Below are 546,978 nucleotides of genomic sequence, written 5' to 3'. Positions count from 1 at the left end.
AAGGCTAGTTCAGCTAGAGGTTTGCAAAAGGATGAGGTGATGGCAGGTTTACATCACAGCAACTTGGAAGACATCAGTTTGACCCTGAGACATCCTTAAGAGTCCTCATCCCGCCTCTCAGCTCCTCACAGTCCTTCGTTGCCCTCCCTCCTCCACGGTACCCTCCACCCACCACTAGTTCCAGAACGGAGCTCCAGGTGCTCCCGTAACCCAAGGGGGTTTTCATTTACCAGGATTGAACCTCAGTGGAGGAACCTTGTGGTTTAACACATAATATTTATTCTTTATTAGACAGTTCATAGCACTCTGCAACACATTTTTTGTTTCATGCTGTAAGTTTCTTTATTCATGTGTAACATATGTGACTACACCCATATTAGTATCCCAGAGAGGCCTCATTTTTAAGTAAAAGATCTTTTATAAAACCAGGCCTGAGAGTGGTGTTCTAATTAATTTGAGTTTGTCTAAAATGCAGAGCAGGGCTTCCCTGGTGGCTCAGATGGTAAAGAATCCACCTGCCAATGTAGGAGACATGGGTTTGATCCCTGGGTTGTGAAGATCCCCTGGAGAAGGAAATGACAGCCCACTCTAGTATTCTTGCCTGGAGAATCCCACAGACAGAGGAGCCTGGTGGGCTACAGTGCATGGGGTCACAAAGAGTCAGATACGACTTAAGAGACTAAACAATAATAGAAACAAAATGCATAGCATAGGACAGAAAAAAAAAAATGAGATGTAATTTCAACTTTTTTTTTTTTTTTTACTTCTTTGGTCCTTTAATTTTTCCAAGGAAAGTCTGAACTCTTCCCTCACAACATCCCTGCTCTGCCCCCTCTCTGATATGTGCACACATTTAAGTCAGAATTTCTTCGGAGAGTCCAGCAGCAGAGCGAGAGAGGAAGCCATTTTCATAGGCCTTCCATCATCACCTGATACCCAGCACACACTCATTTAACAGGAATGACACTTGGTAAACTTTTTGTACTCAGTGGGCTGCCCCATCGCCTCTCCTCCATCGTTCACACAAACAAGGACGTCCTGCTGCTGATGGTGCTGAGTTGTGTCTCTAGATCAAGCAAAGGGAGTCTTGGAGCCACAATTCACTGCTATATTCTCAGAGCTGTCATTGTAACTTCATGTAAATAGATGATAATGCACTGTGTCATTGTGTGTGTGTATTTAAGTTAAAATAATGAGTCTAATCTTAAGGGTTTTGATCTCTGTGTTCAGCCACAATTATCACACGATTATCCCTGGACTACTCTGATGATGTCAGTGGTTCAGTGACCCGGAACCCTTTCCAGGCAGTGTTATGACAGCCTTCTCATTCCAGTCCTGACAGGGCAGCGATGGTCCCAAAACTTCAACTATGAACCATTTGTCCTCACTTTTCTTCCTGCCAGGCTGTCTGATGGCCCCCTGCTGTGATGGCTGGCAGCTTGTTGTCCTGCCAGAGCCAGTGAAGGACGCTGCAGATAGAGCACAAAGCCGCAAGAGGTTTATCGTGGGGTTGGATTAAGCTTGAGAGGAGTTCAGTTTGAAGTAGAAATCTCTTCACAGCAGGAACCCTGTCTGGAATAACTTTAGTATTGTACATACCTATCTTTGTAAAAAATTAACACTCGAATATTTGTGAAATGAGTAAATAAAAAATTTAAAGAATCACAGAAATGAGACTGGTGTATCAATAAACTCATTGTTTATTGAGTTGTAAACAGAAAAGAGGCAATAAAACCTCAGAGGGTTTTGCTTTGTGTTGTTGTTTTGGAGGGACGACTTCATTGACCCACCAGGGCCTGGATACTTTCTAGAGAAAGTAACAGTTAATTTAAATCTGATTGATATGGCAGAGTAACTCAGATGTAGAGATAAGGCTGGGTTTATAGAGTATTTTTTAAAACAATGTTCTGTCCTGACATTGTAATTCATTTTAGAAAATTTGGAATATCCAAGAGTAAAAATAAAATTAAAACCATCGAGAATCTAACTACCAAGTTCTATAACTAAACAAAAGAGTAGTTATTTCTTTCAGTTTAGTTGCTCAGTTGTGTCCAACTCCTTGCGACCCCATGGACTTCAGCACGCCAGGCTTCCCTGTCCATCACAACTCCCAGAGCTTGCTCAAACTCATGTCCATCAAGTCTTTTTTCTAAACATATACTTATTTCTAGGCAGAATTGAAATATAAAGCTTTCCATTCTGCTCTTTTAGTTAACATTGAGGATGTGAGTCTAATGACTATACATTATTCCATACTGAGAGTGTTTTAACTATATCCCCTCTGTGCGATGGCTCATCTATTTCCTACTGGTAATCATTTTTGTTTTAAGGTTTTATCTTGTCACTAAATGTTATACAGCATCTCATTATTTTATAATAGATTCATCAAAATGGATTGAGGCATTAAGAGCATTTTTAAGGCTCTTGATAAATTTATTTTCATATAAGCTATATCAATTGATATTCCTACCAGCAACAATAAAGTGAATGTCTTGGCTATCAATAGGGTATTAAAGATCTGTCTACTATGTTGTTCAGTCACTAAGTCATGTCCAACTTTTTGTGATCCTATGGACTACAGCCTGCCAGGCTCCTCTGTCCATGGGATTCTCCAAGCAAGAATACTGGAGTGGGTTGCCATGCTCTCCTCCAGGGGATCTTCCTGACCCAGGGACTGAACCCATGTCTCCTGCATCTTCTGCATTGCAGGCAGATTCTTTACCACTGAGCCATGGGCTTCATATATATACATATAGATACATGTGTGTATATATATATATATATATATAAGAGGCTTAGATGGTTATCAGATGGGGTGGTGGGTGAGACCCCTTTAAAGAGGTGGTCAGGAAAGTCCTTTCTGAGGTGAAGAAGCACAGAGAGGAGAAGTCCAGGAGGAAGGGGTGGTGCCATGTAGCAAGAACAGGAAGACTGGTTCATCAGGCAGCTGTTGAAATGGGCAACAATATGATCTTATAGGGTCTCAGGCCATGGGAAGCAGACTCGGTTTCATTACAAACACAACACCAGGCTGTTGAAGATTATTAGCAAAGGCGGAGACTTGCTCCAGTTCACTTGTTCAGATCAGTGTGGCTTCTCTGAGGAGGTTAGGAGGATACCCAGACAAGAATGGACACAAGGTGAGTTAAGAGGTGAGGGAAGCAATGATAGACCGGGCAGAGTGGTGATAGGGGTGAGGCCCAAGTGTGAAGCTGTGTGTGTGTGTGTGTGTGTGTGTGTATACCTTTAGCTTCCAAGAAGGAATGTCATAAGGAAGGTTACCTGTTGATGATATGGATCAGGAGTGCTCAAATCAGGGCCCTAGAAAGACCACCAACTTCCCTAACTGACAACATTGTAATGAAGATGAAGAAGGAGACACTTTCCCAGGTGACTTTTAAAATACAGCAAGTGCTTATATGCTGGTTGTTCCTGACTCTGTGTTTACAAAGACTGTCAGATCTCCTCATTCATTCTGCAGTCATCACTCCCCCAGTGGACTTATGTCTCCTAACAGGACAGTATCAGCAGCTGGTAGTTACCAATTCCTATTATGTCCTGGTTGATGTGATGACCTTCTAGAAACACTGTCTCATTAATACTATGACCACCCATCAGTTTGTAGTGTTAACCTGGTAGGATCGTCTAGCACATAGAGGCTCTGCGCTTAGTCACTCAGTCATCTCCTACTCTTTGCGACCCCATGGACTGTAGCCCACCAGGCTCCTCTGTCCATGGGATTCTCCAGGCAAGAATACTGGAGTGGGTTGCCATGCCCTCCTCCAAAGGACTTTCCCAACCCAGGGATTGAACCTACGTCTCCCACATTGCAGGTGGATTCCTTACCATCTGAGCCACCAGGGAAGCTCCTAGTGCTGTCAGTTTCCCTCCACTAAGCAGGTCAACTTTAGAATCTGTGAGGTCAAGTCAGGGGAGTCTGTGCTTGGATAGAAATCTGCACACGGGGCTGAGCACACCCTTCAGGTGGGTTTTACGGATCTAAGGCTACGGAGAACCGAGAACCGAGTGCAACTCAGAATAGTCCAAGTCTGTGATATGTAAACATGAAGAACAACACTCCCTCCTCTGGAAAAGCCAGTTTTGCTGCATTTGCACAATACTCTGGCATCCTTGACTCCAGATAAACCTGTGCATCTCTGCTCCCTTGAACCGGTTCTAACTGCTTAGTTCCCACACCCAAATATGAGCAGAATAAACTTAACATTTGTTCATTTTATACCTAGAGGAGAGCCATGATTTTACCTTTTCTTTGAAAAGTATCCTTTCACACTGAAAAGAAGGAAAAAACACATTTACTCCTTTCAGGGGCACCAGGCCTTGGCACAGTTAGGTAACTGTCTGCTCTAGCTGCCATGTGGGATCTGGGCTCCACCATCCAGTGCTCATGTGAACTCCAGGACCAGCTTTATTCTGTACTTTTGTCAGTGCCACTGTTTCCACTTCAGACCAGATCTCAGGGCAGGCTGTCTCTCCTCTGTCGCCATTCCTGGGTTCCAGCCCTCCACCTGACATACCAGAACCCAACTCAGGGGATGTTATCTCCTTGGTCCAGAGGTTCTAAGATAAAGTTTAATGGAAATTTGAGGCAAAAGCCTGATTCATTTTAAAGGGATAGAAACTCCCTTCTATAGACTTGAGGTAGATAAATTGAGGTATTGTGGAGTAAAGCATTTTGTCACAGAGGTTCGTGGCATTGTACAGGAGACAGGAATCAAGACCATCCCCAAGAAAAAGAATCGCAAAAAAGCAAAATGGCTGTCTGAGGAGGCCTTACAAATAGCTGTGAAAAGAAGGGAAGTGAAAAGCAAAGCGGAAAAGGAAAGATATAACCATTTGAATGCAGAGTTCTAAAGAATAGTAAGGAGAGATGAGAAAGCCTTCCTCAGTGATCAGTGCAAAGAAATAGAGGAAAACAATAGAATGGGAAAGACTAGAGATCTCTTCAAGAAAATTAGAGATACCAAGGGAACATTTTATGCAAAGATGGGGTCAATAAAGGACAGAAACAATAGGGATCTAACAGGAGCAGAAGATATTAAGAAGAGGTGGCAAGAATACACAGAAGAACTGTACAAAAAAGACCTTCACAATCCAGACAATCACGATGGTGTGATCACTCACCTAGAGCCAGACATCCTGGAATGTGAAGTCAAGTGGGCCTTAGAATGCTTCACTACAAACAAAGCTAGTGGAGGTGATGGAATTCCAGTTGAGCTATTTCAAATCCTGAAAGATGATGCTGTGCAAGTGCTGCACTCAATATGCCAGCAAATTTGGAAAACTCAGTAGTGGCCACAGGACTGGAAAAGGTCAGTTTTCACTCCAATCCCAAAGAAAGGCAATGCCAAAGAATGCTCAAACTACTGCACAATGGCACTCATCTCACATGCTAGTAAAGTAATGCTTAAAATTCTCCAAGCCAGGCTTCAGCAATATGTGAACTGTGAACTTCCAGATGTTCAAGCTGGTTTTAGAAAAGGCAGTGGAACCAGAGATCAAATTGCCAACCTCTGCTGGATCATTGAAAAAGCAAGCGCGTTCCAGAAAAACATCTATTTCTGCTTTATTGACTATGCCAAAGCCTTTGACTGTGTGGATCACAATAAACTGGAAAATTCTGAAAGAGATGGGAATACCAGACCACCTGACCTGCCTCCTGAGAAATCTGTATGCAGGTCAGGAGACAACAGTTAGAACTGGACATGGAACAACAGACTGGTTCCAAATAGGAAAAGGAGTACGTCAAGGCTGTATATTGTCACCCTGCTTATTTAACTTATATGCAGAGTACATCATGAGAAACGCTGGGCTGGAGGAAGCACAAGCTGGAATCAAGATTGCCAGGAGAAATATCAATAACCTCAGATATGCAGATGACACCACCCTTATGGCAGAAAGTGAAGAAGAACTAAAGAGCCTCTTGATGAAAGTGAAAGAGGAGAGTGAAAAAGTTGGCTTACAGCTCAACATTCAGAAAACTAAGATCATGGCATCCAGTCCCATCACTTCATGGCAAATAGATGGGGAAACAGTGGAAACAGTGGCTGACTTCATTTTTCTGGGCTCCAAAATCACTGCAGATGGTGATTGCAGCCATGAAATTAAAAGATGCTTACTCCTTGCAAGGAAAGTTATGACCAACCTAGATAGCATATTAAGAAGCAGAGATATTATTTTGCCAACAAAGGTCTGTCTAGTCAAGGTTATGGTTTTTCCAGTGGTCATGTATGGATGTGAGAGTTGGACTGTCAAGAAAGCTGAGTGCTGAAGAATTGATGCTTTTGAACTGTGGTGTTGGAGAAGACTCTTGAGAGTCCCTTGGACTGCAAGGAGATCCAACCAGTCCATCCTAAAGATCAGTCTTGGGTGTTCATTGGAAGGACTGATGTTGAAGCTGAAACTCCAATACTTTGGCCACCTGATGCAAAGAGCTTACTCATTTGAAAAGACCCTGCTGCTAGGAAAGATTGAGGGCAGGAGGAGAAGGAGATGACAGAGGATGAGCTGGATGCATGGCATCACCGACACAATGGACATGGGTTTGGGTGGACTCCGGGAGTTGGTGATGAACAGGGAGGCCTGGCGTGCTGTGGTTCATGGGGTCACAAGTAGTCGGACACGACTGAGCGACTGAACTGAACTGAAGCCTGAAAATACTATAATTTATTAGTTGGTGTTTTGCCCTACATTTTATATTTGCAACATGGGATTTCTCCCTCTTGCTTTCATTGCTCGACAAATGAAGCACCTGCTTGGACAGGGCAGAAGGCTACAGTGTTTAAGGAACACTGAGGGTGAGCAATGTGGCGTCCCCTCAGAGATAGTATTGGTGGGGCAGGAAGACAGACTGTAAATAAACTGCCATCCAGGGAGGCCACAGCAGAAGCACTAAGGGTTGGGATTATTAAGGACCAACAGAAATCAGTATGATGTTATCTCCAACGTCTGAGAAAAAATAACTCAATTTAGAACATTATGTTATTAAATGCTCATTCAAGGATGAAGATGAAAATATTTTCATCCAAATAAAAGCTTGGAGCATTCACCATTAAGATACTCTCACTAAAGACATTTCTTCAGGGTATCCTTTTTGAATTCAGTTGTTGGTTTTTTGATACGAGGTGTATGAGCTGTTTGTATATTTTGGATGTTAACCAGGGATGAGCTTTGGACAGAATACTTCTATTTCCAAAACAAAACACATAGAGGGAAAAAGAAAATGAAGAATATATGCTGGTTTTACTCTTAGTAGCTAAAGGAACCCTGCCATCTCCACGTGCTTCCTCCACAATACACTGATACTTGCCAAATTGCTACCAGATCACCTGGTTTCTTGCTCACACAATTTCCCCAGCACTGGACTGTTTAAAGGGTATGTCCTTACCCAACATTCAAGACTCTTTAAAATTCAATTCCAATTTAATTCTCCAAAAAGCTCACTTAAAGCAGTATTAACTAATCTAGGCAAATGGTCTGTAAGTTAAATACCGAATAGGCAACAGCATCTACTCACCTACAATCCCTTGTTTTTGCAGTTCTTTCTCCCTGGAAAGCCTCATTTCCTCCGTTTATCTCTGTAAGTTTCACTCAGGTTTTAAAGTCTAGTATAAACCTTATATTCTTTACAAAGGCTTTTCACACAACGCATACAATTCTTATTTTCTCTAAGTCTCCTCTGGCATTTAATACAAACTGCTTTAGTGGAAGTTACCCGTTTAGGTAGAGGATGACATATCACTCAAGCAGGAACCTGTTAGTTTATAAATTCTTTGTATCCCTAAACGTTCTCAACACAAGGCCTTGTAAATACCAGTAGGGTCAACAATTGTTAGTAATAACGACCACACCTTAGTTTGAAACTGTTAAACAAATCTCCTCACCGGTGGGTAGCTAGACTGGCTTCTCCACTAAAGCCACTATGATCCACTAGGGAAGGGGGACGACGTCGCCACCTGCAAAGTCAAAAGCAAAGTAAGGAGTAATGCGTGAAATCCGATTTATATGCAGTGAGAGTGATAAGGCACTGAGCTTTGGACAAAAATCAGACCACAAAACGGTCCCCGAAGACCACGTGCAATCTGCTTTCAGCATCCGGAGTAAAACAGCAAACAGCCTCCTGCTGGGAGGGTCTGGGGCGGGGGGATGGGTGGGCTGGAGCTTCCTCGCTGCCGATTGGCTCCCTGGAGCCACCGCCTCCGGCGATTGGTCTCTGCCGCAAGGGATACCGGGTCTGCACGCGACGCGGGCCTGGGATTCGAGGCACGAAGATGGCGGCTGAGGCGTTGAGGGGTAGGCGCCCCGTGTCCTCCTGCGGGCAGGTGGAGACGCACGGCCGGGCCCGGGGAGCCACCGAGGCCCTGTGTAGCCGGTGTGGAAGAAGGGCGCCCAGAGCTCTGGGTGAGACGCGGGGGGTCAGTCCGCCTGCCGTCACGGGAGCTGAGGAACAGGCAGAGTAGGGAGTGGCTGCGACGGCGAGGGAGCACGGGGCAGCCCAGGCCTCGAGCGCGCAGCCCGCCTTTGAGGTCCTGACGCCAAGGCCTCGAGAGCGGCTTTCCGCCCCTGCTGCGCACTGACTGCCCCACTGATGGGGTCGCAGGTTCGAGAAAGGGGTAATGTGAGAATTTAACCGTCATTCTGTGGTGAAGAAGCAACGAAACTTCATTTTCTTGCATAGTTTTGTTGTGGTAACCAAAGGTTCCTGATATTTAAAAACGGATATTAGGGGTGGGGGCGGGGGACTTGTTGCTCTCTTGGCCTAAAGCCTTGTTCAGAAGACAGCCCGTTAGGTTTTGTGCATCTTGTGTTCAGTCTTGGGCCATCCAGGGAGAACGCGCGCCCATACTCCGCTCACTGAGACTCTCCTCAAGTGAAAACAGGTTCAGTTTATTTGATCCTAACCTCACAGGCCTTAGAGTGCTATGTCTCTGCAGGGGTGTGTTGTTGAAACTTAACTCTTGGAGCTGCCAGAGTCTTATTATCACCCTGTGTAACTGTTACATTTTATACTTTCAAAGTGAAAGTCCATTTTCTCAGTCGCTCCAGGATGGACTCTGCTTGGGAGACCTGAGCGTAGAGAAAATTGGTTGTGTTTTCTTGGGGAGAGGCAAGTTCTCTTACCCGAATTTCGATTGCTGCTGTTTCATAGAAAATCTCCATTATTTGATGATATAGTATTACAAAATAAAGTTTTAGAACATGACATTTTAAAATCACCTGTTCTTTCATACATTTGTATTATAATGCTGAGAAGTACTCAATTGGAAAGATGGTGCCTTTGCATGTGGAATTATCAAAGTGCTTTGTAAACTGTAATGCAGCCCACGTTATTTCGACTTGTACAGTATCAGAAATCTTTAAAAGGTAAAACAGTTTTGATATCCTTAGTAACAGTATCTCTGGAATTTAAATTAGAGCTTTGAAATTTACCCTGGTTTTAAACAAGTTTTAGATGTTTCATTAGCTTAAAAACTAAATTTCTTTTTATCAAAAGAATGCAATTGTTTTAATATAAATCAGCAGGAACACTTAATTTTATAGTAAATGAAGCCTCATTTTATCTAGTTTCTTTTCCCATTTTTCTTGCAAAATCTTTTTAAATGACTTAAAATGACATAGCTATAACATATATTTATTACTATAAACTTCAGATTCTACTTAGAGTATTAAAATGTTGGTATTAGATGGTATTTCCCTTCATAAATGCTAAATCTGTGAAAAATAACCTTTATATGGGTCATGTTTGTGTGTGATAGTAGTAGCATCTGACTTCTGTCCTGTCTTCTGTCTTTGCCAATGTCTTAGATCGTTAAGAGAGGATTTTTTTAAAATTTGAATGTAACTGATTTACAGTGTTTCAGGTGTACAGTAAAGTGAATTAGTTATATCAACACATCTACATATATCCACTCTCTATTTTTTTGTTTTGTTTTGTTTTGGTTCTTTTCTGATTGTAGACCATTACAGAAGTATCGAGTAGAGTTCCCTGTGCTATTATATAGCAGGTTCTTGTTAGTTATCTATTTTATATATCAGATCAGATCAGATCAGTCGCTCAGTCGTCTCCGACTCTGCGACCCCATGAATCGCAGCACGCCAGGCCTCCCTGTCCATCACCAACTCCCGGAGTTCACTCATACTCACGTCCATCGAGTCAGTGATGCCATCCAGCCATCTCATCCTCTGTCGTCCCCTTCTCCTCCTGCCCCCAATCCCTCCCAGCATCAGAGTCTTTTCCAATGAGTCAACTCTTCGCATGAGGTGGCCAAACTACTGGAGTTTCAGCTTTAGCATCATTCCTTCCAAAGAAATCCCAGGGCTGATCTCCTTCAGAATGGACTGGTTGGATCTCCTTGCAGTTCAAGGGACTCTCAAGAGTCTTCTCCAACACCACAGTTCAAAAGCAATTCTTCGGCACTCAGCCTTCTTCACAGTCCAACTCTCACATCCATACATGACCACAGGAAAAACCATAGCCTTGACTAGATGAACCTTTGTTGGCAAAGTAATGTCTCTGCTTTTCAATATGCTACCTAGGTTGGTCATAACTTTCCTTCCAAGGAGTAAGCGTCTTTTAATTCCATGGCTGCAGTCACCATCTGTAGTGATTTTGGAGCCCAGAAAAATAAAGTCTGACACTGTTTCCCTATCTATTTCCCATGAAGTGATGGGACCGGTTGCCATGATCTTCGTTTTCTGAATATTGAGCTTTAAGCCAACTTTAGTGTGTGTATGTCAGTCCCCTTCTCCCAGTTTACCCTTTCCCATCCCGTGGTAACCATAAATTTGCTTTCTACACCCATGACTCTACTTCTGTTTTGTAAGTAAGTTCATTTGTACCCCCCTTTTTTTTAGATTGCACATGTAATTGATATCATATGATATTTGTCTTTCTGTGTCTGACTTCACTCAGTATGACAATCTCTAGGTCCATCCATGTTGCTGCAAATGGCATTATTTTGTTCAAAGAGGAGGTCTTGCCAGTTTCTCAAATTGACCCTCACTGTCCCCTTTACAGGATGGGAAGTATAAATTCGCAGACGGAAGTATGATCAAGTAGAAAGAACATTAGACTTGGAAACAGAACTAGATCTGGATTATACCATTTATCCCAGATCACCAAAATGTTTATCCATCTCTAGGTTGTCAAATATGATATCTACAGCCTATTTAGCTGTGATAATTATAATGATCAAATGGAGTATGTCAGATTTTTTATATGATTTTTTCTTTATATGATTGTAAGAGCTGGCAGATTCAAAGTATTATAGGTACCAAATAACTATCTAAATGAATCCAAGCAATATTAATTATCTCTGCCTGGTTTCTCTTTTCTTCTGATTTTTCTCCCTTCTGATTTGTATTGTTTCTCTTGAATTTTAATGTCATCCATTTCTAACTAAATAGATATATTTTTCTATAGAAGAGAATCCCTTTTAATTTTTCCCTTTGGTTATACTGAATATGCATCATTAACAAACTGAAAAGTTTAATTCACAGAAGAATTTCGTCAGTAGGTCACCACCATGAACTTCAATGTGGACATGCTTTTTGTGACCTGTGCTTATTAATGACTGAAGAATACAGCACAATCACATGCCCTGATTGTGAGGTAAGTTTTATTGTTCATATCGATCACATTACAACATAATGTTACAGGTAAAAATGGTAGAGAAATAAAACATACTTCTAATTAGGAACTAAAAACTTGGATATTTGCTGCTGAGTCTTTTAAATAAAGAAACCTAGCAAAAGATAAGGCTTTTCACGTACGTTTTTGTAACTATTCAAAGTGATCAAAAAGAATGCAAGCTTAGGGTCATACACTTATCAGTCTACATCTGTATTTTTTTAAAAGATTTTTTGATGTGGACCATTTTTAGAGTCTTTATTGAATGGGCCAGAACATTGCCTCTATTTTATGGGGGGTTTTTTTTTTTTTTGGCCCCGGGGCATGCGGGATCTTAGCTCCATCCTCTGCATTGGAAAGTGGAGTCTTAACCATTGGACTGCCAGGGAAGTACTAAAATCTCTATCCCCTTTTTCTAAACTGATATCATGTAAGCAAATTTAGAATTTTCCTCTGCCTCTCAACCTTTGTGTGTCATTAAATTTACACTTGTAGAGATGTGTTAAAAAATAAACAACATCCTAAAGTTAACTTTAGAAGTGCTAAAAATAATGCAGTTGCACTAAAACCCATGCACTCAAGATAATGAGAACAAATTAAGGATTTAAAATAAAATTTACTGAACTTTCTTTGCATTTACTACAAATATAAGTATTGCTCGGTTTATATATGTATGTTCCTAGAAAGTTTTCTTAATCTCTATTTAATTCTTAATGTTCCACTTGAGAGATCAGATTTTGAAGATTTGTATCGATTATTTTCTGTGGCAGCATGGCAGATAGTTAATATAGAGGCAGACCACCTGGGATGCAGTCCTAGTTCTTGTGCCCTAATCCTGAGTTTCCTCATTTGTGAGATGGAAATAATACCAGATTTTCTTATAGAATTGTAAAAGTCAAATCTGAATTATGTGTAAGTTCTCTCCAAGTTTTAAAATAAGTGTTATGGTTGACCCTTGATTATTTAGATGTGGATTAACTGGTTTGCAGGTTAACCATGATAAAAATACATATGTGAGTAATGAGTTGCTTCAGTCATGTCCGACTGTTTGCTCCTGTATAGACTGAGGCACGTCAGCTTCCTCTGTCCATGGGAGTCTCCAGGCAAGAATACTGGAGTGGGTTACCATTCCCTTCTGCAGGGGATCTTCCCAACCCAGGGATTGAACCTGCATCTCTTATGTCTCCTGCATTGGCAGGCCAATTCTTTGCTACTAGTGCTACCAAGAATATATATAATAATGCATATTGTTTTTGTTGTTCAGTTGCTCAGCTGTGTCCGACTCTACAACCCCATGGACTGTAGCACACAAGGCTTCCCTGTCCTTCACCATCTCCAGGAGCTTGCTCAAACTTCTGTCCATTGAGTTGGTGATGCCATCCAACCATCTCGTCCTTTGTTGTCCCTTTTTCCTCCTGCATTTGGTCTTTCCCAGAAACAGGGCACGGTCTTTTCTAATGAGTCAGCTCTTCACATCAGTTGGCCAAAGTATTGGAGCTTCAGCATCAGTCCTTCCAATGAGTATTCAGGATTGATTTCCTTTAGGATTGACTGGTTGATCTTACAGTCCAAGGGACTCTCAAGAGTCTTCTTCAGCACCACAGTTCAAAAGCATCGGTCATTTGGCACTCAGGGCTTCCCTGGTGGGTCAGCTGGTAAAGAATCTGCTTGCAATGTGGGAGCCTGCCTGCAATGGTTCGATCCCTGGGTTTGGAAGATCCTCTGAAGAAGGGAAGGGCTACCCACTCCAGTATTCTGGCATGGAGAATTCCATGGACTGTATAGTCCATGGGGTCGCAAAGAGGCAGGACTGAGTGACTTTCACTTTCAGCACTCAGCCTTCTTTATGGTCCAACTTTCACATACATATATAATAATATGTATATAAACATACAAATATGTGATTTGTGCAGGTTTAAATTACAGCAGACACATTACACACTAGAAGATATTTGTTTTGGAATTATGTACTTTATGAATCATGGCTTTTATTGTGGGAAATTCCTAGTCCCTCTCCCTTTTTTTGACAGTAGCTAGCGGCACCCCACTCCAGTACTCTTGCCTGGAGAATCCCATGGACGGAGGAACCTGGTAGGCTGTAGTCCATGGGGTCGCTAAGAGTCGGGCACGACTGAGCGACTTCACTTTCACTTTTCACTTTCATGCATTGGAGAAGGAAATGGCAACCCACTCCAGTATTCTTGCCTGGAGAATCCCAGGGACAGAGGAGCCTAGTGGGCTGCCGTCTATGGGGTCGCACAGAGTCGGACACAACTGAAGTGACTTAGCAACAGCAGCAGCAGCTCCATAGTTAAGACAAAGGGGAGCCTAGCTCCTGGTTGAAATACAGTATCCCTGACAGATTGAGTCTTATGGTGGGTAAAGAGTGAATTAAGGGAAAAGAAAGAGACATTCCACTGTAACTGTCTCTGCTCATGTCTATCCTGTTCTGATATTAAAAAAACAGCAAGTTTATTAGAACAGTAACCTCTTGCCTTTTGTGGCAAATGACTTTGTGTTTAATGGTCTCTTAAAATACTAACATATTATTTTTAGTGTTTTCGTAACATCTAATCAAGTGTTTATATTGTATTTACAAATACTAGTTTTTTATTTTGAAATTTACATTTATGTGTGCTTTTTTATTGAAGTATACTTGGCTTTACAGTGCTGTTACAAATACTGGTTTTTGATTTTAGGATTGTAGCAAATCTATTTTGTATCATTTGACTAGTTCTGCCTCTCACTTTGGGAGACATGTGGTCTGTCCCATCCTACCCGCCTTTTCCCCTTTCTCCCTGTGCTATTATAAGCCACATAATTGACAGAGGACTGTATTCAGTCTTCAAATGCACTAAAGCTGGCCACTGTTTAAAGGAATCCTTCAAGAAACCTTCCTGAAATTGTTACCACTCTTTTATTAGTTTTTTTTTTTTTATATAATTTATTTTTGGCTGCACTGGGTCTTCCTTGCAGCTCGACAGCTCTCTAGTTAAGGCTCTGGCTTGCGGCCCCATGGACTCTCTAGTTGCAGCCCCATGGACTGTAGCCTGCCAGGCTCCTCTGTCCATGGGATTCTCCAGGTAAGAATACTGGAGTGGGTTGCCATTTACTTTTCCAGGATATCTTCCCTTTCCATGAATCGAACCTGGGTCTCCTGCCTTGCAGGCAAATTCTTTACCAACTGAGCTACAAGGGAAGCCTTAAGGCAAGTGCCTTTAGTTGTTCTGCAGCCTGTGGTGTCTTAGTTCCGCAACCAGAGATGGAACTCAAGTCCCCTGCATTAGGAGGCAGATTCTTAACCAGTTGACCACCAGGAAAGTCCCTGTTAGTTTTTAAAGTTTACATTTTTGCTGGTATCTTGTATTTGGGAAAAGATAAGGGAAGAATCAAGTCTAAATTAGTGAAAAGTCTGAATTTATAGACTATTTCCGGATTGAAGTTTATTATTTTTAAATAATGTATATGCTCTAAAAAGTAATACCTATAGTCACATTAGACTTTTGTTGAAGGCCCAGGTGATGCTATTTCAAGCTTAAGCCTATAATGATTCCATTCAGAGTTAATGAGTATGCTTATGTTCTTATTTCTGAGTTTGAGTACATATGAATCAGTCTTTATCTTTCATAGTGGCATGGGTTTTTTAAATAACATCTCTGTTTTTGACTGATACTCTATACCATTCAGTTGCTCAGTCGTGTCCAACTCTTTGAGACCCCATGGACTGCAGCACGCCAGGTCTCCCTGTCCATCACCAACTCCTAGGGTTTACCTAAACTCAGGTCCATCGAGTTGGTGATGCCATCCAACCATCTCATCCTCTGTTGTCCCCTTCTCTTCTTGCCTTCACTCTTTCCCAGCATCAAGGTCTTTTCCAGTGAGTCAGCTCTTCACATCAGGTGGCCATTGTATCGGAGTTTCAGCTTCAACATCAGTCCTTCCAATGAACACTCAGGACTGATCTCCTTTAGGATGGACTGGTTGGATCTCCTCGCAGTCCAAGGGACTCAAAAGTTTGCTCCAACACCACTGTTCAAAAGCATCAATTGTTCGGCGCTCAGCTTTCATTATATTCCAACTCGCACATACATACATGACTACTGGAAATACCGTAGCCCTGACTAGACGGACCTTTGTTGGCAAAGTAATGTCTCTGCTTTTTAATATGCTGTCTAGGTTGGTCATAACTTTTCTATCAAGGAGTAAGCGTCTTTTAATTTCATGGCTGCAATGATTTTGGAGCCCCAAAAAATGAAGTGATAGGACTGGACGCCATGATTTTAGTTTTCTGAATGCTGAGCTTTAAGCCAACTTTTTGACTCTCCTCTTTCACTTCATCAAGAGACTCTTTAGTTCTTCACTTTCTGCCATAAGGGTGGTGTCATCTGCATATCTGAGGTTATTGATATTTCTCCCTGCAATCTTGATTCCAGCTTGTGCTTCCTCCAGCCCAGCATTTCTCATGATGTACTCTGCATATAAGTTAAATAAGCAGGGTGACAATATACAGCCTTGACGTACTCCTTTTCCTATTTGGAACCAGTCTGTTGTTCCATTTCCAGTTCTAACTGTTGCTTCCTGACCTGCATACAGATTTCTCAGGAGGCAGGTCAGGTGGTCTGGTATTCCCATCTCTTGAACTGTTTTCCACAGTTTGTGGTGATCCACACAGTCAAAGGCTTTGGCATAGTCAATAAAGCAGAAATAGATTTTTTTCTGGAACTCTCTTGCTTTTTTGATGATCCAGTGGATGTTGGCAATTTGATCTCTGGTTCCTCTGCCCTTTCTAAAACCAGCTTGAACATCTGGAAGTTCATGGTTCACATATTGCTGAAGCCTGGCTTGGAGAATTTTGAGCTTTACTTTGCTAGAATGTGAGATGAGTGCAATTGTGCAGTAGTTTGAGCATTCTTTGACATTGCCTTTCTTTGGGATTGGAATGAAAACTGACCTTTTCCAGTCCTGTGGCCACTACTGAGTTTTCCAAATTTGCTGGCATATTGAGTGCAGCGCTTTCACAGCATCATCTTTCAGGATTTGAAATAGCTCAGCTGGAATTCTATCACCTCCACTAGCTTTGTTCGAAGTGAAGCATTCTAAGGCCCACTTGACTTCACATTCCAGGATGTCTGGCTCTAGGTCAGTGATCACACACCATTGTGATTATCTGGATTGTGAAGATCTTTTTTGTACAGTTCTTCTGTGTATTCTTGCCACCTCTTCTTAACATCTTCTGCTCCTGTTAGGTCCCTACTGTTTCTGTTCTTTATTGAGCCCATTTTTGCATGAAATGTTCCCTTGGTATCTCTCATTTTCTTGAAGAGATCTCTAGTCTTTCCCATTCTATTGTTTTCCTCTATTTCTTTGCACTGATCACTGAGGAAGGCTTTCTTATCTCTCCTTGCTATTCTTTGGAACTCTGCATTCAAATAGGTGTATCATTCCTTTTCTCCTTTGCTTTTGGCTTCTCTTTTCACAGCTATTTGTAAGGCCTCCTCAGACAGCCATTTTGTATTTGTGCATTTCGTTTTCTTGGAGATGGTCTTGATCCCGTCTCCTGTACAATGTCACGAACCTCGTCCATAGTTCATCAGGTACTCTGTCTATCAGATCTAGTTCCTTAAATCTGTTTATCACTTCCACTGTATAATCATAAAGGGATTTGATTTAGGTCATACCTGAATGGTTTAGTGGTTTTCCCTACTTTCTTCAATTTAAGTCTGACTTTGGCAATAAGGATTTCATGATATGAGCCACAGTCAGCTCCCGGTCTTGGTTTTGCTGACTGTATAGAGCTTCTCCATCTTTTGCTGCAAAGAATATAATGAATCTGATTTCAGTGTTGACCATATGGTGATGTACATGTGCAGAGTCTTGTCTTGTGTTGTTGGAAGAGGGTGTTTTCTATGACCAGTGTGTTCTCTTGGGAAAACTATTAGCCTTTGCCCTGCTTCATTCTGTACTCCAAGGCCAAATTTGCCTGTTACTCCAGGTGTTTCTTGACTTCCTACTTTTGCATTCCAGTCCTATTAATGGTTAATAATAACCATTCTATAGTTATATACAGCAATATGACAGGTTTTGTTTAATAATATGACCATACTTAGATTCCATTACAGAAATACTGGCATTTTATTGATCATTTGGACTAAAGATCATAAGTCTAAAAATATATTGGGCCATGAGAAAATGACAAATTAACCCATCATAGGTGATTAATATATATTAAAATCACATGTGGATTGGAATAACCTACAAATTGAAAATGTAAACTAGAAGAGACTATAGGTAATTGTTTAATCTTGGGTGGAGAAGCCTTGTTATTCATCACTGAAGTCAGAACCCACAGAAGAAAGTGAAAGTCACTCAGTCAGGTTGGACTCTTTGCAACCCCATGGACTGTACAGTCCATGGTATTCTCCAGGCCAGAATACTGAAGTGGGTAGCTGTTTCCTTCTTCAGAGTATTTTCCCAACCCAGGGATGGAACCCAAGTCTCCCACAATGCAGGCAGATTCTTTACCAGCTGAGCCACCAGGGAAGTCAGAAGCCACAGAGAAAATGCTGTCTAAATTTGCCCACTATTTTTCTGTTACACGTAGCAGAAAACAAACAAGCAAAAATACCACCATAAATAAAACTTAAGCAACAAGCTATTCTGGAGTAGGGGGAATAAAATATTTATTGTATATATCAGAAGTTAAGACTCTCACAATTTTAACTGAAATCTTTTAAATCAGTTTTATTTAATATTTTCTTAAATTTTCTGGGTGAAATGTCCTGTATCAAATCTGTTGGTAGTAACAATAACCTCTTACTATGAAATGCCAGGCCAACGGGGCGTAAATGAGGAGGTGGATAGAAATTAAGATTTTAGCCCTGATTTTTAGGGAGTGCTCTTAAAAATATTTGATGCAATCTGTTTTTGTTTTTTTTTTTTAAGTAACACTTTTCCTTTATTATCTAATAATAGATAACTGTCTTTGGTACATTATACTTAAAAGCTTGCCAGAACATCCTCTTCCCCACCAAACATTAACCCCACTTTAACATTTAGTAGTCTGCTACATTCCTTCCAGCATTAACCTATTGTCATGAATGTCTCCTACATAATTTTTAATGGGTGTACAATAAACCATGGTACATCAATGCTATAATATAATCTCTTTATGATAAACACTAGGTGGCTTCAGATTTTTTCACTAGGGTTTTGCACAATTCCTCAAACTCACTCCCCAAAAAAAAAAGTTCCACCAGCAGGTTCTGTTAATTATTATGTCTAAAAAAATCTATGTTTGTATTTGTCATATTTTTTTAATGTTTGGCAGTTTAATGGACAAAAAATGGGTATCTGTTTTAAATTGAAATTCCCTGAATACTAGTGAAATTGATCAATCTTTCATGTTAACTTCTCAGCTCTTTATGGAAAATCTTTAAGAGATCCTTCCAGGTCCTTTCCATATTTTCCTTTTGAATTGTCTTTTTCCTAAATTGTAAGACTACTTCATGTGATAGAGATATTAACACTTTGTTCTTTGTGTTTTAACTCTTTTCTCCCAGTTTTTCACATTTAATTTTTTTATATTTAACCATTCAGAAATGTTTCCTTTTTCATTTGTTTTATCCCCCTCCTTCATGGCTTCTAAGTTTTCTTTGATTAGTCAAAACTTTCATCTCAGAGGTATACATTATTTTATTTTTTTAATACATTTATCTTTTATTTTTTAGGAAGGTCCCTATTAGGTCCCTTTCTAATATATTTTATATGATGTAAGGTGGTTATGTAACTTTCTTCTTCAGAATGATTAGCTGATCCATACCATTTATTGGATTATCTTTTTTTTTTTTTTTTTTAAGGTCTTAGTTTATTCTCTCTCATGAAAAATCTGCAGTCACCACAGATACAGTCACTACAGAATCTTTACTGCTTCTTGCCAGGACCAGCATTGGCCTTTGCATTCCCCCTGACTTTTTTCATTCTATTCTTGCATTCCTTTTGCTGTTTTCTTGAGGTCTTTTTCTTCTCATCTAGGCCGTGTCTTAGAAGCCTGTGTTTGGGCTCATTCTTTGTGTAATCCAAGGATTCATAAACCATGCCAAAGCCAGTTGTCTTGCCACCACCAAAATAGATTCTGAATCCAAATACAAAAATGACATCTGGTCTTGTACATTTTGGCTAGTTTTTCCTGAATTTCTGTTTTAGTTACTGTTGCCTTCCCAAAGTAAAGAACCTAGATTACCATTTATTTCCACTGAAGTAGTCGGTTGGTCATGAATTTCCTGGTCTGAATAGTTACTGTGTCACTCATGATGGCAGCTATCTTCAGGCAGCCAGAGAGTTAAAGAGCTTTTTTGTCTATTTAATTGAAATCCAAAATCACTGCAGATGATGACTGCAGCCATGAAATTAAAAGACGCTTACTGGAAGAAAAGTTACGACCAACCTAGACAGCATATTAAAAAGCAGAGACATTACTTTGCCAACAAAGGTCTGTCTAGTCAGGGCTGCAGTTTTCCAGTAGTCAGGTATGGATGTGAGAGTTGGACTCTAAAGAAAGCTGAGTGCCGAAGAATTGATGCTTTTGAACTGTGGTGGTGGAGTAAACTCTTGAGAGTCCCTTGGACTGTGAGGAGATCCAGCCAGTCCATCCTAAAGGAGATCAGTCCTGAGTGTTCATTGGAAGGACTGATGTTGAAGCTGAAACTCCAGTACTATGGCCACCTGATGTGAAGAGCTGACTCATTGGAAAAGACCCTGATGCTGGGAAAGATTGAAGGCAGAAGGAGGAGGGGAACTCAGAGGATAAGATTGTTGGATGGCATTGCCGACTCAATGGACATGAGTTTGGGTAAACCTCAGGAATTGGTGATGGACAGGGAGGTGTGGCGTGCTGCAGTCCATGGGGTCTCAAAGAGTTGGACATGACTGAGCGACTGAACTGAAAATATTTTAGTTCTGTTTATTTTATTTATTTATTTTTAGTTCTATTTAGTTGATAGTTGCCAAATTACTGATTTCCTCAAAAATTAAAATAGGATATAAATGTCACTTAAGTATGTTTTTCTTTGACTTAAAGATGATGTAAGGATCTTTTCATTTTTCTATGAATAGCACACTAGTTTTTTTGAATTCTGTATAAACAATTTACTGAATGATTTTTTGGTTTTTTTAATCTTTTGTCCTAAGGTTGCTACAACTATAAGTACAAAACAAGAATACTGCCCAATAGATGGATGTATTAAAGAAGATTCTTTTATGGAAAAATTGCCGCCTAAAAAGTATGGTCCATGTGCACTTATTTTAGTATTTAAAATTCATTGTATTTCTGAAAGTTATTTTAGAGTTATTGATAAAAGGTCATTCTTATATCAGTATCTCTAACCCATTGTTTACAGAATGCTCTTTAAGTTTATAATTTGTCTGAGCTGTTAATGAAGTGGAGAATCCAACTCCTAAAGAAGCAGCATTAGTATGTACTCATTTAAAGTGAGGGGAAACAATTCACAATTACCATTTCTTCACCCTACTTAATTCTTTAAGTCTCTTTTGCATATCTCAGCTCTTCCAGATTATTTGCTGCTCTTTGGTTCTTCATGGCCTAGCCAATAAAATCCAAAATCCTTTAGGCTAGCATTCCTGACTTTTCACATGCCTGCTGCAGGTCCTCTGTCCAGGTTTAAATGGGTGCTTAGAAACCAACAGAACAGTTATTTATTTAGAAAATAAAACGACTTAGCTAAAGTCTACTTACTGCTTATTGATAGAGCCAGAGGTAGAACTCAGGCTTACTGAATGCCAGTACTGCTCCCACCTCCTCTATTTGTATTCCATCAATCACTTCCTCCGTAACCTCTGAGTGGAATGATTAGAATAAATCTTTAGGAATCTTTGTGGCTGCATGAGAGTCAGTGGCCATAACAATTGGGACATCTTCAGGAATCTAGCAGTTGACTTACCAGGTGAGGGAGGCTGACTTTTTTTTAAAGAGTGCTAAGGATTATGCACCCACTTCAGAGGAGGGAGCCCTTGCTCAGCTCTAGCCAGTTTCTGCTATGTGTTAAGATATCCCAGTGGTGCCAGGTTATCCTTCTCAAGACAAAACAGAAATCTGGAATTTCTTTGTGAAGGTTTCTTGTTTTTTAAACATGAAAGCCAAATCTGATTGTAGTTTTGTCTAGATGGCATGTAGTGTCAAATATGGTTGCAAAGTGAAATTTTACTTTCATAAGTAGATGAATCTGTTTTAGGTATCCCAGTTTTTTCCAAATTGCCAGTTTTCAAATTAGTTCTCCATGTCAAGTATACTTAGGTTAAAAACTCTTATTTCCTAATTTCAGTAGAGTTTGGTTTAAATAGTGATATGCTTTAAAATAGAAGTGTTCCTTCATACATGATGCATTGCCTTCCTGGTTTTTCTTTAGTATTTTGAAACAGGAATTGAATGATGGACTCTTTATGGCTAATGCATTCACATGTTTTCAAGAACATGGATATCCACTTTTTAAGTAATCAAATGTTTAAAAATTACTTTGTGTATCATTTCTTCCTACGAGACTAATCATCATAGTTTCTTCTATAAGCTGTTTTAGGCTATGATTAACTTATTCTTGCCAGCCAACGTAGGGATATAAAGATAAAAAATAGGCAAAAACTCTGTCATCTATGGACAAGAAATGCAGCTTGCTTTTCATTTGAAATTACCTAGTAAATTTAGTACCTCATTAGCCAGGCCTGTAAGTACATTTTTTAATAGCTGGCATTTGTTTGTATACTTACTTGCTTTAATTGAGCTTAAGACAGTTGAGTGATTATCAACATCTCTACCAAAAAAAATCAGGGAAGGAGAAAGGATTAAGAAATTAAAGCACAATTTATACTATAAGCTATTATTTTCAGGCATTGGTTAAGAAGTTGAATTCTTGGTTAAAGTTAGCTTTTATATGAAAACATGTCTAGTCATGATTTTCCTCTCTTTGCTTTTCACAGATAATTGAGAACTCATTGTAAATGTCCTTATAAGTCATCATAAGAATTATTTTTAATAGAGGGTAAAAATCAAAATAGAAGATTAAAACCATTATGTTAATGTTGATACTTAAAATAATGTACTTGACATTTTCCAGGATGAGGAATTGTTCTCAGGACTTTGAAAAGACTGCTCATCAACAAACTATTAGTTTAGAACATTCAGCCTCCACACCCAGGACTGTTTTGAACCCATCAGCTGTAATACAGGTATGAAAAATGTAATTCATGAAGTGAGATAAGGCCAAACATTTTTACTTTTCTCTAGTAGCTTGACTTTCCTGTGCTCTCAAGGGTCCTATAATTCAGATTCTTTTGGGAAGTTTAAAGGTAAACTTTCACTCCTTGCTTCAGTCTCTTTATTTTATTCTAAACTATGCCTCAACAATTGTTTTCTTTCCAAGTCAACATATTCTGCCTTTGATCAGCTGTTAGTGCTCTTGATATTGAGATTTTATTTATTTAGATATTTAGATTGAATTCAGATTTTATGAAACTTGTATAAGATACAAGTTTCCAAATTCTAAGTATAATTTTCCAGTTATTTTTAATGGCAGCTAAAAGACCTAGTGGCACTTACTGATGATGATGTAATTCTTGTTGGAAGACTGAATTTTATCAGTTATGGCTTTTGATAACTTTAAATAATATATTCTTTTAATTGAAGGTTAGAAACAGAACAAATTCCAAAGTGCTATTGAGTAGAATATTGTCGTTTTGTTAAGGAGATTATTGGTGGGCTGGGGGAGGAAAGAGCACTGTCTTCCGTGTTTAAATCTTTTTTTTTCCCATAAGAATTTTCTTTTGGGAGGAGGGTTCAGGATGGGGAACACAGGTATACCTGTGGCGGATTCATTTCGATATTTGGCAAAACTAATACAATATTGTAAAGTTTAAAAATAAAATAAAAAAAAAAAAGAATTTTCTTTTGTTTTTATCAAGGAATTTCTGTACGTTAATTTTAGTGTTTTTTTTTTTTTTTTTCTTTTCTGGCCATGCCACCCGGCATACGGAATCTTAGTTCTCAACCAGGGACCAAACCCTCACCCCCTGCATTGGTAGCATGGACTCCCAACCACTGGACCAGCACGGAAGTCCCCAGTGTTTAAATATTAACATAGCCTGATTATAATCTTCATTTTCTTAAAAACTGTTACTGTTTACATGTATTATTTATGATCATGATCATTATTTTCAGGTAGTTTTGAGTTGCAAAATGGTTATAGGATATAATCCCATTTTTTCAGAAAGATACCTAAAAAAAAAAAAGTCTGGAATACTATCAGCAGAACTCTAAAATGTTCATTGTTGCATGTTTTCAGATTGCTGTAATGGATCTAGGTTGCTTTTGTAAACAAAATGGTAGCTTGATGTTTTTGCAACTGTTACAGTCTATCTAAGCATCTGTTTTTATATTTTGTATTTGTATGTGATTCCTCTCTCCCTTCTTAGGAAAGTAAAACTGTGGAAGAGATTGATGAAGCATTGAAGATAGCAGGCCAAAATTTTGAACAACTAAGTATTGCTGTAAAAGTAAGCTTTCTGTATGATCCTAAATGTATGCTGTATCCTAAATTAAGACATGTTCCCTTTTGATGTATATCACTGAAGGTAGTAGAGCTTAGCATGATAGATAGAGCTTACATATGATAATCCAGTGAGAGAGAAACATAAAAAAGAATGGAAAACTCATGCCCTCCTAGGAGTAGCTTCATACCATTTGTGTTGTCAGCCTGCTGAAATTGAAGCTCTGTTTGCTGTGAGCTGAATTTTTTGTCTTGGAAGCATTGCAGATCACTATTCTGATACTGCTCATTATTTGGCTGTATACTGTTATACAGAGTTTTAGGTTCTTTTCTTTCTTGGCCCATCAACCCAAGAGAGAGACTTCCCTCATTTATTGACAAAGAACAAGCTCCTTGCACCTACCAACAGCAAATTCACCAAGGCATTCAAAAGATTGTAGCTAACATAGAATTTAAGAGTTCAACATATGTATTTGCAGAATACATTTACTACATCTCATATCCCCCTAATTTTTAGCCAATTTTGGCATCAAATCTAAGTCCAAAATCTCATCTAAGTATCTCCTAAATCAGGTATGGGTGAGATTCAGGGTATGACTCGTGCTGGGGCAAAATTCCTCTCCAGCTGTGAATGTGTGAAACTAGTAAATTATCTACTTCTAAAATATTAATGCATTTGTTGAGCAGGCATAGGATAGACATTACCGTTTCAAAAAGGAAAGATTTAAAGAAAAGGTCACAGATCTCAAGCGATGAGTCTTTGTTTAAAATACAAGGAAATTTGTGGAATAGCTAACATTTTAATTAAAATATGTGTGTGCGCATATATATATATATATATAGGTTTTTTTTGTCCTTAGTGTGTGGCATGCAGGATCTTAGTCCCCTGACCAGGGATCGAACCCATGCCCCCATACATTGGGAGTGCAGAATCTTAACCACTGGACCACCAGTGAAGCCCCTAATGTTATATTTTAAGTTTTTATAAATTTAAGGAATCCTGCCAGAGAGAAACTTAGCTATCCAAAATGATCCATTTCCTGTACTGAGTAAAAGTGATGAGAAGTTCAGAAAACTTAGTGGGTTTTCTAGTCCTTTTTGCTAATTTTATCAGTACAAAGTACTAACAAAGATGTGATCTTGCTGACAAGAACAAAGATTTAAAGTTTAACCATGTGATTTTTCCCATTTTTATCATCTGATGTCTTCTGTTGTTATTTTGAAGAGTCCAAAAAGTACCTTTTACTTTTCAAAATTATGTTGAATAGCACAATTCCCACAAAATAAAAATACCAAATTAGGTCTTTGTATTATCTTTTTCCCAGATGCTTGAACACATGCACAGTCAAACAAAAGAGGAGACGGTCTGTCTTAAAGAGGTTCTAGAGAAGCAGTTTGATCAGCTTTTCACTTCTCTTGATTCCAGGTAATAAATTAAAAATACAGACTCAGTGCAACTGAAGCTTTTAATATCAACTTGTCATTTTATTTCTCTGCATAGATTGAAAAAAATTAGTAGATTTTAAACAAGTTTAGAAGGTAATGGGTGGTTCCCTTACAGGCTGATGTTTACAGCTTCGAAATGAAGAAAATTTATTTATTTAGGCTATTTGCCTTCTGTTCCCAAAGCTGTTAAATAATTTCTTTCTTAAAGCAGTTAGCACAGAGAAATGCTGTCTATTTCTGAATCCTATTGTAGAATTCAGCATACTTGGGAAAATGCAAACATACATTTTCATGTACATAATGCCATCATTTTTTTATGTGTTTATTTGCATCAAGAGCAAATAATAATGATTTTTTGAAACACATACCATACTGTTACATATCCATCCTTTTTAAAAATGTTGATATATATGATCTCAAGTAATCTTTAATCACATTTTGCATTTTAAGAGACAGACTCATAGAAGTTGTGATAAATTGGTATTTAGAAATGGTGCTTGTCTATTTGACTCTTGTTTCTTTTTTTAATTTCTAATTGGAATGCCCAGAACACAGGTTCATCACTCTGAATGAATCAGTTGATATTCTTTATTCCTTGATATTTATGGTATCTCACATTTGGTTTTTATAGTATCTAGGTGATAGGTCAGTTCAGTTCAGTTGCTAAGTCATATCCAACTCTTTGTGACCCCGGGGACTGCAGCACACCAGCCTTCCCTTGTCCATCACCAACTCTTGGAGTTTGCTGAAGCTCATGTCCATCGAGTCAGTGATACCATCCAGCCATTTCATCCTCTGTTGTCCTGTTCTCCTCCTGCCTTCAATCTTTCCCAGCATCAGGGTCTTTTCCAATGAGTCAGTTCTTCGCATCAGGTGGCCAAAGTGGAGTTTAAAGGTGATAAGTCATGTGCATGCATTTTAAATGTTTTTAATAGTGGTAAATGTACATCATAAAGTTTACCTTTGTAACTGTTTAAGAGTGTACAGTTTAGTGGTGGGGGGAGGGATGAATCAGAAGTTTGAGATGAACATACACTATTATATATAAGATAAATAAGAAACTACTGTATAGTACAGAGAAATGTATTCAGTATTCTGTGATAATCTATATGAGAAAAGAATCTAAAAAAAGATTATATGTATAACTGAATCACTTTGCTGTATACCTGAAACTAATATTAATATTAGTTTAGTATTATTAACTAATATTAATATAACATTGAAAATCAAATGTAGTCCAATAAAATTGAAATTTAAAAATGTATAGTTTAGTGGCATACAATAATTTTATGTTTAACTTTTTAAGGACTACCAAATTGTGTTCTGTGATGGCCGCACATGTTACTTTTCCACCAGCAGTGCTCAAAGGTTCCAGTTTCTCCACATCCTCACCAACATTTTATTTTTTTTTTGAAAAGAATAACCATTTTGAGGATGTGAAGTGGTATCTCATTTTGGATTTGATTTACATTTCCATGATAGCTAGTATTATGGAGCACATCTTTTCATGTGCTTATTAGTTGACCATTTATGTATTTTCTCTGGAGAAATAGTATTCCAGTCCTTTGCCCATTTTTGTAGTGTTTATTTTGTTATTGATGGGGTAGGAGTTCTTTATACATTATGGATATCAGTCCTTTATGAGATGTATTGTTTTCATATATTTTCTCTTCCTGTGGCTTGCCTTTTGTTTGTGGTTTAAAATTTTTTTATTGAAATACAGTATTAGTTTGAATTTGAATTACATTTGAAGTACAGTATTAGTTTCAGGTGTACAGCAGAGTGATTCAGTTATACATATTCTTTTTCATTATAGGTTATTACAAGATATTGCATATAATTCCCTGTGCTGTACAGTCTGTCCTTGTTTTTTATCTACTTTGTATATACTAGTGTGTATATGTTAATCCAAAATGCTTAATTTGTCTCTTCTACCCTTAAATGTCTGTGGGTCTGTTTCTGACTTGTAAGTAAGTTCATTTATATTCCACATAAAAGTGATGTATGACACTTGTCTTTCTTTGTCTGACTTTATTAAGTATAATATTCTCTAGGTCCATCCATGTTGCTGCAAATGGCATTGATTCATACTTTTTTATGGCTGAGTCATATTCCATCATGTGCATATATCACATCTTTTTTATCCATTTAAGTTATTTCCTTGTCTTGGCTAATGTAAATATTGCTACTTTGAGTACTTTGAACATTGAAGTGCATGTATTGAGTTTTAGAGTTTTCATCTTTTCTGGATATGTGCCCGGAAATTGGATTGCTGGATTGTATGGTTACTGTTTTTAGTTTTTTATAGAACCTTCATACTGTTCTCCATAGTGAATGCACCAAGTTTCCGTTCCCACTGACAGTATAGGAGGGCTCCCTTTTCTCCACACACTGTCTAGCATTTATTTGTAGACTTTTTGATGATGACCATTCTTATTTGTGGGAAGTGGGATACGTCATTGTAGTTTTGATTTCCATTTTTCTAATAATTTGTGATGTTGGATATCTTTTCATGTGCCTGTTGACCATCTGAGTAATGGTCTTCTTTGGAGAAATGTCAGTTTAGGTCTTTTGCCCATTTTTTAATTTTTTGAGCTGTATAAGCTGTTTGTATGCTTTAGAAATTAAGCCTTTGTTGGTCACATAGTTTGCAAATATTTTCTTCAAGTCCATAGGTTGTTGTTATTGTTGAACTAAATTATTTAGCTGTGCCAGGTCTTAGTTGTGGCATGTGGGATCTAGTTCCCCAACCAGAGATTGAACTCAGGTCTCCTGCATTTGGAGTCTTAGCCTTGGACCACCAGGCAAATCCCTCCTTTTCACTCTCTTGATAGCATTCTTTGATCCAAACATGTTTTTAATTTGTGAAGTCCAATTTATCTATTTTCTCTTTTGTTTCTATTTTTCTAGAATTTTCTAAAATTCTATCTCTTTTTCTCTGTGTTTTGGTGTCATATCCAAGAAATTGTTGCCAAATCTTCAATCATGAAACTTTCTCCAACTGTGTTTTCTTCTAAGAGTTTTACAGTTTTAGCTTTTACATATAGATCTTTGAGGCATTTTAAGCCAATGTTTTTATATAGTGTAAAGGAAGGGTCCAGCTTCATTCTTTACCATATGGACATCCAGTTTTCCCAGCACCATTTGTTGGAAAGATGGGTCTTTTCTCCATTGAATGGTCTTGAGACTCCTGTCAAAACTCAGTGACCATGTTTGTGAAGATTTATTTCTGGGCTCTCTATTCTCTTCCATTGGTCCATCTGTCTGTTCTTGTGGCAGTAGGACAGTGTTTTAATTACTGTGGCTTTGTAGCAAATTTTGAAATCAGGATGTGTAAGCTCTACAACTTTGTTCTTTCTCAAGTTTGTTTTGGAAGTTTGGGGTCCCTTGAGATCTCCTGTGACTTTTAGGATGGGTTTTTCTATTCTGCATGAAGCATCATTGGAATTTTGATATGGATGGCTTTAAATTGTAAATTGCTTTGGGTATTGACATCTTAACAAATATTAAGTCTTCCAGTTCATGATTATAAGAGATCTTTCCATTTATTTTGGCTTCATTAATTTCAGCAATGTTATGTAGTATACAGCAAATGTACAAGTCTGTTGCAGCCTCAGTTACATTTATCCCTGAGTCCAGTCTTATTTTTATTCTTTCGTAAAATGAATTGTTCTGTCAATTTTCTTTTCGGACTGTTCACTGTCAGTATGTAGAAATGTATCTGATTTTTTGTGTGTTCATTTTGTATCCTGTATCTTTGCTGAATTTATTTATTAGCCCTACTACTATTCTTGTGACATCTTTACCTATAAGACTTCCCTGGTGGCTTAGACAGTAAAGTGTCTGCCTACAATGCGGAAGACCCGGGTTCAGTCTCTGGGTCGGGAAGATCTTCTGGAGAAGGAAATGGCAACCCACTCTAGTATTCTTGCCTGGAAAATCTAATGGACAGAGGAGCCTGGTAGGCTGTAGTCCATGGGGTCGCAAAGAGTTGGACACAACTGAGTGACTTCACTTTCTTCTCTTTCTTTCTTACCTATAAGATGATGTCATCTGCAAAAAGACATCACTTTCTTACTTTTTGTCAATTTGGGTGGCTTTTATGTCTTTTTTTGACTAATTATTCTGGCTAGAACTTAAAATAGTATATTAAATAGCAGTGGTAAACTCTCACACCCTTTTCTTACTACCTTAGAAGAAAAGCTGTCAGTCTTTCATCATCTAGTGTAATGTTAGTTGTGGGTTTTTCTTATGTAAGTTTTATAAGTTGGTGTAGTTTTCCTCAATTCCTTGTTGGAGTATTTTTATCCTGAAAGGGGGTTGAAACTGTCATATCCTTTTTCTCTATTATTTGAGAGGATCTTGTGGGGGGTTTTCTTCTTTCTGTTAATATGCTATATAACATTAATTGGTACTCATACTTCATTTCAGGAATAAATCCCACTTGGCATGATGTATTATTCTTTCACTGTTCTGCTGATTGAATTTGCTAGTATTTTGTTGAGGATTTTGACTTAATGCTCATAAGAGACACTGATCAATAGTTTTCTGGTAGTGTTTTCTTATGGCTTTGGTATGAAGGTGATGCTGGTCTCAGAATAAGTTGGAAAGTGTTTCCTGTGGCTCTTCAATATTTTGGAGGGGAATTGATTTTATTTATTTATTTTTTCTTTGAATTTTTGGTATAATTTACCAGTGAAGTTCTCTGGTCTGGGCTTTTCTGTGGGGGAAGCTTTTGATTACTAATTCAGTCTTGTTACTTTTTATTGATCTGCTCAGATTTTCTATTTCTTCATGATTCAGTGTTGGTAGGTGGTGTGTTTGTAGGAATTTGTCCACTTCATCTAGGGTATCCAATTTCTTGGCATAGTTATTCATAGCATTGCCTTCAAATTTTTTTAGTTTCTGTAAAATTGATTATCCTATGCCTATGAACAAAACTAGTGGAGGTGATGGAATTCCACTTGAGCTATTTCAAATCCTAAAAGATGATGCTGTGAAAGTGCTGCACTCAGTATGTCAGCAAATTTGGAAAACTCAGCAGTGTCCACAGGACTGGAAAAGGTCAATTTTCATTCCAGTCCCAAAGAAAGACAACGCCAAACAATGCTGAAACTACTGCACAATTGCACTCATCTCACATTCTAGCAAAGTAAAGCTCAAAATTCTCCAAGCCAGGCTTCAGCAATACGTGAACCATGAACTTCCAGATGTTCAAGCTGGTTTTAGAAAGGGCAGAGGAACCAGAGATCAAATTGCCAACATCCGCTGGATCATCAAAAGAGCAAGAGAGTTCCAGAAAAACATCTATTTCTGTTTCATTGACTATGCCAAAGCCTTTGACTGTGTGGATCACCACAAACTGTGGAAAATAGTTCAAGAGATGGGAATACCAGACCACCTGACCGGCCTCCTGAGAAATCTGTATGCAGGTAAGGAAGCAACAGTTAGAACTGGACATGGAACAACAGACTGGTTCCAAATAGGAAAAGGAGTACGTCAAGGCTGTATATTGTCACCCTGCTTATTTAACTTATATGCAGAGTACATCATGAGAAACGCTGGGCTGGAGGAAGCACAAGCTGGAATCCAGATTGCTGGGAGAAATATTAATAACCTCAGATATGCAGATGACACCATCCTTATGGCAGAAAGCAAAGAAGAACTAAAAAGCCTCTTGATGAAAGTGAAAGAGGAGAGTGAAAAAGTTGGCTTACAGCTCAGCATTCAGAAAACTAAGATCATGACATCCGGTCCCATCACATCAGGGCAAATAGATGGGGAAACAGTGGAAACAGTGGCTGACTTTATTTTTCTGGGCTCCAAAATCACTGTAGATGGTGATTGCAGCCATGAAATTAAAAGATGCTTACTCCTTGCAAGGAAAGTTATGACCAACCTAGACAGCATATTCAGAAGCAGAGACATTACTTTGCCAACAAAGGTCCGTCTAGTCAAGGTTAAGGTTTTTCAAGTAGTCATGTATGGATGTGAGAGTTGGACTATAAAGAAAGCTGAGTGCAGAAGAATTGATGCTTTTGAACTGTGGTGTTGGAGTAAACTCTTGAGAGTCCCTTGGACTGCAAGGAGATCCAACCAGTCCATCCTAAAGGAGATCAGTCCTGGGTGTTCATTGGAAGGACTGATGTTGAAGCTGAAACTCCAGTATTTTGGCCACCTGATGAAAAGAGCAGACTCATTTTAAAAGACCCTGATGCTGGGAAAGATTGAGGGCAGGAGAGGGGGACGACAGAGGATGAGCTGGTTGGATGGCATCACCGACACAACGGACATGGTTTTGGGTGGACTTCGGGAATTGGTGATGGACAGGGAGACCTGGCGTGCTGTGGTTCATGGGGTCACAAAGTGTCGGACATGACTGAGCAACTGAACTGAGCTGAATGCCTACTTTATTTTTTATTTTAGTAAATTTATTCTTTTCTTGTTTTTCTAGGCAGTGTATCTAAAATTGGTGAATTTTAATCTCAAAGAACCATCTTTTGGTTTCATTGATTTTTCTCTATTTTTGCCTAGCTATTTACTTATTTCTGCTCTAATCCTATTATTTCTTCCTTCTGGCAGCTTTGGGTTTAGTTTGTTATTTTCTAGTTCCTAAGGTGTAAACATAAAGATTGAAGGCAGAATAAGAAGAGGGTGGCAAAGGATGAGATGTTAGATAGCATCACTGACCCAGTAAAATGAATTTGAGCAAACTCTGGGAGATAGTGAAGGACAGGGAAGCCTGGTGTGTTGCAGTGCATGGGATCGTAAAGAGTCAGACATGACTTAGCGACTGAACAACAGCAAAGGTGTAAAATTAGGTCGTTGGTTTGTGATGCCTTTTTTTTTTTTTTTGCAATGCCTTTTTTCATGTACTTACAGCTATATATTTATTTTTCTCTCAGATCCAATTTAATTGCATCCCATAAGTTTTGATATTTTGATTTTTCATTTTCATTTGTCTCAAAATACTCTCCTTGTGTTACTTTGCTTTGATCCATTTGTGTTTAGGAGTATGTTCTTTAATTTCCACATATTTGTGGAATTTCCAGTTTCCTTCTGTTACTGAGTTCTAGTTTTCATTCCTTTGTATTCAGAAAGGATACTTTTACATTGTCTTTTAAAAGTATTAAAACTTGTTGTTTTTGACCTAACATGTGGCCTAACCTGGAGTATGCTACCTGTATGCTTGAGGAATCTTTCTGCAACCTTCTTGGGTGGTCTTGGTTCCTCTTGCTGCCTGAGTGTCAAATTAAGTGAAAGGGTTCTTCAGGCAGCCCCCCTTCCCTTCCGCCCCTCCATCTCCTCACTCCCCGTGCATCCCCGCCACAAAGTAGGACATTGCAAATAAGGCAATGGCACCACACTCCAGTACTCTTGCCTGGAAACTCCTATGGCCGGAGGAGTCTGGTAGGCTGCAGTCCATGGGGTCCGAAGAGTCGGACATGACTGAGCGACTTCACTTTCACTTTTCACTTTCATGCACTGGGGAAGGAAATGGCAACCCACTCCAGTGTTCTTGCCTGGAGAATCCCAGGGACGGGAGAGCCTGGCGGGCTGCCATCTATGGGGTCTCACAGAGTCGGACACGACTGCAGCGACTTAGCAGCAGCAGCAGCAGCATACTCCCTTTGGAGGGAAGGAATCAGGAAGTATGCTGCTGCCTCCAGACCAGGACTGCACCACACGGAGGAAGGGTCTGGGAAAGGACAAGAAATGAAATGTCCTGCTGATAAAGAATGTGGATTTTTTTCCACTGCACATTTGTGTTGTTGCTGTATACCTTTGTCCGTTCTCCAGTTCTAGAAGGTTATTGTAACCAATTCTTAGCTGTCATTTGACATCACCATTGAAGAACAAGGACTTCAAGTCTCCTAGTCTGCCATTTTGCTAACATCACTTCGTGGGCATGAATTTTGGGGAGAGTCATCTGAAACTTATCAAAATGACCATTTATCTCCTAAATAAATGATTTTCATAAATTTATATGTAATTACTAAAAATTTTTTGGAATACTTCTTCACCTGCAGAGCATGTGTGTATGTTAGTCATTCACTTGTGTCCGACTCTTTCTGACCCCATGGACTGTAGCCCGCCAGGCTTCTCTGCCCTTGGAATTCTCCAGGCAAGAATACTGGAGTGGGTTGCCATTCCCTTCTCCAGGGGATCTTCCCAACCCAGGCATTGAACCCGGGTCTCCTGCATTGCAGGCAGATTCTTTACCGTCTGAGCTATCAGGGAAGTCCTTGCAGAGCCTGTGGCACATTCTTATTACTCTTCAGTGTGGCAAACTCCACTTTTTTGAGGCCAGATTTGATTTGAGGAAATCATTTTATTCATTTACAAGATGAATAAAATGAGCAATAATTTTTGGTACAAAATATCTTAATTTCCATGATAAAGTAATTCCACTATAGGTGGAATTTTTGAGTAATGAAGGAATAACTCTTCAGTTTCATAACTGATAGCTTTGAAGATTATAGTTAATTGATATCTGAGTTTTGGTTTGGTGAAGTCTATTTTAAAGTCTTATTTCAAATTCATGTAATATGTATCTGCCTATGAAATTTTAAAATGTGCAGATAGATCCTCGTGAGAAATGAATACGGATATGTCTTTGTAATGGCACAAGTGACTGCAAGATAGCCAGGATTCACTTACTTTTAAAAGTGGTAGATTGGTCTAGGGTTTGTCTTACCGCTGTAGTTCTGTGACACCTGTATCTGGAACATAACTATATTCTTCTACAAAAGTTACTTTTTCTCTGGTTACATATACATAGCTTTCAACTATAATAGATTTTAGTTCAGTTGAATGTCTCATTAACCATATTAAAATTTAAGCTCATGAAACTGAAATTACCTTTTCAGTACTTTTGAGTTATGATAAATTTGCTTTCATAAAATTGTATATGAAATATTGAAAAATAACCTAATTTAAATGAAGGAAGAAGAGCCTGTGTGAAGAATTAGTAAGAAATACAGACAATTATTTATCAAAAATAATAGTGACTAAAAGCTACATTGAAGCAAAAAAAAGTGATTTGGATGCAGCTATGAAGATAGCAAGAGAATTAAAATCTGCACCTTCTCTAAGGATATATTGTGACCTAAATCAGGTAATTTTAATAGTTCATAATGTGAATTATTCCTGTGGTAGCTTACTTTACCTGCTTTGGAATATGATATCTAAGACTTAACTGCAAGAATTTGCTTTTCAGATTATCCTAACTTTATTGGCATGAATTTAGAATTCTTAGGCATTTAAATTCTAAGATAAACATTAATAACTTTGTTTGACCTTTTATTATTATTTACCACTTAGGGAAATGGTACAGTAAAGTCTTTATGACACACATCTGAGAACAAGTAGGATGATATTAAGTTGAAAGTTGTTTCTAGGACACTTGAATAAAAAACAACAAATAAGAGTAGCAAAATAAATAGGACTCTATTTTTATAGACAGGTATGACTATCAACTCTTAAAAATTTATCAAAATGCTGTTTAGGTTTTTCTCCCAACCCCCGACTCTGTGAGTCAGGATACAAGGTGCTTCAACCCTGTCCTGTCATCTAATCATGTGCCTGGAGTTGGGCAGAAATAGAAACATGTTTCTTGTGCCTCAAGTTGGGCAGGAATAGAAACATGTTTCTTGCTAGATTGTTTGCTGGGAAAGGGTTACCATCAGTCCTCTTTGCTAATTTCTGTCTTGTTCCCTTGAGGTATAGATCCTACTCTATTGTCTTGGAATCTTCAGGACCTCATTCCCCATAGATAATCAGATGTTTGGACTGAACTGAGGTGTAAAATAGAAGCTCTTGGTTTACCTGCTTCCAAAGTCTTGAACTTTTAAAGTTTTTGCACTGTCTTACTTGACCAGGCCTCCATCTAGCTGTAGTGACAAGAACAGTAGTAGTCTATTCCTGTGTATTACACATGAAACATTAGGAGGTGAAAAAAAGTAAAATTTGGTCTTCACCCTAGTTAGCCACGTTAGGAAGATGGGGGCAGAAAAAGAGAAAAACGTTCAAGGACAGCAGCGCAGGCGCACAACGAGTGTCATCAGAATTTCCCCTGATCGTGTAGCTGTATCCCATGTATTAATTAGTTGTTATCTTTTGTTGTTATATCTTAATACACATCTCCAAAAGATTTTTAATTTCTTTGGGGAAATTTGCATCCCTCCCTTTGCTTGCCTAAGATCAGACCCTGAGCACATTAATGAAATACCTAAAGAGTATAGTTTTCCCTCTGAAATCTTACTCTGTTTCAACAGTATTTGTAACAAAACAAAACACACATATGAGCAATACTTCTCTTTTGATTCTAGATCATCCGGACTTTGAAGTTAACATTTGAGAGTGACTTGTCACAAGTCAGCTCTCTAAAACTAAGGAACTCTCCCAAGTAAGTAATTGTAATTCATATAAAAGAAATCTATAATTCAAAAGAGTCTGATAATTAAGTATAAATATGTATTGCTGCTGCTGCTAAGTCGCTTCAGTCGTGACCCCACAGAGGGCAGCCCACTAGGCTCCCCTGTCCCTGGGATTCTCCAGGCAAGAACACTGGAGTGGGTTGCCATTTACCTCTCCATAAATATGTATTAGAACCTATATTTATTAAAATAACAAGCAATTATAAATTGAAAATTTGGGTCAAAAATATTTCCCAGATTAGCAACCAAATTAAGTGTGATTTATGAATTAAAAAGTTGTTTAAATGCTCTTTTAGAGTTTTTCAGTTCAGTTCAGTCACTCAGTTGTGTCCGACTCTTTGCAACCCCATGAATCACAGCACACAAGGCCTCCCTGTCCATCACCAACTCTTGGAGTTCACTCAAACTCATGTCCATCAAGTCGGTGATGCCATCCAGCCATCTCATCCTCTGTCGTCCCCTTCTCCTCCTGCCCCCAATCCCTCCCAGCATCGAGGTCTTTTCCAATGAGTCAACTCTTTTCATGAGGTGGCCAAAGTATTGGAGTTTCAGCTTCAGCATCAGTCCTTCCAATGAACACCCAGGACTGATCTCCTTTAGGATGGACTGGTTGGATCTCCTTGCAGTCCAAAGGACTCTCAAGAGTTTACTCCAACACCACAGTTCAAAAGCATCAAATCTTCGGTGCTCAGCTTTCTTCACAGTCCAACTTTCATATCCATACATGACCACTGGAAAAACCATAGCCTTGACTAGATGGACCTTTGTTGGCAAAGTAATGTCTCTGCTTTTGAATATGCTATCTAGGTTGGCCATAACTTTCCTTGCAAAAAGTAAGCGTCTTTTAATTACATGGCTGCAGTCACCATCTGCAGTGCTTTTGGAGCCCAAAAAAATAAAGTCAGCCACTGTTTCCACTGTTTCCCCATCTACTTCAGAGTTTTTAATGTTAGCTAATTTTTATTAGAGAAAGTAATAAACTTCCATTAGAACACTTTTTATGCTAAGTATTTAATTTTAGGTTGAATATGGATTGCAGTGAGATCATCTGTATGTTCAACAGAATGGGAAAGATTGAATTTGAGGATTCAACAAGGTAAGTATAAGAATGGCAACATGCCATTAGTGTCTGATATGGCCTAAGGGACAGAAATATTAGATCAAACAAAAAAATTGATCTTTAGTATAATGTTGATTCAAAAGCTGAAAAGTAATGTAAGGGCAAAATGGTTTCTGTAAATTAATGCTACATAAAATATTTAAGAATTAAAAGACCTAGAAAGGATTAGTATCCAATGATGTATGTGTCATCTTTGAGATTTATTTACTCAGCCAGCGTTGAACACTGATGTGCTAGCCTCTAAGTGTTGAAAAGTGAAAGTGTTTACTCAGTCATGTCTGACTCTCTACAACCCTATGGACTGTAGCCCTGTCAGGCTCCTCTGTCCATGGAATTTCCCAGGCAAGAATACTGGAGTAGGTAGCCATTCCTTTCTCCAGGGGATCTTCTGGACCCAGGAACTGAACCTGCATCTCCTGCATCTTCTCCATTGGCAGGCAGATTCTTTACCACTGAGACATAACACCCTAAGTATTAAGATTTATGCAGAGAAGTTACAGTAAATAAAGAATGACATATGTAAACAGTAAAGCGCATAATTGCTTTGATAGTAAAATGTGCAGTCTAATGGAGATGCAAAAGAAGGGAATGATCAGTTCTTTGCAGGGTACCAGGGGACTTGGAAAGAGCAGATTTTTATTTTCCCCCATTCATGAAAAATGAGTACCAGTTGAAAGGGAGAACAGTAGGGAGGCAGCATCTTAGCAGAAAAAAATTTATGGGCAGTGAGATAGTATACTGTGTTCAGGAACCTGCCTGTAGAATTTTGTTTGACAGAGGATACAAAGAGGCTGAATCCTAAAAACTTTGTATGCTCTGGTGGTGTTTGAACTTTATTTCCTAGACCTGTGCTACCCAGTATGGTAGCTGCTAACCATGTGTGGTTATTTAAATTTAAACATAAATTAAAACTAAATAAAATGAAGATTTTAGTTCTTTGGTTGCACTAGACACATTTCAGGTGCTCAGTAGCTATATTTGGTTAGTGACTATCATATCAAATATCATGCGGCATATTTTCATTATCGCAGAAGATTATGTTGGATAGCACAGGTGTAAGTAATAGCCATTAAAATATTTTCAGAATGAATGTAAAAGTACTTAGGTTACATTTGTAAAAGATAACTCTAGTGACCATAGAGAATTTTTTGGAAGAATATGAGGCTAGAGGCTGAAGGATGGCTTAGGTTATTATATGACCTAGCATATAATATTATATATTATATATATATATATATATATATATATATATATATGGCCTAGCAAATGATGAGAAATCAAATGTAGGTAGTAGCACTGGAAAGGAATAGGTAATGACAAATGCTAAATAAGGAAAAGTGGTGAAACTTAGTAATCGTTTCAGTGTGAGGAATGAGGAAAAGGGAAGCATTCCAATGATTTATAGGTGTATCTTTGGTGACTGAGGTGATGAATTGTGGTGTTACTTACCAAGATTGGAAATATACAAAGAAAAGTTGGGAGGGGAAGATAGTGGGATATGCTGAGTTCCTGTTTTTTACTAGGTATCTGGGGAGAAACCTGTGGAGGGAAGTTACAGGATTTGATTCTTGGTTTAGGAGTAGTCAGAATATAAATGGTTTAGAAACCCCCAAAAGAAAATAAGTTTATTCATTTGAAGGTGGTATGGCTCCTCAGGAAATCATCCCTCAAGAAGCATCACATTCATTACTTTGGGGAACTAATGAGGGCCTGGCCCACAGCATTACAAGCTCAGAAACAGACATGAGCAGATCTACTCTAAACCAGGTAAACTCATGTAAACCAAGTTCACAAAACTGACACATGATCTGAATGCCAGTTTATTAACTTAAGGGGCAGATAGTATTATCACAGGAACTATTAATAGAATACTTATGTTGGCATTCTTTTCTAATATCCAAACAGACACAGAAAGCCAAATCATCAGAAGCTTCGTGGTGTTTTTGGAATAAAGGGAATAAGATATATCAAATAGCTGTGAAGAGTGTTGGTACTAGTCAGCCTGCTGTGTTCCTTGACCCCACAGGGAAGACCTTGCCAGAGGCCTCAAGTACCAGGCCTTTGGCTCGAGTCATCTTGCCCACACATGGAGCCCTGGCCCCTGTATACCTCTGTGACTTGACTTTCTGCATTTTCATGGATGATCATCCTTTCCAGTCAGTACATTCTTCTAGATGTTTTCATAACTTGAATATGGTTACTGTCAAATATTTTTGATACCAAAAGGTATTTTCTTTAAGCGTCTATACTGATCTTGCCATGGTTTTAAGTTTTACTCAGAAGTCTTTTAAATTTCTCCCTAGATTTTAGGGAATATCACTGTAGCCTGCCTCTACTGATGACAGGTGGTAATTAAAGAATGGGTTTGCATAGTGAAAACAGATATTGAAGTGGGTCAAGGACTGCGCCCTAGAAAAATATTAAATTTCAAGACAGGGAAAGAGTAACTTGCAAACCATAGGAAACGAAGAGGGAGCAGGAGAGACTGATACTCTAAAAGTCAAAGGAGGAGAGGTTTGTGAGGCAGGAGTTGATTGACAATGTTAAATGTAAGGTCAGATAAGATACAAAGAAATGTTTTAGATTACAAAGTTGTGTACGTATATGTATACTTAGGAGGTGTTTGGACCTTTAGTCAACATGTATTAAGAGACAGATAAAATAGGTCTGCTGAATTCAGTTGGCTTTGTAGGTTCTTATTTCTGATTTCATTTGGCTTCTTATATGGTGATCTGTGAAGAAACTAAAACTTTCATGGGTTAACTAGAATAAAGGCTTCTGAGACTCAATCTCATTTCTTTGATAGAATTTCTATACTTATAGATTTGATAGCTTTTATCTGTGTGGATTTCTGAAGATAGAAAAATATGGAGTGAAGTGAATAATCAGCTGCAGGTTAGTGGCTGTTGAATAATCATACCCAAAGGATTCAGACTAATCATTGTTTTAACCCTCTATGTAGGTTTCTAGAAATTGTCTCAGGATTGTACCTCTCAGTGCTTCCTACACTTTATTTTTAAGCTAGTGAATTGAGAGAAATAATCTTAGCATAATTTAAAATCAAACACCAAAGCCAAATCAAAGTTTGAACAATTAAAATTGAAAACCATATCCACTGTTCTTTTAGGATCAGATAGTTGTGACTTGACTGTGGCAAGTTCTTTCTTCAACTTCTCATTGATTTTCTGTTGTTGACCTTTTAAAGCTTGTGGACTTCTTGGGAATGGGCAGGAGTTTCTTTTGGGATAATGGGAATGTTGTAAAATGAAGTTATAATGATGGTTACACAACTCTAAATTTAGTAGAAATTATCGGATTTTATAGTATGTAAATTATTTCAGTGTTGCTGTTTTTAAAAATACTCATGGGACACCTGTACAACTTGAACTCTTTATATGTATGTGTTGCAGTACTGTCATGTGGTTTTAAAGTAGATCTAAAAAATTATGATTTAATGTAGCCTCTCTATTTTTAAACAGATGTGATCCTCAAGAAAGTGAAATGGAAAAGAATGGTCAAAAGAAATACAGTTGTAAAAAGGAATTTTCTTATGGTGGTACATACCTATCACTAGAAAAGAAAAAGGCTGACATTTCTGTCCTAACTAATGAAGCCCCACTGACTTCTTCACAATGGGAAAACAATGACATGCATTTGGCAGCTGACTTCCAGCCACAGAAAGAGGTTGTTGCAGCAACACTCCCTAAAACCATTGCTGCTCTACCTCAGGTGGGATCTAGCCCTGATGTGATCATTGAAGAAATTATTGAAGAAGAAGAAAACCTGGAAAGTGAGTAAAAATACAAAAACAGGGAAACAATAAATCATGTCTGGAATTGGAAACAAAATTAATACCTGTTTGTCCCTGACCTTAACAAACATATGTCTATTATCTTACATCTCATTATGAGTAAAGCTGTTGATCCCATGCCACTCCTTTCACATTTTCCAAAGTTAGGATAATTTTTAATTTTAGTGCAATAATACAGCTAAACTCTAATATTTGGTTTAGTGAGTGTATTTGACTTTTTAGCATTCCACATCATGAAGTCGTGAAGCTGCTTAGTTGTGTCCGACTCTTTGTGACCCCATGGACTGTAGCCCACCAGGCTCCTCCATCCATGGAATTTTCTAGGCAAGAGTACTGGAGTGGGTTGCCATTTCCTTCTCCAGGGGATCTTCCCAACTCAGGGATCAAACCCAGGTCTCCCGCATTGTGGGCAGACGCTTTACCGTCTGAGCCACCAGGGAATCAGCGTTCCACATACAAACCTCTATAAAAGATGAAAATACTATAAGTAAATGGTGTTAGTAGAAGCAGTCTGATGACATTGTCCTTAAATTTAAGAACAGAATATCCTAAATTTTTGTCCTGAGATGTAATCCTTTATGAAAATGAACTATCATGAATATTGGGCTTTGCTGGTGGCTCCAATGGTGAAGCGGGAGACCCAGGTAACATATAGAAGCATCTATTTGGTAACGTTTAAATGTATCATGATTGTTTGATTAGATTTCTAGTGTTGGTATTCTCACCATCAACGCCAGTGAGATACTGCTGGGTGTAGTTACACTGTCAGTTGTCTTTAGGGCCACTTTCAAGAATCAGCTTTGGTTTTCTCCTCCCTCCCCCCTGCCCCCACTCCCACTCTGTTCCATTGGTTGACTTCCCAAAATGATACCAAAAAAGAGACAAGCTGTTTTTTTCCGCTATATTATTATTATCATTGGTTATCTCAGTAAGTTAAGAAAACTAACAGGACTTTGCTTGCTGATACATAAGGGTCTCAACCAATCCAGTATTTTGCCAAATTCAAGTACAGCTTCTCAAGCAGTGTGTTAAGTATGCCGTTATCAACATAATAAAACTAACACAGTTGCCTTTATTTCCTATTTTGATGAAGCATGCTTCACAGATTATTTTGCTAAAACACCTAGATACCCAACAAAGCCTCTTCAGAAAAAGTCATCTGTTTCTTTTGGATCAAAAACAGGTACTTTAACAACTCTGAACTTGATGTAGCAGAGTTTGATGTATATAAAAAGTATTCTGTTATATATAAATTTATATAAAGTATAAAGTTATATAAGTAACTTACAGAGAGTGAAACAGTAAAATGAATTTTATTAATAACTAAAACTTTTCTTTTTTTTTTTTTTTTGCTGTGCTGGCTTGTGATATCTTAGCTTCTCCACCAGGAGTTGAACCCAGGCCTATGGCAGTGGGAACTCTTAATTCCTAACCACTGGACTGCCAAAGAAATTCCCAAAACTTCTTTTTTAATGTTAAAAATCCTGGCTGTTATTGGCAAAAACATTTCTGAAATTTATAACACTTCCCTCAGCTGTCTCCCCAGTAACACATACTTATTGCTTTACCTCATCCTCAGTATGGGTGTTATTCTTCATGATCTGTATTGGATAGGTAAAATGACCTATTTGTTCAGTTTTTTATCTTGTATCTATACTTCAGTTCCTCCTAGTCACTTTTACTAGATTTATTAGAACATCTGCATTGTTTAAAAATTAAATATATTAAATACCCTGTGACCCTTTTCCCCTAATCTCCTCCCATTCCATTTAGTCTATTCCTCCTTTCTAGAGCTTCTTTATGCATATTTGAACAAATACACATATATTATGTTTCTGACTCTTAGCTTTTGTTTTTGTACATAAAACATAGCTTGCCATACACACTGCTGTGTTCTTTCCCTTCCTTTCTCTTTTTTCTTTCTATTTTTCTTTTTCTGTTTTTGGCCATGCCATGCAACACGTGGGATCTTAGTTCCCTGACAAGGGATAAAACCTGTGCCCCTGGCAATGGAAGCATGGAGTCTTAACCACTGGACTGTCAGGAAAGTCCCCTAATTCCTTCCTCAACATTATACTCTGGAGATCTTTTCATATCGGTAAAAACACTTGGCTTAATTACTACTGTATGAAAAAAGTTTCTGTCTTTTTTATTCTACCCCACCCTTACTTCCACCAAAACATACACATCTCCCTCTAAATGCTGCTCACTATGTTGGTTTTCCAAGACATTTTTTCATACTTCTCTGGCCTGATAAGATCTAGGAGTCAAAGCAGCCATGAGCTAATTATTGGTTCCTTCAGTTTAGTGTAGTTTATACAGGATTTTTGTAGCAATACTAGAAACATCATTGTCATTGGGGTTCTGAAGCTCTAATTATGTTTATGAATAAATTCTGAAGTTTTGATGTAATGCCGTAGGTTATAGCATGTACTCTATCTGGTACCTAACTAACTTAGGTACCTACGTGAACTTCAATTCCACTTATTTAACATATTTTGCAAATGTTTACAGTTCAGGTTGCTAAAGAAATCATTGTGAAAGTGGAATTTATTTGTCCGTTGGGTTACTATTTGGGATTTGGGTTACTCTTTTATGAGGCTTAAGTATTCTAGAGTTTGCAGTGCTACGGGACACATTCTTTTAGAAGATACTGCATTCAATTTTTGTGAATTCTTTCCTAACTTTTGGTTTATTAATGTGGTTTGAAAATTCTCATCCAGGTTCTCCAGAGCTGGTTTTTGTAAGCCATGTAATACATCCTTGCCACTTCTACATTCGGAAGTATTCACAAATAAAAGATGCAACAGTGTTGGAAAGGAAGGTGAATCAGTTTTGCAATAAGAATTTACACCTTGATCCTTCAGATGTTTTGGAGCTAGGTAATGAAATATTATTTCAAGTTAAAATATAAAGCTTAGTTAAATACTTGGCAACTCATGTAGACTTTTTATAATACAGATTTGAGCAAGCATAAAGCTTTTGGAATTATTTAACATAAGGTAAATTTTATTTAGGTAAATGAGCTAAATATTAATTTTTTTGCTCAGAGATATCATAGTAGTAATACTATTATGGTATACAGTATACATAATTCAAATGTTTTTAATACATATCATTTGCCAAGTTTAATTGGAGTCATAGTAATTTGGAACTTGCTGTCTTTTTTTCATATTCTTTTCCATTATGGTTTATCACCACATATTGAATATAATTGCCTGTGTTCCCGCTAGGACCTTTTTGTTTATCCATTCTGTACGTGATAGTTTGTATCTGCTAACCTCAAATTCCTACTTCATCCCTCTCCCAGCCCCCCTCTTCCTTGGTAGTCACAAATCTGTTTTCTAGGTCTGTGAATCTGTTTCTGTTTCACTAGAGTTCATTTATATCATATTTTAGATTCCACATATAAGTTATATATATCATGAGGTATTTATCTTTGTCTGACTTCACTTTAGCATGATAATCTAATCTGACCATGTTGCTGCAAATAGCATCATTTTGATCTTTTTATGGCTGAGTAGTGTTCCATTGTATATATGTACCACATCTTTATCCATTCATCTGTTGATGGACATAAAATTGACTGTTGAGTGAAATATACACAAAAACTCCATTATGGAGTATGGTGAGATTTTTTAAATTATAAAGTCCATAATGGGTTAAATAATTTGTCCCCTTGTCTCTAGAGAAAAGTATTTCTCTAAGTGTTTCTTGTAGTATGCATATCATCCCTTGCTATCTTCATGTGGATGTTGAAGATGTCATTGAACATCTGAATGAGATAGATGCAGGGCAGTGCATCTTATTTCCTAGTGCCATACAGAAGGTAGCTGGTAAATTTAATCAATGCATCTTAATTCTGTGTATAATTTGCCATAAATTAGGCTTTCATTGGTAGCTCAGCTGGTAAAGAATCTGCCTGCAATGCACGAGACCCTGGTTTGATTCCTGGGTCGGGAAGATCTCTTGGAGAAGGGATAGGCTAACCACTCCAGTATTCATGGGCTTCCCTGGTGGCTCAGATGGTAAAGAATCCGCCTGCAATGCGGGAGACCTGGGTTTGATCCCTGGGTTGGGAAGATCCCCTGGAGGAGGGCATGGCAGCCTAATCCAGTATTCTTGCCTAGAGAATCCCCATGGGCAGAGGAGCCTGGCGGGCTGCAGTCCATGGAGTCACAAAGAGTCAGACATGACTGAGTGACTAAGTACATACAGTACAGGCTTTCATTACAAATATCTTCTTTAATGTTGACTAAATATGATTATATTCTAATGAAGCTGTGATTTGATTTATTAGTAGAGCATTTTCTCATTCTATTAATATCATTCAATGCCTGTATATAACTGATATCAAAAAGTACTATATTATCTATTCAGCTTTATATTTGTTGCTGTTGTTGTTTAGTCGCTAAGTCGTGTCTGACTCTTTGAGGCCTGATGGACTATAGCCTCAAGGCTCCTCTGTCCAGGCAAGAATACTGCAGTTAGTTGCCATTTTCTTCTCTTAGGGGATCTTCCTGACCGAGGGATCGAACCTGCATCTCTTGGATTGGCAGGTGGATTCTTTACCATTGAGCCATCAGAGAAGCCCCAACTTTATATTGGTAGTTCTTTAAACGTGTTGCTAACTCTCAGCTGATCTTTGTAGCTTATCAGAATATCAGAAGATTAGAATCATCATATACTTCTGATAAAATGAATAATAATTTTTAAAGTTAACAGTTTTTAAATTTGAATGTCTAAGGAGGGAAGTATAGTGGTAAACTTATATATAGTTAAATTTTTAATGACTGCAAATAATTCTCTAAATTTAATATATATATAAAAGAGCTCAGTTTAGTTTCAGAAAATATTCTAAGAAAGTCAAAATATCATTCTTTAAGTTGTCACGGATAATTATTTCAAGGTAGATATACATAGTTTATATACTCATTATCTTTTGAGAAATTAGTGTTAAGGGAAGAAATGTAATACAGTGCTTTAGCTGAGTATCCTCTTGTTCCCTTTTTCTGTCTGAGCTTTTCATTATAAAGAACAGCAAAAGGCTTCAATAGGCTTTTATCTCATCCATTTCAACAAAGAATAGTTTAATAGAATATAGTTTAAGAATATTGGTTATATAATGTATCAACATAAGAGGAAGGTTGGTGAAAGTCTCAAGGCCAAGTACAAGTTTTGGTAGAACTTGAAAGGTTACCCTGTGTGCCCTTGAGCTATCCTGTTCTTATTAGCAAATGGAGAGGGGATTTTGCAGCCTCTCTCTATAGGGTAAATGAACAAATCTTACCAAATTCATCTCTGATGTTAGCTCAGTTGTTAAGAGAATGGGCTCCAAGATTGCATGGGTTCTCTTTCTCCCTCTTGTAAGTAGCCATGCGGCTTGGGCTGGATTTGCAGCCTCTCTTTGCCTGGTTTCCTTACCTATGGGCTGGAAGCAGCATATCTGTGGGGTTGTTGTGGGGAGAAGGTAAATTCAGACACAAACTACTGAGAACATTGCTGAGCTGATAGTAAAAGTAAAAATGCAGGCTTCATTCTAACTTGATTTTTTTTCTAGTTATTAATTTGTAATTCATCTGATCCTTCCATAAGGTCTTCTTCTGCTGTTCAATCCTTGGTTCACTTTCCCCTTTTCTGAACTCCATTGTGTATTAATTTCTTAATTTTTGCCTTTCACGCTCTGCCTTTCTTGGTTTCCTAACTTTTACTCCCCTTTAACCAAGAGAAGGTCATTGCATCTTCCTTTATGCTACCTAAGTATTTTATAGATTTCAGTACGTCTGTATCTGTACATGTGTGTGTGTACATGTACAAGGATGATCTTTACTGTTATAAGTACAGTGATTGATAGTCATTTACTTGCATGTCTCCTCTCCTTTCTTTTTTTTTTTTTTTAAGAAAAAATTAGATTTCTTGTTATTCTTTTTTTTTTCTTCTGTTTTTTACAAACCCTTGTGTCAAGGGCTGACTTTGTATAGATTACAGCAAGGGAACTGCTCTGCTTCGTTGGAAACCCCGTCCCAGAAGCAGGTCATCTACGAATGGTTTAGTACCAGGTTCCCCACGAATGTGCCATGCAAGACAGTCGAGGGAGTGGCCGCCTTTCCAGCCAGACCCCATGTCCCAGGATGAAGGGTTCTCCACACTGAAACCCAGTCCCGACAGTCCTGACATGCGGTGGGGTGCGCCACACCATGCCCTAAGGGATTTGGGCTCCTCTCCTTTCTTGAGCAGGACAGTCTTACTCATCTTTATTATAGTTCATAAAACACAGGTCCTCAGTAAAGGACTGCTGGCTTGATACTCTGTATTTTCACCTTCCTGTCTAGTTCACAAGATTCTGTATAACAGAAATTGCCAAAATATACTACCTTTGATCCCTCTCATAGCACTGACTCAGTAGTATATCACCAGTTAATAAGTGAATTAAGACTTTTTTGTGATAGAATCTAATGTACTTGTTTGTAAATTAGAGGTAATTAGATATTTTCTTTGTAGACATTGATAATCATTTGTCTCCATTATGTAGGTGCAAGAATATTTATCAACAGTATTGAAAATGGAATGTGGTGTCGAGGAACTATTACTGAATTAATTCCAATGAGAAGTGAAAGTATTAGAAAACTTTGTAGTCCAACCAAATTCTCAGTCCGTGAAGTTGCACTAATACAAATATTCATGGTAGATTTTGGAAATTCTGAAGTGCTCATTGTTGCAGGGTATGTTATAAGTATTATATATTCCTTGCCTGCTTAGAAACACTTGTGATGGGGTAATACTAAAGAATAAAGAAAATTAGGAAGAGGTAGAAATAAGTTATCCTTCTTCACTTCCAAGTCATATACTTTTTATTTTGCTTTGAAATTTGTCTTACTCATTACTAAATTAGCAAAGTATTATACTTTATCAGTGCTACTAGATGGGGAGCTTAGAAAAAGAACTTTTTGATGTTTCAAACTTAAATAATCTTCTACATTGCTTCAAAGCAGAGAATGAAGCACAAAAATTTTCTTTCTTTTAAATGTTCGTTAGTTGCCAGATGATTGAGTAAAAATTTCAATCATATTTATTTAATCTCATTATTCATATTAAAGTGGCATAGTGTCTAGCTCATTCTAGGTGTTCAGAAATGTTTCCATTAGTCTTACAGCAAAATAAAGCAAATTGAAGAGGTTCTTGTAGTAAGGACCGGTATTAACTCTTGCATGGTCATTTTATTAAATGGTCATAACTTTATAAACAAATATATTGCTGTTTGGGTGTGTCATTATGCCTTTATATATATGAAAGATAATCCAGATAAAGGCTGTTGAGATTTATTCTGTAGGTAAAAATAGTGTCTGTGGTTTTAAAAGATAGGTTGAATCTATATTATGAGATAGTATGAATCAGAATATAACTTTCTAGAAGATTTAACTTAAAAAGAGAATGTGTAGAATTCTAAGGTATTCTAAATGCATACCTTTTGTGGGCTAAGGCAAGCTTGGGCTTGAAGCATTATTTTCATTAACTATTGCTTGAATTCTTCCCAGAGTTGGTGACTCTCATGTGAGATCAGAGCACATTGCTAAGCAGCATATCATACTAAATGACTTATGTCTGGTTCTGAGAAAGTCTGAGCCATATATTGAAGAACTGCTGAAAGATGTCCAGCCACTAGCACATCCATGTTCATTGAAAGACATTGTTCCACAGAACTCAGTAAGTGAGACTTAAATTATTTCTTTTTTTTTTTTAATTATTTCTTGTTTGGGGGCCAAATAGTCCAATTTTAACTATGCTTTAGGGTTCAGATTACTGAATGTAGGTTCATGGCACCAGTTCACTTGTTAAATACCTTTTGCATAATAAACTATTGGTGCAAGTGAAAAAGGAATTGAACTTCCATTTCTACAATCAGAATTGATCTTAATGGGAGATTATACTTAATATGTGTATATGAACTTAATGATGGGTGAATATCTGAGTAAACCACTAAATTTTAGAGTCAAATAAATATGGAGAGAAAAAAATTTGACATGGTATGGCATATGTTTCTATACATTTCTTCTCTATTTTCATGACTCTTTGCTCACTACTTATTAACTATATTGCATTCTGCTTTTGTATTATTTATGAATATTTGTTCCCCAGAAAGATTTGAAACTCCTAGAAGACAGAAATTGTGTGTAAGAATACATGTTAAGCAGTTGTATTATTAGAAAGTCTGAAAACAGGAGTCTGTGCCTTTGTTCATCTTTGTATTCCAGCACTTAGCAAATCACCTAGCACACAGTAGGCATTCAACAAATATTTGAAAGAATGAATAAAGAAATAAAAGGAAACATATAAAAATATTAGCACTGATGTTTTCCTCAAAATTATTTTGGTTTCGATTTTATCCTATGAAGGATAAAACTTTTTTTTTTGCACTTATCTATTCTGAGTAGGTTTTACTTTTTTATGTTCATAAAATCTTTAGAAAATTTTTTATTTTTAAGGAATATGTGGTTTTGACCCGTGAAATGTATGCGTACTTAAAGATCCAAAGATCAGTGAGCACAGTTTTTTTTAAATTTTTTTCAATGGGTGAGTATTTTTCCTTATTATTTAAGTAGCATGTGCCTCGTATATTGCTAGTAATGGAAACTAAGCATCTGATGATTATAAATATCTAATGTATTACATGGCTTCCATTATACTTTTAGAATTACCTTTTGGATCTCATCGTTTAAGGGGAAATTTTGTATGTCAATACTTCTTTTATCTTTAAATTTTTATTTGTTATTTTCATATTAATATTCACAAGTAAAACTAAGTCCTGAAGTACAACAGCTTATGGTCACCTTGAGACCACGTTAATAAAATCCAAGTATGATCTGTACATTGTATATACATAAAGACTGTCCTCCTTGGGTTTGTGAGCCCAGTTGCTTCTATCTTCTTCTATCTATGGTTGGTTCAGTGCCTTTGCTCAAATTTACTGTTAGAAAGATAAATCTACAATATTGTACCATTTAGAGTTAATTATAATTACTGAACACATTGAAATTTTACTTTTTCCATAGAGTGAAGGCTGGGGAGAAGAAGCTAAAATAGAATTTTTGAAAATGGTAAATAAGAAGGCTGTTTTAATGAAAGTTTTTAAAGAAGAAGATGGTGTGCTTATTGTAGATCTGCAAAAACCACCAACAAATAAAATAAGCAGTGATATGCCTGTGTCTCTTAGAGATGCATTAGTTTTTATGGAACTAGCAAGGTAGGTAACTTATTAAAACATAAATATCTTCAAGGTTATAGCTGTAGATCAGAATAGCAGATTTTACCTTTAAAAAAACATGGGCTCTAAAGTGAACTATAACATACTCTTAAGAGGGAGCACCCAATCCTAAGCACTAGACTATCAGGGAGCACACCGTAACATATTCTGAGAATTTAAAGGTATCTCTGTCAGAGTTTTCCAAGTACAGTTGTGTGAAAATTGGATTCAGATCATTTGATTTAAGGAAATAGGGATATTAAGGTAGCTCAAAATAGAAGTTACTGGTAAGATAGTGAACTTTTTTTTTAGACTCTAGCTAACCTTACAAGTAGCTAGTGTTTAACAGTTCCTTATTTAAATTTTCTAAGCTTTGGAGTAAGATCATGATCACTACTGTATATTAATATATGAATCTCGAGTAGATACTTATATTTCTTTTCTTTCTTGTCTGTGATGAACAAAGAGATAAAAGTAACCACAGAGATAATGGAAGATACTTTCTGTCCTGGGCAATAACAGTCTGGAAGTGACCCAAGTAGATTGCATTCTGTAAAACTTAAGTAGGCTATTGTAGCTGGAAGGGGCCACAGAAAACCCTCAGCTGGCCTTCCTTGAGTGCTGCCATAGACCATGAGTATCACGTCAACCAAAAGAGTAGAAACTTTGAGTACTAAATGTAGGCCCAACTCAAAAATGCTCCAACACAAACTTAAAGATTAATTATTGAGTTTTGAGACTTGACCTCTTATTTATGCTTATTTGATAATTAAAGATAATGCCACAAAATATTATAAATTAGAAGAGAAAGGTTGGGAAAATATTCTTGGTAGATAAATCAGTATATGTGCAGGTCTTTTCTTCAGATCAATTCACTGAGAGAAGAGAGATCTTAGGAGAATGGCTCTTGCTTATGCTTTTAATTGTGCTTTTAATTAGGTTTAGATCTCAAACACCAAGAAGTCATTCTGGAAAAAATACGACCTTACACTATCCTCCACCTATTTTGCCTAAAGAAATGACAGATGTTTCAGTTATGGTTTGTCATATAAATAGTCCTTCTGATTTCTATCTTCAGTTGGTAAGTATATAATGGTCCTTTGAGACAACGTATTTTTTCAAATACTAAGTAAAATGTATAATGGAAATGAGTGCCCAGTATGCATTCTAGAGCAAACAGACTGCTGTCAGCCTTCTATAAATTTTAAGTTTCTTGGTAGCTGCAACTTTAAACAAGAAACTCACATGATTCATAGTAAATTGAAGGAAATCGTCATTCTGCAAGTTAGTGAAAATAGGAAGGGGAAGGAAAATGAAGGATCCCTAATGTATAAATATTTCTTGCTACCTTCTGAAATCTAGAAAGCAGGAGAGCATATAGAACTGGCAGATCAAAATAAAATAACACCCATTTCTGATAATGTATGAGGATTTATTTATTGCTAGGTAATATTCTGAATTTGAACATTAAAATAGATTCCAGTTAAAGGCATTCCATTGTCTGTTTGGATATATGATTGATGGGTTTGTTTTAGATAGCTACCAGCATTAAGGTTCGTCATTATTGATCTCTTTGTGTCCATGTTCTATATGAATTAATGCATTGTAAGGGCCATAATGTTTTGTGTGAATTAACTCATTAATCTTTACATCAGTCTTATGAGGAGGATACTATTACATTCATTTTAAGAAGTGGAAATTCTAACCAAAGGCCTGAAGCAACTTGCAGAGGTCATATGGCTACAAAAGAGTAGAGCCAGGACTGAGCCGGACTCACTCAAAGCCTGTCACCTGATCATAGGCATGTGTATATATTTCTGGGCTCTCTGTTCTGTTCCATTGATCCATATGTCTGATTTTTTACCAATACCATACAACTTTGATTACTGTTGAGTTAAATTCAGTCGCTCAGTCATATCCGACTCTTTGTGACCCCATGGACTGCAGCATGCCAGGCCTCCCTGTCCATCACCAACTCCCAGAATTTACCGAAACTCATGTCTATTGAGTCAGTGATACCGTCCAACCATCTCATCCTTTGTCGTCCCCTTCTCCTCCTGCCTTCAATCTTTCCCAGCATCAGGGTCTTTTCAGATAAGTCAGCTCTTCGTATCAGGTGGCCAAAGTATTGGAGTTTCAGCTTCAGCATCAGTCCTTCCATTAATTACTGGAGCTTTGTAGTATTATTTGAAATCTGGATGAGTTATGCCTCTTTCTTTTTTTTTCCTCAGGATTACTTTGGCAGTTCTGGGTATTTTAAGGTTCTATGTAAATTTTTGGATTATTGTTGTAGTTGTATGAAAACTGTCATGAGTAATTTGATTGTGATTGCATTCAATCTATAGATTGTTTTGGGTAGTGTTGCCTTTTAAACAATATTTTTCCAATCCAAGAGCATGGTATTATCTTTCCATTTCTTTGAGTCCTCTTTAATTTCCTTTATTAATATTTTATAGTTCTCAGCATATTAAGTCTTTCTCTTCCTTGGTCAAGTTTCTTGATAGCTGTATTTTTTTTGGTGCAACTTTAAAAGGTATTGTGTTTTTACATTCCCTTTCTGATATTTTCATGGTTAGTGTAAAGAAATGAAACTGATTTCTGGATGTTAATCTTGTGTCCTACTGCTTTGCTGAGTTCATTTATTTTTGAACAGTTTTTTTTGTGTGTGTGGTGTCCTTAGGGTCTTCTATAGGATCATGTTATTTGCATATAGTGACAATTTTAACTCTTCCCTTCCAAGTTGGGTACCTTTTGTTTCTCATCTGATTGCTGAGTGGCACAGTTTTATTTACTGTGGCTTTGTAGCAGGTTTTGAAATGATAATGTGTGAGCTGTCCAACTTTGTTCTTTTTCAAGGTTGTTTTTGAACTTTGGGGTCCCTTGAGATCTCATGTGACTTTTAGGATGAGTTTTTCTCTTTTTAAAAATTTTACTTATTTTTTTAATGGCTGTAGTGGACCTTCACTTCTGTGTGTGAGCTTTTCTCTAGTTGAGGCAAGTGGGGGCTACTCTCTAGTTTTGGTGTGAGGGCTTCTTGTTGTGGTGGCTTCTCTTGTTGTAGATCATAGGCTCTAGGGTGTGTGAACTTCAATAGTCACAGCACACGGGCTCAGTAGTTGTGGGACATGGGCTTAGTTGCCCCACAGCATGTAAAATCTTCCCAAATCAGGGATCAAATCCATGTCCCCTGCATTAGCAAACAGATTCATAACCACTGGACCATCAGGGAAGTCTCTAGTATGAGTTTTTCTATTCTACATGAAACATCATTGGGATTCTGATAGGGATAGCTTTGAATTGTAAATTGCTTTGGGTACTGACATCCTTTTTTAAAAGATTTTATTTATGACTTTATTTCAGTCTTCATTGTTGCAAGGCTTTCTCTAGTTGCAGCAAGTGGGAGCTACTCTTTGTTGCTGTGTGCAGGCTTCTCACTGTAGAGATTTTTCTTGTTGCAGAGCATGGACTCTAGATGCATGGGCCTCCGTAGTTGCAGCTTACAGGCTCTAGAGTGCTGGCTCTAGAGTTGTGGCACACGGACTTGGTTGTTTCATGGCATGTGGGATCCTCCAAGGCCAGGATCGAATCCGTGTCCCCTGCATTGGAAGGCAGATTCTTAACCACTGGACAGCCAGGGAAGCCCTGGGTATTGACATCTTAACTGTTAAATCTTCCAGTTCATGAACATGGAATGTTTTTCCATTTATTTTGTAGCAGTGCTGTGTACTGTACAACAAGTGTACAAGTCCGTATGATCAGTTATATTTATTCCTGAGTATATTCTTTTTATTCTACTGTAAAATGAGTTGTTTTCTTAATTTCCATTTGGACTGTTCATTATTAGTGTGTAGAAATGCATGTGATTTTTTGTAATCATTTTGTAGTCTACATCTTTGTGTGCTTAATTGTGTCCAACTCTTTGTGGCCCCATGGGCTGTAGCCCGCCAGACTCCTCTGTCCATGGAATTCTCCAGGCAAGGATACTGGAGTGGGTTGCCTTGCCTTCCTCCAAGGAATCTTCCCAACCCAGGGATCGAACCTGTGTCTCTTGTCTCCTCATTAGCAGGCGGATTCTTTACCACTAGCTCCACCTGGGAAGCCCATTTATTAGACCTGCTAGTATTTTTGTGGCCTCTTTAGGGTTTTTTACCTAGAAAAGAGATCATTTTCCTGTTTCTTATCAATTTGGTTGGCTTATATATATTTGCCTAATTACTGTAAATGCCATATACATATATATATATTTGCCTAATTACTCTGGCTAGAACTTATAAAACTATATTAAATAGCAATGGCAAAAGCATGCATGCATTCTTATTATCATTCTTAGAAGAAAAGCTGTCAGTCCTTCATATACAAAGTTTGCTTTCTTAACCACTTCAAAATATACAGTTCTGTAGTATTCACTAACTCACATTATTGTACAGCATGCTGATCTGTAGAATTTGTTCATCTTGAAAAACTGAAACTTGGTACTCCCTGAACAGTAATTGCCTGTTTCATTCTACCCCCAACTGCTAACAACCACAGTTCTACTTTCTTCTATGAATTTGACTATTTAGATACTCATATAAGTGGAATCAAACAGTACCCTGCTTTTCAGAAGTTCAGTTTACACAAATTTCATTTTTCTGAAAAACCTACATTGGTCTTATCAAAGAAAAGTCAGCCTCTTTGCTTTACTACATTTTGGCTTACAAAAGATTTCATAAGAACACTACTTTCAGATACCAGGGATACCTGTATTTGTCCTTTTGTCACTGGCTTGTTTCACTTACCATAATGCCCTCCAGGTTCATCCATGTTGTAGCATGCAATAGAATTTACTTTAAGGCTAATTAAATATTCCATTGTATGTGTATACTACATTTTTTTATGTGTATACTACATTTTATTAATTCAGTCATCCATTGATGAACATTTGGCTTGGTTCTGCCTCTTGACTATTGTGAATGATGCTGCAGTGAACATGGGTGTGACAAACTGTAGTGTCATTCGGTTCCTTTTGTATATCTGTGTTTATTGTTACCATGAGGATTACATGTAACATCCTAAAGTTATGTGTAATTATATGTAAAAATTATGTGTAATTAAAGTTATGTGAAACATCCTACAGAAATCTAATCTGAATTAATATCAACTTTAACTGCACAAAACCCTACTTCTGTATAGCTCCATTTCCCTTTTAAATAATACCAATCTCAAAAATTAATCTTGGGAAAAAAATTAATCTTTGTACATCAAATACTCAATAATGTAGACTTATAATTATTTGTGTGCATTTGTCTTTTAAATCTTATAGAAAATGAAAGTAGAGTTAGAAACCAAAGTTAATAATACTGGCTTTCATATTTGTGTGTTTACGTTAATCACAGATATGTATATCTTAATGTGAATTTACGTTATGCTGTAGCATCCTTTCATTTCCTTCTGAAGGACTCCCTTTAGCCCTTTTTATAAGGCAGGTCTAGTGGTAGTGAACTTCCTTACCTTTTGTTGATCTGTGAATGGCTTATTACTCCCTCATTTTTGAAGGATAGTCTTGCTGGATCTATAATTCTCAGTTGACAGTTCTTTCTTTAGCTCTTTTAAGTGTATCTTCTGATTACATTCTGACCTCCAAGGTTTCTGATGAAAAATCCGCTGATCATCTTATTGATGATCCCTTATATCTGAGAAGTCACTTTTCTCTTACTGCTTTCACGGTTCTCTTTGTATGGCTATTGACGGTTTGTTCATCATGCATCTAGTGTGTCTCTCTTTGAATTTATCCTAACTTGGGTTTTTTGAGTATATTAACATTCTAAGTCTGCTATAACAAAGTGCAACAGGGAATTCTCTGGTGGTTCATTGATTGATTAGGACTGTTCTTTTACTAGCAGGGGCTGGATTCAATCCCTAGTTGGAGAACTAAGATCCCACAAGCTGCATGGTGCCCCGCCAAAAAATGCCACAAAGTAGGTAGTTTTAAAAGCAGAAACGTATTGACTCCCAGTTCTGGAGTTTACAGGTTTAAGGTCAGGGAGTCATCAGAGTTGGTTCCTTCCTTCTGAGGTTGGCGGGGAAGGTGGGGGGTGGGGGCGGGACAGAGATTTGTCCCATGTCTCTGGACTAGATTGGTGATTTGCTGGCAATCTTTAGCACTCCTTGGCTTCTGCTGCATCATCGCAGTCTCTGCTTCCTTCATGTGGCAATCTCTCTGTGTAACTTGTCTGTCTCAGCTTTTTAATACAGACACCAATCATATTGAATTAACTCCAGCCTAAAACTTTTATTTTAACTTGATCCTATCTGTAAAACTCTATCTCCAAATAAGGACACATTGAGGTCCTGGGGGAGGTGGTTAGAACTTTAGTATATTTTGAGGGGAGGACACAAACCAACTCATAAGCAGTCTACTCTCTGCTCTATCAAAAATTTCCTCCTCACATGCAGTCACCCCATCCCAATGTTCCAAAAAATCAATTATCTTACATCAAGTCCAAGTCTAGAATCTCACATAAAATCACTAAATTCTGATTAGCTCAATCAGGTATAAGTAAGAATTCTTTAACTGAAGCTAGGCCAGAACTCCTCTCTATCTCTAAATTTGTGAGAATAGACAGTAAGTCTATTCTCACAAATCCTAGCAGGAAGAATTCCATTAGAATCTTACGACTTTAGAATAATCCTTGGCTGCTGGATGTTCTGTCCTCCAGTCCCCCTTGGGTGTGGCCCTTCCCCCTCAACCCTGAAGCAGCCTCATCCAATGGAATTGAGGAGTTGTCCTAACTCTGAAACATAGAAGGAGGCCCCATCCCTGGAACAGAGGAGAAGACAGCCCTGCCTTTCAGGTCTGTGTGCTCTGGGCCTGCAGTAGCAGTGGCACATGCTCGAGCCTCTGAATCACCTTCAAAATCACTCCTCTGTTTTCTTGAAACATATGTTCATGACCAGATCACTCTGTCAGCTCTCTTCCTGCCTATAGAATCTCACAAGCCCACCACCCTTCTCTGCTTCATTTCCTCTCACCTCTGTCCCCTTCAGTTCAGGCTGGCAGTGTTTCTGCTGAGATGATTGATTAGCTTCATAAATCATAACATCCATATTCCCTTCAGCAGACACTGTCCAGCCATACCCTTGATGTTCTCTCCAGAGCTTGCTTTCTCATTTTTTGAAATACAAATAGGCTAAGAAATTCCTAAATCTTCAGATTCTGGTTCCTTCATGTTTAACAATTTATTCTTCAATTTATCTTTGTCTTCTCACATTTTATTATAAGCAGCAAGGAGAAACCAGGCTGACACTTTGACACTTTACTTAGCAATCTCCTCAGCTAAATATCCAGTTCAACTTTCTACCCAGTACAGTATAAATCAGCTAAGTTCTCTACCCCTGTGTAACAAGGATTTCCTTTCCTCCAGTTTCCAGTATCATATTCCTCATTTCTCTATGAAATCTCACCAGAAGCACCTTTAGCATCCATATTTCTACCAGTAATCTTTCCAGGGTAATCTGGATTTTTTTCATTCAGGTACCTCATAATTCTTCCTCTTCTTTCTGCTCATAACCCAATTTCAAAGCTTCTCCCATAATGTTAGGTATTTATTACAACAGCACCCTGCTTTCCCATTTCAATATCTATATTAATTCCTTAGAGTATCATAAGAAAGTTCCACTAATTAAGTTGCTTAAACAGTGTAAGTTTATTGTCTCATGGTTCTGAAGTCTAGAGGTATTGAGGTCAAGTTGTTAGTAGTGTTGGTTCCTTCTGAAGGTCATAAGTGAGAATGAATCTATTTCCCTAATTGCTGGTGGTTAGCTGGAAAATACTGGTGTTCAGTGGCTTCTACTTCACTCCATTTTCTACCTTCACCTTTATGAGCATTCTACTGTGTGTGTGTGTGTGTGTGTGTCTCTCTTTGCCCAATTTTACTCCTTTTTTCCAGCCATGAAATTGAAAGATGCTTGCTCATAGGAAGAAAAGCTATGACCAACCTAGACAGCATATTAAAAAGCAGAGACATTACTTTGCTGATAAAGGTCTGTCTAGTCAAAACTATGGTTTTTCCAGTAGTCATGTATGAATGTGAGAGGTGGACCATAAACAGAAAGTTGAGCACCAAAGAATTGATGCTTTTGAACTGTGTTGGAGAAGACTCTTGAGAGCACCTTGGACAGCAAGGAGATCAAACCAGCCAATCCTAAAGGAAATCAGTCCTGAATAGTTATTGGGAAAGACTGATGCTAAAGCTGAAACTCCAATACTTAGGCCACCTGATGCGAAGAACTGACTCATTGGAAAAAGACCCTGATGCTGGGAAAGATTGAAGGCAAGAGGAGAAGGGGACGACAGAGGATGAGATAGTTAGATGGCATTACCGACTTAATGGACATAAGTCTAAGCAAGCTCTGGGAGTTGTTGGTGGACAGGGAAGCCTGGCATGCTGCAGTCCATGGGGTCACAAGGAATCAGACACAACTGACTGACTGAACTGAATAAGGAAACTAGTCATACTGGATTAAGACCTACTTTCAGTTCAGTTGCTCAGTCGTGTCCGACTCTTTGTGACCCCATGGACTGAAGCATACCAGGCCTCCCTGTCCATCACCAACTCCCAGAGTTTACTCAAATTCATGTCCATTGAATCGGTGATGCCATCCAACCACCTTGTTGGAACAGAAAGATTATCTGAAGAAATAACGACCAACAACTTCCCAAATTTGATGACATACACAAATCTACAAATCCAACCAGTTAAGTATTACAGGATGATTTATGCCTCCCCCTAAAAGATATGCCTCCTCCAATCCTAAAAGATTGGAGCTGTAACCCCCAGAAACTCAAAACATGACCTTATTTAGAGACAGAGTATTTATAGAGATAATCAAGTTAAAATGAGGTCATTAAAGTAAGGTCAAAGAAAGGCAATGCCAAAGAATGCTCAAACTACTGCACAATTGCACGCATTTCACATGTTAGTAAAGTAATGCTCAAAATTTTCCAAGCCAGGCTTCAACAATATGTGAACTGTGAACTTCCAGATGTTCAAGCTGGCTTTAGAAAAGGCTGAGGAACCAGAAATCAAATTGCCAACATGCGTTGGATCATAGACAAAGCAAGAGAATTCCAGAAAAACATCTATTTCTGCTTTATTGACTATACCAAAGCCTTTGACTGTGTGGATCACAACAAACTGGAAAATTCTTCAAGAGATGGGAATACTAGGTCTGGTATTCCTTCTTGAGAAATCTGTATGCAGGTCAGGAAGCAACAGTTAGAACTGGACATGGAACAACAGACTGGTTCCAAATAGGAAAAGGAGTACATCAAGGCTGTATGTTGTCACCCTGCTTATTTAACTTATATGCAGAGTACATCATGAGAAACGCTGGGCTGGAGGAAGCACAAGCTGGAATCAAGATTGCTAGGAGAAATATCAGTAACCTCAGATATGCAGATGACACTACCCTTATGACAGAAAGCAAAGAAGAACTAAAGAGCCTCTTGATGAAAGTGAAAGAGGAGAGTGAAAAGGTTGGCTTAAAGGTCAACATTCAGAAAACTAAGATCATGGCATCTGGTCCCATCACTTCATGGGAAATAGATGGGGAAACAGTGTCAGACTTTATTTTTTTGGGCTCCAAAATCACTGCAGATGGTGGCTGCAACCATGAAATTAAAAGATGCTTATCCCTTGGAAGAAAAGTTATGACCAACCTAGACAGCATATTAAAAAGCAGAGACATTACTTTGCCAACAAAGGTCCGTCTAGTCAAGGCTATGTTTTTTCCAGTGGTCATGTATGGATGTGAGAGTTGGACTATAAAGAGGACTGAGCACAGAAGAATTGATGCTTTTGAACTGTGGTGTTGGAGAAGACTCTTAAGAGTCCCTTGGACTGAAAGAAGATCCAACCAGTCAATCCTAAAGGAAATCAATCCTGAATATTCATTGGAAGGACTGATGCTGAAGCTGAAAGTCCAGTATTTTGGCCACCTGATGTGAAGAGCTGACTCATTTGAAAAGACCCTGATGTTGGGAAAGATTGAAGGAAGGAGGAGAAGGGGACGGCAGAGGGATGAGATGGTTAGATGGCATCACCGACTCAATGGATGTGAGTTTGGATAAACTCCGGGAGTTGGTGATGGACAGGGAGACCTGGTGTGCTGCAGTTCACCAGAGAGTCGGACACGACTGAGTGAACTGAACTGAACTTTGTTACTTGGAATGAGCCATATTTTCCTATTTCTTTGTATGTCTTCTGATTTCTTGTTGAAAATTAGGCATCAACTATTATAATACAGTAAACCTCTGAAAATCAGATAGCCCCCACACACATGTACTCATGCATAACTGGATTTGTTTTAAACTGTTGAAAACTGTGGTAGTTTTTTTCTTTTGAGACTTTTTCAAACTGTTCTTGCAAATACTATTGCTTGTGTGTGGTCACTGAAGTGTCTGTGTTCTTTTAGTTTGTGTTTGGCAAATGTTTATGTTGACTTCCTTGAATGTTGAAAGCTTAATTGGGTGTTTGCTTCAATGCTGTAAGCCTTAACTGTTTTCCAGAGCCCTAACAAAGTTGGTTCAGATGGTTTCTCGTTTTATCAGTGTTTCTATGAGGAAATGAGAGCTTGGAGCTTCAGAGTCTGGAATTTTGCTACTGTCAGTTGTCTGTTGAATATTTCAGTGTTCCCTTTGAATAGCCAGTTAGTGGAAGAATATGAATACTACCTACTTAGAAATAAAGGTTTAGAAGGCTTTAAATAGTTTTAAAATTTTTTAGTGAAATAACAAAAATTTCAGAAAATTTCCACTTCCATTATTATACTCACAAAAGAGAAAAACCTCATTTTTTGACCATTTGAGATGGTTTTTAAAATATTCTTTAACTTTAAGAATTGGTATTTGGAGAAATAAACAGTTGTCCTTGGTTTTGTTTTACTATGTTTTAAGTAGTATAGGAACTTCAGGAATTGTGTTTTAAAATAACCAGATAATCCTGTTTATTAGTAAACCTCTACTGCATTATGCATTCTTTTCACAAACTCTACTGAAATTACTGATTAAAGATTTATCAGTTCAGTTTAAAACCATTAGATGGATGGCTGATGGGAAACTGGACATTTATACAATGGCAAAGTAACATGCATGAATTACTTGGTGATCACAAGGGAAACATGTAACTGTGCAGAGAAGGGATGAGAGTTGCCACCCCATTCCATGGATGAATCTTGGCTTATTAACAGTGAGTAATGCTGTCTTCTGATGTGTTTCAACTATGATGTATTCTAGCCAAAAGATTTGGGTTGAATCCATCAAACTTGTAGATATAACTTTCTGTTTTGAGGAAATTCAGGGCATATACCCTAACTCAGTGGAGGAAGAAGGTAAATAATAGGATAAAGACATAACCACATAAATCCAGAAGATGAGGCATTCTACAGAAAAATAGCAGACTATCTTTTTTAATAAGACAGGATCATTTTTAAAAGAACACTACACTAATTTAAGAAAGGCAAAAAAAAAAAAAAAAGAATAAGATCTTTGTTCATGCCTTCTCCACGATCTAATAAACTAATCTGTGCCCCAATAAATAAATAAATAAATAAAATAAATAAATTGCTAGTAAAAAAAAAAGAAAAAAAAAAAGACTTATTTAGATGACCAAACATAGTCTTAGATTGGCTACTGGGTTTGGTCAGTTCAGTTCAGTTGCTCAGTCGTGTCTGACTCTTTGCGACTCCATGGACTGCAGCATGCCAGGCTTCTCTGTCTGTCAACAACTCCTGCAGCTTGCTCAGACTCATGTCCATCGAGTTGGTGATACCAGCCATCCAACCATCTCCTTGTCTGTCGTCCCCTTCTCCTCCTGCCTTCAATCTTTTCCAGCATCAGGGTCTTTTCTAATGAGTCAGCCCTTTGCATCAGGTGTCCAAAGTATTGGAGCTTCAGCTTCAGCATCAATCCTTCCAATGAATATTCAAATGATTTCCTTTAAGATTGACTGGTTTGATCTCCTTGCAGTCCAAGGGACTCTCAAGTGTCTTTTCCAACACCACAGTTGGTCAGTTAGGGAAATATAGTATGGTTTAAAAGTACTAGTAGGAGCACTTGCTGAAACAGAAAATGTGAAAATTGATAGAAAAATGCAGATTATCAAATTGTATGGTATGGTCTGATTTTTGGTAAAAAAAAAAAACAACATGGAAAATGTGTTTAGAAAAAGATCTAGAAGCAAGAGTTCTCTGGTGGTCTAGTAGTTAGGACTCCGTGCTTTTACTGCTGCGGGCTCAGATTCAGTCCCTGGTCAGGGAAGTAAGTTCTGACATGCTGCATGGCACAGCCAAAAAAAAGGAAAAAATCTGGAAGGATATCTTAAGATATCTGGAAGACTGTGGATTTTTATAAATTTTTGTTATGTCTATATATGTTAATTTTTATGTACTTTTTTTTTTTATGTAGTTTTCTTTTTTTTTTTTTGCCAAATATCAAAATGAATCCACCACAGGTATACATGTGTTCCCCATCCTGAACCCTCCTCCCTCCTCCCTCCCCATACCATCCCTCTGGGTCGTCCCAGTGCACCAGCCCCAAGCATCCAGTATCGTGCATTGAACCTGGAGTGGCATCTCGTTTCATACATGATATTTTACAAGTTTCAATGCCATTCTCCCAATCTTCCCACCCTCTCCCTCTCCCACAGAGTCCATAAGACTGCTCCACACATCAGTGTCTCTTTTGCTGTCTCGTATACAGGGCTATCATTACCATCTTTCTAAACTCCACATATATGCGTTAGTATACTGTATTGGTGTTTTTCCTTCTGGCTTACTTCACTCTGTATAATAGGCTCCAGTTTCATCCACCTCATTAGAACTGATTCAAATGTATTCTTTCTAATGGCTGAGTAATACTCCATTGTGTATATGTACCATAGCTTTCTTATCCATTCATCTGCTGATGGACATCTAGGTTGCTTCCATGTCCTGGCTATTATAAACAGTGCTGCGATGAACATTGGGGTACCCGTGTCTCTTTCCCTTCTGGTTTCCTCAGTGTGTATGCCCAGCAGTGGGATTGCTGGATCATAAGGCAGTTCTATTTCCAGTTTTTTAAGGAATCTCCACACTGTTCTCCATAGTGGCTGTACTAGTTTGCATTCCCACCAACAGTGTAAGAGGGTTCCCTTTTCTCCACACCCTCTCCAGCATTTATTATTTGTAGACTTTTGGATCGCAGCCATTCTGACTGGTGTGAAATGGTACCTCATAGTGGTTTTGATTTGCATTTCTCTGATAATGAGTGATGTTGAGCATCTTTTCATGTGTTTGTTAGCCATCTGTATGTCTTCTTTAGAGAAATGTCTATTTAGATCTTTGGCCCATTTTTTGATTGGGTCATTTATTTTTCTGGAGTTGAGCTGTAGGAGTTGCTTGTATATCTTTGAGATTAGTTGTTTGTCGGTTGCTTCATTTGCTATTATTTTCTCCCATTCTGAAGGCTGTCTTTTCACCTTGCTTATAGTTTCCTTTGATGTGCAGAAGCTTTTAAGTTTAATTAGGTCCCATTTGTTTATTTTTACTTTTATTTCCAATATTCTGGGAGGTGGGTCATAGAGGATCCTGCTGTGATGTATGTCGGAGAGTGTTTTGCCTATGTTCTCCTCTAGGAGTTTTATAGTTTCTGGTCTTACGTTGAGATCTTTAATCCATTTTGAGTTTATTTTTGTATATGGTGTTAGAAAGTGTTCTAGTTTCATTCTTTTACAAGTGGTTGACCAGATTTCTCAGCACTACTTGTTAAAGAGATTGTCTTTAATCCAGTGTATATTCTTGCCTCCTTTGTCAAAGATAAGGTGTCCATATGTGCGTGGATTTATCTCTGGGCTTTCTATTTTGTTCCATTGATCTATATTTCTGTCTTTGTGCCAGTACCATACTGTCTTGATGACTGTGGCTTTGTAGTAGAGCCTGAAGTCAGGTAGGTTGATTCCTCCAGTTCCATTTTTCTTTCTCAAGATCGCTTTGGCTATTCGAGGTTTTTTGTATTTCCATACAAATTGTGAAATTATTTGTTCTAGCTCTGTGAAGAATACTGTTGGTAGCTTGATAGGAATTGCATTGAATCTATAAATTGCTTTGGGTAGTATACTCATTTTCACTATATTGATTCTTCCAATCCATGAACATGGTATATTTCTCCATCTATTAGTGTCCTCTTTGATTTCTTTCACCAGTGTTTTATAGTTTTCTATATATAGGTCTTTAGTTTCTTTAGGTAGATATATTCCTAAGTATTTTATTCTTTTCGTTGCAATGGTGAATGGAATTGTTTCCTTAATTTCTCTTTCTGTTTTCTCATTATTAGTGTATAGGAATGCAAGGGATTTCTGTGTGTTGATTTTATATCCTGAAACTTTACTATAATCATTGATTAGTTCTAGTAATTTTCTGGTGGAGTCTTTAGGGTTTTCTATGTAGAGGATCATGTCATCTGCAAATAGTGAGAGTTTTACTTCTTCTTTTCCAATTTGGATTCCTTTTATTTCTTTTTCTGCTCTGATTGCTGTGGCCAAAACTTCCAAAACTATGTTGAATAGTAATGGTGAAAGTGGGCACCCTTGTCTTGTTCCTGACTTTAGAGGAAATGCTTTCAATTTTTCACCATTGAGGATAATGTTTGCTGTGGGTTTGTCATATATAGCTTTTATTATGTTGAGGTATGTTCCTTCTATTCCTGCTTTCTGGAGAGTTTTTATCATAAATGGGTGTTGAATTTTGTCAAAGGCTTTCTCTGCATCTATTGAGATAATCATATGGTTTTTGTTTTTCAATTTGTTAATGTGGTGTATTACATTGATTGATTTGCGGATATTGAAGAATCCTTGCATCCCTGGGATAAAGCCCACTTGGTCATGGTGTATGATCTTTTTAATGTGTTGTTGGATTCTGATTGCTAGAATTTTGTTTAGGATTTTTGCATCTATGTTCATCAGTGATATTGGCCTATAGTTTTCTTTTTTTGTGGGATCTTTGTCAGGTTTTGGTATTAGGGTGATGGTGGCCTCATAGAATGAGTTTGGAAGTTTACCTTCCTCTGCAATTTTCTGGAAGAGTTTGAGCAGGATAGGTGTTAGCTCTTCTCTAAATTTTTGGTAGAATTCAGCTGTGAAGCCATCTGGACCTGGGCTTTTGTTTGCTAGAAGATTTTTGATTACAGTTTCAATTTCCGTGCTTGTGATGGGTCTGTTAAGATTTTCTATTTCTTCCTGGTCGAGTTTTGGAAAGTTGTACTTTTCTAAGAATTTGTCCATTTCTTCCGCGTTGTCCATTTTATTGGCATATAATTGTTGATAATAGTCTCTTATGATCCTTTGTATTTCTGTGTTGTCTGTTGTGATCTCTCCATTTTCGTTTCTAATTTTATTGATTTGATTTTTCTCCCTTTGTTTCTTGATGAGTCTGGCTAATGGTTTGTCAATTTTATTTATCCTTTCAAAGAACCAGCTTTTGGCTTTGTTGATTTTTGCTATGGTCTCTTTTGTTTCTTTTGCATTTATTTCTGCTCTAATTTTTAAGATTTCTTTCCTTCTACTAACCCTGGGGTTCTTCATTTCTTCCTTTTCTAGTTGCTTTAGGTGTAGAGTTAGGTTATTTATTTGACTTTTTTCTTGTTTCTTGAGGTGTGCCTGTATTGCTATGAACTTTCCCCTTAGGACTGCTTTTACCGTGTCCCACAGGTTTTGGGTTGTTGTGTTTTCATTTTCATTCGTTTCTATGCAAATTTTGATTTCTTTTTTGATTTCTTCTGTGATTTGTTGGTTATTCAGCAGCGTGTTGTTCAGCCTCCATATGTTGGAATTTTTAATAGTTTTTCTCCTGTAATTGAGATCTAATCTTACTGCATTGTGGTCAGAAAAGATGCTTGGAATGATTTCTATTTTTTTGAATTTACCAAGGCTAGCTTTATGGCCCAGGATGTGATCTATCCTGGAGAAGGTTCCATGTGCGCTTGAGAAAAAGGTGAAATTCATTGTTTTGGGATGAAATGTCCTATAGATATCAATTAGGTCTAACTGGTCTATTGTATTGTTTAAAGTTTGTGTTTCCTTGTTAATTTTCTGTTTAGTTGATCTATCCATAGGTGTGAGTGGGGTATTAAAGTCTCCCACTATTATTGTGTTATTGTTAATTTCTCCTTTCATATTTGTTAGCATTTGTCTTACATACTGCGGTGCTCCTGTGTTGGGTGCATATATATTTATAATTGTTATATCTTCTTCTTGGATTGATCCTTTGATCATTATGTAGTGACCTTCTTTGTCTCTTTTCACAGCCTTTGTTTTAAAGTCTATTTTATCTGATATGAGTATGGCTACTCCTGCTTTCTTTTGGTCCCTATTTCCATGGAAAATCTTTTTCCAGCCCTTCACTTTCAGTCTGTATGTGTCCCCTGTTTTGAGGTGGGTCTCCTGTAGACAACATATGTAGGGGTCTTGTTTTTGTATCCATTCAGCCAGTCTTTGTCTTTTGGTTGGGGCATTCAACCCATTTACGTTTAAGGTAATTACTGATAAGTATGATCCCGTTGCCATTTACTTTATTGTTTGGGGTTCGAATTTATACACCATTTTTGTGTTTCCTGTCTAGAGAATATCCTTTAGTATTTGTTGGAGAGCTGGTTTGGTAGTGCAGAATTCTCTCAGCTTTTGCTTGTCTGAGAAGCTTTTGATTTCTCCTTCATACTTGAATGAAATCCTTGCTGGGTACAATAATCTGGGCTGTAGGTTATTTTCTTTCATCATTTTAAGTATGTCTTGCCATTCCCTCCTGGCTTGAAGAGTTTCTATTGAAAGATCAGCTGTTATCCTTATGGGAATTCCCTTGTGTGTTATTTGTTGTTTTTCCCTTGCTGCTTTTAATATTTGTTCTTTGTGTTTGATCTTTGTTAATTTGATTAATATGTGTCTTGGGGTGTTTCGCCTTGGGTTTATCCTGTTTGGGATTCTCTGGATTTCTTGGACTTGGGTGATTATTTCCTTCCCCAGTTTAGGGAAGTTTTCAACTATTATCTCCTCAAGTATTTTCTCATGGTCTTTCTTTTTGTCTTCTCCTTCTGGAACCCCTATGATTCGAATGTTGTAGCGTTTAATTCCTGGAGGTCTCTGAGATTGTCCTCATTTCTTTTAATTCGTTTTTCTTTTATTCTCTCTGATTCATTTATTTCTACCATTCTATCTTCTAATTCACTAATCCTATCTTCTGCCTCTGTTATTCTACTATTTGTTGCCTCCAGAGTGTTTTTAATTTCATTTATTGCATTATTCATCATATATTGACTCTTTTTTATTTCTTCTACGTCCTTGTTAAACCTTTCTTGCATCTTCTCAATCCTTGTCTCCAAGCTATTTATTTGTGATTCCATTTTAATTTCAAGATTTTGGATCAATTTCACTATCATTATTCGGAGTTCTTTATCAGGTAGATTCCCTATCTCTTCCTCTTTTGTTTGGTTTGGTGGGCATTTATCCTGTTCCTTTATCTGCTGGCTATTCCTCTGTTTCTTCATCTTGTTTAAATTGCTGAATTTGGGGTGTCCTTTCTGTATTCTGGCAGTTTGTGGAGTTCTCTTTATTGTGGTTTTTCCTCGCTGTGTGTGGGTTTGTACAGGTGGCTTGTCAAGGTTTCCTGGTTAGGGAAGCTTGTGTCGGTGTTCTGATGGGTGGAGCTGTATTTCTTCTCTTTGTTCAGTCGCGCTGTGGGGAGGGAGGGAGGGATGCTGCAAACAAATAACACTGGCGTGCGCTCGCAGTGCCTCAGCCACACTGGGTCTGCCCCCGCTCACGGCGCGTGTAGCCTCCCTGCCCACACTGCTCGGGCTCTAGGTTGTTCCGCCGGGAACAATCCGAGGCTGGCCCTGGGTTGCATGTACCTCCCAGGTCCAAGCCGCTCAGGTTCAGGCACTCGGGTAGTCCTCAGAGGCGCAGACTCAGTTGGGCCTGAGTTTTGTGCTCTTCCCAGGTCCGAGCAGCTCAAGTGATGAGGTGTTTGGCGAGCGCCAATGCTGCGACTTATCGCCTCCCCACCAGTCGGTTATCTGGGTGTAAAACCGGCGCACCTTCTCAGGCAGATGTTAACCGTCCAGACCCCCAAGAAGTTTTAGTTAGCAAAGAAGCCTGCTTACAGTTTTATAGATAATGTCTCTCTGGGGCTGCGATTGCCCCCTTCCGGCTCTGGCTGGCTCTGGCTGCCTGTCACCGGAGGGGGAAGATCTGCAGCCGTCTATCTCTGTTCAATTCTTAGTTCCGTGCGCGGGCCTGGCGGAGTCTTAGGTTGGGGCTGGCTTTTCGCGTGGTAGATATCCCACAGTCTGGTTTGCTAGCCCAAATTATTTCGCTCAGATAGTGCTCAGGGTATTCAGGCCAGATTCTTACTCTCAGCGATGCAGCCCGCGCTGCGCCTCCCTGCCCAGCCCCCGCTTGCTAATGGCGCGTGCAGGCGTCTGCGCTGCTTCTCCGCTGGGGGAGTTACCCGTAGGACTCGCAGTCTTCGAGTTTTAATTGTTTATTTATTTCTCCCTGTTATGTTTGCCCTCTGTGCTTCCAAAGCTCGGCACAGATTCGGCAGTGAGAAGGTTTCCTGGTGTTTGGAAACTTCTCTCTTTTTAAGACTCCCTTCCTGGGACGGAACTCTGTCCCTCCCTCTTTTGTCTCTTTTTTTGTCTTTTATATTATTTCCTACCTCCTTTCGAAGAGTTGGATTGCTTTTCTGGGTGCCTGATGTCCTCTGCCGGCATTCAGAAGTTGTTTTGTGGAATTTACTCGACGTTTAAATGCTCTTTTGATGAATTTGTGGGGGAGAAAGTGTTCTCCCCTTCCTACTCCTCCGCCATCTTGGCTCCTCCCCTATGTACTACTTCTGTAGCAGAATATTTCAAACATAAATTACATGGCTGCTTATGTCTTATTCAATTCTAATATTTGATCATTTTATGAGCAGTGCCTATAATATATGGAACATTTAAATTTTAAGTTTCTGTGAAACTATAATGCTGTAATCCCTGCTTTAATCTCTCTTTCTTAGATAGAGAGCCTGGATTTTTTATTTCTATTAAAGGGAATTGAGGAATTCTATAAAAGTGAAGATGCAGAAAATCTGGAAATCCTCTGTCCAGTTCAAGGTCAAGCCTGTGTCGCTAAATTTGAAGATGGAGTTTGGTACCGAGCAAAAGTTATTGGTAGGAAATTGCATACTATTTCCTCAGGAAGATGTTTCATTTAAAAATTGATGTCATTTGAGTCAGTACAAATTAAATCATTAAAGTGATATTGTCTGGTCTTACAGTTTTGCTCTGTCATCTAGCTTTAGAAAGCTAGTGATAATGTTGATAGATGAAACTCTGGCTCCTTAGATTTCATTTGATTTGACTAGGACTTTAACCATTATTTTGTTTTCTAACATTTGCCTTATTTAAAAAATAGTTCTAAATGACCTACACATACTCTACTCTCCACTGAAAAGACAAATACTTTTAATTCTTTTGGCTTTCTTTGTCATTTATCTGTTATTTCTTCTAAATAATGTATAATACTTTGTAGATAGACTTCAGTCTTAGGTAGTAAATGTATTAGATGAGTTTTAGATCTCTTATAGCTGTTTTGTCCCCATTCTCTCCTCCATAGTTATACCACAGTTTTTAGTTTAATTCATATTCTGTGCAAGTGTTTTCAGTGCTATTCCATAAAGTATAACTTTAATTCTGAGTTGATAATTCCATCAGTTTTTCATTTTTTAAAAAATTTATGGCTACATTTTCCTAATAGTTTAAAATAATTTTCTACATGATAAGACTTTTCATATAATGTTGGTTTGATTTTTTCATTTGTAACAGTGAAAACATCATTCCATCACCTGCTCCATGTAGACTGCTTGTCATTTAGGCTTACTGCACTGTTGTTATTCTGGGGAGTTATGTCACTTGTTTTCCTAGATTCAGCTGCTAGTTTTCTGAATCCCGTTTACTTTTTAGGTTTACTCTCATGGAGCATTTTCCTCACCTCTTTACCTTACACTTAAGGTACATACGTCTTTTCAGGTTCTGCTTGAGTGCCATCTTAGGTAGTGTTGGTGTTGTTCCATTTGCTTTCACTTCTCCCTAGGAGCAGAGAATACCTGAACTTTTTCCATTTTGAAATTGTATTCTGTAGAAGTTTATAAATTTGAAAGTAATGGCAAAAAGTTTTGTAGCACTGTAAACACATGTGCTTAGAGGGGCTGCTGCTGCTGCTGCTAAGTCACTTCAGTCGTGTCCGACTCTCTGTGACCCCATAGACGGCAGCCCACCAGGCTCCCCCGTCCCTGGGATTCTCCAGGCAAGAACACTGCAGTGGGTTGCCATTTCCTTCTCCAATGCATGAAAGTGAAAAGTGAAAGTGAAGTCGCTCAGTCATGTCCAACTTTTAGCGACCCCATGGACTGCAGCCCACCAGGCTCCTCCGTCCATAGGATTTTCCAGGCAAGAGTACTGGAGTGGGGTGCCATTGCCTTCTCCGTTAGAGGGGCTGAACACTCAAAATGACTGTTTATAAAAAGATAGAGCTTTATTCATGCTTCAGTCTATTTGAATGTTCCAGAGATTTCTCTGGTATCTCTAAAATATGAAAACTAGTTTGACATAAAGGTCTGTTTCTGCTCATTTTTCACAATATCTACAGATGATTTTTTAAAATTTCATTGTTAGATATTATTATATGAATCAATCTGTGCCTTGATCATTAAGTTGCTTGTCTTGTTTAATTACCTATGTTGACTAACAAACATTAAGTGCTTAGTTGGTGTTTGGTGCTTTGCCAAGTGTATTTTAAGTAGGTGAATCATCAAAAACAGTCTTAAGATCTGACTCTGTTGGTGCACCCACTCTACAGATGAAATAATGAGGCTGAGAGAAAAAAAGTAATTTGCTCAGGGTAGTATCTTAGAGATATTAATTAGATTTCCTCACAGTCACATGTCATTTAAGTGTCTTAACTCCAGATCTAATTCTTAACTTTTAGGCTGTAACACATAGCATTGGATGACTTTGTTATCCTGATTTTGGTTATCTTTTGATATCTTTAAATTGTTAGTTTCTCATTCACCAAGTCTGAACCAACTATACAGTATGGTTGGTTTTGTGTGAAAATATTAGAAATATTTTTTACATTAAAAAAATATTGTTTGTATGTTAAACATAAAGATATTCTAATCTAGTTGATTGTAGATCAGTCTAAACTTTGCTAGATCATGTTTTTTCCAAGTTTGTGATTTCCAGTTTCATAATTTTTAAAGGATTGCCTGGACATCGTGAAGTTGAAGTTAAATATGTGGACTTTGGCAATACAGCAAAAATAACACTTAAAGACATGCGTAAGATAAAGGATGAGTTTCTGAATCCTGCAGAGAAGGTAATCTACTTACTGTGAATCACAGGTTTAGAATGTCAGTACAAACATGAAAGTATTTTTGAAGTTATTTTTACTATAGAAATGTTCTTTTAACTACAGTTTTTTTGTAAATAATTTCTGACTCATGGGCTATCAAAGTTTCTGTAATTACTATTAAATAATATGTATCTTAGCAAACAAGCATTAATTATAATTATGTGTATAATATGTGTGTTTTTATAAGTACTGGTCTGCAGCTTTTAATGTATTATTTTGAAATAACTGTACAATGTAGTAAGAATATGATGTATTATGTGAAAAAAGTCATTGCAGAAGTGGTTTTACTGTGATCCCGTTTATGTTGAAGTATATGTAACATGTGCAAGAGAAAGATGTCTGGAAGAATAAGTAAAAAACTTACCCTTCTCTTGGAATCCTACTCCCCAGAGATAAGTATGGTTAAGGAGGCTTATTTCCTAATTTATATATTCCTAGTATTTGAATTATTGTTAAGCAGTATTTTTCATTTAAAATGGATAAAATAATACAGGAAAAACTTGAAAATATAGATGATAAAATGGAGGAATCACTCAGAATTATTCAGTATTTTTGATATATATACTTCTAAGATGCATCTTCTGTGTTTTTAACAATTATGAGATTAGACTATATATAGTCCTATAACCTGCATTTTCATTTAACAATGTATCATAGTATTAATATCTGCAGTTCTTACAGTGGATGCTTATTATTCCAGTATCTGAGTATAAAATGATTCATTCAACAAAGTACTCTGGGGCTTTTTGTTTCATCTTTGGTTTTGGTATTTTTTAATAAGCTATTGGGAATTTTATTTTTTTAATTGACTTATAGTTGGTGTACAGTATTATACAAGTTACAAGTGTACAAAATAGTCACAATTTTTTAAAGTTATACTCCATTTATAGTTATCATAAAATATTGGCTATATTTCCTTTGTGGTACAATATATCCTTGTAGCTGATTTTCTACATATTAGTTTGTACCTTGTAATCCCATACTCTGTTGATTCCAGCTGTTTGCATTTATAAGTATTATTAGAGATATTTGGACATTTGTTTTCTAAATATGTATTAAATTCAAATGCAAAGTTTGGTTTTGTACACATTTAACACTTGAATTCTAAAATAACCATAAGTTAACATTACTTTCTTAATGATGCAATTTTGTTTGACATAGGCAATTAAATGTAAGCTGGCCTATATTGAACCATATAAAGGGACAGTGCAGTGGTCAAAAAATGCTAAAGAAAAATTTGAAGAAAAGACTCAAGATAAGTTTATGACATGTTCCATCATTAGTAAGCTTTCTTCATTTTTATTGGGTGCCGTGTGATCATAATCTTAAATAAGACTAACAGTATGATATATAACATTTTTTAGATCTTATAAATTCAGTGTGTTGTCAATATGAGCTGTGAGAGGTAACATTGATTGAGAACTAGGGACAATGGAATATCTTCTGCAGGCCCAAGAGTATAAAATCAGCACATGAGGCAAATTTCCACTGAAGATCAAGTCATCCTCAACATGTCTTCTTGAAAACCCTAAAGCCAGGAGTTAACTTCTCTTATTTCTCTTTTCCTTTGTGCTGGTCTCTGTCCCTCATCTTGGAGGGATGGATGCTAAGGTTTAATTTTCAGGAAAGTGAAGGGAAATGGGAGATAACTAGAAAATAATTTTTGTTTTATTTGACTCAGGTGAATTTAACTGTAGATTCTCAGCTTATTTTGGAAAAAATTGTTTATCTTTTGAACAGTTTGGGTCTGATAACACAGGCTAAGCTCTAGCCCTCAGTTTTGTAACTCAACAAATTTAATGGCAAAACCTGAGTTTACATGAAAATCTAATATTGATCTACCTTATAGTGAGTATGGATCATATATTATACTTCAAGATAGTCATGATTGCTGCCTCAGAATTTCTGGGGGTATTAGGAAATGAGAAGTATATATTCTGTATAGTTTTTCTCAGTTTGAAGAATTGTGAAACATGTATGACCCCAAGGGATTTGGATGGAGGATTTGAAAGCTGCTGTTATCAGAGATTTTGATGTTTTCCAGAGCTGTGACTGACACTGGCTGTGTTGATCTGAACAGTACTAGTGCAGGATATATACAACTATGTTTACTTAGGTTTGACTTATATGGCACTTTCAAAGGCCCTTTTTATGATACCCACTTTTTCATTTAGCAAACCCAAAATATCATGAGATTATTAGACTGTTTTATAATGAAGAAATTGAAGCTTAGAGATCAGTTGCTCAAGGCCACATAACCTAGAAATGATTTAATTATTTAGTTATAACCTAGAATGTGTTAATTCACTTTGTATAAGATGTTATTCTGATGCAGTAGTCCTGTAGAAGAAGAATATGATTATAGAAGTTGTACCCTTAGTCTATAGAGTTTTTTGTCTGGTTTTTCTAATATAGGTAGTAAATTAAGGGCCTTTTCAGTTCAGTTCAGTTCAGTTCAGTTGCTCAGTTGTGTCCGACACTTGGTGACCCCATGAATCACAGCACACCAGGCCTCCGTATCCATCACCAACTCCTGGAGTTCACTCAAACTCATGTCCATCGAGTCGGTGATGCCGTCCAGCCATCTCATGCTCCGTCATCCCCTTCTTCTCCTGCCCCCAATCCCTCCCAGAATCAGGGTCTTTTCCAATGAGTCAACTCTTTTCATGAGGTGGCCAAAGTATTGGCTTCAGCTTCAGCATCAGTCCTTCCAATGAATACCCAGGACTGATCTCCTTTAGGATAGACTGGTTGGATCTCCTTGCAGTCCAAGGGACTCTCAAGAGTCTTCTCCAACACCACAGTTCAAAAGCATCAATTCTTTGGTGCTCAGCTTTCTTCACAGTCCTCTCACATCCATACATGACCGCTGGAAAAACCATAGCCTTGACTAGACGGACCTTTGTTGGCAAAGTAATCTCTGCTTTTCAATATGCTATCTAGGTTGGTCATAACTTTCCTTCCAAGGAGTAAGCGTCTTTTAATTTCATGGCTGCAGTCACCATCTGCAGTGATTTTGGAGCCCAGAAAAATAAAGTCTGACACTATTTCCCCATCTATCTCCCGTGAAGTGATGGGACCAGATGCCATGATCTTAGTTTTCTGAATGTTGAGCTTTAAGCCACCTTTTTCACGCTCCTCTTTCACTTTCATCAAGAGGCTTTTTAGTTCCTCTTCACTTTCTGCCATAAGGGTGGTGTCATCTGCATATCTGAGGTTACTGATATTTCTCCCAGCAATCTTGATTCCAGCTTGTGTTTCTTCCAGCCCAGTGTTTCTCATGATGTACTTTGCATATAAGTTAAATAAGCAGGGTGACAGTATACAGCCTTGACGTACTCCTTTTCCTATTTGGAACCAGTCTGTTGTTCCATGTCCAGTTCTAACTGTTGCTTCTTGACCTGCATATAGGTTTCTCAAGAGGCAGGTCAGGTGGTCTGGTATTCCCATCTCTTTCAGAATTTTCCACAGTTTGTGATGATCTACACAGTCAAAGGCTTTGGCATAGTCAAATAAAGCAAAAATAGATGTTTTACTGGAACTCGCTTGCTTTTTTGATGATCCAGCAGATGTTGGCAATTTGATCTCTGGTTTGTCTGCCTTTTCTAAAACCAGCTTGAACATCTGGAAGTTCACGATTCACGTACTGCTGAAGCCTGGATTGGAGAATTTTGAGCATTACTTTACTAGCATGTGAGATGAGTGCCATTGTGCAGTAGTTTGAGCATTCTTTGGCATTGCCTTTCTTTGGGATTGGAATGAAAACTGACCTTTTCCAGTCCTGTGGCCACTGGTGAGTTTTCCAAATTTGCTGGCATATTGAGTGCAGCACTTTCACAGCATCACCTTCCAGGATTTGAAATAGCTCAACTGGAATTCCATCACCTCCACTAACTTTGTTTGTAGTGATGCTTTCTAAGGCCCCCTTGGCTTCACATTCCAGGATGTCTGGCTCTAGGTGAGTGATCACACCATCATGATTATCTGGGTTGTGAAGCTCTTTTCCATACAGTTCTTCTGTGTATTCTTGCCACCTCTTCTTAATATCTTCTGCTTCTGTTAGGTCCATACCATTTCTGTCCTTTATCGAGCCCATCTTTATATGAAATATTCCCTTGGTGTCTCTAATTTTCTTGAAGAGATCCCTAGTCTTTCCCATTCTGTTGTTTTCCTCTAGGGCCTTTTAGTTCTGAGTAACTTGAGCTGACTTTGTCGTTGTTTAGTCACTCAGTTGTGTCCAACTCTTTGCAATCCCATGGACTACAACACGCTAGTCCTCCCTGTCCTTCACCATCTCCCTGATCTTGCTCAAACTCATGTCCATTGAGTCAGTGATGCCATCCAACCATCTTGTCCTCTGTCATCCCCTTCTCCTCCTGTGCTCAGTTTTTCCCAGCATCAGGGTCTTTTCTAATGAACTGGCTCTAACTTTAAAGTCCTTTAATTGTCCTTTTAGCTTTCCTCTTGGTATTTTATTTTGTTGGTTTTTAGCTTCTTTGTTTAATGTCTCCTCCCAAGGCTAATCCATGAAGACTTGACTCGGGTTTCTTTCTTGACTCTCCCTTTTTCGTTCTCAGTTAATTGTTAGGCCAGTAATCTGAGCACAAGTGTAGTGTATTTGATTTAAGGAGTGACAGAAGGCCCCACTCGACCTAAAACATCTTTCCCTATCAACCTGCACAGTGATGAGATTAGTATATGTTGTTACCTTATAAAACAAAGGACATTTAATTAGGAGCAGAGTAGGTAAGATGGTGAAGGTATGGAACACAGGAAAAGTTGGCCCTCTGGAATAAAGAACTTGTGCAAGGGAAGTATGAAATCAAAGTGCTAAGGGGAACATAGAAGGTGAAAAGTGAGGAGCTTAACTGAAGGTTCTGAGTTGCTTATCATTTTGTTTCTAGATAATATATCTGGTCCATTAAAAAGTAGTCAGGAATGATTTTTAAACTTTTGGAGGAAATAAGCCTGCCAACAAGTATTCTTATAGCTAGGCAATGTAGGATGTTACTGCTGATAATAGTTTATCTTTTTGTTTGGAATCATCATTTTCTTTGCACCTGCCAGCTACTACTATTGTATAGAAGTGTAGACATTAGCCGATCTCAGTGCATAGAAGTGTGTGTTTCTTAAAGAAATTTCTCTCACTCCTTCAGGTGCATACTGAGCAGGTTCTGTGTGCTCAAAATAAGTAAATAGGCACATGAGATGTAACTTGACCCTAAGCTGACTCCCTGTTTCGTTTAGGAAATAGGCCTAATAAACAGGTAAAAAATTAGATGGTTTGTCCTAAAAGCAGAAGGAGGGGGAAGAATTCCAGTTAATACTCTAGGTTGAGTTTTTGTTGTTTGAAACTTTGTGCGATTCTGTGTGTGTGTTTACATGCACACATGTGTGTGTCATTCTTAGAAAAGCTGTAAAGCTTCACAAATAAGCAGTGGCCTGGATTTTTATTTATATCTTTTGCCCTCTGGAACTTGGCAGAATCCAGTAAAACAGTTTAAAACCACAACAGAATGCTATTGCAATTAATGTATGTCACTGTGTTTTTCTCTGAATCTAAAAGCTTCAAGCTGCTTTTGGTTTATTATAGAACAGTACATAATAACCTAAAATGAAAATTCTATTAACATTGGCAGTTCTTTCATGTATGACAAGTGATGTATCTACCCCTAGAGAGAAATGGACATTGTTGAGCAGGAGGCCTCATGTATGCAAAATGAAGGAAATTAAGTTCTCAGGTTTTTAAAATTGCTTCATTTAGTATATTTTGTGATGTATTTATTTCTTTCCCCAAACTAGTCTTAATATTTTTACAGAAATTCTGGAAGATAATGTGCTGTTAGTTGAACTTTTTGATTTTCTTGGTGCTCCTGGAATGATTCCCACCAGTATTAATGACCAGCTAGTCAAAGAGGGCCTAGCATCTTATGAAGTAGGGTAAGTGGACCTGTAAACTTTTATTTTTAGTTGATACGTAAAACTGTTCACAAGAAGGAAAACTGGCATATCATTCCCCATTGGAGAACTGCTTAGACTATAGACAGGAGTTTTTCCCTATTAATGGGTTAGTAAAATGAGAAAAAAAAATAATTGGAGTCTTTAGTCTAGGTGGGAGTAGAGTGGCTTTTTTCTTAATCCCTATGGGGCTCTACAAGAATGGTTTCTGGAGATAGAGGGTGCATCTGAGAAAAGGAGACTGACATTTTATTTTAGGTGGGATGTCTGTTTAGGTGGCCTCTTGAACCGTTTGTGAAGAGAATCACAAAGAGAAATGGCAGGGTAGAGAGTGACCAAAATAGTAGAGTAGCCTGCATTCTCATCTGGAGAAATAGGAATTTTTCCTGGGCACAAGTGGATACTTTAAAGGGGAACCAGGCTTGACCATTGTGCTTTTACCCAGGACAGGTCTGGTTAAAAGGCCTGTCCTGTTTAAAAGCCTTGTGGTTGAGGTGACCCAGAAGCAGAAGGGCAGAGTGGTGGTAAGAAAGGTGGGAGGGTTTGAAGTCAGGACACAGCAGTTCTTCTACGGTAGGGACTTGTGCAGGGCAGTGGCCCCTGAGGGGTCTCCTGAAGAAACTCCATCACACAGCCCTTAAGAAAGCCAGTATTTGAGTACACCCACAGTGATGCCTGTCAGGGTATGCCAGAGAAGCAGCGACACCCAGCAGAGGTCTGCCGTGACATGGCCAGTGTGTGGTCTGGCTCTGCCCACCTCGCCCCCGCCCCTACCCCCACCCAACACTGGTGGAACCAGAAGTAGAAAGAGAGGGCTGGCCTTTTCCACTATAGGTCCTAAGCATGGGAGGGAGAGAAAGGAGAAGAAATATTTAAATGTATTGGACTGAGTTTTCTTTTTTTTTACATAGGGTTATGAAATATATAACATACACAATAAAAAAGTTCACCCTTTTTAGGTAGAGTTATGAATTTTGATAAATACATATAATCATGCAGCTGTCATTACAGTCAAGTTGCAGACTATTTCCATCACTCCTCAAAGTTCACTTTGTTTCTTTATGTATTGAGTCTCCTTCCTCCATACCTAGTCCTTGGCGGCTACTGATCAAATTTCTGTCTCCATAGTTTTGTCTTTTCCACACATTCATATAAGCGGAGTCATACAATACTTGGCCTTTTTGTGTCTTGCTTTTCCATTTGGTCACAAAGAGTCGGACACAACTGAGTGACTAAACAACAACAACCTTTCCATTTAGCATAATGCTTTTGAGATTAGGTCATGTTGCCTACAGCAGTAGTTCTCATTGCTTTGCTCACTTGTATTTCATTGTATGGATGCACCGTAATATTATATGTTTACCAATTGATGGACATTTGGGCTATTTTCAGTTTGGGGAAATTTCATGAATAAAGCTGCTGTAAATATTTGCATACAGGTGTTTGTGGAGCTATATGTGTGTATGCAGAATTGCTCTTTATAAGGTAAATTTATTTCTGCCTTTATGAGAACCTGCCAAATGTTTATGAGAGTTTTATTGTTCTCCATTCTTGCTAGCACTTGACTTGTCATTTTATGTTTATATTAGCCCTTCTTATAGGAGTATAGGGGTTTTCATTTTTAATTCCCATGAGTTTGAGTGAACTCCGGGAGTTGGTGATGGACAGGGAGGCCTAGTGTACTGCTATTTACAGGGTCGCAAAGAGTCAGACATGACTGAATGACTGAACTGAACTGAATGACATTAAAGATCTTAACGTGCGCTTATTTGCCATCTGTATCTCTTCTTTGGTGAAGTATCTTTTCAGATGTTTTGCCCTTTTTAAAAACTGTTGCTTATTATTATTGAAATATGAGAGCTGTTTATATATTCTAGACATGTCTTTCTTTAGGCATGTACTTTGCAAATACTTTCTTCCAATCTGGCTTCTTAAGGTGTCTTTTAAAGAGCCGAATGTTCTGGTTTTGAAGTTCGGTTTGGCAATTTTTTCTTTTATAATTCAGGCACTTTGTATTTAGCTGAGAAATCTTTGCCTAAGCCAAGATTGTAAAGATTTTCTCCTGTGTATTCTCCTTATGTTTTATAGTTACATGTTTCATATTTAGGGTTGTCATCCTTTTTATTTTGTTGAATAAACTATTTTTTGTAGCCATTTTAGGTCCAGAACATAAAGTGGAAAATACAGAGTTCCTTTATGCTTCTGCCCCCACATAGACACAGCCTCCCCACCGTTATCAACCAGCAAAGTGGTGTATTTACAAGGAACAGTGAAACTGTTGACATGTCAGAATCATCAAAGTCCAAAGTTTGGGTTACTGTATGTATATTATGTGGGTTTGGGACAGTATGTAGTGACTTGAATATACCATTGTAGTGTCATTCAGAGTATTTCCACTGTCCTGAAAATCTGTGAGAGCCTAACATTCTTCCCTCCCCTCTAGCTTATGGCAAACACTGATCATTTTATCGCCTCCATAGTTGTGTCTTTTCCACGGTGGAATCATACAGTATCTAGCCTTCTCAGATTGGCTTCTTTCGTTTAGTAATATGCTTTTAAGGTTCCTCTGTGTCTTTTTCTGGTTAGATAGCTCATTGCTTTTTAGCACTGAATAATATTCCATTGTCTGGTTGTATCACAGTTTGTTTATCCAATCACTTACTGAAGGACATCTTGGGTGCTTCTGCTGAGAACAGGACACAGGTTTGTGGGGAGAGTGGAGGCAACACACAGAGTGGAGGGACACCCTCTTTGGGCGTGTTGTGTGAGGTCCTGTGGCTGTTAAAGCAGAGGGAGGATCCCCAGGAAGCAAAGCATTGTGCAGTGATCAGTGAGCTGTAGGTCATGCCCTTGGCCGGAGGACTGCAGGGCTCACATGATGGAGCCTCAGGATCAGGCATGGCAGTAACTAAGGAAGAGGGGTGAAGAGAGAGGCAGGCATGATTCCTCACTCCCAAATGTTCAACCTTGTAGTCCTCAACGGCCAAATCCAAGGTTCATGGGTCAGCCTGAAATTTGTACATTTGGGAGGCCCCCATTCAGGAAAAGTATGCAAAATTACATCATTTATGTAGACTGTTAAAAGAAATCAACAAATTACAGATTTTCAAAATTGACAAATACAATGAATATTAGAAAATTCAAAATCACCTGTAAAATACTTCTACAGATTTTTTAACTGTGTACTGATTACCACATGAAATGGCAGATTTGGTGATATTTCCTTTGGCAAGAACAGAAAAGTTAATGTCTTTTCTGTAGTGTGGTTGATTGAAATTTGTTTATTGGTAATTTTTTAAAGTTTTTTTAGAACCATAGCTCAGTTATTGGTAGTGTCATGTAAATTTCTAAAAATCATAGTTAATTTTAGCTGAATATTATTTCTTTTTATGTATTATATATACATTGTGTGCTGTGCTTAGTTGCTCACTCGTGTCTGACTCTTTGCAACCCCATGGACTGTAGCCTGCCAGGCTCCTCTGTCTGTGGGGATTCTCTAGGCAAGAATACTGGAGTGGGTTGCCATGCCCTCCTCCAGGGGATCTTTGCGACCCAAGGATCAAACCCAGGTCTCCCCCATTGCAGGCGGATTCTTTACCATCTGAGCCACCAGGGAAGCCCAAGAAAACTAGAGTGGGTATCCTGTCTCTTCTGTAGGGGATCTTTCTGACCCAGGAATTGAACCAGGGTCTCCTGCTTTGCAGGAGCCACCTGCACTTTACCACTGGTAAAGCCACCTCTTTACCAGCTGAGCCACCAATGACTGGAGAGCCTCAGCTGACCTCAGGCATTTTCTTCAAAGTGGAATTAGGTGCCAAATTTATAAACAGAAAGCTCCCCACATTAGCAGATGCAAACTAGTGTATATTGAATGGATAAACAAGGTCTTACTGTATAGCACAGGGACCTATATTCAATATCCTGGGATAAACCATGATGAAAAGAATATGAAAAAATTATGTATATGTATAACTGAATCACTTTACTGGCCAGCAGAAATTAACATAACATTGTAAATCACCTATACTTCAATAAAATAAACTAAAAAAAAGAAAGCTCCCCATGGGTTTCCCCTTCCCTATATACAATGTGCCGCCTCACAACTGCACTCATTCTAGTCACTTTTCTGGTTCCTATGGGCACCTGTGCTTGTGTTAAAGATGCCTGCTTGCACCCCCTTTTTGCATTGTATCAAGTGTCAGGGCTCCCTGGAACAGGTCTGTGGGTCAGAATATGGTGGTTTGTGATTCTGTAAAGATTTAAGGACTGCTGGAGGAAACACACCTCTTACAGCTGCTCTCCTCAAAGCCCTGTTCTTTGCAGGTTTAAGGGTTATCTCTTGAGATTGTAATCTGTTACATCATTATACCTGCACAATATTTACTTATATACATTATATACACATATATATATTATATATACATTATGTATGTAATATTCAAGACACTTCAAGTTTTATTTTAATGAATTTTTAATATAGTTTAAACTGATACTTATTAATGTATTGATTTGATTTAATTCACTTATTAATAGGGTAACCCTAATTCTTGTCCAACTGGGACATGTTTAAGTATAAAAAAGAAGCACTGTTACACCAGATTAACAAGCATGTAGTGGCTCACTGTACTCGTTAAATAGTTTGTCTCCAGCATCCTCCTCATAGTGGTATATTTGCTTTATATTGAACCTTATATTTTCATGTTGTGACATTAAAGGTCTTAGGAGTATTTCTGGAATCCATTCCCATACTAAGATGGTTAGCAGTAGCATAACTCCACAGGGAAGTGGTGGTCAACCACAAAACTGTATCCCACTAAATCCAAATTAAATGTGTTTCGAAGTCAACTCCCCTTAGCCAACCCCTTAGAATACTCAGACCAAAAAATGAGAGTAGGAGTCAGTGATCTTAACTAATTTAAGTTAAAATACTTTTGAAAATGTTGACATAAATCATGGCAAGAACCTCTATGACCCACCTCCTGCAGTAATGGAAATAAAAACAAAAATAAACAAATGGGACCTAATTAAACTTGAAAGATTTTGCACAACAAAGGAAACCATAAACGAGATGGAAAGAGAACCTTCAGAATAGGAGAAAATAATTGCAAATGAAGCAACTGACAAAATAGACAAATAGTTCATGCAGTTCAACATCAGAAAAACAACCTAATCAGAAAATGGGCACAAGACCTAAGCAGACACTTATTTCCTCAAATAAGACATCCAGATGGCTAATAAACACATCAAAAAAAGCTCAACATTGCTCATTACTAGAGAAATGCAAATCAAAATTACAGTGAGGTCACCATACACCCATCAGAATGGTCATCGTAAGAAAATCTGCTAACAGTAAATGCTGGAGAGAATGTGGAGAAAAGGGAAACCTTGTATGCTGGTGGGAATGTAAATTGATAACAGCCACTATGGAGAACAGTATGGCAATTTCTTAAAAAACTAGGAATGAAACTGCCATATGACCCAACAGTCGCACTATTGGGCATATACCCTGAGAAAACCATAATTGAAAAAGATAACATGTACCCCAGTCTTCACTGCAGCACTGTATACAATAGCCTGGACATCGAAGTAACCTAGATGTCTGTCGACAGGTAAATGGATAAAGAAGTTGTGGTACATATATACAGTGGAATATTACTCAGCCATAAAAAGGAATGAATTTGAGTCAGTTCTAGTGAGGTGGATGAACCTAGAACCTGTTACACAGACTGAAGTAAGTCAGAAAAGAAAAAAACAAATACCATATATTATCACATATATATGGAATCTAGAAAAATGGTACCCATGAACCTATTTGCAGGGCAAGAATAGAGACTCAGACACAATTAACAGATTTACGGACATAGTGGAGCAAGGAGAGGGTGGGATAAATTGAGAGAGTAGCATTGAAATATGTACATTACCATTTGTTAAATAGATTGGTGATGGGAAGTTGCTATATAGTGCAGGGAGCTTAGCCTGGAGCTGTGTGACAAACTAGAGGGATCGGACAGGGAGGGAAGTTCAAGACAGAGGGAACATGTGAATACCTACAGCTGATTCATGTTGATGTATGGCAGAAATCAATGCAACATTGTAAAGCAGTTGTCCTCTGATTAAAAATAATTGAGGCAGGGGAAGCACATTGCTTTGCAAACCTTCCCAGGGAACCAGTTATTGTAAACCCACCCTGCTGCTCTGGCAGCCCCAGTCAGTTTCCTTGCCCTTCAATACCCAGATTGCTGATTCCTGCAGACTGCTACCAGTCTTACTGTTTCCATTGTATCTGTTGTGTGTGTCTGTAAGTCATTCAGTTGTGTTCTACTCTCTGTGACCCCCATGGACTGTAGCCCACCAGGCTTCTCTGCCCATGAGATTCTCAGGCAAAAATACTGGAGTGGGTTGCCATGCCCTCCTCCAGCGGATTATATCTGTTGCCTGTCCTCAAATTAGAACATGAGTTTCCCTTGATCAATGTTTTCCCTGAGCACCTAAGGAGTAAGAAGAAAGGAAATTGAAGTCCCACAGACTAGTTTGTTGGGGTCACCTGTATCATACATGCATACTATCCTTTATAAAATAAAACATAATGTTTCCCAAATAATCTGGCCCCTGTGTGCTTCAAGGTTCATGCCATGACCTATTACTTTACTATGCCAAAGCTACATATTTTTCCTTTGGTTTCTGGAATGCCTCCCTAACTTCTGCTTGTCCTTTTAAAATCTCAATTGAAATGTCACTTAATCAGAGAAACCTTCTCCAGCTCCAAGAATAGGTTAGATTTCATTGGCCTATGCCCTTGTTCTTTGAAATTTATTTTTTGTGTAATTATGTAATCACTCACTATCATAATACCATAAGATCCTGGAGGACTGGACCCTGCTTATTTTGTCCACTGCTGTATCTCTGGAACCTAGGACTCTTGGCTCACAGTATGTACCCATTAAGTATTAGTTGAATGAAAGAAATAAGTATCAAGATCTGGAGCATAGAAGAGAGAGAGACCTGATTGGGTGATTCAGATGGGGAGTAAACATATACATGATAAATGAGTCCATCATTTTCATCAATCATCTCAATCTCCATAGATGAACATTCAACTCTGGGCATTATCACTTACAGGAGAGAGAAGCCCAGAAAAATGGTAGATCAGGAACCTGAGATTAGAGAAAAACCAGGAACCAAAGAAAGAACATTTCAAGAAGGCAAGAGTAGCTAGTTAGGCTCAGAGTTCATGTCAAATAAGGAATGAAAACTATCCAATAGATTCAGAAGGAAAAACTTAGCCCCTTTGGTTAGCACAATCTCCAGCTTATGAAAGAATTTAAGATTTTTCCTTTGAAGAAATTTTGCCATTAATTATCTGTGATTAGATTCTGAACTGTTCAGATTAATTAAACATTCTAAACACTTAATTCAGTAATTTTGCTTGTTAACAGATTTTAAAATAACAATTGTTTTCCACTTGTATTCTCATTGACAAACAGTTTGATAACTTTTAGGCAAAGAGAAATATTCAAGTTACCAAAAAAAATCCTGAATAATTCTGTTCTTTTGTGAGTACAAAATATCAGTAAGGAATGATGAAATTATTAGCACACTTGGTATTTTAAACTGTTTTTAAAGTGGAAACCCTGGATTTTACATGTTTTTTTTTCCTTTTTGTCCTTTGTTAGTCATTAAGAACTCTTTTTTAAAAAGATTAAAATTGCTGTTAATATCAAAACTGCAAAGCAGTGAATCATAACTAAAACTTGTTCATCTCTAGATCTAACCAAATACAAATATAAATATTTTGCAAACTATTCATATTGCTAATGGGTTGTTTTTTTTTTTCAGATATACCCTCAAAGATAATTCTAAAAAGCATATTGAAGTGTGGGATCCTTCTCCAGAAGAAATTATTTCAAATGAAGTAAACAACTTAATAAATCCTCTGTTTGCAAAATCTCTACCTAGTGAGGATCTGCAGTCACTTTATAATAAGGAACTGCCTGTGCACATCTGCAATATAGTGTCTCCTGAGAAGATCTATGTTCAGTGGTTATTAACAGAAAACTTGCTTCATAGGTATAACATCCAAGGAAAATATATTGTGCATATAGTTTATTCTCTTTTCCGTATTTTATTTCAAAGATCTAGAACTCATAAATGCAGAATTTTAAAAGTACAAAATTATGTCAGCTAAGTAGTCACTTAAAAACTAGTTAACAGTATACAAATAGTATATTAACTGATTATTTTTATTGTATTAAGATTTATATATTCCACAAAGGCTTATTGAGCACCTGTTATTTGACAGCCAGTATTATAGCTGTTGGGGAAACAGTGATAAAAACATGGACAAGTTTGTGCAGTCATGGAGCTTACATTCTAGTAGAGGGAATGACAGTGAACAAAGAAAGTTACCTACAGCAGGAGATAATGATGAAGATGAGAAAAATAAAGCACCTGGGCAGGAAGACCTCACAGAGTCAGTGACACTTGAGATAAATCCTCAAGGCAATGAGGAAGCGAGCCTTAAAGATGCCTGGGGGGCACTCATGTCAGGCAGAGGGAAGAGCTAGTTCAAGACCCTGCAGTAGAAATGTGCTCAGGTGCTCAAGGAGGAAGGAGGCATCCAGTTTGTTTGGAATAGAACAAGGGAGGGAGGTCAGAGAATTGTATGTTATAAGAAAGTTTCAGAGATAAAAAATTTTTTTCTTTACATAGTTTAGGAGAAAAGATGGTTGCTACTTATGAAAACTCAAAATGGGAACCTGTTAAATGGGAAAATGATATGCACTGTGCTGTGAATATCCCAGATAAAAATCAGTGGCGAAGGGGCCAGATCATCAGAATGGTTACAGACACATTGGTAGAGGTAAATGCAGAGTTAAAAATATAATCAAGAAAGTAAATGCATTTTGTATTTTCATGCTTTTCAGTTTGCAAAAAAAAATTAAGCATTATTTTTCCATAGACTTAAAAGTTATTGTTTTCATAGGTCTTGCTGTATGACGTGGGTGTTGAACTAGTAGTGAACATTAACTGTTTAAGAGAACTTCAAGAAAACCTAAAGACAATGGGAAGATTATCTTTGGAATGCTCTCTTGTTGATATAAGGTAGTTTTTAGCTGAGTAAAATTTCTCATTACTGAATATGATTTTAAATATTTTTCTTTTTGGATTCTGATCTGTTTTTATTTTTCTGACATATTCTGAAATTTTCATAAAGATCTAGTTAATTTTAAGGTTTTGAGAAGCAGGAAGGAAAAAATACAAAGCACATAAACTTTGGTGGTATTAAGGAGATAGCGATAGGTGAGTATGACAGGTATCTAGATTAATTTCAAATTGTTAAAAAAGAAACTTGAGATACAAATGAAGATGGGAATAAAAAAGTTTCTGCTGAAAAGTCTACTCACTGCCTTATGGGGATTCCCATATACATAACAAGATGTTTTTCTCTTGCTGCTTTTAGGATTTTTTCTTTATCCTTAGCTTTTACCACTCTAATTATAATGTGTCTTGATGTGATCCTTTGGGTTCATCTTATTAGAACTCTCTTGGGTTTCCTAGACCTGGGTATCTGTTTGCTTCCCCAGATTAGGGAAATTTTAGCCACTTTTCAAATAATTTTTCTGGTTCTGTATCTCCTCCTTTGTCTTGGATTCCTATAATGCAAATGTTATTCCACCTCTTGTTGCCTCCAAAGTTCCTTAAGTTATTTTCTTTTTTTTTTTTCATTGTGTTGCTGTCTGGGTGAGTTCCACTACTTTGTCCTCTGCTTGCTGATTCACTCTTCATCCTCATCCAGTCTGCTATTGAACCCCTTTAGTGCATTTATCATTCAGTTACAACTTCTGTTTTGTGCTTTCTTATACTTTCTGCCTCTTTATTGTTGTTGTTACGGTGTTCTTCCATTCTTCTTCTGAGTTTGCATGCGTACTAAGTCACTTCAGTAATGTCCAACTCTTTGTGACTCCATGGACTGCGGCCCATCAAGCTCTTCTGTCCATGGGATTCTCCAGGCAAAAATACTAGAGTGGGTTGCCAAGCTATCCTCCAGGGGATCTTCCCAACCCAGGGATCAAACCCTCGTCTCTTGTATCTCCTGTATTGGCAGGCAGATTCTTTTACCACTGGCACCCCCTGGGAAGCCTCACCTGAGTTTGGTAAGCATCTTTATGATTACTTTTCAGTCTCTATCAGGGAGATTGCTTATCTCTGTTTTGTTTAGTTCTTTTTCTGATGTTTTAATCTTATTCTTTTGGTTAGAGCATATTCCTCTGTCTCATTTTGCCTAGTTCTCTGTCTGTTTCTACATAGTAGGTAAATCAGTTGTCTCTTCCAGTCTTGGTAGAGTGGCCTTATGTAGGAGATGCCCAGTGGGACTCAGGGGTACAAGCCTGCCTGGCCACCACAGCCCGGCACTCTAGAGGTGACCCCTCTGTAGGTATCTCCTTCTGTGGCGGCAGGGCTGCAGCAGCAGCTGGGCACTGGTGGACAGACCTGTTGTTTGGCTGTCTCTGAGGTCCAGCTGAGGCTCAGGAGTGTAGTGGGCAGGGCTTTCAGCATGGGAGACCTGTTGGTGCTGACAGGTTAGAGGGAGAATTCCAGTACTGGCGAGAGCAAGGTAGCCAGAGATAACAAAAAAAGTTCTTGCCAGTGTCTCCATCCCTGGGAGACATCCCAGGTGGTTCCTGTCTCTCCAGCAGATGCTTTAAGATTTAGTAAGAGGGTCCTCTTCATATGTTGTCCATGCAGTTTTCAGTATGGTGTTTTTGCACTTGTTTTTAGGTTGAGTCTGGGCACAGGCCCTTTAAGAGCAATTTTTCTGTTCTCTGCTCTTCTCTAGTTTTCCTGGTCATATTCCCTATTGGATTTCAAATCCAGGTGTTTTGGGAATCTCTCCTGTGTAGAATCTAGGGGTTTGGGTGTCTCATGTAGAGCTCGAATCCCTGGCTCCTCAGAGAAGAGACTCATATCTCTGTGATTCCTCCTGGTTATGGATCGCAGCAGCTGGGGTGTGGGTCTTTACCTGGCAAGAATGTGTCTCTGCCTCTCCTACCTTTCTTGATGCTGTCCTTTTACCCTTTGTTGTGGAGGCTCTACCCTCTGTTCATTGATAGAACAGAATTCTATCAATCCCTTTACCGTACCCAACATGGTAGAGAATGCATTCCTGCAGACAGCTTGAATCAGATGACTTAAGGACTACAGTGGAATACCACCATTTCAAGAGTAGAATAATAGCTTTAAGCATGTCTGGACCATGTATTAATGGCCTTAACAGGCATTATTTTGCTTAATCATCACAGCAGACCTTTAAGCTATGATTAAGGTATTATTTGGAGAAGGCAATGGCAACCCACTCCAGTACTCTTGCCTGGAAAATCCCATGAACAGAGGAGCCTGGTATGCTGCAGTCCATGGGGTCCCTAAGAGTCGGACACGACTGAGCGACTTCACTTTCACTTTTCACTTTCATGCATTGGAGGAGGAAATGGCAACCCACTCCAGTGTTCTTGCCTGGTGAATCCCAGGGATGGCGGGGCCTGGTGGGCTGCCATCTATGGGGTCGCACAGAGTCGGACATGACTGAAGCGACTTAGCAGCAACAGTAGCAGCAGCAAGGTATTATTTAGAGACAAGAAAATTGAGTCTTCAAGAGGTTAAATATTTTATAATCCAGAGTAATACATCTAACTGTTGAACTGGGATTATAAGAGTTCCAATTCTAGAACCAACATACTAACTGCTATGTTTTACTACCCTTCTGAGAAATCTTTTTGTATAGATTTCTTTTTATTGTGGTAAAGTATGCACTAACATAAAATTTACATTTTTAAGTTTACAATTCCATCAGTTCAGTCACTCAGTTGTGTCTGACTCTTTGCAACCCCATAGACTACAGCACGCCAGGCTTCCCTGTCCATCACCAAATCCCGGAGCTTGCTCAGACTCATGTCCATCAAGTCGGTGATGCCATCCAACCATCTCCTCTTCTGTCTTCCCCTTCTCCTCCTGCCTTCCAATCTTACCCACCATCAGGGTCTTTTCCAGTGAGTCTCTTCTTCCCATCAGGCGTCCAAAGTATTGGAGCTTCAGTTTCCACATCAGTCCTTTCAGGAATATTCAGGACTGATTTCCTTTAGGATTGACTGGTTGGATCTCCTTGCAGTCCAAGGGACTCTCAAGAGTCTTCTCTAACACCACAGTTCAAAGACATCAATTCTGTGGCACTCAGCTTTCTTTTTTATGGTCCACCTCTCCCATTTATACATGACTACTGAAAAAACCACAGCTTTGTTTAAGACAGACCTTTGTCGGCAAAATGATGTCTCTTCTTTTTAATATGCTGTCTAGGTTTGTCTGTCATAGCTTTTCTTCCAAGGAGCAAGCATCTTTTAATTTCATGGCTGTAGTCACCATCTGCAGTGAATTTTGAGCCCAAGAAAATAAAATCTGTCACTGTTTCCATTATTTCCCCATCTATTTGCCATGAAGTGATGGGACCAGATGCCATGATCTTCGTTTTCTGAATGTTGAGCTTTAAGCCAACTTTTTCACTCTCCTCTTTCACTTTCATCAAGAGATTCTTTAGTTCCTCTTCATTTTCTGCCATAAGGGTGGTGTCATCTGCATATCTGAGGTTATTGATATTTCTCCCAGAAATCTCGATTCCAGCTTGTGCTTCATCTAGCCCAGCATTTCGCATGATGGAACAACGGACTGGTTCTGAATTAGGAAAGGAGTACATCAAGGCTGTATATTGTCACACTGCTCAATTTAACTTATATGCAGAGTACATCATGCGACATGCAAGGTGTCCAAAAGTTAATATTTTAAAATGTATGTTCATAATAGGTCATAGAAAACCTTAATGTTGTGTGTATACTGATATTATCTGTATACCATCATAAATAAAAAACCATAACTAATTCAAGAAGTCACTGATAATATAAGTTTCTTAGCTGATAAGAGCACTGTTTGGGCTTCATAATAGTTTTGCTAAATCCTATTTGGTCAAACTACATACACAGCTGATGTCATTAGTTCACTGTTGTAAACCATCTAATGTGAAAAGATTTACCAGATTGGTTCTTTACTCAGAGGATGGGGCAACTCTGATTAAACTCCATCTATATCTCTTTAGTGGTGCATGTGGGGTAAGTAACTTTAGTCGTGGCTGACCCTGTGACCCCATGGACTGTAGACCACCAGGCTCCTCTGTCCATGGGATTCCCCAGGCAAGAATACTGGAGTGGGTTGCCATGCCATCCTCCAAGGGTACTTGTTTATTCTGTGAACATGGATTTCATGGTTAGAAACATCTAAAGTCACTCAGTTTCCACTCTGCAAACTAAAATAGATGGTGAAATTGATATTCTGCTCTTCATTGATCTGTCAAGTATTTATTGGACATTTTTTAACCATGAATATTAAAAATAATTTTTTATAAATGAAGCTAATATTCATAGTAGCAATTCATATTAGCTTTAAATTCCAGAAAAAATCTTCCAAAAATATTTGGGCAGAGAAATCATCATTACAAAGGGGCTGTTCTATTTGTATTTCCATTACGAATTTTTGGTGTGCCTTCTGTGTGAACTATCATAGGCATTGGAGATATGATGGACTAAGACACAATACATATAAAACATACAACACATGGTGTACAGATGGCCCTTTGAACAACACAGGTGTGAACTTCACAGGTCCTCTTATACATAGTTTGGCACTAGTGGCACATCTGTGGTTGGTTGTATCTGAGTGCAGAACTGCCTTATGGAAGGCCAGCTGTAAAGTTATACACGGGTTTTTGACTGCATGGAGGGTCAGCACCCCTAACCCCACATTGTTCAAGGGTCAAATATGTGTACATATAACGTATATCCCTGCTCTCTGAGTTTAAGGTGTAATTAGACCTGGATCGGGAAGATCCCCTGGAGAAGGGAATCCACTCCAGTATTCTTGACTGAAGAATACCATAGACAGAGGACCCTGGCAGGCTACAGTTCATGAGGTTGCAAAGAGTCAGACATGACTGAGTGACTAACACTTCTAACTTTCACTTTTTTTCAGCACACATGAAATGTATATAATAGCTTTAGAAAACTTAGAGCATACTTAAATTTTAAGAGTTCTCCGTGCAGCCTCAGAACAGATGTATATAAATAACTTAGCATGTAATTTGGGCTGTAAGGAGACTAGAGGGATGAACAAAAGGCTATGAAAATGGGGAAGAAATTTAAGAAAATAATACAAAGCCATGTTTAAATTGATTTCTCACTACGTATGTTGTTGATTCAAATATATATGTATATGATGATTCTTTTATGTTTGTTTATCCTATGCTATTTGTTGTAAGACAAGGTGTCATTTTTTTATTTTAGACCAACAGGTGGGAGTGACAAGTGGACAGCGACAGCCTGTGACTGCCTCTCATTGTACCTCACTGGAGCTGTAGCAACCATTATCATACAGGTGTGTGACAAGGTGAACAGGTAGCGTAGGTATATATTGGTTATTTCATTGGTGTTTTGTACAGGTCTGTTTATTTTGTTGAGAAAATAATAGATATTTGGATTTTTTTTTTTTTTTTTTTTGGCTGAATGGCACATGGGATCTTAGTTCCCCAACTAGAGATCAGGCCTGGGCCCCTTGGCGCTGAAAGTGCAGAGTCCTAACTGCTGGACCATCAGAGAATTTCCTGTTTGGACGTTTTTTTGCAACCTTTTTTGGTCTTCAAGTTATAATGCCTGTTTGGGAATTTTTTATATTCTTTACAAGTTGGAAAGTTAGGCTTCTGGTGAAATCATATTAACTGTATGTCTGAAAGGTGTTTGTATGAATATGGATTTGAGAAAGGATACATATATAGGATAAATCTTTTCAGAACTAAGAAGTATTTCTTGCCTCCTTAACCTTTTTTTAATTTGATACATTATAGCAGTAATGCCATTTGATCCATTTTATTGCATTAACAATTAGAATTTTCCTATAAGTAATTTTATGTTAATTTTCTCTGTGTGTACTTCCCTGTTTTGTAATTCCACAGAAAGCAGAATATGTGTTTTGTAGTTCTTTCTTTGGCTTTTCATAGGAAAAAAAAGGCACACCTGGGAAAATATAGTTTAGTTTTTTGTTTTTTTTTTTTTAGGACCCCACTCAAGGGTGCCGCGGACCCCCCTGTAGGATAGACAGGGCGAGAGGAGTGGGAAGTATTGAAAGTGTTAAAGAGTTAGACTTAGAGAGAGAAAACGGTTTCTGAAGTTAAAAGGCCAAAGAAGAGCCTGATCTTTTAAAAGCTAAAAGCTTTATCTTCTATTATACTTAATTTTCTGACATGGGTAACACGAAACTAAGAATGGCAACTCTTTATACAAGTAATCTTGAAACTGTTAAAGAGGCTACTGTTAATTTAGATACTTGGGTGAAGGTAAAAAACAACTAAAAGCTTATCCTATAAATATGATTAAAAATGTTCTGGACCCTCGTCATGAGGCTGTGGGATAGTCTATGGGAGAGGCTATAGCGGTACATGGTAGTGGGTCTCCACCTTCTGCGAAGATCATATTTTCTGCCATTGACAAAGAAAAGGAGGGAGACTGTGCTCTACCTTCCGGAGGAAGGAGAGGGCTTACAGGACGCTGCGGCCGGGCGCCCTGGCGAGCCCCTTCCCCCTCTACACAAACCTTTAAAAATTTATCCAACAATTTCTGATTTAAGGCGACTACTCCACCTCCGCTTGCACCTCCCAGGGCCTAAAAATTCCCCAGTTTACATCCAAAGTCTCCCAGAGCATTGCTTAAAGCTGAAAAAGATAAAAAAGACTTCTTTTAAACAAAGGAGCTTTTAAAAAATACACAATATACAGAGCCTGCTCCTTGAAGAAAACCCCCTCAGGGGGGCCTCACCCAAGCAAAAATAAATAAATATATAAATAAAAAGAGAAAAAAAATAAAAAATAAAAAAAAAGTGAAAAAGAAAAAAAGAAAATAGAGAAAGATCTAAAGATAGAGAAAAAGCTAAAGAGTGAAAAGGAGAGAGGAACAGAGAAGGAATCAGGGATCTCAGCAAGATTGAGAAAGGAAGAAAGGAAGTTAGAAAAAGAGATACAGAGAGAAAGAGAGGGAGGAGGAAAAAAAAAGAGAGAAAGAGGGTAAAGGGAAAGAAACGAAGGAAAGAGAAGGGTAGCGAAAAAGGAAGGGGGAGAGAAAAGTGAGAAAAGCAGGAAGAGAGGAAGAGAGAGAGAGAGAGACTGTAAGAGACACTGTGACCAGGTGCCCTGGCGAGCTCCCTCCCCCTCTACGAAAACCTTAAAAAAAAAAAAAAAAACGTATCCACCACTTTTTGATTTAAGGCGATCACCGCCGTCTCCGTTTGCGCCTTCCAGGGCCCAAGAGTTCCCCACTTTGCCCCCAAAGCCTCTCAAAGTGTTGTCTAAGCCTGAGGAAGATAAAAAGTTTTTTGAACAGTGGAGATTTTAAAACAGACTGCGTGCACAATATGCAGAGCGCGCTCTTTGGAGAAAACCCCCTCAGGGGGGTCTCACCCAGGCTGTATATAGTTTAGTTTTATAACTTAAAAAGTATTTAGGAGAATAGAGAGCTTGTAACTGAGGGTGTATTCCTCTCTTCAACCTGGAATGGGAAAAAAAAAAGTTTTCAGTCATCCTTTTTTCTCCTCCTTTTGGTAAACTTCACCTTGACTATGAAGTGTTCATGATAGAATTCATAAAACAACTGTCTTTCTCTGTTGACTCTTTTCCATGCTATTTTCTCTCTGATGTGTTCAGAGATCAAAATTACTTGGTTGGAAATTTTTCTTTCTGGCATGGAGAAATGTGGAGGGAATACCTGTTAAAAGTATAATGTTTATAAGAAGTTGCATTTTTGAGTCTCATATTTATTCTGCTCTTAAATCACTGCAGGAAAACAATACAACATGGCCCTTACCTGTGAAAATTTTCTGCAGAGATGAAAAAGGAGAGCGTGTTGATGTTTCTAAATATTTGATTAAAAAGGGTTTGGCTTTGAGAGAAACAAGGTATAGACTGTTTTTAAAAAATAGTTGGTGATGGACGCTGCTTCTTTGCCTGTGTAAATCTTTATATCTGTGTGTGCTCAACCTAAATTGCCTCTTGTTTGTTCTTGAAAATGATTTATATATAACCTAACCCTGAGGAGTCAGCTTACAAATAAATTCACTCAAGATTGCTGAATGTTTAAATCCCTACTGACATTTTTGCTTTTATACTTTCCCCTTTGCTCTGGCGTTTACACTTTAAACCAAAGGAAAAGAGAATTACACAGTGGGTACCAAATCTGTGCTCTTTGGCCTCATTTGCTTAGACAGAAATGTTTAAACTTTATGTTAGAAATTTTGGTAAGTTTATATCAAATATATTTGTGTGAAATAGGTAGAAAATGAGTAGAATTGGGTAGCAAAACAAAAGTAATTGAACAATATTTACACGTAAAGATCCTTTCAGGTACTAAGTTTTGGATTTAAATACCTTGGTCCCAGGGGAGAAGGATCAGGCTATTAACTGTAGTAGCCCTAATTTCCTCTTTTTATCTCTTTCCTTTTAGAGGTAGAAGTAGATCAGAGTTGTAAATACATGTTCTAGGTAGCAACCATCTGCCATTCGTGGCCAGATCTCTTTTTTCATCTTAGATTATTATCTCTTACCCTACTTGGATCAGGACCCCAATCTTAATGAAATGAAAAGAGAATGAGAGATCAGAAATAGTACAGAACCCAAGGTATTTGGCCAATGTAGTAGATGCTGACTGGCAAGCAGCCAGGCTCTGCAGCTAGTCTTGTGTTCACTGACTACAGGCTAACACAGTTCCTTGCTGCAGGAAATGATAAAGTGAAAAGTGCTGGGCAAGTTAATATTACCAACAGTATCTGCCACTAATTTAACGTTCTTTTCTACTTTTCAGCAGTAAAACTACTATCTCAAGGCTGGGGATGTTTGTTGAGAAATTATGTAACTGTTTTATCAGTGCTCATTTCCTTTTAGAAGAAAGTACAGGAAAATGGAAAAAACAAAAATCTATAATTTTTCTAACATAAACAATGTCTGTTTCCTTCTAGGATATTTTTATAGGCTTTTTTAATTGGAAGAGAATAACAGGAAGTAAAACAATTATCAGTGAATATAGCATGTTACCACTAATACTTAATATCTGAATAATATGAGAAAACTGTTTTTAAGGGACTTATTATCTTAATATTGTTTTACGAATGTTGTTAACTTGCCACATGTATTGATCTGTCTTTGGGCTAAATTAAAACCAACTTGAAGCTGTTGTATTTCCCAGTAACAACTAATTAATTGTGGTATTTGAGATATACTTAATAGAAGATTTTAAGAGAGAATAGCATGTAAATGTCAGATGGTAATTTAATGCATTTAAGTGAAATTCAATTGCTTTATTCTCAACAAGCTCATTCATAATTTAAAGTAATTCTCATTACAACTTAAACTATGCTCATTTTTATGTAGCAAATTATACTAGGATATCCTAAACTAGAGCAAAATGTTTTCTTTACATTTCAAGTATATTTGAATGATTCTTTTTATATTGTTTTCCCAGAATATTTTTATTTGCTCATGGTTGGATATATTATTATTTTTTGCATGTTACAGAATTAATAAATTAGATAACAGCCATTCATTATCCCAGAAGTCTCTGGAAATCCCCCAGGAACAAGGAGAATCAGTGGTTACTAAATGTATTAAGATTAACTCTGACCCTGACAAGAAAGCTGCTGTTGGTATCAGTGAACCCAAGGTGACTGAATTTAGGGAGAAAATTCTAGAGCCAAGAACCACTGGATGCTATAAACCACCAGCTATTCCTAACCAGAAAGTATTTGAGGCAGTAGTCAGCTGCATTGGTGATGATGGAACTATATTTGTGGTACCTAAATTATCAGGTAAGAACTTGCACTTTATATAGGATTCTTCTGTAAAAGTAGTTGCTTTTACCACTAGGGAATTCTCTAGTAAGATCCACATGGATTGAAATACCTTGGGCAGATATTTAACCTTTCTGAACCTTATTTTCATTCACTGAGTTATTGTGAGGATTAAATGCAGTAATGCACAAAAAGTGCTTTACACAATGCCTAGCACATAAAAATCATTTAATGAGACATTGGGTATGGATAAACGTTGGGCCTAAGATGAGCATGGAGGTGGTTCCCTTAAACAAGATTGTAGGCTAAGAAAAAAGAATAAAAAAGTTCAAATTCATTTAGAATGAGAAAAGAAATCACAGTCAATGACTGGAGATTCAGGGCCATTTGAGATTCAGGTGGTCCCTGAAACCTCTTTAGACTTATGTGCTCACACTTCTTTCTACAACCTGATTGTGTCCAGAACACTCAGTAACTCACAGCAACTTTAGCTTTCACAGGACTTAAACTCTGTTAGCTTCATAGTAAGTCCACCTATGGAGAGAGGTATGGGGGCTATGAATTTGTTGAAATTTTTTGTCTCATTTGTTAAAGTCCTGAATATTGTTTTTTAATTTGAGAACCAGACTAAATCTGTGTAATTGGCAATTCTAAAAGTGAGTAGTGTTTCAGACCTCTAGCAATAGTACTTAACCCAGAAACTGTCTTGATGTGTACAAATAATCATAGGTAGAACTGGTTGCCAGATGCCTTCCATCCAATCCCCTGATACTGATAGTGTGGGTTAGCACTATTACACCTAGTTTATAGAAGAACAGACTGAGAGTTGGTTTTTTTTTTTTTTTAGCCACCCTGGATTGTATGGGGGATCTTAATTCCCCAGCCAAGGATTGAACCCATGCCCCCTACATTGGAAGGGCAAAGTCTTAACTGCTGGACCACCAGGGAAGCCCCTCCCCCAGACTGAGGCTTATGTTTAAGAACTCACAGCTAAAGTGGTTGAACTGTTACAGGAACTGACACCAGAGCTTACCCTTTCTGGTATAAGTTATGGGGATATATATTTATTGTGGAAATAATGAGCCAGTTAATTGGAAGTAGCAGTAATAGAATTTTAATTTTATATCTGCAGTATTACGCTGTATCTAGGCATCAAATAACATATAACTTGTGTTCTGTTTCACTTAGGTGTGCTGTCAAAATGATGTTAACTTAAAGCACTAGTTGTTTTATATTAGAGCTATCTGGTATATGTTTAAGAGTTTTATGGATTTTTGCACTTCCAAAATAATGCTTGCACTTATAACCAGAGATCAGAATAATAATTTACATGTTGTTAGTCAGTAGTATGGAGAAGGCAATGGCACCCCACTCCAGTACTCTTGCCTGGAAAACTTCGTGGATGGAGGAGCCTGGTATGCTGCAGTCCATGGGGTCGCTAGGAGTCGGACACAACCGAGCGACTTCACTTTCACTTTTCACTTTCATGCATTGGAGAAGGAAATGGCAACCCACTCCAATGTTCTTGCCTGGAGAATCCTGGGGATGGGGGAGCCTGGTGGGCTGCCATCTTTGGGGTTCTCACAGAGTTGGACACGACTGAAGTGACTTAGCAGCAGCAGTAGCAGTCAGTAGTATGTTTTGAAACATAGAGAAGTTACTGACTGAGTTAGATTTGTATTAAAGTTCTATTATGTAGGGACTGATTTTAATTCCTTTTATCTAAGTGGTAAAGTGGGACTTCCCTGGTGGCTCAGATGGTAAAGAATCTGCCTGCAATGTGGAAGACCCAGGTTTGATCCCTGGGTCCGAGAGATCCCCTGGAGAAGGAACTTGGCAACCCACTCCAGTATTCTGGCCAGGAGAATCCCATGGATGGAGGAGCCTGGCAGGCTATAGTCCATGGGATCATAATGAGTCGGACACAACTGAGGGACTAATATACACATATGTGGTAAAGTAACTGAATTTTGATGATGACTTCATTTGAGAATGGTAGGGAATTTTTCCTAAATGCTTTCTATTTTTAATAATTTCTTCAGAATTTGAACTAATAAAAATGATGGATGAAATTCAGAGTAATTTAAAGTGCCTTGGTCTTTTGGAACCTTATTTCTGGAAGAAGGGAGAAGCTTGTGCAGTAAGGGGATCAGATACGATGTGGTATCGAGGCAAGGTAATGGAAGTCATCGGCAGCACTATCAGGGTGAGTCTGAAATTCTTTTGTGACTATTTGAAGGCTAAATGCTATAATATTAAATGGTCTTTTAAGTGGAAAGACATGAAATTGTGATTAAAACATCTTTTATTGAGTTCATTCGTGTAGGCGAATCAGTTAAATACATTATATATTTACTTGTAATGAGGATTTCTTTTTTTTATTTTCAAGTATATTTATTAACCTGAATAATAAAAAAAATTTCCTGATAAGAATTTTGCCACTAATATTTTAATGGTCATTAAAATTTAATTATTTATAATTGTCAGCCTTATTTGTGTACATGGTATTAAGTCAAACAACTTGTTTTCCAGTATTTTGTATATCTCCTTAGCAAATTTGTTTATGGGACTCCTAATTTACCCTTTAATATTAAGGGTTAATTTACCTTTCCAAACTACTAAGAATAGTACTTGAGTTTCATCCAAAATCTTCAGAAAGAGCTGCATACAGGTGACCCTTAAACACACTGAGGATGGGGGCTCCAACATTTTGTGTAGTCAATTTGAGTATAATTTATTCCATTCTCCCATATCCACAATTCTGTGTCACAGATTTAACCAGCTGTTGATCGTGTATTGATAGCACTGTAGTAGGTTTTTATTGGAAAAAATCCATGTGTAAATGGACCTTCATAGTTGTCTTGTTCCAAACCTGTGTTGTCCAAGAGTCAGTTGTACTTTGAAAAAAAGTGTATGTAAAAATCTAGATGAAAATGCCTCTACTTACGTTGTACTTACCAAGTATAGCAATGAAATCAAGAGACATTTGGCCTGTAAAGATTTTGGTTTTAGGAGGGGTGGAAAAATTAAGAAGAAAAGTCTTTTGTTAATACTTGTACAGGAGATTATTATCTATTTGATGATGATACCTGATAGTACATAGCACTTTAGGTTTCTAAGCTTTTTTTCACATGTCTGTGTTGGTTTATATTTTATTGTTTACTTCTAACTATCATAGATGTAGATTATTATTCCCATTTTACCAGTAACATAATTTATTTTTATGTTCAGTGATGTTCCCGAAGTCAACCTGTCAGTGAGTGGTGGTGCTGGAATTCATATCTAAGCCTCTGATTCCTAAATTTCTGATCTAAGTCTTGTGCTTTATATGCTGGAATACAAACTTTACATGTTTTTAATAGAATTTAAATGGTTTCAAATTTTGGGTTAGTATTTAGGTGTTGATGCATGGATACTTACAGATGCATGTGTTTATAAGCAGATAAGTCCATTTTTCACATACATTTGAATTGTTCAGATAACCCTTTTTCTTTAATATAAAAGTAACTTGAAATTCAGTTTTAATTGTTATCATTGTTACATTGATAACAAAAATTCATTGTTATCATGAATTTTACATATATGGAATCCAAATAAACAAGATAGTGGTGAACTGTATTTTTCTCATACTTTCTAATATCTTTTTAAAATTTATTTTAAAATATTTTGATACTGTAATCTTTTAAGGTTATTCTCTGATCCACATTAAAAAATAAACATTACAACATACCCATGCACTTACTCTAATTACCTATAATGTACTCAGATATTTTTTTACTCAATTCTGTTTCAGTTTTTATATTTTTTTTATTTAGAGAATACTTTATTACCTTCTGTAATCAAACTCATGTAGATAAGACCTTATATATTTAATATAGTGCATTACCCATGTACAAATGGAAAAAATTATATTTAATGTTTCTAGACCAATATGGCTATTAATTTCTGTACAATGCCAACCCAACACAGTACAACTGGGATACTTTTTCCAAAGTTGACAGCACAGCCAAAGTTTCCAAAAATTCAAATTATATTTATTTATTTATATAAAAAGACCAATAGCAGTATGTTATGCATCAATAACAGCAACAGCTTTTCAAAGTTATGCAATCATCTGAACAAAATTATAGAGACATCTAGCACACTCCATTAAAAAAAAAAGGTAAAAAAACAAAACCTCAGAAAACAACAAAGTTCTGTTACTGTTGTGGTACCTGGCACCATTTTTTAAAATTATGTTTCTCAGTCATCATCTGGAAAGAAAACATTCGAGAATAACATCATTAAAAACAGATCTGATAAAGCATAGTCACTACTACATATCATAAAGCAGCTACAAGATATTTTACATTCCCAGAGGTTTGATACAGTACTGTCCTACATCTGTGATACTAGAGGATATAATTTAAAAGGCATTATTTGAGACTTGATTCTGCTTTTCTAGCAGAGGGCCCAAATGATGGTTATGACACAGCTCTCGTACAGAAATACACCTTCTTAGATAGGATTTCCTTTCTTTAGTGGCATAGTTCTAGGTACTCACTGCTCTTCATGAACATCAGCTAAAAATTGATTAAAAAGATAAAACACAACCATTGGATTCATACAAAGATGACTGAGGAGAGGCAAGCAGGACTCAACTCAAGTAGTAACCAGCTCCATCATATCTGAATGGTTAAGAGTGTCATGGAAGAAAGAAGATGGCAAGTACCACTTAAAAGCTTTGGGCCACAACCAAAACACAGCATCATTTCAAACAGAAGCAGTAGACAGACACTGCCCATTTGGATATGTTCAAGGATGTTGCTGTCACTGTTTCATCATCTGCTCACTCATCCAGGAAGAAGGGGAGATCAGTTACTATTTCAGTTTTTTTTTAATGCTAATTACCTTGGGCTTTCTTGAGCCCAATTAAACAGTGATACATTAATTTCAGTATGTTGGGGTAACAGAAATAACTTACTGACATCCCTTATTCTTGAAACAATTTAGAAATTGAAGTGTGAAAATGAAAGCATTTAAAAAATGGGTTGTTGAGGACTTCTCATTTCTGGTTCCACATTTAAGGAGTTTTGAAGTTGCCACACCATCCTATCAACAACTAAAAAGCTGAACAAACTGAAAAACCTCTTCGAGCGATCAGAGATGGAGTACACTTTGAAATATGCCAGAGCATTCTGTTCTCCTTAATAAGGCCTGCACTCAGGAGAAAGTAGTTCATCAGGGGCTATTATCAGAGGCAAGTGGACATGGGGGAAAGGAAATAACCCAATTCTAGTTAACTCTAGACTTCCACACAGGAAGACCCAACTCCAGCCCACTATGTCCATCATCTCCTACTTAAGGAGCGGAGAACAGAAGACTGAGAAACACTTGTAAAGTTCATAGTTTGACATCATATGCTCAGTGAAAGACTTAAGACCTAATCGTAAGACTATAGAACAGTTCCCCTTCTCCCGCACCTTCCTGCCATGTTACTGAAGGCCTTTTACACAGAACATGTCCAGCCATCAGGAAAAAATACTGAACAGCATGTTATTGGCATAAAAACAGATGTATAGATCAGTGGAATAGAATAGACAGCCTAAAAATTAAACCACATATGGACAATTAATTTATGATAAAGCCAAGAATACACATTGGGGATAGGACAGTCTCTTCAATAAATGGTATTGGAAAAACTGAACGGCGACATGCAAAAGAATTAAACTTGACCATTATCTTAAACAATACACAAAAATTAACTCAAAATAGATTATAAAGACTTGAACATAAGACCTGAAGCCAATAAAACTCCTAAAAGAAAACATAGGCAATAAGTTCCTTAAGGTCTTGGTGATAATTTTTTGAAGACATCAAAAGTAAAGGCAACAAAAAAATTAGCAAGGTGGGCATCAGACTAAAAACTTTCTGAACAGCAAAGGAAACCATCAACAAAATGAAAAGGCAACCTACTGTATAGAATAAAATATTTTTTATGTTTTTTTGTAATATATTTATTTTATTGTATTTTTTAACTTTACAATATTGTATTGGTTAACCCTCCTCCCTCCTCCCTCCCCGCACCATCCCTCTGGGTCGTCCCAGTGCACCAGCCCCAAGCATCCAGTATCGTGCATCGAACTTGGACTGGCAACTTGTTTCATATATGATATTATACATGTTTCAGTGCCATTCTCCCAAATCATCCCACCCTCTCCCTAAAGGGTTGATATCCAAAATATATAAAGAACTCATAAAACTCAAGTCCAGAAATAAAACCACTTAATGGTCAATCCATGACAAAGGAGGCAAAAATATACAATGGAGAAAAGACAGTCTCTTCAATAAATGGTGCTGGGAGAACCAAACTGTAAAAGAATGAAATTAGAACATTCCCTAACATCATATACAAAAATAAACTCAACGTGGTTTATAGACCTAAGAGTAAGACTGGATACTATAGAACTCCTAGGGGAGAACCTAGGCCAAACACTATGGTGTAAATTGTAGCAATATTTTTTTGGATCTGTCACTTAAAGGTACTAAAAGCAAAAATAAACAAATGGAACCTAATGAAACTTAAAAACTTTTGCACAGTGAAGGAACCATTGACAAAAGAAAAAGACAATGTACTGAATGGAAGAAAATACTTGCAAATGATCTGACTGATAAGGAATTAATAGCTAATGTATATAAACAACTCATAGGACTTAACATTAAAAAAAAATGGAAAATATTACAACATTGTAAATCTATACCCCAATAAAAATGAAAACAGCCTGGTTTTAGTGAATTGATAGCAACCACTGTGGAAAACAGTATGGAAGACTCTCTAAAAATTAAGAAAAGATCTACTATGTTGTTGTTTAGTCACTGAGTTGTGTCCAACTCTTTTGTGACCCCATGATCAGTAGCAGTAGCCCACCAGGTTCCTCTGTCCATGGGATTTTTCCAGGTAAGAATATTGAAGTGAGTTGCCATTTCCTTTACTAGTGGATCTTCCCAACCTAGGGATTGAACCTGGGTTTCCTGTACTGCAGGTGAATTCTTGACCACTGAGCCTCCTGAGACACCTCTGGAACTACTATATGATCCAACTCTATCCAAAGAAGACAGGAATATTAATGTGAAAATATAGTATGCTCTCCTGTGTTTATTACAGCATTACTTACGATAGCCAGGATATGGAAGCAACCAAAGTGTCCATTGATGGATGAATGGATGAAGAGATCGATGTGTATATATAGAATGGAATGTTAGTCATAAAAAAGAAGAAAATTTTGTGATTTGTGGCAAAATGGATGGACCTTAAAGGCATTATGCTAAGTGAAATAAGACAGGGAAAGACAAATACTTAAGAATCTCACTTTTATGTGGAATCTAAAAGATGACAAAAATTGAGCTCATGGATATGGAGAATAGATTGGTGGTTGTCAGTGACAGGATGGGCAAAATGAGTGAAGGGGGTTAAAAAGTACAAACTTCTAACTATAAAGTAATTCATGGAGGTGTATAGCATGGTGACTATAACTAATAATCATGTACATGTGAGAATTGCTAAAAGAGTAGATCTTAAAAGTTCTTAACACAAGAATAAAAATGTTTTGTAACTGTGTGTGGTGATGGATGTTAACTAGACTTACTGCTATTATCATTTTCAACATATGCAAATGTCAAATCATTACATTGTATACCTGAAACTAATGTTATAGGTCATGTCTAAATTTTAAAATATTAGGCGTACTAAAAGGCAGAATAACACAATTTGGAGAGACAAGGAAAGTATCAGAACCAGGGATGTTAGTTATCAGAACAGGAACTTAAAAAAAAAAAAAACAGGCATGTTTAAGATGCTAAGGAGTAAGTAGACAACATACAAGAACAGATAGGTAGTGTAAATAGAGAGCTAGAAATACTACCTCTAAAAAGTAGAACAAAAACTGAAGAAAAAAAAAAAGAACCAAATACCTAAGAACTGTGGGACAATTGCAAGCATGTAACATGCAGATTAATGGAAATACCAGAAAGTGAAGAGAGAAAATAATACTTGAAAACTTATGACTGAAAATTTCCCCAAATGTATGTCTAGACACCAAACCACAGATCCTGGAGTTCAGATAACGCCAAGCGGAATAAATGCACAACAAAAGGTCTGTCACTTCAAATGACAGAAAGTCAAAATTAGAGAAAAACCCTGAAGGAAATCAGAGGAAAAAATAACTTCACCTATAGAAAAACAAAAGTAAAAATTATGTCCAGCTTCTCCTCAGAAACTATGACACGACAGTGGATTGAAACATTAAAAAATTTTAAACATTTAAAATCTTGAGAGGGAGGGAAAAAAATCAGCTTAGAATTATGTACCCTGCAATATTTTGATACTCAATTGTGAATGTGTCTGGTGGTGAAAGTCTGATGCTGTAGAGAACAATATTGCACAGGAACCTGGAATGTTAAGTCCATGTTCAGTTCAGTTCAGTTCAGTGAGTCAAGGTTAATTGGATGTGGTCAAGCAGGAAATGGCAAGAGTGAAGACCAACATCTTAGGAATCTGTGAACTAAAATGGATGAGAATGAGCAAATTTAATTCAGATGACCATTATATCCACAACTGTGGGCAAGAATCCCTTAGAAGAAATGGAATAGCCCTCATAGTCAACAAAAGAATCTGAAATGCAGTACTTGGGTGCAGTCTCGAAAGTGACAGAATGATCTCGATTTTATTTCTAAGGCAAACCATTTGAAATCACAATAATCCAAGTCTACACCCCAACCACTGATGCCAAAGAAGCTAAAGTTGAACTTGTATGAAGAGCTACAAGACCTTCTAGAACTAACACCAAAAAAAAGATGTCCTTTCCATTATAGGGGATTGGAATGCAAAAGTAGGAAGTAAAGAGATACCTGAAGTAATACGCAAGTTTGGCTTTGGAGAACAATAAAGCAGGGCAAAGGCCAAGAGTTTTGTCAAAACTCTTAGCGTGTTTTGTCAGTACAGGCTGGTCATAGCAAACACCCTTTTCCAACGATACAGGAGCACATGCACATCACCAGATGGTCAATACTGAAATCAGATTGATTTTATTCTTTGCAGCCAAAGATGGAGAAGCTCTATACAGTCAGCAAAAACAGGACCTGGAGTTGACTGTGGCTCAGATCATGAACTCCTTATTGCAAAATTCAGGTTTAAATTCAAGAAAGGAGGGATAACCACTAGGCCATTCAGGTATGACCTAAATCAAATCCCTTATGATTACACAGTGAAGGTGAATAGATTTAAGGGATTAGATATGGTAGACAGAGTGCCTGAAGAACTATGAATGGAGGTTTCTAACATTGTATAGGAGACAGTGAACAAAACCATCCCAAAGAGAAAAAAAATGCAAGAGGTCTTACAAATAGCTAAGAGAAGTGAAAGGCAAAGGATAAAGGGAAAGATATACCCAACTGAAGGCAGAGTTCCAAAGATCAGCCAGGAGAGAGAGAAAGACTTCTTAAGTGAACAGTGCAAAGAAATAGAGGAAAACAATAAAATGAGAAAGACTAGAAATCGCTTCAAGAAAATTAAAGATACCATGCAAGGATGGACACGGTAAAGAAGACCTAACAGAAGCATAAGAGATTAAGAAGAGGTGGCAGGAATACACAGAAGAACTGTATAAAAATGGTATTAATGACCTGGATAACTGTGACGGTGTGGTTGCTCACCTAGAGCCAGACATCCTGAAGTGTGAAGCCAAGTGGGCCTTAGGAAGCATTACTACAAGCAAAACTAACAGAAGTGATGGAATTCCAGCTGAGCTATTTCAAATCCTAAAAGATGCTGCTGTTAAAGTGTTGCACTCAATATGTCAGCAAATTTGGAAAACTCATCAGTGGCCACAGGACTGGAAAAGGTCAGTTTTCATTCCATTCCCAAAGAAGGGCAGTGCCAAAGAATGGTCAGACTACTGTACTGCTACGCTTATTTCACATGCTAGCAAGGTTATGCTGAAAATCCTTCAAACTAGGCTTCAGTAGTATGTGAACCAAGAACTTTCAGATGTGCAAGCTGGGTTTAGAAAAGGCAGAGAAACCAGAGATCAAATTGCCAACATTCATTGGATCATGGATAAAGTAAGGGAATTCCAGAAAAACATCTGCTTCATTGACTATACTAAAGCCTTTGACTGTATGAAAGTCACTCAGTCGTGTCCAGCTCTTTGTGACTCCATGGACTATAGAGTCCATGGAATTCTCCAGGCCAGAATACTGGAGTGGGTAGCCATTCTCTTCTCCAGGGGATCTTCCCAACCCAGGGATGGAACTCAGGTCTCCTGCAATGCAGGCAGGTTCTTTACAAGCTGGGCCACAGGGAAGCCAATTTGACTGTGTGGATCGCGACAAACTGGAAAACTCATAAAGAGGTGGGAATACCAGACCACCTTACCTGTCTCCTGAGAAACTCTATGCAGGTCAAGAAGCAACTGTTAGAACCAGACATGGAACAACAGACTGGTTCAAAATTGGGAAAGGAGTACAACAAGGCTGTATTTTGTCACCTTTCTAACTTTACTTACATGTAGAATACATCATGCAAAATGCCAGACTGGATGAATCACAAGCTGGAATCAAGATTGCCAGAAGAAATATCTATAGCCTCAGGTATACAGATGATACCATTGCTAAAGAACCTCTTGATTGAGGGTAAAAGAGGAGGGTGAAAAAGCTGGCCTAAAACTCAGCATTCAAAAAACTAAGATCACGGCATCTGGTGCCATCACTTCATAGCACATAGATGAGGAAAAAGTGGAAACAGTAACAGATTTCATTTTCTTGGGCTCCAAAATCACTGGGAATGGGGAGTGCAGCCATGAAATTGAAAGACGCTTGCTTCTTGGAAGAAAAGCTATAACAAACCTAGACAGCCTATTAAAAAGAGACATCACTTAGTTAGTAATATAGTCAAAGCTGTGGTTTTTACAGTACTCATGTACAGATGTGAGAGTTGGACCATAAAGAATGCTGAGTACCGAAGAATTGATGCTTTCAAACTATGGTGCTGGCGAAGACTCTTGAGAATCCCTTGGACAGCAAGGAGATCAAACCAGTCAGTCTTAAAGGAAATCAGTCCTGAATATTCATTGGAAAAGACTGATGCTGAAGCTGAAGCTCCAATACTTTGGCCACTGATGCAACGAGCTGACTCATTGGAAAAGACTCTGATGCTGGGAACGACTGAGGGCAAGAGAGAAGGTGGCAACAAAGGATGAGATGGTTGGAGGGTATCACTGACTCAATGGACATGAGTTTGAGCAAACTCAGGGAGATAGTGAAGGACAGGGAATCCTGGCGTGCCGAAGTTCATGGGATCGCAAACAGTTGGACTCGGCTTAGCAGCTGAACAACAAGGACTGAATAGGTGGAGCATAGAGGATTTTTAGAGCAATGAAACACCCTGTGTTTTCACAGTGTCAGTCCCATAAGGTGTATACCACTAAATGAACCCTGATGTAACCTCGGTGGACCTTGATTATGATGTATCCATATAGGTTCATGATTATAACAAACTACCATTGTTGTACAGGGTGTTAGAGTGTGAGAGGTGGGATGGGAAGTGAGGGGCTATGTGGGAAATCTCTGTACCTTTTCTCTAAATTTTGCTGTAAACCCAAAATTCTTTTAAAAATGAAGTCTTAGCGCACCAGCCCCAAGCATCCAGCATCGTGCACTGAACCTGGACTGGCATCTCGTTTTGGGGCTGGTGCGCTGGGACGGCCCAGGGGGATGGTATGGGGAGGGGGGAGGGAGGAGGGTTCAGGATGGGGAGCACGTGTATACCTGAAATTAAAAAAAAATAAATAAAATAAAAAAAAATAAAATAAAAATGAAGTCTTTAGAAAGTTACTTTACAAAAGTTTGAGGATCAAAGTTTGAGGATCACTGGATGATTTAAAAACAAGTTTCTTTCTCATAGAACTTCTCAGAACCTTTGTTATGCATGTGATTCTCCAAGAAGGGAACAATACATGCAGTTTCTCAAACTGAAGCTGTCTGAGGAAAACTGAGAATTTGAGAAATACTCTTTCATTAAGTGGAAATCAGAACTTCTAAAATACTTGGAAAAACAAAAGATTTAAACATCCTCCAAAAAATTGGTTATTCTCAAGAAAAAATGTTCATGTGTAAGAAAACCTTTTGACAGGTTTGATAACACTCTGGGATGAGGAAATGATGATGTTACTTTTTTGTCTGGAGATTTTAAAAAATCTAGATTTATCTCTCTTTCTGGAATGTTTTCTTTTTAATAAAAGAAGGAGTTCCTTCTGTCCCCTGATTTTTAGTAGTAAATTTTAATTACAAGTTTTATTTTTTTCTATGTTAGGTACAATATTTAGATCATGGATTCACTGAGAAGATTCCACAGTGTCATCTTTATCCTATTTTACTGTATCCTGATACACCGCAATTTTGTATTCCTTGTCAGCTCTATAACACCATACCTGTGAGTAAACAGTGATTTGTAGGGTGGTTAATTTTAAGTACTGCCTTTTTATTAATAATAATTTTTAGAAATTGGAATGTTAAATGAAATCCCTTTCAGTAAATAATAAAATATTTAGAAATAAGCTTACTAAGACAACTAAAGGGTGTTTATGAAGAAAACTACAGGATTATACTAAAGGGTATAAAAACATTGAATAAATTTAAGAGATACAATTTCTTCATAGATGAGAATTTTATTTGAGATTATTGATTTTTAGTTATTGTTTCAAGAAATTGGAAGCTAGAGCAGAGAAAGGAATAGCATATTATCTCTTGCTCCATAACAAATTAAGCTTAAAATTTAGTGATCTGAATCAACAATAAGCTTTTTAAAAAATTCATACAGTTTCTGTGGTTCAGGCATTGGGAGCAGCTTAGCTGAGTGGTTTTAGCTTAGCATCACTGGTGACACAGCAGCAAAGATGTGCACCAAAAATGCAGATCCAGAGAACTGACAGATAAGGATCTGCTTCCAGATGTTCACTCACAGGGCACTGGAACTAAGCTGGGACTTCTCATGGGCTTTTGGCAGAAAGCCCCTGTTCTGCCTATGTGAACCTCAACATAAAAGGTAACAGTCACTTCCCTGCTGGCTCAGAAGTAAAGAATCTGCCTGCAATGTGAGAGACCTGGATTCCATCCCTGGAGGGGAATGGTTACCCGCTCCAGTATTCTTGCCTGAAGAATTCCATGGACTGAGGAGCCTGGTGGGCTGCAGTCTGTGGGATCGCAAAGAGTTGGACACAACTGAGCAACTAACACTTTCACTCTCATTGTAGTCATTATACAAACATTGCATTGACATGTTGGTCTTTTTTTTTAAGTTTTATGATTTTTTTTTTTAGGGCTTCCCTGTAGTTCAAACAGTAAAGCATCTTCCTGCAACGCAGGAGACCCAGGTTCAATCCCTGTGTTGGGCAGATCCCCTGGAGAAGGAAATGGCAATCCACTCCAGTATTCTTGCCTGGAGAATCCCATGGACAGAGGAGCCTGGTGGACTACAGTCCGTGGGATCACAAAGAGCTGGACATGACTGAGCAACCAGCACCATCACTAAACATGCTGTTTTGGGGGATGTAGGTTTATATTTTTAAATCATAAAATGCTTTAAGAGAATAATATTTGAGGAGCCTGATACCAATTGTTAGTTTCTTTTTTAATTATTTTAATTGGAGGCTAATTACTTTACAATATTGTAGTGGTTTTTGCCAAACATCGACATGAATCAGCCATGGGTGCCCGTGTTCCCCATCCAGAAACCCCCTCCCACCTCCCTCCCCATCCCATCCCCCAGGGTCATCCCAGTGTACCAGCCCTGAGCACCCTGTCTCATGCATCGAACCTGGACCAGTAATCCACTTCACATATGATAGTATACACATTTCAACACTACCTTTCAAATCATGCCACCCTTGCCTTCTTCCCACAGAGTCCAAAAGACTGTGCTTTATCTGTGTCTCTTCTGCTGTCTTGCATATAGGGTCATCGTTACCATCTTTGTAAATTCCATATATATGCGTCAGTATACTGTATTGGTGTTTTTCTTTCTGACTTACTTCACTCTGTGTAATAGGCTCCAGTTTCATCCACCTCATTAGAACTGATTCAAATGCATTCTTTTTAATGGCTGAGTAATATTCCATTGTATGTATGTACCACACCTTTCTTATCCATTTGTCTGCCAGTGGACATCTAGGTTGCTTCCAAATTATTAGTTTCTTAAGATTTTTTTTTTTATTATACACCCATGATTCTCTCTACAAACTGCCTGTATATTTTGTCCTCCTCTAGTGTTATCTGTTTATGGCTACTTTTATGTAGCTTCATCTACTTTCTGCTCTTATCTTGTGAAAGAACCTGAGTTTATTAATCTCAAATAGGTTGGGAATGTCTGGCAACCAGATGCAGTAGAACTCCTTCAGGAGCTGCTTTCAAAGAGAGAGGTGGAAATTCACATTATGGTAATTTGTATTTAAAGTATATATCATTGATTTAGTTTATCTGTCATAAAGCATTACAGGTAACATAATTTGTGAGATTTTTTTAATGAATAACTATGTTCCTGTGGGATTGTAAACTACTCATTAATATAAAAGAAGTTACCACTTTGGTTCTTAGGCTCGTTTTAAATAAAACTAATTTTGAGAAAGTTCCTGAGAACTTCCCAGAAGCAAGAAAGTCAGTAATTTGGAAGATCCCTTATTAACAACTTACTTTGACATGGGAGGAAATGGAGCTGTTTATAAAAACACACATGATAGTTTTCAGGATGGTGCTGTGTGTGTAGCACTATGTTAGGTGCAGGTAATTCTCATCGTCAAAGGCCTTGTCTACTTAGTGAAACAGTGAGACACAGGACAAAAACCTGAAGACTACACCACAAAGAACTTGCTGGGAACTGGTGACTGGTAAAAACAGTGAAGTGTAATAGGAATGTAGGAATGGGAAAGTCAGTGAAGTTCTCCTGACCAGGGAAATGCAGTGTTCAGGTAGGCAAAGGGACAGAAATGGACATGTCTTGAGGAGATGTGTTTGCTACAACAGTGGAAGTTTTGTGAGGAACAGTGGTGGGAATAGCGTGTACGAGAAGCAGACATCAGTCAGGAGGCCCGTTGGAGGTTCCTGAGCAGTGAGGTAAAGAGAAGATTAACGGGGATCTTGTTTGAGGATTCCAGTAGGAAGATATAAAACCGTAAGGAAGTATTTCTCTACGAAAGGTGATGATAGGCTGACAAAGATCTTAAAAGAGCAACGGACGCAAATAAGATGGTGGAGAAGCCTGTACGGTTGTTCACAGCCTCTGTGGGCTGTCATGGAGGTCCCTCAGAGATGGCACTGTTGAGTTTATGCAGGTGGCTTACTTTGCTTCTTGGCTTAGCCTTGGAGAACAGCATGGAGTGTACCAAAGGCCCTCAATTTCTCAGAAACCATGCTGGTGCTGCCTGCATCCCTGCCACTGTAGCTGACCTCCCCCAGAAGTGCCACTCTGCCTGACAACTGATGGCACTGACCGGGTGCTTCTTACCTGCTGGACACTGTCTTTGGGCTTGCAGGTGCAGCAAGAGTCAGAGTCCAGTCTTCGTTGAGCTTCCATTTTAGTGATGGGAAACAAAATATATACACACACACAAACACACACATATAGGGAGGGGTGGGCAGGGGAGGGATGACATTTTAATACAGTGGTCAGGAAAGACATCCCTAAAAAGATAAAACTTGATTAAAACTTTTAAATGGTGAGAAGAGACGCCGTGCGGATAGCAGAACGGTGCAGAGAGCTCTAGGCCAAAGATGCGTGGAGCCTTCAGGGAGCGGGAGCAGACTGGAAAGGAGCTGGAGTAGAGAGCTCAGAGAGCTGCAGTGGATGTGATCTGACCTCATGTTGTGCTGTTTTCATTGTGAATGGTGGAAACTGGACAGGAGAGAGAGGTATAAGCAGGCGATCTGCTGGGAGGCAGTACACTAACTCAGCAGAGACCTGAGTTTGGACCAAGCTGGTATCAAGTGAGGGATGGTCAGCTCATCACTCAGATGCATGTTAGGTACCTGATATCTGTAAATGGACCCATGAGTTTTAAAACCATTATAGGACTCCTGGACTTGTTAATTTCTTCTGATTCCTGCTGTTTGGGGATTTTTAACTAAATTTCATTGCTTTACCCCTGAGCATACTTTTTCATTCTTCTTCTACTTACTATAAATTATTAGTATCATCTAGAGACGAAGTATAGGAAAAGGCGATGGCACCCCACTCCGGTACTCTTGCCTGGAAAATCCCATGGACGGAGGAGCCTGGTGGGCTGCAGTCCATGGGGTCGTGAAGAGTCAGACATGACTGAGCGACTTCACTTTCACTTTTCACTTCCATGCATTGGAGAAGGAAATGGCAACCCACTCCAGTGTTCTTGCCTGGAGAATCCCAGGGACGGGGGAGCCTGGTGGGCTGCCGTCTATGGGGTCACACAGAGTCGGAAATGACTGAAGTGACTTAGCAGCAGCAGCAGAGATGATGTATAAAATTTTCTGATAACTACGTATAGGCATGTAAATGTATTTTATAACAACCAAAGTAGTAGAATTATTGCTTCATTATCTGCCAAAATACCAGGAAGGAAATTTTACAGAATGAGTCACTAGTCAAACAAGAAATACTGTGATTGTCGGAAGTCCAATTCCATTTTTCCTGAATATAAAGTTTTAATCTTCAGACTGTTTTTATAGTAATGATCTCGTTTATTGAACTTAAATAGGAACTACCAGAAAATCCATGGGAGAAATTATCTATTCATCTCTATTTTGATGGAATGTCACTTTCTTTCTTTTTGGCACACCATAAATATTGTACCTTTGAACAATCTGAGGAAATATTTAAGGAAGTAAGTAAAGTATGTTTCTGTAAAAATGTATACTATAAAGGAAAATATGGTGAAAATTTGTCATATTTTGTCTCATGCCTCAAGTCTTCCATATAGTCCTACATGTCTGATTTGTTAAGAGAGCCTAGAGGATTTGTAATTCTTTATTGAGAAAGCTTTATAAATGTCCTAAAAAAAACTTTTCAATTGCACTAAAATTCACTTAATATTTCTGTATCTTCAAACCTAATAAGCAGCTCATGTTCTCTGGCATTGTTTGAATGCAGATGTGAATGATAAAATCATAATGAAATTCGCTGCCAGAAATTGACTCCCAAGATAAAATGTTTTTTCCTCATATTTGATATTATAACATTTCCCTCATTTTGCCTACTTGTAGGAACTCAGAGCCAGATTTTAAGCTTAGCTTCAGTAAACAGCCCATTCCAGTTGGCTGGTGCCTCTGTGTTTAATATCTTTAAAAAAAATTAGCCTGTTATAGATATGGTTTCATATTGCAGGCTGCCACAAATATTTTATCGAAATAGGGTACACACCATAAATAATAGCATGAACATTTTATATAGCAAGATATTGTTAGACTTACAATTCACTTATTAGGTTTTCAAATATTCATTTTACCTGTAGTACACAACCAGACAGTGGGTGGTCAGTGCAGTGAAGGAAATTACTTTTTTCTCTCAAATGGAAAACTATTACATAACTTTGTACACATAATCCACACAGCCAGCTATTTCTGTTGAGCAGAGAAGTGTATGGTTTGTGTGCATGTGTGCCCCTGTGTGTTTGTGTAAGTGTTTCATCTGTTCATCATTTAGTCTTTGCCAGATGTATGTACTCTTCACTGTGGCCATTTAAAATGAAAGGTAAGAGCTCCCACTCTTACAAACTAATTACAGTTGTTAACATGCTTCTGGCATAATTTGAGGATTCTTCTTATTGCAATATTAAATTACTCAAAACACTAAATTTTCCCATAGTTAAGTGAAAATGAATGCCAACAAGAACATGCACATGGTTTTTGTGGGATGAAATATGAAAGTGTCTTAAAACAATATTATATAGGTAAAGTTTTCATTGATAATACTATATTATTTCAGAATCCAACAGATTACAATAAAAAGTATGAGGAAGAGAGATGGGAAATAAGGTTTGAGGTAAGTTTCAGTCTAAATATTTTGAAAATTTGGATACTTCAATACGAAGAATCTCATTCCAGATCAGGAAGTAAGCATTTTCTTCTGTAACAGCTTTATTGAGATAATTTATATACCATAAAATTTAACTTTTTAAAGTGTACAAGTCAGTGGTTTTTTAACCTATTCACAGAGTTTTGTAATCATTATAGCTATCTAATTCCACAACATTTCATCTCAAAGAGAAGCCCCACACCAGCAGCAATCACTTCCTACCCCCCTCCACCCCCCAGTTTCCTGGAAACTGTCTCTGTGGGTTTGCCTGTCCTGGACGTTTCATAGAAAGTGAATTATTATAGTACATAGTCCTTTTTTACTGGCTTCTTTCATTGACCATAATGTTTGCAAGGTTGAATCATGTTGTATGTGTCCTTTTTATTGTTGAATAATATCCCTTTATATGGATATACCACATTTTGTTTATCCATTCATCAGTTGATGGACATTTGGATTGTTTTTACCTTTACAGATAGTAAATAAAGCTACTATGAACATTTGTGTACAAATTTTTAAGTGAATGTTGGTTTTTACTCCTCTTGAGTATAGACCTAGAAGTGGAATTACTAAGTCATGAGAATTACAGAGTCATATGACTATGTTTACCATTTTAAGAAACTGTGAAACTTATCCAAATGACTACAATAATTTACTTTAGTACTAGTATTGTACAAGGGTTCCATTTTCTCCATATCCTCACCAACACTTGTTATCTTGACTTGTTTCCTAGCCATCTTAGGATAGGTATGAAGATACAAGTCCCTTATCAGACATGATTTGCAGATATTTCTCTCATTCTGTGGGTTGTCTTTTCACTTTCTTGATGATATCTGTTGAAGCGCCAAAGTTTTAAATATTGGTGAATCCAGTTTATCCTGAAGTCCAGCTTAAATAAAAACAGATAAACGGATAAACAAAATAAAAAAATTTTTATTTTGTCACTTGTGCTTTTTGCTGTGCAGAAAGTGTTTTGATAAGTAAAATTTTATGATTTATAAGTAGAATTTAATTCCTATAAGGACTTCGCTGGTGGTCCAGTGGCTAAGACTCTGCACTCCCAAGTGCAAGGGGCGCTGGGTCAATCCCTGGTCAGGAAACCTAGACCCCCACATGCTGCATCTAGACCCAGCCAGCCAAATAAAAAAACTTACAAAAATAATTTCTATAATTATAAAAATAACATATGCTTGTTGTAAAGTGTTTTGTAACAAATCAGTAAAATTTTAACAGTGGATAGTCACTTTTTGCTGAAATCAGCTGAGTGATTCAAGTATGTTTTGTTTTGCCACCAGTTTGGAATTGTTACATAATAAGTGAGTCTACAAATTTGAATGTGATTATTTTACTATTTATACTGAGTACCATATTCAGGATTTTTATAAGTTAATAAAAGTCACCTATTTCTTTATATATATTTGCTTTTAACAACTGCTGACTGCCGTGATCCTCTTTGGAATCATATAACTTTTAATTATTCTTTATCCTTTTATAGAGCTTAAGGGAGAGCACACTTTTCTGATGATTTTTAACTTAAATCTTCTTTTGGCATTTCATATATTATTTTAGTTTTTATTATAAAATACATACTCTAAAAATGAATGCAGTACTACAGAAATGTGAAAAGGAAAGAAGTTGCCCCCATTCTACACCTCACACACCCCAGTCCCACTGAGCAGTGTCAGTTTGTTTCTTCTAAAATGTTATGTGTATGTGTAAATATTATAATAATATGTAAAGAAACATTCCTGTGGTGGGGGGGCGGGGGCGGTAGTTAACATCTTTTTTTTTTAGGCAGGAGACAAAAGCATTCTAAAGATCTTTTGATTGCCTACCACATTTTGGTCCTGCTACAACAAAATTGTTTTGTGATAGTCTCAGCTAACTTTTTGTTAAGAAAGTAAACTGGCATTGTAATGAACTTTAATAATGTAGTGGCTTTCTGTAATAGTCATTCTGAAATTTGAATTTATTTGTGCTGTTTTAGGATTTGCTTTTGCCTGAAACAGAGACTCCTATTTTACCACCATATTTGTCTTCATCTCTACCTCCCCCTGAGGAACTCTATGCTGTTCAAGTAAAGCACGTTGTCTCACCCAGTGAAGTATGTAATTTCAGTAACACTGTTGGTTATGGTCTTAACTTTAGGATGGATTCTTCACATTTCTATCTTCCTGACTTTATTAACAATTGCTGACCTCTAGTTTACCTACCCTATAGTTTCTTCTTCAAACATCTGTTTATACTTAGTAAGGCAACTGTTTCTTAATCACTTTTGGGTTTTCCCAGTAATGTATAGCTCTTTAAATCAAATATTTAGATTTTTAAGTTTGAATTTACTGCCACCGAAGAAATCTCAGACATCTCATTCCCCTGTCCTCTTCCTACATTGAACTTAATTAAGTACGCTTTACCCTGCTCTGTTTTTTCATACTATTTATCACCTTCTAACACACCACCACTTTCTTACTATGTCTGTTTACATCTCCCTACTAGAATGTAATTCCATGAAGATAGGGATTTTTGTCTTTTGGGCACTGGTATGTCCCTGGAATACCTAGAATACTGCCTGATGCATAGTAGGCACTCAATAAATATTGACTGAGTGAATAAGTACACTAAAGAAAATTCATTTATATATACTTGACTAGCAAGAGAAAAAGAAATGACAGATTAAGTGGCAGAGCAGTCCTTCAGCTGTTTTTACACAGTAAACTATTCCTTCACAAGCAAGGAGAATTTGCTCCATAATTTCATCAGGGAACATAGTAGTGTAACCTATTGTTGGTTTTTATAATGATTTTTAACTAGTTATTATTGTTGCAGAACAAATTACCCCAAATTTAGCAGCTTAAAACAACACACGTGAAAGTCAGGAATCCAGGGTCTCAAGGTTGCAGTCAAGGTGTGGGAAGAGGGGTATGCTACTGCAGGATCCAATTCCAGAGCTTGGTGCTGGGCTCCTGCTCTGTGGGCCTCTCCTGGGCCTGCTAACATGCATGTGCGTGCCCCCTGGCGGGCCAGGCACCACCAAGGCAGAGGCCACATCTTTTACAGTCTAAGCTCAGTAGTCACATACCATCATGCTATGGCATTTTTCAGCCACAGAGAACAAGTCTGGTTTGATATGAGGACTTAACTCCATAAGGACCATGAGGCCATTATTGGAGGCTTTCCTGCAGTACTTTTGCCCATATCTTGAATACGGAAAGTTACAGAATTTGAATGTTTTTCCCTTCCCTTCCCCCAACTCAGGTATATATTTGCCTTGATTCTGTCGAAAGTTGTAGTTTGTTTAACCAGCACAGTGACACAGAAGACAGTGGAGTCGGCTGGGAATCTGAGCCAGAGAGCCTCGAGGAGGCACTGCGGAGGTTCAATAAGAGTATGGAGACATTCCCTCCTTTGACAGACTTCAGAACAGGTACCAGTCTTTCAGGAAAGTGGGATTCCTAATGAAATCATTGTTTTGTTTCAATGTTGATGAGATTGAGTTGTTTCTAAGGTTAACTGGTATTTTTATTGCCCTCACTTTATACACTTGGCCTCATGCTTTAGGGCACTTTGATTTTCCAAAGCTCAGGCCGCCTGTGAACACTTGATTGCATGAAGATGGCTTTTCTGAGCTTGAGGTTTTGCCAGTAGCTCAAAATTGTGAGTTGTTATTTAGACCTAAATGGCACTTAATTTCATTACAAGCCACCTAAATAGAGAATCTTGGTGTGAGGGCAGGGGAATTCATATTCTGTCCTGTCCTGTCAGTATAGATGAAATTGTGCTTTTTCCCTTTCTAATATATATTACCATCCTTTATTAAATACATGGAATTCTCCTACGAGGAAAATGCATTTCGTTACCTGTGTTGACAGTTCCTGAAATACTGAGTGGTGTCTGTACATTTTATCCATGTCATGTATAGAGGTACGTTCATCCTTGTAGTTTGTACTTATCAGAGGATACTTTAGCAAAGGAAAGCTAGAGCCTAATGTCTTTATCTGCTACTTAATAAGATTTTAATCACTTATGACCCATGTTTGGCTGATAAACAACACTTGCCCTTTTCCCTGCCTGGAAAGTTCTGGAATGTATAGCAGGACCTCTGCTCTACTTTCCCCTACCGCAGGTCTTCTTCCCTGGTGCTCTTCCTTCCCCACCCGTCAACCTCCCTCCCCTACCCTGCCCTCTCCACCACCTCCTCTCCCTTGCCTCCTCTCCTAGGAAGGGGCACTGTGAGCAGGAATACTTTGTACTGCAGTGTCCCCAGCTTTTGAGGAAGGCAACTTGCATGAGTAGGTGCTTATAAATATTTGTTGAATGAGTGAAAAAATAAGCTCATTATCATATTTTCTTTTTGTAAACTAATTTATAGTCTAGAAGAAACAATTCCTTCTTCGTGTTCTTCTCTCAAGGGAAGTTACACAATCTGTGCATGATACGGTAATTCATGGAGCTATCTATACATATATTTGTGCATTTTTCTATAGTTATTCTGGAATTAAAGTTAAGTATGCATACGTGAAAGTTGATTCATAAGCAAGTGCCTGTTAAATTCATATGGAATCTATATTAAAGGAGTTAAATAAGGAATTTGTGTGGGTAAGATGTTGAGGATATGTGGTCAGAGTGGGTTGGGAGTATACGGTTCAGAACCTTGTAAACTGCAGTCTAAGAACTTGGTACTGCAAACAGTTAAGATGCCATTGAAAAATGTTAAACTAGAGAGTAATGGAATTGCATTGGAGGAGGGGAAAATTAAAAGTAGGAATAATAGAACCCATTTTACTATCCTTCGCAGAAGACAGCTGCCCAAAAGAAAAAAATTGGAGGCATATAAGAAGTGGGAGGAGAGGGAGGATGGTCTAAGCCATGGGAGGTAGAACTAGGAACTCTGAGAAAGGGATAAATGTCTTTCTTCAAACATTTTCCTAATTTAGGAATTAGGAAAACAGGGTATATAAACAGAAAAAAAGAGCACAAGCCAACATATGGCTGTTTAGTGTTTAATTCTGAATAACAGGTATATGGGGATTATGTCTTCTTTGTACTTTACTGTATTTCAAAGCATGTATATTTTTAAGAAAATAAAAGGCAATGTAATTTCCCTCTTTTTCTGTCTTTTCAGAAATGCCTTGCCTTGCAGAATATGATGATGGCTTATGGTATAGAGCAAAGATTGTTTCCATTAAAGAATTTAATCCTCTAGCTGTCCTGGTACAATTTGTTGATTATGGATCAACTGAAAAGCTGACAGTAAACAGGTTAAAAAACAAAAAAGTAAACTTAGTCTATTTTTTTTTAATAATTAAAAATATTTTACTTCAAAAAGCTATTTTAGAGCTACTATTGGGAGTTTGTTTTTACTCTAAAAGTTATTCTTTATTGTGGTAAGATGTACATAACAAAATTTACTGTATCAAAGTTTTTAATGTAAAAAAAATTATTGTCATCCATTTTTAAGTATACAATTAATTGACATTAAATACATTCACAGTGTTGTACAACCACTGCTATTGTCCATTTTCACAACTTTTTCATAATCCCAAACAAAAACTCTGGACCCCTTAGTAACATTCTGTTCCCTTTCTCTCAGCTCCCAGTGAGTCCTCTTCTGCTCTGTATGAATCTACTTAAATTCTTCATACAAACATAATGATATAATATTTGCCTTTTTATGTCTGGCTTATTTTACTTAGAATAACGTTTTCAGAGTTCATCCAGTTGTAGCTTGTCAGAATTTCATTATTTTTACAATTAAGTAATATTCCATTGTACATATACACCACATTTTGTTTATTCATCTCTTGGTGGACACTTGGTATGTGAATAATACTTTGTGAACACTGACATAAAAAGAAGATCCATTTAAATTCCAGCTTTCAACTGTTTTAAGATATGTACCTCGAAATGGAATTGCAGGATCACATGGTAATTTCATGTTTAACTTTTTGAGGAAATGCCAAAGTTTTCCATATCAGCTATACTATTTAACATTTTTACCAGCAACACACAGGAGTTCCATTTTCTCCACATCCTTGCCAACACTGTTATTTTTCCAAGTTTTGTTGTTATTTGTAACTATTTTTTTAATAATGATATAATATGCATATAAAATCTATCATCTTAACCATTTTTAAATGTATAGTTAAGTAGTGTTAACTCAGTTTACATGGTTAGTGCAACCAATCTCCAGAACTCTCTTCATTTTCAAAACTGAATCTAACTTTGTACCCATTAAATGATTCCACATTGTCCCTTCATCCAGCCCATCGGCCACCATTCTGCTTTCCATCTCTATGAACTTGATTATTGTAGGAATATCTCACATCTTTTTCTAACTGTCTTATTTCACTTAGCATAATGTCAAGGATCAACCATGTTATAGCATGTGTTAGAAATTTCTTCCTTTTTACAGCTGAATAATATTCCATCATATGTATTTAACACATTTTATTTATCCACACACCCATCAGTGGATATTTGACTACTGTGAATGATGTTATGAAAATGTACATACAAATATCTCTTTACAACCCTGCTTTCAGTATACTGAGAAGTGGAGTCACTGGATAATATGCTAATTATTATTAGTATTTGGAGGAACCACCAAACTTCCCCAGCAGCATTTTACATTCCCACCAAATGTCCAAGGATTCCAGTTTCTCTCTATATCCTCACTATCACTTGTTATCTTCTGGGCGGTATTTTGTTTTTTTTTTTTAATAGTAGCCATGCTAATGGGTATGAGGTGATATCATATATGGCTTTCATTGGCATTTCCCTGATGATTAGTGATGTTGAACATCTTTTCATGTGCTTGTTGGCCATTTACAGCTCTTTGGAGAAATATCATTTTTAACGTGAACATATTTTCTCTCATTCTGCAAGGTGCCTTTTCACTCTATTGATTGTGCCTTTTGCATAGTTTTAAGTTTTGATATAATTGAATTTTCTTCTTCTGTTGCCTGTGCTCTTGGTGTCATATCAAAGAAATCACCGCCAAATCCAACATCATAAAGTTTTCCCCTAATTGTGACATTAACATTTTTTTAAATAGGGTTTTTTTAATTCTTAAAAAAAAAAAAAATTTTTTTTAATTTTAGAATTTCTTTGTGACAGACTGCGTCAAATCCCTCTTCATCTTATGCAGTATCCAGCCCGAGCCATAAAGGTTCTCTTGGCAGGGTTTAAACCACCCTTGAGAGATGTAGGAAAGGCAAGAATACCATATTGTCCGAAGTGGAGCATGGAAGCATTGTGGGCCATGATAGACTGTCTACAAGGAAAACAGCTTTATGCTTCTTCCATGGTAAGTATCTGTCTTAACTGACCAAGATTCTTTTGAAGGTATTTCAAGGATCCTTAGTAATTTTCTAAAGTGCTTTACATGTAAAATGCTTTAAAGTTTATAATGCTGTAAATACTATAGGATTAATTTTAAGGCTGCTTCAAACAATGTCTTAGTTTTATATAATTTATACTTAAGCTTTTGATTAGCCCTCCAATGATATAAAATATCAGGGATGTAATGACTAAGATATAAAATGATCCAGATGAATATTCTATAACTAAAGAACAGATAAGTCAGTGAGGTTCTCAAGGCAAGAATACTGCAGTGGTTTGCCATTCTCTTCTCCAGGAGACCACATTCTGTCAGACCTCTCCGCCATGACCTGTCCGTCTTGGGTGGCCCCAAACGGCATGGCTTAGTTTCATTGATTTAGACAAGGCTGTGGTCCGTGTGATCAGATTGGCTAGTTGTCTGTGATTGTGGTTTCAGTGTCTGCCCTCTGATCCCCTCTCTCAATGCCTACCTTCTTACTTGGGTTTCTCTTACCTTGGATGTGGGGTATCTCTTCACGGCTGCTCCAGCAAAGCACAGCCGCTGATCCTTACAGCGGCTGAAGTCAAGCGGGCCTTAGGAAGCATCACTACGAACAAAGCTAGTGGAGGTGATGGAATTCCAGTTGAGCTATTTCAAACCCTAAAAGATGATGGTGTGAAAGTGCCGCACTCGATACGCCAGCAAGTTTGGAAAACTCAGCAGTGGCCACAGGACTGGAAAAGGTCAGTTTTCATTTCAATCCCAAAGAAAGGCAATGCCAAAGAATGCTCAAACTACTGCACAATTTCACTCATCTCACACACTAGTAAAGTGATGCTTAAAATTCTCCAAGCCAGGCTTCACCAATATGTGAACCATGAACTTCCAGAAGTTCAAGCTGGTTTTAGAAGAGGCAGATGAACCAGAGATCAAATTGTCAACATTCGCTGGATCATCGAAAAAGCAAGAGAGTTCCAGAAAAACATCTATTTCTGCTTTATTGACTATGCCAAAGCCTTTGACTGTGTGGATCACAAAAACCGTGGAAAATTCTGAAAGAGATGGGAATACCAGACCACCTGACCTGCCTCTTGAGAAACCTATATGCAGGTCAGGAAGCACCAGTTAGAACTGGACATGGAACAACAGACTGGTTCCAAATAGGAAAAGGAGTACATCAAGGCTGTATATTGTCACCCTGCGTATTTAACTTCTATGCAGAGTACATCATGAGAAACGCTGGGCTGGAAGAAGCACAAGCTGGAATCAAGACTGCCAGGAGAAATGTCAGTAACCTCAGATATGCAGATGACACCACCCTTATGGCAGAAAGTTAAGAACTAAAGAGTCTCTTGATGAAAGTGAAAGAGGAGAGTGAAAAAGTTGGCTTACAGCTCAACATTCAGAAAACTTAAGATCATGGCACCTGGTCCCATCACTTAATGGCAAATAGATGGGGAAACAGTGGCTGACTTCATTTTTCCAGGCTCCACAATCACTGCAGATGGTGACTGCAGCCATGAAATTAAAAAACACTTACTCCTTGGAAGAAACATTAGGACCAACCTAGATAGCATATTAAAAAGTGGAGACATTACTTTTGTCAACAGAGGTCCGTCTAGTCAAGGCTGTGGTTTTTCCAGTGGTCATGTATGGATGTGAGATTTGGACTATAAAGAAACCTGAGCGCCAAAGAATTGATGCTTTTGAACTGTGGTGTTGAGAAGACTCTTGAGAGTCCCTTGGACTGTGAGGAGATCCAACCAGTCCATCCTAAAGGAGATCAGTCCTGGATGTTATTGGAAGGACTGAGGTTGAAGCTGAAACTCCAATACTTTGGTTACCTGATGTGAAGAGTTGACTCATTTGAAAAGACCCTGATGCTGGGAAAGACTGAGGACAGAAGGAGAAGGGGATAACAGAGGATGAGATGGTTGGATGGCATCACCAACTCAATGGACATGGGTTTGGGTGGACTCCAGCAGTTGGTGATGGACAGGGAGGCCTGGTGTGCTGCGGTTCATGGGGTCGCAAAGAGTCAGACACAACTGAGCAACTGAACTGAAGTCAATGACACTGTTTCCACTGTTTCCCCATCTATTTCCCATGAAGTGATGGGACCAGATGCCATGATCTTAGTTTTCTGAATGTTGAGCTGTAAGCCAACTTTTTCACTCTCCTCTTTCACTTTCATCAAGAGGCTTTTTAGTTCCTTTTCACTTTCTGCCATAAGGGTGGTGTCATCTGCATATCTGAGTTGATATTTCTCTGGGCAATCTTGCAGATGGTGATTGCAGCCATGAAATTAAAAGATGCTTACTCCTTGGAAGGAAAGTTATGACCAACCTAGATAGCATATTGAAAAGCAGAGACATTACTTTGCCAACAAAGGTCGGTCTAGTCAAGGCTGTGGTTTTTCCAGAAGTCACGTATGGATGTGAGAGTTGGACTGTCAAGAAAGCTGAGCGCCAAAGAATTGATGTTTTTGAACTGTGGTGTTGGAGAAGACTCTTGAGAGTCCCTTGGACTGCAAGGAGATCCAACCAGTCGATTCTAAAGGAGATCAGTCCTGGGTGTTCTTTGGAAGGACTGATGCTAAAGCTGAAACTCCGGTACTTTGGTTACCTCATGCAAAGAGTTGACTCTATTGGAAAAGACTCTGATGTTGGGAGGGATTGGGGGCAGGAGAAGGGGACGACAGAGGATGAGATGGCTGGATGGCATCACCGACTCGATGGACATGAGTTTGAGTGAACTCTGGGATTTGGTGATGGACAGGGAGGCCTGGTGTGCTGCAGTTCATGGGGTCGCAAAGTGTCTGACACGACTGAGCGACTGAACTGAACTGAGTTCAATGAGGGGAACGTGTAAACCATTAATACAAGTAGAATGAATGAAGTGTTATCAAACAAGTACAGGTATTTTGGGGTGAGACGTAGGGAGAAGCAGGATGATTTCTATCTGAAGAGATTGAAATATGGTATTTGAGCCCCTGCCCAGTAGAGTACCACAGGGGAAAAGTAACATTTAAACTGCGTCCTAAAAGTTGGAAAAATTACAACGGAATTGTGGTCAAAATCAGAGAAAGTGGTTTTCAGAGTACTCATACTAAGTTTGAATTGTTTAATGTAGTAGAACTGTATGAAAAGGTTCAAATAAGAAAACCCAGGTCATGCTCAGTATTAATATGCTTTCTACTTTAGAGGCTTAGACACAAAAGGGAGACCCACAGACTCTGACCTGTACCCATGTTTAATAACACAGCTGTTTTAAAACTGGAAAATTATACACCAAAACTCTGCTGTTTTTAAGTTTCATAAAATCTAGTATTTATATATTTTATGTATTATAAAATCTAATATTTTATATATTTAAATATTACAAAATCTTCTGGAATGACAACACAAGTGGTGCAGCAGCTGTCCCTTTAGATGCAAACATGTTCTTCAGTTCAGCTTCATCCTCACCACTGTTGTTTCAGCCCAACTTGCTCTGATTTGAGGACCTGAGATTTGGGGATTTCTGATATATTGGCTGTGGCAAAAATGAGCTCTTAATGTAGTAGTGCGGTTACTAGAAAGTGCTTTTTGAAAATCTCTGTACATATCACACTCCTGTGTGTGCAGTAGTGTAAAGAGCTTATGCAAGGTTTCTCTCAAGAAGCCAGTGAAAATACTAGCAGACCAAGTAAGTGTTCTTACAAATACATGTGTATTCACCTCATGAACAACAATCAAAATGTGGTGTGTGCATAAAGGTATGCTTTATGTGTACAGTGCAAATGAATTTTAACAAGGAAGGTACTATGAGAGCCCACTGGCTCAATCCAGGAAAACTTTGGGGATGAGTTCCATTTCAAATAAAGTAGAAGACAGAAAGAATGGAATTTAGCAAGAAACCATCACAAATACCTTTGAAAGGACATAGTACAAATTTATAAACTTAGAGAATGCCTTGTCTCTCTTGCCAGCTGTAGGAGGAACAGGCAGCAAAGACATGACGGTATTTTCTTGACAAAGATCTTTTCATTTTAGGCTCAGGTACCAGAACAAATGGTGACTTTATATGAAGATAAACAGTATCCAATTCATATGTCATTAGTAGAAATGGGGCTTGCAGACCGAGATGAATGATGTAAGTACCATGATTTCTTGTTCATCCTTACGGTCAGCTTCAGGCACAGCACTGACACAGCAGAGGTTCACACTGTTTCTCAAAGGAATGACAACCAAGCTCAACAAGAATCTCTCTTCTAGATTTCTCCTTAATAAGCCCTTCTAAACTATAAACTACTGAGTGTCAGTATCAGAAAGGTTCCATAGTTGTGAAAATGCTGGGATTGAACAGCTGTCCTGATTGATCATGGTACCAAATAGTTTTGGGGCGTAAGGAGGAGACCAGCACTGAAAATAATTCAAGCTCATAACTCTTACCTCTGCATACGGTACTACTGGATAACCAGTGTCCTAATAACAAACATTATTAGGGTTAATCGGTAAACAGCTCACACTCTATTCATTCACATAAGTGTAACACACGATTTAGTAACTAGATTTGAACATTAAGCACAGGTTTAAAATAACACATTCTGTTTTTCAGGTATACAGTACAGAGCATCTGTAGCAGCCCAGAAGAAAGTTTTCTGTTACATTGTAGACCATTTCAGGCTTACTTCCTTCACTTGTTCTGCAATATTGCTGGGCTTTTTTTTTTTCCTTCCTTACATGTTGAACTGTTAAGAACTGTTTGAAAAAAGTTAATAAATATTTGCTTTCCAAGTATTTACTTATTTTAATTTTTATATTTTAGCCACATTAGGAAAAATATTTCCTATATATTCAGTTTAAGAAATAAGACACTGTCAGCACAGTGTAGGCACCTGTTCTACCCTTCCCCAATCATTCTCTTACCTACAAACAAGGTGAATACTGTGAGTTTGGCATTTATTGTGCTTATATACCTTGGAGAAGGGCATGGCAACCCACTCCAGTATTCTTGCCTGGAGAATCCCATGGACAGAGGAGCCTGGTGGGCTACAGTCCATGCGGTTGCAAAGAGTAGAACACGACTGAAGCAACTTAGCACATGCTTATATATGTCTTTATAATTTTACTGTATATGTAAGCATCCATAAACAATATACAGTTCCGTATATTTTTTTAAGTATCACACAGTTGCCTTTCCCCCTACTTAAGAGTCTTTTATCCACAATGATATGCATAGCTGTTATATTCACTTGCATTGTTACATCCCTCTATGCACATAATTTATTCTGTTAGATCTTGAGGTTGTTACCAGTTTTTTCTCAATTAGAGTTATTCTACAGTAAGACCCTCTCTGTACCTATGAGTGGTTTTCCAGTGAATATACTAATGCAATTTACTAAGTCCTGAGGTAATTGTTTTTCAAACTAACTCTACCATTAGTAGTCTTGAGTTCCTTGCTGACATGCAGTGTGGCCAGACCATTATTAGCCAGTTTATGATACAAGAGATACATCATTTTTGTCATATGCATTCACTGGTTTAGTTGCTTATTGCTCATTCATATCTTTTGTAATTTTAACTAGTAAGGCTTCTTAATGTATTTGGGTTATTAATCGTTTGTCAGATATGTGTATCTTTTCCTAGTCTGTGACTTTTCTTTTTGGGGTATCTTTGGACAAACTTTTGACTCATTAACCTTTAAGATTTGTGCTGTATCTCATTTAAAAGTCTTTCTCAAGGGTGGACCTTGTGATCTAGGGGTTAGAATTTGGCACATTCACTGACGTGACCTGAGTTCATTCCCGGGTTGGGGAACCTGAGATCCCAGAAGCTGTACAGCATGGACCCCCCAACCAGAAACAAAAATGGCTTTCTATCCTGAGGTTCAGTTAAGTTGCTCAGTTGTGTCCGACTTTTGCAACCCCATGAATTGCAGCATGCCAGGCCTCCCTGTCCATCACCAACTCCAAGAGTTCACCCAAATTCATGTCCATCGAGTCGGTGATGCCATCCAGCCATCTCATCCTCTGTTGTCCCCTTCTCCTCCTGCCCCCAGTCCCTCCCAGCATCAGTCTTTTCCAGTGAGTCAACTCTTTGCATGAGGTGGCCAAATTATTGGAGTTTCAGCTTTAGCATCATTCCTTCCAAAGAACACCCAGGACTGATCTCCTTTAGAATGGACTGGTTGGATCTCCTTGCAGTCCAAGGGACTCTCAAGAGTTTTCTCTAACACCACAGTTCAAAAGCATCAATTCTTTGATGCTCAGCTTTCTTCACAGTCCAACTTTCACATCCATACATGACCACTGGAAAAACCACAGCCTTGACTAGACCGACCTTTGTTGGCAAAGTAATGTCTCTGCTTTTCAATATGCTATCTAGGTTGGTCATAACTTTCCTTCCAAGGAGTAAGCGTCTTTTAATTTCATGGCTGCAATCACCATTTGCAGTGATTTTGGAGCCCAAAAAAAGAAAGTCTGACACTGTTTCCCCATCTATTTCCCATGAAGTGATGGGACCAGATGCCATGATCTTAGTTTTCTGAAAGTTGAGCTTTAAGCCAACTTTTTCACTCTCCTCTTTCACTTTCATCAAGAGGCTTTTTAGTTCCTCTTCACTTTTCTGCCATAAGGGTGGTGTCATCTGCATATCTGAGGTTATTGATATTTCTCCTGGCAGTCTTGATTCCAGCTTGTGCTTCTTCCAGCCCAGCGTTTCTCATGATGTACTCTGCATAGAAGTTAAATACGCAGGGTGACAATATACAGCCTTGATGTTCTCCTTTTCCTATTTGGAACCAATCTGTTGTTCATGTCCAGTTCTAACTGGTGCTTCCTGACCTGCATATAGGTTTCTCAAGAGGCAGGTCAGGTGGTCTGGTATTCCCATCTCTTTCAGAATTTTCCACGGTTTTTGTGATCCACACAGTCAAAGGCTTTGGCATAGTCAATAAAGCAGAAATAGATGTTTTTCTGGAACTCTCTTCCTTTTTCCATGATCCAGTGGATGTTGGCAATTTGATCTCTGGTTCATCCGCCTTTTCTAAAACCAGCTTTTCTAAATCCTGAGGTTACGTAAATATAATTCCTTATTTTCTCTGAAAACTTATAACACTGCCTGGTTGTTTCTCAGGCCCCGCCTTTCTCACGTGTCCTGTTTTGACCAGGTATCACCCTCATTACAGCTGCTTTCTCCTCCCATGAGATCTGCACTAGCAGAATGAACTCTTCCTACCTGTTTGACTGATTGACTTACTTCTATATTCCGTTTTCACTTCGCATTCTTTGACCTTGGTGGTAGATATTATAATGCTTTAATTTCAGCACTGATTGAGTATAGTAATAGTGAGTGGAGAAATGATTCCTCCTTCAGTGATGTTTCTGAGCATAACCTTGATAGGGCTGACAGGCAGTAGGAAAATCTGTGTGATAAAAACTATGTGATACTGTATTTCTTGTACTTCCTGGTTTTCATAGCCATCACCAACCACAGAAAGCATCCCCTTATTAAAGTCTATGCTGCTTATGACCATAGGAGACAAGGGAGGTGAATTAAAAATGAAAGCTGCCCTGTTCATTTCAAACATAAAAAGCAAGAAGTTTTATACTCCAAAGTCTTTTCTATTTATTTATATACACACACAGATGCACACACACACACAGAATATATAAATTAAACCACAGAATCCACAAGAAATGTACATTTCTTTTTAACAAGAAAATCAAGTTAGTGTCATTTCATGATGAGTCACATTGAGTCAGACTGAGTTTCATGACAGTTTTGTGTCCATGAGAACATTACCATCCTTGTCTTTCATTCTTACTCGACCAGATGTGTACTTGGTCTCCTGATGCCCGTTTGTGTACACAGTTTTCACAGTGCCGTCTGGATACTCCCGTCTCTTGAACTGGGCCGTATGCAGTTCTCTTTGGCCATTATTAAACTCTATGATTTTGTTGCCATCTCTGTAAATTTTAAATAGAATTTAATTCCTTTATAAAAACATGAAGATTACAGCAGGAGAAATCTGGCAGTTACTCCTTCTCCAAGAATATCCTTGGTCCTTATTTTAAGGATAATGTCCCATTATAAAACAAAGCTAGGGTGCAAAGTTGAGAAGTTGTCAACTTCTCAACACAGAATGTTTTTCTCTATTTTGGTTATTTCTCAAATTTCATATGAACACATATGTGGCTCTCTGCCACATACAAAGGTTAGAGAGCCACTGCTCTAGTAAACGTGTGGCCCTATGGTGTCTGCATCACCCATGAGCTCACTAGAAATGCCAATTATTTGAGTGGGGCCCAGCAACAAGCCCTTGAACAGTCCCTCCAGATTCAGATGCACCCTGAAGTTTGAAAACCACTGCTATAAGTGAAAAACAAAAATAGCACAATTACCCTGAATGAATTGCACATTCAAAAACTGCTAAGAGAATAAAAGTTTTTATCACAAGAAAAACATGTAATTATGTGTGATGATGGATGTTAACTAGACTTTTGTGATCATTCTGCTATACAAATATCTAGTAAATTTTTGTGGTACACCTGAAACTAATGTCATATGTCAGTTACACCTCAATTTAAAAATGATAATCCTGAATGAACTAATAACATGGGATATGTCTGAGTATAGATGAGAAAAGACTGGCCATGAGATTAAATAGATGGCTCTAGGGAAGTTTTCATAAGAGTCAAAATTGAGAAGTTTTTGAAATCTATACTGTACACATAAGCTTTTCCTCAAATTTTCTTTAGTTGAGCACCAGATAAAGAACACCAGATTTCAGACCACATTAAGGGAAAAAGTCATGACCATAAGGAGTTCCTACATTATTGCCAAGTTTACATCACATAATTCAAGTTAATGGGTACTTAACTGCTACACTCCAGGAAAGGAGGGTGAAACTAAAAACAGGACTGGATCTCACAAACTCTTCACTGTGGATTAAAGAAGTCATCTCTGACTTCAAGAAATTTAACATTCAGAAGGATAAAGAAAGAAATTGTTAATTTGGAATTGGCTTAGAGAGGCCAGAAGAGTAAAGTGCTTAGGCTGGGACAGGGAGACCCAGAAAATCAAAATACAGAGTCCAGTTATTCTTAAAAATTGACAGGGAAGCTTCCCTTCTGTGTCTCACTCACCGTTTTCAAATTTCACCAAACTTATTTCTAAATAAGTATCTGCCATCCTCCTTTCGTGAAGTGTTCTTTAGACATCCTTCAAATCTCTAGGCTAAAGACTAAGCAAAATGTTAGAATCCATTGGTCTCAAACTTGTCTAAAATTCTAAAGTGCTGCAAACACATCTTACCTGCTCTCAGATTCTGAACTCAACTAAAATGTTGAATGACTTATTAAAGTTTAAGATTTTTAAACTTCATTACTGATTGAAAGTTGAAAACTAGAAACCAACTTGACAGGTAACATACCGTTGTACTCTGACAACTGTACCATCTGGGAAAATGCTCTCTTCTTGTCCATCAGCAAACAAGTTTTTGATAGTCCGGTCAGGAAATGTGATTTCTTTTCTTCCATCTGGGAAATGTTTTTCTGTAAGAAAGGGGGTTATTATAAATATTTTATTTTTAAAGGAAGGAAGAATTTAATAGAATGAGAGGGCAGAGCAGGTTCTCACCTATCTGGCCATTAGAGAAATGTAGAACTTCCAGCCCTTCTGGGAATGTGGTGTGGGCAGTCTGCGTGGCTGCATAGTAGTAGACCTGTAAAGACAAGGAGTCAGCGCTGCCGCTTCTTCAGGGGTGTTTATGCTACAGAGAAAACACCTGTGGAAACCTACCACTCTCCCGTCTGGCATGACCTGCTTGATGTCACCGTTGAAGAAAGTGACAGTGACGGTCTCCCCATCTGCACTCACTTCCTTTCGCGTTCCATTTGGAAACAACACAACGTGGCACCCATTCTTATAAACCTTCTCTATCTACAAAAAAGAAAACCAAACTAGCAAAAATTTCCTGAGACCACGTGACAAAAACGTCCCTAATTCTTATAAATTGCCTACTTTGATATTTTTCATGATAAAAATTAAAATATTTCTCGGAGAGAAAAGTTCCAATTCAAAACAATCAACTTCACCTATTAGCACATCATGTCCATTCTTAAGTCACCTATTCCCCCCAAACTTTTCAGTTGTTTTTTTAGGCAACCTTCAGATTATCACTTCAGCTCTAAACACTTCAACAAATCTCTCCTGGAACAGTCAGTAACCAAACTATTATCATCCCTAACAAGCTGTAATTCCCTCATTATATCATAACCTTCACACTGTTTTTCATAAATTCGCCCAAAAAAAAGGCTTTGTATGGTTTACTTGAATATGGATGAAAACAAGGTCCACACACACTTGGGTTGATGTGTCTCTCTGATCTCAATTTTTAATGGTCCCTTCGTTTCCCCATTTTAATGCCAATTGTTGAAAGAACGAAGTTACTGAACATATAGTACTGACCACATTCTGGGTCTGGCCAATTGCTTTTCTATTTTTCTGTCAGTTAACATGTTCTCATATCCTATTTTTCCTTAAAAAACCCAGTAGTTACTCTCAAGGCTTGATTACATTCCAGGTGAATTATTCTGACGAGTGCCTTTTAGGTACAGCAGTGGGCTCTGTATGACAGCGTGTCCAGAAATCAGTAAGTATGCGGCTGCCTCACAACCTCAGCACTAACTGGGCAGCGGCATAAGACCCGTCAACCTTTCATCTGAGGTTTCAGCAGCCACTGATGACTGCTGCCAAGACCCTTCCTTTCATTAGACCTTCTACACTGGTGATATCCTAATTTCTCATTCCTCTTCTAAAATAGAAAACCCTTCCTCATCAACAATTTGTTACCCGAAAGTAAAGTGTTGCTTTTGAACTGTGGTGCTGGAGAAGACTCTTGAGAGTCCTTGGACTGCAAGGAGATCCAACCAGTCCATCCTAAAGGAAATCAGTCCTGGGTGTTCACTGGAAGGACTGATGTTGAAGCTGTAACTCCAATACTTGGGCCACCTTGTGCGAAGAGCTGACTCATTTGAAAAGACCCTGATGCTGGGAAAGATTGACGGCAGGAGGAGAAGGGGACGACAGAGGATGAGATGGTTGGATGGCATCACCGACTCTATGGACATGGCTTTGGGTGGACTCCGGGAGTTGGTGATGGACAGGGAGGCCTGGCGTGCTGTGGTTCATGGGGTCACAAAGAGTCAGACACGACTGAGCAACTGAACTGAACTGAAAGAGTGTACAGGAAAACTACTTTAGGATAGAGGTAACAACTTCCTTCTGATTGCTGGTCTTTGTCCTTCACTCATTCCTCACAATTCAGTGAACTTCAACCTCATTTCTATTAAAGTGGATCAAAGAGCCTAAAAAAGTACATGTTCTAGAAACCTAAGGAAAAATCCCCTAACCACCACCTCAGTTACAAACCCTGTTTCTGTCCCTTCCCTTGTCCTTCATTCTTTAACTGGAGCACCCAGCCAGGCTGTTCCCACTCAGAACCTTTCCCAAGCACAGGAATAATACTGTTGGGCTGGGGCAGAGAAGCAGCTAATCCAGGAAACATTTAAGGAGGGGTAGGAGATCCAACCAGTCCATCCTAAAGGAGACCAGTCCTGGGTGTTCATTGGAAGGACTGATGAAGCTGAAACTCCAAAACTTTGACCACCTCATGTGAAGAGTTGACTCACTGGAAAAAACCCTGATGCTGGGAAGGATTGGGGGCAGGAGGAGAAAGGGACAACAGAGGATGAGATGGCTGGATGGCATCACCGACTCAATGCACGTGAGTTTGGGTGAACTCCAGGAGTTGGTGACGGACAGAGAGGCCTGGCATGCTGTGATTCATGGGGTTGCGAAGAGTCGACACAACTGAACGACTGAACTGAACTGAGGCTTTTACGAGTACTAGGGATTACCAAGGCTTTCAGCCGTATCTGGGGAAAGAACAAGAAGCTTAAACAATGAGACTGTACTCCTCCTCTTGTTGCATCTCTCAGAAATGGCAACTAAATGCATTTTCATTTATCAAGTGTTTTCAGAGGAGTCCCAAGGTTCAGCCTGAGGACATGAGCCAAAGCATTGAAGACCTTAAGCCCCATCAAGTCTCAACAGTCAATGATTTTAGAATCTGTTTCAACTATATTTTAACCCATGTCTATTTTTTATAAAAAAAAAAAAAAGTAACCTTTCCATCAGGATGGCTGATTTCTCCCTCAATTTCTTCTTTTTCATCCTCCTCTTTATAGTCAGGATCTGGAAAGTTCACTGGTTCAGGCAGCTCCCTGGGTGAGGCCGTCTATAAGGACAGGAGGCTCTTAGTCTGTGCTATATGACATGTAATAAAAATCTCAAGCAGCTAAAACTTAACACTTATGTCCAAAAGCCAGATTTCACTATTACAGGATTCTATGGCTAGTGTTGGTGTTGTATAGAAAACCTTTATGATGTTAAGTAAAAAGCTTCCTTTATAAATGGAAACTTAAACCAGTTCACTCATCAACTGTAAGCCTAAGAAATATGTCTGAATATATAAGAACAAAGATTTACCTGTCCCTTCTCCGAGCTGCCTAAATCACGAGGCTCAGACTTGGATCTTTGAGATGGATTACCTGTTAGAATATTACTGTCAGAGTTAGTTTGATTATTTAATTGAAAGATTTTAGTTTACTCAATACTGTGGTCAAACATTTCCTTAGTTCACTCTTCTTTACCTGTTATTTAAGATAAGTTTTAGTATTTTTCTTTACTAATTCCTAGTTCTTCATTATATAAATTCAGATGCTTATTCAAATACTTAAGTCCTGATGACCAAGAAAGACAAAGACAGTATCCGTTTTCTGAAAGTTTACAACCTCTTTCTGGACAAAGAGACAACTGCTCAACCAACCTAACAGATAAACCTGAAGGTGCTCTGCAGACAAGGGCTTTAGTTAAGAGGGCAGAAATGGAGAACAAAGAGTGGAAGCATCCAGAAAGACAGAGAATATGGCTTGAAAAAGAAACTGGATAGACCTAATGGCTGTGGTCTAAACTTTCTAGATCATGACCAATACACCCAATTATACTGTGTATTAGGAGTACACAATTTATAAAATAAGCACACATGCGTGTACGTGCTCACACATAGACACCACAGCAACAACAAACTGAAATTAGGTTAAAAAGGCACTAAAGTTCTAATACTGTCTTCCTATATACCAATGGATAGTAGTCCTAAATTTGAAGGGTTTCAAGCTCAAGTGCCAGGATCTGACTTAAATGTAAAAAACCAGAATGGATCCTGAATGCTCCAAGAATGGAGAAGAGCAGAGGTAGAGGGCCCACTAAGCAGGCTGTGGGCATCTGTGGAGATGGCAGTGTGTGTGCTGTGTCAAATAACAGACCCAAGGATCCCAAGTTGCCAGGTACTAGTAATTTCATACGGTTCAACCTACTTAATTGATTCAGAAAAACATCAACATCAGAGGAGATGCGTTTAAGGATGGATGGGAATGCAGGGGGGTGGGGAGTAAAGAGAAAAGGAATCAAGGAGCACACACAGGTTTTGGCTAAATGACCAACTTCCCCCACGTCACAGGCACAAAAACCACCCTGCAGTCTGAGCTCTGTGTTAACATCACCTCTGAATCCTGTAACCACCCTCCACCGAAGAGACTAATATCCTCATTTTATAGGCGAGAGGACTACCCATAAAGAAGTGAAATTCAACTACGTTAAAGAAAGAAAGTGGGCAACTTTTAAGGTGACATCAGCGTCACGGCAGCTAAGCCATTCCTCTTTCCCCTTAACAACTTGACATTTGTAACTGAACAAAAGAGCCCCAGCGCCTTACACCCAGGGATCTGGGGGGATTCTTGCCCACCTGTGCATCTGAAGATAGACCAGACCTCAGTAGGAGTTGTGGACCCAAGGGACTCGGCAAACCCGCCCCATCCCCACTCACTATGGGAGGAAAAACCTGCAGAGAGTGGACCTGAAGACGTCCAGGGTAGACGAGCAGGCTAGCAGGGCAGGACAGAGACGAGTTTATACGCAGAGCAGAGGGGAACCCGAGAGAGCTGCCCCCAGCCCAGGGGACAGTGCGTGGACCTGAGCTGTGTGGTGGTGGCAGACCACCTCTCCAGAGGAGGACACAGAAAGCTTGAGTGGAAGCGGCTGCCCAGCCACCTGCCATGTGGCTCAGAAGCTGCTTTCTCTCCAGGAGCAGCTGAACTTCTGAGGAGGGCCCGGGCCTCCACAACTAGGGGGAGTCAGGAAAAGAGGAGGGGAGCAGGTAAGCACATAATGGGCACGGAAGGATGCAGCTCCTGCTGTCTACCGTCGGTCCACACATGCCACTCAAGGATCGCCCCCTGGGCCCACAGGCACCTCAGGATCCTGAACCCACACCTCCACTGCTGCCAGCTCCTTGTGTGTCTGCTGGAGTGCTCAGAAGATAGGCCACAGTCAATCTGTGGACAGGGAAGGAAGCACAAACTTGAACTATGGCCCTACCTCCTGGAAAACGAAAGGTTTCTAGCAGCCAGCCTGGTGAATTGAAGGAACCAATGAAGTCATAAAAGCTTTGTTAAGGAAGTATCTGCTACTTCAAATTCTGGAGGTGAAGAATTCGATGACAGGTGAAGAATGCAACAGAGAGCATCTACTGCACAGCAGACCAGATGGAAAGAACAAGTGACTTGGGAAACACAAATTCAAGAATAATACAGCTAGAAAAGGAAATGAAACTAAGAGAGCCAACGAGAGCTATTGGATTCCCACTAGAAGGGCAAATACTTGATTAACTGTTGTTCCAGAAGAGGAGCGGCAGAAAGGGGCACAGAGTTTGAAGAAATCAGAGCTTTCATTATTTAAAGAAAGAATAGGTGAGAACTTCCTAAATCAATGATAATAAACCTTCAAGGCAGCCAGGGGAAAAAAAGAAGTAACTTATGAAGGCACAGTGTTAGGCTCTCAGTGGATTTCTCAGCAGAAACCCCACAGGCCAAGAGAGGAAAACGACATATCAAAGTATGAAACAAAACCTGCCCACCCAGACTACTTTATCCAGCAAAGTTATCCTTCAGATATGAAGGGGAAATAAAGGCTTTCCCAGACAAAAACTGAGGTAGTTCAGCATCACCTGACCTATAAGACACTGCATGAAATGCTGAAAGGAGATCTTCAAGTAGAAACAAAAAGATGCAAACTAGCAACAAGACAACAGGTAAGTACACAACACATTGGTAATAAACGTGAACATGTACAGTCAGATTAAAAAAAAGAACCTAATTCACCTAATTATAGTATAACGTTTAAAGGAAAAGAATATTTTTTAAAACAACACCTATGGAATTCCCTGGAAGTCCAGTGGTGGGGACTCTGCACTTCCACTGTAGGACGTAAAGGTTCGGTCCCTACTGGAGGAACTAAGATCCCGCATGCTGTGCAGTGCTGTGAAAAAACCAAAAACTCGAGCTACTGTAATGTTACTGAAATCAGAGCATAAAAAAGGCAAATTGTGACATCAAAACATAAAAGGGTGGTGGAGCCTTTATAATGATAAGTTGCTAATAGCATACAGCGGATTGTTTTATCTATGAGATGTTTTATGTAGGTCACATGGTGACCGCAAGCAAAAATATAGAGTTGATTCACAAATACAACAAAACAAGAGATGAAGCACACCACCATGGGAAAAAATGTTTACAGAGGTAGGCAGAAACGGGGGAAAAAAGAAACGATGGAAATAGAAAACCAAAAGAAAGCAATCGATAGGATGGCAGTCATAAGTCCTTACATATCAATAATCAACTAATGTAAATGCCCATAGAACAGAATAGAAAACCCCCTACATATACAATTAACTAATATTCAACAAGGGAGTCAAGAACACCCAACGGGGGGAATGCACAGTCTCTTTATAAAGCAATGCAAAAACTGAACACATGCAGAAAAATGGAATTGGATCTCTCTCACACCACTCAAAATGAACTCAAAATGGATCAGTCTTAAACATAAGACCTGGTACTGTAGAAGTTCTAGAGCAAAACATAAGAAAGAAGCTCCTTAACAACAGTCTTGGCAATAATTTCTTGGATATAACATCAAAAGCACAAACACCAAAAGCAAAAACCATCGAACTTAAAAGTTTCTGCCCAGCAAAGAAACAATCAACAAATAACCTACAGAATGAGAGAAATTTTTTATAAACCATCTATCAAATTAAGAGTTAATATACGGACATGACTGAGTGACTTCACTTTCATTTTTCTTTTTTTTTTTTTTTTTAAGTTTTAAATATCCTTTTTTTTTTTTTTTAAATTTTATTTTATTTTTAAACTTTACATAATTGTATTAGTTTTGCCAAATATCAAAATGAATCCACCACAGGCATACATGTGTTCCCCACTTTCATGCATTGGAGAAGGAAATGGCAACCCACTGCAGTATTCTTGCCTGGGATTCATCCCAGGGATGGGGGAGCCTCGAGGGCTGCCGTCTATGGGGTCACACAGAGTCGGACACGACTGAAGCAACTTAGCATAGCATACAAAATATATAAAGAACTCATGAGTGCATTTTAGTCATGTTCGACTCTGTGACCCTATGGACTGTAGCCCACCAGGCTCCTCTGTCGAAGGGATTCTCCAGACAAGAACACTGGAGTGGGGTCCCATACCCTTCTCCAGGGCATCTTCCCGACCATGGGATCAAACCCATGTCTCTTAGGTCTCCTGCCTTGGCAGGCGAGTTCTTTACCACTAGCACCACCTGGGAGGCCCTAAAGAACTCATACAACTCAATAATTAAAAAAACACAAAAAAATACAATTTAAAAATGGGTTGAGGGCTTTCTGTGCTGGTAGCACTCTCGCAAACATGGTGAACATTCCTAAAAGCTGCTGAACTAAGTATGGCAAGCACCAGCCCCACAAAGTGACCCAGTAGAAGAAAAGCAAGGATTCTCTGCATCCCCAAGGAAAGTAGCATTATGACAGGAAGCAGAGGGGCTACGGTGGGCAGACTAAGCCGATTTTCCAGAAGAAGGCTAAAACTACAAAGACTGTACCAAGGCTTGAATACGTTGGGGTGTTGAGCCCAACTGCAGATCTAACTAAGAGAATGCTCGTTATTAAGAGATGCAAGTATTTTGGGCTGGGAAGAGATAAGAGAAAGGGCCAAGTGAACCAGTTTTGAGCTTCATGTTTTGTTTTATTAAGGAGACAATAAAAATTTGAATTTATGTGCTTGCTTCGGCAGCACATATACTAAAAATTTGAGATTGTTTTAAAAAAAATAAAAATGGGCAGAGGAACTAACTAGACAATATTTTTAAACATGGTATCCAAATGTCCAAGAGGTACATGAAAAGATGCTCAACATCACTAATCTTGAGGGAAATGCATATCAATGGCTATCAAAAAAAAAAAAAACCCAGACAAGTGATAACAAGTATTACCCTGTTAGGTAACAAGGATGTGGAGAACAGGAAACCCTTGTACAATGGTGGTGGGAATACAAATTGGTACAGCCACTAGGGAACAGTATGCACATTTCCTCAAAAAATTAAAAACAGAATTACCAAACAAGTCAGCAATTCCACTTCTGAGTATATATATCCAAAGGAAATGGAAACAGGATATTGAAGAGATACATGCATTCCCATGTTTACTGCAGTATTATTCACAACAGTCAAGATATGGAAATAACCTAAAGTGCCCTTCCATGAATGAATGAAGAAAATGTGGTACATATATACCGGGGAATATTGCTGTATGGTATAACGTACATGTGGAATTTCAAAAAGCCACACATTAAAACAGAGAATAAAACAGTGGTTACTAAGGGCTAGGAGGTGGAAATTAGGGTATACCAACTTGCAGTGAGCTGTAAATAAGTCCTAGAAATAGAAAGCACAGTGTAGTGAACAACAATACTATGCTATAATCATAAACTTGCTAAGAAGACTAGATCTTAATTATTCCAACCACTAAAAAAGAAATCATAATTATGTGATTTAATAGAGGTGCTAGGTATGGACACATTGACAGTCACAATATCTAAATCCATCAAATCAACATGATGTACACCTCAGATTTATACAATGTTATATGTCAGATATATTTCAATTTAAAAAGATACTTTTTATATCTTTAACATATTAAGAGTAAAAAAACAAGCTATACACTGGGAGAAGATACCTGGAATACATGAAACTGTTACAGGATTATGAGGATGTGGGGACCCTCCCACGAACAATAAAGAAAAAGACAACTCCACAAAATAAAGATCTCATCAATTTCTTCTCAAAAGATGAATTCTGAACAGCTACTAAACACAGGCAAATGTGTTCAACATATTTAGTAATGGTGATGCAAATTAAAACTATGAGATTCAGATACACTCCTAACAGACTGGCATGAATTTAATTCTGAAAATCAAGTAATAACAAGATGTGGAGCAAAGCAAGCACTTACATTGCTGGTGAGAGAGTAAAATCACTTTGGGAAATATTTTGGCAATATCTGTTAAAGATATTCCTACAAATTACTCAGTTTAACTCTAGCCCTAGGTATATGTCTTAGAGAAATGAATGTGTACCAGAAATGAGTAGGAAAGTTCACAGCATCATTGTTTAACATCCCAAAACTTAAGAAAAACTTAACCATCAACAGAAAAATAACAAACTGTAATATATTCATAAATGGAATACTAATACTACCTAGCAGTGAAAATTAGTGAACTAGATCAACAAGACTGAATCTCAAAAACACATAGTGAAAGAAGAATATAATGGAATACATACAGCATGACTGACTCTTCAGAAAGCTCAAAAAAAGTAAAACTTTTTTTTAGGACTATACCTATGAAAGTAGAAACTATTTTCAAGGAAAAGCAATGTAATATGATCACAGAGGGGGCAGTTCTGAGGTGTTGCTAATTCTTATTGTGGGCAGTGGTTACTCATATTTCCTTTATAATTTTCAAACCACATACGTTATATCCATTTCTATAAATTTAATTTACAGAAATACTTTCTAAAACTTCCAGGCAGATTAAAAACCCAGCTGTGAAAACAAAAGTTCATAGAAGAAAATAGTGTATTTGTGACTTGATGTTTGAGAAGGATTTCTTAGTCACAAAAAGCAAAACCATTTTTTTGATTAAATTCAGTATTAAAAGGGAAAACACATGTATAAAGAAACAAAAACCAAAAAGCTAAATATAGATGGGCAGAAGATACTGGCAGTGCTTATAATTAACTTTAATATGCAAAACCTGACAAGCACACACACAGTTTTAAACGGGCAAAAGAGATGAACAGGCAGTTCACAAGAGGAAACTCAAATGTCCACTAAATATCAAAAGATGCTCACATTACCTCATCGGTAATCAGGGAAATGCATATTAAAATGACAGTGACTCATCATTTCACACCCATCTCACTGGCCAAATTAAAGTCTAAGCGGATCAAGTGTTAGCAAGCACAAAGAGCATGTTCTGTTGACAATAAAAAAAAAAAACTGCAAAGGGAAGTGAAAGTTGCTCAGTTGTGTCCGACTCTCTGCGACCCCAAGGACTGTACAGTCCATGGATTTCTCCAGGCCAGAATACTGGAGTGGGTAGCCATTCCCTTCTCCAGGGGATCTTCACAACCCAGGGATCGAACCCAAACATCTCCTCAACTGAGACAAACCTGATGTGACCCAATATCCTACCCCTGACATGTGTCTGAGAGAAGCTCACATGACCAAGACTTGTCCTATTCATTCTGTGACAGACATGGAGAACGTGAATGCCCATCAACAAGACAGCTTAACTGTGGCAAATATACATGGAATATGTACAGCTGGAGTTTATATGTATTACTGAGGGTAGGTCTTAAAATAGAAAGCAAATGGCAGACAGATGGAGTATGACACAATACTACGTTGATTTATGGACACAATGTACTAAAAGAATGAAAAATAAGAAAGGGAATGTGGTCTGGGTGCAAATTAACTGGAAGGAGGATACACAGGGGCTTCAATTATATTTACAATATCTTATTTCTATTAAGTTGGTGTAAATTCTCCACTCTTTAAGTTTCTAAAATATTTTATAAAAAGATCATGCAACTATCTTACCTTGTGTTGGCAAATAATTTTTTTTGTACTTTTCTACCTGGGTTCCTGAAGAAATCTGACTCTTTTGAAATCGAACTGATGAATTCTATAGTATGAGAAAATGTTGAATATAAAATTAGTTTAGTCTACACATTAGTACAAGGAAAGAAAGTAACAGAACTCAGCTTGCAAAGGGAATACTTTAAGTGTGTTCAATTTATGCTGTTTTCATGTATACTGAGTGAACAGGCCGGAGAACCAGCTGCTACCAGGAATGGACTACACACATCCTCACACGCCACCTCTGGAAATACATTCACTCCTCAAGTGAGGCACAGCAGACAATGTGAAACAGTTTTTGTGACGTTACCAGAGCGGTCAGAGGAGAGGGTTGGAACTCATGGTCAGACACCAGGAGACTGCACACCCTGTCTTCCCACCCCCCGGGGTTAGGGGTCAAGGGAGATGTCCTCCTTGCTCCCATCTCCTCCTCCAGCCAGATCTCCTTCTCTCCTGCCCAGTCAGTCTCATCCACGTACCCTGCTTGTCAGGAGATAATGCCATAGCTGCCGCCTCCAGACCACTCTCTCCCACCTCAGCTAGGTACTCCAGTGGACAAAGGAGAACTAGTCATTATCAACATCTGCAATTATTAAGAGCTGCCAAAGTATCAATTTCAGAGCAACCTACAAAATAATAATCATTCAAAAAGCCAGTGCCATTTAATAAAGTGCCAAAGTATTTAGAGGTGAGATGCCACAATTTCTGCCATTACCTTCAAATGGTTCAGCAAAACACTTTACATGGAAATGTGGCAAAAGGGAACAATGACTGGATCTAGATGAAGTGTTCAGGTATTCATCATACTATTCTTTCAAATTTGTTTGGCTCAGCTTTCATAATAACATGGTTGGGAGTGGGGGAATCTTACCCTCTGACTCCACATCCTGTCCTCCCAGCTCACCCCGCTGACACCCTCCCTCCTCCAGGGCTTACAGCATGCAGGGTCCCACGATCCACTGATCGTGTTTCCTGCATCTCCCCAAACCTCTGCCCTTCTTGAGCAGACTGAAATCATGGTTCACTGCAGTCACTCTTGCTATATATACTGTCAACTTCACGCCCCCTCACTCTGATATTCACTGGGCTGACATAACCTCTGCTAACTGTCTACCATTTACACTCGAAAAGCTGAATAAGCAAAAATAACAAACAATTCCTACTTGAAACATACCATCTCTAACCTCTGTGGAGTCAGACCACATTTCCCCCTGGCTTTGCGCTCTTGAGGACCCCGAATTCCCGTCCCTCCCTCCCCTCAAAGCTCCCAGAGCCTCCTCCATCCCCTCTCTCAGCAGAGAGCCAGGCTTCCCACTCCTCTGAGAAAAGGTAAAGGGTTGGGGGAACTTCCCACCAAGGGCTCCCCCACGTGCAGCTATGGGTCCACCCCCGAGCCGCCCCATCACCAGGCACAGACGTCCACACCAGTGCTCCCACCCCTCAAACCCCAGCCCTTCTCCGTGTGGACACCGCTTCAACAACCCTCGCATGGTCTCCTCAAGGTTTTCCTCTCCGCCTACTCAGTCCTACTAATACATAAACACTTGTTAATTTTCCCATCTTAAAACAAAAATAAAAAACTTCCCCTGCAGCTACTACCTCATTTCCTTGTATTTACTATAAGACTTCTGCACAAAGCTTTACACTCTGTCTGAAGCTTCTCACTCTCTCACCCAGTCAGGCTTTCCTCTGGCAAATCCAAGAATCTACTTTCAGCCCTCACCTTACTCAGCAGCAGCCTCTGAGGCTCAGGCCTCTCTGCCTGCTGTACTTGGCCCTCAGGACACCACACTAACCTCCCCACTTCAGCTCTGGTTCTTTCTCCTCACCATCCATACCTTCAGCCCTAGTGGTCTCTCCCACACATTCTGAGGGCCCCAAACTTCTAGCCCAGACCTGACCTTCTCTGGATACACACCCAACTCCACCCCGTGTCCACCTGATGTCCAGCAGACAATTCAAACTCACCTGACCTAACCTGAGCTCCTAACATCCACGCTCCCAGAAACATGTACTCTCTTTTGAGGGGACTCATGATAAATGGCCCCCCCCCAAAAAAATGACCCTCAACTTGGAAGCCCACTTTCCTGCTGTCATACCCCACACCCAGTTTATCACTAAATCCCACCCACATCTCCACCCTTCCCAACCGCTCCACAGTCTCAGCCACCAGTCTAAGACCACAGTCCCCCAATGCTCCTCATGGTGCCCGCAGCACACCTCAGTCCACTCTCACGTCTGCAGCAGGGGGGCCGCCCCTCCCATGCATCCTTCTGAGAGTTCGAGATCTCACTCAGAAGAAAAGGCAGCACTCTGGGAAGTGATTAAGGCCTAAGGAAAGCTGCACCGGCCACTCCCAGCCCATCTCTAATTTCACACTCTGCTCTGCTCTCCAGGATGGACTCTGCTCCAGCCACACCAGCCACAGGGCTCCTCTAGCCTCGGGACTCCCAAACGGACTTATCCTGGCTCACTGCGCCCTCTCCTGGCTGTTGTTCAAACCTTGCTTTCTCAGGAGAGCTTTCCCCAGATGCTGGACAGAAAACTGCAACACCCTCCCCCAACAGGTATCCCACCTCCTTGCTTTTTCTCCTTAGTCCTCATCACAACCTCACACACCATGTCCAACACTCATCTTTCTCCCACCACTGGAATACAAGTTCCAAGAGGACAAGAAGTCTGTTTTGTTCACTGCTTGATCCCCAGTGCCTCAGTGTCTGCATATCACAGCCGTGAATATAGATGAGTAAAAAAACAGTTGTTTCAAAAGGATCATATGCACAGAAAAAAGAGGATCTCTGCATAAAATTTACTTACCCTGTTTTAACTGAGATTACCTGCCTATTGTGTTATAATTCCTCTACAAGAATTATCAAAATGAGGGACTTCCCTGATGGCCCAGTGGTTAAGAATCCATGTGCCAATGCAAGGGAAAACAGATCTGACCTCTGGTCTGGGAAGACTTCACACACCACAGAGCAACTGAGCCCATTGAGCCACAACCACTGAGTCCTCAGGCTGCAGCTGCTGGGCCTGCACGCCCTGAGCCCATGCACAAGAGAAGCCGCTGCAGTCAGCCCACACAACTCGAGGAGCCCCCACTCGCGGCAACTGGAGAAAGCCCGTGCACAGCAACAGAGACCCAGCACAGCCATAAATAAATAAACAAAAAGTTTTTTTAAAAAAAGATTAAAAGTGGGACCTCCTTCATGGTACAGTGGTTTTAAAGAATCATAAAAATGAGTTTGAAATCTTTACAATGCACAAAAGAAGAATTTAACTGTGGTGAAATACACATAGAACTACCATCTCAACCTTCTGAAGGCAGTTCAGTATTTAGGTACGCTCACACTGCTGTGCAGTCGCACCATCTCGAGCTCTTACCTCGCAAAACTGAGTCTGTACCCAGGAAACAGCAGCTCCTCCTCCTCCCCTCCCCTGGCCCTGGCTCCCACCCTCTATATCTTTCTATGAATCCAACTCCCCAAATAGTCAGCATCTCCCCAGGGTGACAGAGGCTTCCCTGGTGGCTCAGTGGGAAAGAATCTGCCTGTAACATGGGAGACGCAGTTCAATCCCTGGGTCAGGAAGATCCCCTGAAGGAGGAAATGGCCACCCACTCCAGTATTCTCGCCTGGAGAATCCCACGGACAGAGGAGCCTGGTGGGCTACGGTCCATGGGGTCGCACAGAGTCGGACACGACTGAGAGACTAAACGACAACAGAGACAAGGTGACAAAACCTACCAAGAACCCATCTTTCTTTGAGGCGGTCACACACTGACCCATCCTGGCGCTGCTCTCTGTGGCTTCTGCTTTCTTCCAGGCATCCAGTCGGAACCTTTCCATCACTTTTATTTCCTCCCGGAGGTCTGTGTTCTCTCTGACCAACATTTCTATCTGGCTTCTAAGACGGCCATGTGTACTGGACCACTTTGCTTCCTTTCTTTTCAGATCTTCCTGTAAATCAGATACCTGCCGCTTCAAAACCTTTCCAAAAAAAAAAAAAACACCATTACTAGAATTAAAACAATGCAACAGGAGAGACAACACATCAACAAACTAGGATCACTAGCCCAGCACAAAGAGCAGAAAAGGGAAGACTTAGCGAATCACATTTCAGAAACATCGGGTTCCTCAGGAAAAGGAACGGGGTTCAAGCTGGAGTCCCACCTCATACCATCAATAAGATTCCAGGAGGCAGGGGGCAGGGGAGGGGGGCGGTGGGGGCAGGGGATGTCAGACATCACAAAGAAGCCATGAGGTAATTGAGATCTAAACTAAGATATTAACTGAAATAGAAAGAGACAAGTGGGGTTATCTGGTGAAGAGGAATCCATGACTAACTGAAGGAAGAGCAGTGACAAAGGGAATAAATGAAGTCAGAACTCCCAGCCCTGAAACTGGGTCTATCTGAAATTCCTGAGACTGAAACTGGGTGTATCTGAAATTCCTGAGAACTGGTTCTGAGAAAATGACTTGTTTCAGATGCACTGAATGACTAAGTGAAGAAACTCCTGGAAATGTCTGAGGAAGCTACTTGCAATTGTACAAACAGAAATCAGCCACCTGCACCCATGTGGGTACAAATTACGGGGAGTGACTGAGAACGGAGGGAAGTCAAATCAAGAAAGCATCGCCACCACCCACAAGCTCACTCCGACTGAGGCGGCCCACCACTTCGTGAACACGTGTGGGCCTGAACACCCACCCCTATCACAGCCTCACAGCAGTCAACAGAGCAGCAAAGGCAACAGGGGAAGGAACAGGGCTCAGGGGCCCCTCCCGGGTGTGACTTCAGAGAGAGACGGAGGCTGGACCCAGGTGAGGTCAAGGCCCTTCCCAGGGTTCGACGTCAGAGAGACAGACTCCAGGGCCCAGGTGAGGTCAAGGCTCGTATCCCAGTTCTGTGCCATGAAAACACATGAAGCAAGGTCATTACCTCCCTGAACTTCCTATTTATAAAACAGTGGGGTGCAACCAAGAAGTGAGCAATTTCTAACTGGTAACCAGTTATCATGTGCAAAAATAAACTATTCTAAAATGGTAACTCATAAACCTAAATAATTTAAGAATTCAAAGCCAAATAAACCAAAAATAGACAAATACTATCGGAGAAGGCACTGGCGACCCACTCCAGTCCTCTTGCCTGGAAAATCCCATGGACAGAGGAGCCTGGTGGGCTGCAGTCCATGGGGTTGCTAGGAGTCAGACACAAATGAGTGACTTCACTTTCACTTTTCACTTCCATGCATTGGAGAAGGAAATGGCAACCCACTCCAGTGTTCTTGCCTGGAGAGTCCCAGGGATGGCAGAGCCTGGTGGGCTGCTGTCTATGGGGTCGCACAGAGTTGGACACGACTAACGCGACTTAGCAGCAGCAGACAAATACTATATGGTATCACTTACACATAGAATTTTAGTGGGGAAAAGCTGACTTCCAAGAGCAGAATGCTCTTTCCGGGAGCTGGAGGGAGGGGAAATGGAGCAAGGGAGGTCAAAGGACATGAACTTTGAGCTGCAAGAAGAGTGTAAGTTCTGAGGGGCTTCGGTACAGCTCAGTGACTGGTTAACAAAGTTGCACTGTGCACCAGACAGCTGCTCAGAGCAGATCTTCGGCATTCTCCACACCCACTCACTCAGAGATAACTTGACCTTGGTAATCATCTCACAATGTATATGTGCATCAAATCATCACACAGTATACTTTTAAACACATAGCTATATATTTCAATTATTCCTCAGTAAAGTTAAAAGGAATTCAAAATCAACGTTTTGAATTTATCCATGTCATTATCGTAGTCTTTTCTGGGAAAGTCTTTAGTAAGAAAAGAACTGACATATTTTACTCTTCACAAGACAAGAGTACAGGACTTCTCTCGAGGTCCAGTGGTTAAGATGGAGGGGGTGAGGGTTCAATCCCTGGTTGGGGAACTAAGATCCCCATGGCATAGCCAAAGAGTAAAAAATTTAATAAAAATTAAAATGAAAAGCCGTGACTACAGAAGGTATTCCTGGTATCTTCGATTATCTGCTGAGCCAATGGATGATTAATACATTGATACCCAATTTCTCTTTGACACAAATAATTCTAAAATTCTTACAAGACTGCCACCTTTAATAACTTATGAATATGATATAAATAACTGACATACTTGAATTTCTTCACGTTCCTTTTTATCTGGGAAAGTTCTTGCAACTGTAGAATACTTTTCAAAAACTTTGCGTTCCTTTTGTAACTTCCTCATTTCTTCCTTTTTAAACTCCTCTATTCGAGCCAATTCTTTTGCTTTCTGTTGTTCAAAGTCAGCAATTTCTTTCCTAAAATGACCAAACCACATTATCATCTAAGGAGACCACCTCGATATAGTGATCCACATGTGGCACAAAATGAAGCCCCAGTGACAGCCTGGAATGGAGAAGCTGCTGGTTTCGGTGACTCCACCTTCAATCAACAGTAGTGAAACAACAATCAACTCAGTAAAGCCCCTCTCAGCAAGCATTTTCTGGGAACCACCTATGACTCAGGCACTATGCTAGGAATTGGAGAAACCACAGTGAGAAAAATAAAATCCTTAGTCCTACAAAGCTTCTTACATTCTAGTGGGAGCAACAGAGGACAATAAAGATAAAAAAGTAAAATATATGGAACGCTAGAAATGTTAAGAATAAAGCAAGGAATGAGGTTAGAAAATATGGAGGTCAGAGGACTGAAATTACGGATGGAATCACCTTGCTGAGATAGTATGTGAAGTGAAATCTGAGGGACCGGAAGAGATCGGTCATGAAGATATCTGGACAGAGTATTCCAGGAAGAGGAAACTCTGTGTGCAAAAGCCCCAGGGTACGAACATGACTCGTGTTCAAAGACCAGCCAGGAGGCCAGTGTGGCTAAAGAGACAGAACAGTAGGAGAGAATGTCAAAAACATGGTGGGGCTGGGAGGACCACTAAAGGTCATGGTCTCTGGGACCACGGTGAGGACTCTGGTGTTGAGCACAGCAGCACACTGGTCTGGGGCTGTCATAACCCAGGGTCTTTGGATGCTGTGCTGAGAGCACATGGCGCGACAACAGCAGGACTGTGGAATAAGGGGTCCCGACTCACATGCTCCCACACAAACAACAATCTGATCACCACCTACAGACAAAAGTGGGAACTCAAGGACCCTGGGAGGTAACTGGGAAACCCTGGTGAAGCCTGAGATCAAGGACAGCACTTTGAGAATGCAGGTCCATGCAGACCTACCAAATGGCAACCTGACTGACTGCACTACACACAGCTCCACTGCCAAAGGAGGCAGGAAGAGCCATGCCCACCCATGCCCATGGAAGTAGACCCACAGACCATGGTCCTGCCTACAGATCCTGACACAAACCGGTGACCCAGCTCCAGCCCTGCTCTGGGTACAGAGGCAGTCCTGTCGGACCGGGGGCCCAGTGGGAAGATGCTCAGGAACCTGGCAGGAGCCACACCTGTGCTGACCTCTGGAAACACACCTCCCGTTACAGACCCAGCAGTGGTCCAGAAGGCAGCCCATGACGTGGCTTCAGTCTTGCCTGACTGTGGTCCATGAAGCAGTTCTGTCCACTGGGGATCTGGCAGGAACCACAGCTGACTGCAACCCTGGCGACAAGCCTATCAAATGGTGAACCCCTTCACTGTGGATCCAGCACAGTGAGCCAGCTACAATCCCACCGTGATCCTGGAGGCACCCATCAGTCCAGGAGTCCAGAAGGACAAGGTCTTTACCTGCCAGAAACAGCCTCTAGAGACAGGAAGCAGGTGTTTGTTCCTTCAAATACAAGGACATCCACACAAGTTTACACAGATCAGTAAGAATCAGGTAAACATGAGACCACCGAAGGAAACTGTTAATAAAGCTTCAGTAACCAGCCCAAAGAAATGGAGATCTACAAACCACCTGACAAAGAACACAAAGTAATTGTTTTATGAAGCTCAGTAAGCTACAAGGGAGCACAGATAAACAATGAAATCAGGGAAACAACATGTAAAACAAAACAAGAACAAACAGAAATTATTAAAAAAGAAAGAAATTATAGAGCTGAAGAATAAAAGAAATGAAGCGACAAATGCAACAGAGAACTTCAAAAGCAGACTCAAGCAAAAGAAAAAAAATCTGCGACCACATAGGCTGGTGACTTGAAGATACCCAGTCAGAGGGGAAAAAAGGGAAAAGAATGAAAAGGAGTGAAGAAAGCCTACAGGACTTAAGTGATGTGACTAAAAGAATGACACACGCATTAGGGGAGACAAACCCCTAGTCAGACTAAGAAAAAAAGAGAAATACAGGCCTTAACAGATACCTCAGAAATAAAAAGGACCACACATGAACAATTATATTCCAAAACACTGGATAACTCAGAAGAAATTGACAAATTCCTAGAAACATACAACCTACCAAAACTGGACCCAGAAGAAAGAGAAAGCCTGAACAGACCAATAACAAATAAGAGGACTGAATCAGTCATCAAAAACTTCCCACAAAAGGAAAGCCCAGGACAGGTGGCTTCACAGGTGAGTCCCACCAAACACTCAAAGAAGGATTAATACCAATCTTTAAAAAGAAGGGACACTTCCAAACTCATTCTGTGAAGCTAGTTTTCACTCTCATACCAAAGGCAAAAACACAAGAAAAGAAAACTATAGACTAATGTCCCTGATGAATAAGGGTGTAAAACTCTTCAAAAAAAAAAAAACTAGCAAACCAAATTCAACAGCACAGTAAAGGCATTAACACACCATGACTGATCCCCAGGATGCAGAGCTGGCTCGTGCAGATGAACACAACGTAACCGGCGCAGCCGCTGTGGACCAGCATGGTGAACATGACACAAACTGGTAAAATATGCACGACATGACTGGCGTGGCCCCTGTGGAACAGCGTGGTGGCTCCTCAGCACTATTCTCAATAACCCAGAGGCAGAAACAACCCCATGTTCAGCTGCAACCCAAGGAAGGCCAAGGATCACTAGAAACCAAGAGAAGAGACGAGAGAGCACAGCTCTGCTGATGCCCGACTTCAGGCTTTCAGTCTCCAGAAATGTGAGAAAATAAAATTGTGTTGTTTTAAGCCACCCAGTTTGTGTGCATTATGTCACAGCAGCCCTAGAACATAATACACTGGCCAAGGTGGTGCTTGAATTCACAGCTCCAAACTGCTTGTCAGACAAAACTTCAGTTTATGACCTCATCACTAAGAGAATTCCCCTTTTAACACACCTTTGACCACAATAGGTCATTTTATCTAAATTTATTAAATTCTTTTGTGGTATGTATTTCACTTCTTTCTCTTGCTAAATTAACAGGAATTGTTTCAAATAGTTGAGATACAATCTTAAAGATATAACTGGATCACTGTACATTTCCCCCCACTTACCTGAGTTTTTCCAAGGCACTTTCTCGTTCAGTGCGAAGTTTAGCTAAAGATGCGTTCTCAGCTTTAAATTTTTCTATTTCTGTTTCCAATTCAATAATTTTCTCTCTCAAAACTTGAGATCGAGCATTGCCACCTAGAAGATAAGCCACAAATACTGAACTTCACAAAATGCTTTCAGCAGCAGAACACTAGCTAGCTATTACACTAAGAGCCAAAAATATTCTCAATACCTGTATTATTGAAAAGCATTAGGAACAATACTTCTAAAAGACAGAAAAATTTACAATGGCCTAACTTTACAGATGGGGCAATCTAAACTTGAAGAATCAAATCATTCTACCTCAAAAAACAATCTGATGACAAATTAACATTACATATTTTAAAAGTCATTCAAATAAATTTTTGAACAAATATACATAACAGCTTAAGAACATGAATAAGCATTCACAAGAGATCTAAAGCACTTATCAACACCAAAATCAAAGTTTATCCCCCACCAATAAAAGAAATACAAATTAAGACCTTTTCCACATCAAATATGCTACTTAACAGAATAGCCTATACTTTTGTCCTTCAACCACCCATTTGGAAAATAACCTTGATTTATATGACAAGACTAAAATATATGTATCTCCCCTCTGACCCACTTCTAAAAATCTAGTTAAAGAATGAACTTATAAAATCATACAAGTCATTCTACACAAAAATGTGCATTGCAGTGTTATTTCTAATAGTGAAAAACAACTGAAATGTTCAACGTGAAACTACTAAATAAAATTATGCTACATTAATATCTCTGCAACCATTTTTAAAGTACACAAACAGTTTTAATGATATGGCCAAAGCACTGCATACATCTGGTCAAAAAGGATAAGCCAATTATATGTCTCTACCATATTAAAAATACATAGGAAAAACAAATGTAAAGAAATACATCAGTTACCTTAGGATAGTTTAAACACTTTTGCTTCTATACTTTAAACTTCCAAACTTCCTGCAAAAAATACTATTTTTAAAAAATAGCTTATATTTTAAAGCACCCATGCTTTGCTAGACATTCGAGTTTATAATTTACATAAAAGAATGGAAAACTGTTTTCAATATAAGTTTAGAAAGTCTATCCCATCAACTAAATACTTTACAGCCATGAAATGGAATGAGACAGATGTGTATTAGTACAAGCTTCAAAATGTATTACAAGCAAGGAGCAGAGCAGTATATACAAAGTGTGTTTACATTTGTGTGGAAAGGCAAATTATATAAACATTCACACATACACTTTCATATGCATGGAATCTTCATAGAATACACAAATGAAATGGGAAAGCTGGTGTCTCTGGGAGCCCAGGTCTGGGGCTGGGGAAGAGAGGAAACTCGGATTTTACTCTATTTCTTCTTCATCATATTTAGCAAATTAATGCATGAGACCATTAAAAAAAACGGATTTAAAATGGTGTGCACAAGTGGAGGTAACAGTAGCACCAACCACAAGTTGGGTATTCCTTGGTTGTTGGTGGTGGTTTAGTTACTAAGTCATGTCCGACTCTTAACAACCCCATGGACTGCAGCCTGCCAGGTTTCTCTGTCCATGGGATTTTCCAGGCAAGAATACTGGAGTGGATTGCCACTTCATTCTCCAGGGGATCTTCCTGACCCAGGAATCAAACCCCGGTCTCCTGCATTGCAAGCAGATTCTTTACCGACTGAGCTATGAGGGAAGCCCAATAGCCCCTGGTTATTAAAGAAACTTAAACGTTATCTCACCTTACAGTAATTAATTTTAAAGCCTTGGCAAGAAGACACAGGTTAAAATTTGAAAAAATCTGCAATCACAATTCTTCCAAATCTCTTATACTAGTGTGTGCGTGTGCACGTGTGTGTGTGACTATTACATTATTTAAGCTCACAAAAGAAATCAAACCTTAACAAACACCTACTAGGTATCTACTAAGCATCTAGAAAGATTAAGATTTTAAGAAACATTCTGACAACATACTGATAAAATAAATTTAAACTTAACAACATTTCATTACAATACTCTAACATACCAGGTGGGTGGTCTTGACTTGTGTCTAACTTGGGATCATTTCCCAAGCGTGAGTGTGACTTTGACTTTGATTTCAGAGAAGGAAAGAATTCCATCATCAGACCTGAGGTAGGAGGAGGGCTTGGGCCCCTACTGGATTTGCCCAAGTCTTCTCCCTTCTTGACTGGCACGACCTTCCTTTTTATCGTTTTGTCCAGTACACACATTTCACTCTTGTTAGGGCAGGTTGTCTGGGGAGTCCCATAAATGGCTTCATTCCCAAGAACACCATCATGTTTAAATGAATTATCTTCAAGGTCAGTCCAAGTTCTTTCATCATCAAAGTCAATTTTATTCACACTTATAGATGAGTGTCTTCTGGAGGAATCAGAAAGTTTATTTTTCAAGCTTTCTATTATGAGAGAATCATCACTGCTATAATCCTTATCAGACAAATCTAAATCAACATCTCTCCTTTTCTCTTCCTCTTGAGTCGTGGTGTCCCGAAAAGGTCCCTTATCATCACAGACTTTCGGACTATCTTCTCTGCTGCTGGAACTCCTTTCCTTACCCGCAGATGATGGCTTTATAGTGACGTCAAGCTGTTCCTCCAAATCGGTGCTGTGATCACTGTCTGTAACACCTTCACCATCGCCTGCACTCCACCTGGCTTGCCTCTCAGGAGGGTTCGTTTGGTACACTCTCCTCCTGACTTCACAGGACGGCGCCCACAATGCTCCAGGTGAGAACACTGAATCACGTCGTCTGGCAGCAACCTCGCACTCAGCCTTGCTTCCACACTGGGCACGGCCCGGATCCTCGTTTTGGTTATGCTGACTAACAGAACCCAGTGTTGCTGTCTTCTCTTCCCGCACACTTTTGACAGGGGTAGAAGACAGCCGGCGACCTCTGCAGTTCTGCTGGTCCCTCTCTAAGATCTTCAGTACAAATGAGGAGTTACTGGAGAATGATATTTCATCAGCAGCTTGTTCTAAAAACAAAAATTCATCTAATTCCAAATTTTCCTTTTCCTTTTCTCGTTCCCAATTCTCTAACTTTTTCTGAAGAGAATCATCAAGAGAAGATTCTGACCCTTTCAAACTTTCACTTGCTGGGTTCTGAGAAGCCATACAGCTGATGAGTCCTGTGGAAGTGGGAAGTCTGTCTTTACTGCGTGCCTTATTCCAGATTGTGCCACCAACATCACAAGGTTTTGTACACTCAGGTACATTTTCTTTATTATTAGATTCCACTTTTTTTCCTAAACTGATCTGCTCTCTAAATTGCCCATCACATTTCTTCCCTGCTGGCATTTTCAATCCTGATGGAGAGAGACTTTTCCTACTATTACTCTTAAGCACTTTTGGCTTCTGACTGAGTGTGAGAGAACGACACTTGGCTCTGACTTTACTGTGCTTTTTAACAGGAAGGTTCTCTGTACAGATTTCTTTATTTATAAGAGCAGTTTTCCGCTGGAATTGTTGTTTCTCTGATTTAAACACAGGCTGGTCCTCTGAAATGCTCTGAGTGGTGACTAGGTTACTTTCTCTTCCCTTCTGAAACTTAGATTTAGCATTAGTAAATCTGGCTAAACCTTCTCCTCGTTTTAAGAATGGTTGTTTTGGTTTTGCTTTGATAAGCAAAGATCCTTCTGCTTCCTAAAATAAAAGAATATTTGAATTAATTCTGGTATATCCAAGTAATCTCAAAGCTATTTTTTAAGCAAATTATAAACAAATCTCTAAAGCCTTAGATAACTTGATCAAAATAGTAGAAATGCTAACCTTTAGCTGTTTTTGTTGCCGTTCTAGTTCTTCCAACCGAATCTGTTCCTCTAAGTAATCTTCAAAAGTTTGTTTCCTTTCTGTAATAGCAGCTTTAATAGGCCTAATCATAAAAATAAAGTTATGTAACATGAAAACCATGATGTGGTGAATACTTTACACTTAGTGTGGCTGATAGACACCTCTGAGAACTAACCTTTTCCAACATCACAAATTCCATTTGAGAATCTATTAAAAGCTACAATTCCACTCCATCTCCCAAATACAGAAATACATGTCTCTATATGTGATTTGAAAAAGCCCCTCTGAAGTCCACCTACTGACCTCAGACTAACTTTTAAAGTAACATATTCATTATATAACTAAGATATGTTTCCAAGAATAGTTCATTAAATAAATATTCTTTAAGATCCTTAATAATATTAACAAGTCATTTAGCATCCCATAACATATACTAAACTATTTAAGAAAATAATAAACCACCTCACTATTGATTTTATCTTTGATATAAAAATAAATTTAATATTCTATAACCACACTCAATTATTATTTATAAGTGATACCATATGTGAAACTCCAATATATGATCTTTCTCTTCTCCAAAACAGGATTTACCTATTTGAGAGAATATTAGTTTTTTAGATGAAAAAACTGCTGCTGCTGCTGCTACTGCTAAGTTGCTTCAGTCATGTCCGACTCTTAGTGACCCCATGGACTGCAGCCCACCAGGCTCCTCCATCCATGGGATTTTCCAGGCAAGAATACTGGAGTGGGGTGCCACTGCCTTCTCTGGAAAAAACTGCTAGATTCTCCCAATACAACGTCAAGGCTACTTTAACTGATTATCTTCCCAACCTCTTACTGTTGCTAACAATATGGAATAAGCTGGATCTTCAATCCTATACTTAAAAGCACGTCCAAGCAAAAACAAGAAAACTATGGATCTTTCAAACAAAATACCAATAATAATGACTCATATTAAATTCCTTTCAACGCGAATGATACCTTTCTTCAATATTAACCACTTCTGAGGAATCACCAATTTTTTTTAAGTTCGTATCGTTCCCTTCCTGAATCTGTTCCGTCATTTTCTCCAAACATGGTAAAATACCTTCTCCTAGAATAAAAATTAGGAGCAATTTAGTTCAATAAAAAGAGCAGATTAAAGTCTTAAAATGTGAGAATTTTACAAGTTACTATGCTTAAAAAAAAAATTTAGGTAAACAATGTACACCAAAGATTTTAAAACACTCAAGGACTTCTTTAATATGATAAAGAAAACTAAAAAACCCTAATTAAAACACAACATCCTTCAAAAAGTTAATGTTAAGGGGGAGAAATTTTCTAAGTTATAAAAGACTCAAAGAATTGTAGCAACTGAATGTAATACAATAACTTGACTGGATCCTACTTTTAAAAAACACCTTAAAGAGGCAATTTTGGGATCGCAGGGAGCATTCTAAATTGCATTTCCATAGTTAAGGTCCCTGGATACAAAAATATTAATAGTATTGTGGTTATATAGAAGAATGTCCTAATTTTTTCCAGATATTTGAAATTATATAAAATAACGTCTCCATATAATTTGAGATGAAATGACTGAGCAAACTATCAATATGTGCAGATATAAATAGATAAATTTAAGTATAGATACAGATATATATAACATACAAATATAGACAAAGTAAATATGGAAAAATATCAATTGCTGCATCTAGGTAGTGGGTACACGGTCATCACTGCAGCAGTCTTTCAACTTTTCTGGATGTTTGAAATTTGCCAAAAATAAACGGTCAGTGGGACTTCCCTGGTAGTCCAGTGGTTAAGACTCCATGCTTCCACTGCAAGGGGCAAGGGTTTGATCCCTGGTTAGGGCAATTTCACATGCTGCACAGTGCCACCAAATAAAGATGAAAAGGTTAAGGGAATGTACTGTATAAAAAATAAGGAAAAGACATTTGACCTTTTTATACCAAGAAATTACTCTAAACTAGGAATAAGATATTATCCACAAAAGGTGCCCAATACTAAGTACTGAGTAAAGACTTTTTGTCATATCATTTGTGTTTTTCTATATCTGACTCTAAAGAACATATACATAAAAACACCATTAAAGTTGAAAAGCAAATTAAAATTAAAAATACTGGAAATGATTCAGTCCTACTATAAAGAACATGAAATAAAGACATTATTTGATGATCTGTATAATGATAACATTAAAATTATGGTTATGAAGGCTACAGAAAGTGCCATGAGCACTTTCCACATGGAGTGGGAAAAGAACATAATTTATTACACAATACTCACTCTATGATTACAAAATATGGAAAGAAAAAAAAGGCCAGGGAGTGAGCACAGAAACAGGACTTTACACTAGAAATGCCTTGAGCACTCAGTGAGGTTGGAACGAGCAGACACTAAGAACCAGTGCTCTGGCAGGAGCGTACCGGGTGCTGGGAACACAGAGATACAGTAAGGGTGTTGGGGTTGGAGGGATTTCTCTTACAAGTAGTAAGTCCCATCACTAATCTATTGTTCACCTGTCACATCTTCTATCCTATCCCCCACCACCAACACACACTTTTTAAATCGATTTCAAACTTTTCCTAAGCTCTTGAGAAAAATGATCCACACAGAAATCGCTTCCTCCCTTTCTGAAGACTGGCTGCTACCACGACAAGGTCTGAAGTCAACAAGAGTCATCTGCAACTTGTTCCTGGAAAGTCACAAATTCTGTGTCCAAACCAGGCTCAGTGGCTGTACAGAAGTTAGGATCTCTGATTTAAAGACGTAGCATGGACTTCTCTGGTGGTCTGGTGGCTAAGACTCTGCACTCACAATGCAGGAGGTCCGGGTTCAAATCTGATCATGGAATTAGATCCCACATGCTACAATTAAGTGTTTGCATGTGGCAACTAAGACCCAATACAGCCAAATAAATACACAAATATTTAGGAGGACAAAAAAAGACACGAATAGGAGAAAAATATGCAGGACTTGCCTGGTCTTAGAACAACTAGGTGACACTGTCCATTAACTATAGAAGAGAGAAAGATAAGTAACTCACCTTTAGAATAGTTATCATTTTCTTCCTTCAAATCATTTTTTTTCACAAGTGCTTCCTGACACTGTGCCTCATAAAACACGCTGGGAGAAGCACCACTTCTTGAAGTTAAAACAAAATCCTGATGAGTAGTTCTACAGAAGTCGTTTTGTTCACTCGATAAAATGTTAGAAGGGTGTTTTTTTTCTTGGCTTTGATTCTGGTAGATATATGATGGCAAGAAGGGCGTGGTTTTCTCTACAGTGGTTGAATTTCCCGGAGGTCTATACTTTTTCTGGCTCTGGTCATCAGGCAGTGGAGTTAAACCTTACATTAAGAAAATAAACAAAACTGATGACTTTCTATAACATTTTCTGTTCTACCTGTTAATGGCACCTATGATTTCTCCGAAGTGAGAAAAGTACTTTTTTCCCTCATTATTAGGAAACTATGTTTAACAAAGTCATGAAATTTTAAGAGTCCAAAGTGACTTTTGCATACTTTTGATTGAAAGTGCACTTACACCACGACACACGTGCAGTGTTCACAGTCCAGAGCTGCAGCTGGCCTAACTGTGGAAGGCATCGTTCACCCTCCATCCGTGAGCACTGCCTGGAGCTGTCAACTCTAAGCCCTGTGACAAACAGTTAAATGCAGAGCACCGGTGCAGACAGTTACAAATAATCTGAACTGTTCCTTCACAATCAATAACTGCTCTGCGTTACAACACATGAAAACATTTTTCCTTTATGTTCCCATTAAGATGCTGGTGACCTCAGGTGGTGGAATGATGGGTGATTTTGTTTTGTACTTTTCTGTAGTCCCTAAATTTCCTGTAATGCTTTTTACCTGTTCTGTTTAAGTCTCTGCTTTTGAAATCACCCAGTAAACAGACAAAAGATTCCCTTTCCATGTATCTCGAAGACAGAATTCTTAGAGAATAAATGGCAATACTAGCTATCCTGCCTGCTGTACCAGCCCCTTGAAATTTACTACTCCTGTTTTCCCAGATTGTTTCAATTAAACTTAGAATTAGACACACGGAGGGGGGGACTTCCCTGACAGTTCAGTGGTTATGACTCTGTGTTTCCACTGCAGGAGATGCAGGTTCAATCTCTGGTCCAGGAACTTAAGACCCACCAGCCATGTGGCATGGCCAAAAAAATAAGACATAGTGGGAAGTACTTCATAAAAGGCATGCCACCTATGTCTTATACCCTCTGCTTCACCCCTAGCCCACAAATAAAACTGGAAGTCAGGTAGGTCCTCACTGAGTATCAGATTCAACCTGCCTTCTTTAATAACAATATTCTTCCATCTAAATATTTTTGACTAATGGTCATCCCACTTCAGCCTAAAGACATCTCTGACAGAAGAGCAAAATCCCAAAGTAGCAGTCCTCAAAGTGTGGTCTGTACACTCCCAGTGTCCAAGACTCTGTCAGGGCATCCACCAACGTCCAAGCTATCTTCAGAACTACTGAGACAGTATCTGCCTTTTCACTGTGCTGACGTGTACCCTGATCACATGCACTGAGGGAGCTTCCTGGGGACCTCACTCAAAAGCAGAACAGCAGTATCCACTGTGCTCACCACCACACTCTCAGCTCGAAAACTAACAATAGCTTTACTGAAGAATGTTCCAGACAAAGCAAGCAGGAAAATTATTAATTTTTTAGTTAAATTTTAACTCTTGAGTTCATGTCTTCTGAACATTTTATAGGACAAAATGAGAAGTGTGCATAAATCACTTCCGCTGTAAACTAAGCCATGGGCTGTGAAATTTTTTCAGCCATAAGCTCAACTAACTGATCTTTCAGGGATTATTTCTACTTGAAAGAATGACGAACTATGATGATTTAAACCACAGTACTTCGCAGAACACTTTCTCAAAAATGAGACAACTGAGCCATACATTTCAAGGAAACTGACAGTATTTGTTGCCAATGATAAAGTATGAACTTTCAAGTAAAAATCAGAATGTTGGAAAATATGTCCATCACCCTGAGCTTGAAAGCTTTATATTTCAAGACTTTTATGATGATATCTGTGGTAGCATTAATACATATAAATTTTTATACTTCATAATGAAATACATCAATATTTTTAGAACCTACCTCACTCAGAGAACTATTATTTTCCAAATAACCAATGCACGATTTCACCAAAGCACGGATGATGAATCCAAAATGTCAAGATACTTTAATGTATTTTAATGTAATTAGAGCATAGAAAGTTCATTAATATGATTGATTCCATACAGTGAATAACAGCTAAGAAATGACCACTTGTTAAGTTTGGTGGAATATCAAAGAAATAACCATGTTATTTGAAAAAGCTTTCTCCTTTTTCCAATCACATGTCCTTGTGAGGCTGGATTTTTTTCACATACATCAACCAAAACAACATAAATGAAGAGATGGGAGGCGAAAGTAGATATGAGAATCAGCTGAGTTCTATAAGTCAAAAGTTAGAGATTTTCAAAAACACTGAACCATTCTTCTCAACTACTTTTTAGAAAAAAATTTTTTGTTAAAAAGTGTTATTTATAGCACACAGTTATTTTAAATAAATTAGTTTTTAAATTTCCTAGTTTTAATCTCTAACACAGTAAATATCAATAGCTATAGCCCATATACTAATACAAACTCTTTGGAGTCCTCAATAATTTAAGAGTGTTATGGGGTCCTGACCAAAAAATGTTGAGAACTAAAAACAACTGTTACATAACTCCATAGAAGTAGTTCTCACACTAGGAACTTTAAAATCTGCTTCCCTATTGCTCTACCATATGCTATTTCTACCAGAAAACTATCACAGGCTATTTTATAAGTGATAGTGATTATTATTTTTCTGTCCTCCATAAAAGAACCCTGAACCACTCAGTTATTTCCACATACACACCATATTCTCTATATTGTCTAAGATAAACATCTGAATTCCCTGAGCCATTCTTCATTTGCTGCCTTCCTTGTCACCAGTGCTACCACCACACCCAAGGTACCATCCAACCACATCTGTATGCATACCTACCAAGATCTTTCTTCTTTGTATTCTCTACGTCTAGGACAGCCTCTCAACAGAACAGGTGCTCCATTTAATCAGCAAAGTGTGTCTCTTAAAAGGCAGCACCAAGAAGCAAGCACACTGCCCCTGACCACTGTTTTTCAGACCATGGGACACAAACCATTTTGAAATGTCCTTGCTACCTTCCAGGCATGTGAATTAAGAACTGATTCATGAAATTTCTCCGAAATTATGAGTCATGATTTTAAATGTTTTTGTTACTATGCAATCTGGTCAAAAAACTTTCAAAACTACTGCTCCAGATCAACTTCCAACTGCTTGCTTGTCCCCGTAAGTACATCATGCTTTCAAATTAACTGATCTAGCATTCAACAGAAAAGCTGTCCTGTACTACTCCAGAAAGTATTTCTGCTATGGCTCGTTAGCGTAGCAGAATGGCTTCTACACATACACACTTTTATGACCCTGATCAGTTTTTCATTCATCAGGCAGGGGTTGTACCTCAGTAGCCCTAGGTCAAATTCAGCTCTGCATCTTTTATTCTTTTGGGTCTTTTTAAGATTTTATTTTATAAATAAATGTCAATGTCTTTAAGTACGGCACACATGTTCCAGAATGGCACAGATCCCTCATCTGTATTATATTACACCACTACCGTCCCATAGTTGTCTATCTGGCTTGAAATTGGAGTTGGCAACATAACAGAGAAATGGTAGAAATAACCTGTCAAACAACTAAAGACAGGAAACATGTATAACTGCCTACCATGGTACTGACCAAAGGCCTCAGTAAATAATACCTGGGAGTGTCTGCTGCCCAGACACCAAGGCAAGTAGCTCCTCCTGCTCACCCATGAGCCTCTGCAACTGCTCGAGCTGCCGCCTCTTCAGCTGCTCCTGCTTCTTCTGTTGCTCTTCTTTCAGCTTTTTAGACATAAAATTAACTTAATTAAAATTACTATTTCTTTATGGACCTCTGCTCCTTAACATTAATCTTAATCCCTCCCAGCTCCCTTCTCATATCTTCTCTAATAAAGAGTTCCAAAGATGGATGCCTAAGTAACTTAATCTGCCACCAAAACTCTATAAACTCTCAACTGAGAAAAAAAAAAACAAAAACCACATGAATCCTTTGATTCTTAAAGTAGGATCGGTATCAGTCCGTTTAAAATCAACTAATATTTGATCAATCATTTCTAAATTAGTTTTTACAAAATGAGGTAGGAAGATACTGTTAAGTGCTATATTTGTATCTTACATATCAATCATGTTTTAATGTTTCACCTCAAAGTATGATATTATGAGTAAAAGATAAACAAAGACCTGGAACAGATGACTTTTCATTGTAAACAGAAACCTGCAATAACTGTGCAATCATACACATACATATCAGGTCAAACCCCATTTTACCTGTTCAAGCTTTTTAACAAGTGGGTCTTTATAAGGCACTTCTTTTAATTCACTCAAAAGATCTGCGATAAACTCATTTTTGCTATCTTCCCATTGTCCAGGAGCATCCTGACGTGCCACTAGCTGTGGCCCCTCTTTAGTTAAAGCAAAGACTCTCTGTGGTTCAGGTTTATCTGACTGTAACTTGTACGGGCTGTTAGGCTCCAATTTCTGTTCTTCATGAAGTGAATCTTCTTCCCTTATAAAGCTGAAACTATTTGAAAATTTTGTGGCTTTAATAGGAAAGCTGGTAGAAAAGTTCACATTTGCTGGCTTCTCTTCCTCTGCTTCTAAAATAGGAAATCCACGATTTAATATGACCCCAGCCCGAGAAGGATTCGCCATCCACTGGGTTAAGAAGTCCTGCCCACTGTTTAACTCTGAAGAGGTTGGCATCAGAAACATTTTGGTCCAATGGCAGTACCGTATTTAAATAATGTAAAAGATGGAACAGTTATTAATTTCCAACACCTGCAGAAAGAAGACAGAAAACAAGCTACTTTACCCAAACTTCAACCTAGCACAAAAATCTACTGAGTATTTCTTATATAAAAGACTTTAGCAAAGCAATCAAGGAATTAGTTACATATTTTTTTAAATGTCCTCAAAATAATCCACACTGAGGGGATCAAAAATCAAAGTTCCCTCTGATTCAATCAGTTATGGATCAATTTACACAAGTGATAATCAATCAAGACCTAAAACTAAGGGAGCAGGATTCCCTGGTAGCGCAGTGGTACAGAATCTGCCTTTGCAAGAGACTTAGGTTCGATCCCTGGAAGATCCCCTGGAAGAGGAAATGGCAACCCACTCCAGTATTTGCCTGGGAAATTCCATGGACAGAGAAGCCAGAGTCCATGAGCCACAAAGAGTCAGACACGAAGGAGCACAACACAACAACAAAAAACCTAAGGGAGTTAAAGCTCGTCTCAGTTATTTGATTACCAAAAGAAAAACAAAAAAAGAAAGAAAAACAAGTCACTATCTATATCCACTACTACCCGCTTTAACCACTTTCAATGCTTCTGACTGTAGTCCAATACTGCTTCTTTGCCCAACCAGGGAAGCAGTGTTCCTCCTAGTTCCAGAACAAGTCACCACCACCCCAAGGCTTTATCTGGCACCGTCTCCTGTTGTCCCTTCCTCCTCTTCCTATAACTACCTTCCCGCCCACGAGGCAGTCTCTTATCTGTATCCCTAGAGGTCTCTGACATCACTATTTTGGCATTCCTCTCATTATTAGTGGCATTTTGTTTTTGTGTTCATAATCTACCAAGTGAACCATCCTACACTGTTGGTGGGAATGTAAATTGCTACAGCAACTATGGAGAATAGAATGGAGGTTCCTTAAAGAAACTAACAACAGCGTTACCATATGATCCAGCAATCCCACTCCTGGGCATACAGAGAAAACTCTAATTCGAAAAGATACATGCACCCCAATGTTCACAGCAGCACCATTCACAACAGCCAAGACGTGGAAGCAACTTAAATGTCCGTTGACAGATAAATGGATACAGATGTGGTCTATATATACAATTGAATATTACTCAGTCATAAAAAAAGAATGGAATAATGCCATTTGTAGCAACATAGATGGATCCAGAGATTAAATGATATCATTTATGTGTGGAATATTTAAAAATGATACAAATGAACTTATTTACAAAACAGTAACAGACAGACACAGAAAACACTTATAATTACCAAAGCAGATGGAGGGAGAATAAATTAGAAGTTTAGGATTAACAGAACTAAAGAGCCTCTTGATGAAAGTGAAAGAAGAGAGTAAAAAAGTTGGCTTAAAACTCAACATTCAGAAAACGAAGATCATGGCATCTGGTCCCATCACTTCATGGCAAATAGATGGGGAAACAGTGGCAACAATGGCAGACTTTATTTTGGGGGGCTCCAAACTCACTGCAGACGGTGACTGCAGCCATGAAATTAAAAGATGATTGCTCCCTGGAAGAAAAGTTATGACCAACCTAGACAGCATATTAAAAAGCAAAGACACTACTTTGCTAACAAAGGTACATCTAGTCAAAGCTATGGTTTTTCCAGTAGTCACATATGGATGTGAGAGTTGGACTATAAAGAAAGCTGAGTGCCAAAGAATTGACGTTTCTGAACTGTGCTGTTGGAGAAGATTCTTGAGAGTCCCTTGAACAGCAAGGAGATCCAACCAGTTCATCCTAAAGGAAATCAGTCTTGAATATTCATTGGAAGGACTGGTGCTGAAGCTGAAACTCCAATACTTTGGCCACCTGATGTGAAGAACTGACTCATGTGAAAAGACCCTGATGCTGGGAAAGATTGAAGGTAGGAGGAGAAGGGGCTGACAGAGGATGAGATGGTTAGATGGCCTCACTGACTCAATGGACATGAGTTTGGGTATACTCTGGGAGTTGGTGATGGACAGGGAGGCCTGGTGTGCTGCAGTCCACGGGGTCACAGAGTCCAACAGGACTGAGCGACTGAAGTGAAATGAGGATTAACAGATACACACGACTACACATAAAACAGGTAAACAAGGATCTACAGTATAGCACAGGGAACTACACTATCTTGTAATAACCTAGAAAGGAAAACAAACTGAAAAGGAATATGTACGTATATATAACTGAATCACTTTTCTATTCACTTGAAACACAACACTGTAAATTAACTATACTCAAATTTTATTAAAAAAAAAAAAAAAAGGCTAGAAAATTTTCCTCCCAGACTGACAAGTGCATTTTCCCTCTGAGACTTGTCTAGATGCACTGATAAGGGGCATCACCATTGTGATGCAACACTCAGGCGTCTGCATCTGAAACACCCTGTGATCCTTGCCCAGGGGTCCTCAGCCTGCCTTTTGTCTGTGGAAAAACTTCAGCCAAAGAATAAGTTCAATCAGAGAAGGAAGGAAAAGCAGAAGTAAAGAAAAGCAAACAGGACAAAACAGTAACAGCTTAAGTCATTAAGCAAAATCAAGGCCCTGTAGTTCCTTGTCATGGGTTAGTGATAATATTGCGAGCCATTCGGGTGAGCGGTCTTGGAGAGACTGAAACTCCCACCAGGTGGAAGACGTTAACTCCATGATGACCAACCAGACACTAGCCATGACACAGCTGCTACAATTCTGAGACCTGGCCTTGAGAAAATGTGAACAAACCGACTCTGAAACTGAAGATTAACTGTACTTAAAACAAACAAGATGACCCCAATCAGAGGACCGTCATGACGGATTTCAAGATGACTGTCAGAGCCAACTGTGCTGTTTCTCCATGTAGGTGCCTCCATCCACCTAATGGAGAGGGGGTGGGTAAGGTCCTGTCTTCTTTCCACAAAACTTGCCTCTTTATTGGCTTTGAGCAGTGAGCAGGTGGACCCCGCTTTGGGTAATACATCTTTCCTCCACCTATAAAAGAAACCTCCACTGCTCCATTTCAATTTCATTACGATGATCCTGAAAGTATATTTACTGTCAGCATGATGCACAGAAATCCTGTTTTTTCAGCATAACCTGTTATTTATTATTGATACTAAGGCCTTGGTAAAGGGAGCATACTCAGCAAAATGCCTAGGACTATCAGCATGTGAACTCGGATTTTCCTATTATCAAAATCTGTGTGAAACAGACAGACAGCCTTAAGACCTCCAAAAACTGCTACACAAGCTTTCTTTAAAGCACCGGGGGAGGAGTTAAATTCTCGGCAACGCGAAGCAGAAAATGTAGACGCAAACAATTCAAACCCACCCTCAGGTCTTGAAAACCAATTTGTTGCTTAGGGAGGTGAATTTCCGGTCTCCCAAAGAACACGTCATTGAAACCCACCGACCCACAGCAAATCTTCAAACCCACAGCTTTGAATAACCGCGGACAGGGCACCCTGCACGGCCCCTCCGCGCCCAGTGGCGCGCCCCCACTGGCCGAGCCGGTCCCTCCGCGCACCGCCGGCCCGCTTGGATTCAGGACGGCAAACTAACCAGCTCCTTAAGTCCCTCCCCACGAGAAGTCCCGCTCGGAGGCCGGGGCCCCTCAGGCCTCTCAAGCCAGAGCCGGAGCGGGGGAGACGCTGCACTTACAAACCACCCGCCACTGCCGCCGCCGCTCCGCCCGCAGACCCAAAGGCTCCTGGAAACTGTAGTTCCTTCGGTCCCCCTGCGCTTGCGCGAGCGCGCCGTCGGACACACGCAAACTACAACTCCCAGAGAAGCCCGGAAGACACCCGTTAGTGGGAGCTCGCGGCCTGGCACCTTCCGCCCAGGCGTGGGCTCGGGGCCGGAGTAGTGGGCTGCTAAACAGCGGGGAGATGGCTGCTGCAGAGCACTTCCGGGTCCGAGCGACCCTCTCCCTTGGCCTTTGAAAGCTTCGCTAGCGCTCTCGCGAGAAGTGAGTCTCCTCGTCCCCGGAAACATGAGGCTGCGGATGCTCTGATCGGTGGAGGAAGCCTTTCTGCCTAGATTTCTTAGAGTTTTGTTGTCTTTGCCAGGCGGGACCGAGTAAAGGCAGTCAGCCATACTATTTCATGGCAGAGACAACCTTGTGATGAATTAACTGCTTGTCTTTATCGCTTATCTTTGCTGCCTAATGCGTAATTGGCCGTGTGCACAGTGTTGAAAATAAGTATTTTGAACACTGGCGTGCAAAGCTCGAAAACTGTTTTCTTAATTGCCATCGCAGAATGCTGCATAGAAGCGGACTCAGCAATGCAAGGTAGCATTGTGTACACAACTTGGGCTTTGTGCCTGTTTATAAATATTTAAAGTGTCCAACTCTTTGCGACCCCATGGACTGTAGCCCACCAGGCTGCTCCATCCATGGAATTTTCTGGGCAAGAGTACTGGAATGGGTTGCCATTTCCTTCTCCAGGGAAAGAAATCAAAAGAAGTGCCATTTGTAATAACCGGTATAAGAAAACAAACTAGCGCCTACTGCTGGCCCTGCAGGACAGGACAGGGCAGTAATGGACAGTTGTTGGGGCAAGGAATGATAACTTTATTCCAAAAGCCAGAAAACAGAGAAAATGGTGTACTTGGGCCCGTAAAGAACCATCTTGGCAGAGTTAGACTTCCAACTTCTTTTGCACTAAAAGCCTCCAGAGGCAGGGCAGGGCGGTAAAGTCACCTACTCCTGGTTCCCCTCAGCATCTGGAGGAGATGTGTTAATTTCTTCTTTCCTGCAGTCATTCAGGGCTGGGCCTGGTCAGGATGTTTCTAGTCAGGAAGCTTGAAATTGGGGAAAATATATATTTGGTACGAGTTCTACAAAAACAAAGGTACTTTAGCTAAACAAAGGTATTTTAGCTTAATACCAATTACCTGGAAGGCAGTGTTCCTAGAGATGAGTCATTATGTATAATTTAAGCTGATAGGCAGAGGAACCAGAGATCAAATTGCCAACATCTTGTTGGATCATAGAAAAAGCAAGAGAGTTCCAGAAAAGCATCTACTTCTGCTTTATTGACTACACCAAAGCCTTTGTGTGGATCACAGCAAACTGGAAAATTCTTCAAGAGATGGGAATACCAGACTGACCACCTTACCTGCCTCCTGAGAAACCGCTATGCAAGTCAAGAAGCAACAGTTAGAACAGGACATGGAACAAAGGACTGGAAAGGGAGTACAAATTGGAAAGGGAGTACATCAAGGCTGTATGCAGAGTACATCATGCGAAATGCTGGGCTGGATGAAGCATAAGCTGGAATCAAGATTGCCGGTAGAAAAACCAATAACCTCAGATATGCAGATGCACAGATCTGCAGATAATAACCTTATGGCAGAAAGCGAAGAGGAACTGAAGAACCTCTTGATGAAAGTGAAAGAGAGTGAAAAAGCTGGTTTGAAACTCAGTGTTCAAAAAACTAAGATCATGGCATCCAGCCCCATCACTTCATGGCAAATAGATGGGGAAACAGTGACAGACTTTATTTTCTTGGGCTCCAAAATGACTGCAGATGGTGACTGCAGTCATGAAATTAAAATTAAAATTTTCTTGCTCCTTGGAAGAAAAACTATGACCAACGTAGACAGCAAATTAAAAAGCAGAGATATTACTTTGCCAACAAAGGTACATCTAGTCAGAGCTATGGTTTTTGCCAGTAGTCATGTATGGATGTGAGAGTTGGACCATAAAGAAAGCTGAGCACCAAAGAATTGATGCTTTTGAACTGTGGTGTTGGAGAAGACTCTCAAGAGTCCCTTGGATTGCAAGGAGAGTCAACCAGTCCATCCTAAAGGAAATAAGTCCTAAATATTCATTGGAAGGACTGATGCTGAAGCTGAAACTCCAGTACTTCGGCCAACTGATGTGAAGAACTGACTCATTGGAAAAGACCCTGATGCTGGGAAAGATAAAAGGTAGGAGGAGAAGAGTATGACAGAGGATGAGATGGTTGGATGGCTTCACTGACTCGATGGACATGAGTTTGAGCAACCTCCAGGAGTTGGTGATGGACAGGGAAGTCTGGCATGCTTCAGTCCTTGGGGTTGCTCGGAGTCAGACACAACTGAGCGACTGAACTGACTGAAGCTGGTAGGCAACATCTTTTTAGTGATTAACTTGTAATAGACTATGAAAGTTCTTTCCTATTACACTACCATTGAGTTAAAGATAATTTTAAAAAACAGGGACTTCCCTGGTGATCCAATGGCTAAGACTCCATGCTCCTAACTGCAGGGAGCCCAGATCAATCCCTGGTCAGGGAACTAGATCCCACATGCCACAACTAAAAGAATCCACATGCTGCAACCAAGACCTGCCTGCTAAGTCGATGCAGTAGTGTCCAACTCTACGACCCCATAGACGGCAGCCCACCAGGCTCCACAGTCCCTGGGATTCTCCAGGCAAGAACACTGGAGTGGGTTGCCATTTCCTTCTCCAATGCATGAAAGTAAAAAGTGAAAGTGAAGTCGTTCAGTTGTGTCTGACTCTTAGCGACCCCATGGACTGCAGCCCACCAGGCTCCTCCATCCATGGATTTTCCAGGCAAGAGTACTGGAGTGGGGTGCCATTGCCTTCTCCGAACCAAGACCTGGTGCAGCTAAATAAATAAATACATATATGTGTTTAAAGATTACTTTAAAGACACTTCGAAAAAATTGGGCTTCCCTAAAGCATTTTGCTAGCTACTTCAAAAATAGTCCTTCTTCCCGAAATCATGGTTTTCTTTTTTTTTTTTGTCTTTTTTTAATTATGGATGAAGTCAAAGCCCAAGACTTCCAAAGTCAAACAGCTAGATGGCACACAAGGAACCAAATGCTCATCCTCATTTATTATAGTCCTTTGGCTTAAAGCTTGCCCAAAAGTCTTATTTTTTTTCAAGTGTGTATCTTTTTAAAATAGTTAAAATATTTCCTACTTTCTTTGCCTATATTTTATTCTATTTTTATTCTAATTCAGTCCAAGTATCACATTGGTTATTGGTTGAATAAATTAGTCTTTTACTACATTCAAGTCTTAACTGACTTTTAGATCAATGTTTTATAAATGTTCACCTGTAGCCCAGGTGCCCACTAATTTTAAAGGTTCTTAAAATCCATTACAAGGTGGAAGGGGGAGAGGGGAGGAACTACCAGACAATGAAAAATATTGCATCTTCAAGTCTTGCTGTAGAGAAAAGTCAGACTAAGCGCTCCCACAAGGGATTTTAGCCACAAATTATCCATTCTGATACAATCTTTTATGTCATCACTGGAGGCAAGAGGGCACTGTAATATAATGGCCAATGGCCCATGCTTTGGAGTCAGGCAGCCTGGGATCAGAGGAGTTCTGTTCTCAGAAACTGTTCTCATCTGCAAAATGGGGATGTTAATAACACACTTGGCTCTCCTAACTGTGGTTCCACGTCTGCGGATTCAACTCAACAGAGATTGGAAAAACAGCAGGGAAAAAAATTACACAAATTTCCAAAGAGCAAAACTTGAATTTGTTGTGCACCCACAATTATTTACTACATGGACAGAAGAGCCTGGCAGGCTGTAGTCCATGAGGTCACAAAGAGTCAGACAACTGAGCAACTAACAGTAGGCCTGAACACTACAATTATTTACATAGCATTTACATGTACTAGGTATTATAAGTAATCTAGAGGTGATTTCAAGTATAGGGAGGATCTAAGTAGGTTACATGCAAACACTATACATTTTATATGAGGGACTTGAGCATTCAGGGATTCTGGTATCCGTGGGGGTCTTGGAACCCGTCCCCCATGCAAACTGGGACACAACTGTGTCTGCTTCATAAAATTATCAGGAATGTTAGATCAAAAGAATATGTCTAGGGAGTTCCCTAGTGGTCCAGTGGTTGGTTGAGAATTCACCTTCTAATGCAGGGGATGTGGGCTCAATCCCTGTCAGGAAACTAATATCTCACATACATAAGCCCTTAGGGCCTTAACTAGAGAGAAGTCTGTGTGCCAAGGAAGAGCCCTGCATGCCACAGCTATGACTTGACACAGCTGTACATAAATAGTAAAAAATACATATATATATGTAAAAGTATGACACTTACCATGTGGTAAAAATTTAGGAAATTTTTTCACTTTTTAAAATCCACCACACTGACTGACATACAAAAAGCTATATATAATACATATAACTTGATGAGTCTAGAGAAGTCCTCACCCAAGAAGCCATCATCACATCTATACCATAAACAAATCCATCAAGGCCCTTTCAATTTTATGACTTCCAACTGTTGATGAACTCAGTTTGTCTGCCAAAGTCCAGCTCAATAGGTCATGTCAGATGGTTCTGCAAGATATAAAAATAATATGTAATTCTCAAGTCATTTGGTAAGAATACTATTTTAATTGGGCATGAAAAATCTTCAGAGAGTTGAGGAATTTTCTTTGCTAGTTATGATAGGAGTGACCGCTCTGTCCAGAAAGGACAGAATTTCAGGCCTGGCTATGGGAGGCTTCCCATGCTGATGCTGTCCAGGCTACACCGGGTGACCCCAGCAGGGGATGGAGGGACCTGAGAGATTCGAGTACCCAGCCTCTAAGCAAAGGCAAGAAAAGCCACAGCCCACTTTACCTGTGGGAAGTAGAGTTCCTCACTAAGGTCCTAAGGCTCAGATTTCCAGAATGTTACCTCAGTAACAAAATTTCTAACAACTACATTGGATGCAGAAAGACATCTTTAAAAAAAAAAAATCTTGTCATTTTAATATGGACAGAACTAGTGCTGGTGGGTTGGGCTTGCAGCAAAAGGTCATGGAAACCTGTGAGTCTAAACAATGAAGGGATTATCACCTGCACTACATTCTAGAATGTCCAAGCAATAATTCGGAGTAGAAATAAAGAGGATTCTAGCCTGAATCTGCTGGGATCACAGCAGAGCAATACAATGATGGTTAAGACTTTACTGTAATTATTGTGTGATGGTTCTTGACACATTCTATGGGTTTTTATGCTTCAGATCAACTTGCAGCATTCTATGGGTTTTAAATGTTTTATTACACATTTTTAAAGCAGCACATTTACCCTTCAGAAATAAGATTACTGATTCCAGGGAGGGGAGATCAAGATGGCAGATTAGGAGGACACAAAGTTCGCCTACCCTTACAAACACATCAAAAATAGATCTACATGTGGAGCAATCCTCACTGAAGACAAATTGGAGACAGACAGTCTTGTAAAACCAAGCCTGTAAGAAAGATACACACAGAATCAAGGAAGGGAAGTAATTGGCTCAGGACCTGCACCCTGGAAGGGGACACAGAAGAGGAGAGAGATGACATCATGGGCCTGAAGACCTTTCCTGGTGAGGGGGTGGTTTTAGCCACTATTGGGCACCCTAGTCCTGGTGTCTGACATTGGGAAGACATACCCCCTTAGGTGGCGTGAAAACCAGTGGAATAAAAAGGCTATAAGAACCCTAGAATCCACTTGTGAGGGACATGCACAAGCCTGCTTACTCCAGAAACAAGGGGAAGCAGACCGACGCTGCCTGGGTTCTGGCTGGTTTCCTGGGACTGCCCCAGCACACAGCCCAGCACATACCCATAGCTCCATGATAGGGTAAAGGTGCAGCACCTGAGGCAACTGCAAGACTGTGAGGCACAGAACAGGCTCAGACCCCTAAACCGGGTAGGGGAGGCATAGGTGCACTTGCTGAGGAGCGCATCAGAGGCAGCGCAGCTCTGACTGGTGCTGCAGCCCTTGCCAGCTACCTGCTCTAACCCCACCTGCTCCAGCCCTGCGCTCTTGAGAGCAAAAGAAGGGTCCTGTGCAGGATCCTTGCAAGGGTGGGCAAACCACCCAAGTAAAGCCTCCTCGGATCAGTTCCTACCCTCACCCTATTTAAAGAACCAGGTCGCCCCAGCTCCTGGAGCAGGGGCACCTGATGTTTGTTTTCACGTCCTCTTACTGCAGCACAAGTCTGACCTCATCAATTTCTATCGATAAGGAGTCCAAGGGGACTTCCCTGGTCATACAGTGGATAGGAATCCTCTTGCCAATGCAGGGGACACCGGTACCCTCCCTGGTCTAGGAAGATCCCACATGCCTTGTAGCAACTAAGGCCATGCTCCACAACCAGAGAAACCACCACAATGAGGAGCCTGTGCACCCCAACAAAGAATAGCCCCCCTCGCCGCAACTACAGAAAAACCCACGCAGTAACGAAGACCCAGTGCAGCCAAAGATTAAAAAAATATATAAACAAACATTTTAAAGAGAGTCCAAGGACCCCAGTCTATAACATTTATACATCTGCTTGTTTGTTGTAAACCTTTGACTATCTTCTAGGATCTGGTAAGGTACTTTCTGACAGGTTTTGTCAAGTTTTAAAAGATGTTTCAAAAATAAATTTAAGAAACTGTTTTGGGACTTCCCTGGTGGTCCAGTGATTAAGACTCCGAGGTTCCACTACAGGGGGATAAGTGTTTAATCCCTGGTCAGGGAACTAAGCTCCCACATGTTGCTCCCACACACAGTCCCCCAAAATTGTTTTGGGGTAGGGATGGACCTTGTACCATTTTTGCTGATGTCAGCTAAATTGATTCTCACACAATCTTGTAAGGTAGGGGCCCCCAACCTCTGGGATCTAATGCCTGATGATCCTAGATGGAGATGATGTAATGATAATAGAAATAAAGTGAACAATAAATGTAATGCGCTTGAATCATCCAACCCCTTCTGCAGAAACCGGTCCCCTGGTGCCAAATGGTCCCCATGGTCATCTTCCATGAAACTGGTCCCTGGTGCCAAAACTGTTGGGGACCGCTGCTGTAAGGTAGCTTGTCCATAATCCCCTGGGAATTAAGTAGTAAAGTCAGGATTCATATCCATATTCTTTCTACATCTTTTTTATTCCCATTTTATTCACTATTTGGAGAATTAATTTCCCATTAGGTCTGTCTAGTCAAAGCTATGGTTTTTCCAGTAGTCATGTATGAATGTGAGAGTTGGACTATAAAGAAAGCTGAGTGCGGAAGAATTGATGCTTTTGAACTGTGGTGTTGGAGAAGACGCTTGAGAATCCCCTGGACTGCAAGGAGATCCAACCAGTCCATCCTAAAGGAAATCAGTTCTGAATATTCACTGGAAGGACTGATGCTGAAGCTGAAACTTCAATACTTTGGCCACCTGATGCGGAGATCTGACTCATTGGAAAAGACCCTGATTCTGGGAAAGATCGAAGGCAGGAGGAGAAATGGACGACAGAGGATAGGATGGTTAGATGGCATGGACATGAGTTTGGGTAAACTTCGGAAGTTGGTGATGGACAGGGAAGCCTGGCGTGCTGCAGTCCATGTGGTCGCAGAGTCGGACACGACTGAGTGACTGAACTGATCGGCCCTCTACTCAGTGAGTGGCCAGCCCCTCCTCTCTAGAATGGCAGATTGTTGTCGCCTTGTTTAGCCCATAAATCCTGTTTGACTCTGTGCGACACCCCGGCGCTCCCCACGCCCCGCCCCGCCCCGCCACACACACACACCCTCCCCCCTGGACGGCAGCCCTCCAGGCTCCTCTGTCCATGGGATTCTCCAAACAAGAATAACTGGAGTGGGTTGACATGCCTCCACCTCCAGGGGGTCTTCCCGACCCAGGTATCGAACCCGGGTCTCCACAATTGGTAGTCCGATTCTTTACCATCTGAGCTACCAAGGAAAATACATATTTCTAATTACTCAGTAACACTACCAAGAACTACAAACTCTGAGAATCCTGCACTAAAATTAGCCTCATGTTTCCCCAATCTCAAATCCTCTCGAAATTGTTCCTTTCCCACTCCGGAAAACTGCCCTCCTTCCTCAGGCAGCACCACCACCGCTTTCCCCAAACTACGAAGTTTGGAGTTCTCCTCATAGCCCAAATCCCGCCTGAAAGATGAATCCGGGTCCTGACGCTGGAAGACCGCGCACAGTCCTGTCGCCATCCGCGGCGCTATACGGCTCCGCCGTGCGCGCCGCGGCCAGTGCAGGGCGGCGCCGGAACCCCAGAACCCGGAGCGGGGGGCGCGCCCGAAACCCGGAAGTGCCCGGACACGGGAGTCCCGAGTCCTGAAGTCCCGGGAGTCGGAAGGCGAGAACTCAAGGCCGCCAGCGCCTGAGTGGGCCGGAGCCTCAGGCAGGTGCGTGGGCGCCGCTGCGGCCGACCGGTCGGGCGGGGAAGTCAGCTGAAGGTCCGGGGGTGAGGCCGAGAAGGGGACCGCGCCGATCGTCCGGGAAGGGCTGGTCCCCTCGCCGCGGCGGCCGCTGCCGCCGCCAGCTGGGAGACACCCCCGCTGCCGGGTGCCTCGGGGTGTCCCCAGCTCGCAAAAGCGAGCAGATAGAGATAGAACTTAGTTTTTTCTTGGGTGGTTTTTTTTTTTTTTTTTTGGATAGTTTTTTCTTGTTTCCAATGTGCTAAATAGGCTTTCTTCTGAAAGTTAGGTTCCAGAGAAAGAAACTTGCCTAATACTGCATTTTGGTGACTAATCAGGGACTGTAGCCCGACGTGGCGAGTGACAGGGAGCCCGGGACGGAAACACGGAAGATACCTGCGAGTCCAAAGTGGAAAGCCCGGAAATGAGTAGCTGATGCCTCGGCAAAGCGCACGGACGTGGGTGCAGTCTCAGCTCCTTAGAACATGCTGCTGCCCTGTGTGGAGCCGTGAAGTGTATTCTGGGGCGGACGCAGTGCCGCAGCGTGTGGGCTTTGCCATTGCAGGGGTTTTAACAGTCCCATTAGAGATGTGCGGAATTAATGACATTTAAGCCCAGAAATGCAGGTTTTGTCAGAAGGGTTTTGGGTTGTTGTTTTTTTTTTTTTAAATACTCCTAGGCTTAAATTCCGGGAGAAGGCAATGGCACCCCACTCCAGTACTCTTGCCTGGAAAACTCCGTGGATGGAGGAGGCTGGTACGCTGCAGTCCATAAGTTCTGGCTTCCCTGGTGGCTCAGACAGTAAAGAATCCGCCTGCAACGCAGGAGACCCAGGTTCAATCCTTGGGTCAGGAAGATTCCCCTGGAGGAGGGCGTGGCAACCCACTCCAGTATTCTTGCCTGAAGAATCCGCATGGACAGAGGAGCCTGGCAGGCTACAGTCCATGAGGCCACAAAAAGTATGACAGGACTGAGCGACTAAGCACAGCACACAGCAGGCTTTAATCATGCTTGGAAGAGTTTATAGTTAGCAAGCGTTTGTTGAATGCCTGCTGCTATTGCTGCTGCTGCTAAGTCGCTTCAGTTGTGTCCGACTCTGTGTGACCCCACAGACGGCAGCCCACCAGGCTCCCCCGTCCCTGGGATTCTCCAGGCAAGAACACTGGAGTGGGTTGCCATTTCCTTCTCCAATGCATGAAAGTGAAAAGTGTAAATGAAGTCGTTTAGTCGTGTCCGACTCTTCGCGACCCCATGGACTGCAGCCTACCAGGCTCTTCCATCCATGGGATTTTCCAGACAAGAGTACTGGAGTGGGTTGCCATTGCCTTCTCCTGTTGAATGCCTACTGTGTGCCAAAAGATGTCTAGATTCCAAGGATATAAAGATGACCAAGGACCAGCTGTTCACATAGGCTTGCCATCCTGGAGACACTGATAATCTTAAGAGTGCAGGCCATCCCATGATTACAGAGAGATGTGTGATTAAAGCCACTGCTGTGGGCTCTTGAAGTGAAGGGAAAGCGTTAGTCCCTCAGTCCTGTCCAACTCTTTTCGATACCGTGGTCTGTAGCCTGCCATGCTCCTCTGCCCATGAAATTCTCCAGGCAAGAATACTGGAGACTGTTGCTGTTCCCTTCTTCAGAGGATCTTCCTTACCCAGGGTTTGAACCCAGGTCTCCTGCACTGCAGGCAGATTGTTTACTATCAGAGCCATCAGGGAAGGAAATGCCAGCTGTAAAGATGCCAGATTGGGTGGCAGTGAGCCTCTTGCTCCCAGATGCATCCATGGTTTCTGGATAGAGACAGGATTTGTGAGGGGAATGCTAGAGTTTCTTCGGACCTGAAGCTGAACTGGGCCTGATGGATGGAAGACACCCAGAGCTCACATGTGACAGAGCAGTCTCCATTGAAGATGTGAGATTGACTTCATGTAGAGAACGTATGAGAAGAAGATATTGACAGATGGTGTGTGTCTGTCAGGAAGCTGCTCACAGAAGAGGCAGGTGTTTGAGGGAGACTCCAGACAGAACCTGCAGGAAGACAGGAGTCAAGGCCAGACTTGAAGTTTCACAAAACTTAGTGTTAGTCTCTCTCCTGCCCATGCAGCCTCTGCTGGACCAGAGGAGGCTCACAGCCACCCAGTCTGGCATCTTTTCAGCTGGCATTTCCTCCCCTGGCGGCTCTGACGGTAAACAATCTGCCTGCAATGCAGGAGACCCGGGTTCAAACCCTGGGTAGGGAAGATCCCCTGAAGAAGGAAACGGCAACAGTCTCCAGTATTCTTGCCTGGAGAATTCCATGGACAGAGATTTATTAATATGTTTAAAATCTTTATATTCTGGTTTCACAATATGAATATACTTAATGCTACTGAGCTGTATGCTTAAAAATAATTATTGTTGTTCAGTCATTCAGTCAGACATGACTCTTTGCAGCCCCATTAACTGCTTCCCGGTCCTTTCCATCTCCCAGAGTTTGCTCAAACTCACATTCATTGAGTCGGTGATGACATCCAACGATCTCATCCTCGTTCCCTTCTCCTCCTGTCTTCAATCTTCCTCAGCATTAAGGGTCTTTTCCAATAAGTCTGCTCTTTGCATCAGTTGGCCAAAGTATTGGAGCATCAGCTTCAGCACCAATCCTTCCAGTGAATATTCAAGGTTGATTTCCTTTAAAAATGATTAAAATAGTAAATTTTATGTTACGTATACTTTGTTGTTGTTTAGTTGCTAGTTATGTCCAACTCTTTTGCAACCCCATGGGCTGTAGCCAGCCAGGCTCCTCTGTCCGTGGAATTTTCCAGGCAAGAATACTGGAATAGATTGCCATTTCCTTCTCCAGAGGATCTTCCTGACCCAGGAATCAAACCCACGTCTCCTGCATTGCAGGTGGATTCTTTACTGCTGAGCCACCAGGAAAGCCCATGTATACTTTACCACACAGGAAAAAAAATGTATATACTAACACTTTCTTCAAAATATATAATGAACAATTTTAGATAACCAAATACCTGATGACAGGGTAGGAGTTAAATAACAGAAAACTTATGCCCCACTACAAATTCTTTAAAAGAACATTTAGTGCCATAGGAAAATTCTCATGAAAAGTTAGAGAAACTGTCCATAAACTTAAATAAACAATATGAATAAATAACATTTTATAAGAATACTGTACAAAATAGTAATGATATGGGTAAAATAATACCAAAAAGAAATATTGCCGTATTAACAGTTGGGGTTGTTTCTGGATGGAGGGATCACAGGTGCTTTTTCTTTAATACATGTGTGCTACATACACGTGTGCAGAGTTGGTATAGTGGTGAGTGGTGGTATAGTGGTGAGTGTAGCTGCCTTCCAAGCAGGTTCGATTCCGGGCCAACACAGCATTCTGAGTGTTGGAGACTGAGAGCAAAGTGGATGAACCTGAATAGCATAGTCCCATATCTTTCACAGTGTCTATCAGCATTCTTGTCTATGCACAGTGCTAATTATCAATCTATCTGCATGTGAAAGACAGTCAACACCTGTGAAGTTAAGGAGTTAGTAAACATTAATGCCGCAGAAAGGCAGAGTTAAATCCAGGCACTTCGGTTTAACTGGATCTTAGACCATATAAGAAACAAGAAATGTGAAGCCTTAGTTTGTTGATTGTTGGGCAGACACCACTAGGTCCTGGGTGGGATACAACAGTGTGAGTGGCAGCAGTGGGTGGGTCCCAGGGAGAGGAACAGCTGTGTGAAGGCCCTGAGGGTTTGCCAACCTGAAGAAAAGCCACCTGGGCCAGGATGAGGCTGCGGGGAGGCCATGTCTTGAACCCTGACAGGGAAATTGAATTTGATTTGAAGCATAATTTTCAAAATAAGAAAATGGTTATTCATGCTTCAGTGTGGTGAAGGAATGAGAGGCGCAGGGGAGCGGAGGTAGGGAAACAGGTTCCACTGCCGGGGGTGGGGGGAGGTAGGTGGCTGGTAGGGGAGTAAGGAGGGCTGTAGGGGTGGGAGGGAGCCTGGCTCCAGAGCTGAGGAGAACAGTTGCCTATGGCAGGTGCCCGTGGCAGGTGGGGCCTTGACCTAGAACCACAGCCCAGTGGGGGCTGGCCAGGAGGAGACTGGACATGTCAGGGGCCCACGCTGAGACACAATAGACCTTCTGTGCTAAACTGGGGGTCGTTGGCACACAGGTGCATTGTGGGTCTCCCGTGGGCACTACGACCCAGCAGAGGGCCTAGGGTGGGACTCCAGCCAGGGGTACCCAGTGATCAAGGGCAGGTGCAGCAAAGGAGGCCATCCTGAGAGGTCACCTGCTCACTGACCGTTTTCAACCCAGTGGGACCCGCAGCCTTCTGGAAAGTACCAGCTCACTGTGGACAAGCTGTCAGAGAAGACTCCAGGTTCAAAGCTTGACAAATAGCTACTGTCTATTAAACCCAATATCTCACCACTCATTAGTTAAATACACATAAAAGTTCTTTCAGTTAAAAATATGCTTATTTTTCTTAGAAGTAATTCTTTTTTTCTATGTTATGTCTAAAAATAACAGTATTTTTAATATTAATGGTTCAAATTTTTTCCCCCAGAGTGGTTTTACAGAAACTTGTGTAACTAATGAGCCTCTTTGAGTTTAGAGAAGAATTATATGTAAAAATTCATGGCTTCACTGTCACATAATCTTAATTTTTAATTTAGAAATAAATGCTTCTATGGTCTTAAAATGGGCTTCCCTCATAGCTCAGTTGGTAAAGAATCCGCCTGCAATGCAGGAGACCCCGGTTCAATTCCTGGGTCGGGAATACCCGCTGGAGAAGGGATAGGCTACCCACTCGAGTATTTTGGGGCTTCCCTTGTGGCTCAGCTGGTAAAGAATCCGCCCGCAATGCGGGAGACCTGGGTTTGATCCCTGGGTTGGGAGGATCCCCTGGAGAAGGGAAAGGCTACCCATTCCAGTATTCTGGCCTGGAGAATTTCATGGACTATAGAATCCATGGGGTCGCAAAGAGTTGGACACAACTGGGTGACTTTCACTTTCATAGTCTTAAAACACACCCATTTATAACCGATACCTGCTACATTTTCATGAAGATGAGTATCATGAGTCTATGCACAAGGATTTGGGGGTGTTACAGTATTAGCCACAAAAATTAGAAACCAACATGCAGTTTACAAATTTGGATAATGTTGAGATTTTGTGATTATAACATGATTGCAATATCTTTTAAAAAAAAAATAACATCCAACTGCCCCACAGTTTTCCTGTAGAACAATTCTAAATTCAGTGTCAATTATATTCACTGGAAAGAGAATCCTTAAGAACTCAGACTTGAAACTTTTTTTCCTACAGGATGACTGTGGGAATCTTCGCAAACTGTACCTTCTGTTTGAAAGCCAAGCACTTAACTCGTCAACAGAAGAGAAAACTACAAACTGATATTAAGGAAAATGGTGGAAATTTTTCCTTTTTATTAAATGCTCAGGTATTTTCAAATTTTATGACAACTGTATGATAAACATTGTGCATTACCTGAGGGCAAGTCATGGTTAGAAGGGCAAGCAGAGGAAATCGGCAGCAGGAGAAAGCCAGAAAAGGCAGGAGAAAGTGTGCAGTTGTTTCCAGTTTTCACTGTTGTGGACAGTGGTGTGCTGGATGTTTTCTTGTCCCATCCTCATACATTTCTTTAGTTACTTCCTTAAGAGTAGAATGAGCGGTTCAAAGGCATTCATTATTTCTTTTAATTTGTTGATTTATAATTTTATCCATTTATTTTTGAATAAATATGAATATCTATACGTTGTAGAATATCTAAAAAGTAAAACAATAATAAGTTAACTTATTTCCCACCGTGGTTCCCGATTCTGGAGCTGCTCTCTGCATAGATAGCACACACGAGGACATATGAGTGCACACAAGCACACAGCTCTGTTTCAGCCCAAACGCAGAAAACACATTCTGCACTTACTTTTCCACTTCACAATTTGAGAGATCATTCCTCACTGTCACATATCAAACTACTTCCTTTGTTATAGTACCTGGTGTGCACATTTCAGATGTTTATATATATTGAAAAATAATGTCCAAAAAGATTGCAAAGTTTCTAAAATTAGAGACCCTGTTGGCATTCTCTACCCAGAAAATGGACTGAGAATAGGCAGGAATTATTCATCTATCCACAGAGATGGTGAGGTAGGTTAAGTTGTATGATTCTGCCTAACTGGTGGCAAATTGGGACATTTCATTTCTGACATTCACAGGCAAAGTATTAAATGCCAGAGAAGCACCCAGTACCTCCTGGCTGGAATAGAATGTACCTCATAGAACAAGCAGGCTCCCTGTGGGCTGTGGTCCAGGATGGTCCAGGATGGGAGTCGGCCCCCCCCCCCCAGTGACCCAGAGGGAAGCGCAGCCTAGGGGACAGGCCCTGCATTTCAGGCCTGGGGTCTAATAACTGGACTTCAAGTTTTACTTTTTATGATGAGGTGGTTAGTTGGTTAATCAATTATGGTACACCCATATCCATACTCTGTTGATTTTTAAAAACTTTTATGTAACTAGAGATTGTCATTCATAAAAGTTTTAGAAATCTGAGAAATATTAGTACCAATGGGGTGAAAAACAGGTACAAATAATTTATTTTTGTCTTTACTAATGCATAATTACTTGTTTTTTCTCAGTGCACACATGTAATCTTAGACAATGCTGATGTTCTGAGCCAGTATCAGCTGAAGTCTATTCAGAAGAACCATATTCTTATTGCAAACCCAGATTTTGTATGGGAATCTATCAAAGAAAGAAGACTGCTGGATACAAAGATTTATGGTCCCAGTGAGTCATTGGACATCACATCAGCTTCCAGTGAAGAATGGAGCAGCCCTAGTAAGTATTTCATGTCAAGTGCCTAATGTTTTGGGCTTCCTTGGGGCTTCCCAGCTGTTGATAGTGGTAAAGAACCCACCTGGCAATGCAGGAGATGTGGGTTTGATCCCTGGGTCAGGGAGAGCCCCTGGAGAAGGAAATGGCAACCCCCTCCAGTATTCTTGCCTGGAAAATCCTATGGACAGAGAAGCCTGGTAGGCTATAGTCCATGGGGTCACAAAGAGTCATACACAACTTAGCGACTGAGCACACACACTTAATGTATTAGAGTTTCTACAGTAAACATTTTGGTATATCAAAGATATTATTGACAAAAGATTGTCCAAATACTATGAAACTAAGCAGGCTTCTTATCATCCCAGAAAAGGGTCAGCAAACTAGTGAAGGGCAAAATACTGCTTTAGCAATAGAAATAGATTTCTCAATATTCTGTCTGGTACACTCAGATTCAAAATGACTACAAAAACACTGATAATCTCAGAAAGCTTGATGTGTAATTTTTTTGAATCTATTCAAAATTTCATTGTCATACAAAGGCTACATTAGGTTAAATACAAAAAATACTATGAGGCAATTTTACATTTATTAAACTATTGTTCAAAGCATAAGTTTACACATTATATATACACTGAACATATCTGCTGAAGTCAGGACTGGTCTTCCATTGACATTTGATACATCTTAGTGAAAGATGTTGACTTTGCAAAACTTTTTAATGTGAATCCTTAATATGAAAACTTGTACTACTTGTATGTAAATTGTTTAATGGGGAATCCAGTGAGTAGGCTTCCATCACCACCACATCCTCCATTTTGTTGCATATTTAATTTTAAATGCATATAAGGTAGGGCAAAGCGTCAAGTTTAAATCTGAACACATTACCTAAATCTCCCAATTACCCACAGTGAATTATAGATGAAAGCTGGTTTGATCTGGTCCCAAACACCTAATACTAATGGTTTTTGTTTGCAAGAGAATTAACAGAATAAAACTGTTCACATGGTTCCACACTGGAATGTAGACTAACTTCACCTGCTACTTCAGATCTTTCTAAAGAAAGTGCTGATGCCTGTTGAAGCATCAGTGGAGAAGCTGTCTTGGAGGCTTGGCTGAGTGGGTGAAGGCACAGAGAAGAGCTTTCATCATTGTGTCCGAAGTGATTGCAGCATCCTCCCCTCTTGCCAGTCACTGAATGACATCCTGTGATAAACGGCTGGCTCTGAAAAAGCGTTCAAAGCAGATGGTTTGTGGAAAGAATCTGCTTCCATGCTATCAGAGAAAAGCCAGCCTCCAATATTCAATAAGAGAGTTTTACACAGTTTGATCAAGCTCATCACAGGATGGACCCCACAGCCTGCTTGTAAACTTCATCCTTGTATTTCTTGTGAATCTTCGGGATGGTATTTAAGTCCTTAGACAGTTTACTTGCAAAAGAACCATAAACCCCATCATTCGGATAATACACAAAGTCTGGCTCATCACTTCTGGTGTTTTCTATTCCAGAGAAAAATGTTATCACTTTCAATAGCTTTCTTTTCAATGATGTTAATAGCAAATGTAAAGGCGGAAGACACCTAGTATCTTCTAGGTCCTGAAGTTGTCTTAATGCTAGATCCTTCTGGAAATTGGAACATCCAGCACCGGGCTGGCAACATATGAACCTCTTTCAGCTGAAGTTTAGTTCCTGTGACCGTCCCCCTCCCCCATCCACAACGTCTAGCGTGTTCATTGTGAGGCTGAGTTCTGCAGCCACGTCCCACACTGGGCATCTGATAGAGTGTGGGTGTTTACTTGAGAGTCTTTGCAGACCCTTGAAACATGAAATTTGACCCCAGTAATTTAGACACCAAGTTCCTTAGCACATTGAAAAAAAAACACCTATTGTTCTTCAGGGTAGTGCTGCCCTCGGTGTTAACCTTCTGCTGCAGTAGGTAGTGAGACCTCAGAGAAGGGGAGATGGGGCAGGGCTGGTCCACGCCCACAGCAGCACATGTCGGGCCTGCAGACTGGAGCTGTGTGGACGGTGCTAGCGCCCCCAGACCCAGGACTGGAGAACCAAGTGAGCCTCACAAAGTACAGTCTAGATTACAAGTCTTTTATGTCTCCTGCATTGGCAGGCAGGTTCTTCACCACTAACGCCACCTGGGAAGCCCATAGCTAATTTAAAGTGAAAGTGAAAGTGAAAGTCACTCAGTCGTATCTGACTCTTTGCAACCCCATGGACTATACAGTCCGTGGAATTCTCCAGGCCAGAATACTGGAGTGGGTAGCTGTTCCCTTCTCCAGGGGATCTTCCCAAGCTAGGGATCAAACCCAAGTCTCCGACATTGCAGTCAGATTCTTTACCATCTGAGCCATAAGGGAAGCCCATAGCTAATTTAAGGACACCTAAGAAAACATAACAGCATAGCAAGATTTATTGTTAACTAATTTTAATATATATTTGGGTAGTAAACATGCTTTGTTTGTTTTAATTCTAGAAATGGAAATGAATGATTCTTCATTCCTGGACAGTTCCACAGAGAAGGAGAACACTGTTGAACTCACTAAGTAATCTACTTTTTTTTTTTTAAGTTTTTTTTTTTTATTTTATCAACTTCATACTAAGTCACATTGTTCAAAAATAAAAAGGGACATTACCTAATAAACACAACAAAGTACTGCTAAAAACAAAGTCACAGTATATCCAGAGAAATAAAAAAAAATAAAATAAATAGAAACACAAACTCTCAGACAGTAAAATAGTAAAAGAATATCATATTGAGACATTTCTGACATTATTATATTGTATACCTGAAGATTAATATGAAGTTGTATGTCATTTATACCTCAATTTTTGTGTATTAATTTTGTATAATGCAACTTTACTGACTTTGCTGACTAGTTCTAACAATTCTTGGTGCACTCTATGATTTTCTATTTACAAGATCATGACAGTAACATTCAGAGACAATTTTATTTATTTATTTATTTATTTATTTTGCTTGTAGTTTTCCTGAGTTTGTTTATGCTTTTGGATATTTCTTAGTGAATTCAAATAATTTTATTTAAATTTTTCCCCCATTTTTTTTAAATTTTATTTTATTTTTAAACTTTACAATATTGTATTGGTTTTGCCAAATATCAAAATGAATCTGCCACAGGTATACATGTGTTCCCCATCCTGAACCCTCCTCCCTCCTCCCTCCCCATACCATCTTTCTGGGTCGTCCCAGTGCACCAGCCCCAAGCATCCAGTATCGTGCATCAAACCTGGACTGGCGACTCACTTCATACATGATAGTATACATGTTTCAATGCCATTCTCCCAAATCTTCCCACCCTCTCCCTCTCCCACAGAGTCCATAAGGCTGTTCTATACATCAGTGTCTCTTTTGCTGTCTCGTATACAGGGTTATTGTTACCATCTTTCTAAATTCCACATATATGCGTTAGTATACTGTATTGGTGTTTTTCTTTCTGGCTTACTTCACTCTGTATAATAGGCTCCAGTTTCATCCATCTCATTAGAACTGATTCAAATGAATTCTTTTTAATGGCTGAGTAATACTCCATTGTGTAAATGTACCACAGCTTTCTTATCCATTCATCTGCTGATGGACATCTAGGTTGCTTCCATGTCCTGGCTGTTATAAACAGTGCTGTGATGAACATTGGGGTACACGTGTCTCTTTCCCTTCTGGTTTCCTCAGTGTGTATGCCCAGCAGTGGGATTGCTGGATCATAAGGCAGTTCTATTTCCAGTTTTTTAAGGAATCTCCACACTGTTCTCCATAGTGGCTGTACTAGTTTGCATTCCCACCAACAATGTAAGAGGGTTCCCTTTTCTCCACATCCTCTCCAGCATTTATTGCTTGTAGACTTTTGGATCGCAGCCATTCTGACTGGGTGAAATGGTACCTCATAGTGGTTTTGATTTGCATTTCTCTGATAATGAGTGATGTTGAGCATCTTTTCATGTGTTTGTTAGCCATCTGTATGTCTTCTTTGGAGAAATGTCTATTTAGTTCTTTGGCCCATTTTTTGATTGGGTCATTTATTTTTCTGGAATTGAGCTGCAGGAGTTGCTTGTATATTTTTGAGATTAGTTGTTTGTCAGTTGCTTCATTTGCTATTATTTTCTCCCATTCTGAAGGCTGTCTTTTCACCTTGCTAATAGTTTCCTTTGTTGTGCAGAAGCTTTTAAGTTTAATTAGGTCCCATTTGTTTATTTTTGCTTTTATTTCCAATATTCTGGGAGGTGGGTCATAGAGGATCCTGCTGTAATGTATGTCGGAGAGTGTTTTGCCTATGTTCTCCTCTAGGAGTTTTGTAGTTTCTGGTCTTACGTTTAAATCTTTAATCCATTTTGAGTTTATTTTTGTGTAAGGTGTTAGAAAGTGTTCTAGTTTCATTCTTTTACAAGTGGTTGACCAGTTTTCCCAGCACCACTTGTTAAAGAGATTGTCTTTAATCCATTGTATATTCTTGCCTCCTTTGTCAAAGATAAGGTGTCCATATGTGCGTGGATTTATCTCTGGGCTTTGTATTTTGTTTCATTGATCTATATTTCTGTCTTTGTGCCAGTACCATACTGTCTTGAAGACTGTGGCTTTGTAGTAGAGCCTGAAGTCAGGTAGGTTGATTCCTCCAGTTCCATTCTTCTTTCTCAAGATAGCTTTGGCTAATCGAGGTTTTTTGTATTTCCATACAAATTGTGAAATTATTTGTTCTAGCTCTGTGAAGAATACCGTTGATAGCTTGATAGGGATTGCATTGAATCTATAAATTGCTTTGGGTAGTATACTCATTTTCACTATATTGATTCTTCCAATCCATGAACATGGTATATTTCTCCATCTATTAGTGTCCTCTTTGATTTCTTTCACAGTGTTTTATAGTTTTCTATATATAGGTCTTGAGTTTGATCTTTAAGACTTTACATAGTTTGTAAAATGTTTTGTAAACCTCAGTATTAAAATGCTATTAGTACATCAGTATTTTTATAGTATTTTAATTTATCTTGCTTATCTAACTATTAAGTTTTTACTTATTCACTTACTATAGTGATAATTATTTTTATCAGTATTATATGAGACTAGATGTAATTATTAGGTTGATTTTAAAAAAGAAAAACCACTGGAGATGAGATTTGGGCAGTCTGCTCTTTCTGTTACCTTCCTGAACAGCGTTCAGAGTAAAGACCATTCATTAGTCTCTACCTGATACTTTAAAAGACCCTGATACTGGGAAGGATTGAAGGCAGGAAGAGGAGACAACAGGGGATAAGATGGTTGGATGGCATCACCAACTCAATGGACATGAGTTTGAGCAGGCTCTAGGATTTGGTGATGGAAAGGGAAGCCTGCCGTGCTGCAGTCTATGGGGTCACAAAGAGTCAAACATGACTGAGCAGCTGAACTGAACTGATATTTTAAATAAATAGAGATAGAAATAACACAACCTTCCCCAATGACATATATGAGTCTAAAGTTCTATATGGACTCTTAAAGTGTACATACCCTCAGCTGCACTGTCATTTAAACATCACAGTTGATCCCACTTTATTGTTAATCTTCATGTTACAAGAGAGAACAAATATCAAAAATAAAAATACAGATTATAGGAAATCTGATACCCTTAATTAATTAGTTTGTTAATTAGCTAATTATTGTAAAGAGGACTTGAGTGTAGTCTGGAGAGGTATGGGTCCCTCTGGAGTGACCGGCTTCCAAGGGCCAGAGCCCAGGGTGAACACAGGTCCCCCTGCCCCCATCTCCGTGACACATGTCACCCCCCCACACCCTGTTGTAGACTCACAGCACTCAGAGCTCTAGAATTGTGTACAGAAGGGATCAATCCATTCTCTCCACAGGACCTTGTTGCCATCTTTAGAATATCTAAGGAGGTGTTAAGAACTTATATTTTGTATGGAATTAGGAGAGCTACAAGAAAAATTTTACGAAAAGTCTGTTTAGTCTAAAGCTTCATTTTAATGTTAATATTGTATTATACAAATTTCAGGTTTTATGCAGAGGGTGTTGAAATTCCTCATTTTCCTCAAGATTTTGAAGTTGCAAAATATAACATCTTGGAAAAAGTAAGAGTCTAATTTCTAGTTGAGGGAACAAAGCTGTTTGAAGTCTTCTGATTATTTTTCCTGTTTGATAATCTTCCCGTTTTTGAAAAATTATGCATCTCCTGAATAAATACTCCTTAATATATGAATTGATTTTTAATAGTAAAAAAACTTCACATTTAAAATGTTTAATTTTAGTGTTTTTATTATAAAAGAAATGCATGCTTATAATAAAATATAGTAAAAATATAAATAGCACAAAAACTTAATATGACATTAAAAAATGAAGATATTCCTCTCTGTTAACAGTTTCTTGTATTTTAAAAGAGTAGATTTCACACCAAGTATTTACACTATGTTGAATTTCCATTATTTTTCATTAAAAAGAAAAACAAAAAACTTTTCCTCTGGCATCATATAAATGCAAAATAACAGTAGCATTTAAAATGATGCTCCATTTGTATTTTTAAGATATTTTAATAAAATATAACTTGAAAATAACATTTTCTCTGTGATTAAGAAAATGTGAAAAGTGGGATGGTTTAAACATATACAAGTATATTTATAACAAAAATCCCAGAAGGAAATATAAAAAAATATTAATAGTGATTATATATCTGTAGTAGGACTCCAGATGATTTTTATTTTCTATTTACTTTCTAAATTATATCTGCAAATGATATAATTTGTATCAGGTTTATAATCAACATTTTTAAATGGCATGTGTAGTTTGTTATTTAGTGAATGCAGTTTATAAAAGAGCAACATGTTTTCCAGGTTGTGACAGAGGGAGGTAAGGAGACCGCGGTGGTGGAGCTGCAGTGCCTCCAGGGCCCTGGGGACCGTGGCTTTCTGATATGCACACACTTCCTCCTGGCCACTGGCACCCAGGTAAGGGCTTCGTGGTGACACCTACGTTTTTATTGTCCACCTTGTTGATAGCGAATTTGGTAAAAACTGGTAAATTGAACCAGCCAATCTGTTAGCGTCTCTCTTTTTAGCTAGTACCATTTTGAAAAGTGGAGAGGTGCTCTTTTGGGATATGGAGGTGAGGAGTGCAGGCTGGGAGCCAGGAGAACATTCCCTGGGGTGCAGGTTCCTGCTCCTGCTCTGAGTTACTTACAGAAACTTTGCTAATGTTTGTACCTTGGCACTGGATCCCTTCACTCACTTCATTAAACACCTGCTCTGTACCAGGGAGTCGCCTAGAGGCCACTCCTAGTGTGAGGTGAAAAGACAACACACCCACCCTTGGAAATTGGGAGGGACAGCAAATCATGGTCCTGCCCCCGCCGTGACTCAGCTGCTACTGAAATGTGTGAAGTGCCTGGGCTCAGGGACAGCAAGTGGGGCTGTCCATGCCCATGACCTTCTCGAGGTCAGTGTCAGGTCAAGGGCAGGGTTCTGACCTAAGACAGGTAGGGAAAAAAAACAACCCAGAGCCTACACCTGAAGTTCCAAGTAAAGCCTGCAGCCCTGTCAGAGTCTTCTGTGAGATGCTAACTGACCGGAGGCTCACAGGCTCCCCTTCGAGTGACCACACAGTGGTTCTCTCAGGCTCAGGACGCGCCTGCCTCACCCATTCCCCACAGTGGGGGTCAGCTGTCGTCCAGGAAGGAGACATCTCAGGGCCCAGACTGCTGGTGATGCCCCCGGATTCCTGACGCCCAGCAGGGAGACAGTTACACAGTCCTGGGCCCAGGGCTGAGGCTGGCCATCTGTCGGTGTACACTGCTGACCTCCAGTCCTGGTGTGGAACTCCATTACCCAAGCAGTTCTGCCAAATATTACAGCTGGTATCCCACACCTATCAAGATTCCATGAGGACATAAAAGATTAACCCAAGGTCAAGTGTGTCCAAGAAAGAGAAAGACTTTGTTAACCTTTTACCCAGAAATGTAGACCATGTTTTGTGGAGAATTTAGGTATGTGGGTGAAAAGTAAGTAAAAATCAAGTTGAAAACCAGGTAGAATGTGTCAGAGCTGCTTCTGCCTTCCCAGCCTCCCTCCTCCAGCCTGGCCCTTCTGCTCCTGGGTGAGTCTGTTCCCTCAATGGGCATAACCCTCCCTGATGAAAGAGACAGAGCTTCTCTGGCCCTTGTCCTTTGTTAATCCATTGTGGCAGAAATCTTCCAAAATTAGGTTAAATTTTACCTTTTTTTTATTTTGTTTTTTTTGCAAAAATTGATTTTATTGAATCTTGGCCCTTGTTCTTTTTTTTTTTTTTTTAACTTTCCCTGCTTGAATGGAGTGACATGGACGTGGTGTGTGTCCTGCGGCCAGTGGGGCAGGGTTATTGGCCCCATGCGATCCAACCCCCATGCACAGCCCGCAGGGTCTCCACAGCCCACTGGGCAAGCCCTCCATGTTCGCTGAGGTTGGGATGGGGCAGGATTTGGGGGGGACAGACACCCCATCAGGACGGCAGGAATGATCACGGTGTTTGCCTCTGCCTTTGTCTGCGTGACCTGCCAGCACCCCTTCCTGTCTCCTTGGCTAGGGCAGTCCTTTCGTTTAGGCTGTGCCTGTCTCCAACGATGCCTCATCTCTGAGGTATTTTTCTTTCCTCGCCTCGCCCGGTTTTTCTTATTTCTGGAAGGCTAGAAGCCAGACTTCAAAGCGGGGTAGGATGGTGTGTAAGGTCAGATTCTGGGCTCTGAACACATGTCCTGAGGCTCTTCCGTGAGTCCAGTGCTTCTTTCCCACCTGCCGTGCCTCTCAAACTTTCCCCCCCAACTTGCAGATTTTAGGCTGTTTTGTCAAGAATTGAAAATGTGAAGTCATTCCTTGAAATACTAGTTTCTCAGTTCTGTTACAGCAGGAAACTAGCGGAGGCGCCGTATCTGTGACCCTGTTCCCCACCCCCACCCCCACCACGGCACCCAGTAGGTGTTCAGCAAAGGTCGATGTGCTAATAGGCTTCCATGTGCTCATGTCCTGACACTGTGCTGCGTGCTCTAACTTACAGACCAGAAGGCAGTCCTCTGTGAAGAAAACCTCTGCAGACGCAAGTGAATACTATGAGAATTATATTGAGGAACTGAAGAAACAAGGCTTTCTACTGAGAGAACATTTTACACCTGAAGCAACCCAGTTAGCATCTGAAAAACTGCAAGCAGTAAGCTTGATTTCTACATATTCTTCTGTATTACTGATTAAATAGATTTAACAGAAATGTTTTCTTCATGACAAATAAAAAGCTGGCAGGAGATGAGAATAGGAGTTAAAAGAAGGGAAGAGGGGCCCACAGAGTCGAGTGGGGAGTGAGTCCCAGGATGAGCCACAGACCTAGCTTCCCAGAGATTTTACTGGGAGCCAGGCCCAGGAGTCAGGGTCCTCAAACCCTTAATGCCACTTGATCTTTAATGCCACAGCAGGCCTAAAGAATTGCAGAGTGAATAAAAAGGCAGGAGGGAAAACAGCATGGGGGTAAAAGAGAAGAGGGTCAAGAGAGGAGGACAAGGAGCAAGGGCAAGTTGGGAGGGGCCCGGGGTTAACAGTCACCCTCTCCTGGGATGACATGGGCTGTTTCCTCTCACACCTCTGCTTATCTCAGGTTTAAAGGAGCACACTCATGAACTCTTTGTGGATGTTTCTCTGTTTCTCTGTGGTTGCAGTTGCTTTTGGAGGAGGTAATAAACTCGAATGCCCTGAGCCCCGAGGTGAGCGGCTTGGTGGAGATGCTCTGGGCAGAAGCCCTCGGCCGCCTGGAGGACACACTGCTGAGACCTGTGGGCATGATGAGCCTGAATGACGTGAGTGCCGTGTCCTGGAAGCAGGTTCTGCCAGGCAAGCCTGCCTTCTGCTTGTGGCTTAGAGGCCTGTGCCTCATCTGAACCAGGCTCCCGCTGTGCTGCTGCTCTTCCTTCTCTCGATGGAGAGAGGGGCACGAGGGGCGCTGCTGGGAAGTGGACTTCCGAGGAAACTAGAGTCCCATCTGCAGCATCAGCCTTGGGAGCAGAGCAGGGCAGGCCTGGGACATGGGCGCTGCAGATCCTCAGGGAGAGGTACAGACCCTGGTCCACTTCAGAGTGACCGTCTTGAGCCTTCGACCGTGTGGGGAAGGGCAGGTGCACCTGCAGCCATCAGGAAGCTCTTCTTGACTGTGTACAATTGAAGGAGCAGGTGAAGAAGGTGTTCCCAGGGGTAGAGCATGTGTGGCTGCACCAGCACATTGAAATAACTCGTGGAGAGAGTAATGGGATCAAGTCCAAAGGCACTTGTGTGATGAAAAAGGTGTTCTGGTGGGCTTCATCCCTGAGCCTGATCCAGACGTCTTTCTAAATGTCTCATGTGGAAGGAAGTCCCCTAGTGAGAACTCCTCTCTGTGGACTCGAACGTGGATGCAGACACGCTGACAATGAGGACTCTGGTTCCCTCCTCTAGTTAAGCCCAGCCCAGTTTGGAAATGAGATGCATTTTCAACAGCATCAAGCTTGCTTTGTACGTGTCCAGTCGAAAGCTAATAGTCATGTATCTAAGAACCATCTTAGGTATTTTTATACAAGTTACTTTACTTTTTCTAGATTATCAAGTTAAATTTTAATAATCATGTGTCATCTTCTATTTAAAGGTGAGCAAGGCAGAGGGAATTCTCCTCCTGGTAAAGGAAGCAATGAGAAATGGAGAAACACAGGAGCAACTGCAAATGATGCTGACCGAGTTCTACAGATTAATCCCTCACAGAGCTGCTGTGGCCGAGAAGGTCAGCCTGAGCCTGCTGGCTAAGAAGGAGGACCTGTGCCAGGTAAGCCTCTGCACCTTGGGGTTCAGTTTACACTTTGTGGGGACAGGGGAGAGGGGTCTTTCACATCTGACTGAGATAACACTGGATCACAAAATTTGGCTCTTGAGATTCCTCAAAAACAAACGGTTGAGCCATTTGGGGGTGATTGGGGTCCTTATGGAAGTTACCTGAATCACACTCCCAAAGGAGCCTGTGTTGGAAGAATGGTGCAGAAGCAAGTGTTTAGAATTGTTACGCTGGGGACTTCCTGATGGTCCAGTGGTTAAGCATCTGCCTTCCAATGCAGGGGATGTGGGTTCAATGCTTGGCCTTGGAACTAAGATCCTACCTGGTCCCAGGCAATTAAGCCCACACACCGTATCTAGAGAAGCCTGTGAGGAAGACCTAGCACAGTCCCCCCGCCACACACACACACACACACACACACACACTCACATACACAAAAAAAGAATTTTCAAAATTGCTATGTTGTGAAATGACTTTCCGGATCAGGAGATAGGTAGGATTCTTTCCTAGAAGAAACAGAAAGCTGCTCCTGACTTGAACAATGAGGAGGCTTGTCACCCTGTAGGACGAGTAGTGCAGCTGTGGGGTGGCCACTGGTCCAGTTCACTCAAGGCTGCAACCTCACTGGGGCCTGGTCTCTTCCCACTTCTGTGCTTCCTGTAGGAATGGCTCCCCCCTCTGCCAACTCCCCTTCCCATCAGCCCACAGCATCCTTCCTGGATGGTTTCTTCTTATGTTTCTTGGAGGATGCCCCCAGTACCCTCTTATTTTTCTTTTTATTATTATTTTTAAATTAAGTATAGTTCATTTATAATATAGTGTTAGTTTCAGGTGTACAGCGAAGTGGCTAGGTTTTATATACACACATAGCTATATACATATATATTGTACACATATATATACACACATGTACACATATATATACACACACGTACTTTTCTATGATAGGTACTGTAAGATGTTGGATATAGCTCCCTATGCTACAGTAAATCCTTGATTTTTTATTTCTTTATATTTACTTCTTTTATATGTAAGGGTATGTATCTGTTAATCCCAGACTCCTAATTTATCCCTCCCCTTTTGTAACTATAAGTTTATTTTCTATGTTTGTGAGTCTGTTTATGTTCCATAAATAAGTTCATTTGGCTTCCCTGGTGGCTCAGACAGTAAAGAATCTACCTGAATGCAGGAGACATGGATTTGATCCCTGGGTCGGGAAGAACCCCTGGAAAAGGGAATGGCTACTCACTCCACTGTTCTTGCCTGGAGAAATTTCATGGACAGAGGAACCTGGCATGTTGCAGGCATGGACAGAGGAGTCTATGGAGTCACAAAGCATTGGACATGACTTAGCAACTGAACAACAACAATATTGATTCCACATACAAGTGACATCATAGATATTTGTCTTTGTCTGACTTACTTCACTTAGTGTGATAATCTCTAGTTCCATCCATATTGCTGCAAATGGCATTATTTTAGGCATTATTTTATTCTTTTTTATGACTGAGTAGTATTCCATTGTATATATGTATTACATCTTTATCCATTCATCTGTCAGTGGGCATGGGTTGCTTCCATGTCTTGGGTATTTCTTTAGCCAGAAGCAAGTCATGTGTGCATAGCTAAGCCAGTTTCTGCTGAGGAGGATAGGATTACTGAGACTGCTCGGAAGTGGGGGAAGGAGCTGTTCTTTCACAGAGAACAGCAGGAAGGCAGACAGGGCTCACCCTGTCCCGGGTGAGGCAGCACCCACTCTGACTCTGGGTTGCCACATCTGAGCATAAAGGATTTGGGACACAATCAGAGATCCATGACCTCTAGACTTCAGAGGAGTTTTTGGATGTTAAATTTTGCATGTTTGGGGGAAATTACAGCTTCCCACAGATTCCCAAGTGGTGCTAGTGGTAAAGGACATGATTGAAGCAACTTAGCATGCATGCACACACCGATTCCCAGAGGAGTCTGTAATCCAAAATATGTGAGGAACCAACAAATGAGATGAGCTAGTGAATGAGCTGACAATGGACCTCCATGTTTAAAGTTCCATGATTTCCTCAACACTGAGTGTAACTTCAGTTCCTGGTTTTGCTACTGAGAGGGTGTGTGTGCTGCCCACCCAAATACTGTTAACCTGGATTCTGTATTTTCAGTAGATCACACATCCCCATGATTCAGAAGTCAAAATTATATTTAAAAAGTGTACTATGTTGCACCCTGTCCCCACCACCCCTATTCCAGCTCCTCTTCCCGAACACATAACCATGCTTGTTAGTTTCCTGTTTGTCTTTGCACCATTTCTTTATGCAAATAAACGTGAAAATGAACAAGCATACTTAGTCCTTCCCCCTTTTTCTATGTAAAAAGTCATATACCCTCTTCACTGTCCTACACCTGTTTTCTTTACGTGACATAATGTACTCTGAGTGTGGAGACCACCCTCATTCTGGTCCACGGTGGGACATGCCCCTGGGTGGGCATCCTCCACCCATCCCCGCCAGACACAGTGAATGACGCCACAGGAAGTAAACTCTCTGTGTGTCTGGTGTCTTGTTCTTGCGCAGGGACATCTCTGAGAGGCAGTCCCCAAGGGAGAAGTGCAGCCCGAAAGAATAAACACGTCAGTAACGGGTGATTTTGTCTGCTTCCCTCAGGGTTTCTCTGTGCTGCCCTGTCACGGCCGATGAATGACAGTTTCCTTTTCTTGTCATCTTATGAGCTGTGTCTTTGTCAAACTTCACCATGTGTATGCACTAGAAACGGCTTCCGTGTAGTGAGTCTAAGCACCTTTCCAGATGTTTTAGGGATGTTTGTGTTTCTTCTGTGAACTGTCTGTTCATGTCCTTTGCCTCTTTCTCTCTTGGGTCTTGATGTTTTTATTCATGGTTTTTAGGACCTTTGTAAGTTAAGAAGCTTAATCTGTGTTATGAATTGTGACTATTTGGCGGTTTTTGCAGTTTATTTGGGTTTCTTTCTTTGCTCATACTGAGTTTGTTGGTGGTGAAAAAAGCTTATTCAACCTTTTTGAGAAATGCAGTATGATATAAATTATTTTGATATGTGGTCGTTCTGACGTGTCAGAAGTAGAAATGACTGTAATCATTTCTGCTTACAGCTAATAAGAGACATGGTTAATGTCTGTGAAACTAATTTGGCCAAACCCAACCCACCGTCTCTTGCCAAATACCGAGCTTTGAGATGCAAAATTGAGCATGTTGAGCCGAACACTGAAGAATTTTTGAGAGTAAGAGAAGAAGTGTTGCAGAATAATCACAGGTAGGATTGCAGGAGATAGGTGAGGGTCCACTCTTTAACTTGCTTCAGATTCTGGTAGAGCAGATCTTCACACACCTAGATAATTAATCCTCACTGCAGAGTAATCACGATGTGATGACAGATACTCACTTCTGTGTCTATAATAGGGCTCAGAGCTGTGTTCTGTGCTTAAACACTCCCCACTGTTGCAGTCCATTCCAAGTTCACCTACTGTTGCACAGAATTAAATTCTAAAGATTGAGATGTTTTGTTTGTTCACAAATGCAGTGTTTAAGTGCTGAAGGGTATTGCATGGGAAAATCCACTCAAATTAAGATTTTAAGGTGAAGAAACATGTTTTGGATCTCTCTCTGAACCTGGCTGGACTGCTAAGCAGCACAGAAGGTCAGCTGTTTATTACTTTCTTGACCTTGTCTCGTCAGGGTGTCAGCTTGGCAAGGCCGAGACCGTGTTTTCTTATTTCTGTTGCTGGTAGAGTACTTAGCACAGAGTATGTTTGTTAAATGAATGCATGAATGTTGAACGAAGGAACATATTCAATTTGTATATTCTGTATATGTTTGATAAAATACGGGATATTTTGTATGATGTTTTATAGCCTACTTATAACACTTACATCTTACTATAAGTTTTGTTTCACATCCTTACTTATTTTTAAGAGAGTATTTTTTAATGGCTGCATAGTATTTCCAAGAAATGTTGCATTGTGATTCATTGAATCAGTTCTCTAATAATGGACATTTGGGCAGTTTTGGGTTTTCTGCTGCTGCTAACAATTTTTTATTGTGCTTTCAATTATGTAATCTCTTCTAATTCTACAGTAAGGGTCCAGTGGACATCTTGCAGATATTTAGAGTTGGCAGAGTGAGTGAAACCACAGAGTTCCAGGGCCACCTTGGCAATGTCAGGCACTTGCTGCATGGGTCTCCTGTGCAGAGCTTCATGGGAATCCTGTCCCGGTAAGAGCACACCATCTCTATTTTCCAGACTTTCAGCTCACAGTTAGACTTTTTTTGCTGTAGTACGTGGATCTATTCCATTGAAGTCAGCCAGCTTATTGAATTGCAGAGAAAACTGAACACTTTATAGTTAAGTGTGTAATTTAAGTCATATGTTAATTATTATATATTTTAAAGTGCAGTGCATGGAAATGAATTGCTTCTTGAGGAAAGGGGATTCTCTATGTCCTGAGTCTTCTCTGTGTATCTAACTCAAAGATAGTCTAGAAATTAGAGCTCCCAGATGCCACGAATTATCTATTCAAAACATAGCTCTAATTTCTGTTAGCTTTGAATAACACTTAATATTGGAGTTGAAACTGAAGTCACAAGGAGCAAGGGAAAGCATAGTTAAGTCTAGATCTTAGTTAAATCCCCTGCTGCTGCTGCTGCTAAGTCACTTCAGTCGTGTCTGACTCTGTGCAACCCGATAGACAGCAGCCCACCAGGCTCCCTGTCTCTGGGATTCTCCAGGCAAGAACACTGGAGTGGGTTGCCATTTCCTTCTCCAGTGCATGAAAGTGAAAAGTAAAAATGAAGTCGCTCAGTCATGTCCGACTCTTAGCAACCCCATGGACTGCAGCCTACCAGGCTCCTCCATCCATGGGATTTTCCAGGCAAGAGTTAAATCCCCTACCAAAGACTTACAAACATGCAGGCTCCACCTGGAAAAAGCTTTAACTGCTTCAGAAGAACCCAAAGGCAAGCTGATTAGAAAGATACAGGTTTTCCTTGAATTGACCTATGCATTTTGTGCTATCACAATAAGAATACTAACAATACTAACAATTGACTTCCCTGGTGGTTCAGTGGTAAAGAATCTGCCTGCTAGTACAGGAGACACGGGTTCAGTCCCTGATCTGGAAGGATTCCAGATGGTGCGGAGCCACTAACCCCATGCACCACAGCTATTGAGCCTGTGCTCTAGAGCCCAGACACTGCAACTACTGAAACCTGTCCACGCCAAAGCCCATGCTCCGCAACAAGAGAAGCCACCACAGTAAGAAGCCCGTGCACCACGACTAGAGAGAAGCCCATGCTCGCTGCAACTAGAGAAAGCCCACGAGCAGCAACGAAGACCCAGCACAGCCGTAAATAAATAAGTAAATAAACCTACTAACAAGATTTTTTTTTAAGAAAAGAAAAGCTGATTCTATAGCCCATATTTTTTTTTAATTTGAATTTATCAGGGTAATTCTGAAAAAGAAGGATAACCAGAGAGGATTAACCAGTCAGATGTTAAAAACATAAAGCTTTACTGGGTAAAACAGTGAGGTGAGAAATAGATGAGGCAACAAAATAAAAATCCACAAATAAATGCAAAAACATAGGGGATTTAATATATGATAAAGTTAGCTTTTATCTCTATGGGAAAGTTTATTTTCTTCAGTACCATATATGGATATAAATGGTTAACTGTCTGGAAAAAAATATAAAGTTGGATCCTTACTTCATTCCTCACACAAACTCCATGTGGATTGAAGATTTGAAAATTTAAAATAAAATGAAGCAGTAAAAACAATCTTTGAGTAAGAAAGATTATTTTAAGTACATCCCAAAAGCCATTTTACAAAATTAATTCTATTTCATAACATGGAACATAAACCAGATGTAATAAAAGGCAGGAGTCTCTCTTTTACCACCTTCCCAGAGATAATCTAGTTTGTTTGATTGCAGAGAGTTCTAGAAAGCAAGAATCTGCAATGGGAGCACAGTCAGCCTTGGCCTCATGGCTGTTCTGGTGAGCCCTTCATGGGCCCAGCCTGAGGGTGGGCAATGGCTAGCTGGCCAACCAGTCCAGATGGTGATGAGAAATAGCCTTGGCTGGGTCCATTTCAATGGCACCTGGAATTCCTACTCTGAGGTTACTTTGAAATATATTTTTCTTTTCACTTCATGCTAATTATTTATTTATTGACTTTCAGTTGGTATATTTTTTCCAGGTTTGTTGAGTTATGATTGACAAATAAAAATTGTATATCTTTAGGTTGTACAACGTGACTTCTTAAAGTTGTACAACGTGATGGTTTAATATATGTATTTATTATGAAAAGATCTCCATGATCAAGTTAATTAGCATATCCGTTAATTAGCATATCCGTCACCTCGCAGGCTTACCTTTTCTTTTTCTTGTGGTGAGTACAGAAGGTCTAATACTATCTTAGCAGACTTCCGGTGTACAGTATCATCACAAACAGTCACCACTGTAGGCATTGCATCCCCAGAGTGTTTTCGTCTTGTAACTGGAAGTTCATGATTTTTGACTAGCACCACCCCCTGTAGCTTCCCCCACCCCCAGCCCCTGGAAACCACAACTGTACTCTCTAGGTTTATGAGTTCGACTTTTTCAGATTCCACATAAGTCTTGTAGTGTTTGTCTGTGTCTGGCTTGTTTCACAGAAGTGCTTAAATAGCTTCTTTCTTGGCCAGAATTGTGAGGCTATAATGAAAGATTCCTTTTTTCTAGTAAATCACTATAATGTTCTTTTCCAGTGGGTTGCTTTTACCCAAAGTAGTTGAAGATCGTGGCATGAAGAGAACAGACATTGGAAATCTTGGGAGTGGGATATATTTCAGCGATTCAATCAGGTCAGTACCTTATCTTTTTAATTACATCATATACACCCGTCACCAAGGAGACATGACCAATACTTGCTGCGAGTTTTCACCAAGTTTTCACCTGTCTTTGCTTGGTGAGGATTTCTCACCAAGAACAGATAATTAAAACAGCCAGTTTTCTCAGTATATTGTAGAAGCCTGTCTTATGGTGGATATTTGGGAAAATTATATTTGAAATCATCTTAGTGATTTTACTATCCTAAGAGCTTTTACCTGTATTTACTCACTCAGTCTCACAGCAAACCTCTGAGGTCAGGCCTTGTGACTCCCACCCCGATCACAGATGAGAACACTGTGGGACAGTGGGGGTGACTTGCCGAAAGCCACACAGAACCTTGTCTTCTCCAGAGCCAGCGGTCCTGACTTCTGCAGCACATGACCTCGCTCACAGACAGGGCCTGGAATAATATCTGAGTCTGTCTTCATTTCAGCCACAGCATATTGAACTTACTAAGCACCAGGTTTAGTGCTTCAAGTATGTTGTTTGATAACCTCACAGTGGTATTGGGAATCATTTTATGAAGATGAAACACGTTTATGGAGTTTAAGTAACTTGCATTCAGGTCACAAAACTAAGAAAATGACAGGTTCAGGCCCAGGACAGAGGATGATTATCCAGGAATTTAAGGAGTCCCCCCAAATCAATGAGAGGAGGAATACCCAGTAAGCAAAGGGCAAAAGATATGAAGAGGAAACATGTATGGACACACTTGAAAAGATTAGTGATCAAGAACGTGCAAATCAAACCAGAATGAGACCATTTCACACCTGTTGTATCAAAAGACACTTCAACACCTTTAGGTGTTGGTGAGTCTCCCCTCCTGGAAAAGGGTCCCATCATCTCATGGAGCTGAAGAGCAGCTGTGCTGATGTGACTTGGCGGTTGGGAGTCAGCGCACCCCATCCTGGCTGCACGTGGAATCACCCTCGAGCTTTCAGACAGTGTTGGTGCAGAGTTCACTCAGATCAGCTCAGTCAGGGTCTCGGGGGCTGAGATTGGGCTCCCAGTAGTTTCTCTGCTCCGTGTATGACTTTAACACACAATCTGGGCTGAGAATCACCACCCTAATAAATACTGGTATACGTAGACAAGTGGGGATTGGACAGTGGGGTGGTGTTGTGCTGGTGTGGTCCAACGTTTCCATGTGTGTGTGTGCGTGGGTGGGTTAACCAGGTGCCCTCCACCTGCACGTGTCAAATGGATGAGCCTTAGAACCAGATCACAGAGTGACTCTCTCCACATAACATTATTACCGAGGGGCATGTGCCTATGTGCTGACTCCGAGAAAGAAAGACAAAATAATGATGCTCTTTTTCCTGAGCTGGTGGCAGCTACGATAGCTGTCTTATTATTATTCTTGAGACTGAATATTTATAGAATAAATGCTTTCCTCTGTACAAAGTATTTCCAAGTAAGCACTTTTATATGTTAAAATATTTTTCAAAAGACAAACTGGCAGTCAGTTGAATTTAACCAAATTAAAGTCCTCAGTGGATATGGACAGTGGGGTTTTGGTGAGGAAGTGCAAGCAGACCAGACTGCAATGGGTTGAGAGCTGGTTCGCAGACAAGCCAGAGAAACAGTTGCTGATGGTGAGGAGCGAGGAGGGAGGAGAGGGGGGCGAGGGGAAGGGGAATAGATGAGCAGGAGGAGGGTGGGGTAGTCAGGGTCCTGTGTTTATAAATATGGAGCACCCATTAGCACAAACAGAAGTGCAAGTTTTAGAGGTGTGTCCTCAACAGTGCCCCCCAAGGTGCCCAGCCTGAATTCTTGACACAAAAGTTATTTTATTAAAGCTGTTGGTTCCTAAGAAAGTTAAATGGAATTGCTCATTTGGGCATCACTTGACATTTTGTTTTTCCACTTGGATCCAGAAGGCTTCATGAGGGTGCAGCATTGTTTGTCCCTTGACCAGTTCTTACATGGCATTTCATGTTCTTTCTGAACTTCAGTGCCAGGAATTAATCCACTTTTTCTTCTTATCAGGTGGGCTTCTTCCTTCTCTTTCCTCAGTCTCTATATTTTAGTAGCTGATAAAGAGCTGCCTAGCACAGCAGAGGAGCAATAAATGTGTGTTTTACATAAAAATTTTAAATAAGTAAATAGAGTTCTAAATGGAATCTTCAGAGATATTTCAATAACAGTAAAATTTGAAATATTCTACTAGCAAAGTCGTTTGGATTCTAGTTTTCCTACATGTATAAAATAGTGTTGCCATGCAACTGTAAAGTAAAACACATATGTGCTTACTTCCTGTGACATGCAGTACAAGCATCAAGTACTCGCACCCTGGACAGACAGATGGCGCCCGACTCCTGGTTGTCTGTGATGTCACACTCGGCAGGTGCATGGACCTGCACAAGCGAGACTTCTCCCTGACGGAGGCACCACCCGAGTACGACAGCGTCCACGGGGTGCGGGGAACGGATATGGTCAGCTCGGACTTTGAGGTATTTCTATCGAGGCAGACAAACAGGCTCTTGTTTTTATCAAATATGTTTAAGTTTAAATAATTACTGTATAGCTACTGTCTGAATTCAACAGTTTCTAAATTAACAAACATGAAATTCTGCTTTTATGAAAACATTTGCCAATAAAGTTTCTTTTCCTTTATTATTAAACTTCTGTTTTCTCTAGGATGATGAATTTGTTGTATACAAAACCAATCAGGTTAAAATGAAATATCTTGTTAAATTTTCTGTACCTGGAGATGAAATAAAGGACTTTCATCCTTGTGACAATACGGAACTAGAGGAAGACAGACCTGAGTTTTCAAATTTTTCAGCAGTTGAAGGTAAGATGGCTTTTTTGACTGCTGTTCTCTATGATGTTTATAGAACTTAAACATTGTATTTTCAGTGAAATTTATATTCATGTCTGGTAACTATATCTCTGATTTCTTACATAAATGCTTCATTTCCTTTTTTATTTTGTAAAAACAAAACCTGGGGTGATTGAGAGATCGGATGATGTCAGAGCCCCCTGTTACTTCATTAACGCGCTGAGGCTGAGCTACCACCCCCCCGATCCAAGTCCAGGTGTCGTAGTGTAGAAAACGAAGCCTTAGAGTTGAGTAGCTTGCCAGTTACCAGGCTGTGCAACCTCAGACAAACCTCATAACCTTTCTGGGCTCAGCTTCTCCCCTGTGGGAATGAGATCAACACCTGCATTACGTGAAGGGGCTGCAAAGTCACCATGTGCAGCTTGTGTATCAGCAGAAGGTGACCGCTTCTCAGAAAATTGTAAATTCAAACTAGTATAATATTAATTGATAGCATTTAAAAACACATCAGCATTTTAAACTGTGATCAAATTATTTTTTATCAGAAATATATGGCTTCATGTAGAACATAACCCCTGTTTTCTGCTGGGAGTCACTAAGTGTGTATCTCCTAAGAGTGTATCTGCCTCTCTAGCCCAGTCCGGCACCTTCCCCACGTGACTCATGGGGACATGGGCTTCCTGGGACTGAAGTCTGAGAGACCTTCTGTTGCTGCAGTTCTGTGGCACAGTGACAATGCTGACTGAGCAGGGAGTGCAGAAACCCAGATTCATACTTGAGATACACTTAATAGGTGTTCTGAAGACCTGTGTGTGCTTGTGTATGTTTAAACTCTGAATTTGCGAGATGATGCCGCGTAGTTAGCAGACTTTAAAAAGGCAGCATGCCCGTTGGGAATGCTTCCCTCACCCCATTTCATGTGGGTTAACTTTTCAGAAATGGTGACTGAGAATCATAAAATGCTATTTGTCCACTTACCCTAAAATGTAACGTTTGAAGGGAAGGGGAAGGAATAAAGGTCAAATTGACAGAAACAGACAGTGGAGGGAAGGCTTTCAAAGCTGATATGAATGTTTCTGACTTGCAGTTCACCAGCTTCCAGGCAGCACGCCTTTCCCCGACATCAAGGCCGGCCTCCAGGATGCCTCTGGGAATTCAGTTCCTCTGGAGGACGTTCACATCAAGGGGAAAATAATAGACTTTGTAGCCCAGGTATGTTCTTTGTGGTTTTGTGATGCTTAAACTAAATGAATATAAATCATACACAAGAATTGGATTACAGTTGTGTGAACTAAACACGTACATTTCTAAAATTTGTTCATTGAGCACCCAGTGTGTGCCTGGGGCCGTCCTAAGCTCTAGGTGAACCGCAAGGAGCAGGCTAAGGAAAGCCTGCCTGGTAGAGCAGGACCAGGCAGTGCACTCGGGAAATAGATCAAATATGTAACATGGGCCTTCTGGAGAGAAAACCAGGGCAGGTAGGAGGGGATGGACTGGTGAACATGGTGGCCAACAAGGCCTCCTGAGAAGGGACATCTGAGGTGCCCATTCCAGGTGGTGGAAGGGCATGTGCAAAGGCCCTGAGGCAGGAGTGCACCTAACATGGGGTGCACCAAGGACCAGGGTGAAGAGGGGTGGGGGGAGCACGGAGGAGCAGTGGGGGCACCAAGGAGCAGGGTGGAAGGGACACTGAGGATCAGCATGGGGGGTGGGGGGCCCGGAGGAGCAGCGTGAGGGGGCCATGGTTGGAAGTGCATGAGGAGGCGGCAGGCACTCTTGTCAGGCACAGACAGACACACGGTGTGAGCGGGAAGCCTTTGGAAGACATTTGCAGTGACGTGTCAGAGCTGTGTTCTCACGGGATCACTCCAGCCCCTGCCCTCCTCCCCAAGTTGAGGACAGTCAGAGGATGACCAGTTAGGAGACACAGGTCTGTCCAGGAGCACACCGTGCAGGGATGCGGGCTGGAGCGAGGCCTGCAGGGGGAGGGAGGCAGGCTGGCCAGAGAGACTGGCTGTGGTCCTTCAGAGGGAAGTGGGGCTGGTCTTTAGTGAGCACCTGACTGGGGAAGGCGGGGGTGGGGCGGGGAAGAGCCTGCCTGCCACCCCTGAGGCTGACACCGAGTGGGTATGTCTGACCTCCACCCCTGCCAGTGCTGACCCACCCCCACAGCCCTGAAGCCTCTGGGGGCACCATGTCCGGCTATGGGAAGGACCCAGGTGTGGGCTCCAGGCAGGGCACTACAGGCGCTCCTCTCTGTGGGGCCGTGTAGAAGCTGTGAGCACATGACTGCCACTTCCTGTGACTCAAGCTTCATCTGCACGTCAGTTCTTCCCAGACTGCACAGGGTGAGCACTTGTACTGTTGTTTGAACGAGGAGGCACTGAACAATATGATAAAGACCAGTCTGAACTCGTCATTCCAACTGGATAGTCTGGGATGGATTGAGTTGTGGGGGGACTGGTGTTGACTGCAGAGGAGCCCTGGGGTTTGAGAGCCCAGTTAGGAGTTCGTGCTCATCCTTCTCCAGCCTGATCATGTGGTGGTTTCCTCAGGTGTAGATGAGACAGCAATGCTGGGCTGCCCATCGGTGGTGGCTGTTCTGCGTAGTTTCCTCAGGTGCAGCTGAGACGGTAACGCTGGGCTGCCCGTCGGTGGTGGCCATTCTCCAATGGTTTCCTTGGATGTAGATGAGACGGTAATGCTGGGCTGCCCGTCGGTGGTGGCCATTCCACAGTGGTTTCCTTAGGTGTAGATGAGACAGTAATGCTGGGCTGCCCATCGGTGGTGCCTGTTGCGCATAGTGAACGTGATAGTCCCGGTGCACACAAGTGTTGCAGGAGCGGCCTGTGTCCTCCGTGTGTCACTGTGGATTAGACACTGTTTGATGAGTCTTTTCCGTGGAGAAGTTTGCCCCACACATATCTCGTGGTGCAGCTGTGAACCTTCCTCTCATTTCTGGATAGCTGGCCTGTTGTTTGACTTGAGTGTCCACACAGGCCGGCAGCAGGGAACTTGGCTATACGTGGCCCACTCTGGACTTCTCAGAGTGAGCTTAATGTTTTCAGTTTAACAACTAAACTGAACTAAAACACTAATTGCATTTGAAGGAGGAAGATTAAGATGTCAAAAATGTGTACAGAGTATTGGTTTCTGTTGTAAGTCCTAGTAAAAATCCTCCATCATCTTTACTTAAAATTTCTTTCTTTTGGTGCCTGTGCGTCATCAAAGGCAGTGACTTGGATGTGGTCTTGACCTCTGGGCCTTACATGCACAGCAGTTTCCATTAATAGCTGTTCCTGCAAACATCATTAATGCAGTTTCATCAAATATATGGGTTTTTCTTCTTCAGGTCATTGTTTTTCAAACATACACAAACCAAAGTCATGTGCCCATTGAGGCAAAATATGTTTTTCCCTTGGACGACAAGGCAGCTGTATGTGGTTTCGAGGCTTTCATCAATGGGAAGCACGTGGTGGGAGAGGTAAGGGAGAACCCCGGCTGTTCTGTGGGGATGGGCCATCCTAAGTCCCTTAGTTTCGGGCTGAGTGGCAGCCTGGTCATAAAACAGGATGTTCCTGGAAGAGTCAGGCCCTTGTACAGCCAGCCTCCACTCAGACATCTGGCGTCCCTCCCTGGTTAGCTAGCCTCTGTCCCTGCCTGTCCAGATTCCTTGTCCAAACACTTCAACAAACAGTGATTTCAGTATCAAAAGTTTGAGAGACACATTGGAAAATTGGTGAAGCCCTTTATGTATTTTTGCAAAAATACTGATCCTTTGTACCCTGCTATAAAAGCCAACTGAAGTGAAGAAAAATATGTCCAGAAGAAGTATAAATTGATTAATTCTTTGTTTATTCTAAGAGTCCACAGTTGCAATAGTAACTCACATTTTATCAAATTTAAGACGAACTTAATTTTTTATTTATTCAGAGTAAAGCTCCAAACTTCCTTTTCACTGTCAACTCTCAAATATTTTCGTCCCAGCTTTTAAAGAGCATCCTCTTCAATTGGCCTTTTCTGATTCAAATTCTTATTAGATAAGTACATTTTTATGATCACTGTATGTAAATTTTCATTCATCTTAGATGCTTAGTTTTCTGTTTTTGCCTGGGTTTTAATAAATGTTGATGAAGTTTTCCTTATTAAAGTCTGAAGTCACTGTTCATATCGTGACTGGTACAACTGTCTTTTTCAGATTAAAGAGAAGGAAGTGGCCCAGCGAGAGTACCGAGTGGCGATCAGTCAAGGTCATGGCGCCTACCTGATGGATCAGGACACACCTGTAAGACTTGATGTTCATCCAAGTCAGTTCCGTGTGCTTGCTAGAAAGGGGAGAATAGGTGGAAATTGATTTAGAATATGAAATTCTAATTTTCACTAGAAATTTAGCATATGAAATTCTAATTTTCACTAGAAAGTGGAATCATTTTTACTGGTTTAGGCTCTGGAGTTTCATGTGGTTGGGAAGGGAGGTTGGGCTAGTGAGACCCATATGACTTGTTTAGATAAAGGAGGAAATGGCCAGGGTCACCCAGCGGATCCTAAGAGCCATTTCTGTCCTTGGGAACTGCATTCCCCAGACGTGACAACGGAAAGAAACCATGTGGGCACATAATTTCCATCTTCCCGTAGAAGCGTAAGATATTTACATTTCCCCTTGAACTAAGCTAACTTAGCAGTTTATCCAGTTTTCACAAGTTGTATCTCAGGAAGGCGCATCTGCAGGGCTTGGACTGGTTCCACGGTTAGGGTTAGGTCTTCACAGGGTCAGATGTGGAGATCTGGGAGGAGGAGCCACAGGGCCGCGTCCACGCTCTTCTTGCCTTAACTGTAAGATGTTTTAAGTATGCCTCAGGCAGGTGCTGGGCCGCATGCAGCCTCTCCAGCATAGACACATCAGTCGTTTGTAAAGACAGCCACAAGCTTCAGACACACCTCTGAGGAGGACTCATCGCCAGAATACTGTCAAAATGTGATGTTTGGAGCAATCAGTTATTAAAATTACAATAGATTTAAGGGATAAATCTGCAGAATGGGGATTAACAAGAAGAGGTGATTATTCCACAGGGAGCTCACTACCCCTGTGCTCAAGTGCTGGGTCCCCTGGGGTCCCTATAGGGGCATGGTGCTCACACAGGCCCCTAGTGCTCTTTATGCAGGTGGAGGCCCAGCTTGGAATCCCAGTGTTTAAGTGGTGAAGTAACAAGAGAGGTTAGATAAAAAGTTAATGGGAAAACAAAGAGAAAATTTGAGTGCCAAAAGCAAGGCTGGAAACAGTGCCCAGCCTCTGTGGAGAAGGCCTGCAGGAGTTAGACCCCTGTGTCAGGAGGCCCAGGTGCCCTAACCATGGGTCCCCTCTTCCTCTGAGGGATCAAGCTGAAATTCAGTTCACCTGGCTGCCTGGCAGCTCGGCCTTCCTTCAGGTTTGGGACAAGTTAGGATTCTGTAGGGGACCTGGGTGACACCACATGGGTGACAGCTGGCACCCATCCAGACCCTGTATCGGCAGTGCCACCATACACCTCCAGTGGTGCCTCTCCAGGAAGCCCTGGCCTCCATACCCTTCCCTTGAGGCTGAGCGCTGCTGCCGTGTGATAATCCTGTCTTCATTGTTTATTCCCACCTTGATGTCAAAGATAACAACAATTGACTCCTCAAATCCACATTAATCGTGATATCATACACCCCTAGTCTAAGCACACTGAGTTTTCACAGCAGCACTGTTGAGTGAAACAGAGCACAGGCTTGGCCATGTCAGGAGGCACCCAACATGGGTTCAGAGGAAGTGATCCAGTCTCTTTCTGACCTCACTAGGCATGAAGTTGTTTCCTTACACAGTGATTGGCAATACTCACTAAAAGAAAGCAAAGCAATTATTCTGAAAAGTAAGATGATGAATTTTCTAGAAAAGAGTTAAATGAGGGCCAAGCTTGGTGTGACAGGCTCCAGCTCTATAGCCAGGAGGAGTCTCCTGGTATACTGTGTCCTCAGAGAGGCCTTGGGGTTGAGGGGGTGGTCTCCAGGGAGGGGCGGGCAGGCATCCTGGGCAGAGCCCTGCGGCCACAGAGAGGCCATAGAGTTGCAGCGGGGGTGGGGAGGGGGTAGTCTCCACTGGAGCAGAGGCCACTGGGTGCAGCTGCTCGGATCCCAGACCGCTGGGGAAGGGCCCTGGGTTCTTCTTCCGCACAACCAGTGCTGGTCTGGAGGCCACGTCCCCTTCTCTGAGGAGGAAGCAGGCAAGTTGTGATCAGACCATTTATGTAACAGGAGGGGATCGCCCAAAGGATAGAGATGCTTCTGAGACACAGGCTAAGTCATGTACTTCCATTTCAGGACATCTTCACCGTCAGCGTCGGGAACTTACCCCCAAAGGCCAAAGTCCTGGTCAAAATCACCTACATCACGGAGCTGAGCATCCAGGGTGCCTGCGCAGTCTTCTTCCTGCCGGCCACGGTGGCGCCCTGGCAGCAGGACAGGGCTCTGAGGGAGAACCTTCAGGTCTGTTTGGCGACAGCAGCTTTGTTGTGATTTATGCAGAGGGAAGAAACAGCATCTAAATAACCTAACCTTTGGGCCATAGAGTCAATTGTAGTGACATTTAGGGATTTAGACACAATTGTAGTGACATTTAGGGATTTAGACACATGTAACGTCTGCTTTATTGACTATACCAAAGCCTTTGACTGTGTGGATCACAATAAACTGTGGAAAATTCTGAAAGAGATGGGAATACCAGACCACCTGACCTGCCTCTTGAGAAACCTATATGCAGGTCAGGAAGCACCAGTTAGAACTGGACATGGAACAACAGACTGGTTCCAAATAGGAAAAGGAGTACGTCAAGGCTGTATATTGTCAACCTGCTTATTTAACTTATATGCAGAGTACATCATGAGAAACACTGGGCTGGAAGAAGCACAAGCTGGAATCAAGATTGCCGGGAGAAATATCAATAACCTCAGATATGCAGATGACACCACCCTTATGGCAGAAAGTGAAGAGGAACTAAAAAGCCTCTTGATGAAAGTGCAAGAGGAGAATGAAAAAGTTGGCGTCAAGCTCAACATGCAGAAAACAAAGATCATGGCATCTGGTCCCATCACTTCATGGGAAATAGACGGGGAAACAGTGGAAACAGTGTCAGACTGTATTTTTCTGGGCTCCAAAATCACTGCAGATGGTGATTGCAGCCATGAAATTAAAAGACGCTTACTCCTTGGAAGGAAAGTTATGACCAACCTAGATAACATATTGAAAAGCAGAGACATTACTTTGCCAACAAAGGTCCGTCTAGTCAAGGCTATGGTTTTTCCTGTGGTCATGTATGGATGTGAGAGTTGGACTCTCACAAAGAGAGCTGAGCACTGAGGAATTGATGCTTTTGAACTGTGGTGTTGGAGAAGACTCTTGAGAGTCCCTTGGACTGCAAGGAGATCCAACCAGTCCATCCTAAAGGAGATCAGTCCTGGGTGTTCATTGGGAAGGACTGATGCTGAGGCTGAAACTCCAATACTTTGGCCACCTTATGTGAAGAGTTGACTCACTGGAAAAGACTCTGATGCTGGGAGGGATTGGGGGGAGGAGAAGAAGGGGACGACAGAGGATGAGATGGCTGGATGGCATCACCGACTCGATGGACATGAGTTTGGGTGAACTCCAGGAGTTGGTGATGGACAGGGAGGCCTGGCGTGCTGTGATTCATGGGGTCGCCAAGAGTCGGACACGACTGAGTGACTGAACTGAACTGAACGTCTGTGAGATGAAGAGAATAAACACAGATATGCTCAATGACATCCTGTTTTTATTCTGTTCAGTCTCTTTAAAGTTTATGTTGGTACTGCCTGCTCATTATGAAGAATTTTGATAAGCATAAAGAACGCCAATAAGCCAAAGAGGAAACTTTAAACCATCCTTAATTCCGTCGCCAGAGACACCACCAAAGCTGCTGTTGCTGCTTTCCATACAGTGTTCAGACTCCCTGCTTTGTGTGCATCTGTATAAATTGTGTACTTGTGTGTGTGTGTGGATTCTTGTGGTGAAACTGAGCAGATACTTAGTTGTGCATATGTATTTTTCTTTTCACAGGATACAGTGGAGAAGATTTGTATAAAGGAAATAGGAACAAAGCAAAGGTTAGTACCTAAAATACAAAAACCTGTCAATCATTCAGTGAACATTCATTTTATAGCTTAAGTTATCATTAAAACTTACACAGAAGAGCTGCATGTAGTTGGTCAGTAATTGGGATGTTGGATTGAGCCACCTCTCTGTTCACTTCGGTAGCTTTTCTCTGAGCATGTCTATCGAGATGCCGCACATGATTGAATTCATCTCCAGTGACACACACGACCTGAGAAAAAAGGTTAGTAGGTCTTTGCTTTCACTTCTTAAGAACTCGTATTTTAACGTTAGTTTTCCAAAGCAATACATGCATGTGGTTTAAGTTAAATTACACCAAATTACATCAGCTTATAATCAGGAGCAGCAGCTGGTCCTGCCTCACCCCTCCCCACACCACCGTCTAGGGACAGAGACTGACTACATGGTTTAGCTCTTTTCTGGTGGCTTCCAAAGATTTAATTAAATTTTTTACTGCTTGTTCTTGTTTCAGAAGAGCAAACATCTGTTCCAGAAGTTATCTTTTTTTTTTTCCATGTGTGCTTCTGTTTGTTTATGTTATGGCCATTATGTATGTGCACATGTTAAGTCTCTTCAGTCGTGTCCAGCTCTTTGCGACCCTATAGACTATAGCCCACCAGGCCTTGTCTGTCCATGGGATTCTCCAGGCAAGAGTACTAGAGTGGGTTACCATGCCCTCTTCCAGGGGGTCTTTCTGACCCAGGGATCGAGACCCTGCATCTCTTAGGTCTCCAGTATTAACAGGCAGGTTCTTTACCACTAGTACCACCCAGGAAGCTCTTATGGCCATTATATTGAATATAAATTTTTACATTTGTTTTTTTCACTCTACTTTGTATTGTAAATATTTTTGCAAGTATTCAAATTATTCTGAGATACAGCTTTTTATAAGCAACTATCCATTGTGACTATATAAGAATCTATCATTCACCTCTCGTTAAGTTTATAGGTTCTTGTTTTGTGGTTGTTGATTTTAAAAAAGCTCTCCAATGTCTATCTGCTTGTCTTCTCTGGTCTCCATTCCTTCTTGCTGGAGGATCTTTCTCCATCTAGTCTTTCTTAAGGCTGCCAGAGGTATCTATTCTCTTTCTGTTATGGCAGATGAAGATGTAACCCACTTGCCCTCCTCTCACCTCAGTGCACATGTTTCTAACCCACTTATTCCAAGAGTTATAGTATGGTTTTTGGTTAAATCAATTTGCTGCTATTATTTAGTCACTAAGTCCTGTCCAACTCTTTGCAACCTTGTAGACTGTAGCGCTCCAGGCTCCTCTGTCCATGGGATTCTCCAGGCAAGAATCTGGAGTGGGTTGCCCTTTTCTCCTCCAGGGGATCTTCCTGACCCAGGGATCAAACCCATGTCTCCTGCTTGGCAGGCAGATTCTTTACAGCTGTGCCATCTGGGAAACCTGGTTAAATCAATAGTAAATGTTTAAGTTATTATGAGTACATAAATGATAATTACACTGAGCCAAGAAATGTATTATGATGGCTTTTTTTCTTTTTACTTCTTTATATTTCTTGGGGGGAAAAATTGCCATTTTCTTCGTCTTCTAGTACTGTTTCTTCTCATTTGTTCTAACCTGTCATGTAAAGCCCCTCTGGGGCTGTTTTCGCTGTCTCAGTGAGTCAGCAACTCCTCTTCCCTGACCCTGCCTGCTCCCCTGGGGCTGCTGTCCACGAGGCTTTTCCTCTTTAGTTCCCAACACCTGACAGCACAGTCTCCCTTATAACCCGAACGTCTGAAAACATCCTCTTCTGCGTGCTTCTGCATGGGTAGGTGATCCCACTCAGAACCTTGAAAAAATTGTCATCCCGCCCCCAGCATTACTTTCGAGAGATTAAACCTTTTTATCCCCTGTTCTTGATAGGCAGTTGTTTTGTTTTTGAGCCCTGAAAGAATTTCATGTCTTCTCTTTATCCCTGATGTTCTGAAAGTTCATCAGAACCTGACATTCATTCATCATATATGTAATTCCTGGCCTTTAGTTCTGGGGGATCTTCTTATATTTTAATGCACAAGTGTCCGTCTCCCCTTCACCTCTCAGTGGCTCTTAGTGAGACGTCCCTGAATTGAGCCCCTTGTTTTCTTACATTTTCTCTCCTGTTGTCCATTTCCTTGTCCTTTCATCCTGCTTTCTGGGTGATTTTCTCAGTTGTAAGTTCCAGCCATTTTATTTAAATTTTCATTCTCTCTCTCTTTTTTTTGGCAAGAGCTCTTTTCTGTTCTGTAAGTATTCTCTTTTTTTCTGGCTTTTTGCTCAGTTGGCCTCCATTTTCATGTTAAAGGCTTTTCCTCCAGCATCTGAGTGGCCTCTCTCTATGTTTGTCCTCAGAAGTCAGTTACATGCAGTGTGGTAAGTGGGGCAAGTGGGCCCCGGGTCCCGGGGGCTCGAGGCTGGTGGCAGCTGGTCGGCTGGTGTCGGGGTGAGTCTCTTGTGTGTTTTTACCCTTGCGGGGTTGTGCAGAGTACCTCCAGGGTGTTCACAGGTATGACTGGGGATGCCAGCCTTCACTTCACTGCCCTCTGTGTCTATGCTTCGTTATACTTAGGACTCCCGAGTCTGGACTCTACTTGGTTAAATTTCTCTAAGTAATAAATCCTCAATTTCCATTAGTGAGAAAACAGGTGCCAGCTGCTTGCTACCAAGGGCAGGGAGGGGACCTGGGCTAACAGCTCAGGGCATGATCTGCTCTCCGGTGCCTCCGAGGGGTCCTTCCCAGGGAGCTGCAGGCCCTGAGCCCACAGCTCATGGCTGCCCCGCCATGGGGCTCGGGCAGTGGCTTCCTCTCCTCTGGCTGAATCACTTAACACAGCTCTGTCAGTTCTCCATCTTCTTATTGAAATTTGCTGGCATCTTCTCTGCTTTTATCTTTGTTCCCATTTTCAATGTCTTTATGCCCTTTTTATTGTAGGGAGTTTTGGGATCTTGCTAGGAAATAGAGTTGTCTGTGTGCTCAGTCGTGTCTGACTCTTTGTGACCCCATGGACTGTAGCCTGTTAGGCTCTTCTGTCCATGGGATTCTCCAGGCAAGAATACTGAAGTGGGCTGCCATTCCCTTCTCCAGGGGATTTTCCTGACCCAGAGATTGAAGCTGTGTCACTTGCATCTCCTGCATTAGCAGGAACCTTCTTTACCACTACACCACCTGGGAAGCAAGGGAATAAAGTTAAACACATGTAAATAATACATTCTTAACAAAGAACCCCTTGGCATCAGAGCTTTTGCTGTGTAACAATCCCAACATTTTGTGGATTAAAACAATAAGCATTTGTTGTTTCTCAAGCTTTCCTCCTGTTGCTGGGGACAGGATGGGCTGGGACAGGTGGCTGACGGCCTGGTGTCAGCCAGGGTGCTGGCCCTGGTCTCTCACCTGCCATAGGTTAGCTCAGAGCTCAGCACAGCAGAGGAGGGCAGCCCGTTCCACAAACACAGCACAAGCCCCTGCCTGCATTCCATCTGCCAGTGTCCCCTTGGCCACAGCACATTCAAGGGCAGAAAAATGGGCACGACCTCCTGAGAGGAGGAGCTGGAGAGTTTTACTACAGAGGGCAGGCCCAGAAATATACCATGCCGCCTTTGTCACTTAAAGCCTCCCCTCTGTATTTTCAGAAGGTATTTTATACTTATAAAAATACTATTTTACAATAAAGGCATAATTCTAAAATTCTTGTTGGATTTTCTGTTTTACTATTCTGTGTTGTAATTATCTTCTGCATCCAGATAACGGGATACACAGACCAGTCACCTTTGGGTCCAGGGTCTGAGACTGTCTCCAGGGGGTTGAGTTTGCTTGTGTGTATCCACTGTAGATGGAGAAGGAAATGGCAATCCACTCCAGTATTCTTGCCTGGAAAATTCCATGGATAGAGAAGCCTGGTGGGCTACAGTCCATGGGGTTGCCAAGAGTTGACCATAGCTGAGCGACTGAGCACATGTACCTTAGAACCAAGAGGATAAAAACATGATCTGGTGAATGGATAGGAAAGCTATGGTACATATACACAATGGAGTATTACTCAGCCATTAAAAGAATACATTTGAATCAGTTCTAATGAGGTGGATGAACCTGGAGCCTATTATACAGAGTGAAGTAAGCCAGAAAGAAAATCACCAATACAGTATACTAATGCATATATATGGAATTTAGAAAGACGGTAACTATAACCCTGTATGCGAGACAGCAAAAGAGACACAGATGTATAGAACAGTCTTTTGGACTCTGGGAGAGGGTGAGGGTGGGATGATTTGGGAGAATGGCATTGAAACATGTATAATATCATATGTGAAACGAATCGCCAGTCGAAGTTCGATGCAGGATACAGGATGCTCGGGGCTGGTACACTGGGATGACCCAGAGGGATGGTATGGGGAGGGAGGTGGGAAGAGGGTTCAGGATGGGGAACACATGTACACCCATGGCGGATTCATGTTGATGTATGGCAAAACCAATACAATATTGTAAAGTAATTAGCCTCCAATTAAAATAAATAAATTTGTATTAAAAAAATAATAAATGAATTTTATTCTTGTTTTAAAAAAAAAAAACGTGATCTTGGTCACACTTGTAAAACCTACAGTTCACAATTTGGGGATCTGTTGACACATTGTTGATTTTTAATAGAGTTATGTAAATCATGCATGGATTTGCTACTTGATAGTATGGTGTAATTCACTTATTTACTTTGTTCTCACGGTTGTTTGTTTGCAGAGAACAGACTGCAAAGCTGTGATTAGTACTGTGGAAGGCAGCTCCTTAGACAGCAATGGATTTTCTCTCCTCATCGGTTTGGTTGATGTGTATCTCCCAAGAATGTGGGTTGAAAAGCATCCAGAAAAAGAAAGCGAGGTATACTCATTCTTACTTAGAAGTAGGAGATACTGTTGAAAAAGTATTTTAGGATAGATCATTTAAATTTGGAAATGATTGATAGTCTTGAAAAGCTAGCGTTACATAAAGAGCTCTCACCACCCCAGGACTTTACAATGAAAAATATTCGTGATAGAGGAGATTCCTTGGCAGTCTAGTGTTTCCACAGCAGAGGTTTCAGGTTCAGTCCTTGGTTGGGATCCCTGCATGTGAGAGGCACAACCCAAAAATACTTAACGACATCAAGAATGAAAAATTTTTGTGGTTTCAAGCAAAGCCCCCATGTGGCATATTTCCCATAAAAATTGTCATTTTTACCTTTGTTGTTGTTTAGTAGCTAAGTTGGGTCTGACTCTTTTGCGACCCTATGGACCATAGCCCACCAGGCTCCTCCATCCATGGGATTTTCCAGGCAAGAGTACTGGAGCTGGCTGCCATTTTCTTCCTCAGGGGATCTTCCCAAACTAGGGATCGAACCCAAGTCTCTTGTGTCTCCTGCATTAGCAGGCAGATTCCTTACCACTGCACCACCTGGGAAGCAATTTTTACCTTAATAGTGTTCTTTGCTCAGTTGTGTCTGACTCTTTACGACCCCTTGGACTGTAGCCAGCCAGGGTCCTCTGTCCATGAGATTCTCCAGGTAAGAATACTGGAGTGGGTTGCCATTCCCTTCTCCAGGGAATCTTCCTGACCCAGGGATCAAACTCAGGTCTCTGGATAAAGGCAGATTCTTTATTGTCTGAGTCACCAGGGAAGCCCTAACTTTTTTTTTTTACCTTAATCCCTAACAAAAAGAAAATGTGCCTTCATATATTACATTGGTTAGTCTGTATACTTTTTACAGCTTTTAAAACATTGATACTGTAAAAAGATAGAAAATTATTTACGGCTGTTAGACCATATTATGTGGCTGTTATAATCTCTTCTAATTAAAATAAAAATTGAGAGCAACATCAGCAAGATGGTCAAATAAGACATCCTTTACATGTACCCCAAACAAATGGGCAACAGGTTCATGAAAAGATGTTCAGCATCACTAATCATCGAGGAAATGCAAATGAAGACCTGTGGTATCACTTCACACCCATTAGAACGACTGTTTTCAAAAAGACAAGTATTGATAAAGAAGTGGAAGAAAGGGAACGCTCAGACATTATTTATGGGAATGTAATCCAGTGTAGCCACTATGGGGAACAGTGTGAAGGATCCTCAAAAAATAGAACTACTAGGACTTCCCTGATGGTCCAGTGGTTAAGAATCTACCTGCCAGTGCAGGAGACACAGGTTTGATTCCTGGTCGGGGAAGATCCCACATGCTGCAGAGCAGCTAAACTCACGCTCCACAAATACTGAACCTGTGCTCTAGAGCCTGGGAGCCGCAACTCCTGATGCCCAAATGCCCTGGAGCCCTTGCTCCCATCTCTGCAATGAGAAGCCCGAGCACCACAACTAGAGGGAAGAGCCTGCTCACCACAGCCAGAGAAAGCCGTGTGCAGCAACCAAGATCCAGCACAGTCAAGAATAAATAGTAAATAAATATTGCAAAATAGAACTACTGTATAACCCTGCAATCCCATATCTTGGTATATTTCAAAGGAAATGAAATTGCTGTCTCAAATACTCACACCCCAGTGTTCATTGCTGCATTATTTATAATAAGACATGGAAACAACCCAAGTGTCCTTTGATGGATGAATGGATAAAGAAAATTAAATATATACACATATGTGTAACATGTGCAACACATATGTAATATATGTTACCTACACATACAGTAGAATATTACTCAACCATAAAAAATAAGGAAATCTTGCCGTTTGCAACAATACAGATAGACCTTGAGAGTATCATGCTAAGTGAAACAAGTCAGACAGAAAAATACAAATACTGTATAATCTCATTTACATGTGGTGTCTAGAAAAAGCTGGGCTCACAGAAACAGAGGGTAGAATGGTGGTGGTTACCAGGGCTCAAGGGTGGGGGAGTAGAAATAAGGTGGTGTTGGTACGAGGATACTAAGGTCTAGGTATAAAACAAATAATTTCTGGGGATCAAATATGTAGGATGATGATTGTAGTTAGGCATACTGTGTTGTGTATCTGAAGGTTGCTAAGAGGCTAAATCTTAGATGTTCTTGCTAGCTAACCTTATTGTGGTAGTCATTTCACAGTACTGTGTGCTAAATGGTTGCACTGTAAATCTTGAACTTACACAATGCTGTATGTAAATCGTGTCCAGTGAATCTGGAGGAAAGTTTTCATGGAAAGTAATAGTAGTTCTATTTTGAGTGTTGGTTGGTTATAAGATAAAAGGTCAGTGTGTGCATTTCAGTCATCACACACCACAGTGCCAGAGACTGGGACATATTCATTATTTATTCATCCTGAAGACACTTTTGATATCACAGCAATGTTCAGATATTAATTCTGTATTAGTTCTGAACCTCTCAGGGGTTTATGAGGTTCACGTTGGGAACCCCAGCTCTGACATTCTGCTTTTTGTTTGATCTCCTATAGGCCATCTCATTTTTGAATAAATCTTATTATTTTTGTTTTTATAGTAGTATTTTGCCTGATTATAAAGTTTTCAGATTTTACAAGTAAATCTTTTCCAATAAAAATTACACATTTATGCCAGATGTTGCAAATCCTAGGTACATGTGTATCTTGTTTGTACCTTAGAGGGTTTTGTGAGATACTGCTGCTGCTGCTGCTAAGTCAGTTTGGTCATGTCCGACTCTGTGCGACCCCATAGACGTCAGCCCACCAAGCTCCCCTGCCCCTGGGATTCTCCAGGCAAGAACACTGCAGTGGGTTGCCATTTCCTTCTCCAATGCGTGAAAGTGAAGTCGCTCAGTCATGTCCAACTCTTAGAGACCCCATGGGCTGCAGCCTACCAGACTTCTCCATCCATGGGATTTTCCAAGCAAGAGTACCATTGGAGTGGGGTGCCATTGCCTTCACTAGGTGTGTACAAACTCAAGGGTCTTTGAAGTGCAACAGCTGATTGTGGTTTAAAGGGGCAGGGTAAGTTGCTGAACCCTGTAAGTAGCAAGAATTAGTACCTTTTCATTCATCTTGCCTGTGACGTGGGTTGTTGTACACTTGCTATGCTCCTGATGAAGTGCACACTCCTATGTACATTAGTGTGGGGTGTATCTCCCTTCTGGAGGCTTAGAGGATTTTTTTTTTTTTTTGCCAGCCATTCCCATTGACAAGTGGCACATTCCCATGAGGCTCTGAGAAGTAGTGAGAAACCATGGGCCTGAGCCCATAGGGCCTCATTGTTTAGATTGGTGACTCAGTGTTTTATAACTGTCCCAACTATGAGTGCATCGTTCAGAAAAGCTGTGGCATGGGTTTTAGAGTGAAGTTCTGGGTCTCTGGGTGCATGTAAATAACCAGATGAACTCAAGTGATAAGAAGCACCAGCCTAGCTCCTGTTTTTCTCCCTTTAGGCCTGCATGCTTGTGTTTCAACCAAATCTTGGTATTACCGTCCCTGACGAAGCTGAGAGGAGTGAAGTGATTATTTGTCTTGATTGCTCCAATTCCATGGAGGGCGAGACATTCCTGCAAGCCAAACAGATTGCCTTGCATGCACTGTCCTGTGTGGGAAAGGAGCAGAAGGTGAACGTCATCAAGTTCGGCACAAGTGAGTGCTCCGCCCTGCGCCTCCTCCAGAGCGTCAGCACGTCAATGGGAAGGGGTGACTGTAACCTGTCTGTGGAGTGAGCGGCAGCACAGCGAGGTTCAAAAGCAAGAACTCTGGAGCCAGGTCCCCAGCTTGAATCCCAGCTCTGCACCTGAGCCCTGGATGTGGCCCTGGGCAGCTTACTGGAACTTGGTTCTCTCATCTGTAACAGGAGAGAAATAGTCCCTCCTCGTAGTGCTGTGGTGAGGGTTGAGCTCATGTATTTAAAGGACTTTAAACAATGCCTATCATATAGAAAATGCAAGATGAGTATTACTATTGTTATTGTTACCAGTTGAACTGAGTGTGAGACCCTTGGTTTGATGAGTTCGAGGGTCCAAGGATCAGGACAGAACCTCTGAAATCAGCACAGTGGTAGAGGAGCTGTAAGGAACAGTCTCAGGAGGCACCAGACAAGCCCCACTGAAGAAAGGACTGTCCCCTTCAGGTGGGGTCCAGGGGCCTCTCAGCCCCTCGGAAGGAGCAGCATGGGGTGTGGGGACAGCCACACCCTGCTGATTATTTACTGTGCCGTTTGGTGGAAGAGGCAGCCCCTTCACGAAGGAGGAAGGAGCCAGGGTCTGCTGCTGCTGGTGGGGAGAGTTCAGATGAGCAGGGACATGCTGAGGGCCGGAGGGCGGCGTGGCCTGCTGCCTGGGCTGTCCCAATGTCCTGTGTCTTCCTCTGCACATAGTTGGCTGAAGAGCAGACTCCTCATGCACAGCCTGACCCAGGTCGTTTTTGCTCAGTAAAGTGCGTCATTTGAATGCAGTGGAATTTTTTAAAGGAATGCTGTGGTGAATTTTTTTTATGTATTAAAATTACCAACCATTATTATTGTTTGTTAGTGGTCAAAAAGTGAATATTTAATGGCAACATCTTACGCCAGTCTTATCATACAGGTTACAAGGAATTATTTTCATATCCTAAGTGCATCACGAGCAATAAGATGCCGACAGAGTTCATCATGGTGAGTACCAGTAGCTACCTTTGTCCTCTGTCTTCTCTCCGTCAGGCTTCAGTGGTTCTGCCAGTCTCCCCAAGAAGCCCTAGTCCTTCCATTTCTGTATGCGGATGGGCTCGTTTAGTTCATTAATAAAAGTGACATGAACTCATTAAGAAAATGGAAAATTAAAAAATAAAGAAAAAATCGTTCACAGTCCCACCATCTGAATACAATCAGCATTAACAGCTTTGAATGTTTTGCTCTGTCCCCTTTCTTTCTTTCTTTTTTTAAATTGAGCAAACTAGGAATGACCAATTGTGTCCTCGGTCCAGACTAGCTGGCAATCCCAGGGGTGTTTTGATGTAATAGTTCTTTGAAAACCGTAAAGAAACAAAGAAACGCCAACTAATAATATTATAGGTACTGTGTGACATGAAATAAACTAAAAGGATAGTTGTTCCACAAATGAATCATTAGGAAAGAATTTCCTTTCGGTGACAATAACCCTCACTAAGGGGTGTGCTTCAGTAAGTAATTACAGTTGGTGGTGAAGACACCCCAAAAGAAGTAAATGATTTTGCTTCAATTCCTCCAGTCTGCTACACCTACCATGGGAAACACAGATTTCTGGAAGACACTTCGATACTTAAGTTTGCTGTACCCTTCCCACGTGTTACGGAACATCCTCCTCATATCCGACGGGCACCTCCAGAACGAGAGCCTGACCTTGCAGCTCGTAAGAAGAAGCGTGCCACACACCAGGCTGTTCTCCTGTGGGGTCAGGTGAGCACAGGCGGGCCGGTCCCACGGGGAAAGTCAGCAGGTGGGAGCTGCTTGGTGCAGAGGGGCCAGCTCTGGGCTCTTGGCCCCGGCCGCTGCCTGGGTCTCAGAGCCTGAGCAGCCTCAGGTTAGCCGTGCCTCTGGGGGGGCACCTTCACCCTATTCTGTGAAGTGGAGATGACAGAGGGTCTAATAAATTTACTCTGAAAATCTCGTGAACTTGTATACATGGAAACAGCCAGCAAGCTCCACTTCAGTGTTGGAGACTGTTACTTGAATAATTGAACCTAACCTGGCAGGCCGGGCACACCCAGGGCTGATGGTCACCCCACCCCACCCCACCCCCGGCTGCTCTGTCCCTTCCCTGCACCGCTCTGACTGCTGCCATTTTCTCACTGGCATTTGCTCACCCTGCTGTGTACAGGAATCTTTCTCTAGAGAAGCTAAAACCCACGACTGTTGGGGTTCACTCCCTCCCCATTTATAGTTAATGTTTTTGCATTGAATTGAGGATTATGGTATAAAAATAAGGAAGACAGCGGAGAGCAGGGGCCATGCTGGCATTTGCACACAGCATGCCTGACCCTGCCCCCCTGCCCTCCCCTGCTGTGAGGTCACTGTCCTGACCAGTGGGCATCGGCCTCCCTGGGCAGGACGTCCTGCTGCACAGGCAGGGGTGAGGAGGGATGTCCAGGGCTCTCCTGTCCATAGTCATAGAGCAAAGGGAGCAGATCATGATTTGGGGGGGGAGGTGACCCTGAGCTTGGACACAGTTTGTCCAGTTTTTAATGTTTTCTACGGGTTTCTTCTTCATTTTATATGTACACATTCGTGTTCACATGTTAACCACATTTCGTGAGTCTTCAGGAGCAGAGACTGTTTATTCCACCTGTTTAACAAGTGGTCCTCTCAGGCTCACACGGCAACCTCACTAACCTGTAAAAGCTGTAAATACATATAGACTCTGTCTTAAGGATTTTCTAATCAGTGTTGTAATCAAATCAGTTAGTTTTTATCACCGAAGACATACCCACGTTATCAATAGGCTGAAGTATATTTCCAGAATATCTTTCTCAAACTCTTTTTCTGAAAAAATTATTGATCACTTGTCTAATACTTCAGGAGGAACTTCTCTAACAAAGTACTCTTGATTAGTTGTAGAATAATTGAGAGAAATGTAACAGAACATTGTCAATTAAATATCAAAGATTACATTTGCCGGAATGAAAGTTACTTCCTAGTTCTTTGTCATCTAAATGTGGACCAGATTTTAAGACACAGGCTTGGTTAACTCTTCTGTCAGCCTTGACTTTAGAATCAGCTGAGGGCAGCTTTGACATTCATTGAGAGTGGATCCCAATCACCATCCCTGTCACAAACACTCCGGAGGTTTCTCAGAATCATCTCCTCCCTCCTCCAGTGAATCAGAAGCCAGAAATTTATGCTTTTTTCTCTTGTGAAAGAGACATGAGTCTTCTGATATGTGGGAACTTGGATTACCCAGACCTGTAGATGTTTCCTACTTTCTGGCCTAAGTTTTATATCTGCCTTCAGCTGCAGAACATAACGTGTCTTCCACTGAGTCCTAAGCTGTGTCAGTATTCACTATGTGTACTTCAACATGTTTCTAAAATTCCGTTAAAACGTGAAATGTTATCAGTTCTACAGCAAATCGTCATGTCTTACGGAGTCTGTCCCACTATGGCGCTGGAGTATTTGAATATTTTAACTCAAAATCCAAACATAGCTGGAAAAAACAGGTATGTGTCTCAAACATCTTATTTCAGTCTTATGTTTAAATGTGGAAATCTTATCTTCTTAGAAATCTAGTGACAGTAACTTCTGTGTTTTCATCAATGGAAAAGGGAGCTAGAAAAAGGCAAAAAGGTACCCAAAGCATATGCAACCCACCCTTAGTTACCCCTAGCCTTCCCTCCCACCCTTAGTTACTGCTAGGCTTGCACAGGAAACACTCCACTGGGGCGTTCTTCTAGCTAACTTTTTTTTTTTTTTTTTCCAATTTATGTATTATTGCATGGATACAAGCCTTAACCCTGGTTCTGACAACATGAATTCCTCTTCCCATCTTTAACCACTGATTACTATAAACCTCGGTGTACTGTTTATTTTAGCCACATGGAGCTTGGCCATTTATTCCATCTTGTCATCTGGATGAGCTTCAGATTCAAAACACACACTAACCAGAGCCCTGCAGGCAGTTGTAGCTAGTGGTTTGATTTCTGCTTTATATAATGTCATGGGTTGGTTTTTAAAAGTGAAATATTACACGTTTTTTTGGCTCAGATTAATTTTTTATTGTGGCAAAATATACATAAACTTTACCATTTTCAGGTGTACAATTCAGGGTTATTAAGTGAACTCACAGTATTGTGTAGCCATCACCATGATCTAGCTCCAGAACATTTCCATCATCCCAAACAGGAAGTCTATCCCTAATTCTTTTCTTTTTTTGGCTGTGCCATGTGGCATGTAGCAATCTTAGTTCCCTGACCAAGGATCAAACCTGTGCCTCTGCAGTGAAAGCACAGAGTCTCAACCACTGGGAACCCAGGGAAACCCCCTACCCCTGGTTAAACAATGACTCCTCACCCCTGCTCCCCCAACCCCCTGGCACCCACCCTCTTCTGTCTCTGTAAATTTAGCTCCTCTAGGAACCTCATATCAGTGGAATCCAGCAATGTTTGTCTTTTTGTGCCTGGCTTATTTCATTTGGCATAGTGTTTTTGAGGTCCATTCATGTTGTAGTATATGTCAGAATTTTGTACCTTTTTAAGGCTGAAAAATACTCCATTATATGTATACACCACATTTTGTGTATCCATTTATTGTCACTAGACCCTGGGGTTGTTTCTGCCTTTTGACTGTGAATCATACTGACCTGATGATTGGTGTACAGGCATGTGTTGGAGGCCCTAATTTCAGTACCCAGAAGTGGGATTGCTAAGTCATGTGGTAACTGCACTTAGTGTTTTAAGAGCTGCCATTCTGCGGAGAAGGCAATGGCACCCCACTCCAGTACTTCTGCCTGGAAAATCCCATGGACGGAGGAGCCTGGTAGGCTGCAGTCCATGGGGTCGCTGAGGGTCGGACACGACTGAAGCGACTTTGCAGCAGCAGCATACTGTTGTTCACTGGCATTTTACATTCCCACTAGCAGTGTGCCAAGGTTCCAGTTTATTCCACATCTGCATCAACACTTATTTTCACACTTTTTGATTTTATATAGCCCTCCCAATGGATGTGAATTTGTATCTAATTAAGGTTTCGATTTGCATTTCCCTAGTAACAACATGTTTTCATGTGCTGATTGGCCATTAGCATATCTTCTTTGGAGAAATGTCTATTCAAGTCCTTTGTAGGGTTAATTTTTATAACTGGAATCTACTACACGACAAAGTTGTTTATTGGTAATTAATTAATAGAATAATTCTAAGATGGTTTGTGAATTTAAATTGTGTGCTAGTGCTATTATTAAAAATTTGACTTAGGAGGCCGGGAGTGCGCGTGGACCCAGCTGGCGCTGAGCTGGGGTGGTACGATGAACGGTTGGGTGGCTCGGGGTCTAGCGCGGCGTGCTGCGGCCCTAGGCCTGGGGCTGCAAATTTAAAAAAAAAAAAAAAAAATTTGACTTAGAATCCTGTTGGAAATATACCCAGTAGCAGGAAGGAGGGGAAAAAAAGAGCTACAATTCCCAAAGGACAGAATGTAAAGTCATTTTTAAGTGTTAGGTAACTATTTTCTGAATGTAACACTGAAAGAGAAATAACTCCTCTTGATAAATAGATAGAAGCCCAGATGGATAGGCTGAGTTCTCCCAGTTGCCACTCGGTCTCCGTCAAATGGCAGCAGCTGAGCACGGACACGCCCGCACCCCTGCAGGCCCCCACCCAGGTGCAGTCCCTGTTCCACAGCGAGCGACTCCTTGTCTACGGGCTCACTCCTCACTGTACACAGGTGAGGAGCACGCAGGCTTTTTATTATGGGAACAGCAATGTGTTTTGCTAATAACTTTCTTTTTCTTTTTTCTTCCCTTTCCTTTACCCCCAAGTCATAATATGCTACACAGTTTTTCCTGGGATCACAGTGCTTGGTTAACCAAGGGCACTGGAGAGCCTCTTAATTCTCATTAAAATCACTGAAAGAATCACTGTTGAACTAACCAGGACATTATGAAGTAGAAAAACTATAAGGAATTTTTTTTCCCATTTCAGGCAACTCTACATGCGCTGATTCAAGAGAGAGAGTATTCTACAGTGGTGTCAACTACTGAACTTCAGAAGACAACTGGAACGGTGAGATTAAAAACTTAAACTGTGCACTCACTGTTTTTGAAAGTTAAAATAATTCTGTATTTTCCTATTTAATGCACCACGTCCTTCCTGCATTGTTTTCTGTGTTGACATCTTAGCACCTGATGTGATGTGGAGGGTTGTTATCTCCACAAGCGAGGACACTGACCATCAGTTTCTAAGGCAGCAGCTCTTCATCCGGGGTCTTGAGTCCAGGAGTAACCACAGGGGCATGAGTGGGCATAAATAACTGCAGTTAAACCTGGTGTTTTGTGAATGAAACCTTTAAAGGTGGTTCTCAAAGATGTGCATGTCTCCCTACAAGTTCAGTGTACCTGCAGTGCCTGGTCCTTGCCTCTTATTTTAGAATACTGAGTATAACTGTACTGGATTGCCGGGGACCAGCCCCAGCTGATCCAGGGTATTCGAAGGAGAGACGGCCTAGGCGACTATTTATATGCTAATTAGAGATATAAAGAATAATAGAATGAGGATAGCTCTGTAGGAAAATTCAGTGGAGAAAAGAGGCTGAGTAGCTTGGTTTACGCGGGAGACCAATAAAACTTCAAGACAAGAAGTTTGCACCACTTACGTAGGCCGCAGGCGCCCTCTCAAATAGCGGAAGGTGCCTCACCCTAGACACCTTCTCGAATGGGTCTTAGAAACCCAGGCATAATTAGTAAGCGTGGTGGGTTCCGCGCTCCAGATGGAGACTCAGCTGGAAGTTAAAGGGAAGAATGACATGGGGAGACCAAGCGCTGGTGAGCAAGGCCCATAGCTTTATTTTTAACAGGGGCTTTTATATCCTAAGTTACACATAGAGGATAATAGGGGATGCAAAGTAAGCAGTCTTTGATTCTTATCAAAAACCAGGGTTTCTTTCCTGCAAATTTATCGTATACAAATGGTTTAGGTGATTTACATCATCTTCTGGCCAGAAGGCCTACTAACATTTTATGACTCTTGACAAGGACTTATCAACAAAGACTTATTTTCTCTAAGAGTAATTATTTTAAGGTTTGGCGCCATCTTCCAAAGATAAAATTGCATTCCTATAGGGCGGATGTGTAATGGGTTTACAACAAAGGAAAGAATTTATTACCTTAAGGGTCTAAAGTTACTAACACCAAGGCCACTACTTATTTTTTCTACATACCCACTATTAATTAATACACATTCAAGGATACAATTCAGAGGATGTGAAAACTTGGCAACAAGCATTGACTCATCAATGAAATCCTTTACTAGTTTATTCTGACAGTTTTTAACTCTCTGAGAGGCTCTAAGCTATTTGAATACCTTAAGCTTTCCGTGCCTCTCGAGGCTGGGAGACTGTAAACAATCGTATGCATAGCTGCAGGAGTCTGGGTAAACTTGTCAGGCGAGTTAGAGAGCCATCTGAGGGGTTTGGATTTAAACACTCCTAATTGCCCAGGACCTTTATTAATTGGAGCTGTAAGTTAACTCTTTGACAGAGAGAGCGAGATGGTGGTAGGGGACAGCCCCCAGTAAAGTCAGAGGTGAGAGCACAAAGCAATAAAGTAGGCAGACTCTGGTTTTTTGGGGGGTAGATGCTTGAGAATATCCGGGGGGACTCCTGAGGCTCGATCCCGCCTTTGCATATGCCGAGCCTCCTTCCTCATGACCTTTGTCACGAGTGGAATGCCTCACCGGCTCCCAGCACTGGATGATAAATAAAACATTGTATATTGAGGATGTGTTTTTGTTTTTCCTATTTTTGGATTAAAAGCAAATGAATTTGTAGTATTTGCATTAGTACCAAATCTGCTATAGTTAGATCTGGAAAACTCCTAAGCTGTCTATGCTGTATGCCTGGAGAATTCCATGGACAGAGGAGCCCAGTGAGCTACAGTCCATGGGGTTGAAAAGAGTCAGACACGACTGAGGCAGTAACTACTACTACTATTCATAGGAGTATTTATATAACCAGACAACCATTCCTTATTTATATCTATATAATCAGACATTGCTGTGGCTCAGTGGTAAAGAATCCACCTGCCGATGCGGGGGACGAAGGTTTGATCCCTGGGTCGGGAAGATCCCCTGGAGAAGGAAATGGCAACCCACTCTAGTATTCTTGCCTGGGAAATCCCATGGACAGAGGAACCCAGCAGGCTACAATCCACGAGGTCACAAAAGAGTTGGACATGACTTAGTGACTAAACAATAACAACAACAACAACAAAACTAAAGCAAAGCTTTCATTTTGGCATTGAATGAAAACTTATTACTTGCCAATGACTTATGTATAGAATTTAAGGGTATCTTTGTATTGTCTGAAAAACTGAATCTCAGTGGGATTTTACCTGGGAGCAGGTCATTTTCCATAAAGTCACAATTTTTATAGTTGTCTTTCCACTGTGAATCGTGGCCTTACCAGTAAAAAATGGCAGGAGTTGGAATTGTCACTGATGGGAGACGTTGCCTTTTGAGTCCTGTTGTTTCAGCCATTTGAGGAAAGGGTGGTGCCCTGGCCCTTGACTTCCTGGTGCTCTGTCTGTGGCCCCTTCAGAGTGGAGATCACAGGCAGACCTCACAGCCCTGGGCTGGCTCTTCCAGTAGAGCAGGTCACACGTGTATAGAAAATGCCAACTATAGGGACAGAATGGAGACGAATGGGTGCCAGGACTGGAGGTGACTGCACAGCGACACGACACGAGGTTTTAGTGGGAAGAAATCCCCTTGTCTGTGTTTCAGTGGTGCTCACACACCGTCTGTATGCATGTATACTCAGTCACTTCAGTCGTGTCTGAATCTTTGTGACCCCATGGACTGTAACCCACCAGGCTCCTCTGTCCATGGGATTCTCCAAGCAAGAATACTGGAGTGGGTTGCCATGCCCTCCTCCCAGGGATCTTCCCAACCCAGCGATCAAACCCTGATCTTCTGCATTGCAGGCAGATTCTTTTCAGCTGAGCCACCAGGGAAGCCCCCACATACAGTCTGTGAAAGTGAAAGTCGCTCAGTCATGTCCGACTCTTTGCGACCCCATGGACTATACAGTCCGTGGAATTCTCCAGGCCAGAATGCTGGAGTGGTAGCCTTTCCCTTCTCCAGGGGATCTTCCCAACCCAGGGATCAAACCCAGGTCTCTCACATTGCAGGCGGATTCTTTGCCAGCTGAACCACCAGGGAAGCCCACACAGAGTCTACATTAGTTAAAACTTATCAACCTGCACACCTAAAGGGGGTGAATTTCATTGTATGCAAATGCATCTCAATTATGTAAATAATTTCCTATGTATGACATGAATTAGAATCTTTTTTCCTTTGGTGCCTGAACAGATGATTCACAAGCTGGCAGCTCGAGCTCTGATAAGAGATTATGAAGATGGCATTCTCCACGAAAACGAAGTGAATCACGAGGTTTGCTTTTTCATGTGAAAGCCATTGTCTGTTTTTTTGGCCTTTCTTGAGTTGCTTTATCCTTGGAAATGTGAATGAGGATCAGCAGATGGAAAGGGACCCCTGTCATCATTGCCGTGTTTTCCATGCCGGGGTGCAGGGTGCCCCATAGTTACTGGATTTAGTTTTTAGTTAGCTTATTGAATGAATTATTGACAGAACAAAGGAAACTCAGATGCCTCCCTCAGTGCCTGTAAAGACACCACCTAGGTGCTTGTGTGTTGTAGGGTGAATGTCTCCATCTGTGATGAAAAGGCCAGGTCTGGGGGGCTGAGCCGCCTGGGGAGCTCAGCAGAGCCAAGCCCACCTTGCCCCCCCATCACTGAGCCACTCTGAGGCCCTGGCAGGGGACTCCCTCTGCTACCCCATACCCAGATGACTGCTGTCAAATGATGGCTGGAGCATTAGCGCTCAGCACACTCCTCCCCAGGCAGTTGGTTCCCTCAGAGGTCAGCACCCTCCTTCTCACCCTCAGGTCAGCAGCCTTGGTCCTGCTTTGCTCAGGGTCCTTTTCCATCTGAGGGCAGCTGACCAGCCGCACTGGCAAACCAGCCTGGACCAGTCCCTCTACCTCCTGACACCCCTGGGCTCCTCATCTTTACAGTGAGAGACAGACTCAATGTGACAGGTCTTGGCAGCTCAGCAGCCTTGACCTTGAGGGCTCCTTATAAACACACCACAAGCCACAAGAAGCTCATGAATATGAATTGCTGTTTCTGTACTTTAGCCTCTCGTTGAGCCCAATTTTTGCAGGAAATGGCAGGTTAGCCACTTGAGATACTTAGGCAGAGCCATCGACTCAATGTTGCGTTGGAAATCCTAATTATAAAATTGCTGCTAAGTCACTTCAGTCGTGTCTGACTCTGTGCGACCCCATAGACGGCAGCCCACCAGGCTCCCCCATCCCTGGGATTCTCCAGGCAAGAACACTGGAGTGGGTTGCCATTTCCTTCTCCAATGCAGGAAAGTGAAAAGTGAAAGTGAAGTCGCTCAGTCGTGTCCGACTTTTAGCGACCCCATGGACTACAGCCTACCAGGCTCCTCCATCCATGGGATTTTCCAGGCAAGAGTACTGGAGTGGGGTGCCATTATCTACTTCTTATTGAAAGACACCTTTTTGTATTATGTAGTATTCATTTAACTGGTCAATAGGACATGATTTCATTTGTTATTCATTATTATTCTGTCTTATTATTCATTTTTCTTAGATGAAGAAGCAAACTTTAAAATCTCTGATTATTAAACTCAGTAAAGAAAACTCTCTCATAACACAGTTTACAAGCTTTGTGGCTGTGGAGAAAAGGGTATGTATTGTTAATTCACCGTCATTTTATCTATATTTGCGGGCTAAGAAGATGATTCTTGCCTTTGCTGTCACTGGTGGCCCCTGCGTCTGTGAAAAGCAGCAGAAAGCCTCTTATCCACGCAGGGCACAGAGCTTGCGTGATCTCTGCGTGAGTTACCTGTGCTGTTATTTTAATGTTACAGTTGAATTAGTACACAATTAATAAAGATGAGAAATGCCAAAAATGTAACAAATTGTTGAATATGTGAATTTTAAGATATACTACAATTTGTTACATTTTTGGCATTTCTCACCTTTATTAATTCTTGACCCTCAGAAAATAAGAGAGGCCTGGGCTCCCCTTACCCTGTGAGTGGCCCTTTCGTCTACACAGTTTGAGAGGAGAGCCCTCCAAGGCACTTGGTACAGCACCACCCAGCAGGTGCTCTATGAAGGGGACCCTCACCCCAACCTGACCATCTTCTCCCCCAGGACACAGGATCCAGTCCGACCCCCAAACATATTCCAAACCAAACATTCATGAGGCTTTAGAATTTGTAATAATAATTTAATGTGATAATGTCTGTTTTCTCTTTACCTGATTGTTATTCAATATAGTATGGTAATGAGTCACCTTCTCCTGATATTCCAAATACTTTGGAACTTATTGCCAAAGAAGACATAGATTTTCTGCCATACATGAGCTGGGAGGGGGAACAACCAGATGCCAGCAGGATGCAGGTGAGTGTTGATTACAAATCAATTGATATAATTGTGTGTACAAGTTGTGATTACAAATCAATTGATACAATTGATCAATTGTGTGCTCATGCTTTTATGATGGTAAGGGGAACCCTTCGCTAAAATAGCACCCTTTTGATCTGTATACGCAGATACTGATGTCTCCCTGATGATGGGAATTTTTGCACATTTTTAAAAATGCTGTTATGTGAGAAAGGCTCCATTTACAAATGTAGCTATAAAGTGCAAAAGAGGAACAATAGTGGTTACAGACAAACTGTGGTTCAGGAAGCCAAAGGCCTTATCTCTAAGAGTGACAGGCAGTTCATCCTGAAAGTAGTGATAAAAGCCTATCTAATTATCTAACTTCACCACCAATATTTATTAAAGTTTGTAGTGCTTTATGCTGTGGCCTTTGTGACCACATGATAGAAGTTGAGAAGCACAGCTTAAATAAAAACTGGAAGATGTTAGTCACTAGTCATGTCCAACTCTTTGCAACCCCATGGACTCCCACCAAGCTCCTCTATCCTTGGAATTCTCCAGGCAAGAATACTGGAGTAGGTTGCCATTCCCTTCTCCAGGGAAATAAAACCTGGAAGATATATACAAAAGCAAAGGAACAAAACAGTGGTAGTAAGACTCTGGAGTATCCAAATTAGAGAAGTAAAACTGCCAAAATCTAAGGATTTAAAATCCAAGGGAAAAAATTTATGTGCTTCCAAGGTGGGCCTAGTGCTAAAGAACCTGCCTGCTGACACAGGAGACATAATAGACACCAGTTTGATCCCTGGGTCAGAAAGATCCCCTGGAGGAGGGCATGGCAACTCACTCCAGTATTCTTGCCTGAAAAATCCCATGGACAGAGGTGCCTACAATTGGCGGGCTACAATCCATGGGGTTGCAAAGAGTCTGACACAACTCGGCAACTAAAGAACAAAATGTAAAGGATCTTGGCTAGCTAAAACACCTTTGAAAAGGAAGAAGAGGTTGGAGGCCTTACACCATCTGATATTGAGGCTTACTATAAAGCCACAGTAAGTAGGAAAGTGTGGTATTAACATAAAATGGACATCTAGACCATTGGAACAGCATGGAGAATCTAGAAATATATCCAGATATATAGGGCCAATTGTCTACAGAGGCCCAAGGCTATTCAATGGGGGAAAACGATCTTTTTAAAAAAAGATTCTGAAAAGATTGTATAGTCATGTACCAAAAAACAAAACAAAACCCCTCTACCCTTAGTTCACTCCATATAAAAAGATTGACTGGATTATTGGCTTGATTATTGGCTTAAATGTAATAGCTGAAACCTGAGTATCTGGGAAGAAAACAGGAGAAAACCTTAATGAGCTAGGGTTGTACAAAGCTTTCCTAAATTTAAAGAACAAACCACAAAAAAAAATTTGTGAACTGGACTTTATTAATATCAAAAACTTTTATTCTTCAGAAGACACTGTTAAGAAAATGAAAGGGCAGACCACAGACTGGGAGAAAATGTTTGCAAAACATATCTGACAAATATGTTTATCTAAAATATATAAAGAAGTCTTACAATCCGATAATAAGAAAACAACCCAGTAAAAAAAAATAAGCAAAAGATCATTTTAGAAAACTCTCAGTTTCTTAAAGAGTTAACTATACACCTATCATTTGACCCAGCCAAATGAAATGAAAGTATGTGTTTACACAAAGACTTGCGCATGAGTATTCATTGTGGCTTTACTTGTAGCAGCCAGAAGTTGGACACAACCATCAGGAGATAAATGAGTAAACAAATTGTGGTACAGCCTTACGAGAGTAACTACTCAGCAGTAAAAAGGAGAAATAGTCTCTCAGCCGTGTCTGACTCTTTGCAACCCAGTAGACTGTAGCCTGCCAGGCTCCTCTGTCCATGGCGTTCTCCAGGCAAGAATACTGGAATGTATTGCCATTCCCTTCTCCAGAGGATCTTCCTGACCCAAGGATTGAACCCAGATCTTCTGCATTGCAGGCAGTTTCTTTACCATCTGAGCTACAGGGAAGTCCTGTAGCTCAAAAAAAGGTTAAAAAGGAGAATTAACCATTGATATATACAACAACATGGATAAATGTCAGGGCAGTTATACTAAGTAAAAGTCAAAGAATATAAGCTGTAAGCTTCCATTGACACAAAATATGTGCAAACCAATCTGAAGTTACAGAAAGCAAGGAGGAGGAGTGAGATGGGGCACAAAAGGGCACGCTAAAGGAGTGTGTGCTGAATATGTCATTGCCCTCGTTGTGACAATGGTCTCAGGGATGTATATTTATGCCAGAACTCATCACTCTAAGATGTAGTTGTTTATGTCAATTATACCCAAATAAATCTATTTTGAATATCTAATTAGCTTTAACCAAATTGCCTGTTTGCGTGTCCAACTCTGTGGCCCCATGGACTGTAGCCCATCAGGTTCCTCTGTCCATGGAATTTTCCAGGCAAGAATACTGGAATGGGTTGCCATTTCCTACTCCAGGGGATCTACCCAACCCAGAGATCAAACCCGCCTGTCTTGCATCTCTTGCATTGGTAGGCAGATTCTTTATCTCTAGAGCCACCTGAAAGCCCAAATTGCCACTACATAGGTTATATCAGTTCACTCTCCCATCAGAAGCACTTGAGAGGCTGTTACTCTATTCTCTCTTTAACCCAGTATATTATTCAAATTTTTGATCTTTACAGATCTGATAGGTTGAAAGTATATTAGTGATATTTTAATTTTCATTTATTTCTTTATGAATGAAAAGGAACATGTTTTCATATTCCTAAGAGCCCACATATTCATCTTTTCTAGGTATCGTCCATTAATGTCTTTTACCTTTTTAAATTGTGAGATTAGTCATTTTCTTGTTTATCTTAGGAAAATTATATTTTGTAGGGAAATTAGGCCTTTATGATACGAGTTGCAAAAATTTCTCAGTTTGTCATTTGTATTTTGATGTTGCTTATCATCATTTTGTCATGCAGATATTTTAATGAAGTCAAGCATTTTCATCTTTGGGTTTCTTTGTTTTGTATTGCTTTGTCTTTTGTCATGCTTAGAAATCTTTCCTTCAGATATTATGCTTTATAAAAATTTCCCATGATTTCTTTCTTTAAATAGTTGTATGGCTTCATGTTTAGTTGAAATTTTCTTTCCTGGTATAAGATGGGACATATGGGAACAACTTTATTCCTTTCCAGATGACTTCCAACTTTCTCCAGCACCATTTATTAAATAAGTCTTCTTTTCCTCTAATTGATTTTAGGAATCTTTGTTGTCTTTATCATCTCCTAACTCCCCACTTGTGTTAGGATCTGTTGCTGGACCCTGTATTCTGTTTCCTAGATCAGTCTGTTATAATTGTAATTTTATAAAAGTCTTTAATGTCTGATGGGTCTGGTCCATCACTTGCTCTTTTTTCACTTTACTCATCTAATTAAGAAAAATTTAACCAGAAAAATTTAAATATTATTTTAAATGTGTGTCTTGTCCTGTGTCCTGCAGTATTAATTATATGTGCTGAGCTGTGCTTAGTCTCTCAGGCATGTCTGACTGTGTGTGGCCCCATGGACTGTAGCTTACAAGGCTCCTCTGTCCATGGGGATTCTCCAGGCAAGAATACTGGAATGGGTTGTCATGCCCTCCTCCAGGGCATCTTCCCAACCCAGGGATTGAACCCAGGTCTCCCACATTGCAGGCGGATTGTTTATCCTCTGAGTCACAAGGGAATCCCAAGAAGACTGGAAGGGGTAGCCTATCCCTTCTCCAGGGGAGCTTCCCAACCCAGGAATTGAACTTGGGTCTCCGGCATCACAGGAAGATTCTTTACCAGCAGAGCTACCAGGGAAGCCCCATTAATTATTTAAATATACACATTTGTCTGAACTGGGAAGGGACTACTCCTTTTAAAAAAAAAAACCTCATTTACATTGGTAAAACTAAAAGCTGATTATTTTCAAGATATCTCAAGGACTAGTAATTCATATAAAATTTGATTTTATTTACATGTATGTTTTTAAGGAATACTCTTTAAAATTTATTCAGATAATAGTAGTGACAGCATCCCTCATTCTCTTTTTTTTATATATTTTCATATTCTAATATAAAAGACATTAATTTACTTAAAGCTTTGGAGTTTTTTTTTTCAGTTTTCTCATTTTCTTAATATTTCTTAAAGCAGTATAAAAGACTGGAATAATTTCATTCTATCAGTTTATTTTAGGGCTGCTAAGTTGCTTTAGTTGTGTCCAACTCTCTGTGACCCCATGGACTATAGCCTACCAGGCTCCTCTGTCCATGGGATTCTCCAGGCAAGAATACTGGAGTGGGTTGCCATGCCCTCCTCCAGTGGATCTTCCCAAACCAGGGATTGAACCTGCATCTTTTATGTCTCTTGCATTGGCAGGTTGGGTTCTTTACCACCAGTGCCACCTGGAAAGCCCATTTTAGGACTAATTTGACACTATAATATTGCTTATTGTCAAGTCTTTGGCAAGTCTCTTTTATGGTCCTCAGTTTCCTCTTGTGGAAAATAAGGGATGTTTAAAATTCTGTGATTCTAAGAACAGAGAGAGATTAAGATATTTGGTGTATTTACCACTGATATTGTCTCCAGCTCTCCAACTCCATGTCTGTAAATGAGGGCACTATAGGTAAGTGACCCTGAGTGTCTGGTCTTCTCAGTGCCCTGGGACAGACAGTTTCATCAGTGCTGAGAGGTCAGCTCCTAGGAAGCCTGGCTTCTTGATCATCATCCACTTAACCTGTGCTTTCCTTATATTGTCACTTCTCTTTCTGGCAGACACTTTCAGCATCGTCTGAATGGAACCAAGAACCCAAACGTAAATGTAAACGTAAACAGACTAAAAAGAAGCGTTCATCACTTAAGATGATACTTTCTGAAGATTTTGAAGCCTTTAGCTCAGATGCCCCAGAAGAATCTGAAGCGGTCAGTTTTGTCTTCAGGGATGCGGAGGAGCCCTGGGGTTTGGGTCCGATGGAGTCATCTAAACAAACAGAAGTTAAACCACAATTCACAGAAGCTATCTCACAGAAAACGGCCGTTTCTGACATTCCTACTGCCCCTAGTTTCTTAACTACACCCCTCCATGTTGGCTCTGGTTTCTACCTTCAGGCCAGTTCAGCACTGTTTGGTTCTCCAGCTGGTCCCAAACACTTCGGTTCCCCTAAGAAGTACCTGGAAATGGGCAGTGGTGCCGACATTTCCCTGGACATGGCGTCTTTTCCCAGGCTGCATCTCCAGGGGTCACCTTTGCAACTTGCTGCTGCTCCCAGGGTTTCGTTTAGCTCCAGGTCTCAGCTGCCCAAAACCAATCAAGGGGGTGCCACAGGCTTCAGTGCCCTCACTACCCTTCAGCCAGACCCTCTCTCACGGCCGAATCTTTTTTCCTGTTCTGCAAGTCTTCTCCCTTGTCCACTTGTAAAGTCTGTCTTTTCTTCCCCTGCCTCTCCTCCCTCCCTACCCAGGGGCGTTGTTCCCCCTCCTCCCCCTCTACCTGGGTGGTGTGGTGTTCTTCCTTCTCCCCCTCTTCCCCCTCTAACTGGGGGACTTGTTCCCCCTCCTCCCCCTCTACCTGGGTGGGGTGGTGTTCCTCCTCCTCCCCATCTTCCCCCTCTATCTGGAGGAATTGTTCCCCCTCCTCCCCCTCTATCTCAGGGGGTTGGCATTCCTCCTCCCCCTCCTCCCCCTCTTTCCTCTCCTCTTCCCTCTCACCATCTCCCATCTCCTAGGAGTGCCAGTTATAAGCTGCCAGTGGCTCCATCTGGCCCTGCTGAGGATGCCCGGCCGGACATTCCTCTGTTAGCTGTGTATGATAAACCTTTGTCATTAGACTCCCTCCAATATGACTGTTCATTTTTTGAATGTTCTTCTGAAACGGAAAGTGATAAAACAGGAGAACTTCTGGCAAGTAGGATTTTTAAAAAGCTGGCAGAATATGACCTGAGAAGTGGCTTTACTGCAAGTACTCAGGCACAAAAAGATGAGGATGGCCTAGTTGGCAAAGCAAGCTGGAGGAATTATGTGCCTTCGACTGAACTCTTCAGGCTTCAGACCAAGGTACTAGTCTTCTCTCTCCATAAATCTGCTTCATTAGCTTCAAAGTTCAGGATGGTGCTACACAAAGTAGCTACTCACCAGACTGCTGCTGGTCCACACTGACATGAGGAGCTAGTCCCAGAACGCAGCTTCCTTCACTGAGAAGCCAGCCAAACAAACAGTGTGCTTGAGAAAAGCTGGTGCTTACCTACCTATTTTTAACTGTTAGGCCAGAATATCATGAAAGAGAGTGTTAACATTCCTCAGTTGAAGGTTAGCATCCCTCAGTGGGTCCTGGGGTAAGACATTAATCTCCTAGGTTCTAAAACTGCTGAACTGCAATTCACACAAATTTCACATTGCAAAGTAAAGCACAAGTGTTGTAAGTACACTTTAAATATTAAAAGTTCTCAGGAATATGACTCAACATGTGAGCTTATATTAGAGATTAGCATTCCATTTGTGAAGCTAAATCACACTATAAATTTAGTTCTTGCACTGGTACTAAGACCCAATCTGATATCTGTAATTAACTTGTTTTGATGTAATATGCTCAATCTCTCAGCCATGTCTAATTCTTTGCAACCCCATCCACGGTAGCCTACCAGGCTCCTCCATCTGTGGAATTTTCCAGGCAAAAGTATAGTAAAGTAGAAAAGTAACTTGGTTTAGTGTCAGTTCAAGTCCCAACCCTTCCACTCTGTGATCCAGGGCAAGTCAGTCTTTCAGTCATCCACGTAATGAAAGTAATAAAAGTGTCCAGCTCGCAGAGAGGTAGACCAGCTGCCCGCAGCCTCCACCTGGAGAAATGCATGTGAAAACAGCATAGCACAGCAACAGTCTTTGAGCCAGAGTGTTGAGGTTTAGGTCCTGCTGCGACTGCTTGTCAGCTGTGTGACTTTGGACAACTTGCTTAAGTTTTCGTACCTCAGTGTCCTCATCTGCACAGTGGGTTCAGTGACAGTACTTCACAGGAAGCAGCTCACAAGAAAACAGCACTCCACACTAGGTGAAGGCCAGCTGGCACAATGTGTCACTCCTGTTAGTTTTCAAATTGTTGCCATAGATCCTTTCACCCATGTGCTTGCCTGCACCCCACCTTCGCCTCCACGCCCTGTGTTAGTTCACCTTGGACCTGGAGTCTGTCTGCTTCTCAGTTAGGATCCCAGGATCAGGCTTGCAACACTTCTGTAAGCATGTGATGAAGATCCGTCTTAGCTGGAGTGGGCAGAGTATGTGAGCACAAGGAAGGTAGTTTCAAAGAGCATGTTCAACATAATTTTATCTTCAGTAGAAAAGAGTCATTTTCATATTTCATCATAAGGACACATTTTAATGTTGAACAAAAGGAACCATGTTATTTAAAAGTTTGAGAAACATTGTTTCAAAGAATTATTAGAAGAAAAAAAGTATAATACTATTTTAAAAAACGTCCATACGTGAACCTCTCTACTGCTTTATTACAAATGCTACCAGATATAATACTTATTGTCCATAGTATTTATGAGATTCCCAATAATACTGTGTTTGCACATGAAGAAACTTCAATTTTACAGTATAGATGTCTTAATTCCCTGAGTGGAAAACATATTATTCATCACATAACTCATGTGATGAAATTGTAATAATGTGGCTGAAATTTTGTTTTGTTAATTTCTTAGGATGGATGCTGGAAACTTACACAAGAACTGGGATTTATATTAAAACTTAATACAAATATTTTAAACAGCTTTCTTGAGCAAAAAGGCATTCGATCTTTAGGTATGTCACTAGTTTTCTATTTATAAATGTCACGCTCTTAAATGTTACACGTTTTTGTAAACCAGTGTTCTAATATATTTGTTTCTTCCAGTCCAGCATTTCTCATGATGTACTCTGCATATAAGTTAAATAAGCAGGGTGACAATATATAGCCTTGATGTACTCCTTTTCCTATTTGGAACCAGTCTGATGTTCCATGTCCAGTTCTAACTGGTGCTTCCTGACCTGCATACAGATTTCTCAAGAGGCAGGTCAGGTGGTCTGGTATTCCCATCTCTTTCAGAATTTTCCACGGTTTATTGTGATCCACACAGTCAAAGGCTTTGGCATAGTCAATAAAGCAGAAATAGATGTTTTTCTGGAACTCTCTTGCTTTTTCCATGATCCAGCGGATGTTGGCAATTTGATCCCTGGTTCCTCTGCCTTTTCTAAAACCAGCTTGAACATCTGGAAGTTCACAGTTCACATATTGATGAAGCCTGACTTGGAGAATTTTGAACATTACGTTACTAGTGTGTGAGATGAGTGCAATTGTGCAGTAGTTTGAGCATTCTTTGGCATTGTCTTTCTTAAGGATTGGAATGAAAACTGACCTTTTCCAGTCCTGTGGCCACTGCTGAGTTTTCCAAATTTGCTGGCATATTGAGTGAGCATGTTCACAGCATCATCTTTCAGGATTTGAAATAGCTCAACTGGAATTCCATCACCTCCACTAGCTTTGTTCGTAGTGATGCTTCCTAAGGCCCACCTGACTTCACATTCCAGGATGTCTGGCTCTAGATGAGTGATCACACCATCGTGATTATCTGGGTCGTGAAGATCTTTTTTGTACAGTTCTTCTGTGTATTCTTGCCACCTCTTCTTAATATCTTCTGCTTCTGTTAGGTCCATACCATTTCTGTCCTTTATCGAGCCCATCTTTGCATGAAATGTTCCCTTGGAAAGCTGGAATCAAGATTGCCGGGAGAAATATCAATAACCTCAGATATGCAGATGACACCACCCTTATGGCAGAAAGTGAAGAGGAACTAAAAAGCCTCTTGATGAAAGTGAAAGTGGAGAGTGAAAAAGTTGGCTTAAAGCTCAACATTCAGAAAATGAAGATCATGGCATCCGGTCCCACCACTTCATGGGAAATAGATGGGGAAACAGTGGAAACAGTGTCAGACTTTATTTTTGGGGGCTCCAAAATCACTGCAGATGGTGACTGCAGCCATGAAATTAAAAGACACTTACTCCTTGGAAGGAAAGTTATGACCAACCTAGATAGCATATTCAAAAGCAGAGACATTACTTTGCCAACAAAAGTCCGTCTAGTCAAGGCTATGGTTTTTCCTGTGGTCATGTATGGATGTGAGAGTTGGACTGTGAAGAAGGCTGAGCGCCAAAGAATTGATGCTTTTGAACTGTAGTGTTGGAGAAGACTCTTGAGAGTCCCTTGGACTGCAAGGAGATCCAACCAGTCCATTCTGAAAGAGGTCAGCCCTGGGATTTCTTTGGAAGGAATGATGCTAAAGCTGAAACTCCAGTACTTTGGCCACCTCATGCAAAGAGTTGACTCACTGGAAAAGACTCTGATGCTGGGAGGGATTGGGGGCAGGAGGAGAAGGGGACGACAGAGGATGAGATGGCTGGTTGGCATCACCGACTCAATGGACGTGAGTCTGAGTGAACTCCGGGAGTTGGTGATGGACAGGGAGGCCTGGCGTGCTGCGATTCATGGTCGCAAAGAGTCGGACACAACTGAGCGACTGAACTGAACTAAATATATTTGTTACATGTGAAAGGGATTATATTTGTTAATCATCAAAGGATGGGACTAGTTTCTAGTCATCTTTACCATTAAGTAGGGTACTACCTGTGCAGATCTATTTGCACGAGTAGCAATGACTGCTGTAGAAAGATCCAAGTAGCCTAAACACAAAGATCGCTTTCACGCACACCTCATAGTCAGGTGTCGGTCCATAGGAAAGTCCCACCCCATACAGCGGTTTGGACACGTAGACTCCTTCTATACTGCAACTCGTCCATCACCAACATGTGTCTTTACAGTTACTCCTATTGAAAAGAAGAAGAAAAGATTACTCTGGCATCATCCACCTGGTAGACCAGAGGGAGAAAGAGAAAATGTGGCAAGGATGAGGCTCTGAGCCCCACCCAGATATTAACACAGGGAGTTGGGAAATGTACTCTTTGAATTGCACTTTGAATTGCATTAGACGAAATGTAACAATGAAAACTTGCACAAGCAGAGTGTTCTAGTTTCTGGAGTGAAAGAAGAGCTGATTAACTCCTGCCAATAACATTTATTAACCCTAGACAAAGTATTTTAAAACCACTCTCTGAAGGCCTGGAATATAATCAGAAGCAGGCAGAAACTAGCAGGGACACAAACTTTGAAAGAAGAGAAACAAATTAGGTGAGCTCCACTTTTATCCAGCTTTTCACCTGAAGGTGCGTCTCAGTTCACGAGGCACATGGAGGTTAGAACTGAAACAAAGTGTTCATGGGATGATGGCACAGGGGTCAGCGTTTGAGGCTGAGAGCACCTCGAAATTAAAGGTGAGAATACTTAATGGAGGGGACCGAAGAGCAGGGAGCTCTGAAAGCTGCACTGAAAGCTCCCTCAACTTTTGTTTTGGGATTGTGTGTTTGTTTTTTGTTGTATTGATTTATTTGCTTGTTTTTAGAGAAACAAACTGCTACATCTGCTAGTGGAAGAAAATGCTTTGGTTTGCTCTGAAGATTCTGCAATTGTTCAGGTGTATCATAGTTCATAGATTGCCATGAATAATGCTAATTAAATGCCAGTAAACTTTATTTATTCTTTTTGTATGGAATGTACAAATTTCGGGGGATGATCGTATCAGTGGGCCCTGTTCTTAACTTATGTAAAACATTCTCATCAATATTGGCATCATCTGTGTAATACTCCCAGTAGATTTTCTCAAAGTCTGTTCACTTAAAATTGTATGGAATGACATAATAAAAAAATCTGACTTACGCACACACACCTCCCTCAGATCCTTGGCTGTCCCCTAACCTATACATACACCAGTGTGCCTTCAAGGAATCCAGAAAAAAGCAACAATCCAGAAGCTAGAGGGCTGAGCAGAGATTTCAGCTGTCACCAAGTGTTAGGAAGACAGAATTTGGTGTTCAGATTACAACAATTTAGACTTGATAAATGTCTCAGGCTTTCCACTGAAACCCTAGAAGAGCCATAAAGACTGTATATCATGATCAAGGACTGTCTGACAGGATGAGGGGGGGGAAACTGAACAGTCCCACCCTAACAAGGCCTAAAGCAAAGCCTTCAGAGGATCCACCAGAACAAATGTAAAACTATGAAAGTCCTAGAAGGACACAAGGAAAACTGAAAAATTGAAACATATATGGAGATTATGCAACATGTTACAGAAGAAAACGTGAGTCAAAAGAGAAATTAAAAAATACCTTAAGACAAATGAAATTGGAAATTGTGGTGGTTGTTATAGTTGTTTAGTTGCTAAGTCATGTCCAACTCTTGGGACCCCACGGACTGTAACCTGCCAGGCTCCTCTGTCACCTGGTGGCTCAGCGGTAAAGAATCCGCCTGCAATGCAGGATGTGCAGGTTTGGTCCCTAGGTCAGGAAGATCCCCTGGAGAAGAGAATGGCACCCACTCCAGTATCTTTGCCTAGGAAATCCCATGGAAAAGAAAAGAGAAAATGGAAATACAACATGGCAAGATTTATGGGATACAGCAAAAGCAGTTCTAAGAGAGAAGTTCATAGAGATAAATGCCTAATTAAAAAATAAGATGTTTAATAAGCAATCCAGCTTTTTCTGCAGCCATTGAGATGATAATATGATCTTTATTCCTCGATTTGTTGAACACATTGATCAGTGTGTGCATATTAAACCGTAATCTTAACTCTTCTCTACATATTTTGCTAGAATTCACTGTGAAGCTGTCTGGTCCTGGACTTTTGTTTGTTGGGAGGATTTTGGTGTGTTTTTTTTTCCCCCTAATTCAGTCTCATTACTGATAACTGATCTGTTGATATTTTCTACTTTTCTTCCTGATTCAGCCTTCTTGTTGTTCAGTGGCTCAGTCGTGTCTAACTTTTTGCGACCCCATGGACTGTAGCACACCAGGCTTCCCTGTCCTTCACCACCTCCTGGAGCTTGCTGAAACTCATGTCCTTTAAGTTGGTAATGCCATACAACCACCTCATCCTCTGTATCCCCTTCTCCCCCTGCCTTCAATCTTTCCCCTCATAAGGGTCTTTTCTAATGAGTTGCCTCTTCCCATCAGATGGCCGAAGTATTGGAGCTTCAGCTTCAGCATCAGTCTTTCCAATGAATATTCAGGATTGATTTCCTTTAGGACTGACTGGTTTGATCTCCTTGCAGTCCCAGGGACTCATGAGTTTTCTCCAATACCACAATTCAAAAGCATCAGTTTTTCGGCATTCAGCCTTCTTTATGGTCCAACTCTCACATCCATACATCACTACTGGAAAAACTATAGCTTTGACTAGACAGACCTTTGTTGGCAAAGTAATGTTTCTGCTTTTTAATACACTGTCTAGGTTTGTCATAGCTTTTCTTCCAAGGAGCGTGCGTCTTTTAATTTCATGGCTGCAGTTACCATCTGCAATGATTTTGGATCCCAAGTAAATAAAGTCTCTCACTGTTTTCCCATATATTTGCCATGAAGTGATGGGACTAGATGCCATGATCTTAGTTTTTTGAATGTTGAGTTTTAAGCCAGCTTTTTAACTCTCTTTCACCTTCATAAAGAGGCTCTGTAGTTCTTCTTTGCTTTCTGCCATAAGGGTGGTGTCATCTGCATATCCAAGGTTATTGATATTTCTCCCAGCAATCCTGATTCCAGTTTGTGCTTCATCCAGCCTGGCATTTCACATGATGTACTCTGCATAGAAGTTAAACAAGCAGGGTGACAATATACAGCCTTAACGTGCTCCTTTCTGAATTTTGAACCAGTCCGTTGTTCCATGCCTGGTTCTAACTGTTGTTTCTTGACCTGCATACAGGTTTCTCAGGAGGCAGGTAAGGTGGTCTGATATTCCCATCTCTTTAAGAATTTTCCACAGTTTGTTGTGATTCACACCATCAAGGGCTTCAGCATAGTCAGCAAAGCAGAAATAGATGTTTTTCTGGAATTCTCTTGTTTTTTTTGTATGATCCAGTGGATGTTGGCAATTTGTCCTCTGGTTCCTCTACTTTTTCTAAATCCAACTAGGACACCTGGAAATTCTCAGTTCACATACTGTTGGAGCCTCGCTTGGAGAATTTTGAGCATTACTTTGCTAGCGTGTGAAATGAGTGCAGTTGTGCAATAGTTTGAACATTCTTTTGCATTGCCTTTCTTTGGGATTGGAATGAAAACTGACCTTTTCCAGTCCTATGGCTACTGCTGAGTTTTCCAAATTTACTGGCATATTGAATACAGCACTTGGGAGATCCAGTCTTGGAAGATCATATATCGCTAGGAATTTTTGCATTTCCTCTGTGCTGTGTTTAGTCAATCAGTCGTGTCCGACTCGTTGTGACCGCATGGTTTGCAACCTTCCAGACTTCTCTGTCCATGGGGATTCTCCAGGCAAGAATACTGGAGTGCGTTGCCATGCTTCCTCCAGGGAATCATCACAACCTAGGGACAGAACCCAGGTCCTCCCACATTGCAGGCATTTCCTCTAAATTGTCCATTTTCTTGGCATATAACTGTTCATAGTCATCGACGATCACTTTCAAAAGCAGTGTATGTCACAGGAATGTCAGTCCCCAGATCAGAAGAGTGTTTATTTTGAAAAGCTGAGGGAAGGTTGGAGTGTAAGTGGATGGATTGGAGGACGTATACAAGGGGGGCTTCAACTTAAAATATTTTCTTTCTTTTAAAGAAAAGAGAAAAATTCAAAACGTGGAAAACTGTTAAGAGTAGATAAGCTATGAGGTGATGGGGATATTCATCATATTGTTTTTTCTACTTTTCTGTAGGCTTCAGATATTTTTTAAAAAACCATTGAGTGACTTTGTTGTGGTGATGCAAACAGTGCTACGTATCGGACATTTTGGAAACAGTTAATTGACCTGGGAAACTACACGTGTACATAGGCGTGTATGTAATTCAAGTTGTTTCTTTCTCTTGTTACTCTAATGATGATGAAGATTGTAGGAGAGGAAAAATAACTCTCTCTCTACCCTTCTGGTTCTTGGCTGAGACTCCCCTGTAATTAAAGGTTAACAAGAGAGAAACAACTTGAATTACATACGTGCATATGTACGTGTATGTATGGGAGCCAAAGAAACATGAGACTCAAAAGGCAGCCAGGCAGCTGAGAAAGGGAGAGGGACAGGGGCTGTAGGGCTCCCTGGAGGGTGGGGAATGGGCAGGTGAGGGGACAGAATGTGTGGTAGACAGATATTTGCACCGCCTGGCGATCAGTCTCTTGATGGAAGACTGGCAACAGCTCTCTTCCTGTTATAGCCCCTCTCCTAATTTATTTTAGACTGTTGTGGGTGGGGGATGTAGTAAAAAGCTTTTCCTGAGTCTCCTAAGTGTTGATTGCCTTTAGCTTTTCACCAAAGTGGTAGATTCTGGGGTGGCTTATTTTGAACCCAAAAAGATGTGGAAAGTTTGGTTTCACAAAGTTTGGGATTGGAAAAGTAACAATATTTAAAATGAAAATATTTGTATAAAGTCATCTCAAATACATAGGTTGCATTTAGAAAATAAAAATGGGTCAATTTCTGGGCTCAGTAGATATAAGTATTCATTTTCAATGTTGGTATTTTTCATAATAGAGTAAAATATCTTGATTTGGATAAGGACACTGGTTACCTGTATGCACTGTTAAAATCATCAAAGAGAGCAATTTATTGATCTTGAAAAGCAAAAAGGTTTTAATCTCACACTTCGTAAAGCAGGCAGACTCCAGTCTCGAGCCCAGAGAAGGCACAGTAAGGAAGGGGCTCTTAGCTTTTATAGGAGGGGGCAGCAGGGGACAGGAGGTGCCTCTGATTGACTGGTGCATATCCGACTTCTCAGAAAGACCCAGGAACAAAAAAATAAGCAGAGACCCTAGGAGCTGATTTAAGAGTTGCAGGCTTGGCTGCCTGAGTGTGTAGTGCTTCTGGTCAAGCAGAGCATTTACAGGAACATGAAAATTATCTAAATTTTGTTTTACTGACAGGGCCCCCAAGGCACCAGTAGTGCTAGAAAGTCTATTCCAAGATTACTGATCACTTAGGAATAATTTGATATTAATACAGTGGTCTAATCAATGTATCAGTTGTTCATCTGTTGTATGCTTAGGTTTATCCCCCTGAGGTATTTGCAGCAGGAGCCTAGAAACTAAATTTCTTTCCGTGAACTTCGCACATCTCTGGTTATGTGGAAAGTTAGGGTGCAGGGGGGACTCTGGATGGAATTCAGTTTCCTAACAACCATCAGCATATTATGATAAACCCTTGTTCCAGTTGCCCTCCTTTTTTATTTAAATAGCTGGTTAGTTAAGGACCTTGTTAAGTATTACAGAGTTTTGTGATGTGCTCATGTGTTATGGTTTAATAGTAATATTAATGTAATTCTTCAACAGAACTGTTATAAACAGGTACCGTTTGGGATGCAGTGTCTCTAACAGACATAAACAAATGCTTCACTTCCAGGTGTAAGAGGAAGAGAGCGCCTTCTAGACCTGATCGCCACGTTTCTAGTGCTGCAGTTCCTTCGCACCAAGTTGGAACAGGAGGGAATAATCGTCAAATCGCTGATGAGACTGGATGATGCTTCCATTCCCAGGTGACTTTAACTCATTTATATTTTCAGTCATTTCTTTTATTATATTTGCTTATTTATTTGCCCTCAGCCTGTTTGTTTCATCTTGTTTGTTTTCATCATGAGCAAAAGAAGCTATAGCAAGTGTATGTGTGTCGGCCAGGTTTTTATTGTACTGTTTTGTGGATCCAGTGTAATAATTATGGAGAGTAATTCCTAAATTAACAATGATGCCCCTCTTCCCCACAGAATTATCTTAATCAAGAAAAGAAATTGTTTAGGCTACAGGGAAATACATTCCTATTAGGTACCCTAGTTAGCAACCAAACTCTTTCAGTGGATTTCTTGTAATAAGCAAGACACGGGTAGAGAGCAGGCCAGGAAGCAACTTTAGGTGCTCATAAATAGCACCCCAAGTCTTAAAGCATTATGTATAAGGCTAAAGGAAAATTTGTCTTTATATATTTTTTTTATTCCAGAAAATAGTGGAGTAAATAGGGAATGATTTTTTTTTTATTTTTTAAGTTTTTGTGTATAATAAGCCTCTACATTTTGAAATCATCTTTGAATTTATCTTTAAAAATTAACAAAATTTTTCACATCCATGAGTCTTTTATTGGTCATTTATATGCCAGGTAGCAGCGTCAGCAAAAACAAACAAAACAAGTGTTTCCACCTAAAACAGCATCTTGTCTCCTCATTTGCCTTTTCATGGAGTGCTTCTCTCCCAACTCTAGATCCACTTAGATGAAAACAGCTTTACTGGCAACAGATCTTAAGGGGAAAAATATTGATCAGGAGGCAAGAAAGCTATTGATAAACACCTCCCAAATACAAAAATACTAGCCAGCAGTTACTACACCAACTAGCAGTTTCACATACAGTCTCCCTTTAAGGCTAAGATGATCCTATTTTATAAGGGGTAGAGGCAACAAGTTCCAAGAGAATTCAACCTTCTTTGAAACTAGCCCACATGCTCTACAGCAGACACTATAAGCACAGCTTTTATGGCCACCGAGACCAGGGTTCAGATCCAATGGGAAAGGGAACTGGAGAGTAACAATTTCTTTAAACACTTTTACATTGAATAAAAGTGGATCATAATTTATGCTGATCAATTACAAATCAGCTATGTTTTTACAAAGTAATTGGAAGTAACTATTTTACAACTATTTCCTATTTGAAAACATTTTTTCAAGGCTGTAGTTCACAAGTGTGTGTATGGAGGGCAGGGATGTGGAAAAGATGAAGATGGATTATTTAGTTAAAAAAAAAAGGCTCAACCATTTCTTAACTACCTTGTAAGAAGCTGCAGCGAAGTATAAGCACAGAGATAACTGTTCAAGGGATCCTCTCACCGGAGCTCTCCCACTGTGTGCGGGTCAGACAGTGTTTTCACAGGAAACGGCTCAGAGAGTTACTGTGCTGCTGGGTCCTGGTTCAGTGCTCCTCTCACTACAGCACATGGCTTGTATGTGCTTTTGGAAAATCTAACATTTCCTGGGCCTGGGACAAGCATACAAATAGAGATTCACATGCTATATGTCTTAAGTATTTAAAAATTGCAGATTAAACCTTCAGTTAAATATGTTTAAAGCTCTACTCCAACAAATACAACTTTGTAACCACCTAGAAGACCAGGTTCAGATTTAGAATTCTGGGGCCTCCCTAAGTTTTATGCTTAAATGTGGCAGCGTGTGACAAGTGTGTAAGTTCTGGGGCCCCAGCCCTTGGCTGATGCCTGGTACCACGGAGGCCTTGGGGGCAGGTATGAACACCCTGCTCGCTCATCGAAGCCGCATCTGTACCCATGCATATGGTACAGTGTTGTGTGTGTACACATATGCACACACACATACACAGTGTTTTTTCAAAAAAGGCAAGATAAGGGGAAAACTAACAAAACTAATAAAATATTTTCTTTGGGGGAGAAGGAGGAGACAGGATGGAAGTTAGGTTTCTCATGTACTTTGTTTTATGATTTTGACTTTGAAACTGTGTAAATCTTTTACCTAATAAAGACCAGGTATCAGAGAACAGAGATTGAGCATGTTAAATTATACCATGGAAATGTAGTCAGCAGTGTCTGGAATATGAGGAAATAAATGACAAGAGAAAAAAGAGAGGAGAGGTGAAACCTATAAATTAAAGGACATTTTAAAAAAATAGAAGGACGTTTGAAAGGAGGCAAACGTAGCCCTCATTTGGATCCTGATTTGAACAAGACCCATTGTACTTTTTTCTTTTAAAAAAAGACAGGGAAATTTAAACATTACCTGAATATTTTGTGATATTAAAGAATATTCATAACTATTTTTAAGTTTCACATTTAAGAAAAAGTTGTCATCTCTTAGAGATAATATAGACGAAACTAAAATAAATAAGTAAATCTACTTGTACCTTCTCACAAGGACTGATTAAATTCTCCACTTCTGGGGAATTCCCTGCTGGTCCAGTGGCTAGGACTCCACAGTCACTGCCAACAACCCAGGTTCAATCCCTGTTCTTAGAACTAAGATCACACAAGCCACGCAGCTCAGCCATAAATAAATTAATAAATTCTCTACTCCCAACAGCATCAGACCAGAGAAGGCACTGGCAACCCACTCCAGTACTCTTGCCTGGAAAATCCCATGGATGGAGGAGCCTGGTGGGCTGCAGTCCATGGGGTTGCTAAGAGTCGGACACGACTGAGCGACTTCACTTTCACTTTTCACTTTCATGTATTGGAGAAGGAAATGGCAACCCACTCCAGTGTTCTTGCCTGGAGAATCCCAGGGATGAGAGCCTCGTGGGCTGCCATCTATGGGGTCGCACAGAGTCGGACACGACTGAATCGACTTAGCAGCAGCAGCAGCAGCAGTAGCAACAGCATCAGACACAAAGGAGGTACTCATAAAATAATTAACTGAGCATTTTACTATATGTAAGCAACATGTTTTAAATGAATATCTGGAAAAATACATTGAAGAACTAGTGGAAGGGACTGTTTGATTTACAGGCACAACCAGTGAGCCACCTCCTCTTTTTAAATCTTTTCCAATTATGATAGCCACTGGAATAACTTTGAGTCTCCTTTTGAATTGTAGTGGCACAAACTATTAAGTGAAGATTTTGAAAAACGGTGAAGTATATTCCATCACACATCATAACACCCATGCTGTTACCCTATCACTGTTATTGTGTGGGCAAAATTATTTGTTGGCACTTTACAACAATATTTTAAGGAATTTTTGTTTCGTATTTATGCATATTTAAAGCTTTTATATATTTTCGGCTTCATGATATATATAACATTAATGCAGTAGCACATTGCTTGGAGGTATATGATCAAAATTTTCATTTTAGTAGAACCATGAAAATTTAGAGGCCATTTGGATTCATGAGAATATTTAAAATCATCTTGCTGCTTTCAGTAGTTAGTAACTGTCAATAAACTAATAATTAGTGGGTCTTTTTAACCATGTTGGGTATGCCAGCTATTTAGTATGTTCATGTCATCATATTCAGCTAACATTTATTGATTGCCCACTTTGTGCCAGAGACTGTTTAAATTCATGCTTTTTGTTAATCCCCACAGCAAACCCATAGGATCTTGTATGACTGTCATAACTGAAGAAACAGACTTCCAGTGATAAATGAAAGCTCTAACAATATCACACAACTAGAGAATTCCCTGGTGGTCCAGTGGTTAGGACTCTGCAGGTTCACCACTGAGGGCCAGGGTTCAGTCCCTAGTCAGGGAACTAAAATCCCACAAGACAGGTGGCCAACAACAACAAAAAACCAATATCACAACCAGTGAGTGCTCTGTGATCACAGAGGCAGGATTTGAACCCAGCTCTTAACCACCACACTACTCTGATGGCCTTTTCCCAGTTCATGGGGGGGCGGGGAAGATGGAGAAAATTCTCCAGGTTTTGAGTTTCCCCCATATTCTTTAGTATATATCAACATTTGTTTGCTAGCAAGTTCTAGCAGACAACAAAACAATGAGGAAGTAGCTAACTAATACTAATGAGCAATCCCACGGTTTTTCTGAGTCTTTAGTTTGAATAATTGACACCATTTTCTGGACACAAACTTGAAGTTTTTATGTTACGCACATTTTACAAGTAAGTTGTTCCTCGTTTGTGTGCTAAAATTAGATATATACCAGTATCTTGGGTGACTCTCAGGTACTTTACAAGTAAACAATGGAGTTGAGAATTCCTGGGACAATAAAAAGGAGAGAGAAATGAAAGCCTTTGTAAAATAGCATCAAGCTTGTCCTTGAAGTATAGAAAGGAGATGACAACAAGCAAACATGTAAAGGGCCAGAGAAGCGATAGTTGTCCTGGAGCGAGAAGAACATGTGTCACATGCGGGGAAGCTGGGCAGTGAGGGGGCTACTCTGTTTCCAAGTAGTTGAATAAGTTAAATGCACCATGTCAGACAGGTGGAAGAACTTTCACAAAACGTCAGAGGAAAAATAAAAGAGAACTGCTTTTATTAAGTATCTTAATTTTTGACAGATTTTGTCTGATTTACATAATGTGCTAGATTTGGCACCACATGACATTTCGTATGTAATTATATTCTGAAATTGATGGAAAGATGTGTTTAATCTAGGAATATTCCCTGGGATTGCGAGAAAATAAAGAAAGCCAGTGAGTGGCTCAGAAGAACTGAAGGGCAGTACCCATCCATCTGCCAGCGGCTGGAGCTGGGTAAAGACTGGGACTCCGCCACCAAGCAGCTGCTGGGTATCCTGCCCAGAGATGCCGCCTCCCCTCCTCACAGGCTCCTTAAGCACAGCCAAGGCTGACGCACATGCACTTGTCTTTTAACATGCACTCATGCCTCATGTATATGATAATCAGATATAATAGATGCCTATAATGAAATCTAATTATGATTTTATTCAGTATAGCAATCACTTTAAAATAAATGGAAAAAGGCTATTGTTTCAGTGAACTAACAAGCAACTATACAATAAAAATTTCAAGGAATTCCCTGGTGGTCCAGTGGTTAGGACTCCAAGCTTTTAACACTGTGATTCTGGGTTTGATCCCTGGTCAGGGAACAAAGATCCCACAAGCCAAGCAGTACAACCAAAAAAAACTTTTTTAGATAAAAATTCTAATATTACAGACTTTTTCTTTAACCAGAGGTTGGGGAGGGTGGAGATTGGATGAAGGTGATCATAAGGTATAAACTTCCAGTTACACGATAAATAAGTACTAGGATGTAATATGCAGCATTAAAATATACTTAACACTGCTGTATAGTACATGTGAAAGTTGTTCAGAGACTAAATCCTGAGTTTTCATCACAAGGAAAAAATGATTTTCTTCTTCTTTTACTCTATATCTGTATGAGGTGGTGGATATTCACTAAACTTACTGTGATCATCATTTCCTGATGTTTGAGAGTCAGATCATGCTGCTGCCATCTTAATCTTATACTGTGCTATATGTCAATTATATCTCAATAAAACTGGGAGAAAAAATTAAATCACTACCCTCTTTGACCTATAAACTCCACTGGTAGGAATTGTACTTATAGAAATTAATCTTACAGAAACATGGACACATTGACACGTGCAGGTATCATATGTGCATATATACATAGTGCCATCACCCAGCGTGTGCAATAGAGCTCATTTTAAAAGTTATATAAATAGGTGTTTATGAGATAGAACTCTATAATGTCATATTCCAAACTAGTTACCTTTGTGGAATAGAAACTTTATTTCTGTCTTACACACTTTGAATTTTAAAAGTTGAAATTAAAAAAATTAAAAATTTTTACAGGGAATGTATGTATTTAGTTTTTATTTCACAAATACATAAAAGCAGAGTAAATAGTGTAATGACCCCCATCAAGACTTAAAGTATTTTGTCAATTTTTTTACATGTATAACAGTCTTCTCTCCCCTCTTGCTGTCTTACCGAATGTCTCACATTCGGATATGTCTGGCTGTGTCCATTTCTTTTTCCCCATATTTCCTGTAAACTGGGAATTAAATCTGTAGTCCCAAGGAGATTAAGGATCAACATTTTTGTCAACCTGAACCATGAAGTCTGGTTGATCTGCTTTAATAATGTTAACACTGATTAGCAGGTTTCCTATATGAAGTTGTTTCCGTACAACCAGCATATATCTGTGGAGAGATATACTTTGACATCCAATTCCTTATCAGTCTTTCAGCTAATGATGCTGTTGTCTGAATCATTTTAAGAAATATTGTGATTCTCTATTTTATTTCCTTCTCATTAGCTAGAATTCTGAAATAATAAGCTGTCCCCCATCAACTAATATTGCTTTATAATATTTTTAAATTATAATTTAAATATTTTATTTTATTTAAAATATTTTATTTAATATTGTAAATATCTCAAGTTATTAGAATTGCTGTCCTTCTTTAGAGGCTGAGAGTCCCTGGAGGGCAGGCTGTGATGTATTTATCTTTATGTTCCTAACGCCTAGGATGCTCTTAGCGAGCCAGCACAAAGATCTGCTGCATCAGTCGTAATCTGTTAATTTAAAAGAGTTAATTTTGTAAATTAAGTTGTCAACTAAAAACTGTCACTTGCCATCTGCCTCTACAAGGATGAGGTCATTAGTCACTGCAGTCTCTGACCTACAACACCCCCTAAAAGGAACTTGGGGCCAGGATTAGGAATGAGGCTCTGTGCTCTGGGAAAAACTCGCAGGACTGGCTTCAGATAGATATTTTCTGGAGATTTTATGAGCCCAATTCTCACACCTCCTCATACCTAGAAAAGCACTAAAGTCATTAAAAAGGACATCTGCTCCAAGCAACTAGCAGCGGCCCTCTGCCAAAGCAGGTGCTTGAGTGTGAGTACCCTCTTCACTGAAGTCACACCTGTGCTGAGCCCCCACCTCTTTGGAGCAGTTCCTCCAGTGCTGGAGAGAGCCTGTCATCTGCATAGAGTTCTCATTTTACCCCAAATAAGACTTCGCTCACAATTCTCACCTTGTGCATTTATATTAATCAACAAAATTCAAGGTTAAAGAAAAAGCTCCACTGCCACAAAGTCTCTATTTGCTTATTTGCAATTCAAAGAGAAAAATATTTCACCTAACTACTGTGGGAGCAAAGAAGAACTAAAGAGCCTCTTAATGAAAGTGAAAGAGTGAAAAAGTTGGCTTAAAACTCAACATTCAGAAAACTAAGATCATGCATCCGGTCCCATCACTACATGGCAAATAGATGGGGAAACAGTAGAAACAGTGACAGACTATTTTTTTGGGCTCCAAAATCACTGCAGATGGTGATTGCAGCCATGAAATAAAAAGATGCTTACTCCTTGGAAGAAAAGTTATGACCAACCTAGCAGCATATTAAAAAGCAGAGATATTACTTTGCCAACAAAGGTCTGTCTAGTTAAGGCTATGGTTTTTCCAGTAGTCTGAGAGTTGGACTGTGAAGAATGCTGAGCACTGAAGAATTGATGCTTTTGAACTGTGGTGTTGGAGAAGACTCTTGAGAATCCCTTGGACTGCAAGGAGATCCAACTCTTTAGGATTGACAATCCTAAAGGGAAACGAGTCCTGAATATTCATTGGAAGGACTGATGGTTAAGCTGAAACTCCAATACTTTGGCCACCTGATGCGAAGTACTGACTCATTGGAAAAGACCCTTATGCTGGGAAAGATTGAAGGCAGGAGAAGGGGACAACAGAGGATGAGATGGTAAGATGGCATCACCGACTCGATGGACATGAGTTTGATTAAGCTCCGGGAGCTGGTGATGGCCAGGGAGGCCTAGTGTGCTGCAGTCCATGGGGTCGCGAAGAGTCGGACACGACTGAGCGACTGAACTGAAATGTGGGCGAGAATTCATTTGGGGGGGGGGGCACTTTTTGTCAATCACTTATAACCTGGGCAAATTACTTTTTATCACGTTCTCTGATTTTCCGGGGGGGGGGGGATGGAGGGGCGGAGAATCCCACCTAGAACTTGGAAAATAAACGTTTTCCTTATCTTTAAACAGCACGCCCCTAAACCGTAACAGCACTGAGTTGCGTTTGATTGGATCCTAGGCGTTTATCCTAGCTACATCACCCAGATAAGAATCCCGGTATCTGGACAGCATCCGGCCAGGGAAGAGGTTTCGCCGGGTATCTTTCTGGCCCGCCTGCTCCACTGCCCGCCCGCTTCCCGCAAGCCCCGCCCGCCGCGCTCCCCACGGCGCTCCCCACGGCGCTCCCCACGGCGCTCCCCACGGCGCTCCCCACGGCGCTCCCCACGGCGCTCCCCACGGCGCTCCCCGCCCCGCCCACCGCGATGCCCAAGTCCCTCAAGCCCCGCCCCCCGTCGCTGCCCGAGACTCTCGCCGCGGCCTTACGTCACGGCTCTTCCTTCCGCCCAAGGCACCTCCCGCCTTGGCCCGCCCACCCGCTTCCTGTGGGCGGTGCAGGGCTGAGGCGCGCCCGCGTTTACGTGTTTGTTGTGCGCGCGCGTCGCATCTCGGTCCCGAGCCCGCCATTGGCGCTTTCCAGTTAACCGCGCCCGACTGACCGGGGTTCGGGGCTGAGAGAGGGGCCCGCGTAGCGGCCCCTCTCCTGGCAGCTCGGAGAGCTCCGTTATGGCGGAGGCGAAGGCGGAGGCGGAAGGAGCGAGCGTGGCTACAGTTCCTGGTTCGGGTGCCGACGGCAGTGGTCAGTTGCCTGCAGTCGAAGGAGAGGGATTTGGGGCGAGGGGTAAAGAGAAGGACGCGGCCGCGAAAGGAAAAGAGGCCGGCGGGGACAGCGAGGAGGACGGCGAGAATGTGTTCGAAGTGGAGAAGATCCTGGACATGAAGACTGAAGGGGTAGGTGCGGGCCCGGGGTGATGCTGCCCGCGCAGAGGGGGCTCCGGAGGCGATGTGGCGGAGGTCCACGGCGCGGGGGCGCTGAAATCTCGGCTCCCTCCTAGGCCGCCGTCCTCGGCGCGAGGGCGGCGTCTCGGCTCCGAGAACCGAGTGTCCTCGCCGCGCTCTGCTCCGCGCTTCCCCATCTCTCGTGGGGAACCCTGCTCAGTGTCTTGTTTGACCCTGGTCCCCTCAGAGTGAGGTGCTTTCTCCGTTTGTGCCCTTACGAAACTTTGTGTAGACCTCTGTTTTACATTTCAAGACTTCGTTCTTTACATGTTGGTGGTCTGCTAGACTGTGAACTCCCTTAGTACAGAGACTGTGCTCTTTATTAACTTGTTAACGCTGGCACTTGAATCCGGTGTCTAGCATGCAGTAATTGCTTAATGTGTATGAGGTTGTTAAGTGAGTGAATCATTTGTGGGCTGGGGGAAGGTGAGTGGGTGAAGGATGGGCAATGGGAAGATAATATATTTTAGTAAATAGGTGTAGGGCGACCAAAGGCCCTACACGATCGTCCTCTGTGTGTTGTGTTTTTCAGTTCAGTTTCTCAATCATATCCGACTTTGCAACCCCATGGACTGCAGCACTCCAGGCTTCCCTGTCCTTTTTATTCCCTATTTTTTTTTAATTGTCTCTCATTTCCCATTTGTCGTATGCTACCTTTTTTTTTTTTTTTTTTTTGCGCATTCATTCGGTAGAGTTTTGCTTTCAATTACTGCCTGGTAGGTGCCGTGTTTAGGTCCTGAGGCTATAGAGATGAATTGTAGCATACACAGTTGCTGACACAAAAGATTCTCTTGTCCAGTGGGGGATAAATAACTAAAATCCAATGTCGACAATATTATTGTTAGTTGAAGTTAGGGACGTTCTTATGTATTTAATTTTCCCAATTAAGTTGTAAGTACCTTGAGGTGAGAGGTGAAGCAGTCTTACACTTTTGTATCACTTGCGTTTAACATAGTGCCAGGCAGGTGGAAGATATTCAGAAAATAGTTAAGACGGTAATGTCTTCACAATTAAGATGATTCACTTCTTAATACAATATTTTCTCTTGTTAGCTTCGAAGGATTGTAGGAACTGCACCCAAAGCCCCATTTTTAAAATCTTTTTCCTTTAAGTGGAATCTCACTATATTTGTTTGGTGTGCATCTGCTTTTTTTGCTCAGTAACATCTTTGTGAGGTTTAATCCCTGCTGTTGGAGCTATAGTTTGGTGTTTTTTGGTTGCTGCTTAGTACAGTTGACCTCAAACAACTCGGGCGGAGGAGTGCTTGGCCCCACACAGTTGAAAAGCCAGTATAACTTTTGACTCCCTCAAAACCTAATTACTAAAAGCTTTTATACCAGAAAGGGAAGCCTTACCATAGTGTAAACAGTTAACAAATATTTTGTATGTTATGCATATTATATACTGTGTTCTAATAAAGGGCTTCCTTGGCTCAGCTGGTAAAGAATCTGCCTGCAATGTGGGAGACTTGGGTTTGATCCCTGGGTTGGGAGGATTCTTAATAAAAAAGTAAACTAAAGGAAAGAAAATATTAATAAAATTGTAAGGAAGAGAAAATATATTAATGGTATTGCCTACCCTATTTACATCATTTGTTTACAAGGTGAATTACCTGTCAGAGCCTACATCAATATTGTCTTAAATAAAACATTGTAGGTGTTGTATGTATTACTAATACGGACATCAACAATGAAAAGATAATGTGAAAAAGTTGAATGATTCAGTGTTTTATGGTAGCCTAGTGTAATCAGTCAGAGAAGGCAGTGGCACCCCACTCCAGTACTCTTGCCTGGAGAAGACCATGGCCGGAGGAGCCTGGTGGGCTGCAGTCCATGGGGTTGCGAAGAGTCAGACACGACTGACCCATTTCACTTTCACTTTTCACTTTCCTGCATTGGAGAAGGAAATGGCAACCCACTCCAGTGTTCTTGCCTGGAGAATCCCAGGGACGGGGGAGCCTGGTGGGCTGCCGTCTATGGGGTTGCACAGAGTCAGCCACAACTGAAGATCCGCTGGCGGAAGGCATGGCAACCCATTCCAGTATTCTTGCATGGAGAATTCCATGGACAATCCATGGGGTCACAAAGAGTCAAACATGACTGAAGCGACTTAGCACAGCACAGCAGTCTAACCTAGACGCTAAAGAACAAATCATTAGAAAATTTTTATGGCATACAGTATTACAGTCCTATTTATAATATAGTATGAGAAACACTGTTACATTTTTAAAGACATCATTTACCTTGAATAATAGGCTAATATTCAGTTTCTCCAATTAGAAAAGAATGATATAATTCTTTGAAAGCAGAGTTATAACACATTAAGAAAACTTAACACATTAATTTTCCATTAACTGTCACTCATCTTATACTCTTGTAGTAATAGACCAACATCTGCATATTCTTCATGCATTCTTTTCATACTTTTTTCTTAATTATTTTAACATTTCTAGACTATATATGGTTCATCTGCAATTTTTTTGCAAATTGTTGAAAATCCCTAAAAATCTTTCCAATATATTTATTGAAAAAAGTCTGCATATAAGTGGATCCCACAGTTCAAACCCATGTTGTTAAAGGGTCACCTGTATTCAGTTGTATGAATATATTACAGTTTTATCTTTTCTACTACTTTTGATGGGCACCTGGGTTGTTTCCAGTTTTGAATAATGCTTCTGTGAACTTTACTGATGGAGAAGGAAACGGCAACCCAGTCCAGTATTCTTGCCTGGATAATTCCATGGACAAAGGAGCTTGGTGGGCTACAGTCCATGGGGTCACAAAGAGTCAGACACGACTGAGTGACTAACAGGCCAGGAACTTTACTGGACATGTCTCCTGGTGTATTGTGCACAAATGTTTCTTTCGGTTGTATTGCTATGTACCTAGGAATGGGAGGTATACACCTCGGAGGACAAGATGCATATGTCTTCAGCTCTAAGAAACTGTTTTCAAAAGTAGTACCAATTTACACTACTACTACTGGCTTATGAGAATTCCTTTCGTTTCACATCCTGTCAATACTTGATATCATCAGTCTATATTTTCAGCCAGTAGTGGTGGTGTATTTGTTGGTATTTCCTACTTATAATTTATATTTTTCTGGATTTTATATTAGAAATCGGCGTTGAAATCATTGAGCGTCTTTTCATATATTTATTAATCATTTGGTTATCTTCTATGAACTGCCCTTTCAGATCTCTACTGAGTTGTCTTTATTGATTTCTTGTATTCTGGATTCAAACCCTTTGTGAGTGGTGTCATGTAAATCTCTTTTCCTGCTATGTCTTTTTGGTAAATAGAATATGATTAATGTAGGAAAAGTTAATCTTTGTCTTGGTGTTGAGTGCTTTTAATGTCTGGTTTGAGAAAGCTTTCCTTACTCTAAATATTCTTTTTTTTTTTTTCTGAAAGCTGTGTTGTTTTGTCTTTCTGACTTATGTTTGCACTTTACTTGTAATTGATTTTGTGTATAGTGTAATGTAGGAGTCAAGTTTCATTGAGCACATCTTTTTTTATTCTTTAACAATGCCTTGTAAATTTTAGAATCAAGTTGTCAATTTCCTTGCACACAAAAACTTTGAGTTTTTATTGAGGTTTGCATTGAATTTGTGGATAAATTTAGAATTAATTTAATTTTTTCAATAATACTTTATAACTCTTTTTAAAAAATATTTATTTGGCTGCACCTGGTCTTAGTTGTGATGTGTGGGATGTTTTTTGTTGTTAGTTTCTGCAGGTGTGATCTCTTTAGTTGCAGCCTGCGAACTCTTGGTTGCAGCATGCAAATTATTATCTGACCAGGGATGAAACCCAGGCCCCCTGCATTGGGAGCAAGGAGTCTTAGCCACTGGACCACCAGAGAAATCCTGTTTTATAACTTTTTATGTTTTAGTAAATTGATTTTTAGGTGTTATTGATTTTTCAGTGCAGTGGTAAGTGATTTTTTGAAAAGTTTCCTTGTCTTACTGTTTGTTGCTTATGCAATTAATTTTTGTATATTTACTCTTTGTTAAAGAGATTCCCTTTATTTCTGGTTGCTAAATACTTTTATTGTGAATGGATGTTGAATTTTATTAAATTGTTTTGCTGCGTCTAATAAGATGATTGCATAATTTGTCTCCTTTATACTTCTAATGTGATGAATTACATTGATTTCAACTTCATGTTCATAGAATAAACCAAAGTTGGCTGTGATATTATCCTTTTTAATATTAGATTATATAGTTCTTAATTATTTCATTTATTTCTGCTTTTTCTTTATGATTTTCTTTCTTTATTTGTTGGTCTTTTTCTAACATCTTGAGATGGGTGCACAGCTTTTTAAAAAAATATTTATTTTTAATTGATGATTGTTTTACAGTATTTGTTTGATTTGTCATACATCAACATGAATTAACCATAGATGTACATATGTCTCCTCCCCTCTTATCTCCCTCCCACCTCCCTCCCATCCCACCTCTCTAGGTTATTACAGAGCCCCAGTATGAGTTCCCTGAGTCATATAGCAAACTCCCATTGCTTGTCTATTTACATATGTTGGTGTGTATGCATTCATGCTGCTCTCTCCATTCATCTCACTCACCCTTGTCCATAAGTCTGTTCTCTATGTCTGTGTCTCCACTGCTGTTCTGCAAACAGATTTGTCAGTATCTTCCTTCTAGATCCCATATATATGCATTAATATAAGATATTGTTTTTTTCTTTCTGACTTACTTCACTCTATATATTAGGTTCTAGGTTCATCCACCTCATTAGAACTGACTCAAAAGAGTTCCTTTTCATGGCTGATGTGATTGTATATACGTACCACAGCTTCTTTATCAGTTCATCTGTTGATGGACATCTAGGTTGCTTCCATGTCTTGGCTATTGTAAATAGTGCTGTGGTGAACATTGGGGTACATGTGTCTTTTTCAGTATTGGTTTCTTCAGGGTATATGCCCAGTAGCAGGACTGTTGTATGGTAGTTTTATTCCTAGTTTTTAAAGGAATCTCAATACTGTCTTCCACAGTGGCTGTATCAATTTATGTTCCCACTAGCAGTGTGCTGCTGCTGCTGCTAAGGGGCTTCAGTCGTGTCCAACTCTGTGCGACCCCATAGACGGCAGCCCACCGGGCTCCCCCATCCCTGGGATTCTCCAGGCAAGAACACTGGAGTGGGTTGCCATTTCCTTCTCTAATGCATGAAAGTGAAAAGTGAAAGTGAAGTCACTCAGTCGTGTCTGACTCTTCGAGACCCCATGGACTGCAGCCTACCAGGCTCCTCCTTCCATGGGATTTTCCAGGCAAGAGTACTGGAGTGGGGTGCCATCGGGTGTAGTGGTTCCCTTTTCTTGATACCCTCTCCAGCACTTGTTATTTGTGGATTTTTTGATTATGGCCATTCTGTCTGGCATGAGGTGATATTTCATTGTAGTTTTGCTTTGCATTTCTCTAATAATGAGTGGTTTTGAGCATCTCTTGTGTTTATTAGCCATCTGTATGTCTTCTTAGGAGAAATGTCTGTTTAGGTCTTTTGCGCTTTTTAATTGGGTTGTTTGTTTTTCTGGTATTGAGTTGTATGAGCTGCCTGTATATTTTGGAAATTAATCTAACTCTGTCAGTTGTTTCATTTGCTATTATTTTCTCCCATTCTGAGGGTTGTCTTTTCACCTTATTTATAGTTTCCTTTGCATAGCTCACTGTTCTTAGCCTTTCTTTTTTCAAATAACATACCTTTATGTTATGTTAAATTATGTTCTCATCTTACTTTAGTTGCAGTTCATAAATTATGTTTGTTTTCATTCAGATAACATTATTTTCCAATTTCCATAAATTGTGTACAAATACATTGCTTAATTTCCAAACATTTGAGTATTCATAAATGTTTCATGCGCTTTAAAAGGATTTTTTACTTTCACTGACGTAAGTTCTTATGTTGTTTTACATTGAATATTTGCCTGATTAATTGTCTTGAAACCGTTCAACTCAGTCACTCAGTGGTGTCCAACTCTGTGACCCCATGGACTGCAGCCTGCCAGACTCCTCTGTCCATGGGATTCTCCAGGCAAAAATACTGGACTGGGTCGCCATTCCCTTCTCCAGGCGATCTTCCCTACCCAGGGATTGAACCCAGGTCTCCTGCATTGTAGGCTAATTGTTTATCATTTGATCCACCAGGGCCCAATTGGGTTACTTGAAACCTATAATATATCTGCCAGCAAGCAAATGAACCATTAGTTAAGAACTTGAAACTGTGGGAGAATGGGGAAGTAATGTGAGAATAATTTGAATGCAGGAGGCTATTCTCTGTTTCATTCAGTTTCAGTTCAGTCGCTTGGTCGTGTCCAGCTCTTTGCAACCCCATGGACTGCAGTCCACCGGGCTACCCTGTCCATCACCAACTCCCCAAGTCTACTCAGACTCTTGTCCATTGAGTTGGTGATGCCATCCAACCATCTCATCCTCTATCATCCCTTTCTCCTCCCGCCTTCAGTCTTTCCCAGCATCAGGGTCTTTTCAGATGAGTCAGTTCATACTTCATATTCTTCATATTATTGATTAGTATAACTGTCATTTTTTGTGATGTGTTTAAAGCAGTACTAAAAGATACCAGATATTTTTACTTCTTTTATTACTCATTTTTTGCCTCACCATTTTAGAATATATTCGCTATTTTTACTTCTTTTATTTATTTATTGCCTTGAAACAAGGCATCCTGACCAGGGATTGATCCCCCAACACCACATGAGAAGTGCAGTCTTAACCATTGAACCTCCAGGGAAGTTCTTGCTTTTATTATTAATATACTTGAAGTCCATTAAAGTGCCTAATTACAGTTGTGCTTTTTTTTTTTTAATTTCATGTTCATAATACACTCAGACTCACTGGCCTTGAGATTTTTTTTTTTTTTTTTAACTAATTATCTAGTATATAGAATCTTAAGAGGATAGGAGGACCATCTCCTTCCTTATAGTTTGGCTCATGGGTTAAGCTCAGCTACCAAGAAAATAGAGATTATGGTAGTTTTGAAGATAAGTTTATAGATCCCAGGACTGTCATGAAATTTTTTAGTATACAGCAAAGTCTTGGGCAATATATGGGTTGACATTATTCCTATTAAAAAAAGAAGTATAATTCAACGATTTCATTTCTTTTGTATACTGCTGTACACATAGTGACCCTCAGTAAACATCTGTTGAATGAATGAATGAAGCAAAACTGCTGAAATAAAGGCTGTTATTTATCAGTCAAGTCTGGAGCTAAAATTGAGAATGTACTCCTTATACTCAAAAATGATTATTAATATTCTTCATTGTCATTGACTAGATCAAACTTAATTGATAACTAATATTAAATTTATATCTATGTTCATTGTTGAAATAAAGCTTTACTAGTTTGTTTTTTTTTTTCCTTAAATCAGAAAAGCTGCAAGAATTGTGTAGAATCTCCCACATGCCTTCACTCATATCCCCCAGTTGTTAATATTGGCTTTGTTTTTTTTCCTCTATATACCTTTTTTTTTCTGCTCATATGAAAGTAAATGGTGTTTTTTTTTAAAGCTCCCTTGAGTAATAAATTTAGCATTATTTTTATCCACACAAAAATCAGGTGGCCCCAAAGCAAGGATCATTTGTTTCCATGCCCTATTGTTGGTACATTAAGGGGTTTTTCCACTCTGTTGTAACAGTGTAACTTCTCGTGTGATACTCCTACCAAGACCAAGAATACTGCTGCTTGAAGGCAGTACAGCACACTATTGACTAAGGTTTTTTTCCTTTGCCTCCATTGGTACAGCGGAGTTCAGCATCATGCAACCATGCTGTCTCACCTTGGTGTATCTGGTTTTAACTACACCTTCATAGAAGCTCTTGCAATGTTGTATACTAATTCTCTTTTTCCACACTTTTGCTAAAAAAAATGTGCATACATTTTCAGTTGGTATAATCACTCCTCCCCTGCCCCCGCCCCCACAGCTGCATAACTGAACCATTAAACTGACAGACTTTTTCTTTTTTTGGCCACTTTACGAGATCTTACCCCACTCCAGTACTCTTGCCTGGAAAATCCCATGGATGGAGGAGCCTGGTAGGCTGCAGTCCATGAGGTCGCTAAGAGTCGGACACAACTGAGCGACTTCACTTTGACTTTTCACTTTCGTGCATTGGAGAAGAAAATGGCAACCCACTCCAGGATTTTTGCCTGGAGAATCCCAGGGATGGGGGAGCCTGGTGGGCTGCTGTCTATGGGGTCGCACAGAGTCGGACACCACTGAAGTAACTTAGCAGCAGCGGGATCTTAGTTCCCTGACCAGGTACTAAGAGAGCCTGCTCACCCTGTAGTGGAACCAGAGAGTCTTAACCACTGGACCACCGGGAAGTTCCTACGTAGGCTCTTAATTATTATTTTAAAATTATAAAGATTTTCAGGATTATTGTTGAAAGTTAAGAGGCTATATACTTTTCCCATCATCTTTCACTTTCTCACCCTTTTAAAGGCTGATACTGAGTCTTCCTACAGGTAGCAGAGTGTCTGGAAAGCAGTGTGGGCATGACTGGGGGCTGACCTGGGAGGGCACTCAGCTTGGAAAGCTTGTGGCCTTGGTGGCTGTGTGAATAAAATCAGACAGTGTTAAAAGCAGAGCCAGAATGGTGCTCTGCAGATTGTGCGGGAACTATTGAATTGAGGGCGTTCTTGCTTCTCAGTGAAGTTGGGCATTAAGGAGAAAAAAAAATCAGAAATCTAGAAAAGCAAGAATTTGGAATATATATGACAAAGACTTAATAGTCATCAAGTATTAAAAAGAAAGGGACCTCTCTAGTAGTCTGGTGGTTAGGACTCTGTGCCTGCTGTGGCCCAGGTTTGATCCTTGGTCGGGGAGCTAAGATCCTGCAAGATGCGTGCCATGACCAAAAACAAAGGTTTTAAAAAGAAAAATTCTTATAAATGAACAAGAAAAATGGACAAAAGACACAACAAGGAACTTTAAAATGTTTTTGTTGTAGTTTATGTATATGGGCTTCCCTGGTGGCTCAGATGATAAAGAATCTGCCTGCAATGAAGGAGACTTGAGTTTGATCCCTGGGTCGGGAAAATCCCCTGGAGAAGGGATATAGCAATCCACTCCAGTATTCTTGTCTGGGAAATCTCATGGATAAAGGAGCCTGGTGGACTACAGTCCATGGGGTCACAAAAAGTTGGACATAACTGAGCGATTAACACATACATATGCATTCTATATGTGTATCTTGAATTTTCCACTGTAACCACTCTTCAGTGTACAGTTGAGGGGTAATTAAGTACATCCACATTGATGTGCAGCAGCACCTCTGTCCAGCTCCGGAACTTTTCCATCTTCCCAAAGTGAAATTCTGTCCCCATTAAACACTGATTCCCTTTTCTCTCTCTCTCAGCCCCTGTCTCCTTTCTGTCTCAGTGAGTTTCCATGTTGTAGGTGCTTCATGTAAATAGAATCATAAATATTTTCCTCCTGTGCCTGGCTTATTTCACCTAGCATGTTTGTAAGGTTCATCCATGTCATAGCATGTGTCAGAATCTCCTCCCCTTTTAAGACTGAATACCACATTTTGATTATACATTCATCTATTGATTGACTGATTGGGTTGTTTTCCACTATAGCTATCGTGAATAATGCTGCTCTGAAATGTGTGTTCAAATATGTCTCTGTTTTCAGTTCTTTGGGATATATGCCTCATAGTGGAATTGCTGGATTATGAGGTAATTCTCTTTAACTTTTTGAGGAATTGCTGAACTGTTTTCCATAGCAGTTGTATCATTTTACATACCCACCGTCAGTGTGAGAAGGTTCTCATTTCTCTACATCCTCACCAACACTTGTTATTTTCTGTGGTTTTGTTTGTTTGACCTAGTAGGTGTGAGGTAATATCTCGGGTTTTTTACATTTATTTTGGTTGTGCTAGGTCTTCATTGCTGCACAAGCTTTTTTCTAGTGGTGGTGAGGGGGGCTACTTTAGTTATATTGCAGTAGCTTATCTTGTGTGGCTCCCCGGCTCTAGAGCACAGGCTCAGTAGTTGTGGTGCACGGGGTTAGTTGCTCCTTGGTATGTGGGATCTTCCTGAATCGGGGATCAAACCTGTGTCTCCTGCATTGGCAGGCAGATTCTTCACCACTGAAGGGAAGCACAGTTGCCTATTTCTTAATCCGATTGGTTTGTTTTTTTTTTTACTGTGTAGTTGTATCGGTTCTCTCTTTTGTTTTTTTGGCCACGTGGCACGCAGGATCTTAGTTCCCTGATCAGGGATCGAATCCACAGCCCTGCATTGGAAGCCTGGCGTCTTAACCACTGGAAGTTCTCAGTTCTTTATATGTTTTGAATTTGACTCTTTATCAGATACACGACTTGCAGGTATCTTCCCATTCAGGCGGTTGCCTTTTCATTTTGTTGATGACTTGCTTTGCTATGTAGAAGCTTTCTAGTTTGATGTAGTGTGACTTTTTTGCTTCTGTTGTTTTTGCCTTTGGTGTGATACTTTTTTTTTTTTTTTTCATATTTATTTATTTACTTATTAGGCCGTGCCAGGTCTTCGTTGCACCACCTGGGGTCTTTAGTTGGAACAAGTGGGATATAGTTCCCTGACCAGAGATTGAACCTGGGCCCCCTGCATTGGGAGTGCTGAGACTTCACCACTGGACCACAAGGGATACTTTTTTTTAAGGCCACTTGCTTCAGGAGAAGAACTCCCCCCACACACACATTTTATTGTTGTTGTTACTTAAAATTTTATTTTTTTTAATTTAAAAATTACTTATTAAGTGAAAAATACCATATATAAAACAGATTGAAGATGAACTCTCCTTCCGCTCTCCTCCCCAGAAACTTGGAATCACTGGTTTCTGTCTTAGAACATTTTAAGAGATGCTTTTAGGCCAGTTCATGTTAGATGGGGACAGAAGTTAAAATGTGACTGATGTCTTATTATTCCACTGTGGTAAGCAGTTGCCCTCAGAGGAGAAACTTTAGCTGGACTTGGACTGGGTAGAATTTCATTACGTGTTTTAAGGAATTCACAAATGATCTCAGGAGATGAATTTTTTTTTAGATGAACATTCTTTATCATGATTTTAATCTCCATTCTAAGTTGATTCATTTGTTCTCAGCAACCGTATGGCTTTGGAACTATAATCAAGTCTAATACCTTTTATTTGCCTGTTTTTAATTTATGTTACAGGGTAAGGTCCTTTATAAGGTTCGATGGAAAGGATACACAGCAGATGATGATACCTGGGAGCCTGAGATTCACCTTGAGGACTGTAAGGAAGTTCTTCTTGAATTTAGGAAGAAAATTGCAGATAACAAAGCTAAATCAGTGAAGAAAGATATCCAGGTATTATATTTTATCTCTTAGTGGTTTTTTTTAATATAATAAATTTACTATAAATATAATGGTATACAAAATGTACAGTATGGAATTTACAAGGAAAAATGAAATATACAGCATGTTTATTGTAAGCTCTGTATAGCCAATTGATTCTCATAGAATGCTTTCATTGATTTTTGCCAAACTGTTCTTTCTGTAGCCAGCCTGTGATTGCAGGTGACAAACAGCTATAGTTTGGACATGTTGATTAAGTTCCAAGTAAGAAGAAAGTGGGGAGAAAAGAGACGTGGGGAATTTTGTTTGTTTGTCCATGATGTGAACATTCTGTTTTTGTATACCTGAGGAATACCTTTTGTGCTATTCACGTTACTACTGCAGATACAACACACACTTTTATATTTAATCAGCTTTCAATTCAGTTCAGTTGCTCACTCATGTCCGACTCTTTGCAGCCTCATGAACTGCAGCACACCAGGCATCCTTGTCCATCACCAACTCCCAGAGTTTACGCAGACTCATGTCCATTGAGTCGGTGATGCCATCCAACCATCTTATCCTCTGTCGTCCCCTTCTCCTCTCACCTTCGATCTTTCCCAGCATCAGGGTCTTTTCAAATGAGTCAGCTCTTTGCATCAGGTGGCCAAAGTATTGAAATTTCAGCTTCAACATCAGTCCTTCCAGTGAACATTCAGGACTAATTTCCTTTAGGATGGACTGGTTTGATCTCCACGCAGTCCAAGGGACTCTCAAGAGTCTTCTCCAACACCATAGTTCAAAAGCATCAATTCTTTGGCACTCAGCTTTCTTTATAGTCCAACTCTCACATCCATACATGACCACTGGAAAAACCATAGCCTTGACTACATGGACCATTGTTGGCAAAGTAATGTCTCTTGCTTTTTAATACGCTGTCTAGATGGGTCATAACTTTTTTTCCAAGGAGTAAGCGTCTTTTTATTTCATGGCTGCAGTCACCATCTGCAATGATTTTGGAGCCCAGAAAAATAAAGTCTGACACTGTTTCCACTGTTTCTCCATCTATTTACCATGAAGTGATGGGACCGGATACCATGATCTTCGTTTTCTGAATGTTGAGCTTTAAGCCAACTTTTTCACTCTCCACTTTCACTTTCATCAAGAGGCTCTTCAGTTCTTCACTTTCTGCCATAAGGGTGGTGTCATCTGCATATCTGAGGTTATTGATCTTTCTCCCGGCAATCTTGATTCCAGCTTGTGCTTCCTCCAGCCCAGCATTTCTCATGATGTACTCTGCATATAAGTTAAATAAGTAAGGTGACAATATACAGCCTTGACATACTCCTTTTCCTATTTGGAACCAGTCTAATGTTCCATGTCCAGTTCTAACTGGTGCTTCCTGACCTGCATACAGATTTCTCAAGAGGCAGGTCAGGTGGTCTGGTATTCCCATCTCTTTCAGAATTTTCCACAGTTTATTGTGATCCACACAGTCAAAGGCTTTGGCATAGTCAATAAAGCAGAAATAGATGTTTTTCTGGAACTCTCTTGCTTTTTCAATGATCCAGCAGACGTTGGCAATTTGATCTCTGGTTCCTCTGCCTTTTCTAAAACCAGCTTAAACATCTGGAAGGTCACAGTTCACGTATTGGAGAAACCTGGCTTGGAGAATTTTGAGCATTACTTTATTAGCATGTGAGATGAGTGCAAGTATGCGGTAGTTTGAGCATTCTTTGGCATTGTCTTTCTTAGGGATCGGAATGAAAACTGACCTTTTCCAGTCCTGTGGCCACTGCTGAGTTTTCCAAATTTGCTGAAATATTGAGTGAAGTACTTTAAAATCGTCTTTTAGGATTTGAAATAGCTCAACTGGAATTCCATCACCTCCACTAGCTTTGTTCGTAGTGATGCTTTCTAAGACCCACTTGACTTCACATTCCAGGATGTCTGAGTCTAGATGAGTGATAACACACCATCGTGATTATCTGGGTCGTGAAGATCTTTTTTGTACAGTTCTTCTGTGTATTCTTGCTACCTCTTCTTAATATCGTCTGCTTCTGTTAGGTCCATACCATTTCTGTCCTTTATTGAGCCCATCTTTGCATGAAATGTTCCCTTGGTATCTCTAATTTTCTTGAAGAGATTGCTAGTCTTTCCCATTCTATTGTTCTCCTCTTTTCCTTTGCACTGATCACTGAAGAAGGCTTTCTTATCTCTACTTGCTATTCTTTGGAACTCTGAATTCAAATGGGTATATCTTTCCTTTTCTCCTTTGCTTTTTGCTTCTCTTCTTTTCACAGCTATTTGGTGTGAAATAGTGATTAGTAAAACTAATCACCTTTAGTAACATATTTCTAAGTCTGACTTGTCTGCTAATTAAAACAATTCTTAGATCACTTTATAAAGCTATAGTTTTTAATCTATAACTTAAAAGCTATACTTTTAATCTATTTCAGATTATTCACAAGTCTGATTTTATCCACTTCAGTTTTTAGCCACTTTATTGTTTTTCCCACTTGTTGATGCTAAGGAAGGGTAACGGATTCAAAGGAACTCAGATGAGTTAAACTTCCTTCATCAGCAGTTTGTAAAAAGACTTGATGGTGGTTGAAAGTGGGATAATGTTAAAATTAATGCACAAATTGGCTCAAGAGTTTCCTTCTAGGGGTTTATCCGTTGTTTTATCTTTGATTCTTGTATTCCACACATTATTGAATTGACTTTATTTATGAATCTTCTGAGAATTTCCTGTTTTACTATAAGTTTCATTTATAACTTTTATTTATAAATCAAAGCTACTCTTGTGCAGTTTCTTCTTTTTGCTTTTAGTTTTCTTTTTTATTAGAAATAATTTTCATTTTTTAGACTGACAAATGTTCTTGAACTTAGAACTATTAATATACAGTGAAAATCACTCACAACAAAATTTCTTATTGAAGTTTTTATTTTAAGGACTGAATATTGATCCCTTCTTTCCCTACAGTTTGAATTTTACTACATACTTAGTATCTTTTAAATGACAAAAGCAATATTAGGACTTGACTGTGTGTAATGGTTGTTAATAATAATTGTAGTGATAGAGGCACCTCTGCCTGGCTAGTGCTTGTACTCTGTATGTACCAGATACCCGGCCAGCACTTTTATGGACTAGACTGGAAAACTGAGGCTCAAATGAGCTAAGTAACTAGGCTCAGTTCACCAGTTAGTACTGATGGAGCCAGACACTATGGTAGGCTTTCTTTTGGTTTAGGCTGTAGTTTAAAATTGATTTAGAAGAGTGGAATTACCAGTTTTTAAAATGTATGGTGTAGTGGCAGGGTCTTTAATAAATAGTTTTTAAATTACTAAGGAAATTCTTTAGTGCTTTTTAAATTTTTGTAAAGGAAATACTTTATGAGTTCAGATTAGAGCCTTTTTTCCTTAAGTGTTTTGCTATAGTCATACTTCACTTTTCTAGAATGGGTGCCTACTTCCTCCTTCCCTATTTCTTTCATTAAAAATACATACATACAAATCCACCCATCGTACTAGGTGATTGGTTCATAGGCAATGGCACCCCACTCCAGTCCTCTCGCCTGGAAAATCCTCTGGACGGAGGAGCCTGGTGGGCTACAGTCTGTGGGGTCGCTAAGAGTCGGACACAACTGAGCAACTTCACTTTCACTTTTCACTTTCATGCATTGGAGAAGGAAATGGCAACCCACTCCAGTGTTCTTGCCTGGAGAATCCCAGGGACGGTGGAGCCTGGTGGGCTACCATCTATGGGGTCACACAGAGTCGGACACGACTGAAGCGACTTAGCAGCAGCAGCAGCAGCTCTCAAAAGTTAGACATTTTGATTGAGTTTTCTTAAATTTATCTTTAACTTTACTCCCTGATTAGTGAGATAAGTTTGCTGAAACTTTTCTCAGAAAGTCTTGACTCATAGAACACTGGCTTTGTTGTCCCATCACGTCACCAGGGCTCTGCTTCAACCCAGCTTGCACAGGAGTCTAGATGAGAACGACTCCTGATAGACTGCTGGGTTTGAGGCTGCTTCTTAAGCTTAAAAATCCTTGTCCTAATGGGAGATACTTTTCAACTAGAAAGTCTTTTTCTAAGTTGTCCTTACTATTTTATAAATAACTTAAAATTCCAGGCACTAATAATGTTTTGAATCTTTATAAGACTGAAATCTCTATTTCTCTTTATTATTATTTTTTATTTTATATTGGGGTATAGCTGATTAACAACATTGTGATTGTTTCAGGTGCATAACAGAGCAACTCAGCCATGCATATACATGTATCCATTCTCTCCCAAACTCCCCTCCTATCCAGGCTGCCATATTAACATTGAGCAGAGGTCCCCTGGGGTATACAGTAGGACCTTGTTGGTTACCCATTTTAAATATAACAGTGTGTGAAAATGAATGTGTTAGTCACTCAGTTGTGTCTGACTCTTTGCGACCTCATGGACTTTAGCCCTCCAGGCTCCTCTGTCCATCATGGGATTCTCCAGGCAAGAATACTGGAGTGGGTAGCCTTTCCCTTCTCTAGGGGATCTTCTTGACTCAGGGATCGAACATAGGTCCCAGATTATGGGCAGATTCTTTACCGTCTGAGCCACTAGGGAAGCCCATATTTATACAGTATTCCAGTATTTATATTGCTATGACTTTCAACCTAATTATTAACCTAATGGTGTCAGTAGACAAGCCTATGGCAAAAATGCAACTACTCATTAACCTTTTCCCACTTTAGCAAAATAGTTTTGCTGTTCATAAGTTCTTGTGATTCTTTCACTCTAGGTGTAGAAGTAGAGAGTAGGAGAAAATGCTTCATTCATCTCGTCATCACTGTTCATGTAAGAAACAGACATGTGCCGCCTGTAAAAAACGATATTTGCCTATCACCAAAATCTTTGTCTTATGGAAAAATGTTACCAATTCTGGGAACCCTACTTGTTCAGGACTCAGTCAGCATCACAGAAACAGAAATGGTTTCTACCAAAAAGTGATTGTTGATTCTATTCACCAGAAAATATACATCATGCAGAAATGGTATTTGTTCATTAAAATACTTTTTTTTAGCATTTGGATACCTTTATCTTTTGCTGACCATCCGGCAGTTTGAGATTTTTTTAAAAAAGCAATGAAGTATTGTTTAATGTTGATTTGTGTGATACAGTCTAGACCTTCAGTTTTAGTCAACTAAAAATCCACAGCTAGGCACTGGCTGGTTTCCTTGAGAGCTCTGATGATGATGTTACATGACAAAGAATAACCTCTGCTGGACCATCCCAGCAACATTTTACTGCTTTTACCTTCCTGGTTTTCTTTTTTAGGGGTAGCATTTTTTTTTTTTTTTTTTTAAGTAAATATCAAGTGTCTTATATGGGCCAGACTCTTAAATGGTCGTAGTTTTATGAGAATAGATCATATCTATCTTTTGTTCTTGAGAAGCCTTACAAGTTGTCCATGTGTGATCTTACTTTTAAGAATAGTTCCATATACTTGCCTTCTGCCTTTCTTTTAAAATAATTTTTTATCAGTACATATTCTAGCCAGCAAACAGATGTGTATTTTAATAATTAACCTGTGTCCCTACTCCTCAGCTAAGAGATAGTTTTGCCTTTATTTTAAAAATTTTCTGAGGCTAGTTTTTTTAGCTTCTTGAAATACTGGCTATAAAGTAATACTGGCTAATTCGTTTTAATATAAAACAAATGAGAATTTGCACACCCAAATGAGCTTTATTTTTAAAAGTGTATATTTTGTGAAGTAAACATTTATTCCAGTAGTGCCATGAACCAAAATATTTTTAAACTTACTGTTTTGCAATTGTCTTCATAAGAATGTGAATGTCATGCAAGAAAATAATTTCTAATGACGCCTCCTTTTTGTGTGCAAAAAAATGCATGAGATGATGGTCTAACAGTGCAAAAGTGCACTTCCAAAAGTTATTTGAGCAGTGGTTGCACTGTCGAAGAGCTCATGCTTCCCAGAGGTGATTAGCTAGAGGGAGTGACCTTGAGGGGGGTGTATATTGTGCGGTGATTTTGTCATCACACCTTGTTCATCAGGTGTTGACCTAGAGGAGGAGAGTGACTGAGTCAGCCCCAGTGTATGCCTGTTGACTTACTGTAATCATGATCAGAGCCCCCCTTCATTTTCAGATTTTCCCTAGTTTATATAATAAATAATATGCTTGTTGTGTGTGTGAAACTATTCAAGTAAGTAAAAAGACATTACTAGTGTACTGAAAGTGCTCAGGTTTGTGATACGTGTGGTTTTAATTTTATTCGCTTTTTAGTTATTTTAAAAGTTAACACTAATTCCTTTCTATCATCTAATACCTGTTTATCAGTTGGTAACTAATTTTTATATCCTGACTTCATTGAATCTGGCCAGTTATTCCAGGGCTGGATCACCCCAGTGCAACTAACCCGGCGATTCATTTGAAATCAGCTAGATAGTTCCACAATGTGAAGTTACACTTTTTTCTTAATATCTTCTAATATCTAATCTGTTCAGTTTCTCTCAGTTGTCTCAAACAAAGCATGTCTTTGTTGACTTGATTGAACTAGGATTCGAAAAAGGTCTGGATATTATATATCCTTGATAATCTCTGCATCTCTCTTAATCTATAACAGCTTTTTCCTGTAACCTTCCTCCATTTTTCCCCATCATGTCTATTTGATGAAGAGACCAGATTATTTTTCTGTAGAGTTTCCCGTATTCTAGATTTTGAGCACATGGTGTCTGTTAACGTGTTCCTCTGTCCCTCCATGTTTTTGTGAACTGGTAGCAGATGGAGAAGCAGGATTGCACGGGAGTTTATTGGCTTTTTTATTGATATTTTGCACAGATGGTCGTGAGCCTTGCTGTGACCTGTCAGAATGCCCATCTTGTCTAGTTGACTCCTCTCCCTTGAGGTTAACAGAATCTCCGAGATGAGTTTCAGTCTGATCCATGTGACAAATCCTCACATTTCATGTGTAGGTTTTATGAGCCACTGATGGTCATTGCCTGGAATCATTATTTCATTACAGCTTGTGATTTTGTAATTCTGACATTCCTTTGCCTTTACTACTTTCATTACTGGGAAGATGATTCTGAGACGCTGTGGTCCTGACTGACTCTGGAAGGGGAAAAGGGAGGAGCTGAGTTGAGGTGGTGAGGTGCAGAATTGATGCACAACCATCAGTGGCTGAGGGAAGAGCGGACTCAAGAGACAACTCGAATTACTGGATTGGGAACCTAGATACATCATGATGTTATTTAGGGAACAGCTCCAGTTTTGAACACATGAGACTGTAGTTACTTGCTTGTTGTCCAGGTGAAGATGGCCAGTCTCCCGTTGGAAACATGGGTCTGGTCTGAATTGAAGAGGAAGATTTTGGCTAGAAATGTAGATTGGGGAGCTGGTGGTGTGTGTGGGATACTTTTTCTTTTTTTTTACAATATTTACTCTTTATTCATTAATTTTGTCTCTGTGTTACATTTATTTATTTTTTTAAAATTTTATTTTATTTTTAAACTTTACAAATTGTATTAGTTTTGCCAAATATCAAAATGAATCCGCCACAGGTATACATGCGTTCCCCATCCTGAACCCTCCTCCCTCCTCCCTCCCCATACCATCCCTCTGGGTCATCCCAGTGCACTAGCCCCAAGCATCCAGTATCGTGCATCGAACCTGGACTGGCAACTTGTTTCTTACATGATATTTTACATGTTTCAATGTCATTCTCCCAAATCTTCCCACCCTCTCCCTCTCCCACAGAGTCCATAAGACTGTTCTATACATCAGTGTCTCTTTTGCTGTCTCGTACACCGGGTTATTGTTACCATCTTTCTAAATTCCATATACATGCGTTAGTACACTATATTGATGTTTTTCCTTCTGGCTTACTTCACTCTGTATAATAGGCTCCAGTTTCATCCACCTCATTAGAACTGATTCAAATGTATTCTTTTTAATGGCTGAGTAATACTCCATTGTGTATACGTACCACAGCTTTCTTATCCATTCATCTGCTGAGGGACATCTAGGTTGCTTCCATGTCCTGGCTATTATAAACAGTGCTGCGATGAACATTGGGGTACACGTGTCTCTTTCCCTTCTGGTTTCCTCTGTGTGTATGCCCAGCAGTGGAATTGCTGGATCATAAGGCAGTTCTATTTCCAGTTTTTTAAGGAATCTCCACACTGTTCTCCATAGTGGCTGTACTAGTTTGCATTCCCACCAACAGTGTAAGAGGGTTCCCTTTTCTCCACACCCTCTCCAGCATTTATTATTTGTAGACTACTTTTTCTTATTAACTCTGTTCCCTCTGATAATCTGACTATAAGATTGACTGTATTTTGGGGGGAAAAATTCAGTTTTAGAATTCATTTAAAAATTTTTTGAAGCAGTCAAAGCTTTGTCTGTTCTTCCTCTTCGCCCCCCACCACCACCCTGCTTTCTCCCCTTCTTTTTTTTCTTTTTTGCAAAGAAAACTTCATTAAATGCTTTGGAAAGACTGACTAAAAATGAGTCACTTAAAAAAATCACAGTTGACAAAGAGACATTACATAATGAGGAAAGTTTAAATTCTCCAAGAAGATATAACAGTTCTTACTTTGCCCCCTTTATCAATGCAGAAAATTTAAGTAAAAACAGTGTATTCTGTTTGGAAACAAGGCATCACCGCTGTTTCAAGAAGGTGGAAGTCAGTTGTCAACTCTTCAGGATTGAGGGAAATTTGAGAAGGTCTCCTACAGGCAAGTAGCTCTGTAGACAGGTGTCCTGCAGAACTTGCTTAAAGCAGAGGGGTAGCTTTCTGGTGAGTTGCTTTCTTGATTGAGTTGCAGGCTTTGCCCTTGGTTTCTGCGTGTGTATGTTCGACGCAGCAGAGACCCTCTTCTGTGTCAGGGCCCGTGACACCTCAGCAGCGTCCGGCAGCAGCACTTTTGTCCCAGGTGCAGCCGGAGTCTGGCCACACTGTGTGGGTTTCCTGGTGGTCCTGGGGGGGTCCGTCACCGAGCTCTGTCCTGTCTTCTCGGTTTCCTCTCATCTAATACCCCTCAGAGCCCCCCTCCTTTTCAGAATCCAGGCCAGTAGTTTTATAGAAGCTTCTTCATATTGGAATTAGATGGATGCCAATTAATGTTAAATCACAAATCGTATTTTCAAAATTGAAATTAGATGATTTGTAGATTAAGCATAGACATTGGGCACATGTATTCTATCGGAAAGGTACATGACATCGATAGATGAGTCCTGTGTCAGTTATCTCATTGCTGGTGTTAAATTATAATTATGTGATAAAGTGAGGTCTATCATTTTTTGTTCCCTTTTAAAGGGAACTTTCCCCCTGTAAAATAGTAAGTAACCTTATAATAAGTAACCTTTCAGACTGTGAGAATCACTTCTTCAACAACCTCTCACCCATGATTTTAAGATAATTTTGAATAATTTTGCTTTAATTGGTTATTACTGTGGTGGTTGCAAATAACAACTTTTCTAATTCTGTTTTCTAAGCTTTTTAGTTTGTGTCCTATAAAGAACAGCTCCTCCCTCCCCGTTAAATTTTTTAAGTAGCGGTACACACTCTTGGAGTCTTCTTACTTGATTGCTGTTGTTAAACCAGGCCCACCCCTGGGTGGGAGGCCCTGTGGGTGAGCTCCTGCGTCCTCCTGTGGTTTCCCTGTCTGTCTGGGCATGTCTTTGCTCCCTGGACAAAGTGTCCCCATGTACTCTCCTCCAGCTCTGGCACCAACCTTTATTCAGGGAATCTTGATTCTTTTTAGGGCAGAATAGAATTTAGAAAGCAAGATGCAGTTATTGCTACTGGGATATCATTATTTCTAGGCCCTTTAGACAGAGATAAAGGGGGAAATACATGTTAGTTTTAAGTCAAGTTCATATTGATGTCTAATTTCAGTCCATCACCACTGTGTCTTCCTGTCATTTTTAGTGTCTAGTTCTGTCTCTCTTTTCTTCCATGAGAACTCTGGTGTTCTTCAATATTATATGTAGTCATTTACTGAGCCCTGCAATAACTAGAAATTAGTTTCAGATTTACTATGCCCATTCTACTGTGAAATTCCAAATTTATTTACAGTTGTTTTTGTTCCTACAGTGTATTCATTTCTGGTGTTGATTGTTCAGAAGTTACTTGGATTAATTCTTTTTTTTCTTTGCTGTGGTTATCAATTTGATAAATAGGTTATTTGATGATGTTGATTAGTACCTGTTTTCTCACATCCTTCCCTTTCCCTCCACACCCAGTTTGAAATACGGATCTCTAATGACAAATCTGAGTTTCTTTCTCTTAAATGACTTGGTCTTTTTTACCTGATGCCTCAAATTTTTTTATTTTCACTGTTTTGTATAAACCAAAATTCAGCTGAGTAAATTTGAAGCTCTGATTAGCTTTATCCAATTCATGAATCAGACAGCATCTATCTAACAAACAGAAGGATGCCCCCAGGGAGCTCATGAAAGGAAAGGTTGTTAATTGGCAGAGGAGACGATTCAGTTCATTCGCTCAGTCCTGTCCGACTCTTTGCAACCCCATGGACTGCAGCACAGCAGGCTTCCCTGTCCATTACCAACTCCCAGAGCTTGCTGAAACTCGTGTCCATTGAGTCAGTGATGCCATCCAACCATCTAATCCTCTGTCGTTCCCTTCTCCTGCCGTCGGTCTTTCCAAGCACCAGGGTCTTTTCCAGTGAGTCAGTTCTTTGCATCAGGTGGCCAAGGTATTGAAGCTTCCGTTTCAGCATCAGTCCTTCCAATGAATATTAAGGTTTGATCTCCTTTAGGATTGACTGGTTTGATCTTGCAGTCCAAGGGACTCTCAAGAGTCTTCTCCAGCACCACAGTTCAAATGCATCAATTCTTTAGCACTCAGTGTTCTTTACGGTCCAACTCTGAAATCCATACACGACTACTGGGAAAACCATAGCTTTGACTAGATGGACCTTTGTCGGCGAAGAAATATCTCTGCTTTTTCATATGCTGTCTAGGTTTGTCACAGCTTTTCTTCCAAGGAACAAGCGTCTTTTAATTTCATGACTTCAGTCACCATCTGCAGAAAATAAAGACTATGAGACTATTTCAGACCAGATCACCTTCCCTCACGGAGAGGCTGGGGGTCCTATTAGAGCAAGTAGTACCCTTCACCAGTGCTGATCAGGAAACTCTAGACTGCTGGTTTATAATTCTGAGTGTCGTTAGATATTTGTCTTGGTGGGCTTAGGATCAGCGACCACATTTGGGGCCTGTTGTTTCTTTCTAACAGTAGGTGTGTCTCTCTTGCATCCTGTTGTTCTTTTTAGGTTAATTACTCTGTTCCTTTGTCTGCTTTCTCTTATAACAATTTAATAAAATACCCTGCTTTAATCAATTTATATTGCTTATATTTATATGAATTACTTTTTTGAAATTTTAGTAGGCAAAGGAGAACAAGATAGTATTTTTTAGCTTCATGACTGCTGAGCAAGCTTTATTTATTTTATGAAGAATCAGACAGTATAACCTCAGACTTTATGAGGGGTTTTGGGGGCTCTAGTTTCACCCTGCCACCACCACCACTGTTGATTAGTCACTAAGTCATGTTCAACTCTTTTGCGACCCTATAGGCAGCCTGCCACCACCATCACTTATATCTGAATCTTCTATTTTCTTTCCCCTTCTTTGTTTGGAATCTGATCTCAGCAGTTTCTCATGGTGGGGCCTTTTCTGGTACACCTGGCAGGGAGCATCGGCTGGTTACTCTAGAGAATGCTCAACCTGGGCCATCCCTTCATGGTTCAGTGCCCAGAGCTCCTGCCCTTTCAGCAGCTCCCTTCCCGGTGACCCGCTAGACTCTTGAGTGATTTCTTCCATTCTCCTTGCTACCTTTGCTTGCTCCTGTGTGGATATTTGTACCACAGGGGTCTTATTGCTGTTACTAGTTTGTTCCTAAAGTGAAAAGTAAAGTCACTCAGTCATGGACTATACAGTTCATGGAATTCTCCAGGCCAGAATACTGGAGTGGATAGCCTTTCCCTTCTCCAGGAGATCTTCCCAATCCAGGGATCAAACCCAGGTCTCCCACGTTGCAGGAGGATTCTTTACCGCCTGCAGTGTTTGTTCTACCAGCTTATATTCTGGGGTTCATTGAAATACTTGGACACTTAATTTTGTTGTAGATGTTGTCTGTGGTATGGGGTGGGGGGCGGGGGTTGTTTTGCTGTCCTGGTGAAACTGTGTACCTCAGGTTGGGACTTGAACCCACTGTCTTTTTAAATCCCTGATCATACCTGGGACTTAATGAAGCTCAAGTACTTGATGTCACAGAAAGAATTCAGTGAGAGACAAAGTGATGGGTAAGAAGTGAGTTTACTTAGAAACAGTCCACAGAGTGAGGGCCATCTCAGAAGGCAAGAGCAGCTCCAAGCTATGAGATTGTCAGTTTTTATAGGTGAGTAATTTTTTATACTCACCTATATTTTTTATAGGTGAGTAAGTTTTTATAGGCTGATAAGTGGGAGGAGTATGCCAGCTGTTTTGGGGAAGGGGTGGGGATTTCCAGAAATTGGACCACTTGTTGACCTTTTGTGCTCGACCTTGGAACTGTCAACACTTCCTAGGTGGCTCAGGTTCCCTGAGAGGCCCAGGTTCAATCTTTGGGTGAGGAAGAGCCCCTGGAGAAGGAAATGGCTACCCGCTCCAGTATTCTTGCCTGGAAAATTCCATGGATGGAGGAGGAGCCTGGCAGACTACAGTCCATGGGGTCGTAAAGAGTCAGACATGCGGAGCCACTAGCACTTTCATTTTCTTGGAACTGTCATGGTGCCTCTGGGTATGTCACGTAGCCTGCTGGTGTGTTACAATGAGAGTACACTGAGGCTCAAGGTCTAGTGGAAGTCGTCTTCATCATCTTGGACCTGGTTGTTCATTGTTCAGTCACTTAACTCATGTCCAACTCTTTCGGCCCCATGAACTGCAGCACACCAGGCTTCCCTGTCCTTCACTATCTCCCAGAGTTTGCTCAAACTCATGTCATTGAGTCAGTGATGCCATCTAACCATCTCATCCTCTGCTGCTCCCTTCTCATGCCCTCAGTCTTTCCCAGCATTTGTGTCTTTTCCAGGTAGTCAGCTCTTTGCATCAGATGGCCAAAGTATTGAAGCTTCAGCATCAGTCCTTCCAATGGATATTCAGGGTTGATTTCCTTTAGGATTGACTGGTTTGATCTCCTTGCTGTCCAAGGGACTCTCAAGAGTCTTCTCCAGCACCGAAATTCAAAAGTATCAATTCTTGAGCTCTCAGCCTTCTTTATGGTCCAACTCTCACATTTGTACATGACTGGAAAAACCATGGCTTTGAGTATACGGAACTTTGTCAGCAAAGTGATGTGTCTGCTTTTAAATACGCTATCTAGGTTTGTCAGACCTGGTTAGTTCTAACCATTTATGTCCTCTCCTTGGGCCATGTCATTCTTTTAAGGACTGTGCTTTACCACTCTCCCTCCTATTTCACTAGTCACTTTTTTATGAAGTGCTATAGGAAGAGTCAGAAAGTTTTGCCAATGCCACCACATTTCCACTACCTTATTAAACTTGGTGGTGGTCTTGCTGAAGCACCACAGGGAAAACTTAAAAATACACCTATCTTTATTCTTCTCCTTTTTGTCCTTCCCCAAGTCATTTAGAAGAGATTGTGGGGAAATAGGACCTGAAAATGCTTTGCATAGTGTTTTTATATCTAGACAGATACTTAATTCTTAAAGGGTTATTTTGACATCAAATAAATAAATCTTTACAAATTACTTATTGGTGTTTTGGAAATTTTGAAGTTGAAATTATACATAACCCACCATACATATGATATTAGGACCTACAGCAGCACTGATAATTTCTGCCCGTCTGTGTTTGTCTGTTTCCTTAAATTGATGCTTATTGTCACCTCCATTTCTTAAGTTAGCAGTGTAAGTAAGTTATACAACCTCAGTTACATAAACAATTTTAAGAAGTTGAGAAACTGGAGGAAAAAAAATTCCTACCAGATTTCATTAGTACGAGTATTCAAAACCTTTTAAATTACTGTGTTCTTAATGAGTTTTTAAATCTTTTTTATACTTTATAGAGACTGTCCTTAAATAATGACATATTTGAGGCAAACTCTGATAGTGATCAACAGAGTGAGACTAAAGAAGACACTTCTCCAAAGAAAAAAAAGAAAAAAGTAAGGCATAAGGAAGAGAAAAGCCCCGACGACCTGAAAAAGAAGAAAGCAAAGACTGGGAAACTGAAAGACAAGCCCAAACCAGACCTGGAGAGCTCCTCTGAAAGTTTGGGTTTTGATTTAAGGACAAAGAAAAGAATTTTGGAAGCCAAAGAAGAATTAAAGGAATCCAAAAAGCCCAAAAAAGATGATATAAAAGAAACTAAGGAGTTAAAGAAAGTTAAAAAGGGTGAAATACGAGATTTAAAGACTAAAATAAGAGACGATTCCAAAGAAATTAGAAAAACAAAAAAAGAGAAATGTGTTGAATCTCAGGTGGACTCTGACCTGGGTGTACTTAGTGATTCCCCGCTTCAGGAAGAGGACTGTGAAGATTTACAGGTTGACAACAGAGAGGAGAAGCAGAAGTTTAGAGGTGCTAAAGATAAAGCTGAGCAAGAAGCCAGTCTAGATCCTGCTTCTGACATACAGCAGGATGGCAGTGTAAGTGCTGATGAGGAAGAGGTCAAAGCAAGGAGGAAAAAAAAGAAACCAAGAAGGACAGAGGAACTTAAAGAGAGCAAAAAGCTAGAAAACAAGAGCCTCTTCTTAGAGAAGAAGACTACACAGAAAAAGCAAAGGAATCAGGACAAAGGCCAGAGCAGCACAGAGTTGGATAAGCCAGTGCCTGCCTCTGCTCTGACACCGCCGAGGATGTCCAGGCCCACAGACTCCCCGGGGGAGGTGAGTACGCAGGTCCGGGTGGAGGGTGGTTGGATCCCACGAAGGTTTGTGTCTGACAGAATACAGGGACGGTCCACTCAGGCTGGTGCTCTAAGTAAAGACTTGGAGACAGTGGAGCACAGCCCATCCTCGTTTCGTTTCACTTAGCAGATAGTGTGTTTTTTATTAGACTGAAGGTTTGTGGCATCCCTGTATCTGAGCCGGTCTTCCTATAGTATCTGCTCAGTTCTGTCTCCGTGCCCCATTTTGGTAATTCTTGCAATATTTTAAACTTTTGTTTTGCTTTTTGGCCACCCTGTGTGGAACTTTCCTGACCAGGGATGGAACCCATGTCCCTGGAGTCTCAACCACTGGACCACCGGGAAGTCCTAAACTTTTTCATTATTACTGTACTTCTTACAGTGTTTGTGATCAGTGACCTTTGATTTTGTTTTTGCAAAAGCTGAAGGTTCAGGCAACAGCCAGCATTTTTTTAGCAATACAATATATATTTTTAATTAAGGTAGGTATGGCTATTTTAGACATAATGCTGTTGCACACTTAATTCTATAGTGTAAATGTAACTTATATGCACTGGGAGGCAGAAAAATTATAACTCGTTTTATTGCAATGTTTGCTTTATTTCATGGATTTGAAGCCAACCCTGTAGTGTCTCTGATGTGTGCCTATAAGAGAAGTTCTTCTACCATTACAGAGTTAATACTTTATCGGGAGATTTTCTTCTCCCTCCTAGATTCTAGGTTGCCTGGCTGCTCTAGAATTGAACTGACATGAAACAGATTAACATGGGGAAAATTAAAAGTTTACTAACACTTACACATGAAAGAGACCTAGGAAAACTGAGTAACTCTCCAAAATGGATGAAACCCTCACCTCAGACACCACCCTCAGCCAAAGACAAAAGAGGATGCTGAGGATGGGGAACCAGTCCTGGGAGGAGAAGCACCGTAAACAAGGGCGAGGTTGCCACACTGACTGGTGAGTCCTCGCCTGCCACTTGAGAACTCTTAGACGCCCTTGCCAGAGGAGATTTCCCTCAGAGTTGCAAATGTTTCTCAAAAGGGTGGCTCTGACTTGACTTTCAGAGTTTTTTCCTTGCCTGCTGTTACTTATCAGTAACCAGCTTAAAATAGTTAAAATGCTAAAGAGACTATTCCCCTACTCCCCTACTAGTCTGTCTGTGCGGTGCTTAGTCGCTCAGTCATGTGCTACTCTCTGCAACCCCATGGGTTGTATATAGCCTGGTATTCTCCTCTGTCCATGGAGATTCTCCAGGTAAGAATATTGGAGTGGGTTGCCATACCCTCCTCCTGGGGATCTTCCCAACCCAGGGATCAAAGCCAGGTCTCCTGCATTGCAGGCAGGCAGGTTCTTTATCAGCTGAGCTACCAGGGAAGCCCTGGTCTTCCCACTAGTCTGACTGGTGGGAAGCAATTATAAATGCTAATGATCCCGCTTTTGAAAGCACCTCAACTCTTCCCTTAGTCTAATCCAGACTTTCTTTTGGACTGACCGCAGCTGGAAAACTGGGGGCTAATTTGTGAACAAGTCAGGGTTTTTAGAGGAATTCAGATACGATGTAGCATTGTGAAGTAAAGCTTAGAGCTTTGTCGGCTTACTCTATTAGCTTTTCACATCCTACATATATTTTCCCCATGTTCTTTTAAGAATATACCACTTCTGAAAAAAAAAAAAAAGAATATACCACTTCTGGAACTTCCCTGGTGTGTGTATTAGTTGCTCAGTTGTGTCTGACTCTTTGAGACCCATGGACTATAGCCTGCCAGGCTCTACTGTCCATGGACTTCTCCAGGCAAGATTATTGGAGTGGGTTGCCATTTCCTTCTCCAGGGAATCTTCCCGACCCAGGGATCGAACCCCAGTCTCCTGCATTGCAAGCTGATCCTTTACCATCTGAGCCACAGTGGACTCTACTGGTAGTCCAGTGGCTAAGACTTCCGTCTTCCACTGCAGGGGGTGCGGGTTGGAAACTAAGATCCCACATGAGTGCAGTGAGGCCACTCTACCCACCCCAGCTTGTGATGAAGAAAAGGGCAGCCTTTATGGGAAAGGCCCCAGTGCAAGGAGAATGGGTGTGGCTCCTGCTTGAAAACCCCAACTCTCCAGAGGGTTTCAGCATAGCATTTTTAAAGTGGGGAGAGAGCGGGTGGTGGCAGGACCTGTGATCAGTTGTGCACAACTCTCTGGTTCTTTGATGGTGAGATTAAGTGATGGTGTCACAGGGTTAATATTGATCCTTAGACTCCATTAGGCCTGGGAGGGCCATGTCTTCATGGTCCTTCATGGTCATCAAGCAGTTAACTAACACCTTCCCTTTGGTGGGGGATTTCACATCAGTAAAACTACACAGGAAGTGTGCACCGGACACTCTTACCCAGGTTCTCCAGAGTGGTTAGCTGCAGCAGATATGGGATGTGCGGTGGCGGGGGGTCTGCCCTGGGAAGGCCCCATGGGGCTCCTGCTCTGTTATTAAACTAATGCTATATCAATAACCTCAGATGTGCAGATGACACCACCCTTATGGCAGAAAGTGAAGAGGAACTAAAAAGCCTCTTGATGAAAGTGAAAATGGAGAGTGAAAAAGTTGGCTTTAAGCTCAACATTCAGAAAACGAAGATCATGGCATCCGGTCCCATCACTCCATGGGAAATAGATGGGGAAATAGTGGAAACAGTGTCAGACTTTGTTTTTTGGGGTTCCAAAATCACTGCAGATGGTGACTGCAGCCATGAAATTAAAAGACGCTTACTCCTTGGAAGGAAAGTTATGACCAACCTAGATAGCATATTGAAAAGCAGAGACATTACTTTGCCAACAGAGGTCCGTCTAGTCAAGGCTATGGTTTTTCCTGTGGTCATGTATGGATGTGAGAGCTGGACTCTGAAGAAGGCTGAGCACCGAAGAATTGATGCTTTTGAACTGTGGTGTTGGAGAAGACTCTTGAGAGTCCTTGGACTGCAGGGAGATCCAACCAGTCCATTCTGAAGGAGATCAGCCCTGGGATTTCTTTGGAAGGAATAATGGTAAAGCTGAAACTCCAGTACTTTGGCCACCTCAGGCAAAGAGTTGACTCACTGGAAAAGACTCTGATGCTGGGAGGGATTGGGGGCAGGAGGAGAAGGGGACAACAGAGGATGAGATGGCTGGATGGCATCACTGACTCGATGGATGTGAGTCTGAGTGAACTCCGGGAGTTGGTGATGGACAGGGAGGCCTGGCGTGCTGCGATTCATGGGGTCACAAAGAGTCGGACACGACTGAGTGACTGAACTGAACTGATACTAGCCTGTCTAGTCATGAGGGAAAAAGTTAAGAAAATATAATAGTTGGGGACTGTTAAATATCCACTGAAATATTATGAGGTCAGCATAGCAAAAACAGAAACATTTACAAAATGTTACGGTGAAGAAAACCATACATACATGCGAACAAAGTAAAGTAAAAATATCTATGCAGTGTAAATAAAAATAAATTTTAAACAACAAAATTATCTGTAAAATTACAGAGATCCGAGGGACAATGTGGAGAATTAAAAATAGTTATGTTTGGTTAGTATGACTCTAGATGAAGTGTTTTGGAATTTTATTAGTAGTAATAAAAAATTCTTCAAGGAAACTTGGTGTTGGGTTTTGAATGTGATGTTTTGTGAATTGTCGAGGTTGGGGGTAAACTTGACCAAGGAAGCAGTTGACATGAGTCGTCAGGGGTCATGTGCACAGTTCACAGAAGGGGGGCCTAATGCCAGAAACCTGTTTCCCAGTTTTCAGAATCAGTATCAGTTCTGTCTGTGTTTGGGGTCTTACATGTGTCTTTTTCAGGAGAGAGAGACCAAAAAATATGAACCCAAAGAAAAATACCAAAAAAAGCAAGATTTGGACAAGGAAGAAAAAGGCCGAAAAGAGCCCAAGGCATTAAAGAGTGAGTGAATAGTGACATTTGTCATTTATGTTGGTCTTTCAGACAAAGAGTCTAGTTCATTGTGAAGACAGACTCTCTTCTAACCTGCAAAATTTGTTCACTGGGGACTTGAGAACATTATGCTACTGTTGTTTACCAGTAATCAATGTATACTAGTATAACTAACTCCTCCCCCATCTAATCATGTTTTTCTTTTTCCTTTTGGGTATGAGATGAAATACGTTATCTTCATTTTTTTTTTAACTTTAGTTTTTTAATTGAAATAGTCAATTTACAATGTTTTAGATTCTGGTGGGAATACATTATCTTTCAAGAGACAGGAAATTAGTTTTGACAGAAAAGTAAATAAGTATCTCTTCTAGTAGATGCTGAGATAAACTTCTGTTTAATCAATTTATTGTGTTTAGCTCTGTGTCATTTGTATAAATAAAATTAATATACATTTTGATCACATCAAGATTTAACTCAATTAAGAATCTATAGTGCATGTTAGTATTAGAACAAGTACTTTATAAAACATTCACCATTACAGTGTTTGAATAAAACTGGATATTTCAGTTCACACACCAAAAAGTACTTGGAAAACAAGTTCTTGTGGAAGCAGTGATTTCTAAGAGATGGCTGATTACTTGAGAGTGTTCTCCCACAAACTGTGTACCTGAGGTAATACTAAAAGTGAGTTTGGGCTCTAAACCTCAGTTCAGACTTGGCAGGAAGTGGCAGCTTTGATGGAATCTGGGAAGGAACAGCTTTGATGCCTTGTGTGCAGGTGAGTGATGTAGAGACTATGCTTCTTCATGGTGATACTGCAGCTCTAAGCCTCTCTTCAGAGAGTGACTGGAGATTCAAAATATTGTAAGATTAGAAGTCATTAGGAACTTTTTCTTCCTCTGAGTATCTGTCAGTTTCAGGTACATTTTTACTGTGAATGTTCAGTCTGTTCCTTAAGTTCAGAAGACCACACCTGGAGTCCGATTTTCAGTATTCCTGCTGCTAAAACCTACCTGCTTCCACCCCAAGTCCAAAAGGTGCTATGGCTGGGACTCTGCCAGCCTCACTGTGTCTGCAGTTTTTCAGAGTCTGTTGACCGTAACCTTGCAGCTTATATATACCTGTGCTTCTGTCTGATCCTTGGCTCCCAGCCTCCAGGACAGAAATAAAATTGCATTTGAGGGTATATTTTGGGAGTGTGTCAGAATCGGTGAACATGAGTCTTTACATTGCATTATGCTGTGTTACAATGGATTCAGCATCCTCTTCATACAGTAGCTTGGGAAAATACCAGAATTCAGTTGCCTTCAGATTTAAATGTGGAAAAAAGGACTTACCTGTGGAAAAAGGAAAGAATGGTTAACACTTTTATTTCTGAACATTGAATGAGATGTTCCACTTGCTATTCTCTATTTTTGTTACTGGACTGGTGTTCTATGTAAATAATCAGGATATTCAGAGTTTAAATGTCTGGGACAAGCAGCTTTAGTGCTGCCACTGTGGTATTATGTTCTGCATATGTCGTTTTGTTGTGTCATATACTTGGTGAGGTTTCCTCAAGGCACATAGAAAACAAAATTGATAAATTGCTCAGATTCCTTTCACTGTGATTTGGAAATGATACATCTTGATAGAATGAGAGCTTTTTTTTTGGACTAGCTTTCTTATAGAAAAAGAAAAGGTTCAATTTGTGTTGGTTAGCACTGCATTCATGTAATGCTTGCTTTTCCTCTGGTCACACTGTGTTGTGCCGTTAACCAGGATACCTCTACTTGTAGCAAACTGTCAACCCACTCCAGAGTTCTTGCCTGGAGAATCCCAGGGACAGGGGAGCCTGGTGGGCTGCCGTCTATGGGGTCACACAGTCGGACACGACTGATGTGACTTAGCAGCAGCAGCAGCAGCAAAACTGTTTAAGCCTATGCAGTTCTTACAGAGGAAAATAAATGAGAGATGTCATCTAAAAGTACTATTGAGAAGGTATTCCTATTTAACATAAAAGAATTCAGAATTTAAACAAAACACCTGTCTGCTATATACCTAAAATTTATAGTTGTTCACTCTGTTCTGTTCTACCCCTTTTTGGGTGTTGTTATTACAGATCTGCTGCTTTGCCAGTCTTCTCTCTGCTTTGTCTTTAAAGCGAGTGGATTATCGCAGGCATCAGGTGCAGTGTTGCTGGGCCACAGTCAGTGCGCTGACACTCTTTCATCTCCCAGTCTCCGCCAAAAGTCATTTTTGTACCAGGTCACTTCCGGGCACAGTGGAGGCGGTGTCTCAGCAGAAGGGTGGTTGGTGACATGACTAGGATTATTCTGAGGCTCATGGGCTGTGGTCACCTTTGTCAAAACTGAGAGTAGTTCAGACCCCCAGAAGAAGAGCCATTCACTTTGGCTGTCCTTTCTAAGTACGAAGCAGCCAACACAAAGATGAATGGAAAGGCTTCATGGCTGTGATAGTCAACCTGATCAGGCTTTCTAAGCAAGGCAGATATTAAGAATTAAGAAAATATCCAGTACTTTGGCCACCTCATGCGAAGAGTTGACGCATTGGAAAAGACTCTGATGCTGGGAGGGATTGGGGGCAGGAGGAGAAGGGGGCGACAGAGGATGAGATGGCTGGATGGCATCACTGACTCAATGGACGTGAGTCTGGGTGAACTCCGGGAGTTGGTAATGGACAGGGAGGCCTGGCGTGCTGCAGTTCATGGGGTTGCAAAGAGTCGGACACGACTGAGCAACTGATCTGATCTGAAGAAAATATCTGTGTGTTTTTTTTAAAACACCCAGACTTTCTTTTGATTACAAAGAAATTAGTGACTCATATCAATTTTATTTTTTTCCAGTAGCATTTAAGGAAATTAGAAATGCGTTTGATTTGTTTAAATTAACTCCAGAAGAAAAAAATGATTTTCCTGAGAATAATCGGAAGAGAGATGAAATACCGCCAGACTATAAAGTCACAGAAGACCACAAAGCCAAGGAAAACAAGCCGTTACTTAAAGAAAGAAGAAATACAAGAGATGAGACTGACACGTGGGCATATATAGCTGCAGAAGGTGACCAAGAAGTTCTGGACAGCGCGATCCGAGTGGAGGAGAGTCCTGGTGAGTTTGTGTGACTGTCTGCAGTTTTCTCAGGGCTGTGTGCAGAGCTCTCTCCTCACCTTCCTCTCCTCTCTGCACTTGTTATGGTCTCGGGATGGAGTAGAAAACTGTTTCAATCTATTTTCTGATTCCCTGTAGAATAGCTCAGCACATTTACAATTACAGAGATTTTTGGTTTGCTACCTTATCTCCTCTTGTCAAGTTGTCTGATTGTATCTCTTACTATATTGCTTTCAGAAAACTGTCAAAATACAGACTTATTTGTATTCTTCCCTTTCAGCTTTGTAGTAAATAACGTTAAATGAGGTTATATTGTGAGTGCTGTTCTGAAATACTGGAATTAGCTGAGGAGGCAAGGGCTGTGTATAGAATGAGGAATAAAAGTATATTTATGTATTTGTAACTAGGGCAGGGGTTTAGAGATTTGTCTGATAAAACTTTGTATAATTTATAAATCTTGTAAAACAGTTGAAGTTTTGAAATATTTGGGGATATATAACAAGCTAGATGTTAGGTGACCCTCTTACTGCAAAACGCCTAGGTTCTGGGATCCTTGGTAACACGATTGCCCAGCTGGTTGGAAGCTGGGTTCATTTCTTCAGCCAGCATACGGTGGGGGTTGCAAGGGCCGGGAGGGGACTGGGCTGCCCAGATGTCAGATAGCAGCGCTGCTGTTGAGATACCAGGCAACAAAGAATAGTCCCTCATCAGAAAGATCCCCTGGAGAAGGCAATGACAGCTGATTCCAGTATTCTTGCCTGGAGAATCCCATGGACAGAGGAGCCTGGCAGGCTACAGTCCACGGGATCATAACAATCAGACATGACTTAGTGACTTACCAGCAACAAATACCTTTTTAGGGGTGGGGCTACTATACATATATGTTTGTATGTAAGCCACATCTTTGTTTTCAGAGGACAAAGGTGTGCAATTAAAAGTCAGAGACAGAGTCTGTCATACAGAGTGAAGTTAATCAGAAAGAGAAAAAACAAATATTGTATATTAGTGCCTATTCGTGGAATCTAGAAAAATGGTATGCTGGTGCTAAGTCACTTCAGTCATGTTTGATTCTGTGTGACCCCATAGACGGCAGCCCACCAGGCTCCCCCGTCCCTGGGATTCTCCAGGCAAGAACACTGGAGTGGGTTGCCATTTCCTTCTCCAGTGCATGGAAGTGAAAAGTGAAAGTGAAGCCGCTCAGTCGTGTCCAACTCTTAGCGACCCCATGGACTGCAGCCTACCAGGCTCCTCCGTCCATGGGATTGTTTCTGTGTTGGGATGTCCTTAAATCCTTTTAACTTTTTTTTTCTCGAAGTATAGTTGATACACAGTGTTGTTAAAGTGTACAGCAAAGTGATGCAGTTACACATACACACATATATTCTTCTTCCGATTGTTTTCCATTATAAGTTATTACATGATACGGAATATAGCTCCTTGTGCTATACAGTAGGTCTTTGTTTATGTTATGTATAGGAGTTTGTATCTTTTAATCCCAAACTGCTAATTTAGTCCCCTCTCCTTTCCCCTTTGGTAACCATTAGTTTGTTTTCTGTGAGTCTGTTTCTGTTTTGTCAGTAAATTCATTTGCATCTTTTTTTTTAGATTCCATATGATATTTGTCTTTTTTGTGTCTGACTCACTTCACTTAGTATGGTCATCTCCTGGTCCATCCGTGTTGCTGCAGATGACATGATTTCACTCTTTTATGGCTGACTAGTATTCCTTTGGATATGTATATGTATATACATACACATATGTGTACACACACACCACATTTTCTTTATACATTCATCTATCGATGGACATTTTGGATATTTAAGTTGCTTCCATGTCTTGACTGTTGTAAATAGTGCTGCTGTGAACATAGGGCTCCATGTATCTTTTTAAATTAGTTTTCATCTTTTCTAGATATATGCCCAGGAGTAGGATTGCTAGGTCATATAGTAGTTCTGTTTTTAGATTTTTGAGAAACCTCCATATTGTTCTCCATAGTGGCTATATCAACTTACATTCCCAGTTTGTAGAAGGGTTCCCTTTTCTCCATGCCTTCTCCAGCATTTATTGTTCGTAGATTTTTTTAAATGATGGCCTTTCTAACTGATGGGAGGTACTGGCTGTCGCTTTGATTTGCTTTTCTCTAATAATTAGCAATGTTGAGCATCTTTTCCTGTTAGTCATCTGTTTAAATCCTTTAACTCTTACCATCAAACATTTGTGCCTTTCACCATTTAAAATAGTACAGCCATTTTGAGTTCTTCCCAAATGTCCTCTATTCCACTGCCAGTTAGGGAATAAAGATTTTCATCCCTAGTGTTGATGAGTCCATGGGTCGGACATGGGTTGGAAACTAGCACTTGCATCATTTGTAGTGGGGGTATCTCAGGGCCCTGGTGGCTGTGGGGCTTGGTGCGAGTACTTGCAGGGGGAGAAGCTTGAGCCAAGTCTGACAGGATCACAGGCAATGACTTATTTATATTTAGAGTTTACCTACATGAATATTGGAAGCAGTGTACATTCATCCCTTGTGTAACGTTAACCCTCTGTCTCTGGCCCTTCTGGTTGGGGGGGGCTGACCAGCTGTCCAAGAAGAATGGCCAAAGGAACAAATCACAGGGCTTCCTCTTACTGAAGCCCTGTGATTTCTCGCTTTCTTTCAGCTACTAAAATTCATGTTACTATTTTACAGTTAATAAAATACCTATTAGTCTTTATGCCTCTTCTTGTATGACATCTAAAAGTGGACAATTCATATTACTACCCAAAGAAAGTCAGAAATTTAATGAGAAACTCAGATAATGACGTAAGTTTAAAGTGTAACATTTGGGTTAGGACACCATATGCTTAAATAAAAATGGCATTGTATTTTTTATAGTCCATAAAAGTATATCTTAATAAGGCTCTTCTGTGTCGCAGATGGCAAACAGCAGGTTCTGAGTCTGGGCATGGATCTGCAGCTGGAGTGGATGAGACTGGAGGACTTCCAGAAGCATCTTGATGGAGAAGATGAGAATGTTACTACAGCGGATGTGATTCCAAGCAGTGAGTAGTTTTGGAATTATAGGGATCTTCTTCATGAATCTAGTTATTGAAACCTAATTTATCTTTTCTTTCATTTTAGATTTATTGAGGGATGCTGTGAAAAATGGGGATTATATTACTGTGAAGGTTGCACTTAACTCAAGTGAAGAATATAACCTGGACCAAGAGGTGAAGTGTCTTTGTAAAAATCTGATGAAAGGAAGATGGAAAATAGCTCTATTAAAATAACTCAGGTTTATTCTTTAACTATAAAAGTAATACATGTTCACTTTATAAGAGTCAAACATTGTAGAAACGTGTAATAGAATTACAGTTCTTGTAATTCCAGCCCTGTATAATGCCCTTTAGTTACCATGATATGCCTGGTTTTGTCTATGGTTTAACCTCTGCATTTTGAGGGGAAAGTGACTCCTTGTTTTGTCACCATTTGTTTTTGATTGATAGTTGCCTATTTACAGCAACTGCCCCTCTCTATTGTTTTGGGGGTTTTTTTGACCATGCCCTTGGCTTGCCAGATTTTATTTCCTGGACCAGGGATTGAACTCATGCCCTCTGCAGTGGAAACACAGTGTTAACCACTGGACCTCCAGGGAAGTCCCCAATCTTTTATTGTTGCTAGGTTTTTTCACACTGATTTATAAGCATACTTTAATAGAAGCATATTAACCCTTTCTGTTTTATGTTTTTGAATCTTACTGCTTGGTGCTTGGGGAGATTTTATTTTTAGGTAGTTACATCATTTGATCTTTTCCTTTATGGCTTTTGGTCATCTAATCTTGCTTAGAAAATATTTTTATATATTCTTTTTTTACTTTTCTTGCTTTAATTGTGGACTTTTTAGGTTTAATCCCTTAGGATTACATTAAAATAGATTAATATGGCTCAGAATTGACATTTTAACATTTTGAGTCTTTTTTTGAGAAACGTATCTACTCTACATTCATTCAGCTCATCATTTCTTCTCTTATACCAAATTCTTTGGGTTTTTTCTTCATGTAGTTCTTGTACATTTATTTTAGATGCATTCATACAAATCATCTTATTGTGTTCATTGGGATCTTTCTCTCCCACACTTTTGCTACCACGTGTGTAACAAAACCAACACAGGATTCGAGCGGGATGACACTGCTGATGCTCGCGGCTGCAGGAGGGCAGGACGACCTGCTGAGGCTGCTCCTCAGGAAGGGGGCGAAGGTGAATGGTCGGCAGAAGAATGGGACTACAGCACTCATCCACGCCGCCGAGAAGGTGGGCCCTGCAGCATGCTGTTCTTTCACAGTCTTGGAGACAGAATCTGTGTCTGTGGGGCAGTGTGCTAGTCACACAGTCACATAACTTAGTTCAGTTCATCTATGACTTGTCATAAATCAGTGTTTTTATTGACAGTTGTACTTTGAAACTTCCAAATATCGTGTATCTAGCTGGAGGTGATTTGTATTGAAAAAGAACTTCTGATTAAGGTATTAATATTGATTTAATTCTTAGATTTTTAAAAAATCTTTTCCAATCTAAAGTATTGCTTTGGTTAATAATTTAATTAAAATATTCCCATGTTATCTTATTAAAGGACTGAGATGAAGAGGTTCTTTATCTTGAAATCAGTGGTTAAACTTGAGGTTGAAGTTGCTGGCAGACAGTGTGTGGCTGTGCAGGGTGCCAGTGGGAGGGGCCGCTCCATGCAGGGTCTTCCTGGGACCCTGGAGGGCGGGGGCGGGAGGGAGGAGCGAAAGTGGTGGTCTGTGGTATTCACCAACCTGCAGGAGATAGAATCTGAGTACTTTTGCTAATGGCTAGAAATTTCAAAACATCTTGAAATATCTTGTAAAGAATTTGAGGGGATTAAATCCTTTTTTTTTTTTTTTTTTTAACAGAACTTTTTAACTACTGTGGCTATTCTTTTGGAAGCAGGAGCTTTTGTAAACGTCCAGCAGAACAATGGTGAGACGGCGCTAATGAAGGTAAATGCCTCCCTGGGAACATGTTCCCACAGGACCTCCCACTGCCACTGTACTGGGACTGGTGATCAACGGGGACAAGACAGTCTGTGGACTTGAAGGGGTTGCAGCTGAGTGACAGAAACAGTCCCAGAAAGACGGAGTTACTGAGTGTGACAAGAGGAAGCACAGGGAGCTGTGGGCTCTGTAACCTGGTGGCCAAGCTTTGTGGATTCAAGCTGAGCCTTGGAGGGAAGCTGGCAGCTGGCTCAGCTGCATCCTGAAGACCTAGGTTGGCTGGGATAAACCGTGTCAGTGGAAGGGGACAGGGTGTGCCCTGCAGAGACCTGGGCATGGAGCAGATGGACGGGGATTCGTTACTTCACATTGGTGACTTCATCTCCTTGGCCTCAGGTTTCCTCACCTGTGTGTGGATTGTGGAAGCTTGGAGAAGCTCCCCACTCCCACCCACAGCTCCAGGTTTTCTGGCCTGAGGTGCTGTCCACCCACCAGGTTGTGACCCTGTTGTGGAGGCTGTGGCTCCCGCCTCCTCCATGAAGGGAGAGCTCACCAGGGGCTGGTGGCTGCGGTTCCTCTTCTAACCTTCTTTCCTGAGTCAGGCAGATGGTCAGACCCCTCGTTCACCGTGGGCCGGACCCTAAGGCTGTGCTGGACTCTGCCATTCTTCTTCCACACTAGGGGGTTAAAACTTGTTCACTGCTGGTGTTTCTGTTTCATTTTTGGTTCATAGAAAACTTTATTTTGTTCAGGCACCCTCTTGAATTTTAGTTATCCTTTATGTGTTCCTATTGAAGTATGTTTAGAGCATAAGTGGCAGCTGAAAGCATGAATTTAAAACTTATTGAGAAATCACCAGGCACATTCTAAACAACAGATATTTAAATAGGAGCATAAAGGGTGTGTGTGGAGTGAGGGGTGCACAAAACTGTCTACATCTGTGCCAAGGAAGTAGGAGTTCATTCAAATAGCAGCTGGGAGCCTTCAAAAAGTTTAACCTCGAGAAAGACTTAATCCGAATAGAGGCTGGACTTTGATGCTGCTGTGTAATATCCCCCATTACAGTGGGTGGCATGGATTGGTTTGCAGACTTGTGGTAGGATTTTTATACATATTGTAAATGCTCAGGTGTTTAACATGTGAATCTTAAGCTCAGGAGAGAGGCAGGCTAAACTCAAATTGGGAGGGAAATGGCAGAGAAGCAGGAGGGAGGGACAGTCGCAGGAGGACCACAGGACTTCTATTTCCAAGCCAGTTTCCAGCCCCAGGGATCCTTCTCCATGGAGAACTCTCAGCTCAGAGAGAAACAGACACTGATCACAGCTGAGTAATTTTTACTCCTTTACTCCTGACACAGGCTTGTAAAAGAGGAAACTCAGACATTGTCCGGCTGGTCATTGAATGTGGAGCTGACTGCAATATTCTGTCAAAGCACCAGAACAGTGCTCTGCATTTTGCAAAGCAGTGCAACAACGTGCTGGTGTATGACCTGCTGAAGAGCCACTTAGAGACGTAAGTGTGGGAGGAGTGTGCCCTGGATGTAATGGACAGTATGTATGTAACAGCTCAGAAAAAGGTAAGTACAAGTCACAATGGGTTTCTGGTCTAAGAAGATGAATTTTAAAAGTGGTGTACAAAGTCTGCAAGTTATTGAGGACTTAGAAACCTTCAAACTTAACGCTGTTCTATCTAGGAGTATCATCTTAAAATATTAATTACACTCTTAACTTGGCTTCCAAACATTTTCTTAAAGCCATTTAAACTTCATTGTTTCTAAGAGATATAATTTTTGAGAGCAGTTTTTAGATTCTGAGCGAAGTTGAAAAGAAAGTAGCGATTTCCCACATGCATTGTCCTACCCTGGCAGTGAGGCTGTTACAGTCAATGGACCCACCATCATGGCTGACCCACACATCCCCCTGACCTAGAGCCCCCCGAGGTTCCCCTTGGTGTCACAGATCCTGTTTTCGGGCGAATGTGTGATGACGTGTACCCACCATCGCCCTGTCACACACTCAACTCACCACCCTAAACATCCTCTGTGCTTCCCCATCTGTTCAACTTGCCCAAACCCTGGAGACCACTGATGTTTTTACTGCTAGTTGGACTCATACACTATTTGCCCTTTTCCAGGTTTGCATCTTTGTGATAAGCATTCATGTCTCCCCATCTTTACGCAGCCTGATAAACTTGTTTTAGTGCTGAATGGTTATTACATTGTCTGGAAATTATCACAATTTAGTTATTCAAGTTCCTGCCTTTTCAAATGAATTCAAAATCATCAGATGTTATTGGAAGTCCATAAAAGTAATCTAGTAGTTTTTTATTACTTCTCTTGCTCACATGTAACAGGTGCTTCAGGAGCAGTACTATTGTAGGTAAGGTGCTTTCTGTCAGGTAGCAGAGCCCCTCTCCTCCCCACCCACCAAGGGTAAGATAGGACTTGGATCTTCACACCTGAAAGATGGTTATTCTCATTCCAGATATAAGCAAATTTCAGACAAGAGACAAAAAAAAAGGCAAAAGGGGGTGTTTCTAGCAACCTGGGCTGCCATCCCTGAGAGCCTCAGCAGCCAGGTATTGGTTATAGGTGGCCACCAAGTAGAGAGACTAGCCTGCCTGCTTTGCCCACAGCTGAGGGGGGGTCCGGGCATTGCTGGGCTTTGTTTCACATCTGTGAGTAAATGGTTTTGGAGATTTTATGCTCCTTAAAGCAGAGCATCTTTTGGAAGGTGGCAGGGGGGGTTCGGGTCAGATCAGTTACACTTTACCTGCAGGATAGTCTCAAAATACTTTTCTGAATTAGCACCAATCATTTTATTTGACTGCTTTCTAAACCAAGTACTATAACAAGACTTTGTGTGACAATTCTTGGCTTTATTTTCTAGCAGAATTCTTATTTCTGATTCTCCTTGATCATTCATACACTCACTTGACGAGTGTGTGTTCAACTCCAACTGTGTGCCTGGCACAACGCAAGAGACTCAGGGGGTGGGGCGTGAGAGGACATCTAAGACAGACCGGTGTGTGCTGAGCACACAGGAGTGCTCAGAACAAAGAGCAAGGGGCAGGAGTTTTTCAAGATGGCTCTGGGGAGGCTTCACTAGTCCTACTGTTTTGTGCCTCAAGATTCTTACATGAACAGCGTTTACTCTGTTTTTTTATTAGACTTTCGAGAGTAGCTGAAGAAACTATCAAGGATTACTTTGAAGCACGTCTTGCACTACTGGAACCAGTCTTCCCAATAGCGTGCCATCGCCTCTGTGAGGGGCCAGATTTCTCAATGGATTTCAATTACAGACCCCCACAGACTATACCAGAAGGTAAGCCTTGTTTTTCTCCCACTTTGAAATGTGACATTTTAAACATTAATAACCTTTTCTTTGAAGAAAACCTTAACAAACTCCATCATGTATACTAATTATATAAAATAGGTAAGAACAAAATGCAGCCGATACCATTGTAGCTGACCCTGAGAAGTCTACACAGCAGTCTTTACATTTGTTTTAGAAGTTTAATAAGTTTAATAATACTTTTTATTAAAATTTACTGAATCTAGCTTTCAACATGGTTTAAGTCCAGAATCAATATTTTTCTTGAGTTTTATTATTGAGTCTTGCCCTTTAGAAGAGATCAAGAATAAAGAAAATGTGTTGCCCCATTGTAAAGTTGAGTAGTAAGAGATGAGAATTTCAGTCCTGCCTCCTATGAGTTTATGCTTAACAGCTACTTGGCAGGTGAGACCATGGCCGCCTCTAGGACACGGGTGCCGAATATATGGAATGGAGACAGCACTTTCTTGGCCTGAAAGGTGGGAATTGGGTTGGGTTCTGGCTTTTGTTTTGTTTGTTCTTGTTCAGTTGCTCAGTCGTGTCCCAACTCTGCAACCCCATGGACTGCAGCATGCCACACTCTGTCCTCCTCTGTCTCCCAGAGTTTGCTCAAACTCAAGTCCATGGAGTCAGTGATACCATCTCATCCTCTGCTGCCCCCTTCTCCTCCTGCCTTCAGTCTTTCCCAGCATCAGGGTTCTTTTCCAGTGAGTCTGCTCTTCACATCTGGTGGCCAAACAATTTAGGCTTCAGCATCAGTCCTTCCAGTACACACTCAGGGTTGATTTCCTTTAAGATCAACTGGTTTGAAATGTTTTGTTTAAATATTTGTTAATGGAAACTTAAGCTACAGCTCTACCAATCAAAGCCAGTCATTCCTAACATCTTAGTTGTTAGTCAGCTGTGGATTTGACTGTCCAAGTGGACCATTTGCTGGGCACCCACACCAGTGCTCTGGTGCAGCTGGACAGCCCTGGGTTACATGTGGCTTTTTCTGCACATGCACAATGTCTGCAACCACTAACAATGTTTTCTACTCATCTGAAATCTTACCAAGACAGCCAGCTATCCTGACTCTTGAGACTTGGCATATGGTCTTCTCAGTCTGCTCTCAAAGTCCCACCCAGACCAGGACTTTCAGCCAACACCTTTAAAAGTACTCAAGTTTGACAGACATTGACCTTGGTATCTTGAGGGGTATGTAGCTCTTAAAATTGAAGGAAAACAATTTATATTGATAACCATGAAACAAATGCCAGCAAATTGACTAGAGTACCTTGGTCATACCCTTTGTTTGGATCAAGTATGTGTCTTGTCAGACTACGGTTAAGGACCACTCTGCTCCTGGATCCCAGTCTCAGGTTGGCAGGAACATAAACATGACCTTCATGAACACGTTTTCTAATAGGATTCCCCTGTGGATGGCCTGTGCACTTAAGCTCTCATGATGTCCTCAAGCTCTGCGAGGTGCCATCTTTGGATGGAAATTAAAATCTGTATTTACATCTCCTCGATTCAGGCTCTGGCGTCCTGCTGTTTATCTTCCATGCAAACTTTCTGGGTAAAGAGGTCATTGCTCGCCTCTGTGGACCATGTAGTGTACAAGCTGTTGTTTTAAATGATAAATTTCAACTTCCTGTTTTTCTGGTAAGTCTCTGTAGTTCATTACTGATGAGTACATTCTTCTAATCAAAAGCAGGGATAACCTATAAATTCTTCTATTAATCGCAGTTTTTGGAAATGGCAATAACCCAATAATCACTGTTTTAAAATTCTCGGTCTAGAAACTAATTTTAAATATGCCTTTAAATGCATTATAATTACAAATGTTCACTTAAAATTCAAAAAGAAAAGCATGCTGTTGATGTTTCAAAAAATCCCAGTGCAAACACTGTGCTGTTATATAGTGACCATTTTACTCTAATTTTTTTAAATTAAAAATGCCCTTGAAGATGTTCCCTGGTGGCTCCGACAGTAAAGCTGCCCAGAATGCAGGAGACCCGGGTTCAATCCCTGGTCAGGAAGATCCCCTGGAGAAGGAAATGGCAACCCACTCCAGTACTCTTACCTAGAAAATCCCATGGATGGAGGAGCCTGGTGGGTACAGTCCATGGGGTTGCAAAGAGTTGGACACGACTGAGCGACTTCACTTTCACTTGCCATATACAAAAGTCTGTCCTTAGGCTGAATTAAAATTAACTGGTTATGAAGATTTTTAATACTCATGTTATATATATATGTCTGGATACATATTAATGAAGGATTTATCTCTATATTGCTTTTCCAGATGAAGGTATCTAAGTCAAGGGAAAAGTAATCACAGCATGTTGCCTTATAAAGAAACACAAACAAAATGTATTTTCTTCTGTGTCATTAGAGTCTAAAGATGTCTGGAGTCCGGCTGTTACTAGATAGAGATGGCTGTCTACAAAAATGCTCATCTTTCATTTGCTCTCTTCCCCAGGACAGTCATTTTGTTTACTCATTCAGCCCTGTGGCAGGCCTCAATAAAATGTTCATAAGGCTGACAGAAGCACCTTCTGCTAAGGTGAGAATCCTTTCCTTGCATCTATTGTCACTGCTCGGGTGTTCCTGCCTGGATCTGAGATGGGCTCAACCCTCTTGATGTCCATGGAACACAGCCGTAGGGGATGTTCTATACTGTGATACCTAATTGTCCACGTGTATGATCACTAGCTAGACTGAATAAGGGAGTAACCTAAAAATTCAAGTACTTGGATCTTTAATTAAAATAATGGTAATCTATCCACTACACCGATAACCAATTTGAGAGTCCTGCCAAAGAGACAGGGTTTTTTCCCCCTCTCTTCTAACTAAGGAAAACTAGAAATATATCCTGGTTTTTTTTTTTCCTTTCAACAGGTTAAGTTGCTAATAGGTGCATACAGAGTACAGCTACAGTGACCAGAAAGAATTGGAAGAGTTTCTCTTAAGACCTATTTCTAAATACTCTTTGAAGCAGTTTGGAATTCTGGCACAGCTAATATTTCCAAATTTAAAGTTTCTTCTGTAAGCCTCTTGCATTGAAGGCCAGTCATCTGTTACAGTCTGTTGAGATGGGACACAGTGGGTCTAACATAAAACACAGCTGTAAGTATTTGTGCAAGTGTTCTGAGTCTCAGTGTTGTGTCCAGACTATGTTTTTCCACAATGTGGAATGGTACATATGAGGATTATTTAAGAAAATTAAAACTTTTTTTTTTTAACTTGAAATTTTTTTTACTAGCCCTAGTGAATTTTTGTGTTAAAAAACCCCAGCAGGAATGTTACATTAAGTTATCCAGGCACTAAGATAAGGTATGAGTTTGCAGCCCTCAAAGTAGGACGAATCTTAAAAAAACACGAGGAAGGTTGAAGGTTTGACCTTTCCAACAAGCTGTTGACATCAATCCTGAGTAAGTGACAGCTTTGTATATGTGCAGTTATCCTTTATTGTTTGCAAAGAAAATAAACCAGAATCTGAGATATAGCAGAAAAAACAAACTGGGACATTACATGAGGCATAAAAAGTGATATTACATGTGAACTGTATCCTTGTTCTTGAACCCAAGTCATCAGATGGTCTGTTATTCTGAACGCTAGGAAGGCCAGCCACACTGTGCCTCCAGTCAAGTGATTTCCCACGGGGCTAATGCTTCCATTCTTTCAAGAAACATTTGGCAAACTAATAAACCAAGATGTCTGGATTATTGAAATGTATAAAATCATTAAGTTCGATTGGTTTTATAATTGAGTTAAATTTTAATGAAAAATTTTCAGAAATGTCTGGGTTCCAGAACCCTGTCAGATACCAAGATCCAAGATGCTCTAGTCCTTTACATGAAATGATGTTGTACCTGCATTTAACCCGTTTGAGTCGCACCTTTTACTTTTAATCATCTCTGGACTAACAGTACCTAAAACAAAGTAAATGCTAGGTGTTAATGTTAATTCTATGTAGAGGGTTCCTGGTGTGCTTTAGGGGAACTTTTTTCTGCCCTAGACGCAGGCAGAACTTGTGGATACTTACAGCAAACCACATACACTGTATAGACATTTCAGGGTTAAACTGACTTTTCCTATAGTGTCCTCAATAAAATACAATGTTTGTCTGTTTTCTATCTCAAGTCTCAGGACTTCAGCAAAAAGGTGATGTGAAATGTCTGGAATGTCTGGTTTAGCAATAGTAATACCTGCGTTAGACTTTTCAACTGTATTGGATCCTGTACTCCTCTGTATCTGACTTCACAGCTGCGAGATCTGTGTCAGCAGCAGTGCACTTTGTCCAGGATTGTAAGAGAAGTGAGTTTTTAAAGAACATTCCTGTTATCATAAGAGCACACCTTTACAAGAGCACTGGGAATATAACCACTTGTAGAGCCATGCAGGTTAATATAGTTGTTTTCATCTAAACTCACTTCTCTCTATAGTAGGTGAACCTAAGCAGATGTGCTCTTGGGTGGGGAAATTCTGACCCTTGTGGCTTAAGGATGATGAGGTCTTGAACCTCTCAACTGCCAACTGACAAGGCAGCTGATTAGATCAGATCCTTCAGTTAATATTTCCATATGTGTATATAATGATTGCTCTGAAAAACCCAATTCTCAAGCAGTACCTTATCAAAGGTTTGCAGATTTGCTGCTACTACTATTGAGTAGAAACCAAAGCCATCTCAAGCCCCATAACTACAACTGAGCTTAGGGCCACAGGAGATCTCAACTATAATGGGATTGCATTGCTCATTATCCAGATTCACTGAAGAGCCATTAGTACACATTTTTCTACTTCAGTTTTCTCTTAACTCTAAAAACCTTGACTCCTCAGCAATTACTACTTTCCAGTGTATATACTGGGAGAAGGAAATGGCAACCCACTCCAGTGTTCTTGCCTGGAGAATCCCAGGGACGGGGGAGCCTGGTGGGCTACCATCTCTGGAGTCACACAGAGTCAGACATGACTGAAGCAACTTAGTAGTGTATATACTGAGGTAAGAACATAATGCAAAATTGGGTTGTCAGTTTAACTCATCAGAGAACTGGGCAACTCTCATGAATGTGACTCCAACAGAAAGCACATTATACATCCTTGTTTAGGGTACCAGCACCAAAGAAAAGTACCTAATATACCTACCAATAAATAGGTATTAAGTATGGCTGGATGGGGAGTTACTGCCTTTGCTAGACATTCTCATCTTAACTCCTTAAGTGGAATGTCAGGAAGTTTAAATTTGAAGCTCAAGTGCTACTTTTAAAATTCTACTTGGAACTGTTACACTTCCAGATTTAAGTCATATGAAAATTTGCTAGTTTATTTAGTAGTAAGACTTTAGCATACAGAAAGTTGACAGACTTTAGTGTGTTTTAGGGTTAGGGTTAGGGAATAACAAAACATGATTTACAAAATAAGAATTCAGAAAATTTTGGGACTTGCCTGGCAGTCCAATGGTTAAGACTCCATGCTTCCAATGCAGTGGGTGCAGGTTCAATTCCCAATCAGGGAATTAAGATCCCACATGGACAAATACATAAAGTCTTTGAGAATTTAGAAAAATTTCATGAATGCAGTAAAATCTGTTTCACAGCATAATACAGTACAAACCCTTTTAAGTTATTCTGAAAAACATTGCTAGGTAAGCTCAGGACACTGAGGGCGTCTACACCACTTCCCTCTGCCAACCTGCAGGCGATGAAGCTCTTTTCCAGGCAAACCTGGCGTTTCCAGGCCTGACTTCTTCCAACTGGTACAAAAGAGCTTTACTCGTGGGCTGGAAAATGGTAATAACAACAGTGAGGTCCACAATCTAGTCAAGACACACTCACCCTGAGCTCCCCAAGAACCACCCTCCTGTCTGCCATCATTTTGTGGAAGAAGCTGACTTGCAGAAGCTCTACCACAGTCTGTCTTGATTCATGTCTCACTACTTCCTTCCCTTGGGCCAAGATACATGTCAGTAAAAACATGATTCTTCTCACTTGAACAAAGAAAAATTTCTTATAAGTAGTTCCTTTGTCTTAGGGACTAACCCAAAATTGTAGGTTACTTGGGGTATTTTTTTCTTTTTTTTTAAACCTACAACAATTTCTAGTTCCAGGGGGTAGGGGCTGGGTCTGTGGTAGTCAGTCAGTGTGCCAGGGGAAGGTATACAATTGAGGAAAACAAACCTGGATAAAGTGTCATGACTGCTCATCTATCCACAGGTTGTTTATAATGGAGTGGTAATAAATTGAAAAATAAAACAAAATTCTTCTGGCTCATTTCTCCTTGTCATGAATTTCTCCCACAGAATGATTTCACCTGGGGGGAAAAAAAGTAAATTCATTGTTAAAAAATAGTAATAGTATATATTTTCTAAAGAAAAAATAAGGTTTCTGTTACAAATAATTTGCTGGGATAGAATTCAACACCTGAAGTCATATATTTGACCTATAAAACTAGTATTTTGTTGTGAACTCGTATACAGAGATTAAAAGTACCTTAAGAGTTTGGAAAACCAGGTCCCTAGCCCAGAGCAGCACCACCTTGTTAAGAAAGGAAAATTCTTGGGCCTTTAAGTCACAGAGTGGGGCCCAGCAGAGTGGGGCCCAGCAGTCTGTTGTATGATTTCTGACAGAAGAATAAGACACTTCTTCCTTCTTCTAGAATTAAATATACATCTTCCATTTTATTTAACTGTCAAAGTTACTGTTTTCCTTGAATGAAGTTTCTTTTCACTGACCAGAAACTAAAGTCTGGAATGAAAAGCAGTAGATTGGCCATATAAAACCATATCTTCAGCATCATAGCACAGTTGGCCTATGTACATACGGGTTTTTTTCTTACCTGTATTTTTTTTAACTTAAGTAAGGAACCTACGTACTAAAACACTTTGAAAATTTAATGCCAACAAAATGCCCAGAGTATAAAGTAATTCTCTGTAAACCTATTTTCAAAGGGCAATTATAATTGATCAGTAAAAAAAGGGTTTTTAAAAGTAAAACATAATTTTTAAAGGGGGCAGCAGGGTAGAGCTCCTTGGTCTAGAGCTTAAGAATCAGTGCCTTCACTACCATGCCTTGGTCAGTGACCTGAAATCCCAATAAGCCATGTGGTGTGTTCAAAATTTTTTTAAACTGCTGGATCCCACCACACACCACCCCCCACCCCCTGCAAGATCCTGTTCAGTAGACAATGTGTAGAGCTGGGAATTGGCATTTCCAGGAAGTTTCCAGGTGATAATGATTCTGACTCGGAGCTTCAAGAACAACAACCCAATGTAATTCCAGGGCTGGATAAACAGCTGTCATATTGTGTGTCCATGAGACCTCAGATGCTTTGAAAAGGTGACATTTCCCAAAAGTGTGGCCCCAGTCAGTGCTGCTCACTCACTGTGGATGCAGATCCCCTGGGACCCTATTAAGCCAGTGCTCTGATGTCATCAGTCTCATCTCACAAGCGATAATCAAGAAAGGCTGAGGTTCCTGCTCCCCAAGACCACTGTAACAAGAACAGATTAAAATCACCAGATTAGGGGTGTGGGTGAGGGAAAAAATATCCTTAATACTTTTGGGATCTATTAGGATGACAATATACCATTCATGACGGTTGTCATCATAATGACTCTAAAGAACTTTATAATTTTTAAAAATATTCGAAAATCTGTTTCTAAAATCCTCTTTAAAAGGTGGAAAGCAGCAAGGGAAAAAACGGAGTTCATGTCCCAGGTTGAATCTGAGTTTACGATGTTGAGTCATTTTTACGATTATACGCTTTCCTAAGGGACACAAGACTAAAATTTTAGGCTGAGAATGACTAGAAAACAGGAGGAACTTTTTTCTGCATAAATAGGACCCTGTTTATTGCATTTCTATTCCCTGTCCAGTCTCGCCTAAAGACTAATCAGTATATTACTACCAGTGGGGGAAATTGGAGCTAAAAATAACCTCAAATCTTCCACAAAGAAAAGAGCAGCAACCCTCTGAATCACATACAAAGACAGAGAAGCACAGGTTTCAACTCGCCCATAAACTGTTGTACTAATGCTAACACATGGACCAAGTCATTCAGCAAATCCTGGCATCGGGAAGATGAAAGCAGTGGTGACTGCAGGTGCTGGCTGACCTGAAAGGAAACTCTGGCAGGTTTTCCTCAGCTCTCAACTTTGGGCTCACACAGGAAGCCAAATTTCAGGTAGCTTCATCCATGTTTCCTTTTCTCCTAGGATTACAATAAAATCCGATTTAGCCATTTAAAAACAAGTTTAAATGATCAATTAAAAACCATGTATTATCTCATTTCCCACAGTCCACGACAGTAATTAAGTTCCACCAAGACGCCATTTAAATCTGTACCTCATCTGATTATGTCCATTCAGTCAAGATTGTTTCTTTGTTTCGTCAAAGAACATCAACTGACTTAAAATTCTGCTCAATTTTGTGTTTCAGCAGCAGAGAAAACACTTCAATCCTAGATGGTAAAGTGTCCTGTTTTCATCTTCCATAGATAGGTCCTCTTGTCTGGACTGCTGGTCCCTCATCACAGCCCTGTGATGCTTGTAATACAAAATCCTACATAGGATCCCGATTCCTATCCTATCTACAAAATGTTATTCGGCTTGTTCCAAGGTAGGGCACACAAAACCTGCTGTGCTCCATCAGATGACTTCTTACCTACCAAGACAGCATGCACTCCAGGTTTTCTGCTGGGGTACAGTTTGTGTTTATTGTTACCTCATCCGTATGAAGTGTGTCTTAATAGCATCCCTGAAATACTAGTGCCGTAGTACACAATTATAATTGAGAAGTAAATAACTAGTTTTAGGCTCACTACTACTAGTGACCCAAATATACCAGAAGTAACTATCCTCAACTGGTACTTTTCAAACCCGTTTAGGTCTCAAATTACCTGAGAATTGGATGAAGTATCACCCTCCCTGCAAAAAGCATGCAAAAATTATGTGAAAATCCTGGGTGTGCAACAGGCTCACAGCCAACTCCATAGTCCCAGTTTAAGAACCTTAAATATATTTTCAAGCAAAGCATGCCATAAATCAACAAAAATTATGTTTTATATTATTTCCATCTGCAACTAGCATTCTACGTTAGTTTTATAACTATTACCTATATATATTAACCTTTGGTAAAATCAAGGATGAGAAGAAAAATGGAAATAAAATGGACACCCGCATTACTTAACTCTTACAGACACAATGACACCAGGACTACTAAAGATTTTAATTATCTTCAGTGAACCCACAAATTTTGCAAAGCACTAACTACACTGAAAACTAAAAAGGTACTCTCCAGAATTTAGAAACTGCTAGTTGGCAGTCTTAAAAAGGGTGGTTTACCTTAATCCTTTAATTCAATATTAAAAAACAATCACTAGAGTTGTTTAAAGTAGTCTCTGGGATTCCTTGGTGGTACAGTGGTTAAGAATCCACTGCCAATGCACAGGACACAGGTTCGATTCCTGGTCTGGAAGTCCCACATGTCCTGAGGCAACTAAGCCTGTGTGTGCCACAACTACTGAAGCCCACCCACCTTAGAGCTGGTACTCTGCAACCAGAGAATAGCCCCCACTCTCCACAACTAGAGAAAGCCTACACACCATCGAAGACCCAGCACAGACAAAAAAACAAAAACTAAAATAATGACGTAGTCTCATACCAAATGTGGCCAGATTTACTCTGCACTGGGTTGTAACCAATACCAGTAAGACACACACAGGTGTCCTGCTACCCACATCCATTCAGTGATGCTCATAATTTAGAGTTAGGAATCTGAGGAGATGTAGAAGTTTGATATACTTTTAATATGTTCTGATCCTGAGGAATATTCAAAATGTGAAGATCAACCAAAAATTGTATTTAAATAAAAATAATTTTTTTCACAGTGCCACAAGGCTTGTGGGAAATTAGTTCCCCAACCAAACAACAAACCCAGGACCGTCAGTGAAACTGCCAAGTCCTAACCACTGGACTGCGAGAGAATTCCCTAGGAAAAGTCTTTAACTAAAACCTGAAGCTGTAACTATACAAAAACTATGTGACAAACGTGGTCCGTTTTTAATTTTAGGATAAAAGGCTCAGTCAGAACTTTGTAAGGTCTTCACAGTGCATAGGAATCTGCCTGCAAATGCAAGGCACACAGGTTTGATCCCTGGTCTGGGAATATTCCATATGCTACAGAGCACCTAAGCTCTCGTACCACAAATACTGAGCCCACGTGCTTCAAGAGCGAAGCCACCATGATGAGAAGTCCGAGTACTGCAACGAAGACTAGCCCCCACTTGCCAGCACAAAGCACCCATAAATACATATTTTTTTAAGTCATAGGCAGAGTTACTTTAAAAAAAAAAAAGCTGTGTGAGAATTAATGTTTGATTTTACATTCCATTCCAGTACATCTGAAATGGCTGGTAACAGTGAAAACAAAAATGACTCCAACCACACCGTAAGATTTTTTTCACATAGTCAGAAATGTGAATGGCTGATACCACATGCACTTTTCTGATGACTTTTCTCAAAGAAACAAACATTAAAAATACAGAAGGCATATTCTTAACAGTCAACTATGTACCAATGAGATTGAGTACTCACATTCTCATTTTCCGCTGAGTTAATACAAGTCAATCATTATTACATAGTCTATTATATAAATTACATATAAATAATAGTACATTGCAAGAAATTACTATGGAAGATAAATACTACATAATTCAACAAGTATGGAGGTTGAGGAATACTCTACAAAGCTCTTCCAATTACAACACATGAATTGTAAAAACTGAATAAACAGGATTTTAATAATGGCTCATGGTGAAAAATAATACCTTGCCAGAAATCACCCCCAAAGGTAATGTTCTCCTCTGGAGCAGACTCCTGTGGTATTGAACCATAAAGGAATCACATTCTTTATTAGCAAGCTCGCAAATGCCTTCTGAGAAATTCTGAAGTTCGTAGTTATGGAGAAGGGGACATCCTCATGATTGTCACCCTCTGTGATCTTATGCAGAACCAAACATGATCCTCGGCCTTGATGGCAAAGACACCACAATAATGGCCACAAAAACAATAAACCAAAGGCAATTTACAACAGGCAAAATATGTACTGTACTCTTTACTGAAGTAATCTCATTCTGTTACCTAATACATTCTCTTTAAGCAACAAAGAATATGTCTTCAGAGATTATAGAGAAATAGTTTGTGATTAAGAGAACAGTATACCAAAAATTCAGAAGTCATTATTTTCCAAGAAAACGTAAAAGCAGTAAATCTGTTAAAAACATAACAATATATATATTTACAAGTTCTTCCTGCTTTTTGATGTAATACAATTTCAATTGATGAACACATGATACAAGAAAATACACCTTAAATTGACTGAATTCATCAGAAGGTAGACATTTTTTCAACATGACTCTAATTTTCATGACTTCTGGATTGAAAATCTGCAATAAAACTTAAAAACTCTAAGGCTTTGACTTTCTATCAGGTTCATGGATCTTCCACCCATGTTATCATGACAGAAGATATCACACCGTAAGATTTTTTCAACTAATAAGTTTCATCTTTCAGCTGGCATTATACAAAAATATGTAATAAAAACATTCAATTTTGGATTCCCAACATCATCTGGCTTTTCAGAATTCTAAAAGCTATCTGTACTTAAAATATACATATATAATTATCTCATAGGTTATATACACAGATCAGTGAGTTTTATATCAACTAGTAATGAAACTTACACAACCTAGTTGTAAACAGCAGTTAAAAGTATGGTAAAAGAAAGGCAAATGTGCTTCACTAAAAAGGTACCTTAATGGCCAAAACTATCTGAAAAGATAATCAACACGAGAAGTTACTAGGGAAACATAATGTGCCTGCATCTCAACAGTGAATACCAACAGGACTGATGCTGGCATGGATACAGAGCTGTAGGCATCATCACTGCTCGGGCTGCAAGGCCAAGCAACTCTGGAAAACTGCTTGGCTGTTTCATACGCAACACTCAGCAACTCCACCCTTAGGTATTTTCCCCATGAAAAATGAAATGTGTAACTAATTTGCAGAAGAACATTCATAGCAGTTTTATGAAGAGCCCAGATTTGTATGTGTCTGCCATATGTGCAAAATCGATTGTCATGAGAGAAAGAAAGACCTTGGAATTGAAAAACACCACTGAAAATTGTCAAACTTAATTATGTTTCCAAATTCCTACAAGGCATTTTAAGTTAAAAAAAAAAAAAAAAAAAAACCCAAAACAAAGAAACCAAAACTCTTCAAAACAAAAGTGAAAAAAAAAAAAAAATCCAGGGACTTTACTGATGGTCCTGTAGTTAAGAATCTGCCAGCCAATGTAGAGGACACCGGTTCAACCCCTGGTCTGGGAAAACCCACATGCCTCAGGGCAGCTAAGCCCCTGTACCACACACCGGAGCTCACAAGCTGCAACTACTGTAGCCTATGCACGCCAGAGCCTGTGCTCCACAGAGAAGCCCATGCACTCCAACTGGAGGACAGCCCCTGCTCTTTGGAACTAAAAAAAAACACATGCAGCAAGGAAGACTCAGCACAGCAAAAAAATGAAATTTTAAAGGGAAAAAGCCCAGCAGCATTATCAGGTTGTGATAGTATTTCTCAAGTGCCCTCCCCAAAAAAGCCAAAGAAAACCAGCCTCTGTGGTCGTATACTCAGGTTAAGTTTTAAAAGCAAGTTCAGCTACAGCAACAATAAACTGTGTTTTTTGCTCAAGATGACATTACTTGTTCAGCCTCCACTGTTTTCTTTAAAAATTCAATATTCCAAATACATTACTGTCACAAAGAATCCCACAGTAGTTACTTCACAAATTAACCATGTTCACATATAATGAAAAGGAAATAGAATGAACTATCAAATGACAGTCAACAGTTATTTCAACATATACTTCAAACCACTTAAACACAGCATTTAACATTGAAGATACCATGTAAATGAACAAACTAGGAAAAGCATTTCTTGCAGAACCCATTACGCATTCATATGCAGTGAATAATATCACAATGCTGTACTTAGGAGACGTCGTTCTTTAGTTGCTCAGTTGTGTCCGACTCTCTTGCAACCCCAAAACATCAAACAAGTTTAATGTGCACTGTTGTGAGTTGATCATCTACTTAAATACAAGGTGGAAATAGGTGCTGAGCAACCTTAGTGAGGTGGCTGGAGGGTCACCATCTCAGAGACACTCTTTCACTCTGGGTGCCACCTACCAAGCCCCTCTCATGGGAACTGCTGAATTAGTGTGTCCCAAACAGTATTTCCCTGAAAATTCGGCAGGCGAAAAAAACGTCTGTTTGGGTTCTCCATAATAGCTTACAGAAAAAAATCTAAATGAACTTTTTGGCCAACTCAATACACTGAGGTGGTTAAATGTCTTAATGCTCTGTTCATAAGCACTGCACAAGATTCCAACCATTTCTTCAGAAGAAAAAAAGAAGGGGGGGCTGAAAAGTCTAAAAATGGGAGAGATTTTTAAAAATCCTGTGTCACATTTTTTAAAAGCACAAAATTTTTTTGATTATTGGGGAGTTTGAGAAATTCACACTCTGCAAACTAGATGACTAGAAAACATTAAAACAAGGCTTTTTTTTTTTTTAAACATAAAATCATCCATCATAAATCTCATTTCTCAAACTTTTTATGTCTCCACAACATCTGAACATGCAACATGCTCACCTCAGCAAATGCTAGGAGGGCTGCTTGATGTCCCACCACTTGGCCAACGACTCCACAACCCTTCACAAAGCACCACAGGAACTACAGAAATGTGTGGGCACTTCGGCACTCCCTTGAGTACCTTTTTAGACTATATATGCTATCGTATTTCCCCTTTTTGGTCACCATGAGGACTTATAAAGACATATTAAAAATATCTCACTGTGACTTCCAAGAACTCCAGTGAGAGCCTAGAAAGTTGCCTGCTAACTGATTTCACAAAGTGAGGTGGGCAGGGCAGCAAGAACCCCGTAAGAGCCTCAACTCATACCAGTGTCCCTCCATAAACTGCTCCAGAACCACTTTACTCCAAACAGTATTCAACTTAAACTGTACACGTACTAATGCATGAACACTGCTACTGCGGTAAAACAACAAAAGAGAAGGCAGGCTTTTAAACAGATCCCCCCTTTTCCCATCCCAGAAAAGTCTGGAACAAAAGGCACAAGATATAGGGGCACGTTCCTGCTGAGACAAAACAAAAAGTTGAAACAAATCTGGAGTTTTGAACATTCTCAATTTGTGTGTGTGGGATCATCTAGCTACATCCAAGTGACTGAAAAATAGAAAATTTAAATGGCTTCAAGGATGAAAATCAGACTCCACACTCTCTGTCGTTTCCTGGCTAAACCTCACTGAGGCCCAAAGATGAGCTCCCCTCAACAGTAGACACCTTTGATGACCATCAAAGCTGAGCCCACTGCATCTGAGTCATCGAAAGCCTATGTGGACCAAGCCCAGCTCCCCTTCCCTTCTCTTTACTTGTCATTGGTCTGCCTGTTGCTTGCATCCTGGGCTCTCCTTCAGTCAAGTCCTTCATCAGCTGCTACAAGCCTTTCAGGTCAGGTCAGTTCAGTTGCTCAGACATGTCCAACTCTTTGCGACCCCATGGACAGCAGCATGCCAGGCTTATCTGTCCATCACCAACTCCTGGAGCTTACTCAAACTCATGTCCATTGAGTCGGTGATGCCATCCAACCATCTCATCCCGTTGTCCCCTTCTCCTCTCACCTTTAATCTTTCCCAGCATCAAGGTCTTTTCCAGTGAGTCAGTTCTTCACATCAGGTGGCCAAAGTATTGGAGTTTCAGTTTCAGCATCAGTCCTTCCAATGAATATTCAGGACTGATCTCCTTTAGGATGGACTGGTTGGATCCCCTTGCTTGGGAACTCTCAAGAGTATTCTTCATTCAATACCACAGTTCAAAAGCATCAATTCTTCAGCACTCAGCTTTCTTTATAGTTCGACTCTCACATCCATACATCAGTACTGGAAAAACCATAGCTTTGGACCTTTGTTAGCACAAACCAGGTCACATCACTGCCCGGCCCGGCCCAAGCCTTTTCTCTGGCTTCTCATTTCAAGTAAGAGTCTCGTGGCCTCCACATACGTGGCTCTAGACTTGTGTTCTCAATAGGCCAGAACTGCTCCCAAGAGGGAGAAAATTAGTTGGTCAGCAAAAATTTTAAATTTTATGTATAAAGCACAAATACAATACACAAACAGCTATCTGTGGTGCTAAAATTTCACTGAATGGGACGGTTGAGGGCTTCAGTCAGACAAAAATGGGAGGAAAGAGGGGTAAGAACCCTCGGTTCACTCAATTCCAGCCACAGTCCCTTCCTTGCTATAAATGGTACCCCTCAGCTTGAACAGGGCTCACCTTCAACCTCTAACCTCCCAAGCCCCCTCCTCCTGTCATTCATATCAGCTCAAGAGCTGCCACCTCTCCTCAGGAAAACCTCCGGGGCTGTCCTGGCTAAGTGGACAACCCGCCCCCTCCCACCACCCCCAGTGATGTGGATCCCAGCTGCAGCCCCAGCACCAGCAAGGCCACACCACATGTTCAAGAACATTGCTCACCTGCACTAATAACCACCACGCATAAGGGAACAAACACCATGGAGAGAACACTCATATGACAGTAGATACTGGGAAAGTGACCTGTGACCAAGGACATTCCAATGTTTCAAAGAGCAAACTACTCAGTCCTTGGGTATACAACATACATGTAATTATTACTACCTTAAGAGACAGAAAATTTTTAATTAAAAAAGTCATTTCACGTTGTTATACAATGTTAAATTTATATAATAATTCATTGAATAACAAACTGCAATCCTTTGGGAATGAACATAAGCGTTTCTAAACATTTTATTAATTTTACACAAAACTTAAAATATAGCTTAGGGACTCCACCCTTTTTGGCTTATAAATGAAGTATATCTCCCCCTCCAGTATTTCCAAGTAATATCAGATTTTAAATTCAAAGTGAAATTTTAACAACAGCAAAGAGAGGGAGGATTCTTCTAGAATAAAGAATTCCCAGTTCTTCCTACTCATGCTATTTAAGAAGTGAACTTCAAGTCAAGCACACCACTGTTAATACACTGACCCATTAGCTCTCCCCAGTTCAATCATATAATTTCTCTTCCAAGACTTTTACCATCACCTGCAAAGATGCCATTATTTCCTATCAACATATGACATTTACTGAGTTTATGCCCTCAGCTAAGGACTGCTGGGGGTAACGTTAAGTTGCCACTGTCCACAATAAGGACAGGCAGCATCTGAAAAAAAAACATTAAAAACACACATACCTGGGCTTCCCTGGTGGCTCAGTGGTAAACAATCTGCCTGCCAATGCAGGAAACATGGGTTCATTCCCTGATCTCGGAAGATACCACATGCCACAAAGCAACTAAGTCCCTGTGCCACAACTACTGAGCCTATGTTCTCTACTGAAGCCCATGCCCTAGAGCCCATACTCTTCAACAAGAAAAGCCACCGCAATGAGGAGACCAAGCACCACAACTAGAGAAAAAAAGTCCACATAGCAACAAAGACCCAGCACAATCAAAAGAAAAGAAAGAAGACCCCAAAACCACACATACCCTATGGCCTAGTACTCTATGTCCTACAGACATAGTCACACACAGTCTCTATTCTGTGTACCCAACAACATGCTACAAAGCATATAACGGGGAAAAAAAAAAGAATCAATGAAACACTATCCCCAAAAGATCTGGTACACACACCTATGACCTACCAATAAGTATAAGAAGAGTGAGGGATCATTTAGAACACTGAAAATAGAATATTGTGAGATGATTAATAGGAGTGTGTAGTTGCTTGCATATGTATTTAGAATGTAAACAAACATGCCTGTGAATGCACAAAACCTTCCAGATGGATGCACAAGAAATTGTGACCATGGCTGCTCCTGGACAGAGAAACTGGGTGATGTGTAGACAGTAGCAAGAAAGTTTCACTGTGCACCAATCTGGATCTCCGTGTTTGTGTATTAGATACATATTATTCAAAAACTCACAATATACTGAATTAGTTTATGCATCAATAGTATTTGAAGGCCTCTTGATTTTTATGAGATGTCGCTGCTGCTAAGTTGATTCAGTCGTGTCTGACTCTGTGCAACCCCATAGATGGCAGCCCACCAGGCTCCCCCGTCCCTGGGATTCTCCAGGCTAGAACACTGGAGTGGGTTGCCATTTCCTTCTCCAATGCATGAAAGTGAAAAGTCAAAGCGGAGTCACTCAGTCGTGTCCGACTCTGTGCAACCCCATGGACTACAGCCTACCAGGCTCCTCCATCCATGGGATTTTCCTGGCAAGAGTACTGGAGTGGGGTGCCATTGCCTTCTCCTTATGAGATGTTAATGCTTTCTAATACACAATGGTGTGACAAAGAATTTCCAGGTCTCCAAGGACTTGAATGCTGCTACAATACACAGCCTGCACTAAACAGGGCTTATTCCACCTCTGGTTTCCACACTGTCTAATGCTGGCCATTAACCAAGTATGAATTAAGTAAGTTATTTAAGTGTGCATTTCTAATGAATACAATGGCAGTATTCTATGGAGCCTTAAAGGTTTAGCTGTATTCCAGTATAAGACTCAGTTCACCAAAGCCTTCAAGTTCAAAACCTAAACATCCACAGAGATGTGTGAAGGGTGTATCAGCCCCTAAACTATATACATGTGCACTGGTCAACTATCTGCTTCACACTTTATCAATTGGTGCTCACTGTTGATGACTGTCAAAATTCTCAAGCCAAGATCATTTCCTAAGCTGAATGATTTTCCATACTCAGCACCCTTTCTAGATGTCACAAGAACGTGAAGAGCTCCATCCTGACCTCACTGCTCTGTTCCTGTAAGTTGGTGGCACCAAAATGGTATATCGGACTTGGGGTTCAAAACCAGTCAATCTTGCCTTTCTTCCACATAACCTCCCCAACATTCAATTAACCACCACCTTCTGATCATTCTGTAATTCAATGCTATATCTTGGTTTGATGCCTACTTTTACTCTCCAATCCTTTTCCTGATCTCAACAAGCTGTCTGGCCGGCAGTCTGAGTTTAACCAAAGTTGTCCTTCCACAATCCAGGTAACCTTGAGATACAAATCTCAGGACTTACTCTCTTGCCAATACATTCCTTGTGGTTATTATGGAGTAAGAGCTGACTAGTTTTCCATTCTCACTTTGGCTAACTTCTCACTTCACACAGCTTTGTTCATACAGAGTCCTCTTTGATACCACCTGCTCCCGAAACAAGATGCAACTCACCCTGGAGACAATACTAGGACATCTCTACCTCCCCAAACCTTGGACACACTCATGAAGTAACTCTCCCCTTATGTTCTGAAGGGTCCTCTAACCCTTCTGCCCTGAACAAAAACATTCCCTGCTCATTCATAGTATGCATATCCTTCCCAACTAGTTTATCTTATTTCCATTTCTCTTCTCCAAACTCCCTGTAACAATTCTGAACAGGTTTCATGTGTACTGTACCAAGCTGCCAAGTGTCCCCAGCACTGCCACTGAACTGTGCACACAGCAGGTGATTATTTCACATGAACACACACTCTAATAAGCCCAGCACAAGGTACACTCTTTCCTGATAACAACACTCCAAGACTTACTGTGTATTCACACATGCTCTCTTGAATTCTCCCTTCTGCTTCCCAATTCATGCAGATATGACCAATCTCAACCCTGCTGGTGTTCACCAGCCGTCCCTGCACTGCACTTTAGTTCCTGTGCTGTACTTGAACCGCAAGAGTTGAAGTTGCTCAAAAACATGAACACCTTGTGTCCGCCCAACACTGGCTCCTTGACCTTAAATGAAGCAAACCCTTTTGGTATGGAGCTAATAGACCTTCTTTGGAACCAATGATTCAGAATCACCAGCCACTTCTAGTGAATACCTAGGCTTTATCCACATCTAACAATAATGTGATCCCTTACATTTCATTTGTGAGCCCTATACGATTTTTAAAAAATCATTTTATTGAAAAATGTAGTAGTAGCATATATCCAAGTATCATGACAGCAATAAAATGTCTACATTAAATTAGCATTTTTAATACCTACATCATGATGTGATAAAATTCATTTAAAGAAAAAAAAAGCAAAATTCACTGTGGCACTAGCACCCATGGTAAGTGTATGTGCGCTCACACACTGTCCAGAAGAAAAGAACTAGTAAAGGACAAACTGGAAGAGAATTGTAGTTAACAGTCACGATGAACTGTCCAAGGTTCACTTAATGCTGATCTTGCCGAGCACATGCCAAGAGGAACACATGGATCCAGCAGAGCCCTGGAGCGTCAAGGGGCCCAGGGCCGCTGCAGCTGTTGACAGCTCGGGTGGGCGCAGACAAGGCCAGCCTCCAGAAGGCGCCACGTAAAGACAGCGATGAGAAGCAAGGGAAACTGAGGAAATGTTCAAGATAAAGGGCACTGGGAACATTTTATGAAAAATTGAAATAGTCCAAACACCTAATTAATTGGTCTTAAAAAACAATTCTCTTTCTACACTAGTAAGTATAAAGGCAGGAAATTGAACCATAATTCAAATAAATGTATTAAAACATATTTGTATTTCAAATACTACATATTTGCTATATATATAAAAAAATTAAACCTCTAACTCAACTTGATTATATTTGACCTTCATTAGAAGTTAGGACAATATACACACAACTGTAACATGCTGATTTTTACCTGAAATGGCACTATATTGTAAACTAGAAAAAATTTTTGATCCTCTCCAACTGCATTTATCTCCTAACTTTTCAGCAGCTCTGACGTCAGGAGCAAAGAAATCTCAAAACAGAAAACTGCTGCTTGCAGGTTCCCAGGTGGTGGCACCCCACCCACTCTTCATACTCTGCCCACATTAAATTTGTCTTCACCGTAAAGCACCTAGTCAGAAGACTTACAGAAGCCAAAATGCAGGGACTAAGTATTATCACTATACAGTTAAGTTTACTATATAATCTATAAACATTTCAAAACACCATCTCAAAGGGAACCCAGAAAAGCAAACAATGACTGTAAGTAATTTTAAAAATCCCCAGAAGCCATCCAACTGAACAGTAATAAATGTTAACCAAAAGACCACAATAATGGAAGCAAACAAGGGAAAACAGGGTGCAGTGAAAGGGAGCCAGCAGCCTTAATCAGGGTATGGAATAATGACTCACCCTTGAATAACAGGAATTAACAACACAAAAGACCAAAAGAGAGAAAATTCTTCAAATTACGTATTACATGCTTTTTCTCCTCCCAATATTTGCACAAACTAATATCTCAATCTTTTTTGATACAATACCCAACTTACTAAACAAAGCCTGAGAAGAACAACTATTCCCTTCAAAACAGAGCATTACTGAACTATTTCTCCTGGAAACCATAACCACGGAGCCACCTGACAGTTCAGTCACTGAAGGAATTATCACCATCACCATCCGTGTCCGCTGGAGTACACATGACGATCACGCTCCCTGAGAGCTGTTCTGGCCCACTTGTCCCCTTCTCTCCAGGTCATACCAATGCCAGGAAAACAAGACCGGAACCTTCAAAAACCAGCAGCCTTTGATTGACACTCAATTAGAGAACACCAGACTCCCCTGCAGAGGACAATGGCAACCTGCTGCCCTTTCTCATGTATGCCTGGGGCTCCTCCGGCACCAACCTCCACTGCACAGAGCTCAGGCACTTACAAAACTGCAGTGAGAGCCTTTTTAAGTTAGAACTGATACCAGCAACCTCGCCTCCCCAGGCTCCCCTGTCCGTCCCAAATCACTCCCTTTACATTCTCCCTTCTTTCCTAGTTCCTCATTCTTTTTAGACATATTTCTATAGATGTATGTAAGGGCATATAGTCTCCCAAATTCTGTTACACATGCGGCTTTGCTCAATGTTCTGCCTCCTCTTCTTGCTCTAACTCCCCACTGTGATGACAGCTAAGAACTTGCCAGTTCTCACCGCGTTTCCCTCACCATTCACCAGACTCCAAGCTCACAGCAGGGAGAGACCAAGTCTATTTTCTTCATTATTTACATTTACACACAGGCTGAGACAAAAGCTGCTTAAAAACTGTCTACTTAATGAATAAGCAACCTGGGAGGCTCATCCACACACATGAGCTGCAAACTCTCAAGTCTATGCCATTTCCTCTTGGGTATCTCCTCAGACCAGTTCAAGAAATAGAAGTACCAACTGTGCCATGATACTGGGAACATTGATAAAAGATAAGTAAAAGGCAGGTACAACAGACAAACAAGCACCACACACTGACGAGGTGACAGTAATGAGAAGAAGTGGTCTAGTTCTGTGGGGAAAGGGTCCTCCTCAGAGACCCAGGGAAACAGGTGCCATCTCAGGGCTCAGTGTGCAAGGGCAGAAGGATGGTGGGATGGAAACAAGAGAGCAGGTCAAATAATGCCCATGGCCAACAAGACAGCAGGGGCTCTGTTCAGACAGAACTACTGCATCTGGCACAGGGTAGGAGCCTTTTAGAAGGAAGCACAGGATATTATATGGAGAATAACTGCAAGAGGGACAGTAAAAGCAGGACCAGCATGAAGTGTACTAAGTCACCTTCAGTGATAAATGACAAGGCCTTTCTAGGTCACTGTTCACCAGAGAAGCTTTATACAGTCTTTAAAACCCCAACAAACCACTGTAGGAACTCAAATCCAAAATATTACAAAACCCAGTGGACAGCCATTCTCTCCCTCAATCAGCTACACCCCATGCCCAGTCCTGAGCACTTACCTTCCGTGTCTCAGCAAACAGTATCACCACTGGCCCAGCACTCAGACCAAACACCGCAAGGTCACTAGCACCCTAACCTCCTGCTCCCATCAGATTACTGCAGCCAGCCCTGGGCATGCGCAGGGGGCTGGTTCCAGAACCCCCTCAAAACACCAAAATCCACTATAATATGGCAAAGCATTTGAATATAAATCATACCTCCTATATGGTAAGTATCTTTAGATCACTTACAATACCAAATATAAATGTTATGTAAATAGTTGCCTATGACAAATTCAAGTTTCAATTTTTGGAACTTTCTGGAATTCCCTACCCCTCCCACCCCCACACTTTTCAGTCAACTGTTAGTTGAACATGTGGATACAGAATCCAGGGACACAAGAGCCAACTGTCGTCTCAAACTGCACTCTATGTGTAAAATACTTAGCTGTAATCTGAAGAACCCTCGTAAATACTAAAGATCCTGTCAAGGAGCATGTGTAGCTGGGGAGTGGGGGTAGGGAATCAATGGTCTATGTGGTCACCTGTCTTTCCATTTATGACCTAGCCACTCCTGTCCTGACCCCTCCTCACCTCAAACTCAAAACTTAGCAATCTTCACTTCTCCACCCTGACTCCTGGCCCTGGATAGCTCCTTGTTAACTACTCATTGCCCCAGAGTCGTCTCTCCAACTCCCACCTAAAAGTCTACCCTGGGCACTTACTTACTCACCTTTAAGTCCTGCTCAAAAATGATCATCTTAGTGAAATCTTCCCAACATGAGTGGATATTCGCTTCTGGGTTTCCAGAGCACTTCCTAATTGTTTCATTACTATCAACTGGCCTAATAGTTTGCTTAATCTCAAGAAGGTGCCATATTTTGTTCATTTTTGTATTCTCATTAGTGAATACAGAGTCTGTCTTACAGTTGGTGTCATTCATCCACTAAACATTTAGTAAGGACTTGCTAGGAACTGAAAATATATCACTAATTGACAGATAAGGTCCTTAACTTTCTCAGAACTGACATCCTAGATTAAATGGAGTAAATAAATGAAGAAAATTTCACAAAGTTTTAGGAGAAATCTTACATGACAAAGTGTCTTCAGGAGTTAAGAGTAAATATTTTATAAAGAAAGTGTCAGGTAGATAATATACAAAAGTAAAGGGAGTAAAACGTGTGTCGCTACTTCCTGAGAACTGGGAGTTCAGCCGCGCTGGCCACTCCTGCACAAACACCAACTGATCATACAGGAACGCTGTCCCACCCTGACACCTCACAGTGAGCATACACTCAGCAAACCCTCAACCTCAAGTTATTCTTTTTAAAAGATAAAAATAAACAGATTCATAACTATAGGCCATGTAACAGGATTCGAGGATTACAATCATGTAAGGAAAATAACAGAATTTGACAGTTACTATCCTAGACCAGCATTTCCCAGAAGAAAAATAATGCAAACAACAAAAGAAATTCTAAATTTCATAAAAGCAACATTGAAGGGGGAAAAAAAGCAGATGAAATTAGCTTCATAGTAAACTTTATTTAACTGAATATATCCAAAATACTACCAATCCAACAAGTAGTCATATGAAAAGTTAAGATAGTTTATTCTTTCTTCATACTAAGTCTCTGCAATTTTGTGTCTATTTTACACATCTACTTCAAATGGCAAATTTTCAATACTTATGTATTAGGTTTCATTAAATTTAAGATGCAAAAGTAAATTCACATATCCAAATTACCCCAAATATGTTTACTACTGCATTGATAACCGAATTTAAGTTAATTATAATGCAATTAAAATCCAGTCCCAGCCTCACCAGTCCTGTTCCAAAGACTCAACAGCAACCTGTGGCCGCCACATGGAACAGTGCAGCTACCACGTGGACTGACTGTACCACTCACTCGACCACAATTCTGTTTTATCAGTACAGACTACATTTAAGAGAGTTCTGTCCCTTTATCTCCTGAGATGGTCATTTTCCAGTCTCCTTTAATAAAACAGCTATCATTTTCTCTAGTCATCTCAACTATTTGTCACTGAGTGTCTTCAGATCTAGAATGCAAATGCCAGAGAGCTGAAGGCAGGACTGCCTTTGGCACAGCTGTCTCTGCAGTACCCAGGCTGCGGGACACTACTGCCAATATTCAACTGCTGAAATCAGTCTTGTTTACATGTTGCTAAATTATTTAGTATATGTATTATATGGATATGACCAAAAAAAAAAAAAAGACTGGACATGTTGTGTCAGGCAGTGTTCTTCCATATTGTTCAACTAATTACAAGATAATTCAAATTATCAGATCTGTATTTTTAACCCAGAGAAATCATCCAGTCATTGTCTAAAAGATCATAATTTGAATAACTTGGCTTACCTTATCTCTAACACTTGAAGCACAAACACTAGAATATATATTTAGTCTTCCTGAAATATAAACACATTACACTGCAAAGCAGAAATTAAGAATCTGAATAGGTATTTTCTATATTGTACTTCACAGCCCCCAAATTTGGAACATGTCATTTTCCAAGAACTTCTGATCTTCCTCCTACATATAATATACATGATTTAATGGCTCAAGATAAAGGCCCATTAAGCATAATATACAGCTAACAAGCAAAAAAACAAGGTCTCTTACATTTTCCTAATAAATCATTATGCATAAATCTAAATAGCAACAACACATCATAAAACTTTGATGGCTTCCTGGGAAGATAATGGTGGGGGGCTGTAAGAAGCAAACGTCAAGTCTGAATCCAAAAACTACAGTAATATAAAAACTATAAACAGAAACCCAAGACAGTTTCCTTCTTCAAAATTTATCATTTTTCTGCATTCATATGCCTAAAAATAGTTAAGCGCTGACTTTTGTAGATGTCCAAGGACTTCCCTGGTGGCTCAGATGGTAAAGCGTCTGCCTACAGGGTGGGAGACCTGGGTTCAATCCCTGGGTCAGGAAGATTTCCTGCAGAAGGAAATGGCAACCCACTCCAGTATTCTTGCCTGGTGGGCTACAGTCCATGGGGTTGTAAAGACTCAAGACAGGACTGAGCAACTTCACTTTCACTTTCAAGGACTGCCAGCCACAGGACTTGGCTGAAGAAAACTAGCAATAAACATTTAAACAGGAAAAACAAATATATTTAGAAATCTATATAAATTTGCTTTAAAGGATGTATGAAACAAAGCCTTCCTCTCATTGACCTGCATGAGAATTTCTGTTTGAAAAACAGGTTAACAAGCCACCCTAGGATAGAAGTTTGAGCCTCTTAAGTCCTGGACTCTGAAGGAGCAAGGAATCTGACTCCTTAATGGGGTCTGTGGATATGACGACTTTCTAGACCACAGTTAACACTCCTTCCTGGACCCACACCCATTTCTAGCTCATAAAAGAAAAAAAAGCTTGGTCGAAGTGGATTTACGGTGTCAGGGTTATTAGTCTGGTGGGAAGCAGGACAGAGAGGCACCTAGGAGACAGCTGGATTACAAGGAGAAACAAGTCTCCACACTTGTTTGCTTTGCACAGATATTCTTAACTAACATATACCACAATGTTCTAGAAACTATATTCCAAGATATTTAGAAGGCTGCAAACCAGGCGATTATTTCTTTGCACTAACATAGTCACAACTGTTTGGAAGAAATTATTGTCAGTATATTAACTATGTGCTCTCATTATGAACCAGTTTGATTATTTCAACATACTATATAATTTTAAATAGACTTTTAAATCACATATATATGTAGCATACATATATATCAATATATGTAGCATACATATATATCACTGTAAGGTCTCACAAAGCAGGTTATAACTCTACCTAAAATTATTTAGCAATTCTCATTTACTAAACTGCCAGATGGGTATCACTAAAGTGCGTAATAAAAATTGAAGCTGCAAAGCAAAAGAAATTACATTTAGTAAATATACACATGGTCTTAGAAAAAATAATTTATCAAAACTTTACCCTCAATCTGGAAAAGCAAAAGGTGAGCTCACTTACAAAACCCATTATTTCATCAAAATAGTATCATTCTATTCATATTCACCAGGATGGGAAGTAAAGATCAGCAGTTTTCTAGCACCTTCACAGGTCATCTGGCACAAGCACATTCAAATACACTGACACAAAAACAAATTATTACACTGTTTCAACCTCATACTGGTAAGGATAGCTGAGAATCAGTTAAGTGAAAAAACTTTACATTTCAAAGTGTGTATTTCTCTATACGCCCCCTTCACTTAAACTAACTAGGTTTATGAACACACACATAATAAAATCCTACTTCAAAAAGAGCATTATGTTTAGGACTCAGCACTCAATAGCCAAGCCATAGCCTGATAACAATAACAGATTTTTTGCAGTTCTTGCCAGTTGGCAGAAACTGGGAAAGCTTGAAGAGTGTGTTGGTTTCTCTTAACGATTGGCTAAGGGTTCTACTCAACATACAATGTACCAGGACAATCCCCTATGCCACCACCACCAAAAACAACCAACTGAAAGAGTTACTGTGCCTCTTCAGAGGAACACTTTAGAAAAGAGGTTTTAAAGTGGGGTCCCCAGACCCAACATATGGGTATCACCTGGGAACTTGTTACAAATGCCTGCTGTTTAGCCCCACCTGAGATCTGCTGAATCAGAAACTCTGGAGTAGGGCCCAGAAGTCTGTTTTACTGAACCTCCAGGTGATTCCAGTGCACACTTAGCCTGAGAGCCATCAATTCAGAGGACATCCACGACTACTGTAATTTATAGCAGGGATTTTTTCCCCCACTGTTGTATCTCAGCTCTGGAGATGGGTCCAAAATACAAGAGGACCTCTCAATACATAACTGGTGCAACAAATAAACAAATATAGTGAATTCTTAATGACAGAGCTCCCATAAACATTTTTTGTCATAAAATGATATATTCGTATTAGATACCACACCATTTATTTCTCACAACCCAGTTTGCTAAGTTTGCTAAACTGTTGGCTTCATAGTTATTCTGTTTAAAATATTCTAACCACAGGCATAAAAATGTAAATATTTTAACCACAGGCATAAAAAAAGAAAGATTATAGATTAAATAACCACTGAGCAAGTTATTATTATTTATAACACTAAAAAGGTCAGAAATTATTAAAAGAGAATCACTATGTGAAGTTGTTTAACATCTGTTTAGTACATAAAAAGTCACACTTGTAAATCTAAGCAATGTATCATATTTTATATGAATTTACATTATCTAAATTAAAACATACCTTGACAAGAAATTAACTAAAATCATCCTGGCAAAATGTACAATGAAATAAGATGGTTTGTCTATTTTTATGTATTAGATAATATGAATAATTTGCAGAAAATAATTTTTTAAACAAGCATACAAAAATAAAAATGTACATAACTTGCACAGAACACGGCAAGGATAAAACATACACAAAGCTTCATTCACAGAAGCCTGGTTCACTGACACTTCCCATAAAAGACATCAGAACTCGAAGACTATTTCTTAAAGATCCACTCACAAATATGCCATGAAACATTATAGATTCCTACAGCTTTTTATATTATTTCATATATATATATTTTACCTTAAACTGAGATGTATAACACACAATAAAAATGAACTTGATCCTGTAGTGACAATTTCAGAGCTGGAAACAAATTCCAGGTGTAAATATCAATTCTAAAACCTTCAACAACATGCCATTTAAGACATATGGTACACTTACATTATTACGGAACCAATCAACACAGGGCCCTTGTATTTAATGAGTAAATTAAAACCATTTATTTTTTATACTTTTTAAAAATATAAAGAATACGTAGAAAGAAAAATTCATGTATTCAAATTATATACACTTCATTCTACCTAATCCTAACAATTCAAGTCAATTTTTACACAGAAGTGAACTGCCTGAAACTTGACATTTTACTTAGAAGCAATACCATCTCTTTTGAAACTCATTGCTTTAATTCGGGATGACAAACTGTAATTTTAATGAAGATTTTTAAATGAACAGTCAACAAAATCTGAACAGAGGAGTTGGTAGTTACAACACTGATTTAAGCTATAATACAATATACTTGAAAAAGAATTCTTTTAAATATGCATTACAAACTCTGGCTACATTACTCTAAGAAATGTGATATTCTTCATCTAGAAAATGAAAGTTTATCATATTGAAAGTATCTCAAAACAAAAAAGTACACACTGCTAATTCCACCAGGTGAATAAAAATATACCCTAATAATAGGTTTCAACCAAAAGGAATCCTTAAAGATACTTATAATCTAAATACGATTTTATAGAAAAAGACAAAATGTCAAATAATATTCCCAAGGTAACACAGCACTTGGACCTTTAAATATTCAGTCATGTAAGATTCAAACTTCAATCAGTAATAACATTATTCAGTAATCAAGACCCTTTGAAACAAAGACCCTTTCAAGATATTTTTTCCTATACTCAGAAGATAGTGCTATTGATTTTAAAAGAACTAATACACAATATATAATCCTGATTTTAAAGATCAGAAAACTTTTTAAAAAATCAGATTCTATAAAAATAGTGAAATTCTTCACCATTTTCCCAGAGTGACATTCTATAAATTACTTAACCACATTCAATCAGGAAACTGTATGTGTATACTTCATTATACACACTGGAGAAAACCAGTATCTTATACTACTACATTTTTAAAAATTTAGTAATGAAGGGTACTGGAAAGGAAACAATGCTCTTGAAAAATGTAAAACTACTGTCAATTTATTTAACCATTATTTGTTTACAATGAAATAACCCATACTGGGCTACATGTACCACTTAAGAGATGGCCTGGCTACTTACTCTGAAGTAGCCCCTCCTCTGACCCCAGGAGTTCCTGTGGAGGAGCATCTAACCAACTAGGAAGGAAAAGACAGGGCAACATTTACAATGGTGAAATCTAGGAGTCAGGAATGTGCCTTATTCTTAAAAGTAAGTCTGACTTTAAAATCAGTTATGCTCTCAAATTTCACGAATATGGTTAAACATACTACTACATATTATAACAAAACTCCTAACATACCAAAAAACCCACATTTAAGTATCATACTCTTCCCTAGTATCTTTTTCATTTCTGACTAGCACCATTTGACACTAAATATCAAAAATTTTAGAGGTTTAAACACACATTTATCACATTCTTCCACAAACCATCTCCATTCAATCACACATTTATGTACTTTCTCTCATTCATAACCTAATTTGTAATTATAAACCCACCCCCAAATCATTAATGTGACTATTAACCATTCACTGTGACATTTAGCAATTATTATAGAGTTTACATGTAACACCAACTTTCTGAAACTTGTATGTTCGACAGGTACATTTCTGAATAAAATGTGATAGCATAATTCAATTAGGTATTTGAGAAACAAAATCCAATTCAGATACTGTCATTGTTGATCATCTCTGGTTCTATTAAATGGCAATTCTAGGTAAAACAAATATTTTTCCCATGTTACTGATATTGTAGGATTCAAAACAAATATTTAATATCTTCCAATGAATGCTCAGCACTGATTTTAAGCATAAAAATCTAAAAACTCAAAATAACAAATTGAGCTTTATGAAATACAAGTTAACCAATAGCTTTTAAAGACAGAATCACGTCAAGAAGAAAATGAATACATTCATTCTCAAAATAAAAACGGAGAAATTAACAAAATACATCACTAAAATAAAACAATTAGGAAAATGGATATTCATTTTATTTTGTGCATATTAATAACAGCATATGAAACCTAAATCATGCAGACTTTAAATGCAGTGTTTCAAATCATTACACAAAAAGAAACATAATACTGTGATGTTATACTACTAATATTGTTTCATATTATCTTTTTAAGAAAAGAATTATGGGAGCGTGGATGACAAAATCACATTTATTTAGAAAAGCTAATACTATTCTTTATTTTTATATCTACAAGTTTTAAGCAAATTGCATTCAAATGTTTTCCTTGGCATACTTTTCAAAATAATGACTGAGCCACAAAGTTGTTTAACTGGACAAAAACACTAAAAACTTGAGTAACTAGGAGTTCACAGATGCTCCACTTGACTCACTCAGAAGCTGTTTCCAGGGTAAACTTGGTAAGAACTGGAACAAGGACTTTCTCGATGAAGGGAAAAAGCTGTGTAGAGCTCTGTTCTTGGAGCCAGAATGAGCCGGACACTAGAATGTTCAGATTAGGGCATCTCTTTGTGCAATGGTTTCAAATGTTCTTGAGTGAATCGTACGGAATTTCACAGCCTTGGCCAAAGCTAGCTTGGTATTAACATCAAGGACAAAGTTTCTCCCAATTTTAATTCAGTTTTGAAGCAAAATACAATACTAAAAATTACCTAAAGATTTTAAGAATAAAAATACAGATGACAGGAAAGGTATATTCAGGTGCAGCAGATATCACTTAAAAATTATAGCTGATGTTAAAACTCCCCACGCTGCAATTAATGTCACAAACATTACAAATTACACACCCCTTGCCAACTCACATTCACAGAAAATGTGATGAGAATAGTCTATTATTTTACAATCTCCTTATCGTGTTTTCAAAGATTTGCCAAAAACAATAGAATGCTGCCAATTTTGGAAAATAACTACATCCATATTGTTGTGTCTAAAAAAATAGAACATAAAATAGTACATAAGAAAAATTTGATACAAAAGCATGCATCTCAAGCATGCCTTATAGTCAATTGCTTTTATGCAATCTTAAGTAACCAAACTTTTTTCAAAGGATGCCTTCCAGCAAAAATGGGTATTACCATGCCTGGGTAATATTTACACACTGCTCACTTTTTTAAAACACATTCTTCTTCAGAAAAATGCTAAAAGCATGGTATAGTAACACACTGAAATGTTATGTGAGAAGTAACTGTGCTACAACCAATGCCTGATGCCTTAGATTTGTGGCTTAAATACATGATTCCTCAAATGTAATTTTAAATTAAACATGGCTAACATACAAAATTTTTAATGAGAACTGTTTTAGAATAAAAATCCTAATGTGATGTTTCTCCATACTACTGAAAATCAATCTTCAAAACATAATTGATAGGAAAGAGATCTAATCTGATTGCTGTAACACTCACCACATGAACCATATTTCTCGGAGACAAGCACACCTCGCCTGTCTGACTGCAGAGAGACTCCTGAACATTCATAGCCCTGCAGAGTCAGGCTACCTTGAACATTTCTGGAAACAAACATGCTCAAGAAGTGCCCAATTTCTTTTAAATACCACAGCAAATTCCCAACTAACATCCTAGCTAATGCTATTTATTGTTTGATTTTAAAGAAAATTTAAAGAGTAAGATCTAGATATTGACACCAAATAAATAAAAGCCGGTAAGATTAAAAATAGATATTTTATAAGCAAAAGAGATTTGCCTTCAAACATTTTTTCTCAAGATTCAAAAGATTTATTTGGAAAACTCAGCACAAGACAAAGATATCCTTAATATTCCTCCTGAGAATATCTGAATATTCAGAATCTGTATGAAATGTAGACAGCAACTCTGATTTCACAGGACATCAATGGTGCATACAGGTGTAATCCCCACACCCGCCCTCCCCCACTTGCTACTCTGTCTGCCCCTTACTGACATCAGTTTTCACTAAGCTCCTATTTCAGGGCAACTTGCACAAATGAAAATCATTGTCATTTGTAAATGGCTGGGGTTAGTTAAAGCAATCCAAGTATTACCGTTACAGCAAAGTTTAATAAAACTGTAAGAGAATACCACTAATAACAGTTTAAAATTATCCAAGATGATTTCTTTATTGAGATTAACTACACAAAATTCACAGTACTGTGGCATACTTATATTTAGCTAAAGTCACAAACACATTTGAACATTCACAATGATGAGTATCATCATTACCATTCTAATCTACAAAGCTTATGAATAAAGAAAAATACAAAAACTTCAAGTATTTAAAAAAAAATTTAAAGTCTAAATACAATCACAATAAAACTTTTCTTCTAGGTAACAGGTAAAAGTTATTTTTCTCCTCTAAACAGTCATGAACGAAAGACTGTTTAGTATCTACGACGCTTGTTAGGGCCTTCAAAGTTGGCCCCTTGGCTCCCTCTACCAAAACCACCAGGACCACCACTAACAGGACCTACGCCACTCATCGGTGCTTGAGGGGTTTCAGAACCTGTTCTACTACCCATAGGTGATCCCATCTGAGACGGTGGTCCTTGCGGAAATCTATCATTGTGCTAGAATACCACATAACAAATGTGAAGTCCATTTGGAACACGCCAAATATAAGTGACAAGAAAAATTGGCACAATCCCAAGTGGTGGTGTCATGAAGTTCAGCAGATAGTCCAGCAGAATCAGGATCACACATAGAAGGAAGAAAGGAGCAATTTAATTAGTTACTATGTTTTAAAAATAAAAAATAAAAGAAGCATCTGAATGAAGAGTTACATTTTGCTAATGCTATGCCCCAATTTCATGAAAAACGAACTGATTTTACAAAGTGAATGCCATCTTAAACTTAGTTATTATTTTACTGTTCTGATCTCTCTTTTTATTTGTATTTATTTTTCGCTTGGCCATGCTGTATGTGGCTTGTGGGACCTTAGTTCCCTGACCAGGGAATGAACCCAGGATCACAGCAGTGAAACCACACAGTCCTAAATACAGACTGCCAGGGAACTCCCTCTCTTTCATTAAAGTTTATACTGCATGTAACAGTTCAATTAATAAACGTACTGTGTTTTAAAAATCAGAGACAAAACTGGGGAGCAGCATCACATTGTCTGAAGAAGTACTGGGTTGGCCAAAAAAGTTCATTCAGGTTTTTCTGTGCCATCTTATGGAAAAACTCCAACCAACTTTTTGGCCAACACAGTAAATATTATAAAAATTTCAACAGTAATGCATTTAACATAGAAAGTATAAATAAACACAGTTATAATTTCAGCATGAAAACTTTCAAGGAAGGTGCTTTTCTGTAAAGACTATTACTGGGGAAATAGTTTTTAGAAGTCAACAAAAGGCAGAATTAAACACGAATTATGTATTCTGAAAAACTTCACAGTAATAACTACATATCATAATTGCAAAGGTTGAACAGAACTCCCTATAAGCAGTAGTAAAATACCACTGTGAAAAAGACTAAGAGGGACATTTAAATAAATGTTACCATTTCTGTGTGAGGTAGGTAAAAGCAGACCAGTTACTTTTACTAAGTCTCTGCTGATTACATGCTACACAAAACTTTAACCAAAGTATTTTTACAAGTTTTTACTAGCTCTCAGACACTTTACTACGAAATAAGCCTCCACTGAAGGACACAGGTACACTGATCAGTATGTAACACCAGATCTGATCACAGTCAGTATTATGTTACTTCCTTGGTATCTGTGTAGATACTCATTTAAAAAGCCTGTTGGCATATCCAGTTTGTCCAAATTCTTAAAGGACTATATTTAAAGTAAATAAAATTTAAAATAGAATAGTGCATCCATCGGTTCTAAGACCCATATTCACTGCTTGTGTCTCTGAGATCAAGAGGGTTTAGAGCTGATGGCAGGTCTGAGTCTTAACAGCAATACCTTCTCTTTCTCAGCAGTAATGGTATCTTCTATTCCAGAACTGAGCTTCCTTTCCCAAATACACAGTCAACTAATTTCCCCTTTCTTAATGTTACTTAGGACAACCATTAACAAAAACCAAATAAGAAAATGTTTTACCAATATAAAGTCTCATTTAAATAGTGACAGACTTTAAGGGAAAAGAAAATGGTATGAGTCTTGTCACTGATACTTAAAATATGAAGTACAACTGAAAAACATTTTTATAATATGTAACCCAGGCAAAGATATCTTCACACTCTCAAACCAAGATATGAAATTGCCTAAATTTAGTAGTAAATGTAACTGAAATTTCTAAGTCTATTTAGTGAGAATGCAATATCAATATGTTTAAAATATACTTTAAAACTTTAATGAAAATTTTTTTACAGTTAAATTCTCTGAAATTACTCATAAGTGATTTTTTTTAAAAAAGACAGAAAACTGTGTTTTCATACATATTGGGGCTTCGTACCTCACCAAAGGTAAGGAATTCAGAGGAAAAGAACACAATCACAAAATACTAGAATGTACGCTGAATGGTGGTAAGAGGTGTATACAAATGAAAATCACTGTAAAATGACTAATTAACATATACATCTGCCATACACTCATATACAAAAGCATGCCGTGGATCATAATCCTAACTCTTGAGATAATAAAAAATTGCCTCTCATAAATCAACATCTAAGTTCATAATATTATCTTTTCTTCATTGGACACTGATCTTTACTGACAAAACAAATGATGCCAAATTATGTTAAGTGTGAAGTTACCTTTGGGGCAGAAGTAAATACTACTGATATAATCACAATAATGCGCATGATACATTACCACTGCTCCATTATCTGGCATCATTGGAGTTCCCATATTTGCAGCTCCTTCTGGCCCCATGGCAGGACCAGGACCCATTGGCGGGCCAGGAATAGTTCCTCTGTTGTTCATATTCATACCCATCATTGCAGGAGGACCTTGGTTACCAGCAGGTGCTGGGCTAAACGCATCTACGCAAAACAATCTATACTTAGAGCTGTCCTATCTTAGTTGAGTAAACATTTAAAATTTAACAATACTTAGGCAATCTATATAACAAGAATATTATCAAAATCATTTTACTTCCTTAAGAATGGAACACTCAATTATTGACTCTGATAGAGCACTACATTTGCTAAACAAATGTACATATAACAAATGAGAAAACTATCAATTATTTTATGTCTGAGACTATCAAAGCTTGAAAAGTTTTCTTTAAAACATCAGTATTATTTGCTGCAGTCTGCTTTTTAACCTAATTAATACTCCCTTATGAGTGAAGAAAGTATGACATCTCTCTATCAGTTTAAATTAACAGCAAAGGATTAGCACTTACAAAACCACTTAATTTTCTTATAGTCATGACTAAAAATACTAGCATGTAAACTATATTAAATTGTGATGGAAGAAACCACACCCTCATATATAGGTATATATGTGTGTGTATATGTATATATAGTGTAGGTATGTGTGTGTGTGTACATTATATATATACATATATACATACATATATAACACCCCACTCCAGTACTCTTGCCTGGAAAATCCCATGGGCAGAGGAGCCTGGTAGGCTGGAGTCCATGGGGTGGCTATGAGTCGGACACGAACTGAGCGACTTCACTTTCACTTTTCACTTTCATGCATTGGAGAAGGAGATAGCAGCCCACTCCAGTGTTCTCGCCTGGAGAATCCCAGGGACGGGGGAGCCTGGTGGGCTGCCGTCTCTGGGGTCACACAGAGTTGGGACACGACTGAAGCGACTTAGCAGCAGCAGCATATATATAAAGTTGACTGTAAACAAACTGACTTTTACATAGTTACTGAACGCCTCCCAAAATTACAGGAGGTACTTGTTAACTTTATATAGAAATATACAATAGAAACAAACTAAAAAATTGAAATGATTCATCATGACAAAACTTTTTTCTAAAAGCAAATGCAACCAAATACAGATAAAATATTGATACAGCTATTTGAATTTTTTTTGAAATACTGAATAAAGAAATTCTGGAAATGAGAACAATCGGATACCTCAAATTTTTTTTTCACCAAGACATCCATCCACCTGCCTCATGTTAACTACAATAATGTTTAAGCTGTAATACAACATTTATAATGACTTCAAATACATTTTTAGGTATCCTCTTGTAACTTTTTAAACTTTTAAACTAGTTATACTTGTTTATTATTAAAAATTCATGACAAAGACTGAATTTTCTTCTAGTATTAGCTAATTTCATGACATTCAGAATTCAATTTCTCAAAAACACATTATAATAGGAGTGGAACTTGTCATTCAAATTCACAATTCAGTATCCAATGAAGCTCAACTTTGCACAAGGCCGAGTACAGGAGCAGCTGAGGGAGGAAGTCTGACTTCCTGTTGTCCTGGCAACATACTCTGTGGCTCCTTCTGAACCCAATCCCCAGACCTCAGCCACTTCCTGGAAAGGAAGTAGTTGCTTAATCCCAAAAAGTTCTCACTAGTAAATCTACACTTGAACTACCCAACAATGTTTCTATTCCCTTAGGATAGCTACAAATAAAATTTTTTACTGCTGCTGCTGCTAAGTCACTTCAGTCGTGTCGGACTCTATGCGACCCCATAGACGGCAGCCCACCAGGCTCCCCCGTCCCTGGGATTCTCCAGGCAAGAACACTGGAGTGGCTTGCCATTTCCTTCTCCTAAACTTCTACAACTTTTCCCACAAGCAAAATGATTAAGGGCAGAGGCATGATCCAGGAGGAATCCTACCTCAACTTTCCCCAAAAAGAACAGATCAAGGATTAGGGTTTTGTTTTTGTTTTTCTTTTAATTAAACATAATTATCACACCTAACTTCTAAGATACAATATAACTATACAAGTATGTGTATAATAAAAGACAAATATTTTCAAATATCAACAGTTGAAGTACTCTTATTTTTAGTAATTATGTTCTTCTACCAGATGGCTGTAATTAGACTAAATGTAAAGATCTAATAAGGAATGTTAGAATTATCTGGTCCCCTGAAAAGCAATTTTATAAACTGTGTTCTACGTGGAGTACACCAGAAAACCTACTGTCACATATCATCTATGTAACTGGAGAGAATACAACAATTTACCAACTGAACAGTGACAATCAACTGCATAAAAGTCATAACTCTCACTTTGAGGATAAACTCTCACTTTGAATAAAATGTAAAAAGGAGAAAATTAAATGGAGTGGATGTTAGGGGAGCTAACTAAGTGTTCAAACAAGGTTCTTTAGTGAATAAACTGCCATCAAAACTTTTAAATCTCTTAAATTCCTAACTAAATAAGAAATCTAAAGGTATATTCTCCCATTTCTTCTAATAAAGTTGCTCATCAAGTCAGACTGTTTTCATGGTCCCTAAAACATCAGAAATATTTCAAGTTTGGTTCCGATGTTAATGGACAATCTAACAATTATAGTGGCATTTCAAACTACCTGTAAATGGCATTTCAAACAACCTCACACTGAAAATCCTTAAATCCACCTGGATTATATTATACACCAGCCCACAATTCACTCTGAAAATGATATAAACACTCAACTACTTGTACATCACTATACCCTCAACTGTACTACCTGATTTAAAACTTCTCATGTACTCTTGGTTCTCTGATTTTTTTTCATGTACCACTGTACTACAATTGTACTACACAATTAAGTTCTTTGAGTTAAGGGCCATGTTTTGTGCTTCGTCTGCATCTCAGAGATGGTCAATAACCACTTTTTTGCAGGTAAGAAAAGTGACAAAAGTAAACAGCATTTGTCTTAAATGATTTAGATTAGCTAATTGGCAAATGGCAATAAACTGGCATGGTGGGAAGTGGTCGGTCATGAAAAACGCTCGACCTACATATTAGATGCTTTCAGATTTCTTATTCCACACACCGTGCATACATTCTAAGCACAATGTGGATCTCCTCACTGGGAGTGCACTTGACGCACTGGAGTGTTCAGGTGATGTAATCCTTGCAACAATATGTACACTTGACTTATGTAGATTTAACCTCAGCTTCTGTGAAACTCTTATAAAACTTATTTATCTAAATCTCGAAGGTGTGACAGTTAAAATTTAATAAAACTTATGAAAACATGCCACTTATGTTTCTCTTAGCTTATTTACTTAGTATTGCTCCCCTGACCACCTGGGTAGACAAGCAATCAATATTAAAGTGCTACTATGAACATTTTCTTAAAAACTTCACATCAATTCTAAAGATATACATGAGCTTAAATATGTAAGACATATCTCATTTACTTGACAAGTCACACATGTCTCCAAACAGTGCATTTCTGTGTACGATACTGTGGGCTAGTGCAAAAGAAGTTAAACATTCAGTAAAATAAATAAAAATAGCTTCAAAGTTATGCAAAATGTTATGTTAAAATAGAAATATATAAAATACTCTCAAAAAGTTTAAAGACACTATAACTCAGAAGCTAGCAAAATTCCAACACCAAAAAAATTGCAGGGCATGAAGTTTGATTTTTAAAAGTACATCATTGCTGTATTATATCATGTGATGACTACAAGTTTCAGGTTGTTAATCAAAACCTGTTTACAGGTTTCTTTCGTTGCATCTATTAAAACATAATACATCTTTTAGCCTTCGAATAAACAAAATAAAATTGTTCTTCCTAGCACGTACTTTAAATATACTGATTTTTTTCTCAGTTTAATAAATGTAGGAAATTTCACCACTTACAAATGTTGGTTCCAAATTTTTGTTACTGACATACCACAAATAGCATGTATAGTTCCCTGAAAAATGACAAGTAAGTGACAGAAGCCTGTGCTTCAAATCCCTACCTCCCATGTTTATTGCTCCACGGGGACCCATATCACCCATTCTCATTTCCTGTTCTCTCTGTAAGTAAACATAGTTGTCACAGTCAACCTATCGATCTTAGGACTTAACATTTCCCATCTAAAATTAAAAAGAAAAAGATAAATTGGGACATAATGTTCCATTAAAATTTTAAATTTCCAACATCATTTACTTAATAAGAACACTGAAAAGAAACCACTCTCACAGCCTTAATTAAACATATTACAAATGCTTAGGGCATCCAATTTATACTTCTATATATTACCAGTGAGTAATACATAAAATCTATTACATGACATTTTTAATATTATTCTTCCAAGAGATCATAGACACATGCCTAGAGTCTAGAAGAAGAAAAATCTAGTAATAACAACCAAGAAGACCAATTATTTCTCCCACCTAGGTCTCTAAAGTCTTAAAACAGAAATGACCATTACCGCTTTCACATTCAAATGTATTCAAACACACAACACAGCTGTGGGGCACTAAGCCAAAAATAAGGTTATAGACAATTTTCATTTTTGCAATATAATTCACCTTTGCATTTTTCTTCAAGTCCTCTGGCATTATTTCACCAGGTCTTTCAGATATACCATAAACCCTCCACTACATACAAGCAATTATTGAAAGCTCAACATAATATTGCTTCCTTTATCTGAATAAGAATTTTTTTAGAAACTGAAATAAAGTGTTATCACACAGTCATCAAGTTCTGAAACAAAATGCTCTTGAGGTTACCTATGACATAAAAGGCCACACAAATGTACAAAACATTTTAAGTTTCAGTACAAAAACTAGTCCTTAAAAACTCATTTACCAACAGTTACATAGAACTAACTTCAGTGAAATCTCTAGGTGAAATTACCCAACATATTGTAATTGAAATTTACACTATTATTTAATGATCTTTTCCAATACCAAACAAGTGTTACAAGTAGCAATCATAAAAAAATTCCAAGTGATGTCTAAATCTAAAAAAAGCCTAATTTTTCTGTTTTCAAAAGCAGTTTTATTACAACGAGTTGGTTTTAAAGTACTAGTGAAAAGTACCTATAAAGCTAGAAATGAAGGAAATAAAAAGCCTATAAACGGAGAAAAACCACTAAGCAGCAAGTCAACTGCCCATCTAACCTAATGGAGGTACCTCTAAAGCTAACCCATAAGGAAGCTATGACATGAGAAAAACACCACTTATGTAACAGTTCCATGAAGAAACGTTTCTCGTTGCCCAGAAAATCTGAATACCAAAGCTTTCTCAAAGTTAACGTTTAACTTTCCAAAAAATAAATTTGTTTCATCATAAAACATTTGACTATTAACAGATAGTATTACTGACCAGCAAGAAAGCTAGACTATTTTATAAAACTGATTACCAATGAAGTCATGTAATTCTGAAATTATAGGGAAAATATTATTCTATAATCATACTTCACACTATTATCAATAAATTAAGCCAAGCTCTCATTTCCTCAGTAGTAGAGCCTAGTGATAACGTGTGGACTCTTTCAGCAAACCCAAAATCTTTAACGTTATTATTTACAGAAGATACGTCTCACAAAGAGCTGGCTGCACTCCAGTACCAAAGTAAAATACATGGATTTTATGGTCCCAACATGTTGGAGGGAACAAAGGTTTAACTTAGGTTTTTACTTTTGATTTGCCTTAACTATGAAAGACTAGGTAGGCAATAGCTAATCACTGACAGAGAGTAATTATTAGTCTCACCGTTTGAGACTTCAATTTTCAAATCCCCCTATGTATTCCAACACCCATACTCAATGCCTGCAATTCATGGTGGGGCATCAGAGAATCCTTTTTATTGTTTAAGCCTCTTTATGATTTCAGCTTTACCTTTCACCTTCTGAAATAGTAGTGTTTAGTTTTATCATTCATAAAGTACTTTTTAAAAAAACATATTGTATTAGTCTATTTCCTTCATTAACAGAGTTTTGCAGAAAGTGTATTAACATACTGAAGAGATCTATGGTTTTAAGTCAACTATTCAACAGTGGCCGAAACAGTCCCCTTTTGATGCTCTGTTATAAACTATTTCCAGTTTTAAAATATCTTTAAATGAGACAATCAGAATGTCATAACATTCTAAGGTAGCAGATCATTGGATTACAGTAACAATTCATGCTATTACACCATTTTTCACTAAAAATGCATAATTTGTTAATATTTCCCTAAAGGAAACTTCTGAGTACTATTTTACATAGCTATAATCACAATATTAAGAAAAGAGATAATACAGATGACAGATCAATTTTTAACTAATTTAGAAAAAGCAAAAATTTTAGCTCCCTAGTTGTATTTTAAGGTTATTGTAACTTTCTATAAACCCATTGCTACATACTTCCAGTAAAATGCAAGAGGCAGATATAATATTTAAGGGTAGTGTTATCAGAAGAAATTAAGACAGTCCTTCTCATAACTTGATATATTGAGTATCAATAAGGAGAAATCACTTGAAGTTCACTATAACTATATACCCACCCAAAAACAATACATAAGACCCTCAACTGCTCCTGCAAATCCTTCTAATATATTTTAAATTGGAACTGATACAATAATATGTGTGATATTTTTATAATACAAATTTTAATGACATTATTACTTAACCAAAATTATTGTGGTTTAACAGGCAACAATTTATATGTAAACAAAATCTCAAAAGACTGCAGCGCCATATAAAAGGAGAAAGCTAAGATGACAGTTTTAATTAATTCAACAAATCCTCACAGCAACCCTATGAAGTAAGATCGAATGTTATCCTATTTTAGAGATGATAAACCTAAGGCCCAGCATTGTTCAATAACTTATGCAGGGTCATACGTGTAGCAAAGTGATTGAGCTGACCTATAAAAATCTGCCCAAATAGAGTTCATGGAATTATCTTCTTCACATTCTTCAAGAATCTTATTAAAGACTAACAAAAAGCAATGGTTTTTAATATGTTTTTACCATATTATTAAGAAGGTGTTCCTTTCAATTATAAGAATTATGCATATGTATTTTTGAAAACTGGTTAGTGAAACATGCTTAAATACACAGTTGACCAAAAACAAAAGAAAAGTACAACTGATCCCAGAGCCACATTGTATCAGAGCAACAGTTCATCAACACAAAGTTCTCAAGATGTGGTTCATGGAGTGAAAAGAATCTCCCAAGACGCACCCAAGATGTGCACGACCTCAAAGCTACTTCACAGAACACAGTTCTAACATTGTTTTATCTGGGCTTTCCACTGAGACACTCTAGGGCACAGTGCAAGAGCAATGGTGAGCAAAAATCCTAGTGTTAAGAGCACAAAGCAAGGCATCTGCACTCAATTTTTACTAGCAATCACTGTACTCTTCACATTACAATTGCAGTTAAATAACTTCAGTCACAGCTGCCTGGGCCAGAGCACCTGGAAAAGACTAAAGATTAGATTGTAAGAAAAGAAAATATAGAAGCCACATTTCAAACACCTGTACTTTATTTTCATTCGTTGTGGCTGAGTCAAGGCATATGGGATCTTAGTTCCCCAATGCAAGCGTGGAGTCTTAATCCCTGGACCACGAGGAATGTCCTTAAAGACCTGCTGTACAACATGGGTCTGAAATAGCTATCAGTTTGTTTCACAAAGCATCTCTGAATTGTGTGCAGTTACTTAGTTGAGTAGGTCAGAACCCTGTCATGAGACAGGTGAAAGGGAAAAAACCCAGTCACAGTATTTTCTCTAGCAACAAATGAGATGTGGTGATCAGGGCAAATGAAGCCTATCAAATGGGTTACATCAGTCAAAAGACAATTCTGACCGGGCTTCAGAGATGCAGCACATCAGTTTTTGAAAAAGAGGTGTCGAATTTATGTGGAAGGGAAAGCAGACTATGGCGAATATATGGATGAAAGAAATGTGAGACGACAAGCAACGACAATTACAGCTGATGTTAAATTTCTAGGTGACCAGACAAAAGACAAGGCATAGAATGCATGATTCTTCTTTGGCCATTGTGTGGTACAGTCTTACTTCCAAATCATGACAAACAGTATTTACATTGTATAAGGACAAGAATTAAGATACTTTATATTAAAAAATAATAATTTCAGCTATGAACACCTGGATGAAATAGTAAAAAGGATTAATTTTATGAACTTTCTATCTTTAGGTACATGTCTTTAATTATTCTATGCAACAAAATAGATGTCTACATTAAGCATTTCTGCTGCATTCTGAAATAGGGTGGATATTTCAAGAATACCACTTCTGTGACTGGGCTGCAGCTGAGTAAGACATTTTCTTGGAGCAAGATTATTACTTGAGACAGCATTTGACAGACAAGCAGATTACTGACCTGTGTAATTTCTTATAAGTGGATGGTATTAAGAAATGTGACTTGTTTTAATTTTGTATAACAAAATACATTAACATTTAGATAGTAGGTGAAACTCAAGGGGTCACTATTTTTCTGTTTGGTACATTACAAACTCATGCACAGGAAAACAATCCACTCAAAGATAAGGTAGACGAATGGATTCTAATGCAAAAGAGTACTTTTAAGAAACTACTGCTTGTCAAGTTTCACTGCAATATCAAACAAGAATATTTCAATTATCTGAAAAGGTTAAAATATATATACTTGTCTCCATTTACTTATCCATGTGAAACCAGGTTTCCTTCATGCTCTTTGACCAAAAGAGCAGTTTGCAATAGGTGGAATGCAAAAGCAAATATGGGAAGCCAGCTATTTTCTTATAAAGCCCAAAATTAAAGAAATTCACAAAGGAGTAAAACAATACCACTCTTCCACTACACAAAGTCGAGCACTAGAGAAATTTGCAAAAACTGTAAAATAAGGTCCCTCTTTCCACTACAACACATTTTCTTTTAAATGTCTCTTTAAATTTTTAATATAGCATTGATATAGTGTAATTAAAACCTTTTTGGGGTCCTCAATAATTTTTAATAGCTTTTAAAAAAGGTTTGAAACCAAAAAGCTTAAGGACCACTGCTTGTAAGTTCCTGTCAGTATTTACTCATGAAAAAGTAAAGTAGCAGAAAATTTGCCCTAATGTAAATTAACTAAACCAATATACCTTAATGTAGAACTAGACATTATTTTATGGAGAATATTGACTTTTTTCCTTAATACTTAATGTGCTAAAATATGTATATGAATGCCTAGGGTTTAGGAAACAGTAAACTAAACAAAAACTGACTTTACCTAATTACCAGCTGGAATAACATTCTGCAAGCAATGATATGGTGTGTTCACCCAACACAATGATCAATCTAAGTACTCGTCTGAGTGAATATAGTCCCAACAGCTACTATCCTTCTCCTTTAATCCATCAAGTCCTTTCTCGGGTATATCTCTAAAGAAATATCTAAGGATCACGATGTGCTGTTTCAGTTCCATGTCTTAATAAAGAAAATGCTAAAAATCCTGAAATAAAACTCTAGAGAAATGTATAAGTTCTGGCAAGTAGCAATATTCAACCCATCATTAAATATTCCTAGAGTTTTTCCTAAAAATAAATTCTTGTAGCACGTGGAAATGTATCTTTTCACTAGAGAAGTTTACATAACAAGAATAACTAGACTGTTAGAGAGTCAGACTTTCATTAGAGAAGACAAACTGTCAGCATCTAGAAATATTAGGGAATAAACATATTTATAAACAAGAAAGCAACAGAAATCAATTACGTAAAATATTTTTTAAAAAACAGGTATAAAGAAAAATAAAATCACAAAAAAAGGTAGGCCACTTTGCCAAGAAATTATCCACTCATTTAAAAAGCGTTATTAAAAGATGTGCATCAAGAAAGTAATCTTCTGATAAACTAAAATAGGAAATAAGAAATGTTCCTATTAATAGAACTCAAATAACAGCATGCAAACCTTCCAACATAACCAACAGAGAAAGGCATGGAAGACTTAACACTCTAAATTCAAGTAATAAAAAACAGCGTTTTCCAAGACATTTATATCATTCACTGCTATATGGGGAGGGGGGAAAATATTTTAACATAAGACAACTATTAAAATATAAACTATACAGTATGTTTTCTGTTCAATTCGAATGCATGCATTCCAAAGTATCTACACCCATGAGTATGGAGGAAACATTCCTCAGTTTATGACTGCCAGAGTGAACCATTAATTCACACTTCATTAGGGAACCACAAAGAAACAGTTATCAGAACACATCTATCAGAATATCCAAAATCCTTAACAGTGACAACAGGAAATGCAGGTGAGGTCGTGGAGAAACAGGAATTCTCATTCTTTGCTGGTGGGAATGCAAAACAGTATGTCCACTTTAGAAGACAATTTTAACAGGTTTTTGGTGTGTGTGTGTGTGTGTGTTTTTTTTTTTTTTAAACAAAACTAAGCCTCCTCTTGACATATGATCCAGCAATCATACTCATTATTTACCCAAAAGTATCAAAAACCTATGTCCACACAAAAACCTGCATACAAATACGTATAACCGTATTATTCCTAACTGCCAAACAAGATGTCCTTCATTTGGTGACTGGATAAACTGTGGTACATCTGGGTAACGGATTATTATTCAGTGTTAAAAAGAAATGAGCTATCAAGCCATGAAAAAACAGAGGAGGAACCTACTTAAATGTGGATTACTAAAAAGCCAAAATGAAAAGACTCTTCATTCCAACTATGTGACATGCTGAAAAAGGCAAAAATATGGACACAAGAAGGGGATCAGTGGTTGCCAGGAATTATGAGGAGGGAGAAATACTAGGTGGAGCACAAAGGATGTTTAAGGGCAATGAAATTAATTATTCTGTGTGGGTATGTGTCATCACACATTTGTCAAAACCCAAGAATGTGCTGCAACACATATAAACTATGAACTTTTGGTGATAAGAATGTGTTAGTGAAGGTTCACCTGCTGTAACAAGTAGAGAAAGAGATCTCCGTGTGCTGCAGGGATCTAATGTAAGGGAATCTGACAGTGAGGAGTCTGTAGGCATGTGGGGTGAAGGGAACATATTTTTTATCTAAAAAAATAAGTTTACTTTTTTAAAACTTTAACTGTTTCTCTTTGAATAAATTTTATCTTAACTTACATCAAGTTTTAGTCATGAACTTGTTAAATACTGAATCAGAAACAGAAGGAACCCCAAATACAAGTAGGGGATTTTATTCTTACCTTACTGTATTCATTAACCCAAACACATGTGCCTCTTAAACTACATTCACTCAACAGTCCATTTCTAAAGCCTGGTTCAGGTAACTTAGTAGACATAATGTTTGGAAGTCACTGTCAAATTCAACTAAGTAGCAAACTTAATTGCTACTTGTTAATACATAGGATGACTCTAATTGAAAATGAATTAAGTGTAACTACATATAATCTAGCCATACCCATCAAGAGATAGAAGGGAATAAATATTTTAAACAAATTAATTTTTAAATAAATTTTTATTGAGAGGAGAATTTTATTTCTAATCTGTATATCTAAGGGACATTTTCAAGATCACTCTTTTCAACTGTCATGGAAAATTCCATTTGAAAAGCTGCTTTAAAGAATTGAAATTAATTAGGGGTATATAATTATTCCTCAAATTTAGTTATTTTATCTCAAATGCTTAAAGAAATCAGCAATCTGGATATCAACTACAACACATACATAATACTTTTAATTGTATCTTACCAATGTACATATAATACAGGTGACTGGTTTGCATTTCTTTACCTATAACTTCTTACCCAGTACACTTCCATATCAAAATCAAAACAATTATCATGACTGGCCAGATCAAAGGATGAAAGACGAAACAGAAGACCAAATATCAGCTGCAAGAGAAGCGATTTCAAGTCGGTCTCACCAACAGAAGAAAGCTAATAATAAAGCATAAGTGTTTCAATGTATGAAGAATTATGTATTTAGTAGATGAGAATAACTTTTTCTATTTGTGATACTAGACATAAAACAAGTTATCTTAGTAGTCTACCAGAAGATTAAAATCTTGACAAACTAGTTTCTAAGTAGTTAACTCAAAGCAAGAAACTCAATATACAGTAATATTTTAAAGTACTTAAATAATACCTAAATACAATTCAAGAAGTTACTTAAAATTTACATTTATAAGAGAAACTACTATACAAGCATTTAATTTTGTTTAAAAGCAAGATTTAGGGAAAGTAACAGCACACCAAATTAAGATGTTACATCTTGAGAATCACTACTTGTAGAATCACTATACAAATTTATAACCAAAAAGACAGGATTTGAAATGTGGTTGTACAATGTAGTGGAGGGTATCACAAGACAACTAGGCAAACTTACCCATATACGTTCAAGAACTTGGAATTCTAAACAGAAGTCCATTTCACCAGCAGAGCATGCTTATAAACTCAAGGTTCCTGCTCCCTACCACTCAGTTCAGTTCAGTCGCTCAGTCGTGTCCGACTCTTTGTGACCCCATGAATTGCAGCACACCAGGCCTCCCTGTCCATCACCAACTCTCAGAGTTTGCCCAAACTCCATCGAGTTGGTGATGCCATCCAGCCATCTTATCCTCTGTCGTCCCTTTCACCTCCTGCCCCCCCAAATCCCTCCCAGCATCAGGGTCTTTTCCAGTGAGTCAACTCTTCGCATGAGGTGGCCAAAGTACTGGAGTTTCAGCTTCAGCATCAGTCCTTCCAATGAACACCCAGGACTGATCTCCTTTAGGATGGACTGGTTGGATCTCTCTACCACTAGTAGTTAGTAATTACACAGGGATACTGACATTCACATTTATCTCATTTGATCTGGTAAAAAATTCTGACATTTCAGGTGATACTACAAAGCTTCAATACGAAGTACAGAATATACAAAATACTGATTGGCCTTAAAAAAATTTTTTTTACATAGCTATCTCGTAGGATAACTCCTGTAAGAGGTTCTAAATGTTATAAGAAGTCACAAGGGAGAAGTAACAAGTTTTTATGCCTTCATAAAATGTTTTGTTATGATTTCAAGCTACTTAATAATTGAACAAAATTCCTATTATTTACACTGCACATAGTGGACATTTCAAAATCTGTGTTCACTCTAGTTCACTTGTATTGGCAAATACAAGTAAGCTCTCTTCTCCAGCCTCTCTTAAAAAGATAAACATTAGCTAAAGTGCTTACCATTCTGAACCAAGTAAGATGAGAAGAACTTACCATTTCAAATATACCTACAACACAGCAGAATAATAAATCAATGACATTAGCTTTTAAAATACACCCAATATAGCCCCTCAACAGTGCAGAGACTACACACTCTCTCAAGAAGGCAAATTTCTCTAAACTTTCAGAACTTTTTTTAGCTGTGTCTCTTAACCTACTCTACATAGGTCCTGTGTACCTAAAATATTCTAAAATCCTCAAAGATGTGTGTGACCCTAGGCTTGATTTCTTTCTGTATCCTCTACAAAGCTCAGGACTATTATAAACACAGGAAAAACAGTGAACAAAATTTCCTTACTAAAGGAAATCTTCAGTCTTCCTGTAAGTCTAACAATCTTGAAGGGATATTCAAGTGGAATGCGCCTACTAAAAAGTTATATGTGTGAAAACTAAGCATAGAAAATGGCTATTTTACTCTTCACTATGTGATACCATTATGAACACTACAAAAATACATCAACAGCTACGTCTCAATGCCACCTATGTTTCAAAACTACTGATGATGAACATCTGAGACTTGAGTATTCAATAAAAAATACTGAGGTTTGGTGGCTCTTAAAGAACACTCAAAACCATGTGATTGAGCTGCTTGCTGTAGTCTGAAGGACAACTATTTAACCCTCACAGTTTACATTTAAGTAACTATAACAAGTACAAAACGACCGCAAAAAACTCGAGAGGTCAACTATTGAACAAAAATGTCAGAAAATAATTAGAAGGCAATATAAGTACTAAAAATCATATTAAAAATGATCCAGGATCACAGCTGGGGTGAATAGTCAGAGATTATATATGTGCTGAGCACACACATTCTCCATGAGGGAAAAAGGGATATGGTAGTTTCTGTGGAAAATAAGCCTCTTTGAGACTATAATGGAAGGTAAGGTCAAAGAAGTCATCTAATATGACACAGAGATAATTAAGTCTAACAAACTATTCTCTGATGAAGTGAAGTGTAGAATGTAGATGAAGTAAAGAATCAAACCACTTCCATCTGGATTCATTCAAAAGATTTCAAAATACGAATGATAAAACAGAGGGGGGAAAACGCTGTTCATAATCATAACAAGGGAACAAGGGTGACCACAAACACAACTTGATTTGCCGAAGATGGCTTATTGTATACCTGCTATTTAAAAAAAAAAAAGAGAAAATTTTACCTAGTATCATATTCACTTGTCCTAGTCTGGATAAAAACTTAAAGTTTTCCCTACAAATAATTAGGTATTATTAAAATAAATAAATAAATCCTTTTGAGACATGATCAAAGAGTTAACAGCTGGTTAAAATGGTATTATATCTTCAACCCAAATTACACAAATCATTAAAATTCTAAAGATCATCTAGATTCTATGTTAGCTAACATTATAAAAATGTTATGTTTGCTTTTATTTGATTATAAAGTCTATGTACCATCCTAAAATATTCAGAAAAATTCTTCGATCACTGTAATAAATCAATTAAATTATTTTAGTAAATAAATGAAACCATATTAACAACAAAAAATGGTCACAACTAGTGCATCCTATGAAAGACCACTGTGACAAACCTATTATCCATTTTAATTTTCACCATCAGGCCCAAACCATCAGAAGTGGGCTTCCATTATACCAGCAATCGGCAATGACCTTCCCACACCTAAATCTGACACCAAACCCTACACCAAATAACTCTTATTTCCATAGGATGATGAAAAGTGTCATCCTATGAAATGTGTCAGTTACTTAACCCTTCCAAAATAATGCAATTTTCTACTGCAATACAACCAAATCACTTGTTAGAACTAAATAATTTACTGAAAAAAAGAGAAGTAATAGCCATGAGAAAACCACCAAATTTTGGCAGCTTCTCTCAAAAACTCAAAAGCCATTTAAGAAAATGTATTTGGACCTACTCATTACTAAGTGACAAGTTGGCTCTGCCAGCACCTATTAATGAAACTTTATTACTGGCTAGAATTGCTGTTGAGTTTTATACAGGGAAAACGGGGGACTGTTTGGGGGAGAGGGGGGAGGTTATAATTAAATCAAGTGATAATGATAAAGAGAAACAATAGCCACACAAGAAGCAGGAAGGGACTGGAATAAAATTAAACAAAGGCCAAATGTGGCAATCCGGATCAAAGGATTTGCCTCAACTGACTGAAAAAAAGAGACTTGACCACTCCAAGACATCAGCAATGTGGCTGTGACGCTGTATCGGCTCTTCCCATAACTTCTGCTCTGACTTATAACCATGACTACCAATGAACATTCAGGACACTAATCTGGATTCTTCAGAACCAAGAATCAAGGTTCTAGGATATGAGGCATTCTGCTCAATAGGCCTTCTAAAAACACTGGAAAAAAAAAAAAACAAATTAATAAAATTACATCTTAAATTACAAATTCTTTATGAGTTTCGTTAACATGGGGCATTTTTTATAGATTCCCTCCCCTAAATGAAAGGTTGTTGCTGAGCGGTGGAAGACGTCAGGATTCTCAGCCTCAGGAGGAGAGGAGGGGCCAGTGACGAGGTTGATCGCTCAGAGAGTTTGTGTGATAAGGTTTTGTTAAAGTATAAAAAAGATAGAGACAGCTTCTGACATAGACATCAGAAGCAGGCAGAAAGAGGACCCCCCCCCCCACCAGTCTTTAGCCGGATGTTATATAGCTACTAACAGGATGTTAGAGAAAGGAAATGTCTCAAAACTCAGAGACTGGCATCAGGCCCCTCACCCAAAACATGCATTTTGGGATGACATTGGCACAAGGTGAGTTGTCCTGGGCCACAAAACTATTGACATGAATCTTTAAGAAGGGCAGGTTTCCAAGCAAATACTAGTCTCATGAACATAGCTTAAGAGAACATTTGCATGAGTAAACCATACTGGTTTGTCAAGTCAGTTCTGAGTCTTAGGCAGAACCAACTTGAAGACAGAGTCTAGCTTAAGAAAAACATTTCCATTAAGGTTCAAGAAAAGTTAAGTTCAGGTGGAACCAGGTATCGTCATGGCAACACAGAATTTTAAAAGAAACCTCTTTTTAAATCTGTATAGAGAAGGGAAAAAAAATCTAACACTTGTAGTTTGTTTCTTCCTGCTGCTTAAGAGAGAGAGAAAAAACGACACTTGCAGGCTATTTCCTCCATTTGGAGACCCCTGGCCTTCCTGCCTGTTACCCTCTCACAACTTTCAAACTGGCCAGAGATCACAGGTCAGCAAACTTTTTTGGGAAAGGACTGGATAGTATTTCAGGCTCTGCTGACCATACAGTCTTGACACAACATCAGAGTTATGTCACCACTAGTCAATGCTGCCATTCTGGGGCAAAGCAGCCATAAGCAAAACATAAACATGACTGCATTCCCATAAACAGGCAGCACTCAGATGTGGCCTGACTTACCCTAGTCTGCAGACCCCCAGTCAAATGAAATATTTTAAAAACAAAAAATTAATGTATCATTTGAGACAATACTCCCTTCCATATAAAGGATGAAAGTCCAACAAAAAGTTGCCACACCAAAAACCTACAGAGCACAATTCACACAGAAGGCTGTGCCATTTGTACTGTTAACTAGGTGAGCCCTATTTCCCATGCAGAATGAACCTAAGTTCTCACTTCACCCAAAGTCCCCAGGTTCCATAAAAAATTCAAGTAGTATCACTATATTCATCTCAATATATGTCTCATTTCAACATCTGGCCAGTGGTTTCTGACCTTCGCTAATGAAAATAAGTAACCCAAAGAGCTTTTTAAAATGCTGATTCCATGCAACCCAGTCCCATTGGACTATATCTCAGGCACTTTTCTAAGTTCCACAGAAATGCTGCAAAGGTTGAAAATTACTGTATTTTCAACCAGTATGCTACCAATGGATAATCCATCAGAATCTACTAAAAGCACAAAATGAATCAGTGAGTAGGATGGAGACCTGAGCACCCACCTTTTTTAAAAGCTCCCTGATTCCTTACTATGCATGATCAGAAATACTACCAAGAAGAGGCCTCTCTCTCTTAGCTGGGCTGCATCCCCTCACTGCTTGTGGCCTTGCTGTCCAATCCCAAGAGCTACAATGGACACCTCTGACTAAGGAACGAGGGTCAAATTACTGCCTTGGCATGTAATAAACATTCAGGTTTTTATGCATATGTTCAATTCTCCAGGGCTATTCCTACCTACTCAAAAAGGAATAAAAATTACATATATATATATATGAAAAAGATATGAAGCGCTATTCTTTTCTTTACTAAAACCCAAACATTAATATTGACCATGCCAGCCAAAGAAACTACTTAAGTTTTAAAACAAAGTAGCATCCAATCTCAGAGAAGGCAATGGCACCCCACTCCAGTACTCTTGCCTGGAAAATCCCATGGGAGGAGGAGCCTGGTAGGCTGCAGTCCATGGGGTGGCTAAGAGTCGGCACGATTGAGCAGCTTCACTTTCACTTTTCACTTTCATGCATTGGAGAAGGAAATGGCAACCCACTCCAGTGTTCTTGCCTGGAGAATCCCAGGGATGGGGGAGCCTGGTGGGCTGCCGTCTATGGGGTCGCACGGAGTCAGACATGACTGAAGTGACTTAGCAGCAGCAGCATCCGATCTAAGCACTGATCCAATTCTCCAAGTCGAAGTATTTTATAATTACATGATACCACTACTAAAGCCAGAAAGATATTTACATGTTTTATGACATCGTCATTTTTCCAAGAATTACTCCAAGAAACTGCATTTTTAAAATATTCTAATTAAAATTTCCTCTTTACTCCAATCCAAGCTATATCCACAAATAAAGACTGGTACATACATAGCAGTACTTAAATTTTAAACTACTGAATCTACAAGCAGCAAAACAACCCAATTAAAAAAAAAAAAAACAATCATACAGATTCACAAATTCTTAATGTTAACTGAATAACTTCTGTGTTCAAAGCTGTAAAATTGTGATAAGTAGAAAATTTCAACCTAGAAATTGGTCTGTCTAGAAAATGGTCCCATTATACTGTAGTAAAAACAAACCTAAATGAAATTAAGGAACGGCATAAAAATATATACAGTGTTACAGGAGTCAAAAAAATATTATATTGCAGGAGTGAAAAATAACATGTTTAATTTATAATTACAAATGTATTATCAAAGAACATGACTTCCTCTAAGGAGAAATAAGGTATGAAATTAAAATGACAGCTTCTAATTGACGAAGAGTTGGCATATTCTTGAAACTCTTAAAAATATATTCCTATGCATGTTATAATATTATGATCAATTTGAAAGCTAACAAAGAAAAACATGATCAAACATAATAGGTCTTTTGCTACATTAAAAAATATATACTATTCAAGACAAAATAAGTATTTATTTTATACTCCGAAGCAGCTACTGTTTGTTGTGTTGGAATATTCCTAATAGGAATATTAGAAAGAAGTGAGAGGTGGCATCTTAAAACAAACCAAGTAAACCTACATGACTTTTATTACTCAGGCAAGCTGAACACTTACCATGTGATTCCTCCCTTTACACTGAACAGGGAAATAAGAGAAGCACATAAGAGGGCCTAATTTCAAAGCTTTTAAAAACAAAAACAAACATTAAAATTGTTCAACAAATTTTTCCAGAGACAGTTTTGAAAGTAAATGAAGAATAAATGATGCAACAATGGCCTCGATGTTTTACTATTAACACAAACCACTTAAGACCAGTAAAGAGCTTTTGTTAATATTTCTTTAGTGCCTGATTAGCCTGATTAGTTTATACTAACAAGCATTATGAAGCTAGGAACCAAATAAAACTGAGACCAAAATGATGAAAAATTTATCTATTCATAGTTTCTTATCTCAGAAAAAACTAAAAATAGAATGAAGACTGTATTTTCCCCTACATATTAAATATCATTGCTACATACTATTTTAAATGATTCCTTTCCAAAAAAAATTAAGAACATACTAACTTTGGGGCCTAACATGACTATTAATTAAAAAGAAAAAAATCACCAATTCCAGCCCACTGTTCAGTAAACTTTTTCTGTAAAGAGTCAAAGAGTAAGTCTTTTAGGTTTTAATGGTCACAAATACTGTTTAGTAGTCTTTTTTTTCCTTATCTATCAACACTTTAAAAATGTAAACACCATTCTCAGCTCTGCAGTAGGGTGGTACAAAAATGGGTGGAGGTTCTAGGCTTCCTTTGCAGACCTCTACTCCACCCAAATTAATCCTATGATGCTTCAAATATGTAAAACATTCTTTTGGTAACTATTTAAAACTCTGTGTTAAAATATTTAATCATCTAACTTTTCTGACAGCATAATCGTATCAAATAATAAATGAGCTACTTCTGAAATTCCACTAAACCTGCCATACTTTTAAATATCTAATTTATTTATTCTCAAAGTTCCCTGGCTATTACATCTTACCCACCATTAAAATGAATTTGAAACATTCCAATGTTTTAAGTATTTGCAGAATTTCAATTTTAAACTGTAGCAAGATTTCTAAATAGTTTTTGCATTAAAAGTGAAAACTATCTGTCCTTCATTAATTATGCCTACCACTTGGACATATTAAAAAATATTGATGTAGGTTTTTAAAAACTGTGAAATTTCAAAGAATCAGAGTTTGTAATCAAGCTTTCAATGTAGCCAACTTAAGTTTAACAGAACATAGTAATCATTTCCTTCTGGTCCCTTAATGACTTAAATCATTAGACACAGCTACATAGTTGCTCCAAGGACATAAAGTTTATGCCAGAAAAATTTTAAGAAAGCTAATCCCACCGGTTTAACTATAGACAAGCACTTTAGAAACTGATATACTGAGGTACACAGAAGAACTAGGAAGAATTTCCTAGTCATCAATGGAATGAAATAAAATTTCTCTAAAAAATGTATCACATGTACTTTTCTATATTTTAAGATTAAAACACTTTACTACTTTTCAAAATATACACATTTGGGAACATTTTTAAATTCCACATTCTTTTACCACTGTAAAATATTCTCACATTGATAAATCCAACAAATTTATATTAAAATTTAACAGTGAAAAAGAAGACCACAATTTTAAAATGTCACTATGTAAGTATTATGTATCCAAGAAGAAAAGAGAATTGCAATAAAGCTAGAAATTACTAAAAAAAAAAACCCAATGCTCAGAAAACTTACTCAACTAATTTGCTAATGGGATTTAAAAATCTATTAACTTTTAGTGTGATTATAAATAACAAAAAATTTTCTAAGGGAATTTAAATAAAAATGTAATTTTCATTCAAAGGATATTTACTTGATGGAAGGCAAAATAAAAAGTTCTTGATTATTATTCTACTTAGGATTTACTTTGCTGTATTCATTTTAATTTAAAAAGCTTTAAAATTTTTCAGGGACAGAGACAGTCAGAAAAAAAAGGCCCCGGTGATTTGAATTACTACATTTAGCCTCAGAAACTTTAGAATCATGGCTTTAAAACAGAGAAAAAAATATTGTTAAGTATTTTTTTAGAGTCAGTTGTTAAGCTGGCATTCATCTAAGGTGAAGAACAAGACTCTGTTATTTAGAACCTGTGGGTTATAACACATTTGAAGTATCCTTTTTTGCCCTACCATTTTGTCTCCCTAAAACAAAAACCTGAGTCAGATAAAGTCTCTAAAACTAACTTCCAGTTTGTAAGAAACTCAGGCATAAAAAAACTTGTTGAACATCACTGCCAGGATATAATCAACAAGATCCAGGATGTGAAATATTCTTTATGACGGGCTGTTTCTTTAAAAATAAAAACAGTAAGGAAACAATGGAAAAAAAGAAAAAGAAAGAAAACCTACAGATTAAAAAAGAATGGATGCATCAACCCATTTGAAGAAACCAAATAATTTTTTTAAAAGATTGAAGACTTGGACAAATTGGGGCTTTTACTACTTAATATTAAGTAACTGACATCTTTTAAAGTATGATAAAGAAATTTTTTGAGAGTCCTTATCTTTTATAGGTCTACACTCACATAAAATTATATGAAGTCAAGGTTTTCATATCAAAAATTTCAGGATTACTTAAAGATGAAAAAGATCACCCAAGTACTAATAACTGTTATGGCTGACTAATAAGCATATACTACTCTACTTTTCTATATGTCTAAAATCTTCCAAACTAAAGAACTGACATCAATTAATGGTGAACATCAGTCAAGTGGAGATGATGGGATTTATCAAGATTCCTAATTTAGCAACAATTAAAAAAAGATAAAGTGAAATAAAGCACAATTTAATATCCATTTCATAAAGCATGATTATCTTCAGAAACTAATTTTGGTTTACTACCTGTAAGAGGTTAAGAAACTTGTTAGTTTACCATAAACATGACGATTCAGAAAGATTAGAAAATACAGTACTACATAAAGCAGTATATAAAGAATTCTAAGTATACATCGTCCACCTGACAATATAAAATCACTTTAGTTAACTAGTACTTTACTTACATTTTCCATATAGTTTGGCTTAAAGCCCTCCTGCTGTCGCCTCAGCTCCTCCTGTTCTCTGTGTCGGATCATTTCCTCTTCACGACGACGGTGCTCTTCCTCATGCCTGAGAGATTTGTAAATAAAAACTCAGGGTGTGACATATAAGCCATAACCAGATATCTTATTTCAGGCAAAATAAAATCATTAATGTGTATCATGTATTTATACATTATGTCAGTCTTTGATAATGAGTGGCTTATCAAATTTATCTTCCTTTTATTTTGCTCTAACCTCTAATAAATCAAACAAACCAATGAAATGGCAATTATCTAGGGTAAATTAAAAAAAAAGTAAAATAACAGCATCCTAGCTATATGCTTACAGTCAAAAAAAATCCAGCCTCCAAAAGCTCAAACTAGTACTCTATTACGGAACAAAGAAAAAGCCTGGGATTCACCATTGGCAAAGCAGTTAGTACCAACCATTGCAAATTACCACACTGCTGAGACAAAAATCCTACTATGTACAGAAGGAAGCCTTCACAAGCCCCCTCTCCCTCATTGCATCAACCCACTGAGGAAATCTCCTGGGAGCAGGTATCTATATACCACCTATTTTTGTAAATTTTGGAACAATCGTTCACTCACTGTCTGTGGCTACCTCTGGGTTAGAGCACTGTTAAATAGTTGAGACAGAGACCATATGACATGGAAAGCCTAAAATATTTACGAAGGAGCCCTTTCCCAGAAAAAGTTTGCCAACCTCTGCCCCAAAGGTATATTCAAGCACAGAACAACAAAAATCCAATGTGTATGTAAAGGATTACTATTAAATAATAATTAGTTGTAATATGATCAAGAGGGAAACCCACAAAATATTAATATTATTGAAAATATTATCTCAAAATATTGAAATACATTGAAAATATAATAATATTTAAGACATCATGCTATTGCACACTTAAAAGACTACAGTATAGTACAAAGGTGACTCTTTATTGAGGTATTCTCTTGATTGTGGTAGCCTGGAACCAAACCCACACTAACTCTTTGTTATGCCTGTATTACTGCAGTATTCATTCCTTGGTAATTTTCTCTCAGGCTCCTTTCCTATTTATTATTTGGATTCTACTTCTAACAACTAAGGAAAAGCTGTCCATTCTCCTCCGTTTATTTACTTATTCATTAAATTACTTTTATCACCACAGACTCATGGGTATTTGACCTGAATAAATATCATTTGACAAATGTACAACCTATCATTTCTTATTTTGTTGTTGAAATTGTTCCAACTTTGGCCTTTAGGAGCGTCTTCAGTTTAGCTCCTGTGTTCTTTGAACAGGCCTGAGCTTAGTTCAAGGACTTCCCTTCACTCTGGCACATCAGTCAACTTGGACTTTTTAATACTGGAATCAGCCACTTTTCCAAAAAGCCCTGGTTCCTTTTATTGGAGAATGATATTCAGAAACAAAAATCTGGGCATTATTCCCGAGGCATCACTGCTTCTGGGTAGACAGAGCTAGGAAATATATATATGTATACATATGAACCCACATATATACACATCTGTATTTCTGTATTTGTCTAGACTAAACGGCACTCAGTTCACACTGATACTGATCCCCACTGAACATGACAGGATTCATTTTCATTTTAGCCTTTCTGCCTTCTTTCTTTCTCCAACAATGAGAAACCTCAGGTCATATTTACCTAATTTATTCATTTAAGAAAGTATATACATTATTCTCAATAAAGTCTTGATCAAAAGGGAAAAAAGTAGTTTCAGAATTGCAAACCTATATCCTCTATATATTTTTTCATTATGGTTTATCACAGGATACTGAATATAATTCCCTGTACTATTCAGTAGGACCCTATTGTTTGTTTATTCTATACATAATATTTTGCATCCCACACTGCTTACTTTTAATTACTTATTATTTCAGCATAAGTAAAGGGCACTAATTTTAAAAGCCTAGCTGTAAAGGATAAATGTAAAAGGAGAAAGCTAGATTCAGAAAGGTTTATTTTAGAAGAGAGGAGGTTTCCTTTTATTTGGACAAGTAGAGACTTAAACACAATTACACAAAACAGAAAAAAGCAGTAAGAAAGAAACTGAGGATGTCCCTAGTGGTAAAGAATCCACTTGCCAATGCAGGGGACATGGGGGTTCAACCCCTGGTTCAGGATGATTCCACATGCCACAGAGCAACTGAGCCCACGTGCCACAACTACTGAGCCCGCACCCTAGAGCCTGTGCTCCACAACAAGAAAAGGCACAACAACAAGAAAAACGTGCGCTGCAACTAGAAACTAGCGCCTTCTCTCTGCAACTTGAGAAACCCCATGGACACCAACAAAGACCCCAGTGCAGCAATCAATCAATAAATAAATAAAAATTGTTTTAAAAAAAGAAAAGACACTGAAAATGGCCCCTCGGGAAAGGAGTTAATTGGGAGTTTCTTTTACAACAGTGGTTTCCTAACTTTAGAATGCCTCAGAGTCACCTGGAAGGTTTATCACAACACAGGTGAGTCAGCTTATGACTCAGCAGTACTGAGGCTAAGATGCTGATGCGGCCTGCCAAGTACTATAAATTGAGAGTAAGTAGGTTAGAGTACGGAGAAGGCAATGGCACCCCACTCCAGTACTCTTGCCTGGAAAATCCCATGGACGGAGGAACCTGGTAGGCTGCAGTCCATGGAGTCACTAAGAGTCGGACACGACTGAGGGACTTCACTTTCACTTTTCACTTTCATGCACTGGAGAAGGAAATGGCAACCCAATCCAGTGTTCTTGCCTGGAGAATCTCAGGGACGGGGGAGCCTGGTGGGCTGCCGTCTATGGGGTCGCACAGAGTTGGGACATGACTGAAGTGACTTAGCAGCAGCAGCAGCAGGTTAGAGTAAAATCAGAGTAGTCCTAATACAGAAACACACATACACTGGTATCATCAGGTACAAAGTTGAAAAAAATATACTATACGAATATACCATCTACCTCCAGACCCTGAGGACACGTCAAACTCATTAATAGCTTTTCACTTTCTTTCATTTCCCATGATCACCTTACTTCCCATCACAGCACTTAGTACTTTAACGGCACTTTCAAAACAAAATTTTAAGCTTGCTTTAATCTATCATAGCCGTGCTTACAATTCCTAATTAAGACTGTTGAAACATGTAAGAGTAATATTTATCTTGTATTTTACAATTAAATCTTGCAGATGCAAGAAAAATTGTTACTATTTCTTTCCACATCTTAGATCAACTACTCCCTTAAACTTCCTTCCTTAACCTAAAAGATTTTAAGTTGCCTGTCACAGTTGTCTATCATGTACTGAGATCTCTGATGCTCATATTGTTTTCACCGTGGATTCCACCACCAGATTATCTTTTTTAAGTAAATTATCAGAAGAACAAAAATGAATAATGGCATTCAAACCAGTCTTAAACACATGGAAAAATCAAAACTAAGAATGCAAATATATGCATCTATAGAAAAACAGTCCAGTAAAGCACAGTCCATTTTTACAATAAATTGTATGAAATAATGCCTAAGCCCTCTAAGTTCACAGTGTCTGTGAAGTGTCCACAACTGGCTAGAAACAATCATATTGATAGAATAATGAATTATGGGAGACTGTTAGTAATTCCATAACTGTAGTCAAAAATGGACAATTCTGTTATTAATATTAAATACAACTTGTCAATAACAGACATTGGAGTTTTATTAATAACATACGCAATAAAAGCTACATATATTCATATATATGTTATAACGATGTTCTTTACCTCAGCTGTATTTGCTTTCGTTTTTGTAGCTCTTGATTTCTGAGTTCTTCCAAACGTCTGAGTTCCTCTTGACGCCTCATTAAATCTACAAAATATTGACTACAGATTAATATTTTTAGCTTCTTCTTCTGTATTTTTACATCTATAAGCATAAAGGTTCTCCAAGACTGGCAATATATATAGTAACTTATTTATACTCATGCACCTAGCTTCTCTTTTTAAAGTCTTACCGCACCATTCTACAATGAAAGATTATAAGCTTGTAATGAACCAGATCAATATCATTCCTGGGCCCATTTCTTCAGGTATATGAAGAAAATAAAATCTACCCTTATGCTAAAAAATTAAAATGGGTAGTAACTGCTTTAACACAGGGTCTGGAACATACTAAAAATAGAATGAATAGCTACATTTTCATTTACACAGTTTTAAGCAAATTACAATTTTTTTCAGCAGCAAGCTTGAAGCCCAAAATGATACCTTGGGAAACATCAGCAGAGGGCAGATTAAGCATCAGACCAGAAACAGTAGGAAAAATGGGATTGGACACAGCATAAAACCCCAAAACATCCCTCTCAACACTATGAGCACGTTTCCTCCTGCATCAAGTCAGCGTCACATGAAGAAAAGAGGGGACAGTTCCTGAAAGGGGAAAAAGGGCTGAACACTGATGTGAACAAGCCCACTTTAAACAGGACAAGCATTCCCACTGTCACGAACTCATGTCACGTTATCAAGAACAAGGCTTTCAGAGTGAAGCAACACAACGAAAGATGCCCATTTGAGAAGCAGTTGATAAACCTCCCAAGTGTTAAAAATATCTTTGTACTATCCTACCAAATTATACATGCATGCATGCACTAATAAATATATTTTAAAATATATATAAGTACTCCAGATAACACAATTATTGGTTTTCTTTTTCCTATAACCACGTTATCTCAAATTGCTAAAATGAACATAAATTATCTCAAATATTTCTTTTTTTTTTTTTTTTTTTTTTACTTTTTACATCCATTATATTTAATTTAATCCTTAGAACACCTTGTGAGATAGGCAAGATATGAAATCTACATTTTACAGATAAGGCAGCTGGAACAGCAGGAACTGAACAGATCGGATCCTTTTTTTACTCCATTGAGCATCATGTACACTGTCTTCATCCAGATCCTTGATAGAAATGTTGAAGAGGACCTGCAGAGGCCAGGCTCACCCTGAATTCTTACATAGCACTGACTGATACAGCAGTGTAAGCATGTCAGTTCCCCCCAAGAGTCTGATTATCCAACTCACAGGTTGCCTTTTTTCAAAAGGATGGTACAGGAGACAATCATCTGATTTACATAAATATTAATACCAGTCTCATTAGGGAAAAAAGCAAATAAGGGTTGGCTGCCAGAAAAAATTTCTACTTGCCTGTCCACAAAGGGACTATGACACCAACTGCTTAAAGAAGCCATGTCTCCCTCTCTTCCAAAACCCCCCAGGAGGCCATGTTTTATTATTATCGTTCTTAGCACATCCTATCCCACATTGTGATTATATACATGTCTTATAGTTAACTTCAAGTCATTCGTCTTTATAATACTCAGCCCACTGCTGTCCCTGTAGGAGGCACTCAAACTGGTAAAAGATAAACCAATTCAAGTAAATGTTCTTCCAGCCATATCTGATTCCCCTACAAAAACAAACCTGTGACTGGAAGAGACAGACCACTGCCACATTCCTGCCACTGTGACTGATTAAGATGCCCTTATAATTGGCTTGGTCACAGCTTCCAGCAGGTGCTGAGGCTTCTGCTAGTTAAAAACCAGCTTTCATTGTATGGTTTTCTCTGTGTGTTTTGACCAAAAAATAAGGACATTTCTGTAACACTGGGGACAAAGTACATGAGATAGGGCTACTTCTTAATAATGCTAATCAATCAATAAGGAAAAGAAGTGAAGAGTAACACAAAAACATCTGACTGTAGGTCTTCCAAGAAAGGAAAAAGGACTAACAAACAAGAATATAGTGCTTTACCATTTACAAATCTTTCATATACATTCCATTTGACCCTCACAACAACCCTGTGATGAGCAGTGCTGCTCCGAGCCCGCCAGCCACGGTCTCCGGCGCCAGCTACGCCGCTGCCGCTGTCACTATGGCCCATTACAAAGCCGCCGACTCGAAGCGCGAGCAGTTCCGGAGGTACTTGGAGAAGTCGGGGGTGCTGGACACGCTGACCAAGGTATTGGTAGCCTTATATGAAGAACCAGAGAAACCTAATAGTGCTTTGGATTTTTTAAAGCATCACTTAGGAGCTGCTACCCCAGAAAATCCAGAAATAGAGCTGCTTCGCCTAGAATTGGCAGAAATGAAAGAGAAATATGAAGCTATTGTAGAAGAAAATAAAAAACTGAAAACAAAGCTTGCTCAGTATGAACCACCTCAGGAGGAGAAACGTGCTGAATAGGATTCTTCTCAGTTGAAAAGACACTGAAAAAAATGGTTTTGTATGACTCGAATAGTTTGTACAGTATATAATCTTTTCTGAACAGATGCTATAGCACTCTTTTAAATATGTTAAATTCACCTATCACACGTTAACTGTTATAAACACATATACTTAGAATCACCAATAAAAACTCAGTATAACTTTCTTTGGGTCTTAAAAAAGCAGGAGAATCAAAAGTGAATCCTGGAAAGAAAAAAAAAAAAATCTATAAACACAGCCATCGAATTCATTACCTTAAAAGACATTCTATCAGTCTGACTAGAAATGATGGTACTGGTTGTATTTTAGCCAAGGAAGTTTAGCACAGAGCTATTCCCTGGTTTAGCTCAGGATTATGAGCACAGGTACAGTCATTCTTTAAAATGAAGATGACACTGTTGTTTTATATTCTCTGTAGGCAGCTGGAGAGATCTGTGTGATACACGATGCTGTTTCATGGGGGTCTCATGAATCTTCTGCTCTTGTTTATATTAGGTGGAACGAATGACTCTTTGCCACCACTTTGCCTTAGATACTGTGTGTGTGCCAGTATGAACTCTGACACCACCTTTCCTTCTATGCAATCATGCCCTATCTGATACTGTTGCCTTGCTTTACTGTGCTTCCCTGGGTCCCAGTTGCACATTGGCCTTTCTGTGTTGTTTTTCAATTTCCTGTAATAGCAGTTACCCTGACTGTAATTTATATAAAGAGGATCACACTGTTCCCCTGCCTTACTTAGTTGCTTAGCGGAACACAGAACAGAGGCAATTTAAAATTCTGGGTTCACGCACAAGCCTGGATGACAAGGGGAATGAGCCATATATTGTGGAAAATTATAGTTTGTGGGTATAATTATATAGTGCTTTTTCCCCTCAAAGTATTTTTCTAGCTTTGAATTCATTTTATCTTCATTATCCCTGTGAAGTAGGTAGGCAAGTGTGAGGGGAGGTGGGGTGCTGAATCTTTAGGCCAAAGACTGATATGAATACCAATTATTTACCAATTGTAGAACCTTGGGCACATTAGTAAATTGCTCCAAGATTCACTTTCCTCATCTGTCAAATGAAAATAATATCTGTGCTGCCTACCTCACAGGGTTGTTGTGAGGGTCTCAAATATTTCTTAATAAAACACTATATTCAGAATTCTTATAATCCTAATGGTTCAAGTTAAAATCCCACAGGCAAATAATTCTAACATCTTAACTATAACAACAGGGGCATCATAATTATAAAAAGGTAGTATTATCCTCCCTAAAGGTTAAAAAAGATTGAATTATGTATTAATTATGTAAACAAAAAAAGATTCAGACAGATTATATGGCTCTAGTCATCCAGGCATGATATCGTTCACTGGGATATATAGCCAAATCTCTCAGTATTCCAAAGCTCCTTCCAAAATGCCACATCCCAGACCTGGATGTTCAGTCTCAATTGAGAAACTTAAAAAAACAAAAATTTAAAAAAAAAATTTGGGGACTCTGCTCAAGGAAAGTCTATATGCACCAGGAACCAGGTGATTCAGATAACATTTAGCTATCTAAAAAACATGACGACAATGATCTTCTAACATTTTTACCATTAACTGTCAACCTTACTAGCTCATTAGAACTGCTCAAGTGCCTTTTAACCACAGATCAGTTAAATCAAAATCTCTAGGGATGTGAACCAGCTATGAGTTTTTTCTTTTTTGAAGCTCCCTAGATGACTTCATTATACAACCAATATTGAGAGCCCATAACTGTCATATAATTTCTATAGCTGGTGAGACTGGTAAAGACCAAAAATATACAGTCTATTTATATTCCTAAGGGGAAATGCTTCAATAAGACAAAACATGGCAAGGCAAATATCTTACTATCATTAACTAAGAAGTCAATACAGTGTATCCTTTAACAATTTTATTGATTTTCTAGGTTTGCTGCTCTTAAAACAGGAACATACATAGTAATATATGTAAAAATATATACTATATTTTCTTCCATGAAAAGGAGTAAGAAAAGAGCATGAATATTTCCTGAAAACTGAATTTTCTTCTTTTAAGTTGGGCCAGTTAAGAAAGCTGCTTTGCCCTCTCAGATCATGCTTCCTCACCAGAACAGGGTACAATAATTAGCTCAAAGGATCTGACAATCAAATTATCTGATAAACACACTATCTAATATGAAGCAGGAGCACGATCAACTTACAACATTTTGTATCTTCGAAATTAATTCCTTTAAGTTGCTAATACCCAAAGTTTCTGAAATTTCACAAAAGGTTATATATTTGTATACCGCCATAATAATGTACTTCTGGAGGAAAGTATTACCCAAAAAATATGTAACCTGAGGTGTTTTTAATCCTTTAATCCAGTAAATAACACTCACAGGAATTCTTCTTAAAAAAAAAAATAATAATAATAATCCAGGAGGCTTCCCTGGTGGTCCAGTGGTAAAGAATCTGCCTGCCAATGCAGTGGACACAGCTGTTCAAACCCCACTCCAAGAAGATACCACATGCCATGGAGCAACTAAGCACTTGCACTACAACTTCTGAGCCTAGAACCCACAAGCCACAATTAATGAGCGCCTGTGAGCCACAACTACTAAAGCCTGTGTGCCCTGGAGCCCATGATGCGCAACTAGAGAAGCCAACACAATGAGAAGCCCACACACCACCACAAAGAGCAGCCCCGGCTCACCGACACTAGAGAAAGCCTACATGCAGCAACGAAGACCTAACACAACCAAAAGGAAGTATTTTTTCAAAGATTATAAATATAAATAAAATAATGAGTATTAAAAATAACAGGCAAGAAGAGTTACGACTGGAGGAGGGAAAGAAGATGGGAGATGGTAGAGCTGAGGAGTCGTCAGCAATAGGAAACAGGGCAAGCTGCAATTTCACTCACACTTGATGCAGACGGAACACATCTTTGAAAGCTTGCAACTTTAAGATTCCTATTGAGAGGACTTACCGTATATATTTAAACATACTAGTGTATGATATGAATGAGTTAAATTTTATTAGAAAAAGAGTGACTGTACAGAAACATTAGGTTTAGGGTACCAAAAGAAACCAAAAATATCTGACTAGTTTCTGTTATTTGCTGAGCTGGATTTTAACTTACTTGGCACCAGCAGTTATTCAGTGACTTGACTGAAACTGCTTCAAAAACATGAACTAATTGTGTTAGTCGCTCAGTCGTGTCCAACTCTTTGCAACCCCATGGACTGCAGCCCACCAAGCTCTTCTGTCCACGGAATTCTCCAGACCAGAATACTGGAGTGGGTTGCCATTTCCTTCTCCAAAACATGTAATGAACAGGCTAAAAAAAGCTAAAGTGGATTTTATACTAAAGAAAATGATAATCTACCATATAAAGATTTACAGATGAATGCTGACCAAATGGCTGATTCATGTCAATGTATGGCAAAAACCACTACAATACTGTAAAGTAATTAGCCTCCAATTAAAATAAATACATAAATAAAAGAAAATACTGGCTCTAGTATAAAGAATAGTTTAGAGGAGGCCAAGATTAGATGACATAAACTCCAATAAGAAAGCCTCTGCAAACTTCCCTGGTGGTCCAGTGGTTGAGACTCTGTGCTCTCAATGTAGGGTGCACAGGTTCAATCCCTGGTCAAGGAACTAAGATCCCAAACGCTGTACAGAAAAAAAAGACTAGTTGAGTCAGTAAAATTATTTCACACTTCACTTCATAAAAAATAAAAACAATGTATAAATATATAAAAGAAAGAAGGTTGCCACAGAAACCAGGCAGCTATCTGTAGCACCTTCATCTCTGACGGGCAGCCAAGAAAAGATAGATAAAGGTTCTTTTGTTATTGTTGTAGTCATTAAGTCGTGTCCAACTCTTTTGCGATCCCATGGACTGTAGCCCACCAGCTCCTCTGTCCATGGGATTTTCCAGGCAAGCATACTGGTGTAGGTTGCCATTTCCTCCTCCAGGGGAGATAAAGATTTAGTGAAATACTAAATTTAAAAAAAAAAGGCAAAAAATTTAAGAGCAAAGTAGAAAGCAATTAGATGCTTTAAAGAAATGCAAAACTCTGGCAATTCCCTGGTGGTTCAGTGGTTAGGACTGCACACTTTTACTGCATGAGCACAATTTCAATCCCTGGTCAGGAAGCTAAGATCCTGCAAACCACACAGCACAGCCAAAAAAAAAAATGTAAAGGAAAAAATAAATAAAAAGTTTTATGGAAAATGGAAAAGTGATAGGAAGAATCAGAAAAAATTACATGGAGTATTAACAGAAAAGAACAAAGGGGAGAGAATATTAAGCAGACATAATAAGAAACCTAGAAACAAGGATGGGAAAAAGTTAAGCTTCTGATATATACTTAAGCAGCTTGTCACATTAAGTATCTGACCAGTGAATATTAATAAATGTATGTTATGCATAACACCTGCTATGAGTGCTCTTAAAAATTCAGTTAACAACAAAAAAATCACACACACAAAAAATTCAGTTAGCCCTGTCTCAAGTGTTCAAAGTGTTCTTGCAAAATACTAAGAATTTAGTCTTCCTAAATTCCCATATCCATCAGCAAACCTGAAATCTTTTTCATCTCTGCCAAGGAACATCCATCTGTAATCTTTTGACACGTAATAAGAATCTTAAATAGTCAGCTTTTTTAATTTTTTTTTTTTTCATAAGGAAGTTCTCTCAGAAAAGCAAAAATTTTATTTCTAGTATTTTGAGTTTGAACTGTCTTGAAACTCTTAACTAGCAACTTCAATAGTAACAGTTATCAATGAGAAAAGTACCTTGCCGCATGAGCATCAGCTGGTGCTCGTGCCGGGCCGCTTCCATCTCCGCCTCCAGTTTCTCTTTGGCTTCTCGGATGTTTCTGTCAACCTGCTCGCGCTGCTGCTTCTCCATTTCATCCAGAGCCTTCCATCGAGATGCATACTCAAATTCAAATGTCCCAGGCTGAGCAAAACGTGGTGGCTGTTCTCTTTCCCTAAGTTTACATGAAAAGACATTAAAAGTTTTTAAACATATGTTTAAAAACTAAAACAACATATAAGAACAACAAGCATTACCATTAACTAAGCTTGCATAGTGTTCATGGCACTATCTGAAAAGTAACCTCCAAGAAATACTTCACAGCAATGCTGTCAAGCACTTTAACAAGCCTAAGTTTAAGAAACTGCCCAAAGATGCCCAACTAATTAATAAGCAATAGAACCAGGATTCAAACCAAGACAACAAGATACTACAACCTGCACTCCCCAAATTACCACCTCCAATAAGGCCTTTTTGGTTTTCAATCAACAATTTTATATAAGGCAGTCCGTAACATATGAAGCAAATGTCCCCCAAGTTAATGGTCTGAAGTCAGATTTTTCTAAAAGTAATAACTTTTAGGGACAGTAATAAAGCAGAAACAGTTTGTTGAGTGTTATGTGCCAGGTTAATTGGCTACACCAAATAATACAGGCCTAATTTACTTCAAATTGTTTTACACTTGTTTGCCTTGCTAGACTGTAAACTCAATGAGTATATGAAATTCCTGTAAGCCACTGTACCTAAGTACCTAGCACATACCTAGCACATTGTACACATTTAGTATTGATTTCTTAAATGAATGAATGTATGACGGGGAAAAAAATCTTTTAAATGAAGACCTATGAATGTACCCAACATTCAAAGAATTTCAATTATTCGAAAGTATTTTTATAAGAACACAATTCTCACCCACCAATAAAACTACAGATGCCTTGTAATCATAAATTTTAACTTTTATTTGGGGATGGGGAGGGGAAGATGGTGGATGGGACAAAGTTGGGAGATAGAGGAGGAGGTTGTCACAGAGGGAAAACATAGTGACAAGAAACAGCTTCAAAGATATTCAGGGGGTAGATAAAATCAAAGTTAACCATGATCAAGGGATTCCAGACCTAAAAATAGACTTGGATCTTTTTCTTTTTAAAGCACTGACTGGAAAAGGGAAAGGAATAGAGAGATCCACCACCCACTAATTTTTCTGAAAGAACTGTTTATTAGTTAGCAGTTCCTAAGTCAGGTGTTGACTACAGTAATAAATATAAAAACTTCATTTTCTCCCAAAAGAAACACTATTAGAAACAATATGGATTTGGGGGCACCAGAGCTGAATTTGAATCTTGACTCTTAAGTTTCATGAATATTCCCTTCAGAGCATAACTCTTTAGCAGTAAAGTTTAAAAATATCATGAGATCATGTAATATTTGCTGGAATAATTAAGTCATTATATAAACAAGTTTGATTTTGGTTTTGTTTTTTTTTTTCCCAATAAACAAGTACAATCTATAAATTCTACTTCTTTTAACACCTTTATAATTCCAGTTCTCTAATTCCTGAATGCAAAAGGATGCTCTACTTAAAATCTGTAATAAGCTATAACCAGAAATCAAATGAATAGGAAATTAAATGTAAGCCTTTGAGAAACAGCATTTAAGAGAAATTTACATGGCTGAGTTACAACTGATTACTACCAATCCCTTGCTTCTAGGACACATTCTGCTGGGTGTCCCTCCCACTGCTCCCACTCAGTCTCTGTTGATTCCTTTTGACCTTCCCAACTTCTGTCAAATGAGCAATCTGGAGTTGGTCCTTTGACATTCTTTTCCATCACACTGGTAACTTGAGCCCAAACAGCACATCTGAATTCCAGATACAAATCCAACTATCTTGACAACAGATCCCAAAACAAGGTTCCTGATCCAACTCCCCCAAATCAACTCCTCCAGGTTCTCCATGTCAGTCACTAGCAAGTCTATACTTTCCAGTTACTTAGGCCAAAAACCTCATTATCACTCTTTTAACTCTCTTTCTCCCACATCTCCATATCCATCAGCAATATCCAATCTAGTTTCAAACCACATTCAGAATCTGACCACTTCTGGTCATCACCACTGTAACCACTTCCTGTCAGCAGGATCCTAAACTTACCCCCCCAATCCCACCATTGGCTCTTTATAATCTATTATAACAGAGCAGTTACAAAGCTGCTTTAAATTTAAAATTAAATCACTATCCTGCTTCTTCCTTTCACATGAATCACAGAAGTCAAAGTTAGTTCAATAGACCACAAGCCCCACAGTCTACACTCCTCCCACTATGTCCTAAATCCTCTTGATCGCTACAAGGCTCCCCATACTCACCCTGGTCCAGTTAACCTAGCCTCTTCACTGCACCTGCACCATGCCAGTCCTCCCCCAAAGCCTGCAGAGCCGTACCCCTCAGCTGACTGAGATCCCTATCCCATCTGGTGCCCTCACCTCCCACCCCCTTCCCCCTACCCCCGCTTTCAAGTTGTGAATCAAATACTACCCTCACAAAAGCTTCCTTAACCACCTGTATAAAAAGAGGCACAATCTTCTACTCCCCTACACCCACTTTTCCCTGGTTTTCTGCCATCTTTATTTTATTGTTTACCCCCTTCTTCCCAAGGGCTTCCATGATAGCTCAGTTGGTAAAGAATCTGCCTGCAATACCAGAGACCTTGGCTCAATTCCTGGGTCAGGAAGATCTGCTGGAGAAGGAACAGGCTACCTACTCTGCCACATAGCAAGAATTTCTGGTTTATTCTGTTCATTGATACATCTCCAACACCAGTTAAAAATAAGCACCCAGGGACTTCCCTGGTGGTCCAGTATTTAAGAATCTGTCCTGCAATGCAGGGGACGTGGGTTCAATCCCTGGTCGGGGAATTAAGATCTCAAATGTCGTGGAGCTACTAAAGCCCTCCAGTCACAACTATAGAATCTGTGTGCTACAACAAAAGCCAAATCAATCAATAAAAAAGCACCCACATTTGTCATTTAAATCAACTACAAGGAGAAAACCAGTCTAAAATCAAAGAGTGCTATTAAAACATGTGTAAAACGTTATTTTGAACACAAACTATCAAATCTTAAAATCATAACCATTTTTTGGTCAGGATGAAGAGAAATAAATACTTTTATGCATACACCAATGAGTATAAATTGGTATAATATTTTGGGAGAACCATCTACCAGAATTAATCACCATTAAATACGCATACTGTTTGATCTTAGCATCATACCTCACTTTAGTGGTTTTAAATGGTATTTCTCACTACTTAGTGTATTTATTAAAACATTATTCTTTGGTTCAGTATTTATTGTGTAGCCCTGCCACTAGAAATGTAAGCATCATGAGGGCACTGGCAGCATCTAGGACAGTGCCTAGCACAAAGGCAGTCCAATATTTAGGTTCATGCACACAAATATTACAGTGTTTTTTGTTTTTCAGTCACATCACATAGCATGTGAGATCTTAGTTCTCTGACCAGGGACCAAACCAGTGGCCCCTGCTTTGGAAGCACAGAGTCTTAACTAATGGGATCATCAGGGAAGTTCACTACAGTCTTACTTATTATAATAAACAACTTAGTAGTTAAGAACAACACAATGTATTCACACAGTCAGCTTACATAAAAATATCTGAACCACACTGAATGAAAAGTAATTGTTAAAAGGTTATTTTTCTTTTTCATCTCTAAGAATTCTTTGGAGAAGGAAATGGCAACCCACTCCAGTATTCCTGCCTGGAAAAATCCCATAGACAGAGGAGCCTGACAGTCTGTAGTCCATGGGGTTGAGCAGGACACGACTGACAGAGCATGCATGCATACACACACACACAACTTTGGTAGATACCACAGATTGATAAACTTTTAAAAAAAGAAGAATTCTTACCCTTTCCCAAGTTCTTTAACTAGAATCATCTTTCTACTCCTGACAAAGTCTCCTCTTAATTCATAATATACCTGTAGCATACTCAATACAGAAACTTTTGTATCTAAAATTCACTGTTTCTCTGGCATAGGTACTACAGACAGTATACGCTTATGGAACCCACCCATGCTCCAGTTATAAAAGTTGAACTTTTCGAAGTCAAGTTAACCTTTTAACAATATACACAAGAAAACTAGCATTCCATGTAGACCAGCCCACTCTATTAACCAGATTGTTACTGGCTAACAAGACTAAATAAAACACCTTATAATCCAACAATATTCAATAACAAATGTAAAGTAATAAACACCCTTGAAAGCACATTCTAAATTTATCAGAATTTATCTTCTTATAAAATCTTACTTATGATACTGCTGAGTTTTCTGCATTAGTTTCTCTGGCAAACCATCTTCATCATCAAACTGTTCCATGGGCTCCACAATGACCGGACGAGGGGTCCTGGACAGGTAAAAAGCATTAATAAGAATTAGAACAGTATCTAGAACTAAAATCCTCCTAGAAATCTTTTATAATAATTCCAAGATACATACTTGGAAAATTTATCTGAGAAAAAAGTCTTAGTAAGTATCACATATACACACAAAATCAGTCAATAAACACTGGCTGCACCAACACAGGTGAACATATAAGTCAAAGATGAGTGCTTATTTTTAGAGCATGGAGTCTATTCGGGACCACAGAAAAAAACATCAACATAGACCTGCCTGACCACTGCAGTTAACTTCTACAAAGAGCAACGCAGAGGAGCAAGTACCCAACTCTCCTGTGTGTCTCATCCACACGCATACCCGGACCCCCATCCCCTCCATGGCCTCAAACTCCCAACTCCACCCAGCTCCCAACCTTCCATTGTCCAACCAGTCTCAAAAGGAAAAGTCTTTCTAAAACTTAAAATATATCAGCCTAAAAGATATCAGTCAAGCAAAAGGGAAGGGGGTGTAGAGGGGCAGCCAGAAGCAACACAATCAAGGAAGAAATGGGGTGTGGGGACAAGAAGAGTAGATGATCAAAGAGCTGACCTGGAAACCCTCCTTCTGTATTGTTTTCCTAAGGAAGGGAAGGCTCACTGAGGAAAGACAAGAGAAATAAGTGGAGGAGATGACATACTAATATTAAAGTTTCCTTGCTATCAGTCTCTCAGCATGAAAGCAAGTCTGAAAAATGAACAGAGATGCTTTAAAGAGAAAAAAAATCATGGCTAACTTCTGAGGTGTTAACAGAGGAGCTAGAGAGGTGAAGGAGCTTTCAGGGTTCAAAATATTTCTTTCCCTTTATAAAGACCCAGAGATTAACAGAGACTAAATCCTTCTCTATATGGAAAGTAAAGCTATACAATGGTCACATAAAAAATTATTCCTGAGCTAGTGAGACATTTGATAGAGAAAAAGAATTACAAGCACGTGTAGAATACCTCGGAGTAATGAAAACAATGCAATTAGAAACCTCAGGTAAAGTGAGTGGAAACCCAAAAGAAAAGGAACTTACAGGCCTCATTCTCCAGTCTGAGACCTCATGTCCAAGAAGTAAAAACAGAAATGTAATAAAGAATGAGTAAATACAGCCTCAGAGAGTTCACACAACTCAGTGAAGTTTGAGAAAGCAGCTGAGAACTGAACCCACCCAGCCCACAGGAGGATGTGGTACTTCTAAGAGGACCCGAAAGGGCACAAGGACAAAAGGAAGACACATCATACGGACCACTTACCCCCCTAGAAGCTGAGGCAGGGCCACCAACATTCAAAGAGTAATACAGCCAGGTAAGAACTACACCTGAGTAATTAAGTGTTATACAATTCCAACTTCAGGGACTTCCCTGGAGGTCCAGTGGTTAAGACTCTATGCTCCCAACACACTGGGGGAAGGGTTCAACCCCTGGTTAGGGAACTAAGATCCCAGATGCTGCAAGGCTTGGCCAAGAAAAAAAAATTCAATTTCAACATAAATGTGGCCACTAGATACTTTTCTACAAGTTCTCTAGCAGAGAACTTGACAAACACACACTAATGTTATATATTTACATCTTATTTCCACTATTCCATTTCTCAAGAGATACATGAGTCAGTAAGGATCACACAACCATTCATCATATTAAGACCATGCATGTTGTATACAAGGGACATCTTTAAGGGACCGTGTCTTGTTTTATTGGGATACGTGCTAAAATGTGAACATTTATGGTTTCACTGTATGCACCACTCCTGTGTCCAACCGACTTTGTTTATTTAAGTTTTAAACTTAACATAAGGACTCCAAGTTCTCACTGCTGAGGACCTAGGTTCAATCTCTGATGAGGGAACTAAGAATCCACACCCCACAAGATTTGGGCAATGTGGCAAAAAAAAGAAAGAAGGAAAATCTAACTTAAATTTTGTCTATAGGACTTTCCTGGTGGCTCAGTAAGTAAAGAATCTGCCTGCCAATGCAGGAGACACAGGTTTGAGCCCTGATCCAGGAAGATCCTACAGGCCCTGGAGCAACTGAGCCAATGCACCACAACTACTGAGCCTATGTTCTAGAGCTAGGGAGCTCCAACTACTGAAGCCCAAAATGCACCACCACTAGAGAAAAGCCCATGCAGCAACAAAGACCCAGCAGAGCCAAATAAGTAATTTTCAAAAATTTTGTTTATACATGTAATTATTTAATTTACTCCTTCTACAAACATAGGTAAATATTATATAGAAAAAAAGACTGACAACCATGTGTTAAATCTGGAATTGTTGTGATACCTTTTCCTTCTCACGCTGCCCCTAAATTAATCATTACCTTGACTGTAAAACTGATAAATGTTCAACTGTGAAAAAATTTAAACAATATAGTATTTTTATGTAAGAAAGTAAGACCCAGGACTTCTCTGGTGGTCCGGTGGCTAATACTCAGCATTCACAATGCAGGGTCCCGGGGTTCAATCTCTGCTCAAGAAACTAAATCCCACATGCCACAACTAAGACCTGGTGCAGCCAAATAAATAAATAAGTAACTTTTTTTAAAAAGTATAAAATACATTGATAGGCAATGGAAAAATTTTTAATATTCAATTAAGATTAAATTCTGACATTCAATATTAAATAATATCAGGTAAGCGTTGTTTCCTCAGTGTGACAATTACACTGCAGTTCTGCAAGAGAATATTCAAAGGATATACATGCCAAGTACTGTAATTCAGTACTGTACTCTGCAGCTGACTCAAATGAATTGGCAAAGAAAAAAAAAAAAAAAATATGTATGTATTTCCCATAATGAAAAAGCTATAGCAAAATGCTAACAATTAGTGAAGATAGGTAACATTTACACTAACATTAAAGGATTCTTTAAAGGGAAAATACCTTTCTCTAAATTGAAATTAAAAGACACATTTTCCTGTTTCTAAGGAAGCAATTCCCACAAAATTTTTAGGGTATAATTCGGAAAAGAGTAAGAACAGACCACTACATCTTCACTTAAGTTAACCTGCAATGATTCTTAAAACAACAACAAAAAAGTGAAAGAAAAATTCGAAAACTGAGCACTTTTCATTATCATTATGCCTCCTCAATTTGAGTTCTAAGCATGAGCACTTCTGCTGCTCTAGATATGATTCTAAAGTTTAAAGATGTGGGCATACCATTATAATAATAAATTTTTTAAATTAATTTTTAAACTTTACAAATTGTATTAGTTTTGCCAAATATCAAAATGAATCCGCCACAGGTATACATGTGTTCCCCATCCTGAACCCTCCTCCCTCCTACCTCCCCATACCATCCCTCTGGGTCATCCCAGTGCACTAGCTCCAAGCATCCAGTATCGTGCATCGAACCTGGACTGGCAACTCATTTCATACATGATATTATACATGTTTCAATGCCATTCTCCCAAATCTTCCCACCCTCTCCCTCTATGATCCAGCAATCCCACTGCTGGGCATACACACTGAGGAAACCAGAAGGGAAAGAGACACGTGTACCCCAATGTTCATCGCAGCACTGTTTATAATAGCCAGGACATGGAAGCAACCCAGATGTCCATCAGCAGATGAATGGATAAGAAAGCTGTGGTACGTATACACAATGGAGTATTACTCAGCCATTAAAAAGAATACATTTGAATCGTTCTAATGAGGTGGATGAAACTAGAGCCTATTATACAGAGTGAAGTAAGCCAGAAAGAAAAACACCAATACAGTATACTAACGCATATATATGGAATTTAGAAAGATGGTAACAATAACCCTGTGTACGAGACAGCAAAAGAGACACTGATGTATATCATAAATTTTTTAATTTTCCCTTTTTATTTTTCTGCCTCGTTAGTAATTTCAAAACAGCATAGATACATAACTTACACATACTTTTTCAACTATGTGTTAATCATTATACATACTGTATACAAAGCTGTTTATCTAAAGCCATGTACAGTATACATTTTATGACAATTTAGAGATATTTTCAAGAGAAATCTTAATTATAAAAGATGTCTACATTTCGAAACAAAATCCCTGTAATATCACCTTTATAAATCACTTGTATTAACTAAGATATGTGAGATTCAGTTAGTCAATAAATCTGATCACCTAACAGGTTCCAAGACTAGTTGGAGCTAGGGATCCAAGGATAAACAAAACAATCCCTACAAGTCTTCTAAAAACTGCTCCCGCCCCTACATGAGAAAATAAAAAGATCATTTTAGGGCCAAGAAAAAACCACACTGTCAGAAGGAATAAGAGAGAAGCCACTTTAGATAAGGCAGTCAGGAAAATCCTCTCTATAAATCAACACTTCAACTGAGACCAAGTATTCAAACAGCAGGGAGGACATCTGGAGCTCCATGAGAAGGTTTAACAAAAGACCTGAGCAAGAAGAATCTACAGAAAGTATAAACCACTCCACCTGTGGCATACTGTAAGAAGCAAGGAATTTGGCATCAGACTGAACTCCACCATTTATTAGCTGTGAAATCTTAAGCAAATTACTTAACATCTCTGAGTCAATTTTCTTATCTGAAAAATGGGACGAATAATAACCAGTTCTCCAGAAATCCAAGTGATCGTGATTAAGAAATAAGACAGATAAAATGTTCAACACCTTGCCCATTCCCTCTAAGTGCTGTGTGTTAAGTGTTAGTCAATCAGTCATGTCTGATTCTTTGTGATCCAGGGACTGTAGCCAGCCAGGCTCCTCTGTCCATGGAATTCTCCAGGCAAGAATACTGAACCAGGAGAAGGAAATGGCAACCCACTCCAGTTTTCTTGCCTGGAAAATCCCAGGGACAGAGGAGCCTGGTGGGCTACAGTCCATAGGGTTGCAAAGAGTCAGACATGACTGAGCGACTTCACTTTCACTTAAAATCACTGCAGATAGTGACTGCAGCCATGAAATCTAAAAAAAATTTTTTTTTAATAAAAATAATAAAAAAAAGAATACTGCAGCGGATCACCATTTCCTTCTCCAGGGGATTTTCCCAACCCAGGGATTGAATCCAGGTCTCTTGAATTGCAGGTGGATTCTTTACCATCTGAGCCACCATGGAAGCCCTCAAAACTGTATATAAATTTTTTTTTATATAAAACAGTTAATTGAGTGGTCTTTTAGGGGAATCTGATGCATCACCAGTGTATTATAACTGGACCACTAATCTTGTAGCTTCATCAACATTAACTGGTATATTTTCACGACGCTGCTGAGAAACCAACTGTTTCTGCAGCAGCTCAAAGCAAAGGCCTTTTGAGAAGGCCTTTGTTTATCCTCTTTGTTATCCTCTTGTTTATCTACAAAAGCTTTATTCACTGTTAACTTTTTCAGCATTCACAATGTTTATATTCTTAAAGATTAGTGGTAACAGGTTTTACTTTATTTTTAACCTTAAAGCTTTTTTGGCTAGTTATGTGGAATACATTTCTGGACTTCTGCCCTTTTAGTTTGTTCTTGGCCATCATCAGACCTCCAAGATCCTTGTGCAGCTGCTCAAGTTCCAGGTGATGCCATCTGCATGTCATTTATAAAGTATTCTAAAAGCTACCTGTAAGAAATACTTTGGCCACCTGAGGTGAACGGCTGACTCACTGGAAAAGACCCTGATGCTAGGAAAGACTGAAAGCAAAAGAAGAGGGCACCAGAGGATGAGACAGTTGTATGGCATCATGGACTCAATGGACGTTAATCTGAGCAAACTCTAGGAATTAGTGAAGGACAAGGAAGCCTGGCATGCTGCAGTCCACGAGTCACAAATGTCTGACACGACTTAGTGACTGAACAAGAAGAAATAGTTAAATATTTATCAGTGCCCGATTATGACTTTAACTAGCAGCAATTAATCAAAGCTTACAGCAGAAAATATATACTAACTACATGCCTTGCCTACTGCTTTAGGACTTACCTTCCTTCACTCTTTAAATAACTATTGCAAACTTACTAAGAATCCAGGAAAATACCAGAATACAAGTGTCAGGATTACAGTGTTAAACGAGACATAGTCCCTACCCCAGGGGAGCTTACATTCTAGGTAGAGAATGCAACCTTAAGTGCTATGAAGAAAAGTTAAGTTGGAGAGTAAAGCATTAGGCTATTTTAACGTAAAACAGTCAGCTTCCCTTAAGAGATAATATCTTACCAAAATGTGAATGAAATGTGAGGGCAAGACCTGTGATGACAGGGAAAGAGATAATCTCTCTAAAGCAAAGGGAATGGGAACAAGACCAAAGTCTCTAAGAGAACAAGCTGGCAGAGCTGTAAAATGTCTGCTCTACAAGAGCTTCAGCACAAATGCTTAACTGTCAAAAACAAACTGAAAAATGCTTCACAAGTCACCAAACTAAGCTCCCTGGAGGTAGAAAACAATTTTTCTACATTGTCTTTGTATCCAATTCCCCAAACCCTAAATATTTGAATGATTCCAATCAATAGCTCAAGTGCCAGAGCTAAAAGAAATCCATTCAATAATCAACTTAGGAACTTCTACAAATTCAGTCTGAAGACTAAGAATGTACATTGAGAACTTTCTTGTGGACAAACTGAAAGGAAAGCCATGTTAATATGGCAACAGGTTTAATGACCACTATAATTACTTTAAAATATTTTTAAGTAAATGGAGAAACACATCACGTTCATGGATTGGAAAAGGGCTGATACTGTGAAGATGTTAATGTTCCCCAGAATGATCTGTAGATTCAAAGCAATTTCAACCAAAAGCCCAGCAGAACTTTTTTAATTGACAAGCTGATTTTAAAATCAGTAAGGATATACAAAGAAATGATAATAACCAGAACAATTAAAAAAAAAAAGAATAAAGTTGGATGCTACTATCTGACTTCAAAGTCTAGTATAAGGTAATTAAGAAGTACAGTAACAGCATAATAGACATACCGATCAAGAAAACAGGAAAGAGAGCAAATTTGTTTCCAGTTATTTGATAAAGGTAAAAGGTAACAAAGGGAAAATCATAACCTTCTCAATTAATGGTGGCAGAACATTAAAGCAATGAACTGCTACCTCACATCATACTCAAAACGTATCACAGGTTTAAACAAAAAGCTACAAAATTTCTCAAGAAAATACGAGAAAGCTTTGCTACTTTAGGAAAGGCAAAGATTTCATACACAAAAATTCCAAGGAACAAACCAAGTAAGAAAATAAATTGATAAACTGGACTTCACAAAATAGAACAACTTCTGCTCTTTGAAAAACACGATTAAAAAAAATTAAAAGGACTTCCTGGTGGTCCAGTGGCTAAGACTCTGCGGTCCCAATGCAGGGGACCTGGGTTCAATCTCTGGACAATCCAACATGCCGCAACTAAAAATCTTGCCATGTGGCAACTAAAGATTCCACATGCCCCAATTAAGATGGAAGATCCTGCTTGCTGCAACCAAGACCAGGTGCAGCCAAATAAATCAATTAAATAAATTATCTTTTTTAAAAAATTAAAAAGCAAGCCACAGACTGGGATGAAATAGTGTTAATACAGGCCTGGACCCAGATGTGTTAAAAAAACATTAAGACAAACCAGCCAATTAAAAAACAGGCAAGGAACTTCTCTGTGGTCCAGTGGATATGACTCTGTACTCCCAATGCATGGGGGCCGGGATTTGACCCCTGGTCAGGGAACACGACTTACCTGACTTAGCAGTAGCAGTAGCAGGGAACTAGATCCCACATGCCACAACTAAGCCATGGTGAAGCCAAATAAATTTTTTTTTAAAAGGCAAAAATATCAACAGACATTTCACAAAAAGACACATATCCAAAAAGCACATGAAAAGATACTTATCGTCAGTCGTTAAGAAAACAATATTTAAACCACAAAGAGACATCACTACACTCACTAGAATATCTAAAAATTTCAAGTGTTGCGGAGGGGACATGATCATTAGAACTCTCTTATTCACTGCTAGCAGGAATGTAAAATGATACATGTATCTGGAAAACAGTTTGGGAGTTCCTTATAAAGTTGAACATACATTTGCTGCTGCTGCTGCTAAGTCGATTCAGTCGTGTCCGACTCTGTGCGACCCCGTAGACGGCAGCCCACCAGGCTAGGCTCCCCCATCCCTGGGATTCTCCAGGCAAAAACACTGGAGTGGGTTGCCATTTCCTTCTCCAATGCATGAAAGTGAAAAGTAAAAGTGAAGTCGCTCAGTCGTATCCGACTCTTATCGACCTCATGGACTGCAGCATACCAGGCTCCTCCATCCATGGGATTTTCCAGGCAACAGTACTGGAGTGGGTTGCCATTGCCTTCTCCGGAACATACATTTACTTCCTCAGTATTACCAAAGTCACATGAAAGTATACTGTTTCGAAGAAGTTTTATACACAAATGTTCGTAATAGCTTTATTCACAAAGGCCAGTAGTTGGAAGCAACTTTGGGTGAACATCCACCCAAAGGTCACCACAGTTGTAATTTGGCCATAAAAAGGAACAAAATACTAATATAGTGGTATGGATGAAATCTCATAAACATTATACTAAGCAAAAGAAATCACACACAAAAGAATACATACTATTAATATATAACTTCATTTATATGAAATATAAGAAAAAACAAAACTATAGTAACAGAAAGATCAAGAGCAGTCTAGGCAGGGATAAGAGGAGTAACTGCAAAAGGACAAAAAAGAATTTTTGTTGGATGCTGAAAATGTTATCTTGATTGTGGTGGAGGGTAAATGACTACATACATTTTTTAAACTTCACATGCAAAACTGGATGCATTTTAACATATGTAAATTACATTTCAAAACTGATTAAAACCTCATTCATTAAATGTAACGTTTGGCTTTGCACCTAATACACATTCAGTAGGGTGAATAAAAATGGTAACACAAAACATTCCTGAGATTCCTTATGGATTAATACACTGAAGTTTGAGTAAAGTATTGATTCTCGACTCCTGGAGGTACACAAATATACCCTTATTTGTATTCACTGAGTACTTACTCAACACCTACTTACCACATGCCAAGACAACATACAGGGAAGGAACTACAAAGAAAAGAGGCAGAACAGAAAGAACCCTATGTGTAACTCTATAAAACAAAGACTTTTAAACTTACGTTGTTAGCAAGAACGCCCCATCACCACATCTTTCCAGAGCCTTTCGTGCAGGAGGTTTTGCTGCAAATTCCACAAAACCTTTTCCGGTGGCTCTACCACGATCATCCACAACAACAACAGCTTTCTCTACTGGACCAAACTGGGAAAATGCTTGCTCTAGTAGCTCATTGGAAACCACCGGAGAAAGGTTCTTAACAGTTAGGGCTGCTCCATGTGTAGCAAAACGAATTCGGAGAGGTCTGCTCTTCAATATGGTGCCATCCAGCTCTGCTTTTGCAATTTCAGCCAGTGTTCTGGACTCCTTTTTAGGAAGAAAAAGATCACTTTTTAAAAAATTACAGTTAACAAAAAAATTTTAAATAGTGGCTTCTTTCTAAAGAGGGCTGGGTAGTTTTACAAAATGGCTGATAGGGCCACTTTGTTTCTGTGTCTTTCAGTTATGGTATCACACGTATTTTATTAATTTTTTTAAGATAAGTAATTTTAAACATTTTAATAGAAAGTTCCAACCCCAACGTTGTTAAAAATCATCACTTAAAGATGATCTGTTCATAAACAGATTGCTATTGTTTAGTCGCTAAGTCAAATCCAACTCTTTTATGACCCCATGGAGTGTAGATTACCAGCTATTAAATATGCAAGCAGTATCTTTTATAAGTCTCCTAAATGTATTAAAGGAAATACAGAAATACTTTTTAAGACCAAGTATCAGTTACTAGAAACTATTATTGAAAATAGTTTCTCTATACACTTCATGTTTGTTATTTATATCTTAATAATGTGTACCACCTCTCCAATGACAGACAAACCCCTTTTCATTTCCATTTCTTTTACATTATCTGTAAAAAAAAAAGCTGTCATCAGGTGTTATTAATTACTTCTTCTAAAACATTTTCATGGGCTACACATTTCTCCCACTACACTAAGAAAAGCAAATACCCATTCATGGGCTATAAGAAGTCTCTCCATTAAACAGAAAAGCATGTACACATATCCTTATTATTATAAACTAGAGAATATGTTCATTGCTGAACTACAAGATAAGAGAATTTCCTTCTTGAAGAACTCAAAAGTTTCTACAAAATACAGGCATCTAATACAGCAAACTGGTAAACTTACTACAGGTATGTTCTTTTTCAGTTGTGAGAACTTCCAGCAAAAAACTCAAAGAGGCTTAATATGCATTTTGTGAGAAGAGTACAAATTGCATTTTCTTATGAAAAAGTCTTAAGATCACAACAGCTTTTTATTCAATCTCTGAAATGTTCACAACAGCTTTAAACTACTTCACTTATGCGAAAATCTACCTACAGAATTAATTTTACAAAAACGAACCTAACCTCTTTAGCTATTCAAAATGGCCATTTTATTACTCTTCAACTGTAGTAGCAATAGTACCAGCAAACATTTCACAAATACCTAATAACGGTTATGTCCTTTGCAGCTAAGATGTCAGTAATTCAACAACTGTTGAGAGGTAACTTTTAGGAATGGAGACTTGGATTAGAATGCTGTCACACGTATAACTAGGAATGAGAAGAAACATGAGCAAATTTCATGGGGTGATGATAGTATCTTGATCTAAAATCACAAGATTATACACTAAGTATCTATGCATCTCATTATATGTAGGTTTCAAATACCTCAAAAAACAAAATTGGACTCTAGTTAATGATAAGCATGCTGAGAGTCATGGACTGATGGATGGACTGAGATAGAGATGAACAGATACGTGAAAAAATTACAGCAAAATTTAATTGTAGACTCTAGGTACTGAATGTATGAATATTGAAGTATATCAGTGTTCATTTCCAAACTCTGAAATTAGTCATAATAGTATGTTTGTGGGCAGCGGAGGAGAGAGAGCCTGGTGAGGACTCCATAAAGTGTTTCTAGAGAGCATCTTCTGTTCAGATTCAGTCAGATATAATGACAAAGTGTGACATGTCATTTTTCAAGATAAACAAATCTTCATTTTTATGTTAAATCAAGTACTTTTTTATTGTTGGCAACAAATACAATTTTTAATACTTTCTAGGACAAATAATAAAATGTTTATGCTATCAAGAATTTCATGCCATAGTGCATCTTCAAAGTTTATACTTTTGGTCTTAAATGGTTGTACATCAGAGTTTCCCAACCTCAGCATATTATGAACAAGGTAATTCTTACTGTGGGGGCTGTCCCGTGCCCTGTAGGATGTTTATGCCAGTAGAACCACCCCTCCACTACCACTGTTTAACAACCAAAAATGTCTCCAGACATTGCCACATGTCCTCTGGGAAGTAAAACCACTCCATTTGAGAACTACTGCTCTGTATGTGTACTGAAGTAACTATCAAGACAATTAAAATTATGTACTTGAAACAAACCAAGGATTTCCTTACTTCATAGCTCAGAAGTGACAATAACTTTTACTAAATGGTTATTACATGCCAGTCATTTATTCCTCCCCCATCTATTAATACACATACACAGGTCTTTGCCTTATCCTTCATCAGCCTCACCAACAATCTCATGAAGTGGGTTTTGCTACTATCCTCATTTCACATAGGGAAACAGAATTATAAAGGTTCAAGTAACTTGTCCAAAAACACACACAAATCTGATTTGAACCTATCAAAATCCACAATCCATCAATACAGCCTTCCAGCTCTATCTCTGAATCACACTCTTCATAAAACGTTCAAATTACAGGTTCTTAACTAAAGGAATACAGAAAACAAAAAACTGAAGTTACTACCCCAAGAGAGACTGCTTGAACTTGGGTCTAACCACCTCCACTGGCTCCACTTGCCACTTACACAGCACAATGGCTGTAGTGTGTTGTTTAGTTGCTAAGCTGTGTCTGACTCTTGTGCGACACCAAGATCTGTAGCCCACTAGACTCCTCTATCAATGGGATTTTTCAGAAAAGAATATTGAAGTGAGATGCCATTCCCTTCTCAAGGAGATCTCCCCAACCCAGGGATGGAACCCGCCTCTCCTGCGCTGCAGGAGAATTCGTTACCACTAAGCTACCTGGGAAACCCCACACCATTACCAATATTCAGATCAGGTACTTATATTCAGATCAAGTATGCACTATGATCTTCCTAAACAGAAAAAAAAAAGTCTAATAGCTCAGAAATATTTTAAGTTTTTAAATTCACCTGTTAAAAAAAAATAAAATAAAATAAATTCACCTGTTAAACACAGAGTTCAGATTAAACAGTAAAGTTATCCATGAAGTCAAATCTCAAACTAAATTGTAATTTCCAACTGAAAAATTTTTAACATTCTTACACAAATATTTAGGGTGATGGCTCTGAAGAAGCATATCTCAAAAGAGCAGACAATAGCAGCCCTTCTCACCTCCCCATTTCACAATCCTATAGAAAGCTTTTTTAAAGAAAAGTGAGGACCTATGTTATACAATAATAGCAGCCACAAACCACATGTGGCTATTTAAACTGAGAACAAATAAAATTTAAAATTCAACTCCTCGGCCGCAATAACCACATTTCAAGTGTTGAACACTCACATGGTTATACTAGTGTCACTTAATTAAGATCACTTTTCTCCATATTAAGATTTTTGCTTTGTCCACTCACGGAGAGAAAACCTATTAAAGTACTTGAAATGAACCAAAGATTTACTTCATAACTCAGGATAATAACTTTTACTAAGTGGTTATTACAGGCCAGCCATTAATTCCTATCAAGGTTTAGATGAAACGGGAAAAAAATGTGTGCTATTCTACTACCACAGAGTGTAAGGGAGACACAGAAAAGCGGTAAGTCCTCGTGGGAAGTTCCCTCACGCGAGCCATGCGACAGCAGCCCGGCTCTGGGGCGGGCGGGGGGGTGGAGGTGACGGGGGGTCGGGGTGAGCCGGGGACAGGAGAAAGGCGAGATGAGCGGAGGGAAAATGAGGGACCTCGCAGCGCCCCAGCCCGCCCCTCACCAGGCGGATGAAGCCGAAGCCGCGGTCGCGGTTGATGAAGACCTCGCTGGGCTCGCCATAGCGTTCGAACAACCGCTTGAAGTCGTCCTCGGTGATGTCCGTGGGCAGGTTCCCCACGAAGAGGCGGCAGCGCTGCGTGTACGTCTTCTCGCCCGGCTTGAGGAAGCTCTTAATGTCAATGGTGAAACCGCCCTCGTCAGCCGGCCGGTCCTCTCCGGCGGGCGCGGCGGGCACCGGCGGCTCCCCTGGCAGCGCGAGGGCCAGGGCCGCCGGGTCCCCCTCTCCGGCCGCCGACTCCAGAGCGCGGAGGCGCGCCGGGTTCTTCTCAATGCGCACTTGCTTCAGGTTTCCTCTCAGCATCATCTCAGCGCGTGCCCCCAGAGCCGGCCTAGAGCTCGAAATGCACGTCGGTGTCGACCCACGGAACAGAGATCGGGAAGAACTAGCTCCGAGACACCTCCGACCAGCCGCCCGCACTCACGCCCAAAATGGCGCCGCTATAGCCGCGGTCGGAGGGAGAGACGCCACGCAAGCCCCGCCCCTCCAAGGGCGCGCTGAGGCCGATGCGCCTGCGCACTCCTGCGCCAACGGCGCCCTGGCGGCGTGCGCATGCGCACCAGTGTGCGCGCGTTCCTGTTCCCAGCCTTCCCAGGGCTCGGAAAGATGCAGGTTCGAGATAACAGTGGCGGTGGGTGTTGCAGCAGTGTGTGAAAACGCGATGATTCAGGGAAACATGCACATTCTCCTTGACATCCAGCTCTATTTTCAATGACAGCGGGAAAGTGAAGACTTGCAGATTTTATACATAGCATGAATAACAATGTATTTCCCAGTAATTGAAACAAGTGAAAACACATTTCCGCCCTTTTCAAGAGCAAGGTTATTATATTTCGTAATGAAAAATCCGGTTCTATATAATAGTTGTGATGTTGATTATTCACGTCAAAGAAGGACTCCCTGAACTATGGACCACTCTAGGACAGGGTCATCAAACGTTTTCTGTAAAGGGCCAGATGGAAGATATTTTAAGATTTTCAAGCCATATACTATGTCGGCCGAACTACTCAATTCTGCGCGGTACCGCTCCCGGCAGGCACATGGTAGGTCTTCATCAAGTATTAAAAAGAAACGCATTCACGGTCACTTTACAAACCCTTCAGCAGTTTCTCGTGAATTTAAATGCTTACTTTAGAATGGGCAGTGTTGCTGTGCTGTGCTTAGTCGCTCAGTCGTGTCCGACTCTTTACGACCCCATGGACTGTAGCCCCCGGACCCCTGTGTCCGTGGGAGGCAGGAATACCAGAGTGGGTTGCCATGCCCTCCTCCGGGAACCTTCCCGACCGGGGAAGATCTCCAGGGTCTCCCTCATTGCAGGTAGGTTCTTTACCCACTGAGACACCTGGAAAGCCCAGAACGGCAATAATACTTAGTAAATCTGTCGGCCAAGATTTTGCATGAGACGTTTAAATTAAAAAATTGGAGAACGGCAATCCCTCTGCTATTTACCCAGCTGAAATGAAAACCTGTATTCACACAAAGACCGGTATGAAAATGTTTATAGGGATTTTATTTGTAATCAACGAAAACTGGAAAGAATCCAAATGTCCAACTGGTGAATGGACTAACTGGTACATTCATATAATAGAACATATTCAGCAATAAAAAGGAAAAAACTACATATAAACGCAATAATGTGACTCAAAGGCTACACACTGAATATATGACATTCTGGAAAACTAGCTACAGTGGTTGCTAGAAGCTGGAAGAGAAAGTAAGGTTGACTAAACAGAGATACAGAGAACTTTTTGGAAAGACGGAAGTAAATCTTAGCGACTGCCTGACAGTCCAGTCCTCATGGCCCCAGGTTCAATCCCTAATCGGAAATAAGATCCTCCCCACGTCACTCATAGCTGATATTGTCAAATTTGTTAATTTCACTGAAGAAAAAGACAATCAGAAGAAAATTGCCTCATTCTATCAGCACCGAATCAACCCACTTAATTCCATATGTAGCCAGCCATATGTGCTGCCTTATGTCCTGTTATTAATAAAATGAATGGTCAAAACTCCCCTCTAAGGTCAAACCACTGGATGGCATCTTTTAAGTGCTTTGCTTCTACAGTTACCTAATCCCCTTCCAAAGTGAATTGTTACTTGATCTAATAGTTAATAGATCATTTCTATTGAACTATTCAGTTCTACTGAACTATTCCCACCAGCAGAAGAAACTGTTGATGAAACTAGCATCTTGAAAAAAAAAAAAAAGGGAAAAAACTCTTCCACGACCACAGGTTGTCCTTTAGTTACCATTTCTTGTTGAAGACTCTTGAGAGTCCCTTGGACTGCAAGGAGATCCAACCAGTCCATCCTAAAGGAAATCAGTCCTGAATATTCATTGGAAGGACTGATGCTGAAGCTGAAACTCCAATACTTTGGCCACCTGATGCAAAGAGCTGACTCATTTGAAAAGACCCTGATGATGGGAAAGATTGAGGGCAGGAGGAGAAGGGGATGACAGAGGATGAGATGGTGGGATGGCATCACTGACTCAATGGACATGGGTTTGGGTGAACTCCAGGGAGGAGGATGGACAGGGAGGCCTGGCATGCTATGGTTCATGGGGTCGCAAAGAGTCGGACATGACTGAGTGACTGAACTATAGTCAAGAAAGAAAGGAAACAAGAGTTGTTTGCTTTGTCTTGATTCACTCATCACCTGATTTCTCCTTCAGCCACACGAGCAGATGTCTATCCCACATTCCATCCCACTGAAACCTCTCTTGTCACCATGGGCAATATCTCTCACTTTGATCAGAGACAGCTGTCCTGTCACAGATCTTGCAGTAGCATTTGACATTGTAGATCTGGGCCTGAGTTTCATCATGTGTCATATGGAAAAAATACCTTCTTTGCAGAGTTTTTGTGCATGTTAAACAAATTAATTCAAGTACAGTCTGCGACTTCCCTTGTGGTCCAGTGGCTAAAACACACTCCCAGTGAGGAGGGCTTGGGGTTTGATTCCTGGTCAGGGAACTAGATCCCACATGCTGCAACTAAGATGTAGTACAGTTAAAAGTATATAGTCTTAGGGAAATAGTCTGGCATCATAAATACAACTCTATTATTAATGATCACTTCCCTCCTACTTTCTTAAAACAGTGTTTTATCTTCTGCACTATGATATTCCCTGATATTCTCACAGCCACTGGCCACTCTTCACTCTCTGTCTTTCCTGGGAATCTGCACTTGAGAATGTTGGAGAACCACAGGTCTGAGTTCTCCTCTCCTCTTCTGCCACACTCATTCCCTAGGTCAGACCATCCACACTGAGGTGCCTCAGAAGCATTGGAACAGGTTTTCTTAACTTCAACACTATTGATATTTTGGACCGAATGATTATTTATGGTAAGGAAATGTGTAGCTGCATGGCTGGCTTCTACTTACAGGGGTGCTATTGTACTGGGCATTACTCTAATTGCTTTTACTTATTAGCTCATTAATCATCACAACAATCTTTTAAGATATGTTTTATTATTATCACCTTAAATTTTTTTTTTTTTTTTTTGGTTATGCCGAGTCTTTGTTGCTGTGTGGGAGCTTTCTCTAGTTGTGGTGCTCGGGCTTAGTTACTCCACAGCATGTGGAATCTTCCTGGACCAGGAATAGAACCCTAATCCCCTGCATTGGCAGGCATTCTTAACCACTAGACTATCAGGGAAGTCCTCATCTTTTTTTAAGACTCTTTTTTGGAGCAGTTTTCAATTGGCTGCAAAATTTAAGAGGAAGGAATATGCTTTCCTATACACTTCTTGCCCCTACACCTGCACAGTCTCCTCTACTATCAGCATCCCCCACCAGATGGGACATTTGTTACAGTCCACGAGCTTACACTGACACGTCATCAACAACCAGAGTCATAAGATGACATTAGGGCCACTTTTCATGTTGTACATTCTGAGTCAAACAAATTATAATGACATGTATCCAGCATTGTAGCATCACACATAGTATTTTCACTACTCTAAATCTCTTCTGTTCTCCACTTATTCATCCCTCTCCCCATCCAACCCCTGTAACCCCTGATCTCTCTACTGTCTCCATAGTTTTGCCCTTCCAGAACATCTCAATATTGAGTCTTCCTATTCATCAACATGGTATGTCTCTCCTCTTATTTACTTCTTTGATTTCATTTATCAGAGATTGGTAGTTTTCCTCATATACATCTTATAGGTAATTTGTTAATTTTTATCTAAGTATTCATTTGTTTTGGGTGGTAATGGCAGTGGTATTGTGTTTGTAATTTTAAGTTTCACATGTTCATTGCTGGTGTGTAAAAACATTAAAGTCCATGAGGTCCCAGAATCTCATACAATTTAGTGACTGAACAACAGCAACAACAACAAATTACTGACTTTTGTGTATTAACCTTGTATCCTTCAATCATCTACTTACTCTTTTTTTTTTTTGGCCATACTATGTGGCTTGTGAGATCTTAGTTCCCTGACCAGGGATGGAACCCAGGCCTCCCAGAAATGGAAGCACAAAGTCCCTAACCAGGGAATTCCCCCATTTAAATACTTTCAATTTATATATGCCTTTAATTTAAAGTGGATTTCTTATACACGACACAGAATTGGGTCTTGCTTTTTGACCCACCCTGACAATCTTTTTCTAATTAGTGCATTTAGATCAATGACATTCAAAGTGATTACTGATATAGCTTGATTACTATCAACCATTGTTTTGGAAAATTTATTTATTTAACTGCATCAGGTTTTAGCTGAGGCACTAAGGATCTTTCCTGGTGGCGAGTGGTCTTACTTGCCCTATAACATGTGGTAAAGATTTTAGCTCCCCAACCAGGGATTGAACCCTCGCCCCTGCGTTGCAAGGCAGATTCCTAACCACTGGACCACTAGGGAGGCCCCTATAATATTTTTATCATTTTCCACTTGTTGCTCTTATTCTTTGTTCCTATTTTTTAATGGTTTTTAATTGAAATACAGTTAATGTACAATGTTATATTCATTACTACTGTACAGCAATGTGACTCATTTATACACATATATTCTTTTCCATATTCTTTTCCATTATGGTTTATCAAGTTACTATTTTTGTATACCACTCTTTCTGCCTTTTGTGATTTTAATTAAGCATATTATAGTTTCATTTTCTCTCATTCATAGCATATCAGTTGTATTCATTGTTCTGCTTTAAGTGGTTGCCCTAGATTTTGCCATATACATTTATTTACAACTAATCCTAAGACCACTTTCAAATTATACTGATTACTTCACTAGTAGTGTAATTTATAACAGTAAAATAATCCTGATTCCTCCCTCCCACCCCTTCTATCTCTGCAGTCATTCATTTCATTTATATATAAGCATACATAAGTGGGTAGCCATTCCCACACTTACATTCCCAACGTAACCAGGGCTGAGAGCTATGGGCTTCCCCAAAGCCTTTCTCGACAGGAGCTTGTGGATTCCAAATAAGAGTATCTAAAGCATTGTCTGAAACTTTTCAATTATGTACACGGAGCAGGGTTTTACACTCAGATAATCAAACATGCAAACAAAAATAAGCCAGGAGATGAAGAGGAAGGTCAAACCAGTTAGAGATGATGCACACAGAACCTGGAGTCAGGACAGGGTCTGCTTCTCAGGGAAACAGGAGGATTAGAAAGGCAAGTCTCTGAGGGATGAAAGGAAGGATCATGGATGAAGCTGAGAGTACAGATGGTCAGGCCTGATAGGCAGTGTCCTTGTACCAAGCCCTGAAGCTGGTGTGTCCTCTCGAAACCCCTATGTTCAACTCCTGTCCCCCCAGGACCTCAGAATGCAACTGAGGATTTGAAGATGACATTTTAAAGAGGTGATTAAGTTTAAATGACGTCATTCAGATCAGATCAGTCGCTCAGTCGTTTCCGACTCTTTCCGACCCCATGAATCGCAGCACACCAGGCCTCCCTGTCCATCACCAACTCCCGAGTTCACTCAGACTCACCTCCATCGAGTCAGCAATGCCATCCAGCCATCTCATCCTCTGTCGTCCCCTTCTCCTCCTGCCCCCAATCCCTCCCAGCATCAGAGTCTTTTCCAATGAGTCAACTCTTCGCGTGAGGTGGCCAAAGTACTGGAGTTTCAGCTTTAGCATCATTCCTTCCAAAGAAATCCCAGGGCTGATCTCCTTCAGAATGGACTGGTTGGATCTCCTTGCAGTCCAAGGGACTCTCAAGAGTCTTCTCCAACACCACAGTTCAAAAGCATCAATTCTTCGGCACTCAGCCTTCTTCACAGTCCAATTCTCACATCCATACATGACCACAGGAAAAACCATAGCCTTGACTAGACGAACCTTTGTTGGCAAAGTAATGTCTCTGCTTTTGAATATGCTATCTAGGTTGGTCATAACTTTCCTTCCAAGGAGTAAGCGTCTTTTGATTTCATGGCTGCAGTCACCATCTGCAGTGATTTTGGAGCCCAGAAAAATAAAGTCTGACACTGTTTCCACCGTTTCCCCATCTATTTCCCATGAAATGGTGGGACCGGATGCCATGATCTTCGTTTTCTGAATGTTGAGCTTTAAGCCAACTTTTTCACTCTCCACCTTCACTTTCATCAAGAGGCTTTTGAGTTCTTCTTCACTTTCTGCCATAAGGGTGGTGTCATCTGCATATCTGAGGTTATTGATATTTCTCCCAGCAATCTTGATTCCAGCTTGTGCTTCTTCCAGTCCAGCATTTCTCATGATGTACTCTGCATATAAGTTAAATAAACAGGGTGACAATATACAGCCTTGACGTACTCCTTTTCCTATTTGGAACCAGTCTGTTGTTCCATGTCCAGTTCTAACTGTGACGTCATTGGGGGGCCCCAATCTGATGTGACTGTTAACTTTTTAAGAGTTTAGGGAATTCCCTGGTGGTCCAGTGGTTAGGACTTGAGACTGTCAATGGGTCAGGGTTCAATCCCTGCTTGGGGCTGTGTGGCATTGCCAAAATAAATAAATGGGTAAGAGAGGATGGCATATAATATTTCTTTCTTGTATTATTCTTATTAGGTGTTGTTGTTTACTTGATATTTGTTATATTTGTTACTTGGTATTTGTCTAGGGTATTTCTGACCTTGTAGAACAAGCTAGGACGAGCCCTTTTCTTTCCATTCTCTAGCAGTGTATGTTCAAGATATCGTCCCTAAGGAAGAGAAGGAATCTGAGCCTATGGGTTTCTTTGTGGGAAGGCTTGTAATTTCAGAGTCAATTTCTTCAATAGGGACAGGCTATTCAGATTTTCTATTTCTTCTTGGGACAGATTTGGTAAGTCTTTCTCAAGTGATTTGTCTATCACATCAAACTTATCAAATTCTTGACCTAAGTTGATCATAATACCTCATGCTTTTAGTGTCCATAGGATCTCCAGTGATCTTTCATGTTAGTTATTTCTCCCTTTTTTGATCCCCTAATCAGTTTCAATAATGAAACTGAGTAGAACCCTGTGGGGTCTGCCTAGGTATAAGCCTCTCCCTGTTCCACAACCTTTTGTCTGTAGAAGCAGCTTGGTCTCTGAGACCTTCCCCAAGTTCCTCCTCAAGGAATGTAGGTAAAAAACTGAGCACACACTTGAGTCATTTTACAGAAACCAGGGCCCCACCACATGGAATCAGTTCAATTCAGTCACTCAATCATGTCCAACTCTTTGCAACCCCATGGACTGCAGTATACCAGGGCTCTCTGTCCATCACCAACTCCCAGAGCTTGCCCAAACTCATGGAAACTGCTTAACAAAGCCAGCGCCCCCGGACACACTGGAGCCAGAATGACGGAAACCTGTTAAGACCAACCAATCAGAACCATGTCCACACATTTAAGATCCTTACCCTTAATTTTAGTCTCTAAAAACACTTGCCTTGAAGCCACCAGGGAATTTGGGCCCTTTGAGCCCTGGCTGCCAGGTTTACTTGCTGGCACCTTGCAAATAAACATTACCTTCCCTCCCCACAAGCTGGGTCAGTGCATTGACTCTGGTCAGTGCCTCAGGTGGGCAGACCAGAATTCGGTTTGGCAAACTAGTGGTTTACAGTTCTATTAATTTATAAGCATATGACTTATGAAAGTCTTTTTAACACGTGCCTGACTGAGGTGTTAGTGCCATTTCCCAAGTTTCAGGTTTCCCTTGCTTTATACGTAGGTATGAAATGAATTAATTGCTCTTCACTTCAAACGTGACTTCCACAGCAGAGACTCATAACCATCTAGCAATACAATCTCAGCTCCTAAGACTTCCCTGGTGGCCCAGTGGTTAAGACTCAGTACTTCCACTGCAGGGGGCATGGGTTCGATCCCTGGTTGAGGAACAAACATCCCACCTGCAGCAGCCAAAAACAAAAGAGTTTTTTCAAAACCTTCTCTACTCTGGAACATTACACCACTATCTTCCCAAACTATCTTATTTTCTGAAAAACCAAGACATAGGTACTTGCTCATTTTTCTTTCAGCTCTAGTTAAATTCTCAGATCTCAATTTCATCCTAATATGGTCACCCTTTATAGTTCAGTGTTATAGAGGACTGCTCCACTTCTCAAATTTTGTACTTTGTCGTTATCCACAACCTCTTTCCCTACTGTCAGCCACTAATAACTATAGCTAACAACCTTATGCCAAGCAACTGGAGTTTCAAACTGAAAGCAACGGGGAGCTTCCAAGCTTTGAAGCAGAAGTGATGCAACCTATAATGATACAGCATCATTCCTTCCACTGAACTTTAGCTGAGCTCTTTACTCCAAAACTTAGCTAAGCTCTTTACTCATTCACTTCTATATCCTATGCAGTAAATTGTGACTTGTACCTATGAAGGGGCTATTAGCAACTCTTACTTGACTACAGTAGTAAGTAAAGGAGGGACGGGGGGAATCACAGGAAGAAAATGGCTCAAATAAGAGTCTTAAAGATAGCAATTTTGAAAATCTGAGGTTGATAAAAAAAAGTCAGTTGTCCTCTGTGATATTAACAAAACCAATAAATTACCATTTTTTGAGGACTGTTATTCTGAACTGTCTTTCCTAATCTTTGATATTAAATTTGCAGTAGAGGATAATTTTTTTTCTAAGACTTGCATTTGTTTCCTTCCTTCCTTCCTTAAGGTGAGCACATACTAATTTTACAATGTAAAAAATAAGAGCTAGATAAGGAAAAAGAAACTAAATGATTCACCAGGCTAGAGAGATATACTCTTATCATCTTCAGAATTTACAGTTTCTTCAACATCTCACTATGAAAAATTCATACACACTAAAAAGTTGAAATTTACAGTGAACAAGGATAAACTCAGCACCTACATCTTTTGAATTTTTCACACCTAACTCATTATACATGCCTCACAGGTGTGCCTGCAGTGTGCTGAACATGGCCACTGGTTGATTTCATCAGTTTGGTCAGATTACACAAGCGTCTAATACAACCACATGACACATCAGTAATTCAATTAACTGGTAAGTGCTCACAAAATAATGGGCACACAAAGCATTTGCAGAGTAATTTCAGAACCTGTTATGCTCTGGGTATCCTCGCGGGCCTCTGAAGAAACTGGATTTTGGAATTATTCCAAAGCCTCATTCAGACCCAAGTATGAAACACACTGAAAACGACCCAGTTGTCAGGAAGCAAAACGGCTATAAACTAATGAGACTGATGTTCTGGGTTATTTCCCAAAGTTTTCTGTGCTGACAGAGTCTGTAAGTGCCCCATGTCGTCCTGCTCCAGCCACCATTCACATACCATTTTGTTTCACAGGAAAAGCCTTGAGACAAGGGTATGTAAGGATGGAATATATGACAGAACTGCTATCAGAAACCAGAAACAAGGGAGAGTTAGTAAATACATGGTGAAGGAACATGACTGACTACCTGAAAAAAAAAAACCCTTCTTTCAATTTTTATGAGTGTATTTTTACTTCAGATGAAAACCAAAAAATTGCCACAACACATAAAGATTAACTTAATATATTTTTATTTTAATATTTATACCAACAATATATTTTATATTTGTACCAACATAAAAATAGGTATATTCTTTATGCTTATAGTTTTCACATGACAATAAAAGCTAAAACATTTATAAATTAAAACAAAACCAAAAAACAAATTAACCACCTTAATTCATTTAACATAACAAATGATGCTGCTTTGTTCAAATAATAACATTTTGCCCAAATGAAATAAACCATAAGTATTTGGTTTACTAGCAAAAAGCTGCAGTTTCAGATCCCATTCTATTTCTAAATAACAATACTTGTTCACATATGTATCTTGTTCAACTGGTATTGATAAATTCAAGGCTTTTTCTCCCTCTTTCAAGATAATCAGAACAAAATATTAATCACACCGGTCAAAAGTCAGTCCTGAAATGCCCATTTTAAAAGATGTGAATTGAAAGACTGAAAAGATCAACAACTGCCTTCACTGGAATGGGCATTAATCATGAGAACCTGGAGCAGAAACCATCTTTACGAGGTAACTTGCTATAATTACTAATGAGCGGAGGAAGCACTATCTGGGAACCTCAGCACAAAGCACCAACTATCAGGGTACAACTCTGAGTAAGTATTCAACCTCTTCATGTCATGTCAGATCAGGTCTAAGGTGTACAACAGCTTCACACCATCCTTCCCCTCTCTCTCCTGTAATCTGTGTTCTGAAGCTTCAACAATTTTACTTGTTTTCAAATCAGATTTTAATTTTGAATATTTAACGCTATTGTTGATGTGCATTTCACTCTCCTCGTGTTTGCTAAGAATATGTGATAAATGCTGCCAATCTCTGCACCCATTCTCATTCTTCAGTTGATTTTTTCCCTCCCCAAAGAGTTTGCAGTACAGACAAAACACAGAATCTTTCGAGGTTGAATAAAGTAACCAGGATCTAGTGGTTTTCTCACCATTTGCAAGAATTCTTGTATAGTAAGTTTCTGAAAACTTCCTCCCTGTACTGTCTTTTGGGAAGTTAAAATTTCTTACTTGAGGTGGATCATTTTCAACTAGAGTGTCCCTCTGTTTAATACTCAAAATTCGGGGCCATGTACCTGGATCTGCAGAAAGCACAGCTGGAATAATGGAGTCTTCTGATGGTTTCTCTCCCAGTTGCTCTTGAAGTTTATCAGCTATGTCTGACACGGAAGGAGGTAAATTCACATTCTGTTGGACCACTGATGCGTCTAGGCTACATTCTGCTGAAACCTGTAATTCTGAAGTCTTTTCCTTTTTTTCTGGTATTTCTTCTGTTTTTTCTGGAAGTATGTTCAATGATCCATATAATTCTCTTTCATTTTCTTCTCCAACAGCATTCCTTTTTCTGTTTTCTGATGCTAGTATTTTTTTTAAGTTTGTTTCTATCATCTGAGGAAAAATAGATTATAATTTTCTTACATTATTAACACTGAAAAAAGTTAATGTATATACAAATGCCCAGTAAGCATATGAAAAAGATGCTTATCATTAATCATCAAAGAAATACAATTCAATACCATTACAAATCACCTCATACCCACCAGGATGCCTACAATAAAAGGAGTGATAATAACAAGTGTTAGCAGAGATGTAGAAAAACTGGAACCTTCCTAAGGCACTGATGGCAATGTAAAATGGAAAATAATGCAATTCCTCAAAATTAACAGTCACTCTGTAAGACACCCTATGTCATCCTCTGCTGACACATATGGTCACCATAGTGACCCTATGCCACTTTTGAAGAGTGGCAATTCAAAAATGAAAATACATTAAGACTTGTACAAAATGATCACAGCAGCATTATTCACAAGAGCCAAGAAAATAGAAATAACAGTGTGGTATTATCCATACAATGAAATATTATTTGGCAATAAAATTAAGTGTGGTAAAGATACATGCTACAACTTGGATGAACCTTGAAAACAGTATATGTGAAATTCAGTCACAAGGTACCATATAGTATATGATTTCATCTAATAATTAAAATTAGCTATTCTGGGGTCAAAAATGTACACACACACAAAAGAGTCAAAAAAAGAAATGTATGCACTGTGAAGGGCATCTGCTAGCTCTAGTATTTTAGTACAGGGTACAACCTGACCACGGTAAACAATGGAGCTCAGGAACCAAGAGCACTGCTCTGAGGCAGTCCTGCATGCAGAAGCAGCACCGAGGCAGAGCAGGAGTGACATGATGTGGCGTGTGCCCTGGAAGACCACCCTGACTGCACCCTGGTCTCCAGTGCTCAGGGAAACCAGGAAACAGAGACGGCCAGGAGGCTGTGGGGCCAATTCTGGCAAGAAGGGACGGCGGTCAGGTCTAGGACTATGGTAGTGGGCACAGGGCAGAGCCAGGAGTGGGTTAGGAAGTAGAATCCAGGTTAGTTGGGAAATGAGTGGCACTGGGGGCTAAGACAGAAGAGTAAGGAATAATCCAAAGTTTCTGCTTGGACACCTGACTGGATGGGGGGTTATTTACTGATTTGGGAAACAAAGAAGGAAAGTAGGCTTGGCGTGTCAGTTGTGGACAGAGTTCCAAATATTTGTGGAACATTCAAATGGAAATTAGACAGACATACTGGTGTGAACCTGAATAAATATATATTCCAGATATATTCTGGAAGTCATCAAAATACATGTTAGCTGAAACTATGGGACTGGTAAGACGATACCAAAAGAGCATATTTAAGAAGAGACAGAATGCCAAGGACTATTGCTAATGTTATTTTTTTAAACAACCAAACTCAAGCCTTGGTCTTCTTTCTTTCCTTCTTGAGTGTCTTGGTAATGAATAGGTAGTCAAGTTGTCACAATTTCCCCCACATCTAAGACTCATCTTCCTGGGGATCATTAAATTGAATTCAGTGTAGATCATCAGGAAACTCAAGGCTTACATATAATTAAACGTTGGCATCAGAGCGAACACAGCATATACATATACATATTTTCTTGCAGGATCTTAGTTCTTCACGTTACCTAAGGTATTATACATGAGGTATAACCTAGCTGTGTGACTCTGGGGAAGACCCTGTCTGAACTTCAGTATCTTTAATACTATTTCGAAGGTTTTATTTAATTGAAAGTTAATAAACATTTAGTAAAGAGAATCAACCAGTTACATCTAATTAAAAGAAATAATTCTATTAATTAAAACATCCCTTTTCCCAGAAGTACTTTGAACATTTTTAGATGATTCTTTCCATATTTATTTCCAAGTATCACAACAACATGTTTGTATCACTATTTACTGATTTTTCCTCCCACTTTTAGGCATTGCTATCGACTTCTCAATGAGGAGGGTGCAAGTTTAGTTCTCTCTGCCACTGTGCTTACCACACACAGTCACCCTCCAGCTGCCTTCTCATCCTTTTTCAACTTTGGCACCAATGATATATTGGCCAGGTCATTCTTTGCTGTGAAGGCCTGTCTGGCCCATTGCAGGTCTGTCTGCATCTTTAGCTCCCACTCACTGATGCCAAGCTCTTAGCTGCAGCATGCGGGATCTAATTCCCTGTCCAGGGATTGAACCTGTGTTCCCTGCATTGGAAGGCAGAATCTTAACCACAGGATCAGTAGGAAAGCCCTCCCACACAAAATTAACTTGAGATGGATCACAGATATAAAATTTAAACCTAAAAAGAAGACAAGATAGGTAAATATCTTCATAACCTTGGTAGGCAAAGACACCCTAAACAAGAGACAAAAAGTATTAATCAGAAAAGCAAACAGTAAATTGGACTTTACCAAAATGTAAAACTTGGGCTTTTCAAAAACACTGAGAAAAGACAAAAACACTGTCCAATAGAAAAATCTTCCAAATACATTTTACAAAAGAAATGTATCTTGAATATATAAAGAATTCCTATCACTCAATAACAGAAAAGACAACCCAATAAAAAAAGTGAACTAAAAAAAAAAAGTGAGCTAAGACTTGGATACTTTACAAAAGATATACACGTGATAAAAAAAGGAACAGCAGTTATCAGGAAATTAAAACCACAATGAGATAATCATTTCATATTCACTAGAATAGATTAAATCAAAACAGACAACACCAAATATTGTTGAGACTACGGAGTAATTGGAACTAGTGGGGACGCAAAACGGTACAGGAGAAAATTACTTCTTGTAATGTCTGCAAAATGTCAAGTCTTAAAGCAAGCAAGCTTAGATCAATCAATTTCAATACTCATTTGAGAGTAATATTCAATGAAAGACTTATAAAGGAACTAAATGAGATTCTAAGAAAAATCTGCTTAATGAAAGCTATCAGGACGGTTACTGCAAGCTTGATCATTTAAAACTCATTAAAAGAGAATTACCTGTTTATACTCGTTAACACAACTTTGGCAGCAAAATCGCATCTGCTGACCTTCAATGACCAGGACATTGTTCCCAGCTCCTTTGCCGGGCAGGTACTCGCCACACTGCTCACAGCAATTCATCACTAGACCATTGGCCAGCCTGTACTTATTAAAGCACTGGTTACTGCATAGCTTGTGTGTCACGTTGTTAACGCTGACTTCATGCCGAATCTAGAAGAAAAACCAATTTACTAAATAAATCAACCAGATTTGCGTCATACCTGATATATCTATTTTTTTTTTTCAACAAAGAATCTCCAGTAATTTCTCAGTGGAAGAAATATTCAGGTAAAAGACATTAAAAAGCACATTATACTACTCTTTTATTTTTATCTTTGATTTCTTGTAAAAAGGAAAAATAAGATTCATAGAATAAAAAGCAGTAAAATAAGAGATATTTAAGAATAACAGAAAATGAATTAGATAGGTTTTGATATGACTTGATTAAAACAAATGGATAGGGAATTTGTAGGTATTATAAACTTCACTGCCCTAGAAAACAGGGGTGAGGGATGGCCAGTGGGCACCAGTATCACCCACTTTCAGGATGGTGTCTGTAAGGACCTAAGTTCTTGCTCTGCTCAGCTCTGTGGTAGCTGAGATAAAATCCTGTCCAGAATTTGCATGGCTACCTGGTAACCCAGACCAAATTCAGCCAACTGAGCACTCCCTGGATGCCTGGGAAGACAGCAGTGACACCTAGGAAATGTGGGATGACCTACATAGGTCCACTCCATTTATTCTATGTGTTCTTCTAGGACTGGTTGTTTCCTTCATGTCCTGAACCTACATTCATTCTCATTTAGTGTGGCCAATAAGAACAAAATCCACCATGAAACCACTGCTTTCTTTATGACTGCATTCAATTCCACATAAGCACATGTTTACTCCTCATTCAATGGGAAGGGGATGTTTGTTAGGAGACAACTCTAACATACGCCTATTCTTCCCTTCAACTTCACTGAGGGAATTCAGGACACATCTATTAGGTAGATCGCAGAACATATAGTAGCACCTAAAAGTTAAAATTATCCTGGTTAATCTAGATAGTAACTTAAATAAAACTCCAGACCTCTGTTAGTTTATTGCAGATTGTACATCTTGATTTGTTCAGAACTCTTTTTCGAAGATTCTGGCTGTCTTCATAGGGAGACAAATGAGATGTACTAAAACATTTTGGGAAGGGTTCACTTGACTCCCCTTGAGGAACAACAGTAGCTTTTTTGGTAGGTGCATCTCTGAAACGCAAAGGACAGACACAATTTAAGAACATTTCTTTTTGGTCGTGCTGTGTGGCTTTCAGGATATCGGTTCCCTCAGCACCCCAACCAGGGACTGAAGCCAGGCCACAGAAGTCGCCAGGGAACTCCCCAGAATACTGCATTTTAATAGAAGTCAAATATATGAATAACAACTGACATTTTTCATTTTCTCATGATTTAATCCTAGGAATCAACTATAATTTTTGGATCCATCCAGAAAAAATCCACATTTTGGTTTCACTGCTAAGAGTTCCTAAATGATATGGGAAGAGATTCAGAAATATTTTGTTGAGACTCATGGTCGTCCAGTGGCTAAGACTCTGTGCTCCCAATGCAGGGGGCCTGGGTTCAATTCCTGGTCAGGGAACTAGATCTCACATGCCACAGCTAAAGATCTTACATGCCACAAGAAGACTGAAGATCCCAAGTACTGCAACTTAAGACCCAGCACAGCCAAACAAATAAATAACCATAAATTAACTAGAGCAAGTATTGTCATCATAGGTTGACCTTTAGAACCTTGCCACAGGTTATGACTTCTAAAAGGGGACAATCAACCAGGTAGACAAGATAGAGCGTGGGGGAAAGGGTGAGGAAAAGGCAGTGGAAAAGAGAGGGTCCATTTATCTCAATACCTAAACTCCATTTTCCTGCCAAGAGTAAGTACAGTACAAATGACCCACAGCTCTGATGTATGCTAAGCTAACTCAAATTCTGTAAAGTGGAAGACACCTGTGCATCGATTCTACCTATCGATCTCTGCAACTCTGTAAGGACATTCAGAACACATATGCATACTACCAGTGTCCAATCATATGGAGGTGTGTTGAAGGGTACAGCTTACTTTTTACATGTCACATTGCGTTTCTTTGGAGTACGCTTATGAGAGAAGGAAGAAAGGCAGGTGGTAGAACAGAAGAGATGAGCTGATCCTTTTCGCTGATAAGCTGTCTGTCCCTTCTGTAAAGGTTTTTTGCAGTTTGCACAAGTGATTTTAGCTGCTTTAGTGGGTTGCTGTTGGGCAGAAGACTGGAATATCTGTTTAGGAAGCGAGGCCACTGGTGATAAAGAATCCACCCCTGGCTGTTTCTGATTACGGGGAAAGGATGCTGACTGGGAGATCCAAGAATCTTAAAAATAAAACACACAAGAAAGTCACGAAACAGTTAAACATTCACATCAGAAAGATACTTAAAAATTTTCATTTTGCACAACAGAGTATTAAGGCAGGCTTGTTTTACAACCCAGCAGAACAATCTGCTTCATATTCTAAGTGAATAAAGCTATACTGTGCCAGCAACAGAAATGGTGGTCCTGGAATAGTACACTGAGTAACCAGAATCTCTAAGACAGACCCTCTGTGCTACAAATTTGCAAGTAATTTAAACTGAGCCTCGGTTTTCTCAGCTACAAACTGCAGTAACACCCGACCTATCAGTGTTATGAAATCTAAATGAGAGGGAATTCCCTAATGGCCCAGTGGTTAGGACTCTATGCTTTAGGTGCCAAGGGCCTAGGTTCAGTCCGTAGTTGGGGAACTAACAAGCCAAACAGCAGGAAAAAAATAAAACGCCGAATGAGGCAATGCATATACTAAAGCATCACTTTTGTACACAGAGCATTTCCTAAAGCACTTTTTCTCTTCTAAGAAAATATTAACACATTATAAAAAAATGCACAAATATAGACTACAATCTAGTATGCTGCTGCTGCTGCTAAGTCACTTCAATCGTGTCTGACTCTGTGCGACTCCATAGACGGCAGCCCACCAGGCTCCGCCATCCCTGGGATTCTCCAGGCAAGAACAATGGAGTGGGTTGCCATTTCCTTCTCCAACTCATCAAAGTGAAGTCCCTCAGTCGTGTCGGACTCTTCGGGACCCCATGGACTGTAGCCTACATCATGGATGTAGGTAGGCTCCTTCATCCATGGGATTTTCCAGGCAAGAGTACTGGAGTGGGTTGCCATTTCCTTCTCCAAAAATCTAGTATATGATATCCATTTTGATAACAACTTCCCCCTAACATTATGAAAAATTTAAAGTATATAGAGAAGCTTAAAGAATTTTACTGTGAACACCCACATGTCCACCATGTAGATGCTATACTATTTTACTGGTTTTGCTTTATCACACCTTTCTATTTATTCATTTATTCTATTTATTCATTCAAGATAGATTCTAAATAATCTTGTTATGTAGTTCAAGTAACTTGTAGATATTAGTACACTTACCTCCATAATACTTCAAAATACATGAAATTTAGACATAGCATGTTAAAGCAACTCTGTCTACAGGTACTGTAGACTATTTCCAGGTATCAGTGAGGTGGTATGGGCAGGAGACCCAGCTCTCCTACCTTTACACAGGCACTCTGCTGTTTGCCTCAAAATGCTACAGGTTATGTATGGGTTACAGTGCCTTAACATGCATACGATCATTTGGGAATCTTGTTTACACAGAGATTCTAAACTAGTAGGTCAAGTGAGGAGCCTGAGATCTGCATTTCTAATTCACTCCAGGGTAATGATGAAGCTTTGAGAGAAAGCCCAAGAGTGAGATGAGAAAAATGGCCCAAGAGTACTGAATTATTTTGTAACCGCTCTTCAAAAATAGCTTTTGTCATTAGCAAAAGGCCTATGGCCCCTTCACTTATTACAGCTCCAAACAACTTTCAGAATACTAGCAATATTAACAACTCTATTTTCACTTCTAAATTCCCATGTGCTGCTTCTAATTTTGTCCTTTTTGACATTTTATCTTAATAGGCAAAAACAAAACAGAACCAAAAAGTAACCAAAGAAATTCTTTCACTCCACAGGAAGATATGCTGGCAAACATGAAGTATATTCCAATAAAGATTTTTAGATTTCTTTTTGGGTATAAAACACATCTTATAGCATCTTATTTCCTTGACCAGGGATTGAACCTGGGCCCTCATTCGAAGTCCTAACTACTGGGCTGACAGAGAGTTCCCCTGATAAAGTTTTTATTACCAAATGCCCGTAAGTTTATTGCTTCACCTGCCTACTTCTGAACTATTTCTTTAGAAAACAAAAATTACATGTTCCATCTATAAAATACAGGATGCATTCTGGGATCAACTTCTCTGTAGATCATGTGGATAACAAAGCAGATTTAATGACAGAAATAAATGCAAAGCACTACAAGATTTCCCATTACCATTACTATGAAAGAAAAACTAGGCTTTTTATTTTTAGCCATGCCAGGTGGCTTGTGGGATTCTAGTTCCTTGACCAGGGACCAAACCCATACTCCCGGTGTGAAAGCATGGAGTCCCAACCACAGAAACGCAAGGGGATTCTTTGGGCTTGTAAATTTGTATACTTACCCACACTTAAAGGGGACACAGTTATACATAATTATGAAAAGTAAAACTTCTACTGCTAAAAAAATAGATTTTCTTTCACTTTAGCTTTGACGCATACATAAATAGAGCAAATGTTTTCTTTGTTCATACTGCAACCATTTAATTTATCCTAATTTCCAAGTTTATTTTAGTATTATTTATCTTTGTCTGCACTGGGATTCTGTTGCTGTGCATGGGCTTCTCATTGCAGTGACTTCTCTTGTTGCTGAGCAGGGGGCTCTAGGGCCCAAGGGCTTCAGTAGTTGTAGCTCACTGGATCTACAACACAGGCTCAGGAGTCATGGCCCACGGGCAGCCCTGTGACATATGGGATCTTCCAAACCAGAGACCAAACTCATGTCCCCTTCACTGGCAGGTGGATTCTTAACCACTGGACTGCCAGGAAGTCCCTCAAAGTTTCTTCTTCCATCAAATTCCTATTTTATTTATTATATTAGTGTCTCCAGGTTAAATAAAAGAAGTCTCAATCACATTTTTCCACGCTGTCCCCAGAGTAAATTTTAAGAGAAGGGGCCCAGTAGATTAATGCAAACCCCTCCTTACACGCAAGAAAAACCAAGACTTAGAAGGCAGAGGTGGTCTGCCTGAGACCAGTACATGCCAGACACACTATTTTGAGTTTTAGGTATTCTTTCTTCCCACATCCAAACTCTACTTCCTAAAGAATAACATCTTAGTATTTCTTAAGTGTTGGTCTGAGTGAAGTTACTTTAGTGTCTCAGTGGGGTTTTTTAGTTGTTAAAGAGCAACACATACACGTGAAGCTTGAATATCTTAAGTGCAGAGCTCAATAAAGAAACCACCTACCAATGCAGGTGCCACAGGAGATGCAGGTCCGATCCCTGGGTCAGGAAGATCCCTTAGAAAAGGGAATAGCAACCCACTCCAGTATTCTTGCCTACAGAATCCACTGGAAAGAGGAGCCTGCCAGGCTACAGTCCATGGGGTCACAAAGAGTCAGCCATGACTGAGCATGCACACACCTATACTTTTATGACCACCACCCAGATAAACACACAGAAAGGTCCTCATGTCTTTTCAACTCAATCACTTCCCTTCTTTCCCACAAGCCGTACCTGTCCTGACATCAGAGTAGTTGTCTTATTTTGAACTTCACATATGTCATCACGTAATCTGTACCCTGAGTTTCACACACACTGAAGATAGCTGTTCATCTGTTCCCACTGTTGAGTATTCCATTATGTGGTTCATACTATTTATCATTCTATTTCTGATGGACATTTGGAATGCTTCCAATATTTTGGGCTGAGGGGACATCAACAGTTTACTGGATAGGGGGATCTGATAAGCAAGGTCTTGAGTGACATTTCACTGTGTATGACAGAGTGGGCAGGACACAGGAGCGATCTTTGCTACTCAGGGGAGGAAGCTACAATGTATAGGGGGAGGACTGTCTTCCAATTTTTTTTTTGTCTTCCAATTTTTGACCATGATTTCTGTACATGTCTTTTAATGGTTTCCAGGGTATTTATCCTGTTCAGTATTTGTAAAGATTCTCGAATGCAAAGGTTAAAGTTTTTTCTCCATTTTAGAAAATCTTCAGTTACACCTCTTCTGCCTCATTTCTTTCTTCCTCTTTCTGGGACATTAATTACATGTCCTTTTCATCAAGTATCCTAAGTCTCTTCCGTTCTTTTCTGCATTTCGCCCTTTCTGGTTCTCACTCAGTCTGGATAATATTCTGATAAACCTAGTTCATTCACACTCTCTTCAGCTGTTCCTACAGGTAACCTACAGTTAAAATGTAGACAGATAATCCTATTACCACACCCCTCATGGACTCACTTCTAGTATCTGCTTTTTTCTCTTGATTGTGTTGTTAGATGGCCTGCCTTCTCATATCCCTGACTACCATTTCTATATGAAAAACTGGGGAAAACATTGAGACTCTGGATTATGTTCACATTCCCAATCCACAGGTCAATGGTTTTTGTTGTTTGTTTTGAAACCAGTGTCCTTCCTTGCAGGCCCCCATGAGTCTGCTAAAAGTCCCCTTTAACTCAGTGGCCATTTCCGGAATTGACCAAACTCGCATTACAGAAGAGCAACCCCAAGAAGATAGCGTCATCTCAGATATGACAAACCTCATTTTCCCAGTGTATTTGTAGCTCTATAATGCTTCTGACATTTTATACATTTTGTCTCCCCGCCATTATTCTCTGTAGGAGGGACAGGAGTTACCTATCAATTGTTAGTTTAAAATCTATTATTATCAGAAGCAGAACTTCCTAGAATCAGTATCCAGGCCAAAAATGCTTATAATCCAACAAAGATACAACACAGATGCCAAGAACAATTTCCAGGTATTCTCTTGGATGAGATTTTTGCCATTTACATAAAGATACATGATGACCGAAGAACTTTCAGTGTAATACAGTATACCCTAAAGGTTAATGAAAAAATTAAATAACACAAAGTCCATTCTAATGGACACAATTCTATTTTCATAAGCTGTTAAACAAGTTTTATCTGTCATTTATGCAGAGCCATAATTTTTTTAGGATAAAATCTGAACCCATATATTTAAATATAACTCAACTCCAGAAATTCTCATCTTGCTCTTTTTTTTTTTTTCCTGTGCTGCAAAATATTCACAGCAATTAAAGACAGACACTTTGAGGGAGCTTTGACTCTGAATAATAACAATTTCAACAGTAATATAATTGCCGCCATCTTATTCTGTATGTCTTCTGATAAAATTCATTAGTTTTACCAAAGCTGACAGCAGGCAAAAACAAAATTTGGGATTAACACTAAAATTAGACAGCTTTCAAGATGCTATATTCCATTTTAACAAAGAAAAAAGCAGCAACAAGGCATTCCTTTTGAAAAGTGACTCCACCTTTCAGAAAACTTGACACATCTTCACCATCACTCTTCACCTGACAACTTGGTAGACACTCTCTTAAGAATTCTGGACCAAGTGGTATTATTTAAAAGGATATAGTCTGTAAATTCTGTCCCCCAAAGTAGAACTTCAGAGAACCCAGGAACACTGTAAATTCATTCAAACTTCATAGATAACAGGAAGGAATTGCCTCAGCATACACAAAATAGTTCAAATGTAGCTAAGAACTTCTTCATATATATGAATGAATATCAAGTGAGTCCTTTAATGCTTGTTTTTCTGCTATATTTTAAAATCACTGATATTTCATGTCATGAGAAAATATCATAGTAATATACAGTTTTGAATTAATGAGATAAAAGGATGACAAGAATGAAAATACATCTAAGTAATCTAAACAACTTTTGCAAGTCTCAGTTATGTCCACTATTTGAGTGGAGTGACAGTATCACATCTAACCACAGTATGCTCCTTTATAGTTAAGTTTATCAAGTTTATGTGCTATGCTTTTAAATTGAAAAGCATGTTACTGATCCATTTCACCATTAAATACACAACTTCAATTTACTTCAGAAAGTGAAAAATAGGTCAAGGCTGAAGCATCAAAGATATACATGGCAAGGTTTATATTTTAACTTAAGAGCTTATATGTACATAAGATTGAATTCATGCTTCCACAAATATACATCTAAAATTTAGGAAATAATTACAAAACAAGAAATAAGTGAAAGAAACAAATCAATTATATTAGAAATAAAATTTTTTTAAAAGAAGAGTGAACAGATCCAAAAGAATGATTTTTCAATGAACATTATTTCAAGTCTTCAACATCTTCAACTGTTTTTAAGCTTATCACATCATTCTTCACAGAGATCACAAGTTTTTTATATTATTTCTCATGTTTCACTCAATCAATAAATAAAAGATGTACATGGTAATAAGTAGATGACAAACATGAATGAATAAATTTATATTTTGCAAATCTATTTTTAAAAGTTCAGTGATATATAAATTTGGGCTTTCCTGATAGCTCAGCTGGTAAAGAAGCCACCTGCAATGCAGGAGACCCTGGTTCAATTCCTGGGTCCAGAAGATCCCCTGGAGAAGATAGGCTACTCACTCCAGTATTCTGGGGCTTCCCTGGTGGCTCAGCTGGTAAAGAATCCGCCTGCAATGCAGGAGACCTGGATTCGATCCCTGGGTTGGGAAGATCCCCTGGAGAAGGGAAAGGCTACCCACTTCAGTACTCTAGCCTGGAGAATTCCATGGACTGTATAGTCCACGGGGTTGCAGAGAGTCAAACACAATTGAGGGACTTTCACTTCACTTCAAAGCATTCTTGGCTAAAAAATTCCATGTACAAGAGCCTGGTGGGCTATAGTCCATGGGTTCGTTAGAGTCGGACATGACTGAGCTACTAAGCAAGCAAGCATGATATATACATTAAGGAAGTTATCACCTTTAAATGGTCAGTTTAGCAAACATTAAACAATATTCCTACTCCTGAGGACAGTTTACAACATGGAAAAAAGCCCAGAATTTTTTTATGAGGGCCATTTTGCATTTACCATGAAAAGCTTTAAAAAACTGACATCTGACTTAGCCGTTTCACCTACAGAAACTTTTCACTAGAAAATAAGTGTGCTAAACTTAGAGATTTGACATGTCAATCAATATACTACTGATGAAATGTCAAATGCTTCCCCCCAGGTCAAGAATAAGACAAGGGAGTCCAGTGGTTAGGACGTGGTACTTTCACTGCTGAAAAGTTGGGGTTCAATTCCTGATTGGGGAACTAAGATCCCACAAGCCCCACAGTGCTGCCAAAAAAAAACAGACACGACTTTATACTTTGATCACTCCTATTCAACATTACGTAAGAAATAAAAGAGGATGTGCCAGGCTAAACTATTTTCATAATAAAACAGATTATTTGTCTTTTTCACTATGCTGGCATTTGCACTAATGGTGCAAAAGCAATGATGAGTAAAACTGCTCACAGTGGAACCCAACTGTACTAGAAAAGTTGTCCTCACTATCAGGCACATTTACTTCTGCTGTTCTTCTTCCAATACCGACAGGTCGACACTATTCTGATACTAAACACCTGGAGTGAGCACCAGCCCTGCTTAAAGACACATCCACAACAAGACTGCCCTCCCTTCACATGCCACCTGGATTCCTGGCCAACTGGCTGCAAATCCGGGAGCTTCCTAAGGCCACTTCAGGTTTGATAATTTGCTAGAATGACTCAGAGAACTCAGGAAAGCTTTATACTTATCATCAGTATTATTTAAAGGATACAAATCAGGACCTGCCAAATGAAAAGACATACAAGCTGAGGAGAGGGAGGATCCCAATGCAGAGCTTCTGCCCATTCTCTGTCAATCAGGTAGCGTCACCCACCGGGCATGGATGAGCTCACCAACCAGGAGGCTACACTGATCTCAATGTCGAGAGTTTGTACTGGGTTTCATCACCATGTGGACATGAATGATGGGATTATTTGCTGCAGGTGATCAGACAATCTCAGCCTCTTTCTCCTCCATGGAGGGTGTGCTGGCTCAAAGGCCCAACTACTTGAATCACATGGTTGGTCTTTCGACCTTCCCTTAGCCTTAGAATTGGTTAATCTCAAGGGTTCAGCCTCTCTCCCAAGAAACATGGACAAAGACCAGTGAAATTATTTATTATACAAAAGAAGTCCTTGATGAAAAAGTAAAACTTAGTATGAATTTTACTAAATTTCAGCCTCTGATTACATCTTAATACTCTGTATGATGAACGAGGAAGCTGTATGATGAATGGGGAAGCATCCAGAAGCCACTTCCTTTTCATAACAAAGTACAATGAGACACAGTGGAAAAGCACTTGCAAAACTTGCACTGCAGGCTGAACTAGCCTTGAAAGAATGACAAACTGGTTACATTTTCTTAAATTAAGCTTTTCATTTCAAAAAAATAACTGTTTGTTGCCAATGAGAAAATTTGATGTTTCAAGTGAAAATCAGAATGTTTGAAAACTTGCATCTAACACTGCTAGCTTTCTAAGGTGTCAACATTTAGAAGACCTAGGTAACTCAGTGAATCAACACTTACAAATAATGAAAGCACAATGTTACCAATTCATTCAAAGGTAAAATTCATCTGAAGATTAATGAATTTTAGTGTAATAATGTATGAAAAGTTCATTATACAGTTTCAGATTCCACACTGTAAGAACTTTTAAGAAATGACCACTTATCAAGTTTTGGAGCTATGTCAAAAGGAAAAGAAAATATCCATAATTAACTAAAAAGACTAGTAAAATATCGCTCCATTCTACAATCATGTATGTATGTGAGGCCAGATTTTCTCCTTATACTGCAAACAAAAGAAGACAATGCAACACATTCTATGTAGAACTCAATCGGAGGAGCTAAATATACTGTCTTCAACTAAGCCAGAATAACGTCACTTTTTTCACTAAATTTCTTTGAAAGTAGTTATATTTCATTAAAAATATGTCACATAATACATAATTATTGTTAAGTACTTTTCAAATTTAAGTTTTAATTTCTAGTATGATAACAGATAAAAACAAACAAAAAACTCTGGGTTCCTCAATCATTTCAAAGAGTGAAACTGAGTTTGAAAGTTTGAGAACTGTCCTTTAGAAATAATAAACAATGTAAACAAAGACATTTAGTGTGTGGAGTTTCAACAGTTAAAAAAAAATGACAAAACATAAATGCCTTTAGAGGAATAAATATCTCAGACAACAGAATATTTTATAGTCACTGAAAATTCTGTTTTTAAAATGACATAACATACTTAAAACTTACATTAAAAAAGTCAAGAGAACACAAAACTATATACAATATGCTCTAAATTCTATTTTTAAAACCACAGAGGCAAAATGACTGATAGCAAACAAACTAAAATTTTAACAGCTATCAGTCACTTCTACTTAGTGGGTTGGTAACAGATACTAGTTCCTTATTTCTAACTATGATTTCTTTCAAATGTTGTGTAATGTTCTCATAATCAGAGAAAAAGATTAATTTTAAAAAATTTTAAAGAAAAAAATATACTAGCATTCCATTAAACAATAAGTGATTCGGTTCTTAGCTCTTGTTACTTTCTAGTTCTTTTCTAAAATTCTAAGTTGATAGATGGCCAAAAGCAAACACAAACAAAAACCAAAGAACAAACAAAAAAACAAAGGGCACATTAAGTCATGAAAAAGCTGAAAAAAAAAGATTTGCTAAATTTTAAATAACTTTCATTGTATTTTACCAGAACACGAATGGCCACAGAAGTGTATTTAAAATATAGATCTCTGATTTAAAGAAAGTTTTCCAAATTTAAAATGAAGAAACTAATAAAGTGCTAATTTAAAACAAAAATCAGGAACAGTCCAAGAGTAAACACTTGAAAAATCTGAAAAATCAAGTTATGTAATTACAAATTAAATTATTATGTAATATTACTTTAATCCTTTAGTTCACTACCCATCTTTTATCCTAAGAATTTTACATTAAAGATGGTAAACAAAGATGGAGGTAAGAATTATGGGAGTTTTCAGTTAAAATACAAAACACTTGGGTAAACTGCAGTTTTACTAAGTAAAAAAAAGTCTATTTTAATATGAAAGTTAACAAAAAAAATTTCACATATAGAATAAATAAACTGGATATAGGTACTAAGAGTAAAAGCCAAAAGCTTACAAATTTAGGGTGAAAGGAAAGTATTTAGTATCACTCACTGCTTACCAGGACTATGATGAGTTGTAAATCCTCCATTCTGAAATTCACCTCCTGCCACATTCATTCTACCAGGATTAAAAGGTCCTACTGCAGTCTTGGTCTGTGAAGTTAAAGACGGGGTGTATGTTTGCATATTAACACCAAAATTACTTGACTGAAGTCCTTTAGCGACATCTCCCAAGTTGGAATTCTATAGTGATGTTATATTTGTAATCATTAAGTTCATATCTCGCCCATCATTCAGAGCTTAAAACCTGCTTCTAAAGTTGTAACATTAGTAATATGAATTTCACAGTCGATTCTGTAGTGATAACACCATTACCCATTCCTGCATTTACCTTACTTCTGGAAAGACTGGAAGTGGAGAAATCCAAATCTTTGGTTCTGTTTTTAGTTCCAGGAAATCCCCATTCAATAAAACTGGAAGAAACTGTCTTTTCCCTTCCATTTGTTTCCATGTCCTCTTCATCATCAATAACAATTGTCTCACTTGTATTTCCCTTCTGAGAAGCCAAATATCTTGAGGAAGGAAGAATTACAGAATAATGTCCTTGAAGCTTTTTATTTCTTGATGCAGGAAATACAAAATGTCTTTGATCAGCTATTACTGGAGCAGAACTTGAAGGAGGTTGTATAGATTCAATAAACACAACATCATCATCATCACCATTATCACCTTCCACCAATGAGTTTCTAGACCTATTAACTAACAGACTAGCTGGGTCACCAAATGAGTCTCCTACATCCATGAGACTAGCTGCCATGGCTTTACTCCCTAATAAGATAGGAGTCTGTTCAGTCAAGTCTAATCTTCCTGCTGAACATTCACCCATGCCAAAGAACCTGTAACAGAAAAGAAAAAAAGTTCGAGTAAATTATGATTATTACATTTTATTGCAATTAAATAGCATAAGTGAAATTTAAAATTCTTTTCTGTGATTCTATCTATTAGTAAGTTCTTCAATGAAATAGAAAATAGTACAAAATAATTCCATCTCCAATAACCCAGGGTCCAAATACAGTTAGTATACCAGATATATCTTTATCTACTAAAATTATTATATTGTCCAAACTATGTTTCCCTAGTGTGTTTTTTCATTGTTTTTCAAATTCTCTGCTTCCAATATAACTATGTAATTAAATCATTCCGAAACTTTTTTTGTCATTGTCCACAAATTGCCAGATACTATATTATAGGTTTACGTAAAATTCTGAAAAAACCCATGAGGTACATATAGTTTAATTCATTTTATAGATCAGGAAACATATGGGTAAGCCCGAATAGCATTTCCACTCAGGGCTCTAATTTTAGGCCCCAAATTCTTAGCCTTGGTTTTATTTAACAAACACTTCTGTGTACCTATATGCACTAGAGAACGACAAAGGAAAGGATCCAGATCCAAATAATTGGAAGAATTTGGAGAAGTGAAAGATCAATGGAGCAAAGCTCTCAAAGCAGATGAGACAAGAGGAGGATGAGGATATGCACAGCACCAGGTGGTAATGAAGCTAATCATGAACAAGAAATCACCTTTATCTCAAAAGCAAGAGGGAAAAGTTAAGTGTATGGCTGTCCCTCAGTACCCACAGGGGGTTTGGTCCCAGGATATCCACGGAGGCTCAAGTCCTACAGTTGGCCCTCCGTATCTGAGGTTCCACATCCACAGATTCAACCAATCCTGGATCCTGCAATACTACAGTATTTACTGAAAAAAATCTATGTATTAAGTGCATCTGGGCAGTTCAAACCCATGTAGTTCAAGCGTTTGTCCAATTATAACTGGAACGTATATAAGTATGTAGAAACAATAGATGGAAAGCTGAGCTAAGTTTACAAATGCTGGCTTCAATTTTCTTAGAAGCTCAAGACAGTGAAAGAGGTGGGATCTGTAGGGGTACTGAATAATTAAGAGAACTCATACAGCAGTCATCATTCAATTTTAAACATTTCATACTGAAATATGCTAAGTAACATTCTATTCTAAAATTTTCCCAACTAATTTTAAGTGATAGTACTTAGTCATACAATAGATAATGTTTATTCTTAATGGGTGCTGTATCATTAAATATAGTAATTCAGTAAATGCTTAAATAAGTGAGGTAGGAACTATTCTTTGTCTCATTTTACTGATCAGGAAACTAAGACTCAGAAGACGGTAAGTAATCTGCCTGGCCTGCCCAAGTCTCCACTGCTGGAAAGGGTGGAATCAGGAGTCAAATCCAAGAAATCTGACTCTATAATCTATTTCATAGACACCACATTATATGCAATTATTGTATACAATTTCTTAAGTCCTTGTTTTATTAAGATGAAACAAAATTAACAGTCATGTAACTGTACTTCAAAGATAAATAACAAATCTAAGGAACCAGTTAAAAGGGTTATAAAGGAAATACGAAAATTAGGATCAGAATTAACACCTATCCAATAAGCTTATAATGTGGTTGATTTTCAAATGAAAGAGGCAATAACTCGCCTAAACTAAATCATGAAATTTAAGAACTGTTATTTACACATACACAAATTCTTGTTAGTTCTTTCTGTATTTGAATAAATCTAAAAAGGAAAAGAACAATTTCTGGGGAAGAGCAACAGCTGACTCCATGGTGCCCTCTGGTGGCTGTTAGGTTCTATCTTGATCTTCCCAAAGAAAATAATAGGGGATTCTTTATGCTCAGCTCATTCCAGTCATCTATTTCTGAAAAAAAGATTAAGTATTTATCTATTTTCAAATTTCAGGTTGTAAAAAAGTTAAAACCCAACCCTGCTGCTGCTGCTGCTGCTAAGTCGCTTCAGTCGTGTCCGACTCTGTGTGACCCCATAGACAGCAGCCCACCAGGCTCGCCCGTCCCTGGGATTCTCCAGGCAAGAACACTGGAGTGGGTTGCCATTTCCTTCTCCAATGCATGAAAGTGAAAAGTGAAAGAGAAGTCGCTCGGTCCTGTCCGACTCCCAGCGACCCCATGGACTGCAGCCTACCAGGCTCCTCCGTCCATGGCAGTTTCCAGGCAAGAGTACTGGAGTGGGATGCCAGGGCCTTCTCCAAAACCTAACCCTAACCACTATTAAAAGTCACTGTTTATATACTTTAATTATCATTTTCTTAATTCTATAAACATAAGCCTACAAAAAAGTTTTAAATATTTCTATGATATTATCCAAAAAGAGAAAAGGTTAAAGTTTAGCTAAGGCACTAAGCAAATTACCTCACTTAATTGACTTTTACTTTTCTAAACTGTGAACTTGTTCATACTATAAATGGGGATAAAAAAAAAAGACTGAGGTTTTTATTGTGATAACTGGACATACAGGTCCCTGGTCTCTGACTGGATCATATTAAAGAGTGCAAAAATGATAAATCTCTCTCTACCGAGAAAGTATTTAGGCAAATACTTTGGCTCCACCCTAGGATTTCAACAAATGTCTCAGATCAGATCAGTCGCTCAGTCATGTCCGACTCTTTGCGACCCCATGAATCGCAGCACGCCAGGCCTCCCTGTCCATCAACAACTCCCGGAGTTCACTCAGACTCACATCCATCAAGTCAGTGATGCCATCCAGCCATCTCATCCTCTGTTGTCCCCTTCTCCTCTTGCCCCCAATCCCTCCCAGCATCAGAGTCTTTTCCAATGAGTCAACTCTTCGCATGAGGTGGCCAAAGTACTGGAGTTTCAGCTTTAGCATCATTCCTTCCAAAGAAATCCCAGGGCTGATCTCCTTCAGAATGGACTGGTAATTAATCTTAAATATTTTGTCTTCCTGTGGTATCTTTTGGAGAAGGCAATGGCACCCCACTCCAGTACTCTTGCCTGGAAAATCCCACGGACAGAGGAGCCTGGTAGGCTGCAGTCCATGGGGTCGCTGGGAGTCGGACAGGACCGAGCGACTTCACTTTCACTTTTCACTTTCATGCATTGGAGAAGGAAATGGCAACCCACTCCAGTGTTCTTGCCTGGAGAATCCCAGGGACGGGGGAGCCTGGTGGGCTGCAGTCTATGGGGTCGCACAGAGTCGGACACGACTGAAGCGACTTAGCAGCAGTAGCAGCAGTGGTGTATTTTTGTTAAAAATCTTTATTGAATGTGTTACAATGCTGCTTCTGTTTCATGCTTTGGTTTTCTGGCCAAGATGTATACGGGACCTTAGCTCCCTAAACAGGGATTGAACCTTCACCCACTACATTGGAAGGCGAAGTCCTAACTCCTGGACCACCAGGGAAGTTCCCTTCCTGTGGTATCTTATTCATCTACAACTATTTAATTTTCATCTCGATACAATGAAAATTAATATGAAATTAAAGGAATATCCACACAGAGATGTGTGGAATCTAATGGGAGTTCCCTGGTTGCTCAGTGGTTAGGATTCCAGGTTTTCGCTGCTGTGGCCCAGGACTCAATCCCTGGTCAGGGAAGTGACTTCCCACAAGCCTCACAGTGCAGCCAAGAGAAAAAAAAAATTGGACTAGAATTTCAGCCTAACTAAAAAACTAGGCTGAAACCCAAGCAAGACTCTTATATGTAAATTATCTCTAGGCTGTAGGTAATAACCTTGCAACGTTAAGAAGGTATTTCATTATCGGTAAAGGTAAGAGTTAACACTAAAACAAAGACACAAATTAGGGTCCTTTGCCCTATTGTGTTTACTTTTATTCTAGTTTTTATTTCCTAACGATTGCTAGTTATCTTTTCAAAAGATTACACTAAAATATATATAACATAAAATGCTATTTTAATCATTTTTAAGTATGCAGTTCAGTGTTATAGTTTTTTAAATATGCCTTTTTAAAGCTGCAAAAATGTCTGCTGAATTCTTAAGTTACAACTCAGTATCATTAATTTCCTGAGATCACCTTCAATTAAAAAAAGTTGAATACTAGCCAGTCAATACTCAATTATGTTTATGCACAATTTGGTAGAACTTACATATTAAAATGACTCAAAAAACAGTAGCTAAAATAGAAATGGTGTTATTAATATGACAAGATTAGCACTTGATGATAAAGGTAAACAAACCTGCTCACAAGCCTTCAAATATTAAAATCACCAAGAAAGTATTTTCAAATATTTAATCACTGCTCCAAAGGTTCATTTTTGGCTACCTATTACCACATCTATATCTTCAAGGCTCTATGAAACATAAAGGATGCATGCTATAAAAATCTGTTGATCACTTAGTAAGTTCTAGAACACATTCTAGGGCATCTCTGAACTTATACTGTAACAGATCTTTTGTAATATAAAAATATTTGTATATTTACATAAAAATAACATCAATTTTAAAGTTAGCTTCCTGTTACAAGGATTCCCATTTAAAATCAAAAACTAAATAAAGGTATATGATGATTCTCGAGGTTTTACTCACAACTGTAAAGAGACAGGAAAAGGAAGAATCAAATGAACAATCACAACAAACAGCAGGAGAACTACTTAAGTACCTAATAGGCACTTAAGAGACGGTAGATTGATCACACAAAACGAACTTCAATCCCTTCTAAAATCCCCATAAATGACAGTAAAGTTCCTACTCACAATGAAAAACTAAAGAAGAAACAAAAGCAAAAAATCTGATAAGCTGAAGAGCAGCAGGTGGATGAATAGTTAACCAACTCTGCCTGAGACAGCCTAACTCTAAAACAGTAAAGGAAAAAACTGAGAAACCTCTGACTTAAGCTGCGGAATCATCAAAAGGCTCAAAGCCTGTAACTCCTGATATCACTGGAATAGGGAGCAGACAGCTAAAACAAGGAGGATGTGAAATTCCAGGTCCCTTCCCTTTCTCACTTTGATGATCACAGGTCTTCCCCCTTTCTGGCCCAAGTTCTAGACTTCTCTTCTTTGGAGAGGATAGAACAAAAGACCTTTGTTTCAGGTTTACCAGGCACTGGTGAATGCTTCAATATCATGTATTTGAAATGCTCCCTTTCCCAGCTGATTTCCAGAGAGCAGGCATCCAGACTTCAATCTTCCAAGCAGCAGACTCTTCCCCAGAAAACTTCTTTCTCAGAAACACTCCTTTCTGTGGAATTAGGAACCCCCCAAAATGAAAGACCTAAAGATAATGACTTCAGAGGTTCTCCATCAATTGGCCTAAAAAGATTCATCCTACAGTGAAGCTCCAAGTTGAAACATTCCACTCATTTTTCTAATCTATTTTCTATTTCTCAATTCTTAACCATGAGTAGACCAACCAAGGATTATAAAATATCTGAAGAAATCCTCAAATAAGAAAAACAGTCCTGACATATATATATACTATTGATACTGTGCATAAAATAGATAACTGAGAACCTACTGTACAGTTCACTAAACTCTACTCAATGCTCTGCAGTGACCTAAATGGAAAGGAAATACAAAAAAAGAGGGGATATATGTATATATACAGGTATAGCTGATTCACTTTGCTGTACAGTAGAAACTAACACAATGCTGTAAACATAACTCAACTATACTCCAATAAAAAATAATGTAAAAGAAAAAGTTGTTAAAAGAAAAAAAGGAGAAAGAGAAAAGTGCAGGAAAAAGAAAACAAAATCGAAATCCACACAACTATCAGAACTCTAGCCGGACACATGACAAGCAAAAGACCATAAAAAATTGCTATTTCTAGTATTAAAAAAGAACTTCTAGAAATAAAAGCTTACCAAAAATGGAAAACTCAGTAAAAGGACTGAAAAATAAAGCTGAGGAAATATCAGAAAACAAAAAACACAAGAATTGTAGCTACTGTTAACAATGTGTGTGTATGTTTCACATAACTTACGGGCTAGGCACTGTACAATCTTCATAGCAATTGGGAACACAGACACAATTTACTCACGTATAAAATGTGGATAAAAAAGTGTATTTAATTGAATAAGATGTGCATTTATAAAGGTTCAGTTATTGACTCTTATTTAGTTTGCACTTGCCAAAGTAATAAGAGAGCAGAGATATAAACCAGGTATGAAATCTGACTGGCACTAAACCTAGTCCTTCCCACACTGTGCTCACCTATGCTAGGAACCTGCTGTTGAGAAAAGTGGATTTTCTAAGTGGTAATAACTGAGCCAGCGATTTGTTATCCTTCCAATCTTTTAGTCTCCACTAGTTCCCTTTTCCTAATAAAGTCCCTCATAGCTCTAGAACCCTGTCCACATTCCTTCACCTCACACAACTACCACATAATCTGAAATATCATTTCAGGTATCCTATGAAAATCACCCAGTCAAAACAATATCCATTCCTAAAAGCTGTCTAACTAATGAAATGTGCCATGAAGCATATCAGAGTAAGTGCACAGTCGAGTCTGGCAAGAAGCAACAACAGCAGAGGGAAGGCAGGAATAATACTATGAGAAACAGCAGTATTCACAAGTTTCTTTTTGATGACTGGTGAAAAACTGACCAGCTGGACGGACAAAATAGGCAGGATCTAAGACTGTACAGAATCCCAGATAATAAATGTAGAATCAGAGATTTTTTTTAAAAAATCATTTTGAGACACTTTACAAAATTGACTCAGGCAAGGATTGGTGTTAAAGTCATTAACGCCAACAGGTGACAGGGAACTGGGCATTTTATTGTACCAAAATGAACAGCACTTAGGTTACTTTTTAGTAACAAGAAAAAAACACACATCAACTTGGTAATGGAGACTGTCACTACCAATTTAGTAATTCGGTGGTCAATGAGAATCGCTACTAGGGTAAGAACTAGATTATCTCTTAAAAAAAAAAAAAATCTCCTGATGTGATGCTTGCCAGAGTTTTATCAGGATACAGAAACACAAATCTTCCTCAAATATAAGACAAACACACACACAAAGTATTGTGTCCATCAACCTTAGAAAACGATAAGATTCAATCAGTCTAGTTAATTCAACAGTATGGAAAAAAATTATTTCTAACCATTAGAAAGCAAAAAAAATGTTAAGAAAGCATTAAAAATGGAACATCTTAGAACTCTAAGAGAACACCAGTGGTGTAAATATGAGCAGGCACTCCCCATGCTTTCCCAGGGACTTCCCTGGCTTGGCTCTGGGGACAAGGTCCACTCCAGAAACTAACTCTCTGCCTTCAAGGTAAGAGAAAGGTAAGTTCCAACTCTGCTGCTGCTGCTGCTAAGTCGCTTCAGTCATGTCCCATTCTGTGCGACCCCATAGACGGCAGCCCACCAGGCTCCCCGGTCCCTGGGACTCTCCAGGCAAGAACACTGGAGTGGGTTGCCATTTCCTTCTCCAATGCATGAAAGTGAAAAGTGAAAGTGAAGTCGCTCAGTAGTGTCTGACTCTTAGCGACCCCATGGACTGCAGCCTACCAGGCTCCTCCGTCCATGTATTTTCCAGGCAAGAGTACTGGAGTGGGGTGCCATTGCCTTCTCCGGAAGCACACTCTAGTACTGCGCTAACTGTATTCCACAGACACACAGGGTAAAATTACTCACCGTCGACGCTTTCCTCCTTAATTACTATCACCGAACTATCACCAGACTGTCCTGAAGGTGATTCCTGGCCCTAGAACGAAGAATGAAAACGGACTTCGTTATAGCCAACCTAGACGCAGCACCAGTTCACCAGAGAGGAAGCAAAGGGACAAGAAGCCTCAGCGCTCCTCCACACACACACCCCCCCACCCCACGGCCGCCGAGGCACCAGGTACACAAACACCGAGGCTCCGCCACTACCACACAACCACACAGTCCCTGCGAGCCAAAGGCGGGAGGCGGAGGGCGAGCGCGGCCTCGAGCCCGCGGAGACGCCTATCCCCCGATTCGGCCCGCTCGCCGCCGCCGCTGTCCCTCAGGAACCCACTCGCCCGCAGCTCGCGTCGCCGCGGGGCGGAAACCCCCGTGTTGGCCCGGAGCCCGAGACCTGCCCGCTCCGCGTCCGCCATTAGAAACTCGCCCAAATAAGCCGTGAGAAGACGCCGCGCCAGGGTCTGGGCGGCCGAAGAGAGGACCTGGTGCGGGGGAGCTGTGTCCTCACCCCCAAACGTGCGGACCCAGGGTCGCTGCCGGGAGAGTGCGAGCTCGGCCACGAGAGCCCACGGAGGCGCCCCTTCCCCCACCCGGCGACCCCCGAGGCCCGTCGGCGGCCGCCTCACTCCGCCCTCGCGGCCGCGCCCGCACTCCCGCAGCCCGCGGGCCGCCCGCCAACGCGCCTGGGACATTAGCGGAGCCGCCGGCAGCCGGAGGCCCCGAAGCGGTAGCGGCGACGGCGGCCGCGCCGCGGGGCGCTCGTCCCGGGTCGGTGGGAGGCTTCGGAGGCCGCCCTCACCCATCTCCGCCTCCCGGCGCCCCCGCCTCCGGAGGCTGCGCCGCTCCCGGCCACCCCCACTGTCGGCGGCCCTGGACTGGAGACACGGCGGGGACAAGCCTCACCCGGTTCTGGATGCGGCTCAGCGGAACAAACCTCCCCGCCCCCGGCCCACCCCCCTTCGGCAACACGCGCAACTACGCTCGGTCCAGTGCCCGCATTAGCGCTGGTGAGGAGGCGGAGGCGGCGGCCGCGGCGGCGCGGCCCGACCCGGCAGGCCCTGCCCGCTGCGCCCTCACTGGCGGCCGGGAAGGGCGGGCTGGGCGCCTCGGGGACGCCCACTGGCTGCGTCCGCCTTCCTTCAGGACCCCCTCCTTGAGGGGGTGGTCCGATGCCCTGTCCGTCAGCCGTAGGCCACACCCCCGCGCCTCCATTGCACTCCCCGCCTTTTCCGCCTGGATCCCCGATCGGCGCGTCGCAGTGTAGATACAGTCTGGTGCTAGCTGCAGTGGCCAATGGTTGTCGGGCCGCAGCGGCCCGAAGACCTGAGCTGGGCCACTTGCCCTCGCAGCGGCTGCTAGCGCCGCGGCCTCGATGTCCCATTCGCCCTCCCTGTCCAGTGTCTGGGAGCCCCGTGAGACCTGGGCGGGCAGGGGTCTGGAAAGCCGGCAGCGGAGACCCGCGCCCTCCGAGGGCTGGAAGCGCTTCCCTTCCCCTCAGCCCCGTGGGGAGGCGTCTCCCGCTCCCGTCATGGCTGCTGGAGGAGACGACGTCCTCCATCTTGTCGGGGCCGCGGGTGGAACTGGGGACAACTCCGACTGGTCCCAGGAAGCCGGGGCTGGGCCCCGCGGCGGAGACGGCGCCTGATGCCGGCTCCGCACCTGGGCCCGGCCTCAACTAGAGAAAGCCCCCACGCACCAGGAAGACCCAATGCAACCATATAAATAAAATTTTAAAAAAGAAGATCAACAAGAACATAGTTGAACTCAACACCATCACTCAACTGTATATAATGACATCAAAAGTCTTATCCAATATATGGTAGAATATATATTCTTCTCAAGCTCACATGGATCATTCACCAGGACGGTTCTAGGTTCTCAAACACACCTTAACAAAATTAAAAGGACAGAAATTCTACAGTGACTGATCTTTGACCATGATAGTATTAACCTAGAATTAAACAACAGATAGCTGGAAAATCTCAATAAATGAAGACTAAACAACACAGTTGAGCAAGCTCTGGGGAGTTGGTGATGGACAGAGAAGCCTGGCCTGCTGTAGTCCATGGGGTCCGGTCGTAGAGTCGGACACGACTGAGCGACTGAACTGAAACAACACAGTTTTAAATAACACAAGTCAAAGAAGAAGTCTCAAACTGAAAAATACTTTGAAATAGATGAAAATGAAAATACAATTTATCAAAATTTGTGGGATACAGTGAAAGTAGTACTTAGAGGGAAATTTACAGCACTGACTTCATTGACTGGAAAAGAAGACCTAACATTAATTAGTCAGCTGAGTTTCCACCTAAGGAAACAAGAAAAAGAAAAGCAAATTAAATACAGAGTAAGCATAAAAAGGGAAATAATAAGACTCAGAGCAGAAATTAAATTGAAAACAAGATGTCAATAAACAAAAATCAATGAAATTAAAAGCTGTTTCTTTGAAATTTCAACCAAATTAATAAGCCTTTAATTAATAAGCCTCTAAACAGGCAAACGGAGAAGGCAATGGCACCCCACTCCAGTACTCCTGCCTGGAAAATCCCACGGGCAGAGGAGCCTGGTAGGCTGCAGTCCATGGGGTCGCTAAGAGTCGGACAGGACTGAGCGACTTCACTTTCACTTTCCACTTTCATACATTGGAGAAGGAAATGGCAACCCACTCCAGTGTTCTTGCCTGGAGAATCCCAAGGACAGGGGAGCCTGGTGGGCTGCCGTCTATGGGGTCGCACGGAGTCGGACACGACTGAAGTGACTTAGCAGCAGCAACAGCAAACAGGCAAACTAAGAAAAAAAGAAGACACATTGGACTTCCCTAATGGTCAGTGGCTAAGAGGCCAAGCTCCCAATGCAGGGGGCCAGGGTTCCATACCTGGTCAAGGAACTAGATACCACATGTCTCGACTAAGAGTCGGTATGCCACAACTAAAAGACCCCACTCGGGTCAAATGAAGACCCTGTGGACCACAACAGACATCAAAGGTCCCACGTGCTGCAACTAAGACCTAGTGCAGCTGAATGAATAAATGTCTTGAAAAAGAGAGAGAGCACAAGAGAGCAGACACAAATTATTAATATCAGAAATGAAAAAAGGGGGAAGGGCTTCCTTGGTGGTCCAGTGATTAAGAATCTGCCTTGTAATGCAAGGGGCTCCAGTTCAATCCCTGGTCCTGGAAGCTCCCACAGGCTACAGAACAACTAAGCCCATGTGTCACAACTACTGAGCACCAGCACCTAGAGCCCTTGCTCTGCAACAATAAAAGCCACTGCAGTGAGAAGCCCACACACCTCAACAAGGAGTAGGCCCTGCTCTCTGCAACTAGAGAAAGCCCCGAATACAGCAACAAAAACCCAGCAATGAAGACCTAGCACAAAAATAAATAAATACATATTTTTTAAAAATAAATGAAACAAGCTGCTGGCCCCGGCTAGGTTCCCGAGTGTCTCTTCATCTCGGTCAAAGTTCTACATTCAGGAACCGCCACATGGCAGTCCTAACTGGCTGAAAGTTGGCTTGACCTTGGGCACCTCCGTTTTTTTGTGGATCTATCTCATCAAACAACATAACGAAGATGTTTTAGAGTATAAAAGAAGAAATGGGTTGGAATAAACTTTTGAAATACTAAAACAGTGTGTTCCGTAAAGTGATTATAGCAGTTCCTCTGGATTCACGAATCTGTTGAGTTGTAAACGTGAGAGAAAGAATTACGTGTGAATATATGTCAAGTCAGCATTTGTGTTTTACATGATTAAATTAAAAATACTTCTGTATTCTTCAAAAAAATAAATAAATAAATGAAACAGGGAACATTACTGAAGATCCCCGGACATTAAAAGGATAATGAGAAATAGTATGAACAACACTATGCCCACAAATTTGGGCATAACTTACTGGAAATACACCAATTCTATTTCCAGTAGAAAGATACAATCTACCTAAACTCACATGAGAATAAATGGACAATTTGAAAACTATGTAATTTTTAAAAAACTTTTAACAAAAAGTTTTTTAAAAGTACACGTGAGCCAGCTTTAATGGGTCTCACTAGCTATAAGAGACTGAATAACATCCTCCAAAGATACCCAATTCCTGCAATCTGTAAATGTTTCTTTATATGGCAAAGGTTTGCAAATGTGACTAAGTTAAGGATCTAGAATTAGGGAGATCATGGGAGCATAAGTGTGGGTCCTAAATGCAGCCACATATATCCTTATAAGAGGGATTTTTGTAAGATCTGACACACAGAATAAAGCGATGTGACCATAGAGGTACATGTTGGAATGATATGACTTCAATTTAAGGCAAGCAGTAGCCACCAGAAGACGGAAATGGTAAGGAGTACATTTTTTGCTAGACCCTCCAGAGGAAATCCAGACCCACCAACACCTTGCTTTGAGCCCAGTTAAACTGATTTTGGACTTCTGTTGCCCAAAACTATGAAATCACATATTTTTTCATTTTAAAAAATGCAGTGATTATTCCCCCATTTCTGTGGGTTATAAACCCAGGTAGGGCTTAGCTGAGTCCTCTGTTTCAGGGTCTCATGAGGCTGCAACTGAGGCATCGGCCTGACGACTGCATCCTCACATGTAGGCCTGACAGGAAAGATGCCACTTCCAAGGTCAGTAAGGCATTTAACGAGATAATTTCTCTAAGGCTGTCTGACTAAGGGCCATAGTTTTTTCGCTGGCTGTCAGCTAGAAGCTGTCTGGAAACCCTGGAGGTTGCCCACAAGCTCTGGGTACGTGGGTTCTCCCCAGATAAGTGCTCTTATCACTGAGCCAGAGAGGAGAATATCTCTCTCTTCAGTCTGTAAGAGGGGTCCTTACATGATGCAACTTGATCAAGAGGGTGACATCCAACACCCATGTGTGCCTGGTGAGGATCCAATCACTAAAATCGTTTCCCACTAAAAACCCAGGCTCCTTGGAGAAATGACTGCATCAGGTGGGGGGCAGGACATGTGTCAGATGATCCTGAAACATCATGTCATAACAGAGACCAAGGAAACCGGAAGGATAACTCAAATCACAGTGAAAGGGCTTAGGAGCAAAGCTGAAATGACCAGAGTGACAGATATGACCATTAATAAATGATAACTACAGAAGAATAAAACTATCCTATATGTTTCAGTCCCTGAGTTAATAATGTGCTTGTTCTAATAAAATAATCTCTTTGAAGGATAACTGTAAAACAACTCATGATCTTGAAAACTAGCAACTAAAGTAGTCAAGATTTATTTTGCTATAGAAACTGTATCTCAGAATAAGGAAATTACAAACACAAGGATCCTCTCTAAATATTCCAACTAATCAAATATTTTAACACCTATAACCTGTAACAGATGTGTTGTGAATGCAGGTCTGGCCTTTGCCCTTAGGTCCTCAGAGGTGATTTCTTGGTCTAGGGAGCAGGAGAATCTTTGTTTGCCTATAGCTTTGACCACCGGAGAAGGCAATGGCAACCCACTCCAGGACTCTTGCCTGGAAAATCCCATGGACGGAGGAGCCTGGTGGGCTGCAGTCCATTGGGTCCCGAAGAGCCGGACACGACTGAGTGACTTCACTTTCACTTTTAGCTTTCATGCATTGGAGAAGGAAATGGCAACCCACTCCAGTGTTCTTGCCTGGAGAATCCCAGGGACAGGGGAGCCTGGTGGGCTGCCGTCTATGGGGTCGCACAGAGTCGGACACGACTGATTCGACTTAGCAGCACCAGCAGCAGCTGTGACCACAGGACAATCTGTGGCGTGATTTAGGATGGGGGCTTCAACTGTGCCACATTGGTTCCAACCTCAGGGGAAAGTGGAGACTGAGGAAGACTAGAACTCAGTTCTGCCCAGGGGGGCAGCAGGTGATTGCCTGCTAGTAAAAATGTGAACCCCGAAAGTGTAGTGAGATGACTGGCTGGCAACACTGTGCACACATCACACCTGGGGTCGGGGGCGGGTAATATCCCCAGAGGGGGAGAACAACCAGAGATCTGCCTTGGGACCCCTTCTTCGCCCTAGGAAGATTTCTACCTGTATCCTTTCTCTGTGGAGAAGGAAATGGCAACCCACTCCAGTATTCTTGCCTGGAAAATCCCATGGATGGAGGAACCTGGCAGGCTACAGTCCATGGGGGTGCAAAGAGTCAGACACGACTGAGCGATTTCTCTCCACTTCACTTCGTTTCTCTGCAGCACACCAGTGAACACAATAACTTTCTGAGTCCTTCACAAGCTGTCACATATGAGAGACAGTCTGTGTACTCGATCTTGCAATTTGACTCAGTACACAAACAGGAGGCTGGACTGCCAGTACCGGCTGGCCAGGAGAAGCACGACCAAGGTGACAGTCTGAGGAGCGACTGCCACCTTAAAGGCCAAGATGGGGTCCAGGAGGACCCGCCACCTTCAGGGCAAGGACCAGACCCTACTGCAAGAAGACTCAGACGGACCCCAGGACGCTCCCACCTTCAGGGTCTGCAGGGTGTGGTATGACCATAAGTCTCAATGTCCGAGGATGCTCCTTGGGGCGGCACCGACATAACTTTCTGGAAATCTACTCCTTAGCGCTTACTAAGGTTCCTGATGCTGTGCCCAGGTAACTTAACTGAGGCCTGCTCCCAGGAACTCGCTGAGATTCACTCTGGCTCGCCTGGTCACTCCTGCCGTGGGGTTGGCTCAGGGAAGCGGCCGCTCCGTGCCGGGCAGGCCCAGGCCCCTCGGAAGCTGGAGCCTGCGGGGAAGGACCCGTGGAGGCCCCAGGCTGCAGGCGGCCGGATGTGCAGCGCCCGCCTGGACCACAAACCACCGGCAGGTGCGAATCCTTTCCTTCCATCAGCGCGCTCTCCAGCGCCCCCTGCCGACCACCTCGCGGTCGTGCCGGCCGGAGGAGGAAAAGCACCCAAGGCCCCCACGCGGTTCGCCAAGGAGGCGGAGACCGTCTGTCCTGACGCACCTGGTGAAGCAGCCTGGCAGCCCGCTGCCGCCGCTGCCGCCGCTGCCTGGTGGCCCCTGCAGCCATGGCCAGGACCTCTTTCCACCAGGGTCCTTGTTTTAGCTCTCCTTGAATTAGACACGATTGTTTTAATTCATGCAGTACGTGATTATTTGTGCTTTCTTTTTTTCTTTTCCTTTTTTTCTTTTATTCACACGCTCTTTCTCTACCATGTTTCCTGAATGCCACTCTTCAGGTCTTGAGTAACATTCCTGCTTGTTCGCAGTACCTCAAGAATTAATTCTCTCAGTGAGGGTCAGTGAGGGGGAAACCCCACAATCTCGGCCAGGGGAAGTGTTTGCTCTTACTTCTGAAGGGCTGTTTAGGTAGGAACAGAGTTCGAAGTCCACCACTATTTTCCCTCAGCACACACACACACACAAAAACACTACTGCATCGTATTCGGATGTGTATTGCACCTAATGAGAAGTTTATGATTATCCTAATTTGACTTTTAGTATGAACACTTTAATTTCTCTTTTAGAAACGTGTTTTGTGTCTTAAATATTCTCTCACTTTACCATGATTGTTTCTGTGAGGACTTGTTTTAATTAACTTGTGTAGAACTGAGTATGCTTTTTCATTCTGGAATTCATATCTTTCTTTAATACTGGAAAATTCTCAACTATTTAAAAACAATTGTAATTATCCCTAATTTTTCCTTTTGGAACTCTTAACAGACATGGACACACAAAAAACTCCTATTAAACTTTTTTTAAATTGTGGTACAATACATATAAAATTTACCTTTATATTTTGGCCACGTCCCAGCAGTGAAAATCTAGAGTCTGAACCACTGGATCACCAGGAGATTCCCCAAATTTGCCATTTTTTAGGTGTACAGTTCAGTGGTGTTAAGTACATTCATATTGTTGTGAATGTACATCACTACCATCCAGCTGGTATTTCATCTTGTTAAACTGAAATTCTGCCCTCATTAAACATAATCTGTCCAATCTCCCCTCCCCCAGCTCCTGGCAACCACTATTCACTTTCTGTCTTTATGATTTTGACATATAAATGGAATTATATGGAATCTGTCTTTTTGTAACTAGAGGCAATGGCAACCCACTCCAGTACTCTTGCCTTGAAAATCCCATGGACTGAGGAGCCTGGTAGGCTGCACTCCAGGGGGTCACAAAGAATCGGACACGACTGAGCAACTTCACTTTCACTTTACTTCACTTAGCATAATGTCCTCAAGGTTCATCCATGCCTTATTTTTTTACTTTTTCTTGCCTAATTTATCTGGCAATTTGGGAAAAGAACAGTCTTTTCAACAAGTGATTCTTAGACTACTATCTATGTGGATATCTATGTGGAAAGCAATGAACTTTGTACATTTTTACAAGTGGTTTATATACAAAAATTAACTAAAAAAACAAAATCACTCAAAATGGATTAATGACCTAAATGAAAAAGCTAAAACTCTAAAACTCTCAGAAGAAAACATGGAGTACATTTTCATGACCTTGGATTTGCCAAGGATTTTTGAGCAATGAACAATTAAATAATTTGAACTTCATCAAAATTAAATACTTGTGCATCAAAGGCAATTACCAAAAAAGTGAAAAGACAGCCCACAGAATTCAAGAAAATAGTTGCAAATCATATATCTAATAAAGTCTAGTATCCAGAATATATGAAGAACTCTTAAAATTCGACCATCAAAAGACTCTTGAATCCATCAAAGAAAATCACTTCTTTTTATAAGAACTATCATAATGAGCTCATGGTTTTAAACATATCTGATGTGTTTCAGTCTATTGAGCTTCTTTTATTTACTGCTCAGTTTGCCTTATCTTTGTCAAGCAGGAGCCTCTTCACTTTAGCTTTCAAGCACTTCAAACACAATGCCACTCGTGTCTTCACTACCTCTGTGACACGATGCTCTGGCTCCTAGTGTACATTTCCCACCCAAGACAGGAAATCAGTCATGCAGCCCTGGCTCTTCAATAGACAGAGCAAGGAAATCCCTGTCTCTATCTACATTCCCTCCACTGCAAAGAGGAAACACTTCCTGAGTTCACATCCATACTGTCAGTTTAGGACTAAAGGTGTTCACTTAACCTAGTCTATTGTATATCTGTGCTTTCTTTTTTTTTCACACTGAAAATAATTATTCTAATACATATTAGGAGTGATATAAACAGGCTATAACTCCTCTTATGCTGTAGCCCATAATATTCATAAAACAGATTTAGAATAAAAATAACATGGGATTTTAATAACAGAAGTTTTTAAAAAAACATGTTTGTCTATGCTCTCCTTTAACCATTTTCTCCACAGTTTTGTTGTGTCTAGTTTGTTAGGGTGTATAGTCATTAAATAGAATTTGCCCCAATTTGCTATGTCACATATTCATTAAACACTATATTCTCTTCCTTGTATCCTAAATATATTCCGTGTTCTATATGGAAATCCAGGCTCACCATTTCTTTTTAAGTCAATCAGTGTCATTCCTACTACTCTGGTGCCCCAAAATAATTCTCCAGGAGACTTGGAAGAAAGGACTTGGGAAACAATATTCTCAGTTTTTTCCTTCAAGTTGTGGACAGTTTCTCTACATCCTTCTGACTTGAAAATTGCTTGCTGGCTATAAGATTCTTGGTTCATATTTTTCCCCTTGATTTCTTTTTTTTTTCCCCCTTGATTTCTTAACTATATTAATTGTCTTCTGTCATAAAGTATTGCCATCAAGAATCTCTGGTGACAACTAGCTTTGTTTCATTACCTGTACTTTGGGACCCAAAGAATTTTTTTTTTTAATTTTTTTTAAAAAGTCTAACAATTTAGGACTTCCCTGGTGGCTTAGTGGTAAAAATTCTCCTGCCAGTGCGGAAGACACAGCTTCAGTTCCTGATCCAGGGAGATCCCACATGCTGAGGAGAAACTAAGTCTGTGCACTGCAGCTCCTGAGCTTGCGCTCTAGAGCCTGGGATCCGAATAAGAGAAGCCACTCCACTGAGAAGCCCACACAGTGCAGAGAGTAGCCCAACCTCGCCACAACTAGAGCAATGCCTGCTCAGCAACAAAGATCCAGCACAACCAACACAGCCAAAAAATAAATAAATACATAAAAATAAATGAACAAATAATTCATTTAAAAGTCTAAATTAAAAAAAAATATGTTTTTATGTTTGTCATTCAGGGTCAATTTTCCTAGATGCAGAGTTTATCCTTTCAGTTTTTAAATGTTGGTACAAAATTTTCTTGAAATACATATATTTCTTGTACTTATTTTTCCTCTATATGTATATTTATTTTTAGCCATGCCATGTGACATGTGAGATCCCTAACCAGGGATGGAAGCCATAACCCCAGCATTGGGAGCACTGTTTTAACCACCAGTGAAGTCCCTTGAATTATATCTTAAAATATTTATTCCTTGCTCTAATTCCGCTTCCGTGACTTTGGCTGCATTCCTACCTGTGGAGCCTTGTCTGACTGTCTTCTCTATCAGCAATTCCTCTTAAGTATTTTCTGTCCTTCTTCACTACTTATTTGTTTTTTGTCTTTTTCTCTTCTATAAGAACTTCTCACATTCATTTTTGTTCTAGTTCTTTTTTTGTTTCTGAGGTGATTCTTTTCCGAATTCTGTTACCTGATTCCTGATTTCTCTGGTTTTTATTTACATTGTTTTTCAATTCTTTATAATGTCTTCTATCCAGTTGTGAAATACTAGGCTGTTGTTTCTGTTTTGTAAGCACGCAATCCTTTCATTTTCTGTGTGGAACTTGTCTTGTTTCTTCTCTATTTTTTGAAAATATTAACTTTGCATAAGATTCAGCATGGATATGTTTCAGTTAATTTATTTTTACATTCTGTAAATAAAAGTTTCCCAAACTGTAAGAGATGTAATTCAGTATTGTTTTTCTAACTTTACAGCTCTATGGCGCCATCTTCTGTTGCCTTTCGATTCAGTTCAGTTGAGTCGCTTAGTCGTGTCCGACACTTGGCAACCCCATGGACGGCAGCATGCCAGGCTTCCCTGTCCATCACCAACTCCTGGAGTTTACTCAAACTCATGTCGATTGAGTCGGTGATGCCATCCAACCATCTCATCTGTCATCCACTTCTCCTCCTGCCTTCAGTCTTTCCCATCATCAGGGTCTTTTCAAATGAGTCTGTTCTTCACACCAAATGGACAAAGTATTGGAGTTTCAGCTTCAGCATCAATCCTTCCAATGAATATTCAGGACTGATTTCCTTTAGGATGGACTGGTTGGATCTCCTTGCAGTCCAAGGGACTCTCGAGAGTCTTCTCCAACACCACAGTTCAAAAACATCAATTCTTCGGTGCTCAGCTTTCTTTACAGTCCAACTCTCACATCCATACATGACTACTGGAAAAACCATAGCTTTGACTAGGCAGACCTTTGCTGGCAAAGTAATGTCTCTGCTTTTTAATATGCTATCTAAGTTGGTCATAACTTTTCTTTTAAGGAGTCTCTTAATTTAATGGCTGCATTCATCATCTGCAGTGATTTTGGAGCCCCCCAAAATAAAGTCTGTCACTGTTTCCATTGCTTCCCCATCTATTTGCCATGAAGTGATGGGACCAGATGCCATGATCTTAGTTTTCTGAATGTTGAGCTTTAAGCCAACATTTTCACTCTCCTCTTTCACTTTCATCAAGAGACTCTTTAGTTTTTCTTCACTTTCTGCTGTAAGTGTGGTGTCATCTGTATATCTGAGGTTATTGATATTTCTCCTGGCAATTTTGATTCCAGCTTGTGCTTCATCCAGTCCAGCTGGATGAAGAACATCCAGTTTCTCATGATGTACTCTACTCTACGTATAAGTTAAATAAGCAGGGTGACAATATAGAGCCTTGACATACTCCTTTCCCGATTTGGAACCAGTCTGTTGTTCCATAAGTGTTTCTTACTGTTGCTTCTTGACCTGCATACAGATTTCTCAGGAGGCAGGTGAGGTGGTCTGATATTTACAAATATCGGGTGGTCATCTCTTTAAGAATTTTCCAGTTTGTTGTGATCCACACAGTCAAAGGCTTTGGCATAGTCAGTAAAGCAATAAAGTCTGTTGCCTTTATGAAAAGCTAAAAATTAAAAGGCCACTGACTTTCTGAGATCCCACCCTGCCTCTCACTCCACCCTGTTTTACCTGGGGTCTCTTTTTCCTTTTCATCCTTTGTTTCTGAGCTGCTTAAATTTTTAACACTCCTGTTGTCATTGTTGTTCAGTCGCTATGTTGTGTCTGACTCTTTGTGACCCCATGGACAGGCTCCTCTGCCTTCTACCAACTCCCAGAGCTTACTCAGATTCATTTGCATTGAGTCAGTGACGCTATCTATCTTGTTCTCTGTCACCCCCTTTTCCTCCTGCTTTCGATCTTTCACAGCAACAGGGTCTTTTCCAATGAGTCGGCTCTTGGCATCAGGTGGCTAAAGTATTGGAGCTTCAGCTTCAGTATTAGTCCTTCCAATGAATATTCAGGATTGATTTCCTTTAGAATTGACTGGTTTGATCTCCTGCAGTTTAGTTCCCATGCAGCAACTAAAGATCCCACGTGTCACAGCCAAGGCCTGGTGCAGTCAAATACATACATAAATAAAAATAAATACTAAAAAGATAAAAATAAAATGTCCTCCAGTTGCTGAGTTTCTTATGGTGCTCACTGATACAGGATTCAGTACCAGGAAGTAGGTGCAACTCAGAAGGGTTGGAGGAGTGAAAACTAGGCTGTGATGGCTAATTTAACGCCTGAGCTTCTCCAGATAATGGAGTGCCCAAATATTTGGTTACACATTATTCTGAGTGTGTGTGGTTTTTTAAAAATTTATTTATTTTGGCTGTGCTGGGTTTTCATTGCTGCTCAGGCCTTCTCTAGTTGCCACCTGCTGTGCGGGGTTCTCATTGCGATGGCTTCTCTTGTTTCCAAGCATGAGCTCTAGGGTGCTCAGGCTTCAGTAGTTGCAGCACGTGGGTTCAGTAGTTGTGGCTTCCAGACTCTAAGACTCCAACTCCAGACTCCAACTACTAAGACTCAGTAGTTGTGGTGCACAGGCTCAGTTGCTCCACGGCATGTGGAATCTTTCTGGATCAAGGATGGGACCCGTGTGTCCCCAGAATTGGCAGGCGGATTCTCAACCACTGAACCACCAGGGAAGTGCTCTGAGTGCGTCTTGAAAGCTGTTTCTGGATCAGGTTGCTGTTTGAGCTGGCTGTCTAAAAACAGCAGACCTTCCCCCCAGTGAAGGTGGACCTCAGCCAATGTGCTGAAGGCCCAGATATATAAAAGGCTAAGTGAGGGAAGCTTCCACCTTCCAGACTGTCTTCCACTAGGGATGTTGGTCTTCACCTGTCTTAGGACTAGGACTCAGAGTGGAAGTTACAGCATCTCACTGTTCCCAGGCCCCAGGATCTGGACTAGACTTCGACCATGACCCTCCTCTTTTCAGGCCTGTAGCTGTCCTGTCCACTGTCTCTGGCTGCCAGCCTGCTGACTGCAGATAGTCACTGAGCCAATACCTTAAGATCTCTCTATCTCTGTTTCTTTCCACCTATCCTATTAGTTCTGTTTCTCTAGAGAACCCTGACCAACAGATTTTGGTATCTACTGGTTCTATAGGAGAAGAGTATTAAGGGTGAGTTTTCTGAATGGGTTCTGGGGTTTCTGAAATTGGCCCCTAATCTAATTATATAAAGATGCTGTTGACTATTTCCAGTAGTTAAGAGTTTCCTAATAGTCCATGGTGTGATTTGGTGATAGAGATGCACAAAGTTTCTCCACTGACTACTTGTAACTGACCGCTTATAAGAAGCAAGGAAGTAAATGACTGTGTATGTGATATTTTAAGCATTTATCTTTGTAGCCTCAGAGCTAAGATGGCGGAAAAGAAAAGCACAGTCTTGTCCTGTGATTTGCAGCTTATCACCCTGCAACCTGGACAGCCAGTCTGGCAGTGTATTTGCTGTTGACCTGAAGGCGCTGCTTTGGGAGGATGGGAATGCTGCATGGTGGGGTGAAAGTGTGTAGGAAGACCTTGGGGAAAGTGGGGACTCTGAGCCCCAGGTGCTGATGAATCTTTTTGGACAGATGGAGAGCCCCCATCCCCCAGGGGAAGTAACTCCCCCTACCCCACCTGCCACAACTAGAGAAGCCTCTGTTCCACCATACAGAGTCTGCCCAGCACGCCCCCCCCCAAAAAAAAACTGATTAGATCTAATAGACTAATGGACTCAGTGATCAAAACACTTGTAATAAAGAAAATTAGATGTCTTTTCTAGTGATTTCTTAATTCATTCTATAGAGCTACCACAATCTGATACCAAAGCAGGACAAAGACACATAAGAAAACTAAAGACTAATATCTTTTGTTGCTGTTGTTCACTTGCTAGGTTGTGTCTGACTCTTGCAACCACATGAACTGCAGCACACCAGCCTTCCCTGTCCTTCACTATCTCACAGGGTTTTCCCAAACTCATGTCCACTGAGTTGGTGATGCTACCTAACCATCTTAGATATTATCTAACCATCTGCAGCACCCCCTTTCCTCCTGCCTTCAATCTTTCCCAGAAACAGGGTCTTTTCCAATGAGTTGGCCCTTGTCATCAGATGGCTAAAGTATTGGAGCTTCAGCTTCAGCATCAGTCCTCCCAATGAATATTCAGGACTGATTTTCTTTAGGATTGACTGATTTAATTTCCTCCCAGTCCAAAGGACTCACAAATCTTCTCCAACACCACAATTTGAAAACATCAATTCTTCCACACTCAGCTGTCTTTATGGTTCAGCTCTCACATTCCTACATGATTAGTGGAAAAACCATAGCCTTGACTTTATGGGCCTTTGTTGGCAAAGCGATGTCTTTGCTTTTTAATAGGCTGTCTAAGTGTGTCATGGTTTTCCTTCCAAGCAACTGTCTTTTAATTTCATGGCTGCAGTCACTGTTTGCAGCGTTTTTGGAGCCCAAGAAAATAAAATCTGTCTCTGCTTCCACTTTTTCCCCTTTTTCCACTTTTTGCCATGAAGTGATGGGACTGGATGCCAAGATCTTAGGTTTTTTTATGTTGTGTTTTAAGCCATCTTTTTTACTCTCTTTTACCCTCATCAAGAGGCTCTTTAGTTCCTCTACACTTTCTGCCATAAGGATGGTATCATCTGGATGTTTGAGGTTGTTGATATTTCTCCTGGCAATCTTAATTCCAGCTTGTGATTCATCCAGCCTGGCATTTCTCATGATATATTCTGTGTATAGGTTAAATAAGCAGGGTTACAATATACAGCTTTGACATATTCTTTTCCCAATTTTGAACCAGTCCATTGTCCCATGTCTGGTTCTAACTGTTGCTGCTTGACCTGCACATAGGTTTCTCAGGAGACAGGTAAGGTGGTCTGGTATTCCCATGTCTTTAAGAATTTTCAATAGTTTTGTTGTGATCTGTAGTTTTGTTGTGATGCACACAAAGGCTTTATCATAGTCAGGGAAGCAGAAGCAGGTGTTTTTCTGGAACTCCTTTGCTTTCTCCACAAGAATGTTGTAAATTTGACCTCTGGTTCCTATGCCTCTTCAAAACCCAGAATTGTGAGTGAAGTAGAAAAGGATAGCTTTATTGCTTTGCCAGGTGAAGGGAGATGAAGGGAGACACTCTTGGCTTCTGCCTGGAAAACTATGTGTTTCCACCCCAGAGAACCTGATGAGGGTTTTTGTAACAGTGGATCAAAGATGGCATCTATGACAAGACTAGGGCGTGACAAGACTATGTATGTGTATGCTCAGTCATGTCCAACTCTTTGCAACCCCATGGACTGTAACCGTATAGCCTCCTCTTGTCGATGGAATTTTCCAAGCAAGAATGCTGAAATGGGCTGTCATTTCCAGGGGATCGTCCCAGCCCAGGGATTGAACCTGAGTCTCTTACATCTCCTGCGTTGGCAGCAGATTCTTTACCACTAGCACCACCTGGGAGTCTCATCTCAGGTGATCAGTCTCCTAATGAGGAGCTTCTCTGGTTCCTTTTGTCTTGTCTCAGGTGGTTTTTTGGCTGCTCCTCCCTTGGTTAGCAACTGTTCAAATCCACCCTTTGGAACTCAAGGTAGGTCATGGAGGCTGGAGTCTTGCCTACGAGAAATGGGAAACTGAAAGGCCTCCATGCCTGGGAGCCTCACAAATCCCCCCTCGGTTTCGTACTGGCATAAAAAAACCTATAAACAAGTGGAAGAAATAAAGAGCCCAGTATAAACCCTCACCAATGCTGTCAAGTGACTTGCAAGGGGGCCAAGACCACCTCAGTAATATTGTAACAGCCTTTTAATAGACAAAATTCTCCCAGAATTGACTTCAGTAGTGAGGGAAGCCAGCCTCCTGAGCTAGGCCCCATCTTAACAGAAATTTAATCCATCTTTTTCTAACTCCTTTTCAAGAAAGCTGCAAGTTCAACTGCCAGCAATTCCTGATCCTCCAAATGCTGACGTTATAACACAAATTATTGTCCATTTGGAGACACTCCTGCTTGGTAGACACTGGCTTATCTCATTGTGTCCAGCATTGCAGCACCTCCATGGTGCTCAGAGAGGCAGGGATGACAGCCCAGCTGTCCACTGAAAACCCTTCTACAGCAAGTCTCTCACCCCCTAGCTGCGCATCACATTGCGTCCAGCCCAGCTGTAAGGGATGGCTTCTATACTGATATTTTCCTCACCAATTCTCTGGGCCAGAGTTGCTGCTCAGTAATTTTCCTGCTGTGGGATATGGAGGAATGTCCTAGGAAAGACTATCAGATAATGTCCAAGTCTAGACATCTGTTCTAGAGCTACTTTTCAGTGAAGTAAAAAATGACTATTAGCAAACACTCATTAGCTATGTGAATGGCAAAGGTATTCACCTCAGTGTAACCCTTTTTTTCAGCTTCTATGTCAGGAATCAAAAAACACAAGGAGGGTTTCAAGAGAGTCTTTTTAAAATTCTAAGCATGATTTGTGTTTGTTAGATGGAATGAGGGCCTCTCCAGTGAGCAACAATAAGGTATTTGAAAATCTTAGTCTCTTCTATGCTTTTTAATTCTCAAAGTCCAACATGTACAAGTATAACATGGAAGAATGTCTTTGTAATATTATTTTCCAAATACTTTTCCAAAAAGTATTTATCATGAAGACAGTTTGCTTCAGGCTTTTCCAGAATTAAAGGATTGTATCGTATGCAATTTTTCCCATAAAATAACCTCATCACATGAATCTTAGAAAGAACATTTAGTGGTTTTGGTACATATAATATTTTATTCTTGTCTGCTCATTTAATCATAGATTGTACTATTAAGAAGCTTATTTTTGCAGATGAGGGATTTTCTAAGTCAGGAGAAGTCATATAATTTTTTTTCAAAAGAAGAGAAAGAACTTGAAAAGCATTGATGAGTAGTCTGCCAAGTAAAAAAGGTTCTTAGTTTCTTTCCTAGTATCTAGTAATTTCTATAATTCATATATTTACTAGATCTTTTTTTTTTTTTGGCCACATGCACGTGGGATCTTAGTTTCCATGACCAGAGATGGAATCTGTGTCCCCTGTGCTCTGAGTCCTGACCACTGAACAGCCAGGGAATTCCCTGAAATCATTCTTTTGTTATGCACCTTATCTAGGGCCACTATCCTGTTTTCTCCATCCTGAATCCCTCAGGAGACAGGAGACCTTAGGGTGGGGGTGGGGCAGCAGTCCCTGAGAACTTTATCACTACATCCTTTGTATACTAACATGACATTTTTTTGTCCACATGACCCAAGTTAACCTTCCACTTTGACATTTTGACAAAAGAAAAAATGTATCTGGATTAGCTTTAAAACATTTTCTCATAAGTATTTAATCTACTAGATAAAGTGAACATACTCAGTGGTGGAAAACATTTTGTGATCCCGTTGACTGTAGCCTGCCAGGCTACTCTGTTCATGGAATTCTCCAGGTAAGAATACTGGAGTGGGCTGCCATTTGTTTCTCCAGGGGATCTTCCCAACCCAGGGATCAAATCCAGGTCTCCCACATTGCAGACACTTGACCCTCTGAGCCACCAGAGAAGCCCTTAGTAGGAATACAAACTGGTAGATGAATGCAAGTAAAATTTACATATGCTATGATCTCATTCTTTTCTTTTAATTTTTTTTCAAATTAATTTCAAAAAATTTCAATTAATTAAAAAATTTCAAAAAAATTAAAAGAAAAGAATGAGATCACAGTATATGTAAATTTTACTTGCATTCATCTACCAGATTGTATTCCAACTATTCATATATGAGAGTAACTAACTCTTTCCTCATATTTCATCAGCACTGGTTGTTAACAGTTTTGGCTGAAGCAAAAAGTTAAGAAGAACTAAAGAGCCTCTTGATGAAAGTGAAAGAGGAGAGTGAAAAAGTTGGCTTAAGACTCAACATTCAGAAAACTAAGATCATGGCATCTGGTCCCATCACTTCATGGCAAATAGATGGGGAAACAATGGAAACAGTGACAGACTTTATTTTGGGGGCTCCAAAATCACTGCAGATGGTGACTGCAGCCATGAAATTAAAAGACCCTCCTTGGAAGAAAAGTTATGACCAACCTAGACAGCATATTTAAAAGCAGAGACATTACTTTGCCAGCAAAGGTCTGTCTAGTCAAAGCTATGGTTTTTCCAGTAGTCATGTATGGATATGAGAGTTGGACTATAAAGAAAGCCGAGAACCAAAGAATTGATGCTTTTGAACTGTGGTGTTGGAGAAGACTCTTGAGAGTCCCTTGGACTACAAGGAGATCCAACTAGTCCATTCTAAAGGAAATCAGTCCTGAATATTCATTGGAAGGTCTGGTGCTGAAGCTGAAACTCCAATACTTTGTACACATGATGCAAAGAACTGACTCATCTGAAAAGACCCTGATGCTGGGGAAGAGGATGAGATGGTTGGATGGCATCACTGACTCGATGGACATGAGTTTGAGTAAGCTCCAGGAGTTGGTGATGGACAGGGAAGCCTAGCGTGCTGCAGTCCATGGGGTCGCAAAGAGTTGGACATGACTGAGCGACTGAACTGAACTGAACTGAAGAAGCAAAAAATTGTTGAGAAGTTAAAAATTGTGTAATTTTTGTTCCAGGATGCTCACTGAAGCTAAATTTGTGACAGTAAAAAATTGAAAATACCCTAAACAGTAATCACTATATGAGTAATTGCAAATTAGGGAATATACTTATTATGAAGGTGAAAGTGGTAGTCGCTCAGTTGTGTCCAACTCTGTGTGACCTCATGGACTGTAGCCCACCAGGTTCCTCTGTCCATGGGATTCTCTAAGCAAGAATACTGGAGTGGGTAACCATTCCCTTCTCCAGGGGATTGTCCCAACCCAGGGATGGAACCTGGGTCTCCTGCATTGCAGGCAGATGCTTTACCATCTGAACCACCATGGAAGCCCATTTATTATGGAATACCTACTACTAGGCATGAAAATGAAAGAGATGGAACTACAGGGTTTTTTCCCCCAACCTCTGGTAGTACATAGGCCCTTGTGCCAGGACAGTATTATAATAGTACATCAAGGCTTTCAACTCTGATTACAACCCCATATGATAAAAATGGACTATCATCATACCTAACTTGTGTTAAGAACAAAATTTAGCTGTGTAAATTTGGAGAGCTAATTGGTTTTTTCAGTGATTCATGAACTGGGTAGCATCCATTTTAGGAGACAGCAGGGCCCTCTGAGGGAGCTGTGCAGAACAGAAGCTTTTTATAAGCTGTAGGGCGGGGCAAGGAAGTCATAGCAAAAGGAAAGAAAGGGTTATTTGGGGCCAGGACATCGTTTTTTGGGCAAAAGGACTGGTTTAATCCTGCAGACTGTCTCTCCTTCCTCTGGGTAGGGGTGGGGAAAGTGTGAGGATTAGAGAGGACCCACATGAAAGTTATTTCATTGGTGCCAACCAGAAAACTTCAAACTGATTGATTAAGATTACATTTTTAGGGAAGGTTGAAACTGAAATTAGATTAGGTATTTAATCTAGGTTGTACCATTGGCTTTAGCACAAGTGATGCCATTTTGGGCCTATAATTTTTCCCTTTGACAGCTACAAATGAGAGAAGCAAGGCAGTATGGCATAGCAGTAGTGTGGACTACAAAGCAGCAATTAAAAAGGATTAGGTGGACCTATTAATATTTGTACTGATCTGGAACACATCTGTACTATATGGCTAGCTGAAAAAGCCAATGTGAGAGTGAGAAATGATAGGATTCCACTTGATATTTTAAGAATATGAATGTTTATGTAAACATACCTGTGTAAACACAGAACCAAATACAGAATATTATTTAATTCATAATATGGACTTGAAAGATTTGTGAAGAGGGTTCCAACTGATGTCTTAGTATCTAATTTGTGTATATGTGTGTGTTAGTCTCTCAGCTGTGTCTGACTCTGTGCAGTCCCTTGGACTGTAGCCCATCGGGCACCTCCGTCCATGAGATTTTCCAGGCAAGACTACTGGAGTGGGCTATTATTTCCCTCTTCAAGTATCTAATTTAACTAATTTTAAAGGAAAGAAAGGAAAAAAAAAAAGAGGGGGAAGGAAAAGAAATAAAATATATGAAATAGAGTACACCCTTGGAACTTCCCTGGTGGAACAGTGGTTAAGACTCCACGCTTCTAATGCACGGGGGCGTGAATTAGATCCCTGGTTGGGGAACTAAGATTCCACAGGCTACAAGGCCAAAAAATAAAGTTCATCCTTAATGGTAAGCCAAAACTGGGGGTTAGGCCATGTGTTAAGCAGTTGTTTTCTTCCATACAGTGATACAGAGAAGAAAATTATTAATCTACTCAGATTTTGGAAGCAATTCAAAGCCAAGACTTTCCCTTACTTTATATAAATAAAGTCATTAATTTTTCTCCAGTCATGCTACATTACACACTGGTCACTACGACACCAGCTTCCTGTCCATCCTTTACTTGCTGTACTAACTGGTCTCCAGATTTTTTTCTGAAAACAACAAACGATTTTGTTTCTTAAGCCCATTAGTTTCTCTAATCTTCATTTAGCTTCTCCATGTTTCTGTAAGAGAAGCCCACTAGACTATACTACAAATGGCTTGGGGCCATTTACTCAGTTCCAATTAAATTTCTCCAGGTAGAAACAGACATTTTTTCAGTGCATTTGGGGATTAAAATGCATATTTTCCCAGAGGGATGCTATAACCTACTCCCACTGTAAACTGTAGGACATGCTCTGTATTAGGAAAAATTTTATGAACTATATAATAGAAATAAATTAGGAAGTCCCCGGTGGCTCAGTGGTAAAGAATCTACCTGACAATGCAGGAGACACAGGTTTGATTCTGGAATCAGAAGATCTCTTGGAGAAGGAAATAGCAACCCACTCCAGTATTTTGGCCTGGGAAATCTCATGGACAGAGAAGCCTGGCAAGCAACAGTCCATGGGGTTGCAAAGAGTCAGAAACAACTGAGCAACCAAGCAGCAGCAACAGCAGTGTATACATGTCAATACTACTCTCTGAATACATACACCCTCCTTCCTCCACTGTGTCCATAAGTCTGTTCTCTAAGTCTGCACCTCTATTCCTGCCCTGCAAATACATTCATCAGTACCATTTTTCTAGATGCCATATATATGCATTAATATATGATATTTGTTTTTCTCTTTCTGACTTAATCCACTCTGTATGACAGGCTCTAAGTTCATCCACATCACTTCAGCTGAGTCAATTTCATTCTTCTTTATGACTGAGTAATATTCCACCGATGGGAATACCAGACCACCTTACCTGTCTCCTGAGAAACCTGTATGCAGGTCAAAAGCAAAAATTAGAACTGGACATTGAACAACACACTGGTTCCAAATTGGGAAACGAGTACATCAAGGTTATATGTTGTCACCCTCCTATTGTCACAAAGAAGATTTAACTTCTATGCAGAGTATATCATGCAAAATGCCGGGATGGATGAAGCACAAGCTGGAATCAAGATCACTGGAAGAAATATCAATAACCTCAGATATGAACATGACACCACCCTTATAGCAGAAAGTGAAGAGCCTCTTGAAGAAGGTGAAAGAAGAGAGTGAAAAAGCTGGCTTAAAACTCAGCATTCAAAAAACAAACATCATGGCATCTGGTCCCATCACTTCATGGAAAATAGATGGGGAAAAAATGGAAACAGAGACAGACTTTATTTTCCTGGGCTCCAAAATCACTGAAGATGGTGACTCCAGCCATGAAATTAAAAGACGCTTGCTCCTTGGAAGAAAAGCTGTGACCAACTTAGTGTTTAAAAAACAGAGACATTACTTTGCCAACAAAGGTCCATCTAGTCTAAGGTACGATTTTTCCAGTAGTCATGTATGGATGTGAGAGTTGGACTATAAAGAAAGCTGAAAACCAAAGAATTGATGCTTTTGAGGTGTGGTGTTGGAGAAGACTCTAGAGAGTCCCTTGGACTGCAAGGAGATCAAATCAGTCAATCCTAAAGGAAATCAGTTAAGTTCAGTTCAGTCACTCAGTCGCGTCCAACTCTTTGTGACCCTGTGGACCATGCCAGGCCTCCCTGTCCATCACCAACTTCCAGAGCTTGCTCAAACTCATGTCCATTGAGACAGTGATGGAGTCGGTGATCCCATCCAACTATGTCATCCTCTGTCGTCCCCATCTCCTCCTTCCTTCAAACTTTTCTTTCCTAGCATAAGTGTCTTTTCTAATGAGTCAGCTCTTCACATTAGGTGGCCAAAGTATTGGAGTTTCAGTTTCAATATCAGTCCTTCCAATGAATATTCAGGACTGATTTCTTTTAGGATGGACTGGTTGGATCTCCTTGCAGTCCAAGGGGCTCTCAAGAGTCTTCTTTTTTTTTTTCATTGATTTATGTATTTTTATTTGGAAATGTTTATACCAGTACAGTGAAACTAAATTTTAGACACTGGATGTCATTAGCTTGGATATCGTTAGTTTATTATAAAAGAGAAACATGGAAATTATTTACATGATGAAAGATTTCAGAACTTCAGTGGAATGGGCAGCTTCACGTGATGCCATTTCAAAAGAGTCTTCTTTAACACCACAGTTCAAAAGCATCAATTCTTCCGCACTCAGCTTTCTTTACAGTCCAACTCTCACATCCATACATGACTACTTATAAAACCATAGCCTTGACTAGACGGACATTTGCTGGAAAGTAATGTCTCTGCTTTTTAATATGCTGTCCAGATTGGTCATAGTTTTTCTACCAAGGATGGTCTTTTAATTCCATGGCTGCAGTCACCATCTGCAGCGATTTTGGAGCCTCCAAAAAAAAGTCTGTCACTGTTTCCATTGTTTCCCCATCTATTTACCATGAAGTGATGGGACCAGATGCCATGATCTGAATGTTGAGTTTTAAGCCAACATTTTCACTCTCCTCTTTCACTTTCATAAAGAGGCTCTTTAGTTCTTTGCTTTCTGCCATAAGGGTGGTTGTCATCTGCATATCTGAGATTATTGCTATTTCTCTTGGCAATCTTGATTCCAGGTTGTGCTTCATCCAGCCCAGCGTTTCTCATGATGTACTCTGCATATAAGTTAAATAAACAGGGTGACAATATACAGCCTTGATGTACTCCTTTCCCTATTTGGAACCAGTCTGTTGTTCCATGTCCAGTTCTAACTGTTGCTTCCTGACCTGCATACAGATTTCTCAAGAGGCAGGTCAAGTAGTCTGGTATTCCCATCTTTTTCAGAATTTTCCACAGCTTGTGGTGATCCACATAGTCAAAGGATTTGGCATAGTCAATAAAGCAGAAATAGATGTTTTCCTGGAACTCTCTTGCTTTTTTGATAATCCAACGGATGTTGGCAATTTGATCTCTGGTTCTTCTTCCTTTTCTAAAACCAGCTTGAACATCTGGAAGTTCACGGTTCATGTATTGCTGAAGCCTGGCTTGGAGAATTTTGAGCATTACTTTACTAGCGTGTGAGATGAATGCAATTGTGCGATAGTTTGAGCATTCTTTGGCATTGCCTTTCTTTGGGAGTGGAATGGAAACCGACCTTTCCAGTCCTGTGGCCCTGCTGAGTTTTCCAAATTTGCTGGCATATTGAGTGCAGCACTTTCACAGCATCATCTTTTAGGATTTGAAAGAGCTCACCTGGAATTCCATCACCTCCACTAACTTTGTTGGTAGTGATGCTTCCTAAGGCCCACTTGACTTTGTATTCCAGGATGTCTGGCTCTAGGTTGGTGATCACACCATCATGATTAACTGGGTCATGAAAATGTTTTTTTGTATAGTTCTGTGTATTCTTGCCATCACTTCTTAATATCTTCTGTTTCTGTTATGTCCATACCATTTCTGTCCTTTATTGTGCCCATCTTTGCATGAAATGTTCCCTTGGTATCTCTAATTTTCTTGAAGAGACCTATAGTCTTTCCCATTCTATTGTTTTCCTCTATTTCTTTGCACTAATCACTGAGGAAGGCTTGCTTCTTCCTTGCTATCTCTCCTTGCTATTCTTCGGGACTCTGCATTCAAATGAATATATCTTTCCTTTTCTCCTTTGCTTTTTGCTTCTCTTCTTTTCACAGCTATTTGTAAGGCCTCCTCAGACAGCCATTTTGCCTTTTTGCATTTCTTTTTCTTGGGGATGGTCTTGATCCTTGTCTCCTGTACAATGTCACCAACCTCAGTCCATGGTTCATCAGGCACTCTATCACAGCTAATCCCTTGAATCTATTTCTCACTTCCATTGTATAATCATAAGGAATTTGATTTAGGTCATACCTGAATGGTCTAGTGGTTTTCCCTACTTTCTTCAATTTTCTTCCCTACTTTCTGAATTTGGCAAAAAGGAGTTCATGATCTGAGCCACAGTCAGCTCCCGGTCTTGTTTTTGCTGACTGTATAGGGTTTCTCTATCTTTGGCTGCAAAGAATATAATCAATCTGATTTTGGTATTGACCATCTGGTGATGTCCATGTGTAGAGTCTTCTCTTGTGTTGTTGGAAGAGGGTGTTTGCTATGACCAGTGTGTTCTCTCAGCAAAACTCTATTAGCCTTTGCCCTGCTTCATTCCAAATTCCAAGGCCAAATTTGCCTCTTACTCCAGGTGTTTCTTGACTTCCTACTTCTGCATTCCAGTCCCCTATAATGAAAAGGACATCTTTTTTGGGCGTTAGTTCTAAAAGGTCTTGTAGGTCTTCATAGAACCGTTAGATTTCAGCTTCTTCAGTGTTACTGGTTGGGGCATAGGCTTGGATTACCATGATATTGAAAGGTTTGCCTTAGAAACAAACAGAGATCATTCTGTTGTTTTTGAGACTGCATCCAATCGGTCCTGAATATTCATTGGAAGGACTGATGCTGAAGCTGAGCGCCAATAGTGATGCAAAGAACTGATTCATTGGAAAAGACCCTGATACTAAGAAAGATTGAAGGCAGGAAGAGAAGGGGGCAACAGAGGATGAGATGGTCTGATGGCATCACTGACTCAATGGACATGAGTTTGAGCAAGCTCCAGGAGATGGTGAAGAACGGGGAAGACTGTCATGCTGCAGTCCATGGGGTCGCAAAAGAGTCAGACATTTCTGAGCAACTGAAAAACAACAAATATATGAACCACATCTTCTGGCATATTTATTCTTAAAAGTTTTATTCTGGCAATCATCCTATGATATTGCTCTGCAACAGAAATATGTAAATAGGTTTCAACTGAAAAATTTCTAGGCCCATAAAACTAAGTGTTAAACATTTTTTAATGAATGACATATAGATTAAATTGTTAACTCTTTGATTAAACAAACACAATGTATTACACACTTCAATTAATATTTTATAAAAAGTAGGACTTCCTTGGTAGCTAAGTGGTAAAGAATCTGCCTGCCAATGTAGGAGACATGAGTTTGCTCCCTAACATGCCTCACAGCAACTAAGCCCATGTGCCACTACTGTTGAGCCTGTGCTCTAGAGACTGGGACCTGCAACTGCTGAGCCCAGGAGCCATAGAACCTGTGCTCTGCAACAAGAAAAGCCACAGCCATGAGAAGCCCCTGCACTACAACCAGAGAAAAAGCCCACACAGCCACCAAGACCCAGCACAATCAATAAATGAAGTGAAGTGAAGTCAAGTCAAGTCAAGTCGCTCAGTCATGTCCGACTCTTTGCGACCCCGTGGACTGTAGTCAACCAGGCTCCTCCGTCCATGGGATTCTCCAGGCAAAAATACTGGAGCGGGTTGCTATTTCCTTCTCCAGGGGGTCTTCCCGATCCAGGGATCGAACCCGGGTCTCCCGCATTGCAGGCAGACGCTTTAACCTCTGAGCCATGGGACAATCAATAAATAAGTAATTTTTAAAATTTATAAAAAGTAGAATTTTATATTAACACTTACTTAAGGTTATTTTTTCTACCCCATGCCCAAGGTCGGGGGTGGCAGCCGGGAGGAGCTACCCCACTCCTGAGGTCAGGGGCGGAGGCTGAGAGGAGCAACCCCACGTCCAAGGAGTGGTGGCTGCGCGGGCGCAGGAGGGCGGAGAGGAGCTACTCCACGTTCAAGGTCAGGAGGGGCGGCTGTGAGGAGATAACCCTTGTCCAAGGGGTATGTTGGATGGCTGCGCTTTGCTGGAGCAGCCATGAAGAGATACCTCACGTCCAAGTTAAGAGAAACCCAAGTAAGACGGTAGGTGTTGCGAGAGGCATCAGAGAGCAGACACACAAACCATAATCACAGAAGACTAGTCAATCTAATCACACGGACCACAGCCTTGTCTAACTCAGTGAAACTAAGCCATGCCGTGTGGGGCCACCCAAGACGGGCAGGTCATGGTGGAGAGGTCTGACAGAATGTGGTCCACTGGAGAAGGGAATGGCAAACTACTTCAGTATTCTTGCCTTGAGAACCCCATGAACAGTATGAAAAGGCAAAACAATAGAATACTGAAAGAGGAACTCCTCAGGTCAGTAGGTGCCCAATATGCTACTGGAGATGATTGGAGAAATAACTCCAGAAAGAATGAAGGGATGGAGCCAAGGCAAAAACAATACCCAGTTGTGGGTATGACTGGTGATAGAAGCAAGGTCTGATGCTGTAAAGAGCATTATTGCATAGGAATCTGAAATGTTAGGTCCATGAATCAAGGCAAATTGCAAGTAGTCAAACAGGAGATGGCAAGAATGAACGTCAACATTCTAGGAATCAGCAAACTAAAATGGACTGGAATGGGAGAATTTAACTCAGATGACCATTATATCTACTACTGTAGGCAGGAATCCCTTAGAAGAAATGGAGTAGCCATCATGGTCAACAAAAGAGTCTGAAATGCAGTACTTGGATGCAATCTCAAAAATGACAGAATGATCTCTGTTCATTTCCAAGGCAAACCATTCAATATCACAGTAATCCAAGCCTATGCCCCAACCAGTAACACTGAAGAAGCTGAAATCGAACGGTTCTATGAAGACCTACAAGACCTTTTAGAACTAACGCCCAAAAAAGATGTCCTTTTCATTATAGGGGACTGGAATGCAGAAGTAGGAAGTCAAGAAACACCTGGAGTAAGAGGCAAATTTGGCCTTGGAATTCGGAATGAAGCAGGGCAAAGGCTAATAGAGTTTTGCTGAGAGAACACACTGGTCATAGCAAACACCCTCTTCCAACAATACAAGAGAAGACTCTACACATGGACATCACCAGATGGTCAATACCAAAATCAGATTGATTATATTCTTTGCAGCCAAAGATAGAGAAGCTCTATACAGTCAGCAAAAACAAGACCGGGAGCTGACTGTGGCTCAGATCATGAACTCGTTATTGCCAAATTCAGACTTAAATTGAAGAAAGTAGGGAAAACTACTAGACCATTCAGGTATGACCTAAATCAAATTCCTTATGATTATACAGTGGAAGTGAGAAATAGATTTAAGGGACTAGATCTGATAGAGTGCCTGATGAACTATGGATGGAGGTTCGTGGCATTGTACAGGAGACAAGGATCAAGACCATCCCCGTGGAAAAGAAATGCAAAAAAGCAAAATGGCTGTATGGGAAGGCCTTACAAATAGCTGTGAAAAGAAGAGAAGCAAAAAGCAAAGGAGAAAAGGAAAGATGTATGGATGAGAGAGCTGGACTGTGAAGAAGGCTGAGTGCCGAAGAATTGATGCTTTTGAACTGTGGTGTTGGAGAAGACTCTTGAGAGTCCCTTGGACTGCAAGGAGATCCAACCACTCCATTCTAGAGGAGATCAGCCCTGGGTGTTCTTTGGAAGGAATGATGCTGAAGCTGAAACTCCAGTACTTTGGCTACCTCATGCGAAGAGTTGACTCATTGGAAAAGACTCTGATGCTGGGAGGGATTGGGGGCAGGAGAAGAAGGGGACGACAGAGGATGAGATGGCTGGATGGCATCACCGATGGACGTGAGTTTGAGTGAACTCCAGGAGATGGTGATGGACAGGGAAGCCTGGCGTGCTGCGATTCATGGGGTCACAAAGAGTTGGACACGACTGAGCAACTGAACTGAACTGAACTGAAGCATCTGAATGCAGAGTTCCAAAGAATAGCAAGGAGAGATAAGAAAGGCTTCCTCAGCTCAGCGATCAATGTAAAGAAATAGAGGAAAACAACAGAATGGGAAAGACTAGAGATCACTTCAAGAAAATCAGAGATACCAAGGGAACATTTCATGCAAAGATGGGCTCAATAAAGGGCATAAATGGTATGGACCTAACAGAAGCAGAAGATATTAAGAAGAGGTGGCAAGAATACACGGAAGAACTGTACAAAAAAGATCTTCATGACCAAGATAATCATGATGGTGTGATCACTCAGTAGAGCCAGACATCCTGGAATGTGAAGTCAAGTGGGCCTTAGAAAGCATCACTATGAACAAAGTTAGTGGAGGTGATGGAATTCCAGCTGAGCTATTTCAAATCCTGAAAGATGATGCTGTGAAAGTGCTGCACTCAATATGCCAGCAAATTTGGAAAACTCAGTAGTGGCCACAGGACTGGAAAAGGTCAGTTTTAATTCCACTCCCAAAGAAAGGCAACGCCAAAGAATGCTCAAACTACCGCACAATTGTACTTATCTCACACACTAGTAAAGTAATGCTCAAAATTCTATAACACGGCAAGACCCGACAGCTGTGACGCGCCGAAGGCTTTAATGTCCGTCGCTCCAATTCTTTGTTGTGGACAAGACAGAACCGAGGAGCGTACACTCACCTGACAGTTAGGACTAAGTTTGGGGCTTCCCTGGTGGCTCAGACGGTAAAGCATCTTCCTGCAATGCTGGATTCCTGGGTCCCTGGGTCGGGGAGATCCCCTGGAGAAGGAAATGGCAACCCACTCCTGTACTCTTGCCTAGAAAATTCCATGGACAGAGGAGCCTTGTAGGCTACAGTCCATGGGGTCGCAAAGAGTCGGACATGACTGAGCGACTTCACTTCACTTCACTTCACAATTCTCCAAGCCAGGCTTTAGCAATACATGTACTGTGAACTTCCAGATGTTCAAGCTGGTTTTAGAAAAGGCAGAGGAACCAAAAATCAAATTGCCACCATCTGCTAGATCATGGAAAAAGCAAGAGAGTTCCAGAAAAACATCTATTTCTGCTTTATTGACTGTGCCAAAGCTTTTGATTGTGTGGATCACAATAAACTGTGGAAAATTCTGAAAGAGATGGGAATACCAGACCACCTGACCTGCCTCTTTAGAAACCTATATGCAGATCAGGAAGCAACAGTTAGAACTGGACATGGAACAACAGGCTGGTTCCAAATAGGAAAAGGAGTACATCAAGGCTATATATTGTCACCCTGCTTTATTTAACTTATATGCAGAGTACTTCATGAGAAACGCTGGGCTGGAAGAAGCACAAGCTGGAATAAAGATTGCTGGGAGAAATATCAATAACCTCAGATATGCAGATGACACCACCCTTATGGCAGAAAGTGAAGAGGAACTAAAAGCCTCTTTATGAAAGTGAAAGAGGAGAGTGAAAAAGTTGGCTTAAAGCTCAACATTCAGAAAACTAAGATCATGGCATCTGGTCCCATTACTTCATGGCAAATAGATGGGGAAACAGTGGAATCAGTGTCAGACTTTTTTTTGGGGGGGGGCTCCAAAATCACTGCAGATGGTGATTGCAGCCATGAAATTAAAAGACGCTTACTCCTTGGAAGGAAAGTTATGACCAATCTAGATAACATATTGAAAAGCAGAGATTACTTTGCCAACAAAGATCCGTCTAGTCAAGGCTATGGTTTTTCCAGTGGTCATGTATGGATGTGAAAGTTGGACTGTGAAGAAAGCTGAGCGCCGAAGAATTGATGCTTTTGAGCTGTGGTGTTGGAGGAGACTCTTGAGAGCCCCTTGGACTTCAAGGAGATCCAACCAGTCCATCCTAAAGAAAATCAGTCCTGAATATTCACTGGAAGGACTGATGTTGAAGCTGAAATTCCAATACTTTGGCCACCAGATGCAAAGAGCTGACTCATTGGAAAAGACTCTGATGCTGGGAGGGATTGGGGGCAGGAGGAGAAGGGGACGACAGAGGATGAGATGGCTGGATGGCATCACCAACTCAATTGACATGAGTTTGAGCGAACTCCGGAGTTGGTGATGGACAGGGGGGCCTAGCGTGCTGCAATTCATGGGGTCGCAAAGAGTCGGACACGACTGAGCAACTGAATTGAACTGAAGTGAAGGTTATTTTTTAAATTTCTGTTTTAATTTCTTCCTTGACCCATTGTTTTTTTAGAAGCAAGTTGTTTAATTTCCGTGTAAACTTTTTTCTTGATTCTTTTTCTGTGGTTGATTTCTGGTAATAGTTTCATGCTGTTATGGTGAGAGAAGATGCTTGGCTTCAGGGAAGATGGCTCTGAGGACCATACAGGGCGGGACTGCACAGCTAGCAGGTGAGAGCCGCGGCTCTCACAGGTGGGGTGCTGTTCTGGCCCCTAAGACCAGGGTGATGCAGAGGAAGAAAACTGACCCAGGAGCCTGCTTCTGCCCCTCACGTCCACTCATCCCAGGCAGCATTCAACTAACAGCACCCTGAGTAGAGCACAGGGCAGAGGGGAGCTAGTGTGGTCACCCAAGCAAGCGGGGGAGAAGGGCCAGCAGCTCAAGAGAGGACAGAGGGTCCTCTGGTCCACGATGGATGGTCGGGGAGGTCTGCAAAGAACCAGGAGGGCCCAGTCCTCACAGGATCCTGGTGAAAAGGGTGATGATAGATGGTTCGGTCCACCATTTGGTACCTTCCCATCCTGGAGCTGGTCTCCAGCAGACTCTCCCACATCTGCACCCGCCCCGAGGAGGGCCGAGCCCGGACTACCAGGAAGGACCATCGTGGAGGGAGCAGAAAGGCCCTCTGCTGTCCACCCTCCGGCTGGGGGTGGACCCAGAGGAAGCCATCTAGGGGGTGCAGCTCGGGGGCAGGACTGGGAGTCCGTGACCTAGCCCGGGGGAGAAAGCGTGTGGGACAGATCCAGGGTGCAACCTGAAGCCAGAGGTTTGGGAGCGGAGCCGCCACCCCTCACCTGGGATCCAGCTGCTCACCAAGCGTCCAGACGCAGTTCAACCCCTGAGGCCGCGAGGTTACCCCTGCCTGGGACCCACGAAGCTCCGCCGCCACCGCCCCATGGTCGGACTTCCCCAGGTGTCCCCTCCTCGGCCCCCCAGTTGTAACACCCCCGCTCGTCCCCCCGCTGTCCCCCCTCGTCCCCCGTGGTGCCCCCCGCCCCGTCCCCCCAGCTGTGACCCGCCCCCGCTCTCCCCCCAGGCTGCCCCCTCCGTTGACCCCCCCGGCTGTCCCACCCCGCTCGCCCCCTCAGCTGTCTCCCCCAGCTTTCCCCTCTTTCGCCCCGACAGCTGTCCTCCCCGTCCGCTCCCCCCAGCTGTACCCCGCCCCCCCCCCCAACTAGCTCCCCGCCCGGCTGTCTCCCCCTCCGCTCGGCCCCCCAGCTGTCCCCCCCGCGGAGCTCCCCCCGGCGCGGCCTCGGCCTCCGCGGGGACGTCCAGGAGATGGGGAGACCAAACTGCCCCCGCATCTTCCAGCTTGGCCTGGGCGCCTCCCTCCCTCTTCCAGCGGTCAGTCTCCCTCCACCCGCCTCCGCTGGGGGGTCCTGCAGTGCGGGCTGCGCCTTGCCCTGAGAGGCTACCCGGAGCCCTGCCCCGTTGTCCACGCGGCCAGGTACCTCCCCCAAGGTCTTATTTCTGGGACACTCGGGCAGCTGGATGGTTATCCATAGACACCTGGGCAGCCTGTGCTGTGCTCTGTCGCTCAGTTGTGTCCGATTCTTGGCGACCCACAGACTGTACCCGCCAGGCTCCTCTGTACATGGGATTCTCCAGGCAAGAACACTGCAGTGGGTGGCCACGTCCTTCTCCAGGGAATCTTCCCAACCCTGGGCAACTGGACCGTTATCTATAGACACCTGGGCAACTGGGTGATACTGTCTATGCTCCTGGGCAGCTGGGCCATTACATATAGACTCTGGGGCAGCTTGGTTAACTGGAAAACAGGGGAAACAAGAACAGAAGGAAAGAAAATCCACTTCACTTTTTTTTTCATACTGGGTTATTTCTAATATTAAAAAGAACTGTTGTGGTGTTATATGAAAGTAATTAAATTAGAAAAACAGAATTTGGACAGCTTTGAAATTAGTTATAAATAAGTCATTTATTTGTATTCAGAAGCATTTATGTATTTCTAACTGCTGTTTTTCCACCTAACTGCTGTTTTTCCAAGTTTGTGAAAAAAGAAAGTAAAAAGCATTCGTAAGTAAAATGCTCAATAACATTTTACTTACAAATTTTGGACTCTGTCAAAAATCCAATCAATTCAAATTAGGATTAATTTCTTGTTCTATTTAGGATGCCTCCAATCAGCTGTCCTTGTTGATAGAGAGCTTCTATTTTTTTTTTTTTTAATGTACTTAATTCCTTTACCAGGTCTTAGTTGCAGCATGCAGGATCTTCAGTTGTGCATGTGGAATTTAGTTCCCTGACCAGGGATTGAACCTGGGTCCCCTGCACTGGGAGCAAGAAGTCTAAGCCACAGGACCTCCAGGGAAGTCCCTAGCTTCTATCTTTTTGTGAATCTTCTCATCTGTTCTTGAACAAAACTGATCAGATTTGCTAACACTTTGATATCAGAAAGTCTTTGCATATAAATTTCAAACTAGCTTCTTAGTCAAAGATTTTTGCCTCCCCTGCCCCCTGAAGTTAGGGATCTTACTTCCCCCAGCAGGGATCGAACCCGCACTGTCATTGGTGATAGCACAGAGCCTAACCACTAGATCACAGGGCAGTCCCTTCCAAGTTTTGGCACCTCACACAGTCAGTCCCCTCTACTGACTTCACAGCAGAGGCTGGTCTGGCCCAGACCACTCTGGCCACCCTTGAGCTAGCCTCCCAAAGTGCTCAGGGTTATCTGCTTAACATGTACAACATCAGTTTCTTATCGCCTTTTCACTTAAAAACCCTCTTTGTGGCTTCTCCATGACTTCCCTGGTGGCTCACACGGTAACGCGTCTGCCTACAATGCAGGAGACCTGGGTTCGATCCCTGGGTCAGGAACATCCTCTGGAGAAGGAAATGGCAACCCACTCCAGTACTCTTGCTCAGAAAATCCCATGGACAGAGGAGCCTAGTAGGTTACAGTCCATGGGGTGGCAAAGAGTCGGACCAGACTGAGCGACTTCACTTTCACTTTCATGCACTAAAATAAAATCCAGACTCCTCAGCAGGCCTACAAAACCCTCCTTGAACTATACTCTTGCCGGCTCTCCTGGCACCTGTGGTGTCACCCCTTCACCTGACCCTCTACTGTCTACCCTAGTCATCTCCAGATCTTAGGAGGATGAGCTTAATTCTTATTTTTCCTGCTGCCTACAATAATATTCCCCTTGTTATTCTTTTTTTTTCCCACCTTGCAAACTTTAAACTTTTTATTTTGTATTGGGGTAAGCTGATTAACACCCACTTCAGTGTTCTTGCCTGGAGAATCCCAGGGACAGGGGAGCCTGGTGGGCTGCCGTCTATGGGGTCGCACAGAGTCGGACACGACTGAAGCGACTTAGCAGCAGCAGCAGCAAGCTGATTAACTGTGGTAGTTTCAGGTGGGCAGCAAGAAGACTCAGCTACATATATCCATATACCCATTCTCTCCCAAACTCCCTTTCGTCCAGGCTGCCACATAACATTAAGTAGAGTTCCATGCACTGTACAGTAGGTCCTTGTTGTTTATCCATTTTAAATATAGCAGTGTGTACATGTCCATCCCAAACTCCCTATCTCTTTCCCTCCATCCCCCTGCCCCTGCTCCACAACCATAAGTTCATCCCCTAAGTCTGTGAGTCTCTTTCTGTTTTGTAAGTAAGTTCATTTGTATAATTTCTTTTTAGAGTCCACATATAATTGTGATGCTGGAGAAGACTCTCGAGAGTCCCTTGGACAGCAAGGAGATCAAACCAGTCAATCCTAAGGGAAATCAACCCTGAATACTCATTGGAAGGACTGAAGTTGAAGCTCAAATACTTTGGCCACTTAACTCGAAGAGCTGACTCATTGGAAAAGATCCTGATGCTGGGAAAGATTTAAGGCAAAAGGAGAAGAGAGAAGCAGAGGATGAGATGCTTGGATAGCATCATCAATTCAGTGGACATGAACTTCGGCAAACTCCGGGAGATAGTGAGGGACAGGGAGGCCTGATATGCTGCAGCCCATGGGGTTGCAAAGAGTTGGTTACGACTGTGACTGAACAACAACATGAGAAATGTCCTATGATATTTCTCCTCCTCTGTCTGCCTCCCCCTTCTTATTCTAATAGCTGCTCCTAGGGCAAATCTCTTTGGGCTTCCCTGGTGGATCAGTTGGTAAAGAATCCACCTGCAATGTGAGTGACCTGGGTTTGATCCCTGTGTTGGGAAGATCCCCTGGAGAAGGGAAAGGCTACCCACTCCAGTATTCTGGCCTGGAGAATTCCATGGACTGTATGGTTCATGGGGTTGCAAAGAGTAGGACACAAGTGAATGACTTTCACTTCACTTTCAGGGCAGATCTCAATGGAAAGATCACTTGCTCAGAAAGGTGTACCATGGTCATTAGTACAGGTCCTGTACTAATGGAGATCATTAGTACAGACCTCAACAGGTCTCCAATGGTACTCCCTATTAACCAGCTCTGTTCTCTTACTAGCTCTCCACTGTAATTACTTTATTCATTTCATAGATTCTTTGTCATGTCTATGTAATCTAGGGTAGACTATATGCTCCATGAGGCCAAGGATTGTATCCGTCTTATTCTGTGTTCTAGCCCTCACACTTATCATAGTATCTGGCATAACTTAGACACTCAGTTAATATCTGTGGAATGAATGCATATACATGTTTTAAAAATTCCACACTATGCTAACAACAATGACTAATTTTTGTTTCTACCACTAAGCATTAGGTTTCTCTTCTTCAATTTTATTGAAGTAGAGTTGACTTACAATTTTGTGTTCATTTCTTCTGTACAGCAAAGTAACTCAGTTATATATATATATACATATTCTTTTTCCTCTTCTTTTCCACTATGTTTTCTCACAGGATATTGAATACAGCTCCTGTGCTCTATAGTATCACTAAGCATTAGTTGATAAAACTTTTCTGTCTTATCAAGCTTGATGAATCTAACACTGGTTACATTTCTTCTTTATTACATTTAAAAATGATGATTGAACTCAAAATTAGTTTCTTATCAGTACAGCTATGGTGTCTCAAATGCATTTCCCACTAATTGTTTTATGTCACATCACATAAAAAATAAGCTTTTTTTTTTTTTTTAATCTCCCTACCTGTCATGAGTATGCAGCCATTCTGGGTCCTGCTTTTCCATAGGTGGGTTCTTGAGTTGATTTCTGTCTTAGAGGCAGAGGGAAGTCAAAGTGCAAGTCTTCCATAGCTACACATATTTGTCTCCACTGTATGCACCTCATCTTAAAATCTTTTTACTTATCTGACAACAATAAAGATGATGACTCTATTCTCAAGGACAATTTTATTCTTCTAGGTATCACCAGATTTTTTTTTACTGAATCTCTTTTTCACTTCTATATCACATAATAAAAAATTAGCAAGATATACTTAAGGATGATATAAATTTTTGAAAACATTCTGTGGAAAAATATTGATACATCAAAATGTTAACAGCAAGTAGAAACCACCTTGCTGTTACACACCTACTAAATGGTGAGAAACCAGAACACTGAAGGCACCAAATGCTGATGAAGACATGGACGTCAGGAACTCTCCTCATTACCAGAGGAGATGCAGAAGTTCACTGTGAAGACAGTTTCTTCCAAAACTACACGTACTCTTAACATAAGATACAATAGTCATGCTCTGTGGTATTTATCCAATTTAGTTGCAAACATATTTATAAAAGAGCCTGAACATAGATATTTATAGGGGTTTTATTCATAATTGCCAAAAATTTGGAAGCAACCAAGGCTTCTTTCTGCAGGTGAAAGAATAAATAAATGTGATATGTCCAGACAATGGAATATTACTCAGCACTGAGAAGAAATGAGCTATGAATCCACAAAAAGACATGGAGGACTGTTAAATGCTTACTGCTTAATGGAGGAAGTCAATCTAAAAAGGCTGTTTACTGTATGATTCCAACTATATGACATCCTGGGAAATATAAGACTATGGACAGTGTAAAGGTCAGTGATTCGCACGAGTTATAGAGATAGAGAGTTAAATAGGTGGAACACAGAGGATTTTTACGGGAGTGAAACTATTCCAACATCCATTTGTTAAAACTTATAGAATGTATTTATTAGTGTAACCTGTGTAACAGAAGTGAACCCTAGTGTAACCTGTGGACTTGAGGTGAGAGTGTTGTCAATGCAGGTTCATTCCCTGAAGCAAATGCACCACTTTAGAGAGGTTGTTGATAGTGGAGTGAGCTGTGCATGTGTAGGGCAGTGGGCCCAGGACACTGTGTATTTACTGCTCAGTTTTGCTGTGAACCTAAAACTACTGGGGAAGAGCATATGACCTGTTACCAAGAGCCAACCTTGGGTGAAGAATTACAGGTAATTTTTTTCTTTTGCTCTTTTTGCACTGGTTTTCCAATTTTTGTTGTTGTTATTGTTTGCTTTTTGTTTTTGTCACTGTGTGTTTGTTACCTATGGAAGTACGAAAAATATTTTTTAAAAAAGTATGCTAAATTCATGGAGAAGGCAATGGCAACCCACTCTAGTACTCTTGCCTGGAAAATACATGGACGGAGGAGCCTGGTAGGCTGCAGTCCATGGGGTCGCTAAGAGTCCGGACATGACTGAGCGACTTCACTTTGACTTTTCACTTTCATGCATTGGAGAAGGAAATGGCAACCCACTCCAGTGTTCTTGCCTGGAGAATCCCAGGGACGGGGAGCCTGGTGGGCTGCCATCTATGGGGTCGCACAGAGTCGGACACGACTGAAGCGACTTAGCAGCAGCAGCAGTAGCAGCATGCTAAATTCAAAGTTGTTGGATTTGCTTAATTTTAGGTCTCAGTCTCTTAGAGAATTGTAACCTAGTACAGAAACTCGAAAAACAATAGTTGATAATATAAGGAACTCTTAAATGGGCAAAAATTAAGCTTTAAATCATTATTTTCAGCTAATGATTTTATGAAAATCATAGAATTTGATTACTGGAAAGGACCTCCATAATCAGGATACAATTTTCTTTTTAAAAATTTGCTTCTATTGTAGTCAGGACCTCTAAAGTTTAGAAGGCAGTTGGGTGGGCAATGCTGCCTGGGAAGTAAAATGAGAAACATGGTGGGTCCTTGCATTTCAGCATGGGGGAAAGTTTATACATACATATATATAGTAAATATATTGGGTTATTTAATAATTTTTAAAAAGCCATAGGAAATGAGAGGAAAGCAATGTTCATAATAAGTTGGGAAAGTGAGAAGAGATGGAGGAGACATTGGGATCCCGAGGGATGAAAAGACTGAAGAGACAAGTGGACTTTTATTCAAGGGCACATTATGTACAATTGCTTCATTTTATTGATGGAGAAACTGAGGCTCTGGAAGGTCTAGGGTCACAGAGCTGAGGAATGGTGGAGTCACATCCATGTCAGTTCTGCATTCTCATCCAGATCAGAAGAGAAGCAAACTTGCTCAAGGGTTTGAGTGCCCAAACAAGTATTTAAAATACAAGTCCTCTGCCCAAATCTTCATGTTGCTTTCTTGCAAAGCTTAGTCTGCTTTTGTGATTAGTGCAGAATAACTCCACACACACACATTTTTGTAACAGCCTTCTCAAGTTATAATTTCATGTGCGCGTGTGTGCTAAGTCGCTTCAGTCATGTCTCACTCTTTGCGACCCCATGGACTGTAGAATTCCATACCATATAATTTGTCCATTTTTTTCAATTCATCCATTTAAAATGAACAATTCAATGTTTTTTTTTTGTATATTCAGAGCTGTTGTCCAATTATCACTACAATCAATTTGCTCCAAAAAGAAGTTCCCTACACTTTAGCTATCACTCCCTACCTCCCCAGGCCTAGGGAACTAATCTATTTTCTATCTCTATAGATTGCCTTGCCTGGACAAGTCACATAAATAGAATCATGCAATGTATAGACTGCTTATTTTTCTTAGCATAGTGTCTTCAAAGTTCATCCATATTGTAGCCAGTGTCAGAGCTACATTCCTTGTTTTTGCTGAATAATATTCCATTGTATGGATCTACCACATTTGTTTATGCATTCATTAGTTAATGGACATTTCAGTTTCTACGTTTTGGAAATTACAAATAATTCTGTTGTGAACATGCAAATATTTGTTTTTATAGGTGCTTTTCTATAAAATTAAATGTAGCTTTTATTTAAATTATGACACAAAACATTCCCCCCTCCACTCCCCCAAGTTTTCAAGTCTCAACTAAAATTCTCCCTGATATCATGTAGGTAATCTAGTGAACATTTTCACAAATGGATTTGAATAAATACAAAATGTGACTAATATATACTAATAAGCAATTATTACTCTTGTTAATTATAAAACAGCAATACAGTTAGATAATTAGTGTCAATATGGAGCTTCCTTAAATTAAACGGCATGCAGCAATCCAATCTGTCACTAAAGTCTGTGACAGAGCTTATTTGGAAGTATCTCTACTTAAGAATCACAGGGATGGGGGAGCCTGGGGGGCTGCCGTCTATGGGGTCTCAAACAGAGTTGAACACGACTGAAGTGACTTAGCAGCAGCAGCAGCTACTTAAGCCATCTAATTATAAACTCAATGAAGAGAAGTTATTGCAATGGTATGTGGTAACATAAAGGGGATGATGTAAGTTTTCATGGACTGATTACAATGTTATCCCGCATTTTGTAATAGCGGACGTTTCTGTCATGAAGATGGTGACGTGAAGAATGTCAGTGTAAAACGGTACTGTGTAATACACATAGTCTTACAAGGATATTTTGTTTTTATTGAAAACTGAAAAACTTTATAATTAAGAAATAAAATGCAGAAAAATAAATGGTACCATTTTGAGGAAGCGGGTTGAAATGCATATTGAAATGCATATCTTTCAATTTAAATAAAGAGCAGTATATTCATTGATTTATACACAATGAGACTCACTTTCTACTAGACTGTGCTCTGTAAGTAGCGTCTCTTTAAGATCAGTCTTTTCTGAGACCTTCATGGATGATTATAATTTCATTAGAAAGTTCATGTTGTCCACCATCGTGTTGAACTTTAAAGTTGAACATCCCGCGTCTGTTTACACTAGCACGCGGTGTGTGAAATTAGGTCCACTGTTTCCATCCATTTACGCCCCAACGGCGCCGGCTGCAGTCCCACCGACAGCCGCCAGGGCGGCCTCCCCGCCCGCCTCCTACGTGGAACCTCCGGACCCGCACAGCCCGTGACGCGCGCCCGGGACGTAGGTGTAGACGGCGAACAAAAGCCGAGCCCTGCGGCCCAGGTGGCTCCTCGGTAGGAGCTCGCCCGGTCCCGCCCGGCAGGCCTCGCACCTGCGCACCCTCCTGCCCCGCGGCCTTGTTCGCCGCGAGGCCGACGAGCGCGGAGGCCGGGGCACGGCGGGCCCGGCCCAGCCCTTCCGACAGGCGGGCGCCGGGATCGGGGACCCGCAGTCGCCTCCATCTTGACCGGCGGAGCGGGAGTGGCGTCCGGGCCGGACCCCGTCGCGTCGGCCGGGCCCAGGTTCGCAGCCGGCAGCGGGCGCCGTCTCCACCGCGGGGTCCAGCCCCGGCTTCCTGGGACTAGTCGGAGTTGCCCCCAGTTCCCCCCACGGCCCCGACAAGATGGAGGACGTCGTCTCCTCCCTCAGCCATGACGGGAGCGAGGGACGCCTCCCCACGGGGCTGAGGAGAGGGGAAGCGCCTCCAGCCCTAGGAGCGCGTGGGGCCCCCCGCCAGCCTTCCAGACCCCGGCTCCCGCCCCCTTCGCCGAAGCCCCTGCTCTTCCAGCCCTCACGGGGCTCCCAGACACTGGACAGGGAGGGCTTGGGGGACATCGAGGCCGCGGCGCTCCTGAGGAGGCGGCGCTCGTAGCCGTTGCGAGGGCAGGTGGCCCGGATCAGGTCTTCGGGCCGCCGGGGCTCGACAGCGCCCAGCCCCAGAGGCCGAGCCGCGGCCGGTGCTGCGGGAACCAGAGTCGGCGGCCCGACCCTGACGGGCCGGGCCACGGTGGGGGCGGGGAGGGGGGGGGGATGGAATGGAGGCGCGGGGGTGTGGCCTGCGGCTGACGGACAGAGCATCGGACCACCCCCTCAAGGGGGGGCCCTGAAGGAAGGCGGACGCAGCCAATGGGCGCCCCCGAGGCGCCCAGCCCGCCCTCCCCGGCCGCCAGTGAGGACGCAGGGGGCGGGGCCTGCCGGGTCGGGCCGCGCCGCCGCGGCCGCCGCCTCCGCCTCCTCACCAGCGCTAAAGCCGGGACTGGACCGAGCGGAGTTGCGCGTGTTGCCGAAGGGGGGTGGGCCGGGGGCGGGGAGGTTCGTTCCGTGGAGCCGCAGCCAGAACCGGGTGAGGCTTGTCCCCGCCGTGTCTCCAGTCCAGGGCCGCCGACAGTGGGGGTGGCCGGGAGCGGCGCAGCCTCCGGAGGCGGAGGCGCCGGGAGGCGGAGATGGGTGAGGGCGGCCTCCGAAGCCTCCCACCGACCCGGGACGAGCGCCCCGCGGCGCGGCCGCCGTCGCCGCTGCCGCTTCGGGGCCTCCGGCTGCCGGCGGCTCCGCTGATGTCCCAGGCGCGTTGGCGGGCGGCCCGCGGGCTGCGGGAGTGCGGGCGCGGCCGCGAGGGCGGAGTGAGGCAGCCGCCGGTGGCGGGGGTCGCCCGGGGCCGCCCGGGGCGGGGGCCGGCTGTGGGGGTCGCGCGGTGTGGGGGTGGGGTGGGTGGGGGAGGGGCGCCTCCGTGGGGGCTCGGGGTCCCGTTAGCGCTCTCCCAGCGACGGCGCGAGGTCCCCGAGTTTGGGGGCGAGGGAGCGGGCCCCCCGCGCCGGTCCCCTCCTCGGCCGCCCCGGCCCCGGCGCGCGCGCGGCTCGGCTCCGCACGTATTGTTTGGCTGGGTCTCTAATGGCGGACGGGGAGGCAGCGCTGCCGGTCGCCGACTGCGGGGGGGCAAGTCTCGGGCCCCGGGCAAGAGCCGGGGGCACAGGCGGGGGGTTTCCGCCCCGCGGCGACGCGGGCTCTCCCCAGCCCGGCGTGGGTGCGGGCGCGGCGGAGACGGCGCTGGGCGGGCCGATCCGGGGGATCGGAGTCTCCGCTGGCGTCGAGGCTGCGCTCGCCCTTCCCTTACCCCTCCCCCCTTCCCCCCGAGCAGGCCTGATGCCCTCCGCCTCCTCCCCCCAGGGTTTGCCTTTCACGTGGGTTTTGGTCCCAAATAAAAATTTTATGCCGTTTTGCTCTACTTTACGTTGGAGGGGATTGTTGGTGCCTGACTAGGGAGCAATAATCGAAGGTCCGAACCTCCTTGACCTCTTACTCAGTTCTCTGCCTCCTTCTGGTGGAAAAGGTTTGGTTCTCCCACCTGGTTAGATGTTGTTGATCCATTTTTTCATTTTTTCTCTTATCCCAGGACCAGGACTTGAATTCATCCTTACCTGGTGCATCTTTGGCTGAGCGTGAGGAGGACAACACCCCGATTGTGAGTTTTGCCCCTAATTTGATGCTCCTAGAAGACGTTGGCAGGTTAATGTAGGGCCTCGGCCTGGGGACCGGTGCGTCCCCGTTGTTTTGAGGGGGAGGAGCTTCCCCCTGGGTGGCACTGCCCCCGGGGCGCAGCTTGGATAATGGCTGGTGAGGCAGCTGGGAGTGGGCGCTGCTGTTTGCACCGCTGCAGAGAGCGCTCCTGCTGCAATACCAACCTCAGCAACCAGAATACGGGCTCCTGCAGCTGCTCACGTTACCCGGGAGGAGGGGTGGAGGAAGGAGGGCATATTGCTGGCGCCCTCTAGAGTTCCAGGGTGGGAATTGAAGTCGTTTCGTTTGACGCCTGGTCTGCAACCATCTTTTAACACTTTCTCTTCCTTTTCAATGGAGAATTGATTGAAGGGGTTGGAGAAGCAAAACGACGGATTTAGCTCTGAGTGTGTGATGTAAAACACAAATTTTGACTCTTAGGGTTCATGAGTTGGTGGATGTCTTTAAAGTGTTTGCTTAGGAAAGGCATGAGGCCCCCTCCTCCTGTTGTCTTACTTTATCACCTAGTTCCCTGCTCTGGTTACTCTTAGCCCCAAATCTTTTGTGATGCTTAGTGTTCCCTTGAGTTGTTCCTGACGTGTTAAGTGTTACCTGAGAGTTATCGTTTAATGCTTGCAATTTGTCGGTTTTAAAGTAGCCTCGTAATGTGCTAGACAGTAAGATAAACATAACGGGTCATTTTCCATCCGTTGTAATGAGTTACAAAATATCAGTGAAGTTACTGTTCTGGACACATTATATCTCTGGAGCCCACCAATAGTTAACTTGCAGGTCTCTGCCAAAGGTGAGTCATGAGTATGGTCGCTTATGCTTAAATATTAAGTCTCAAATGGGTCAAAAAATAATAGACAATGAACACAAACTGAATACTGATTGTGAAGGATGATGTGAGGATGGCAACTTGTATTAAGCAAATACCACTTTAGGCAGGTCCCCGGTGCTTTCATGTATTATTTCCTTTAAGGAAATCTTGGCAAATGGCCTGCAGGGGTCATAAAAATAGCATGTATTGAGCCTGTATTGTATGCGAGCATAAGTTTTTTTTCTTTAAAGTTACTATGGCAACTATCAACTTTATGAGGGAAAATAGTATATTGAACCTCTGTGTACCTATCATTTACATTCTATAATTATCAACACATGTCCAGACTAATTTTTAACATATTAAATAGTTTAATCTTTATAAAAACTTAGTGTTTTTATTCCTAATTCTTAGAGGAGGAAACAGGCCTAAGCAGATAACCCAGGTAGTAGTATTTGTTTAAACAGGATTTGAACTTAACCAGTTTTGGTTACAGGCCTGAGTTCAGCAGATGTGGTGTCCTGTTTTATTTGTAAATTTTCATTTTTTTAATTTATTTTTAAATCTTTGGGCCACACTAAGGCCTGTAGGATCTTAGTTCTGTGATCAGGGATCAAACCTGTGCCCCCTGCATTGGCAGTGTGGAGTTGTAGCCACTGGATTTCTAGGGAAGTCCTTTGTGTTGTCCTGTTTTAAAGTATATAATATGCTTGTTTCACAAATTTAGAAATTGAAATTGAAAAAACTGGAAGTTACAGTCTTTACAGCCTGTATTCTTTTGCTGGAGACCAGTGGGTAAACAAACATGGAATGTTAAATCTTACTGAGTATCTTTAAGAAAAAAAAGTAGTACCACAGTTATCAATTAGATAACTATTAGATAATTATTTGACTGGTTTTAAACTAATAGGGTCTATTTGAATCAGAAATAATATATTCTTCTTTCAGTGTGTATGTGTGCAATTTAGTATCTATTTCTTAAATACTGTAACTTAAAATGAATATAACTTCTGTAATAAGTTTAAAGGTCTTTTCAGGCATTAAATCATTCAGATATAGTGGATCAGGGATTAAATCTTTCAACTATCAATAGATGGGTAAAGCTTATATTATCACCACATATTTTCCTAGAAGATTTACCATTCTAAAATTTTTCTTTGTATTTATTTGTGATGTCGGTGGAGGAAGGTTAATTGGTTATGTTAAGTACACATTTGGAGATGAGGACATACAAAATGTATAATCAGGACTTTACTGTAATGTCAACATATGTATGAACATATGTATGTATGAAAGCTAAGATTCTTTCAAATACGGTTGACCCTTGAACTACATGGATTTGAATTGTGGGTCCCCTTATGCCTGGATTTTTTTTTAATAGTGCTGCAGGCAGTTGGATCTGCTGATATGAAGGAACTCAGTAAAAGGGAGGCCCAACTATAATTTGTACACGGATGTACTTTTTTCTGACTGCACTGTGCAGCATGTGTGATCTTAGTTCCCAAACCAGGTATTGAACTTGTGACCCTTGTAGTGGAAGCTCAGAGTCCTGACCACTCACATCAGGGAAGTCTCAGTTTTTGAAGGGATGTGGTTCTTGTTTTCCTTAACGATTTAGCTCAGAATTAAAAATTCTTTTACTTAAAAGCATCAACTAATGGTGCTTTAATGCACCAGGCAAAAAGATAACCTGACAATTTTAAATTCACTTTGATTAAATCAAAGTTCTTTATTATATGTAAATTTATCGTGCACTTAATGTGAGTTAGGTACCTTTAGGTGTACTTATGAAGTATTTTGATATTTAAAAATACTTCACATGTTTATGGTACCTTCTTTAGTGCATCCTTAATAGTATGTGTTCCTCCTCCTGTCATTTGTCACACAGTTGAGGGAAAGGGAGAGTGGCCCTGCTTTTCTGAATTCTTCTCCTCTAGGTTCTCTTGCATTAGACTCTTGTACCCCATGTGGTGGGACAACTCTGAGTACTCAGATGTCACACCGATGCTGACAGTGAACATTTCAGACCTTTGTGTGGGTATGGAGCTTGACATACCATCTTCGTACAACACTGTTCCTATTTTTAGAAGTTTTATTGTATGTTGCCCTTGTTTGAGGTACAGAGTGCCTTACTAATGCATTTGAGGCAAAGTGAATCCTTACCTTTGGTCAGATGCTGTGTTGTAACTGTTATGTAAAGAATATGTATGCATGTTGGAACTCTATTGTCAAAAGGTGTGGTATAATTAGAAATTTTGTATCTTTTTCTAGGCATTCATATCTGTCTACTGGTAATATTCACACATATATTATGTTGAATAACACTTATTATAAGAGGACGTTGACATATTCACCTTGCATGTTTTATTTAAGCAATGCAAGATGAGCCTAAACCCAAGTGCTTTCTCCCATTGGATTAACAGTATTTTATGTAGGGCATTTTAAGTTAGGAAGCAAGTATGCTGAGACAGTATGTTGATTCCATGTATTTTCCATTTTTGATTTCAGTTGGTTAATTTTTTTCTATTCCTGTCAGAGCACAAATTGGGATTTTAGAATTGAACAGAACTTTTAAGATATTCTCTGGTGGCTGAGATGGTAAATAATCTGCCTGAAATTCTGGGGACCTGGATTTGATCCCTGGCTTGGGAATATGCCCTGGAGAAGAGAACGGCTACCCACTCCAGTTGTCTATCCCAGAGAATTCCATGGACAGAGGAGCCTGGCAGGCTACATACAGTCCATGGGGTCACAAAGAGTCAGACGGGACCAAGCCACTTTGACTTTCACTTTAAGATATTCAAATCTCAAAGTTCTTATGGACAGCTCCAATATGTAAAAACTATAAATTGTCATTGAGAAAGTTACTGTTGCTGATAAGTCACTTCAGTCGTGTCTGACTCTGCGAGACCCCATAGACGGCAGCCCACCAGGCTCCCCTGTCCTTGGGATTCTCCAGGCAAGAACACTGGAGTGGGTTGCCATTTCATTCTCCAGTGCGTGAAAGTGAAAAGTGAAAGTGAAGTTGCTCGGTCATGTCCGACTCTTAGCGACCCCATGGACTGCAGCCTACCAGGCTCCTCTGTCTATGGATTTTCCAGGCAAGAGTACTGGAGTGGGTTGCCATTGGCTTCTCCGCACTCTAGTACCCTTGCCTGGAAAATCCCATGGACAGAGAAGCTGGTAGGCTACAGTCCATGGGGTCACAAAGAGTCGGACACGACCGAGCGACTTCACTTTCTTTATTGAAGTCTAGAGTTGTAATGTGTAGCAGTTGTTGTTCAGTCTCTTAAGTCATGTCCGACTCTTTGCAAGCCCGTGGATGGCAGCACACTAGGCTCCTCTGTCCTCCACCATCACCCAGATTTTGCTCAAATTCATATGCATTGAGTGGGTAACACTATCTAATCATCTCATCCTCTGCCACCCCCTTCTCCTTTTGGCTTCAATCTTTCACAGTGTCAGTGTCTTTTTCAGTAAGTCAGGTCTTCACATCAGGTATCCAAAGTATTGGAGGTTCAGCATCAGTCCTTCCAATGAATACTCAAGGTTGATTTCATTTAGGGTTGACTGGTTTGACTCTTAGGAGTCTTCTCCAGCACCATAGTTCGAAAGCATTAGTTCTTTGGCATTCAGCCTTCTTTGTGGTTCAGCTCTCACATCCATACATGACTATTAGAAAAACCATAGCTTTGACTGTATGGACCTTTGTTGGCAAAGTGAAGCCTCCACTTTTAAATATGCTGTCTAGGTTTGTCATAGCTTTTCTTCCAAGGAGCAAGCATCTTAATTTCATGGCTGCAGTCACTGTCCACAGTGATTTTGGAGCCCAAGAAAGTAAAATCTGTCTCTGCTTCCACTTTTTCCTTCTATTTTGCCATAAAGTGGTGGGACCAGATGCCATGACCTTAGTTTTTTGAATGTTGAATTTTTAGGCAGCTTTTTCACTCTCCTCTTTCACTTTCATCAAGCATCTTAATTTCATCAAGAGGCTCTCTAGTTCCTCTTCACTTTCTGCTATTAGAATGGTATCATCTGAATATCTGAGGTTGTTGATATTTCTCCCAGCACTCTTGATTCCAGCATGTGATTCATCCAGCCTAGTATTTCACACGATATACTCTGCATGTAAGTTAAATAAACAAGGCAACAGAATACAGCCTTGTCATACTCCTTTCCCAATTTGGAACTGATCAGTTGTTTCATGTCTGGTTCTAATTGTTGCTTCTTGACCTGCATACAGGTTTCTTAGGAGACAGGTAGGGTGGTCTGATATTCCCATCTCTTTAAGGACTTTTTCACACTGTGATCCACACAGTCAAAGCTTTGGCATAGTCAGTGAAGCAGGTGTTGAGGTTTTTAAGTTAAGTATTTTAAGTAAGATTGTGATGCACAGCTAGAGGTTTCAGACAGAAAAAAGTTTATGAGGTCCCTCAAGATTTGTATTTTTAAAATAACATTATGATTTTTTTCATTCTCAGCATACTAGTCATTTTGCATATATACTATTATCAACAGTTGACATTTTGGGAACTTCTTTTGTGGTCCAGTGGCTAAGACTCCAAGCTCCTAATGCAGGGGCTCAGTTTGATCCCTGATCAGGGAACTAGATCCCACATGCTGCAACTAAGACCCAATGCAGCCAAATAAATACATAAATAAGCAATTGACATTTTTGATAATCCCTTTCCTTATGTTGCCAAGGTCTTCAGCAGATTAATGTGTGAATTGTACTGACCAGTGTGTTAGGCTGGTCCACAAGCCTCAGTTCTGTGTGGTGGTAGTAGCGCAAATTCAGCAGAAGTGTGAGGAGCCTGTTGTTAGCAGGGTGAGGTCAGGAGGAGCCTTAGAGTGTCAGGTCCAGGGCACATACGCAGACAACCATGTGTGCTCCGTCCTCAGTCCTGTCTGACTCTCTGCCACCTGCATGGACTGTACTCGCCAGTCTCCTCTGTCCATGGATAGGGATTCTCCAGGCAAGATACTAGAGTGGGTTGCCACGCCCTTCTCCAGGAGATCTTCCCAGCCCAGGGACTGAACCCAAGTCTCCTGCTTGACAGTTGGGTTCTTTTCCACTGAGCCACCTGGGAAGCTAGATACATTAACTTCCCCCAAATGGCAAAGATTGGAGGAGGGGTAAAAACGGTGAAAGGAAATTCAGATGACTTGGATATTGGGAGTAGGTGGTTTGGGGCTTTGAGACACCTCGACTGAGATAAGTTAATCAGTCTGGGCATTGAGGTTTTATTTAAAATCAGGGGAGTGGATGAGATCCCCAGAGAAAGTTAAAATTATTTGAAATTATCTTGCAGTTAAAGTTTGACCCTATGGAAAAGAAGAGATTATTCCTTAACTTGGAAATTCTACACTCTAGAGGTAACTTGAATCAATTAATTGATTTATTCATTTATTTACTAAATCAGAAGAGATTAGTTTTTAGATGCTGGCATAGCCCTTGAATGGATTTTTAGTATGTTAATTAAATAATTCCTATCAGCTTCTAAAACCAGAGTAGCATTGTCCCATATCTGATAAAGATATTAAGAGATTTTCTTAAAAGGGATTTTGTGGCTATATGGTAAGCAACATGAAGTCATAATCTGTGTTCATCTATCATCGATCTCCTGGCTGCTTTCCTCACTTGCTCAGAGATTAGTAGTAGTACCAATTTAGTGTGTATTACTCTAAATCCTTCCTGGGCATATATTAACATGTACCTGTAATAATAAATTAAACTTATATGTGCATGTTGAAAACATGTGTGCTATATGCCATATTTTGGCCACCTGATGCAAAGAGCCAACTCATGGGGAAAGACCCTGATGCTGGGAAAGACTGAGGGCAAAAGGAGAAGGGAGCAGCAGAGGATGAGATGGTTAGATAGCATCACCAACTCAATGGACATGAATCTGAGCAAAGTCTGGAGATACTGGAGGACAGAGGAGCCTGGTATACCACAGGTACTGTCCATGGTGCCTCAAAGAGTCAGACACAGACATGACTTAGTGAGTGAACAATAATAAACAACTATATACATCTTCCTGCGTCTTGGTTTTTTCACTTAGTAGTATGTCTTAGACATTTTTCTGAGTTAGTATGTAAGGATTTCTTTTTAAAATGCTGTGTGGCACTTCATGACATGCACTTTTTTAGCAGTTCAGATATTCCATTGGTGGACATTTAATCTATTTGGGTTTTTTTGTTATTTACAGTGCTGCATGAAATATATGTGAAGTAGTTTCTTTGGGTTCATGTGTGTTTTCTCTGGGGGAGATTCTGGAGAACCAGTCAGCATGTGGCTCCATGGTAAAGAACCCGTCTGCTAATACAGGAGACAGAGGAGACAGGGGTTCTATCCCTGGGTTAGCAAGATCTCCCAGAGGAGGAAATAGCAACCCACTCCAGTACTCTTGCCTGGAAAATCCCAGGACAGTTGAGCCTGATTGGCGATAGTCCATGTGGTCCCAAAGACTTGGACATAACTTAGCGACTGAGCACGCACACGTGCATATTACACGTTTTTATAGACGCTGCCAGATTGCTTTCGACTGGACCACAAAACTCACTGCCCTTTCTACTAGTTTTTCCATGTTCTTGCCAACACTGAATGTTATCAAATAGTTAAAGTTTTGTCAGTTTAATTTGTCTTCTTTCTAAAGTATGGAAATCAGTTCTTGTTATTTCAATTACAAGTATATATACATTATATAGCATGTGTCTTTTTCATATTTTTGCACCTTATTTATAGTGTTTCTTTGCTATGTAAACATTTTATGATGTAATGGGAAAAATCCATTTTACTGTTGCAAGCAATGGGAACAACTATAACAAATATGCAAGAATTTTATGAAGCAAATTGTAAAATAATATAGTAAGACATGCAAGAAAACCAGAATGGACAGATTTACATATATCTGAATGGGAAGACTTGAATAATGTAAAAGATTAATTTTTTTTTGTCCTCAAATATGTCTAAATTCAATGAAATGCTGACTAAATCCCTTAATATTGATAGATACATATGGTACATACAACTGTGATTAACTATAGAGAAAATATTTGGATATAGTATACCTAGAGTGGGACTGCTGAATTTTATGGTAATTCCATTTTTCAATTTTTTGAATAACCTCCATTCTGTTGTGAATAGTGGTGGCACCTTTTTACATTCCCAATAGCAGTGCACAAGGAATCACCCTTTCTTCAATCAGCTAACCAATTTCCCTTCACTGATACTGTTACTTTTTGTTTATTTTGATAGTAGCCATCCTGATGGATGTGATATCTTTCCTGGTTTGATTTGCATATCCCTAATGACTGATTATGTTGAACATCATTAGAAAGAATTTGAGAAAGAACAGTGTTAATTCTTCTTTAAATGTTTGGTAGACTTCACCTGGTGAACCTGGTGAATTTCTTTATTGGGAGATTTTTTGATTACTTATTCAGTCTCTTTGCATGTTATAATTCAGATTTTGTGTTTCTTCTTGAGTCAGTTTTTGTAATTTGTGTTAAAAAATTTACCCGTTTTTAAAAATTTTTTATTTTGGGTTGTCCAGTTTTTTGGCATATAATTGCGAAATTATATTCAGTCATTTCTATAAAGTCAGTAGTGATACCTTATTAATATTTCTGATTTTTTTTTTAAATTATATTTGTTATGCTAATCACATGTCAATTTCTTTCTCTCTCGGTTGCACTGCTTGGTTTGTGCGATCTTAGTTCTTGGACCAGGGATCGAACGTGGGCCCTGGCAGTGAAAGGGCCAAGTCCTAACCACTGGACCACCAGAGAATTCTCTTTGTTTCTGATTTTAATAACTTTAGAGAGTTTTTTCCTTGTCAGTATAGCTAAAGGTTTGTTAATTTTTTCAAGGAGCCACATATTTGTAATTTTGTGTTTCCTCTATTTTTTCTTTTATTAAAACATTTTTTTTCACTCTTTTTTTTCCCCCTTTTTTATTTTGTACTGGATTGTGTGTGTGTGTGTGTGTGTGTGTGTGTGTGTGAAGTTGCCTCAGTCGTGTCCAACTCTTTGTGACCCTATGGACTATACAGGCTCTGTCCATGGGATTCTCCAGGCAAGAATATTGGTGTGGGTTGCCATGCCCTCCTTCAGGGCATCTACCGGACCCAGCAATCAAACCCATGTCTCTTATGTCTCCTGCATTGGCAGGCAGATTCTTTGCCACTAGCGCCACCTGGGAAGCCCTTCCTTTATTTTTCTGTTCTTTGTTTTGTGTATCTGCACTGATCTTTATTACTGCATTCTTTCTGCTAGTTTTAGTTTATTTAGCTCTTTTTCTGATTTCTTAAGGTGTAAAGTTTATTGGTTTGAGATTTTTAATGTAGGTGTTAATAGCAGTAAGTTATCTGCTGAATAAAACTTTCACTGCATCCCTTAAGTTTCAATTTGTTGTGTTTTTGTCTTCTTTTGTCTCATGAGTATTTTCTCATTTCCCAAGTTTCTCTTTTTAATCAGGGCTTTAAAAATTATTTATTTATTTTTGCCTGTGCTGGCCCTTTGTTGCTCTGTGGGCTACTCTCTAGATGTGGTGCTCGGGCCTTCTCTTGTTGTGAAGCACAGGCTTTAGGGTGTGCGGGCCTCGGTAGTTGCAGTTGCCAGGCTCTAGAGCTAGGCTCAGTAGTTGTAGCTCAAGTGCTTAGTTGCTTTGTGTCATGTGGGATCTTCTTGGATCAGGGATTGAACCTGTGTCTCCTGTATTTACAAGATGGATTCTTTACCATTGGGCCACTGGGGAAACCCTCTTGTTAGCTTTTTTGACTTAACGTTTATTTTGTCCAATATCCACACATCCACTGCATTTCTGTTTTGGGTATTATATGCATGGGATATCTTTTCTATCCTACTTTCAACCTCCTTGTATTTTTTTTATCTAAGATGAGTCTCTTCTAGATAGAATATAGATGGATTATGTGTGTCTTTTTATCCAGCCTAAGCTCTTTCAGTAATTTAGTCTATTTACATTTAAAGTAATTGTTCGAAAGGAGTAAGGAGAAGTTTACCTCCACCATTTTGTGGCTTGTTTTCTGTTTGTCTTAAATCCGCAACCCCCCCGTTTCTTTTATTATCACCTTCTCTTGTGTTTAATTTTTTCTAGTGTACCATTTTGATTCCTTTCTTTCCTGATTAGTTTATAATTATTTTTATAATGGTTACTTTGAGGATTAAAACAAGAATCTTAGTATTACAACAGCTTACTAGGAATGATACTCTTCATTTGAACAATCTGTGAATGCTCTGCCTGTTACACATCTCTGTCCTTCCCTTTACATTAGGTTTGTTGCCAATAACATCTTTATATGTGTGTGTTCATTAACATATTGATAATTATTATTGTATGCTTTTGCCTTTTAAATCATAGGGCAATAAGTAGTTATAAACCAAAGATACATTAATACTGGCTTCCTGTTGCTTTTTTTAAATGTATTCATTTGTGTTCTGTATTTCTTAGAGCTTCAACTTACTCTGTAGTTTATATTTTTGCTTGAAGAATTCCCTTTAGCATTTCATATTGGGTAGGTTTGCAGGTAATAAATTCACCTTTGTTTTTCTGGGGAATGTCTTAACTTCTCATGTTTGGAGGAATATTTTGTTGGATATAGAATTTTTGGTTGACAGTTTTTTTTTCCCACCATTTTAAATATCATGCCATAGCTTTTCACATCCATGATTTTGGATGAGAAATCTGGTGATGAGGATCCATTGCATATGGATCTTACTTCTCTCTTACTTCTCTTACTTCAAAATTCTCTTTTACTGTTGGGTCCACAATTTGATTATTACTGTCTTGGTATGGCCATCTTGGAATTGAGCTTCTTGGGTGTATGTGTTTATCCTCGTTATATTCATCATATTTGGGTAGTTTATAGCCATTATTTCTTTAAATGTTTTTTGTTCTTTTCTGTCTCTTTTTGTTATATATATTGGTGCACATAGTGGTGTTTCACAGATTCTTAGGCTCTATTCATTTTTCTTCATTCTTGTTTTCTTGCTCTTCAGACTGGATAATTTTAATTATCCTGCCTTTCATTTTACTGATTCTTCTGCTTGCTTACATCTGCTGTTAATCCCCTCTAGTGACTTTTTTCTTTTCTGCTATTAAATTTTTCATCTCCAGGATTTTTGTTTGGTTAATTTTTTTTTTTAATTGAAGTATAATTGATTTACAGTGTTGTGTTAGTTTTCAGGTATACAGTGAAGTGATTTTAGTTTTATATATATATTCTTATTTGTATTCTTTTCTATTATAAGTTACTGTAAGATATTGACTGTAATTCCCTGTGCTTTACAGTGGGTCCTTGTTTATTTTATATATAGTGTGTATCTATGTGTTTTTTTTTTTTTAAGACTTTTTTTTCCCCCCTGTGGACCATTTTTAAAGTCTTTACTAGATTTGTTACAGTGTTGCTTCTGTTTTAATATTTTGGTTTTTTGGCCAGGAGACAGTGTGAGATCTTAGCTGCTTAGATTCCTAACCAGGGATTGCACCCACTGCATTGGAAGTTGAAGTCTTAAACCACTGGACTGCCAGAGAAGTCCCAATACTGTGTATTTGTTAATCCCAAACTAACTTATCCACCTCCATCCCCCTTTCCCTTTTGGTAACCATAAGTTTATCTTGTGTCTATGAGTCTAAATTTGTATCATTCTTTAGATTCTACAAGTGATGTCATATGACATTTGTCTTTATCTGACTTCCCTCATTTAGTATGATAATCTCTAGGTCCGTCTATGTTGATGTGAATTCTTTCTTCTGACTGAGTAATATTTTACTGTGTATATATCCACCATATCTGTATCCATTTCCCTGTCAGTAGACACTTAGATTGCTTCCATATCTTGGCTCTTGTGAATAGTGCTACTATGAGCATTGAGGTGCATATGTATCTTTTCTAGTTTGAGTTTTCATCTTTTCCAGATATGTGCTCAGAAGTAGGATTGCTGGATCATATGATAGCTCTGTTTTTAGTTTTTTTTTTTTAAGGAACCTCTATACTGTTTTCTATAGTGGCAGCACTAGTCTGTATTCCCACCAACAGTGTAGGCGGGTTCCCTTTTGTCCACACCCTCTCCAGTTGTTTGTTTACTTTTTGGGGGCTTGCACCACAGGGCCTGCAGGATCTCAGTTCCCTAACCAGAGATTAAACTTATGCCCCCTACATTGGAAGCACAGGGTTAGATAGTGGCAGTGGTTAGGTGTAAAGTCCTAACCACTGGACCACCAGGGAATTCCCAGGGATTTTTATTTTAAAAAAGTTTAATTTGTCTTACTGCCTCAGAACTATTATAGGTGCCATAAACACATGTTGAATAATAGCCTTTACTGTAGAGACGAATTTGCCTTAGCTTTCTTTGCACCTCCTTTGGTACCTAGAAAGCTTGGGCTCATCAGTGAGAAAATGATGAATGAATATTTTTCTTGAATCATTTGAAATGCTTTCTTTGTGATTTTCATTGAAAGTTAACCAGATTTTCTTACCTACTAGTAATACTTTATTGTAATGAATGTCAACATTTTATTTATTTATTGGCCATGCCATGTGGCATGTGGGTTCTTAGTTCCCTGACCAGGGATAGAATTAATGCCCCCTGAATTGGAAACACAGAATCTTAACCAACTGGACCATCAGGGAAGTCCCAAACATTTTATTTTTTAACTACCTTTTCTTTTTTTCATGAGAACATCAAGTATTGGGGTTAATTGATTCTCATGGAATCAAAGACCAAGTAAAGCTGTGAAAGCATTTATGACGATTGTCTCAGTCTACTTGGGCTGGTATAACTGAAGTACCAGAGACAATAGACCTTCATGTCTCAGAGTTCTGGAGGCTGGAAAGCCCATGGTTGGGGCTTCTGCAGACCAGGTGCTGGTGAGGGCTTGCTTCCTGTTCACAGACAGGCTTCCCTCTTCGTGCTGTGTCCTCATGTGGTGGGAGAGGGAGCTTTCTGGTGTCTTTTATAAAACAGTCACTCATCTCACTCATGAGGGCCCCCCCACCTTCCTGACTTAATCTTCTTGTAGAGGCCTCGCCTCCTTATACCATCTCATGAATTTGAAGGGGGAACACAAGCATGTGGTCCATAACAGTGAAGCAGTATCGCAAGGAAGCCTAAAAATGAATTAGAAACTTAACCAAAATCTTGAGGTACAGACAAAACGGCCTGGTGATTGTTAGGAGTTAACAATGTGTTAATTGATTTTCACATTCAGTTATCTTTTTAAATTCTAAGAAAAACCATAAAATAAATGCCATTTATTTTAGGGAAAATTGAAACCCAGAAAACTGAAGTTATTTACTTGGTGTTAAATAGATAATTAGAATTGATTTAGTGTAGAAAAGTGGCTGAAGGGAATAGATTTTATTTGGATAAGGTAGAAGTGACCAACTTGAATTAGATTGTCTTTTCTTTATAGGGCTCAGTGAGTGGTAGTTGAAGCATATTCTCTGTGGCGTATAGAAGTGACCACATTTATAGTCTAGGATTTGGAAAGAACTGTTACGGGTGAGTAATTACTCTGTTTTGAAGCGTGGGTTACTGCAAAGAACTGTGCAGCAAGAGAAGTCTCCTCTCCCCACGGTTACACTGGGAGGAGACATGAGGGGATACCTCACGGCCACCAGAGGGCACTGGGGATTCAGTTCTGTCTTAAGCCCCAGAAATTGTCATCTTGTTTTAGGTATGCTGAAATATAGAAAAGATCCAAAAAACTCATGCTTTAAAAGCCTTTGCATTCCCTAAGTTCAATGGATTTACACCACATTCTTCTGAAAATTGTTACGTTGATGAAGATCCTTCCTTCCTTCTGACAGATAGATGTTAACTACAAGTCAGTTCCATTTGTGTTACATCTCATCTTACCCTGGCACTTTGGGCTTGATATTTCTTGCTTTTGATACTTGTATTTTTCACATGCTGATTTGGTTACTTTTTTATTGAATGGTGTGTTCTTTTTTTTTTTTGTTTAATTAATAAGAGTTGTGCTATATTATTTTATTGTTTAATAATAACATATTATATAGTAGTTACGAATATTCAGATCCTGACCTCTCCCATTTTCTCACCGTGGTCTTGGCAGCTTACTTTAAGTTTTTTTTGTCTGTGGTATGTGGGATCTTAGTTCCCTGACCAGGGGTCAAACCCATGCCTCCTTCAGTGGTGTCTCTTAACCACTTGACCACCAGGGAAGTCCTGGGCAGTTTATTTTAGATGATTGCATTTTTAAAAAAATCTGTATAAGGGAGATAATGATTTTACTTTTCATTGGGTTGCTTAAATGTTTAATCGTCATGAATATTTGGTGCATAATAAGTATTAAATACATGTTAACTATTACTGGATGAATGTACTTGTATTTTAAGAGAACCTAATTGAATCAGTTATTAAATTTTTGAATCAAATGTCATTCAATTTATTTCAGCATTTAAAACTTCCTGTAGCGAGGTTAAAAATTTTTTATGTTTACTTAAAGTTAAGTGAAGGCCTTGTATGAAGGTTTCTCCCAGCACATGCTGTTGTTTTACCATAAACAAGTCTTCCTTATTAGGTTAATATAGTATATATTTTAATATTTGAAAGTGTATTTAAAGTGTCTTAGGGAAATTCCCTGGTGGTCCAGTGGTTAGGATTCTGCACTCTCACTGCCAAGGGCCTGGGTTCAATCACTGGTTGGGGAACTAAAATCCTGAATGCTGCATGGTGCAGCTAAAAAAAAATAATAATAATACTTTAAGTGTCTTAGAGCTTAGAATGATAATTTTTAGGTCTTTGAGTAAGGCAAAATAGTCACCCCTTAAATTTTTAAATGAAATTATCTATTTTCCTTAAGCAGATATAAATGTATCTTTTCTCATTTTCCAATATTATATCTTCCATCCTGAAACAAACAGCTTAAACAAGAAGAATGAAGAGAGTTGTAGGATCAAGCTTTTTTAAAAAAATAAAAGATTTATTTATTTTTGGCTGTGCTGGGTCTTCATTGCTGTGTGGGCTTTCTCTGTGGTGTGTGGGCTTCTCATGGCGGTGGCTTCTCTTACAGTGGAGCACATGCTCTACAGTGTGGGCTTCAGTCGTTGTGGCTTGTGGGCTCTGTGGTGCTGGCTCAGTAGTTGCGGAGCATGGGTGCAGAATCTCCACTGAACATGGGATCTTCCCGGATCAGGGGCTGAACCTGTGTCCCCTGCATTGGCCGGTGGATCCTAGCCACTAGAGCACCAGGGAAGCCTTGGAGCCAAGCTTTGTGCAGAGTGTGTAGAGTCCTGACATTGTCTTGGAACCTTGGGCACTTTTGATGTATATATCTGAGCTACTGCTTTTTCTTAATTGAAGTATTGATTTATGATATTCTGAAAGTTTGAAGTGTACAACATAGTGATTCACAGGTTTTTTTTTTTTTTTTCTGGCTTGTGGAATTTTAGAATAGCTCCTAGTGGTTGCTTGAGTCCAGGCCTCGGCAGTGAAAGCCTGGGGTCCTAACCACTAGTCCATCAAGTGACTCCCAGGTTCATGATTTCTCATGGCAGGGGTATTGACCTGTTTGGTTTATTGATTTTTCTCAACGCCTCAGACTGTGTCTTGTATATACTGGGTGCTCCATAAATCTTTGTTGAATGCAACTATTAACCTGACTTGCTGACTTTGGTGAGTTCTTTGCTTGTTTTGTATCTCCTCTCATCCTGTTCCCTTCCATGGACCTGGACCTTGTTCCAGCCATGTTTGGCCTTCACCCTAGTGCTGGAAGTGTCAGCCTTGTTCCCGTTGGGCTTCTTTGGGAGCTGCCCTCACTCCAGTTTCCCAGTTAGCTCTTGCTCATCATTCCAGGTCTCAGTGAAGTATCACCTGCTCACAGAGGTCTTCGGTCTTTTTTCTTCATCCTGTTACCCATTGTTTTTTCTAAAATTTAAATTTTAACTTAATAAGTGAGAAGTCATGCTCACAAATTCAGAAAATGCACCAAAACACACACTGAATAGTTTCTTCATGCCTGTCAGCCATCTGTCAACATGATAATTATTTATATTAGGGTGATCGTCTTCCGTCCAGAGGCTTTTGTCGCAGTGTAAGCAAATGGCTGTATAGATGAAGCAGTGTTTGTTTGTAAGCTTCTGTGTTATCAGACTGGGTTGAGTGGCCTTATGAGAGAAGAAGGGTTACCAGGCAGTTCACAGTTGGCACTGGGCCCTTAGACCAGGTTTCCACACCTGCACAGCTGCAGTCTTGTCTCCTGTGAAGGTGTAGGGTACAAACCACTTCACGGTCCTGTCTTTGTGCAAATTGACCTGCAGTCTGTACTCACCCTGCATTTTCCCTTCTTGTTTTTTTCCAGTTTAGCCTCTGAGATGAAGGTGATCCATGTTCAGGACTGGGTCTGCTACTATCCGTGCCCATCACCTCATCGTCTATCTGCTCAGTAACTTATTTTTCTCCTTTCTGACTGTTTTACTGTTAACTTGCTTCTATCTCTTTGGCCTTGGCACACCTCTGCCTGTGTAGTAAGTGCTCAGAAATACGAGTCGACTGTGGCAGAGTCATGAGGAGTTTGGACTGTTGCGGTGAAAACCTGGGGATGCATTCTAGCTGTGTGACTTGGTTAGTTAGCGTCTCTAAGCCACAATTTCTAAATCATGAACATGGACAAATATTACAGCTATATCAGGGTTATTTTAAAGATGTAACCAAGGGGCAGATAATATTTTCCTAGGACTATTGTAACAAATTACCACAAACTTAGCAGTTTAAAACTGGAAGTCACAAGTCAGAAATTGGTGGCCTGGGGCTCAAGCCAAGGTGTGACCAGAGCTAAGCTTGCCCAGAGGCTCTGGGGAGGGCTCGCTCTTCACCTCCTGTAGGTTTTGGTGCTGTGACATGCTGGGCTGTGTCGTTCCCTCTCCGCAGCCGCCTCTGGTCTCAGTGCCTGTCATCTCCTCCACCTCTTGATGGGGTACAAGAGGTGTGTGCAGGGCCCACCCAGCCAAGCCCATTTTTAAGTCCTTTCTCATCATCATCTCTGCACAGACCCCCTTTCCTTGTAAGGTAACAGTTACAGGTTCCAGGGCTTAGTATCTGATGTCGTCAGGACTGTTATGCAGCCCAATAGATGGACATGAAGGGCAGGGCAGTGGGCATTTATGCTTTGTGGATGCGGTTGGCAAAGATTTCAGATTCTCAGAAGGATTTAATCACGCAGCTACATGGGAGCCAGGGAATGTGAGAACAGTGGATTTTAAAAAAAAAAGGTAAGCAAAGTTGGAGATTAAATTATGTCATTTTATTCGATACAGTGAATAAGGCTAAATATCAAGAGATTGTCATGATCAGATTTTAGTTATTTTTTTGTTCACATGTGTGTGGAACGATTTATGTATGTTTTCAGTGTTAAAATTTATAGGGTAGGCAGTGGTAGAGAAGAGAAGGTTGCAAATATACTGCATATTCTTACTGAAAATTGTATAATTACCTGTATTTTTATATCGCATGTTATTTTTATATCACATAAACTATATGAAATGATTAGTGAATGAGGGAAGATCACAGAATGGATATCAAATTTTTCCTGGATCATCGATAAGAATCGTTGTTACTTAGAGTAAGAAAGAAAGTAAAAGTACCTTCAAAAAATTCTTTGAATTTGAGTCGCATCAAAAGCCATATACTGACAATTGTAACGTGTGTCTTTTTTCTGTCTCCTTAACAGGGTCTTTGGCATGGACACAGGTTCAGCAGGAGGATTGGAAGTGACTGATCAGACTCCTGTTCTGTTGGGGAGGACAGCCATGGCAGCTAGTCTCACGGATGTAGGAAATTCGTTTAGTGGGCCACCTAATCCTTTAGTGAATAGATCTAATAAATTTCAGAGCTCATCAGTGGAAGACGATGATGATGTTGTGTTTATTGAACCAGTACAACCACCTCCTCCTTGTGCACCAGTGGTGGCTGATCAAAGAACCATAACATTTACATCATCGAAAAATGAAGAGCTGCCAGGAAATGATTCCAAAATTCTTCCTTCCTCAAAAGAATTGGCTTCTCAGAAGGGGAGTGTAAGTGAGACGATTGTCATTGATGATGAGGAGGATATGGAAACAAATCAAGGGCAAGAGAAAAATTCCTCCAGTTTTATTGAACGGAGACCATCTGAGTCTAAAAACAGAACCAATGATGTGGATTTCTCCCCTTCCAGTTTTTCAAGAAGTAAGGTAAATGCAGGAATGGGTAATAGTGGTATCACCACAGAACCAGACTCTGAGATTCAGATCGCTAACGTTACGACCTTAGAAACAGGCGTCGGCTCTGTGAGTGATGGCCAGTTAGAACACACTGACGGGAGAGACATGAACCTGATGATCACACACGTAACATCCCTGCAGAATGCCAGCTTGGGAGATGTCTCTAATGGACTGCAGTCAAGTAATTTTGGTGTTAATATGCAAACATACACCCCGTCTTTAACTTCACAGACCAAGACTGCAGTAGGACCTTTCAATCCTGGTAGAATGAATGTGGCAGGAGACGCATTTCAGAACGGAGAGTCTGCAGCTCATCACAACCCTGGTAAGCAGTGAGGGTCCTCTCCCGCTCCCCCTTTAGGGGTTGTTTACAGGCAGGTTCTTCTTTCATTGTCCTAATTGGTGCTACTTTGGTTAGTTTACTCATGTAAGATGTGTTAATTCTATTGACTTTCAAGTTTCAAATTTTAACTAATAAGAGATGTAAACTATGTATGTAATATTTCTCTGTAGAGTATTGGAAAATTAATCAGAACAAAATACTCTTTATAGTCACCATATTCTAATAATTTGGCATCCTATTTGTCATGTACTCATTTTATGCTCGTGTGTTTTTAATGGTATGGTTTTAATGTGCAAATAGAGAACGAAAAGATATTTAGTACATGTGAGGAGCAATATAATGTTGTGTAATTGCGTTTAGATTTGTGTTTTAATTTTGATTGCCTGTCTAATTTTAATTTTTACTTATTAGCACTAATTTTTTTTTAATATGTAAAGATTGGTAAATTTCTTGACTATTTGAAAATACTTTCTGCAGGCAGCTTTATTCTGTGGAAAGTGTGAGAAGAGTTCTGTGGCTTTTCCCGACCACGTGAGGCCTGCCTGTCTCTCGTGTACCTTCTCTTCTTAGGCTTCATCATTTTAAGCTTGTTAGCAACTTTATCAGCCTAGGATTGTGGGGAATAATAAGAAATGACTGAAACCGAAGCTGTGTAGAATGTTTTGTGAAATGCTAGTTGTTTTTCTTACTTATTCTTTTCGGTTATGATAGTAATGTCTAATTACTGAAGAATATTTGGAAAATCCATAATTAAAAAATGGGGGGGAGAAACCCTTATAGGTGATTAACTGAAGGTTACCTACCACTGTTGATCATGGTTTGAGCGGCTGGTTGTCATTCTTTCTCCTTTGTACTTCTTAATTTGCTTGAGTGAAGTTCTTCATAATGTTCTTTCTTGTTTTCCCTCCACTTAATGTGGCTCTGTATTTTTTCATATCACTAAAATTGTTCATACATGGAAGTTGTAATGACTGCACAGTGGGTTTCATTATACCAGTCGCCATATTTGGCTTTTACACCATTTTCCTTTTTTGCTGTTGTTGGTATATGATGAACTTTTTTCCCCTCAAATTTCTGATGATTTCTTAGCGTTTACTCCTAGAAGTAAAGTTACTGGGTCAGAGAGTGTCACTGCTTCTATCTGTCCAAAGATCATTGGTTATAAAAAGGTTCTGGTTTATAATGATTTTGAAAAAAGTGTGTTTCTTAATACTCAGTTTTGAAAAATTCTAATGTCTCCCAAGACCATTTCCCCTTGTATGTATTTACATATATTTGTTGGTAGGTCATTGATGTGCATATGTGTACGTGAATTTGTGAGAGCATTTTTAAGTTGTGGAAATAGTTTGTCATGCTGCCTTCTGGAAAGGTTTTACCAATTTAAACTGCTATCAGCTGTATATTAGAATATCTTTCCTACTGGCTCACTTTTTATAAAAGTTTAAGACATGATAATAGTCAAATTAGTTTCAAAACAGCTATTTTGTCTCTTATAATTTTAAATGTATTAAAAATGTATGAAACAGAACATAGTGTGCAGTCTTTACTGTTGAGGAAGGTACATTTAATTGTAACCTGAGATTGCAGGATAGGTCTAGCTTTGCACACTTTCCCTTCCTCCCTCCCCTTTAAATAAACAGTAGATCTTTAACTTTTGACCATATCAAGAGTATATGTTTGCATTTGGTAATTCTCTGTTTAGTTCAATTCCAGTTTTTAGTATTTAAATAACTCTTAAGAATATTCTTATCCATGTGTCTTGGGACCCCTAGTACTTGAGGACTGTTGCTGAGTCAGGGAATGTCAAGTGTGCATCAGAAAGCCAGACAGATACACCTCTTGCTCCTGAGTTTACCGATTAGCTCTTGTGTGTACCTGCGGTCTTTCTTTGTAATGGAGAATTACAACATCCTAGCTGTTTATGCTGGCTCTTAGACTAATGATGACTTTGGCAAATTAACCTCTATTCCTTGATGTCCCTTGTGTAAAACAGAGGTTTCAGACAGAATGCTTAAGTTCCTTCCATTCCTAAAAGTGTGTTGATGTTGGAGGAGGTGAAAATTTGAAAGTAGGGGAAATGTAAGAGTTAAAGTATAGCTAAAAGGAGCTACTGTGTATTTAGTTTACAGGGCCTAAAACTAAACTGAAAAAAAAATTGCCAATTTTCAAAGTCAAGTTAATAGATGATTTTAGGTTTAAATAGGTTCCTTTAAGTATATATTCAAATGAGAAGCCTACAGAGTTGAAAATTCTAAGGATCCACTTTATGTTGTAAAAGCTATTCCTTCTAACATATATTCAAATAAAATTTTTGTTTGACGGCTCTTCATGAGATGGAACTGCCATTTCAGTGATTTGCATTCTTCGTGTTCTTTAGTATTTTTACCTCTTCATTAAAACCGGCCCTCATGGTATCAGGATGACAGGATTCCAGAATGCACTTTGTTTACTCTCTGTATAAAGTATGGATTTATTTGGAGGGGTTTGTGGATTAGGTAAAATTTGACTAGCAGTATATGTAGCACCTGGAAACCATTAGGTCAATGAATGGACTGGTCAGAACCAGGAACTTGCCCTCTTTAAGGTTTTGATAGTAAAGAAATGTCCTCATACTCTAGATATTTTTGTACTTTGTTTTTCTTATAAAAGGACATCTTTTTTGTATGGAAGTTCAAATTTCACAAGGAGCTTGAAAGGAAAAATATTACAAGAGTACAAAGTAGTAGAAGTTAGAAGCAATAGCATGAAAAGTTTCAAAATGTAAAACGTTAGCCGTATTGGTATTGCTACAGTCTATGGGGTTGCAAAAGAGCTGGACACAACTGAGCAACGGAGCACGAGCACACACATTGGTGTTGCATCGGGAGGCTGTGGAGCAGTGACCAGTGGTGGGATGGAAACTCACTGCTCATCCCACTGAAGCGGTCTGTGAAGGAGAGAGGGGTGGACCTCTGCTCCCCAGCATTGGGCTCCCAGCTCTCAGTGCCATGCCCGGTAGGCTGTGCTGCTGGCAGGGGCAGCACCCCTGGGTGATGGTGCGTTGGTCCCCATGTCTGTTTAACACTCTGGTTTCTTTGATATTATGTGATGTACTTGGAGGCCATGGAATGAAACATGTATATGGAAAAGCTGTTCTCAGAAAGATTTATTTTAAACTTTTTATTATTTTAAAATTTTTTTGGCTGTGCCATGCAGCATGTGGCATCTTAGTTCTCTGACCAAGGATCAAACCCATGCCCCCTTGCAGTGGAAGCATGGAGTCTTAGCACTGGACTGCAAGAGACGTTCCTAGAAAGATGTTTTGAGTATAATCATTTGTAAACTTTATCCAACCTATGTTATATTTGTCAAAGGTTCTGGTTGGTCGAGATTTTATTATACTTTTATGTTGATATATGTGTTCCTTGCTTAAAGTCATATTCTGTAAGTTCTTCCTGTTTAATAACTAATGGCTAATACTTTTTAGCGCTTCCTATATGTCAGTCACTGGTTTTTAAACCATGTATTATCTCGTTTAAAGTTTCTGTTTGCAGTTGAGAGACGAGTTAGGCTCCAGGTGAGTAACTTCCTGGGCTGGTAGGTAATGAAGCCTGCATGTCAGCCATGCTGACTCCAAAGTCTATGCCTTTGACTGTCCGCTGTACTGTGCCTTCCTGATGTCTGAAACGTGTACAGAATGTTTCTCTGATACAAATTTCAATGTATATGTGTGTGTTTTTTTTTAGATTCTTGGATCTCCCAGTCAGCATCCTTTCCCCGTAATCAGAAACAGCCAGGGGTGGATTCTTTATCACCAGTGGCCTCGCTTCCTAAACAGATTTTCCAGCCTTCTGCCCAACAGCAACCCACTAAACCAGTTAAAGTCACTTGTGCAAACTGCAAAAAACCTCTGCAGAAGGGACAGACAGCTTATCAGCGAAAAGGATCAGCTCACCTCTTCTGTTCTACCACCTGCCTTTCTTCCTTCTCTCACAAGCCTGCTCCAAAGAAACTTTGTGTTATGTGTAAAAAGTAAGGTTTACCTTTCAGCATATTTCCATGTGGTTGAATATTGGTGATATAAAATTTGAGAAAAATTGTTTTAGAGGTGAATCACCGTGTTTTGAAAATGCATAAGCTAAGCCAGACTAAAATTTGTAGAACATTAGAGTGTTCTCTGTCAAGCTGAGGTGGTTTAGGAATAAAGAGCCTCCTACTTGGATGGGCTTTGGGGTTGATTTAGATCCTCGATCCCTGTAATTAATTTTATCTGTGATCTCCTTTGGACTTCTTGAGTTTGTAAAAAATACATACATGCTTATTTACATTACTAATTATAAGAATTTAGTTCTAGCCCGATAAAATTCTTACACAATTTATGTGTGACTAGTTTTGTATTAAAATAGGTCAAAATTTAGAGTACTTTCATGTTAAGATTGTTTAAAATTGGCAGAACTTTGGTTATTGTATGCATTTATTTATGTTTGTCTTAAATTTTAGGTCATTTTTTAATACTTACCTTTTGATGACTCAGGTACCAATTTTTTGACAGCCTTGTAGTGAATCCTCTCCTGCTGTTTCTACGTCTGGCCTCACTAGTTAAAAATGAGATGAATATGGCATATTCTGTACAAGGTCAAGCAGGTGGATTTTCTGTACCATCTCTTGAGCAGCCCATGTTTGTGAAGATGTTTTAGATCTTAGAAATTTGAAAAGGGCTGAGTGCTCTGTGTAAGTTTAGTAAATTCAAATATTGGTGCAATTGTTATACATTTTTTGGTTGCTTTACAGTAATAGGCTTGCATGCAGTGGTGTAAGACCTGAAAATTCAGAATTAAAGGAAAATTTCTAAAGTCATCAATGTGGTTGTTTCTTAACATTTTTAATTGTAGTTGAGAGCTGTACAGAATGGTCAGTGGGGTTGTTCTGGGTTATGGGATGTATTTAAATTCACTTTTGCTCTCTAAAAGGATGTTGTATTCCTGTGACCTAGATATCTCATGCTTTCTGCTTACCTGGAGAGGAAAATTGCATAGGTATCACAGTTTATACCTCAGTAAATTAGGCCTTGACATTAAACTCCACATTTATAACAAAAACTTTTCTTTTAAAGTGTTTCCAGTGTCTGAAAGCTTTGTTAAGGAGCTTGAAGATGAATTGAGTGGTGGCTGGGGTTTAATAGTACTGCTTCTCAAGCTTCTATGTTCATCATATTTTTATGAACCAAGAGTTTTTACATAGTAAAGGTGATGTAATGAATCTAAAAATGGTTCCAATTTATGGAAGTTAAAAATGTCACTTACTTTTTTTGTATTTGATTTATTTTTAAGTGGAGCTTGACTTTGCTGCTTTTCAGAGATATAACTACAATGAAAGGAACCATTGTTGCTCAAGTGGACTCAAGTGAATCCTTCCAGGAGTTCTGTAGCACATCTTGTCTGTCTCTCTATGAAGACAAACAGAATCCTACTAAAGGAGCTCTGAATAAATCAAGATGTACAATTTGTGGTAAACTAACAGAGGTTTGTATTTCTGTGCTTTATCACTTAGTTCTGATTAATAGGAATATTTATGACTTTAACTGTTAATGATGTATCATCAGTGTGTGTTTCCTTAAAAGTGAGGGTATATGAAATCTGTCTTATAACTATCCCTTTATGTAGTTATAAAAAAACTGAAATATAGCATCAGTTGACTTTTTCCTTGATGTTGGGAGCACTCACAGACAAAACCATAGTGTTTAAACAGTGCTAAGCTTCAAACAAGAGGCAACAATCTTGTCTAAGCAGTGAAATAAGTGGTGGGGATATTTTGGAGGATTTCATTAAAAATATATTATGGTTTTGGCATTTTATGAAATAAAAAGAAATCTGTGTATCCATCCTTATTTGGATTATTTATAATAGTTCTCCCTATTCTGTATAGCAATGTACTTTATTTATATTTCCGTTTGGATTTAGCTAAAGATTTCCAGTCTGTTTTAGAAGTTTTATACTACCTAGACTGGGTTGCTTCCTATCACTTATAGAGACCTCTAGAGAAGCTTGTATTATGATCCTGGTGGTCCTCCCTGCTTCCTGCCATACGTGTATTCCGTGTGTTTATTAAAGAAAAGTTTAAAAATGAAATGTACTTTGTTTTGCCCTTTTCTTAAACAAGCCTTACATAGAAAAATAGAGGTATTTTCTTTTTGTTGAAGCACCTTGTGACTTAAGCTACATGTTGTGTATTAATTTGTGTTTTAAAATTTTGCTTGTTGTTTTTCTTTCAGATTCGCCATGAAGTTAGCTTTAAAAACATGACTCATAAGCTGTGCAGTGACCATTGCTTTAACAGATACAGGATGGCTAATGGCCTTATAATGAACTGCTGTGAGCAGTGCGGCGAGTACCTACCCAGCAAAGGAGCTGGGAACAATGTCCTGGTTGTTGATGGTCAGCAGAAGAGGTTTTGCTGCCAGAGTTGTGTCAGTGAATACAAGCAGGTAATTCACCACTGGTTTGAGTGTGTTTTTAAATTGCTGTAATAGTTTTACTCTTAACAGCATTTAGTAACCAGATTTATCTTGGGATCTCATTTAGTTCCATTATTGTCTTAACATCTTAGAGATAACCTTATCTCAGATAAATGTGGAAATATATGTAGATGGTTGGAAATAAGGTTGTGATTTTACCATAGGTAAATGCTTACCACAGTGATTCTTGTTTTGAATTTTTTTTTAGGTGGTGGAGAGGGGTCACAAATACGATTTTTCAGATTGTTAATGCTTAGGAATGATTATCTTATTTGTAATATTAATTTGAAATTTAAGATGTTTTTGATCTAGTTTATTTTTTAATGATTTCAAAAGTCAGAAGTTGGCCCCATTTCTCTCTTCTGTTGGTTCCTACTTATTCTTTATACATATCAATTTTTAATAGTATTTTCTTTTCTGTTCTTTCTGAAAAGTTAAGGAAATAATTTGTTCTTAGTTTCTCTTTTTTCCCCTGTACAAAAGGGAGCATACGGTTATGTGCTTTTACTGTACATTTGTATCTTGGACGCATCCCCTGTCAATATATTCCTTATTCTTCTTTTTTTCATGGCTTAGTTTTTAGGTATTTTGTGAGCTGGTTGTTAACCCATTGTTAAAAATTAAGTTTGAGAAACTTATAAATTCCATTTGTATTAATCTGCTAGGACTGCCATAACAAAATACTGAGGGGTTCAGACAGCCAAGAATTTTCTTTCTCACAGTTCTGGAGGCTTAAAGATCAAGGTGCCCTTCCAGGGTGACTGGTGAGGCCACTCTGCCAGACTTGTAGGGAGTCTTCTCTCTGTGTCCTCATGTGGTCTTTCCTCTGTGCTCAGGAGAAAGAGTGTCCTGTAGGACTTGGTTTAGTCTTGACTGCCTCCCTAAAGCCCCTGCTCCAGATACAGTCTCATTGGGAGTAAGGGCTTAAAGATAATATATTTGGGGTGGAGGGAGACACAGAGTATTGAAAACAAAGAAAATAAATACTTAAAACTTAGAAATTCCTAATTATTTTATTATATTTTAATGTTATCTGTGCTCTTGAAGTTATTTCCATGACTGTATTTGTGTGGTGGCGATATCGTACGTAATGGAGTGCATCCGTGTCTCCCTTGCTGACTTCATGTTCATTTTATGCTGGTGCCATGTGGATTATGGTGTTTCCTCTCACCTCCCAAGAACCAGTGGTCACCAGTATACAAGACTACACTGGGCTAACTGTTGTTTATTTCGTTACTTTGCTGTGGATGGTACTGCGTTATCTCCGTTGTTTTGCTGCTACAGATAACCAATGGTGAATAACCTGGCACAGGCACAGCTCAGAGATGTTTGGGTTCAGTTCCAGACCACTGCAGTAGATTGATTGACTGACTTAAAGTTGCTCAGTAGTGTCCAATTCTTTGTGACCCCAGGGACTGTATAGTTCATAGAATTCTTCAGGCCACAATACTGGAGTGGGTAGCTTCTCCCTTCTCCAGGGGTTTTCCCAACCCAGGGATCGCACCCAGATCTCCCATGTGGCAGGCAGCAGAACGAATATTAAAGTGAGACTTAGACTACTAAGTGTGCAAGTAGCATCAATGTCTAAAATAATGTACATACCTTAGTTAAAAATACTGACCATCATCTGAGCCTTATTTTTCTATAGGATCATTAAAGTTATGTAATAATTATTCTGTAAGCTGGGCGTTGGCACTAGGACAGAGCAGACAGGCATTTGTAAAGTTGGATGAGGTTGTTTTAAGTCACGAAATAGGTAATTAAGAATCAGCTTTTGCAGGTTGCTTGTTGACCTTTCAGTCTGGGAGCCTTTCTTTATATCTTTTTATATGGACCTAGAATCTATTAGATAGAGTGAAGTGAGTCAGAAAGAAAGATAAATATTGTATTCTAATGCACATATATGGAATCTAGAAAAATGGTTCTGAAGAATTTATTTGCAGGGCAGCCTTGGAGAAACAGACATAGAGAATAGACTTATGGACATGGGGAGAAGGAAGGAGATGGTGAGATGTGTGGAAAGAGTAACATGGAAACTTACATTACCATATGGAAAATAGATGGCCAATGGGAATTTGCTGTATGGCTCAGGAAACTCAAACGGGCTCTGTATCAACCTAGAGGGGTGGAATGTGGAGGGAGATGGGAGGGAGGTTCAAAAGGGAGGGGATGTATGTATACCTATGGCTGATTCATGTTGAGGTTTGACAGAAAACAACAAAATTCTGTAAAGCAATTATCCTTCAAAAAAAAAAATAAAGCCTTTTAAAATCTTCTTTTAGGTAGGTAGCCATCCAGGCTTCCTGAAGGAGGTTCGAGATCACACACCAGACTCTTTCCTCACGCAGCCTGAGGTAAGTGGGAATGTGGCCTGGCCATGGCCTCCACGTGACACATGCTGCTACTGCCTTATTGTGTGTCTGAGAATCATGTGCATTTGGAAGCATATTACCATTTCTGAACTTAAAATCTGTTATGATGATGATCGTTTTATCTCTTCAGACAAACAAACTTTCATTTCACTAAATATTATGTGTTTTCTTATGATGTATTCTATTGATTTTAGGTATTTATGTTATTAAAAATTAGTTTAAGATACAGATTTTTAACTCATAGTCCTTGACCACAGTGAGCATTTAAATGTAGAATATAAAAGTCCTTCTCTTGGACCTACCTGAAAGAGGGGGAAAAAACCCCTTTCTTTCAAAAACTGTTTCCAAATCTATATTTGTTAAACTGCATGAGTAAATTAGTATTTGAATAATAAATGTATACAATTAACAGTAATTAAGATTGTAGTACAGCGATCAAAATAAGACATTCTTAATACTGCTGTTTGGTTCATCTATAGACTTTATTCAAAATTTGTTCATTAATGTCTGTTATAACAAATTGGAAAAAAGATTTATATAACATCTAATCCAGAGTCATAAGCCATTATTTAAAGAAACCTTTTTTTCAGTTTCTCCCTCTCTCCTCCTGAGACCCTAGTTCCAGGTGTGCTAGACTTCCTGCTCCTGCCCCTGGTCGCAGTGGCTCATTCATTATTTATTGAGGTTTTTTAAGTCTTGTTTTCCTTCTTGCTTCCTACTAGAGACTTTCTATTGTATCTTTGGTTTTACTGGTTTTACTCAGTTGTTTCTAACCAACTGTTCAGTGTGGTGTAGATTTTGGCTTGGCCTTTGTGTCATCTCTAGAGGTTCTGTCTGGGTCTTTTTTATGTCCTCTATTTCTGGCCGCATTATGTTCATGTTCCTCCATGGGTTTCTTGAGTATATCAGCATATTTATCATAGTGGCTCTTTTCATATGTCCTTTTTATATAAACTTTCTATGTTTTACAGAGTTATACAGTTGGCCCTTTATATCCACAGGTTCTGCATCTAATGGATTCAATTGACTGAAAATGTGTTGGGGGTGGGGGTGTGGCAAAAAATTCCGAAAATCACAAGTTAAATTTGCTGCACACTGTCAGCTGTTTACATAGCATTTACATTGTTTTAGTTATTATACGTAATTGAGGGAGATGTGCATACTATACCATTTTATATAAGGGACTTCTGAACTGGTCCCTGGTCTGTCTGGTCCCAAGGTCTTTCATGACCTTGATATTTCTGAGCACTGCACGACAGGTGGTGAAGTGCCCTTGAGTTAGGTTTGTCTGCTGTTTTCTCAGGATGACACTGAGGTGGTGCATGGTGGGCACGAATACCTAGGCAGCAGTACACATCCTTGTGCAGCGTCAGACCAGCAGGCACGTGATGTCTGCTGTCCGCTCTTGTGCATTGGCTTGGCTCACTCGGTCAAGGGGGCGCTGTACCATTTCTCCAGGGCAGTTGCTGTTTTTCCCTCCATATATAAGTTATTTTGAGGGGATGTATTTTATACTATGGAAATATCATGTTGCTCAGCAAACTTCTCACTATTTTTAGCATCTGTTGTCAATTAGAAAAATTCTAAAAATTGCAAAACTAGTATATATGTATTGAAAGAAAAATTGTAAGCTATACAATAGTGAAGAAAAGTCAAGCATGATGGTGTGTAAATTTTTTAGATCTTTATTTTTCTGCACAAACATCTTTCAACATGAAGGAAGAATTTCAGGGGTTTTTTTGAATGAATGAAGTACAAGGTTTGCTTGAATTTATCTCTTAATCTTCACTTAATATAGAAATTAGTATAATATCATGTCATTGTTGACAGTTTACCACTGCCTCTCCTCCACAGATTTAGTTCTTCACTGTTCTTATGCTTTGGACTCCTTTGGTAACACAGTTAGATGGATTCTCAGAATGCTGTTAGATGCATAAATAAAATATCTATGATTACAAATAGGACCAGTTATTCAAAATATAGTTTTAAAAGTATTAAATGAAATGTGATTTATGCACGTGGTATTAATGCATTAAGTAGTAAGGTATAGTGTTTAATAACTATAATGTTTTTTGAGGTTGACATCTGTGATACATTGATACACCTGCCAATATAGATAAAAAGTTGGGAATTTTTATTTTTGACAAAGTCACATGTTCTGCTAACTAGTGTGGTTTATTGCCTCTAATGGAAATGAAAAACAGAGCTGCATGTCGGTCGGTTGGATGTTAATGAATTTGAAGGGGTATGTTTCTCCATGTGGTGTTGCAGACAGAAGTTAGCTTTCAGTTGTTTCTGGACGTGGCCAGGAGTTGGTTTTGTGCAGCCACACACATGCCCATTTCCTGGGTTAGATTCGCAGTTACAAGTCCATCCAACCTTTATTGCTTGAGCACCTACCACTGCTGTCCACTCGCTTGGTTAAAAAAGTAATAAATGAGATATTTTGCTTACATAGTAAAGGAAAAAATGGGAAAGTTTTGGAATCATGTGATCGATTTTTATATTCATGTGGAGTTGGTTAATAAGGCACTTTTTTTCAGTGAGTAGACTGGAAATGAGTCCATTTGCCACAAGTACCCCATAATTTTTACCTTTTACACCAGTGCTGTTTCAATCAGATCTTCTTCATACTTTTTTTTTTTTTTTTTTTTACTGAATTTATAAGTAGGTTTCCCCCATGCCTGAATGGGGAGTGTAATAATTGGGAATTTGTTTCACTTAATTTTGTTCCTTAAACCACTCAGTGCATATTTATAGAAGCATGACATTTAAATATGATTATGTTGATTGTTTACATAGGAAGCAGAGAAAACGCGGCATGGCAGTGTATGTCTTTTTTGATAATACTCTCCCGTTGCTGCTGCTGCTAAGTTGCTTCAGTCATGTCCTACTGTGTGCGACCCCATAGATGGCAGCCCACCAGGCTCCCCCGTCCCTGGGATTCTCCAGGCAAGAACACTGGAGTGGGTTGCCATTTCCTTCTCCAGTGCATGAAAGTGAAAAGTGAAAGTGAAGTCGCTCAGTCCTGTCCGACTCTTAGCGACCCCATGGACTGCAGCCTACCAGGCTCCTCCATCCATGGGATTTTCCAGGCAAGAGTGCTGGAGTGGGGTGCCATTACCTTCTCACTCTCCCATTAGGTGGGCCCTTTCAGGGTTGAAATAGTGGCAAACGTAAAGGTGGCTGTTATAGCGTTCTCAGTATTGATGATTCTGTCTTTCTCAGTGTCTTCACATAAAACTTGTTTCTTAGTGGGGACCAGTTGCTCAGCTTCTTGTTTTTTTTTTTTTTTCAGCTTCTTGTTTACTTGACCCAAGTTAATTGATCTACTTTTTTTTGGTATGTCTTAAAAGTTACTAATGATTGATATTTAGCCATTCTGACAGTGAACTCATTGTCAACTTGAAGGATATTTCTGATAAGTTATGTAATGTAATGTAGGTTAGAGTGGATGATTGAGCCTTGGTTATGTTGGTAAGACAGTTCTTCCTAGGAGCTGCCTTGTGGAGGTCTCACGTCCACTGCTGAGAGCCACTTTGCTTTTCTCTGTGTAGATCTGTGACACAATGGCAGGTGTCTGATATTTTTAGTATTCCCTATTTGTGCTGTAGTGCCAGATTTTAAACATTCTTTTCTTTTTTCTTTGTCTTACTGATTTTTTTTTCTTCCTATATAAAATGTAAATTATTAAGCTCCAGGAAAACATATTTCGTTCCAAACAAAAAACCAGCCTTTTCCTCTGTTGTCCTGTAACCTTGGGAGAATCATAATTAGACTTAACAGGTTTGCAGTTATTCTTACTTTTTTTCCATGTTAGCGTTCTTTTGCTGTTGATAAGTTTTTCGGTTTTTTGTTTTTTGGGTTTTTTTTTTTTTGAGCCTTTCAGAGATTGAATAAAGAGATGAGTTGGTTTCTACTTTGAGAAGTAATGTTTATGGCTTCCTTTAGGTGTTTGAGTAAATAAGGAACCAGTATGAATATGACATGCATTCCTGGAATGTAAATAGCTGTTTTCTCATAACTTTTCCATTTGTTGTATGCTGAGGAAGTTTTTCTTTTTTTATCGGTGTTGTTGTTTTTGCCTAATGTTTTTACCTTCAGTTTATTATTTTGTTTTCTCAAATCCTGTGACATTTGTGAAATTTATCCATGCAGTTTGCTCATTTTTTGTTACTTTTGGCCTGATTGTCGTTTTCCCCTGACATCTCTTATTCGTTTGTCCATGGAATGTCCTGAGGCCTTCTTATATCATCATATTGTACTGCGTGGTGTTGGGTGCGAAGATAAGGGAAACAATCTAAACATCATGTGGAAGGATGGATGCTCAAGTCCCTTCCATGCGATGAGCTTGTGTCTGCAAATGCAGAGGACTGAAAAGATGATTACTTTGCGTTGTGAAATGTGACGTTTGATGTAACTGATTATGATAATTCTGTTACCACTCAGAAAAAAAACATCAAATAAAAGTTGCACTTAAAGGTTTGCCTTTAGTTTTGTTTGACTTCAGGGTGATTCTTGTATACAGACACACCAGCCTCTGGGTGTGTTGTTGGAGACTGTGCAGTGATGCTGTTTTTGTCCAGTAGATTCCAGAGTGGGCCTCCTGTGCCTTCCCTTGAACTTCACTCTCTCCTTGTTCTCTCAACTATACAGGGTTGGCAGTATTCATGTTTGGCACAATTGACTTTATTATTACCTATCGACTTAATTATTAACTTTAATAACCAAAAATAATTTTGAATGAAGTTTTTAATTAAAAAATGTAAATGTTTCTGTGTTTTATGTTGGTTGAATGAGGTTTTAAATGTAGTAGAATGGTGGTAAATCAGTTTTAAGGGAAGTATCAGAGTGCTTGAAATAGCAGCAGCTCAATGGAAAAAGTATTTAACATCTTCAAATTATTCCTTTGAAGGACTGTAGTTGTTTGATTATTAGGATTCATTAATTTTTTCTACCATAAGACGAGGAAGTGTGTCATCATGGTGAACAGATAAACCTTAGATTTTTTGCCTTAGATTTTCAGTTTCTGTTTACTTATGTGTAATGATTTGGTTTAACTTAATAGGGAAAACCACTATTTTTGAAGGAGACTTAGATTATACTTTTGTTTGACCCTAGTATAGCTGCATTGCAGTAAACTCAGCCTCAGATGAAGACTTTTGACCCACTAAGCCTGATTAGAGATGAACAAAATTGTTTTACAGAGAGAAAAAGTATAATGAAAAATACTTTTCTAGTTAAATTCTTTATTTTCTTTTTGTTTCAATTTTTAGAAATATGGAAAACTGACCACTTGTACTGGTTGCCGAACACAGTGCAGGTTTTTTGATATGACTCAGTGTATAGGTCCTAATGGGTATATGGAGCCATATTGTTCAACTGCTTGCATGAACAGTCACAAGACAAAATATGCAAAATCACAAAGTAAGTTTCAGGTATTTGGAAAGTTTAAGAACTTTAATAACATTAATAATTTCTTAACTATTTCTTCTCTTTTTATGCTCATTTTAAACCACATAAATGGTTTATTTTTATCATCACACTAAACTTTGTTAATGTAAAAAATTTTTAATGGTTTTGATAATTTAGTTTTTAAAATATTGGTGTGGAGTTTGTCCATGCCTGTGTTCTTAGCTAAAATTGTTTTTCCATTTAAACATTATCTAAAACTGAGATTGTTTCATGTATCTGTGTTTGTTTTGGAGACATGGTATCAGACTCTATTATGACAGTATTTTTTTAAGGTGCAATTAATCTCAGAAATTAATAAAATAATAATATATAGAAAGTTTCATTAGTAGACTAGTCTGAGAGGTCAGTTAAGATTTTTAGGAAAAACCTTGGCTATTTCATAAAAAATCTGATACATACTTTTTCTCTCTTAGGTTTGGGAATTATTTGCCATTTTTGTAAGCGGAACTCTTTACCTCAGTATCAAGCCACAATGCCTGATGGAAAGTTGTATAACTTTTGCAATTCCAGTTGTGTGGCTAAATTCCAGGTTTGTTTTTTATTTTGCTTAATGCTTCTGATAAAATATAGGTAGAAAATGAACACTGTGACATGACTTCATCTGTATTTAACATGCTAAGTTTTACATGATATTGTTGACGGTCAGATTGGAGGGTGGCGATTCTGGGCTAGAGCAGGTGTGACTTTACCAGTGATCTACTTAGTGTGGGTACTCAAATTGGCTTCTTAACTGTTATTTGTGATACTGATCTTGAAGGAAAATATATTTTAGTTATCAACCTTTAAAACAAAAGAGTAGGTGGTCTAGCCAGCAAAATCAAGTTCATTTGGGAATAGCCAATCAGGAGGCACCACAGACAAGTCTGGAGAACAAAGGAGGTTAGGGTTGCCTTGGGGGTGGTTTTGAGCCCAAGTTACCTGGAGGCTGGAGAAGGCAATGGCACCCCACTCCAGTACTCTTGCTTGGAAAATCCCATGGGCGGAAGAGCCTGGTAGGCTGTAGTCCATGGGGTCGCTAAGAGTCGGACAGGACTGAGCGACTTCACTTTCACTTTTCACTTTCATGCATTGGAGAAGGAAATGGCAACCCACTCCAGTGTTCTTGCCTGGAGAATCCCAGGGATGGGGGAGCCTGGTGGGCTGCTGTCTATGGGGTCGCACAGAGTCGGACACGACTGAAGTGACTTAGCCGTACCTGGAGGCTGGTGAGAATCTGAGTTGTTGATGGCCATGGAGACAGTCTCCCTCCTGCTGGGGTCTGTGGGGTGAGCTGACCAGGCTTCTTGGCTCTGTTTTTCAGTGAGATTTTTCTTGATTCACTTTCACACAGTTTCATTGTGCTCAGTGCCTGCTGTGCAGTGTGTTCTTAATAGGATGGTTTGAGTAACATCTGACTCTTAAGGGGAAGGTTCTATTTTGTTGTTCTAAGTGGATGGAAAAGTAGGATGTGAAGAGGTACCTGGAATAACACTCAAGTTTGGCCTTGGAGTACAAAACAAAGACTAATAGGGTTTTATCAGGAGAATATGCTGATCATAGCAAACACCCCTTTTCCAAAAACCCAAGAGATGCCTGTACACATGGACATCACCAGATGGTCAGTACTGAAATTAGATTGATTATATCCATTGCAGCTTAAGATAGAGAAGCTCTATACAGTCAGCAAAAATAAGATCTGGAGCTGACTGTAGCTCAGATCATGAGCTCCTTATTGCAAAATTCAGGCTCAGATTGAAGAAAGTAGGGAAAACCACTAGACCATTCAGGCATGACCTAAATTAAATCCCTTATGATTATACAGTTTAAGTGACAAATAGACTGAAGGGATTAGATCTGATGGAGTGCCTGAAGAACTATGGATGGAGGTTTGTAACATTGTACAGTCAGGCACTGTACATTCAAAAGAAAAATAAATGTAAGAAGGTAAAGTTGTCTGAGGAAGGCTTACAAATAGCTGATGAAAGAAGAGAAGAGAAAGGTATACCTTTCTGAACTCGAGTTCCAAAGAATAGCGAGGAGAAATTAGAAGGCCTTCTTAAGTGAACATGCAAAGAAATAGAGGAAAACAATAGAATGGGAAAGACTAAAATCTCTCCAAGAAAATTGGTGACATCAAGGGGAATATTCCATGCAAAGATGGGCATGATAAATGACAGGAACAGTAAAGACCTAACAGAAGCAAAAGAGATTAAGAAGAGTTGGCAAGGATACACAGAACTATACAAAAAAGGTCTTAATGACCTGGATAACCATGGTGTGTAACTCACCTTGAGTCAGACATCCTGGAGTTTGAAGTCAAGTGGGCCTTATGAAGCGTCACTGTGAATAAAGCTGGTGGAGGTGATGGAATTCCAGGTGAGCTATTTCATATCCTAAAATATGATGCCGTTCAAGTGCTACACTCAGTATGCCAGCAAATCTGGAAAACTCAGCAGTGACCACAGGACTGGAAGGGGTAAATTTTCATGTCAGTCTCAAAGAAAGGCAATGCCAAAGGATATTCAAACTACTGTACAGTTGTGCTCATCTCACATGCTACGAAAGTAATGCTCAAAATTCTCTAAGCCAGGTTTCAACAGTACGTGAACCGTGAACTTCCAGATGTTCAAGCTGGATTTAGAAAAGGCAGAGGAACCAGAGATCAAATTGCCAACATCCACTAGATCATAGAAAAAGAAGGGAGTTAAAAAAAAAAATTTACTTCTGCTTCATTGACTATGTTAAAGCCTTTGACTGTGTGGATCACAACAAACTGTAGAAAATTCTTAAAGACATGGGACACTCATGTTTGCTTATCTCACTTCAACCTGTAAATCCTTTTAACTTTTTAAAGTGTAATGAAACTGAAATTCCTGGTTATCCATTCATTGTTGTTCAGTCACTCAGTCATGTCCGACTCTTTGTGACCCCATGGACTGCAGCACGCTAGGCTTCCCTGTCCTTCACCATCTCACAGTTTGCTGAAACTCATGTCCATTGAGTCAGTGATGCCAGCGAACCATCCTGTCCTCTGTTGTCCCCTTCTACAAATCTTTTCCTCCCCAACATTGCATGTAAAAAACGTCGAGAAAAATTATGAAAAGACTATTTTCACGGATGCACTTGGAATGAAAATGATTGCAGTATCAGCTGTTACAGGCAGAGTTGGGAATTACGTTCTTCTGTATTTTGTTACTGGTTCAGGACTTGGTGGATCGACCTCACTATTTATTATTTGTTTATATTTTCTTAAAGAAAAAATCACAGTTGAACTTTATATTTTTTTCTTTTTTCATCTTTAATAGAAATTGTGTGGTAAAAAATGAAATTCAGTTTCATCAAACTAAACAGTATACTAGTATTTTTAAAGACAAAATTCAAAAATGTCATTCTATATGTTGAGATAAGAACTTAAAGATGTGTATTATTTTCTGGATGTAGTTGGTACTCGATGGTTGTCACAAATAAAACTTGTAAAACCACCTCAGACTTGGTGTCTCTTGCTCTGTTTTAGGCTCTCAGCATGCAGTCATCTCCCAACGGCCAGTTTGTAGCGCCAAGTGATATTCAATTGAAGTGCAACTATTGCAAAAACTCTTTCTGTTCAAAGCCAGAAATCTTGGAATGGGAGGCAAGTCATGTTTTATTATGCATGCTATCTTCTGCTACAGTAAAAGTCTAGTATAGTAATCATGGCATTTTCATTTGAGCAACTATTTCCTAGTGAATAAAGATTCATTTTTCAGATTTAGTGAAGATTGGATTATTTGCTTTTTTTTTTTTTTTTTAATGTGGGAATAGCACCAGGAAAGGACCTGTTTCTTTTTAAGTCAAAGAGCACACTGAAGTCATACTCCACATTGTGTTCATGGTAGTGTAAGGAGTCTTTGCTTGGTCACGTACCTACAGCGTCTTCTGTGTGGAGTGTTCTTGTTCCCACCTTTCTCCCCACCTTGTGTTTATAAGCATTGTCTGTGAACTGTAGGATCTTATACTGCCTTAGGTTTATGTTGTGATGTAACATTTTATAGTTGTGTTTTATCAAAGAATCCAAATATGAATTTTTTTTCCCTTTCTTAACCACCCTTGTCTTCACCGGTGTATTAATTTACTTTGCCATATCTTTTCGCCAGAGCAGAAACTCTGAGCATTAATGTTTGTTTTGGAAAGGGGCAGTAAGGAGTGGATGGAGGGAGGCAGGGAGGGAGGGACAGGGTGGCCCGGGCTAAACGCAGCTTCTTGAGCTGTGTTCACCTGCGGTCATTCTTTCATGTTTTCGAGGGCATGGAGTGTGTGATAAGATGGTCACAAGATGTAGTGCTAAGAGCCGCTGACCTTGAGCCAGACCTACTAGTGGCTCTTGGCTTGTCCCCGGTGTCTTAGTCTCAGGCAGAAGCTGGTCCCCAGAACGGGACCACGTGATTTCTGAAGTACTTTGGAAATCCGAGGTTGCATTATTTAGCCCCTAAAATTTTTTTTGTTTTGCTATTTTGTTTGGTGCTGTCTTAAGGGTATTTAAATTGGTCATTCTTTGAGACTGTTATTGGCACCAGTGATGGTTTTCAGTGACTGTTCCCCTCTTTAAATCACAGCAGGAAGGATATTAGGCCTGTAGGAAGGAGTGAAGGGGTGCTGAAGAAGGAGGGGAGGGTGCATAGCATAGCGCACACAGGAGCCAAGAGCCCTGCACACACTGGGCCTGGCGACCCGGGTGAGCAGGGTCCCCACAGCAGCCCCAGGCTAGTGCTGCCCACTCTGCGTTCCCAGCTGTGGGTCTTTATACGAGGCTGAGTGAGCCTGTCCCATAGGCCTCTTGCTTCTTGTCCCACGGTTGACAGGCTTCTGGGAGGGCTTATCCCCTGTAGGGCAGCTCGTCTCACTCCTGGGGTGTTTCCAAAACCTTGGCCTTTGTCCCCTTGGTCTTTAGATAGTGCTGTGAGTGTCAGGCAGATGGTTTGGACCTCGTCTCTGTGCTCTGTAGTAAGAGAGGGAAGGCTGCCGCCCTGGACATGTTACCTTACCCCTGCTCAGCTGGCTACTTGCGAAGTCACTCTGGCTCTGGTGGGTTTGGGGACAGGAGACACAACTCTTGTGATTATTAACCTGCTCCACTCAAGGGAACCAGCTTAGACTGGGCACACACCGTGCAGTGGCCCCTACTAGGGCTGTTACTATTCCACTCAAGGGAACCAGCTTAGACTGGGCACACACAGTGCAGTGGCCCCTACTAGGGCTGTTACTGTTAATGCTGTGGCAGGAATGCGACTGAGCCCACTTGACTGTACTCCACAAAGAGTACTTCTTTTTAAGTGAAAATCATATTATTGTCCTAGTTCTTATCTTTTTGTAGCTTACCCATGTTGTGCCTTCCTTTGTTTTCCCATTTCTCCAGTTCTGTTAGCAACACTGGACTGCCACCTTTTCTTAGTGATACTTGCACTTTTATTCTTTGAGTAATTTTAGAGTAGTTAATGGTATTGAATTTTGTGGAGCTATATCTAAATACAGCAGTGAATTAGTTAAATTAGGTGTCTGTGGCCTATTATAGGAAATGTATCACTAAGGATTGTAACATTAAGTAGGTAATGATTTAACTTTGTTTCTGTAAAAGTGGCTTGTTTATTTCTTAAACTTGTTCTTGAGGTGGTTGTCATATACTTACCAAGGTTCCCATTGTGCATTTAGAACAAAGTTCATCAATTCTGCAGCAAAACTTGTTCAGATGACTATAAGAAGCTGCATTGCATAGTTACATATTGCGAATACTGTCAAGAGGAGAAGACTCTTCATGAAACAGTAAATTTCTCTGGCGTTAAGAGACCTTTCTGTAGTGAAGGCAAGTGTATATACAGTGTTGTTCATAACTTTCATTAATATTTAATGTTAATTTTTTGCCAAAATATTTTTGAACTTTATCACTAAATATGTTCAGAGTAGCGGTATAATTTTAGTATAGCTGAACAAAAAAATTGTTTGCTTTTCTACTGTTACTAATACTATAGGTAGATAGATTGCTCGATCTCTGGGCCTCACAGTATTTGATCTCTAAGAATTTGATAACATGTTTTTCCATTACAAGGAAGTTTTGAGGGTGAAAGAAAAGAAAAGCATTGCCACACCAGGTCATTTCTAAACGGGCAAATAGTGATCTGAAAGTTGATTTTCCAGGTGGATTAGTTACTGTCCACTGGCTCCATTCCCTGCCCAGTTGACTGCTGGTCTGCAGAGGTATTCCCTGTATCAGTGCGGGCATCACCATAGCCGGAAAAGACCTCCAAGTTTTCAGTCTGGGAGGCCAGGGAGATGCTGGCCCTGGTTACAGTACATCCGGAAATCCTCTTTCAATGTATAGTTTTTGCTGCTCTGGTCCCAGGCGGCAGGTTATAGAGATGAACTCCGTTTCCTCATTCTGATTCTCCAGAGATAGGAATCAGGATTGTAGCTATGGGCTTTGGACTCTATTTATTATATGTGGCTCTCCCTTCGATTCTTTGGCCCCAGGCACTGGACTCTGCTTTTCTACCTGCTGTCCTCATCTGTTATTTCCCAGTTTTTTTTTTCCCCTTCTTCCTGGATCCTCTTTTTCTGTCGACATCTTCTGCTGGTTAGAGGCGAGAGCAGGGTTGGGAGATCCTAAATGCAGTAGAGTAACAGCAGTATCAGAAGATTCTTAGTCCATCATCAGGCGTCTTCAACACACGAGGCCATGACTCCAGGCGGCGCTGCCTACAGCAGGCATTCCTGCACATTTGGGTCCAGCCCCCTGGAGAAGAGCAGTCACGATTACTGTGAAGATTGTAGCTTAATGAAAAGTAACATATGCTTCACTGAAAAGAATGACTAAATTAATTCAGCTCTTCTACCTGAATTTTTGTGCAGTGGCAGTCTCAGTGATTCACAAGTTGGAACATGTCCTTGTCAAGGGCTTGCACACACATTAATGGTCTTGTACCATTTGGATTATGTAGATTTTATGGAAATGACGGACAATTAGCAACAAATAGATAACTGACATTGAAGAACATAATTTTCAGTTAGAGGAACTTATAGCTTTGGGCAATAAAAGGTTAAAAGGGATGTGTATTTTTTTCTGTTTAATAATATATTTTGTGCTTTCTCTTAACTACACCTAGTTCTCTGCTGGAACCTGTCAGAAATAACAAAACATGTAATACCTGGTACTACCATCAAAAGCTAGTTAGAAAGATAAAGCTAATAAAGGTAAAATATTAAACATGTTTTAAAATATTGTTCACAGTAATAGAAAAGAAGTCATAAGGATGGTTCATAAGTAATGGCCTAGTAAATTACGTAGCAAACAGCTGCCATCCTTATTAAAGAGTGGGTAGGATTTCATAAATACAACAGCAGAAGTTCATTCTTAGGTGCACATCATGAGTAGAAGTGTGAAGGTTATTTAATCCTTATAAAGATACAGGGAGTAAAGAAGATTTAAATGTAAGTTAAAATAATGCATTTATATAGTAGGTAAAGGAAGTGTTTTAATAAAAGAATAGAGTAACACTGCTCTTGTGGGCAGGTCATTAAACCAGTTTTACTTCCCTGAAGGTCTTTTAGGGTGACAGACACTTGTAAGGTTAGAGACTTGAGCTAAAATGCCTATTGAGCTGAATGTCTGCTCAGTGCCTCTCAACAGTCTCCATGTTTCAGTTCTCTAAATGCCCATTTGTGCTGTGTTGGTAACACTCAAGCAGGATTATATTTGCACAGAGCAGGTATAACAGTTCTGAGTCATTACCAGATTTGAAAGCCTTACTACATTGATTATTTGAACCTGCATGATATTCTAAATCTAATATTACACGCTCTGTTCCACTGTTCACAGGCTAGTGTTGATCACACTAGATTTCACAGTTTTGATCAGGAGAAAAAGAGGACTTTATGTGTGAATTTATAAACACTTTTCTAAAGCCAGTGATCTATTTGACATGTCAACTCTTTCTTACCTTAAAAATCAGTTTTTGTTTTAATACTAAAATCTTATATTTTTCAGGCTGCAAACTGTTGTACAAACAGGACTTTGCAAGGCGTTTAGGACTGAGGTGCGTGACTTGCAATTACTGCTCTCAGCTGTGTAAGAAGGGGGCGACAAGGGAGCTGGATGGTGTGGTGAGGGACTTCTGCAGCGAGGAGTGCTGCCGCCGCTTCCAGGACTGGTACTACAAGGCAAGTACCCCCGCCGGCCTCACTCCACGCCTTGAGGCATCACTCCCTCAGCAGGGTGTGTCTTTGCAGTAGGGTCGTTTAACAACATGGAGTATTTATCTAAAGTTTGTGTGTCATTAGTTCACTAAATAGAAATATTTTTGATGGGTTCTTTATCAATTATGAATATTGGCAGGTTATTGTTTTAGATACTCAGGAGGTGTTTTAAAATATTATTCTCCCCCTCCTCCCTCCCCCTTTAATTATGAATCTTTGAAGAATTTCAAATGGAAAGGACACTGGATGAATAGAGACTAGAAACGTTTATCTTGAAATTGTGAATACATATGTAAATGTCTTAGAAATACCTACTTTTTAAAAAGTAGAAGAGAAGCCCCTTTTGGTCCATTGCTTTGATTTCTTTTTCAGTAAGAAAATGAGTATAAATTTGGGCTTTATTTAGTCAAATAAAAACTTCTATTACCTGATGAAAACCATGTTAGTGCTAAAGCTTTGCTGTGAATACAGTTCTAAAGCACTTAAGGCCAGATGTCATTGTAACCTCAGATTTGTGAAATACTGCTAAAGAAACTAACAATAAAATTGTTGAAACATATACAGTAATTTAGTCTCTTAATGAAAGCTACTAGTGGTAAAGTGACAGTACGTAAGAGAATTGTAGGAATTCTCCATGTAGGTCTTGAATATACAGCTTGACATAGTAACAAGCATCTGTTAAATAGAAAGAGAAAAGTTATACTTTACAAGTTGTCATAGGCGAAGATTTTGTTGCAGTTTTAAAGTTAGTCACTATTTTACTGTTTCTATATTTTAAGCCTTAGAATTAAGGTTCAGATTTTAGAAACACACAGGATAAGTACTAACTCACTTGAACACACATGCCTTTCCGTCTGAAGCAGCACCTTGTTACAGATGAGACGTCACTCAGAAGATGTTACTTCAGTGACTTTAAATGCTCAGTTTCAGTTTAGCACACACAAGTACACCTTTTCTTACATCATGTAGAGGTTTTAAAAATCAGTTTTTGATCATTTGAAAACAGTGAAGGTGTTTAGTGGCACAAATGTGGAAACTCCATTTTATTCTTACTGTCACCTTTTTCATCATCTGTTTTATTGTTTGAGACAGAAGTTGTTCCCATGTGGTACTAAGTATTTCCCTGTTACTATTTTATTATACAGATTTCTGCTGAATTGTGTAATTGTGAATTCAAAACTTCGATTTTAAAAAATATGTTAGAAGATATTGCTTTCTATTCAGAGCACATGAACTGTATTTCTGTGTGGCTTCTTTCTTTGATTTGATTCTTTCTGTTCTCTTTTATATTATCTGTAATTAAAATATAGAAATCCTTTGGTTTCCTTTTTTCTTTTTTGGGAAGCAAAGAAGTATTCTTTGACAGAAGACCAAGTTATTCTAGATGTCGTCTATTTAAAGGATAATTGTAGCTCATGTTTTTATGTGCTCAATAATGAAATTTCAGTGAGGCAGTGCATTTCAGAAAGTTGAATAGTTAATTAGTGACAATTATGTTTAATGTCAGTATTCTATACATTAAACATTTTAATTATTTCTTGCTTTATTTTAAACCCAGCATATCTTTGTATAATGTATGACATAGCATTATTATAAACTGTGCTAATTGGAGGAGTAAAGGTACTTGATAAAAGTTTGTGAGGCATGTAGCAGTGATGATTTTAATGTAATCAGTAGGACTACAACCTACCAGATGAGGAGACTGTTGCCCCTCCTGATCAATCATTGTGCCCCTGTGGAGGCAGCCGGTACTGATTCAGAGTCGCTGCCTGTGAGTCTTCCCTCAGCCATCTATGTTTTCTGCACTTACCATGAGTCCGCTTTATTCACTGTTACTGTCATGTGGTCTTGAAAAATGTGTTAAATTGAGTCCCAACCAAATTACATTTTTTTGAACCTCTCTCCCTTTCCACTTTTTAAATTTAAGAACTCAAAATTTTAGATTTTAGTTCATTAAACAATGTGACCAGTAATCCATAAAAAGTGCCTCATTAGTGAGTGTTTACTAACGAGAGCATGTAGCCCGGCAGAGCGCACACACCTAGTTTCCACCTTTTCTCATCTTCCTTCTTTGGTTTGGGAGATGACCTAGAGTGTAAATGGCTTTACATTTTTGCCTAAGTTTAAGTATTTGATACTATATTTAAAATTTTTCTGCCTATGTTTGTTTAGCTAGACAAGACATTTTGAATAATCTGTGCAGGTCTGTGTAGTGGTTTGCTTTTGGATTTAAGATAGAGGTTAATTAAGTACTGTCTCATCTAAATTAGAATACAAAGACCATTGAAATCATGCAACCAGGAAATGGTGAGAGTAAAATTAATGTTTCTTCTTCTCCCAGATAACTCTTTAGAAGGAAGTAGGTTTTACTTTTCCTCAAAGTTATTGTTTCCGAGCATAGTGTGAAACCAGGTGAGAGGATAGTTCTTTTCATTCCCGTAAGTTTTACATTTTTTTTGAGAAAAAGGATTTAGTATTGTAATAAAATGATAGCTAGGTAGGTGTTTGATATACAGCGAAGATAATTCAAAAGTCCCATGGTTTCCCAAGAATGCTTTCCTAGTACTCTCTTTAATAGAACTAAGGAGCTTTTCTGAAACTTTCTTCAAATTACAGGTTTTTAGTACAGGTTTTGATTTGTTTTAAAAACCAGTAGGGAAGGGTGACAGTGTTAAATTCTTTAGCAAATGCCCTAATGGTTGAGTAGTGGAACTTTGAGCTGTAGTCAGATTAATACTTAGATTTTAATAAGCCTTAGTTACAAAAGGATGACTGAATGAAGAATATTTCGGGCTTCTGTGTTTTTCTTTTTTGTCTATAAACTGCTAGAAATATTGATTTTAAAAATTACTCATTTTTTGACATTAGATTTAGAAAGGAAGTACCTAATATTCTTGCTTTTAATGTGCCTTTGGGTATAACTGACGAATTCTTAACACTTCAATGCTTTGCATAGTACCCGGTGCCCAGTCTTTTATTTCTGCATTCTTTTTTAAAATAAATGACTATAAAATCTTCTATTTCCGTTCCATTCATGGTTCCCCCTTAGAAAATCAGGTGTGGTTGGTGAAGTAGGGAACAAGAGGGTGGAAGGTTTCAAGGATGTGGGTGCATCAGTCCAAACTGTCCACGACAGGTCACGGGCTTTGTGAGTGTAGTGTCTGTCCAGTGGCCTTCCCTGGCTTACTGAAGAGGGGCTCTTAGATTAGTTGCAAGGGGGGATTAACATTTTTGAATTAATAATTTAGTTTCTGCCTATTACTTAGATTGCTTGAAACAGTAACTTTTTTCCCCCTAAAAGTAATACACAGTCCTTGATTTTCTACAGTGACGGGAAAGCCATGAAGTGAATGATGATGCAATATTTGTTAAAGCAGAAACATGTCATACTTCAGTTCTTATGCTGTAGACATGTTAAGCTTTCCTAAGAGTTCCATCTCATGAGTGGGAGGCAGTGGTGTTGGTGTTGGTAAGGAATGATGGTCTTTCACAAGGTTTTCTATTGATGCGGATTCCACAGTTTGGAGAAGGCAATGGCACCCGACTCCAGTACTCTTGCCTGGAAAATCCCATGGGCGGAGGAGCCTGGTAGGCAGCAGTCCATGGGGTCACGAAGAGTCAGACACGACTGAGCGACTTCACTTTCACTTTTCACCTTCATGCATTGGAGAAGGAAATGGCAACCCACTCCGATATTCTTGCCTGGAGAATCCCGGGGACAGGGGAGCCTGGTGGGCTGCCGTCTGTGGGTCGCACAGAGTCAAACATGACTGAAGTGACTTAGCAGTAGTAGCCACACAGTTTACCAGGAGTTTGTTTGAGTGACTGAGTAAGGGAGAAACAGCCCAAAGCAAGAGGCTCATAACCTCTAAAATTGTGATTTTCGTATTAACTTCAAATTAGTATTGACTTCTGTTATTACCCTTTATCCTGAAAAAAATACATAAATATTTTGTTTCCTTTTCAGAATTAGCATTAATCTTGCTCCTTTTTGGGGGTAAGTGGGGTAGAAACTTTCTAAATTTGTTTTGAATTTTCTGGGAAGAAGGAGCTTAAGGTGATGTTAGGACAAAATTCCAAATGTCTGTAATTATAAAATAATGAAGTGAGTTTACTGTTCAGATTCTTTGGGTGGAATATGCTTGGTTGTTGGCACTAGGCCTACAGAATTACTCTATAACTGGAAATATTACCATGTACGAGAAGTCAGTACTTTGTGTGCAAGTACAAATTAATGTGGGTTTTAGATGTTATTGAGAACTGTCAAGCATTTCACATCTGTTAGGATTTGTGTTTCTGGTTGACCATAGTAACTCACTTGGATTTTTCATTGTCTTTGTAATGGGATGCCCTACAGAGAGCCTGCATTCGGACTTGTGTCTGCTTGGACCCTGCATTTACTTCAACATTGGGCCCTAGAAAGTCACTCACTGTGCTGTGAGTGGAGGGGGCAGTCAGGCCCTTGTTTTAGGTCCTTATCTTCACTTTTGCTGTGTTCTTGATATATAGCTGGTGCTTTGGCTTTTCTTTGAGTATGAAGCATAAAAGGGAAAAACCCCGGAAACCTGCAGCATGTCAGTGGTTAAAGAACAATCTCTGCTGGTGAGAGTTTTATGTAGGGACTTTTTTATTATCAAGTAAACCAAGACCTGGTTGATAGTGCTAATGTTACTGAGGTTACCATGTAATATTACCAGGAGTAATAGCATTTAAGCTCATAAGTTTGTGGACGAGAGATGTGATATTGGCATCACTTAGTAGTGATACTGTTCATCTTCATTCATTTAACATGTATTCAGCAGGAGAAATACCAGACCTGGAGAAATAAAGAACCCATGTTCTAACTGGGGTATGTTTGTTATATAAGACCTGTTTACCCACACAGTGCTTTGTTCATGTGCCAGCTAGAATTTGTTGTGTTTATGCGTGGGACTCCCATGGAGGCAGGGAAAGGCTGACTCAGAGTAGTGAGGGGAGCTTCCTTGGGCCTGTTACCCACCACCAAGTACTTGGCATTTATTGCTTTGTCAAAACTTATAAGTTGATGGCTAAACTAAAGGGTGATTTCTTAAATTACAGTAATTTATTTCTCCTGTAATTAGATAAGAACTAAATTATGAAAACTATTATCTTTAAAATTAATTATTTATACCTTTTGGTCTACTCATTGATCAGAGTATTAAGAAACAGTGAAAATGGGCAAAATCTAGGCAGAATGGACTCTCCAAAAATTCTGTCTCTAGGTTAATTGATTGACCATCAAAAAGGACAACTTGTTTATGTATGAATTCTAGTTGGTTTTATTTTACGTATTAAGTTATAGACTAGTTAGGACTGATTGTTTTCCTGGATGTAGTTCAAATTTGTGGTCTTAAAATTTAATTGGTTTTTAATTAATTAAATGTTGAGTGTTTTAAAACAAAAAGTTGAAGTTCTAGCTGTTAATACAGTATATTTATGAAAGCCCTTCAAATTTATTAAACTATTGAAACAAAACACTTCAAAATAACATCTATTATTTTTCTTCGCATAAGTGCTGGCTTCAAAATTATTCTGGCCTGTACAGTTGTATAAATTGGTCTATTATGAGTTAGTTGATCCTGGGGAGTCTATTCACTACTCAGAGATTTCCAGTGTAGTGTGACTGGGAGACTTGGACCTGTGTATCAGTGTGGCTCTCAGTTACCTCGTAATGTTAAATCTCACTGGACCAGCCTGGTCTACCATTGTGCACTTGTTTTGGTTATCCTATCTTTGTAATGCTGGTCTTTGACTTCTGGTAAGTATAGAAAGGGATTTTGACAATTAGCTAAACTACTACTTTTAAAATTGTTGTGGATTTTACTCTTACGATTTATAGTACAGTTTTATTTTTTCTTTGTCAGACATTGTTTTATCACATTTGGCATTAATCACTGAAATGCTAGAACTCTTATAAAACTCATGTCTTGTAAAACATGTCTGGCTTTGTAAACCTTCTCCTGGGAGATGCTGACCCCTTCCTTGCTTCATTAAGGCTGCCAGGTGTGACTGCTGTAAGTCTCAAGGAGCCCTTCGGGAGAGGGTGCAGTGGCGTGGCGAGATGAAGCACTTCTGTGACCAGCACTGCCTGTTACGCTTCTACTGCCAGCAGAGCGAGCCCAACATGACGACCCAGAGGGGACCTGAGAACTTACACTACGGTAAGGGTCCCTTCAGGTAGTGACCTGAAAAGCCCGCTGAGCAGACCTGGATTCAGGGTGGTGGTAATAAACAGTTGATTTCAGGGTTAGTTTAACATCAGCTTCTGTGGTTTCTCCAGGTGGAAGTGCCTGCAGTGACGTTTTGCAGTTTGTTTTTTTAATCTCTTAAAAATTTAATGGTAGTTGATAAAAATAGAGTCTAGTTGGGGTAGAGAGAATCTAAACAGAATTATAACGAAAATTGTTTTTAAAAAATTTCATCTGCCTTGAATAGATAAAGAAATTTTGGTACATATATGCAATAGAATATTACTCATCCATAAAAAGGAATGCATTTTTTTTTTTTTAAAGGAATGCATTTGAGTCAGTTCTAGAGAAGTAGATAAACCTAGAGCCTGTTATACAGAGTCAAGTAAGTCAGAAAGAGAAAAACAAATATCATATAATAATACATATATATGGGATCAATAAATAAGGTACTGGTGAACCTGTTTGCAGGGCAGGAATAGAGATGTAGACACAGAGAACAGACTGCACACAGCGTAGGAGGGAGAGGGTGCGACAGATTGCAAGAATAGCATCGAAAACGTGACCATATGTAAGATAGACAGCTAGTAGGAAGTTGCTGTCTAGCACAAGGAGTTCACCCAGCTTCTCTGTAACAACCTAGAGGTTCAGGAGAGAGGGCATGTATTGCTGATGTATGGTAGAAACCAACACAACATTGTAAAGCAGTTATCCTCCAATTAAAAAAAAATTTGCCTATTCACTTGCAATTTAAATGAAAACATTTTTCAGCAAATTGTATGTGCTCCAGGGTCGATAGGACAAACAGCAAAACCCTTTAGATGATGTGATTTATTTAAGAGTTAAATCTAAGAAAATAGTATTGCTCCCAAAGCAGTATATACTTTCTAATGGAACGAAAGGGGGAAAGAGTTAATTCCACAACTTAGCTCTGTATTTCAGCTCTCAGAAGAATATGAAATATTTCCATCAGTGACTATTTCAAAAAAATCCATAAAAATTAATGAGAAATATGGATTTAGAAAATCCTGAAGAAAGTGATATTTGTCTTATTTTAAATTTGTTTGTTTTTAGATCAGGGTTGTCAGACGTCCCGAACCAAAATGACAGTAAGTATTGCTTAAGTAAAGTGCTAAATACTGACTTTTATAGTGTGGGCATAAAAAGTAATTAGTCCATTTTAATCTGATTATAATAATAAAAGATTTTTTTTTTTTTACTTACCTGTTGAGATGGTTGAAGTATTCATATTCTGTTGAATTACCCAAAATAAAAACAGGTCTTTTTCTGCCTGCTGAGGGACACAAAGGTGGATTAGTTGTGGCCCTCACCCACGTCGGGCGAGATGACACATGAATACTCGTGTCCCTGGGCAAGAGTAGTGGAGCGTTTGCAGTGGGCGAGCGTGTGTGGTCCGGCGGCTGTGACAGAGCTTCTGAACAGCCAAGCAGAAGGTTGCCAGTGGACGACGATGAGCCGGAGGAATGTGGTGTGCAGAGGTGTGCACGTTTGTCCAGACTGCTCCCTGAGGCCAAGCTCGGAGGGGCCTGAGGTGGAGTTCTGGGGAGCCGGGGCAGGGTGGGCCGGCCGGCGCCCCTCAGACAGGATGGGGTCTGTGCTGGGGGCCAGGACAGCATAGTCAGTGGAATCGTCCCATGCTCACCAGGCACTTGGTCCACGCTGAGGAGTGTAAAGATGGTTGCTTCCTGTTGGTCCTCTTTGTGCAGCCATAAGGCAACTCCCAAGCTTGTTTCCAAGCTTTTGACCAAGGTTTCAAGACACCCCTTCACCTGCACCGAGGCGAATGAATACTTGTCTCTTCCAACAGCCCCGAGACCTTCTCACGGGAAGATGGGAGGACAGAGGGGGTGTGACCTGGGGGGAGCTGAGCCTTGCAGCGTCACGCTCTGCAGTCCGGAGTCCTCCCCACCTAGTCCTGTGAACTCTGGGAGCCTTAATTCCCTGCTGAGGAGTGTCAGAGGATGAGAGTCAGCTGTGTAGTTGGGGGCAAGTCACTTCATGGTTCTCTGTGTGACTTTACCCTCGTTTGTAAGTGGGGCTTTGCTCCTTGTGGTGGAACCTCCTCAGGATCATTACAAAGAGCGCTGAGACAGAGGCCTGCATCAAGGAACTGCTGGGGCCCTGACTTCAGAACTCTTCACTCTGTCACCTCTCCCGGCCATGCATCGTCTGAGCCTCAGTTCCCTCGTCTGTAAAACAGGAGGAGAAAACACCTGCTGCCCATGTGGTGCTGAGAGGGTTAGAGGGCTCATGTCATAAGGTGCTGCAAGGGTGCTGTGCATGGAGTCCTGCCCATGGTAGCTGTTATATATAACAGGAGCTGTAGCCAGAAGCTGTGCCTGCCAACAACAGCACGTGTTTCTCAGAGTTCTGGTGCTTCCAGCAGACCCAGGGCCTAGCGAGGGTCTCTTCCTGCTTCCTCTTCCTGTCTTGCCATGTGTCCTTATGGGAGGGGAGGGGCTGTGGGGGCCCTTCTTTGAGGGCCCCAAGCCCATTCATGACCTTATCGCCTTCCAAAGGCCATGCCTTCAGGTGCCATCCAGTTGGGGTTCCATCTCAGTGTGAAGTTTAGGGGACACAGACACCCAGCCCTGCAGCACTCAGGAGGTGTGGTGGCTGTTGTCATTGTAGTCTTCATTATTGGGGGTCCTTCAGCATTCGTTTTCAATAGGTATAGACCTTGCCTGTTGACTAACAGGAAAGGAAGGAACTTTTACCAGGTGACCAAGTTTAGTTGACATGGTGCCCTGTTTGTAGAGTGACAGGAGTGGAGCACGGGCGACCAGGACGTCTTGACTTGGACCTCTGGTTCATAAGGGGCTTCGAGAGCATTTCTCTGTTAAGACCCAACTTGCCTGGGTTTGGTGCCCACATTTTTTCTATCGCTCTCCCCATAGCACCTTTGTTTCTGCCTTTAGGGACAGGGCTTCAGCTTCCTTTATAGAGTGTATGCGTGTGTGTGCATGTGTGTGTGATGTGAACAGGCTGAAGCATCTGATAGACTATTGATATGTTTCTAAAATTACCCTGAAACACACAGCTTAAGGTTTAATAGCATTTATGGCAATTCTTTTCATCATTTTTCTTTTCAGAGTTAGTACCACATTAACAGTTTATGTAGTAGAAAAACCCAGAGTATCAGAAAGCCATAATAATTTCAATAATTTTTTTCTTTCTCAAAAAGAGCCTAATTATTTTAAAATACTGGATTAACAACCTTGCTTTTTCACTTAGGAGTGAGACTTGTCTCTTATATTTTTAAAAATTTTGCTGTGGGGACTTACTGGCAGTCCACTGGTTAAGACCCCACACTTCCCAGTGGGGTGGGTGCAGGTTCACACCCTGGTGGAGAGCTAAGACCCCACATGCTGCAGGACCAGACAGTGTGCTGTGGTGTCTTGACGAGCAGATCTGTAGAGGGGTAATTACTGCGCTTTGCCGATAGTTGGGGTAGGTTCACATTGGTTCCATGTGTGTTCCCTCCACTGGAACACACTGGATATTTTTTAATAGCAAAAGCAGTAAAAATTCGAGGCAGAAATAAAATGTCTCTCTTTGTTTCTCTGTAGGGTTCAGCACCACCCCCTTCTCCAACCCCCAACAAGGAGATGAAGAACAAGGCAGTTCTGTGCAAACCTTTGACTATGACCAAGGCGACCTACTGCAAACCCCACATGCAGAGCAAGTCCTGTCAGACAGGTGACCCAGGCCCTGCCCTTGAGTGACATCCATAATCTTTTCAGCAGTGGCTTCAGAGTAGATTTGTTGGGTTGTTTTGTCACTTTCTGTTGATTTTCTGGTTCTAGACATGCCTTCAGAATACAGCATATCATTTACAGTCATTAATAAATATCAGTCTCTACAGAGGTGTGCAAGTTATGTCACCAGTGACCTGGTTTCCTTGGGGGCCAGGGCCCACTGAAGTTAAGTGAGCTCCTCTGAGAATACCATCTCTTTGAGTGTGATCTGTAACCATAACTATTCTGTTTCCTTGTCAGAGTGAGTTGAAATCATTCAAACCTGTATTTTCACCAAATTTAAATGTTAGCTGTATTCTGTTGTTTAAGTAAACCTTTTTGAGGGGAGTGTGAGGGGAGTGTGCCGGGGTGTCTGGAACCATATTATATTTCAAAAAATGTTTTCTTTCTTGTTAAAAAACAAGTCTAGGGACTTCCCTGTGGTCCAGGGGTTAGACTCCCCACTTCCACTGCAGAAGCTAAGATTCCCACATGCGGTGCTTTCTATAAGTTAGAATGGCTACTGCATTCAGTTTTGTTGTTTTTAACTTAACTAATTTTGTGAAAACTGGGCATTTTTTTAAATGGGTACTCAGGGCACCCTGAGCAGCTGGGTGGGTGGCGGTTGAGGCTGGTTGCTCCCTGACTGCCTTCTGTGTCCCCAGATGGCGACTGGAGGACGGAGTACGTGCCTGTGCCCATCCCTGTGCCTGTGTACATCCCAGTGCCCATGCACATGTACAGCCAGAGCATCCCCGTGCCCACCACCGTGCCTGTGCCCGTAAGTCACACTGCATGGGCTCCCCCCCACCAAACGTGTGGGCTCAGTGGGCAAGGATGAGGCGTGGCTGCTTCTGACCTTCACTTGAATCTGTTGGAGGCTCTGCCAAGGGTTGCTGCTGCTGCTAAGTCACTTCAGTCGTGTCCGACTCTGTGCGACCCCATAGACGGCAGCCCAACAGGCTCCCACATCCCTGGGATTCTCCAGGCAAGAACACTGGAGTGGGTTGCCATTTCCTTCTCCGGTGCATGAAAGTGAAAAGTGAAACTGAAGTCGCTCAGTCATGTCCGACTCTTCGTGACCCCATGGACTGCAGCCTACAGGCTCCACCGTCCATGGGATTTTCCAGGCAAGAGTACTGGAGTGGGGTGCCATCGCCTTCTCCTTGCCAAGGGTTACTCTGTGTTTAATTAGATATTAGGTAAATAGTTCCAACCTATGTCTGTGTCTGCTTTACATATACTATGTTTTGTATTCATGTTTGTTTTAGAAGAAAGTAAGATTTGTGAGCCAGAAGGTTCACACATGGTATGGAGCCACATACAGATGTCGTCATGTGCACTGCTGGGTCCCTGTGCAGGGTGTGGCTGCTGGAGGCCTCTGGTGATGGCAGTAACCTCAGAAATTAATTTTTACTTCAAAAAGTAGCTGCCTGTATTTGGAGCTTTCCTTGTGACTTTCCAAAGTTTCTAAGAAATCCAGTATTATGAAGTAGATCACATGTCAGAGTAATTTTTAATTTAGAAAAATACCTTGTAAGCGAGTGAGCCTGATAGTAGGTCCTCTGTTCCCTTAGGTGCCAGTCCCTGTGTTTCTCCCTGCCCCCCTGGACAGTGGTGAGAAGACTGCTGTGCCCGAAGAGCTGAAAAGCACAGGTTCTTCAGATGCCCTGGGCACAGAGCTGCTGACCATGACGGACATGACTGAGGACGAGGGGAAGGCGGAAGGCGCCGACCTCCACAGTGAGCTCCCCACTGCCCAGGGTGGGCAGAGCGGGTGGGGGTCTGGGCTGGCCCCTCACTGAACTTCAGCCTGGGGAGGTGTGGGGGACGCACTGCTGCAGAGGTGATTGCAGGTTGAGACCCACATCAGATCTGCAGTTGCTCTGTGATGCCAAGCCCATGTTCAAGCCCAGCAATTTATAACCTATTTCAAACAGTCTCTTTTAATGGTTGACAAGATTTGGTTTTTAAAATCAAATCTAAATTAATGCTTGTTTCAGTGGGTGAGCTCAGACACAAAACTGACTTTATAGTAGGTTTTATAAATATCCAAACTGTTATTTTACGATGGTTATCCCCAGTTTTGTTTTATTCATTTATACGAAGAAAGTAAGTTGGATTATTTAAACCAGGGCTTGTGTTAGGGCAGTGCTGGCCAGATGGGGTAGCTGGATGCGTGTGTGCTGGATGCTTCTGTGTCTGAGCACGTTTCTCCATGTTCGTACTCCCGTTCCCCTCACCCAGAGCGCGGAGCTGTGTCAGCATGAATCCCTCCTAGAAAGGCTGTTATTTTGTACAACTTTTGTTTCCATTGTGCACATGTCTGTTTCCCACCGCACCCTGAATTCAGTAAGATGCCTTTCTCAGTGGGTTTCAGTACAAAAGTGTTTAAAACAACTATTCAAAACATTAGAAGACAATTGTAAATAAGCATGTATTGAATGATGTGGAAAACCTAGGTCACAATTCAAAAAGAATGTTGAAAATTCCAGTTGTCTGTGCTCATAAGTTTATTTTTGACCAGAGATTGCTCTTAGAAATACTCTATAGAGTTGTTTACTCTTAAAACATGCTTTTTCTCTTTGTAGAGGCACAGTGAAAACTTACAGGATTGAAAGTTTTTGTGTATTCATGATTATCTAATTCAAAGCTTATAGTAGCTTATATTTGAAGGTAGATGCATGCTCTTTCCTTTTGTGATAAATTAAAGATTCTTATTTTGCATTTATAATTAAGTATCTTTTTCACAGATTAAATATCAGTATTGTTGCAGTTTTCTGTTTTGTTTTCTGATGATACTACGGCTTGATTACAGATGTCATTATTGAAACGGACATAATTGGTTCTGACCTCTTGAAGAGTGCTGAGCCGGAGACCCAGTCCAGCATGCCCGATGTGCCATATGAGCCAGACTTGGATATTGAAATAGACTTTCCCAGAGGTACTGAGCATGCAGTTTTGCTCTTGGAGTATGAAGTGTGTTTCTAGACTTTAGCTATGGGGTCATCATTGTGGTTATGAAACAATCTCGTGTTCATGTCATTGCCTGTACTGTTATTTGTCTTTTTCATGCAAATAAAACTCAACAGTTTTCTTCCAAAAGGAAGCACATGTTGAATTGTAGGAGCTTAATTAACAGGATTTCCCAGAGCCTTAAAAACCTTAAAACTATTTCATTATAGGAACTTTTAGAGATAAAGAATAAAGAAGTGTTTGGTGTCTTTTTAAAAATTTAAATAAAATATTGATAGTATTTTTCTTAAAACCTTTTTGAAAATTAAGTTAACCTTCACAGGGAATAAAGATGTGTTTAGGTCTTTTGTTGTAAAAGAAGTGTGTTCTGTTTTTCATTATTTTCTTAATCTACTTAAGGCCAGTGAGCGTACTGAACAGGATATAAAGCGTTTAACTTTGGAAAAGATGTAATAGCTTGAAATAGATTTGTGCTGAGATCATGTAGATCCTGTAATTGAATTTCAGGTTTTAGTAATTTTTCTATCACACATTCCGTGAAATTCCATGTTGATATGCATTATACTTGTGTTTTAAGAGTCTAAACAGATGTTATCAGATCTCATAGATCAGGTTAGGTAGAGAAATGGTTCTTCAGCCAGCACAGGCTGCCCTGTGCGTGGTATTGTGCAGAGTCAGGGATTGGTCCTTTTGTTGGTTGAGTTTATGTGATGCAAGCCTGTGCTATTATGTTTGGAGTGAAAGTTCTTCTGATTTGATTGTCAGCTGCTGAGGAGCTTGACATGGAAAATGAGTTTTTATTACCACCTGTTTTTGGAGAAGAATATGAGGAACAGCCTAGACCTCGATCTAAAAAAAAGGTATGAATCGTGATGGTGTTCTTGTACTCATATCACATCTGTGCGAGTAGTGAGCTTCAGTTGTACACCAGAATATGGGAAGATACTTCCTTTTCCAGGATTAAAATGGCTTAAAGGTAAAGTTTTTATTACTTCATTTCTAAGTAAAGGATCTTCTGTTGTACCTTCATAGAAGAGTGAGTATCATTGCAACTTAGCTTTTATTTTTAATTTTTATCTTGATTAAAGGCTGACATACTTTCTACAAAAGTAAATTCACTACTTTTACAGCAGTTGATACTGTTTTCCCCCCTGTGACTTTTGGTGAGGCTGGGGTTCACAGTTGGTTATGTTTGGTCTCTGTGAAGCCTTCTAGCACATAAGAAGATGTGCTGGAGAATTCAGTCTTTCAGGGCTCTCAGACCTAAACAAACGAACAGGTATCATTGTTCTGAAAGTTTTAGTAACAACTTGCTGTATTTCTGGTTTCCAACATAAAGCAAGATCTAAATAAAAGAAAAAGATGACTTTGACGAATTTCTCCATAAAGAAAGGAAACATTGAAAGAGGAGTGAGACCTGTGGTAGGATGAAATGGGACTTTTACTTGACACCACGCACAGAAATGAACTCAGAGTGAGTCAGAGACCTGGATGTAAGAACTAGAACTCTGGGAAGAAAACAGAGGCCTAAATCTTGTTCAACTTGTGTCAGGCATAGTTTCTTAGATCTGACACCAAAAGCTCAGGAACAAGAGGGAAAATAGAAGAATTGGATTATATCCAAATTCCAAGTTTTTGTGTGGCAAACAGTACATCAGGGAAGCAGGAGGAACTGAGTTATTCCCTAAGGTGGAGCTTGGGAGAAGTTCTTTAGTTCTGTCTTACATAAATATTTGGAATCCTCTTACTTCAGATCTTTAGTTTATTATTTGTGTCTTTATTATCTCATCATCAGTCACTCTCACAGCAAAAGTTAATATGATTTTGTTATACAAAGTAATTTATGCACAAATACAGCATTCTTGGAGAGAGATTTCATGTTGTAGGTAGCTGTTCTCAAATCAGAAGTTCCAGTCAGCTCTCTGTAATATGCATTTGTTGAGAGATGGCTTACTTAAAGTCGTGAGATAAATAGGCTTAAGGAAGAGAAGATGTGACTATGGTGTTTCATGACCAGGGCACCAAGAGGAAGGCGGTGTCAGGGTACCAGTCTCACGACGACAGCTCTGACAATTCCGAGTGCAGCTTCCCTTTCAAGTACGCGTATGGGGTCAATGCTTGGAGACACTGGGTCCGGACGAGGCGGTTCGAGGAAGACCTTCTGGTGTTAGATGGGCTGACACCTCGTAAGTGCACTGGTTCTGTCTTCACTGGTTCCTGTTTAAGATCAGGCTTTTTGTTATCCACCACCTTTGAATAGGATGACTGGAACTTAAAATACATTTGAATTCTTATAGAATAAAGTGATTTCAGGAGGTTTCTTAATCTTCAGACAGTAAAATTTCTTTTCTTAGCTAAGTCAGTGAAGTTGAAAGAGGATCTGCTCTCTCACACCACGGCTGAGCTGGACTACGGCCTGGCCCACTTTGTCAATGAGATCCGAAGGCCCAATGGGGAGAGCTACGCACCCGATAGCATCTACTATCTCTGCCTTGGAATTCAGGAGGTCAGTAATTCCACAGCTCTGAAATACAATGTTGTTAAGGAAGGTTGTTATGGCAGTGCTTCTAGAGAAAAATGTTTTCTTCTAAGATATCATGTAACGTAAGGATTTATTGGCTTACCAAGCAAGGCAAAGATAATTTACTTGAAATAGGGTTTTTGTTGTTCAGTTGCTAAGTTGTGTTATACTCTTTTCAACCCTGGGAACTGCAGCACGCCAGGGTCCCTTGTCCTTCAGGATCTCTAGGAGTTTTCTCAAATTCATGTCCATTGAGTCAGTGTTGCTATCTAACCATCTCATCCTCTGCCATCCTCTTCTCCTTTTGCCCTCAGTGTCTGCCAACATTAGGGTCTTTTCCAGTGAGTTGGCTCTTTGCATCAGGTGGCCAAAGTATTGGAGCTTCAGCATCAGTCCTTCCAGTGAATATTCAGGGTTGATTTCCTTTAGGATTGACTGGTTTGATCTCCTTGCAGTCCATGGGACTCTCAAGAGTCTTCTCCAGCACAATTCCAAAGCATCAGTTCTTCAGCATTCAGCCTTCTTTATGGTCCAACTCTCATATCCGTACATGACTACTAGAAAAACCATAGCTTTGTTGGCAAAGTGATGTCTCTGCATTTTAATAGGCTGTCTAGGTTTGTTGTAGCTTTCCTTCTAAGAAGCAAGTGTCTTTTAATTTCATGGATGCAGTCACTGTCCATAGTAATTTTGGAGCCCCGGAAAATAAAATCTTGTCACTGCTTTCACTTTTTCCTTTTCTGTTTTGCCATGAGGTGATGGGACCAGATGCCGTGATCTTAGTTTTTTTGTATGGTGAGTTTCGAGACAGCTTTTTCACTCTCCTCTTTCACCCTCATTAAGAGGCTCTTTAGTTCCTCTTCACTTTCTGCCATTATAGTGGTATCATCTGCCTGTCTGAGGTTGTTGATATTTCTCCTGGCAGTCTTTAATTCCAGCTTGTGATTTATCCAGCCTGGCATTTCGCATGATGTACTCTGCATATGATTTAAATAAGCAGGGTGACAATATATATAGCCTTGACGTGCTCCTTCCCCAATTTTGAACCAGTCAATTGTTCCATGTCCAGTTCTAATTGTTGCTTCTTGACCCCCATACAGGTTTCTTAGGAGACAAGTAAGGTAGTCTGGTATTCCCGTCTCTTTCAGAATTTTCCACAGTTTGTTGTGATCCACATAATCAAAGGCTTTGGTGTAGTCAATGAAGCAGAAGTAGATGTTTTTCTGGAAGTCCCTTGCTTTTTCTGTAATCTAATGAATATTGGCAATTTGCTCTCTGGTTACTCTGCCTCTTCGAAACCCACCTTGTACATCTGAAAGTTCTTGGTTCACATTCTGTTGAAGCTTAGCTTGAAGGATTTTGAGCATAACCTTGCTAGCATGTGAAATGAGAGCAATTGTATGACAGTTTTAACATTCTTTGGCATTGCCCTTCTTTGGGATTGGAATGAAAACTGACCTTTTTGAAAATACTAGGGAATTGTAAAGGATTTTCTTAGCTGCTCTGTGTATAGTTTTGTATACATTTACTTCCACCATTGGTTTATTTTTTATGCATCTTAGGTGATTTCTAATGGATTTTCAACATGCATCTTCAGTGACTTATTATCGCCCTTCATATCTTCGTGCCCCATTACATACATGACACTCTAATGTTGTGTATGGTCCTGGTTCCCACCTCCCAGGCTTTGTGCTCGTCCCATGTTTCCCTTATACTTTATTTTTACTCATTGGAGATGGACTTTGGTGTTTACATCATTCTTTAACAACTCTCACTGTTAAGGATTGTCATAGGAAGCGATAAGATTCATAAGTTTGCACTGACTTGAGGAGAGTGGAGCATAGAGAGCCTCTTGGGCTGCTCAGCGAGGCCATCACAGGTGTGGGAAGCCAGCCCCCGCCCCGAGCCTCAACGTGCGTCCCCTGGACCCTGTATGTAGTAGTGGAGCCACCTGCTGTGTTCTTACCTGACAGACTGACAGCTCTCATCCTCTTACATCCTGAGTTCTTAGGTGTATACCTCAGCTTGGAGTGTTTTCAGGAACAGATTAATTGGTAACTTAACGTTTCTTTCATTTTCTAAGTATATAGATAAAGATAATTTCCGATTTTATAAGTGTGCTAATAGACATATAAGGCGTTTATTTTTTTCTTAGGAAATAAAGAGTATAAGTGATATACAATTAGTTGATTCTCCTTCAAGGTGTGTTTTTTTTTTTTTTCCAGTACTTGTGTGGTAGTAATCGAAAAGACAACATATTTATTGATCCAGGATACCAGACATTTGAGCAAGAATTGAATAAGATACTCCGAAGTTGGCAACCAAGCATACTTCCAGATGGTAATGCTCTTTTAAATACAGTAGCAGTGACTTTCTGCTGGGATCTCCTTGTTTTTATAGAAAGTGTGGCTAAAATTAAGAAATAATTTAAATTAGAGAGTACTTATTTATGAATGTATCAGATCATCCTTTGTTGAATTAGAACTGAATGTGATTGATAACTAGTGTTTATGAAGAACTTTGTGATAAATGTGACTCAGTTTCTCTAGAATAAGAAATAAACTGGATGTTTGTTTCTCAAGCCCTTTAGTAGAGATTCTGATATAAATTTCTCTTAGAAACCTGTTTTAGACGTATAAAGAAAACTTGTTTGAATGGAAATGACCTATTTTTTTTCAGGATTTCTACAGATTTAAATCCCCTTCTGACCACAGTCTGCTCGTCACCTGGAAGACCAGGAGCAGACCCAAGGCCTGGCCCCAGGGTCTAATTGTGTAGTGTGTTATGGTTCTGGCTCTGTGTTGTTTCAGAGCCATGTAGGGGATGCTGAAATTCATTCTAGTTGCCCTGGAGTGAATGGAGGATTGGATTAGGTTTGTTCTTGAATTAACTATCTGTTCCTAGACGGTTACAGGAAAACTGTTTATTGTAATTCTTTAAAAATATTTCTCTCTATTTAAGGGTCAATATTTTCTCGAGTTGAAGAAGATTATCTGTGGAGGATAAAACAGCTAGGATCACACTCTCCAGTAGCTCTTCTGAACACCCTGTTCTACTTTAACACTAAGTATTTTGGCCTGAAAACAGTGGAACAGCACTTACGGCTTTCCTTTGGCACTGTGTTTAGGCACTGGAAAAAAAACCCTTTAACCATGGAAAATAAAGCCTGTCTTCGGTACCAAGTGTCTTCCTTGTGCGGAACAGATAGTGAAGGTAGTGTAACCGGTCTCGTTTGGGATTGGCTGTGGCAGGGATAGCTGCTTCTTGCCTGACTGGAGGCCACATAGGTCCCTTGTTAAGAACTCAAGGACTGTCGCTTCCATAAGATAAGACAGCCCATGTCGTGTTAAAATTAGGAATTACCAGAAGCCACAGCTTCTGGCTCTGAGCACACCCGGTCCCGTCCTTTGGTGTAAGAGCAGTGGGAGTGAACACAGTGAGTCGGGTCACCTTTCTTGAAGGCTGGTCGTAGAGAGTTTATGTGATTTTTATTTCTTAAGATAAAATTACTACTGGAAAAAGAAAACATGAAGATGATGAGCCAGTATTTGAACAAATTGAAAATACAGCCAATCCTTCTAGATGTCCTGTGAAAATGTTTGAATGCTACTTGTCTAAGAGGTGAGTATTTATGATACTTGATTTTTTTAAATGGTAGCAACAGTTAGGTGCTCTGAATTTATCAGAGGTGACTTTTTTTCATTGATCCTTTTTAAAATTTTTCTCTTTTCTTATTTCAATTATGTTTTTAGTCCTGTTATAAAGCACCCAGCTTGTATCTCTTAAGCATATGTTAAGAAATTGCTCTCTACTAAGGAAGTTATTGCTGTTGTAGAGGGTGAGACAGTAAACAGTGTAAAGTTTGGGGGCTGTGAGTCTCTCTTGCAGCCAGTGAAATTTTTAGAGATCACAAATTATTTTATGCTTGTTCATTATTTTATATATGTACCCTCTAATTTTTAAAAGGTAAACATGAACTCAGAATGTATTTTCTTAGGTAATCAGTTTTATAAACTGTCCCCAGGTTAGCTGTCAAGAACCATAAAAACAGTAATGTCACCTCTAGGATGATTATTTTTAATAATTAGTATTTCAGGTGGTTTTGGGTAGCCCTCTGTGGCTACACCAGTATTTGGATCTTCCAGTCATATTTTATTCTGTCTCTGGAACTGGGATGAATCTTGAAGTATTATAATTGGCAGTGCTTTACTTGTTTAATGGCAGTATTAAAATAATGATTAAAAATAATGTTTCTATCGATGATGTCTTGGTTTCAGTGAAATACAGAATTTAAATTATGGTGGGAAAATACTCTTATTATAGAAATTAACTTTCAGAATGTCTCAAGTGATAGAATATTTAATGTAGTTAATCATGCATGTGGTCTGCCCATGTAATGTGGTAATGGTAGCAGAATTATTCTTAAAATAAAAAAAGAAGTTGTGAGGAATTTTGTATACATACTGTGAAATTGACTTTCTTCTTTCTTCCAAAGTCCACAGAATCTTAATCAGAGAATGGATGTTTTTTATTTGCAACCAGAATGCTCTAGCTCTGCAGACAGCCCTGTCTGGTACACGTCCGCCTCACTGGACCGAAACACCTTGGAAAACATGCTCGTACGGGTTCTTTTAGTAAAAGATATTTATGATAAAGACAATTACGAACTGGATGAAGACACAGACTAAAAAAAGGAAGGATTCAGAAGCAGTCAGGATAACAGCGTTAGGCAGTCATGCTGCTAGATCTTCATTATGGAAACATTTCAGGTTTACTCCTCCTGTTCTGGGTTTTGTAGCAGTGCACCCACACCGGGTACTACCATGTAAATAATCTGTGAGTGAAGTTGCCATTATTCTATGTAGTGGTTTTAGGATACTTACAAATACATTCAAATTCTTTTTTTTTTATTATTATTTATTTGATTAGGTATGTTTGTAACTTTTTACATTACAAAATATGAATGAGAATGTGCCATGTATAATTTTTTCTTGTAGTAAGAAACATCCATATTGCACCACTCTGCTGTTGCAAAGCTTCCTGGAAAGGGGGCTCTTCTGCTGGGTTTCTGACCGAATGGTTGTGTGTGGGGAGCACCTACTAAAAGTTTAGAACTTGCAGTGTCTTTCAGAATTTTTAAAATAAACTGTAAACTAATGGGCTGGGGTTTTTGTTTTGTTTTTCTGGGGGTTTTGTTTGTTTGATTTATGCTTTAGTTCCTAAAGCCTTACAAGCTTATGTAGAGAGATACCATCTTTTGTACCAAAAACAGATGAGGGAATGCTGTTGATCCTGGTGTGGATGCTGGTGAACTGTTATGTGAGTCCATACTGCAGACCGACCTCTCTGTTCCCTGTATTAAAACCTTGGTGTCCTTTCCTCACTGGTGGCTTTCTGTAGCATCCCAAGCAATAATAATTATATATATATATATACATACACACACACACACACATATATACATATACACACTTGTATATATATGTGTGTGGGTGTATGTGTGTACATTCATGTACACACATACACACATATAAAAGATGATGTTAATATGTCCTAGAGACATTTTCTTTGTAAAAACATCTGATGAAAATATAAAATTCTGTTTTTTATGTCAACCCTAAGCACCCCTTCACTATATAGGCATTGGTTTTCCTCTGCCCTTGAGGACACAGATCACGTTTGGGTCCCTGGATAGGACTCTATAGCTTTAAAACTTTATGAAGATTCTTGTACCTGCCCTCATGCTAGGTAAAATTATGTTCAGAAATGCCACTCCTGAGACCGTCATTATGGAAGAGAGTGAGTTGAAATAAGATAGGAGCCATTTCACTCTGAGGATTAGCAGTACAATGACTCTGCCAGTTCAGGTGATTGGAGGGCAGAGAAGGAGACTGGATCAAGTGTATCTCGAAGGAAATCACGTTCCATGTTAGACTGTTTGGCTTTTACATTTTAATTACTTCTTATAGAAGATTGCATTAAAAAACTTTATACTGCTGCATGTTGATTTATCCATTCAGACCTTTTCTTTTAGAACAAGGAAGTTTATATAAAATCGTACTGTCTATACTGAGGAAGTGCCAACTGTGATTATCTTGAAGAAATCCTTTGGCTGACTTCATAGAGCTTGAGTTTGATCACATGGTCTTGTTTCCAGTTCCTGAGTCACTTCAGTGATGTTCATTATTAAAACTGGGGGAAATTGGGCTACTTTCCACAGTGGTTAAGCAGTGTCTACACATCCCTTAAACATTTCTCTCTTCCTTGGGATAAATGTTAGCATTCAGAAAAAAGTCTCCTCAGTCATGATTTGGGAAATTTCACGAGTGTATTCAGCTGTATATTTAAGCAATAATTAACAAATATTTTTGACGTAGAAATTACTCTATAAGGTTCTAACTTGTTTTATAAAGTTTGAATAACATTTCTGTCCCTTAACTGGTTTTATATTTGTGGATTTGATAGATTGACAGCAAATCTGATATTACTTAAAAAGATATAGATTGCTCATTGTTTAATGAAGTAGGTAACATTTACAATAACAAAAATTTTCTCATCCTCACCTTTTTAAGAACTACAGCTTTAAGCACTTTTCCTATAAACACATGTTGATTAAAGGTGATTAATCCTAACCATCTTTTGTTCTTTGAGGTGGTGCAGTATTCCACCCAGAGCAATAACGTTTTCCCTAAATGTCACCTCATGTGTGTTTTACCAAACGCCATACATCCTGCTGTGGCCCCACTATTCATAGCACCTTGTCTTGCTATTTTCTTTCTCTTTATTGTGAAAAAGGCTTCCCCCTTTTCTCAACAGAAATGTCCGCATAGTTCTGATGTGGATACGATTGAGGATTTAGAACTTCTGTCTTTGTCTTGACTGCAGTCCAAGGACTGGTTAACTTTCTCAGAAGCAAAAGAATAAAATAATCCTATTTTGTGAGGACTGTTTGTTCTGTGAAACCACTTCATCTGGAGCACATTTTGTTGCTTCCTGGACCTCCTTGGTATGTGGTCCTACATGACCGTGAGAAAGGGGCAATGAAATGATAGTTCATTTTGCTCCTCAGTGGTTCTGATGACAGTGCCCTACAACTATAACGTGGTTGCCTTCAGATTGCTGTTGGAGATGCTCTGTTTTTCTGTTCTGAAGAAGATTTTGCCATTTAAAATGAATTAATGAAAAAAATTTTATTCATATTGAGAAAAGTGAATTTCCCATGCAAAATTGAATCTTCATTAACGCTTTTCTTTTTATTTAGACTTCTAACTGTATTGGGTAATGTAAGATATTAAAGGACTTTGCTAGGCAAGAAACTCAACTCTTCTTTTGGCCATAAACAGTACATTATTTTAAATAGTACCTAATGTTTCTCTGCTGTGTGGAGCTTTTACCAGTGGATTACACACACTGAGACAGGGAGAGGAGGCTGTGAATTGTGTTGTGCGTCACACATCTGTTACTGCCTCCTAATGGGGTCTCGTTCTGTCCTGGGCGACTGTGGCTTGTGGTTAGGTGGTTGTATGTGCACCATGTTAAGGGTCACAGTGATGCAGACGTGATAACATTGTACAGTTTTGGTTTGTACTACTCTTAATACCGGTCCATTTAACCTGAGATCTTAAATGTCTTGCAGTCTTAAATACATTTCCAGAATGTACTATTACACACATATCACTTACGTTCCCATGTAAACACTGCCTGCACGGTCATCTTGTTTCCCTCAAGCAATATGGTCATGAAAGTGCGTGTGAAAATGTTTTTTAGAGAGTAAATTTCTTTAATTAAATTATAATACAGTTGGATTTTCCCCCTCAATAAGCCCCATACTCATTTTTAGAGCAGTTCTTTGGATTTCAGTTATTCCATTCTGCTATGTTCTTAGAAATAGACAGTTGTTAATGGTTTTTTCCCCCAATATTAAGTACTTTTTTTTTTTTTTTTTTTTGCCATTCCTGAGAATAACATATTTGAAAATGATACCACTGTAACAAAATCTTACAGATTAGAATTTGATGTCCAGAACAGGTTAACTGTGTCAGTCTGAGTAGAAACACTTAAAATGGTGTCTCAGTTTGTACTTCCCCCCACCTCGTTACTTAGAAGCTAGATCTTAGAGAGGTACTGCAAGTAAATTGCTGTTACTACCTGAAAATGATACTGGACAAGAGAAAGTTCTTAATATCTGGACACATAATGTCCTAATTCATTACTGAGTTAAACAGTCCATGAATTTAGGCCTTTTGAGAAGAAAAGAACGAAAGAGAAACCAAGATTTAATCTGTGAATAAAGTGTATATTAGGAATAGAACCAGAGGGGCCCACAGACCCTGTGGGTATACCATTGGAGGTCCCTGTTTTTGTTGAATGAAGCAGATGTAGATCCTGCCGGGGTCCAGAGGAAGAGCAGTCGGCTCCGGGAATAAATAAAGGACCAGGTCCTTTATTCTGTCTGGGTCTCAGTTTATTTGTAAAATGACGGCTTTGCCTTGGATTTTTGATTGTGGAATTTCAAATTAAGTATGGTTAATATTATACTTAAGAGACTTTGTATTAAATTTTTGCAGATTTATGTTTGCATCCATATGATTTATTTAGCAACATGTTTTTTTGGAGAGTGGAGCGATCTCTCCTAAAATAGCCTGAACATAAAGGGCATTAGACCTAGTTTTGTGAATCATGTTACTGTTAGATAATCCCATGGAAATTCGTTATCACAAAACCTAAACCACAGATCTTCATTTCATATTTTCTCTGTGCCAGAGAGCTACTGCGAACTATGGTAGTTAGGAAGAGAAAGTAAAAGATGAAGTTAGGGTTCCAAAGGTTACAATTATGAGGGTGAACAAGATATACTTGTAAGGATATTGAATTCCTGAGGAGCACTAGGGAACGTATCCATGATAGTTTAAAGCAGAGATGGTGGATACTTGGAAATCATCTGATAGTCTGTTAAGATCTAGTGTAGTCTTCATAGACGTCATAGACTTCAGCCACCACCTGTAGTTTATTTAGATTCCTGTAATCTTGACATTGCTCATGACTCTGTAGCAAGTGGTCAGGAGCCATTACAGGTTAGTTTAATGGTTCCATTTTGGTGGCATCCCTGCTCACCTGTGGGTTCCAGACCAACTTGTGACAGTGCTTAGAGGGGCAGCTAGCGCTGGTGAGTCAGAGGCGATACCAAACCATGGAACCACATGCAACTAAGGTAACCGCTTCTAGGTTGTGTGATGTGCATGGAACACATAAGATCCAGTATATTGCGTCAACCACTGAGCATTTATTTCATAGCAGTTGGTCACCAGTGTGCTGTTCATAGCCCTGTGTGCGAGATTCAAGTTTTACATTTTGATTATGTCTGTGCTTCTAAGCTGCTGTCAGCAGGTGGCAGTAGTGTGCAGCCCCAGGCTTCAGTTGCTCTTTTTTGTTTATACAACTGTAAATATACTGTACCTCTTTATCGGAAATTCTTGGGGATTTAGGACCCAGAATTTTCTTTAAAAAAATGTGCCATGGGACTTCCCAGGAAGTCCAGTGGTTAGGACTCAACACTTCCAATGCAGAGGGCACAGGTTTGATCGCTGCTCAGGGGACAAAGATCGTGCATGCAGGGCCGAAAGTACAAAAGACTTTTGGGGTCTCAGAGTTGCTGATGAGGGATTGCAGGTCTGTAATAAAAGTAATGGCAGATCTACTGTTTTCATTCAATGAAACACCTAGTATTTTTTTTCTCTTGTGTTGCTCAGTTGGATAGAGGTAATGGAAAGCTTTCTGTAAAATTTGCCTATTGAAAATGGCAGGGAACAGGCATAAATACAGTGGGAGTTGTAGAACCATCATTGAATTCTGAAGCTTAAGAACAACTGCTTTTATTTTCCTTTTTCCTCAGAAATTGTAGCATGACTGTTCTGCTCAAAAGCCTTTTTTGAGTGGCTCATGTTATGTCCCAGAGCTGTTTATTCATCCAGCACACACACTCAAGTGACTATTATTCTCTCAGGTGCCCTAAGCAAGGTTCTGGGAACACAGTACCTCTCCTCAAAAGATGTCTACCTGGGGAGAAGGGAAAGTGTGATGGAATACCAGAATAAGATGGAGCCATGGGCCTTACTGAACACGACCACCTGTATTAAACAATAAAATTTAATAGACAGGTCAAGTAATTTATACAGACTGCTCTTAGCCCAGCTTTCTGACCCTGACTGTAGGCCAGGCCAGGTCTCTACTGTGCTATTGGCTTCCCAGCTGCCAGCCGCGGTTGTGGCCCCCCAGGTTCCCGAGGGAGCCGCGGGGCAGGGGCAGGTGTCTCACCAGAGATAAGGTCACAGGCAGAGGTGAGTGTGCATCCCGGCTCCACCCCCAGCACCTAGAAAAACCCTGCACAGGGAAGGTGTTCATAAACATTTGTTGAGTGAATTATTGATTGTAAGCACTTTTAAAGTCAAGCACCTAGAATGTGACCTGTGGGAAGGATGACCCACCATCCATGAAATAGCACCTGCTTTGGGTAAGTAGCACCTGCTTTGGGTTCACCTCTGAACGCTGGTCTGCATCTCCAGGAGTCAGTCTGATTGGCCCTGTGTTCATTATCTGGAGCTGCTGGTTGCCCGTGACCATCCGTCTATGAGGGCTGAGGGAGTTGAGATGTAGGTCTTGGTGGTTCATAGTTATGTTCAAAATAGAAATACTTAGACATCACTAGTGAAGCGTAAAAGGCAGATTTCTGATCTGTCTCCAGGAGGTTGATTTAGTAGATTCAGAGTGGGTCCCAGAGAGCTGCATTTTTTACACCTGGGTTCAAAACCCAAGACCTACAGTCACAAGACCTCACTAACATTTCCTTTAGAAGAGATGGAAGAGAAGCCAATACAGGCATTTTTCTTATGAAAATTGTTTTGTACTTGTGTACTGGAACATATGCTTTTCAAAGTTTGAAAGCGTCCCTTTGGGAAACCAAGAGGAAGCCTACGTTTGTGGAAGGACTCGTTAACTGGAGTCTCCGGTTCAGTTAGTCGAGCTCCAGAGAACTGTGAACTATTGCAGACACAGCTTTTACCTATTGCCGTAACCAAGGGGCATGTGGCTCATTTGAGATAGGCCTTTTCTCTGCCTGTTTCCATAACTTTGAGGATATTGTTTCTCAAGAGTGGCCGTGGGGATGAGCTGAATAGTCACTGGCCTCCTTTCTGTGGGAGAGCACACAGAGTGGTGTTGACACCAGCTCAGTAAGGGGTGCAGCTGGGCCCCTTTAGGTCTTGTGGGCAGTGTGCCCCTTCACCCCTGCTGGTCCCTTCTGGTCTACCCCAGTCATCTGGGACCTGCTGCTGTTGCTAGAACAAGTATTTTGTGAGCAGATACCCGGGCAGGAGTAAAGACAGCTGCGGAACATTTGAAGGTGGGGAGACAGACGGGGCCACGAACAGCCCCCATCCTCCCCTCCCCCACTGCTCTATCCACTCACTGTTTCCATTTCCAGACCTTTTCCTCTCACATCTCTAATACTTTCCCCCATTCTTAAACTCAGAGGTCAGCAAACCCATGTAAATAGGACCAGAGGGTCAATATCTCAGGCAATGTGGAGCATAGTGTGTAGGTACTTAGAAAATTTTCCACACATTTTTTACTGACAAAATTCAAAATATAATTGAGAACAAGATTTCCTAACAGCTACAATGAGGGGGATGGAAGGTTTTGGGGGAGTGCCCACCTTGCTTAGTTGGGTTTCAAAGTCAGTGGTTCACTATCATCAAAGTTGATTGCAAAATTCATCTGTTAGGTTTCATGTATTTTATTTTGGGGGTAAGTGCTCTTTAAAAAAAAATCTGGCTGTGCTGGGTCGTAGTTGCAGTATGTGGGATTCAGTTCCCCAACCAGGAGTTGAACCTGGGCCCCCGACATTGGGAATGTGGAGTCACAGCCACTGGACTTCCAGAGAAGTCCCCTAGGCTTTGTGAGCCTCTTAATAGTTTTGGTGCATGTTCTTTTTTTTTTTCAACCTTTTAAAAACGTAAAGCCATTCTTAGCCCACAGGGTATATAGACGCAGGCTGTGGACCAGATCCAGGCTGTGGGTTGCTTTATGGCCCTCTCTATGAGCAACTGTAGGGTAGCTGTGTTATTACTTCACTTTTCAGATGGAGAAGCTGATGAACAAAGGCCCAATAACTTAGCGAGCTCAGCACCCAGGAGGTGACAGAACCAGGGTTCCCATGGGCAGCTCCAGACACCACGTCACTCTACTATGGTGTCCAGACGCCGAACCTATCCAACAGAGCTAGTGATTTATGCCCCAGCATCTCAGTTGGAGGAGCAAGGTAGCCTGAAGATAGGGTGTAGGAGTGACCCCACAGACTTAGAGCCCTCCAGGCTCCTCTGTCCATGGAATATTCCAGGCAGGGATACTGCAGTGGGTTGCCATTCCCTTCTCCAAGGGATCTTCCTGACCTGGGGATCGAACCCAGGTCGCCAGCACTGTGGACAGATCCTTTACCATCTGAGCCACCAGGGATGCCCCGGTATGTGGTTTAAGAGTCTGTAAAAGAAGCCATTCCCCTGCAGTGCACTTTCCCCACACCCATGGGGTCTGGAGGTTTAGGGGAGGGTGAGACCCAGGGCCTCAGGCACCATGTGTGACAGGTGGAGGCTGGAGGGAGACCTGGTCTGGTGCCCAGAAGGCTGGAGGACAGGCTAGCCCAGGATGGGAGGCAGAGATCCCAGTGTGCACCGTGAGCTGTCCCTGAACCTGGCAGGAGCCTCCACTTGTGTCTGCAGCCTGCTGTCAGGTGTCTTCTCATTCTAGAGCAAGGATGGAAGCTTTCAACAGGGAAGATGGACATCAGAATAAAAGGAAGGTGGAAGGAGAAACTGCAGTGGAAGACGAAGAAAACTGGAAGTGATGTTCAAGGAAAGATAAACACAGTAAACAGAGGCTATGGAAAAGGAATGTAAGACAAGAAAAGAAAAATATTGGAAATATCAAGTAAATAACAAGTTTGAGAAGATTTTCATAAAGTCCTGTAAGAAGATGAAGAAAGGCAAAGAGAAGAAAACTCAAGGTTCAGGAGGTGCAACGTGAAACAGGCAGACTTCCAGAAAGAAGAAAATGAAGGGGAGGAAGAAGGAGCAGGTCACCCCGGGTGAAAGGGCCCCCAGCCCACAGAGTGATTACTTCAGGGACTCAGACCAAGACACAATGCTGGGAAAAAATCTGCATGTGAAGAAAAGGTTCTAAAGGGTTCACCAGAGGCAGAATAAAAAAAAAAAAAAAACAAAAAAAAAAACCCAAACAAGCTAGGGAGTGCGAGTGTCATCAGGCTTTTTAACAGCAGTGCTGCGAGTTAGAAAACGATGCCCCAGTGCCTTTAAGATTCCAACAAAAAAATGATTATTCCAGTTTGGAATTCGTTATCTCAAACTACCAGGATGTGTTCAGATATAAAAGTTTTCAGAAAGTTTACCTCTTAGGTGCATTTGTCAAGGAGTGACTCTTCCCAAAGTGAGGTGACTGAAGGAAAGGGAGACATGGGTCCAGGGACAGGACGGGAGGGAGCATTGAATGGAGGTGGAGGATCAGGACCGGGTGATCTCTGCCGGGAAATTTCGGACCCGCACCCTTCCCTTTGCGATATCGGTGTGGGGCCTGGCGGAGGGAGAGGAGGGAAGGGGCTGGCGCCTCTTAAATTTAAGGCTTCAGGCCACCAGGGTTCTAGGAAACCTCAGTGTTGGCCCCTAACCCACCTCTGTCCCCAGCAGACCACGGGCGCACCAGGTCCACCCGGGTGGGATGGGCAGTCTCCCTCCATCCTGGCGACAGCAGCTGGTCCCCACCACCCCCACTCCCCCCATGGTTGCATACTTAAGAGTCATCTTTTATGGCATCCTACTCCAGTATTCCTGCCTGGAGAAGCCCATGGACAGAGGAGCCCGGCGGGCTAGTTTGTGGGGTCTCAAAAGAGTAGGACAGGAGTGAGCGACTCAGCACACATGCACTTGAGCCTCAGCTGGAGCGTGATTATTAATTCGCTGTTTTTTGTGCGAAGTCAAGGTGCGCCCCTTCCTCACCTGGGTCGTGATTTCGCCCCAGAGAGGAATCAGGTGTGTCCGGGGTTGCTCGTGGGTCCCAGCCGCCCGTCCCCCAACCAGGGCGCACCTGGGGTTGCAGGGGGCGGGGGTGGACAGCAGTCCTCGCGGAGTCCCCGCGGTCACACAGGACTGACTGCAGAGAGACAGATGGATGGGGAAGGAGAGGGACCGGGGCGCGGGGCAAGTCTGCAGTCAGGGACTCCTGTCTCGTGCTCAGTGGGCGGGGGGAGGGCGTACGCCTTTCTCCCGCGGTTCCGCAGACCCCCGAGCCCGAGTCTGGCTGAGCGGTGGACAAAGCGCTGTGTTCGGGGCCCCTGGGGCCGAGGCTCCAACAGCGTGATCCCGGGTAGAGTCACCATCTGGGAGGCGCTAGGCGGCCGGCGAGGGGTTGGTTTGCGCCGGGGGTGGGGCTGCTTTTGCGCCAAAGAGCCGGCGTGAGGTCCTCGGATGCTGGGGGTCCCGGATGCGCGGGGTGCCCAGATCCGCGGGTCCCTGGATGCTGGGGTCCCGGATGCGCGAGGCTCCTGGATACAACGAATGCTGGGGATCTCAAACGCTGGGGGTCCCGGATGCCCGGGGTCCTGGGTACGCGGAGCACCTTGCTCTGGTGTGGCCCGGATTGGCCACAGAGCTCACTGGTTCCTCAGAGCAGGCCGCGAGGGGCGGGCTGAGCGCGCTGCTGGCACGGTTTCCACACAATCTTTTTAAAACATCTGATTGCTCGTTTTTTAACGGGGTTGCTGACCCAGAAGTGGCAGCGACTCGAGAGGCCTGGATGGAGTACCAGCCACTCTGAGGTCCGCCGGGGAGGCCTTGGTTTGTACCCAGTCGGCAGACAGAGGATCCTCTAGAGGCGACAGGGCATCCGTGCCGTGTCGCTTCTCCCGGGGGCTTCCCACCAGATGGCTCAGGTCAGCCGCACCTGCTGCCCCTTCTGCAAAGTCCATCTTTCTCCGCCTGGTTCCGTTCTGGTCGTGTTTTGTGCCTGTAGACTGCGCCCCCGCCCCCATCACAGGCGGGCCGGCCCCCACTTCCCACCCCAGTACAGAGGAGGGTCTAGCCTTGCAGCCATGCTTGGGCACAGTGGGTGCTGAAGGGCGGCCCTTATTACTATTATTACAGGATGTCGACTGACAAAATTCTTACAAAATTTCAGTTGACAAGCTGCAGAAGGAAAATCATGCCCTTTCCCCAGAACTTGAAAGAAAGAAAAAAAAAAATCTGTATTAAAGTACTAGCTGTTGTCTGGGGACCTGTCTAGGTACACTTGAGCTCACTCCTTTGGGTGAAAAAACTGTGTTCTGACAACCTGGTAGCTGGTGAAGCAGCTCCAGGCCCCACAGTTTGGAAGTCTTGTGTTTGTTGGTTGGGCACATTCACACACGCGCACACACACACATGACCTGGTGTGCCAGAAGGGACCAGGTTTACCCGCTGGCAACATGGGGGACATTTCCAGTGACACGGGGGAGTATGAGTCAGGAGAGAAGCAGGTCACCTTTGTAACTGAAGTCAGCTTTGTGGTAGATTATGTGGGTCCCTGCTAAGTCGTGTCCAACTCTTTGCTTCCCCACGGACTGTAGCCCAGTAGGCTCTCTGTCCATGACATTTCCCAGGCAAGAATACTGGAGTGTGTTGCCATTTCCTTCTCCAGGGGTCTTCCTGACCCAGGGATAGAACCTGAGTCTTCTGTATTGGCAGCTGGATTCTTTACTACTAGCATCACCAGGACAGATTATAGAAGCTCTCAAATCTAGATATTTGTGAAAAAGCAAACCTTCTGAAATAAGAGGTATTTATTTAAATCCCCGTTTGTCTTTCTCCTTCTCCCCTAGCCTAGTGATGTGGCCCAGAACTCCACTTTGTTGAACTGAATCTCTGAAATAATCATGTGGTCAAACTTTCAGTCAGCATGCAACCGAAGGCCACAGCCACTCAGTGACCCTGTGGGGAGAGGCTGATGGATGCACACGGTAACACTCAGGAAACAGGGGAGGAGGCAAAGAAGATTCTAGAGAGCTTTTTAGAGGTGGTAGAAAGTGACTACATTTTGGAATTAGGATGTGTAAGTAATGGCTTTCTGGACAATTCTCATTCTTTTTGGTAAATATTCTGCTTTAGACTTGAAAAAATATTTTGGGCCAGATTATTTTGTGGAAAGAATAAAGAATACTAAATTTTTCCCATAAGGGGGAAACATCTTAATACAGCAAATATATCTGAAAGTTCATCCTCTTGGGAGTATTCACATTCTGCCCACCTGGTCCTTACCTGTATGCGCACATAACTGGTATATAAATACAATTACATTCATATTCCACTTTTGCACCGATAGAGCATAAGTATTTTTTACGTAGTTTCTCTGAGTATTGTTGATTACGTAAACTATTTCTGTAGTTTACTATGACTTCTTAAAATTTTTTAAGCATAAGGTCATTGGGAAAAGGCCTCCCTTGTACTTTACTCATTGCTGCTGATTATTTTAAGATTAAGACTCGCCTGTAAAATACGTGTCTGTGCCAGTCTTAAAAGAGAACAAAACAAAACCTCAGCCCCCAAACACAAAGGATCTTCTCCCCAGGAATGGTAGAAACAGCACTATTCCCTCACCCATGCTTCTTCACATGGTCAGTATTGATTGGCATCAGCAGTGGACAAGACAACTCAGGGGACACATGGTCACAGAGCAATCAGGGAGCCTGGATACCGGCAGGCACACCTGCACCTTTGGATGACACGTGACCCAGGGGATGAGAAGGCTGCAAACTCAGGGCTGTGGTGCAAGGAGGCTGAAGGAGCTGCCGTCCACCTCGGTGGTGTGGGGAGATGTCTGGAGGGGTTGGACTTGAAATTGGGATGGAGAATGGTTTGGGAAAGACAGAAGACATTCAACTCTCAGAGACTAAGAGGAGCAGTTCCTGAGGAAGGACCTGCACTGGGAGAACAGTGGGTACTGTGGGTGGTCTCCCTCAGTGCAGGTGCAGAGTCCACGCAGGAAAACGGTGCCCCAAAAAGCCAGTAGCAGCTGGAGCTGGATCATGCGGCCTCAAAGCTTTATTTATTTATTTATTTTTTTCGAAGCTTTATTTAAATGGGACTCACAGATGGTTTGTAAGTAGGTGTGTGACTTTAAAATAGAGCTTTAAAATATAAATCTGAATGGTTTTGTTCCAGATGGGCTGAACAGGGCCCAGCCTGCAGGCAGAGAACACAGTTGAATGGCCAGGGAGCAGGTGGCAGAAACAAATGTGAGACTTGCCAGCACAGAAATGGGCTGAAGAGGGGACACGATTTGGGATAGAGGGAAAGGGAGGTGGTGGTCGTTTTGAGGTTTTGAAGGAGGCCCATCAGGAACAGCGTCCAGCCCTGGCCAACCCTCTGTCAGCTTTGGCTGTGTTCTGTCTGGGATCCAGGTGGGGCCCTGAAGACTGGGGGCACCTCCTTGATCACAGATCAGACTAGGTGTGGACAGGCTATCAGAAAACTCTAAAGGGAGGAGAGAAAAGGACAGGGACTCTGGGAATGGCCACATGTAATGGGAAGAGAGAGAAGGACCAACAGGGCATGTCTAGGAGCTAGACCATGGGGCTGCAGGGGTCCATCTCTGCATATCAGCGGAATTTCCTTTGCCTCCACCCTCAAATCCCTACACCAGCTGACATGGGACAGCCTAACTCCAAATGTCAAATGCCAAACCTAGTGACAGATTCAAAGAATCTCAGGGCTGGAGGGGACCCTGGAGGTGACAGTCAGGTGAGCACCAAGGGAAGCTGCTGCCTGCCAGCTAGGTCATTCCCTGGATCTCTGGGGAACTGGGATGGTTTCTGGCGCTCAGGCCACAGGGGCTCAGAGTCTGCCTGCCTTCAAGCAGTGGCAAAAGAACTGAGCAGTGCCACCAGAGACTGTCTGGCTTGAAACATCTAAAATATTAACTATCCATCCCTTCACAGGAGATTGGAGGAACCCTGGCAGATACAGCTGGCTACCTAGCTAGCTGTGCTCCTATTGTGAACAGTCAGAACTTTCTCTTTCGACCTGGGCAGATCGCGATGCTTTAAAAAAGCACCAGGAATGCTTTTTGGGAATCAGAGTTTTCCATCATGTGACTTGGCCAGATTCCAGGGAATTTATTCATCGACAGAGGAGTTGGATAGAGGACAAGCATAAACACAACCCTCAGACCTCACTTTTGTCCCTGCTCATCTCTTGTCCTTTGAGCCAGCACAATGAAAGTGCTTCAATAAGCAGGGTCAAGTAGGATGGACCAGAGAGAATGTGAAAGCGAGATTATGGCTGTGATTAGAGGCTGAATGCCCTTGGTCACGCGGCGTGAACTAAGACCACCTTTATTATAAACAGCAGCCTGACTCTTGGAGGCATAGAATAGATGACGACTGCATTTTAAACTGTTTTGTTCAAATGAATGAAGCACAGTCATTTTGGGAAACAGGGAGGCAAAATTTTGAAAGAGCTGAAAAGGTTTGCAAATGCTTGTTATTTTTAACATTCCTGAGGGACTTGGGTCACTTGCCTAGGGAATCCCGTGGACAGAGGAGCCTGGTGGGCTATAGTCCACGAGGTCGCAAAGAGTCGGACACGACTGAGTGACTTCACTTTCTTTTCTTTCTTTCTGGGTCACTTTAGTCCTCACGCAGTGTAGGAACTGATGCCCTTTTACTAGTTTAGAAGCATTGGATTGTTTGGCTTTGGATCCATGTGTATGTGAGAGTTGGTCGATTTAGGAAGTGTGTCCACCAAGCTGTTTGGAATTCGCTGGAGTGACCTTGGGTGGGGAGGTGTCCTCCCATGGGAGTGCTGGTCTCTTTGGGAAGCAGAGGGACAGATACATCACAACTCTCAGTGCAGTTTGTGTCTTTTGATCAGTAATTCCACTTCTACAAATGTGTCCTAATGAAACAGGGATGTGGAAGAGATTTATGAACAACATACATTATTTAAAATAGTAAAAAACTGGAAATAATTTACAGGTCCAACATATAGATTCTGCTTAAACAAATTATCATATATTTATATGGTAGAAAGTCAAGAAGCCTTTAAAATTATGAATTTGAAGAAAATGTATTAACCTGAAGAAATGTTCATAATATAGTAGGAAAAATATCAGAATAAATATGATCACTTAGAAAATATCTATAAAAAATAAAAATGTTAGCAAAGATTTATCTCTGGGTGGGATTTTAAATGTCCTGCACATTTTTCTTCCTGCTTTGGTCTTTGTACTTTCAGTATCACGTGTCTTGGTATAGATTTTTTTTCCTTTGACTTGAGCTTTATTGGGCTTTTGAAGCTTTGGGTTGGATCTTTGATTAATCCTGGCAAATTCTCAGCTGTGTCTTTTCAAATATTGTCTCTGCTCCTCTCTGTTCCCTGTCCTCCTGGTTACTGATTAGGCATGCCTGGGACCCTCCGTCTCTGTCCTCATGACATGGAACTTCTTTTTCATGCTTCCCATTTCTGTGACTCTCTGAGCAGCATTCTAGTCATCCCTTCAACTGTACCTTTAGTATTTCTTCAGCTGTGTGTTAAATCTATTCATTGTCTTAAATTTCAACTATTATTTTTTAAAATTTCTAGATCTTCTGTTTGGTCATTAGTTTTATAATTTCTTGTTCTCTGCACTTACTATTAACCTTGCCTTTTAATTCTTTAGACATAGTAGGCATAATTCAATTATACTCTGATAAGTCTAGAATCTGAATTCCTTGTAGGTCTATTTCTGCTTTCTGTTGTTTCTGTTTAATCTCACTCATGGAGCCTCATTTCATTTCTTTTTTAAACTTTTATTTATTTATTTATTTGCCACGCAGCTTGTGGGATCTTAGTTCCCTGACCAGGGATTGAACCTGCGTCCCCTGCCATGGAAGTGTGGAGCCCTGGGGTGAGGACCTGAAGGAGAGGTGACCAGAGGGGCACAGGAGCCCATGGATGAGGGGTTTAGCCCCAGAGCTGGTGGCACTTTGACCCACTCAGGGGAAACTCGAAGTCTGTCTCAGTAGAGCTGGTTTTACAGAAGGAATCCCCCAGCCTGGCCAGGAGAGAGTGTCTCTGAAACCATACCCTCCCCTGCTCCAACCTGCGTCAGAGGAAGTTTAGACGGTTCGAGCAGAACCCAAGCTGGACCCAGCCCATTTGAAGTGCAGGGGTGGGGATGAGGGGGTGCCCCTTCCAGGTGGCCCTGCCTGTCCTGCCCATCCCTCAATCCATGGGGGACCTGGCAAGACAGAGGCTGGGCGGGACAGTCTCAGGGTGTCCATTCCTGGCCCTTGGGCCTCCTGCGGTCCCACCCCCCTCTATACAGAGGCCACGGACCACTTCTCATCAGGGATAGTGTCTCAAGGCAAAGCTTAGATGGTGAGTGGAGAAAATCTTGAGTCCTGGAACACAGGGGAACAGGGAAGGACTGTTCCAGCTTCAGCTAGGTTTGCCAAATGGGTCAACTCCAAAATGTGAGGGTTCCTGGTGGCTGTTTTGTGTCTCATCCAGACTAAATCATCTGAGTATGGAGGCGGTCTCGGAGACCTGGCTGTGCAGACATGCCAGATGGAGATTCTCCTGTTGTGTTAATGGTTAAAGAGCTAGTTTCTTAACCATGCCTTCAGCGAGGCTGAGAAGGGATGTGCCTTCCAAGCAGGCAGTACCAGCCAGCTCCACACAGTCATCCTTTCATCATATTGTCAGTGGGTCACTGTTTATGATATAAAACACAGTCTGCCGTGGAGTGTGGCCCCACATACATCATCAGGAAGGTAAAGTTATTCGTAAAAAATGAACCAGGTGGGACAAGGTACAGTTTTGGGGACAAGGACTGATGAGATGCAGGGGAGGTTCGAGGTGAGGTGTGACAAGCACCAGGCTCAGCATCACCACCGTTCACTAGCTTGTAAACAAGGAGCCACTGGGACCCTGTGCTGTCGTCCAGCCACGGGTGCACAGAACCTGCCTCTGCAGTCAGTGTAGCAACAGTGTGGACACCTTAAGGCCCTGTCCCAACCAGTACCCATGTGTGCAACCACGACACTGTCACTCACACCTCCAAAAGCAAACAGGCTACCCACAAAGAATGGTTAGGAGACTTGAGGAGTTTTATTTTGTACTGTTAAAAAAATGTAGGTCATGGATTCATCTGTATAAATAAGTTTTCTGGCAACAGTAGTTAACTTTTAACCTCCCATTCAAAAACTTCACAACTTCAAGCATTTGAACTGCACTTAGAGATTTTCCAACGCTGGCTTCAGTTGTATATGGTACATTTTCACAGTAATTAACTGACTCATAAAGTCGAAGAATTTCTTTTAAAGTTCAAATCTTTACTAGTATGCAAAGGACAAATTTGCACTCTTTTGATCAGTATCCATTTTAATAGGACTATTTGCTTCATTTTTCCTGAAAGATAGTAAATGGGGAAAAATAGGCATATCTGTACAATTCATATCAAAGCACAAAATGCCATTTAAAAAATAAATACCTAAGGCATACTTGTCACACTTTTACTCAGTTTCCTTGGCCATTCAAACTTATCTAAAGGGTCCGCCTCTTGCAGGCTCTCCTGCCTGCCCGCCACATCTCTGCCCCTGGAGGGTGGCTGCTCCTCAGTTGTCATGAAGGGTGTGGTTTGATGTCCTGGGCTTCAGAGACCTGTCAGAAACTCAGTGACTGTATGGAATCTTTTTTTAGTACTGTTTGGCAAATATCCCAAATGAAATTCAACTCTAAGTTAAAGTCTCAAACAGAGATAAGACTAAGAGCTTCTAGACTTGCTGGGCGGTCCAAAGCCTCGGGGGGCATAGGGCTGGAAAACCGTTGACCCCAACCTGAAGTGACACAGACCCTCTGCCTTCCCACAGCAGACACCACAGCCCCCACCGGGCCGCAGCATCTCCGGGAAGGCCTCCGGGCTCCGGGCGCGCAGGCTGCTGGGACAATCTTTGGAGGCCCCGGCCCCTGTGCCCCCTCCCGTCTCGGATGCGCCCCTCACTACCTCACAGCGCTAGGAACAGCAAGCACTGACACACGGACCCGACCCTCGCTCGCCCCCTCCACCCGCTCCAGCCCCTCCCGCCTCCAGGCCGCCCCCCGCCGGTGAGCGCCCTGGGCCTGGACGCTGGGCCGCTGCTAGATGGCCAAGTCGCCGGCCCTGGCCCGGCCGCCGCTGGACTTACTGGCCTTGCTGGACCGGCCGGGGTCTGCGGGGTGCTCGGGGGGCGCGTGCAGCTCCACGGCCGTCACCGCCCCCTCCCCGTCGCTGTCGCCCGAGCTCCCCGCCGCCCCCTCCGGAAGGGACTGCTGGGGGCCACCCCCGGGGCTCTCGGCTGCAGGCGGCGTCGGCGCGGGCGGGGAGGCCTTCCTGGACGAAGTTTGCGGCTCGGCCTCACGGTTAGCCCAGTTCTGCGCCGGGGCGCGCAGGCCCTGGTTGCCGCCGCCGCCGGGGGTGCCGGGGGTCCCGGGCAGGGCCGCGGGCAGGGGAGGCTCGGGGTAGCCCGGGGCAGACGCCTGCCCCAGGGAGGAGGCAGAGGGCGCGTAGTAGGGCGGGAACCCGATGGTGACGGCGGGCGGGGCGGAGTTGGGGGGCAGGAGGAGGGGGCTCCCCCCCACCGGCTTTACGGATCCCGCCCTGGAACCAGGGGTGTCCGGGCGGAAGGGGCTGGTCATCCCCTGTTTCAGCTTCTTCCAGCCCAGGTGGTAGATCTCCAGCACGTTGAGGAGCAGGGACACGCAGGCCACGGCCAGCATGAAGAGGATGAAGATGGTCTTCTCCGTGGGCCGTGAGATGAAGCAGTCCACCGTGTTGGGGCAGGGCCAGCGGTCGCAGCGGTATAGCGGCTTCAGCTGGAAGCCGTACAGGAAGTACTGCCCGGCGATGAAGCCCACCTCGAACAGCGTCTTGAAGATGATGTTGAAGACGTAGGTGCGGAGCAGGGCGCCGGCGATGCGCACCTTGCCGCGGTCGTCGCGCACGGGGGCCGGGTCCTGGTGCCCCTCTGGGCCGGCGGCCTTCGGCGGCTCCTCCTCACGCTCCTTCCGCTTCTCTTCCATGCGCACCAGGTGCAGCACGTGGCCCAGGTAGATGAGCGTGGGCGTGGACACGAAAATGATCTGCAGCACCCAGAATCGCACATGCGAGATGGGGAAGGCGCGGTCGTAGCACACGTTCTCGCAGCCGGGCTGCTGCGTGTTGCAGGTGAAGTCCGACTGCTCGTCCCCCCACACCTCTTCGGCCGCGGCCCCCAGCACCAGAATCCTGAAGATGAACAGCACCGTCAGCCAGACCTTGCCGATGACAGTGGAGTGCTCCTGGGCGTTCTCTAGGAGTCTCCCCAGGAAGCTCCAGTCGCCCATCGCTTCAGACTGCTAACCTGCAGGGGAACAGGCTCGTTACTAGGCCTAGGCCGGCCAGGCGAGCTGAGGGCACGGCCCCCGGGCAGCCCTGGGCCCCGATGTGCGTGGGATATGCTGTCATGGGGAGCTGTGCTCACCCTCCCCAGCGGGAACCCTCCAGGGAAGGTTGTGAGTGTCCATGCGGGTATGCAGGAGCAGGTGTGTATGTACATGCACAGGTGTGTGTACATGCCCAGCTGTGCATGTACATGTACACGTGTGTGTGCAGGCACAGGTGTGTGTATACATATACAGGTGTGTATGTACATGTGAAGCACAGGAGTGTGTGTGCATGTACAGCTGCGTGTATGCACACATACAGGTGTGTATGCACACGTGAAAGAGCAGGTCTGTATGTGCATGTACAGATGTGTGTACATGCACAGGTGTGTGCGCATGTACAGCTGTGTGTGTACATGTACAGGTGTGTGTATGTGCATGTACAGGTGTGTATATGCACATGTGCATGTACAGGTGTGTGCACATGCACAGGTGTATGTTCATGCAAAGTGTACATGTACAGGTGTGCATGTGTGTGTATGTGTGCAGACACAGGTGTGTGTATACATGTACAGCTGTGTGTATGTACATGTGAAGTCACAGGTGTATGTATGTGCATATACATGTGTGTGCACACATGTATAGGTCTGTGTGTACATTATGGGTGTGTGTGTGTACATGTATAGGTGTATGTGTATGTGTGCAGGCACAGGTGTGTTTGTATGTACATGTCCAGGTGTGTGTATGTATATGTATGGGTGCAAGTACAGGTGTGTGTGTGTGTGCACCGATGCAGGCACAGTTGTGAGCATGCCTGTGTCTCTCCCTGAGGAGGGTTTGGTAACTGTCCCCAGCACCTGTGGCCCTGAGCAGAGGTCATGCTGCACAGGTGCCAGCAGGAGGGAGGCAACTGCAGGCCACGAGGAGGACTGCCTGAGAGAAGCCCCAGCCCACTCCCGGCCTCCTCGCTCTGCACACAGCTGGGCCGATTCCTAACCTGACAGCTGGTGTCGTTCAGAAAGAAGGGCCTCGTGAGGTCTCGGGTGACTGCCGAAGGCCGGCGGGTGATAGGAGGGTCGATGGGTGGCGGGGAGGACAGAAAGGAACACGTCGTGAAAATGAAACAGAGCAGGACTGGTGTGCGTGCAGACGCAGGGAGGACGGGCCCTGGGCGCGGGGCCCTAGCCTGTCCTTCCCGAAGGAAGGGGCCTGTGTCCTGCGCCTGTTGGGCTGGACTGCGGGCTGCAGTGCTGGGGCGGGGCAGCCGCATGGCCCCGTGTCCTGCGGAAGGAAGGACCGGTTGGAGGGAGACCAGCTGGAGAGGTCTCCCAGCCGGGAGGGTAGTGGGGGGTCCAACTACGGGGGGAGGGCCAGGGCTGAGCCTGGACGGAGGCAGGGCCCTGGGTGGGGGCCGCGCGTGCTCCAGGGAGCGTATGCTCTGAAATCTTGTTTTATCTGTTATCTGTATTACTATTTTCCCCTGAGTCTTCTGGGAAAAGTGACTTCTAGGAAATTCTAACCTTAGGGGTACAGAGTCAAACAGCAACCCCAGCTTCCCCAGACCAGACCCCGTGGGGCAGCAGGTGCGGGGGGGGGGTGGCGCACCTGTGAGGGCCCCCCCAGAGGCCGGAGGCCAGAGAATGGCCCGAGGGGCTGGACCCGCGGAGTTGGGGACGCTGGCGGGCTTCGGGGGAGCCGGTGACTAAGGCGTCCACTCCGGGAGAAGCAGCAGAGAAGAGGCCCTTTGATCTCACGACGAGGAGGCCACGGACGCCCTTCCAGTGACCCGGCCGCGGGCCAGGCCCGGGGAGCACGTGGGGCGGGTTGGAGACCCGAGGGTGAGGGGGACCTGTCAACCTGTTCCCCGGAGGAGGATGGGCGGTGGAGGCTCCTGTCGCCCGGAGGAGGGAGGGGGCGGGGGCGATGGGGGAAGGGAGGGGCAGCTGCAGGGAGATGAGACTCCTCTCCCGAGTCAAGAGGGCGTCTTTCAGGCAAGGACAGGCCCTGAGCTGCAGAAGAAGAGTTTGCAATGTGGGAACATAGCAGTCGAGCCGGGGTGCCCTGGAGAAGCCGGGAGCTGGGGGTGGAGGAGGCGGGGCTTAAGGAGAACCCGGGCATAACAAGGCTCTCAGAGGGGAGCAAGCCTGCTGGGCAGGGCAAATGAGGACTGAGCAGAGGAGACCCCAGTGGGGAGGGGGAGGGGGGTGGGAGGTAGAGGTGAGGAGGGGAGTGGGTGTCGGGTGGGGGTGAGACTGGTGGAGCAGATCAGAGATCTGGTGAAGGGGAGGCAGGTGGACCACAATGGTCAGTGACCAGAACCTGGGCTCTGACTCCGGGTGAGTTGGGAAGATACTGGGTGGGGGGAGGGGGTTGAACAGCTGTGATACAATCCCATGTCTTTATGGGACCAGTGGTACTGGTGCTGAGAACTATCTCCAGGGCAAGGGTGAAAGCAGAGGGTCACAGGGTGGAGGGTGAGGGGCGGGGGCAGAGGACGATCAGTTTTATTTAGGAACGTTCAGCCTGAAATGTCTATTAGACACGCATTAGAGGTCGAGTCATCACGGACCTCCTCAGTGCCCTGAGACAGCACTGAGGAAGTCCTCTAAGGACTGGGATGGGGACGGACGGGGGCGGGGGTGGGGGTGGGGAGGGCAGTGCAGAGGGGCTGGAGATCAAGTCAGGTGCTCCAGCATCCAGAGGACCATAAGCTGGCCATCTGAAAATGCCAGTTTTAGTTGAGACTCTAGAATGAACAAGAGCAAAATGTACAATTTGCATTGCACTAGATTCCCTTTTGTAACAGACTGACACTAGAAACACTCCTACTTGGTTTATAAATTGGAGGCAATAGAATGACCAGGCATATTCATTCCGTGTTTTCTTGTGATTTTCTGGAACACCACAAGTAGGATCTGGATACTGACGTACAGGCTAAACCAGAGAGTTCTATGTTTAACTAGTAACGTTTGCCAGGGTTTGCCAGGGTTTGGCATGGGCAGTGGTGGCCCTAATGCTATTTTTTTGCAATCCCTGACTTGGTACAAAGCTAAAAGGACTTGGTAGGCCGTGAAAAGTGGGTTTGGTATAGTGAAAAGTGGGCTTATCTGGTTATCTTTTTAGCCATTGGAAAGACTGTTTCTTTCGCTTTTTTTTTTTTTCATATTTTACATGCCTGTTTCCAGCTCTCACACTTAAGACAGTAATTTCTAGATGCCAAGAAACCTAGACTATGGTATTATGTACCTGCATGCATACTGACACAATGGACATCACCGACTCAATGGACTTGAGTTTAAGCAAACTCCAGGAGATGGTGAAGGACAGGGAAGCCTGGGGTGCTGCAGTCCATGGGGTCACAAAGAGTCAGACATGACTGAGCAACTGAACAACAATGCATGCTATGTCGCTTCAGTCGTGTCCAACTGTTTGTGACCCTATCGACCATAGCCTGCCGGGCTCCTGTGTCCATGGGATTCTCCAGGCAAGAACACTAGAGTGGGTTGCCATGCCCTCCTCCAGGGGATCTTCCCAACCCAGGACTGAGCTTGCATCTCTTATGTCTCCTGCATTGGCAGGCGGGTTCTTTACCTCTCAGTTCAGTTCAGTTCAGTCGCTCAGTCGTGTCCGACTCTTTGCGACCCCATGAATTGCAGCACGCCAGGCCTCCCTGTCCATCACCAACTCCCGGAGTTCACTCTGACTCACGTCCATCGAGTCAGTGATGCCATCCAGCCATCTCATCCTCTGTCGTCCCCTTCTCCTCCTTTCCCCAATCCCTCCCAGCATCAGAGTCTTTTCCAATGAGTCAACTCTTCACATGAGGTGGCCAAAGTACTGGAGTTTCAGCTTTAGCATCATTTCTTCCCAAGAAATCCCAGGGCTGATCTCCTTCAGAATGGACTGGTTGGATCTCCTTGCAGTCCAAGGGACTCTCGAGTCTTCTCCAACACTACAGTTCAAAAGCATCAATTCTTCGGCGCTCAGCTTTCTTCACAGTCCAACTCTCACATCCATACGTGACCACTGGAAAAACCATAGCCTTGACTAGAAGGACCTTCGTTGGCAAAGGAATGTCTCTGCTTTTCAATATGCTATCTAGGTTGGTCATAACTTTTCGTCCAAGGAGTAAGTGTCTTTTAATTTCATGGCTGCAGTCACCATCTGCAGTGATTTTGGAGCCCCCCAAAAAAAAGTCTGACGCTGTTTCCACTGTTTCCCCATCTATTTCCCATGAAGTGATGGGACCAGATGCCATGATCTTAGTTTTCTGAATGTTGAACTTTAAGCCAACTTTTTCACTCTCCTCTTTCACTTTTATCAAGAGGCTTTTTAGGTCCTCTTCACTTTACCTCTAGCACCACCTTTATCATACTTATCACACCTTTTTATAATTTTGGTCTGACTCTTTAAAGAGGAAATAGAACTGAAAATAAGTTTCTTAAAATAACAAAAGATTCATTCTTCTTCTGCTCTTTGGAGATGACCCCAACACATAACTTTGGAATCCCAAGAGCAAGATGGAAGCCAGGCCTGTAAGAGCCTGCACAGAAAAGATCAACCACAGAGACAAGCATGAAAGAGGAAAAAGCCAAACCTCCAAAGTTTCACACTGACTAACGGGACACTTGTTCTCCAGAAGAAAGGGACTGACCACAGCAAGAGGCAGGACACCCAGTGGTAGTGGCTGCAGACACACTTCACGCTTCAAAAGACAAGTCCTCCAGCTTCATTCTTCATATTTGTCACAACAATTTATTTTTATTTCTTGCATATGAAGTTTAGGCAGAACTTGTCAAGTTCCACAAAAATCTGAGACACAGTTTTGATTGGAATTGCATGGAATTCACAGATGAATCAAATTTACCTCTGTACAATCTAGTGCTCCCACTGCTGAGCACTACTGCTCCATAGATGAAGGGCATCTTTATGCCATTAGGATGCTGTCCCAAAAGGTCTTACACACCTTTTGTTAGACTTATTCTGAGATAACTTTGTAGTTGTTCTAATTCTTCATTCTAAATAGTTGTCTTCATTATAATTTCTGAGTAGTTGTTATCGGTACCTAGGAACCTTATTCCGAGAAAGCAATGGTAACCCAGTCCAGTACTCTTGCTTGGAAAATTCCAGGGACAGAGGAGCCTGGAGGGCTGCCATCTATGGGGTTGCACAGAGTCGGACACGACTGAAGTGACTTAGCAGCAGCAGCAGCAGCAGGAACCTTATTTCTGTATATTGATCTTGTATTCAGCAACCCGGCAGAAAGCCCCTCCTAGATGGACCAGTCAGGAGATTCCTTTGGATTTTCTGTGAAAGACGCAGAATCCTATCCTCTTAAGGAGAGATGTGTCTCTTCCTCTTCTAATTTGAATCCCTGTTTTTTCTTTTTCTTGTCTTCTTGCATTGGCTTGGACTTCTGGTACAATGTTGAATGGTGACATTTTCCCTGGTTTCAATCTGAAAATGATGCTTCTGAAGTTTTATCATTGAGTGTGATGTTTCAACTTGTATCAGGTGGAGAAATTTTCCTTCAGTCTTTGCTTTGTTTTCTAAATCATGAATGAATATTGGATTTGGTGGAATACTTTTTTCTCTGCATCTATGGTGACTTTTAGATGGTGAAGCATCTTTTGGGTCATGACTTTAATATATGATCAAATTAAACTGGCTACAACTTTATTTTAGATTATGGTTTGTTCATACTTGAGATTGATCTTATTGTTTTTTTGTACTGTCATTGGATTTTGAAAAGAAAGTTATTTTAAAATTCTCTGTGTAAAAAGCTTGTATAAAAATGTCCAATAGGCTGCACTCACCCTCTGTGATGGCCCACACTCTGTCTCTGGAGTGTGCTTCTCTCTGAATCTGAATAAATCTACTTCTTATCTAAAAAAAAAAAAAAAAAAGAATGTCCCATGAAAGCTCTTGGGCCTAAAGTCTTTTTGTTTATTTTGAGTGGTTGGGAGGACTAGATCACAAATTCAATCTCATTAACTGTTATTAACAGAAGTAGGTTTGCTAAAGACATTTTTGATCAATTATATCTTTTAGAGAATTTTCCATTTCATCCAAGTTTCAAATTTATTGGCATAAAATTATTAATGGTATTTTCTTATGATGCGAAGACTCCATGATATCTGTAGTTAGATTCCTTTGTTTGGTTCCAAATATTGTTTGAGGCTGTTAAAGTATTAGTCTTGCTAGAAGTGTTTCTTTTAATAAAGAATCAATTTTGATATGCTTGAAAAAAGTGAGAGTTTGTTATTTTTTCCAATGTCTTATCATGTATACCGTATTCACAATACATAGAATACATCTACCAAAAACTCCTAAGGATCTTTTAAATAGATAATGAAGATTTTAGTGTTTACTGATGGCTTTGTAAATGACACATATGCAATTTAAGAGTATCCTTGACCTTAGTGTAAAATTATTTCTTATTATATCCAGGGGTTTCCCTTCCTAATTTTAAATGGAAATTTAACTTTTCAATAATCTGAAGCTCTGGCAGGAAATATCACTCTCATCCAGAACTGACTGATTTAGTGGAATTATAAAACACTAACTTTCCAGCTTCTTTATTAGTAATTCTAAAGCATTTCTAGGATTGTATATTTTACTGTCAAATAAAAAATCTCCAGAAACATGAAACTGTTTTAAATTCATATTTTAATTTCATTATCTTATTTATTCATTAAGAATATATGAAAACATTTATAATAGTTCCTGCCATCCATGTATTACTATTATTATTCTCACATCTTCTCTTTCACAGAATTTAATTACTTATGAATATGCAAAAAATCATGCTCCTAAATCTTTATTTGGTGAAGGTAAATATGGGTGACACTTTGATTTTTAGTCAAAGGGAAGGACTCACTAGTCTTTGTTTTTGACCTTCTGTAACATACAAACTTAGTGAGAGCTAATTTTAAGTCAAAAGCAATTTAAACAACTATGTTAAAGAACAAATGTCTTCAAGCTTGTATATTCAGGAATGGCAAAATTAAAAGTACACTTAAGGTTTTAGCCATAGTATTTTTTCTTAAAATACTTGAATAAAATAAATATTCCCTCCAGATAGGAGTATCACATAACAGTTCCACAATTAGAATTCTAATATTAAGCTAGAAAGTTACCAGCTGGTCGTGCTTCAGTTCAGTTGACAGAAAACGTAGATAGTCTGCAGTGAAATTAGAAACATGACTGTCTTCCAAGGCTATTCATGCCACGCTGGGCACCCTCTCCAAGCCCTTCAAACAGTCCCCTGCCCACTGCCTCGTCAGCTCCTCCCGTCCTTTATTAAACCATGTTGCACATTTCTAGAATGAACTCTGCGAAAGACCTAAGAACACCATTAGTGATTTTCACTCACTCAAACATTTTATTTAGACATTTTAGTGATGTGTTCGGAGAAGGCAATGGCACGCCACTAAGCACTCTTGCCTAGAAAATTCCATGGACGGAGGAGCCTGGTAGGCTGCAGTCCATGAGGTCGCTAAGAGTCAGACACGACTGAGCGACTTCACTTTCATTTTTCACTTTCATGCATTGGAGAAGGAAATGGCAACCCACTCCAGTGGGCTGCTGTCTATGGGGTCGCACAGAGTCGGACACGACTGAAGCGACTTAGCAGCAGCAGCAGCAGCAGCAGTAATGATGTGTTACTTTTAATGTACTTCAACATTAGCCCTCACGGTTTTAATAACTGAATAGTGGAAAAAAAGTTGTCTCCCTCATGGCAGTGCACAACCTTCTGAAGGCTGGTTTGGGCCAAGAGTAAATAACAATCAAGGAAACTATAGGGTGTGACAGCTTCCTGTATTCTGAGCAGCTCATCATGCCTGAAACACAAGGTCAGCATGTCTCAATAGTACACCAGACAGTGACCTCATGAATGCAGTTAAAAGGTAATTTCCCTATGTAAATCCCAGTGACACCTTTCAGGAATCTTATTCATAATCCATGAAAGGAACATGGAATCGCAGCATCTTAGAGCTGGAAGGACCTTAGAAGTGGCCCTACTGTCATCCTCACTTTACAGATCAGAAAATGGATGCCCAGAGAGGTTCTGTGATTTCCCTGAGGTTGCATAGCATGCAGGGCTGAAGTTGGCACAAGAACTCCTGACTTTCTGCTCTGGGTCCCTGTCCACGTGACCTCATGGGATTAAGCACCAGGCACATGGTCCAGATGACAACAGGTGCCTTTTGAGCTGTTTCTACCACACTTTAAAAGAAATGTGTAGAAACATGGGTTAGAGTATGTTTTAGGCTTTGCTCTTTTCTTCCAGTCCAGAATGTCTAAAATTGTCAAATATTTTTTATTGCTAACAACAGCCAGCTACCTCAT

The 546,978-nt window shown here is 40.3% G+C and overlaps 9 protein-coding genes and 4 pseudogenes across 91 annotated transcripts; 7 read left to right on the top strand and 6 right to left on the bottom strand.

Moving 5' to 3' along the window:
- The first annotated feature begins 8,184 nt into the window (after positions 1-8,184).
- On the top strand, positions 8,185-126,767 carry RNF17 (ring finger protein 17). 24 transcript variants are annotated; one of them, XM_086329854.1, is made up of 37 exons: positions 8,185-8,418; positions 11,532-11,629; positions 20,834-20,925; positions 22,771-22,882; positions 24,125-24,205; positions 25,524-25,624; positions 34,591-34,762; positions 35,976-36,052; positions 37,105-37,179; positions 40,683-40,993; positions 42,108-42,197; positions 43,738-43,896; positions 47,547-47,736; positions 48,550-48,718; positions 50,065-50,255; positions 51,195-51,336; positions 69,354-69,474; positions 71,565-71,680; positions 72,878-72,998; positions 77,536-77,656; positions 85,511-85,741; positions 86,384-86,534; positions 86,658-86,776; positions 92,053-92,143; positions 94,593-94,708; positions 96,321-96,610; positions 98,635-98,798; positions 108,939-109,058; positions 110,980-111,060; positions 113,350-113,475; positions 114,576-114,632; positions 116,653-116,769; positions 117,921-118,089; positions 119,788-119,923; positions 121,782-121,971; positions 126,021-126,120; positions 126,586-126,767. In XM_086329854.1, the coding sequence occupies exons 1-36, from the start codon at positions 8,289-8,291 to the stop codon at positions 126,117-126,119; spliced, it is 4,926 nt and encodes a 1,641-aa protein (XP_086185980.1). In that variant the 5' UTR covers positions 8,185-8,288; the 3' UTR covers position 126,120; positions 126,586-126,767. The 24 variants fall into 24 exon arrangements, with proteins under 24 accessions (XP_086185980.1, XP_086185978.1, XP_086185988.1 ...); XM_086329852.1 differs by having other exon boundaries at positions 69,321-69,474; XM_086329855.1 differs by having other exon boundaries at positions 8,209-8,418; positions 11,535-11,629.
- Positions 19,483-19,955, bottom strand: LOC147361710 (small ribosomal subunit protein eS24 pseudogene; annotated as a pseudogene).
- Positions 126,768-129,571: 2,804 nt separating the features above from the next.
- On the bottom strand, positions 129,572-167,290 carry CPAP (centrosome assembly and centriole elongation protein). Of its 15 annotated transcripts, none has more exons than XR_015138217.1 (18): positions 166,919-167,206; positions 162,809-163,318; positions 162,199-162,322; positions 158,398-158,700; positions 156,336-156,447; positions 155,331-155,433; positions 153,569-155,204; positions 152,464-152,514; positions 151,521-151,653; positions 148,277-148,442; positions 145,869-146,111; positions 142,084-142,168; positions 134,523-134,584; positions 134,161-134,271; positions 131,772-131,912; positions 131,610-131,694; positions 131,404-131,524; positions 129,572-129,937 (listed from the first exon to the last, which is right to left on the bottom strand). XR_015138217.1 is itself a non-coding variant. In XM_086329881.1 (17 exons), exons 2-17 carry the CDS (start codon positions 163,250-163,252, stop codon positions 129,742-129,744), a joined length of 4,065 nt encoding a protein of 1,354 aa, XP_086186007.1. In that variant the 5' UTR covers positions 163,253-163,318; positions 166,919-167,290; the 3' UTR covers positions 129,572-129,741. The 15 variants fall into 15 exon arrangements, 9 of the variants coding, with proteins under 9 accessions (XP_086186007.1, XP_086186004.1, XP_086186005.1 ...); XR_015138218.1 differs by having other exon boundaries at positions 166,590-166,969; XM_086329881.1 differs by lacking the exon at positions 152,464-152,514 and having other exon boundaries at positions 166,919-167,290.
- On the top strand, positions 138,836-139,335 carry LOC147361708 (large ribosomal subunit protein eL42-like; annotated as a pseudogene).
- Positions 167,291-175,282: 7,992 nt separating the features above from the next.
- On the top strand, positions 175,283-252,078 carry PARP4 (poly(ADP-ribose) polymerase family member 4). 9 transcript variants are annotated; one of them, XR_015138212.1, is made up of 36 exons: positions 175,325-175,414; positions 175,765-175,884; positions 180,762-180,894; positions 182,090-182,291; positions 184,772-184,841; positions 188,295-188,370; positions 189,127-189,240; positions 191,318-191,467; positions 191,967-192,104; positions 192,923-193,096; positions 196,218-196,378; positions 197,200-197,337; positions 199,870-199,965; positions 202,263-202,446; positions 202,634-202,790; positions 203,866-203,990; positions 206,131-206,262; positions 206,977-207,063; positions 209,115-209,279; positions 210,867-210,913; positions 211,065-211,143; positions 215,634-215,771; positions 219,250-219,445; positions 220,387-220,454; positions 221,026-221,213; positions 222,871-222,970; positions 225,015-225,185; positions 225,443-225,523; positions 228,827-228,907; positions 230,155-230,250; positions 230,850-230,972; positions 235,779-237,056; positions 238,697-238,796; positions 246,474-246,606; positions 249,159-249,471; positions 251,194-252,078. XR_015138212.1 is itself a non-coding variant. In XM_086329845.1 (35 exons), the coding sequence occupies exons 2-35, from the start codon at positions 175,862-175,864 to the stop codon at positions 251,387-251,389; spliced, it is 5,400 nt and encodes a 1,799-aa protein (XP_086185971.1). In that variant the 5' UTR covers positions 175,327-175,414; positions 175,765-175,861; the 3' UTR covers positions 251,390-252,078. The 9 variants fall into 9 exon arrangements, 8 of the variants coding, with proteins under 8 accessions (XP_086185972.1, XP_086185970.1, XP_086185973.1 ...); XM_086329845.1 differs by lacking the exon at positions 249,159-249,471 and having other exon boundaries at positions 175,327-175,414; XM_086329846.1 differs by lacking the exons at positions 175,765-175,884; positions 249,159-249,471 and having other exon boundaries at positions 175,283-175,414.
- LOC147361706 (antizyme inhibitor 1 pseudogene) lies at positions 183,264-184,283 on the bottom strand (annotated as a pseudogene).
- A 2,985-nt stretch (positions 252,079-255,063) lies between the features above and the next one.
- On the top strand, positions 255,064-303,309 carry MPHOSPH8 (M-phase phosphoprotein 8). 4 transcript variants are annotated; one of them, XM_086329889.1, is made up of 14 exons: positions 255,064-255,404; positions 266,644-266,799; positions 280,872-281,693; positions 285,533-285,632; positions 288,472-288,729; positions 291,646-291,771; positions 291,851-291,939; positions 292,879-293,019; positions 293,643-293,729; positions 295,081-295,235; positions 296,892-297,046; positions 298,575-298,702; positions 299,520-299,603; positions 299,939-303,309. In XM_086329889.1, the coding sequence occupies exons 1-14, from the start codon at positions 255,180-255,182 to the stop codon at positions 299,978-299,980; spliced, it is 2,568 nt and encodes an 855-aa protein (XP_086186015.1). In that variant the 5' UTR covers positions 255,064-255,179; the 3' UTR covers positions 299,981-303,309. The 4 variants fall into 4 exon arrangements, with proteins under 4 accessions (XP_086186015.1, XP_086186014.1, XP_086186017.1 ...); XM_086329888.1 differs by having other exon boundaries at positions 288,469-288,729; XM_086329891.1 differs by lacking the exon at positions 298,575-298,702.
- On the bottom strand, positions 302,337-381,989 carry PSPC1 (paraspeckle component 1). 8 transcript variants are annotated; one of them, XR_015138219.1, is made up of 11 exons: positions 381,494-381,989; positions 377,548-377,849; positions 368,360-368,455; positions 364,015-364,211; positions 356,758-356,842; positions 352,983-353,088; positions 325,696-325,751; positions 305,153-305,248; positions 304,421-304,528; positions 303,217-303,349; positions 302,337-302,819 (listed from the first exon to the last, which is right to left on the bottom strand). XR_015138219.1 is itself a non-coding variant. In XM_086329907.1 (9 exons), the coding sequence occupies exons 1-9, from the start codon at positions 381,854-381,856 to the stop codon at positions 328,938-328,940; spliced, it is 1,563 nt and encodes a 520-aa protein (XP_086186033.1). In that variant the 5' UTR covers positions 381,857-381,989; the 3' UTR covers positions 328,651-328,937. The 8 variants fall into 8 exon arrangements, 5 of the variants coding, with proteins under 5 accessions (XP_086186033.1, XP_086186036.1, XP_086186035.1 ...); XR_015138221.1 differs by lacking the exon at positions 325,696-325,751; XR_015138220.1 differs by lacking the exons at positions 302,337-302,819; positions 303,217-303,349; positions 304,421-304,528; positions 305,153-305,248; positions 325,696-325,751 and adding exons at positions 328,651-329,123; positions 331,322-331,491; positions 335,347-335,464.
- LOC147361703 (c-Myc-binding protein) lies at positions 357,047-359,399 on the top strand. Its single transcript, XM_086329913.1, has one exon. It carries the CDS (start codon positions 358,832-358,834, stop codon positions 359,210-359,212), a length of 381 nt encoding a protein of 126 aa, XP_086186039.1. The 5' UTR covers positions 357,047-358,831; the 3' UTR covers positions 359,213-359,399.
- A 9,494-nt stretch (positions 381,990-391,483) lies between the features above and the next one.
- ZMYM5 (zinc finger MYM-type containing 5) lies at positions 391,484-417,620 on the bottom strand. Of its 13 annotated transcripts, none has more exons than XM_086329901.1 (9): positions 417,482-417,620; positions 416,546-416,615; positions 414,001-414,141; positions 408,464-408,968; positions 408,132-408,225; positions 397,965-398,250; positions 396,931-397,096; positions 395,817-396,029; positions 391,484-392,884 (listed from the first exon to the last, which is right to left on the bottom strand). In XM_086329901.1, the coding sequence occupies exons 4-9, from the start codon at positions 408,956-408,958 to the stop codon at positions 392,117-392,119; spliced, it is 2,022 nt and encodes a 673-aa protein (XP_086186027.1). In that variant the 5' UTR covers positions 408,959-408,968; positions 414,001-414,141; positions 416,546-416,615; positions 417,482-417,620; the 3' UTR covers positions 391,484-392,116. The 13 variants fall into 13 exon arrangements, with proteins under 13 accessions (XP_086186027.1, XP_086186018.1, XP_086186028.1 ...); XM_086329892.1 differs by lacking the exon at positions 414,001-414,141 and adding an exon at positions 415,864-415,944 and having other exon boundaries at positions 417,262-417,489; XM_086329902.1 differs by having other exon boundaries at positions 417,262-417,489.
- Positions 417,621-418,222: 602 nt separating this feature from the next.
- LOC147361700 (NADH dehydrogenase [ubiquinone] 1 subunit C1, mitochondrial pseudogene) lies at positions 418,223-420,377 on the top strand (annotated as a pseudogene).
- A 36,240-nt stretch (positions 420,378-456,617) lies between these two features.
- On the top strand, positions 456,618-520,303 carry ZMYM2 (zinc finger MYM-type containing 2). 16 transcript variants are annotated; one of them, XM_086329835.1, is made up of 27 exons: positions 457,428-457,574; positions 458,622-458,690; positions 464,861-464,924; positions 476,266-476,767; positions 477,029-477,122; positions 480,866-481,151; positions 482,476-482,641; positions 483,391-483,603; positions 485,916-485,987; positions 491,282-491,432; positions 491,894-492,009; positions 494,974-495,090; positions 497,145-497,295; positions 499,474-499,646; positions 505,699-505,864; positions 506,966-507,000; positions 509,482-509,611; positions 510,315-510,430; positions 511,227-511,392; positions 512,468-512,593; positions 513,391-513,485; positions 514,643-514,811; positions 514,980-515,131; positions 517,372-517,486; positions 518,108-518,359; positions 518,647-518,767; positions 519,642-520,303. In XM_086329835.1, exons 4-27 carry the CDS (start codon positions 476,276-476,278, stop codon positions 519,832-519,834), a joined length of 3,867 nt encoding a protein of 1,288 aa, XP_086185961.1. In that variant the 5' UTR covers positions 457,428-457,574; positions 458,622-458,690; positions 464,861-464,924; positions 476,266-476,275; the 3' UTR covers positions 519,835-520,303. The 16 variants fall into 16 exon arrangements, 15 of the variants coding, with proteins under 15 accessions (XP_086185954.1, XP_086185961.1, XP_086185958.1 ...); XM_086329836.1 differs by lacking the exon at positions 457,428-457,574 and adding an exon at positions 457,655-457,794; XM_086329832.1 differs by lacking the exon at positions 464,861-464,924 and having other exon boundaries at positions 457,445-457,574.
- Positions 520,304-536,315: 16,012 nt separating this feature from the next.
- GJA3 (gap junction protein alpha 3) lies at positions 536,316-538,661 on the bottom strand. Its single transcript, XM_086329824.1, has one exon. The coding sequence runs from the start codon at positions 538,585-538,587 to the stop codon at positions 537,364-537,366; it is 1,224 nt and encodes a 407-aa protein (XP_086185950.1). The 5' UTR covers positions 538,588-538,661; the 3' UTR covers positions 536,316-537,363.
- Positions 538,662-546,978: the final 8,317 nt, after the last annotated feature.

This window comes from Bos grunniens, chromosome 12, assembly GCF_055505025.1.
Source record: "Bos grunniens cultivar Pamir isolate PY7600 chromosome 12, Bosgru_T2T1.0, whole genome shotgun sequence".
Taxonomy (NCBI): domain Eukaryota; kingdom Metazoa; phylum Chordata; class Mammalia; order Artiodactyla; family Bovidae; genus Bos; species Bos grunniens.
Note: the sequence above shows the minus strand (reverse complement) of the source record. Positions and strands in the feature narration are given on the sequence as shown.

Excerpts from the sequence above, each read along its gene's own strand:
- RNF17 (XM_086329852.1), top strand. The coding sequence starts at position 8,289 with ATGGCGGCTGAGGCGTTGAGGGGTAGGCGCCCCGTGTCCTCCTGCGGG. Across the intron at positions 47,737-48,549 it reads GAAGTGCTCATTGTTGCAGG|AGTTGGTGACTCTCATGTGA; the intron begins GTATGTTATAAG and ends AATTCTTCCCAG. Across the intron at positions 85,742-86,383 it reads ACAGAAAACTTGCTTCATAG|TTTAGGAGAAAAGATGGTTG; the intron begins GTATAACATCCA and ends TTCTTTACATAG.
- CPAP (XM_086329881.1), bottom strand. The coding sequence starts at position 163,252 with ATGTTTCTGATGCCAACCTCTTCAGAGTTAAACAGTGGGCAGGACTTC. Across the intron at positions 131,695-131,771 it reads TCATGCCAGACGGGAGAGTG|GTCTACTACTATGCAGCCAC; the intron begins GTAGGTTTCCAC and ends TTGTCTTTACAG. Across the intron at positions 129,938-131,403 it reads ACAGTTGTCAGAGTACAACG|AGATGGCAACAAAATCATAG; the intron begins GTATGTTACCTG and ends TAAAATTTACAG.
- PARP4 (XM_086329843.1), top strand. The coding sequence starts at position 175,862 with ATGCCTCGGCAAAGCGCACGGAC. Across the intron at positions 228,908-230,154 it reads AAAACGAAGTGAATCACGAG|ATGAAGAAGCAAACTTTAAA; the intron begins GTTTGCTTTTTC and ends CATTTTTCTTAG. Across the intron at positions 237,057-238,696 it reads TCTTCAGGCTTCAGACCAAG|GATGGATGCTGGAAACTTAC; the intron begins GTACTAGTCTTC and ends TTAATTTCTTAG.
- MPHOSPH8 (XM_086329888.1), top strand. The coding sequence starts at position 255,180 with ATGGCGGAGGCGAAGGCGGAGGCGGAAGGAGCGAGCGTGGCTACAGTT. Across the intron at positions 288,730-291,645 it reads CCGAGTGGAGGAGAGTCCTG|ATGGCAAACAGCAGGTTCTG; the intron begins GTGAGTTTGTGT and ends TCTGTGTCGCAG. Across the intron at positions 293,020-293,642 it reads TCATCCACGCCGCCGAGAAG|AACTTTTTAACTACTGTGGC; the intron begins GTGGGCCCTGCA and ends TTTTTTTAACAG.
- LOC147361703 (XM_086329913.1), top strand. The coding sequence starts at position 358,832 with ATGAGCAGTGCTGCTCCGAGCCCGCCAGCCACGGTCTCCGGCGCCAGC.
- PSPC1 (XM_086329907.1), bottom strand. The coding sequence starts at position 381,856 with ATGATGCTGAGAGGAAACCTGAAGCAAGTGCGCATTGAGAAGAACCCG. Across the intron at positions 368,456-377,547 it reads GGGGCGTTCTTGCTAACAAC|GACCCCTCGTCCGGTCATTG; the intron begins GTAAGTTTAAAA and ends TTACCTGTCCAG. Across the intron at positions 353,089-356,757 it reads CGAAAGCAAATACAGCTGAG|GCATGAGGAAGAGCACCGTC; the intron begins GTAAAGAACATC and ends CAAATCTCTCAG.
- ZMYM5 (XM_086329892.1), bottom strand. The coding sequence starts at position 415,940 with ATGGACACAATACTTTGTGTGTGTGTTTGTCTTATATTTGAGGAAGAT. Across the intron at positions 408,226-408,463 it reads CCAGTCTTTCCAGAAGTAAG|ACCAAGACTGCAGTAGGACC; the intron begins GTAAATGCAGGA and ends TTAACTTCACAG. Across the intron at positions 397,097-397,964 it reads CGCAATGTGACATGTAAAAA|AGATGCACCTACCAAAAAAG; the intron begins GTAAGCTGTACC and ends TTTGCGTTTCAG.
- ZMYM2 (XM_086329828.1), top strand. The coding sequence starts at position 476,276 with ATGGACACAGGTTCAGCAGGAGGATTGGAAGTGACTGATCAGACTCCT. Across the intron at positions 492,010-494,973 it reads GTTGTGTGGCTAAATTCCAG|GCTCTCAGCATGCAGTCATC; the intron begins GTTTGTTTTTTA and ends GCTCTGTTTTAG. Across the intron at positions 513,486-514,642 it reads GACCTCGATCTAAAAAAAAG|GGCACCAAGAGGAAGGCGGT; the intron begins GTATGAATCGTG and ends TTTCATGACCAG.
- GJA3 (XM_086329824.1), bottom strand. The coding sequence starts at position 538,587 with ATGGGCGACTGGAGCTTCCTGGGGAGACTCCTAGAGAACGCCCAGGAG.